Below are 518,123 nucleotides of genomic sequence, written 5' to 3' on the forward strand. Positions count from 1 at the left end.
CATCTGCAAATATTGAAATACTACTCTGTATGCCCCCTACAAAGTCATTAATAAATATGTTAAGAAGCGGGCCCAATATTGACCCCTGTGGTACCCCACTGTTAACTGAGACCCAGTCTGAGTGTGTTCCATTAATAACTACCCTTTGTTTCCTATCACTGAGCCAGTTCTTAACCCACTTACATATATTTTCCCCTATCCCCATACATATACATAACATTCACTGGATTTCCTTGGTCCAGTCCAGAACTTACCTCTTCATAAAAGCTGATCAGATTAGTTTGACAGGAACGGTCCTTCGTAAACCCAGGTCAGACCCTGTTATTATGGAATCTTTAAAGATTAAAAATAATGGTCTATCTATGACTTTACTTAATTCCTGCAGTACTCGCGGGTGTATCCCATCCAGGCCCGGGGATTTGTCAACTTTAGTGATTTTTAGAAGCCGCCATACTTCCTGCTGGGTTAAGCAAGTGACATTTAATGGAGAATTTTTGTTATCACTGATCATGTTTTCTGTCATGCGATTTTGTGTAAATACTGTTGAAAAAAAAATCATTTCGCATATTGGCTTTTTTCCTCATCCTCATCCACCATTTCACCCAGACTATTTTTAAGGGGGCCAACACTATCATTTTTTAGTTTCTTACTATTTATGTAGTTAAAGAATATTTTGGGATTATTTTTACTTTCTCTGGCAATGAGTCTCTGTCTCAATCTTTGCTGCCTTGATTTGGTTTTTACAGAATTTATTTAATTTTCTGTATTTATTTAATGCCTCATCACTACCTACTTGCTTTAGTTCTCTAAATGCTTTCTTTTTGTCACTTATTGCGCCCTTTACAGCTCTATTTAGCCATAATGGTTTCCTCCTATTTCTACCATGTTTATTCCCATAGGGTATATATTGTGCACAGGTCCTATTCAGGATGCTAATAAATGTCTCCCATTTGCTCTGTGTCGTTTTATGTCTCAGGATATCGTCCCAGTTTATTGCACCAAGATCATCTCTCAACCGTTGGAAATTTGCCTTCCTGAAGTTTAGTGTCCTTGTAACCCCTCTGCTACACATTTTATTAAAGGATACATGAAAGCTTATTTTTTGTGATCACTATTACCCAACTGACCCCCAACTCGTATATTGGATATGCGGTCTGGCCTGTTGTGTTCCATCTTATCCAACGGATACTATACAATCCCTTTTTAATCTTGCTCTGCCTGTTAAAGTATGTCATTCTTTTTCTTCCTGCTTTCCTCACTTACACCTTCCCTCTCCTCCCTTTCTTGCATTTTGCATTTAATTTACTCTATAGTCAGTTTCAATGTACTCTCATATGTATCTTATGATACCCCACATTATTCATTTGATTTGATTTTATTGGTTTCCCAGCTTCCACCTCTATGTAATGTTTATTTTATTTCCTTGTTTCTTTTATTTTACTTTAGTTTCCATTTCATACCATATTATTTTACATAATCCCTTTCCATTTTTGATATGGCTTATGTCGCTTCACCACATTCTACCCAATTATTTTTTTCTTGGCTTTTATATTTACTTCCAATTTCTACTTGTTCTTTTCTTTTGCATGTATATTTTCGTAGGCAGTGATGAAGATCATTCTGACCAAAACGTCGGCCTGTTTCATGTACAGAATTTTTTTTCCGCTGTATTAATAAATCTCGCTTGTTTCACCTGCAAATATCTTTGTTCTTTGTTCCGTAGTATCTATATAATATATTCTGCTTTCCTACCATGTAGCACGAAAATTATTCTAAACCATCATGCGCCCACCATATTACTCTGACTTATACACATGTTCTCCCAGTGTTTGCGTGGGTTTCCTCCGGGTTCTCCGATTTCCTCCCACACTCCAAAGACATACTGATAGGGAATTTAGATTGTGAGCCCCAGTGGGGACAGCCATGATATTGTATGTAAAGCGCTGCAGAATATGTTGGCGCTAAATAAAAGTAGATTATTATTATTACTACATATGTATGCATAGATGTATGTCCCTTATTACGCATTTATTACATCTCATTTAGTATTGTTGGTATACTACACATCCACACCACACAATTTTTACCCTATTATACACTCTTTATTCATTCATCCATATTGGAGTTTGATAATCTCACTATAGTTTCATTCTTTCTTTTATTATTGTGGATCAGATATTCTGGTGTACATTTTTCCTCCCCCTGCATGGTCTTTATAAATGAGTTTGTGTGCAATTCCCTCCTCCTGTGTGTTCCATCCTGAAATGCATGTTCATTTTCTGGGGGCGTCAATGACCCATCATTATGTGGACGCATCTTGAGGTGACCACCATGGAGAGCATCAGTCACTTCTGTTTGCGTCAACACGTCACTTCCTGACGGCTGGTGCATCTTTCCATGCGCCATTGACGGGTAAGAGTGTCACTGTGGAACGCATTTAACATGCCCATTGGCTTTTACACCTTTTTAATTTTGCCGTTCTCCCATTAACGTGTGGATATACTAATCTAATTATCCTACACCTGAATATGATGAGCACTTCTACCGGGATAGTGCTCATTGATCAAAAGTTGTTTAAATGGTGACCACTTCTCTTCTAATTATAAATCCTCGAGTAAGCTCAGGCGAAACGTATGTTGGGAGTAGGGGCTCCTGTTTTTGGTAGGTCCTGCTATATTTGTGATATATTTGTTCTCTAGTATGTCTGAGATGTATTAATATATAGTTTACACTACATACCTTGGTCATACTCCTTTAGACATATAGTATTTTATATATCGCGTTAATCACAATATCATAGGCTGCTGACCTGCTTCTAGATGTGGCCCCCATATCTAATGAAACTTTCATATACTCTTTTGTACAGTGGTTACGGAAAGTTTTCAGACCCCTTTAAATTTTTCACTCTTTGTTTCATTGCAACCATTTGGTAAATTCTAAAAAGTTCATTTTTTTTCTCATTAAAGTACACTCTGCACCCCATCTTGACTGAAAAAAAACAGAAATGTAGAAATTTTTGCAAATTTATTAAAAAAGAAAAACTGAAATATCACAGTCATAAATATTCAGACCCTTTGCTTAGTATTGAGTAGAAGCACCCTTTTGAGCTAGTACAGCCATGAGTCTTCTTAGGAATGATGCAACAAGTTTTTCACACCTGGATTTGGGGATCCTCTGCCATTCTTCCTTGCAGATCCTCACCAGTTCCGTCAGGTTGGATGGTGAACAGACATTTTCAGGTCTCTCCAGAGATGCTCAATTGGGTTTAGGTCAGGGCTCTGGCTGGGCCAGTCAAGAATGGTCAGTGTTGTTCTGAAACCACTCCTTTGTTATTTTAGCTGCGTGCATAAGGTCATTGTCTTGTTGGAAGGTGAACCTTCGGCCAAGTCTGCAGTCCAGAGCACTCTGGAAAGAGGTTTTCATCCAGGATATCTCTGTACTTGGCTGCATTCATGTTTCCTTCAATTGCAACCAGTCGTCCTATCCCTGGAGCTGAAAAACACTAGCATGATGCTGCCACTAGCATGTTTTACTGTTGGCACTGTATTGTTCAGGTGATTAGCAGTGCCTGGTTTTCTCCACACATACTGCTTAGAATTATCACCAAAAAGTTCTATCTTTGTCTCTTCAGACCAGAGAATCTTATTTCTCATAGTCTGGGAGTCCTTCATGTGTTTTTGAGCAAACTCTATGCAGGCTTTCATATGTCTTGCACTGAGGAGAGGCTTCCGTTGGGCCACTCTGCCATAAAGGCCCGACTGGTTGAGGGCTGCAGTGATAGTTGACTTTGTGGAACTTTCTCCCATCTCCCTACTGCATCTCTGGAGCTCAGCCACATTGATCTTGGGGTTCTTCTTTACCTCTCTCACCAAGGCTCTTCTCCCACGATTGCTCAGTTTGGCTGGACGGCCAGGTCTAGGAAGACTTCTGGTGGTCCCAAACTTCTTCCATTTAAGGATGATGGAGGCCACTGTGCTCTTAGGAACTTTGAGTAATGCAGAAATTCTTTTATAACCTTGGCCAGATCTGTGCCTTGCCACAATTCTGTCTCTGAGCTCCTTGGGCAGTTCCTTTGAGCTCACGATTCTCATTTGGTCTGACATGCACTGTGAGCTGTGAGGTCTTATATAGACAGGTGTGTGCCTTTCCACAGCTGGACTCCAATGAAGGAGTAGAACCATCTCAAGGAGGATCACAAGGAAATGGACAGCATGTGACATAAATATGAGTGTCTGAGCAAAGGGTCTGAATACTTATGACCATGTGATATTTCAGGTTATTATTTTTTAATAAACTTGCAAAAAATTCTACATTTATGTTTTGTTCAGTCAAGATGGGGTGCAGAGTGTACTTTAATGAGAAAAAATAATTAACTTTATAGAATTTACCAAATGGCTGCAATGAAACAAGCAGTGAAAAATTTAAAGGGGTCTGAATACTTTCCGTACCCACTGTAGCTTCACCATTCGTTTTATGACTTTCTATATTTTTGGATATATATTTTCACTCAAATAAAATTTTGAATTAATTAGTAGTGGCTATACATTATTTTTCTAGGTTTCGTTGCTCATGCTATCCACTAAACACATACAATAATCTCAGTATTTTGTAGGTTATTAATTTTCATTGTAACGGGTCTGGGAGGCGGAACCTCTGAGCAACTTATACAAGGGGGCAGTCCTTGTAAGGAAGCGGGTGGCGACCAGGGAAGACAGGCAGGCGGTCACAGCAGGTGACCGGGACAGTCTCTGGGTAAACGGGCAGGAGGCCACGGCAAGTGACCGGGGCAGTCTCTGGGTAAACGGGTAGGAGGTCACGGCAAGTGACCGGGGCAGTCTCTGGGTAAACGGGCAGGAGGTCACGGCAAGTGACCGGGGCAGTCTCTGGGTAAACGGGCAGGTACGACCTGTGACGGCTGAGCCTCCAGGTAGGCTAGCAGGCAGATGGCAGATGAGTGCTCCCAGGTGAGCAGGCGAGAGTCTCAGGATAAGCAGGTGGTCACAGCATGTGACGGCGGAGCCTCCAGGTAGGCTATCAGGCAGGTAGCAGGCGAGCGCTCCCAGGTGAGCGGGCAAGAGTCTCTGGACTGGCAGGTGGTCACAGCATGTGACGGCGGAGCCTCCAGGTAGGCTATCAGGCAGGTAGCAGGTGAGCGCTCCCAGGTGAGCGGGCAAGCTGGTCCATAGACAGACTGACAGGTGTCGGAAGGCAGACCGTCGGACCTCAGGCTAGCAAGCAGGAAAGCGGATGACAGGCAGGAATCAGGCAGCAAACTGGCAGGAGACTGGCAGGTAACTGGCAGGTAACTGGCAACGGGACCTGAGGGCTGAAGCAGAGTAGTGAACAGTGCAACAACATTGCTCGGGCACCTCCATTTTGGAGGAGGTGCCTTATATATGGAGGGATCCTCCGGCCATTGGCCGGGGACTCCTTAGGGCGACGCGCGCGGCCCCTTTAAGAGAGGGGGAGCGCGCGCCCTAAGCACAGTGACCGGGGGAGAGCGGGCGCTGCAGGCAGAGCGGGAGGAAGCCGCCGGGCATGGAGCAGAGAGGTGAGGGGAACAGCGTCCCTGCCTAGCAGGAGGCAGGGACGCCGACGCTACAGTACCCCCCCCTTTAGGCCCCCCCTTTTTTAGGCCAGACAGAAATTTAGCAAGGATGAGAGGGGCATGGATGTTCTCCCGGGGCTCCCACGTTCTCTCCTCAGGACCAAACCCCTTCCAATCCACTAGAAAAAAGGTCTTTCCTCTTACCCTTTTGGTGGCCAGAATATTCTCTACCTCAAACTCGTCTTCAGCAGAAACCGGAGCAGGAGGCGTACCTGTAGACTTGGAAAAGGAGTTAAGTACCACAGGTTTGAGAAGAGATACATGGAAGGAGTTAGGGATCCGTAAGTTGGCCGGGAGTTTCAATTTATAGGCCACCGGGTTGATCTGTTTGATAACCTCCAGTGGGCCGATGAACCGAGGCCCTAACTTATAGGAAGGAATCTTGAGCCGGACATATTTGGATGAGAGCCAGACTTTATCTCCGGGATGAAATTGTGGGGAATCCAGGCGTTTTTTGTCGGCGTGTCTCTTCATCGGCTCGGATGACTGAAGGAGTGCGGATCGGGTGCTCTCCCACCAAATGGAAGAAAATTTGCTAACGAGAGATTCCGCGGCCGGGTTGTCCACAGAGGTGGAGACAGGAAAAGGGATCCGAGGATGCTGACCGAAGACTACAAAAAACGGGGATTTAGAAGAAGATTCGCTCTCGTGATTGTTGTAAGAGAACTCGGCCCATGGTAGGAGATCCACCCAGTCTGAATGGTGGGCATTAACGAAGTGCCGGAGGTAACTGGTCAAATTCTGATTGATCCGCTCCACTTGACCATTGGACTGTGGGTGGTAAGCGGAGGAGAAGTCCAGGGTGACGTCGAGCAGTTTACATGTGGCTCTCCAGAAGCGTGAGGTGAACTGAACCCCACGATCCGACACGATGTGGAGAGGCAGACCATGGAGACGGAAGATGTGGCGGATAAAGTCTTTAGCTAGCTCGGGAGCAGACGGGAGGCCTGGCAGGGGAATAAAATGAGCCATTTTGGAAAAGCGATCAGCGACCACCCAAATGACCGTACAACCGGCAGAGACGGGGAGATCTGTTATGAAGTCCATAGCTATATGTTGCCACGGGGCAGCAGGCACAGGCAGAGGGAGAAGGCGGCCGGCAGGCAGGTGTCTCGGAACTTTGTTGTGGGCGCAGGACACACAGGCAGAAACAAAGTCAATTACATCCTTGTGCAGGGTAGGCCACCAGTAGTGCCGGGTAATAAGCTGGAGGGTCTTTTTCTGACCGGCGTGCCCAGCTAGCTTAGACGAGTGACCCCAGTGTAGAATCTTCTCCCGATCGGACTCCGTTATGAACGTCTTACCGGGAGGGAGACGATTTAGGCCCACGGGGGCTACCTGCATTACTCTGGCGGGATCGATGATGTGTTTAGGCTCCTCCTCAAGATCAGACATCAGAAAGGATCGGGACAGGGCGTCAGCTTTGATGTTTTTGTCAGCCGGACGAAAATGAAGAATGAAATCAAAGCGGGCAAAAAACAAAGACCACCGGGCTTGGCGCGGGTTAAGTCTCTGGGCACTCTGGAGATATGCCAAGTTCTTGTGGTCAGTGTAAATTATTACCGGGTGGAGAGCCCCCTCGAGCAGGTAACGCCACTCCTCCAGTGCCATCTTAATGGCCAACAATTCTCGGTCTCCTATAGAATAATTGCGCTCAGAAGAGGAGAAAAGTTTGGAGAAAAAGCCGCAGGTTACCTTTCTTCCGGAAGAAGATTTTTGGGTAAGTACCGCCCCAGCTCCGGAGGAGGATGCGTCAACTTCTAGGAAGAATTGCTTGTTGCCGTCCGGACGATGCAGCACCGAGGCGGAGAGGAAGGCCTGTTTTAAGGAAAGAAATGCCTCCTCTGCTTCGGGCGGCCATTCTCTGGGGTTCGTACCTTTACGGGTGAGAGCAGAGATAGGGGCGGTCCGGGAAGAGAAGTGCGGTATGAACAGGCGGTAATAGTTGGCGAAGCCCAGGAACCGCTGAATAGCCTTCAACCCCTCTGGTCGGGGCCACTTCTGGATGGCAGACAGTTTCTCAGGATCCATTTGTAGACCAGTCTGAGAGATTATGTAGCCCAGAAATGGAAGAGAGGTCTGCTCAAAGATGCACTTCTCATATTTAGCGTAGAGGTGGTTCTGCCTGAGCCTGAGCAGGACCTGACGAACGTCCCTCCGGTGAGTAGGAAGATCCGGAGAGAAGACCAAGATATCGTCCAGGTACACCACCACGCAGGAGTAGAGAAGATCACGGAAGATGTCATTGACCAACTCTTGAAAGACGGCAGGAGCGTTACAGAGACCGAAGGGCATCACAAGGTACTCATAGTGGCCGTCCCGGGTATTGAATGCCGTCTTCCACTCATCCCCCTGATGGATACGGACCAGGTTATATGCCCCACGGAGATCCAGTTTGGTGAAGATTCTAGCCCCCCTCAGACGGTCAAATAATTCAGGAATAAGCGGAAGGGGGTATTTATTCTTCACAGTAATCTGGTTTAGGCCTCTATAGTCTATACATGGACGGAGTGAGCCGTCCTTCTTTTTGACAAAGAAGAAGCCTGCTCCCGCCGGGGAGGTAGATTTCCGGATAAATCCCCGGGCCAGGTTCTCCTCAATATATTCAGACATGGACCGGGTTTCAGCAGCGGACAAAGGGTAGATTCGCCCACGGGGAGGAGTAGAGCCGGGCATCAGGTCGATTGGGCAGTCGTATGGTCTATGAGGAGGTAAAGTCTCTGCCTCTTTTTTATTGAAGACATCCGCATAAGACCAATAGGGAACCGGAAGACCGGGCAGATTGGCTGGGGTAGGAGAAGGACGGGCAGGATGAACGGGAACTAGACAAGTCTTATGGCAGTCCTGTCCCCAGCGAAGGACCTCTCCGGTCTGCCAGTCAAGCACGGGTGCATGTCTCTGGAGCCAAGGCAGGCCAAGCAATAGTGCGTGAGAGAGTCCAGGCAGAACATGAAAGGAGATGCTCTTGGAATGCAGCATTCCCACCTGTAGAGTCAGAGATTCGGTGATGAGTTGGATGGGATGTGGTAAGAGGCCCCCATCCACGGCGGCGACAGATATAGGTACGGCCAGAGGTTTGGTGGGAATGTGGTATTTTTCTACCAGGGATTGAGAGATGAGATTTCCAGCAGCTCCAGAGTCAAGTTGAGCCAGTTCAAAATAGCGGTTCTCTCAGCAGAGGATAGAAACAGACAGCATCAGGGATGGAGAGGGTTTACTTTTGTCTAGGGCGACCTCTCTGAGCGATCCTAGACACAGGCGTTTCCCGACCTCTCAGGGCAGGAACGGATCCGGTGCTCCTTACTGCCACAGTAGAAACAGCTCCCCTCGGCACGACGTAAGTCTTGACGGGTCTTGATCATCTTGGTCTGGTCGACCTGCATAGGCTCAGGTGAGTGTGCCTGGGGAGAAACGGAGGGAGTGACGGGTCTCTGGAAGGTAGGGACTAGACATGGAATCCTCCTCTCACGGGTGACCTCCCTAGCGCGCTCCTGGAACCGGATGTCAATCCGGGTGGCAAGTGTAATCAAGTCGTCGAGAGTGGTAGGAATGTCCCGACCGGCGAGTTCATCTTTAATACGGCCGGACAGACCCTCCCAGAAGACGGACACCAGGGCGTCGTTATCCCAGGCCAGCTCCGAAGCAAGGGTACGGAACCGTATGGCATATTGGCCCACGGTGAGACTCCCTTGACGGAGGCGTAGCAGAGATGAGGCGGATGAGGTCTTCCGTCCGGGTTCATCGAAGACCTTCCGGAAAGCCGTGAGAAAGGCTGGCAGGTCGGACACCAGAGGGTCTCCTCTCTCCCATAGAGGATTTAGCCAAGCCAGTGCCTCTCCCGTGAGATGGGACATGATGAAGGCTACTTTGGCCCGGTCGGAATTAAACTGGTGGGACTGGTGTTCAAAGTGCAGGGTGCACTGGTTAATGAAGCCCCGAGCTTGAGCGGAGTCGCCTCCGAAGCGAGGAGGTGCAGAAAGCCGGATTCCAGAGCAGGATACTACGGTATTGGTGGGCAGCGGAGCAGCCGGGCTGCGAGTCATGACACTAGCGGTGGTTGCTGGTGGGGCAGTCAAAGTGTCCAGACGAGTATTGACATTCCGCAGGTGACCCAGGATGGACTCCTGTTGGGACAGTTCATGACAAAGGTCCGAGAGCGAGGGAGCTTGGGTGCCACCAGGTTCCATGGCCCGAGCAAACTGTAACGGGTCTGGGAGGCGGAACCTCTGAGCAACTTATACAAGGGGGCAGTCCTTGTAAGGAAGCGGGTGGCGACCAGGGAAGACAGGCAGGCGGTCACAGCAGGTGACCGGGACAGTCTCTGGGTAAACGGGCAGGAGGTCACGGCAAGTGACCGGGGCAGTCTCTGGGTAAACGGGTAGGAGGTCACGGCAAGTGACCGGGGCAGTCTCTGGGTAAACGGGCAGGAGGTCACGGCAAGTGACCGGGGCAGTCTCTGGGTAAACGGGCAGGTACGACCTGTGACGGCTGAGCCTCCAGGTAGGCTAGCAGGCAGATGGCAGATGAGTGCTCCCAGGTGAGCAGGCGAGAGTCTCAGGATAAGCAGGTGGTCACAGCATGTGACGGCGGAGCCTCCAGGTAGGCTAACAGGCAGGTAGCAGATGAGCGCTCCCAGGTGAGCGGGCAAGAGTCTCTGGACTGGCAGGTGGTCACAGCACGTGACGGCGGAGCCTCCAGGTAGGCTATCAGGCAGGTAGCAGGTGAGCGCTCCCAGGTGAGCGGGCAAGCTGGTCCATAGACAGACTGACAGGTGTCGGAAGGCAGACCGTCGGACCTCAGGCTAGCAAGCAGGAAAGCGGATGACAGGCAGGAATCAGGCAGCAAACTGGCAGGAGACTGGCAGGTAACTGGCAGGTAACTGGCAGGTAACTGGCAACGGGACCTGAGGGCTGAAGCAGAGTAGTGAACAGTGCAACAACATTGCTCGGGCACCTCCATTTTGGAGGAGGTGCCTTATATATGGAGGGATCCTCCGGCCATTGGCCGGGGACTCCTTAGGGCGACGCGCGCGGTCCCTTTAAGAGAGGGGGAGCGCGCGCACGCTCTAAGCACAGTGACCGGGGGAGAGCGGGCGCTGCAGGCAGAGCGGGAGGAAGCCGCCGGGCACGGAGCAGAGAGGTGAGGGGAACAGCGTCCCTGCCTAGCAGGAGGCAGGGACGCCGACGCTACATTCATGCTTACATAAAGACCAGATTTGTGAAGGATACAATAGTTGTCCTGTGGACTGATTCTCTCACCTGAGCAGTAGATCTCTTCAGCAGCTAACCATTAGACTCTTTGGCTGCTTCTCTAATTAGTGCTTGGTATGTCTGTTTAGATAGACGGCCATGTCCTTGGTAGATTTGCAGTTTTGCCATACTCCGTCCATTTTTGGATGATTGATTGAACAGTGCTCCTTGAGATGTTCAAAGTTTGGGCAAATTTTTTTTTTCATTACCAAACCTTGCTTTACTTTTCTCCACAACTTTCTCACTGACCTGTCTGGTGTGTTCCTTGGTTTCCATGATGCTGTCTGATCTCTAATGTTCTCAAACAAACCTCTGAGGTTTTTCACACACCTGCAGTTATTCTGATTATTACACACAGGTGGGATCAATTTACTTATGTGACTTGTAGAGAGGTAATAGGCCACTCAATCAGGGGTATCAGACTACAGGGGGGGTGAATATAAATGTAAGTCACAATTTTCAGATATATATACACATATACACACACATTATTGCAATTACACATTTTGAGATACAATTTTTTGTGTTATTCCAATAAACACACAGGAAATAGAGGGAAAAAAGGGGGGGAAATTGGATAGAATTTGACACAAAACTCCAAAAAATAGGCTGGACAAAATTGTCGTCAACTTTCCAAAATTGTGCGTAAACAACTTTGTTTCAAGCATGTGATTCTCGTTCAAACTGACCTGCGGCAAGAGGTGTGGGCAATATGAAAATCACACCTGAAACCTGATAAAAAAGGGGATAAGTTGACACAATCTCAATCTTTGCAGTGTGTGTGCCACGCTAAGCATGGAGAAGAGAAAGAGAAGAAAACTGAGGACTTGAGAATCAAAATTGTTGAACAATATCAACAATCTGAAGTTTACAGGTCCATCTCCAGAGATCTTTATGTTCCTTTGTCCATGGTGTGCAGTATAAGCAAGACGTTTACAACCTATGGCTCTGTAGCCAATCCCCCTGTAAGTGGACAGCAAAGAAAAATTGATGAAAGTTTTCAACACAGGATAGTCTGGATAGTGGATAAACAGCCCCAATCAAGTTCCAGAGAAATTCAAGCTGTCCTGCAGGCTCAGGGTGAATTAGTGTCAGCGCAAACTATCCGTCAACATCTGAATGAAAAGACACACCATGTCAGAAGACCCAGGAGGACCCCACTGCTGACACAGACATAAAAAAGCTGGACTGCAGGTTGACAAAATGTATATGAGTAAGCCAAAATCGTTCTGGGAAAGCATCTCGTGGACATAAGAGACCAAGATAGAGTTTTTTGGAAAAGCACAACATTCTGTTTAAATCAATGAGGCCTATAAAGAAAAAACACCGTACCTACAGTCAAATATGGTGTTTCAAAGATGTTTTGGGTTTGTATTGCTACCTCTGGAACTGGGTGCCTTAACTGTGTGCAAGGCATAATGAAACTTGAAGATTACCAAAGGATTTTGGGTCGCAAAGTAGTGCCCAGTGACAGTCAGAAAGCTGGGTTTGCTTCCTAGGTCACCGGTCTTCCAGTAGGACAATGACCCCAAACATACTTCAAGAAGCAGCCAGAAATAGATGGAAGCAAAGCGCTGGAGAGTTCTGAAGTGGCCAGCAATGAGTCCGGATCTAAATCCCATTAAACACCTGTAAAGAGATCTTATAATTTCTGTAGGGAGAAGGCACCCTTCAAATATGAGAGACCTGGAGCAATTAGCAAAACAATGGTCCAAAATCCGAGAGGTGCAAGAAGCTTGTTGGTGGGTATCGGAAGCGACTGATTGCAGTTATTTATTCCAAAGGATGTGCATCCAAATATTAAGTTGAGGGTGGTAACAATTTTGTCCAGCCTATTTTGGGGGTTGCGTGTGAAATAATGTCCAATTTTCTTTTTTTTTTTTTTGATATTCCAATACATACAAAAGGAAATAAATGTGCATAACAAAACATGTGTCAGTTCAATAATTTTCTGGGAGAAATACTTAATTTTCTGGAACAAGGGTTACATGCCATGACTATGTACTGTAGGGAAAATAAGTATTTGATACACTGCCGATTTTTCAAGTTCTCCCACTTACAAAGAATGGAGAGGTCTGTAATTTTTATTGTGGACACACTTCAACTGTGAGACAGAAGCTTAGAAAAAAAACAAAAACATCCAGAAAATACATTGTATGATTTTTACATAATTATTTCCATTTTATTGCATGAAATAAGTATTTTATCACCTACCAACCAACAAGAATTCTGACTCTCACAGACCTGTTAGTTTTTCTTAAGAATCCTTCCTACTCTGCACTCATTGCCTGTATTAATTGCACCTGTGGAGTGTGTGGACAGGTGTCTTTTATACAGATAACGGGTTCAATCACATTCCAGCCTCTCCACCATGGCCAAGACCAAAGAGCTGGGATGGGCTACAGGACAATAGGCAAGCAACTTGGTGAGAAGGCAACAACTGTTGGCACAATTATTAGAAAAAAGGAAGAAACACAAGATGACTGTCAATCTTCTTCAGTCTCGGGGTCCATGTAAAATATCGTCTCGTGGGGTAAGGATAGTTCTGGGCTGATTCTTGACCTTTCTCAGAATCACACGGGAGGACCTCTCAATAACCTGAAGAGAGCTGGGATAAAAACCTCAAACATTAACATTAGTAACACACTACGCCATCATGGATTGAAATCCTGCAGGTCTTGTAAGGTCCCACTGCTCACATCAGCTGAAACTCAATGTTGCCCAGCGATAGCTCCGAAACCTGAAAGATCTGGAGACTATCTGTATGGAGGAGTGGGCCAAAATCCCTGCTGCAGTGTGTGCAAACTTGGTCAAGAACTACAGGAAAAGTCTGACCTCTGTAATTAAAAACAAATGTTTCTGTACCAAATATTAAGTTCTGTTTTTCTATGGTATCAAATACTCATGCAAAAAAATGCAAATAAATTATGTAAAAATCAGACAATGTGATTTTCTGGATTTTTTTAGATTCTGTCTCTCACAGTTGAAGTGTTGTCACGGGTGTGTCAGAGGTGACAGACAGTCGCCCTGCAGTGGTTTGAGAGAGATCTCCACGTTTGGCATTGTAGAGAGCTGCCTAGATAGGAGGCTGTGTTTAGGACCCAGCGACTACTTCCCTTTAGTCTGGATGTATATATACCTGGTGTGTCTAGGTGGGCGTCGCTGGTTACACTAATTTCTACTTGGAACTTGGCTGAAGCAGCATCACGTCCTCTCTGGAGTCTTGAGGCCATGTGCCCTGTTGGAGTTCTTCTAAAGCTAAGTTGTTATTCCCGTGTTGTCTTCCCCTTTTGTCTTTAGAGAGCTAGGGGAGGTTGACTAGTGCTCATCTCCTTCCACCCCCAGCTATAGCCTTACGCCAGGGATAGTAGGGCGAGGCACGTGATCGGTGACAGCTGCAGAGGCTGTATAGGGAAGTTAGGGGGAGACGCTAGTCCAGATTAGGCGGTCACCTCTTCCCCATTTCCCTAGTGTCTGGGCTCCCGTTCCCTTTCCCCTCTGTGTGGCACTCACACCTGGCGGGAAATTAAAACCGGCCAAGCACGTTTTGGGAAAAAAAAAGAGAAAAAACACAAGATTGACATTTTGTTGTTTTTTTTCTTTGTGTGTTTTTGGGCATGCACCTTTTTTTCCCTTACTCCCTTTAGTATGGGACCAGTTGCAGAACTTGCAGAGCAGTTCCGCTGTCTCTGGAGCTAAATGACCTCTGCTGTGAGGCTCAGCAGCATCATAACCGGTTACAGGCCGCCAATGTAGGGGTTTCTGCTGGTAGACCTGTCCAGTCTGAACCCAAGGTTGACCTCCCGGACAGGTTGTCAGGAGGTAAGGGCAAGTTTTTTGTGTTTAAGTAGGCATGCAAATTGTACTTCAAACTTCATCCCTACTCCTCCGGTAATGAGGAGCAACAGGTTGGTATTGTGATCTCTCTACTGCAGGGCGATCCTCAGTCATGGGCTTTTTCGTTACCACAGGAGTCAGTTTGTCTCCAGTCTGTGGAGGGATTTTTTGAAGCTCTTGCCCTCATCTATGATGACCCTGACTGAGTCGCCTTGGCAGAGTCTAAGCTACGTCGCCTTCAGCATGGGATTCGGTCAGTGGAAACGTACAGTTCGGAATTCCGTAGATGGGCAACAGATTCCAAATGGAATAACCCAGCCCTTAAAAGTCAATTTTGTGAGGGGTTTACTGAAAGGTTGAAATATGCCTTGGCTGTATAGGATACCTCTCAGTCCTTGGAGGCTGCCATGTCTTTGACCATACCTCTGGACAGGCACCTTCGGGATAAACGGGTGCAACCTTCTCCGCTGGGACTTGTCAGGGTTGTGTACCTTTGCCAAGGGAGCGGTCTGGGGGTGAACCAGTACTGGGGGAGGTGGAGGAACCCATGCAGTTAAGGGGTGTCTCTACATCATACGTCTCCCCGGAGATTCACAAGAAAAGAGGCGTATGTTTTTTTGTGGGAAAAAGGGACACTTTGTTGGGACCTGACCTTCAATTTCTAAACAAAAGGAAACTCGTTTTACTCGTGGTAGTCTGGAGTAAGATAAACAAGGGGTGTATTTGTGGCCAAACTGCAGTTCCTGCCTTGTCCTGACAGCAGAGGTGGTGCTAGAGAGCAAAACCGAAAACATTTCTGTTTTTGTTGACAGTGGAGTCGGGGTCAGTATGGTTGATGCTGCGTTTGTGAAAACTCATGGCCTTGCTTGCTGGGCTTTAGCTGAACCTATTCCCATCTTTGCCATTGACTTGGCGTCTCTTGCACAAAAAGCATTTACTCAGATTGTACATAATGTAAAACTGAGGGTGGGGTCAGTTCATTGTAAAATCATCCCTTGCTATGTTTTGGAAAATCTCCCTACTCCGATTGATTTAGGTATCCCCTGGCTTGTTAAACATAATCCGTTGGTGGATTGGCAAATTGGGGAAATTACTGAATGGGGAGATTACTGCCATGAGAACTGTCTGAATGCTTCTATTGTTGCTGTCTCTAAGGGGATACTGCCTGCTTTTCTGTCTGGTTTTGAGGACGTTTTTTCTGAAAAGGGGTTTCAGGATTTGCCTCCACCCCCAAAACTAAACTACCAAAGTCCAGACTATTTAATCTTTCTGGCCCTGAGAGACAAGCCATGAAGGATTTCATTGCGGAAAGTCTGGAGAAAGGACATATCAGACCCTCATCTTCGCCCGTGGTGGCAGGGTTCTTCTTTGTGAAGAAAAAAAGATGGCGGTCTATGTCCCTGTTCAGATTTCCGGGAATTAAATCAAATTACCATCCGTGATCCATACCCTCTTCCTCTGATTCCTGATTTGTTCAGCCAGGTTGTGGGAGCTAAGGTATTCTCCAAATTGGATTTAAGGGGAGCCTACAATCTGGTTTGAATCAGAGAAGGGGATGAATGGAAGACAGCGTTCAATACCCCGGAAGGTCATTTCGAGAGTCTGGTTATGCCTCTTGGTTTGACCAATGCAACTGTGGTATTCCAGCATTTCATAAATTATATTTTTCATCATTTGGTGGGGGTTTGTGGTGGTCTATCTTGACGATATTTTGGTTTATTCACCTGATTTTGAGACCCATCGGGGACATGTTAAGCAGGTGTTCCAAATATTAAGGGATAACAAACTCTATGCCAAACTAGAAAAATGTGTTTTTGCTGTTCAGGAGGTGCAGTTTTTGGGGTACTTGTTGTCATCTTCAAGTTTTCAGATGGATCCGGAGAAGATCCGTGCAGTCCTCGACTGGGAATGTCCCAAGAACCTGAAGGCCCTACAACGTTTTCTGGGCTTTACTAATTTTTACAGGAAATTCATCCAAAATTACTGGGTGGTAGTAAAACCCCTTACTGACATGACTAAGAAGGGGTCTGAGTTTTCCAACTGGTCGGAGGCTTCCCTCCATGTTTTTCTTCCTTAAAGAATCATTTTGCCACTGCACCTATTCTCAGTCAATGCAATGTTTCTCAACCCTTTATTGTGGAGGTTGATGCTTTGGATGTCGGGGTTGAGGCTGTGTTGTCTCCGTGTTCGTCCCCTGGTAAATAGCGTCCATACGCCTTCTTTTCTAAAAAATGGTCTTCAGCTGAAATTATGACGTGGGTGATAGGAAACTTTTGGGATCAAATTGGAGTTCGAGGAATGGAGACACTAGTTGGAGGGGGCTGTCCATCCTATTACTGACCATAAGAACCTGTCATATCTCCAGTCAGCTAAACGTCTCAACCCTAGTCAAGCCAGATAGTCCTTGTTTTTTTACTAGGTTCAATTTTGTTGTCACTTTTCGTCCATGGGTCAAAAATGTCAAGGCTGATGCTTTGTACCGGAGCTTCCCTGGTGGTGGTGACTATGAGAACCCTGCCCCGATATTACAGAAAGGGGTAGTCCTTTCAGCTCTTTTTCCTGAACTGGAGGGTGAGGTGCTGGAGGCTCATGGGGACACCTCTGCCTCCTGCCCTTCAATAAAATTATATGTACCACCTGATCTGTGCCGTAAAGTAATCAAGGACCATCATAACTGTGCTTGCTGGGCATCCAGGTGGTAAGGCAATCGCGGACCTCCTCTCTCATCATTTTTGGTGGCCGGGGTTGCATCGGGATGTAATTGAACACGTAGCTGCTTGTAGTATTTGTGAGCGTTCTAAGGTTTCGCACACCCGTCAGTCTGGTACTTTTCTTCCGCTACCTATCCCTAGCAGGCCATGGACACACTTGTCCATGGATTTTATTACTGACCTACCGGTTTCTGCAGGCAAAACGGTGGTTTTGGTAGTAGTAGATAGGTTCAGTAAAATGGTTCACTTCGTCGCTTTACCTGCACTTCCCAATGCTAAGACACTTGCTCAGGTGTTCATAAATGAGATTGTGAAGATTCACGGGGTTCCCTCTGATGTGGTGTCTGATCGGGGGACCCAGTTTGTTTCCAAGTTCTGGAAGGCATTCTGTTCTCTGACTGGGGGTGCAGCTGTCCTTTTCCTCTGCCTTCCACCCTCAGTCGAACGGTCAGGCCGAGAGGCTCAATCAGAACTTGGAGACATACCTCAGGTGTTTAGTCTCCGAAAATCAGGAGGATTGGGTATCCTACTTACCGCTGGCAGAATTTGCCATCAATAATCATCGTGAAGAATCCACTGGAAGGTCACCGTTTTTCGGTGCATACGGTTATCATCCACAGTTCGGTACTTTCAGTGGGGGAGGAGCTTCAGGAGTTCCTGAAGAGGAACGGTTTGCTTCATCGCTCTCCTCATTGTGGCAGGGTGTTCTGTGTAATTTGAAGACCATGGGTGACAGGTATAAACGTATGGCTGACTAAACGCTTGCCAGGTCCGGACCTGAATGTGGATGACTGTGTGGTTGTTTACCAAGAACATAAGGCTGAAAGTTCCTTCTTGGAAGCTGGGACCTAGGTTTATTGGTCCCAACAAAATTACCACCGTCATTAACCCAGCAGCATTTCGTCTTGAACTTCCTCGGGCCCTTAAGGTTCACAATGTGTTCCTCAAGTCCTTACTCAAAAGGTACGTAGAACCTCTTGAGTCCTCCACCTTTACCACCACCCCCAGTAATGGTTGATGGTAATTTGGAGTTCGAGATTTCGAGGATAGTAGATTCTCGTCTCCAACGTCGTTCTCTGCAATACTTGGTGCACTGGAAAGGCTATGGTCCGGAGGAGAGGAAGTGGGTTTCAGCGTCAGAGGTGAACGCTTCCAGATTGGTTCGCTCTTTTCACCTCTTTTCCTGAGAAATCCAGTCCTGAGTGTCCGGAGGCCACTTGTACAGGGGGGGGGAGGTACTGTCACGGGTGTGTCAGAGGTGACAGACAGTCGCCCTGCAGTGGTTTGCAGGAGATCTCCACGTTTGGCAATGCAGACAGCTGCCTAGATAGGAGGCTATAATTAAGACCCAGCGACTACCTCCCTTTAGTCTGTATATATACCTGGTGTGTCTAGGTGGGCGTCGCCAGTTATACTCATTTCTACTTGGAACTTAGCTGAAGCAGCATCACATCCTCTCTGGAGTCTTGAGGCCATGTGCCCTGTTGGAGTTCTTCTAAAGCGAAGTTGTTATTCCCCTGTGTTGTCTTCCCCTTTTGTCTTTAGAGTGAAAGCGGAGGTTGACTAGTGTTTGTCTCCTTCCACCCCCTGCTGCGGCCTTACGCCAGGGATAGTAGGACGAGGCACGTGATCGGCGACAGCTGCAAAGGCTGTATAGGGACGTTAAGGGGAGACAGGGTGACGCTAGTCCAGATTAGGAGGTCACCTCTTCCCCCTTTCCCCTCTGTTTTGCAATCACACCTGGTGTGACAAGTGTACATACTATAAAAAATTACAGACCTCTCCATTCTTTGTAGGTGGAAAAAGGTACAAAATTGTCAGTGTATCAAATACTTCATTTTCCCGTATGTGTGTGTCTGTGTATATTTATTATATATACAGTACAGACCAAAAGTTTGGACACACCTCATTTAAAGATTTTTCTGTATTGTCATGACTATGAAAATTGTACATTCACACTGAAGGCATCAAAACTATGAATTAACACATGTGGAATTATATACTTAGCAAAAAAGTGTGAAACAACTGAAAATAGGTCTTATATTCTAGGTTCTTCAAAGTAGCCACCTTTTGCTTTGATGACTGCTTTGCACACTCTTGGCATTCTCTTGATGAGCTTCAAGAGGTAGTCACCGGAAATGGTTTTCACTTCACAGGTGTGCCCAGTCAGGTTTAATAAGTGGGATTTCTTGCCTTATAAATGGGGTTGGGACCATCAGTTGTGTTGTGCAGAAGTCTGGTGGATACACAGCTGATAGTCCTACTGAATAGACTGTTAGAATTTGTATTATGGCAAGAAAAAAGCAGCTAAGTAAAGAAAAACGAGTGCCCATCATTACTTTAAGAAATGAAGGTCAGTCAGTGCGAAAAATTGGGCAATCTTTGAAAGCGTCCCCAAGTGCAGTTGCAAAAACCATCAAGCGCTACAAAGAAACTGGCTCACATGAGGACCGCGCCAGGAAAGGAAGACCAAGAGTCACCTCTGCTTCTGAGGATAAGTTTATCCGAGTCAACAGCCTCAGAAATCGCAGGTTAACAGCAGCTCAGATTAGAGACCAGGTCAATGCCACACAGAGTTCTAGCAGCAGACACATCTCTACAACAACTTTTAAGAGGAGACTTTGTGCAGCAGGCCTTAATGGTAATATACAGTTATATGAAAAAGTTTGGGCACCCCTATTAATCTTAAGCTTAATGTTTTTTAAAAATTGGTGTTTTTGCAACAGCTATTTCAGTTTGATATATGTAATAACTGTTGGACACAGTAATGTTTCTGCCTTGAAATGAGGTTTATTGTACTAACAGAAAATGTGCAATCTGCATTCAAACAAAATTTGACAGGTGCATAAGTATGGGCACCCTAATCATTTTCTTGTTTTAAATACTCCTACCTACTTTTTACTGACTTACTAAAGCACTTTTTTTGGTTTTGTAACCTCATTGAGCTTTGAACTTCATAGCCAGGTGTATGCAATCATGAGAAAAGCTACTTAAAGTGGCCACTTGCAAGTTGTTCTCCTGTTGAATCTCCTCTGAAGAGTGGCATCATAGGCTCCTCAAAACAACTGTCAAATGATCACCCAGTCATCTCCTGGTGAGGTGAGCAGCTGCTAATTTAGCCACAAGCAGCTCCCACTATGCCCCTCACCTGATGGTTTAGTGTGCCCTATATATTTCTTGTGCAAAGTGGCTTCGGAGATAAGTGGCAATTATTTCAGAGGCAGTTAGTCAGGGCAGGAGTCAGGTAACCAATACTTTGACCACTTACTCTCTTTTAACTATGTTTCTGTTAGCTCTCACTTTTTCCTCTATAGTCCTCCACTTTCTAGTAACCCCTCAAATCCCTACACCTAGTAAGGAACTCTTCATCTCTCCCTCCATCCTCCCCATTCATCTCACCTCCTCCTCAGAATTATTCCTCAACATTCAATCCTGGATCTCCAAACACAGACAGACACCTCATGCTCTCTTGCTCCCACCTGCTAACACTTTCTCTGCTCCTCCTCACTGCTGGAGATCTCTCTCCAAATCATGGTCCTCCTCGCCATATCCCCACAGTTACTTCTACCTCCTATCCACGACCTTCCACAAACTGTCGCAACCCTTCTAACCTCATACCCATCCAACTAATCCCCACTTCCTCAGTTGCACTAACAGGAGCTCTATGTAACACTCGCTCCATCTGCAACAAACTTTTCTACATCCACGACCTTTTCATTACAAACAAACTTTCCTTCCTCGCCATCACCGAAACCTGGCTCACCCCCTCTGACACAGCCTCCCCAGCTGCACTTTCGTATGGCGGATTCCACCTTTCCCACACCCACCGCCCTAATGGCAAACATGGCGGAGGCGTAGGTTTTCTCCTGTCAGATACCTGCGCTTTCATCCAAATCCCACTGCCACCCTCCGTTACACTCCCCTCTTTTGAGGTGCACTGTGTGCGCATCTATTCCCCCTCTGACCTCCAACTGGCCGTCATTTACCGACCCCCAGGGCTAGCGACCACTTTCTTAGACCACTTCACCACCTGGCTGCTTCACTTCCTTTCCACCGACATCCCCACCATCATAATGGGTGACTTCAACATCCCCATTGACACTTCCCACTCGTCTGTCTCTAAGTTCCTATCCCTCACTTCCTCCTTCGGCCTTGCTCAATGGTCTTCTGCAGCTACTCATAAAGATGGCCACACACTGGACCTCATCTTCACCCGCCTCTGTTCCCTATCTAACCTCTCCCTCTCTCTGACCATAACCTCCTCACATTCTGTACCCTCTCCTCTCCAGATGCACAATCCCCACTCCACAAACTTACACACGCTTGCAGAAACCTCAAACACCTTGACCTACACTCACTCTCTGAATCACTCCTCCCTCTTACAGACATAAATTCCTTACACAATGCAGATGTTGCTGCCGCTTTATATAACACCACAATAGCTGCAGCTCTCGACTCGATCGCCCCTCACACACATACCAAAGCTCGCACAATCAACAGGCAACCCTGGCACACCAAACTTACTAAAGAACTGCGACGGGCCTCCAGGGTTGCGGAGCAGAGATGGAAAAGGTCTCACTTCATTACATTCAAACAATCCCTCACTATTTTCAAGTCCACACTCACTACAGCAAAACAAACCTACTTCTCATCTCTCATATCCTCCCTGTCACACAACCCCAAACAACTATTCAACACCTTCAATTCTCTCCTTCGTCCCCCAGCACCTCCTCCCTCTTCTCTCATCTCAGCCAAAGACTTAGCCTCATTCTTCAAGCAAAAGATTGACACCATCAGACAAAGCTTTTGCCTAAAGTCCGCACAACCCCTCCTCATATCTACTCAACCTTCCTCCTCCATACCCCACTTCTCCACCATTACAGGTCAAGTCTCCTCTTTACTCTCCAAATCACACCTCACCACCTACGAACTTGACCCCAATCCCATCCCACCTCATCCCTAACCTTACCATAGTCTTCATCCCAACCCTAACCCACCTCTTCAACCTATCACTAACCACCGGTGTCTTCCCCTCATGTTTCAAACATGCTGCAATCACACCCATCCTCAAAAAGCCCTCCCTTGACCCATCCTCTCTGACTAGCTACCGCCCCATATCACTTCTTCCCTTTGCCTCAAAACTGTTAGAACAACATGTGCACCTTGAACTGTCCTCCCACCTCTCCTCCTGTTCCCTCTTCGACCGCCTACAATCTGGCTTCCGACCGCATCACTCGACTGAAACTGCCCTGACCAAAGTCAAAAAACGACCTACTAACCGCCAAACCCAAGCGACACTACTCCATCCTCCTCCTTCTGGACCCGTCATCTGCCTTCGACACAGTCGACCATTCCCTCTTACTACAGATTCTCTCATCACTTGGCATCATGGACTTGGCCCTATCTTGGATCTCCTCATACATAACAGACAGGACATTCAGCGTCTCCCACTCACGCACCACCTTCTCATCTCGCCCCCTATCTGTTGGTGTCCCCCCAAGATTCAGTTCTAGGACCTCTGCTCTTCTCCATCTACACCTTTGGCCTGGGAGAGCTCATAGAGGCTCACGGATTTCAGTATCGCCTCTATGCTGATGAGACACAGATCTACCTCTCTGGACCCGATATCTCCTCCCTACTAACCAAAATTCCACAATGTCTGTCCGCCATCTCATCCTTCTTCTCTGCCAGATTTCTAAAACTCAACATGGATAAAACAGTTCATTATCTTTCCACCCTCTCATTCATATCCCCCATCTGACCTATCCATCAACGTCAATGGCTGTTCACTCTCCCCAGTCAAACAAGCTCGCTGCCTTGGGGTAACCCTGGACTCTGATCTCTCCTTCAAACCACATATCCAAGCCCTTTCCACTTCCTGCCGACTCCAACTCAATATCTCCCGGATCCGTGCATTCCTCAGCAAAGACTCTGCAAAAACACTAGTGCATGCCCTCATCATCTCCCACCTTGACTACTGCAACCTCCTGCTCTGTGGCCTCCCTTCCAACACTCTTGCGCCCCTCCAATCTATCCTAAATTCTGCTGCTCGAATAATCCACCCGTCCCCCCGCTATTCCCCGGCCTCTCCCCTCTCTGTCAATCCCTTCACTGGCTCCCCATTGCCCAGAGACTCAAGTTCAAAACCCTAACCATGGCATACAAAGCCATCCACAACATGTCTCCTCCATACATCTGTGATCTAGTCTCCCGATACTTACCTGCACGCAACCTCCGATCCTCACAAGATATCATTCTCTACTCCCCTCTTATCTCCTCTTCCAACAATCGCATACAAGATTTCTCCCGCACATCCCCCCTACTCTGGAACTCTCTACCCCAACACATCAGACTCGCGCCTACCGTTGAAGCCTTCAAAAGAAACCTGAAGACCTACCTCTTCCGACAAGCCTACAACCTGCAGTAACCACCGCCCCACCACATTACTGCATGACCTCCTCTACCTTCACCTACTGTATACTTACCCATCCCTTGAAGACTGTGAGCCCTCGCGGGCAGGGTCCTCTCTCCTCCTGTACCAGTCGCTGACTCGTTTTCTTAAGATTATGTAAATATTTTTGCTATGTAAATCCCTATCACATGTAAAGCGCCATGGAATAAATGGCGCTATAATAATATAGCATTTCCCAAGATAGATGCATATATTTTGAATGGTTTGAAAATACGAAAATGTGAATGAAATTGTAGAGTAATCTTTATTAAAATAGTTACACGGTTACTGTTTACTCCATTACAAGAGTACAAATTACATGCACTTTTCTAATAGAAGTCGTCATCTTCTTTCTCTGTTGCAGATACATTTTGTATTTGCTGTTGCTTTTTGTACAGTTCAGCAACCTAGTAAAGATAAAAATATAATTAAATGCCAAAATAGAAACTTCAGTTTAAAAATAAAGCAAACTACAACTTTAATTTTGTTAAAATTCCCACGTTCTTAAGGAAAACTAACAACACTTCAGCTCACTTATTCCCTTCTGGATAATCATGCCCAATGAGGTTGAAATGAAGGAGCATGTGTTTTTGTGCCTTAAAGGGAACCAGTCACCTCGGAAAACACCATTTGCCTGAAAATTAACCCTATGTTAATTATAGCGTTTCAGTGATATCCAACTGCCTTAAAGTGCAGCTACCTGAAGAAATTGAACTATCATTTTAATCTTAGAGGAATCCATGGACTGGCTATAGTCACCGCTCACTATACTCTGGGAGGCGGCTGTAACTATACTCCAGCACTTTATTGCCAGACGACTGCAGAGCATCTCTGATCAGCACAGTGATGCTTACAGCCACCTCCCTCAGTATAGTGAGCTGTGCTGTGAGCGGTGACTGCGGCTGCTCCGTGCACACTCACATGACTGAAAGCCGGCAGATTCTGGGAAGAAAAGTTAATTTTCACCTAGTAGTCGAACTTTCAATATGGCAGAGAGGCAGCATTGTAATGCTATTTATCTAGAGTTTGACCCCATAGCTGCAGGTAAATAGCGGTTTGAGGTGATAAGTTATAGAATTTACTTTTATTTTTGAAAATATCTAAAAATTTGACAAATTTGGAAAATCTCAATTTTTTTACTTTGAATTTGTATGCTGATAGTCATATTTCATAAAATACTTTATCTACTTTATGGCAGCATTATTTTTCAAACTTTTTTTATGGTAGGTTTAAGGGGTAGCAGTTCTCCTTGTGGAGAGTGACATACCGGCTCTGGCATGTCAAGGTAAGGAGGCTTTTTCGCCGTGCAATGCTCCTCTGGGAAATTTAATATGCAAATTACCTCTTCAGAGAGAAAGAGGTCTTTAACTCTATAGAGCCACCTATGACGAGGGCCAACAGCCCGAAACACGGGGTCTGCAAATGGAGATTCTGATTTGGCTATTATCCCAAGTCATATTGCAAGACTCGTTAAAGAGTAGATGACTTGTAGGATTGCTGCTTCCAATGGGTGGCGCTATAAAGTTCAAGTCCTCTCTCTCTCTCTGTAGTGCTCATTTGCATTTTATGTTAGGTTAAAAGTGTTAAATGTTTAGCAGCATATTTGCATCTTAATTAATAAACCATGTTTTTATGGACCTCTTCCCTTTTGAAGTGACTTTTAGGGGCCTTATGTCAGAAAACTTACAAAAAAGACTTACATTTTAAAACTGTACATCTCATGGTATTCTAAGCCGCATTTAGTAAGTTAACTCTTCAAATGCTTCACAGGAATTAACATAACAAGGAATAAAAAAAATTAAAAATATATTTTTTTCCACGAAAATATTTATTTAGCCCCATTTTTTCATTTCCACAAGGGTAACAGAAGAAACTGAACCCCATGATTAGTTGTGCACTTGCTGCTGAGTATGTGATACCCATATGTGGTCAGAATCTACAGCTTGGGCACTAAAGAAATTCATCTATGGGTGTAGTGACCCTTTTGCACTGACAGGGGCTTCACAGAAGTTTATAACAATGCAAAAAGTTATTTTTTTTCTATGAAATTTCCTTTAGTGTAAAAATTCTCATTTTCATAAGGTAGCAGGAAAGAATGGATCCCACAATTGGTTGTACAATTTCTCTTAAGTACACTGGTACCCCATAAGTGATATGCAATTTTGGCTATAAGACGACTGGGGACGCCATGTCTCATATGAACAGCTCCTGAGGTCTCAAAACAGCAGAAACCTTCCACAGATCAAAGGAATTTAGATACAGGTGCACAACCCAAAATGAAAAAATATGTTAATAAGTTTTATCTACTAAGATGTTGTATTAGTCCCAAATTTTTCAAGTACACAAGGGTAACAAGAAAAAATGAACTGTCCAATTTGTTGTGCAATTTCTTCCGAGTAAGCAGATACCTGATAGATGGTTGGAAACTACTGTTTGGGCATTAGGCAGGGGTTGGAAGGGAAGGAGCACAATTTAACTTTTGGCTGAAATAGATTTCAGATGCCATGTTGCATTTGCAGAGCCCAAGGTGCCAAACAGCAGAAATCCCACCGAGTAACCCAATTTTGGAAACTAGACCCCAATAGGTACTCATATTTGGATGTACAGAACATCTTGAACCCAGAAGTGATTCACTGAATGTTATAATTCTTGGAGGTAAAAAACATAAATTTTTCCCACTAAAATTTAGTATTTTCACAATAGGTAATATGAGACACTGTTTTGCAAATTCCAGCATCCATTTTCTACTATGTAAATTCCCATTATGTGGTGGGAAACAATGGTTTGGGCACACTAACGCTTAGAACGGAAGAAGCGCCAATTTGATAGTGCAAATTTTTCTGGAATGGTTTCCAGATGCCACATTTAACAAACTATACCCCTCAATGAAAGATTTCATCTAAAATCGTTGAGCTCTAGAGCATGTTGACTCCACATGTGTTTCACAGAATTTTATACCACTGGGCAAAAAACAAACAAAGAAAAAAGAAGAACAAAGTGACATTCTCACCACTAAATTGTTGTTTTAACCCCAGAGGTTTAATTTTCACCCAGTGTAAAAAGTGAAAATAGACTGTACAATTTGTTACCCAATTTCTTCCGAACACAGTAACACCCAATACCACGGTACCATATATACTATATGGTAGTATACCACTGTTTGGGCACACAGCAGGGCTTGGAAGTGAAGGAGTGCCATTTGACTTGAGTGCAGATTTTCCTGGAATAGTTTGCGGGTACCATTTGTGGAGCACCAAGAGTGCCAGAATTGCAGGTTCCTCTCACAAGTGACAATATTTTGGACATTACACCCTTCTTGGAAATTATCTACGGATGCAGTGTCATGCCAGGTGTGAGTGCAACACAGAGGGGAAAGGGAAACAGAGCCCAGACACTAGGAAGAAGGGGAAGAAGTGACCTCCTAATCTGGACTAGCGTCACCCTGTCGTCCCCCCCCTAACGTCCCTATACAGCCTCCACAGCTGTCGCCGATCACGTGCCTCGCCCTACTATCTCTGGCGTAAGGCTATAGCTGGGGGTGGAAGGAGATGAGCACTAGTCAACCGCTAGCACTCTAAAGACAAAAGGGGAAAACAACACAGGGGAATAATAACTTAGCTTAAGAAGGCCAGAAGCAGTGCTGGCACTGGCCCTTGGTGTTACTGCAGGAGCCCGGCTATCAGTTAAACCAAGCTCCCAGCAGTGATTGTGTGGGCATAGCTCCTGTGCCCACATAACCGCCATGACGTAATTATACATCATGATATGGCAACACCTTCCCAATCATAATATACATTTAAGTTAAAAGTTTTTGAATTGGTTAAAGGGTTTTCCTTTAAAGCAAGAAAGAGAAACCCTTGTTAATCACGGAAGAGCCCTATAGAAATGAAAAATAATCTACACCTTTCTAGTGATATAGACACTGCTATTCCCTGCCACTGACTGGTGTCACGTGACCGGTGCAGCCAATGTCATTTTAACTGTCAAAAAGACGTAGTTACTTACCAGTAACGGGATTTCTCAGAGCCCATGACGGCACCACGGAGAGAGGGGATCCGCCCTTCAAGGACAGGAAACCTACAGATAAAAAGGGCGGTACCTCTCTCCCGCATCAGTTCTTTACAGAGCATGAGAGGACCACCAGATTAGTAACACAAAATGTATCATTTCAAGAACTTATCAGAAACACCATGTGCCTACAAATAGGCAACTAATAAGTGTGTGCACCCACACGTGAAGGGAGGGAATGTACGGGTGCAGTCATGGGCTTTGAGAAATCTCGTTACCGGTAAGTAACTACGTCTTTCTCCTTCCCCCATGACGGCACCACGGAGAGAATTACAGAGAAGTGAGTCATTAGGGGGGGGGCACAGCTTCCAGAACCCTTCTCCCGAAAGTAAGGTCTGAAGAAGAGGTTAAGTCTAGCCGGTAGTGACTGAAGAAAGTAGAGGGGGAAGACTAGGTCTCCGCTCTACATATCTGCTCTATTGTGGCACCAGCATTCTCCGCCCAGGAGGCTGCCACCCCTCTTGTTGAGTGGGCCATCAGTTTCTCCGGGGCAGCTTCCCCACGTGAGGAGTACGATAGTGTGATGGCTTCCTTTATCCATCTGGCCAGCGTGCCCTTAGAAGCTTTTTTCCCCTTACGAGGACCCTGAAAGCAAACAAAGAGAGAAATATCCTCCCTACACTCGTGTTGCCTCTAGGTAACGGATTAGGCACCTCTTGACATCTAGCGTATGCAAGTCTCTCTCTTTCTTATTCCTAGGATTGGGGCAAAAAGAAGGGAGGGTGATTTCCTGAGACCTGTGGAATCTTGACGCAACTTTTGGCAGGTAGGCAGGGTCAGTTCTCAGAGTAACCCTATCCTCTAAGATTTGTGTGAAGGGAGGGCCTGCAGATAGGGCCTGAATATCACTGATCCGACGTGCGGATGTGAGAGCTACTAAAAGCGCTGTCTTGATGGATAGGACTTTTAGGGACGCTCCTGACAGAGTCTCAAAAGGAGCCTTTGTTTAAAGCTGAAAGGACCAAGTTTAAATCCCAAGGGGCAGTATTTCGAGAGGGGATGGGTCGGGATCTGTATGATGCCTTAATGAACCTAGATACCCATCTATCCCTGGCCAGATCAAAGTTGTATAGGGCTCCCAGGGCAGCAACTTGGACTTTCAAGGTACTTGTGGCCAGGCCCTGTTCCAAACCCCTCTAAGAATTCTAGGATAGCTGTTAAGTTAATGGAACCTCCCCGCCTAGCCTGAAACTTGAGACTGAAAGAAACTTCCTCCAAGTTTTCACGTAAAGTTTGGTGGTCACGGGTTTCCTATTTTGAAGTAGTGTGGTGATGAGATTTGGGGAAAATCCTTTGTCCTTCAGAAGAGCCCTCTCAAATTCCAGGCTGTCAAGTGTAAGTTTGATACCTGAGGATGAAGTACCGGACACTGCGAAAGAAGGTCCGGAAGAACCCATGGGTCGGAGATTGACATCATCCTCAGCCAAGAAATCCACGCCCTCTTTGGCCACAAGGGGGCTATCAAGATTATTCTTGCTTTCTCTTCCCTGATTTTCCTCAGAACAGCTGGAATCAGGGCAGTCGGAGGTAAAACGTAAGCCAGAGGGTGACTCCAAGGGATCATAAAGGCATCTAAAGCTATGGGGTTCCCTTTGGGGTCTAGAGAGCAGAATGAGTCCGTTTTCTGGTTCCGACTGTTGTCGAACAGGTCTATGGAAGGACGTTTGTACAATCTGACGGAAAACTGACTGATTTAATTCCCACTTGCCCTGTCTTAGCGGTGTCCGACTCAGGAAGTGTGCCGTGCGATTTACTATCCCTGTGTAGGGCTGATAGAGATTGTAAGTTTTCCTCGGCTAATTGAAAGATGACCTCAGTCGCTTGCATCAGAGAATGGGACCGGGTACCCCCCTGGTGGTTCAGGTACGCTACTTCTACTCGGTTGTCCGAGAACACCCTTACGTGGTGGCCTTGGAGTGTGTGTATGAATTCCCGGAGTGCAAACTCTACGGCTAGAAGCTCCTTCAGGTTTGAGGAAACTGGCTTCAGATGTTCTGTCCAGACCCCCTGAGCTACAAGATTGTTGAGGTGAGCCCCCCAGCCCCCGGGGCTTGCGCCTGTGGTCAGGATTTGAGGTGTGGGGATTGCCCATGGAATACTCAGGGTTAGATTGTCTATCTTCCCCCACCACTCTAGAGAAAGTGTGGTTTATGCTGATAGCGTTAGCTGCCCTTCTAAATGCCCTTTTAGAGATTTTTCTACCTTTAAGTTTTCCCACTACAGGGCCCTGGTGTGTATTTGGGCCCATTAGGCAGCCGGAAAACACACAGTCAGGGAGCCTAGAAGGGACATGGCTTTCCATAGGGTCATAGACGGGTGGGTCCTTGCCCGCGATATTTGGTCTATGATCTTGTGAATTTTCCCTGTGGGGAGACGACACTTGTCTTTTTGAATCCAACACGATGCCCAGATACTCCTGTATCTGGCATGGCTCTGTTTTGGATTTTTTCAGATTCAAAAGCCATCCTAAGTGTGTCAAGGAATCCATGACCTTTTCTAGAGGAGTTCTGCAGTGTAGGAAGGAACTGCCTATTATCAGAAAGTCGTTCAGGTATGGAACGACTAGGATGTTCTGTTCCCTTAGATGTGCCATCACCTCCACAATAAAACTTTGGTGAATACCCTGGAGGCTATGGTGATGCCGAATGGGAGGGCTGTGTATTGATAGTGTTTAACCTATGGGAACTGCTACTCTGAGGAATTTCTGGTAATCTTTATGCATGGGGACGTGATAATAGGCGTCCTTTAAATCCAGAATGTCCATGAAACAATCGGGAAACAGCATTTTCACTGATTATTTTATTGTCTCGATCTTGAAAGCTTCCATCTTCAAAAGCCTGTTCAGCTGTTTTAAATTTATAATTGTCCTGTAAGTCCCATCTGTTTTTTTCCTCAGGAATAGCGGAGAGTAGAGGCCTTCGCCTTTTTAACCCGTCGGGACCTCCTGAAGGACCACTTTCCCCATCAGTCCTCGGATTTCTTGCTCAAAGGCCAGCTGCTCCTCGTTTGAGGACGTTTTTGGGGTTAATACAAAGTTTGGCTGTGGAAATGAGAGGAACTGGAATTTCAGACCTGATTTTATTAGGTTCAGAATCCATGAGCTGTTGGATATTGTTTCCCAGGCCAGGAGAAATTGTGATAGCAGAAAGCCATCCCAATGAGGGTTTTCCCCGGGTGGGGGGGAAGGCTATCATTGGGGGATTTGTTGAATAGGAACCCTTTGGTTTTCCTTCTCCTGTCTTCCCACTTATCCTGATCTTTAGGGGGCTTTCTGCAGATAAACCTTTTGCTCCGAAAGGGCCTCCTGTAAGCAGTGTTAGACAGGATAGGGAACCGCTTTTTTTCGTCCCCAGCTTTCTCCAAGATGTCATCAAAGGTAGGCCCAAATAGAAATTCGCCCTCACAGGGAATGGAACACAATCTCTATTTTGTTTGTAGGTCCCTGGGCCAACATTTAAGCCAGAGGGCTCGCCAGGCCGCGTTAGCGAGCCCTGTCGCCCTAGCTCCTAATCTGACAGAGTCCGCCGAGGCGTCAGCTAGGAAGGCCGCTGCCCCTTTCATTACCGGGATGGATCCTAGTATTGTGTCTCTAGAAGTTTTCTGTCGCAGTCGCATTTCAAGCTGGTCTAGCCAGACCATTAATGGCCTGGCCGTACATGTGGCAGCTACCGCAGCCCCCCAAGCGGCTTCCCAGGAACCCTTTAAGAAGGTGTCAGCTTTTTTTATCCATGGGGTCTTTTAAGACACCCATGTCTTTAAATGGGAGGGAGAACTTCTTTGAGGCCTTAGCAATCGAGACGTCCAGTTTTGGTGCATTCTCCCAAAAGGAACACGCAGGGTCATCGAACGGGTACTTTCTTTTTTGGGGAAAGGAGGCCCTTCCTCTCCGTTTTCAACCACTCTTTTTTAATTAAAGAGTGAACTTGCTCGTTAAGTGGAAAATATCTCCTTTTTTGTTCTAATCCGCTTAACATCACGTCCTGGATAGATCTGACGGAAGAGAGTGTACCGGTTCAGGAGGTGGAGTCATCTTTGTAGAAGATGCGGAAGTGGAGTCTTTTCTGCGCTGCGAAGATCTGCCAGAGCGCCCGCTTCCACTGTTATCCCGTTCTCGGAGATTCTGGTGACCTGTCTCTTCCGGTTTCTTTTTGCGCTGAGCTGGCAGCGGCGGTAGCGACTGAGGATGCAGCACTTGCACCTCAAGTAGCTCCTGCTCCTCGTCACTCATCCTTCATGACAGCGTGCCAGAGCTTTAGAGAAGCATTTACAGATGCTCCCAGCTGTCTTTTAAGGCTTTGGGAGTCCCTCCCATAGCGTCTGCGGTGTTCCGGTGCGCCCCTCCTCCCCTGCATCTGCGGGGGGATGCTCGCGCCTGCGCAGACTGCTGTGTCATGCTTTGCGCCGCCGCGTCATCAGGAGGCGCATGCGTAGTACCACCCAGAAGTTCTCAGATCGCCGTCGGGCAGCGCCGCAATCACACCTGCCGCAACCAGGGGGTCCAGCGCAGCAAGCCTCGGCGGGTCCCGACAGGCACCGCTTCTCTTTGTCTGGACCCCCACACACACACACCCTAAAGGCCTCTGACAACAGGGGTGGCGCTTCAGGGCACCACACCAGTCGAGGTAGGGAACCCCCGCTGCCTGGATCGGACTGGCCAGGCCTGGCATCCAACGACGCTCATCTTCTGGCAACCCGCAGGTATGCCTCCTTTAGGAATTGTAGGATCCAGTCAAGGACAGGAAACCAACTGATGCGGGAGAGAAGTACCGCCCTTATCTGTAGGTTTCCTGTCCTTGAAGGGCGGATCCCCTCTCTCCATGGGTCATGGGAGGGGGGGGGGCTGGAGAAATAGCAGTGCCTATATTAGTGCAACGGCCCTGGAATGATGAAGCAGGGGTTGTCCAGTAGTGGACAAACCATTTAATCCATTCCAGCTGAAGCCAGTTTTCACATTCCTGACAAGACCAAATTTTTCAAATCTGACATGTGTCACTTTATTTGGTAGAACTGGAATGTTTCTATGAATCCCAGTGATATGATTTGCATTTAGGTAAACTATCAAACTAAATTTACCACTAACAAAGTATGATGTGCCCCAAAACAAAGTTGCACATTTATTTACGCATAATAAAAAGTCCAATATGCCGGCATGAGAGTGCAGCACTACAGAAAAAAACAGCGCATTGCGACTAGCGGGCCTTAGTCATGGTCTGTCACAGACCATGTGTCACGGTGGGGGTCGGGACTTTAGGCACTAATCAGGTCCCTAGAACTAGGGGCGCCCTAGTCTATCCCTGTCCCCCAGATTACTCCTAAAGGTGGAGATGACAGGTTCTCGTTCCCTGCTATCTGGGCTGTGGAGTTGGTAACCCAAACCACAGACTCAAGACTCCTCAATTTCCCTGACTTCCGACTCCAACTCCACAGCACTGCCTCACTACTGAGCATGTACATAAAGTGCAGCACAGATTTCTCTCAACTGAAAGTTTAAATCCTTAGATCAGGAATAGAACAGACATTTAAAGGATATTTCATAACTTTCCCAAAATCTTATGAAACATTTACAGCACATCCTGCATTGTACTACTGTATCCATTTATTATATATTTTAGAAGTGTGAGTCAATCAATTTCATAGGACTCCAACAAAATGGACACCGACTCAGACTCCACAACCCTGCTTGCCTTGCTCCTATATCTACCGTGATCTGTCCCCTCCCCCAACCAGGGTAGTGGGAAGCTGAAGTGTATAGGAACAAACTAACCAGACAAACAAGGGAAGATGGACAGGGATAAATGAAAATACCAACCAGACAAAATACACACACAAAACAACAGAGTGGGACACAGAAGAGTTAAAGGAAGGAGAAACCAAATAGGAAAGGATGTGCACATAAACTGCAAGCAACAATTTCCAAACGCTAACACCAACCACACCTCCAACTCCAGAACCAGGCAATAAGAACTAACATTGGCAATCCCCAAGTGCCAGAGGTGAGCATGTATCACAGAGGAGAGTGGCCAACGCTGAACAGCTGAGACAATCCAAGTAGGAAAGCTCCAGGAGCTTAAGCCTTGCACTGTTAGAAAGGAAAAAACCTGTACTGTTTCATTCGATGGTGATGTACTTCTAACCAGTGCAGGAGTGCGTGAAATCAGATACTGCAGCCTTCTGGCCCCGCTCTGTCGCGGTTTCCCCATGACACAATGACTAAGGCACGCTTGCTTAAACGCTGTGTTTTTTTCGGTTGTGCTGCACTGTGTCATGCCGACAGGTTGGACTTTTAATAAGCTTAAATAAATGTGAAGTTTTATACTTACCTGTTTTTCCATCATCGCTGGAGAACCACTTTTTTTCTATCCTAATGTGAATCCTCTCCGAGGCTGAAGCCTACATGTTTATGGGTAGATAGGATCCTGCTGTAATTAAAACAGCTAGAGGCTGATGGGTGGAGTGCTCAGTAAGATAGCCTATATCTAAATAGTGCAACTTTGTTATGTAAAAAAACCAAGCAATGTGAACTGAGGTCTAAGATGGTACACATGCAAGAAATAAGAGCATGTTCACACTAGCAAAAAAATACAAAACTTACAAAAGACAAAAAATATATCACATACCCTACCATCATTATATAAAAATGTTACACATTGTTTGTTTTTTTTGACTTGTTTGCATTCTGTGCAAATTAGGGGTGTGGCACCCCCCTTGTTGAGCTGGTCAGTATATATGTAGCTCACCACGGGCTTAGGTGGTCTGATTTTGGGACCCGGTTCTATTTGTCTACCCTTTTATATGCATTACTTCAACTTTGATATACAGTAAGGTTTTTAATTTAGACAGTGTAGGACCGTCCCAATTAGGGTCACCTTGTCGCTGGTGGGACGGCTTGTATACTTTTTCTGATCAAAAATAGTTCACTAAGTACCCTATATTTCATATGCAACTTTGCTTTACATTTTTATATAATGATGGTAGGGTATGTGATCTATTTTTTGTCTTTTGTAGGTTTTGTTTGTTATGTATAGAGATGGCTACTCTTAGTATGCACTTGAACACACCAGTTTTCTGTTTGGAAGTGACAGTCTTGTTACTTATATATAGGCTCTCTGACTGAACACTCCACCCATTAGCCTGTGGCGGTTTTAGTGACAGCAGCATCCTACCTACCCATGTAAATGCAGGCTTTAGCCTAGGAGAGGATTCACAGTAGTAACCAAAAGTTTTGCATTTTTTTTAAAAGTGCGAACGCCTTCTCTGCACCAGTCTTTGAATGTAGAGAAGGATTTAGACAGTACACTGGGGATATATGTGGTCAACTTTAGAAAAATTTTGATTTACTAGACAAATATTAAAAAGCATCATGGCCTTATACTCCGTCCCCACAGCTACTGTACTAGCTAACAACTACTTATCAAACTTCACTATCTCCAATTTCACGAGACACTGGATCGCTCAAGATGTATTAACCCCTTAGTTGCGATGCTAATTTTGACCTTAATGACCAGGACAAGGTTGTTTTTTTTTAAAATTCTGACCACTGTCACTTTAAGAGGTAATAACTCTGGAACGCTTCAACGGATCCCAAAGATTCTGAGAATGTTTTTTCGTGACATATTATACTTCATGTTCGTGATAAAATTTGGTTTATATGATTTGCGTTTATTTATGAAAATATCAAAAGTTTTACAAAAAATTACAAAATTTCGCAATTTTCAAACTTTTTATTTTTATGCCCTTAAACCAGATAGTTATCACACAAAATAGTTAATAAATAACATTTCCCACACGTTTCACAAATTATGATGATGTAAAGTAGACAATTTTTTTTTGTTAGGAAGTTAGAAGGGTTCAAAGCCATCCACAACCTGTCTCCTCCATACATCTGTGACCTAGTCTCCCAGTACTTACCTGTACACAGCCTCCGATCCTCACAAGATCTCCTTCTCTACTCCCCTCTTATCTCCTCTTCCCACAATCGCATACAAGATTTCTCCCGTGCATCACCTCTACTCTGAAACTCTCTATCTCAACATATCAGACTCTCGCCTACCGTGGAAACCTTCAAAAAGGAACCTGAGGACCCACCTCAAGCCTACAACCTGCAGTAACCATCATCGCTCCACCATACCACGACAAGCTGTACCCTCACCTACTGTATACTTCACCGATCCCTTGTAAATTGTGAGCCCTCCAGGGCAGGGTCCTCTCTCCTACTGTATCAGTTGATGACTCGTTTTTGCTCAAGATTATTGTACAGGGTGGGCCATTTATATGGATACACCTAAATTAAATGGGAATGGTTGGTGATATTAACTTCCTGTTGGGGGCACATTAGTATATGGGAGGGGGAAACTTTTCCAGATGGGTGGTGACCATGGCGGCCATTTTGTAGTCAGCCATTTTGGATCCAACTTTATTTTTTTCAATCGGAAGAGGGTCATGTGACACATCAAGCTTATTGAGAATATCATAAGAAAAACAATGGTGTGCTTGGTTTTAACTTAACTGTATTCTTTCATGAGATTTACAATTTTATGACCACTTATAAAATGTGTTCAAAGTGCTGCCCATTGTGTAAGATTGTCAATGCAACCCTTTTCTCCCACTCCTGACACACTGATTGCAACACCGCAGAAGAAATGCTAGCACAGGCTTCCAGTATCTGTTGTTTCAGATCCTGCAAATCTTGTATCTTGATGGTATGGTGTGGTGTATGGGGTACAAAGATAGTGGGGCCATTCTTCATCAATGGAAACCTCAATGCCACTGGATAACTGAAATTGTTACATGATGATGTGTTACCCTCTTTATGCACTGAAGATGGCACATTCCCCGAGTTTTTCCAACAAGATAGTGCACCACCACATTATGGGTGTCAGGTCCGAGCATTCCTACATGAACAGTTTCCTGGAAAGTGGATTGGTCATGGTGGGCCAGTTGAATGGCCACCAAAGTCTCCTGATCTGACCCCCTTAGACTTTTATCTTTGGGGTCATCTGAAGGCAATTGTCTACGCTGTGAAGATACGAGATGTGCAGCATCTGAAACAGCGGATACTGGAAGCCTGTGCTAGCATTTCTTCTGCAGTGTTGCTATCAGTGTGTCAGGAATGGGAGAAAAGGGTTGCATTGACAATCCAACACAATGGGCAGCACTTTGAACACATTTTATTAGTTGTCATAAACTTGTAAAAAACTCATGAAACAATACAGTTACGTTAAACCAAGCACACCATTGTTTTTATGAAATTCTCAATAAGCTTGATGTGTCACATAACCCTCTTCCAATTGAAAAAAATAAAGTTGGATCCAAAATGGCTGACTTCAAAATGGCCGCCAGGGTCACCACCCATCTGGAAAAGTTTCCCCCTCCCATATACTAATGTGCCCCCAACAGGAAGTTAATATCACCAACCATTCCCATTTAATTTAGGTGTATCCATATAAATGGCCCACCCTGTACTTGTTTGCTATATAAACCCCTTTTTCTGTAAAGCGCCATAGAATAAATGATACTATAATAATAAATAATAAAACTTCTGTCTGGTTGTTGTGATGCCATTTCCCTGGTGATGAATTGAAAGTGCATGAAGTTGTCATCATGCAAGACCTTAATTTTAACCAAAATGCTTTTGAATATAGGTATGGTTATTTAATTACAGAAAACCGACTGCCAAAAGTTTTGCATCTACTATTTATTGATCCCAACATAGAGAGTAATTCATTCTTTACAATGCCATAACTTAGTATTTTGTAGCATAGCCTCTTGCATTAATCACTGCACTACACCAATGGGGCATTGAAGCCAGTAGGGCATTCAAGACATCTTGAGGGATCTTGCTTCATTCCATTTGCAAACAATTCATCTTTATTGCTATGAGTACGGGCCTCAATTCATCGCCCTAACTCATCCCAAAGGTGCTCTATAGGGTTTAAATTAGGTGACTGGCTTGGCCATCGCAACAGGCAACCTTTTTCTTTGCTAACCAATTTTTGACTAGATTGGATGTGTGCTTGGGATCATTGTCTTGCTGGAATTTCCATCCCCTGCCTACTTTGGTTTTACCATGTAGCAGCATTACATTCTCCAGTATATCCTTGAACATGGTAACATTCATATTTCCATCAATTCTATGCAGATGTAGAAAAGCAGTCCCGTACCATGGCATTGCCTCCGCCATGCTTCACTGTAGGTGTTTGGTACCTTACATCATTACGTTTTCCAATTGGGCTGTATATATAGTGCTTGCCATCACTACCAAACAGATTGGTCTAAGGTGTGGTCGGATGAATCCAAGTTCAATCTGTCTCTTTCCATTGGCTGTGTTCTTTGGCAAACTTGGAACCTGTCACGTCCTCGTTGCTATGTACACTGCCCCATAGCGTTGTTAGTGATGCAATATGCATCACTAAAGCTTTTTTCATTAAAATCAGTTGTAATATAATGATTTTATAACATTATATATACTTTGTCCTACCTGCTGTATTCAGTTATAGGGGTGTGTTTCTCTCATTCAGTCATGGGCAGGTGTAGCATCCTGTCACTGCTGGCGCCGCCCATGTATTTGAATACTGCTCACAGCAAGGTTGCGTCTAAATCTGAGTTGATTTTTTGAGGCCCTCACTCCAGCAACTCCGATCTAGTCTCCTCAGCAGTGAAGCGTCTAGATTGGAGTGGCTAACGTGAGGAGCACAAAAAATCAACTTCTATCTAGACACTTCAATGCGGAGGAGACTAGATCGTAGTTGCTGGAGTGAAGGCCTCAAAAAAATCAACTCCAATCTAGACGCAACCTTGCTGGGAGCAGTATTCAAATACATGGGAGGCGCAGTGACTGGATGCGGTGCTGCCCATGACTGAATACAGCAGGTAGGACAAAGTATATACACTGCTCAAAAAATAAAGGGAACACTTAAACAACAGAATATAACTCCAAGTAAATCAAACTGTCCACTTAGGAAGCAACACTGATTGATAATCAATTTCACATGCTGTTGTGCAAATGGAATAAACAATAGATGGAAATTATTGGCAATTATCAAGACGCCCTCAATAAAGGAGTGGTTCTGCAGGTGGGGACCACAGACCACATCTCAGTACCAATGCTTTCTGGCTGATGTTTTGGTCACTTTTGAATGTTGGTTGTGCTTTCACACTCATGGTAGCATGAGACGGATTCTGCAACCCACAGAAGTTGCTCAGGTAGTGCAGCTCATCCAGGATGGCACATCAATGCGAGCTGTGGCAAGAAGGTTTGCTGTGTCTGTCAGCGTAGTGTCCAGAGGCTGGAGGCGCTACCAGGAGACGTGGAGTGGACCGTAGGAGGGCAACAACCCAGCAGCAGGACCGCTACCTCCGCCTTTGTGCAAGGAGGAACAGGAAGAGAACTGCCAGAGCCCTGCAAAATGACCTCCAGCAGGCCACAAATGTGCATGTGTCTACACATAGAAACAGACTCCATAGGGTGGTATGAGGGCCCGACGTCCACAGATGGGGGTTGTGCTCACAGCCCAACACCGTGCAGGACGCTTGGCATTTGCCACAGAACAGCAGGATTGGCAAAGTCGCCACTGGCTCCCTGTGCTCTTCACAGATGAAAGCAGGTTCACACATGTGACAGACGTGAAAGAGTCTGGAGACGCCGTGGAGAGCGATCTGCTGCCTGCAACATCCTTCAGCATGACCGGTTTGGTAGTGGGTCAGTAATGGTGTGGGGTGACATTTCTTTGGAGGGCCGCACAGCCCTCCATGTGCTCGCCAGAGGTAGCCTGACTGCCATCAGACCCCTTGTGAGACCATATGCTGGTACAGTTGGCCCTGGGTTCCTCCTGATGCAGGACAATGACTGACTTCATGTGGCTGGAGTGTGTCAGCAGTTCCTGCAAGATGAAGGCATTGAAGCTATGGACTGGCCCGCCCGTTCCCCACACCTGAATCCGATTGAGCACATCTGGGACATCATGTCTCGCTCCATCCACCAACGTCACGTTGCACCACAGACTTTGCAGGAGTTGGCGAATGCTTTAGTCCAGGTCTGGGAGGAGATCCCACAGGAAACCATCCGCAACCTCATCAGGAGCATGCCCAGACATTGTAGGGAGGTCATACAGGCACTTGGAGGCCACACACAATACGGAGCCTCATTTTGACTTGTTGTAAGGACATTACATCAAAGCTGGATCAGCCTGTAGTGTGTTTTTCCACTTTAATTTTGGGGGTGACTCCAAATCCAGGCCTCCATTGGTTAATAGATTTGATTTCCATTGATGATTTTTGTATTTTTGTGTGATTTTGTTGTCAGCACATTCAATTTTGTACAGAACAAAGTATTCAATGAGAATATTTCATTTATTCAGATCTAGGATGTTTTATTTGAGTGTTCTTTTTTTGAGCAGTGTACAACGTTCTAAAATCATTATACTACCACTGATTTTAATGAAAAAAGCTAGTTAGTGATGCACATTGCATCACTAACAAAGCGATGGGGGCAGTGTAGATAGGAACTAGGACGTGACAGGTTCCCTTTAACCCCTTCAGGACCCAGCCTATTTTGACCCTAAAGACCTTGGCATTAATGTCAATTCTGACCAGTGTCCCTTTACGAAGTAAAAACTCTGGAACACTTCAACGGATCCTAGCGATTCTGAGATTGTTTTTTCGTGACATATTGGGCTTCATGTTAGTATTAAAGTTAGGTCGATAATATTTGCGTTTATTTGTGAAAAAATCAAAAATATGGGAAAAATTTTGAAAATTTCACAATTTTCAAATTTTGAATTTTTATTCTGCAAAACCAGAGATTGATGTGACACAAAATAGTTAATAAATAACATTTCCCACATGTCTACTTTACATCAGCACAATTTTGGAAAAAAAACATTTTGGTAGGAAGTTAGAAGGGTTCAAAGTTCATCAGCAAATTTTCTTTTTTCCAGCAAAATTTGCAAAACCATTTTTTTTAGTGACCACATCACATTTGAAGTCCCTTTGAGGGGTGTATATGACAGAAAACACCCAAAAGTGACACCATTCCAAAAACTGCACCCCTCAAAACTACATTCATGAAGATTATTAACCCTTCAGGTGCATCACAGGAACTAAAGCAACATAGAAAAATTAAAATGTTCATTTTTTTCTTCCAACAAAATTTTTTTTCTAGCCTAAATTTTTTAATTTTCACATGGGTAACAGGGTAAAACGCATCCTAAAATTTGTTGGGCAATTTCTCCTGAGTACAACAATACCTCATATGTGGTCATAAACCACTGTTTGGGCGCACGACAGGGCTCAGAAGGGAAGGAGCGCCATTTCACTTTTTGATTGGAAAATTAGCTCCAAAAGTCAAATTGCGCTCCTTCCTTTCAGAGCCCTGCCATGCGCCCAAACAGTGGTTTATGACCACATATGAGGTATCTGTGTACTCAGGAGAAATTGCCCAACAAATTTTAGGATGCATTTTATCCTGTTACCTATGTGAAAATTAAAAAATTTAGGCTAAAAGAAAATTTTTGTAAAAAAAAAAATACTTTTTCATTTTTACGGATTAATTTGTGAAGCACCTTGGCGTTTGGAGAGCCCCTGTGTGTCCAAACATTGGAGCTCCCCCATAAGTGACCCCATTTTGGAAACTAGACCCCCCAAGGTACCTATCTAGATGCATAGTGAGCAGTTGGAACCCCCAGGTGCTTCACAAATTGATTCGTAAAAATGAAAAAGTGTAAAAAAAATACTTTTTCATTTTTACGAATCAATTTGTGAAGCACTTGGGGGTTCCAAGTGCTCACTATGCATCTAGATAGGTGCCTTGGGGGGGTCTAGTTTCCAAAATGGGGTCACTTGTGGGGGAGCTCTAATGTTTCGGCACACAGGGGCTCTCCAAACACGACATGGTGTCGGCTCAAATTGGAACCATGTTGCGTTTGGAGAGCCCCTGTGTGTCCAAACATTGGAGCTCCCCCATAAGTGACCCCATTTTGGAAACTAGACCCCCCAGGGAACTTATCTAGATGTAGTGTATGTGAGTTTGGTGTGCGGTGTGGTGTATACACCACACACACACACATACAAACAACCTCACATACACTACAACACACACACCAACCTGACATAGGTTGGTGTGTGTGTTGTAGTGTACGTGAGGTTGTTGTGTGTGTGTGTGTGTGTGTGTGTGTGTGTGTGATGTTTTGTATGTCATGCTAGTGTGGGTGAGTTCTGTAGGGAAGGTCAGGATGTGTTTAGTCCGGGGACATGTGATGAATTTTGAAGCATTCATTCAAACACAGTCCCGGTTTATCAGGACACGTTTCACATTGGAAACGGGTGACCTTTCTTATCCCCCTTTTATGGCAGACCCGGCACCTTTTTCTTACCGTGACCTCACCAGGAAAATGTTGCCCTGGTACCACACGGGAGACTCGAGTTCCAGGGGTGCTGGGGCCCGCTTCTTCTTCGCTTCTAAAAATCAGGGCCTTTATCACCGCCTCCTGGAAGTTGAGGAAGGTGTTGGTGGTCTGGCCTGCACATCGTGACAGCACGTATGCGTTATACAGTGCCATTTGAACGATGTGCACGGGCAGTTTTTTATACCAGACTTTCGCCTTCCTCATCGCACTGTAGGGCTGGAGGACTTGATCAGAAAGATCAACTCCCCCCATGTGCTTGTTGTACCCCAGGGCACAGTCTGGTTTGCGGACCGGTGCTGGGGTACCTCTAACGTTGGTGGCCGTGGTGCCGGGACCATGGATTGTGGTCAAGAAAAAGACGTCCCTTTTGTCTTTGTACTTCACCACAACCATGTTGCCGCTACATTGAGCTCGGCTCTCACCCTTTGGGAAAACCTGCTCAATTAGCGTCAAAGGGAGACCTCTCTGGGTTCTGCGCACAGTACCGCAAGCGGCGGTAGCTCTGGCAGAGAGGGACTGAAATAGGGGAATGCTTGTATAAAAGTTATCAACGTATAGATGGTAACCTTTATCAAGCAGTGGGCGGATCAAATCCCACACTATTTTCCCACTTACCTTCAGAGCAGGTGGACATTCTGGCGGCTGAATCCTCGAATCCTTTCCTTCATAAACTCTAAAGCTGTGAGTGTACCCTGAGGAACTCTCGCACAGCTTGTAGAGCTTTATTCCGTACCTGGCCCTCTTACTGGGCAGGTATTGTCGGAATTGAAGCCTCCCTTTGAAGTGGATGAGGGATTCATCCACAGAAATTTCCCTTTGGGGAACGTACACTTCAGCAAACTTGTTACTGAAGTGTTCTATGACCGGACGAAATTTGAACAATCTGTCACAATTCGGGTCATCGCGGGGAAGGCTGTCCACGTTATCCCTGAAATGTAAAAATTTGTGAATGACCTCAAATCTTTTGCGGGTCATCACCATTCCAAACACTGCAGTTTGATATAAAATATCGGTACTCCAGTATTGACGGATTTCTGGTTTCTTCACAATCCCCATGTGAAGTACCAGTCCCCAATATTTCAACATTTCTACTAAGTCAACGGGACTCCAAGTAGAAAACATTGAATTTGGGTTTGCAGACAAAAATTGTTGGGCGTAAATGTTAGTCTGCTCCACCATGAGACTGACAATGGCCTCAGAGAAATAGACTTTGAAAAAGTCTATTTCCCTGAGGTTTGCGGTCTCAAACTGGATTCCTGATTGGGGAAGGAAATCAGGAATCCGTGGAGCGTAATTTTCAGGGACGGGGGTCCACACGGGGGAACTGGTGCTAGGTTGGGGGTGACTAGCACCAGGTTGAGGGTTACTTACAGATGGCTGTGGGTCTTCTTCCACGGCCTCCGGACGATGCCTTGACCTCTGACGTCGTCTTGGTGCCGGCTCGGTGTCACTGGAGGAGGAAGAATGAGAGGAATAGAGGAACGTGGGGTCCTCTCCCTCACTATCAGCTTCGGAGGCAATAAATGAATATGCCTCCTCAGCTGAGTACGCCCTAGGGCGGGACGGGCGGGACATTTTGTGTGCTGTGGGTAAAAAAAAAAAAAATCTAAACTTTATTATTAGTGTGAGTGTACGTGTGTATGTGTGAGTGCTTGGTGTAAATCACGTGTGGGGGCGGTCAGGCGTACAGGGCGCAGGAGGGGGCGCAGTCAGGCGTACGGGGCGCAGGAGGGGGCACGGTCAGGCGTACGGGGCGCAGGAGGGGGCACGGTCAGGCGTACGGGGCGCAGGAGGGGGCACGGTCAGGCGTACGGGGCGCAGGAGGGGGCACGGTCAGGCGTACGGGGCGCAGGAGGGGGCACGGTCAGGCGTACGGGGCGCAGGAGGGGGCACGGTCAGGCGTACGGGGCGCAGGAGGGGGCACGGTCAGGCGCACGGGGTGCAGGAGGGGGTTGAGGAGATGGAAGAGCAAGCAGCAGCAGGGGGGGTGATCACTGGGGCAGAAGGGGGCAGAAAGTGGGGCAGGAGCCGGCAGCAGCAAGGGGGGTAGGAGCCGGCAGGCAGTAGCTGGCAGCAGCAGGGGGGGGTGATCACTCGGACAGGGGGATGGTGGGTGAGATCACAAGGACTGGGGGATGGTGGTGTGATCCCTGGGACTGGGGGATGGTGGTGTGATCACAGGCGCAGGAGATTTACACTGAGCCTGCTGCTGCCTGTGATCACAGTCCACCGGCTGTCAGAAGGAGAGCAGCAGCCGGTGGATGAAGATGCGGGAGAGAGAGCAGAGGGAGCGGTAGGAAATTGGGCTGGGGTGGGTAGGGGGGGGGGGTGGTAGGGGATGAGGGGGGGTGGTAGGGGATGGAGGGGGGGTGGTAGGGGATGGAGGGGGGGGTCGGGGGCTAAGTGGGGGCTGGAGTGAGACAAGGGGAGAAACAATTACCGGCGGCAGCAATGTGGGGCGGCAGCGGATCGCAGGCAGCGGTGGATCGCAGGCGGCGGGGGTTGCTGGCGGGTCTCTGGCGGGTCGCTGGCGGGTCTGGGGTCGACGTCGGCTAACCAATCCCCTCAGCATCCACGGACAGGATAAAAGCTGAGGAATTTGGTTAGCCATTTAAATTTCCTCCTCCACATCTGATTGGAGGGCTAGCGTCACATGGACACTAGCCCAATCAGATCTGGGGGGGGGCAGAGGTGACACTCCCCCCCCCCTCCCCCAGCCAATGGCTGATGCTATAAGCATCAGGCCATGCCCAGATTGAAATATTTCACCAATTTTCATTGGTGAAATGTTTCATTCATTCCGATTGGCAGTTTCACTAAAAGTGAAAGTGAAACTACCAATCGGAGGGGTCCCAGGCACGGGGGGGGTTAATCCACCCCCCCGGGGTCAACTTCAGGTTGTCTAGTTGCATCAGCAACTGTGACACCTGAGTGACCCCGCTCGCAAGCGCTGCAGGGGCGCGATCCCTCCATGTCACACACGCTGTGACATGGGTCGGGAACGAACTGTTTTCCATGTCACAAACGGTGTGACACGGGTCGGGAAGGGGTTAAGTCGGACCTTACGGTTCTTTGCAGAGATGAAAGGCTTCTTGACTGGACCTCGTGCATTCAACCCTACTGCTCTTAGCCGTCGCACCACAGTTGGCAACTCACTTTTACCCCATTATTCTTCGTTCACATCGTGCAAAATCTGTACAGCACTTTTATGGACATCAGATACTGACTTTTTCTTAATAATGTGATCAACTTTGAAGGAAGTTTTCCGTGGTCGTCCACTTCTAGGTTTGTCAGCTGTTCCATAACCTTCTTATTCTTTCTTTAACCCCTTAAGCCCCGGAGAATTTTCCGTTTTTGCATTTTCGTTTTTGCTCCCCTTGTTCCCAGAGCCATAGCGTTTTTATTTTTTGGTCAATATGGCCATGTGAGGGCTTATTTTTTGCAGGACGAGTTGTACTTTTCAACGCCATTACTAGTTTTACCATATCCTGTACGGGAAAACGGGAAAAAAATTCCAAGTGCGGTAAAATTGCAAAAAAGTGTGCAATACCACAGTTGTTTTTTATTTATTTTTTTACCACGTTCACTGAATGCTAAAACTGACCTGCCATTCTTATTCTACAGGTCATTACGAGTTCATAGACACCAAACATGTATAGGTTCTTTTATATTTAAGTGGTGAAAAAAAAATCCAAAATTTGGTTAAAAAAAATAGCCCCATTTTCTAAGACCCGTAGCGTCTCCATTTTTCGTGATCTGGGGCTGGGTGAGGGCTTATTTTTTGCGCGCCGGGCTGACGTTTTTATTGATAACATTTTGGTGTATATCCGATGTTTTGATCGCCCGTTATTGCATTTTATTGCAATTTTGAGGCGACCAAAAAACTTAATTCGGGCGTTTAGAATTTTTTTCTCGTTACGCCGTTTACCGATCGGATTAATTCTTTTTTTATATTGATAGATCGGGCGATTCTGAACGCGGCGATACCAAATATGTGTATGTAGGTTTTTTTTTATATATATATTTTATTTTGAATGGGGTGAAAGCGGGGTGATTTAAACTTTTATTTTTTTTTATATTTTTAAAACTTTTTTTTTTTACTTTTTGCATGCTTCTATAGTCTCCATAGGAGACTAGAAGCAGCAACTGTCCGATCGCCTCTGCTACATACAGGGGACGAGCAGGTCCCCTGCATGCAGCAGAAATGGTCCTGTGCTATAAGCGCCGACCACTAGGTGGCGCTCATAGCGACAAGATCATGACAACCACAGGCGTCTGCTGCAGACCCTGGGTTGTCATGCCCACCCATCGGTGACCCGCGATCACGTGACGGGGTCGCCGGTGGGCGGGTCTTATGACGCGCTACCCGGAAGCGCGCGTTAAATGCCGCTGTGGGAGATTGACAGCGGCATTTAACATGTTAACAGCCGCGGTTGGATCGTGATTCCACCCGGGGCTGTTGCGGGCACATGTCAGCTGTAAGAATCAGCTGACATGTGCTCCGTTCAGTGAGGGCTCAGAGCAGCAGCCCTCACTGAACGGGCAGTACGCAAATATGCGTACTAATACGTCACCGGTAGTTAAGGGGTTAATATACGTGACACTTTACTCTTGAATTCCATATCTTCCTCTTTTTGGCTTTGACTTCACTCTCAGAATAATAAGCTTCCTGACATATGGTAATAAATTATTTGGCTTGGTCTTTGCCATGTTTTAACCTAAAAACCCACACATGGGGAAAAATAAATAAATTCAGGCAAAATTCGACTACCCATGACAAAATATGCAAAACGTTTGGCCCAGCTAGTGTTGAAAACTAACACATTTGCTTCTGGTTTACTAAAATCACCAGGAAAGTGGCATCACAACAACCAGACAGAAGTAATCACACTTTTATATGTATAGAGATGGCTACTCTTAGTATGCACCTTTACGCACCAGTTTTCTGTTGGGAAGTGACGGTCAGTCTTTTGTTATTTGCATTTAAGAAAAGCTCTGAAGCCTTTCTAAAATTTAGAAAAATTTAATTTTCATAACTTTTCTAACTTTGACGTGCTTAAAACAGACATCCCACACAGATTGTTAATTAACAACATTTACCATATGTCTACATCAGCAGGATTTATAACGTTTTTGTTAGAATATTAGCTGACTTAAAAGTTTAGTATTTTTTTTTTCAATGAAATTTACAAAACCTGTTTTATAGGGACCACTTCACTAATGTCAGAAAACCCCCAAATAAGACCCCATTTTTAAAAACTGCACCAGTCAAGTTATACAAACTGTCTTCAGGTGCTGCAAAGAAATTAACACAAAGATGGATAAAAAGTTTCATTACATTTTTTTTTTTTTCAATATGTTGCCTTAGTCCTGAATTTGTCATTTTCACAAGTGTAACAAGAGAAAAAGGACCACACAATTTGCCAATACCCCATGTGTTGAAAACTAGGTGGAGAAATAACACTTTGACTTTTGGAGGGCAAAGTTGGCTGGAATAGATTAAAGGTGTCAAAGCTTTCATGGAGCTCCTGAAGTGCAAATCAGCAGTAACCCCCAAAAGTAACCCGATTTTGGAAATTAGACCCATCAAGGAATTATAGGTGTGGAGAGCATCCTAAACCCACAGATGCTTGACACCTTGGGCCATGAAAAATTATATTTTTATAACATATATATTTTATAATATATTATATTACATATGATTAAAATTATATTTTAATTATGTTACATAAATATTATATTACAAAAAGATATTTTGTAAATTTGTTTCCATTTTTTTCTATCATTTGCATATCATTAAAGGGACTGTGGCACAGAATGACTGTTCAAACCAAGTACAAGTGCTCTGTGCTTCACTGTGTGGACAACCATTTAAACACACCTTCACACCTGCTTGTTTTTTTCATCTATCTCCCCCTTTTCCGGCCCATTGAAGCCAGAGCTATCAATCAAAGAAGAGGGGGTGGAGATTAAGGGAAAACAAGCAGGTGTGAAGGTGTATATAAATGATTGGCTGCGCCATGAACCACCAAGCAGAGGGACTTGGTTTGAACAGTCATTTTGCGCTGACAGTCCCTTTAATGATATGCAAATGATAGAAAAAAATGGAAACTAAATTTACAAAATATCTTTTTGTAATATAATATTATGTTTCCATTGTTTCTATTATTTGCATATCATTAAAGGGACTGTCAGCACAGAATGACTGTTCAAACCAAGTACAAGTGCTCGGTGCTTCACGGCGCAGCAAATCATTTATATACCTAAATGGAGAATGAGCCTGCACCACCTTCTAAATGCATAATGCCCGCACCTAAATCTTAATGGCAAATACACATCGTATAAACGTGCGGTGCCAGCTTTAAAATGCAGAAATAATAGTCCAATAGAGAGAAGATGATGAAAAGCTGCACTCACCGATTATGTAAAAATAAGAGTCCTTTATTTCATATTCGGATAAAATGAATGGAAAGCAGGGAGTGCGGGGAGGAGGTGGACGACAGCTGTTTCACGCTCTAACTAGCGCGGTTATTATATTGGTAAAACCATACGCCCCCTCTTTATTCGCATCAGAGAGCATCTCCACTCTATTACTACAAAAAAAGGTTCACAAAGATTTATATCACTTGTTACCAATGTTCATAATGCTGATCCCAGGTACTAAGGTTCGCCGGATTAGAACAAGTGAACCTCCCTGACAGAGGAGGTAATCACAATAGGTTATTATTGCAAAAAGAAGCCAAATGGATTTCTGTTACAAATGCTACTGGCCCTATAGGTTTAAAAGATAGATCTGATTTTTCTATGTTTTTATAAATTATTTTGCTTGTTTGCACACTCTATGTAAATGTCATTGCATATTTAATTATCCACTTGTTTAAGAAAGGCCAGGATGTTGTTTCTTGATCACATGGATCCACAGAAGCGCTAGTTAGAGCGTGAAACAGCTGTCGTCCACCTCCTCCCCGCACTCCCTGCTTTCCATTCATTTTATCCGAATATGAAATAAAGGACTCTTATTTTTACAGAATCGGTGAGTGCAGCTTTTCATCATCTTCTCTCTATTGGACAATCATTTATATACACCTTCACACCTGCTTGTTTTCCCTTAATCTCCACCCCCTCTTCTTTGATTGATAGCTCTGGCTTCAATGGGCCCGAAAAGGGGGAGATAGATAAAAAAAAAAAAACAAGCACGTGGGAAGGTGTATGGCTGGCCCCGCAGTGAAGCACCGAGCATTTGTACTTGGTTTGAACAGTCAGTCATTCTGTGCCAACAGTCCCTTTACCATGTGTATCCATCCTGTGATTTCTATAATTTCACAACCTTTCCTTCATGGCATTACAATTTCAATACAAAGAATTGTATGTTGACCATCTATTCATACAATAGGTGGTAAATACATACTAGGGGTCCACAATAACCGGTTGTCCAGGGTCCTGTTTCTCAGCAAACAGAGGTGAAATGAAGATTGAATATTTACTAGACATGACAAAAGCCCTCTGTATAGATTAGATAGATCTTGGCCGAATGTTAGTTTGGCCGACTGTTTGGCCAACATCCATCTCAGTCGACTCTCCCATACACAGGAGCACTTGTTCGGCAAAGCGCTCCTGTGTTCTCCGTGATAAATTAGCCAGCTGACATGTCGACCTGAGGCTTATCTCAGGGAGAACAATGCGATCAGCATTCCAAAATCAGACATTCCTGACTTGACATCTCCCATGACAATAATAGGGGCGCCAGTCAACTGATGATTAAATTGTTGGCCGAGCCAGTCGATATCGGCATGTTCAGCCAACATTAATGATAAATTTAACAGTTCCAAACCACAATGTTAAATGGAACAGATTCAGGAGAAAGATAACACAATCACCAGACACTATTTGTTATCATTAAGGGGTGGACACGTTAAAGCAGGGGTCTCAAACACGCGGCCCGCGGGCCGCATGCGGCCCCTGAGGCTGCTTTATGCGGCCCGCAGGCACAGACCCCTTGACGATCCCGACCTGGTCCAGGAGGAGCCGCCGACAGCAGCGCTGAATTGCCACACAGAGACTGTTTCCCAGCACTGCATTTCCAATGCCAGCCGCTGGCCAATCAGAGACCAGCAGCTGATATCTGCGTGTCGGCGCAGCGAGTATGACGTCATTGCCATATGCAGATGTCAGCTGCTGGCCTCTGATTGGCCAGCGGCTGGCATTGGAAATGCAGTGCTGGGAGACAGTCTCTGTGCGGCAATGCAGCGCTGCTGTCGGCGGCTCCTCCTGGACCAGGTCGGGATCGTCAAGGGGTCGGACTCTGTGGTGCCTGTGGGCCACATCTGCAGGAAGGCCGCCGAGGGAACGGAGGACAGGTGAGAATCATCTTTTTTTTTTCTATTTTATGTGTGTGAAGAACAACACAGGGGGCACATAGCCACAAGAGGGGACCTGGATGGGGCACATAGCCACAGGATGGGGACCTGGATGGGGCACATAGCCACAAGAGGGGACCTGGATGGGGCACATAGCCACAAGAGGGGACCTGGATGGGGCACATAGCCACAAGATGGGGACCTGGATGGGGCACATAGCCACAAGAGGGGACCTGGATGGGGCACATAGCCACAAGAGGGGACCTGGATGGGGCACATAGCCACAAGAGGGGACCTGGATGGGGCACATAGCCACAAGATGGGGACCTGGATGGGGCACATAGCCACAAGATGGGGACCTGGATGGGGCACAGAGCCACAAGATGGGGACCTGGGTGGGGCACAGAGCCACAAGATGGGGACCTAGATGGGGCACAGAGCCACAAGATGGGGACCAGAGCCACAAGATGGGGACCTGGATGGGGAACATTGCCACAGGATGGGGACCTGGATGGGGCACATAGCCCCAAGATGGGGACCTGGATGAGGCACATTAGTACAAGATGGGCGCCAGGATGGGGAACGTTGCTACAGGATGGGGACCTGGATGGGTCACATAGCCACAGGATGGGGACCTGGATGGGGCACATTAGTAAAAGATGGGGACTTGGATGGGGAACATTACTACAAGATGTTTTCCATTATTACTATATGATGCTAATTGTAAGACAATATTACTGCATGTGGCCAATTGGGGGAAATAAAATTGTAAAAAAAATAAAAAATAAAATAAAGCATGAAAAAATATTGGGCACTAAAAATGCTGTTTTATATGTAAACTAAAGTAAACACAAAAAAGTGCACGTTTATTATCGCCACATCCATAACGACCCAAGCCATAAAAAAATAAACACGGCAAAAATGTTCAAAAGGTGCATACAAAAAAATTGGTATCACTAAAAATGTCACATTGAACAAAGAATGCGGCCCCCCAAATTCAAATTTTTTCCATGTGCGGCCCATATACCCAGCCGAGTTTGAGACCCCTGCGTTAAAGGGAAAGTAACACCCATGTTTGTTATACTAATTTAAAAGCAGGCAAAACAAATAAATATTATCCTACTTCTGTTGGTAAATATTTAATTTTATTTACTGCTGTTAGCATTCATTGACAATTAAGGGAGTATTTTCTATTTAAAGGAAATCTGTCAGCAGGTTTTTACCATGTAATCTATGAGCATGAAGAAGAGGCAGTGACCCTGATTGAAGCGATGTATCACTGGACTGCTTGGTGCAGTTTTGATAGAATTATTGTTTTCTTCGCTGTAGATTTAGCAGTTCTCTGAATGCTGAGCTGTGCATAACCCCGCCCACATCCCTGATTGTTATCTTACTGTGTACAATGTGGATTGTCAGCGAGCTGCCAATCAGTGGTGGGGGCGGAGTTACACAGATTAGCTGGACTGTGGCAACAGACACCTAGTCTGCAGTAATATTCTCCTGCTGATAAAACACTGATTGTATTGAAACAAAAGAAAGCTGCTGAGCAAGTGAAATCGCTGGAATCAGGCTCTCTGCCCCTACATTATGCTGCTCTCAGATTTAATGGCAAAAACCCATTGTAATCCTGCTTGTGAAGACAATAAAAAGGCTACTTGGAAGTGATACCTACACTAAATAAATTAGGATAACAGTTTACCCAAAAGACACAAAAAAAAGACTATGTAGCTTCCCCTTTTACTCATATGGAAGTTCCTTAACCCCTTAACAACATTTGACGTACTAATACGCGTCTGTGCCCTGGGACTTAAGAGCCAGACCCGTATTAGTACGTCATGGCGATCACGCGCGCACACAGGCTGTGCGAGCGCGATCGCCGCCGGGTGTCAGCTGACTGTCACAGCTGACACCCGGTACTATGTGCAGGGAGCGGTCACGCACCGCTCCCAGCACATTAACCCCCGCGATGCTGCGATCGAAGTCGATCGCAGCATTGCGGTGGCAAGGGGAGGTGATCGCAGATACTCACCTCCTCTTCCGGCTTCCAGCGCTGTCTGCCGTGGCTTCCAGGATGTTGCCATGACGACCCGATGTCATCATGACAACATCCGGGTCACCAGACAGCAGGAAGATTTTTTTGGACATGCGCAGTGCATCTCCAAACAATCTTCTCCCTGTCCAGCACTGACAGCCTGCATGGCACAGGGATGGTGCTGCATTCCTGTGCCATGCAGGCGATCAGAGAAAAAAAAGTGAAAGTCCCATAGTGGGACAAAGTAATAAAGTATAAAAACTATCTGAAAGTGAAAAAAAAAAATAAAAAAATATAAAAAAATAAATAAAAAAAATAATCCACCAAAAATAAAAATATAATGTACCCATCAATAAATATTATTATAAAAAAAAAAAAAAAAAAACAATAAAAGCCGGATTTTGGTAAGAACTTACCTGTAAAATCCTTTTCAGCGAAGGAAGGAAGGGAGACACAGATTCTCTACTTCGTGGGTAGGCGGAGCCCCATAGGATAGTCACCTCAGATTGGAAAAAGACGACCGGCCCCTCCAGTATATAGGCTCCTCCTACTCCCATGTTCATCAGTCCGTACACAAGCTAAGGAAGAGCAGACCAACCAGCAGAACAACATAACCCCTTCTGAAATTTCAGAAATGAGAGAAAACAGGTTATGTAATAGAAACACACAGTCTTAGGCATACCCCATTGGACCTGACAACTGTGTAGAGCTGGCGAAACTGGAAGGAGAGCCGTAGAGCGCTAAACCCAGTCCAGAAGATCGACATCAGGAAGGAGACGCGCTGCATCTAGAAACACAAAAAACCACTTCTGCCCTGGGAGGGTGCTGTGTCTCCCTTCCTTCCTTCGCTGAAAAGGATTTTACAGGTAAGTTCTTACCAAAATCTGGCTTTCAGCAGCAGAAGGGAAGGAAGGGAGACACAGATTCTCTACTTTGTGGGACGTCCTAAAGCAGTACCTACTTAAGGGTGGGAAATAGAGGCAGAAGCTTCCATACCCCAAAACTTAGGCAAGAGCGCAAACCGCGCTAAATAATGGAAAACCAAGTAAAGGGATAACTTAAATTACCGCCGCCTGCAGGACCCTGCGTCCCAGGGCCGCATCGGCTGAAGCACTTACGTCCACCTTATAAAACTTAGTAAAGGTGTGAACGGAGCGCGCTGCCGAGGCCCCCTGACGAAAAGCCCACAATGAGCCAATGGCTCTAGTGGAATGAGCTTTAACTTTAACCGGACAAGGCTCGCCCTTGAGCCGATATGCTTCCAGGATAGCTGAACGGATCCACCGAGCTATCGTGTCTTTGGAAGCACGTTGACCACGCCGACGACCTGCCGGAATTATAAAAAGAGAGTCCGACTTCCGAAAACCTTGGGTGATCGTAAGATAGAGCTTCAATGCCCGCACTAAGTCCAACGAGTGCAAGGCCCGCTCCCTTGGATTCTTAGGTCCTGGACAAAGAGAAGGCAACACAATGTCCTGATTAATGTGGAATTGTGACACTACCTTAGGCAAAAAATCTTCACGAGTACGAAGCACCACGCGATCCGGAAAAAATTCCAGAAAAGGAGGTAAGCAAGAAAGTGCTGCCAATTCCGATACCCTTCTCAAAGAGGTGACTGCCACCAAGACGGCCACCTTCCAAGAAAGTAGTGAAAGTTTAGCAGAATCCATAGGCTCAAAAGGCCTATGCTGAAGGGCTTCCAGGACTAGATTAAGCCGCCATGGAGCCACAACTGCCCTCCGTGGCGGAAACTGACGTGCGACTCCGCGAAAAAAAAGAGAGCACATCCCTGCGAGAGGCAATAGCCTTCCTAAAAAGTGCGGAAAGAGCAGATACCTGTCCCCGCACCGTACTAACTGCCAAACCCCTGGCCAGACTAGATTGCAGAAAGGCCAAGAAGTTGAGGATGGAAAAAACCCTCGGGTTTCTTGAGGATCCAGAACACCATGAATAGAAAGACTCCCAAGTTCTGTGATAAATCCTGGACGTAGCTGGACTCCGGGCCGCCCGCAAGGTAGCAATAACCTCGGGCGAAAAACCGCGACGGGTCAAGATCTCGGTCTCAAGAGCCACGCCGTCAAACGAAGGGACCTCAGGTCCGGATGACGAATGGGCCCCTGAGTGAGCAAGTCCGGGCGAAGGGGCAGCGGAAACGGAGGTGCCGCCTGAAGAGACACCAGCGTCGAATACCATGTCCTCCGCGGCCAGTCTGGTGCTATCAGAATTATTGATACCCTTTCGAGTTTGATCCGTCGGATCACCAGAGGTAGTAAGGATATCGGCGGAAACGCATAGATCAGCTTGAACTGACCCCACGGGGCCACTAGAGCATCCACCGCCACCGCCTCCGGGTCCCTGTACCTGGACATGAACGTCGGAACCCTGGCGTTCAGCCTGGATGCCATCAAGTCCACCTGAGGAGTCCCCCAACGGGAACACAGCAGAGAAAACACTTCTGGATGGAGACTCCATTCCCCAGGGTCCACTTGCTCGCGACTGAGGAAGTCCGCCGAGATATTCAACACCCCTGGAATGTGAATTGCAGAGATTGCTGGAACTTTGGACTTGGCCCAGACCAGGATCCGAGAGACCTCCGACATGAGACTGGAACTCCTCGTCCCGCCTTGGTGGTTGATGTACGCGACAGCCGTAGCGTTGTCCGACTGGATCCGGACCGGTAGACCGCTCAATAAGACCGTCCAATGTTGGAGGCAGAGAAATATTGCTCTCAACTCCAAAATGTTGATCGGGAGAGACGACTCCTTTGGCGACCAGACCCCCTGAATCCAGAGGTCGTAACAAACTCACCCCCAGCCTGTCCGGCTGGCATCGGTTGTCACCACCGACCATCTCGGAGGAAGGAAGGATTTCCCCACGGATAGAGTCTCCGGACGTAGCCACCATCCAAGAGATTCTCGCACCCTGCGGGAGATAATGACCGAGCGATCCAGAGAAGTTAGCGATCGATCCCAATGGGTCAGAATAAGGCTCTGGAGATTCCGGGAATGAAATTGTGCAAATAGTACTGCTTCCATAGTTGCCACCATTTGACCCAGAAGGCGCATGCATTCCCGAAGGGACATTGACAGTGTCGACCTCATAGCCTGGACCAGAAGACGAAGGTTCGTCTGTTTGACAGGAGGCAGGGACACAACTGCCCGAACAGTATCGAACTGCATCCCCAGGAAAAGAATGGACTGTGCTGGCTCCAATGACGATTTCTTCCAATTGATCAGCCACCCGAAGTCCATCAGGTACTGAATGGAGAGATCGCGAGCCGCTATTGCCTCCTCCGCTGTGGGTGACACTATGAACAGGTCGTCCAGGTAGGGGAGGATCGTAACCCCCTGTCTTCGAAGAAGCGCCATGAGAGGAGCCAGAATTTTTGTAAAAACCCTGGGAGCTGAGGCCAACCCGAAAGGCAGGGCCACAAACTGGTAATGGGTTTGACCTATAGCGAAACGCAAGAAACGCTGGTGAGCCCTGCCGATAGGGATATGCAAATAGGCGTCGCGGATGTCTATGGACACCAAGAAATCGTACTGCGATAGTGTCGCTATCACCGATCGGAGAGACTCCATGCGGAACTTCCGTGTCCGGACGTAAATATTCAAATCCCTGAGATCCAGCACCGGACGAAACTTGTCCTCCTTTTTGGGGACCACAAAAAGGTTGGAATAAAAACCCTTTCCCTGGTCTTCCAGAGGAACCTGAACCACCACACCCTGCTGTAGGAGAGAGTCGACCTCCTGAAACAGTGCGGCAGCCAGTCTTGGCACGGACGGAATGCCAGTCAGATGAAACCTGTCTGGAGGCAGCGAATGAAACTCTATGAAATAGCCTGCCGACATAACCCGTGTCACCTAGGCGTCTGCTATGTGGGATGCCCAGATTGACCCGAATTGTAGCAGACGACCTCCCACCCGAGAGCCCTCGGGGGGATCCCTGGCATCAGTCAGCCTTAGCGGACTTTTTATCAACCTCCCGTCTGTCCTGACGGTACCGTTGCTTCCAAGGAGTACAAGATTTCTGGGTGGATCTGCCGGAGGATGAGGGACGACCCAATCTCCAAGAAGGCTGACTGAATCGTCCCCTGGCCCGAAAGGACTGAAGACCTCTGCCGGGCCCTGTCCTGCTGGCTGTGGATGCCACTGCCTTTTTCCCAGGCAGAGTAACATCCTTAGCTTTAGCTTTGGCAATTAGTTCCAAAAGATCTGAACCAAAGAGCTGACCGCCCTTATATGCCAGACTAAGCAATCCCTGTTTGGATACTGCATCCCCGGTCCACTGTTTAAGCCACAGAGCTCTTCTAATCGTGACTGCCGAAGCCTGAGCCCTGGACAGAATTGAAGCAGTGTCCAGTACTGCATCTCTGCCATAACACATAGCTTCTTCCATTCGCTGAAAAAGCTTTTCCACTTCTCAACGCGAAGTCCCATCCTGCCACGCCGCACGCAGCTGATCCAACCACCGCAGAGAAGCCTCACCGGCCCACATGGCCCCCAAGGCCGCTCGGAAACCATGACCCGCGGCTTCATAGATGGATTTCGCCGCTGACTCCGATCTTCTGTCCAAAGGATCCTGAAGATTGGCTCTCCCTTTAACAGGAAGCAGGGAAGACTTGGTCAGCTGAGACAGAGATATATCCACCTCAGGAGAGGGAACCCAATTAGTAACCATCTCCTTGGCACAGGGATATAGGGCATCAAAAAAAAGCATTCCTCGGAAGCGTTTATCCGGACACTGACGCTCCTTCTCCACCGCTTCGTTAAGTTCCTCATGCGCAGGTAATGTAGAACGAACACGGCGCGTCTTCTAATACAGACGGCCCGACCTAGACGGTCTTGTCGGCTCTTCAGACAGCTCTAATACTTCCCGCATGTCCTTAATAAGCCCATCTACGCGACCAGAAAGAGAAACAGAGCGATCCTGTTGATCCTCCTCTTCGGACTCAGAAATTTCATCAACCGAATCTGTTGGTGAATCCGAAGCCTCTGATGCGCTGTGCGAGGGAGACAACGCCATCATAGTCTTGTGGCGCTTTTTACCTCGTGGCATCGGGTGTGATCTAGCTGACACCCACTGTCCCAGGAGACTAGAGAGACTATCAATGGAGCGAGTGAGCGCCTCCACTTTAACATCACTGAGCGTTGAACTTGATATAGTAGAAGGCCTGAGTGCATCAGAGGCATGCGACTGAACCTGAAACGGATCTGGAGACCGATCCGCGCTCCCAGGCCCCTGATCCGACATGCCACCCACACCAGATGCCAGGATGTACAACAAGGATGGCAAAAAAGTGTGAAAGCTGCACAGCCTGTTTTCAAAACTCACTTTTTTTTTTTTATATATATGCGACAGGCTCTGAAGGGTTAAAGCTCACCCTTAGAAAAGAGCTACCCCAGAAATGCCGAGCAAAAAATTAATAGGGGGAAACTCCCTTAAACACCATGTGTTTCCCCTAAAGCTCCACTTTTTCAGAAGGGGTTAACATCACAGCAACTATAATACTACACAGCCTAAAAGGTCAGTGAAGTAAATAGCTTTAGGAGAGAAAGCGGCAGTGCTCACGAGGACTCCTAATAGGTAGCCTGGAGAGACAGCACTGACAAAGAACCCCTGCCAGAGGCAGAGGGGACTCACCGGTACTGCAGCGCCCGCTCCTCCCAAGCGTGTGGACGGACGGGGAGCAGAGAGCAGGAGGCGCCGCTGGACGCCGGAGGGAGAAGCAGGGACCGCTAGCGCACGCTCAAACAAGCGCTTCCTGCCTATAGTAATGACGGCAGGAAGCCAGGAGACGCTAAGACACGCCCCGCTAGGCCACGCCCCCCGCCAAAGCCCGCGCTTATTCAAACAACAAAAATGAGGGCAGAAAACTTCCTACCTCTATGAAGGCAGGAAGCAAGACAATAAAAGCAAGAAAACGCGTGCCAATACAGGGAGCTTCCTGCCTCAATTAAGGCAGGAAGCAAAAACGAAAAAGCATGCGCAAATAAAAAATAAAAATAAAAATTACTGGCCTCCGTCTCTGCTCCCCAGTCAAGGCAGCGTCTGAAATAGACAAGAAACACACAGGCAGTACACTTGCCGTAGCCGTCAAAGATACTCTTTAGACCAAAGAGCACTTACACGGCTGAACGCCACAGGGATCCTCAGGGATGTGTGGCGCCATGGCCCTTTGCTCCCCCCTATGGCGGAGCATGCAGGGACCCTCTCAGACGTGTGGTGTGCGCCTCCGCCAGGGAGCGCCCTGTATACCCCGGGGCCGGCAGGCATAAGTGGAAACCTCCTCAAGGGGTACACAGAGCTGCCAGGGGAGGGTCAGGGGTCTCAGCAGCGCCGAGACCCCCAGAAACCTCTAGACCACGGGGGGTCCAGGACTCGCTGGATATAAAATAACAACTCTTCTGAGGAGCTGCCGAAGCAGCGACTATCCTCTGAGACCTCAGATAAAAAGACTGATGAACATGAGAGTAGGAGGAGCCTATATACTGGAGGGGCCGGTCGTCTTTTTCCAATCTGAGGTGACTATCCTATGGGGCTCCGCCTACCCACGAAGTAGAGAATCTGTGTCTCCCTTCCTTCCTTTCTGCTGCTGAAAGTACACATATTTGGTATCGCCGCGTCCGAAACAACCTGACCTATAAAATTGTCCCACTAGTTAACCCCTTCAGTAAACACTGTATAAAAAAAAAAAAAAAAAAAAAAACGAAGCAAAAAACAATGCTTTATCACCATACCGCCAAACAAAAAATGGAATAACACGCGATCAAAAAGACAAATATAAATAAAAATGGTACCGCTGAAAACGTCATCTCGTCCCGCAAAAAACAAGCCGCCATCAGCCGAAAAATAAAAAAGTTATAGCTCTCAGAATAAAGCTATGCTAAAAAATATTTTTTTCTATAAAATTGCTTTTATTATGTAAAAGTGCAAAACATACAAAAACTATATAAATGTGGTACCGCTGTAAACGTACTGACCCGAAGAATAAAGCTGCCTTATCAATTTTACCACACGCGGAACAGAATAAAAAAAACAAAAAAAACAATTCCTGAATTGTTGGTTTTTGGTTATTCTGCCTCCCAAAAATCGGAATAGAAAGCGATCAAAAAATGTCACATACCTGAAAATGGCACCAATAACCACGTCAACTCATCCCGCAAAAAACGAGCTGTCACATGACTGTCTGCCAAAATCTGGAGAAATTATAGCTCTCAAAATATGGCGATGCAAAAACTAGATTTTACAAAAAATGTGTCTTTTAGTGTGTGACAGCTGTCAATCATAAAAACCCCATATGATTCTGGTATCACTGTAATCGCACCGACCCGAAGAATAAAGTCGTCTAATCACTTATACCGCATGAGGAACGGCATAAAAAATAAACTCTCAGGTTAGGGTTGGGCTAGGGTTAGGGCTGGGTTTGGGGTTAGGGTTGTGATGGGGTTGGGATTTTTTTCAAAAGTAAGAAAAAAAGATGACGATATGGCGACTAGTGTTGAGCGCAAGTGCTCGCTACTTGAGTTTGCATCGGGTGCTCTGGTATGCACTGAGTATCGTGGGTATTTGAGTGACATGCTCGAGTCTCCGCCCCATATGCTTCGCGGCCAAAAAAACTTTGCGGGGATTGCCTGCCATGCACAAGCGATCCCCGCATGTTTTTTTTTGGGTGTCTAATAACCATGAAACATGCAGAGCAGGGACTCGAGCATGTCACTCGAGCACACGCTGTACATGGTGCATACCTGAGTACCCGATGCAAACTCAAGTAGCGAGCACTTGCGCTCAAGACTAATGACAACTTATTCAATATGATGACCTAATGTTATCAAATTCTGTGTCGTACCTCTGGGTTCAAAATGTTCACTATACACCTTAATAAAATCCTTGAGGGGTATAGTTTCCAAAATGGGGTCACTTGTGGGGGAGCTCCACTGTTTAGGCACATCAGGGGCTCTCCAAACGCGACATGGTGTCCACTAACAAATTGAATGGAAAATCGGCTCAAATTGTTAGCGGACGCCATGTTGCGTTTGGAGAGCCCCTGCATGCCTAAACATTGGAGCTCCCCCACGAGTGACCCAATTTTGGAAACTAGACCCCCCAAGGCACCTATCTAGATGCATAGTGAGCACTTAGAACCCCCAGGTGCTTCACAAATTGATTCATAAAAATGAAAAAGTGTTTTTTTTTTCACTTTTTCATTTTTACGAATCAATTTGTGAAGCACCTGGGGGTTCCAAGTGCTCACTATGCATCTAGATAGGTGCCTTGGGGGGTCTAGTTTCCAAAATGGGGTCACTTGTGGGGGTGCTCCAATGTTTAGGCACGCAGGGGCTCTCCAAAAGCAACATGGCGTCCGCTAATTATTCAAGCAAATTTTACAAATCAAAAAGTCAAATGGCGCTCCTTCCCTTCCGAGCCCTGCCGTGCGCCCAAACAGTGTTTTTTCCCCACATATGGGGTATCTGCGTGCCCAGGGGAAATTGCACAACAAATTATGGGGTCCATTTTTTCTTGTTACCCCTGTGAAAATAAACAAAATTGGGTCTAAAGTAACATTTTTGTGAAAAAAGTTAAATGTTCATTTTTTTCTTCCACATTCCCAAAATTCCTGTGAAGCACCTGAAGGGTTAATAAAGTTCTTGAATGTGGTTTTGAGCACCTTGAGGGGTGCAGTTTTTAGAATGGTGTCACTTTTGGGTATTTTCTGTCATAAAGACCTCTCAAAGTGACTTCAAATGTGATGTGGTCCCTAAAAAAATGGTTTTGTAAATTTTGTTGGAAAAATGAGAAATCGCTGGTCAACTTTAAACCCTTATAGCTCCCTAACAAAAAAAAATTTTGGTTCCAAAATTGTGCTGATGTAAAGTAGACATGTGGGAAATGTCATTTATTAACTCTTTTGTGTGACATATCTCTCTGATTTAAGGGCATAAAAATTCAAATTTTGAAAATTGCAAAATTTTCGCCAAATTTCCATTTTTTTCACAAATAAACGCAAGTGATATCGAAGAAATTTTACCACTATCATGTAGTACAATATGTCACGAAAAAACAATCTCAGAATCAGGGGGATCCGTTGAAGCATTCCAGAGTAATTACCTCATAAAGGGACAGTGGTCAGAATTATAAAAATTGGCCTGGTCATTAACGTGCAAACCACCCACGGGGGTTAAGGGGTTAAAGAAATGTTTTATTTCAGCTGCAATAAAGCACACAGGTTTATAATGATAATAGCTATTGAACCCGTTCTACGCCAGGGTGGCGAGCATTTTTATTGGTCTCCCATGCTGGTATGTGCTGCCCCCCTCCTGTCCCCACCATCCTATCCTGGTATGCGTGGTGCCCCTCACCCCCCAATCCCGGTATGCGTGGTGCCCCTCACCCCCCAATCCCGGTATGCGTGGTGCCCCTCACCCCCCAATCCCGGTATGCGTGGTGCCCCTCACCCCCCAATCCCGGTATGCGTGGTGCCCCTCACCCCCCAATCCCGGTATGCGTGGTGCCCCTCACCCCCCAATCCCGGTATGCGTGGTGCCCCTCACCCCCCAATCCCGGTATGCGTGGTGCCCCTCACCCCCCAATCCCGGTATGCGTGGTGCCCCTCACCCCCCAATCCCGGTATGCGTGGTGCCCCTCACCCCCCAATCCCGGTATGCGTGGTGCCCCTCACCCCCCAATCCCGGTATGCGTGGTGCCCCTCACCCCCCAATCCCGGTATGCGTGGTACCCCTCACCCCCCAATCCCGGTATGCGTGGTACCCCTCACCCCCCAATCCCGGTATGCGTGGTACCCCTCACCCCCCAATCCCGGTATGCGTGGCACCCCTCATCCCCAATCCCGGTATGCGTGGCACCCCTCACCCCCATCTTGGTATGCGTGGCACACCTCACCCCCATCCTGGTATGCATGGTCCCCTCACCCCCCAATCCTGGTATGTGTGGCCCCCTCATCCCTTTCACGCTGTATACACATACAAAAAAATAAACACTTATACTCGCCTTTCTTCCCTGTGCTCCAGAACTGCTGCGTCCCGTTCTGCCGGTGGCCGGGGGAGGAGTGCGGCGTCAGAGCACTTGCCTGTCCGGCGTCATTTTGCTGAAGACACACTGCAAATGTGTCTTCAGTAAAATGGCGCCGGATAGAGCTATGCCCATGCGCCGATCCAACGCCTCACTCCTGCCCCGGTCTCCGGCGAAGAGAGGCGCCGCGGCAACGCTCCTCCCGGTCAGGAAAGTATGGCGCCGGAGATTGCGGTATGCGTTCAGTGTCTACGCATACCGCGATCTCCGCCGCCATACAGCTCCTCTTACCTGTAACGGCTCCATTAGTTCTTCTGTCTGGAGCCAGACTGCGTGTCACGCATGCGCAGTCTATAGAGGCTTCAGACAGAGACATGCATCCCGGTTATATTATAGATACAGGAGTGAAATGTGTCTTCACTGTGGCCTTCCAATAGAAAGTTGTTTTTATATAAAATATACGGCTACAATGTTGAATACATAATTCTCAAAAGAAAAAAAAAAGCCAAATGACTTTTTAAATATGATTTTGCAATATCCAGATAATAAGCATTTCTGAAATAATATACTGGATTTTTTTTTAAGTGTTATTACCAAAATAACTTGTTAAATCGCTGGAGGTTCATCCACCCGGACTGTCAGTGCTCCAGCAATCAGGGCGATAAAACCCATGTTTTCCTTTCTCAAAAAGACTAAAGTTAACTCTACAGTGGAAAGAGTTAGTGGAATATGTAACGCTCTGTATATGTCTCTTCCCACCTCTAGCTTTCTCCATGATTGAGGTTTTAGGTTATGCAGTGATAAAAGTCTATCTGTATACTGTGACGGGCACATTTTCGTTAGTGATCTCAAATCTAAGACTTTGAACTGAAGCTAAACGTGCAGCGTGCCATGAAGTGTGAGAACATCTCAGATTATTTACATTCAAAACAGCCAAATCGATAGATACAAAGTACATACGTAAAGAACAGACGTGTTAAAAGCACATATTACAGATTATATTGAAAGAGACTGAAAACTACAAAGTGAGCAACATGGAAACCACACATTCTAGACAATGCAAACTAACAGCCCGTCAGCCGTCCATACCTGCTAATGTATGTCAGTAAAGAGAACGCAGTACAGGGAGAAAACATCTACACAATCAGGTTACCTGAAAACTGTTTGTTGCTTCTTCAGGCTTTTTGTCATCTCGAATGCGAAGGAAGCGAGGGAAACGCAGAGAGATTCCCTTTTCATCTTCCACCTAAAACCAAATGATTAAATAGTCAATTTAATAATTTTAAATGTAAATTAGAAAGAGCCAATGTATTTGCTTCACGTTAAACCGTTGTCTGGCATTAAAGCGCACCTGTCAGCAGGATTGTGCTCAGTAACTACATACACTGTCAGGTGGGTGACATTACACTGAATAATATGATACCTTGGTTGATGAAATCCGTCCTGTGGTTCTTGTGTAATCTTTACTTTCAGTTTGGAGATAATGATATGCTCGTGCTTCCGGGCGGCTTTTGGGGGGCTCTCTATCTGGTGCTCTACTTACATATTCACCTGTATGCTCTTATGGCAGCTCACTGTGCCTTCACTGATCGGCCTCCTATTTTACATAATGCATCTAGTAGTGCGGGGCTAGGTAAAATATGCTTTTGCTTATCACAAAATGATAAGCTTGTCACAGTCTCACACAGATTAGTTTGGTAATTGCAGAATCTATCCCAAGTACAGAAAAAGGAGGCATCTATTCCTATGAATGAAGGTCAACATGAGGACACATCTTTTGTCCCGGTATTTAATCACAATAGAGGCCTCAGTACATAGGACTCTAATTTAAATAGAATCTGTCACCAGCTTTTTGCCACTTAGTCTGTGAGAAGCATAATATGGAGACAGAAACCCCGATTCCAGCAATGTGTCACTTACTGGACTACTTGCTGTAGTTTTGATAAAACCACAGTTTTATCAGAAGTAGATTATCTCTAAAAGATTAGTTAGCTTGTTTCTATGTAGTCTTCCATATTTATGAAGTCTGTAAAACCTCTAAAACAACCAAATTCCACCACAGATATCAAACAAAATATTGTAGAACTTATAAGATCATATAATGCAGCATAAATCGTATCAAGTTAAGGGTATGTGCACACGATGCAGAAATGAAGCAGAAAATTTCTGCATCATTTCTGCATCTCCCTGGCAGAAAAAACGCATGCAGATTGTGCATGCGTTTTCCTGCAGAATACATGCGGATTCACATGCGTTTCCACATGCGTTTCCGCATGTGGATTGACAAGCGCTTTCCAGGCGATTTTAGCAACACTTGGAAAGTGCTTGACAACTAGGTCACACTATATAAATCCATGCAACCGGCATAGTGTGACCCGAGAGAGTGGTAAAAATAAAAAATAAATGTATACTTTACCCTCCCATGGCCCGCGCTGTCCTGCTCAATCCGTTCTCCCTCGTCGGCAACTTTGAATTGAAAGACCTGCCGACGTCAGCGTCACGTGACCCGTCACATGACTCTGACGTCAGCGCAGGTCCTTCAACTCACTGCAAAGTGCCGGGAACCAAGCAGGAGCGCTGCGCGGGCCGCCAGAAGGTAAGTATATACCGTGCCTACAAGTAGTATTCAACCCCCTGCAGATTTAGTTGGTTGACACATGCGGAATTAACTTGGCATTGTGACATTTGTACTGTAGATCAGCCTGGAAGTGGGAAATGCACTGCAGCAAATTTTGTTTTTGTTTTTTTTTGTTGTTTTTTTTAAAACGTTAAAAGTTAATTCAGAGTGTCATTTATTATTCAACCCCTCAAACCACAAGAATTCTGTTTGGTCCCCCAAAAGTATTAAGAAGTAGTTCAGGCACCAAGAATAATGAGCTTCACATGTGTGGATTAAAGATCTCTTTTGCCAGCCTTTTCTGACTATTTAAGACCCTCCCCAAACTTGTGAACAGCACTCAGACATGGTCAACATGGGAAAGACAAAGGAGCATTCCAAGGCCATCAGAGACAAGATCATGGAGGGTCACAAGGCTGGCAAGGGGTACAAAACCCTTTCCAAGGAGTTGGGCCTACCTGTCTCCACTGTTGGGAGCATCATCCGTAAGTGGAAGGCTTATGGAACTACTGTTAGCCTTCCACGGCCAGGACAGCCTTTGAAAGTGTCCTCCCGTGCCGAGGCCAGGCTTGTCCGAAGAATCAAGGCTAACCCAAGGACAACAAGGAAGGAGCTCCGGGAAGATCTCATGGCAGTGGGGACATTGGTTTCAGTCAATACCATAAGTAACGTACTCCACCGCAATGGTCTCCGTTCCAGACGAGCCCGTAAGGTACCTTTACTTTCAAAGCGTCATGTCAAGGCTCGTCTACAGTTTGTTCATGATCACTTGGAGGACTCAGACAGACTGGTTCAAGGTTCTATGGTCTGATGAGACCAAGATCGAGATCCTTGGTGCCAACCACACACGTGACGTTTGGAGACTGGATGGCACTGCATACGACCCCAAGAATACCATCCCTACAGTCAAGCATGGTGGTGGCAGCATCATGCTGTGGGGCTGTTTCTCAGCCAAGGGGCCTGGCCATCTGGTCCGCATCCATGGGAAGATGGATAGCATGGCCTACCTGGAGATTTTGGCCAAGAACCTCCGCTCCTCCATCAAGGATCTCAAGATGGGTCGTAATTTCATCTTCCAACAAGACAACGATCCAAAGCACACAGCCAAGAAAACCAAGGCCTGGTTCAAGAGGGAAAAAGTCAAGGTGTTGGAGTGGCCTAGTCAGTCTCCTGACCTTAACCGAATTGAAAACTTGTGGAAGGAGCTCAAAAATAAAGTCCACATGAGACACCCAAAGAACCTAGATAACTTGGAGAAGATCTGCATGGAGGAGTGGGCCAAGATAACTCCACAGACCTGTGCCGGCCTGATCAGGTCTTATAAAAGACGATTAATAGCTGTAATTGCAAACAAGGGTTATTCCACAAAATATTAAACATAGGGGTTGTATAATAATTAACGCACACTTTTATGTTTAAAATTTAATAAAATTCAACTGAGCAACATAACTTTTTGGTTTGTAAGATTTATGCTTCTGTTCATAAAACCTACTCTCGTTTGCAGTTTGAAGGCTCTAACTTATTTGCATCTTATCAAACCAGCTAAATCTGCAGGGGGTTCAATACTACTTGTAGGCACTGTATTTAATTTTTATTTTATTCTTTTTTTACAGCTTTTTTTAATGGTACCTGGGTGTGGATGAGACTCTCCTCTCCTCCATACCCGGGTACCATCCGCACATTAGAACGCGCCAATAGCGCAAGTACAAATGCAGTCTTGCGGAATTGGCGCGTTCTAATGCAAGTCAATGGCGGCGAAAACGCCACCTTTACGCATAATTAATTGACATGCTGCGGATTTTTGAGCGCAGCGTTTACGCTGCGGAAAAATCCGCATCATGGGCACAGCACATGCGGATTTCAATTGGGGAACATTGCTGCCCTTCTACCATGCGTTTTTAATGCGTTTCCGCGGCGTTTACGCAACTGCAAAAACTAAGCGGAAACACATTAAAAACGCATCGTGTGAACTCAGCCTAAAGGAAACACCAGACAAGGCCACAAAGTTTCCCATAAGGTCCACAGATATAACAAAAAAAATAACAATCACAAATTATCACAATGCAGTCAGGATGCCCTTACACAGTTAAGGACACTCTTAAAGAGGTTGTCCACTACTATATAAAATGCCCCCAATGTATTTCAAGGGAATCTGTCACCCCCTGGTATTTATCACACCGCTAATATGGTGATATGGTATGGTATTACAGATGATAGAAATGTGAATCTATACTTACCTGTATGTCCCATGTTAGCAGTCATTGCTTTTATTACTTGTGGGTTACGCGGTGTTCCTTTCCAGGGGACGGGAAGAAATGCCTCCTACTTGCTTAATTAAAATATTTCTCCCCTCCCCTGCACATCACAGTGTCCTGTGACGTGCTGTTCCCATGTCCGGATCCTGTGCCTGCGCGCTTCACCTGTTATTTCCCTGCCATCTGTGTTCAAGTGAAAAGCAGGGATCTAATGCGGAGGCGCCTTTCCCGGCGCCTTCTTGGGCTTGTTTTTTTCTTGTTATTTAGTTAGTAGTTTTGATGTCAATATTCATTTTACCATAAAAATGTATTGAGACACGGCAAAAAAATCCAACTGTGATAAAATGGTAAAAAAAAAAATCTGTTTCGCCATTGTTTTAAGTTGCAATTCCATCCTCGTTTTGCAGATAAGAATCTCTGAAGCGGTGATCCAGGCTGACATACGGTCATTAGTAGTCAGGACACATCTCTAACGGCGTTAGCTACAGAGCTGCCGCCCTCAATCATGTTCTTAACTCCTTATTTTTTTTCTACTCATCTGCCTACCTGCTCTGTTCTGATTTCTTCTAAGGCTCTGTGCCCACTGAGTTTTTTAAGCAATTCAGCTGCAGAAACGTTTAAAAAACGCTTGGTAGAAGGTCTGCCATGTTCCCCAATGATAATCCGCATGTGCTGTGCACTTGCTGCGGAAATTTCGCTGTGGATTATCATTGGGGAAAAATCCGCAGCACTACCAATTATTTTGCGGAAGCGCGGCATTTTCGCCGCCATTGACTTGCATTAGATCGCATGGATTACGCATCACTGGATCTGTACATGCGGATTCCATGCGTTTTAATGTGCGGATGGTACCCAGGTTTGGAGAAGAGGAGACTCTCCTCCGGACCCGGGTACCATAGAACCTGTAAAAAAAAAAAATAATAAAATAAAAAATAAATATTATACTTACCATCTGATGGCCCCTGGTGTGCTCGTCTTGGCTTGCCGGCAGCTCACGGTAGACTAAAGGACCTGCGGTGACGTCATTTAGTCATGTGAGGGGTCACGTGACCGCTGACGTCGGCAGGTACTTAAATCTACCGCGAGCAGCCGGCAAGCAGAGACAAGGACACTGGGGGCCATCAGAAGGTAAGTATATTTATTTTTTACCATTCTTTCGGTCACACTATATAAATCCATGCCGGTTGCATGGATTTATATAGTGTGACCAAGTTGTCAAGCACTTTCCAAGTGATGCTAAAATCTCTTGGAAAGTTCTTGTCAACCTGCATGCAGAAATGCATGTGAAGAACGCTTCACTTCCGCTTGTCCCTGGCAGGAAAAACGCATGTACAATCCGCATGTACAATCCGCATGTACAATCCGCATGTACAATCCGCATGCGTTTTTTCTGCCAGGGAGATGCAGAAACGCTCAGGAAAAATCCGGAGTATTTCTGCATCGAGGGCACACAGCCTAAGAATGCCTTATCGTTGAGGTGGCAATGTCCCTTACATATGCAGTGTTATTAGTGATGCCTAAACACTTACCAGTCCAATTGCAGCCTTATGAACAGGAGAAACAGAAAGATCTGCACATTTTACTTCCCAGACTTGAACAGTTTCAAACCAATGGTCTGGCACTGCAGCAGTGTCCCAGCGGTAGTAACTTCTTGGACTGTCAATAACATGATCCTAGAAAGAATAATAGAAAGTATAAAACAATTCAGGAATGGGTTTTGGTAAAGCGTAGACTTGATATAACACTTAGTTACCTTATCATCATGCTTAAATAATTACAAGTGTGAAGACATTTCTGTAGTCACAGAATTAACTTGGCTTGTTCGCCGCATGGCCATTCTTAGTGCTCTCTACACGTCAAGTGTCCTTGTAGAAGTTTCTTGGGATGTACCACCAGACAGTACCATTAGTTGTAGAAAGTGCATGTATGGCAACCAGAAATCTGACAATAAGGCTCCCTGGTACTCAGATTTGCCAGATGCTGTTTAAAAGTCTGTCAAATGTTAACTATATAAGCTTTACGGGTTTGTCTGGCGCTGCTGATTTCCACCTTGGATGACAAGTGGTGCCTATGATGACACGTCTAAACATACCAGAAGATATGTGTAAATGAGACATCATCAGCGTCACTCAGCTTTTACATGTGGAAATTCATAGTGTAATTCATGTGGTCATTCTGTCCATACAATGGCTGCTGGTGCAGGAGCAGTGACCAGACCTGTCCATACAATGGCTGCTGGTGGAGGAGAAGTGACCAGACCTGTCCATACAATGGCTTCTGGTGCAGGAGCAGTGACCAGACCTGTCCATACAATGGCTGCTGGTGGAGGAGCAGTGACCAGACCTGTCCATACAATGGCTGCTGGTGGAGGAGAAGTGACCAGACCTGTCCATACAATGGCTGCTGGTGGAGGAGCAGTGACCAGACCTGTCCATACAATGGCTGCTGGTGGAGGAGCAGTGACCAGACCTGTCCATACAATGGCTGCTGGTGGAGGAGCAGTGACCAGACCTGTCCATACAATGGCTGCCGGTGGAGGAGCAGTGACCAGACCTGTCCATACAATGGCTGCCGGTGGAGGAGCAGTGACCAGACCTGTCCATACAATGGCTGCCGGTGGAGGAGCAGTGACCAGACCTGTCCATACAATGGCTGCCGGTGGAGGAGCAGTGACCAGACCTGTCCATACAATGGCTGCCGGTGGAGGAGCAGTGACCAGACCTGTCCATACAATGGCTGCCGGTGGAGGAGCAGTGACCAGACCTGTCCATACAATGGCTGCTGGTGGAGGAGCAGTGACCAGACCTGTCCATACAATGGCTGCTGGTGGGGGAGCAGTGACCAGACCTGTCCATACAATGGCTGCTGGTGGAGGAGCAGTGACCAGACCTGTCCATACAATGGCTGCTGGTGGAGGAGAAGTGACCAGACCTGTCCATACAATGGCTTCTGGTGCAGGAGCAGTGACCAGACCTGTCCATACAATGGCTGCTGGTGGAGGAGCAGTGACCAGACCTGTCCATACAATGGCTGCTGGTGGAGGAGAAGTGACCAGACCTGTCCATACAATGGCTGCTGGTGGAGGAGCAGTGACCAGACCTGTCCATACAATGGCTGCTGGTGGAGGAGCAGTGACCAGACCTGTCCATACAATGGCTGCTGGTGGAGGAGGAGTGACCAGACCTGTCCATACAATGGCTGCTGGTGGAGGAGCAGTGACCAGACCTGTCTATACAATGGCTGCTGGTGGAGGAGCAGTGACTAGACCTGTCCATACAATGGCAGCTGGTGGAGGAGCAGTGACCAGACCTGTCCATACAATGGCTGCTGGTGGAGGAGCAGTGACCAGACCTGTCCATACAATGGCTGCTGGTGGAGGAGCAGTGACCAGACCTGTCCATACAATGGCTGCTGGTGGAGGAGCAGTGACCAGACCTGTCTATACAATGGCTGCTGGTGGAGGAGCAGTGACCAGACCTGTCCATACAATGGCTGCTGGTGGAGGAGCAGTGACCAGACCTGTCCATACAATGGCTGCTGGTGGAGGAGCAGTGACCAGACCTGTCCATCAGCCCCATCCAATATAAAAACACCTCACATGGGAAAGCTGCTTTTCTATTGGAGGAGACTGATGGACAGGTCTGGTCACTGCTCCTCCTCCAGCAGCCATCATATGGACAGAAGTGCCGGACAGTGTGTGAGGAAAGCGGCCCTAACTGGACAGAGTGGCCAACCTCTTGAAGGTAGTCCTATAGATTGGATACCTGTAGACAGAGTGTTCGGACAAAAGCCATCTCTTCTGTCCCCATACACATATGCTTGGTCGCATCATCTGCTTTTATATAGACTCCACAACATACAAATGCTCCCTTACTTCATTGGTTCAGGTATTTATGTTCCTCAATTTTTCATACTTTGTGTACCCTTAAAAGTTGTGTGCTATAGAGTGCTAAGGGGTAACGTTTCTCCTTGTGGAAAGTGACAAATTAAGCCTGGCATGTCAGAGTGAGGAGACTTGTACGCCATGCATGCTCCTCTGGGAAATATTAATTATAGTGTGTGTGTGGTGTGTATATATACGTATACATACAGACATACATATATAATATCTGACAATACCCTGAAATACCATGTCTGCAAATTGAGATTCTGGTTTGGCTTTTATCCCAAGTCATGTTGCAAGGCTTGTTAAAGAGCCGATATTGACTCTTAGGATTGCTACATCTAATAGGTGGCACTAGAGTTCAACTCCTCTTTCTTTCTCTGAAGAGACAATTTGCATATAGGATGATTATGCATGCAAAATAGTAAAAATAGTATATTATCAGACTACACAGAAACCGTTACCTTTAGAAAACTGTGATGCTTTTCTAAGTCTTCATCTGTAAAGCCTGTTCCAATCTGGAAAAAACAAAAGTTTTAAAAAAGTAACAAAATAATAGAGAAAAAATACATCTGTTTACATGCAGCTATTCAAGAGCTGAGGACGAGCTGGTCAATATGAGCTGTGTGTAATAGATACCCCCCCCCCATTTTCTGACCACTGGTGTCTGTCTGCATGATGTGTTTAACCCCTTCCCATAGGACTCATTTTTGCACTTTCGATTATCTCTTCTCCCCTTTTCCAAGAGCCATAACTCCTGTATTTTTCGATTAAACAGTCGTATGAGGACGTTTTCTTGCAGAGTGAGTTGTAATTTTGAATTATACTATTCACTTTACCATATAAAGTACTGGAAAACAGAACTAAAGTGGAGTGAAATGGTGAAAAAAGCCCAACTCCTCCATTGTATTTTTTTAATTTGTTTTTTATGCCTCTCAAAGTGCGGTAAATATGACCTAGCGACATGATTCTGCAGGACAGTATGATGCTTTTTCATATATTTTTACTGGTTCTAGAATATTCAGACTTTTGTTTAAAAAAAGGCTGCGTGTTACCATTTTCTGAGACTCTTAACTAATTCGCTTCTTAAACGTAAACCATTTTTTTTTACACTTTTCTTGTCTTTAAAAGGGACTTAAATGAGCATATTGTAAAGTATGGTTAAACTAATGATCGCTTATCGATGTCAATAACATGTGAGATGTTGTGCTCTGTCAGCAGTTTGCGGTGGTCGGTTGTGGGATCCTGCACAGCATGCCGGGATCCTACACCTGGAAGTCCAGATCTGACATATGCTAGAGAGTTGTATCATTTAGGCTGGCATTATGGAAAGTCACAGACATTTTTTGTAATCATTTACATTTAGGAAAATAAATAGTGTATGGCTTCCCATGGTTTTCTTAAAGGGAATCTGTTACCAAGTCAAAAGTGGACAGTTTTCACTTTTAGTTTGGTTGCTCCCCTGAATATTCCAGGTTTTACTTTTATAAATCCGCTATACAGTTCCAGAGATATGGGCCTTTTTATTTATTGCGGATTCTTATAGTCTTTATCAAGGATAAGGTGCGCACAGATTATTAATGCAGAGCCGCATAAATACACAGCAACAGATAATCCTGAGAGCAATGCTCCATTTTAAAGTTACATAGTTTTATGGATGAAAAAAAAATACGCCCGTCCAACAAATTCAACCATAAAGATAAGCACTAAATATAAGGGCCCATATCCCTGGAATCACATCATATAGATTTAAAAGAAAAAAAACCCTGAGCAGCGGGGAGCAACGGAATAAAATAACAGCAAAAACTAGACAATTGACCTGGTGACAGGTCCCCTTTAAATAAAAGTGCAGCCACACACAAGTGGATAGGTACTATTGGATGTATCCATTATTATTCTGTAAAAAGGGGAATCATAACACAATTGTGAACACAGCCATAGAAAACATTTTATTTGTTGGTTTCAATTTGACCACATCAGTCTATAATATTTCAGACAAACCTTGCAGATGGTCTGATATTCCTCACTTTCTTCATCATATGATGCAAGTAGAAATCCTCCATATATGCCAGTTCGCTTTCCTTTTCCCAGATAACCACCAATTACCACTAGATCCAGAGTGTCCCCTAAACCTTCTAAATAATCTTTCTTCAACTAAAAAATAAATGTTGAAATAAAATATGAGCACTAATTACCATCTATTACCGCCTAAAACAGAAAAATAAGTCTAATAGCTGATAAGTGTCCTCTTTAATGGTGCACACTACAGCTGAGCTCCTAGCCACAGTATACGTCAAAGCTTTTCCAGGTGTATAATGTAATATAGTCATAGGTGACCATTTACCAGACGGAGGCTAAAAGTGTGTTTTGTCACACTCCATCTAGCCTGCAAACCGTTCTATAACAGTAAAGAAAAACGCAGAAGACTATACATTCCTAAACAGCGGGACACTGCAAAGAAGCATATACCATTTGGTGGTGGACCAATGTCTCAGTATCCACCCTGACAGTATGCACAGATGCAATGTATACTGAACCTTAGAAAAGTTGCTCTATTCGCGTGACGCTATTTGCCTATGTAAAAGGTATACATTGTCCCACCTAGTCTTAGACTGTAAAATCCTCAAAAGGCAACCACTTGGCTGACCCTCATCTTTTATATTGGCTGTGACAGCCTCCCTGATTGGCCAGGCTAGACCATGTGATGTAATTACTGCAAAGCATTATGGGGAAGCCTGCACGGCCTCAGTTTTCAGCAGTGTGTGAAATGACGGCAGGCTTTTTTTTGTGCTCTTCGCGTATTGAACCGAAGTGTTCTAATTCGTGTAGAAGTGCGTATTTGAGGAAATTCCACTTGAAGTTGTTCCTTTGTGGATCGATCCGCTCATTACTAGTCTCGCTTACTGATCACCTTTTCTCGGGGTCAAGAAGGAATTTTTCCCCGTGATGCAAATTTGCTGAATGTGTCCTGGGGTTTTTGCCTTCTACTGGATCAATAGATTTAGGCATAGGGATTTTAGTAATACCATTATTAGAATCACAAGAGTAATACAAAAGATAAAACTAACTAAAAAAAAAATCATAAACAGGTTCATTTTTAATTGTAATAGTGCAGCAATAATAAAAAGGGTATTAATACATTTGTGAGGCCTAGGCCCAGGAAGTTAGTGTAGTGTTAGTGTAGGGAGCACAATTGGGGGAGAAAGGTTGAATTGGATGGACCTAGGTCTTTATTCAACCTACGCTACTATGTTTCTATGTCAGTCTCAACCTAAAAATAAAACAAAGTCCAAACATGTTGTAAAACCCACCTTTAACCAATTATGAGAGCGTTTGGCAATTTCATATGTGGCATTTTGTTCCAGCGTTTTTACCATCAAGCCTTCACAAGAATCTACATGAAACAAAAAGAACTACCAATTAGCTATATAAAAGTATTTACATGTAGCAGAGGAAACATTTATACTACTTAAATACCTTTTATAGACTGATCAAGAAACTCAGAAATTTCATCTGTGTTTGACGTATCCATATATGTAGCAAACATGAATTGTCCTTCTAGTTCAGTAAAGGATTCTCTCAGTAGTTTCCTTCGCTTAGAAAATGGCTCTCTAACTAAAGACTGAAAAGAAAAAAAATGACAATACCCCTTTAAGTGATACATTAAGTTATTAAATTGCATTAATAATAGCATGAAAATAAGCAAGTTTCAAATTGACTTCCTTCTTCTATTTGCTGTTATTCTCCAGCAATGAGAGGTTTCATAATTCATAATGTACAGCTGGTTTCCATAGAGCTTGGACACCATACCCTGCCCAGACACTGGCCGAGAATGCACAGTACTTACATTCCAGGAAAGAGGTCAACTCCTAACATACAAGAAACCAGAAACCAAGTAAGGAAACTTCAGGGTTGTGAGCTGCTCAAGAGACAATTTGAGAATACCCCTTTAAAAATATACTGGGACTTTCTGGCATTCTCATTTATCAATTCCCCTTCTCCCCCACCCACTGTTGTTTGAAATGTAGCCTAGATCCGTGGAACCTCAATGAAATCTCAAAGATGCAGCTCAATAAATCGGAGTTCAGACAGCAGAACTATATTAAAGGGTTTGTCTAGTCTAAATCAATAAGTCTGCAGACACTCTGTGTGACTGTAGACTCATGAATCCCCCCAGCGCACACATTGTGGGGATTCGCTGGTTTCTGAGCCGTATGTATGCGCTATACATACTCCCAGCCAGAGCTCTACTAGTGGGGCCGGCCTCGCTTCATACAGTTGTATGGAGTGAGGCCGTGCCCTCTAGTCGACCACGCCCGCTGGACGGCCATGTCATTAGTCAGGGCGCGGCCTTGCTCTATACAAGTGGGCTCTCAATGGGAGTATGTATGACGCGTACATACCCCTCCAGTCCCAGCTCAGAAACTGGGGAATCCCCGCAACACACAGTCTGTGCGCTGCGGTATTCATATATCTGCAGTCACACAAAGTCACACATCAAGAGAATGCCAAGAGTGTGCAAAGCAGTCATCAAAGCAAAAGGTGGCTACTTTGAAGAACCTAGAATATAAGACATATTTTCAGTTGTTTCACACTTTTTTGTTAAGTATATAATTCCAGATGTGTTAATTCATAGTTTTGATGCCTTCAATGTGAATGTACAATTTTCATAGTCATGAAAATACAGAAAAATCTCTAAATGAGAAGGTGTGTCCAAACTTTTGGTCTGTACATGCTCTAGCCCCAGTGTCTCCTATGTGATGTACATGTTTCAGCCCGAGTGTTTCCTATGTGAAGTATGTACTTCTGCCCCAGAGTCTCCATTGTGATGTATATGCTCCAGCCCCCGTGTCGACTTTGTGATGTATATGCTTCAGCCCCCGTGTAGCCTATGTGATGTATATGCTTCAGCCCCCGTGTAGCCTATGTGATATATATGCTTCAGCCACAACTTCTATACAATTTTTATGCTCCAGCGTCTATGTGATGTATACGCTGCAGCCCCAGCAGTCTCGGTATCTCTTATGTGATGTATGCTGCAGACCTCCCACTGCTTGAGTTCTATATATTTAATGTGAGCAATGATCAATTTCCCACGTGAGAAGAACTGCAGTGTAATATACATCTGTGTTTGGTACAACTTACTGCTGCGAGTTCTTTACAAAACTTAAAATCACAAAGTTGACTGTGCTCCAGACCAATGCAAATCTGGAAAAGCAACTGTGAAGAGCAACATGATCACCTAACATCACACGACGCACCAAAGAGAAGCAGCTCCAACCATCACATTAGGGGTGAGTTAATTGAACAAATGTAGCCGGTTAATTTTCAAGTTGATAATTTTGTGCAGCCCCTGAAGGATGGTGGAAATACGCAAATGGCCCTTGGCAGAAAAAAGGTTCCTCACTCCTGCTCTAGACAGTGGATGCCCCACTCGTCTCTATCGCAGGCATAAGTGTAAAAAGATAATTGGAAAGATCTCTGTACTGTCTTCTTCATATATTTGTACATTATAATAAGATCGCCACTAAGCCTTTATTTTTCCAAACTGAATAAACCCAAGTTTAAAAAACCTGTCCTAGTATAACAGTCCACTCATTCCCTTAATCTTGGTTGCTCTTCTCTGCACATGCTCAGTTCAGTTATGTCCTTCTTATACACTGGAGTCCAAAATTGTACAGTTTTCTAAGTGTGGCCGCACTAGTGACTTGTACAGAGGCAAATCTATGTTCTCGTAATGAGCATCTATGCCTCTTTTAATGCATCCCATTTTTTTTTGCCTTGGCAGCAGCTGCTTGGCATTGATCACTGAAATTTAGTTTACCATCCACCATAAGCCCAAGTCTTTTTCAGTGAATTTTACCCAGTGTTTTACAATTTAGCACATAATTATACATTTTATTTCCTCTGCCCAAGTGCTGATTTTATATTTATCTACAATAAACTTGAGTTTCCTTTTCTCAGCCCAAGTTTCCACATAAATCCCTCAGCAATTATAAATTATCCTCCTCTGTGCCGATTACGCTACAGTTTAGTATCATCTGCAAAAATTAACTCTATCCAGTATGCCTTTACAAGGTCACTAATGATGTTAAAAAAAAAAGAGGGCCCGATACTTATCCCTGTGGTACCACACTGTTAACTGTGACCCAATCCAAGTGTGTTCTGTTAATAACCACCATTTGTTTCCCATTACGGATCCAGTTAACCCAGTTACACATATTTTCTTCCAATCCAATTACTCTCATTTGATGTACCAATCTTTTGTGTGACATTTTATAACATTAGGATTTAAAGTAGGAAGTAGTTTAGAAAAACTCCAGCACCTTCTCCGTATCCATCACAAGAAATGTAAAGTTAAAACGTCCATTTTATTAGTTCCATTAAAAAAGCGCCATATGTAAGGCAGACCTTACGCGTTTCGAACCAAACAAGGGTTCTTAATCATAGGTTACATTACTATAGATAAAAGACATATATATACATATGGACTGAAAACAAAAGAGAAAATAGGGTGGAGACAACAAAGAACAGGAAGTTCATTAGTGAATGAAAATCCTCCTGAGGATAATTGCTCAGTAATATACATAAATTAAACTTATGTGCATGGTATGCTGGCAAATTAAGTATATCATTAGAAAAAAAGTATCAAAAAATGTACATTAAACCATTGCGAAAATTGAGACCATTGGGAATGCGAGAGTTAAGTTTAAGAATCCATGAGGCTTCTCTGGCTAGGAGAAGCTTACCTCTATCTCCTCCAGGTATTTGTCTTTGCACCTTGTCTATACCAATAACCTTAAGCGTGGAAAGATCACAGCGAAAATCAGAGGATTCGGAGTCGCTCCAGTAACATGCTCTGCGATGCGTCTTTTGAGCATGCGGCTGGTGCAACCCACATAAATTTTTTTGCAAGATGTGCACAGTGCTTGATAAATGACATATGTACTAGAGCAATTAATAAAGTGCTTAATATTATATATTTTGCCTGCACTGTCAGTAAATGTCTGGGTCTTAAACATAAATTTGCAAATATTACACTTTGTGCCTCCACATTTATAGGATCCATTAATATGAAGCCATGCGTCTGACCTTGGGCTTTTGGCGGACAGAAAACTTGGAGATAATAAATTTCCTATATTGGGGGATTTTTTAGCAACAAAATTAATTCCTTCCTTAAGGATGCTCTGAAGTGCTTTGTCCTGATGTAATATACAAGCATATTTCCGAATTAGATCTGTGATAGCCTGATAGTCTGTACTATAAGCTGTGGAGAAAGTAACTTGTTGTTTATTTCTCTTACATACCGTGTTATTCTCCAGTAAAGATGTCTGTGTTTTGTGAAAGGCTATATTACGGGCTCTGCAAATATGTGCATTTGAATAACCTCTATGTTTAAACCTGCGCTTCAGTATGTCACATTCATAAATATAGCTCTCATCCGTAGACAGATCTGAGTGGGTACTTGTTTTTGTGGAAGGAGTTGAAGATTTTATTGATACAATTTTGTGTACATAAGATTTGGTCAATTTTAAGAGCTAGGTTCATACCCGTATCCTGTGCTCTGTGGTGAGCACTTAAGTTGGGGTTCTGCCTAAATCTGAGAAATATGTGATTGAGAGAGAATCCACAACGGAAAAAATTACTGTAATGAGACAGGCAAAGACACTGACTCTGGACTAAATGGCGGTTTGTCTTTTTAGAGGTGCATAAAACTGGTCGACTGAATTCTTCCGCATGCCTAAAAAGATGGGACATTGCTGGTAAACAGGCCAGATAGCGTATAAAAAGGGACTTCATCTGCCTCATTATACTGAATGGTTCTGTTAGGGGGGGTTGTTCTGAATTCTGTTTTTTCTGGCGATTAATGGTTTGCGCACATCATCTTTTAGGTGGGTCAAATCAGGAACCTGCCCAAAAAAGCGCTTAAGTCAAAAGAATGAACATTGGCACTGCAAAATAAATACCACTTGCTATGCATACATTCAATCCTTTTAGCCTCTTTTAACCACTTCAGGTTTCCATAGACATGAAACAATTAGAAGTGAATAGACCTATTTTCAGGAGGCTTTCAGGTAGAAGCTGTTCAATAGTTTATACCCAAGTGTCAAAAAAATGAACGCCGGCAAAAATTGCATAAAACAAATGATCGAAAAGACGCTTCAGGAGAAGATACTCCAGTGTCTTCACCTGGCTAAAGTCGGGGGTGTGGGAGATGGGTACGAAGCCATTTAAAAAAAAAAAAAAAAAAAAAGGACATTGTATGCTCATTTCCTTAGGCATAAATCTCGCTATAATGCACAGAGAGAGCACAGAATAAATGTGAGCAGAGACTTATCAATTTTTGTGAGGCAGAATGAACAAATCAATAGCAGAATTTTTTATGCCAGTCATAAGTGATAAGTGTTATAAGTGATAGAGAGGTCAGTATGGTTACGGTAATGCTAGATTTATATAGGTTTTTATGCTTTGCTACTTTTACACAATTTTTTCGTTTTAAATTTTTTTGCATTTCCTTATTTTCAGAGTTATAATTTTTCTATTACTCTGCCGACAGAGCTGTATGAGGGCTTCTTTTTTTCCGAATGATTTGAAGTTTTTGTTGGTACCATTTTGGGGGTATATAGTATTTTTTAATATCCTTCTGTTACAATATTTGGGAGGCAGAATGAACACAGAAATAACGATTCAGGAATATTTTTTACACCATTCACTGTGCGGTAAAATAACGGCTTTCTTTTTTGGGTCAGTATGATGATGATTATGAATTATTATTATTATTATTATTATTAAAGAACCTTCGGCTCAATCTCGAGCCATGGCGACCTGATAAATGAACGCTTTGTAAGAGGACCGACCTTGTGCAATCCTAGATAGGTTCACCAGGGTCTTCTCCACCTTTATCTTGATTGTATCAAGCCATCGGGTTGCTGGTCTTCCTCTTCGCCTTATTCGTCTATTCTTTTGACCATGATGTCCTTCTCCAGTGATTGCTTTCTTCGTATAAGGTGTCCAAAGTAGGCAAGTCGTAGCTTGGTGATCCTTGCTTCGAGTGACATGTCTGACTTGATTTGTTCTAAAATAGATTTGTTTGTTCTTCTTGGTATCCATGGTATTGATAACATACTGCTCCAACACCACATTTTGAAGGCTTCGATTCTTCTTGTCTTGTTTCTTTACTGTCCAGGTTTCACATCCATTTTACGACAGAAAAGACCAGACTACGTACGAGCCATGTCTTTGTCCCTGTGAATTGTTCCTCGAATTGATGAGATTGTCCAGTGACTTCCTTGTTATGATGCCAGATTTATTTTGGTTTTCTTATGGTTTTACTGCTTTTGAACAACAAGAACAATTTCAGGGTAAGTTCCCACGTTCAGGATTTGCTGCGGTTTTGACGCTGTAGAATATCTGCACCATTTTCGCACCTATTCTGCAAATTAGCGGACACGCATTTTTATTTTTTTTTACACTTGCGGATTTTCCTCATTAATGCAAGTCTTTGGGGAAAATCCACATGCGTACTGACAAGAGAAATTTAAATGCAGCAGATCTGAAAGCCGCACTGCATATCAGTTTCCGAAGGTGCACATAGATGCACAGTGGACATGGATTTTCAAGAAACCAATCCACTATGCTGCAATATCTGCCCGCTGCATTTTTGATGCTGCATAAATACGCAGTGTCAAAACCGCAGCAAATCCTGGACATGGGAACGCACTCTTAGGATATGTGCCAACGAAGCGTCCGGGCCTGCGGCCCACAAGCTGCGGAAGAGCAGTCAGCGACTTCCGCTTATCTATGCAAGTGAGCGGCGGACATTTTTTATTTCCCACATGCAGACTTTCCTCATAGAGGTTAGGTCTATGAGGAGAGCCCGCATGCAGACCTGCTGGAGAAATTGACATGCTGCGCTCTGCAAAGATGCACCGCATGTCAGTTTCCGCAGGTGTGCTGCAAAACGCATAGTGGACATGGGATTTCAAGAAATCTCATCCACTATGCTGTAACATCTGGCAGCTGTGGGTTTGACGCTGCATAAGTCCGCAGCGTCAAACCCAGAAGCTCTGGATCGTGGGCACACAGCCTTATAGGAAAAAAAAACACGTTTATACATTGCCATAGTCTGACAAATATAACTTTTTCTGCTGATAGAGATAAGTGAGGGCTTGTTTTTGCAGGACAAGATGAAATTTCCAGCACTACTCTTTATTTACATAAAAGTTATTGATCGAGTTTTATTCAACAATTTGGGCAGTGGAACGTAAAGAAAAAAAATGCTTTTTGTCGTGATTATTATAATTTTTACAGTGTTCACTATAGTTGTTAAATAGTGTGACTGTATTAAAGATCTGGTTGTTCCAACTATACAAAATGTGTAGTTTATTTACTTTTGTTTTTACATCAAAATTGTATTTATTAATGTGGAGACATGAGGGTCAGTGGGTGCTCTCATCCGCTGGTCCAGCTGTCATTAGAAAGTCTGCATGGACCAGGGCTCATCCCACTGAACGCTGCTCTCCTTTCCCGTGGGCAGAATACTATTCAGACAACACAGGATGGGGGTAAAACAGTGTGGCAACACTTTATTGAACCACCAACAGACAATAATACATAGTACAGTGCCAGTAAATATACAAGATGGTGCAAATTAGAGTCTCACCCTTCCGCTGGCTCACTGGGATTAGCTCAGCTGCGACTAAAGGGCTTCCAGGGTCAACTACCCAAACCAGTGACACCCTGCTTTTGGCAGGCACTCACAGCAGAGGTAGCGGCAAGCTTAGGAAGCTGACAGTTCATTGAGGTAGGTAGCCAGGTGAACCGATTGTCCCAACCTGGCTGCTCCACAGGTCTCCATGGGCTCAGTGATGGGCAATGGATCAAATCTGTATTACTCTGGTTGGAGTCAAGGTGCCTTGCTGCTATTCTATAAAATCTCTTTGCAGAAGGATAAAGGTCCCTTTTTATACTCACGTCTGTCCTCCAGGACATCATCCACAGGTCTGGGAAAGGTGGGATGAGGTCAACTCTTATTGCATTGTTCGATTATTAAATCAATCTGCACAGTTTGTCCTTCCCTGCTTTCAGGTCAACAACTTGCAAGGACTTATAAAATGGGTAATCCACATATTAGCAAACGTCGATTGTTGAATGACCCTGCGTCCCTGTCATTCAAGGACAGTAACACAATATGCTGCAACAAACCAACTCAAGAGTCAACGTTCAGGCTCATATAACCATGGCCTATGTCCCTAGGCCTACTAAATATGCATCTGGCATAATTTAGAATAAATGCTGTGTCGTCATAACTGGCAAAACATTTTGTGATTTTGATGTTCTTTATTTTGTAGGGGGTTTGGGGTTTCTACATATTTTTTTTTTTTACTTCGTACCTCTATGGGACTTGAACACTCTACACTGCATTCCACATTATTATGTAAATTGGATTTAAGAGTTAAAAAGATGTAATTTTTGTTTTGTTCACAACTAGTGTTGAGCATTCCGATACTGAAATATCGGGTATCGGCCGATATTCACTGTATCGGAATTCCGATACTTTTATAATATCGAATACCGGAATCGGAAGTTCCCATAATGCCTGCGCTCTGCAGTGTCTGTGAAGGATGACAAGCTGGATGGCAGCGCTCAGCTGCGATCCAGCTTGTCATCAGAATGCCATCCCAGCGTGGGAGAATTCTCCTGATTGTTTAAAAGCCGGCGCGCGGTAAAAAGCCGCCGGCTTTTAAACAATCACGCAGCCCCATACTGCTTCCCCGCAGCCTCCCACCCCGATCCTCCGCTCCCCTCGCCACCTCCAATCCCAATCGTAAATTAGGACCGGGCGGGGAGCGCAGCACCAAGGAGCGAAGGACCCGGGCGGGGAAGCCGGCAGTGAAAAGACTTCACCGCCGGCTTTCCAGTTCTGTGCTGCGCTTTCCCGCCGGTTATTTCAAATGAACAGCTGAGGTATCAGGTGATGCCGATCAGCTGTTCATTTGAAGTAGCCGCGGTGCCCTCAGAGGGTTCATGTGAGTTCATGCTTGACTGCATGAACTCACATGAACTTTCCAACGGCCGCACAGGTCAGCCACTCCTCCCAGACCCGTCATGATTAGTGTGTGCGGGGTGTGTGTGCGTGGTGTGTGTGTGTGCGGGGTGTGTGTGTGTGTGTGCGGGGTGTGTGTGCGGGGTGTGTGTGCGTGCAGGCAGACATAGGCCGATGTGACACTACTACTCCCATCGGCCTATGTCTGTCCCCCGTCCACTCGTGCCAGCAGGATCAGCTCGATGGGAGCAGTAGTTCCCATCAGCCTGATCCTGCTATTTAAATTGCCCTACTGTGTCCCCAATAAATTTTAAATACATGTCATTGGTGGCCAGTGGTTACCTAAAAGAAATTAGTTCATACATTACCTGTCCCCGCCGATCGCCACCTAAAATAAAGTAAAAAATAAAAAACTACACCTATACTCACCTAGACACCTAATTCCCCGAAGCCATCGATCTCCTGTAATAAAATATAAAATAATAAACCACAACCTTATCCTTACCCCTCCGTAGCAGTCCACGAGTGTCCCACGATGATCTCCAGTTCAGAGCAGCCACATAGAATGTGACCGCTCTGAACCGCTGCCGCCGCTAGAATGACGGGGCCGTAAGGGTTCACCGGAGTTCAGGCAGCGCTGCTCCGGTTAGCTCCTTTACGGCACTGCTGTATCGTGAGAAATTCCCACGGTACAGCACTGCCGTAAAGGAGGTCTCCGGAGCTGCGCTGCCTGAATGCACTCCGGTGACCTCAGTCAGTGGCTCCCGATGCCGAGAGCGGACGTGTTCCCGGCAGCGTGAGCTTACAGCAGCCATGCACAGCTGTCACCATCTCCAGATGTGACAGCTGTGCATGGGAGATCAGCGCAGGAACGTGGACAGGTAACTATTATTTTTAGTAAACTAAGAATTAAATAAAATGGTGTTTTATTTCAAATAAATTATTTTTTTCTGGGTGTAGTGTGTTTTTTCTTTTTAACACTTTGTAGGTTAGTAATGGGGGTGTCATATAGACGGCCATCATTACTAACCTGGGCTTCATGGCAGCTGGCGCTGACATGAACCCCACCACTATTACCCCCTGCCACCGCACCAGGGCAGCGTGGAAGAGCGAGGCTAAGTGCCAGAATTGGCGCATCCTATGGATGCGCCATTTCTGGGGCGGCTGACGGCTGGTGTTTCTAGCCTGGGAGGGGGCCAATATTCATGGCACCCTTCCTGAGCTATTAATATCAGCCCCCAGCTGTCTGCCTAGCCTTTGCTAGCTATTAAAATAGGGGGGACCCCACGTCATTTTTTTTGGGGGGGTCCCCCATTTTAATAGCTAGTAAAGGCTAGGTATTCAGCTGGGGGCTGATATTAGTAGCCTGGGAAGCTCCGTGGGTTTTACCCCCTTCCAAGGCTTCAAACATCTGCCCCAGCCGTCTGCTTAACCTCCGCTAGAGACTAAAATTATGGGGGATCCCACGCCATTTTTTTTTTAAATAAATCCTTTATTTTAACACTAAATGACATTTGAGGACTTAATAAAGATGCAGTCCCTAAATTATTATTTATTTTTTAATAAATTTTTCCCAAAACTTTTGACGTGGGCTTCGCCATATTTTTGTATGCCAGCCAGGTACAGCATCCAGCTTCTATGAACGCGCCATTTTCCGGGGCGGCCGCGGACTGCAATTTTCAGCGGGGGGGGGCAGAAAGCTTGGGCCTCCCTGCGCTGCAGATTCCATCCCCCAGCTGCCTAGTTGTACCTGGCTGGACACAAAAATAGGGAGAAGCTCCACGTTTTTTTTTTTTTAATTATTTCACGAAATTCATGGAATAATTAAGAAAAAAAGGGCTTCCCTATATTGCTGTGTCCGGCTAGGTACAAATAGGCAGCTGGTGGTTGGGGGCAGCCCGTTCCTGCCTGCTGTACCTGGCTGGACACAAATATAGTGTGAAGCCCCACGTCAATTTTTTTTTAATTATTTCAGGAAATTCATGAAATAATTAAAAAAAAATTATGTGGGGCTTCGCCCTATATTTGTGTCCAGCCAGGTACAGCAGGCAGGAACGGGCTGCCCCCAACCACCAGCTGCCTATTTGTACCTAGCCGGACACAACAATATAGGGAAGCCCTTTTTTTCTTAATTATTCCATGAATTTCATGAAATAATTAAAAAAAAAAATGTGTGGCGCTTCGCCCTATTTTTGTGTCCAGCCAGGTACAACTAGGCAGCTGGGGGCTGGAATCTGCAGCGCAGGGAGACCCAAGCTTTCTGGGCCCCACCCGCTGCAAATTGCAGTCCGCAGCCGCCCCGGAAAATGGCGCGTTCATAGAAGCGCCATCTTCTGGCGCTGTACCCAACTCATCCAGGGCCCTGGTGCGGTGGCTCACTGGGTAATAAAGGGGTTAAGGCCAGCTTGGCATTATCAGCTGGCCCTAAGCCCGAAATTCATGGGGTCACGCCAATATTAGACATGACTGCCATGAATTTCTAGTAAAGTATTTAAAAAAAACACAAACACCCAGAAAAAAGTCCTTTAATTGAAATAAACACACAATTCTTTATTGTTCTAAATTAAACCATACTTACCACCACGCCCATTCCAGCTGAAGCCAACGATCTCCTGCAATAAAAGTAAAATAATAAAGCAACATCATCCTTACCTTTCCATGGCTCCCACGACAGCTTCAGCTCTGCTACATCGAGATGACAGGCTGGACCGCAGCAGAACGCTGCCATCCATCCTGTCATCCCGCAGACACTGAGAAGCGCAGGCATACTTCCACTCCTCAGTGTCTGGCTGTGACGGCATCCAGATGAGCCGAGGTCATGTCCAATGAACTCAGCTCACCTCATGTATGTCACTGACAGCGTGGGAAAATTCTCCTGCACTCAGCACTTCAGCGTGAGAATTTTCCCACGCTGTCAGTGACGTGCATGAGGTGAGCTGAGTTCATTGGACATGACCTCACCTCATGTATGTCACTGACAGCGTGGGAGAATTCTCACGCTGAAGCGCTGAGTGCAGGAGAATTTTCCCACGCTGTCAGTGACGTGCATGAGGTGAGCTGAGTTCATTGGACATGAACTCGGCTCATCTGGATGACGTCACAGAGAGACACTGAGGAGCGCAAGCATGCCTGCGCTTCTCAGTGTCTGCGGGATGACAGGCTGGATGGCAGCTTTCTGCTGCGGTCCAGCCTGTCATCTCGATGTAGCAGAGCTGGAGCTGTCCTGGGAACCATCGAAAGGTAAGGATGAGGTTGCTTTATTATTTTTCTTTTATTGCAGGAGATCGTTGGCTTCAGCTGGAATGGGCGTGATGGTAAGTATGGTTTAATTTATAACAATAAAGAATTGTGTCTTTATTTCAATTAAAGGACTTTACTCTGGGTGTTTGTGTTTTCTTTTAACTTTGACTATGGGGTTAGTAATGGGGGTGTCTTATAGACGCCTCTCCATTACTAACCTGGGCTTGATGTCAGCTGGCATTATAAGCTGACATCAACCCCAACCCTATTACCCCCTGCCACCGCACCAGGGCAGCGTGGAAGAGCGAGGCTAAGTGCCAGAATTGGCGCATCCTATGGATGCGCCATTTCTGGGGCGGCTGACGGCTGGTGTTTCTAGCCTGGGAGGGGGCCAATATTCATGGCACCCTTCCTGGGCTATTAATATCAGCCCCCAGCTGTCTGCCTAGCCTGTGCTAGCTATTAAATTAGGGGGGACCCCACGTTATTTTTTTGGGGGGGTTCCCCCATTTTAATAGCTAGTAAAGGCTAGGTATTCAGCTGGGGGCTGATATTAGTAGCCTGTGAAGCTCCGTGGGTATTACCCCCTTACAAGGCTTCAAACATTTGCCCCAGCTGTCTGCTTAACCTCCGCTAGAGCCTAAAATTAAGGGGAACCCCACGCCAATTTTTTTTTAAATAAATCCTTTATTTTAACACTAAATGACAAGTACAGTAATCAACACTGTCACTGTACTTCATATATATGTGACTGACATGTTTCTATCTATCTAATCTATGTGTGATTCTCTATTCCTTCTATTCTAAATTGTCGGGTACAGATGCTGAATTGCCGGCCGGCTTTCTTAAAGAGACGGTGCATGAAAACACTATTATTTTTTTTAATAAATCCTTTACACTAAATGACAAGTTCTGTAAGCAACACTGTCACTGTACTTCATATATATGTGACTGACATGTTTCTATCTAATCTATGTGTGAAGCTCTATTCTTTCTGTTGTAAATTGTCAGGTACCGGTGTATGCCGCTGATGAATTGCCGGCTTTTCATGTCATTCTACATTATTCTTAGTTGTTTTACTTCATGTAGAATTAACCTACAAGGAAAGAAAGGGTTTATTTTCATTCCGATATTTGTGTCCCATTGACTTGCATTGGTTTCCGGTATCGGAATCGGCGATATCCGATACTTTTTGGGTATCGGCCCGATCCAATCCGATACGATATTTCCTGATATCGGAAGGTATCGCTCAACATTATTCACAACCTGTTTGAGATCGTTTTCAGTGATTCAGTTTGCCAGGTGAGTTCAATTAAAGGAGAATGGCTTAACAAGGACGTTCCACATAATTAAACAGCCACAGGTTTCAAGCAATATGGGAAAAAAAAATTCTCTCTCTGCTGCCAAAAAGCATCAAATAGTGCAATGCCTTCGACAAGGTATGAAAACATTAGGTATTTCAGGAAAACGTAGGGGTGATCATCGTACTTTTAAGAGATTTGTGGCTAATACAGAGCACAGACAGGTTCGTGCAGATAAAGGCAGCTGCTAAAATACTATTGCAATCCAGCAAACAGGTATCTGAAGCTGCTGGTGCCTCTGGAGTCCCGTGAACCTCAAGGTGTAGGATCTTTCAGAGATTTGCAGTTATGCATGAACCTACTAAATGGCCACTCCTAAACAGTACTCATAAGCAGAAATTGCTGCAGTGGGCCCAGACATACATGAAGACTAGTTTTGCCATGCAACCTTGGGTGGTTGGTTGATGGCCACCACATCCCAACAAGGCTGCAATGTCAGCAAGGAGGTGGCAGTCATGTTTTTGGCCGGAATAATCAGGAGAGAGCTGGGAGGCCCCCTACAGGGTCCCTGAATGAGCAAAAATGACCTCAGCAATGTATATAGAATTTCTGACTGATCGCTTTCCATGGTACAAAAATAACTGGGCCATATGTAGCAAAATAATCTTCATGCATGACAATGCACCATCTCATGCTGAAAAGAATACCTCCGAGGTACGGGCTGCTGGGCATAAAAGGAGAAACTCATGGTGTGGCCACCATCCTCCCCTGACCACAACCCTATTAAGAACCTTTGGAGTATCCTAAAGCAAAAGCTCTATGAGGGTAGGAGGCAGCTCACAGCAAAGCAGCAGCTCTGGGAGATTCTGACATCCCGCAAAAAATTCAAGCATAAACTATCCAAAAACTCACATGATACAAGAATTGTGAAGGTGTTATCAAAAAAGGGGTCCTATGTTACATGTAACTTGGCCTGTTAAGATGTTTTGAATTGAAAATGCTTTCGATTTAAGTAAATGTGACCTATTAATGCTTCAAATTCAACAAATGACCATTTTCAGCTCCTTACAGCCTTTAAAATATGTGGAAACTCTGTTGTGCGTCATAATTTGGAAAACTGTACTTTGATGATTTTTTTTTTAGTTTTGAAAAAAATCCTGTTATTGGGAGGTTTGTCCAATAGAATTTGATTTGTACTCCCCATGGCTGATAATTTTAACATTATACTTATAATTTGGAACGTGGAGTATATTCTGATTGCTGGGTATTAGACCTGGCAGCGTTACACTGAGACGAGGCATGTTAGAACAGGCTATCACACTAAGCAGGCCCAGAGGTCATTCTTTGATCTCCTGGGGGAGGGGATGCCACCCTCGTCAAAGCATATGGCGAAATATTCGTCGGGTACATGCAGGCATTGTGGGGTCAGTATCCTCTTATTTCTATGTATATACATCTCGCTTATATGTTGTGTCTTACTCAATGTCTCTGAATCTCATCTGACTGATTTCTCTGGAGCTAGCACTAAGCACTTTATTACCTATCCATTTACCTTATATGTGTATCCATTCTAATACATTACTATATTGATTGTTTATGTGCACAGGTGTATTTAGATGAAGCCATCTCATGAATTTGTGCCATTTGCTTTCTAATTGAATCATGTTTGACACACAAATTTAATGTATTTGGATATTTATATTGTTGATATGCACCTTGAGGCATTCTTTCCCTTGTTATTTTATACTATTGTTATTTTAATATGTAATTAATAAACTATGTATTTTAGTATATTTTGATTATGTGTCATATTTGTAGGTGATAAAGCACAAATGGGTTAAAAATGCTCACTACATCTCCAGGTCAAATCCTTATAGAGTGCTCATCGCCAGTCTGTGGCTGCCATTATTATTGTAACAATGTGCAGCCACTGACTTGTGCATTAGTGTTATTTAGTAAAGTCATCAAGTGTCTTTAAATGGCAGGCTAAAGGGCCCTACTTTCTAGAAAAGTTGTGTCCGAACTTCTGGGTTATGGGATCCTGGTATGCAGAGAAGGATTTCACAACAGTCCAAAGCCGTATTATCGTGAAATAAAACCAGGGAACTTCCTTTGCAATTCTTCTAAGTATCCCATATGAGATCTTAGTTGTGCTACTTGACAAACAAGAGGTGTTAGAAATTTAGAAGCACCTTGTGGATTTTGGAGCCAACTTAATTTTCTGGCATCATTTCAGTTTGTAAAGAACACTGAGGTGATATTATTTTGGAAAATGCGTCTGTAACATACCTGGCGGCGTCCTTGCATGGTGGTCCATCTCCCACTGTGCAAGAGGGCGCACTTGATCTCCTGTCCAGAATGTCTCTCTGGCTTCCCTCCATGCTGTCTGTTTGTGTCTGTTTCTGCTGCTTAAGGGCGGCGCCCGATCACTTCCTGCCTTTTGTACCTGCTGTGGGTCACACCCCTTGTGCGTCCTCAGCCTATTGCTGTCTGTCACTTGGTATATAGCTCAGCAGCTCCCTTCTATCCCTGCCTGAGCATAGTGTTTCCTTCAGTGTGTGCTTGCACTCTGAAGGTGCCAGGTCCCGTCTCTTGTCTCCTGCTTTTTGTATCAGTTCCCGTGTCTGAACTGTGTCCTGTATGTCTCCTGCTTTTTGTATCAGTTCCCGTGTCTGAACTGAGTCCTGTATGTCTCCTGCTTTGCGGTATCAGCTCCCATGTCTGAACTGTGTCCTGTATGTCTCCTGCTTTGCGGTATCAGCTCCCGTGTCTGAACTGAGTCCTGTATGTCTCCTGCTTTGCGGTATCAGCTCCCGTGTCTGAACTGACTCCTTTCTGTGTTCTCTTGTCTGTCCTGTCTGAACACGCTCCTAGCCTGTTCCTCTCGCCTTCTAGTGGCCGATTTCCTAGACCCGCTCCTGTGTCTGGTCTGTCCTGTCTGAACACGCTCCTTGCCTGTTCGTTCCGCCTTCTAGTGGCCGATTTCCTAGACCCGCTCCTGCGTCTGGTCTGTCCTGTCTGAACACGCTCCTTGCCTGTTCGTTCCGCCTCTCTGGGGGCCGTATTTCCAGACCCGCTCCTGTATCCCTCTGCAGTGTCGGTCTCCTCCGTACACTCAGTTCCAGTCTGAACTCTCTCCTGTCCTTTACCTGTTTTGCCTCTATGTCCGTTCCCTTCCTTTTTCTGCAGAGTCTGAACTCGTACCTAACTCCTGCTTGTTGTCTCTGCAAGTACTGTGTGAGTATCTGGCTCTGTCTTTCCCTTCCTGTCTGTTCCGTGTGAACAGAGCCCTGTCCTCCCTGCTCAGCCTTGTCTGCACTCTAGCTGTGCTTGCCTTTACCCCCCTGCCTGCATACCCGCCTGCCTGCATACCAGTCGTGCCTGCCTATACCCTCCAGTCTGTGTGCCAGCCTACCAGCCTGTTCCTGTATTCCCCTGTGTGGGTCAACAGCCGTGTCCGGGGTCTGTCCTGGAGTAGCACCTGGTCCCTCTGCTCGGTTCCTCCTTGGTGCACTGGCGTCGTATGCCGTCGTGCGACCCTGGTCGGATCGGGTGAATACTTAGTCACGCCCCTCCAGGCATTCACTCTCCGGCACGGTCCAGTGGAGTCACTACCAATCACACGCACACGCCGCTTAGCCCGGGCGTGTGCATAACAGCGTCCATTTACTTTACTCGCTTATATAGCGCCATTAATTCCACAGCACTTTACAGACTACATCACTGTCCCCATTGAGGCTCACAATCTAAATTTCCTATCAGTATGTCTTTGGTGTGTGATGAGACCGGAGAACCAAGAGGAAATCCACAAAAACACGAGAAGAAAACACGGGAAGAGAATACAAACTCCTTGCAGCTGTTGCTCTTTGTGTCGAGTCCACATGCTGCCCATCACTTCTAAAAATTTATCTGAGGGTATAAAACTTTTTGACCCCACAAGTGTTCAATACATACTGATAGAATTGGATCATGAAAAACGGAAATCATATTCTTATTTTTCCCCTCAAAGACTTAATAAGTACCCCGCAATTCCGGACAATTCCCCCCTCCCCAGGAGTACAGCAATACAGTGGCATGTAAAAGTTTGGGCACCCCTGGGCAAAATTACTATTTATTGTGAACAGTTAAGCAAGTTGGAGATGAAATGATCTCTAAAAGGCCTAAAATGAAAAGAAGACATTTCCTGTCTTGTATTTAAGGCAAAAAAATAAATACATTATATGTGTGTGTGTGTGTGTGTGTGTGTGTGTGTGTGTGTGTGTGTGTGTGTGTGTGTGTGTGTGTGTGTGTGTGTGTGTGTGTGTGTGTGTGTGTGTGTGTGTTATATATTCTTCATCTTTTACATTTTAAAAAGTACAAAAAGAAAAATCGGATGATGTTTGAGGGATACATTCTTTCTTGGAAAATTCTTCCAGTTCTGTGAGATTCCTGGATCGTCTTGCATGCACTGCTATTTTGAGATCTAGCCACAGATGTTCAATGATGTTCAGACCAGGGGACTGTGAGGGTCATTGTAAAACCTTCAGCTTGCACCTTTTGATGTCATCTATTGGGGATTTTGACGTGTGTTTAGGATCATTATCCATTTGTAGAAGCTATCCTCTTTTCAACTTAAGCTTTTTTACAGAAGGTGTTATGTTTGCATCAAGAATTTATTGAAATCTGATTGAATCCATTCTTCCCTCTACCCATGAAATGTTCCCCGTGCCATTCCCTGCAACACAACCCCAAAGCATGATTGATCCACCCCCATTGCTTAATGGTTGGCAACATGTTCTTTTCCTGAAATTCTGTGCCTTTTTTCCTCCACACATAAATTTGATCATTGTGGCGAAAGAGTTCTATTTTAACCTCATCGGTCCACAGGACTTGTTTCCAAACGGAATCAGGCTTGTGTAGATGTTCGTTTGCATACTTCTGAAGTTGAATTTCATAGTGAGGATTCAGGAGAGGTTTTCGTCTGACGACTCTACCATGAAGGCCATATATATGTGAAGGCGTCTCTAAATAGTAGAACAATGTACCACCAACCCAGAGGCTAAATCTTTCTGAAGGTCATTTACAGTCAAGAGGGGGTTCTGATTTGCCTCTCTAGCAATCCTACGAGCAGCTCTCAATGAAATTTTGCTTGGTCATCCAGACCTCATCTTGACCTCCACTGTTCCTGTTAGCTGCCATTTCTTAATTGCATTTCGAACCGAGGAAAGGGCAACTTGAAAACGCTTTGCTATCTTCTTATAGCCTTATCCTGCTTTGTGGGCCTCCACCATTTTCATCTTCAGATTGATAGGGAGCTGCTTAGAAGAACCCATGGCTGCTGGTTTTTCACACAAGGTTAGAGGATGCAGGGCTTTTATAAACCTGGAAAATTTGCATCACCTGGTCTTTCCTAACTTTGATAGTAAAGAAGCCATAACCCTAACAGGCTAATTAAGGTCTGAAACCTTGGTCAAAGTTATCTGAGCACAGAAATCTCCACGTGTGTCCAAACTATTGCATTGGCCTATTTACCTTTTTGTAATTTTTAAAATAATTAAAAAAAAAGACAATTTTTTTTGCCTAAAATACAAAGGAAATGTGTCATCTTTAACTTTAGGCCTTTTAGATATAATTTCATCTTCAACTAGCTTAACTGTAACAATAGTAATTTTGACCAGGGGTGTTCAATACTGGGCACACAGCAGGCCTCAAAAGGGAAAGTGCGATATTTGACTTTGAGAGTAAATTTGTCTGGAATAGGTTGCAGGTGCTGGATGTTGCACTTGCTGAGCTTCTGAGATGCCAAAACAGCTAAACTCCACCTAGATTTCAGGATGGAAAAATGAAAGAAACCCTGAAGTGAACCCATTGTGGCGACTATGCCCTGAAAGCATTTATCAAAGGGTGAAGTGAGCAATTTGACAGATCCCCAGAAATTAGTATGCAATGGATTTTGCAAAGTGAAAAATGCTATTGTTCCAGCATGTGCTTAGTTTTTGCCATTGTGAAAGGACAGCTGTCTAATGTTACTCTGTTCCTTGTTCTATTAGCACCCTGCATGTGGCCCTAATCTTTAGTCATGCCCATTAGAGACCCAATTTGTGGATTTAGAAAAAGTTGCACGACATGCCAGCTTGATAGTTCATGTAATTATGGACATGAAGATGACAAACATTTTTTTTTTCCCAGTAACAAGACTTATCATTGAACATTTAACCCCTTTACCCCCCCAAGGCTGTTCGCACGTTAATGACCAGGCCAATTTTTCCAATTCTGACCAGTTTCACTTTATCAAGTAATAACTCTGGAACGCTTCAATGGATCCCCCTGATTCGGAGACTGTTTTTTCGTGACATATTGTACTTCATGATAATGGTAACATGTATTTGATATGACCAGCGTTTATTTGTGAAAAATTCGGAAATTAGTGAAAATTTTGAACATTTTCAAAATTTAAATTTTTATGCCCTTAACCCCTTTCAGACGACGTCAGTAATAGTACATACGCTAGCTGTGCCCTGGGACTTATGGACCAGCTACATACTATTACGCATAATGCGATCGCTCCCGCACACAAGCGGTGCCGCGTGTCAGCAGTGCCGCGTGATTGTCACAGCTGACACCCGGTGCTATGTGCAGCAAGCGGTCCCGCACCGCTCCCGGCACATTAACCCCTGCAATGCTGCGATTGAAGTCGATCGCAGCATTGTGGGGGCAAGGTGGGAGGTAAGCGCCGATACTTGCCTCCTCTCCGGCCTCCAGCGATGTCTGCGGCAGCTCCCAGATGCTGTCATGACGACCCAATGTCATCATGACAACATCCGGGTCACCAGGAGGCAGAAAGTTACTTTGGTCATTCGCAGTGCATGACCAAAGTAATGTCTCTCCTGTGTGCAGCGCTGACAGGCTGCATGACAAAGGGAGCTGCTGCTCTCTATGCTATACAGCTGATCAGGCTGCAAAAAGTGAAAGTCCCACAGCGGGACAATGTGTAAAAGTAAAAACAAAAAAAGAGTAGGAAAGTGAAAAAAATATAAAATAATAATTTAAAAAATATAAAAAAAAAATACCCCAAAAATAAAAATATATTGTAACCATAATATTTATTATAAAACAATAAAAAGTACACATTTGGTATCGCCGCGTCCGGAACGACCGGACCTATAAAACTGTCCCACTAGTTAACCCCATTAGTGAACACTGTATTAAAAAAAAGAAAAACGAAGCAAAAACCAATGCTTTATCATCATACCGCCAAACAAAAAATGGAAAAACACGAGATCAAAAAGACGAATGTACACAAAAATGGTACTGCTGAAAACGTCATCTTGTCCCGCAAAAAACAAGCTGCCATAAAGCTCCATCAGCCAAAAAATAAAAAAAGTTATAGCTCTCAGAATAAAGCGATACAAAAAAATTATTTTTCTAGAAAATAGTTTTTATTGTGTAAAAGCGCCAAAACATAAAAAAACTATATGAATGCGGTATCGCTGTAAACGTACTGGCCCGAAGAATAAAGATGCCTTATCAATTTTACCACACACGGAACGGCATAAATAAAAAACAATTCCGGAACTGCTGGCTTTTGTTTAGTCTGCTTCCAAAAATCGTAATAGAAAGCAATCAAAAAATGTCACATGCCCGAAAATGGTACCAATAAAAACTTCAACTTGTCCAGCAAAAAACAAGCCGTCACATGACACTGTCGGCCAAAATATGGAAAAATTATAGCTCTCAAAATATGGAGATGCAAAAACTAGTCTTTGCAAAAAAAAAGCGTCTTTTAGTGTGTGGCAGCTGTCTATCATAAAAACCCGAAATGAATCACTGAGTCTAATCACTTATACCACACGAGGAACGGCGTAAAAAAATAAACTCTAGGGCTAGGGCTGGGCTAAGGCTAGGGCTGGGCTAAGGCTAGGGTTGAGATTTTATTCAAAAGAAAAAAAAAAAAAAAAGGACGATGATATGGCGACCAGTGTTGAGCACAAGTGCTCGCTACTTGAGTTTGCATTGGGTGCTCGGGTATGCACTGAGTATCGCGGGTGTTCGAGTGACATGCTCGAGTCTCTGCCCCATATATGCTTCGCGGCCAAAAAAAAAACGTTGCTGGGATCACCTGCTATGCACCAGCGATCCGCGCATGTTTATTTTTGGGTGTCTAACAACCGTGAAACATGCGGGGAGGGGACTCGAGCACCCGTGATACATGGTGCATACCCGAGTACCCGATGCAAACTGAAGTAGAGAGCACTTGTGCTTAAGACTAATGACAACTTATTCAATATGATGACCTAATGTTATCAAATTCTGTTGTACTTCTGGGTTCAAAATCTACACTATACCCCTTGATAAAATCCTTGAGGGGTCTAGTTTCCAAAATGGAGTCAATTGTGGGGGGTTTCCACTATTTGGGCACATCAGGGGCTCCCGAAATAAGACATGGCATCTGCTCTTGATTCCAGCCAATTTTGCGTTCAAAAAGTCACATAGTGCTCCTTTCCTTCGAAACTCTGACGTGCGCCCAAACAGTGTATTTTCCCCACATATGGGGTATTGGCGTACTCAGGAGATATTGCACAACAGTTTTTAGGTTCCATTTTCTCCTCTTATTCTTGTGAAAATAAAAAATTTGGGGCTAAAAGATAATTTTTGTGGAAAAAGTTAGATTTTTTATTTTCATAGCTCCATGTTATAAACTTCTGTGAAACACCTGGGGGTTAAAGGTGCTCACCACACATCTAGATAAGTTCCCTAAGGGGTCTAGTTTCCAAAATGGGGTCACTTGTGGGGGGTTTCCACTGTTTAGGCACATCAGGGGCTCTCTAAACGCAATATGGCATCCGCTAATTATTCAAGCAAATAATACATTCAAAAAGTCAAATGGTGCTCCTTCCCTTCTGAGCCCTGCCATGCGCTTAAACAGTGGTTTTTCCCCACATATGGGGTATCTGCTTGCTCAGGGGAACTTGCAAAACAAATCTGGGGTCCATTTTTTCCTGTTACCCCTGCAAAAATAAAACAAATCGAGTCTAAAGTAACATTTTTGTGAAAAAAAGTTAAGTGTTCATTTTTTTGTTCCCCATTCCTAAAATGCCTGTGAAGCACCTGAAGGGTTAATAAACTTCTTGAATGGGGTTTTGAGCACCTTGAGGGGTGCAGTTTTTAGAATGGTGTCACTTTTGGGTATTTTCTGTCATAAAGGCCCCTCAAAGTCACTTCAAATGTGATGTGGTCCCTAAAAAAATGGTTTTGTAAATTTTATTTTAAAAATGAAAAATTGCTGGTCAACTTTTAACCCTTATAGCTCCCTAACAAAAAAAAAATTGGTTCCAAAATTGTGCTGATGTAAAGTAGACATGTGAGAAATGTTATTTATTAACTATTTTGTGTGACATAGCTCTCTGATTTAAGGGCATAAAAATTAAAATTTTGAAAATTGAGAATTTTTGAAAATTTTCGCCAAATTTCTGATTTTTTCACAAAAAAAGCAAGTGATAAAGAAATTTTACCACTATCATGAAGTACAATATGTCCCGAAAAAATCTCAGAATGAGCGGGATCCATTTAAGCGTTCTAGATGTATTACCTCATAAAGTGACTATAGTCAGATTTGTAAAAATTGGCGCGGTCATTAACATGCAAACCACCCTAGGGGTTAAATCAGAGAGAAATGTCACAAAATAGTTAATAACTGACACTTTAGATCAGCACAACTCTGGAGCCAATTTTTTTTTTTATTAAGGAGTTATAAGGGTTAAAAGTTGACAAGCAATTTCTCATTTTTACAACAAAATTTACAAAATCACTTTTTTTTTTGGGGACCACATCACATTTCAAATCACTTTGAGGGGTCTATATGACAGAAAATACCCCAAAATGGCACCATTCTAAAAACTGTCCCCATCAAGGTGCTCAAAACCACATTCCAGAAGTTTAACCCTTCACGTGCTTCACAGCAATTAATCGAATGTGAAAGGAAAAAAATGAACATTTAACTTTTTTTCACTAAAATTTTACTTTAGACCCCAATTTCTTTATTTTCACAAAGGTAAAAGGAGAAATTGGGACACCAAAAGTTGTTGTACAATTTCTCCGGAGTACGCTGATACCCCTTATGTGGGGGAAAGCCATTGTTTGGGCGCACGGCAGGACTCGGAAGGGAAGGAGCACCGTTTGACGTTTTCAACACAAAACTCGCTGGAATTGAGAGCGGACGCCATGTGCCTAAACAGTTGAAACCCCCAACAAGTGATCCCATTTTGGAAACTAGACCCCTTAAGGAACTTATTTAGATGTGTGGTGAGCACTTTGAACCCCCAAGTGTTTCGCATAAGTTTTTTCCACAAAAAAATATCTTTTAGCCGCAATTTTTTTATTTTCACAAGGGTAACACGAGAAATTGGAACCCAAAAGTTGTTGTGCAATTTCTCCTGAGTACGCTTATACCCCATGTGTTGGAGAAAACTACTATTCGGGCGCATGTCAGGGCTTGGAAGGGAAGGAGTGACGCTTTGGAATGCAGACGTTGATGGCATGGTCTGTGGGCGTCATGTCACGTTTACAGAGCCCATGATGTGCCTAAACAGTGGAAATGCCCACCAAGTGCCCACTTTTTGGAACAGATTCCTGATCGTTGAACTTTATAATGCAATGCCTTACGTCAGTTGTGTAGAACAACCTGACGAACACTACGTCAGTTGTGTAGTGTTCGTCAGGTTGTCATACGTCAGAAATTAATTTAGTAGTGCCTGGAAGTATGTTACCTTCTTAAGTATTCTTTCATGCATAGGCCAGGTTTGTCGGGGCAGCTGTCGCACTGATAAATGGTGTCCTTGAGTATTCCTTCGGTAACAAACTTGGCACTTCTTTTGTGACTTATTTTGTTTTCCGCTGTGAGGGACCTCTCCTGGGAAGTGCTGGCCTGGTACGATTCAAGGTCCTTCAGTTCCGGAAGTACTGGGGCCCGCTCTGTCACCGCTGCCAAATATCAGGGCCTTGATCACTACCTCCTGGAACTGGAGGTACGACGTAGAAGTTTGGCCTGCACATCGTGACAGAAGGAAAGCGTTGTGCATTGCTATCTGTACGATGTGCACGGCCAGGTTCTTGTACCACACATTGGCCTTCCTCAAAGCACTGTACGGCTGGAGGACTTGATCAAAGAGATCAACTCCCCCCATGTACTTGTTATACCCCACTACACAGTCTGGTTGGACGACCTGTGTAGTGGAACCTTGTACAATGCTGAGGGTGCAGTAATCACCATGTATGGTGGTCAAGAAAAGGACATCCCTCTTGCCTTGTACTTGACCACCAGCAGGTGGTCGCTACATTGGGCTCTGATCTGACCCCTTCTGACCATCTGCCAATTAGCGTCTTTGGGAGGCCTCTCTGATTTTTGCGGACAATACCACAGGCTGCGGTACCTCGCGCAGAGAGGACTTGAAGAGTGGGATGCTGATATAAAAGTTATCCACGTAAAGGTGATAACCTTTATCCAGCATTGGGTGCACCAAATCCCACACAATTTTCCCACTCACTCCCAGAACAGGGGGGCATTCAGGGGGTTCAATCCAGGAGTCCTTCCCTTTGTAAACTCTAAACTTGTGAGTGTACCCTGAGGTACTCTCACACAGTTTATACAGATTGATTCCGTACCTGGCCCTGTTACTGGGCAGGTACTGCCGGGAATCCAAGCCTTCCCTTAAAATGAATTAGGGACTCACCCACGCAGATGTCCCTTTGGGGCACGTATACTTCAGCAAACTTGTTGTTGAAGTGCCCAATGACCGGCCGAACTTTGAAAAGACGATCAAAGTTCGGGTCATCGCGTGCAGGACACCTTGCATTATCGTTGTAATGCAAGAACTTGTGGATGGCCTCAAAACGTATCCGGATCATAACTATGTGGAACACTGGAGTGTTATACAAAATGTCAACACTCCAGTGTTGCCGAACTTCTGACTTCTTCAGGATCCCCATGTGAAAGACCAGGCCATAAAACATCATCATTTCTACTGCGTCTACAGGAGACCAGTTAGAAAATTATGAAATCTCACCAAGGACAACATCTGCTAGGAGTTTGTATGTTCTCCCAGTGTCTGTGTGGGTTTCCTCCAGGTTCTCTGGTTTCCTCCCACACTCCAAAGACATACTGATAGGGAATCTAGATTGTGAGCCACAATGGGGACAGTGCCGATAATGTATGTAAAGCGCTGCAGAATATGTGGACGCTAAATAAAAATAAAGATTATTATTATTTAAAAGTGCTGTTTTCTGCCAAAAATTGATGAGCGTACAACTTAGTTTGGCCCACCATGAGATTTACAAAATCCTCAGAGAAAAAGACTTTGAAAAAGTCTGTTTCTGTGAGGCCGGTGGTGTCAAACTTGATTCTTGATTCTGCTACAAAATCAGGAATCAGTGGCTCATAATTTTCAGGGGTCGAGGTCCATACGATACAGGGTCAGTAGTGTGGGGGGGGGGGGGCTGGTTCATCTTCTATCCAGGAGCGACTGTGTGGCGTAGCAGCACCGGAGGAAGAAGAGGAGGAGGAAGACAACGAGGAGTCAGAAAAATAAAGAAAGGTAGGATCCTCTACCTCGCGGTCAGTGTCTGAGGCAAGGAAAGCGTATGCCTCCTCCGCTTAATAGCGAGTTTGGGATTAGCGGGGAATTTTTTTTTTTTTTTTTTTTTTTTTTTTATCTATGTGGTGCGTGTGTGTCAGTACTTTATTTAGAGTGTGTCTGTGTGTGTCAGTGTGCTTGGTGTAAACTTTTTTTTTCTGAATGGTAAAAAAAAAAAAAAAGAAGAAGGAACAGTCGGAGGTGGTGCAAACAGAGCACGAGTATGGATCAGTGCTCGGCGGCTGCAGGAAGCACGAAAAATAAACTGCCAAAAATTTGAGGGATCAGAACTTGGTGGCACAAAGGGGGATGAGGAGGGGGGTAAAAAGAGGGGCGGGGGGAGGGAGAGAGGGGATTGGGGTGGATGTGGAGGGATCAAAAAACCTACTTTCAGTTGTGTTGTCTTGCCTTTTTCTGCCTGATGTCTTCTGTCACAGCAGGAGCAGAGATTGTGGTGTCACAGGTATCTGTGGGACCACAAGGCCCAGCACGGCGCACGACCTGATAGTGTGACCGCTTTGTACAAAAAAAAAAAAAGAGTCAGTGGAAAAAAAAAAAGCATAAAACAGTGAGCACGAGTGATGATCGGTGATTTGCATCACCGATCAACGCTCGGCGGCTGGATGCAAGCACGGAGGTGGTGCAAAGTGGGGAGGAGGGGAATGGACAGGGACAAAAAAAAAAAAAAAAGTCCTGGAAAACAGTGAGCACAGACGTTTATCAGTGATGTAGTCAGCGCTCGGCTGCTATAGGAAGCATGGAAAAAAAAAAAAAGCCAAAAAAAACGAGCCATCAAGTACTGATTAGCGCTCTGAGGCAGAAAGGGGGGGTAAAAAGAGGGGGGGGGGATGGGGATGGGGATGGGAAGGGTGGCATTGGGGTGGATGAGGGGAGATCAGAGATGGACTTACCAAAGTCTTCTCTGTTCTTCTTTCAGCAGCAGGATCAGGAGCAGCTTACCGCACGAGCAGTCCGGAGCAGGAGCAGACCGGAGCAGGAGCAGACCCGAGCAGCAGCAGTAGACCGAAGCAAGAGACCGGAGCAAGTCTTGTGGTGTCACAGAGGCTTCGGTGGCACCACAAGGCCCAGCACAGTGCAGATCAGACATGTGACGACTCTGTACAAATCTTCACCAACAGTGAGGAGATGCAAGTCAGTCACAGGGGGTGATAGGATGGTGACAGCCAGGTCACAGGCCGGTCACCTCTCGGTCAGGCACTCTGATTGGTGCGATTGATGTCATCGTCGATCGCACCAATTGGAGCCGGCTGGGGTACTACACTACATGGGGTCATAGAACCGCCTGGTCACCTACGGTCAGGCACTCTGATTGGTGCGATCGATGTCATCATCGATCGCTACAATCAGAGCTGGCTGGGGCCTGGACAGACAGCACAGGGGGTCACAGGGCGGTGACAGGCAGGTCACCGCCCGGTCACTGTGCGGGCGCGCTCTGATTGGTGTGACCAATGTCATCGGCGATCGCACCAATCAGAGTGGTTTGTGGCCAGGGTTGGCGTTGCCAGGCACCAGTTTAGGATCGGTGCTCTTAGCAGCACCGATCCTAGGCTGCACATCACTGTTTCACGCAATCCGATTGCCTGAAACAGTGAGAAATGCTGTGATTGGCTGTTCACAATTGAACAGCCAATCACTGCGATCGTGTTTACGGCGACACCCCCCAGGATGACGACGCCATCTACTCTAAGGTAAGATGATGCCGGAAATTTAATGCAATCACAGCGACCGAAGTCATAATAAGTATCTGGTCCAATAGGCCCAGGGCGCAGATATTTATTATTACGTATAATGTCAGAAAGGGGTTAAAGAGAACCTGTCTTGTTGAAAATAGTACTTGACCTGCGGGCAGGATGTTATAGAGCAGGAGGAACAGATCAGATTGATACACATTTTTGTAGAAAAAGTTTCAGTAAAACTTGCATTTTATTCACTGAACTCCCTGGTATTTCAATAGGACACAGTGTTCCCAGCATGACTGTACATGTAAAGATCGTGGTCAGTCACTGAATAGGAATGCCCAATGGATTCATATATAGACAACCGAAGTAGAATAAAATACAAGTTATTTCCAATAAATCTAAATATTCTGCTCAGCTACTTCTCTATACCATGCTGTCCACAGATTGGAGTCCATGTACAATATGACAAGCTCTCTTTAATTCTCAGAGCACTGGTATAATGCTTTGCATTAATGCCAACAGGTTTTTTAGGCTTCAGTAAGTTTCAGGTAGGCCAGGGTCACACTGCCATACATTCTCTCAAACGGAGAACTAAGAGTTTGAGCCGAGAGTCATTAGCATAATCGGACCGATTATGCTAATGACTCTTGGCTCAAACACTCTCAGAGTTTGATCCGAGTGTCATCCGAGTGTGATCCGATTCTCTCGCATCAGAGAGGAAGACAGAACAAAATGTCTCCATCTTCTCCAGTCAGTGTCTCTGACCGCATTAGTCGGACTGCACTCGGATGACAGAGTGCAGTCCGATGTTTCACACACACCCATAGACTTGTATGGGTGCGCATGATCTGATTTAAAAAAAAAAAAATTGCAGATCAGCACTGCATCATAGTATAACATTGGGCTGAGTGCTATCAAATCTGGAGAACATTATTAGACCTCCGGGTAGTAATAGCAATCATCAGTATCATGTCACTGGGAGTGTGGTGGAGGTGATGAGAGAAAGGGACCCCTGCCTTCACCTGTCACCTAGATGACAATCATCATTGACCGTAGCATGCAGGAGGTTAAATGGTCAGGATTAATGCCAGAGCTGTAAGAACACCATACAAGCACAGCATAGTGTGCTTTGGTGCACCCATCCATACATAGTAGTGTGTCAAAGTGCAAGAATGGGTTAATTAGCCCACAAGAAGCCATTTGGTAGCATGCTTTATTATTTCCTACTGATTATCTCAGAAGCTGCACTGGGGCAAAGAGGAATCACACTTACTGCACAGCTTTGCCAGAGCACATGTCAGATTTGAAAAATATTACTTTTTTCTGAAGTCCAAAATTGGTTTAAAAAAATATGTACACATTTTTTTGATCTTCATTAAGTAAAACACAAACTGTTTTAATTGAAAGTTACCACAAAAATAAAGTAAAACGTGACGGAAAAAACAAAGTCAGAATCCCTTGGATGTACAACCATCACAAATTCTCTGTTCTCATGTCATTTACAGTACAGACCAAAAGTTTGGACACACCTTCTCATTTAAAGATTTTTCTGTATTTTCTTGACTATGAAAATTGTACATTCACACTGAAGGCATCAAAACTATGAATTAACACATGTGGAATTATATACTTAACAAAAAAAAGTGTGAAACAACTGAAAATATGTCTTATATTCTAGGTTCTTCAAAGTAACCACCTTTGCTTTGATGACTGCTTTGCACACTCTTGGCATTCTCTTGATGAGCTTCAAGATGTAGTCACCGGAAATGGTCTTCCAACAATCTTGAAGGAGTTCCCAGAGATGCTTAGCACTTGTTGGCCCTTTTTTTTTCTTTCACTCTGCGGTCCAGCTCACCCCAAACCATCTCGATTGGGTTCAGGTCTGGTGACTGTGGAGGCCAGGTTATCTGGCGCAGCACCCCATTTATTATTATTTATTATTATAGCGCCATTTATTCCATGGCACTTTACATGTGAAAAAGGGGTATACATACAAGAACAATTACAATAATCTTGAACACAATGTGACAGCGACTGGTACAGGAGGAGCGAGGACCCTGCCCGCGAGGGCTCACAATCAACAAGGGATGGGTGAGGATACAGTAGGTGAGGGTAGAGCTGGTCGTGCAGCGGTGGTTACTGCAGGTTGTAGGCTTGTCGGAAGAGGTGGGTCTTCAGGCTCTTTTTGAAGGTTTCCACGGTCGACGAGAGTCTGATGTGTTGGGGTAGAGAGTTCCAGAGAAGAGGGGAAGCACGGGAGAAATCTTGTATGCAATTGTGGGAGGAGGAGATTAGAGGGGAGTAGAGAAGAAGATCTTGTGAGGATCGTAGGTTGCATGTAGGTAAGTATCGGGAGACTAGGTCACAGATGTATGGGGGAGACAGGTTGTGGATGGCTTTGTATGCCATGGTTAGGGTTTTGAACTGGAGTCTCTGGGCAATGGGGAGCCAGTGAAGAGATTGACAGAGAGGAGAGGCCGGGGAATAGCGGGGGGACAGGTGGATTAGTCGGGCAGCAGAGTTTATGATAGATTGGAGGGGTGCAAGAGTGTTGGAAGGGAGGCCACAGAGCAGGAGGTTGCAGTAGTCAAGGCGGGAGATGATGAGGGCGTGCACTAGTGTTTTTGCAGATTCATGGTTGAGGAATGTGCGGATCCGGGAGATATTTTTGAGCTGGAGTCGGCAGGAAGTGGAAAGGGCTTGGATGTGTGGTTTGAAGGAGAGTTCAGAGTCCAGGGTTACCCCAAGGCAGAGAGATTGATGGACTGGGGAGAGTGGGCAGCCATTGACTATGATGGATAGGTCAGTTGGGGGGGTTGAATGAGACGGCGGAAAGATGATGAATTCTGTTTTGTCAATGTTAAGTTTTAGAAATCTAGCAGAGAAGAAGGATGAAATAGCAGACAGACATTGTGGGATTTTGGTTAGTAAGGAGGTGATATCAGGTCCAGAGAGGTAGATCTGTGAGTCGTCAGCATAGAGGGGATAATGAAAGCCATGGGACTCTATGAGCTGTACCAGGCCTAAGGTGTAGATGGAGAAGAGCAGGCGTCCTAGAACTGAACCTTGGGGGACACCGACAGATAGGGGGTGAGATGAGGAGGTGGTCTGTGAGTGAGAGACACTGAATGTCCTGTCTGTTAGATATGAGGAGATCCAGGATAGGGTCAAGTCTGTGATGCCGAGAGATGAGAGAGTGTGTAGTAAGAGGGAATGGTCCACTGTGTCGAAGGCAGATGACAGGTCTAGGAGGAGGAGGACAGAACAGTGTCGCTTAGATTTGGCGGTTAGTAGGTCGTTGGTAACTTTGGTCAGTGCAGTTTCAGTAGAATGGTGCGGTCGGAAACCAGATTGTAGGCGGTCGAAGAGGGAGCAGGAGGAGAGGTGGGAGGACATCTCAGAATGGACATGTTGTTCCAGTAGTTTGGAGGCATAGGGGAGAAGTGATATGGGGCGATAGCTAGACACAGAGGATGGGTCAAGGGAGGGCTTTTTGAGGATGGGTGTGATTGACGCATGTTTGAAGCATGAGGGGAAGACACCAGTAGTTAGTGACAGATTGAAGAGGTGGGCTAGGGCTGGGATGAAGATAGTGGTAAGGTTTGGGATGAGGTGGGACGGGATTAGGTCAAGTTTGCAGGTGGTGAGGTGTGATTTGGAGAGTAAAGAGGAAAGTTGATCTTCAGAAATGGTGGAGGAGGTGGTTTTGGAGGAAGAGGGTTGAGTAGGTGTGAGGAGGGGCTGTGCGGACTTTAGGCAAAAGCTTTGCCTGATGGTGTCAATCTTCTGTTTGAAGAATGAGGCAAAGTCTTTGGCTGAAATAAGAGGAGAGGAAGGAGGCACTGGGGGACGGAGGAGAGAAATGAAGGTGTTGAATAGTTGTTTGGGGTTGTGAGACAGGGAGGAAATGAGAGATGAGAAGGATGTTTGTTTTGCTGCAGTGAGTGTGGACTTGAAGGTAGTGAGGGTCTGTTTGAATGCGATGAAGTGCTCATTGGAGTGGGACCTTTTCCATCTACGCTCAGCAACCCTGGAGGCCCGTCGCAGTTCTTTAGTTAGGCTAGTGTGCCAGGGTTGTCTGTTGATTGTGCGAGCTTTGGTATGTGTCAGGGGGGCGACCGAATCGAGAGCTGCAGCTGTTGTATAAAGTGGCAGCAGCATCTGCATCATGTAAGGAACTAATGTCTGTAAGAGGGAGAAGGGATTCGGAGAGTGAGTGTTGGTCAAGGTGTTAGAGATTTCTGCGAGGGTATGCAAGTTTGTGGAGTGGGGATTGTTGCCCCGGGGAGGAGAGAGAAGAGAATTTAAGCAGGCTGTGGTCAGAGAGAGGGAGAGGTGAGTTAGAGAGGTTAGATAGGGAACAGAGGCGGGTGAAGATGAGGTCCAGAGTGTGGCCGTCTTTGTGGGTGGGTGTGTAAGACCAAAGGAGGAAGTGAGGAAAAGAAGCTTAGAGGCAGCTGAGAGGGAAGTGTCAATGGGGACGTTGAAGTCGCCCAAGAGGATAGTGGGGATGTCGATGGAGAGGAAATGAAGTAGCCAAGTGGTGAAGTGGTCAAAGAAAGTGGTGGCTGATCCTGGGGGGCGGTAGATGACAGCCAGTTGGAGGGCGGCAGTGGGATATGGGTGAAGGAGCAGTTTTCTGAGAGGAGGAAACCTATTCCTCCACCGTGCTTGCCGGTGGGGCGGGGGGTATGGGAGAGGTGGAATAAGCCGTACGAAAGTGCAGCAGGAGAGGCCGTGTCAGAGGGGGTGAGCCAGGTTTCAGTGATGCCAAGGAAGGAAAGCTTGTTGGTGATGAAGAGGTCGTGAATGTAGGAAAGTTTGTTGCAGACGGAGAAAGCGTTCCATAGAGCTCCTGTTAGGGGGATTGGGGAAGCGGGGGCTGGGCAGATGGGTATAAGGTTAGAAGGGTTACGAGAGTTTGGGATAGATCGTGGGTAGGAGGTGGAAGTGACTGTGGGGATGTGGTGAGGAGGGCCAGGATTTGGAGAGTTGTCACCGGCAGTAAGGAGGAGCAGAGAAAGCGTTAGTAGGTGGGAGCAGGAGAGGGCATGAGGTGGCTGTCTGTGTTTGGAGGCAAAGGATTGTATGTTGAGGAATAGCTCTGAGGAGGCGGTGAGATGGGTGGGGAGAATGGAGGGAGAGATGAAGAGTTCCTTACTAGGTGTAGGGATTAGGGGCGGTTGTAAGAAGTGAAGGATTAAGGGGGTGAGAGTGAAAACAAAGACAAACATTGTTTACTGTGACTTAGTATGTGACCAGTTACCTTCAGTTCTCTTCAGATTCACCCCATCACTCTCCTTCTTGGTCAAATAGCCCTTACACAGCCTGGAGGTGTGTTTGGGGTCATTGTCCTGTTGAAAAATAAATGATGGTCCAACTAAACGCAAACCGGATGGAATAGCATGCCGCTGCAAGATGCTGTGGTAGCCATGCTGGTTCAGTATGCCTTCAATTTTGAATAAATTCCCAACAGTGTCACCAGCAAAGCACCCCCACACCATCACACCTCCTCCTCCATGCTTCACGGTGGGAACCAGGCATGTAGAGTCCATCCGTTCACCTTTTCTGCGTCGCACAAAGACATGGTGGGTGGAACCAAAGATCTCAAATTTGGACTCATCAGACCAAAGCACAGATTTCCACTGGTCTAATGTCCATTCCTTGTGTTCTTTAGCCCAAACAAGTCTTTTCTGCTTGTTTCCTGTCCTTAGCAGTGGTTTCCTAGCAGCTATTTTACCATGAAGGCCAGCTGCACAAAGTCTCCTCTTAACAGTTGTTGAAGAGATGTGTCTGCTGCTAGAACTCTGTGTGGCATTGACCTGGTCTCTAATCTGAGCTGCTGTTAACCTGCGATTTCTGAGGCTGATGACTCGGATAAACTTATCCTCAGAAGCAGAGGTGACTCTTGGTCTTCCTTTCCTGGGGCGGTCCTCATGTGAGCCAGTTTCTTTGTAGCGCTTGATGGTTTTTGCAACTGCACTTGGGGACACTTTCAAAGTTTGCCCAATTGACTGACCTTCATTTCTTAAAGTAATTAAGGTCACTCGTTTTTCTTTACTTAGAATTTGTATTATGGCAAGAAAAAAGCAGCTAACAGTCTATTTAGTAGGACTATCAACTGTGTATCCACCAGACTTCTGCACAACACAACTGATGGTCCCAACCCCATTTATAAGGCAAGAAATCCCACTTATTAAACCTGACAGGGCACACCTGTGAAGTGAAAACCATTTCCGGTGACTACCTCTTGAAGCTCATCAAGAGAATGCCAAGAGTGTGCAAAGCAGTCATCAAAGCAAAAGGTGGCTACTTTGAAGAACCTAGAATATAAGACATATTTTCAGTTGTTTCACACTTTTTTGTTAAGTATATAATTCCACATGTGTTAATTCATAATTTTGATGCCTTCAGTGTGAATGTACAATTTTCATAGTCAAGAAAATACAGAAAAATCTTTAAATGAGAAGGTGTGTCCTAACTTTTGGTCTGTACTGTATCTTGGCACTACCACGGAGGCCAGTGATTGCCTGCAGACAAGACATGACATCTGTGAGATATGAGAAGAGGGCTTTTCAATCAAAATGGTCCATGGTCCAATAAACATCTTTTTATATTTTTCTGTTTGTGATAAAACCATGTGAATTACTTACCTCTCCATTGAGGTACAGCATGTCGAAAGCATACACACAGACCTGGACTTTTATGTCAGAAGCTTCAACATCCTACAAGAGTCAATGAGAAAAAGAAGTAGAATAAATAGGTCAAAGGAAACTGTTAGGGCACAATATAAATCAGCTGCACAAACACATAAGCGCATGTAACAACCTGCAAAGCCAATGTTCAGTTCAAACAATCTTTAAAGGGAATCTGTCAGCAGACCTTTACATCCTGAACTATTTATATGCACACATACAACCAATAAATCCTCATAAGAATAGGAAAACATAAGGCCCCATCAGAAGAGGGAACATATAAGCTATTTAGAATATAACAGAGGCAACAAAATAATACAGAAAATTTACAATTTTATTAAAAGCAAAAAATACAAAACACACCACAGTAAATAGGAACAGACAGTATACATGTCCTACCACTTAAGGGAAAAAAAAAAGGGACCAGGGGTGAGTATCCCTTTAAATATCTGCATGCGCATGAGGAGTCATGTCAGCATGGGTATTTATATTTAAAATATAAAACTGCAATTTTCTATATTATTTTGAGGCCTCTGTTATATTCTGCATAGGTTATATATTTATATGCATATGTAGCTCTTTCACAAACAAGTACAGCAACACCTGTGCATGGCCAGTATGTTCCTCCATTACTGAGAAATCAGCAATATGAATATGGAAATGGGGCTGAAGATCTGAAGCCTCTGTCACTCCAGCTCCATTTCCTCCTTGGAGTGTTGTTGCCTCCTCAGACTGGAACAGACTGTTAATAGTTCAAGTCTTATTAGGGAACACTAAAAAAAAGTAGTAAAAAAAAAAAGAAAGTACATTGCTGCTGTGGTGACAGTTTACACAATGCAGATGTCACGTAGACAGAGCAGCAGTCAATTACCGGGCTCAGCGCTTTGTGCAGTCTATATGGGTAGAGTCGCTAGCCCAATAATCGGCTGCAGTATGGGTGACGTGACTTCAGAGCTGCAGTAGTAAATTATCACTGATGCATAAATAGCAACTGCATGCAAAATCTGTAAGTCTGATCTATCAAAGTATATTATTATTTAATATTATAATATTTAATAAAATATATTTTTTATAACGTTGAAAACAAATAAAAAAAATCCAACCCTATGTTTGGTATTGCCGTAATTACCACCTGTAAAATAATAAATAATACCTGGTCATTTTTGTTGCACTTTGAACACCAGAAAAAAAACACGAAGAAAAAACCAAAAATGCACTTTTGTCATTATTTTATTTCATGCTAATTTTTTTCCCTTTCATTCCAATACCTTACATTATAGTGTGTATGATTCAAAACATCAGCTCTTCCAACCAATAGGGATTTATATAAAATATTAAAAGAAAACGAATGGATCTTGAGGTCATCCTATTTTCTACACAGGCAGCAGGCAATGGGTGATGCAGAACAGCAAAACGAATAATTAAAATAATGTTCTTCAAAAGATACACAAACCTTTCGTTTTCGTGTAGTCAGAACTTGGAACGGCTGGATTTGTTTCTTTTGAGGGTCCCATGCAACGGCTTCGGAGTCAAAGATACAGGACTTCACTGTGTTCTTCCTCACCTAGCAAAAACAGAATAAGAACAATCAAACCAATGTACATAAAGTAATAAAAAGGCGCTCTATTAGGAGACATGGAAAAGAAGAGTTAGAACAGATTATTTCTATATGTAGCTCATAATCACCAATCAGGAAACGGTTTTGCTTATAACACTTGAAAAATGAAAACCAAATAACAGAGTGAGCACGTAGTAAGCCATTGCAGAGCAGCTTGCATTTGTCAAAAGATCATTAAGAAATTACTGCTGTGATTTTTATTTTCACACATGTAACAAGTCTCCCGGTTAGTTTTTCATACCTGCATACAAGCCTTCATAGTTACCATCCCTTATGTACAGCACAGAGAACACATTTAGGAGCTAGAGTCCAGTGTCTGCTTTTAGGTTTATATTTTTATGTGGAGCCTAATACGCGAGGCATTGTCATTTCATAGGGTCATGCTGAACTTCTTCAATAATTAAATTGCAGAGTAGCTGGTTTTTAAAAGCACTTTTCAATTTTACCTAACAAAAATCAACTCCGTTCTCAAGAAAAGGAGAAATTGTCAGTTGTATAGTTTACCCCTAGTGGCCTAGGTTACCAGTCACGGCTGCAGTCTACCAGTGGTGGTCAGTCTCCTGGGCAAGGAGAGCAGTGTTTACAAGCTCTTTTCTAGGGAGTTTGTATGCGCTGCTCTAAAACTGAACAGAGCACTAGATCTGGCCAGCATTAATGCCCTGGCGTTCCTCCAATGCTGAAGAGATTGACAGTTCAGACTACTGAATGAAAAGTGGAGTTATTCAGGAGCACACTGCCCTCTGGAAAACAAAGAAGCTGTGAGATAGGGGAGAGGTGCACTCCTAAAAAGAAATCTTGAGACAAACACTTTAAAAAGTGGCCAGCATTAGCACTTATGTTATCCCTGCAGCTTTCCAGAGTACTAATTTTCTTTATTTTAAGATCCACCATACGGTGGACTTTACCAAGGTGGCATGGCTCACCAGGTGATAAAGTATACACACCTATAGTATCTTAAATGGCCATAAAGCAATAATGTTACATTAACTCCAAAACAATGTCTTTACACAGAAGGCCCAATTTAGATTAAAAGGTAAATTTTATTAATACAAAATGAATAAAAACACATAAGTGAGAATACTAAATACACAGAAACACGGTGGGTAAACCCAGAAAAGGTGTAAATACACCTATGAAAACATAACAGTCAACATAGTATTCACATTTGTTGCTGTATGCAAGCAATCCAGCTTAGCAATGATTTAATTGCAGTATAGTTAAATCAGACATATTTATGCACATACAGGCTATAATTATCCATCAAGTACAAAGTGTTTATTTGTGTGATAGAATAAAAACTATTTATGCAGCAATAGCCTTAACATAGAGCTGAATATTCATACCAACGTATGTAGAAACTGTATACATGGAAAAGAAAGGCCATGTGTTACCTTAGTAGTAACTCCGGTGACCCACCACACCCGATGCGCGTTTCGCAATGAAATGCTTCATCCAGGGGTGGTGGGATGCATGCCAGATAGGTATTTAAAGTAAGACTATCCAATAGAAATGAAGTACAACATGTGTGATCCAGTGTCCAATGATTATCGACAAATCAGCCATATATATGCAAATGGCGCATAGTCGCCGGTCATCTCCAGTCCTGTCCTTATCCCGCCCTAATAAACGTTACCGTTATATCCCCATCATGTCCGATAGTCTGTCACGTAGTCAGAATCACTTCCCGCCGCTAGTCAGAATGTTAACGCCGTCGTCATGGTAATGATGTCACATGACATCGCTTTGCCGGATCACTTCCTACCCTACATAGGAATCCCTATGCCGGTGCAGCACGTGATAGTTGTCACGTGACTCAGGGTATGACGTAGCTTCCTGTTTAATCTGAGATAGGAGCACACAGATGAACTATAAATATAAACATATGAATATATATACAGTATATACACATATACACACACTACCGTTCATAAGTTTGGGGTCATTTAGAAATGTCATTTTTTAAAGAAAAGCACATTTTTTTCAATGAAGCTAACACATGAATCAGAAATACACTCTATACATTGTTAATGTGGTAAATGACTATTCTAGCTGCAATATCTACATAGGTGTATAGAGGCCCATTTCCAACAACCACCACTCCAGTGTTTTAATGGTACATTGTGTTTGCTAACTGTGTAAGAAGGCTAATGGATGTTTAGAAAACCTTAGAAATCCCTTGCACAAGTATGTTAGCCCAGCTGAAAATGGTTTGGCTGATTTGAGAAGCTATAAAATTGACCTTCCTTTGAGCTAGTTGAGAATCTGGAGCATTACATTTGTTTGTTCTATGAAACTCTCAAAATGGCCAGAAAAAGAGAACTTTCATGTGAAACTCGACAGTCTATTCTTGTTCTTAGAAATGAAGGCTATTCCATGCGAGAAATTGCCAAGAAACTGAAGATTTCCTACAGTGCCTGACGCCATCTGTCACACATAGTGGAGTTAATGTGATTGTCTGGGGTTGCTTTGGTGCTGGTAAAATAGGAGATTTGTACAAGGTAAATGGGATTTTGAATAAGGAAGGCTATCACTCATTTTTGCAACGCCATGCCATACCCTGTGGACAGCGCTTGATTGGAGCCAATTTCATCCTACAACAGGACAATGACCCAAAGCACACCTCCAAATTATACATGAACTATTTAGGGAAGAAGCAGGCAGCTGGTATTCTATCAGTAATGGAGTGGCCAGCGCAGTCACCATATCTCAACCCCACTGACCTGTTGTGGGAGCAGCTTGCCCGTACGGTACGCAAAAAGGGCCCATCAAGCCAATCCAACTTCTGGGAGGGGCTTCAGGTAGCGTGGGGGGAAATTTCTCAAGATTACCTCAGCAAATTAACAGCTAGAATGCCAGGTCTGCAATACTGTAATTGCTGCAAAGGGAGCATTCTTTGACAAAAGCAAAGTTTGAAGGAGAAAATTATTCTAATAAAAATCATTATTTATAACCTTGTCAATGTCTGGACTATATTTTCTAATCATTTTGCAACTCATTTGATAAATAAAAGTATGAGTTTTCATGGAAAACACAAAATTGTCTGGGTGACCCCTAACTTTTGAACGGTAGTGTATGTATGCATGTATATATATATATATATATATATATATATATATGTATATATATATATATATATATATATATATATATATATATATATATATATATATAGATATAGATATAGATATAGATAGATAGAGATAGAGAGAGAGAGAGAGATATAATTTTTTTAAATATATATATAAAAAAATTTAACATTTTAAAAATTATATCTATCTATCTATCTATATCTATATATATCTATATATATATACTGTATCCATCTCTCTATCTATCTATCTATATATATATATCTATCTCTCTATCTAGACACATGTCCATAGCTTCAATGATTTCATCTTGCAGGACACACTCCAGCCACATGAGGTCTGGCATTGTCCTGCATTAGGAGGAACCCAGGGCCAACCGCACCAGCATATGGTCTCGCAAGGGGTCTGAGGATCTCATCTCGGTACCTAATGGTAGTCAGGCTCTCTCTGGTGAGCACATAGAGGGCTATGCGGCCCTCCAAAGAAATGTCACCCCACACCATTACAGACCCACTGCCAAGCCGGTCATGCTGAAGGATGTCTCCACGGCGTCTCCAGACTCTGTCACGTCTGTAACATGTGCTCAGTGTGAACCTGCTTTCATCTGTAAAGAGCACAGGGCGCCAGTGGCGACTTTGCCAATCCTGGTGTTCTGTGGCAAATGCCAAGCATCCTGCACGGTGTTGGGCTGTGAGCACAACCCCCATCTGTGGATGTCGGGCCCTCATACCACCCTCATGGAGTCGGTTTCTAACCGTTTGTGCAGACACATGCACATTTGTGGCCTGCTGGAGGTCATTTTGCAGGGCTCTGGCAGTGCTCCTCCTGTTCCTCCTTGCACAAAGGCGGAGGTAGCGCTCCTGCTGCTGGGTTGTTGCCCTCCTATGGCCCCCTCCACGTCTCCTGGTGTACTGGTCTGTCTGCTGGTAGCGCCTCCAGCCTCTGGACACTACGCTGACAGACACAGCAAACCTTCTTGCCACAGCTCGCATTGGTGTGCTATCCTGGATGAGCAGCACTACCTGAGCAGCTTCTGTGGGTTGTAGAGTCGGTCTCATGCTACCATGAGTGTGAAAACACAACCAACATTCAAAAGTGACCAAAACATCAGCCAGAAAGCATTGGTACTGAGATGTGGTCTGTGGTCCCCACCTGCAGAAACACTCCTTTATTGAGGGTGCCTTGATAATTGCCAATAATTTCCATCTATTGTCTGTTCCATTTGCACAGCAACATGTGAAATTGATTGTCAATCAGTGTTGCTTCCTAAGTGGACAGTTTGATTTCACAGAAGTTTGATTTACTTGGAGTTATATTCTGTTGTTTAAGTGTTCCCTTTATTTTTTGGAGCAGTGTGTATATATATACACACACACACACACACACACACACACACACACACAGGTGCATCTCACAAAATTAGAATATAATCAAAAAGTTTATTTATTTCAGTTCTTCAAACCAAAAAGTGAAACTCATTATATAGAGTCATTACAAACAAAGTGATCTATTTCAAGTGTTAATGATTATGTACAGCCAATGAAAACACATATGTCATTATCTCTGTAAGTTAAAATAATTAACAAAAAACACCTACAAAGGCATCCTAAGCGTTTAAAAAGGTCCCTTAGTCAGTTTCAGTAGGCTCCACAATCATGGGGAAGACTGCTGACTTGACAGATGTCCACCAGGCAGTCATTGACACACTCCACAAGGTCCCAGAGCTCCAATTTTCATTTGGAAATCAAGGTCCCAGAATCTGGAGGAAGAGTGGAGAGGCCACAATCCACAATCTGCTTGAGGTCAAGTGTGAAGTTTCCACAATCAGTGATGGTTTGGGAAGCCATGTCATCTGCTGGTGTAGGTCCACTGGGTTTTACCAAGACCAAAGTCAGCGCAGCCGTCTACCAGGAAATTTTAGAGCACTTCATGCTTCCCTCTGCCGACAAGCTTTTTGGAGAAGGAAATTTAATTCTCCAGCAGGACTTGTCACCTGTCCACACTGCCAAAAGTACCAATACCTGGTTTAAAAACAACCGCACCACTGTGCTTGATTGGCCAGCAAATTCGCCTGACCTTAACCCCATAGAGAATCTATGGGGTATTGTCAAGAGGAAGATGTGAGACACCAGACCCAACGATGTAGACGAGCTGAAGGCTGCTATCAAAACAACCTGGGCTTCCATAACACCTCAGCAGTGCCACAGGCTGATCACCTCCATGCCACGCCATATTGATGCAGTAATTGATGCAAAAGGAGCCCCGACCAAGTATTGAGTGCATTTACTGAACAAACATTTCAGTGTATATACATAAATTTATATAAAATATACATACATATATATATATACATACATATATACATATACATATATATATATATATATATATATACACACACACACACACCTATATATATATATTATATGAAAGTGAGATCCGTTTACTAATAAAAATGCATATTTAAGAGACATGACATGGATGCATAAAACTGAGGTATATAAGGAGAGAGGTGCAAAAAATTAATAAAAAAGAATGTAGTACAACAGTGATATGGACATAGTATGAAAAAGTGAGATACGTTTGTTAATAAAATACCATGCCTGGACAATAAAAGAAAAAGTGACAATAAATCTTCACTTGTGTTATTTATCTTATCATAGAAATTTAGACATACATGGAAAAAGTGCCAGATAAGGCAAGTGAAAAATAAGTGACCAATAATCAACAATAAAGTGCTAATGCGTAAAGAGATACTATGATATATATATATATATATATATATTTATTTTTTTTTTTTTTTTTTTTCTATTACATGTGATCATAGGAAATAAAGTGAATGAGTGTGAAAGATAATTAACGTGTAAAAGTGCAAATATGCAAAAATGCTTTAAGGAATATTCAGAAATAGTGCACGTGCCAAGAGATTGATATCACACCCCTGTATAAAATTCTAAATCCGTATACTAATTTCACCATAACTTCCCAACATCTATATTAGATAGTCTATACAAAAGCCTAACACAAAAATATATAAAAAACAGATAGGGCAAAACGCAGGGATATATGAGATCTGATAAGCCAGACTATCTTCAAAGCTTCAGAGTACATTGGAGCATGGGAATAAAGTTTAATGAGGTTGTCCACTACTTTTCATTGATGACCTATCCTTAAGATAGGACATCACTGTCAGATGGTCGAGGTCCGACACCCAGGAGTATCCCCACCGACCAGCTGCTTTCAGTGACGGCGGCGGACGGAACTCAATGGCGGAGCTGCTCTGATTTCTGATAGTGGCTGCGTCCGAGTACTGTACATCCATCTCCTATTAAAATCAATAGGCGGCAGATGTGTAGTACCCTGCTGCGGCCACTATCAGAAGACGGAGCAGCTCCACACTCGAGCAGTTCCGGCCGGCGACCGCTGCAGCTGACACCGAGAACAACTGATCAGAGCGGGTGCCGGAGGTCAAACCTCGAACGATCAGATATTGATGACCTATCTTAATGATAGGTCATCAATGAAAGAGTAGTCAACAACCTCTTTAAATAGTTAGAAAAATGGACTTGGAGAGAGGTACATCAGATGCATTAACAACATGTTGATCTGTGTTGTTGAGTCACATGATGTGTTACCATAACAACGGGCGCTAGTTCATCTGCGTGAGCCTCTCTCAGATTAAACAGGAAGTTAAGTCATACCCTGAGTCACGTGACAACTATCACGTGCTGCACCGGCATAGGGATTGATATGCCAGGTAGGAAGTGATGTGGCAAAGCGATGTCATGTGACATCATTACCATGACGACGGCGTTAACATCCTGACTAGCAGCGGGAAGTGATTGAGACTACGTGACAGACTATCGGACATGATGGGGATATAACGGTAACGTTTATTAGGGCGGGATAAGGACATGACGAGATGACCGGCGACTATGCGCCATTTGCATATAGATGGCTGATTTGTCGATAATCATTGGACACTGGGTCACACATGTTGTACTTCATTTCTATTGGATAGTCTTACTTTAAATACCTATCTGGCCAGCATCCCACCACCCCTGGATGAAGAATTTCATTGCGAAACGCGCGTTGGGTGTGGTGGGTCCCCGGTGTTACTACTAAGGTAACACATGGCCTTTCTTTTCCCATGTATACAGTTGCTACATACGTTGGTATGAATATTCAGCTCTATGTTAAGGCTATTGCAGCATAAATAGTTTTTATGCTATCACACAATTAAACACTTTGTACTTGATGGATAATTATAGCCTGTATGTGCATAAATATGACTGATTTAACTATATTGCAATTAAACCATTGCTAAGCTGGATTGCTTGCATACAGCAACAAATGTGAATACTATGTTGACTGTTTTCATAGGTGTATTTACACCTTTTCCGGGTGTACTCACGATGTTTCTGTGTATTTGGTTGTCTCACTTTTTATGTGTTTTTATTCATTTTGTATTAATAAAATTTACCTTTTAATCTAAATTTGGCCTTCTGTGTAAAGACATTGGTTTTGGAGTTAATATCACCAGGTGATAATGCAGAGCAGCTTAAAGACACACCTCATTGAATATTGTAAGTCATGCCCCCTTGGAAAGGGCATCAAAATTTGCGCCAAATAAATTTATTTTACTGTTGGTATGATGTTCCTTTTCTGAAATGCTGTGATACTTCTACGCCAGATGTAATGGGACAAACACCTTCCAAAAAGTTAAACTTTTGTCTCGTCGGTCCACAGAGTATTCTCCCAAAAGTGTTGGTGCTCAAGATGTTTTCTGGCAAAACTGAGACGAGCCTTTATGTTCTTTTTGTTCAGCAGTGGTTTTGATCTTGGACCTCTGACATGCACATCATTTTCGCCCAGTCTTTTCCTTATGGTGGAGTCATGAACACTAACCTTAACTGAAACCTTAACTGAGGCAAGCGAGGCCTGCAATTCTTTGGATTTTGTTGTGGGGTCTTGTGTGACCTCTTGGATGAGTAGTCACTGCGCTCTTGGGGTAATTTTGGTCGGCTGACCACTCCTGGGAAAGTTTACCATTGTTCCATGTTTTCGCCACTTATGGATAATTGCTCTCACTGTGGTTCGCTGGAGCTCCAAAGCTATAGAAATGGCTTTATAACATTTTCCAGAGTGATAGATCTCAATTACTTTGTTTGTCATTTATTCTGAATTTCTTTGGATCGCAGCATGTCGTCTAGCTTTTGAGGATCTTTTGGTCTATTTAACTTTGTCAGGCAGGTCCTATTTAAGTGATTTCTTGGTTGAGAACAGGTGTGGCAGTATGGCAGTAATCAGGCCTGTATGTGGCTGGGGAAATTTAACTTCGCATCCAAAAGATGTGATAAACCACAGTAAATTTATGTTTTAAGGGGTGGGCAATCACATTTTCACACAGGACCCTGTGATTTATTTTTCCCTTAATAATAAAGACCTTAATTTAAAAACTGTATTTTTGATTTACTTGTGTTATCTTTGTATAGTATTTAAATTACTTTTGTGATCTGAAACATTTAAGTGTGACAAACTTGCAAAAGAATAAGAAATCAGGAAAGGGGCAAACACTTTCATACCACTGTAAGAACATCAATGTCAATTGTTTGGTACAATTTCCATGCCTAAGTGCGATTTTGCCACACCTTATGGAGTGGATATTGCACCGCAAACCTCTGCATAACCTCTTCGTTATTTTGCAGCACGTGAAATTAATTCTAAAAATGTCATTCAAAAGTACAACTCACCCCAGAAAAAAAATAAATAAAAAAATAAAGCCTTCATTCAGTTATATTGATGGAAAAATAAAGTTATACTGTTATTGCAATGTCGGGAAGGGGTTAAATCAGCAGTAAATGTGTTGCGGGCAGTCACATAAGTCTTGTGGTGAAAGTCTGCAGTCACTATGAGTGAATCTTTACAGCGAGTACACCGCACACTGACCTGGATTCTCCAGTGTTGCCGTTGAGAGCAAGCGGTCAATGACCACAAGCATGTAGTTTGCATACTTTCGGCCACATTCTGACTAGATTTGCGCAGCCTTGCTCAATTCACTTGTATTGAGGGAGCTGAGCACATCTAGTCAGCACGCGACCGTATGTGGTCAAGTGACCAGCCAGTCTCATCGGCAACACTGGAGAATCCTGACAGCATTCCACTTTGTCCCCAAGACTAGACAACACCAGAAGTCTAGTTTACATCAGCAGAATTTTTAAACATCCCTATATTTTGCTATGGTGTTAGAATGCAAAAATTATTTAGCAGCAATTTTCCATTTTTTCAAAGAGAGAGAGAGAGACACGACCTTGAAGAAGACACTGTACGTGTCGAAACGCGTAGTCCAGGGGAGGGGGGGGGGGGTCCCTGCGTCTATACTGCTCTGTTTTGTGGACTGTGGAAAATGTTTTAATGGAATTTGAATAAAAGTCATTTCTTTTAATCACCATTGGAGGAATAGCTGGAGAAATGTCTTGTAAATCTTCACATTGATTGGGTTTGCTCCAACCTCTACTTCGTGCTCATTCACTCCATGGTGAGGATTACATCCAAGAGTCCTCATACCACCCTCATGGAGTCGGTTTCTAACCGTTAGCGCAGACACATGCACATTTGTGGCCTGCTGGAGGTCATTTTGCAGGGCTCTGGCAGTTCTCCTCCTGTTCCTCCTTGCACAAAGGCGGAGGTAGCGGTCCTGCTGCTGGGTTGTTGCCCTCCTATGGCCTCCTCCATGTCTCCTGGTGTACTGGCCTGTCTCCTGGTAGCGCCTGCAGCCTCTGGACACTACGCTGACAGACACAGCAAACCTTCTTGCCACAGCTCGCATTGATGTGCCATCCTGGATAAGCTGCACTACCTGAGCAACTTCTGTGGGTTGTAGAGTCCGTCTCATGCTACCATGAGTGTGAAAGCACAACCAACATTCAAAAGTGACCAAAACATCAACCAAAAAGCATTGGTACTGAGATGTGGTCTGTGGTCCCCACCTGCAGAACCACTCCTTTATTGAGTGGGTCTTGATAATTGCCAATAATTTCCATCTATTGTCTATTCCATTGACAATCAATTTCACATGCTGTTGTGCAAATCAGTGTTGCTTCCTAAGTGGACAGTTTGATTTCACAGAAGTTTGATTTACTTGGAGTTATATTCTGTGGTTTAAGTGTTCCCTTTATTTTTTTGAGCAGTTTATAAACAGTAGTACCTATAAATAAATATTTTTATGTAAAAAAAAAAAAAAAAAAATACACATTTGGAATCACAGAGTCCGGTAGACCCGACCTATTAAACTGTTCCACTAGTTAACCCCTTCAGTCAACACCGTAAAAAAATAATAAAAAATGAGGCAAAAAACTATGCTTTATCATACTGCCGATCAAAAAGTGGAATAAAACGTGATAAAAAAGACAAACGTAAATATAAATGGTATCACTGAAAACATCTTGTCCCACAAAAACCAAGCCTCCATATAGCTCCTTCAGCGGAAAAATATATATATTTTTTTATAGCTCTCAGAATAAAGCAATGCAAAAATAATTATTTTTTTCTATAAAATAGTTTGTGTAAAAGCGCTAAAAAACATTTAAAAAAAAAATGAATTTGGTATCGCTGTAATCGTACTGACCCGAAGAATAAAGCTGCCTTATCAATTTTACCACACGCGGAATGACAAAAAAAAATCCTGAATTGCTGGCTTTTGTCAGAATAGAGCGCAATCAAAAAATTGAATGTGCCCGAAAATGGTACCAATAAAAACATCAACTCGTCCCGCAAAAAACAAGCCATCACATGACTCTGTTGGCTGAAAAATTGAAAAATTATAGGTCTCAAAATATGGTGACGCTTTTGCAATGAAAGAAAAGTCTTTTTGTGTGTGACAGCTGCTAAACATAAAAAACCGATATAAATCTGGTATCGCATCGACCCTTAGAATAAAGCAGTCTAATCACTTATAACACATAAGGACGAAAAAAATAATAAAAAAAACAATTCTTCACCTGCTGTTGATTTGTTCATTCTGCCTTCCAAAGATCGCAGTAAGGCTAGGGGCACATTTATTCAGTGCTTTACACTGAGAGCTTACACTGGGGTTTCTTATGGGGAGCCTGCTGTTCTGGCACCTGCCAATGTGACATAGCACCCTCAAACCAGTCCAGCAAAATCTTAACTCCAATATGGTGCTTCCTTCCTTCTGAGCTTTGCACTGTGCCTCAAAAGTAATTTTCGACCACATATGGGGTATCTGTGTACACAGGCAAAATTGCACAACAAACTTTGGGGTCCATTTTCTCCGGCTATCCTTGTGAAAATTTAAAAAATTGGGGCTAAAAACATTTTTGTGGGAAAAAAATATATATATTTTTTTATTTTCACAAATCCACGTTGTAAATTTCTGTTGAAGCACCTGTGGGTTCAAGGTGCTCACCTGACATCTAGATAAATTCCTTGAGGGGTCTAGTTTCTAAGTTGGGGTCATTTGTGAGGGTTTTCCACTGTTGAGGCACAACAGGGGCTCTCCAAACACAACATGACACCCGCAGACCACTCCATCAAAGTCTGCATTCCAGAACGTCACTCCTTCCTTTTTGAGCCCTGCTGTGCGCCCAAACAATAGTTTTCCCCCACATATGGGGTGTCTGCATGCTCAGGATAATTTGCACAACAAATTTTGGGGTCCATTTTCTCCAGTTACCCTTGTGAAAATGCAAAATTTGGGGCTAAAAAATATTTTGGAGAGAAAAGTAATTTTTTATTTTCACAGCTCAACTTTATAAACTTCTGTGAAACATGTAGGAGATCAAGGTGCTCACCACACATCTAGATAATTTCCCTGAGTGGTCTAGTTTCCTGAATGGTGTCACTTGTTGTGAATTTCCACTCTTTAGGCACATCAGGGGCTCTTCAAATGTGACATGGCGTCCGCTAATTATTCCAGTAAATTTTACATTCAAGAAGTCAAATGGCGCTCCTTCCCTTCAGAGCCTTGCCGTGCACGATAACAGTGGTTTTCCCCACATATGGGGTATTGGTGTAGTCAGGAGAAATTGCCCAAAAATTTTTGGGGTTTATTTACTCCCGTTACCATTGTAAAAGTAAAAAAAAAAAAAAAAAAAATGGGTCTAAAGTAACGTTTCTGTTTAAGAAAGTTGAATGTTTATTTTTTCCTTCCACATTTCATTAATTCCTGTGAAGAACCTGAAGGGTTAATAAGCTTCTTGAATGTGGTTTTAAGCACCTTGAGGGGTGCAGTTTTTAGAATGGTGTCACTTTTGGGTCTTTTCTGTCATATAGACACATCAAAGTCACTTCAAATGTGATGTGGTCCCTAAAAAAATGGTTTGGCAATTTTTGTTGGAAAAATGTGAAATCGCTAGTCTACTTTTAACCCTTTTAACTTCCTAACAAAAAAAAATTATGTTTCCAAAATTGTGCTGATGTAAAGTAGACATGTGGGAAATGTTATTTCTGAACTATTTTATGTGATATAACGTTCTGATTTAAAGGGCATAAAATTTTAAAGTTTGAAAATTGCAAAAATTTTCCAAATTTTCTTTTTTTTTTTTCCCCCCATAAATAAACGCAAGTCATATCGAAGAAATTTTACCACTATCATGAAGTACAATATGTCCCCAAAAAAAAAAAAAAAGTCTCAGAATCAGTGGGATCCGTTAAAGAGTTCCAGAGTTATTACTTATAAATTGACAGTGGTCAGAATTGTAAAATTTGGCCCGGTCATGAAGGTGAAAACAGGCTCGGGGGTTAACCCCTTCACCACCAATCTGTTTTCACCTTCGTGACCAGGCCAAATTTTACAATTCTGACGAGTGTCACTTGAAGTAATAACTCTGAAACACTTTAACAGATTCCAGTGATTCTAAGACTGTTTTTTAGAGAAACATTTTACTTTACTGTAATGGTAAATTTAAGTCAATATTTTTTTCGTATTTGTGAAAATTTTGCAATATTCAAATTTTGCATTTTTATGCCATTAAACCAGATATTTATTAACTATTTTGTGTGATAACTAACATTTACCACGTCTACTTTACATCGGCATCATTTTTTAAACAATTTTTTTTGTTACAAAGTTAGAAGGGTTAAAAGTTGATCAGCAATTTCTAATTTTTCCAACAAAATTTACAAATCCATTTTTTCTTAGGGACCACATCATATCTGGAAATGGTAGTGGACGCCATGTCATGTTTGCAAAGCCCCTGATTTACCTAAACAGTGGAAACCGCACACAAGTAACCCCATTTTGGAAACTACCCCCCTTAAGGACTTTATCTAGAGGTGTGGTGAGCATCTAGAACTCGTAGGTGCTTCACAGAATTTTATTAAGTTGAGCTGTGAAAATTAAAAACAAAATTCCCACAAAAATGATGATTTAACTATAAATTGGAAGGGAAGGGGCCCCATTTGATTTTTCGAGCGCAGATTTGGCAGAAATAGACTGCAGTCGTCATGTCACATTTGAAGAGCCACTTTAGGTGCCAAAACAGCAGAAAACACCTATATGTGACCCCATTTTGGAAAGTACACCTCTAGAGGAATTCGTCTAGGGGTGTAGTGAGCATTTTAAGCTCACAGATGAGTCACAGAATTGGGAAACACTGGGCTGCGGGAAAAAAAAAAATTTCCATTAAAATGCTGCTTTAGCCCCAGGTTTTAAATGTTCAAACAAAGGGCTATTAGGAGGAAATGGACCACACAATTTGTTATGCAATTTTTCCAGAGTTCGCCAATACCCCATATGTGGTCAAAAACTAATTTTCAGGCACAATGCAAAGCTCAGAAGGGAAAGAGTGCCATATTGAAATGCAGATTTTGCTGGAATGGTTTTGCGGGCATCATATCACATTGGCAAAGCCCCCGAGTTGTCAGAACAGCAAATACATCTAGTTATGGAGTGAGGATATTGACCCCATAGGTGTGTCACATAATTTTATACTATTCTGTGGTGAGTAACTACATTTTTAAATCACTAAAAAACTGTTTTAGCCCCAGATTTTTTAATTTCACAAGGCGAAATGGGTAAAAAAGATTCCATAATTTCTTACATAATTTCTCATGAACGTGATACTAACCCAATATAAGGCTGTACAGTTGTCTTTGGGTACAGGGCTCTGGAGGGATGGAGCACTATTTGACTTTTGCGGTGCAGATTTTTCTAGAATAGTTTGCGAAACGCATTTTCAGAGCCCCTGATGTGCATAAACAGTGGAAACCTGTCTCAAGTGACCCATTCATGGAATTTACACCCTTCTGGGAAGTTATCGATGGGTGTAGTGAAGATTTTTACGCTATGGGCGTTTTTCCAGAAACAAACATGCAGTGGAAGTTGCAGATTGAAAATTGCAAATATGCCATTGTAGTGGCCAAAACACTGTGTCCAGCTTGTGCTTCTGGAGTCATGCACCCGTAAATTAAGTGGGCTCTCCTCACTACGTTAATGTCAAACCTGTGTGTGCCAACTGTGTTTTAGGCACACTGTGGGGCTCAGAAGGTGGGGGTGGGTGGGGAGAGATTTGGATTTGGGAGTATAGATTTCGCTGGATTTCTTTTGGTGGGAGCCATGTCGCTTTTCCAGAGCTTTTGTGCTACCAGTAACTTGGACACCCCTTTTATTTTTCTGAACAGATGACAGTCACAATTGGGGACTTGTTTTCTTGTGGGTTGAGTTAAAACGTCATTGGTGGCATTTTGAAGTTGAGAACAATTTGGATCAGTTCACATGTATCCTGTGCTGAACGCTGGCCACTTAAGTGTTTCCATCAAAATATCTTAAATATGTGATTCAGATGAAAACACGACATATCCATTCACTAATGAGGCAGGTGGAATTGCTACACACTGCGTCTGGTCTCTTAACCGTGTCCAGCTTTTCAGAGGTGCAAAAACTGTGGCCGACCACACTTATGTGCACGCTGTGACAGAGTCACTGGTGTTATATGCAAGGGGAGGTATGTGTCACACCGGCTACTAGCCTGTATGAACTGAAACCTATAAACTTTCCTCCAGCATTTTATGTGTTGGGGGTTAATTCTTGAAGGGGGTGTGGTTTTATGTGAATGGTGGCAAGCTTAAAAGATCAGTAACTATTTTTTTTTCTGTTTGGAGAGGCAAGGTCTCCAAACTGGGAAAGCTTCAGCTCAGGACGGAGCTGAATGCTGGGACTACAACCTGTGTGGGAGAATTCCACACTAATATAGACTGTGCTATCTTTTATCTTTTGTTTTTGTCGTTTTTTGCCAGTAAGGCCATGTTTATTCTGCTGGAATTGCAGGGCTTTACGCCATATCGTAAAACCTGCAGAGAAAACCCGGGTTCCTGAGTGTACTTCCGGATGTGGCCGAGCAAGTTGTCTTGCCACAGCTGGTGTGAGTGCGAGCAAGATTCCAGGAACATGTGTACCTGCCATAGAGAATAGTGGATGTCCTAGGTAAAGGCTGCCAGCCAGCGATGTCTGGCAGTATGGAGGATCTCCTCAAACACATGCAGCATAGCCAACAACAGCAGCACTTGCAGACCCAGCAGAGCCTGAAACAGATGCAGCAAGAGAAACTCCTGATGCAGCAGATTCAGCAGCAACAAAGGCAGATGGAACTTCTAGCGGGGGAAGTTCGCAGCAGAGAGGTCGCCAACTCCAGGTGATGCCTCATACGTCCAGAAGGCGGTAAGGCGAGCTATGCAAAAGATGACCCCAGGGGATGATGTTGAAGCGTTTGAGAAGGTGGCGGAACGGGAGATTGCCGCGGGAGAAGTGGGCGGAGGATCTGGCGTGATATTTGACGGGGGAGATGCAGAAGGCCTATTACGATCTGACTTTACAGGACGCACAGAAATATGCAAAATTAAAAAATGAGATATTGGCACGCTCAGGAGTGACTATGTCTGTCAGGGCGGAAAGAGTCCACCACTGGGCGTATGCTGGCGACAAACCTCCACGCTCACAGATGTTCAACTTGTTGCATTTGGTCTAGAAGCGGCTGTTAAGGAGATGATCTGTTGGCGGTGTCACAATCCAGGTCACGTTGCCGTCCAGTGTCGCACGTCTGCTGAGCCAATGGACTGCAGCCTAGGCAGATATTCGTATTATGCTTACCCAGTGTGCAGTGTGGACTGTCAATACAGCGAAGGGCTGCAGGCGTGTGCAGCATCTGTTAATGGAGTGAGGGTCTTGGCGCTGTTGGACTCTGGGAGTCAAGTAACCTTTTTTAGTGCACTCTTCTCCACCAGCTGATGCCTGACAAATCTGTGGGGGTCCGCTGCATATATGGGGACACCAAGAACTACCCAGTGGCCAGAGTGACAGTCGGAATAGACTGTGGCGCCCAATCCCACAAGGTCGGGGTGGTCAAGGACCTGATACATTCTGCCATTTTGGTGCACGATTTTCCCTTGTTCTGGGACTTGTGGGGGAGGGGATCCAGACTAAGTCACGTGGACAAAAGCCAGGACCCAAGAGAAATATCCCGGTCCACATTGGAAGTGGAGGAGTTCCTGAGTTCCCAATGTGTGTCCTTGCCGGCGACAAGGACGAGACTGTGACCGAGGTGGCCCACCTCCCTGAATTAGAGGTGCCCGGAGAGAATTTTGGGCCAGCTTAACTTTGGGACTTCACCTTGAAAGGGGCGTGGGACCATGTTACGGTTTGTAATGGTGTTGCTCAAGAGCCGGGGACGGACGGACACCAGGTACCCACACTTTGTAGTTCAGGGGGAGCTGTTATACTGGGTGACTAGACTGAAAGGTGAAGAGGTAGTGGAACAGCTGTTAGTCCAGGGCCATATCGTCAGAGGGTATTAGACATGGCCCACTCAAATATTCTGGGGGGGGGGGGATACCTAGGGTATGAGAAAACCCAGAAGAGAATAATGAGGAGATTCTATTGGCCAGGATGTTACTGGGAAATCAAACTATTGTAGGTCCTGCCCCACCTGCCAGATGATCGCGCCCACGTCCCATTTCCGTAGTCTCTTAGTTCCATTATCTGTGATAGAGGTTCTCTTTGAGAGGATTGCCATGGACCTCGTGGGTCCCTTAGTTAAATCAGCTCGGGGCCACCAATATATCTCGGTAGTCATGGACTATGCAACCCAGTACCCTGAAGTGGTACCCCAAAGAACTCGTCCAGTAAAAGTATAGCCCGAGAACTGGTCCATATCTTAGCTCGGACAGGTGTGCCAAAAGAGATTTTGACAGACCAAGGAACCCCCTTCATGAGCAAGCTGATGGAGTTTTGCAGTATCCTTCAAAATGCCCAGATTCGGACCACTGTTTCCCATCCGCAGACGGACAGCCTAGTGGAATGCTTCAATAGGACCTTAAAGGCGATTTTCAAGAAGGTCGTTGAAAGGGATGGGCAAGACTGGGACTACCTGCTCCCATTTCTACTTTTCTCCATCAGAGAAGTTCCTCAAGCCCCACTGGCTTCTCTCCGTTTGTGCTCCTATATGGACGGCATCAAAGCGGTCTCCTAGACATCACCAAGGAAACCTGGGAGGCTGAGGTCACGCCCTACCTAATCATCGAAAACGTCGCCCAGTTACAGGAGAGAATGTCAATGGTGATGCCCATCATGATGGAACATCTCCTCCAGGCGCAGGAAGCCTAGGAGAGGATGTATAACTTGTCGGCAAGACTAAGACCGTTCCAGCCTGGGGCTCGCGTTCTGGTTCTCATTCCCACCGTGGAAAGTAAGTTCCTGGCCAAGTGGCAAAATCCATATAAGGTGGTGGAGAAACTCAGTGAAGTGAACTACAGAGTCCATCAGCCTGGCCGAAGAAAGCCACACCAGGTGTACCATGTAAACCTGCTCAAGCCTTGGCGAGATCAAAACCTGTTGGAACTCCTTGTCTGGGAGCCACTACCGAAGGCCAGGTGGAAGATATCAGGATAACGGAGACCCTTTGCCAGCCCAGAAGCAACAGTGTTGGGAACTGCTCCAGCAGAATCGAGACCTGTTCTCAGAGTTGCCGGGGCATACCCAGGTAGTAGTACATGAAGTACTAACAGAGCCGAATGTAAGGGTGAACCTGAAGCCATACAGAATTCCGCCGGGAGGTGATTTCGGCCGAGGTGAAGAGGATGTTAAACCTCGGTGAGATGGAAGAGTCAAAGAGTGGTTGGTCGAGCCCAATCGTCCTCGTGCCAAAACCCAATGGAGTGTGGAGGTTTTGTAACTACTACTGCCGGCTGAATGAGGTGACCAAGTGTGACGCATACCCGATGCCCCGCGTCGACGAGCTCAACAAGAGGCTGGGACCGGCGAGGTATATTACCACCCTCGGCCTGACGAAGGGCTATTGGCAGATCCCCATGTCCCAGAAGGCCAAGGAGAAGACGGCTTTCTCGACTCCTGATGGGTGCTTTCAATACACTCTGATGCCGTTCAGACTACAGGGGGCCCCAGCCACCTTCCAGAGGGCTTTGGATCGGATCCGAGCCGCACATAAGTATGCCGCAGCCTACCTTGACGACACTGTAGTCTTTAGCCCAGACTGGGCTAGTCATCTACCTAAACTACAGGCCATTCTGGATGCTCTGAGGAAGGTGGGATTTACCATAAATCCGAGAAAATGTGCCGTTGGAAAAGAGGAGGCCAAGGACCTTGGCCATGTCGTCTGGAGAGGCGAAATGAAGCCACAAGTCAATAAAGTGGAGGCAATCCAGACCTAGCAGCAACCGCTCTCCAAGAAGCAAGTAAGAGCGTTACTGGGAATGGTGGGATATTAAAGTGTATTATTTTACCTTACATAAGCTTGTTTAGATCAAAAGATGGCGGCCATTTCCCGCATCATCACACCATGCTCTGGTATGCAAGATGGCGTCTGGACCTATGACTACATCCTGTTGTACATGTGGCAAAGGTGGAGACTTTAATTATGACTACACCCTGTCGTACAAGGAAGTTCCGGGAGGAAGCTGAATTCTATAGAAGGACTAACCAATCACAGAGTGACACGTCGCTTGGAGACACCCGATCGAGACTATGCCCCCTGATTACCTCATGGATCCGCCGATGGACTTGGCCATTGCCCAATCCATTAACCAATGAATACATCTGGTTACTCCCATTCTAGAGCTAACTGAGCCCCTTTATAAAGTCTATGTTGGGGTTGAATAAAGACACTTGGAGCTGTGTCATAGCTGATCAAGGAGAGCTTACATCCGACTGTGTGTCTGATGTTATTCTTTCTTGCATGCACTTGATCATACCCATTAGGCCAAGAGCAGGCAACTAGTGAACATATCAAAGTGTTCATCCTAACTTTTTTGGCGCCGAACGTGGGGCTGGCAGAGGAAGAAGCCCTAAACCCTGAGGACTGGCGAGTGAAACGGCAGGAAGTACTGAATACCCTTAGCCAGGAGACTGATCACCTCATTAAACACGGTAAGTCTGCTGATTTTTATAATCTGTAGTCTTTTCCTGCGTTCCTCAGGGTATCCTGGGCAGATTGCCTGACTGTATCCGGTTTTCGAGGTATCTGTAAGACAGCAGAAGGGTCTCTCCGCTGCTGGCCAACTGCGGAAGAACCTGCTGCCTGCTATGTGTCATGTTGGGAGCAAGTGGGGTTTTTGAGCGGTGTTTGGCGCAGTAAAGGATATGGTCTGTGGTACAGTTCACGTTTGTCGCATGTGATACGATTTTCAGTTCTGGTGGAGAAAGTAGGGGTACTTAGCCTAGAGTGAGTGACTCGGTACGGGGCCTGGTAATTGGATTAATACGAGGCGTTTTAAATTTTTTTCTAATCTATCTATATATATATATCTATAATATAAGGCAGGGATGCGTGTCTCTGTCTGAAGCCTCGATAAACTGCGCATGCGTGAGGCGCAGTCTGGCTCCAGAGAGAAGCACGCATCGAGCCGTTACAGGTAAGAGGAGTATATGGTGCCGGAGATCGCAGTATGCGTAGACACTGAACACATAACGCGATCTCCGGTGCCATACTTACATACTTACCTGATCGGTAGGAGCGTTGCCGCGGCGCCTCTCTTCGCTGGAGACCAGGGGCGGAGTGAAGGCGTCTGACCGGCGCGTGCGCATTGCGCTATCCGGCGCCATTTTACTGAAGACACATTTACAGTGTGTCTTCAGCAAAATGGCGCCGGACAGCGCGGTGCTGCAGCAGCGCTGGAGTACAGAGAAGAAATGTGAGTATAACTGTTTATTTTTTTTGTATGTGTGAAAGGGATGAGGGGGCCACACAACAGGATTGTGGGGTGAGGGGACCATGCATATATCAGGATTGGGGGGTGAGGGGTATCACGCATACCATGATTGGGGGTGAGGGGTACCACGCATACCAGGATTGGGGGTGAGGGGTACAACACATACCAGGATTGGGGGGTGAGGGGTACAACACATACCAGGATTGGGGGGTGAGGGGTACAACACATACCAGGATTGGGGGGTGAGGGGTATCACGCATACCAGGATTGGGGGGTGAGGGGTATCACGCATACCAGGATTGGGGGGTGAGGGGTATCACGCATACCAGGATTGGGCGGTGAGGGGTATCACGCATACCAGGATTGGGCGGTGAGGGGTGCCACGCATACCAGGATTGGGGGGTGAGGGGTGCCACGCATACCAGGATTGGGGGGTGAGGGGTGCCACGCATACCAGGATTGGGGGGTGAGGGGTGCCACGCATACCAGGATTGGGGGGTGAGGGGTGCCACGCATACCAGGATTGGGGGGTGAGGGGTGCCACGCATACCAGGATTGGGGGGTGAGGGGTGCCACGCATACCAGGATTGGGGGGTGAGGGGTGCCACGCATACCAGGATTGGGGGGTGAGGGGTGCCACGCATACCAGGATTGGGGGGTGAGGGGTGCCACGCATACCAGGATTGGGGGGTGAGGGGTGCCACGCATACCAGGATTGGGGGGTGAGGGGTGCCACGCATACCAGGATTGGGGGGTGAGGGGTGCCACGCATACCAGGATTGGGGGGTGAGGGGTGCCACGCATACCAGGATTGGGGGGTGAGGGGTGCCACGCATACCAGGATTGGGGGGTGAGGGGTGCCACGCATACCAGGATTGGGGGGTGAGGGGTGCCACGCATACCAGGATTGGGGGGTGAGGGGTAACACGCATACCAGGATTGGGGGGTGAGGGGTAACACGCATACCAGGATTGGGGGGTGAGGGAACCATGCATACCGGGATTGAGGGTGAGGGGTGCCACACATACCGGGATTGGGGATGAGGGGTGCCACGCATACCGGGATTGTGGATGAAGGGTGCCACGCATACCGGGATTGGGGCTGAGGGGTGCCACACATACAAGGATTGGGGATGAGGGGTGCCACACATACAAGGATTGGGGATGAGGGGTGCCACGCATGCCAGGATTGGGGATGAGGGGTGCCACGCATACCGGGATTGGGGATGAGGGGTGCCACGCATACCGGGATTGGGGATGAAGGATGGAGTGCCATGCATACCGGGATGAGGAATGGGGGTACCATGCAAACCAGGAAGAGGGATACCGTACACACCAGGATAGTGATGAGGAGTGCCATACATACCAGGATAGGGATGAGGGGTGAGGGGTGCCAAGCATAACGGGATTGGGGTGAGGGGTGCCACGCATACTGGGATTGGGGGTGAGGGGTGACACGCAAACTGGGATTGGGGGGTGAGGGGTGCCACGCTTACTGGGATTGGGGGTGAGGGGTGCCACGCTTACTGGGATTGGGGGTGAGGGGTGCCACACATACCGGGATTGGGGGTGAGGGGTGCCACACATACCGGGATTGGGGGTGAGGGGTGCCACGCATACCGGGACTGGGGATGAGGGGTGCCACGCAAACCACGATTGGGGGTGAGGGGTGCCACGCATACCACGATTGGGGGTGAGGGGTGCCACGCATACCACGATTGGGGGTGAGGGGTGACACGCAAACTGGGATTGGGGGTGAGGGGTGCCACGCAGACTGGGATTGGGGGTGAGGGCTGCCACGCATACCGGGATTGGGGGTGAGGGCTGCCACGCATACTGGGATTGGGGATGAGGGGTTCCACGCATACCACGATTGGGGGTGAGGGGTGCCACGCATACCACGATTGGGGGTGAGGGGTTCCACGCATACCACGATTGGATGGTGGGGACAGGATGGGGGCAGCACAAATACAAGCAGGGGGGCTGCACATACCAGCATGGGAGACCAAATACCAATAAAAAAGCTCGCCACCCGGGCGTAGAACGGGTTCAATAGCTAATATATATATATATATATACACACACACACACATACATATACATACATACATACATACATACATATACACACACAGCTCAAAAATATAAAGGGAACACTTAAACTCCAAGTAATTCAAATTCACGGTAGCATGAGACGGACTCAACAACCCACAGAAGTTGCTCAGGTAGTGCAGCTCATCCAGGATGGCACATCAATGCGAGCAGTGGCAAGAAGGTTTGCTGTGTCTGTCAGCGTAGTGTCCAGAGGCTGGAGGCGCTACCAGGAGACAGGCTAGTACACCAGGAGACGTGGAGGGGGCCGTAGGAGGGCAACAACCCAGCAGCAGGACCGCTAACTCCGCCTTTGTGCAAGGAGGAACAGGAGGAGCACTGCCAGAGCCCTGCAAATGACCTCCAGCAGGCCACAAATGTGCATGTGTCTACACAAATGGTTAGAAACAGACTCCATGAGGGTGGTATGAGGGCCCGACGTCCACAGATGGGGATTGTGCTCACAGCCCAACACCGTGCAGGACTCTTGGCATTTGCCACAGAACACCAGGATTGGCAAAGTCGCCACTGGCACCCTGTGCTCTTCACAGATGAAAGCAGGTTCACACTGAGCACATGTGACAGACGTGACAGAGTCTGGAGCCGCCGTGGAGAGCGATCTGCTGCCTGCAACATCCTTCAGCATGACCGGTTTGGCAGTGGGTCAGTAATGGTGCGGGTTTGCATTTCTTTGGAGGGCTGCACAGCCCTCCATGTGCTCACCATAGGTAGCCTGACGGCCATTAGGTACCGAGATGAGATCCTCAAACCCCTTGTGAGACCATATGCTGGTGCGGTTGTTCCTCCTAATGCATGACAATGCCAGACCTTATGTGGCGGGAGTGTGTCAGCAGTTCCTGCAAGATGAAGGCATTGAAGCTATGGATTGGCCCGCCCGTTCCCCAGACCTGAATCCGATTGAGCACATTTGGAACATCATGTCTCGCTCCATCCACCAACGTTACGTTGCACCACAGACTGTCCAGGAGTTGGCGGATGCTATAGTCCAGGTCTGGGAGGAGATCCCACATTCGCAACATCATCAGCAGCATGCCCAGGCGTTGTAGGGAGGTCATACAGGCACGTGGAGGCCACACACAATACTGAGCCTCATTTTGACTTGTTTTAAGGACATTACATCAAAGTTGGATCAGCCTGTAGTGTGTTTTTCCACTTTAATTTTGGGGGTGACTCCAAATCCAGGCCTCCATTGGTTAATAAATTTGATTTCCATTGATGATTTTTGTATGATTTTGTTGTCAGCACATTCAACTTCGTACAGAACAAAGTATTCAATGAGAATATTTCATTAAGATCTAGGATGTATTATTTGAGTGTTCCCTTTATTATTTGGAGCAAATATATATATATATATATATATATATATATATATATATATATATATATACATACACACACACACACACACACACACACACAGTACAGACCAAAAGTTTGGACACACCTCATTTAAAGATTCTTCTGTATTTTCATATGCAAATTGCCTCTTCAGTGAAAAAGAGGTCTTGAACTCTATAGCGCCACCTATTGGAAGTACAGTAGCAATCCTACAAGTCACAATCAACCCTTTAACGAGTCATGCAATATGGCTTAGGATAAAAGACAAATCAGAATCTCAATTTGCAGACACGGTGCTTCAGGGTGTTGGCCCTCATCAGTGCGAATAAGCCTCCTTACCTTGACGTGCCAGAGCTGGTGTGTCACTCTCCATAAGGAGAAACGCTACCCCTTAGACCTCTGTATTTTCATGACTTTGAAAATTGTACATTCACACTGAAGGCATCAAAACTATGAATTAACACATGTGGAATTATATACTTAACAAAAAAGTGTGAAATAACTGAAAATATGTATTATATTCTAGGTTCTTCATAGTAGCCACCTTTTGCTTTGATGACTGCTTTACACACTCTTGGCATTCTCTTGATGATCTTCATACTTTTTTGTTAAGTATATAATTCCACATGTGTTAATTCATAGTTTTGATGCCTTCAGTGTGAATGTACAATTTTCATAGTCATGAAAATACAGAAAAATCTTTAAATGAGAAAGGGTGTCCAAACTTTTGGTCTGTACTGTACACACACACACACATATACACACAGAAATCAGACAGGGACCACGTGGCAGGACGGAGACGAATAGAAAGCGTATGATGCAGACTTAGTTTTCCTTTAGACTCTCAGGTTTGAGTCATTCTCCCCCGTCTTTTTTTTTTTTAGTTTGTTATCTTGGTCTATATAGAGAAAGATGGAGAAATAAATGCAGTTGTGTCTTATTGGCACTAAGCCAAATTCAGATGGCAAGTTAGACCCGTTTACATTAGTCGCGACTCGTGAAGAGAAAAGTCATGTTAAACATTGTAAAAAGCTTATGAAGTTGTGTGGAATGCCAGAAGGGGGGAGGTTACAGCCCCTGAAGTGGAAAATTGTCTTAAAAGAGAGAAAAGGTACTCTAGAAGATAATGGATTGCTGTCTACTGCTAGGGCATGGGAAAGTCTCTGAAAGTTTGTATAGAGAAAATTGGGTAGAAGTGGAAAGGAAAAAGAAGAACAGAGTTTTGAGTTATGTGTATTACAAATGTATCCTGTGAGCGGCCACCGCCGTATAGTGGTGGTGATGGTGAAACATTGCAATGTGCTCCTTCTGGCAGTGGCCACTTTGTGGATGGCACATGTGCTGCCTCCGGTGATGGCCATCTTGGAACGTTGCCCCAGATCATACAAACGGAGCCATATCACCATGTAACTGACTTAGATCTGGCTAAATTGAGTGAGGCATAATCCAGGAGTATACACATGACTTTTGGTGGTGAACATACTAGGCCAATGCTACACACCACAGGACTAGATCCTTTTTACTCAGTAATGACCACTAATGGCCAGTACTATACTCCTTGGGGAAATTAACAAGTTTTGCCCATGTTCCCCGTCACAACACGGTGTCCAGTGGGCCACCGACCCTTTCACCTAACACTCCCATTATGAGCCCAGCTATTCTCCCACCTGGATCAACCCCAGCACCAACCCTTTTCCACTGCACTGTCATTTCCACTGGCAACTCAGTCGCACGTTCACACGAGTTACTTCAAGCAGCGACCTCTCCTCCCAACACTTCAGCTGCAACAGCACTCTCACGCAGTCTACTTGACTCTACTCCCAGTACCTCACAGCTTCTCTCGCAGCCGAGCGCACACCTGTATGGAACGGTGGCCACTGAATCAAGGAGGGGCTCAATCTGGGGGGGTGGGGGGTTTGGTACACCAACGTCACAGGAAACACAAAGGGGAGGGAATGTTGGCAACCCATTCTTGAAAAAGAACTTCCTGGGGTACCCTTGTTAGTGGGTGGGTAAGGGTGACGTAACGACAATGGAAACGGACGCTATTGTTAATGATGCCAACCCTCGGTTAAAGCACAACGGAAGTGTGGCTATTGCTATAGTGGAAGCAGGAGGGGCGACTATTCAAACTGACAGTCGAATCATTGTTGAGTCGCGTGGTCAGATAGCTGTTGGGGACATAGCGGTGACTAAATCTGGCAATGGTCCTTGTAGAATGATCATACACGCAGTGATCCCTACTTTTGACCCTATTCATCCAGATGTCAGTGTTCGACAACTTTGCGCTGTAATACCTCGTATCTTAGAGTATGCGAATATTAGTGAGCAGATTGAGACCTTGACAATTGCTGCCATTGGTGTTGGCATCCTCGGGTTCCCTGTTCATGCGTGTGCAAGGGAGATTGTTGGAATTATAATGAACAAGTGTAGCCCCCCAAGCATTTGCTGCCTCTCCGAAATCAGGTTAATTAGTAATGAGGACAGGACTGTTAAAGCTTTTAAGACTGTCTGCGTCACCTGGACTCCACCCCATGATATTGGAGCTGCCCAAATAGAGCCCCTCATTCCAGGACTGTTACCTCCTCCTGCTACTGCTACACAAGTGTTTACACCTTTACTTCCGGTTCCATCTCTACTCTCGCCTCAGGTGCCACCACCAACAGTGCCAAAGCTCACATCCGAGGAGCCCACCACTTATGTCAAGTTTACAACCCAGCAAGCTGCTACTCTGTTGAACCAACTCCCAGATCCAGAAAAACAGCCGATGCCTTTCAATAGAAGCATGCTTCAAATCCAAAGGAGCTACTCAGCCACATGGCAAGATCTCATTTCCCTGGCAAATCTTAAAGCAGGCTTTGCATATTGGCCTGTTATGGACACTGCATTTAATGATGCCTCACTTGTCAGTGACACCACATGGGACTCTGGTGTTCAGATCTGCCAACCACTTAAGACATGGGCCTCGGATAAGTTGGCTGATCAGTCAACATCTTTCAAGGAAGTCACGCAAGAACCAGGGGAATCAGTGGAGAGATATCATGCTCGTCTAACTCAAATGTTTAACATTGGCTTCAGTAACCAAATAAAAGTTCAAGGGACACTGCTCATTTCCTCTTTTGTTGAGGGCCTTCGGGAAGCTCTGAGGAAGCAATTTCAAGCAATTAGACCTGAATATGCTACATTGGTTCCTAAGGATGTCTTAACGATAGCGAAGGGATTAGAAAAAACTACCTGAGAAATCTATGACAACCTCGAACAAAAAGACCCATATTCTACAAATGACCACCACAAGCTCGGATCCATCCAGATACCAATCACACCTATGCTCTGATGGATCTCAATATCCGATAGTACAAGGGCAAGCCCGTGTCCACAACTTTGGCTTCTATGTCGGGTCCAATAGCCAAAGTAACTATCAACGTTCAAGGCAAACCCTTACCATTCCTTGTGGACAACCAGAAGAGTTATCAGATTACAGGACCCGCCTTTTCCCGATCTGATATCCTCTGAAGCCGTGACATGCGTGGGAGTAGATGGCAAGCCTACTTCTAACAAGCTCACCAGCAAAATACAGGTTGGACCATACGAAGATGTGTTTATGCGTCTTGTGGTGTCCCCCACTTGTCCTACTAACCTCCTGGGAGCAGACCACCTTCAAAAGTTAAGAGCGACCATAGCCTATTCTTCAGATGGTCTCACCATCACCATCACTGACCCGCTCGAGTTTAGAGTGCCAACTTCAAGCCGCACCTCTGCTCATGATGATGGATTAAGCTTCTAACACCACCTCAATTGTTCCGCCAGAAGTGATGTCACACGTCTCATCTACTCTATGGTCTACTGGCCCTGAAGATATTGGACGTCTTGCTGTAGCTCCTGTATGGGTCATTCTTAAACCTGGAGCTCAAATCCCTGGTGTGCCCAGGAAGAGTTTTTAGGCACTAAAATCAAGGCTCTCCTGGAAAATGGGGCACTAGTCAAATGTAACTCTCTGTAACACGCCATTGTTCCCAGTAAAGAAGAGGACATTAAAAGGAGAAGCCCGAAGTACCGTATGGTTCAAGATCTTCGAGCTGTTAACGCGGCAACTGTACTAGAAATTCCTATTGTGCCCAATCCACATACATTGTTGTCAGAAATACCATCAGATGCAAAACGTTTCACTGTCATCGATCTGGCCAATGCTTTCTTCAGCGTACCACTACATCCAGAAGATTGGTATCTGTTTGCCTTAACTTACAGAGGATCACAATACACCTGGACGGTCTTACCACAAGGAGCACAGAACTCACCAAGTCATTTCTCTCAGGCCCTTCCCTCTTGTTTACGGCCATAGAGAGAGACTAACCATCAAGTTGTCTTTCTTCAGTATGTGGATGATCCCCTACTCAGTCTTCTCCTTCATCTTGCACAACAAAGCTGCAAGGTGTCCCTCAACAAAATCCAGTGGTGCAGCCCAAAGTTGTGTTTTAGGCCAATGTCTCTCTCCAAACCTGAAACGCCTAACGGGTGAAAGGGAACTTGCTATTGAGCCCGTTCCTCTACCAAAAGGACCTAAGCAATTACAAGCTTTCTTAGGACTTATTACATATTGTCGCCAATGTATTCCAGATGCCTCAAAGCTGATGAAACCGTTGTACGATGACCTCAAGACGTCAGCTTTTCCACTACGTCCTAAATCCGTGCAAGCCTTCTAGCACAGAAACATGGGGGAAGAACAAGACCAATCGGCTATTACTCTGCCCACCTGGACTCTGTGTCTCAAGCTTCCCCGACCTGCCTCAGAGCCGTACATGCTGCACATATGCTTCTTCACAAAACTTCTGATACCATCTTAGGACATCTGGTTCTCTTAATAGCTTCACACAACATAAAAGCTATTCTTGACCAAACTCAACCTAAACACCTGTCGCTGCAGCGTCATATGAGACTCCAATGTTCTCTCTTGATTCCAGATAATATCACTCTTGTGCGCTGCACCATCCTCAACCCGTCCACGATACCTCCTCTTCCCAGGGGTGATATGGATGATGATACTGATGCTCTAGGTTAAGACGCTTTTACCCTCGAAGGATCATGATTGTCTCAAACAGATGCAGGAAGAAGCGGCCTCCAAGAGAAACGTGTCTGAAGACCCACTCCCTAATGCTGACCTGACGTTCTTCACCAATGGTTCCAGATTTGTAGATGAAACAGGAAGATTCCATACGGGATATACCGTGGTTACACAAGACCAGGTCGTCTCAGCCGGATCCCTACCACCACACATGTCTGCACAAGAAGCGGAACTTAAGACTTTGACACTGGCTTGTCAGGAAGCGGCGGAGAAGGTGGTCAACATCTACACAGATTCAAGATATGCTTTTGGAGTGGCTCATGACTTCAGCACTATCTGGGCAGCCAGAGGTTATCTAACGTCCAGTGGAACTCCTGTAAAGCATGCTGCTGCCATACAAGAACTTGTGGTCGCTCTAGATCTACATTCGGAGGTTGCCGTGATCAAGTTCAAAGCTCACGGGAAATTGGAATCTCTAGAGGCAAGGGGGAACTTCTTTGCTCACAAAACAGCAAACACTTATGCTGTGGATTCATTTAGGAAAGAGAAAGCAACGGTGTACGTGTCTCAAGACACTGAAGGAGGGCCTCAAAGCCCTCTTATGAAGTTTATCCATTTACATCAAGACAAGATGAAAAGAAGTCGTGGCAAGAAGCAGGAGCTAAAAAGGATGAAGATGAAGCCTGGAGGAAGAACAAAAAGATTTGTCTACCTCGCAATCTGTACCCCTCGGTGACAGAATGGGCACATAGTATCATCCATAGAGGCAAGAATCAGATGAATGACTTGATTTGGAAAACTTATATGGCACCAGGGATTTCTACTGTCACCCAAAAATATTGCAAGTCCTGCTTTGTGTGTGCAACATGCAATCCAGTACCGCCTCAGAAAGTTATTCAAAAACATTTGGCTAAACCACTCTATCCCTTTCAAAGAATTCAAATCGATCATATTCAAATGCCAAAAGTAGGGAAGTACGACTTATGTACTGGTAGTGACTGACATGTTCTCGGGATGGCCTGAAGTCTATCCAGTAACCAATATGTCTGCCAGAGGGACTGTTAAGAGATTGATGACTGAGGTAGTGTGCACATATGGAATCCCAGTGGTAATTGAGAGTGTCCAAGGACCCGCATTCATTGCAGCACTGACAAAGGAACTATGGACATTGGTAGGGGTCAATATGGGTTTACATACTCCGTATCACCCCCAGAGCAGTGGTAAAGTAGAAAGACTAAATGGCACCTTGAAAAACAAACTAATGAAAGCCAGTCAGGAGGTCAAACTTCCATAGACAGACATTTTGCCCATTGCTTTATATTCAGTCAGAAACACTCCGAGTGGTCCCACTAAACTCACACCATATGAGATTCTTTTGGGGGGGCCTCCAAGGTTGGGTCAATATTTTCCACAACAGCTAGCCTTAGGAAGTGATACTCTTGTAAATTATGTCATTGCCCTTACTAAAGAATTGTCAGTAACACATGCACGAGTTTTGTCATCCATTCCAGATCCAGATTTCAGTGAAGGTAATCACACTTTCCAACCTGGTGACTACGTGCTGGTAAAGAAGTTCACCAGCAAGACATCCCCAGAGTTGAGATTAGAGGTTCCCTACCAAGTGCTCCTGACCACTCCTAATTCAGTCAAACTTGAATGAAGACCGACGTGGATACACGCCTCCCACTGCAAGAAGTTTGTGCCTCCATCAGAACCTTCTACATAAGGTTGCATATCCTTTACTTTGTGTGTTGTGCCATTCTATACCCATAATTGGTCACACATTCTCTGATGTCCATAGCATCCATATTGCCATGTAGCCTCTGATGTCATAGTGACACTTAACACTGATGGGAGAGGGAACCACAGTAGGGACAGATGGTTAATTAAGTATTTAGGGGGGGCTGTTGAGGAGAGCTATAGGATCAAATGTAATGCACACGCCCGGGCTGAGTGGCGTGTGCGTGTATATGTAGTGATTCCACTGGACCGTGCCGGAGAGTGAATGCCTGGAGGGGCGTAACTAAGTATCCACCCGATCCGACCAGGGTGGCACGACGGCATACGACGCCAGTGCACCAAGGAGGAACCGAGCAGAGGGACCAGGTGCTACTCCAGAACAGACCCCGGACACGGCTGTTGACCCACAAAGGGGAATACAGGAACAGGCAGGTTAGGCTGGCACACAGACTGCTGGGTATAGGCAGACACGGCTGGTATGCAGACTGGCGGATGCTGGTAAGCACGACTGGTATGCAGGCAGGGAGGTACTGGCAGGTACGACAGGTTGGAGCACCGAGTGGATAGGACCCAGTACAGACTGGGACTCAGGAACAGAACCGCAGATGCAGTGGACAAACAGCAGAGTGAGGCCGCCCAGAGCGGAGAGCAAGAGCAGAACAAGACGAGACTGGCGAAGCGGCGAGCAAAGGGTCAGAGCAGAGCGAGACTGCCGGAGCAGCGAGCAAAGGGTCAGAGCAGAGCGAGACTGCCAGAGCAGCGAGCAAAGGGTCAGAGCAGAGCGAGACTGCCGGAGCAGCGAGCAAAGGGTCAGAGCAGAGCGAGACTGCCGGAGCAGCGAGCAAAGGGTCAGAGCAGAGCGAGACTGCCGGAGCAGCGAGCAAAGGGTCAGAGCAGAGCGAGACTGCCGGAGCAGCGAGCAAAGGGTCAGAGCAGAGCGAGACTGCCGGAGCAGCGAGCAAAGGGTCAGAGCAGAGCGAGACTGCCGGAGCAGCGAGCAAAGGGTCAGAGCAGAGCGAGACTGCCGGAGCAGCGAGCAAAGGGTCAGAGCAGAGCGAGACTGCCGGAGCAGCGAGCAAAGGGTCAGAGCAGAGCGAGACTGCCGGAGCAGCGAGCAAAGGGTCAGAGCAGAGCGAGACTGCCGGAGCAGCGAGCAAAGGGTCAGAGCAGAGCGAGACTGCCGGAGCAGCGAGCAAAGGGTCAGAGCAGAGCGAGACTGCCGGAGCAGCGAGCAAAGGGTCAGAGCAGAGCGAGACTGCCGGAGCAGCGAGCAAAGGGTCAGAGCAGAGCGAGACTGCCGGAGCAGCGAGCAAAGGGTCAGAGCAGAGCGAGACTGCCGGAGCAGCGAGCAAAGGGTCAGAGCAGAGCGAGACTGCCGGAGCAGCGAGCAAAGGGTCAGAGCAGAGCGAGACTGCCGGAGCAGCGAGCAAAGGGTCAGAGCAGAGCGAGACTGCCGGAGCAGCGAGCAAAGGGTCAGAGCAGAGCGAGACTGCCAGAGCAGCGAGCAAAGGGTCAGAGCAGAGCGAGACTGCCAGAGCAGCGAGCAAAGGGTCAGAGCAGAGCGAGACTGCAGAGCAGCGAGCAAAGGGTCAGAGCAGAGTGAGACTGCCGGAGCAGCGAGCAAGGGGACATGGCTCTGTTCACACGGAACAGACTGGAAGGGAAAGGCAGAACCAGGTACACACAGGATACTTGCAATGAAGTAGCGAGTGGACTCTAAACTCACAAACGAGAGTACAGGGACAACGAGTAGGAGTTAGGTACGGGATCAGATTCTGCAGGAAAAGGGAAGGTACGGACATAAAGAAAAACAGGTAACAGGCTAGGAGAGTATTCAGACAAGAACAGAAAGCAGCAAGATACAGGAGCGGGTCTAGGTATGAGGCCCCTAGAAGGCGGAAAGAACAGGCTAGGAGCGTGTACACACTGGCCAGGAAATACAGCCTCCAGGCTAGGCAGAAGACAACAGGCTAGAAGATAGTTCAGACAGGACACAGTTCAGACACGGGAACTGATAAAGCAAGGCAGGAAGCAAAGACAGGACCTGGCACATCAGTGACAGGAAGCTAACTGACAGAACACAATGCTCAGGCATGGATTCCAGGGAGGAGCTGGGTTAAATACAGGTGACAGACAGCAATAGGCTGATGACGCATTAGGGGTGTGTCAGCAGCAACTACAAGAAGCAGGAAGTGATCGGGCGCCGCCCTTAAGCAGCAGAAACAGAGGCAAGCAGACAGCATGGAGGGAAGCCAGGCTAGCAGACTGGACTGGAGATCAAGTGCGCGCTCTTGCACAGTGGGAGATGGACCACTATGCAAGGATGCCGCCAGGTATGTTACATCAAATACTTAATTAACCTCAAGACAAAGGAGATTTAGAGAAAAGTGTATTATTTGTCCCAGAAGGCCAAGGAGAAGACAGCTTTCTCGACTCCTGATTGGTGCTTTCAATACACTCGTTGCCGTTCGGACTACAGGGGGCCCCAGACACCTTCCAGAGGGCTATGGCTCGGACCCTAGCCCCACATAAGAAGTATGCCGCAGCCTACCTTGACGACATTGTAGTCTTTAGCCCAGACTGGGCTAGTCATCTACCTAAACTACAGGCCATTCTGGATGCTCTGAGGAAGGTGGGATTTACTATAAATCCGAGAAAATGTGCCGTTGGAAAAGAGGCCAAGTACTTTGGCTATGTCGTCGGGAGAGGCGAAATAAAGCCACAAGTCAATAAAGTGGAGGCAATCCAGACATGGCCGCAACCGCTCTCCAAGAAGCAAGTAAGAGCTTTCCTGGGAATGGTGGGATAATAAAGTGTATTATTTTACATTACATAAGCTTGTTTAGATCAAAAAATGGCTGCCATTTCCAGCGTCATCACACCATGCTCTGGTATGCAAGATGGCGACTGAACCCATGACTACATCCTGTTGTATATGTGGCAAAGGTGGAGACTTTATTTATGACTACACCCTGTCGTACAAGGAAGTTCCGGGAGGCAGCTGAATTCTATAGAAGGACTAACCAATCACAGAGCGACACGTTGCTTGGAGACACCCGATCGAGACCACGCCCCCTGATGACCTCATGGACCAACCCTGATGACCTCATGGATCCGCCCATGGACTTGCCCATTGCCCAAACCATTAACCAATGAATACATCTGGTTACTCCCATTCTAGGGCTAACTGAGCCCCTTTACAGAGTTTATATAAGTCTATGCTCGGGTTGAATAAAGACACTTGGAGCTGTGCCATAACTGATCAACGAGAGCTTACATCCGACTATGTGTCTGATGTTATTCTTTCTTGCATGCACTTGATCATACCCATTAGGCCAGGACAAGGCAACTAGTGAACATATCAAAGTGTTCACCCTAACATAAGCAGCCGGTCCTGGTCGCACCAGAGTTTAAGAAAGAATTTGTGGTCCAGACAGACACTTCAGAGGTGGGCCTAGTAGCTGTTCTTTCTCAAGAGATAAATGGGGAAGAACAATCCATTCTCTATCTGAGCCGGAAGCTTTAGTCCTGCGAGAAGAACTACGCAATAGTAGAAAAAGAGTGTTTAGCCATAAAGTGGGCAGCAGATGCACTAAAATACTACCTACTAGGCCGGAAATTTAGATTGGTGTCAGACCATTCCCCTTTGAGATGGTCGAGGGAAAAGAGGGGTAAAAATGCCAGGGTAACTAGATGGTTCCTAGGTCTTTAGGACTTTAATTTTCACGTGGAGCATAGGCCCGGGATGTTACACGGCAACACTGATGCCCTCTCTAGGATTCCCTGTCTGGTATCGGAAGATGCCCAAACCCCAGGCTTTAGGCAGAGGTGGGGAATATGTGACAGGTTCACTGGTGTTATATGCGAGGGGAGGTATGTGTCACACCGGCTGCTAGCCTGTGTGAACTGAAACCTATAAACTTTCCTCCAGCATGTTATGTGTTGGGGGTTAATTCCTGAAGGGTGTGTGATTTTATGTGAATGGCAAAGAGGGTGGGAGGCCATTCACACTACCTCACATCAGGGTGTTCCTGAGCAAGCTTAAATGCTCAGTCACTATTTTTTTTTCTGTTGTGGTTTGGAGAGGCAAGTTCTCCAGACTGGGAAAGCTTCAGCTCAGGAAGAAGCTGAAGGCTGGGACTACAACCTGTGTGGATATGGACTGTGCTATCGTTTATCTTTTGTTTTGTCGTTTTTGCCAGTAAGGCCGTATTTATTTTGCTGGCGTTGCAGGGCTTTATGCCATATAATAAAGCCTGCAGAGAAAACCCGGGTTCCTGAGTCCACTTCCGGAAGCGGCCGAGCGAGTCACCTAAAAGGACGGACATCGCCGGATTATAGGCCAGACAGAGTCCACAGTGCCTCCATCTTCCTCATTATATGGAATGTTCTGTCAGGGGGGTTTGTTTGAATCACATATTTCAGAGACTAAGGCTGAGTGCCCACGTAGCGTTTTTCAAGCGTTTATGCTGCGGAATTTCCGCAGTGGAAACGCTTGTGAAACACTAGGTAATCCGCACCCCATGGTCCCCAAGGGGATTCCGCATGTTCTATGCACATGCTGCGGATTTTTCCGCAGCGTTTATGCTGCGTACAAAAATCCGCAGCATGTCATTTAATTTTGCGGAAGCGCAGCGGAACTCCCGCCATTGACTTGCATTGAGACGCATAGAAACCGCGACTGTTCATTTTTACAAGCGGCTTCTATGCGTCTCTATGTGCGAATGGTACCCAGTTCTGGAGGAGAGGAGACTCTCATCCAGACCTGGGTACCATTCTACCTGTAAAAAAAGAATAAAATAACAAATAAAGTTTATATTCACCTGTCCGGGGGCTTCTCTCTGAATGCCGGCATCGCTTGAGGACCTGCAGTGACGTCACAGTCATGTGACCGCAGGCCCTTCACCGCTCTGTCTCGCGATATGCCGGCAGCCGGGAACCAGACAGGAACGAGCGCTGCAGCCACGCCGGGCATCGGGGGTGAGTATAGCTTTATTTGTTTTCATTTTTACGGTTCACACTATATAAATCCATGCTGTTTGCATGGATTTATACAGTGTGACCTAGTTGTCAAGCACTTTCCAAGTGATGCTATCGCCTGGAAAGCGCTTGTCAATCTGCATGCGGAAACGCATGTGAATCCGCATGTATTCTGCAGGAAAAACGCATGCACAATCTGCATGCGTTTTTTCTGCCAGGGAGATGCAGAAATGCTGCAGAAATTTTCTGCTTCATTTCTGCATCGTGGGCACATAGCCTTACACGGAAACCGCGGGGTAAGAGCTCAGAGTAGAGCGCAGGATAAATGTGAGCCGAGCCTTTCTGTGATCTTTCACCCAGCCCCCGCTTCCCCAGTCCCACTAATAGGAGCTCTATGGAACGCTCGCTCCGTCTGCAACAAACTTTCCTACATTCACGATCTCTTCATCACTAACAAGCTTTCCTTCCTCGGCATCACTGAAATCTGGCTCACCCCCTCCAACACAGCCGCTCCTTCTGCACTTTAGTATGGCGGATTCCACCTCTCCCATAACCCCCGCCCCACCGGCAAGCACGGTGGAGGAATAGGTTTCCTCCTCTCAGAAAACTGCTCCTTCACCCATATCCCACTGCCGCCCTCAATTACTCTCCCCTCTTTTGAAGTGCACTGCGTGCGCATCTACTCCCCATCCAACCTCCAACTACCGCCCCCAGGATCAACCACCACTTTCTTTGACCACTTCACCACTTGGCTACTTCATTTCCTCTCCGTTGACATCCCCACTATCCTCATGGGCGACTTTAACATCCCCATTGACACTTCCCTCTCAGCTGCCTCTAAGCTTCTATCCCTCACTTCCTCCGTCGGTCTTACTCAGTGGTCTTCCACACCCACCCACAAAGACGGCTACACACTGGACCTCATCTTCACCTGTCTCTGTTCCCTATCTAACCTCTCTAACTCACCTCTCCCTCTTTATGACCACAACCTACTCACATTCTCTTCTCTCAACTCCCCGAGGCAACAATCTCCACTCCACAAACTTGCATACCCTCGCAGAAATCTCAAACACCTTGACCTACACTCACTCTCTGAATCCCTCCTCCCTCTTACAGACATTAGTTCCTTACATGATGCAGATGTTGCTGCCACTTTATACAACACCACAACCACTGCAGCTCTCGATTCGGTCGCCCCCCTCACACATACCAAGGCTCGCACAATCAACAGACAACCCTGGCACACTAGCCTAACTAAAGAACTGCGACGGGCCTCCAGGGTTGCTGAGCGTAGACGGAAAAAGTCCCACTCCCATGAGCACTTCATCGCATTCAAACAGTCCCTCACTACCTTCAATTCCACACTCACTGCAGCAAAACAAACATACTTCACATCTCTCATATCCTCCCTGTCTCACAACCCCAAACAACTATTCAACACCTTCAATTCTCTCCTCCGTCCCCCAGTGCCTCCTCCCTCTCCTCTTATTTCAGCCGAAAACTTTGCCTTATTCTTCAAGCAGAAGATTAACACCATCAGACAAAGCTTTTGCCTAAAGCCCCCACAGCCCCTCCCCACACCTACTCAACCCTCTTCCTCCAAAACCACCTTCTCCACCATTTCTGAAGATCATCTTTCCTCCTTACTCTCCAAATCACACCTCACCACTTGTAAACTTGACCCAATCCCGTCCCACCTCATCTCAAACCTTACCACTATCTTCATCCCAGCCCACCTCTTCAACCTGTCACTAACTGGTGTCTTCCCCTCATGCTTCAAACATTCCTCAACCACACCCATCCTCAAAAAGCCCTCCCTTGACCCATCCTCTATGTCTAGCTATCGCCCCATATCACTTCTCCCCTATGCCTCAAAACTACTGGAACAACATGCCCATTCTGAACTGTCCTCCCACCTCTCCTCCTGCTCCCTCTCTGACCGCCTACAATCTGGTTTCCGACCGCACCATTCTACTGAAACTGCACTGACCAAAGTTACCAACGACCTACTAACCGCCAAATCTAAGCGACACTGTTCTGTCCTCCTCCTCCTAGATCTGTCATCTGCCTTTGACCCAGTGGACCATTCCCTCTTACTACAGACTCTCTCATCTATCGGCATCACAGACTTGGCCCTATCCTGAATCTCCTCATACCTAACAGACCGGACATTCAGTGTCTCCCACTCACACACCACCTCCTCATTTTGCCCCCTATCTGTCGGTGTCCCCCAAGGTTCAGTTCTAGGACCGCTGCTCTTCTCCATCTACACCTTCGCCCTGGGACAGCTCATAGAGTCTCACAGCTTTCATCATCACCTCTATGCTGATGACACACAGATCTACCTCTCTGGACCCGATATCACCTCCTTACTAACAAAAATCCCACAATGTCTGTCTGCTATTTCATCCTCCATCTCTGCCAGATTTCTAAAACTTAACATGGACAAAACAGAATTCATCATCTTTCCGCCATCTCATTCAACCCCCCCAACTGACCTATCTATCAACGTCAATGGCTGCCCACTCTCCCCAGTCCCTCAAGCTCGCTGCCTTGGGGTAACCCTGGACTCTCAACTTTCCTTCAAACCACATATCCAAGCCCTTTCCACTTCCTGCCGACTCCAACTCAAGAATATCTCCCGGATCCGCACATTCCTCAACCATGAATCTGCAAAAACACTAGTGGACGCCCTCATCATCTCCCGCCATGACTACTACAACCTCCTGCTCTGTGGCCCCCCCTTTAACACTCTCGCACCCCTCCAATCTATCCTAAACTCTGCTTCTCGATTAATCAACCTGTCCCCCCGCTATTCCCCAGCCTCTCCTCTGTCAATCTCTTCACTGGCTCCCCATTGCTCAGAGACTCCAGTTCAAAACCCTAACCATGACATACAAAGCTATTCACAACCTGTCTCCTCCATATATCTCTGACCTAGTCTCCCGTTACATACCCGCACGCAACCTCCGATCCTCAAAAGATCTCCTTCTCTCCACTCCTCTTATCTCCTCCTCCCACAATCGCATACATGATTTCTCCCGTGCTTCCCCCCTACTCTGGAACTCTCTACCCCAACACATCAGACTCTCGTCGACCGTGGAAACCTTCAAAAAGAGCCTGAAGACCCACCTCTTCCGACAAGCCTACAACCTGCAGTAACCACGGCTCCACCATACCGCTGCACGACCAGCTCTACCCTCACCTACTGTATCCTCACCCATCCCTTGTAGATTGTGAGCCCTCGGGGACAGGGTCCTCGCTCCTCCTGTACCAGTCGCTGTCACATTTTATTCAAGATTATTGTAATTGTTCTTGTATCATACCCCTTTTTCACATGTAAAACGCCATGGAATAAATGGCGCTATAATAATAAATAATAATAATAATCTTTGGGAGGCAGAATGAACAAATCAATAGTAGGTCAAGAATTGGTTTTATTTAATTTTTACGCTGTTCCTCACACTGTGTAAGTGATTAGACACCTTTATTCTTTGGGTCAGTGCGATTGCAGAGATAACAGATTCATATCTTTTTTATGTTTGGGTGCCATCACACACTAAAAAGTGTTTTTTTGCTTTTTTTTTCAAAAACAATTTTTGCATAGCCATATTTTGAGAGCTATAATTTCTCTATATCTCTGCTGAAACTCATGTAACGGCTTGTTTTTTGCAGGACAAGCTGACACTTATTCGTACCATTTTTGGTCACAAGATTTTTTGACTGCTTTCTATTCTGATTTTTTGGAGATACAATGAACAAAAACCAAAAATTCAAAAATTATTTTTTGGGAGGTGGGGGCAGGGTGTTTATGCCGTTCACAGTGTGGTAAAAGTGATAAGGCAGCTTTATTCTTCGGGTCAGTATGATTACAGCGATAACACATTTATATCATATTTTTTATGTTGTGCTCCTTTTACACAAAAACAATTTTATAAAATAAAAAAGAATCGTTATTGCATCGCTATATTTTGAGAGCTATAGCTTATATTTTTCAGCGGGACAAGATGACGTTTTCAGCTATACCATTGTTATTTACATTAGACATTTTGATCACGTTTTATTCCATTTTTGTTCAGCGGTATGATGAAAAAGCAGTTTTTTGCAACGTTTTTTATTTTCTTTACGGTGGTCACTGAAGGGGTTAACTGGTATGACAGTTTTATGGGGCGGGTCGTTCTGGACACAGTGATACGCAGGGTAAGGTTTCAAAATTAGGACAATCCTGAACTTCGGTGCACCTTGACAATGATGGGATGGCTTCTACGCTTTTTTTGATCAAAAACGGTACTTACAAAGTACCCAATGTTATTTATATACACTATTGATTTTACTTACTTATTTACAGCAGGGTATTTTATTTTCTGTTTCGTTTTCTGTCTGTGTTTCAGCCAGTCTGAACATGCTTCTATTTTGCATGCATACCAACTTGACACCAGTTCATCTTTCGGTTTACAAATGTGTACTTTGCTTATTTTTGTTTTACAGTAATATGTGTATTTATTGGATTAATTTTTCTTTTGTTCTTTATTTTGTGATTTATTTATTTTTTAAACATTAATAAAAAAAATATATTTTTTATTTTTTGCCACTATGGGACATCAACTTTCCCTGCCCTGATCGCTTATCTAATACTCTGCAATACTTTTGCATTGCAGGGCATTAGACTACTGCATCGCACAGAAGGAGGATCGGTGTCACCTCCTGCTCTGAGCAGGACCCTACAGGCCACTGTACCTGGGTGACCCTGTGGACATCTTTCGGTCCGGCGTCACCATGGACACTATCAGCACAACGAGATCACAATTGCGCTGTGCCGATCGGAGCAGAGAGGGAGCTCCCTTCTTCTGCAACCCGATCGATGTCACTATTGACAGCGGCATCAGAGGGGTTAAACACCCACGATTGGTGCTAGCACTGATCGTGCGCATTGCCGCAGGGTGTCAGCTGTCCTATAGCGATGTCACCCACTTTTGATTGCACCAGTGCACAGAGTGAGCCCGCGCAATCGGCACGCTGTGCATGTGTAACGTGTGGTGGTAAACAGGGGCGAGAGGTACTTGTCTTCAGTGGCCCCTGGTGCATTACATGAAAGTGTGGGTCCTGGCTGGGTGTGTGGGGGTCTTAAGCCCGTGCAGGCCGCATATAGCCGGTGGTGTGAGCTCGCCAGGACCAGATGTTCCACAGTTCAATGAGGGAGACCGCTATTCAAAAAGAAAGCCTTTACTGAATGGTAACTTGGTAAGTGTTACATACAAGGGATAGTGGGTACAAAGCCTTATGGACGTTCCCTTTACAATATGAGGCATTTTCCACACAGTATTCTTCCTCTGTAGTATACTCCAGGGCTTTGAAGATACAGTTTCTCTCTATTTCGCTACAACCCAGCTCTAACACTACAGTCCTGATTAACAAGTCTCCTTACTTGCTCAAAGTTTCCACGTCCTTTTTCTTCCACCACTGGAGCCCTGGAACTAACGCTCGGGACCCTTCACTAGTCCATGCCCCTCAGTCCTGCTAAGGCCCGTTTCTTTCTGCATTGCAAGCTCTAGGTCTCATGTCTCTGGGTTCTCTCATAGGACCTGTCTCCGGAAGGATACTCTATCTAGTCGGTCACTTTTCTTCAGGATCTCACTATCCCTCGCTTTCAGTCTCTACTCTATATGGATCACCCTTTAAGCAGCTCTGATCACTTCTCACTCCAAACTTGAACTACTAACCAACAGGAAGCAGACATTTACCCTAAAACTAACCCCTCCCACTATGGGCTAGTCCCAAACATTAACTATTTTACCCTATCGTCACTACCAATGCTACACAGTTAACTACCTACATCCTACACTACCTATACTACAATGCTATAGCGTACACTATGCATTACATTATACTATCGGCTATACATCTTATACTAGATACTATGCATAACCATATAGCAAGACATTACAATTTACACTACACAATATATACAAGACGCATGACATAATATACACATACAACACGATTGGTGTCTTCAGATGCAGGAACACAACAGCACAGTCCACCACCCTTACACATGTACGGCGGATGTCATGAAGGGTTTAAGCAATAAAATTAATATTAATATATTTTTATTATCATTAATAAAATGTTTATTAATACATTATTAATATTGAGCAGAATTAATTTCAGCCTATTGGTTCAGCTCTCCACAGCAGTCAGTCTCATGTGGAAAAATTAAATGGCTCACTCCTAATGTAGACATAACATCACAAAGGAGAATAAAGACATGGAATCCTCCACTGTGCCCTACTACACTTTTTTTTTTTTTTTAAAGGTATACACCATTATGGACTCAGATTTTATTTTACATAGAATTCCTGGCAGATTGAACCAGGATTAACTTCATGGCTGTGGACTACTATAAACAGTACAGGAGGACATGGAAAATGAAAGCTATTACAAAGAGATGGAGAGGAGCAATTGGATGAAACAGTTTACCTGTGGAATCCTGCCAACTATATCCGGATATTTTGTTGTGTTATTTTCTTGATTTCTGCTGTAGACATGAACCTCACCATTCTCTAGTATATGAATCTATAAAGGGGAGATTTGTACATTAACTATTAATATATATATATATAAATTCAGATTATGTTTATTTGCCAAAGGCTACATTTACACATCTGTTTCAGTCATTGGATCAAAAATGGACAGATATTCTCGCATGAGTCATCCACTTTTCATGTTTTTTTTTTTCTCAGTTTTTAAAAAGTGAAGGAGGTACAGTAACCTGTCGCAACTTAGCAATGCATGAATTAACAACTGATGAAACATTGATAGAATAAGAGTGTTTCAGATTTAAGGATCACCATAGACATAGACATGTTTGATAAATTCCGAACCGCAAAAAAAAAACGATAATGGGGCATGTACTGATTTTAACAGAACGGACACATGGAACAGTTGAAAAAAGTGGATGTGTTCCATTAGACTCTTTGGATCAGCGAGCTGTTCATTTTACAGCACATTGATGAGAAAAAACATTTGTGTGAACGTAACTTTACATGTTGCTAGATTTCTTTTTAACTGCTAGGAATACCTGGGCACGCTCTCCATCGTACTTGTATTCACAGGTAAAAGCAGCTTCATCAAACCTTTTTAAAACTTCACCAACACCCTTAGTAGGGTGTGCCAACATGGGCTTTAAAGGCACCCCTTAAACAAAGAGGATAGAGGTGATTTAATAAAGTGAATTGCAAGAGAATATTCTCAAAAATAAGAATGATTATTACCTGGAGTAAGTTTACAGTGTTGAGGAAGCTCCTTGACGCCATGCTTCAACAGGGCAGGAATAACAAGATCATAGTTTGGCAACTCACTGGCAAAAAAAAAGAGGTGTAGAGGTTTTCAGAACAATAAACATTAATGAAAAGTTATGTAACATTCTTACATACTGTTTCTTAATGCATTAAGACTTAGAAGTGTATTCAATCGAATTCAGTGGCAAGTACTAATTGTGGCCATGTTTGGAATTCCCCATACAGAAGGTAGAGCCTGACTACAGTGTATGCGTGCAGCTATATTCATTATACTTGTACAGGGCCAGTTTTGCAACTTATACGACAACAGAGATGGCCATGTGGGCTCAACGGGTCCACCAGAGTTAATGTGTGAAGCCGGATTAGAATTGTAAAGAACGAGCTCGGAGAATTAATGCAGTATATGCACACACGTAGTGTCCAGCATAAGATTCCACTTTATCTAAATGGGGTTTATATACACCCCTGATAGAAAGGGCTTCATGCCAACAAGAAAGAAACTGTTTTGTGGGATTCAGAGATAGTTGTGTCTAAGTGTCTGGTTTGAGCCAGAATCTCAGGGACTTAGAATGTGTAGAGGGAGGTTTCTGTGTAAAAGTGCTGCGTGATAGACTTTAGAGCATAAAATGGGAACTGAGAAGACAAAATGGATTCTGACTGCCCATAGCCTCATGCATGGTCTCTGTCATTCTGGAGTGCAGAAAAGGGTACTCCATTCTCACGATAGGTCCTCTTCCAGGAATCCAACCTGACACCTATCAAACATTAACGTAATACTTTTAATACGCTATAGACGTGATAGGTGCCAATATCCCTTTATGTATTATTGAGGATGTTAGGGCTGGATGAATTTGATAATGTGGACTTCAAACCAGAAATGGTTGGGTATTCCTGGACTTAGGTATGACTTGTGAGCTCATCACAGAAGCGTCAGCTGCACAAATCTCATTAAACATCCGTCTGCAGTCTACAGACCGTTTGGCTCAGTGAGTATTGCCACCCCGGAATATCTAATACAATTCTTTAAGACAACTTAGATATTATGATATAAAATTATAAGATCAGAATATTTGTTTGATTTTACATTTTTATTTGCTTTACAATTTAAAAAGAATGCACAGAAGAACCTCACCAGTATGTCTGCTTCAAAATCATGGCGTTCTCTTCAATCCAAGCTTTTTTGGCATCTGTACTCATTCCTTTTGAAGCATCTAATACTCCATCTGGAAATGCTGAAGAAGAGAGTCTATATATAAAATTTGGTTGCGTTTATTTTCTGCCCATCTCTGTTTACAAATGATAGCTGTGCATTTTGGGGAAAAAACCCTATATATGGATATTTGCTGTTGCCCCCACGTCATCTGTGAATTGGTTGAGGATGACCGTAAAATGGTTGTTTCGGCCCTGATAAAACTGAAGTAGAGCGCACTTTCCCCTATGATTGTATAACATAAGCACACACTTACAGTGTCTACAAGTAGTATTCAACCCCCTGCAGATTTAGCTGGTTGACACATGCGGAATTAACTTGGCATTGTGACATTTGTACTGTAGATCAGCCTGGAAGTGGGAAATGCACTGCAGCAAATTTTTTTTTTTTTTTTTTTTTTAAACGTAAAAAGTTAATTCAGAGTGTCATTTATTATTCAACCCCTCAAACCACAAGAATTCTGTTTGGTCCCCCTAAAGTATTAAGAAGTAGTTCAGGCACCAAGAATAATGAACTTCACATGTGTGGATTAAAGATCTCTTTTGCCAGCCTTTTCTGACTATTTAAGACCCTCCCCAAACTTGTGAACAGCACTCAGACATGGTCAACATGGGAAAGACAAAGGAGCATTCCAAGGCCATCAGAGACAAGATCGTGGAGGGTCACAAGGCTGGCAAGGGGTACAAAACCCTTTCCAAGGAGTTGGGCCCACCTGTCTCCACTGTTGGGAGCATCATCCGTAAGTGGAAGGCTTATGGAACTACTGTTAGCCTTCCACGGCCTGGACAGCCTTTGAAAGTGTCCTCCCGTTCCGAGGCCAGGCTTGTCCGAAGAGTCAAGGCTAACCCAAGGACAACAAGGAAGGAGCTCCGGGAAGATCTCATGGCAGTGGGGACATTGGTTTCAGTCAATACCATAAGTAACGTACTCCACCGCAATGGTCTCCGTTCCAGACGAGCCTGTATGGTACCTTTACTTTCAAAGCGTCATGTCAAGGCTCGTCTACAGTTTGCTCATGATCACTTGGACGACTCTGAGACAGACTGGTTCAAGGTTCTATGGTCTGATGAGACCAAGATCGAGATCTTTGGTGCAAACCACACACGCGACGTTTGGAGACTGGATGGCACTGCATACGACCCCAAGAATACCATCCCTACAGTCAAGCATGGTGGTGGCAGCATCATGCTGTGGGGCTGTTTCTCTGCCAAGGGGCCTGGCCATCTGGTCCGCATCCATGGGAAGATGGATAGCACGGCCTACCTGGAGATTTTGGCCAAAAACCTCCGCTCCTCCATCAAGGATCTTAAGATGGGTCGTAATTTCATCTTCCAACAAGACAACGACCCAAAGCACACAGCCAAGAAAACCAAGGCCTGGTTCAATAGGGAAAAAGTCAAGGTGTTGGAGTGGCCTAGTCAGTCTCCTGACCTTAACCCAATTGAAAACTTGTGGAAGGAGCTCAAGAATAAAGTCCACATGAGACACCCAAAGAACCTAGATAACTTGGAGAAGATCTGCATGGAGGAGTGGGCCAAGATAACTCCACAGACCTGTGCCGGCCTGATCAGGTCTTATAAAAGACGATTATTAGCTGTATTTGCAAACAAGGGTTATTCCACAAAATATTAAACATAGGGGTTGTATAATAATTGACCCACACTTTTATGTTTAAAATTTAATAAAATTCAACTGAGCAACATAACTTTTTGGTTTGTGAGATTTATGCTTCTGTTCATAAAACCTACTCTCGTTTGCAGTTTGAAGGCTCTAACTTATTTGCATCTTATCAAACCAGCTAAATCTGCAGGGGGTTGAATACTACTTGTAGGCACTGTATGCACACCTTTTAATCCCCTTTAACAAACTAGAAGTCAGCACCAGAATACTCAGATGTTGTGCAATAAGAATCAGTCAATCAATGCTTTAGATTTGTGTTTCCTAGACTCCTTTCCTCACGGCCCTCAACAGATCATGTTTTCAGGATTTCCTTAGTATTGTACAGGTGATGGCATTATCATCAAGGCATCAGAAATTGACACAGGTTCTCTCACCTGTATAACACTATGGAAATCCTGAAAACATGAAATGTTGGGCGTCCTGAGGACTGGAGTTTGGGAAACACTATGCATGCTGAGGAGGGAACACGATCCCATAATATACCGAGGCAGTGTGATCAGAGAGACAGCTCTCCACACAGCATGCCGATCTAATGCACTGGCTCCGACTGGGATTCTTCTGGCAAAATTCTAAATCAGCTATACAATGACTATCCAAAATGTGAATTGTGAACACAGAATTTTAAAGGGGTTGTCCACTACTCGGGCAATGCCTTCTCAATCCCGATGTTCCCCCCAATAAAATAACTCACCTCAGACATATCACATACATCCAAAGGAAAAGAGAGTAGCAGGTCTGACTTCCTCCGATGTATGCTATTCGTCCAAAGGGGAAGGGGGGGGGGGGAGGCGAAGCGGCTGCTGACCGTTAGCCAAGATTGCGTGACCATGTCACGCGATCCCCGGGAGAACCAGTGACATCACCGCTTTGACAGCGCCAGCACTGGAGAAGAGTATAGGTGTAATTTTACTGGGAATAAAGAAATGGATTGTACGAATAGTGGACAACACTTTAAAACCAATGCACCTTATCCAGCTTTTGACCCACAGATAAACCCTTTATTAATCCTATTTGTTTGCCGTTTGTCACTTGTATCTATTTGTTGTAAAAGCAAGTCTCTTTTGGATTTCAGATGAAACAAGTAAACGTTGCGATTTTGTTCACGTTTATATTTGGTCCGTGTGAAAATACAGTCACCTGAACAGCTCAATTGAATAACAATGTCCGTCTGACTACTGTCAGTTATTTTTTTTTTTTCACATACAGCACTCGGACCAAAAATAAATTAATTTGAACGTAACCTAAAAGATTAGAATTGCAGATGTGTGACAGCTCGCACTCCTGACTGCCACTTTAACCCATGATATTGCAGGCTGGGTCCTAACCCTTAGCTTTAAAGCATAACCGTCATTTTAATTTAAAAAAAATCAGTGGTACTTGTGAAAATAAGACACTGCTTCTTTCTCCTCCAGAACAGATCGTTCATTTTCAAAATTCTTAGGTAAAATCATTATGAACTGAAGATAGAATGTTACATTACTGAGATAGGAGATGAGAGCTGCTACTGATCAGATTCTATCTAGATGGGAGGGGAAGAGATGGAAGCAAAGCTCTTCCCTCCTCCAGTCATAAAATCTCAGTAACGTAAATCTGTCTTAAACAAATACAGATTTTACCTGTGAACTGAGAATTTTGAGAATAAATGATCATCCCTGGAGGAGAGAGAAGCAGATTTGAGTCACAAGTGTAGTTACACAGATGAGAAGAGGACCAGAGCAGCGTTGGAAATCAGAGAAGACTGCAATTGGCAAGTAAATTAACATATACATTTGCACAAGTTTAGCTGATAAAGAATAATGAATGGAAGTGCTTCTTTAAAATGGTGTAAGTTGTGGGGAGAGGGGAAAAGTAGCTTGAGACGTGAATTGTCCCCGTGGTAATACGACTCACTCGGCTGCTCACAGAGGTAGAATACAGGAACGCTTCTTCTGCTGGTTTATTCAAACACGGAATAAACCAATGCAGGATTCAACAACACAAAAATGGCCTTTCGGGCAAAAGTAGGAAACAAAAGATCACGTATAGCACAGTCCATATGCCTGCGGGTCCAGCACAGTTGCACAAACACTTCTCTGTAGCTCTCTTGCCTCCAGACACAGACAGAAAAAAAAAACTCAGTGGCCGGACATTTAACCTGTCAAACCACACTCTTGGGGTGGAGATAAGTTGTATGCAAAAAAGCCCAATCCTGTCATGGCCGATTAACCCCTCTCAGCACATAACATGCTGGAGAGAAACTTCTGGGTTTTCACATCACGGACGATAGCAAGCTTTGTGATATACATCTCCCCTTACTTACATTGCCAGTGACCCTGCCACAGTCTATAAAAAATAGGCTTGTGAAAGTTTCTTGAAAAATAGAAAAATTGTAGCTCAACTTATAACTCGTGCAATATCCCCAAAAACTAAATGAAGATGGGGAGGTGTTTTATCCTCACCATCTTCCAAAGGCCAAAACTTTTTTATTTTCCCACACACAGACATATGAGGGATTATTTTTTGCAGGACAAGTTGCATCTCTGAGTACAACCAACCATTTTAACATACAATGCACTCGAAATCAGGAAATAAAATTCCAAGTGTGGAATTTCCCCTCAGGGAACTTATCTAGATGTGTGGTGAGCACCCTGAACCCCCAAATGCTTTACAGAAGTTTATAACATGGAGCCATGAAAATAAAAACAATCAAACTTTTTCCACAAAAATGATGTTTTAGCCCCAATTATTTTATTTTCACAAGGGTAAGAGGAGAAAATGGACCCCAAAAACTTTTGTGCAATTTCTCCTGAGTACGCCAATACCCCATATGTGGGGAAAATACAGTGTTTGGGCACACGGCAGAGTTCAGAAGGGAAGGAATACTGTGTGACTTTTTGAACGCAAAATTGTCTGGAATCGAGAGCGGAAGCTAGGTCGCGTTTGGAGAACCCCTGATGTGCCTAAATAGTGGAAACCCCTCACAAGTGACCCCATTTTGGAAATTACACCCCTCAAGGATTTTATCAAGGGGTATAGTGAACATTTTGAACCCAGTGGTACGACAGAATTTGATAACATTAGGTCAACATACTGAATAAGTTGTCATTAGTCTTGAGCGCAAGTGCTCGCTACTTGAGTTTGCATCGGGTACTCGGGTATGCACCATGTATCGTGCGAGCTCGAGTGACATGCTCGAGTCCCCGCCCGCATGGTTATTAGACACCCCAAAAAAAACCATGCGGGGATCGCTCGTGCATGGCAAGGTTTTTTGGCCGTGAAGCATATGGGGCGGAGACTCGAGCATGTCACTTGAGCACCCGCGATACTAAGTGCATACCCGAGCACCCGATGCAAACTCAAGTAGCGAGCACTTGCGCTCAACACTAGTCACCATATTGTCAGCTTTTTTTTACTTTTGAAAAAAACGCCAACCCTAACCCTAGAGTTTATTTTTTACGCCGTTTCTCGTGCGGTATAAGTGATTAGACAACTTTATTCTTCGGGTCGGTGCGATTACAGAGATACCAGATTAATATCGGGTTTTTATGATTGACAGCTGTCACACACTAAAAGAAGCATTTTTCTGTAAAATCTAGTTTTTGCATCGCCATATTTTGAGAGCTATAATTTTTCCATATTTTCGTCGACAGTCATTTGACGGCTTGTTTTTTGCGGGATGAGTTGATGTTTTTATTGGTGCCATTTTCAGGCATGTGACATTTTTTGATCGCTTTCTATACCGATTTTTGGAAGGCAGAATAAACAAAAACCACAACTCAGGAATTGCTGGGTTTTTTTTTAATTTTTATGTCGTTCCGCGTGTGGTAAAATTGATAAGGCAGCTTTATTCTTCGGGTCAGTACGTTTACAGCGGTACCACATTTATATAGTTTTTCTATGTTTCGGCGCTTTCACACAATAAAAGCTATTTTATAGAAAAAAATTTTTTGCATCGCTTTATTCTGAGAGCTATAACTTATTTTTCGGCCGTTGGAGCTGTATGGCAGCTTGTTTTTTGCGGGACAAGATGACGTTTTCAGCTGTACGATTTTTATTTATATTCTTTTTGATCGCGTGTTATACCATTTTTTGCTTGGCGGTATGATAAAGCATTGTTTTTTGCTTCGTTTTTTTATTTTTTATATTATTTTTTTTTTTTAGTGTTCACTAAAGGGGTTAACTAGCGGGACAGTTTTATAGGTCAGGTCGTTCCGGACGCGGCGATACCAAATGTGTGTACTTTTATTGTTCTGTTTTTTTCATAATAATACTTATTGATGGGTACATTATATTTTTATTTTTGGTGGATTATTTTTAATTAAAAATTTATTTATTTTTTTTCATTTTTCACTTTTATTCTTTTGACCCACTACGGGACTTTCACTTTTTTTACTCTGATCGCCTATATAGCATAGGGATGGAGCACCATCCCTGTGCTATACAGGCTGTCAGCGCTGCAGATGCACAAGATACTTTGGTCATGCACTCCGCATGACCAAAGTATCTTCCTGCTGTCTGGTGACCCGGATGTTGTCATGGCGACATCGGGTCGTCATGACAAAATCCGGGAAGCCGCAGCAGACAGCGTTGGACGCCGGCAGGAGAGGTGAGTATCGCGATCACCTCCCCTTGCCCTCGCAATGCTGCGTTCGATGTTCCGGGAGCGGTGCGGGACAGCTCCCTGCACATAGCACCGGGTGTCAACTATGACAATCAGCTGACACCCGGGGGCGATCGCCATGACGTACTAATGCGTAACTGGCTCTTAAGTCCCAGGGCGCAGGTACGCATTAATACGTCTTGGGCTTTTAAGGGGTTAAAAAGTAGGGGAAAAATTCCAAGTGTGGCGAAGTTGTGAAAAAAGTTCAGTTCCGCTATTTTTGGGGTGTTTTTACAGTGTTCATTACATGGTCAAAATGACCTGGAAATAGGATTCTCCAGGTCAGTATAATTACAGAGATAAGAAAAATTAACAACCTACGTTGCTATGCCAGGGGAGGGCAAACTACGGCCCCCTGGCTGTTCCAGTCCGGCCTGCAGACAGACAGTCAAAGGGCTGTGGTCTGTGTCCGGCCTCATGCTGTATATAGGAGGCTATGTGGGGGCTCAAGCTGTATATAGGAGGCTATGTTGGGGCTCATGCAGTATTTAGGAGGCTATGTGGGGGCTCATATGCTATATAGGGGGCTGTGTGCAGGCTCCTGGTATATAGGGGGCTGTGTGCAAGCTCATAAAGGTATCTAGGGGGCTGTGTGCAGGCTCATAAGGTATACAGGGGGCTGTGTGTGGGCTCATAAGGTATACAGGGGGCTGTGTGCGGGCTCATATGGTACATAGGGGGCAGACAGCATACTTAATTCTGCTCAAAATTAATATAAATAATTTTAATTAATGTTTTTAATATTGAATACAATTAATTTCAAATTGGTTCGGCCCTCCACAACAGTCACAGTCTCTCATGTGGCCAATTGGGAAAATTAATTACCCACCACTGTGTTATGCACATGTCCGTGTGTCTGCATGAACTGTGTGTTCTTGCAAACTAACACGGTGACATGTCCGTTTTTCATCAGAAGCACAGATGGCCAGGGCCAATACAAGTCTATGGGTCCATGTAAAACATGCACAGCACACGGATAGCATCCTTGTGCAGTCCATGTGCTGTACGTGTTTAACATTGGTAAGTATAGGAGAAGCTTTGGAATAAATTTTTCTTACGCGATACTGAAAAAAAAAAAAAAAAGTATGCGTCTCTGATAACATATGGATCCAAAACACTGATGACACCGGTACTGTTTTTCCAGTAACAGTATTATAAGGACGTGTGAAGGGTGGCCTAGATACTGCCCTCTGTCAGGATTCAAAGATGGCAGTTACCATCAATCACAACCCGTCCTAGATTTCAGAGGACACGCAGCAGGAATAGGGCAAGCTGCGTGAAGCAGGAGACAGTGGTCATATCAGAGCAGCACCCTATCAGGCATCCTGAACGCACATTCCTCTTTTCAGTCATCCTGACAGTACATGGAGTGGAGCTGGATTACAGGAGAAGATAAACGTGTTTCTTTAGCTGACAGAGTGAACATCCATTCTCAATCAGCCTGACAGTATTAGTGCATCTGTGCTGCCAAAGTGTCTGTCCAACAGGATGTCCTGACAGTTGCAATGTTTAAAATCTTGTCAGAGCGCAGCACAATAAAGGTATATGGAAAAACGTTTAATACTTAAATGTGTGTTATTTAAATTACATTTCTCGGAGAACCTTTGTAAGTGGTGAAAAAAAAGATTTTTTGCTTGTGTTCCATTTTCCAAGACCATTTACAGTTACATTTTCTAGTCGATGGGGCCACACATTTTCTGTGCCCTAAGCGGACGTTTTAATTGAAAATGCCACAGAACACCATGATTGGCAAAGTCGTCACTGGCGCCCTGTGCTCTTCACAGATGAAAGCAGGTTCACACTGAGCACATGTGACAGACGTAACAGAGTCAGGAGACGCCGTGGAGAGCGATCTGCTGCCTGCAACATCCTTCAGCGGGACCGGTTTGGCAGTGGGTCAGTAATGGTGTGGGGTGGCATTTCTTTGGAGGGCTGCACAGCCCTCCATGTGCTCGCCAGAGGTAGCCTGACTGCCATTAGGTACCGAGATGAGATCCTCAGACCCTTTGTGAGGGTCGGTTGGCCCTGGGTTCCTCCTAATGCAGGACAATGCCAGACCTCATGTGGCTGGAGTGTGTCAGCAGTTCCTGCAAGATGAAGGCATTGAAGCTATGGACTGGCCCGCCCATTCCCCAGACCTGAATCCGATTGAGCACATCTGGGACATCATGTCTCACTCCATCCACCATGCACCACAGACTGTCCAAGAGTTGGCGGATGCTTTAGTCCAGGTCTGGGAGGAGATTCCACAGGAGACCATCCGCCACCTCATCAGGAGCATGCCCAGGCATTGTAGGGAGGTCATATAGGCACGTGGAGGCCACACACAATACTGAGCCTCATTTTGACTTGTTTTAAGGACATTAAATCAAAGTTGGATCAGCCTGTAGTGTGTTTTTCCACTTTAATTTTGGGGGTGACTCCAAATCCAGGCCACCAGGGGTTAATAAATTTGATTTCCATTGATTTTTGTGTGATTTTGTTGTCAACACATTCAACTTTGTACAGAACAAAGTATTCAATGAGAATATTTCATTCATTCAGATCTAGGATGTGTTATTTGAGTGTTCCCTTTATTTTTTGAGTAGTGTATATAGGTATTGGGGGTTAAAGCGACTGTCAGCACAGAATGATTATTCAAACTAAGTCCTACCGCTCGGTGCTTCATGGCGGGGCCAAACATTTATATACATCTTCCCACTTCCTTGTTTTCCCTCTATCTCCACCCCCTCTTCTTTGATTGACAGCTCTGGTTTCATACAGGCAGAGGGGCGGAGATGGATGGGAAACAAGGAGGTGTGAAGGTGTATATAAATGACTGGCCCTGCTATGGAGCACCGAATGGCGGGACTTATGGTAGTTTGAACAGTCTTCCAGTGCTGACACAATCCCTTTAATATCAATTATTTAGTATGCTAAGGTTTATTTGTATGTCAACAAAAATTGTAATGGCAACTACAGGCGAAAAATGAGGAGAAATCCTGGCAGGAAAAGAGTCATTTGATTGCAGAGTACGGTGACTTATCTTATTGTCTCGTTACCATGTTCAGATCTACTGATTAAAAGTTGCATTTTAATAGGACATTTTCCCCTGTGTGATAGTAGTTTATATGACGGCCCTAAAGTTAATGTTCAACTTGGAAGTATTGTAGAATTAAGAACCCCAAAAAAGACAATGTAACTGAAAACTCCATATTTCCTGAAAGCTTTAAAAACCTTGTCCACCATCACACAGCTTTGACAAATAAAATAAAAAATGCCCCACACCTCCCAATGTACAAAATAAATTTTACTTTGTGTGATAATAGCTGATTTGATGATCCTAAAGTTATCATACATGGTCCCATATGTAGTTTTGTGTATTGTTCATGTGGTCAAGAGATCGGAGGTTCAAACATCAAATATCCCATGTGGTAAATGTCCAAATGGAAAAAGAACCCAAAATGACAAAATCATAATTTTTAGTTATTTTGCATCCGAAAAAGAAATTGAATGAGGAGATCAGAAAAAAAAAACGACAGCTCAACTTGCCAAAAACAAGCCCTCATACAATGGTAATTGACCAAAAATTAAAAAAGGTAAAAGCAAATTTGGCTTCAGTAGCCATATTCTGAGAACGATGTTTTGTTTTTTTTAAGTGGGCAAAATAAAAATTAAACAAAAGGCTATATAAATGTTTTATTTCCGAGAACATACTGATCCGTAGAACACAGTTACCAGTTAATAAATAATAATCTTTTATTTATATAGCGCTAACATATTCCGCAGCACTTTACAATTCAAAGACAATATTGGCACTGTCCCCATTAGGGAATCTAGATTGTGAGCCCCATCAGTATGTCTTTGGAGTGTGGGGGGAAACTGGAGAACAAACACAGTGAGAAAATACAAACTACTTGCAGATGTTGTCCTTGGTGGGATTTGAATCCAGGATCCCAGTGCTACAAGGCTGCAGTGCTAACCACTGAGCCAAAGTGATGAAAGGATCATTTTTACTGTAGAATGAAGCTCTTAAATCACAACCATGGTGAAATGTCAGTTTTTCTTTAACACAACACTTGGAATGTGGATGTTAGGGAGAAAGAAAGTAAGTATAAAGTACAGGGTGCTGCTCTTCCTCTTTCCTGCATCAAAACCAGAACAAAACCTGACTGTGGCCTCACCCTACATTACATATCAGTATTTGGTCAGGCTTTCGCAACCAATATCTTGAGTGGAACCAACACAGGGAGAAAAAAACAACACACTATAATTGGAAAAATTCACGTGTCCTGTGCTGTCGAACCACTCTGATTTTTGGCTTAATAAAAATTCTTCAGAATTAGTAACAGCCTTCAGCTCGATCTCCAACCATGGTGACTTGGTGGAGGAATGCTCTCTAGGAAACTCGATCTTATACAAGCCTAGACAGGTCCACCAGGGTCTTCTCTGCCTTTATCTTGATTGCACCAAGCCATCGGGTTGCTGGTCTTCCTCTTCACCTTGTTCCTTCTATTCTTCCGACCAGGACATCCTTCTCCAGTGATTGCTCTCTTCTTTGAGGAACAACTAACGCAAAATAACCCTTTTCCATAAAAGATGAACTTTAATAATCATAACATGACACATACAACATGAAAAAGGTGCCCATAAAAAAGTGACTTCGTGCAGGTAGTTATATGGATAATGACCCTAAGCTGTCCCTACCCCCACACCTCCACCAGAGGCGATAAATAAGATTTTTTTGCCACTGGATGTCCAATATCTTAGTGTGAGGTCTAAACATAAATAAAAACCTTGAATGCATAAATCACTTATTTAAAAAACAGCAGGAAAAAAATACAATTGGGGGATACATATCCGATGCTAATAAGTCCTACTAATCTTATCCCCCAGACCAAAGATACAAAACAACATATCAGGGGTGTAGCCCACAAGATAACTTTCTGCAGGATGATTGGATCTTCTCCTGATGAACCACCACTAATGGGGAAACGCGTCGAGAAGTACCGGGGGTAACCCAATACCTTTGCAAAGATAAGTGCATTTTCTAAATTCCCTACATATTATGCTGCTATTATGTTATGGCAGATGTGGCAGTGACATCTGCCTGCCACTCTAAATAAACTGTGGCTCCACCAGCATAGGGAACCACAGGGTCAATGCATCTGAAGTAGGATGTGTGAATAGTGCCTGAACTCATCTTGTGGGCTACACCCCTGATATGTTGTTTTGTATCTTTGGTCTGGGGGATAAGATTAGTAGGACTTATTAGCATCGGATATGTATCCCCCAATTGTATTTTTTTCCTGCTGTTTTTTAAATAAGTGATTTATGCATTCAAGGTTTTTCTTTATGTTTAGACCTCACACTAAGATATTGGACATCCAGTGGCAAAAAATCTTATTTATCGCCTCTGGTGGAGGTGTGGGGGTAGGGACCGCTTAGGGTCATTATCCATATAACTACCTGCACTAAGTCACTTTTTTATGGGCACCTTTTTCATATTGTATGTGTCGTGTTATGATTATTAAAGTTTATCTTTTATGGAAAAGGGTTATTTTGCATTAGTTGTTAGACTATTTGCCCTTTTACTTTTCAATCAAGAATGTGTGATCTCTTCTTTGAGGAGTCCAAAGCAGGCAAGTCGTAGCTTGGAGATCCTTGCTTCGAGTGACATGTGTGGCTTGATTTACTTGTTCTTCTTGCCGTCCATGGTATTGATGGCATCCTTCTCCAGCGCCACATTTCAAAGGCGTTGATTCTTCTTCTGTCTTGCTTCTTTATAGTCCAGGTTTCGCATTCATACGTTACTACAGAAAAGACCAGACTATGTACGAGCTGTGTCTTCATCACCAATGAAATGTTCCTCAATTTGATGATCTTGTCCAGTCACTTCATTGTTAATTTCCCTATAGCTATTCTCCTATTGACTTCTGGTGTAGTCGTTGTATCATGAGCGATCATTGATCCGAGTAGGTTGAAGTCATTTACAACTTCCAGTACGTCGCCATACATCTCAAATGTTTCCCAGTCATACCGGGCACTAGTCAGTATCTTTGACTTCCTTGTATGGAGTAGGAGTCCAATGCTCAAACTATTGTATGAATAAAACCTGAGAACACAAATATGGGGCAAACGCTCCTCCTGCAATCTGTTTCTGATCATATTAACCCCTCCGCGACATTGGACGAATCCATACATCTAGGTTGGTACTTACGGACCTTGGACGTATGGATACAACCAGGCGATTTTGCGCACACAGAGGCTGTAAGCGCGCGATCGCTGCCAGGTATCAGCTATTCTGCTGAGGAGTTTGCCACTCACTTCAAAAACAAGATTGACCAAACACGGCAAGTCTTTACTGTCCGACTACCACAACACCTTTGTTTTCCACACCATTTCCCTACCCCCATAACCTCCCTTAACAACATCACGGAAAGAGATCTTACTCGTCTCCTCTCCAAATCACACCTCACCACATGTGCACTCGACCGCATCCCATTCCACCTCCTCCCCAACCTCACCCCCACACTCATCCCATCCCTAACCCATCTCTTCAATCTATCACCATCTTCTGGTACTTTCTCCGCTGCCTTTAAACATGCCACAATCACGCCCATCCTCAAAAAGCCATCCCTCGACCCAACCGCCTTGTCCAGCTATCGCCCCATATCACTGATCCCATCTGCCTCCAAACTCTTTGAGCAACACATTCACGCTGAACTTTCCTCCCACTTTTCATCTAACTCACTCTTCGACAACCGACAATCCGGCTTCCGCCCCCACCAAAATCACCAATGACTTACTTACATCCAAAGCTAACAGACAATTCTCTGCACTCCTTCTTGACCTGTCCGCTGCTTTCAATACAGTTGACCACTGCCTCCTACTACAGAACCTCTCTTCCTTTGGCATCAAAGACCTTGCCCTATCTTGGATCTCCTCATACCTTTCTAACCGCACATGTAGAGTCTCCCACACTACCTCCTCACCCCGCCCCCTCTCTGTTGGGGTCCCTGAAGGCTGTCCTAGGACCCCTACTCTTTTCAATCTATAAGACGGATTTTGGTAAGACCTTACCTGTAAAATCCTTTTCAGCGAAGGAAGGAAGGGAGACAGATCCATTACTAGTGGGTAGGCGGAGCCCCACAGGATAGTTCACCTCAGATTAGAAAAAGTGACGACTGGCCCCTCCAGCTTAGGCTCCTCCTACTCCCATGTCCTTCAGTCCGTACACAAGCTAAGGAAGAGCAGACAACACCAGTGGAACAACACAACCCCTTCCGAAAATTCAGAAATGCGAGAGAACAGGTTATGCATATAACAAAAAAAACACACAGTCCCAGGCACTACTCACTGGACCTGACAACTGCGATGAGCTGGCAATGCTGGAACAGAGCCCTAGAGCGCCGACCCCCGCCCAGATGACCGCCAGAGAGGAGTCGCGCCGCATCTGGAAAACAATAATGCACTTCTGCCATGGGAGGGTGCTGTGTCTCCCTTCCTTCCTTCGCTGAAAAGGATTTTACAGGTAAGGTCTTAACAAAATCCGTCTTTCAGCAGCAGAAGGGAAGGAAGGGAGACACAGATCCATTACTAGTGGGACGTCCCAAAGCAGTCCAGAACTCAAGGGTGGGAAACAATGGCAGAATCGCCAACACCCCAACAACATAGTCAAGCGCACAACAAGCGCCAAAACTAGATAAGGAGATAACCTAAACCACCGCCGCCTGCAGGACCCTGCGTCCCAAGGCCGCATCGGCGGAAGCACTTATGTCCACTTTATAAAATTTAGTAAAAGTGTGAACGGAGCGCCAGGTAGCCGCCCGGCAGAGCTGCACTGCCGAGGCCTCCTGACGAAAAGCCCACGACGAACCAACAGCTCTCGTGGAATGAGCTCGAACCATAACCGGACAAGGCTCGCCCTTGAGCCGGTACGCCTCCAGGATAGCCAAACGTATCCACCGAGCTATAGTGTCCTTGGAAGCCCGCTGACCACGCCGAAGACCAGGAGGAATCACAAAAAGAGAGTCCGACTTCCGAAACCCTTGCGTGATTGTAAGATAGAACTTCAAAGCCCGCACCAAATCCAACGAGTGCAAGGCTCGCTCCTTTGGACTTTTTGGATTCGGACAGAGGGAGGGCAACACGATGTCCTGATTGACGTGGAAACGCGACACCACTTTAGGCAGAAAATCGCCACGGGTACGAAGCACCACGCGATCCGAGTGGAACTCCAGAAAAGGGGGCGAGCAAGACAGTGCCGCCAACTCAGAAACCCTTCTCAAAGAGGTGACCACTACCAGGAAGGCCACCTTCCAAGAAAGCAAGTAAAGCGTAGCTGAATCCATAGGCTCAAACGGTCCATGCTGAAGAGCCTCCAAGACCAGATTGAGCCGCCAAGGAGCCACAAACGCCCTCCGAGGCGGAAACTGACGTGCAACCCCGCGAAAACACGAACACACATCCCTGTGCGAGGCAATAGCCTTCCGAAAAAGCACGGATAGTGCAGATACCTGACCCCGCAAGGTACCAACCGCCAGACCCTTGGCCAAACCACATTGCAGAAAAGCCAAGAAGTTAGGAATGGAAAAAACCCTCGGGTTCTTTGACGATCCAGAACACCATGAATAGAAGGCCTCCCAAGTTCTGTGATAAATCCTAGTCGTAGTTGGACCTCTGGCTGCCCGCAAGGTGGCAATGATCTCGGCCGAAAACCCACGACGGGTCAAGATCTTGGTCTCAAGTGCCACGCCGTCAAACGAAGAGACTTCAGGTCCGGATGACGAATGGGCCCTTGGGTTAACAGGTCCGGGCGAAGAGGCAGTGGAAACGGAGGTGCTACCAGAAGAGACACCAGCGTTGAATACCACGCCCTCCGCGGCCAATCCGGCGCCACCAAAATCGCCGGAATTCTTCGAGTTTGATCCGCCGGATCACCAGAGGAAGTAAGGATACCGGCGGAAACACGTAGATCAGCTCGAACTGGTCCCACGGGGCTACTAGAGCATCTACCGCCACAGCCTCCGGGTCCCTGTACCTGGACATGAACGTCGGAATCCTGGCGTTCAGCCTGGATGCCATGAAGTCCACCTGGGGAGTCCCCCAACGGGAGCACAGCAGTGCAAAAACTTCCGGATGAAGACTCCATTCTCCCGGATCCACCTGCTCACGACTGAGGAAGTCCGCCGTGGTATTCAGCACTCCTGGGATGTGAATCGCGGATATGGCTGGAACCCTGGACTCGGCTCATACCAGGATCCGAGAGACCTCCATCATGAGTCTGGAACTCCTCGTCCCGCCCTGATGGTTGATATACGCGACAGCTGTCGCATTGTACGTCTGAATCCGGACCGGCAGACCGCTCAAAGGGACAGTCCAATGTCGGAGGCAGAGACATATCGCTCTCAACTCCAGGATGTTGATCGGCAGAGAAGACTCCTCTGACGACCAGACCCCCTGAACCCAGAGATCGTTCCAAAACCCCCCCCTCCAGCCAGTTAGGCTGGCATCGGTGGTAATGACCGAACACCGTGGGAGGAGGAAGGATTTCCCCAGGGATAAAGCCTCCGGACGTAACCACCATCCAAGAGACTCTCGCACCCTGCGGGAGATACCGATCCAGCGAAGCCGGCGATCGATCCCAACGGGTCAGAATAAGATCTTGGAGACCCCTGGAATGAAATTGGGCAAACGGTACCGCTTCCATTGCCGCCACCATCAGACCCAGAAGGCGCATACACTTCCAAAGGGGTATCGCCATCGCCGACCTCATAGCCTGGACATGGTGACGAAGGTTTGCTTATTTGTCCGGAGGCAAGGACACCACTGCTCATACCGTGTCGAAATGCATCCCCAAGAACAGGATTGACTGCGACGGCTCCAATGACCACTTCTTCCAATTGACCAGCCACCCGAAGTCCTCCAGGTGCTGAAGGGAGAGATCGCGAGCTGTCACCGCCTCCTCCACTGTGGGCGACACAATTAACAGGTCGTTCAGGTAGGGGAGAATCGTAACTCCTTGCCTTAGAAGGAGCGCCATGAGGGGCGCCAGAATCTTTGTAAAAACCCTGGGCGCCGAGGCCAACCCGAATGGTAGGGCCACAAACTGGTAATGGGCCTGACCTATGGCGAAACGCAGGAAGCGCTGGTGAGCCCTGCCGATAGGGACATGCAAATAGGCGTCGCGAATGTCGATCGACACCAAGAAATCGTACTGTGACAGGGCCGCCAAGACAGAGCGAAGAGACTCCACACGGAATTTCCGGGTCCAGACATAAACATTCAATTCTTTGAGGTCCAGAATAGGGTGAAACTTGTCCTCCTTTTTGGGGACCACAAAAAGGTTGGAGTAAAAACCCCTTCCCCGGTCCTCCGGCAGAACCGGAATCACCACAACCTGCTGCAGAAGAGAGTCGACCTCCCGCAGCAGTGCGGCAGCCAGCTTGGGCTCGGACGGGATGCGTGTCTGACGAAACCTGTCCGGGGGTCGAGAATGAAACTATGAAATAGCCTGCCGACATAACCCGCGTCACCCAGGCGTCCGATACGTGGGATGCCCAAATCGACCCGAATTGTAGCAGACGATCTCCCACCCAAGAGCCCTCGAGAGGGTTCCTGGCGTCAGTCCGCCTTAGCGGGCTTTTTGTCAACCTCCCGTTTGTCCTGAAGGAAATGTTGCTTCCAGGGAGTACGGGATTTCTGGGTGGTCTTTTTCCCGGAAGACGAGGGACGACCCGATCTCCAAGAGGGCTGACCGAACCGTCCCCTGGGCCGAAAGGACCGACGACCACTACCGGCACTTGACTTGCCAGATGTAGAAACCGCTGCAGCAAAGCCGAATCCTTGGCCTTGGCAATCAGCTCCGTGAGGTCCGAACCAAAAAGCTGACCGCCCTTGTACGCCAGACTCCGCAGACCTTGTTTGGATACTGCGTCTCCAATCCACTGTTTAAGCCACAGTGCTCTCCTGACTGAGACAGCCGAGGATTGAGCCCTGGACAGAACCAAAGTAGTATCCAGCACTGCGTCCCTGCCATATCGGGCCGCCTCTTCCAACAGCTGGAAAAGCCTTTCCACCTGAGACAGCGGAGTCCCATCTTGCCACGCCGTCCGCAGCTGATCCAACCACCGCAGAGAAGCCTCACTAGCCCACATGGCCTCGTAGATGCACTTCGCCGCTAACTCCGTCCTTCTGTCCAGCGGTTCCTGTAGACTCGCATTTAACAGGAAGCAAAGAGGATTTGCTCAGCTGAGACAATGGCATGTCCACTTCCGGAGAGGGGACCCAATTAGCGATCGTCTCCGTGGAGCAGGGATACAGGGCATCAAAAAACCGCATCCCCTGGAAGCGTTTATCCGGACACAGGCGTTCCTTCTCCACCGCCTCGTTAAGTTCATCGTGCGCCGGCAGCGTCGAACGAACCCGACGCGACTCCTGATACAGCCGGGCCGATTTGCCAGGGCGCCTTGTCACCTCTTCAGACAGCTGTAACGCTTCCCGCATAGCTCTAATAAAAGCGTCCACGCGGCCCGAAAGCGAAGCAGAGCGACCCTGCCGATCCTCTTCATCAGAATCGGAGATCTCACCAGCAGAGTCTGTCGGTGATTCCGAAGCCTCCGACACACTGCGTGGAGGAGACAGCGCCACCACAGGCCTGTGGCGCTTCTTGCCTCGTGACGTCGGTTGGGACTTAGCGGAGACCCAATGACCCAGGAGATCAGACAGACTGTCAATGGAGCGAGTGAGCGCCTCCACTTTAACATCACTGAGACCCCCGACCAGTATCGAACCTGACGCCGAAGACCCCGGCGTATCAGATACCCGTGACCGATCCTAAAGTGGACCGGGAGAGAGGTCCGCGCCCCCTGGTCCCTGATCCGACATGCCCCCACCCAGTTGCGAGCGTCGCGGATAAGGCGGTAATAACCCCTTACAATGGGTACAGGAACCGAGGATGTGTGATTCTGCTACCACAGCCTGTTCCTACACACAAAAAAACCCAGGCACTGAAGGGTTAAAGCTCCACCTTAGAGGGAGAAGGGCTACCCCAGCTGCCTGCAGAGCAAAAGTTAACCCTTTCTGGACCCTAGTCTGGTAGGTTAACTGCTCTGATGAGGCCAGACCCCTCAGAAGGGGTTAATGCTGCTGACCACGCAATACACCTTTGCCTTAAAAGGATAGCGGTGTGCGAGTCCCATAGCCTCCTCAGTGGGGAAGTAGCAGAACTGTATATAGCACACCCTGTCTGCCTTAACAGGCCAGCAGTAAGGTGCTCTGCGCTGCAATAGTGTGAAAAAAAGGAATCATCTGCCTTAAAAGACAGAAGTGACTCACCAGCTGGCAGGGGTGACTGCTCTTCCTTAAGCCACAGTGCTCGGTGTCTGGTGTAGAGAGCGGGGAGCAGAGAGCAGGAGGTAGCACGAGGAAATGGCCGGGAGAAGAGGGGGCTGGGTCAGCTCCAGCACGCGCTTTCCTGGTACTTCCTGTCTGAGGCTATGATGACAGGCAGCAGAGAGGCGCTAAGCCACGCCCCCCGCCGCTACTAACGGAGCCCGCGCTCCTCCGTCCCTGCTCCCCTGCTGATAACACAAACGCCTGCAGCGGAGATATCCTCCTGCAGGGACAAAACAAGCAGTCGCTGAAGCACTCAGACCACAGAGAGCACTTACCCAGCTGAGCGCCACAGGGACCCCCAGGGATGTGTGGCGCCGTGGCCCTTTGCTCCCCCCACGGTGGAGCGCGCAGGGACCCCACAGAAGCGGTGTGCGTCTCCGCCAGGGAGCGCCCTGTATCCCTCGGGGCCGGCAGGCTTCTGCGGGAACCTCCTTAGGGGGTACGCAGATCCGCCAGGGGAGGGTCAGGGGTCCCAGCAGCGCTGAGACCCCCTGAGACCTCTAGACCACGGGGGGTCCAGGTCTCCGGAGTAAAATAAAAAATTCTTCTGAGGAGCTGCAAAGGCAGCGACTATCCTCTGCGACCTCAAATTTTAGACTGAAGGACATGGGAGTAGGAGGAGCCTAAGCTGGAGGGGCCAGTCGTCACTTTTTCTAATCTGAGGTTAACTATCCTGTGGGGCTCCGCCTACCCACTAGTAATGGATCTGTGTCTCCCTTCCTTCCCTTCTGCTGCTGAAACCTTTGGCCTGGGACAGCTCATAAAATCCCATGGCTTCCAGTACCATCTGTACGCAGATGACACTCAAATCTACCTCTCTGGCCCAGACGTCACCTCTCTGCTGTCCAGAATCCCAGCATGTCTAGCAGCCATATCCTCCTCCTTCTCCTCCCGCTACCTCAAGCTCAATGTGGACAAAACGGAATTCATTGTCTTTCCCCCATCTCGCATATTTTTCCCACCTGATCTTTCTATCATAATAAATGACATCACTCTTTCCGCTGTACTGACAATCCGCTGCCTCGGAGTAACCCTTGACTCTGTCCTGTCCTTCAAACCCCACATCCAAGCTCTCGCCACCCCCCGTCTCCTCCAGCTCAAAAATATTTCCAGAATCAGTCCTTTCCTCAACCTACTAAACTGCTTGTGCATGCCCTCATCATCTCCCACCTTGACTACTGCAACATCCTCCTCTGTGGCCTACCTGCTAACACTCTCGCACCCCTCCAGTCCATCCTCAACTCTGCTGCACGAATTGTTTATCTCTCGCCTCGCTACTCCACTACTACCCCCCTTTGCAAATCACTTCACTGGCTCCCATTTCCCCAGCGTATCCAGTTCAAACGACTAACACTGACCTACAAAGCCATTCATAACCTCTCTCCTCCGTTCATCTTTGAACTAATCTCTGTATATATTCCCTCACGTAACCTCCAGTCCTCCCAAGACCTCCTTCTCTTCTCCACGCTTATTCGTTCCTCACGCAATCGCCTCCAAGATTTCTCCCGAATATCCCCCATCCTATGGAATTCTGTGCCTCAACAAGTCCGATTATCCACCACACCTGGATCCTTCAGACGGAACCTGAAAACCCATCTCTTCAAACAAGCTTACAGCCTGCCATGACCGTGCTTGCTGCAATCCCCAACACCGGAGATACTACAACCAATCAACATACTGTCTTCTCCCCCATTCCTGTAAATGTAAGCCCGTAAGGGCAGGGCCCTCTTCCCTCCGTACCGTTCTATCATTGTTAGTTTGTGTACTGTAAGTGATATCTATATTTGGTATGTAACCCCTTATGTACAGCGCCATGGAATCAATGGCGCTATATAAAATATTATTATTATTATTATTAATAATATTCTAACCGCTGACACCCGGCACTCAGTGACAGGAGTGGTGCCACACTGCTCACGGCACTTTAACCCCCTAAATGCTGCGATTGAAACAGATTGCAGAATTTAGAAAGCAGGCAGAGGGAGGAAGTCACCTCTGCCCTTGGATCAGCGTCATCGCAGGGGCCAATCGTTGCCATGGTGACACAATGTCGTCATGACAACATCTGGGTCACCAGAGCAAGCAAACTTGCTAGATCATATGCAGTGCATGATGTAGCAAGTTTGTATGTCAGTGCAGTGCTGACAGCTTGTAAAGCATACCATTGCTATTCTTTTTAAGAGATCAGCCTGCAAAAATAAGATAGTGGGACAAAGTATAAAAAAGGGGATGGAAGGGGGGAAAAAAATGTTAGAGAAGGGTGGAGGAAAAACACGCGATAAAGACCAATGTAAACAAAAATTGTACCGCTGAAAACGTCATACAAACCACAATATAGCTCCATCAGCGGAAAAATAAAAAAAAGTTAAAGCTCTCAGAATAAAGAGATGCAAATATAATTATTTTTTCTATAAAAAATTTTTTTGTTTTAGCAGTTTTACACAAAAACTAACAAACAATACAAATGTGGTATCGCTGTAATCGCACCAACCTGAAAAATAGAGTAGTCTAATTACTTATACTGTACGATTAACGACGTAAAAAATAAATAAAACCAATTCTTCACCTGCTGTTTATTTCTTCATTCTGCCTCCCAAAGATCGCAGTATTGCTGGGCTCATATTTATCATGTGCTCTACACTGAGTGCTTACATTGGGGTTTCTGTGTAAATCTCTGAAATGTGATTCAGAAGGAACCCACAAAGGAAATTTCTCTATATTGAGGCAGATGGAGGAATTGTGGACGCCGTCTGCCTGTGATCCGGCGGTGCCCATCTTTTTAGGCGTGTATAAAAGTGCAGTCGGCCAGTTATGTGCACATCTGAAAAAAAAGGACACTGCCGAACAGAGGCCAGCCGGAATCCAGAGTAACACTATTGCCTCATTATAATGAATGGATCCCTCGGGTGTTTCATCTGAATCACAGCACTTGGGAGATTTAGATGGAAACCCTGATTTAAGGGCTCAGTTTGGAGTGCCGGATAAATGTGATCCCAAACATTATATAAAATGTTCCTAGCTTCAACTCAATGCACAAAAAATGTCCCCACTCAGGTAAGTGATCAGTCAACGGAAATATAGGGGCTTCCATGTTACTAGTTGTACAAAGTCTCCAGAAACGTGCTACGGCTCCTCGCCCTCCAAAAGAAATTCAGCAAATTCAGCGCTCCCAAATCAAAGTATGTAAAATGGGGTTTCTTATGGGGGTTCTGCTGTTCTGGCACCTCAGGCACTCTGCCAATGTGACATGGCACCCATAAACCAGTCCAGCAAAATCTAAATTCCAATATGGCGCTCCTTCTCTTCTAAGCGTTGCGCTGTGCCTCAAAAGTAATTTTCGACCACATATGGGGTACTAAGGAGAAATAGGGTCCATTTTCTCCACCTATCCTCATGAAATTGAAAAAATTTGGGGCTTAAACAACATTTTTGTGGGAAAAATGTATATTTTTTTATTTACACAGTTCAACGTTGTAAAATTCTGTTATGCACCTGTGGGTTCAAGGTGCTCTCCACACGTCTAGTTAAATTCCTTGAGGGGTCTAGTTTCCAAAATCGGGTCACTTGTGGGGGTTTTTCACTGTTTAGGCACAACAGGGGTTCTCCAAACACGACATGACACCCACAGACCATTCCATCAAAGTCTGCGTTCCAAAAAGTCACTCCTTTTTTGAGCCCTGCGCACAGCAGTTTTCTACATATGGGGTGTCTGCGTACTCAGGAGAAATTACACAACAAATTTTGGGGTTCATTTTTTCCTGTTACCCTTGTGAAAGTAAAAAAAAAAAAAATGGGTCTAAAGTAACATTTTTATGTAAACAAGTTAAATGTTTATTTTTTCCATCCACATTCTATTAATTCCTGTGTACCACTGGATGGGATAATAAACTTCTTGAATGTGGTTTTGAGCACCTTGAGGGGTGCAGTTTTTATAATGGTGTCACTTTTGGGTATTTTCTGTCATACAGAGCCCTCAAAGTCCGTTCAAAAGTGATGTGGTCCCTAAAAAAAAATAGTTTTGTAAATTTCATTGGAAAAATGAGAAATCGCTGGTCAACTTTTAACCCTTATAACTTCCTAGCAAAAAAAAAAATTATGTTTCAAACATTGTGGTGATATAAAGTAGACATGTGGGAAATGTTATTTATTAACTATTCTGTGTGACATAACTCTCTGATTTAAGGGCATAAAAATTAAAGGTTGAAAATTACAACATTTTCGCCAAATTTCCACTTTTTTTTTTCACAAACAAACGCAAGTCATATCTAAGAAATGTTACCACCATCATGAAATACAATATGTCACGAAAAAACTCTCAGAATCAGTGGGATCACTTAATACGTTCCAGAGTTATTACCTCAAAGTGACACCGGTCAGAAATGTAAAATTTGGCCTGGTCAGGAAGGTGAAAAGAGGCTTGGAGGGTAAAGGGGTTAAGCATGCAGAGTCGCACTGTTACTTTAAAATGGCTGCAACTTCTCAGTCGCTGGGATGGATACACCTCCACCTTGGCAATTACAAGTAATTTCTCCTTGTCACTTTAGTTTTGACTAAAAACATCTAAAGTGGTTGGTCTGAGCTGAATTGTAGTGCACGTCTATGAGCAGGAACAGACACGGCCCTTCATTGGACGACATTACCACTTGCGCTTCCACCTTGCAGGATTGCAGTAACATTTATAGATTAGGATACACTGCCGTTCAAAAGTTTGGGGTCATTTAGAAATTTCATTATTTTTGAAAGAATAGCAAATTTTTTTTCAATGAAGCTAGCATTAAATGAATCAGACATACACTCTATACATTGTTAATGTGGTAAATGACTATTCTAGCTGCAAACATCTTGTTTTTATTTCAATATCTACATAGGTATATAGAGGCCCATTTCCAACAACCACCACTCCAGTGTCTTAATGGTACATTGTGTTTGCTAACTGTGTAAGAAGGCTAATGGATGTTTAGAAAACCCTAGAAATCCCTTGCACAAGTATGTTAGCCCAGCTAAAAACGGTTTGGCTGATTTGAGAAGCTATAAAATTGACCTTTCTTTGAGCTAGTTGAGAATCTGAAGCATTACATTTGTTTGTTCTATGAAACTCTCAAAATGGCCAGAAAAAGAGAACTTTCATGTGAAACTCGACAGTCTATTCTTGTTCTTAGAAATGAAGGCTATTCCATGCGAGAAATTGCCAAGAAACTGAAGATTTCCTACAACGGTGTGTACTAATCCATTCTGAGGAGAGCACAAACAGGCTCTAACCAGAGTAGAAAGAGAAATAGGAGGCCCCGCCGCACAACTGAGCAACAAGACAAGTACATTAGAGTCTCTAGTTTGAGAAATTGACGCCTCACAGCTCCTCAACTGGCAGCTTCATTAAATAGTACACGCAGAACGCCAGTGTCAACGTCTACAGTGAAGAGGCAACTGCGGGATGCTGGCCTTCAGGGCAAAGTGGCAAAGAAAAAGCTATATCTGAGACTGGCTAGTAAAAGAAAAAGATTAATATGGGCAAAAGAACACAGACATTGGACAGAGGAAGATTGGAAAAAAAAGTTTTATGGACAGACGAATCAAAGTTTGAGGTGTTTGGATCACACAGAACATTTGTGAGATGCAGAACAACTGAAAAGATGCTGGAACAGTGCCTGACGCCATCTGTCAAGCATGGTGGAGGTAATGTGATGGTCTGGGGTTGCTTTGGTGCTGGTAAAGTGGGAGATTTGTACAAAGTAAATGGGATTTTGAATAAGGAAGGCTATCATTCCATTTTGCAACGCCATGCCATACCCTGTGGACAGTGCTTGATTATAGCACACCTCCAAATTATGCATGAACTATTTAGGGAAGAAGCAGGCAGCTGGTATTCTATCTGTAATGGAGTGGCCAGCGCAGTCACCAGATCTCAACCCCATTGAGCTGTTGTGGGAGCAGCTTGACCGTATGATACGCAAAAAGAGCCCATCAAGCAAATCCAACTTGTGGGAGGGGCTTCAGGTAGCGTGGGGTGAAATTTCTCAAGATTACCTCAGCAAATTAACAGCTAGAATGCCAAAGGTCTGCAATGCTGGAATTGCTGCAAAGGGAGCATTCTTTAACGAAAGCAAAGTTTGAAGGAGAAAATTATTCTTAATAATAAAAATCATTATTTCTAACCTCGTCAATGTCTGGACTATATTTTCTATTCATTTTGCAACTCATTTGATAAATAAAAGTATGAGTTTTCATGGAAAACACAAAATTGTCAGGGTGACCCCAAACTTTTGAACGGTAGTGTATATTCATGCCAATACTCACATTGTCCAGGAGGCGTTAGGGAAACTGCTTGGGCAATAGCTGAAAGAACTGACAGCTCTGCCAGTCCAATTCTGAGTTTTCCTCCTAAAGCTCTAGACAGAAAAACAGAAACAAAAAATATAAACAGGGACAAAAGAAAGGAATAAAGCAAAGTATAAGAGGATCTTTTAGAAAGCTCATACCTAGCAATGTAACGTGCTTCAGATTGTCTGCAAGCCACAAACAATCCTTTAATGATATCAATCTTCTTGTTCATAGCCTGCAATAAAACAGAATCAGCAAGTAAAGGAGAGCAAGGGAAGTTCTCCACAGACTAAGGCTGCTTACACACACACACACACACACACAAGACCTGTCAATCGACTAGAGCAGAGGTGGCTTCTCTCCGCACCGTTCTAGGTGACTGACAGATCTCTCACATGTAAGTAAATAGGTAGAGACGGGCCAATCACCTGCAGCGGTGCTGAAAGAAGCCGTTTGAGAGGACTTATCCCGTGTCTCCCTATAGTCCCAGCCAGATATTTAAATTATGTTTTTTCTTAAACACTGTAAACACTGGAGCATTTCAGAGAAAAACATATTGGCTGAGATCATGCGGTGAGGCTCTGATACATGTGGCCCGTGTTTTGGGCAGCATGAATGGAGTGGCAGGTTCACACCAAGGTGTCTTTCCACGGTTATTTGATATATGTTATGGCAGATTACCATTTAACCCTCAGCTGCCCACAACCTGGGTACCCAAACTCAGGGGGTTCTAGTGTTTTGATAATTTAGTTTTGCTTTTCTGCATAGAAAGTGGAAAAAAATATCCCAGTATGCAGTAGTCTCATTTGTTTTTGTGTGAGGCCGTGCTAGTAGTAGTGGCACAGAGCTCGTGTACCAGTCCACAATGCAGACAGGTTGGCGTGTTGGAGATGTACAAGGACAGAGATGAATTCTCAATTTGTGGACACGATCCATCCAACATCAAACACTATTATCTGCACATAGACTAAGGTGTAGACATAAGTTCTGGGGCCATTTCAGAAAGGCCCAACTGTACATCTTGCTACATTATTAGGGTAACTTGTACATATCAGCAGGGTGGTACTGATGAACCAGCCTTAGTAGAGATCATTATCAGACCAGCAGAGGTCTTATTGAAGTGAATAGGAGCTGAGCTGCAGTACAAAAGAACACCACTGCAGTGTGTATGGAGCCGTGCTTTTCTGGCTCTGAATAGCTTTAAAAAAACAGCAACTGCCAGAGCTGCAAACCACTGATCGTGGGGCTGTTTTTTTGGGCAGTTAGTTGAACTTTGTATTGCATTTAGGGGGGGAAATGTGGCAACCAAAAAAATGGCACTTCTGGCTAAAAATCTTTTTTTTTTTTTGCAGCGTTTACTGTTCTGTCAAAATCTAAAAGAATTTAACGCGATCAGGCTTTATGGATGCAATGATACAAAATACTTATTTTTTATGGTGCATATTGTTAACAGATAAAAGAAGAGGTGGTTTGAATTATTTATTCATTTATTTTTATTTATTTTTAATACTGTATAAACTTTGTTCCCCTTTTTAATCTCCCTAGGCATGACCGCAAAAGAGTGGCAGCCAAGGGGGTCTTCGGCAGCATTGCAACCCATCAGCATCTAGTGATTGTGTTGATGGGAGGTTAAGGAGCGCCCAGAACAGGGCAAACCAGGGACAGTATGCATTAACCCCTTAAGCCCCGCGGGTGGTTTGCACGTTAATGACCGGGCCAATTTTTACAATTCTGACCACTGTCACTTTATGAGGTAATTACTCTGGAACGCTTCAACGGATCCCCCTGATTCTGAGAATGTTTTTTCGTGACATATTGTACTTCATGATTGTGGAAAAATTTCTTCGATATCACTTGCGTTTATTTGTGAAAAAAACGGAAATTTGGCGAAAATTTTGAAAATTTTGCAATTTTCAAAATTTGAATTTTTAAGCCCTGAAATCAGAGAGATATGTCACACAAAAGAGTTAATAAATAACATTTCCCACATGTCTACTTTACATCAGCACAATTTTGGAACCAAAATTTTTTTTTGTTAGGGAGCTATAAGGGTTAAAACTTGACCAGCGATTTCTCATTTTTCCAACAAAATTTACAAAACCATTTTTTTAGGGACCACATCACATTTGAAGTCACTTTGAGAGGTCTTTATGACAGAAAATACCCAAAATTGACACCATTCTAAAAACTGCACCCCTCAAGGTGCTCAAAACCACATTCAAGAACTTTATTAACCCTTCAGGTGCTTCACAGGAATTTTTTGAATGTGGAAGAAAAAAATGAACATTTAACTTTTTACACAAAAATGTTACTTTAGACCCAATTTTTTTTATTTTCACAGGGGTAACAAGAAAAAATGGACCCCAAAATTTGTTGTGCAATTTCCCCTGGGCACGCAGTTACCCAATATTTGGGGAAAAAACACTGTTTGGGCGCACGGCAGGGCTCGGAAGGGAAGGAGCGCCATTTGACTTTTTGATTGTAAAATTTGCTTGAATAATTAGCGGACGCCATGTTGTGTTTGGAGAGCCCATGTGTGCCCAAACTTTGGAGCTCCCCCACAAGTGACCCCATTTTGGAAACTAGACCCCCCAAGGCACCTTTCTAGATGAATAGTGAGCACTTGGAACCCCCAGGTGCTTCACAAATTGATTCGTAACAATGAAAAAGTGAAAAAAAAAAACACTTTTTCATTTTTATGAATCAATTTGTGAAGCACCTGAGGGTTCCAAGTGCTCACAATGCATCTAGATAGGTGCCTTGGGGGGTCTAGTTTCCAAAATGGGGTCACTTGTGGGGGAGCTCCAATGTTTGGGCACACAGCGGCTCTCCAAACGCAACATTGTGTCGCTAACAATTTGAGCCGATTTTCCGTTAAATTTGTTAGAGGACACCATGTTGCATTTAGAGAGTCCCTGTGTGCCCAAACATTGGAGCTCCCCCACAAGTGACCCCATTTTGGAAACTAGACCCCCCAAGGCACCTATCTAGATGCATAGTGAGCACTTGGAACCCCCAGGTGCTTCACAAATTGATTCGTAAAAATGAAAAAGTGAAAAAAAAAAACACTTTTTCATTTTTATGAATCAATTTGTGAAGCACCTGAGGGTTCCAAGTGCTCACTATGCATCTAGATAGGTGCCTTGGGTGGTCTAGTTTCCAAAATGGGGTCACTTGTGGGGGAGCTCCAATATTTGGGCACACAGCCGCTCTCTAAATGCAACATGGTGTCCGTTAACAAATTTAACGCAAAATTGGCTCAAATTGTTAGCGACACCATGTTGCGTTTGGAGAGCCCCTGTGTGCCCAAACATTGGAGCTCCCCCACAAGTGACCCCATTTTGGAAACTAGACCCCCCAAGGCACCTATCTAGATGCATAGTGAGCACTTGGAACCCCCAGGTGCTTCACAAATTGATTCGTAACAATGAAAAAGTGAAAAAAAAAACACTTTTTCATTTTTATGAATCAATTTGTGAAGCACCTGGGGGTTCCAACTGCTCACTATGCATCTAGATAGGTGCCTTGGGGGGTCTAGTTTCCAAAATGGGGTCACTTGTGGGGGAGCTCCAATGTTTGGGCACACAGGGACTCTCTAAATGCAACATGGCATCCGCTAACAAATTGAATGGAAAATCGGCTCAAATTGTTAGCGGACACCACATTGCGTTTGGAGAGCCCCTCTGTGCCCAAACTTTGGAGCTCCCCCACAAGTGACCCCATTTTGGAAACTAGACCCCCCAAGGCACCTTTCTAGATGCATAGTGAGCACTTGGAACCCCCAGGTGCTTCACAAATTGATTCGTAATAATGAAAAAGTGAAAAAAAAAACACTTTTTCATTTTTACGAATCAATTTGTGAAGCACCTAGGGGTTCCAAGTGCTCACTATGCATCTAGATAGGTGCCTTGGGGGGTCTAGTTTCCAAAATGGGGTCACTTGTGGGGGAGCTCCAATGTTTGGGCACACAGGGACTCTCCAAATGCAACATGATATCCGCTAACAATTTGAGCCGACAATTTGTTAGCGGATATCATGTTGCATTTGGAGAGTCCCTGTGTGCCCAAACATTGGAGCTCCCCCACAAGTGACCCCATTTTGGAAACTAGACCCCCCAAGGCACCTATCTAGATTCATAGTGAGCACTTGGAACCCCAGGTGCTTCACAAATTGATTCATAAAAATGAAAAAGTGTTTTTTTTTTCACTTTTTCATTTTTACGAATCAATTTGTGAAGCACCTGGGGGTTCCAAGTGCTCACTATGCATCTAGAAAGGTGCCTTGGGGGATCTAGTTTCCAAAATGGGGTCACTTGTGGGGGAGCTCCAATGTTTGGGCACACAGGGGCTCTCCAAACGCAACATGGCGTCCGCTAACAATTTGAGCCGATTTTCCATTCAATTTGTTAGCGGACACCATGTCGCGTTTGGAGAGCCCGTGATGTGCCTAAACAGTGGAGCTCCCCCACAAGTGTCCCCATTTTGGAAACTATACCCCTCAAGGATTTTATTAAGGTGTATAGTGAACATTTTGAACCCAGAGGTACGGCACATTATTTGTTTACATTAGGTCATCATATTGAATAAGTTGTCATTATTCTTGAGCGCAAGTGCTCGCTACTTGAGTTTGCATCGGGTACTCAGGTATGCACCATGTACAGCGTGTGCTCGAGTGACATGCTCGAGTCCCTGCTCCGCATGTTTCACGGTTATTAGACACCCAAAAAAAAACATACGGGGATCGCTCGTGCATGGCAGGCAATCCCCGTAAAGTTTTTGGCCGCGAAGCATATGGGGCAGAGACTCGAGCATGTCACTCAAATACCCACGATACTCAATGCATACCAGAGCACCCGATGCAAACTCAAGTAGCGAGCACTTGCTCTCAACACTAGTCGCCATATAGTCATCTTTTTTTCTTACTTTTGAAAAAAATCCCAACCCCAGCCCTAGCCCCAGCACAACCCTAGCCCCAGCACAACCCTAGCCCCAGCACAACCCTAGCCCCAGCACAACCCTAGCCCCAGCACAACCCTAGCCCCAGCACAACCCTAGCCCCAAACCCAGCCCTAGCCCCAAACCCAGCCCTAACCCTAGCCCAATCCTAACCCAAGAGTTTATTTTTGACGCCGTTCCTTGTGCGGTATAAGTGATTAGACGACTTTATTCTTCGGGTCGGTGTGATTACAGCAATGCCAGAATCATATGGGGTTTTTATGACTGACAGCTGTCACACACTAAAAGACGCATTTTTTGTAAAATCTAGTTTTTGCATCGCCATATTTTGAGAGCTATAATTTTTCCAGATTTTGGCAGACAGTCATGTGACGGCTCGTTTTTTGCGGGATGACTTGACGTTGTTATTGGTGCCATTTTCAGGCACGTGACATTTTTTGATCGCTTTCTATTCCGATTTTTGGGAGGCAGAATAAACAAAAACCAACAATTCAGGAATTGTTTTTTTTTTATTTTTTTATTCTGTTCCGCGTGCGGTAAAATTGATGAGGTAGCTTTATTCTGCGGGTCAGTACGTTTACAGCGGTACCACATTTGTAACATTTTTCTATGTTTTGGCGCTTATACACAATAAAAGCTATTTTATAGAAAAAAATATTTTTTAGTATCGCTTTATTCTGAGAGCTATAACTTTTTTATTTTTCGGCTGATGGAGCTGTATGGTGGCTTGTTTTTTGCGGGACGAGATGATGTTTTCAGTGGTATCATTTTTATTTATATGCATCTTTTTGATCGCGTGTTATTCCACTTTTTGTTTGGCGGTATGGTGATAAAGCATTGTTTTTTGCTTCGTTTTTTTTTTTTTTTTACCGTGTTCACTGAAGGGGTTAACTAGTGGGACAGTTTTATAGGTCAGGGTGTTCCGGACGCGGCGATACCAAATATGTGTACTTTTATTGTTTTTTTTTTATTTTTTTTATAATAATATTTATTGATGGGTACATTATATTTTTATTTTTGGTGTATTATTTTTTTTTATTTTTTTATAATATTTTTGCACATTTTTTTTTTTTTTTTTTTCCACTTTCACACAGTTTATACGCTTTATTACTTTGTCCCACTCTGGGACTTTCACTTTTTTTTTTCTGATCGCCTGCATGGCACAGGAATGGAGCACCATCCCTATGCCATGAAGGCTGTCAGAAGTGCTCAGTGTGAAGATTGCTTGGAGATGCACTGCGCATGTCCAAGCAATCTTCCTGCTCTCTGGTGACCCGGATATTGTCATGACGATATCGGGTCGTCATGGCAACACCCGGGAAGCCTTTGCAGACTGCGCTGGAAGCCGGAAGAGGAGTTGAGTATCGCCGATCACCTCCCCTTGCCCCCGCAATGCCGCGATCGACTTCGATCGACTTCGATCGCAGCATCGCGGGGGTTAATGTGCTGGGAGCGGTGCAAGACCGCTCCCTGCACATAGTACCGGGTGTCAGCTGTGACAATCAGCTGACACCCGGCGGCGATCGCGCCCGCACAGCCTGTGTGCGCGCGCGATCGCGATGACGTACTAATACGGGTCTGGCTCTTAAGTCCCAGGGCACAGACGCGTATTAGTACGTCAGATGTTATTAAGGGGTTAAAGGGATTATCCCACGAAAAAAGTATATTTCAATCAATAGACCTTGGAATAATAATAACTTCCACAATTGGATGTGATTAAATAAAATGTTCCTGTGCTGAGATAATCTTATAAATGTGCCCCTGCTGTGTACTGTGTAATGGCCGTGTCTGACCGTACAGGAACATAGTCTGATCATACCACAGCTCCTTGACAGGGTGGGGAGCAAAAGAGTATACAGACATTACAGCAGGTGATTGCAGCGGATTCTATGTGGTAAAACATTTGCTTCTTGTTTTTAACCCCTTCACCCCCTTGGGTGATTTTCCATTTTTCCTCACCTTCTTCCAAGAGCCATAACTTTTTTTTCCAGTCAATATGGCCATGTGAGGGCTTGTTTTTTGTGGAACGAGTTGTACTTTTGAATGCCACCATTGATTTTACCATATACTGTACTGGAAAAAGGAAAAAAATTCCAAGTGCGGTGAAGTTGCAAAAAAAAGTGCAACTCCACAATTTGTTTTGTCTTTTTTATTCACCATGTTCACTATATGGTGAAACTGACCTGGCAATAGGATTCCCCAGGTCAGTATGAATAAGCAGATGCCAAACATGTATAGTTTATTCTTTAAGTGATGGAAAAAAAATTCCAAAATTTGTATGAAAAAAAGTTCGTTTGTCGCCATTTTCCAAGACCTGTAATGCAGGGATGTGGAGTCGGTAAGCCAAACCTCCAACTCCGACATTTCCATTACACCGACTCCCTCATACATGGCTCATGTTTAAGTGATAAATTTACTGTAGCACAGATTCATCTCAGCTAAAAGTCTAGACCCTTAGATCAGGAATAGGACAGATATTTAAAGGACATTTCATAACTTTCCCAAATTCTTATGAAAAAATATTCCCCACAAACTGCATTGAACTACTGTGCCCACAAATTATTATATATTTTAGGAGTTGGAGTCGGTCCATTTTATACCGACTCCACCAAAATGGGCTCCGACTCCACAGCCCTGCTGTAACGTTATTATTTTTCGTGATCTGGGGCCAGGTGATGGCTGATTTTTTTTTGCAGCTTGAGCCAACGGTTTTCATTGATACCATTTTGGGGTAGATACAATGTTCTGATCGCATCTTATTGAATTGTTTTGGTGTCTAAAAACTGTAATTCTGGCGTTGTTTTTTTTCTCTCATTACACCATTTACTAATCGGAATAATTTACTTTATCTTTTGATATATAAAGACATTTCAGAAAGCAGTGATTAAAAAAAAAATATATATACACATTTTGTAATTATTTTATTTTTAATGGGGCAAAAGGGGGGTGATTTGAACTTGTGCTTTTTGAATATTTTTTAAAAACTTTTGTTTTTTTCCCTTTTTAATTTATTTAATAGTCCCATTAGGAAACTATTAAATAAAGCACTGCTATGTATAGCAGAAATCACGATCTATGAATGCAGGCCACGGGATTCACAATGACAGGCACGGGGGTCTTCTGCAGACACCCAGCTGTCACGTGACAGGTACTGCTGATGGACGGGACTTGTGACGAGCTTCCAGGCTGTTAAATGCCACTGTCAGTGATTGAAGTGCAGGGAAAGAAGAGCGCTCGGCGCCAAAGTCCTCATCAAAGCAGGGACACGACCGATGACACATATACATATACACAAGTGCTTCTCACTAAGTTAGAATATCATCAAAAAGTTTATTTATTTCAGTTCTTCAATACAAAAAGTGAACCTCATATTATATAGAGTCATTACAAACAGAGTGATCTATTTCAAGTGTTTATTTCTGTTAATGTTGATTATAGCTTACAGCCAATGAAGCACTTGTATACATACACGTCATCGGCCGTGAAGGGGTTACACATGTTCTACCTCTCAGAAAGCAGCAGTTGCGATCTTATGCTGTGCTGCCTGTATAATCTTTTGCTTCCCCCCTGTCCAGGAGCTGTGGTATGGTCAGACTATGTTCCTGTACGGTCAGACACAGCCATTACACAGTACACAGCAGGGGCACATTTATAAGATTATCTCAGCACAGGAATTTATTTTTTTTGTTGTTTAACACATCTAATTGTGGAACCTATTAAAACAAAATCTATTAATTAAAATGCACTTAGTTTGTGGGGCAACCCCTTTGGATGCCACTATCCAGTATTGTCAGGGCATTTAAGAAGTTATCAGTAAGCATGGTTTAGCTCCAAACGCTGCTGTTACACGCAGATGGCAGCTATAAAACACAGCTGTCATTCACTGGGTATAGAGCTTTTGATTCTGTTGCATAGAACCGCACGTGGCATGTGATGTGCTTGTACGTCTCACATTGAGACGGTGTAAAATAATTTTGATAAACTGGATAACCCCTTGGTATTTTATGTACCCCAAAGTGCGCTGATAAAAAGAATGGACAAAATAAATTAAAAAAAAAACAACTTACTGACAGCCAAAATAGGCTTGGTCTTTATGCACTAATCTTCTTAAAAAACTGGATTATTTTGGCTCTGAGTTAATGAATGAATGAATGAATGAATAGATGTTGAATTGGGTACAGTAGTTCAGTGCAGGATATGCTGTAAATTATTTACATAAGAATTTGGGAAAGTTATGAAATGTTCTATAAATATCTGTTCTATTCCTGATCTAAGGATCTCGGCTTTTAGTGGAGATGAATCTGTGCTGCACTTTATGTACACGCTCAATAGCGAGATGAATCTGTGCTGCACTTTAGGTACACGCTCAGTAGTGAGATGAATCTGTGCTGCACTTTATGTACACGCTCAATAGCGAGATGAATCTGTGCTGCACTTTATGTACACGCTCAGTAGTGAGATGAATCTGTACTGCACTTTATGTACACGCTCAGTAGTGAGATGAATCTGTGCTGCACTTTATGTACACGCTCAATAGCGAGATGAATCTGTACTGCACTTTATGTACACGCTCAGTAGTGAGATGAATCTGTGCTGCACTTTATGTACACGCTCAGTAGTGAGATGAATCTGTGCTGCACTTTAGGTACACGGTCAGTAGTGAGATGAATCTGTGTTGCACTTTAGGTACACGGTCAGTAGTGAGATGAATCTGTGTTGCACTTTAGGTACACGGTCAGTAGTGAGATGAATCTGTGCTGCACTTTATGTACACGCTCAGTAGTGAGATGAATCTGTGCTGCACTTTAGGTACACGGTCAGTAGTGAGATGAATCTGTGTTGCACTTTATGTACACGCTCAGTAGTGAGATGAATCTGTGCTGCACTTTATGTACACGCTCAGTAGTGAGATGAATCTGTGCTGCACTTTATGTACACGCTCAGTAGTGAGATGAATCTGTGCTGCACTTTATGTACACGCTCAGTAGTGAGATGAATCTGTGCTGCACTTTAGGTACACGCTCAGTAGTGAGATGAATCTGTGCTGCACTTTAGGTACACGCTCAGTAGTGAGGTGAATCTGTGCTGCACTTTAGGTACACGCTCAGTAGTGAGATGAATCTGTGCTGCACTTTAGGTACACGCTCAGTAGTGAGGTGAATCTGTGCTGCACTTTATGTACACGCTCAGTAGTGAGGTGAATCTGTGCTGCACTTTATGTACACGCTCAGTAGTGAGGTGAATCTGTGCTGCACTTTATGTACACGCTCAGTAGTGAGGTGAATCTGTGCTGCACTTTATGTACACGCTCAGTAGTGAGGTGAATCTGTGCTGCACTTTAGGTACACGCTCAGTAGTGAGATGAATCTGTGCTGCACTTTATGTACACGCTCAGTAGTGAGATGAATCTGTGCTGCACTTTATGTACACGCTCAGTAGCGAGATGAATCTGTGCTGCACTTTATGTACACGCTCAGTAGTGAGATGAATCTGTGCTGCACTTTATGTACACGCTCAGTAGTGAGATGAATCTGTGCTGCACTTTAGGTACACGCTCAGTAGTGAGATGAATCTGTGCTGCACTTTATGTACACGCTCAGTAGTGAGGTGAATCTGTGCTGCACTTTAGGTACACGCTCAGTAGTGAGGTGAATCTGTGCTGCACTTTAGGTACACGCTCAGTAGTGAGGCAGTGAGATGAATCTGTGCTGCACTTTATGTACACGCTCAGTAGTGAGGTGAATCTGTGCTGCACTTTATGTACACGCTCAGTAGTGAGGTGAATCTGTGCTGCACTTTAGGTACACGCTCAGTAGTGAGGTGAATCTGTGCTGCACTTTAGGTACACGCTCAGTAGTGAGGTGAATCTGTGCTGCACTTTAGGTACACGCTCAGTAGTGAGGCAGTGAGATGAGTCTGTGCTGCACTTTAGGTACACGCTCAGTAGTGAGATGAATCTGTGCTGCACTTTATGTACACGCTCAGTAGTGAGATGAATCTGTGCTGCACTTTAGGTACACGCTCAGTAGTGAGGTGAATCTGTGCTGCACTTTAGGTACACGCTCAGTAGTGAGGCAGTGAGATGAGTCTGTGCTGCACTTTAGGTACACGCTCAGTAGTGAGATGAATCTGTGCTGCACTTTATGTACACGCTCAGTAGTGAGATGAATCTGTGCTGCACTTTAGGTACACGCTCAGTAGTGAGATGAATCTGTGCTGCACTTTAGGTACACGCTCAGTAGTGAGGTGAATCTGTGCTGCACTTTAGGTACACGCTCAGTAGTGAGGCAGTGAGATGAATCTGTGCTGCACTTTATGTACACGCTCAGTAGTGAGATGAATCTGTGCTGCACTTTAGGTACACGCTCAGTAGTGAGATGAATCTGTGCTGCACTTTAGGTACACGGTCAGTAGTGAGGTGAATCTGTGCTGCACTTTAGGTACACGCTCAGTAGTGAGGCAGTGAGACGAGTCTGTGCTGCACTTTATGTACACGCTCAGTAGTGAGGTGAATCTGTGCTGCACTTTATGTACACGCTCAGTAGTGAGATGAATCTGTGCTGCACTTTATGTACACGCTCAGTAGTGAGATGAATCTGTGCTGCACTTTAGGTACACGCTCAGTAGTGAGATGAATCTGTGCTGCACTTTATGTACACGCTCAGTAGTGAGGCAGTGAGATGAATCTGTGCTGCACTTTATGTACACACTCAGTAGTGAGGTGAATCTGCTGCACTTTATGTACACGCTCAGTAGTGAGGTGAATCTGTGCTGCACTTTAGGTACACGCTCAGTAGTGAGGTGAATCTGTGCTGCACTTTAGGTACACGCTCAGTAGTGAGGTGAATCTGTGCTGCACTTTAGGTACACGCTCAGTAGTGAGGCAGTGAGATGAGTCTGTGCTGCACTTTAGGTACACGCTCAGTAGTGAGATGAATCTGTGCTGCACTTTATGTACACGCTCAGTAGTGAGGTGAATCTGTGCTGCACTTTAGGTACACGCTCAGTAATGAGATGAATCTGTGCTGCACTTTAGGTACACGCTCAGTAATGAGATGAATCTGTGCTGCACTTTAGGTACACGCTCAGTAGTGAGGCAGTGAGATGAATCTGTGCTGCACTTTATGTACACGCTCAGTAGTGAGATGAATCTGTGCTGCACTTTAGGTACACGCTCAGTAGTGAGATGAATCTGTGCTGCACTTTAGGTACACGCTCAGTAGTGAGATGAATCTGTGCTGCACTTTAGGTACACGCTCAGTAGTGAGGTGAATCTGTGCTGCACTTTATGTACACGCTCAGTAGTGAGGTGAATCTGTGCTGCACTTTAGGTACACGCTCAGTAGTGAGATGAATCTGTGCTGCACTTTAGGTACACGCTCAGTAGTGAGGTGAATCTGTGCTGCACTTTATGTACACGCTCAGTAGTGAGGTGAATCTGTGCTGCACTTTAGGTACACGCTCAGTAGTGAGATGAATCTGTGCTGCACTTTAGGTACACGCTCAGTAGTGAGATGAATCTGTGCTGCACTTTAGGTACACGCTCAGTAGTGAGATGAATCTGTGCTGCACTTTAGGTACACGCTCAGTAGTGAGATGAATCTGTGCTGCACTTTATGTACACGCTCAGTAGTGAGATGAATCTGTGCTGCACTTTAGGTACACGCTCAGTAGTGAGGTGAATCTGTGCTGCACTTTATGTACACGCTCAGTAATGAGATGAATCTGTGCTGCACTTTATGTACACGCTCAGTAGTGAGGCAGTGAGATGAATCTGTGCTGCACTTTATGTACACGCTCAGTAGTGAGGCAGCGCTGTGGAGTCAGAAGTCAGGGGAATTGAGGAGTTGGAGGTTTGCCTTACTGACTCCGCAGCCCTGATTTAAGAAATAGGTGGCTTAGTGTCCATGAGTGAATAATGAAGCATTTGTGAAAATGTCCTTAAATTAGTCATTTTAAAATACATGTATGTGTAAATGTGTTTATGTTCATCTTAGTGTAATTCTGCTGTCCACCGACAGGAATAATAAGCTGCTGTTACCTGAATTGCAACAATCAATCAATCTCGCCTTTGTGGTCTCCCCTCACACAAATTATGTACCAGTCATATCTCACGTGTATGTCCAGCATTGGAGGGTGTGCTACAATTAGCGCAAAAGGGTTTGGCCTCTGAAAGATGAAGCAATCTTGCACAGTATTTCTCTGTATGCAATTGAAGGTACTTACAGTGTTACCAGTCATCCTGGCGATATCTTTTAGTTTGCTGAAAACACCTGAGACCATGAGCTTGGGAGGTGTGAACATGGTTCGCTGATTACCACGGCTGCTTTCAGCAACAAGCCCTAGGTCTCCCTTCTCCTGAGCTTCAGCCTTAATTTTGTCTAACTGTCGACCTGAGAAAACAGAACATTTAAATAAACATGAACTATTACAAAGAATCTGTCGAATAGTATTCGCTATCTAATCTGAGAGCAGCAGTAGGTGCATAAACACTCATTGCAGCGCTGTGTCACTTACTTGGCTGCTTGCTGTAGTTTCGGTAAAATCTCAGTTTTATCAGCAGAAAATCAGTAGAGAACTAGTAAACCTGCTGCCAGGTAGTCCTTCATATTTATGAGTTCTGTATAAACCTTCCCCACCAGTGATTGGCAGCTTTCTGTATACACACTGCATAGGCAGAAAGCGGCCAATCACTGGTGGGGGTGGGGTTACACAGAGCTCAGAACTCTGAGAACTGGTAGATCTGCAGCAGAGAAAGCAGTGATTTTACCAAAACTGCAGCAAGCAACCCAGTAAGTGATGCATTGCTGGAATCCAGGGATCTGCCCCTACATCATGCTGCTTTCAGATTAGGTAGCAAAAACTTGGTGATTCCCTTTAAGTATGCGCATATACAAAAAATAAACATTTATAAACAGTATAATAAAAAAACATTGGGACTGAAGTCCATGCAATATTAACATGTTTGTTAGCATTCTAATACCTGCCAGCCACTTTATTTGCAAAAATGACTTAAAGAGAATCTGTTAGAAGGAAGAACCCTCCTAAGTCATCTATATGGGCATGTAGGTCATAGGAAGCTGAATAAAGTGATACCCTGATATCTGTGATCTGATGTCTTATTTCAGAGGAATGCACATTTTTCTTATGTGTAAATGAGCTGTTCAGGGCTCTGGGGAGGATGCTGCCTGGAAGATAACTCAGCCTCCAGAGATTATTGTACATGGAGGGGGAGTTACCAGTGTGAGACAAGTAACTAACACAGAACAGGATTAATGAACTTTGTCTTCTTGCAAACACGTTTTGCTTGTCACAGCTCTGCTGTATTGTAACAATACCACCCCCTGTCTGCCTGTTAGATGGAAGCTGAGAGGAACCTGCAGATGTGTCAGGTATAATCACACACAGCTCTGCAGTGAGATCAGGAGAGCAGAGAGCGGGCATTACACATCACACTGGTAACTCCTCCTCCATGTACAATAATCTCTGGAGGCAGAGTTATCCTCCAGGCAGCGTCCTCCCCACAGCCTGGAAGAGCTCATCTTTATAAAGTGATAAATGATGATTTCTCAATAACAAGGCCTCTGATATGAGGCATACAGGGAGGACTTTTTTCAGCTGTCTATAACCTGTAACCCATTCACAACAGATGGCAATCTTCAGAACTCTCCATAAAGAGATTGTCTCATCTTTTTTTTTTTCTTTGATTCTGGCTATGATGCTGAACCCGCATCTTTCCCTGCACTTGATGGCCAATTTAATCAGCCATCAAGTCGCACTAACAGACGTGTGTGGATTGGAGATCCACCAGCGGCTGTTAAGAAGTTAAATGGTACATTCAATCACTGACAGTGGCATTTAACATACGCAGACAGGAAGTATATCATTGATCCCTCCCATCAGCACCCATGTCCTGTGATCATGGGGCTCGATGGGTTGTCATGACAGCCGCGGATCTGCTGAAGACCCCCAAGCTTGCCATCACGATTGTCCTGTGAAAACAGGTCCATAGCCGGGGTTCATAGGAGATTGTGATTTCTGCTATACATAGCAGTGCTAAATCACTGTTATGTATAGCACAGGCAATCAAATGATTGCAGCTGCAAGATTCCTAAAGGGACAATTAAAGGGGTACTCCCATCTCCAAGATCTTATCCCAATATGTAGTAGGTGGAATACTAATAATAGCAAATACTATACTACATTTCTAATTGTAGGTATTTTTCATTCGCTATGTCACTTACCTCATGTGCAGGCAATACAGGACCTTAGGTATCCACGGTTACGACCACTAGCAGCTAGCTAACTGTCACTGTATCAGTGGACATAAACATGGATACCTAAGGTCCTGCAATGCCTGCACATGAGGAAAGAGACATAGCGAATCAAGAATACTATACTATATTTCTAATTGGAGGTATTTGCTAATATTATTATTATTACATCTACTATATATTGGGATAGGATCTTAGAGATGGGAATACCCCTTTAAAGACGGATTTTGGTAAGACCTTACCTGTAAAATCCTTTTCAGCGAAGGAAGGAAGGAAGACACAGGATCATTACTAGTGGGTAGGCGGAGCCCCACAGGATAGTGCACCTCAGATTTATAAAAGTGACGACCGGCCCCTCCAGCCTAGGCTCCTCCTACTCCCATGATTCTCCAGTCCGTACACAAGCTAAGGAAGAGCAGACAACACCAGAGGAGCAACACAACCTCTTCTGAAAACTCAGAAAAAAAGAGAGAACAGGTTATGCATATAGTAGAAGAAACCACACAGCCCCAGGTACTACTCACTGGACCTGACAACTGCCATGAGCTGGCAATGCTGGAACAGAGTCTTTGCGCGCCAACCCCAACCCAGATAACCGCCATCAGAGAGGAGTCGTGCCGCATCTGAAAAACTATAATAAACTTCTGCCATGGGAGGGTGCTGTGTCTCCCTTCCTTCCTTCGCTGAAAAGGATTTTACAGGTAAGGTCTTACCAAAATCCGTCTTTCAGCAGCAGAAGGGAAGGAAGGGAGACACAGGATCATTACTAGTGGGACGTCCCAAAGCAGTCCAGAACTCAAGGGTGGGAAACAATGGCAGAATCGCCAACACCCCAACAACTTAGATAAACGAGCAACCAGCGCTAAACTCAAGTTAAAGAGATAACCTAAACCACCGCAGCCTGCAGGACCCTACGTCCTAGGGCAGCATCAGCGGAAGCACTGACGTCCACCTTATAAAATTTTGTAAAAGTGTGAACGGAACGCCAGGTAGCTGCCCGGCAGAGTTGAGCTGCCGAGCCCCCTTGGTGAAAGGCCCACGACGACCCCACAGCTCTAGTGGAGTGAGCTCGAACCTTAATAGGGCAAGGCTTGCCTCTGAGCCGATACGCCTCTAGGATAGCCGACCGTATCCACCAAGCTATAGTGTCTTTGGAAGCCCGCTGACCACGCCGACGACCAGCAGGAATCACAAAAAGGGAGTCCGACTTCCGAAAACCTTGCGTGATTGAAAGATAAAACTTCAAAGCCCGCACTAAATCCAACGAGTGCAAGGCCCGCTCCTTTGAATTCCTCGGTTCTGGACAGAGTGAGGGCCACACGATGTCCTGATTAACATGGAAATGTGACACCACTTTAGGCAGAAAGTCACAACGGGTGCGAAGCACCACACGATCCGAGTGGAATTCCAGAAAAGAGGGCGAGCAAGACAATTCAGAAACCCTTCTCAAAGAGGTGACCGCCACCAGAAAGGCCACCTTCCAAGAAAGCAAAAAAAGCGTAGCAGAATCCATAGGCTCAAAAGGTCTGTGTTGAAGAGTCTCCAAGACTAGATTAAGCCGCCAAGGAGCTACAAACTTCTTCCGAGGCGGAAACTGACGTGTTACCCCGCGAAAAAAGGAAAGCACATCCCTGTGCGAGGCAATAGCCTTCCGAAAAAGCAAGGATAGAGCAGATACCTGACCCTTGTCCAATCCATATTGCAGGAAGGCCAATAAGTTGGGAATGGAAAAAACCCTTGGGTTTCTTGAAGATCCAGAACACCACGAAAAGAAGGCCTCCCAAGTTTTGTGATAAACCCTAGTCGTAGCAGGCCCTCTGGCCACTCGCAGAGTGGCAATGACCTCGGCTGAAAACACTTGACGGGTCAAGATTTCGGTCTCAAGAGCCACGCCGTCAAACGAAGAGACTTCAGGTCCGGATGACGAATGGGTCCTTGGGTTAACAAGTCCGGGCGAAGAGGTAGTGGAAACGGAGGTGCTGCCAGAAGCGACACCAGCGTTGAAAACCACGCCCTCCTCGGCCAATCTGGCGCCACCAAAATTGCAGAGATTCGCTCGAGTTTGATCCGTCTGATCACCAGAGGTAGTAAAGATACCGGTGGAAATACGTAGATCAGCTCGAACTGGTCCCACGGGGCTACTAGAGCATCCACCGCCACGGCCTCTGGGTCCTTGTACCTGGACATGAACGTCAGAATCCTGGCGTTCAGCCTGGATGCCATCAAATCCACTTCGGGAGTTCCCCAACGGGAGCACAGCAGTGCAAACACTTCCGGATGAAGACTCCATTCTCCCGGATCCACATGCTCGCGACTGAGAAAATCCGCTGTGATATTCCGCACTCCTGGAATATGAATCGCGGAGATGACTGGAACCCTGGACTCGGCCCATAACATGATCCGAGAGACCTCCATCATGAGTCTGGAACTCCTCGTCCCGCCTTGATGGTTGATATATGCGACCGCTGTCGCATTGTCCGTCTGAACTCGGACTGGCAGACCGCTCAAAGGGACCGTCCAATGGCGGAGGCAGAGAAAAATCGCCCTCAACTCCAGGATATTGATCGGCAGAGAAGACTCTTCTGACGACTAGACTCCCTGAATCCAGAGATCATAGTAACATAGTAACATAGTTTGTAAAGCCGAATAAAGACTTGCGTCCATCAAGTTCGACCTGTTAGTTCTGTAATTGCTAAAGTTGATCCAGAGGAGGGCAAAAACCCCAAATGATTTGGCCAATCTTCACCTGAGGAAAAATTCCCTCCCGACTCTGAAACCAGCAGTCAGAATAAATCCCTGTATCAACCTACTATTTTATTTTATTTTTAAGTATATGCTGAAATCTGCCTGGTATCTAGAAATGCATCCAGTCCCCGCTTGAACTGGTGTAGTGAATCCGACATTACCGTCTCCTCACTCAGTGAATTCCATATTCTCACTGCTCTTACCGTAAAGAACCCTTCCTATGCTGGTGCTGAAACCTTTTGCTCTTCCAGTCTTAGTGAATGCCCTCTTGTTACCGTAATATCCCTCCTTTTGAACAAATCCCGGGCAAGATCTCTATACTGTCCCCTAACATATTTGTACACATTTATTATGTCCCCCCTCAACCTTCTCTTTTCCAGGCTGAATAGTCCTAGTTTTGCCAACCTCTCTGGGTATTGCAGTCCCTCCATTCCCTTTATTAATTTTGTTGCCCTCCTTTGTACCTTTTCAAGCTCATTTATATCCTTTCTATATATTGGGGCCCATAACTGAGCACAGTATTCCAAGTGTGGTCTGACCAGTGCTTTGTACAGTGGAAGAACAATGTTCTCATCCTTTGCAGCTATACCTCTTCTGATACATCCCATTACCCTGTTTGCCCTTACAGCAGCGGCCTGACTCTGGGCACTCCAATTTAGTTTGCTATCAATCAAGATGCCCAAGTCCTTCTCCATCTCTGAATTCCCCAATGATTTCCCATTCAGTGAGTACTGGTGACTTCCATTTTTCCTTCCCATATGTATGACCTTACATTTCTCCTCATTAAACCTCATTTGCCATTTAATGCTCCACCTACCCAGCTTATCCAAATCCCTCTGTAGGTCTGCACTGTCCTCTTTTGTATTAATTGTTTTACATAACTTTGTGTCATCTGCAAATATTGATATTTTACTATTTATCCCGTTGACTATGTCGTTAATAAAGATATTAAATAACATTGGGCCTAGTACAGACCCCCTGTGGTACCCCACTAGTGACGCTTACCCAATCTGAGTATATTCCATTTATAACCACCCTCTGCCTTCTATCCTTTAGCCAGTTAGCTACCCACTTGCAGACATTTTCCCCCAGCCCCATCATTCTCATTTTGTATACCAACCTATTATGTGGCACGCTATCGAACGCTTTTGAGAAGTCGAGATACACGACATCCACTGGTTCCCCCTGATCTACTCGAGAGCTAACCTCCTCGTAGAAGTCAATCAGGTTTGTTTGGCAGGAGCGATTCCTCATGAATCCATGTTGGTTCGGGATTAAAAGATTATTAGCATCAAGATGCTCCGTAATTGCCTCTTTAATGAAGCTTTCAAAAATTTTGCCCACAACGGACGTCAGACTCACCGGCCGATAGTTTCCGGCGTCACTTTTCGCTCCCTTTTTGAATATTGGCACTACATTCGCCTGTCGCCAATCAAGTGGCACAGACCCAGTCTCAACAGAGTCCTTAAATATAAGATATAACGGTCTGTCTATCACATTACTTAGTTCCCTTAGTACCCGTGGGTGTATGCCATCAGGTCCTGGTGATTTGTTTATTTTAATGTTACTGAGGCGTTTCTGTACCTCAACTTGGGTTAGATTAGTCATACTTAGTGGAGGATTAAGCTTGTCACTTCTCATTTCTCCTGTTAGTTCTATTTCCTTTGTGAAAGTTGTCGAAAAAAAATTATTTAATAGATTAGCTTTATCCTCATCTTTCTCTATGATTTTGCCTTCCTCACTTTTTATCGGTCCAATATTATCCGATTTAATCCTTTTACTATTTATATACGTAAAGAACAGTTTGGGATTTGATCTACTTTCCCTAGCAATACGTTTCTCTGTTTCCTCCTTCGCTATTTTTATTTGTTTTTTTACAGGTTCTCGTTTTTTCCTTGTAACACATTAGTGCCTCCTTACTGTTTTCCTGTTTTAATCTCTTGAATGCCTCTTTTTTGCTATTTAACGCCCCTTTTACGTTCTTGTTCAACCATATTGGTTTCCTCTTATTTCTGGCCCTTTTATTCCCATACGGTATATACCTCTCGCACTGAGTATTCAGAATTCTTTTGAAGGTTTCCCATTTACTATTCGTATTCCATTGATTAAGTACTTTGTCCCAGTCAATAAGTTGAAGGTTTTATATCAGCTGATCAAACTTCGCCCTCCTAAAGTTTAATGTTTTTGTTGTTCCCTTATTGATAACCCTACTGAAGGGCATTTTGAAGTCGATAATATTATGGTCGCTATTACCTAGGTGCCCCCCTATCTGTACCTCCGTTATTCTATCAGGCCTATTAGTCAATATTAAGTCCAACACGGCCTTCCCTCTCGTTGGTTCCTGCACTAGTTGGGAGAGATAATTATCCTTAATATTTGTCAAGCACCTTTTTCCTTTCTGAGATCTACAGGTTTCTGTTTCCCAGTCAATATCCGGGTAGTTGAAATCCCCCATTACAATCACTTCATTATGTTTTGCTACTTTGTCTATTTGTCCTAATAGCAGATTCTCATTCTCCTCTGTTATATTGGGTGGCTTATAGCAGACCCCCAGTAATATTTTATTATTATTTTTAGTTCCCTCTATCTCTACCCACATGGACTCGACCCCCTCTTCTCCCTCTCCTATATCTTCCCTCAGTCTGGGTTTTAGACATGACTTTACATATAAGCAGACTCCTCCGCCTTTCCCCTGTTTCCGGTCCCTTCTAAATAAACTATAATCTAATAAATTTACCGCCCAGTCGTAGCTATCGTCTAGCCAAGTCTCTGTTATACCTACGATGTCATACCTCTCCTCCGATATAAGCGCCTGCAGCTCATCCGCCTTATTGGTCAGGCTTCTTGCGTTGGTCAGCATGCAAGATAAAACTTTGGGGTTATTTAGCATCCTATTCTTCTCTAACGATCTAACTGTACTATCCCCACCCCCCTCTCCACCCTCATTATATTCACTTCTCCCCTTCCCCCTTGCTTGCCTCACATCCCACCTATTTCCTTGGTTTCCCCCCCCCCGTCTCTAGTTTAAAAACTCCTCCAACCTATTAGCCATCTTCTTCCCCAGCACCGCTGCACCCTCCCCATTGAGGTGCAGCCCATCCCTACGGTAGAGCCTGTAGCCGACCGCGAAGTCGGCCCAGTTCTCCATGAACCCAAACCCTTCTGCCTTGCACCAACTCTTTAGCCACTTTTTCACCTCCCTAACTTCCCGTTGGCGCTCCTGTGTGGCTCGCGGGATTGGTAGTATTTCTGAGAAAACTACCTTGGAGGTCCTTGCCCTAAGCTTCCTACCTAGGTCCCTGAAATCATTTTTAAGGACCCTCCATCTACCACTCACTTTGTCATTGGTGCCGATGTGGACCATGACCGCTGGGTCTTCGCCAGCCCCACCCAGTAACCTGTCAACCCGATCCGCGATGTGCCGGACTCGAGCGCCAGGGAGGCAGCACACCGTTCGGCGATCCCGGTCTTTGTGACAGATTGCCCTGTCTGTCCCCCTAATAATAGAGTCACCCACTACCAGAACCTGTCTTGCCTGCCCTACACTTCCCCCCTCCCCCTCATTACTGGAGCATACACTCCCCCGGCGGTCAGAGGATCTGTCGTGCTCCAATAATGCCGGTTCTGAACCAGCCTTCCTATACTTCTTCCCTCTATCCCTCCTAACTGTTATCCAGCTCCCTGCCTGTTCAGCCTGCACTTCCCCTCTATGCTCCACCCCCAGTATTGACCCATTGAGTGTCTGCTCGGTAAGCAGCAAACTCCGTTCCATGTTGTCGATGCTCCTCAGTACCGCTATCTGAGCACTTAGATCCAGAATTTGGGCTTCCAAGTGCACGATATGCTCACATCTCTCGCAGCAGTATGGATCCTCGAGCGGTTGCTCACGGAATGCATACATTGCGCAAGATGTACACTGCACGGCTCCGGCCAAAATGGACGTCATTCTAAATATGGGGATACAGTCAGTATATATATACAAGTACAAAACACAATTATTTATATATAGGTGTATGGACGGGGATCAATTAGGGATGTGCAAGTGTATCAATTAGATATCGGCGGGGGATCAGTAAAGTATGGACGGGGGATCAATTAAGTATCAAGTATGGACGGGGGAATCCGATAAGTAGGTCAGGTGGATTAATTAAGTAAAAAGTAAAGATCGTTCCAAACTCCCCCCCAGCCCGTCAGGCTGGCATCGGTGGTTATGACCGACCACCGTGGAAGGAGGAAAGATTTCCCCAGGGATAACACCTCCGGACGTAACCACCATCCGAGAGACTCTCGCACCCTGCGGGAGATAATGACACTGCGATCCAGCGAAGCCGGCGATCGATCCCAACGGGTCAGAATGAGATCTTGGAGACCCCTGGAATGAAATTGAGCAAACGGTACCGCCTCCATTGTCGCCACCATCAGACCCAGAAGGCGCATACACCTTCGAAGGGACATTGCCGTCGTCTACCTCATGGCTTGAACCTGGTGACGAAGGTTCGCTTATTTGTCCGGAGGCAGGGACACCACTGCCCGTACCGTGTCGAAATGCATTCCCAGGAACAGGATCGACTGTGACGGCTCCAGAGAAGACTTCTTCCAATTGACCAGCCACCCGAAGTCTTCCAAGTGCTGAAGGGATAGATCGCGAGCTGTCACCGCCTCCTCCGCTGTGGATGACACTATCAACAGGTCGTCCAGGTAGGGAAGAATCGTAACCCCTTGTCTTTGGAGAATCGCCATAAGTGGCGCCAGAATTTTTGTAAAAACCCTGGGCGCCGAGGCCAACCCGAACGGCAGGGCCACAAACGGATAATGAGCCTGACCTATGGCAAAACGCAGGAAGCGTTGGTGGGCCCTTCCGATGGGAACATGCAAATAGGCGTCGCGGATGTCGATTGACACCAAAAAAAATGTACTGTGACAGGGCCGCCACAACAGAGCAAAGAGATTCCATGCGGAACTTCCGGGTCCGGACATGAAGATTCAACTCTTTGAGATCCAGAATGGGGCGAAACTTGTCCTCCTTTTTGGGAACCACAAAGAGGTTGGAGTAAAACCCCCTTCCCCGGTCCTCCGGTGGAACCGTAACCACTACGCCGTTCTGCAGAAGAGAATCGACCTCCCGCAACAGTACAGCTGCCAGCTTGGGCTCAGACGGGATGCGAGACTGGCAAAACCTGTCTGGGAGTCGAGAATGAAACTCTATGAAATAGCCTGCCGACATAACCCGCGTCACCCAGGCGTCCTATACGTGGAATGCCCAAGTCGACTCGAATTGGAGCAGACAACCCCCCACCCGGGAACCCTCGGGTGAGCACCTGGCGTCAGTCCGCCTTAGCGGGCTTGTCGTCAGTTTCCCGTTTGTCTTGACAGAAATTCTGTTTCCAGGGAGTACGGGATTTTTGAGAGCTCTTCTTTCCGGAAGACGAGGGACGACCCGATCCCCAAGAGGGCTGACCGAACCGTCCCCTGGGCCGAAAGGACAGACGACCACCACCGACACTAGACTTGCCAGACGTAGACGCCGCTGCTCTCATCTGCGGCAAAGCCGTGTCCTTTGCTTTGGCCTTAGCAATCAGCTCCGTGAGGTCAGAACCAAAAAGCTGACCGCCCTTGTACGCCAGACTCAGCAAACCTTGCTTGGATACCGTGTCTCCAGTCCACTGCTTAAGCCACAGCGCTCTTCTGACTGACGGCCGAGGATTGCGCTCTGGACAGAACCGAAGTAGTATCCAGAACCGCGCCTCTGACATATCGGGCCGCCTCTTCCAACAACTGGATGAGCCTTTCTACCTCCGATAACGGGGTCCCATCTTGCCACGCCGTCCGTAGCTGATCCAACCACCGCAGAGACGCCTCACCAGCACACATGGCTCCTAAAGACGCTCGGAATCCATGACCCGCGGCCTCGTAGATGGATTTCGCCGCTAACTCTGTCTTTCTGTCTAGCGGATCCTGCAGACTCGCCTTCCCTTTAACAGGAAGCAGAGAAGATTTGCTCAGCTGAGATAAAGGAACGTCCACCTCAGGAGAGGGAACCCAATTAGAGACAGTCTCCGTGGAACAGGGGTACAGAGCATCAAAAATCCGTGTCCCCTGAAAACGCTTATCCGGACACAGGCGTTCTTTCTCCACCGCCTCGCTAAGCTCATCGAGTGATGGCAGAGTCGACCGAGTCCGACGCGACTCCTGAAACAGCCGGGCCGACTTACCAGGGCGTCTCGATACCTCATCAGGCAACTGTAACGCCTCTCTCATAGCCACAATGAAGGCATCCACGCGGCCCAAAAGCGAAGCAGAGCGCCCCTGCCGATCCTCTTCGTCAGAATCGGAGATCTCCCCAGCAGAGCTTGTCGGAGTTTCTGAGGCCTCCGTCTCGCTGTGCGGAGGGGACAGTACCGGCCTGTGGCGCTTCTTGCCACGAGAAGTCTGTTGGGATTTATCCGATACCCAATGACCTAGAAGGCCAGACAGGCTTTCAATGGAGCGAGTGAGCGCCTCCACTTTAACATCACTGAGCCCCCCGACCAGCGTTAAACTTGACGCCGTCGAGGACTCCTGCGTGTCAGATACGCGAGACAGATCCTGAAGCGGACCTGGGAGGCGGTCCGCGCCTTCTGGACCCTGATCCGACATGCCCTCATACAGAATTTTGAAAGGCCGAATAACCCCTTAAAGGTGTGGTCAGTAACTAGGACAGAGTGATCCCGTACCACAGCCTGTTCTTCCCAGGGGAAACCAAGCGCTGAAGGGTTACAGCTCCTCTAGGAAAGAAAGCTACCCCAGCTGCCCGACAGAGCAAGATTTAAGGGTTAACTGCCTTCGAGGGGTTAAAGCTGCAGACTGCGGACAACCTCTGCTTTTTAAAAGAGGTGTGCGAGCCCCAGAAATACCTCAGCTGAGACGTAACAGAGGCAGGTACAGCACAGTCTGACTACCTTAACAAGGTTGCAGAGAGGTGCCCCGCGCTACGGAGGTGAGAGAGGAACCTTCTGCCTTAAAGACAGAAGCGACTCACCCAGCTGGCCGCGGTGACTGCTCTTCCCAGTCTTTTTTTGAAGTGGACCGTCCGGAATGAGGGAGAGAGAGAGAGACGAGAGATGAGCTAGGAGCAGGAGGACGCCGCGCGGTATGGCCACCGCGCATGAAGAAGCCGGAAGAGGAAGGGGCGGGAACCGCTCCGGCGCGCGCTTAGAGCGCTTCCTGCCCGTGATAGACAGGCAGCCGAGGGGACGCGAGGCCACGCCCCCCGCCGCCGTTCAAAAAAGCGTGCGGCTTCTCCATCCTCCGCTCCTGCTCGTCTGACACCTCACTGCAGGGATTCCACCTGCGGATAAAAAAACAGCAGTCACCGCATTGATTAAAGTAACAGCGGCTGCCGCAGCAGCCGCTGAAGGACTCGTACATACTGAGCACTTACCCAGCTGAGAACCACAGGGACCCTCAGGGATGTGTGGCGCCATGGCCCTTAGCTTCCCCCACGGCGGAGCGCGCAGGGACCCCACAGGCGCGGTTTGCGTCTCCGCCAGGAAGCGCCCTGTATCCCCCGGGGCCGGCAGGGTTCTGCGGGGACCGCCTTAGCGGGTACGCAGATCCGCCAGGGGAGGGGTGGGGGTACCAGCAGCGCTGAGACGCCCTGAGACCTCTAGACCACTGGGGTCCAGGTCTCTGGGACAAAAATAAATCTTCTGAGGAGCTGCAAAGGCAGCGACTATCCTCTGCGACCTCAAATTTTAGACTGAAGGACATGGGAGTAGGAGGAGCCTTTATACTGGAGGGGCCGGTCGTCACTTTTTATAAATCTGAGGTGAACTATCCTGTGGGGCTCCGCCTACCCACTAGTAATGGATCTGTGTCTCCCTTCCTTCCCTTCTGCTGCTGAAATACAGTGTTTAAAAAAAACAAACAAGCACGTTTTAAAAAATATTAAACAAAATAAAGTTCAAATCACCCCCCTTTTGCCCCACTAAAAGTAAAACAATTTAAATAAAAAAAAAACACACATTGGTATCGCTGCATTCAGAAACGCCCTATCAAAATATAAAAAACGAATCTGATCGGTAAACAGTGCAACTAGAAAATGAAGATTAAACACCAGAATTATGCTTTTTCGGCTGCAGAAATATTGCAATAAAATGTAAGAGGCAAAGTTTTATGGATTTGCTAGAATTATAAATTAAGAACTTGCCTCCGTGTGTGTAAAACAGTTACCCCGAGTCATCAGGGCAGCGCAGTGTCCCGGCCAAGACTCCAAGTCATCTTTTGAAAAACGCCCACTCTCTTTGATCGAGTGCTCCAGCCTGGTGACGTCAGAACTGACACTTGCAGGATAAGGGTTCAGAACGCCTCCATCAGCCGCAGTGAGCTGAAATGTATACACCTCCGCCTCACCAAGCTCACTGAGCAGGACAGAGGCGATCTCAAGTGTATGAGCTGGACTTCAAAGACTGCAGCACTGACGTCATCAGACTGGAGCGATCAAAGGGAATGAGCATTCTTCTCAAAAGATGACACGGCCAGGAGACGGCAGCACTGAGAAGAAGCAAATGCTCATGGGAAATGTAGTTTGACTAGATAACCATAGGAACGCAAATTCAGCCATGTGAAGTTGAATGCACCGAAAGACAGAAAAAAAAAAGTACACTAAAAAATAAGAAGTATGTTGGGCTCAGTCTGTATATTAAAAAGAAGTATTCATTTACTGTGCTTTGTGAAAAATAAAGTGATTCTGGGAATTTCTTGGTATACAATGCCAACTGAGTGCTATGAAATTGCTCACTCTCTCCAGTTTACGATGTACGTTTAAGATTTCAATTACCTGTTGCTTGTGCTACAGCTTTCATTAATATGGTCTCTCCAATGCCAAGCTCCAGACCCTCATAGGCAGGACCCAGGCGGTTCAGACAGAGATAAATACACGGTAGGAGATCCCCCGGAGTCAAACAGATGACAGAGCGCAGAAAATTACTCAATGTTTCTATGTTTTTTAAGCTAAAATAGAAAGAAAAAACAAGTATATTTAAAATAACAAAGTTACAAATATGTAGGGGTGCCGCTAACAAGTAAAAAAAACTCTCAAAGTGATAGGAGATAAAGTTAAAGAGAGGCATGACTGCTGATGCCATACTGATTGACATGGAACTCCCTGCTGCCAATTACCATGCGCAGTGTAGCCATCAGCTGCTCACTCCGACTCCACCAATCCATAGTCAGACGGTGCACAAAGAGAGAGAGAATCCAAAACCATCTTTACCCTCCCTAGGTGTGGTCAACTAAGAACATGCCAAAAGCAAGGCAACTACAACCCCTGGCAAAAATTATGGAATCATCGGGCTCGGAGGATGTTCATTCAGTTGTTTAATGTTGTTGAAAAAAAGCAGATCACAGACATGGCACAAAACTAAAGTCAATTCAAATTGTAACTTTATGGCTTTAAGAAACACTAAAAGAAATCAAGAATAAAAATGTGGTACTCAGTAAGGGTAATTTTTTGCAGACCAAGCAGAGGGAAAAATGGAATCACTCAATTCTGAGGAATAAAAAATTATGGAATCACCCTGTAAATTTTCATTTCCAAAACTAACACCAGCATCAAATTAGATCTGCTCATTAGTCTGCATCTAAAAAAAGAGTGATCACACCTTGGAGAGTTGTTTCACCAAGTGGACTGACATGAATCATGGCTCCAACACGAGAGATGTCAATTGAAACAAAGGAGAGGATTATCAAACGCTTAAAAGAAGGTAAATCATCACGCAGTGTTGCAAAAGATGTTGGTTGTTCACAGTCAGCTGTGTCTAAAATCTGGACCAAATACAAAGAACATGGGAAGGTTGTTAAAGGCAAACATACTAGTAGACCAAGGAAGACATTGTAGAATCTGCTGAGTTTTGGGGTGCCAGTATATATATGGCGATATAAAAGAAAAGTTAATTGGGTATGTTTTACTTTTATTGTACAAAAATATCACTTCTAAACTTTTTTGGGGGGAGGGATTGGGGGCATAATGTTATCAATTCCCTGCTTACAGAGCTGTAAGTCTTTGCTTTTTGTGGAATGAGCTGCTGTTTTATCACTTTTCTTTTCATATCTTGTGAGATGGGATGAAAAAAAAAAACTAAAAATAAATTTAAAAATGCCTTACTTGATTAATTGTTTTTTTTTTTTACATTTTTAGAAAAGGTTATTACATTTTGTGGTGAAGCAATATTTAACAGCCAACTACCACTGTGGATGGCACGGGACAGCATTTGTGCCCACTGCATTCCTATATGATATACAGTTATGTTATGGTGTGATAGAGTGGAATATGGGGTTAGTAATTCATGTGTTTTTTAATTAAAATCTGTCACCAGATTTCACAATGAAGTGCCAGAGCTTTTCTCTCTTTTGACCACCGTTTTATACTTTGGTCCTCTATGCCTTCACAATAAACCTTTAAACAATGCATTAGTATGTGTAAGGGCTCGCCCACACAGGTACATACATTGGGCGAGTGCTAGCTAATGTTTTATTGGATAGGGCTCGGATCATTGTTATTCAATGGGGCAATTCTGATGCCAGATTTTTTTCACTTACAAAATCTGTCTGAAAATAAATTGCAGCATGCTGGAATTGCACTTTGAAATCGGAGACAACTGACCCATTCAAGTCTATGGGTGCACGGAAAATATCGGACTGCACTTGGCTGACATATGTGGACTCACAGAAGGGAGAAGATGGAGAAATTTTGTTCTCCATCTTCTCCCGATGGCGTGCTATGGTGCCCTCATCTATTAGAATCGGATCAGACTCTGATCAGAGTTTCATCAGTGTGTCATTAGCATAATCAACCTGATTCTATAGGATGAAAAAATCTACTCTGGTGTGAGCAATCCCGTACCTGGACATGCACATTCACCACACAACTGAAAAAAATCAAAAGATGCAGTGAAATTATAAGGCTATTTTTTTGTTTCACTGCTTAGTAATACCCATTACATGGACATGATCAGGACAGTAATTCTGACACCTAGCCTGCTCTGTCCTTACTTAGATAGGGTGTGCCGCAGACAGAGTGCTTGACTCAAAGAGGTTTTCCCACAAACGAAAGTTGATTTTAATCAATAGATCTTGGAATAATAATAATCTCCACAATTGGATGTGTTTAAATAAAATATTCCTGTGCTGAGATAATCTTATAAATGTTCCCCTGCTGTGTACTGTGTAATGGCTGTGTCTGCCCGTACAGGGACACAGTCTGATCATACCACAGCTCCTGGGCAGGAAGGGGAAGAAAAACAATATACAGACATTACAGCAGGGGATCACAGCGGATTCTTTCTTTGGGGTAAAATATTTCACTGCCTGTGGTATGATCAGACCATGCTCCTGCATTGATTGAATGCCATTGATTAAAATGAACCTATGTTTGTGGGAAAATCCCTTTAAAAGGGATTGTGCCACCATAATGAATACTTTTAACCAAACAGAAAAGGTGGAAATAAATGCTTTTATAATTAACATTAAAAATTATGCTCCATTCAATAACTACTAAGATTTTCTTTTCTGAAGTATGCTCCCTAGCGCCCCCTGGCATTATTCCATTCTGTCCTTGTAGTGGGTGATCAGCTGGTCGAATTTGCGCAGTTCCTGTCATCAAAAGAGGTCCGACACTCCCCACCCCCAGTGTGCTTAACGTATTCTCCTCACAAGTGTGTCAGTGAGTCTCCCAACCCTCCTCTGGGTGGGATCATTCCGCTTCACAGATCTGTGTGTGAGGGGAAGCGTCTCTCCAATCACGCTCACAGCTCTGTGGAGCAGATGATCTCACCCAGAGGGGAGAGACTCACTGACACGCTTCCATAGCAATCTGCTCCCTGCGCTGTCAGACTCATGAGAAAAATACGTTGCGCACAATGGGGGTGGGGAGTTGGGGGGAATCGGACCTCTGATGATGACAGGAACTGCGCAAACTTGACCAGCTGATCACCCACTACAAGGACTGAATGGAATAATGCCAGGGGGCGCTAGGGAGCATACTTCAGAAAAGAAAATCTTGGTAGTTATTGAATGGAGCATAATTGTTAATAAATGTAAATTAAAAAAAACTTTTTATTTCCACCTTTTCTGCTTGGTTAAAAGTTTTCTTTATGGTGGCACAACCCCTTTAAGGGGAACCCAATGGACTGAAGTGCCACAGGGGCTACATAAATCACAAGCTGTGACAAATTAGCCAAAATAGTGCTTCCTAACATCTACTAATAAAGGGGCAAGAGCTAACTATTCCGAAACTATACAATTTTCTGACATTGTAAGAACGGTTATTGAAAATAGCAGCATCCAAAACAAAGGGTCAATTTTTTTCATTTTAAAAGAGATAAAATGATAAAACTTACCGAGCCGACTCATTTTCTATCATCTCAAAAGTACGTGAAAGAGCCAAATATGGAACCCTAAAACATAAAAAGTTACTTCAACAAGACCATTATCACACATTATAAGGAAGATGTCGCTCTAGTACTTTCCTTTGCAGTGACAACTATAAGCACCTCCTGTGTTACAGATAGGTTCTCTAGGCATCAGACAAGTGACAGCATCAGAGGTACAACAATCTGTAAAGGGTTTACAAAAATTACATCCTAAATAATTTGAAAATTAATGATATTCAAGTATGAATGGATTCTTAGTCAGACTTGTAAAACTCAATATTGCCATAATAAATGTCCTTCATATATTTGCAACTAATGTCTTGACCAGCACACCGCTTTCCAGTCTCTTCACTTTCATGATGTTTGGGGGCAGGCGTTCCTCCGTGAGTTCTGGGTCAGTAGCTTCTCCTGCTGCTACTGTGACCCATTAACAATTTGTCATCAATTGTGTTGAAGTTTATACAGGTATCACTATATTCGTATAAAGAAATAACGAGGCCTTTGAACAAGCACATAGCTTGCAAAAGTGATTAGGAGAACTGATCTGGAAAATGGTGGGGACTGGGAGATATTTATTTTGCAAGGGAGGTTGGAGTATGTAACTGACTGCTGTACAGAAGCCAATAATGGGCTGAAGAGAGAAGGCTGGCATCTCAGGAGATAACTCCTTAGCTCTGGTGATCACGCTCCTTGGCAACAAGCTGTAAACTATATAAAATAAAAGCTCTTAAGCAAAAGAATGACAGGCAGATAGACAAAGCCTGTCAACTGCAAATTTGTTTTTATGTTGTGCAATATACCAATTTCTTAACATGATAATACTCCTTTAAAGTGAACCTGACAGATGATAAATGCTGCCCAAAACATGACATCTCTTTTCCACGCTTCTGGATCGCTGATGGTAGGTGAATATGTAAGGGAGGGGTTTTTTGTTAACCCTTTGTCATTGAGGAAAATTAAAATCCATTAAGATATCTTTAGGGAGGGGACATGCCCCCCTCAAATTGAACATATGGGGAAGAGTGAAAACTACCTATAACTGGAGAGAAACTGCCATGGACAAGTGATTAAAACAGGATATCTGCTGGGGAAACTGACGAGGCTGAAATTTGTTTACGCAGAAGGAGAAATATGCTTTCACAGGTCTCAGGTTCTCTCACAGCCCGGCCGCTGCCAGTGGTCAAATATGAATATTGGAGTTTTGTATCTATCCAATATTTATGGGATATAGATTTTCGGCATTACAGCGAAAGAACTGATGTGATGCATTCACTTACATCACCGTGGGGCAACTAAAACTCCTCCAACTTATTAACGGTCCAATAGATGATACAAACCAGGCCATGGTTCATGTCTAGGTAATGGTAAAATCATGATAAGAAATATGACATCAATATCTACCCCCTGGAACCTTCAGGGGCAAAGATATCCTGCAAGTTGGGGATCTCATAAAATTCTAATAGACCCAGAACATCCCCACAATCCACCGCCATATGAGCGCATCAAGGGGAGGGGGGTGGGCGTAACTTTGAACTAATAAAAAGCAGTATTTGAGTCTGGGTCTTTTGTCAGTCCTTGGACGACACAGTTCGCTGTGGTTCTGTCCATTTTCCCAATCTGAGCGCTTCTGTCACGGGGTTACCACAGAGGGGTGGAGCCAGAAGACTGCAGCGTCTGAGGGCTCTTACTCCGGCTCCAAGAAGCAGCACTTCATTTTAAGACGTTTTATTTCTTCTGGCAGAACAGGGGTTAAACGGCCATGTTGGAAATCTTGGTGCTCACAGCTGAGCTCGGTTAGCCACTTCTTTTCCCTTGATAATCTGGGCTCTGATATTAGTCCTTGTCAGAGCTAGCTTTTGCTGCATGGCTAAAGGAGGGAGATGAGTTATTATGAGAAGGAGAGTTGGAGGAATTATCAGGGACTGTTTGGTTTGTAAGCATAGTAATTCCTTATCCTTCTCCATTTTTGTTAATTCCCCTACCTTCATACCCTGGTGCTTTCCTCTGTTATATGCTAGTGAATATTTCATGTGCCTGGAGTTTTCTGTTTATCCCTGTCCGTGTTGCCTTGTTTGTCGGGTGGGTGTTCTACGGTGCACAGTAGCGCCCCCTTCCCTGGGCGAGGAGGGAATGTATGGGCTAACTCAGGAGTTAGGGCGAGGGCCCCGACATCCTCACCTTCAGAGGTATCATGGGGTATGGGGCGAGCTAGGGCTCCACCTAGTGTTAGGGACAGGGTAGGAGCCCCTGTTCCCTGGTCACCAACCAACCGTGCGGTGACAGCTTCCTTCTGCTAAGCTCTGAGCCATTTCCGTGATCAGGTTTAGTAATCCTCTTTTGTTATTTCTTATTTCAAGTAATTTATTTATTTATTTTATTCACCTATATAGCGCCATTATTTCCACAGCGCTTTACAGACATTATGGGCACTGACCCACTGGGGCTCACAATCTAAATTCCCTATCAGTATGTCTTTGGAATGTGGGAGGAAACTGGAGGAAACCTAAGCAAACACGGGGAGAACATACAAACTCCTTGCAGATGTTGTCCTTTGAACACAGGACTCCAGTGCTGCAAGGCTGCAGTGCTAACCACTGAGCCACCGAGCTGCCCCATGTAATTGTATGAATTCATGTATTCAATTGTTTTGTTCCCATTTTGCATCATCTTTTATTTATTTTTATTTTTTTATAAACCCTGCCTATATTTCTGGATTACAGTATATACTCGAATATAAGCCGACCCGAGTATAAACTGAGGTACCTAATTTTACCACAAAAAAACTGGGAAAACTTATTGACTCGAGCATAAGCCTAGGGTGGGAAATGCAGCAGGTACTGGTAAATTTCCCCATTCAGGTACGCATTGCTCCCTCACCCCCAATCCTGGCGTGCGTGGTCCCCTCAGCCCCAATCCTAGCGTGCGTGGCACCCTCAGACCCAATCCTGGCGTGCGTGGCACCCTCAGACCCAATCCTGGCGTGCGTGGCACCCTCAGACCCAATCCTGGCGTGCGTGGGCACCCTCAGACCCAATCCTGGCGTGCGTGGCACCCTCAGACCCAATCCTGGCGTGCGTGGCACCCTCAGACCCAATCCTGGCGTGCGTGGGCCCCCCCCCTCATCCCCCAATCCTGGCGTGCGTGCGTGGCCCCCCCTCATCCCCCAATCCTGGCGTGCGTGCGTGCGTGGCCCCCCCTCATCCCCCAATCCTGGTATGCGTGCCCCCCCCAATCCCCAAACCTGGTATGCGTGCCCCCTCCCCCCTCATCCCCAAACCTGGTATGCGTGGCGCCCCCTCATCCCCAAGCCTGGTATGCGTGGCGCCCCCCTCATCCCCAAGCCTGGTATGCGTGGCGCCCCCCCTCATCCCCAAGCCTGGTATGCGTGGAGCCCCCCTCATCCCCAATCCTGGCGTGCGTGGCACCCTCAGACCCAATCCTGGCGTGCGTGCGTGCCCCCCTCCCCCCCTCATCCCCCAATCCTGGCGTGCGTGGCCCCCCCTCATCCCCCAATCCTGGTATGCGTGCCCCCCCCAATCCCCAAACCTGGTATGCGTGCCCCCTCCCCCCTCATCCCCAAGCCTGGTATGCGTGGCGCCCCCCTCATCCCCAATCCTGGCGTGCGTGGCACCCTCAGACCCAATCCTGGCATGCGTGCGTGCGTGCGTGCGTGGGCCCCCCCCCCCCTCATCCCCCCCCCCCTCATCCCCCCCCCTCATCCCCCAATCCTGGCTGGCGTGCGTGGCCCCCCCTCATCCCCCAATCCTGGCGTGCGTGGGTGGGCCCCCCCCCCCCTCATCCCCCAAACCTGGTATGCGTGCCCCCCCCAATCCCCAATCCCCAATCCTGGTATGCGTGCCCCTCCCCCCTCTCATCCCCAATCCTGGTATGCGTGGCCCCCCTCTCATCCCCAATCCTGGTATGCGTGACCCCCCCCCCTCTCATCCCCAATCCTGGTATGCGTGCCCCATCCCCAATCCTGGTATGCGTGCCCCCCCCCCCTCATCCCCAATCCTGGTATGTATGGCACCCCTCATCCCCAATCCTGGTATGTATGGCACCCCTCATCCCCAATCCTGGTATGTATGGCACCCCTCATCCCCAATCCTGGTATGTATGGCACCCCTCATCCCCAATCCTGGTATGCATGGCACCCCTCATCCCCCAATCCTGGTATGCATGGCACCCCTCATCCCCCAATCCTGGTATGCATGGCACCCCTCATCCCCCAATCCTGGTATGCATGGCACCCCTCATCCCCCAATCCTGGTATGCATGGCATCCCTCATCCCCCAATCCTTGTATGTATGGCCCCATCACTGCACACACAAAAAAATAAAACACTTATACTCACCTTCCTTACCTCTGCTCCAGCGCTGCATCCTGTTCTGCTGCAGCAGCTCATGCCAGCATCTGAGCAGCGCATGGTATAACTGCCATGAGCTCTCAGACGCTGATTTGAGCTGCAGGCATATTCACTCCTCTTCACGCCAGGACTATGGGAATGGAGAAGAGTGAATATGCATTCTCTTTAGTAATGGGTACAGACTGTCAGCAGGAGCTGCGGCTCAGCGCTCCTCTGTTCCCGCTACTGAAGAGAATGAATATTCATTCTTCTCCACGCCCATGGGAGTGGATAAGAGGGAATATTCATTTCCCTTTAGCAGCGGACACACGTGGTAGCTGCAGCAGATGGCTACTGAGTGTGCCCCACTCCTCCGCCACTGCAAACCCCCCCACTACCCACAAACAGAATCTCTATATACTCGAGTACATACCCGAGTATAAGCCGAGGGGGGCTTTTTCAGCACAAAAAATGTGCTGAAAAACTCCGCTTATACTAGAGTATATATGGTAATTATATAAATTTAATAGCTGTATTCCTCTTGCTCTGCAAACCTCACCCCTGAAGCCAAACGCTACCCATGAGGCCCACTTCACACGTCCGGATATTTCTGGTGCCGGAAAAAACAGTACCGGAGATATCCGCGTCCGAATGTGTGATACATGTGGCACACATGTGGCAACCGTGTGACGCATCAGTATCACACGTACTGGCGCTTGGGAATCAGCGGTACAGTTAGCGCTGTTCCCAAGCACCGGGTGCTGAATGCTGCCCTCATCATTGTCCCCTGCTTGTGCTGCAATCAGCGCTAGCAAGGAACAATGATGAGAGTAGTATTCTGCTTCCGTTGTGTCCTGGTGTAAATAAAAATAAAGAATAAAATTAAAAAAATCCTGTGGGTTAGACAGACGGTACTGAGGTGGGGGGACTGTTCTGATGACAGGAACTGCGCGTGCACGGCCACTGGGAGGACAGAATGGAATAATGCCAGGGGGCATACTTCAGCAGACGAAAGCTTGTTATTTTTTTGAATGGAGCATCACTTTTAAGAACTGTAAATTACAAAACCATTTATTTCCATAGTTTCTGCTTAGTAGAATGTATTCTTTATGGTGGCACAACCCCTTTAATCCTAAACTCCTAGGAGCAGCCGCAACACCTTAAACCTACTGTCTCCTTCTCCATTATCCGGTAGACTGCAAGCCTGCAAGGGCAGGGTTCTCTCCCCCAGGGCTGTGGAGTCGGTAAGCCAAACCTCCGACTCCTCAATTTCCATAACACCAACTCCCTCATACATGGCTCATGTTTAAGTGATAAATTTATTGTAGCATCGATTAATCTCCGCTAAAAGTCTAGACCCTTATATCAGGAACAGGACAGACATTTATAGGACATTTCATAACTTTCCCAAATTCTTATGAAAAAATATTCCCCACAAACTGCACTGAACTACTGTACCCAATTTATTATATATTTTAGGAGTCGGCGTCGATTCATTTTATACCGACTCCACCAAAATGGGCTCCAACTCCACAGCCCTGCTCTCCCCTCTGCACCAGTCTATCATTAATAATCATTTTTATTTTTTATAATTCTTTTTTTTTTGCTCTGCCTGAAGAGCATAAAAATATTGATGAATGTCCAGATTTGTTATACCCCATCCGGATTAAGAAGTTGGAGAGACTTCAAAACGCGTAGATTTTTAATTTGTAACAAAAAAAAAATTCTTATTGGAATCTTTTGTTTTGAGACGCCTTTTCCACATGGATGACCAGCAGCGCAGTGAAAAACCGTTTGAACTCCTTATTGCATCCAGGTTTGGTCTATTGATCCACGGTTGTGCAGCAGCTGGTATATGCTTTCATTATAGTTGCAGGTTGCAACTTATTAAGGTGAGCGTAAAATCGCTTTTATTTTGCATTTATTTTAATCAGTTAAAGCCCTATTTTGCGCTCAGTTGTTTTTCCAGTGTTTCTACTTTCTACAGCTCACTATGCTTTCACTGATCTGCCTCCTGTTTTACATAATGCATCTAGTAGTGCGGGGCTAGGTAACACAGGAGGTAGGTCAGTGAGGGCACAATGAGCCGTCATAAGAGCATAGAGATGAATATGTAAGCCGAGCACCAGATAAAGAGCCCCCCCCCCCCCCCACAGGCTGCCACAGAGCACGAGCACATCATTATCTCCAAACTGAAAGTAAAGATTACACAAGAAATACTGGATGGATTTCATCAACCAAGGTATCATTTTAATCTGTGTAATGTTGCCCACCTGACAAGTGTATGTAGTTTACTGAGCACAATCCTGCTGATAGGTGCACTTTAATGAAATGTATACATTCACATAAGGATCTGCAATCCATCCTGAATGTTACAGCTAGGTTCATGTTTTTGAACAGTTCCTACACTAATGCTTTCACCCTGTGCCAGTCATTGCACTGGTTGCCTAAACATTTCAGAGCACAATATAAACTTCTCTCTCACACACTCACAAAGTGCTCCACAGATCTGAACCACTCTACATGTCCTCCCTCATTTCCATCATCCCACCCGTGCTTTCCACTCCACAACTGTTCTAAGGCTAAGTGCCCACGATGCAGAAATGCTGCAGATTTTTTCCGCATTTCCCAGGCAGGAAAAATGCATGGAGATTTTACATGCGTTTTTCCTGCCAGGTAGAAGCGTTTGTCAAGCGTTTTTGCATGCATTTCTGCATGCGGGTTATCAAGCGCTTTTCCAAGCGATTTTAGCATCACTTGGAAAAGTGCTTGACAACTTGGTCACACTATATAAATCCATGTGACCGGCATGGATTTATATAGTGTGATCAAGTTAATAATTTAAAAAAAAGAATAAAAACGGTAAAAAATAAAGATACTTACCTTCTGATGGCCCGCGGTCTTTTCTCCGCTGCGTACGGTCTGTTGTACGGCTCGCGGTGGTGTGAAAGGACCAGCCATGACGTCATTTAGTCATGTGACAGGTCATGCGAAAGCCGGCTCATACTTAGCTCATACATTTTTAAGCAAGCTTTAAAAAAAAAAAAAAAAATCTCTTTTTACAGACAGATAACCTCACTTCACTAATCTAACTCTTCCCTGGTTCTTCCTAAAATTTTTCCTCATAATCTGCTCCCTCCTATTCATGTCTCCACACCCTCCATGCACCCAATAGCACTTGGTAACTGTACTTAGATCCTGGCTGATGACCGAATCATGCAGCTTTACTTCATAACCCCTTTTATTATAATGATGGCTGGACCATACATAACAAGCAAGTCCTACCTATTGTGCCCCTTCCCCATTTCCTTATAGATTGTAGCTTGCAAGCAAGGCCCTGACCCCTCCTGTAACTGTTGAACTATGTGTTACTCTGTAATCTATTAAATAATATTTATTTTTATATAGCGCCAACATATTCTGCAGCGCTTTACATACATTAGCATCGCTCACAATCTACATTCTCTATCAGTATGTCTTTGGAGTGTGGGAGGAAACCCATGCAAACACGGGGAGAACATACAAACTCCTGGCAGATGATGTCCTTGATGTGATTAGAATCCAGGACCTCAGCGCTGCAAGTCTGCAGTGCTAAACACTGAGCCAACGTGCTGCCCCCTGTACAGGTCCCAGCCTAATTGTTAAATGCTGAGGAATATGTTGACGCTATATAAAAACAAACTATTTTTAATACAGATAAGTGTATAAACTTGTCAAATATTATTAGATGCCATAACAGGAGTTCTCTCTCCCATACAATGAGTTATACAAGTTGGTCTCTTTGTACATATCAGTTACGGGGGGAGGGGAATTATCCTAGATGTAAATTTCATGTCTTGATCATAAATTTTAAATAAAAAATTCAATTATGAACACAGTATAATCTGAACACTAAATGGAAACACTTACATTTGGCCAATATTCCAGCAGGCATCCTTTATGGGATGGTAACCACTTTTGGATGGATAATAGTCAGTCTCTTTCTGTGAAACATCTTGCTTCGAGGTACCAAAGAAGCTAAAATTGAATGGTTCATATTAAATAAGAAAGTCACAGTATAGGTCAAATAATCAGTAAAGATCTATGTTCAGCACATTATAGTCAGTCTTTAAGGCTGACGATTAGCTGTTGGTGAGTTTTTGACGTTACAGATATTCTTGCTTTGAGCATACAGCTTATACTCAATTAGAATATATACAGGGTGGTCCAAAAGTAGGTGGCCAGAAAATAATAACATTTATTTTGATTTATATATAAAATTATATGTACTAACACAAGCATAACATTGACAATTACATTTTATTCTGAACAATAATACAAAAGCCCTAGCATTTTATCAGCGCAGGTGCTCCAACTGTTTTCCATTACAATTTTCACAGCTTTGAAGTCGCCTCTTACGCTTCGACAAACTTTTTTGGATCTCTTTGGGTATTAATTTCTTGAAATGCATCTCTTATGTAATTTCTCAAATCACTGACACTTTTTGGTTTTCGACTATAGACTTTGTCCTGGAGTACTCCCCAAAAGAAAAAATCCATTGGGGTCAAGTCTGGTGAACGTGCCGGCCAATCAAGTGGGCCTCTTCGGCCAATCCATTTATTAGGAAATGTTTCATCAAGATACTCGCGGACTACTCTTGAATAATGTGGAGGGGCCCCATCTAGTTGGAAATAAAGGTCATGTGAATTAGGCTGTTGCTGGAACTGGGGAACAACTTGATTCATTAGAATTTCGAGATGCTTATCTCCTGTGACTGTTCCATCAAAAAATATTGGTCCTAAAACACCAAAACTTGAAATACCACCCCAAACATTGACACCAACATTGATTCCACCTTTCATTTTCCAAAAAGTCTGTGAGGAATGAAAAGCGGAATCTGATTTACTGGTTACTAAGGGGCAACTGAGCCAGTTTCACTTGACACCATGTTTGATAAATCTCCCCCTTCATAACCTTATTACACTTTCTGTCCACCTACTTTTGGACCACCCTATATATCCACATTATCCATCCATCCACATTAACTAAACACACCCACCCACACATAAATAAGTGACAGCATATACATTGTAACATACATTGTTACTCATGATAGGCTGAAGGCAGAATCCTTTGTTTTTGAGTCGCCATATTCTTGTCAGCAGAGATGTACGGGATTATTTTATAGCAACTTTTTATTAACTCTTTGAATGGCAAAATGAAAATAAAAACAGCAAGTCTGTATTTTATTATTTTCTTAAAACCCCTTTCACCACTAGGTATGACTGATAAGTTATCATTATTCTATAGGCCGTCATGATGACGACAATAACAAATTGCATTGATTTGCCGATGGTCTGAACTGTGTGATCCAGATGTTGCTATATAGGGCAGCTTTGCCTCTGCTACATCGGAGGAGTGCAGGGGTACTGAAGCCTGGCTGGGATGGGGAGCTAATAGTGCACTCCGGCGATCCGGGCTAGCAGCGTTATGGGAAAGATCTCGTAAGCACTGTGCTTGCTTGGCCACAACTACAAGACTTCAGGGATGGCAGCAAACCTGGGCAACAAGCCATAAGTAAAAAAAAAGCCACTGTGTAATTTATTTGGTAGTAAAAATCCTTTATGTTCTCAAGAACAAAGTTGCTTGTCAATAGATGCACTTTATAATATTACCCATATAAGAACAAGGGAATAACCATTTAAGATTTACTCCCATCACTGGGTTAATTCAACAGTCATTAAGTCACACACACCTTGTATACAGTGTAAAAGGCATCTACACAACCTAACATGCAGCATAAATCACTCACCAGGTACAAATACCCCACAGCCACTGCCAGGCTGCGTGCCCACTATGCATTTTTCAAGCATTTTTGACACAGAATTTCCGCAGCGAAAAAGCTTAAAAAAACGCTTGGTAATACGTGCCCCATGGTCCCCAATGATAATAAGTATGTGCTGTGCATATGTTGTGGAAATTTCCGCTACGGATTATCATAGCGGAAAAATCCACGGCATATCCATTATTTTTGCGGAAACGTGGCTTAATTACCGCCATTGACTTACATTGAATCGCATAATATCCACATGACTACATATGCGGATATTAAGCGATTCAATGTGCGGATGGTACCCAGGTCTGGAGAAGAGGAGACTCTCTTCCAGACCCGAGTACCATAGTACCTGTAAAAAAATAAAAAAATAAAAATAAAAAATAAACATCATGCTCACCTTCTGATGGCCCCCGGACTCCTGTACGGTGCGTCTAGGCTCCCCGGCGGCTCGTGATGGTGTAAAAGGACCTTTCATGACGTCATTTAGTCATGTGACAGGTCACGCAACCGCTGACGTCGGCGGTCGCGTGACCTGTCACATGACTAAATGACGTCATGGAAGGTCCTTTTACACCATCGCGAGCCGCCGGGGAGCCAGAACGCACCGGAGAGAAGACAGCAGCCAACAGAGGGCGAGTATAATGTTTTTTATTTAACCATTTTTAGTTGCATGGATTTTTATAGTGTGACCAAGTTGTCAAGCACTTTTCCAAGTGATGCTAAAAATCGCTTGGAAAAGCGCTTGATAACCCGCATGCGAAAATGCATGCAAAAAGGCTTGACAAACGCTTCTACCTGGCAGGAAAAACGCATGTAAAATCCCCATGCGGAAAAAATCTGCAGAATTTCTGCATCGTGGGCACATAGCCTCACAGGAAACAAGGCGGCAGCACCAACTCCGCTCTCAGCAAAGGGCCGAGCAGAAACTAAGAAGCACTCAGCGAGCTGTTCTGCCTCTGCTTTATAGGCGGCACCAAATCTCAAAACTTCTGCCATATACACACACATTACTTAATGACTACTTGGTTCTTACCTGCCAGTGGTTTTCGGCCCCTTTGTTGGAGCAGGAAACTTTTCTGCAGTACATTTTTCAGACTTATCTACATCTTGATCAGACTTTACAGACGTACTGCTTAGAGCTGTTTTAAGAATAAAGAATGAAATTTATAGCAGTTACATACTGCAAATGTGGTGCTATTACTGAATAAATAAGAAAAACTGTGAGAAACCCACACAATGGTTGATTTACCAAAGAGAACATACAGGAAAGTGACATGTCAATAAGATTTATATTTGCATTTTCTGTATGTGCAATCACTCCACATCACAGAATATGGAGTGGTAAGGGGAGGATGATTTGGGCAGTGATTTCCATGTGTGAAAGGCCCTTATCACTGCACACAGATAAGGCTCTCCATAATCTACCCTGGTCTCCTGGTGGGGGTTATACTCCACTTCATGGAGACAAATTTGAGGGCAACCAGTCAGGGCCCCAACTGCAATATCTAGAGAAGAGGAGGAGGAAGAGAGGGATTTTTGGTACTCACTGTAAAATCTCTTTCTTGGAGCCTTCATTGGGTGACACAGGACCATGGGTGTATGCTGCTGTCTCTAGGAGGTTGAAACTATGCAAAAAAATGAAAATGGCTCCTCCTCCGCAGTATGCACCCGCCTACAGGCACCAAGCTCACCAGTTAGTGGCTAGAGCAGTAGGAGAAGCACAAAATAACCAACTATGTAATGCCCAACGGGGCACAACCGTGAAAAACTAAATGAGGTGCCCAACAGGGCCAACAGGACATATGTCCAAACACAGGGAGGGTGCTGTGTCCCCCAATGAAGGCTCCAAGAAAGAGATTTTACGGTGAATACCAAAAATGCCTCTCTCTCTATCGCTTCATTGGGGGACACAGAACCATGGGACGTCCCAAAGCAGTCCCTTGGGTGGGAGAACAGAAGATAGTCACAGACTAGGTCAGACTTCGACAACTGCCGCCTGCAGGACCTTCCATCCAAGACTGGCGTCAGCCGAAGAATAAGTGTGGACCTTGTAAAACCTTGAAAAGGTGTGAAGAGAAGATCACGTTGCGGCCTTGCAGATTTGAGAGGCCGAAGCCTGATGGCGGACCGCCCAAGAGGCCCCCACCGCCCTGGTGGAGTGAGCCTTTACTCCGGGAGGGGGAAGTTTGCCCGAGATGCGATGTGCCTCCAAGATGGTCGAACGTATCCAACAGGCGATGGTTGACTTGGAAGCAGGGAGACCCTTGCGATGCCCATCAGGGATGACAAAAAGGGCATCCAAGCGCCGAAGGGAGGCCGTTCTGGAAAGGTACACACGTAGAGCTCTGACCAGGTCCAGTTTGTGCAGGGACTTCTCCCGTGGGTGCACTGGAGCAGGGCAAAAGGAAGGCAAAACGATGTCCTCATTAATGTGAAAAGCGGATACCACATTTGGCAAAAAAGAAGGCACAGGCCTGAGCACTACTTTGTCTTGATGGAATACCAGAAAAGGCGACCGACAAGAGAGGGCTGCAAGTTCAGCAAACCCTTCTAATAGAGGTAACAGCCACCAGAAAAGCCACCTTCCAGGAAAGAAGAGAGGCTGGCATATCCTGAATGGGTTCAAACGGAGGATGTTGTAGGACGCTTAGGACCATATTAAGGTGCCATGGTTCCACTGGAGGGCGATAGGGGGGCGCCAGGTGGGCCACCCCTTGTAGAAAGGTCCTGACCTGAGGACGGCTAGCTAAGTTACGTTGGAATAGAATGGACAAGGCCGAAACTTGGCCCTTGAGAGTGCTGAGATATAGTCCCGCCTCTAAGCCGGACTGAAGAAAGGCCAAAATGACTGGCAAAGAAAAGGACATAGGAGTTAGCTGATCCTGTTCGCAGTGACGAAAAAAGGCTCTCCAAGTTCTGTGGTATATGCGTGAGGTAGCGAGTTTTCTGGCGTTAATTAGGGTCTGAATGACATTGTCAGTAAAGCCCGCCGTCTTCAACACCGCGGCCTCAACGGCCATACCATTAAATTCAGAGAACGAGAACTCTGATGAAGAATAGGACCCTGAGAGAGGAGGTCCGGACGGTCTGGTAGTCTCCAGGGGGAGTCGACAAGCAGATTTACCAGATCTGCGTACCAGACTCGTCTGGGCCAATCTGGGGCCACTAGAGGAACTGGTACTCCCTCTGTCTTGACCTTCTTGATGACTCGAGCGATCAGAGGTAGAGGTGGAAAGAGATAGGGCAGTTGGAACTGTGACCATGATACGACTAGCGCGTCCTGGGTGATTGCTAGCGGATCGCGGGACCGAGCTACAAAGGCCGGAACCTTGTGGTTTAACCGGGACGCCATGAGGTCGAGGTCTGGCGTGCCCCACTGTAAGCAGATTTGGTGAAACACCTCAGGATGGAGAGACCATTCTCCTGAGGCGAGGCCCTGCCGACTGAGAAAGTCGGCCGCCCAGTTGTCGACCCCTGGAATGTGGACTGCTGAGATTGCCGGGACCATCTTCTCGGCCCAAAGTAGCACTCTTGCCACCTCTTTTCAGACGGGCTTGCTGCGCGTTCCTCCCTGATGGTTTCTGTATGCCACAGCCGTGGCATTGTCCGATTGTACACGGACTGGGAACCCTGCCAGGATCTTCTGCCAGTGACGCAACGCCAGGTAAATCGCCCTTATCTCCAGAATGTTAATGGGGAGAGAGACTTCGTGGGGGCTCCACCGGCCTTGGACCGTGTGTTGTAGAAAGACTGCCCCCCCAAGCGATGAGACTGGCATCGGTCGTGACCACCTGCCAGCGAAGCGGAAGGAATGATCTCCCGGGTCTGAAGGAAGAAGGGCGGGAACACCAGGTTAGCGACCGTCTTACTTGACGAGGCAACTTGATGCGTCGATCTAGAGATGACGGATTCTTGTCCCAAGCTGAGAGAAGGGCTAGCTGAAGGGACCGGGTATGGAACTGGGCAAAAGGAACTGCCTCCATGGCTGCTACCATCTTTCCCAGGACACTCATGCATAGGCGAAGGGAGTGTGGACCTGGGTCGGAGAGGATGTGGATTCCTTGTCGTAGGGAGTTCATCTTTTCCCTTGGAAGGAGGACCCGGGCACGGGTCGTGTCGAACTGCATCCCTAGGAAAGTTAAGCGTTGGGATGGGACCAGGGAGGATTTGTCCGTGTTGATCAGCCAGCCTAACCGGGAGAGAGTGTTCAAGGTGATCTGGAGACCGTGGAGACAGCCCCTGAACGTGGGGCCTTTGATTAACAGGTCGTCGAGGTAGGGTATGATTACAATTCCCCTTGTTCGAAGAATGGCCATAACTGTCGCCATCACCTTCGTGAAAACCCTCGGGGCTGTGGCGAGACCGAAGGGGAGGGCAGTGAACTGGTAATGCGCGCTCTTGAAGGAAAAGCGTTGTAACTTCTGATGTGACGCGCAGATTGGGATGTGAAGGTATGCATCCTGAATGTCCACTGAACATAGATATTCCCCGGCCTCCATTGAGGCGATTACCGACCTGAGGGACTCCATCCTGAACTGTCAGATGCGTACATGTCGGTTTAGCTGTTTGAGGTCCAGAATCGGACGTAGTGAGCCGTCCATTTTTGGGACGACGAAGAGATTTGAGTAAAAAACGGAAAACCTTTCCTGAACGGGAACCGGGACAATGACTCCTGAGCGTAGAAGAGAAGTGATGGCTTGGAGGAAACCGGGAAACAGAGATGGTTGTGGGGGGCGGGACCTGAGAAAACATGATCGTGGGCTGGAATCGAACTCTATTTTGTAGCCAGAAGTCACAATTTCTTTGACACAGGCATCCTCTATTGCCGGGAGCCAAGAATCTGTGAATAGAAGGAGACGGCTGCCCACCCTGGGAGAAGTCCCAGGTGGGAGTGACCCGTCATGTTGAGGAAAACCTGTTGGATCGAGATCGTGATCCAGAGGACTTGGAGGAGCGACTCCTTGGGCGCCAGTTAGGCGTAGGCCTAAAGGAGGGTTTACGACTGTCCCGCTGTGCTGGAGTACGGTCCTGTTGAGAGGAGGGGTTCGGTTGAGCGAACTGACGAAAGGACCGGAACTGAAGGGGACGTCTCCTAGGAAAAGGGCGTTTAGGTCTGGGCTGGGGGAGGGAGGTGCTCTTATCCCCCGTAGCATCAGAGATGATCTGATCTAGCTTGGAGCCAAACAGCCTGGAACCTTGAAAAGGAAGATTAGTTAGAGATCTTTTGGAAGCCGGGTCGGCGTTCCAGGCTTTAAGCCAAAGAATTCTACGTAAGGCAACGAGATAACTGGAAACCCGCGCTGAGCATGCAGCAGAGTCTAGGGACGCCGTAAGCAGATATTTCCCGGCGTAGCCGATTTGATCAGCTAAGTCGGCCAGATCGTCCGGGGAGGCCTCTGCTAGGATGCCCTGTCTGAGCTGTTTGGCCCATGCAGACACCGCTTTTGATACCCAAGTTGAGGCGAAGGAAGGGCAAAGAGAGGTGCCCGCAGCCTCAAAGGCTGACTTAGAGAGGGCCTCAACTTGTCTATCCGTGGTATCCTTAAGGGAGGAACCATCCGGAAGAGACAGTACCGTCTTGGCGGAAAAGCGAGAGACGGGAGGATCCACAGATGGTGACTCCATCCATTTGCTGACAAGGTTGTTGTTAAATGGGTATAGGACGTTTAACTGTTTCTTTCCTGTAAAGGGCTTTTCTGGATGCTCCCACTGCTTTTGAAAAACGCTGTCAAATTCTGCATGGTTAGAAAAAGTGTGTGCGGGACGCTTAATCTTTTTGAAGGAAACTGAGCTCTCGTCTTCTGTAACATGCAGAGTCTGATTGACAGCCGTTATAAGGCTGTCTATCATGTCCTGGACCTTGGAATGCTGGTCAGAGTCAGAACCAGAGTCTGAATCTGAAGCAGAGTTAGATCCTGGGGCGACCTCCGGGGGGAGGTGAGAGACGCAGGGAGCATCTTGAAGTCTGGAGAGCTGGAGGATGAGGTTGCGTGAATCCGTTTCTGAAAACGTGCAGTCAGTCTGCCCCTGTGAGGAGGGGGCAGGGGTGCCTGCGAATAGTCTGTGGGGACGTTCGGAGCGCTGGTGCCCGTGGATAACATAGGCAAACGTTCTGGCAAGCGTTCTAAGACCTGCACCAGAGATTGAGAAACCTTGGTGAGGTCAGAGACAGACTGTGACATTGCAACAGCCCACTCCGGAGGGGAGGGGGTTACCACGTTCTGAGCGACGGGGGGATCTTGGGGTGCCAGCATGACGGGAGGTTTGCAGGTCGAGCAGAAGGCCGTAGTGAGACCCGTGGGCCACTTAGTACCGCAAAGAGCACAGGCGTAGAATGTGACAATGTGAGAGGGATGGACTGAGGGCTCCCTGGGTTTGGGCATATGTGCCTGACCAGGGATACTGCAGAGGGGAGCGCTGTGAGCAGGGAGGGATGGGGGGCTTGTGTCAGGACAGAGCCTACCCGATCCTGCAGAGAAGCGGTCCCGTGTCCCCCTGAAGGCTTCGAAGGCGAGGTTGGAGCTGGTCGCAGTAGGTGGCGACGGAGTAGGGAGCTGCGTGCGGCAGAGCGATGGCGTCGGTGCAGAAGACGCTCATTGATGACGGAGCGAGCGAGGCTTTGATAGGCAGATGGGAAGGAGGGCGGGCTTGAGAGGCCCCCCGATGATAGGTCAGCGGAAAGTCACGAGGGCGTGACGGAAGCGTCACTATGCCCCTCGGTCCTGATTGGTCAAATAGGAGGGGGCGTATGGGCGTCGGAGCGGGAGCACCCACAGGACACGCCCCCTCCCCCCCGTCGGAAAAAAAGCGTGGCAGACATGCCGCGCGTAAGGGAGAAGGAGGAGGAAGTGGTCCAGGGAAGCGGTTAAGCGCCATGTTTGGAGGGGGGGGGACCGGGGGGCTGGTACCTGCAGCTGAAAGGCAATAGCGAGTCCGGTAATCGTCCGTTCCTTTCACCTCCTGAGGATGGTCTCAGGATGCCTTCCTGGATAGGAGGGTATCCTGGCATATCCTCCTTCCCGCACGGTCCGGTCCTGGACAGTGCAGGAGACGGTGTCAACCCCAGACAAGTGGGGGAAGGTCACCCGCAGGGACCACTGTCTCCCTCCCAGGCAGCTCCAAGGCGGGGGCTGGGGTGGGGAACAGGCTAGGACTGGCCACCGAGATCACCCTGAGACACCCTAAGGTGACAGGGAATAAGTCCTGCCCAGCGGGTCCGAGAGTGGGCGATGTGGGGGTAGCCACATTGCTCTCTCGGTAGCTAGTGAGTTAACAGGGGACGCAATGTGCCCTGTTAGCCTGAAGAGCTGTATCTGAAAGAGAAAAAACAAACATTAATAAAACACAACAGAGTTGGATCAGAAGGATCCAGGTCTACCTCCTACAGACACTAAGCTTAAACTGGTGAGCTTGGTGCCTGTAGGCGGGTGCATACTGTGGAGGAGGAGCCATTTTCCTTTTTTTGCATAGTGTCAACCTCCTAACGACAGCAGCATACACCCATGGTCCTGTGTCCCACCAATGAAGCGATAGAGAAAGAAAAACATACAGGACGCTCCATAGTGCAGAATCTCTGGGTAAATCTTAGCAAACACAGGGTCTTACAGGGGTGGTCTGAAACCCAAATGAATTTTCCTCCTTCATCTATTTGATGCCATAATGTAAACTATTTTCTAATATACTTGAATTAAAAATTCCCTATTGTACCCAAACTACACTTCTCTTTTTTTCTACTTCCTTTTTGATGGCTATCCGCTTGGGAATCCCAGTGCCTGCTGCCGCAGCTTCCCTGAAACCAAGTCATAGGTGACGCTCGTCTCAGGAGCTTGGCTAGTCCCTGCACTGTGTGATGTGCACAATGACAGCGCACTCTCTGCTGCCGGCTCAAATCAGCAGTATCGAGCCAGCAACAGAGCACGCCAAAATACAGAGCGTGCAGAGACCAGTGATGTCACTTGTGGGAGTAGCTGTGATGTTCCAGCTGTCCGATTATGTTTGAAAATTTGGTTGTTTACAATGTATAGCTATAAAGCCAATATAACCATGGACCCCATTTTATTTGTAACAAGTGTTACTGGGAAGCTTTTTAAGCTCTGCACAGTTTAACAAGTAAGGTTTATAAAGCCAATTCACATCTCCAAATCCTGTCCCAATATGTAGTAGGTGTAAAAAGAATATTAGCAAGTACCTCCATTTAGAAATGTAGTATAGTTTTTCTGATTCGCTATGTCTTTTTCCTCATGTGCAGGCATTGCAGAACCTTAGGTATCCATGGTTAGGACCAATGATATAGTTAGCTAGTTGCTATTGGTCATAACCTTGGATATCTTAGGTCCTGCAATGCCTGCACATGTGGAAAGAGACACAGTGAATCAGAAAAACTAAACTACATTTCTCATTGGAGGTATTTGCCAATATTCTAATTATTACACCTACTACATATTGGGATAGAATCTTGGTGATCGGAATACTCCTTTAATTTCCAAGTAACAGACCACTAAAACCAGCGTGTCACCACACTATTCTTCTCCCACAGAGAGGACCTGAAAGGTTGTCTTTAGGAAACCTCTTGCATGCCCTGAAAGTGGCATAATCATGTACACTGCAGTAACTGCACCTGTGAGCTATACTCAGATTTCGTCTACTTACTTTTTTCTTGTACCTGCTCGGGAGATTTACTGACAAGACTTTTAGCATCTTCTTTCTGCTCTGACTTAATAACAGACTTTAGATCTGTTAGAAGAAAAAGAAAATTTTTAAAGCGCCAACATATTCCGCAGCACTTAATATTGCAGAGAGGACTTGTACAGACAGACAATAAAGACAGTACAGAATAACACATACAGTGGGAAAAAAAAGTATTTATTCAGCCACCAATTGTGCAAGCTCTCCCACTTAAAAAGATGAGAGAGGCCTGTAATTGACATCATAGGTAGGCCTCAACTATGAGAGACAAACTGAGAAAACAAATCCTAAAAATCACATTGTCTGATTTGGGAAGAAATTTTTTAAAATTTTATGGAAAATAAGTATTTGCTCAATTACAAACCAGCAAGATTTCTGGCTCTCACAGACCTGTAACTTCTTCTTTAAGAGACTCCTCTGTCCTCCACTCATTACCTGTAGTACTGGCACCTGTTTGAACTTGTTATCAGTATAAAAGACACCTGTCCGCAACCTCAGACAGTCACACTCCAATCTCCACTATGGTGAAGATCAAAGAGCTGTCAAAGGACACCAGAAACAAAATTGTAGCCCTGCACCAGGCTGGGAAGACTGAATATGCAATAGGCAAGCAACTTGGTGTGAAGAAATCAACTGAAAAGTCTTTTTTGTTAGAATGTTAGAAACGTTAAAAACTTAGCAGCAATTCCTCATTTTTTCAAGGACATTTACTAAACTTTATTTATTTTTTTTTAAGGAATCGCTTCACTTTTGTCTGTGAGAAGCCTAAAGGTCTAACTTTAAAAAAAAACTGCACCCCTCTAAGAATTCAACTACATTTCTGAAGTTTGTTAACCCTTCATGTGATTCACAGGAATAAATGCAAAGTGAAAGAAAAAAAAGTGAAAAATGACTATTTACTAAAATGTTTTCTTTAGCCCCACATTTTTACATTTTCACAAGCGTTGGTAAAAAAAATAAACCACAATTTGTTGTCAATTTCTACAGTGTACACAAATACACAATAAAGTGGCCACAAGGTTACTCTTGGGATTTTTCAGAGTTTCCGCTCAGTATCAAACTAGACATTATTTATCCCAGCATTAAACTGACAAAAGAGAAGGATCTTAATTTTACAGCCTTCTTTTATTATCTGAAGGTCTGAATTTTTAACACTAAGATTAAAAAAAGATAAATGGATCAATTGTGAGTTCAATTCACTCAGTTCAACACGCATACGACCGAGATCTCCATTTCACTGCATGTTCCCCTGAAGAAGCTGGTTTATCCAGTGAAAAATATCAGAGGGAAATGGAAAGGAGGGTAGGGCAGGTCCAACGGTTTTAATATACAGGGCATTAGACTTTTCTAACATTACCAGCTTTCTTCGAGTGAGGCAGCCTGCAGGTACACACACTAGAAATTATTATACAACTAAAAATCATTTCATCTCGTCAGTGGTTACAGTTTATTGTCACTCTTCTGTCCCGGATATCATTAAATGATTTTTGACCTATCAGTTACTATCAAGTAACAGTTAAGTATCATACATATGCTAGCAATTAATAGTGGTGTATTAAAATTGTGTTTTAGTTTGCCATTTGGCAAAAAAAAATATACATATATATATATTTCCAGTATTAATAACCATTCATAGGTTAGGATTATTATAATTTTCTATAACTTTTTTTAAGTTCCGGTCGATATACAGGTGTGAATACCAAAACAACATTTTTGCGTAACTTTTTGCTCTTTGATTTGTTTCTTTTACAATTTATGGGACTTGAAGACTTCACAGTATTAGAGCACACAGCGACATGTGTCATGCAACGCTGAATGTAATGATTTCATATGGTGTCACGCTGCACCTGTGACAAGAGTCGCAAATGTTTCCAAATGTGTTGGATTTCATGTCAGTGTCTGCAAGTAGCATGAAATACACTTATCATAGATTTTAATGCAAGTCAAAAATGACATGCGACTTATCGGCAACGTGGCTGTTTAATTTACAGCACAATCAGGGCTCTATAAAACGGCTGGCTTCCTATACCACAGGACGCACTCAGAGCTCTATAAGGCGGCTGGCTTCCTATACCACAGGACGCACTCAGGGGTCTATAAGGCGGCTGGCTTCCTATACCACAGGACGCACTCAGGGGTCTATAAGGCGGATGGCTTCCTATACCACAGGACGCACTCAGGGCTCTAAAAGGCGGCTGGCTTCCTATACCACAGGACGCACTCAGGGGTCTATAAGGCGGCTGGCTTCCTATACCACAGGACGCACTCGGGGCTCTATAAGGCGGCTGGCTTCCTATACCACAGGACGCACTCGGGGCTCTCTAAGGCGGCTGGCTTCCTATACCACAGGACGCACTCGGGGCTCTATAAGGCGGCTGGCTTCCTATACCACAGGACGCACTCAGGGCTCTATAAGACGGCTGGCTTCCTATACCACAGGACGCACTCAGGGCTCTCTAAGGCGGCTGGCTTCCTATACCACAGGACGCACTCAGGGCTCTATAAGGCGGCTGGCTTCCTATACCACAGGACGCACTCAGGGCTCTATAAGGCGGCTGGCTTCCTATACCACAGGACGCACTCAGGGCTCTATAAGACGGCTGGCTTCCTATACCACAGGACGCACTCAGGGCTCTCTAAGGCGGCTGGCTTCCTATACCACAGGACGCACTCAGGGCTCTCTAAGGCGGCTGGCTTCCTATACCACAGGACGCACTCAGGGCTCTATAAGGCGGCTGGCTTCCTATACCACAGGACGCACTCGGGGCTCTATAAGGCGGCTGGCTTCCTATACCACAGGACGCACTCGGGGCTCTATAAGGCGGCTGGCTTCCTATACCACAGGACGCACTCAGGGCTCTATAAGGCGGCTGGCTTCCTATACCACAGGACGCACTCAGGGCTCTATAAGGCGGCTGGCTTCCTATACCACAGGACGCACTCAGGGCTCTATAAGGCGGCTGGCTTCCTATACCACAGGACGCACTCAGGGGTCTATAAGACGGCTGGCTTCCTATACCACAGGACGCACTCGGGGCTCTATAAGGCGGCTGGCTTCCTATACCACAGGACGCACTCGGGGCTCTATAAGGCGGCTGGCTTCCTATACCACAGGACGCACTCAGGGCTCTATAAGGCGGCTGGCTTCCTATACCACAGGACGCACTCGGGGCTCTATAAGGCAGCTGGCTTCTTATACCACAGGACGCACTCGGGGCTCTATAAGGCGGCTGGCTTCCTATACCACAGGACGAACTCGGGGCTCTATAAGGCGGCTGGCTTCCTATACCACAGGACACACTCATGGCTCTATAAGACGGCTGGCTTCCTATACCACAGGACGCACTCAGGGCTCTATAAGGCGGATGGCTTCCTATACCACAGGACGCACTCAGGGCTCTATAAGGCGGATGGCTTCCTATACCACAGGACGCACTCAGGGCTCTATAAGGCGGATGGCTTTCTATACCACAGGACGCACTCGGGGCTCTATAAGGCGGCTGGCTTCCTATACCACAGGACACACTCGGGGCTCTATAAGGCGGCTGGCTTCCTATACCACAGGACACACTCGGGGCTCTACAAGGCGGCTGGCTTCCTATACCACAGGACGCACTCAGGGCTCTATAAGGCGGATGGCTTCCTATACCACAGGACGCACTCAGGGCTCTATAAGGCGGATGGCTTCCTATACCACAGGACGCACTCAGGGCTCTATAAGGCGGATGGCTTCCTATACCACAGGACGCACTCAGGGCTCTATAAGGCAGCTGTCTTTCTATAGCACAGGACGCACTCAGGGCTCTATAAGGCGGCTGTCTTTCTATAGCACAGGACGCACTTAGGGCTCTATAAGGCGGCTGGCTTCCTATACCACAGGACGCACTCAGGGGTCTATAAGGCGGCTGGCTTCCTATACCACAGGACGCACTCAGGGCTCTCTAAGGCGGCTGGCTTCCTATACCACAGGACGCACTCGGGGCTCTATAGGATGGCTTCCTATACCACAGGACGCACTCAGGGCTCTATAAGGCGGATGGCTTCCAATACCACAGGACGCACTCAGGGGTCTATAAGACGGCTGGCTTCCTATACCACAGGACGCACTCGGGGCTCTATAAGACGGCTGGCTTCCTATACCACAGGATGCACTCGGGGCTCTATAAGGCGGCTGGCTTCCTATACCACAGGACGCACTCGGGGCACTATAAGGCGGCTGGCTTCCTATACCACAGGACGCACTCGGGGCTCTATAAGGCGGCTGGCTTCCTATACCACAGGACGCACTCGGGGCTCTATAAGGCGGCTGGCTTCCTATACCACAGGACACACTCATGGCTCTATAAGACGGCTGGCTTCCTATACCACAGGAATCACTCAGGGCTCTATAAGGCGGCTGGCTTCCTATACCACAGGACGCACTCAGGGCTCTATAAGGCGGATGGCTTCCTATACCACAGGACGCACTCAGGGCTCTATAAGGCGGATGGCTTCCTATACCACAGGACACACTCGGGGCTCTATAAGGCGGCTGGCTTCCTATACCACAGGACACACTCGGGGCTCTAAAAGGCGGCTGGTTTCCTATACCACAGGACACACTCGGGGCTCTATAAGGCGGCTGGCTTCCTATGCCACAGGACGCACTCAGGGGTCTATAAGACGGCTGGCTTCCTATACCACAGGACGCACTCAGGGCTCTATAAGACGGCTGGCTTCCTATACCACAGGACGCACTCAGGGGTCTATAAGACGGCTGGCTTCCTATACCACAGGACGCACTCGGAGCTCTATAAGGCGGCTGGCTTTCTATACTACAGGACGCACTCGGGGCTCTATAAGGCGGCTGGCTTCCTATACCTCAGGACGCACTCGGGGCTCTATAAGGCGGCTGGCTTCCTATACCACAGGACACACTCATGGCTCTATAAGACGGCTGGCTTCCTATACCACAGGAATCACTCAGGGCTCTATAAGGCGGCTGGCTTCCTATACCACAGGACGCACTCAGGGCTCTATAATGCGGCTGGCTTCCTATACCACAGGACACACTCAGGGCTCTACAAGGCGGCTGGCTTCCTATACCACAGGACGCACTCAGGGGTCTATAAGGCGGCTGGCTTCCTATACCACAGGACGCACTCAGGGCTCTATAAGACGGCTGGCTTCCTATACCACAGGACGCACTCAGGGCTCTATAAGGCGGCTGGCTTCCTATACCACAGGACGCACTCAGGGCTCTATAAGGCGGCTGGCTTCCTATACCACAGGACGCACTCAGGGCTCTATAAGGCGGCTGGCTTCCTATACCACAGGACGCACTCAGGGCTCTATAAGGCGGATGGCTTCCTATACCACAGGACGCACTCAGGGCTCTATAAGGCGGATGGCTTCCTATACCACAGGACGCACTCAGGGCTCTATAAGGCGGATGGCTTCCTATACCACAGGACGCACTCAGGGCTCTATAAGGCGGATGGCTTCCTATACCACAGGACGCACTCAGGGCTCTATAAGGCGGCTGTCTTTCTATAGCACAGGATGCACTCAGGGCTCTATAAGGCGGCTGTCTTTCTATAGCACAGGACGCACTCAGGGCTCTATAAGGCGGCTGTCTTCCTATACCACAGGACGCACTCAGGGGTCTATAAGACGGCTGGCTTCCTATACCACAGGACGCACTCGGAGCTCTATAAGGCGGCTGGCTTCCTATACCACAGGACGCACTCAGGGGTCTATAAGACGGCTGGCTTCCTATACCACAGGACGCACTCGGAGCTCTATAAGGCGGCTGGCTTTCTATACTACAGGATGCACTCGGGGCTCTATAAGGCGGCTGGCTTCCTATACCACAGGACACACTCATGGCTCTATAAGACGGCTGGCTTCCTATACCACAGGAATCACTCAGGGCTCTATAAGGCGGCTGGCTTCCTATACCACAGGACGCACTCAGGGCTCTATAAGGCGGCTGGCTTCCTATACCACAGGACGCACTCAGGGCTCTATAATGCGGCTGGCTTCCTATACCACAGGACGCACTCAGGGCTCTATAAGACGGCTGGCTTCCTATACAACAGGACGCACTCAGGGCTCTATAAGACGGCTGGCTTCCTATACAACAGGACGCACTCAGGGCTCTATAAGGCGGCTGGCTTCCTATACCACAGGACGCACTCAGGGCTCTATAAGGCGGCTGGCTTCCTATACCACAGGACGCACTCAGGGCTCTATAAGGCGGCTGGCTTCCTATACCACAGGACGCACTCAGGGCTCTATAAGGCGGCTGGCTTCCTATACCACAGGACGCACTCAGGGCTCTATAAGGCGGATGGCTTCCTATACCACAGGACGCACTCAGGGCTCTATAAGGCGGATGGCTTCCTATACCACAGGACGCACTCAGGGCTCTATAAGGCGGATGGCTTCCTATACCACAGGACGCACTCAGGGCTCTATAAGGCAGCTGTCTTTCTATAGCACAGGACGCACTCAGGGCTCTATAAGGCGGCTGTCTTTCTATAGCACAGGACGCACTTAGGGCTCTATAAGGCGGCTGGCTTCCTATACCACAGGACGCACTCAGGGGTCTATAAGGCGGCTGGCTTCCTATACCACAGGACGCACTCAGGGCTCTCTAAGGCGGCTGGCTTCCTATACCACAGGACGCACTCGGGGCTCTATAGGATGGCTTCCTATACCACAGGACGCACTCAGGGGTCTATAAGGCGGCTGGCTTCCTATACCACAGGACGCACTCAGGGCTCTCTAAGGCGGCTGGCTTCCTATACCACAGGACGCACTCAGGGCTCTATAAGGCGGATGGCTTCCAATACCACAGGACGCACTCAGGGGTCTATAAGACGGCTGGCTTCCTATACCACAGGACGCACTCGGGGCTCTATAAGACGGCTGGCTTCCTATACCACAGGATGCACTCGGGGCTCTATAAGGCGGCTGGCTTCCTATACCACAGGACGCACTCGGGGCACTATAAGGCGGCTGGCTTCCTATACCACAGGACGCACTCGGGGCTCTATAAGGCGGCTGGCTTCCTATACCACAGGACGCACTCGGGGCTCTATAAGGCGGCTGGCTTCCTATACCACAGGACACACTCATGGCTCTATAAGACGGCTGGCTTCCTATACCACAGGAATCACTCAGGGCTCTATAAGGCGGCTGGCTTCCTATACCACAGGACGCACTCAGGGCTCTATAAGGCGGATGGCTTCCTATACCACAGGACGCACTCAGGGCTCTATAAGGCGGATGGCTTCCTATACCACAGGACGCACTCGGGGCTCTATAAGGCGGCTGGCTTCCTATACCACAGGACACACTCGGGGCTCTAAAAGGCGGCTGGTTTCCTATACCACAGGACACACTCGGGGCTCTATAAGGCGGCTGGCTTCCTATGCCACAGGACGCACTCAGGGGTCTATAAGACGGCTGGCTTCCTATACCACAGGACGCACTCAGGGCTCTATAAGACGGCTGGCTTCCTATACCACAGGACGCACTCAGGGGTCTATAAGACGGCTGGCTTCCTATACCACAGGACGCACTCGGAGCTCTATAAGGCGGCTGGCTTTCTATACTACAGGACGCACTCGGGGCTCTATAAGGCGGCTGGCTTCCTATACCTCAGGACGCACTCGGGGCTCTATAAGGCGGCTGGCTTCCTATACCACAGGACACACTCATGGCTCTATAAGACGGCTGGCTTCCTATACCACAGGAATCACTCAGGGCTCTATAAGGCGGCTGGCTTCCTATACCACAGGACGCACTCAGGGCTCTATAATGCGGCTGGCTTCCTATACCACAGGACACACTCAGGGCTCTACAAGGCGGCTGGCTTCCTATACCACAGGACGCACTCAGGGGTCTATAAGGCGGCTGGCTTCCTATACCACAGGACGCACTCAGGGCTCTATAAGACGGCTGGCTTCCTATACCACAGGACGCACTCAGGGCTCTATAAGGCGGCTGGCTTCCTATACCACAGGACGCACTCAGGGCTCTATAAGGCGGCTGGCTTCCTATACCACAGGACGCACTCAGGGCTCTATAAGGCGGCTGGCTTCCTATACCACAGGACGCACTCAGGGCTCTATAAGGCGGATGGCTTCCTATACCACAGGACGCACTCAGGGCTCTATAAGGCGGATGGCTTCCTATACCACAGGACGCACTCAGGGCTCTATAAGGCGGATGGCTTCCTATACCACAGGACGCACTCAGGGCTCTATAAGGCGGATGGCTTCCTATACCACAGGACGCACTCAGGGCTCTATAAGGCGGCTGTCTTTCTATAGCACAGGATGCACTCAGGGCTCTATAAGGCGGCTGTCTTTCTATAGCACAGGACGCACTCAGGGCTCTATAAGGCGGCTGTCTTCCTATACCACAGGACGCACTCAGGGGTCTATAAGACGGCTGGCTTCCTATACCACAGGACGCACTCGGAGCTCTATAAGGCGGCTGGCTTCCTATACCACAGGACGCACTCAGGGGTCTATAAGACGGCTGGCTTCCTATACCACAGGACGCACTCGGAGCTCTATAAGGCGGCTGGCTTTCTATACTACAGGATGCACTCGGGGCTCTATAAGGCGGCTGGCTTCCTATACCACAGGACACACTCATGGCTCTATAAGACGGCTGGCTTCCTATACCACAGGAATCACTCAGGGCTCTATAAGGCGGCTGGCTTCCTATACCACAGGACGCACTCAGGGCTCTATAAGGCGGCTGGCTTCCTATACCACAGGACGCACTCAGGGCTCTATAATGCGGCTGGCTTCCTATACCACAGGACACACTCAGGGCTCTACAAGGCGGCTGGCTTCCTATACCACAGGACGCACTCAGGGGTCTATAAGGCGGCTGGCTTCCTATACCACAGGACGCACTCAGGGCTCTATAAGGCGGCTGGCTTCCTATACCACAGGACGCACTCAGGGCTCTATAAGGCGGCTGGCTTCCTATACCACTGGACGCACTCAGGGCTCTATAAGGCGGCTGGCTTCCTATACCACAGGACGCACTCAGGGCTCTATAAGGCGGATGGCTTCCTATACCACAGGACGCACTCAGGGCTCTATAAGGCGGATGGCTTCCTATACCACAGGACGCACTCAGGGCTCTATAAGGCGGCTGTCTTTCTATAGCACAGGACGCACTCAGGGCTCTATAAGGCGGCTGTCTTTCTATAGCACAGGACGCACTCAGGGCTCTATAAGGCGGCTGTCTTCCTATACCACAGGACGCACTCAGGGCTCTATAAGGCGGCTGGCTTCCTATACCACAGGACGCACTCAGGGCTCTATAAGACGGCTGGCTTCCTATACCACAGGACACACTCGGGGCTCTATAAGGCGGTTGGCTTCCTATACCACAGGACGCACTCAGGGCTCTATAATGCGTCTGGCTTCCTATACCACAGGACGCACTCAGGGCTCTATAATGCGGCTGGCTTCCTATACCACAGGACGCACTCAGGGCTCTATAAGGCGGCTGGCTTCCTATACCACAGGACGCACTCAGGGCTCTATAAGGCGGCTGGCTTCCTATACCACAGGACGCACTCAGGGCTCTATAAGATGGCTGGCTTCCTATACCACAGGACGCACTCAGGGCTCTATAAGGCGGCTGGCTTCCTATACCACAGGACGCACTCAGGGGTCTATACGGCGGCAGGCTTCCTATACCACAGGACACACTCAGGGCTCTATAAGGCGGCTGGCTTCCTATACCACAGGACACACTCAGGGCTCTATAAGACGGCTGGCTTCCTATACCACAGGACGCACTCAGGGCTCTATAAGGCGGCTGGCTTCCTATACCACAGGACGCACTCAGGGCTCTATAAGATGGCTGGCTTCCTATACCACAGGACGCACTCAGGGGTCTATAAGGCGGCTGGCTTCCTATACCACAGGACGCACTCAGGGGTCTATACGGCGGCAGGCTTCCTATACCACAGGACGCACTCAGGGCTCTATAAGACGGCTGGCTTTCTATACCACAGGACGCACTCCCCGTTCTCATCGCATGCTTTAGTCTTCTGACTGAGTTAACTACTTTCAAGCCTAGTCCAAATCCTAGGTCCCCATTTAGATTGAAAAGCATCCTGAAATGAGTGATTATAGGAACTCTCCTTCCCCACTAAAAGCCCATCTAAACAGGCCAGTGAACCCCACCGAGTAACCTGTTTGTATACATTGCACTTGTTCACACTTTCCTTCATTAGACCCCCATTTCCCCCAAACCACCAGCAGTTGGGTATTTTAAACAGGATAATACCCTTCATAACAGTCCCTTTATTACCTTGGACAAACAGATTTTTATAAAAAGTATTTCCAAAGTACATGTATTAAATGCAAATGAACGCTTTGCCTAGTCGATGGCACTATTGTTTCCCGAAACTAGTCGTCCCTCTCACCATGTTATCACACCCCTGTGTGCGTGACAACATAATTTCCAAGAGCCAACGTCAACACCAGCCAATGCAAATCTTTCTTCATGCACATGCTTCCCGGCTCCAGAGGCGCAGCACTGCGCACGTCAGGAAGTGCAGAAGATGGCGGACGTGCACAGAGGAGCCGAAGGACTGTGCTGACGTGCACAGAGGAGCCGAAGGACTGTGCTGACGTGCACAGAGGAGCCGAAGGACTGTGCTGACGTGCACAGAGGAGCCGGAACAGCTGCACAATGGCCTGAGTGAAGAAAGCCACGCGCATGTGAAAGATTCGCAGAGAGCGGACGATTATGCCGGCTCATGGAAATCATTTATGTCATCACGCCCACAGGAGTGTGAAAACATGCCGAGGGGGACAATGTCTGGGAAACCTGGCGCCCCAACAAATTGTCACAAGGGTCATTTGCATGTGATAAATGGAATTGAGAAATATTGTGTCTGTTTATGTGTCCAATGTAATAAAGGGACTATAGCCTATTTGATACACAAAATGAGAGTATTGACTTCAGAGTATATATAAAAAAATGATCACTTATTGGTGAAAAAAAATGATAAAATATAAAAATAAAAAAATTACATACAATAAAAAGAGGTGGACAAAAGAAGATACTAAATCCCGAGGATTAGCAGGCAGTAGTCATGAACAGTTAGCAACTGAATGAGACTAATAGTAATGCCTAATAGCTACTGATAAGTGCAAGTGCGAATTACTCTTGTTTGCCTAAGGTGCTCAGGTATGCAGAGTATCGAGGGTGCTCAAGTGACATCCACAGTGTGACAGCCACAAAACAAAAGGGGATTGCATGACAAACATGGGCAATCCCTGCATGTGTCCTGGCTGTCCAACAGCCGCGAAACATGTGGCTGCGGGGATTCGAACGGGTCACTTGAGCAGCCTCGCTACTCGGTGCATACCCGAAGCACCCTAGGCAAATTCGAGTAACGAGCACTTGCATTCATCACTACTAATAGCCGATTTACTCATTACCTATACCTAGCAGCATATTAGTTTTGCTAAAGACAAAATGCATGAACATGTCAAATAAAGTGCTTATCCATTATAAAGTGCCTGTGCAGAATCCCAGGGGAGAGCCATGACAAGCGTTTCACGTTCGCTTTCTTGAGAAACACATTGTGGCTCTGCGCTGGGATTTTGATATAGATATACATCTATAGCTATAACCAAAAAAAACAGTTGTGCCTAAACTGTTGAAATGCACATTTCTGGCTGTAAAGTATTTTTTGCAAAAAGTTTCATAAAAAAAAAATTTGGCTACAGAAACAGTGAAATCCATCACCGAGCCTGGCTTATGGCTTGGGTCTGCAGAGCTGGCTGAATCCCTCCTCTATTGAACGAGCTGATATGTAACCAAAGTTGAGTTTTTTCACTGTCACATTCCAGAAGTCACAATAAATATTTATTTTGATGACTGCTTTGCACACTCTTGCCATTCTCTTGATGAGCTTCAAGAGGTAGTCACCAGAAATGGTTTTCACTTCACAGGTGTGCCCTGTCAGGTTTAATAAGTGGGATTTCTTGCCTTATAAATGGGGTTGGGACCATCAGTTGTGTTGTGCCGAAGTCTGGTCGATACGCAGCTGATAGTCCTACTGAATAGACTGTTAGAATTCAAGATGTAGTCACCGGAAATGGTCTTCCAACAATCTTGAAGGAGTTCCCAGAGATGCTTAGCACTTGTTGGCCCTTTAGCCTTCACTCTGCGGTCCAGCTCATCCCAAACCATCTCGATTGGGTTCAGGTCTGGTGACTGGAGGCCAGGTCATCTGGCGCAGCACCCCATCACTCTCCTTCTTGGTCAAATAGCCCTTACACAGCCTGGATGTGTGTTTGGGGTCATTGTCCTGTTGAAAAATAAATGATGGTCCAACTAAACGTAAACCGGATGGAATAGCATGCCACTGCAAGATGCTGTGGTAGCCATGCTGGTTCAGTATGCTTCAATTTTGAATAAATTCCCCACAGTGTCACCAGCAAAGCACCCCCACACCATCACACCTCCTCCTCCTTGCTTCTCGGTGGGAACCAGGCATGTAGAGTCCATCCGTTCACCTTTTCTGCGTCGCACAAAGACACGGTGGTTGGAACCAAAGATCTCAAATTTGGACTCATCAGACCAAAAGCACAGATTTCCACTGGTCTAATGTCCATTCCTTGTGTTCTTTAGCCCAAATAAGTCTCTTCTGCTTGTTGCCTGTCCTTAGCAGTGGTTTCCTAGCAGCTATTTTACCATGAAGGCCTGCTGCACAAAGTCTCCTCTTAACAGTTGTTGTAGAGATGTGTCTGCTGCTAGAACTCTGTGTGGCATTGACCTGGTCTCTAATCTGAGCTGCTGTTAACCTGCGATTTCTGAGGCTGGTGACTCTGATAAACTCATCCTCAGAAGCAGAGGTGACTCTTGGTCTTCCTTTCCTGGGGCGGTCCTCATGTGAGACAGTTTCTTTGTAGCGCTTCATGGGCTTTGCAACTGCACTTGGGGACACTTTCAAAGTTTTCCCAATTTTTCGGACTGACTGACCTTCATTTCTTAAAGTAATGATGGCCACTCGTTTTTCTTTACTTAGAATTTGTATTATGGCAAGAAAAAAGCAGCTAACAGTCTATTCAGTAGGACTATCAGGTGTGTGTCCACCAGACTTCTGCACAACACAACTGATGGTCCCAACCCCATTTATAAGGCAAGAAATCCCACTTATTAAACCTGACAGGGCACACCTGTGAAGTGAAAACCATTTCCGGTGACTACCTCTTGAAGCTCATCAAAAGAATGCCAAGACTGTGCAAAGCAGTCATCAAAGCAAAAGGTGGCTACTTTGAAGAACCTAGAATATAAGACATATTTTCAGTTGTTTCACACTTTTTTTGTTAAGTATATAATTCCACATGTGTTAATTCATAGTTTTGATGCCTTCAGTGTGAATGTACAATTTTCATAGTCATGAAAATACAGAAAAATCTTTAAATGAGAAGGGGTGTCCAAACTTTTGGTCTGTACTGTATATATTTTGGGGGCTTTGATTTATGGCATTTGTAGCATGTTACATTCATTCTGTGGGTCAGTACAATTACCACTATTCATATGTAGTATTTTTCTTTAAAAAAAATGTGTCAATATGTCATCGTATTCTAAGGCACAAGATTTCCATTTTTCCAGTTTTAATATAAAGAATAAATACTGTGATCATTGTATACGCTGGAAATTTTACATTATCTGATGCCACAGTACTAAATTTGCCTCATTTTTTATATATATATATTTTGGATACAAATAGGTTTTTGTTTTAAAAGGATTTTTTTTTTCAAAAATAATTAAGTAGCACTCCAGCTGTTTTTTTGTTACCATCAGTTAGTCATCAGTAATGTATGTTCATTAAAATACTTATCAGTCTCTATTCTGCCATTTCCAGCGCTGCTCCAGACCTCTCCTGGATCACATGACCACATGACCGCAGTTGTGACTAGCCGGCTGACTACACTGTCTTCTCTGTAGATCAGTGATCACTTTTGAAATGTAAATCTATGAGACTCAGAACAAGGCTTTCAAGCTTAGTGTGCAGACAGACGGCCGTACTTCTTATGCGAGGATCGCATCCCAATCCTGTGCCTGGCTCATCATCTCTGCTGTCCTGAGAGTAACAGCTGCATGGAAATACATCAATCTGTCAAGCTCAGGTCAGGAGAGGTGCCGGGCCAGTCCAAGGATTGCGATGCAATCCTCACACAAGAAGTAAGGTCCTCTGTCTGCGCCCTAACATTAACTTTTCAGCACAAATTCGCAAATTCTTTAAAAAGTCACATGTCTAAAATGCGGTAAAATTAACTCGAACCAGTAGCCTTAGGCTGCGTGCCCACTATGCGGTTTTCAAGCGTTTCTGCCGTGGAATTTCTGCAGCGTAAACAATTAAAAAACCCTAGGTAATACGTGCCACATGGTCCCCAATGATAATCCGCATGTGCTGTGCCGCCATTGACTTGCATTGGACAGCGTGACATCCGCATCACTGCATCTGCACATGCGGATATCACACGGTTCAATGTGCGGATGGTACCCGTGTCCGGAGAAGAAGAGACTCTCATCCAGACTTGGGTACCTGTAAAAAAAAGAATTTAGAATAAAAAATGAAGATTATACTCACCTTTCGATGTCTCCTCAGCGATGCGTGCGGTGTGTTGGGCGGCTCGCGGTGGTTTGAGGACCTGACATGACGTCATTGAGTCATGTGACAGGTCACGCGACCGCTGATGTTGGCAGTCGCGTGACCTGCTACATGACTCAATGACGTCATCGCAGGTCCTCACATCACTGCGAGACACCGGGGAGACCGGATGCATTGGAGAAGGAGACCGGAGGCCATCGGACGGTAAGTATAATCTTTAAGAATGGTGAAAAATAAAAAATATTCTTTTTTTTTTTTTTTTTTAACTATTACTTGGCCACACTATAAGGCTATGTGCCCACGATGTAGAAATGCTGCATATTTTTCCCGCTTCTCCCTGGCAGGAAAAACGCATGCGGTTTTTACATGTGTTTTTCCCACCAGGTAGAAGAATTTTTGCATGCATTTCTGCATGCGGGTTATCAAGTGCTTTTCCAAGCGATTTTAGCATCACTTGGAAAAGTGCTTGACAGCTTGTTCACACTATATAAATCCATGCAAACGGCATGGATTTACAGGCTGCGTGCCCACTATGCGTTTTTCAAGCGTTTTTGCAGCGGATTTTCCGCTTGACAAACGCTGCTACCTGGCGGGAAAAAAGCATGTAAAATGCGCATGCGTTTTTCCTGCCAGGGAGAAGCGTAAAAAATATGCAGCATTTCTGCATCGTGGGCGCATAGCCGTACTCCTGGCAGCGACTACAGTGAGATGTTTGATAAAAGTCGCATTTCCTGAATCTGTCTAAAACATCTGAACACGCCAAATTGAGAAAAACATAAATTAAGGGAATTAAAAGGACAACTACAAAAAGTTGATTAAAACCTATAGAGAATAAGATGCAAATACTGAAGCCACAAAAACAAGGAGCAAATTACTCCGGAAAACAACAACGAAGGATCTAGGCCACAGTATTTTTATTTTTGCTTCATCGTAGCTGTATGAGGGATTTTTTTTCAGGATGAGTTATATTCATCAGTGGCAGCAATTAACTAACCAAACTTTTATCAACCCTTTCATGACATATGACGTACATTTAGGTCATATGTTATCCCTGCCTTTGATGCAGGTTCGCACTTCGAGCCTCCATCTTTCCCAACATATGATGGCTGATTTAATCAGCCATCATGTGCCTTTAACAGCAGCTTAAATCCTGCTGTAAAGTGAAAACAAAATGTTTATAAAAATATTTAAGTTATAAAAAAAAAGTTCAAATCACCCCTTTTGCACCATTAAATATAAAAACAAACAATGAGAGCAACACATATTTGGTATTGCGGAGTTTTTAAAAGTCCGATCTATTGAAATATAAAGTAAACGAATCCGATCGGTAAACTGTGTAACAAGAAACAACAATCAAAACATCCAAATTAAGTTTTATTTTTTTTGGCAGCTGCAACACTGCAATAAAAACATCAGATCAGTGTGCAAAAAATAAGCCCTCACACAGCCCCATATCCCAAAAAATTAAATCGTTACGGGTCTTAGAAAATGGCAACAAAAGCAATTTTTCTTTTCTTTTTTCTAAGTGGAGAAAAAGATAACTGTGCATGTTCTGTATCTGTATACTCGTCATATTGCCAGGTCAGTTTTTATATAGTGAACATGGTAAATAAAAACCCAAAAAACAATCGTGGAATTGCACTTTTTTGCAATTTCAACGCACTTGTATTTTTCCCCCATTTTCCAGTATAATATGTAGTAGAATGAGTGGTGTAATTCAAAAGTACAACTCTTCCAGCAAAAAAGAAGCCCTCATATGGCTATATTGAGGGAAAAATAAAAACATATTGGATCTTGGAAGAAGGGGAGGAAAAAAAACAGAAAGAGAAAAACGGAAAATAGTCATGTCATTAAGGGGTTAACTCTATAGGGAAAATATCAAAATAAAACAGCAATTCTCTTTTAGGTGTTGAATTTCCAAGTGTTTGCATGCTGAACAACTGTTCCTCTGCACGGCAGCCTGATTATGGCGATACCAACTTTAAATAGTTTTATGCTTTACTACTTTTGTGCAATAAATACACAATTGAGGAAAAATCATTTGCTGTGTCGCAACATTCTGAGAGCTAGAAGTTTACAATTTTCCATCAATGGAGCTGCACATGGGCTTATTTTTTGAGGGATAAGATGTCGTTTTCAGTGTTACCATTTTCAGGTACAGACGACCTTTGCTCACTTTTTTTTCCACTTTTTGGTAGATGGAACGTGCAAAAGAAACAATTCTGGATTTTTTTTTTCTTAATATCACTGTTCTGCTTAACCTTGAATAAATGTTTATTTTAATCAACAGATCTTGGTATAATAAGTTTCAAAAATGGAACCGTACAGGAACATGGTCTGATCATACCACAGCTCCTGGGCAGGGGAGGAAGCAAAAAAGTATACAGATAGAATCAGCTGTGACCCCATGGTGTGCTTTCTGTGGGGTAAAACATTTCACTGCCTGTTTTTAAACAATGTTTTACCTCACAGAAAGAATCAGCTGTAATCCCCTGCTGTCCTGTCTGTATACTCTCTTCTTTCCTCCCCTGCCCAGGAGCTGTGGTATGATCAGACCATGTTCCTGTACGGTCAGACACAGCCATTACATAGGGGCGCATTAATAAGATTATCTCAGCACAGGAACATTTTCTTTTAAAAAACACATCCAATTGTGAAGTTTATTTTTATTCCAAGATTTTTTGATTAAAATATGCTTTTGCTCAAGGCACAACTGCTTTAACTTTTTTATGCAGGCCTATATGATAATGACAATAAACTAACTATATAAATTGGGTAACAGCACAAAATAAATGATTAAAAAAATCATTTTATGAGTTCACCATATTTTAAGACCCATACATTTTTTATTCTTCTGTAGACTGTTGTGTGAGGTCTTATTCGTGGGACAAGCTACAGTTTTTAGTTGTGAATTTTTGGTACAAACAACTCTCTGATTAGTTATTTAAGTTTTGGATGAAAAAAAAAAATCTAGCAATTCAGGCACTCTTACGGCATGCTTCATACAGGTATAATAGCAGAAAAAGAGGTTGCCTTCAACAACCAGAGACTATTAGCAAATCTCATCAAGTAAATTAATGATATTATCATTATATCAGTGCGAGGTTACCAGACATTAAAATATAACTTTTAATCTCAATATTAAAAAGAGCCACAAAAACTATGACACTTGAGTATCTGCAATAACAAACCACATAAATATATACAAAAAATATAACAACCCCTCTATGGTGTGAGGGAATGGGAAGAGAGGGAAACTGTGGTGTTCCTCCATTAATTTTGCGGACACGCAGCGTAATTGCCGCCATTGACTTGCATTGAATCGCTTAACCCCATTCTGACGTGTGACCTAATAGTAACACATGGTGACCTGGGCCGATTAGACCAATGACATATTAGGTCATAAGGCGATCGCGCGCGCACACAAGCGGTGCAGGGCGATCGCCACCGGATGTCAGCTGATAGTCACAGCTGACACCCGGTGCTACGTGCAGGGAGCGGTCCCGCACCACTCCCGGCACATTAACCCCCTCAATGCTGCGATCGAAGTCGATCGCAGCATTGCGGGGGCAAGGGGAGGTGATCGCAATACTCACCTCCTCTCCCGGCCTCCAGCGTTGTCTGCCGCGGCTTCCCAGATGTTGCCATGACGACCCGATGTCGTCATAACAACATCCGGGTCACCAGACAGCAGGAAGACATTTTGGTCATGCACAGTGCATGACCAAAGTATCTTCGGCAGCTGCAGCACTGACAGCCTGTATAGCACAGGAATGGTGCTGCATTCCTGTGCTATACAGGAGATCAGAATAAAAAAAAGTGAAAGTCCCATAGTGGGACAAAGAATAGAAGTAAAAAAAAGTGTCAGAAAGTGAAAAAAAAATTATGTAAAAATATTAAAGAAAAAATAATCCACCAAAAATAAAAATAAAATGTACCCATCAATAAATACTATGAAAAAAAAAAAAAACTAGTTAACCCCTTTAGTGAACACAGTAAAAAAACAAAAAAAAAAGCAAAAAACAATGCTTTATCATCATATACCAAGCAAAAAAAGGTATAACGCAATCAAAAAGACAAACATAAATAAAAATGGTACCAGTAAAAACGTCATCTTGTCCCGCAAAAAAAAAGCCGCCATACTGCGACCTCAGTCGAAAAATAAAAAAGTTATAGCTCTCAGAATAAAGCGATGCAAAAAAATATTTTTTTCTATAAAATAGCTATTATTGTGTAAAAGCGCAAAAACATAGAAAAACTATATAAATGTGGTACCGCGGTAAACGTACTGACCAGAAGAATAAAGCTGCCTTATCAATTTTACCACACGCGGAACGGCATAAAAAAAAAAAAAAACATAAAAACAATTCTGGAATTGCTGGTTTTTGTTTATTCTGCCTCCCAAAAATCGGAATAGAAAGCGATCAAAAATGTCAAGTGGCTGAAAATGGTACCAATAAAAACATCAACTCATCCCGCAAAAAAAACAAGCCATCACATGACTCTGTCGGCCAAAATATGGAAAAATTATAGCTCTCAAAATATGGCGATGCAAAAACTAGATTTTGCAAAAAAAAAAGCGTCTTTTAGTGAGCGACAGCTGTCAATCATAAAAACCTGATATGATTCTGGTATCACTGTAATCGCACCGACCCGAAGAATAAAGTCGTCTAATCACTTATACAGCACTAGGAACGGCGTAAAAAATAAACTCTAGGGCTAGGGTTACGGTTGGACTAGGAATTTTTTCCAAAATTCAAAAACAAAAAAAAAAAAAAAAGGATGACGATATGGTGACCAGTGTTGAGCGCAAGTGTGGGCTACTTGAGTTTGTATCAAGTGCTCGGATATGCACTGAGTATCGTGGGTGCTCGAGTGACATGCTCGAGTCTCCGCCCCATATGCTTTGTGGCCAAAAAAAACCTCGCGTGGATTGCCTGCCATGCACGAGCGATCCCCGCATGGTTTTTTTTTTGGGTGTCTAATAACCGTGAAACATGTGGGTGGAGACTCGAGCATGTCACCCGAGCACCCACGATACTTGGTGTATACCCGTACTTGCGCTCAAGACTAATGACAACTTGTTCAATATGATGACCTAATGTTATCAAATTCTGTGTCGTACCTCTGGGTTCAAAATGTTCACTATACCCCTTGATAAAATCCATGAGGGGTGTAGTTTCCAAAATGGGGTCATTTTTGGGGGGTTTCCACTATTTAGGCACATCAGGGGCTCTCCAAACGCGACATGGCGTCCGCTCTCGATTCCAGCCAATTTTGCGTTCAAAAAGTCACAGAGTGCTCCTTCCCTTCTGAACTCTGCCGTGCGCCCAAACACTATTTTCCTCACATATGGGGTATCGGCGTACTCAGGAGAAATTGCACAACAGTTTTTGAGGTCCATTTTCTCCTCTTACCCTTGTGAAAATAAAAAAATTGGGGCTAAAACATCATTTTTGTGGAAAAAGTTTTATTATTTTTTTTATTTTCACTGCTCCATGTTATAAACTTCTGTAAAGCACTTGGGGGTTCAGTGTGCTCACCACACATCTAGATAAGTTCCCTGAGGGGTCTAGTTTCCAAAATGATGTCACTTGTGGGGTTTTCCCACTGTTTAGGCACATCAGGGGCACATCCGCTAAGTATTCAAGCAAATTTTACATTCAAAAAGTCAAACGGCGCTCCTTCCCTTTCGAACCCTGCCGTGCGCCCAAACAGTGGTTTTCCCCCACATATGGGGTATCTGCTTACTCAGGAGAAATTGCACAACAAACTGCATGGTGCAATTTCTTCTGTTACCCTTATGAAAATGCAAAATTGGAGGCTGAAAAACATTTTTGTTGCAAAAATGTGAAAATTTTATTTTTACGGCTCAATGTTCAAAACTTCTGTGAAGCACCTGGGGGTTCAAGGTGCTCACCACACATCTAGATAAGTTCCCTGAGGGGTGTAGTTTCCAAAATGGTGTCACTTGTGGGGGGGTTCCACTGTTTAGGCACATCAGGGGCTCTCCAAACGCAACATGGCGTCCGCTAATTATTCAAGCAAATTTTACAATCAAAAAGTCAAATGGCGCTCCTTCCCTTCTGAGCCCTGCCATGCGCCCAAACAGTGTTTTTTCCCCACATATGGGGTATCTGCGTGCTCAGGGGAAATTGCACAACAAATTTTGGGGTTCATTTTTTCCTGTTGCCCCTGCGAAAATAAAAAAATTGGGTCTAAAGTAACATTTTTGTGTAAAAAGTTAAACGTTCATTCTTTTTCTTCCACATTCCAAAAATTCCTGTGAAGCACCTGAAGGGTTAATAAAGTTCTCGAATGTGGTTTGGAGCACCTTGAGGGGTGCAGTTTTTAGAATGGTGTCACTTTTGGATATTTTCTGTCATAAAGACCCCTCAAAGTGACTTCAAATGTGATGTGGTCCCTAAAAAAATGGTTTTGTAAATTTTGTTGGAAAAATTAGAAATCGCTGGTCATCTTTTAACCCTTATAGCTCCCTAATAAAAAAAAAATTTTAGTTCCAAAATTGAGCTGATGTAAAGTAGATATGTGAGAAATGTTATTTATTAACTATTTTGTGTGACATATCTCTCTGATTTAAGGATATAAAAATTTAAATTTTGAAAATTGCAAAATTTTTCTAAATTTTCGCCAAATTTCCATTTTTTTCACAAATAAACAAAAGTGATATCGAATAAATTTTACCACAATCATGAAGTACAATATGTCACGAAAAAACATTCTCAGAATCCATTGAAGCGTTCCAGAGTAATTACCTCAAAGTCACAGTGGTCATTATTGTAAAAATTGACCCGGTCATTAACGTGCAAACCACCCCTTGGGGGTAAAGGGGTTAATATCCGCATGACTACATGAGGATATGCGGATATTAAGCAATTCACTGTCCGGGTCTGGAGAAGAGGAGACTCTCCTCCAGACCTGGGTACCATAGTACCTGTTAAGAAAAAAAAAATTAAAATAAAAAATAAACATTATACTCACCTTCCTATGTCCCCCAGTCTCCCAATGGTGTAAAAGGACCTTCCATGGCGTCATTTAGTCATGTGACCGGTCACACGACCGCTGACGTCGGTGGGCGTGTGATCAGTCACATGACTAAATTATGTCATGGAAGGTCCTTTTTACACTGCCGCGAGCTGTACAAGAGACCGGACGCACCGGAGAGAAGACCGTGGGCCATCAGAAGGTGAGTATAATGATTTTTTTTTATTATTTTTTACCATTTTTATTATTTTTTTTAACTATTAACTTGGTCACACTGTATAAATCCATGCCGGTTGCATGGATTTATATAGTGTGACCAAGTTGTCAAGCACTTTCCAAGTGATGCTAAAATCTCTAAGAAACGCGCTTGATAACCCGCATGCAGAAATGCATGTGAAGAACGCTTCACATCCACATGTCCCTGGCAGGAAAAATGCATGTACAATCCACATGCGTTTTTTCCTGCCAGGGAGATGCAGAAAAAATCTGCAGCATTTCTGCATCGTGGGCACTTATCCTTATAGTATATCAACCCAAGGGCGCCCTGCGATCACACTGTCCCTCTGTCAAACTTGATGTGCAAGTGTCACTATTTACAGCGGCATATGAGGGTTTACACTGCTAAGACTGGCAATACTAGGACCAGTTACAGCAGGAGTCCGGATGTGTGTATCCGTGATAATGCAGCTGAGCACACATGTAAGAGGCTGTACATACGTCAGAGTACAAATTGACGTGCTCATGACCATCATCAGTGATAAGTGGTTCAGAGAGGGGAAACAACGATTTGCGGTGAGAGTTGGCAAGAAAGAGCTGCAGTTACATGTTGGCAGGAGAGGGATCGAACATCGCTGGAAACGGCAAAGACAGCGACCAGTAAGTATTTTAATGCACACTTGAGAGAGAAAACATGGAAATTTCTAAGCTGCTGATGAGTAGATTAAAAATCCAAAACCAGGAGTTTGTATAATTGTTGCTTTTGACGCTTTCGAAGTACACACGTCTTCCTCATGATAGAGCCACATAAGCGTACATGTGATGATCCGACAGATTTATAGGGGTTCAACTCAAATAAATGCGCCAAGAAGACATATCACATGTCAATTATAACTAACAATTTTTCAATATACCACATATAAAATATATTTTGAATCATGCATTTGATCACTAATGAAAGATATAGATAGATAGATATACACAATGTATATTTTCTTCATATCTACTCATGTGGCTCACGTAAATAAACACAACATTGGCACAAATAATTCAGGCAACACGAGTTCAATCCCGAACTCCACACAACTAATTTTATTAATATTAATTTCCCCTTTTTTGGATACAAAAAGTTTTATTAAATAATTTATTCATGGTTTTTATTTATTTTTTTGTACATAATATACAAAATGTCAAATATGTATAACTGTGTACTTTTTGTTTCACATCAAGTCTAGAAATATTTATAGAGCACAGAAAACAATCATTGAACTTTGACATGTGATATGTCTTCTGGGCACCTTTATTTCAATTCAACCCCTATAGATCTGTCTGATCATGTACGCTTATGTGGTTCTATCCTGAGGAAGAAGGGTGTGTACTTTGAAACGCATAGATTAAAAACCACAATTATACAAACTCCTGGTTTTGGATCTTTAATCTACTCATCAGTAGCGTAGAAATATCCATGTATTCTCTGCCAAGTCTACTGTATCGGTCGGATGACCTGTGGATCTGCAGCAGCAGCTGCAGTTTTTATACCTTTACATGGTTGTATGATCATAATGCCATCAGGTTAGCATAAACTTTTGATTAATTATTCTGTTTTATTCCGGGTAAGACCCTATTGCGCTATTCATATAATGCACACACTACTGATAGCTAGCAAATGCTGAAAGAAAATAGAACAAAAAAAAGCTGAGACTTTCATTGACCTATATTTAACTATTTTCTTTGTCCATCTACAGGACCAGGCAAAGTGTTGATCCCTTACATAATACAATACACCCCAATACCTGTGTATTGCAGTGTAGTGTGCCTGCTGGATAAACCTGACAGTATCCTATTAAGGTGCTTCAATTCTAAAACATCCCCTATGACAGTTTTAGTGGCACATGATCGGAGAACTAGTTTGTGACCGTTTTAGAAGGCAATTATAATTTCGTGGTGCTGTGAATATCTAGCTAGGCAACCTAAATAAACAATACTATTCTCAGATTATACATTTACCGGTTTCTTGCAGCTGACGTTTTGCACTGGTTTCTTGCACGTTAAGTTCGTCCTTCTTTGGGCTGGGCTTTTCAACAGCACTTTCTAGTTTTCTCTTTGGTATCTGTTTACGCGCTTAAAAACAAAAGAATTTTCATCATTTAATTTGGGCAATAACTTGTGCATTTGCTTTATTTTCAAACAGAAATTTTAAGGGAACGGATCCCCTGCACAGATGGCATTTACTGGCAGATATCGGGTAAACTGCAGATAAACAGAATTAAGGACTTGTCACCAATTTTTGCACAACGCAGAATACACAGGTGAGCAGTGATAATAAAAAAGAGCAGAAACTGGACACTTCATCTGATGACAAGTAATCTTTAAATTCCTGTGTGACTTGTGAGAAGTGCAGCTCACGGAGTTACACTCTCCCTGTTGCCGCTTGCTTTAAGTCATCGGGGCCATGCAGGGGTGATTACAGTCACCATGTACTATCCAGTGGGTGGGCTGTAACCACACCTCAGCGCACTCACTATGCCGGAGACTGATTATAATGAGCTAGTTATATAGAAAGTGGTGACGGGAATCGCCCCGATGATTTACAGCAAGTGGCTGCAGGGAGAATGTAATTTCATTTTCTCCCTGTAGTCACTGCTCCAGCTAAATAGAGGTCATTGAAACTGACAGTATTTGACAAGTTTACAACAATACAGACAGTTAGGCCTCATTCAGACAGGTCGATTTTCATCAGTGTGTCAGTTTTTAGAATCAGTGCTTCCGCAGTGAATTTCACTTCCGCAAAAAAAAAAAAAAAAAAACACACTCATACATTGCAAAGCTCATCATTGCCACTACAATGTTAGTGGATAGCACATGGCTGCATACTGATGGCACCCATGTGCTGTCTGCCATTTTCAGACTTGGATCAAAATAGGACGTCTGAATTTTTTCACAGACGCTCTGTCAATGAAGAAGCATGAGCACGTGCATTGCTCCACAGACTAGAATGGGTACAATGGCTATCCTTGAAAATCACTGAGAATGTGTGAGTGAAAACCGGACATCTGAGTGAGACCTTACAATTCAGCACTGCCAGCCTATTTCTGTGTCATCAGGTGACGTTTGCCCTGAGGTAGAGAGGTTTTAAATGCACAATACCTGTTTTCCGCTTAGGGATGCTAAAGGACGGCACGTCGGGTGACCCAGTGGGATCGGAGGTGTCTGGAGAAGGACTGCTGCCAGAAGTACAACCTATTTCAATGGGGTCCACCTGAGCAATAAGAACAACACTTAATGACATCATTGCCAGTGCACGCGCTCCGCCTCCAATCGGGTAACAAATTAATCAATATTAACCCATTCAGGACTAGCCCATTTTGGGCACTTCGGACAAAGCATTTTTGTGTTAGCTTTTTTTTCCCCATCACACTCTAGGAGTGATTGTGTTTTTCTTTAATCATTGTAATGTATATGAAGGAATTTTTTGAGTTGTATGTGCCAGTGGCACCCATACGGAGATCATTCCATTGACTCTTTATGGGGTGAAATAGGGGAGAAGAAAAAAAAAATATTTATTTATTTATTTTTATTTATTTTTTTTAGATGTTTTACATTTTAACCTATTTATGTGCTGCACAAAGTCCTCATTTTATTCTGTGGGGCAGTACAATTATGGACATACCAAATTCATGTCCTTTTATGATGTATTGTAAAAGTAATAAAATGCATTTGTTTGTGTCGAACTGTCGTTGTCACCATGATTGCCACATTTTTCCGCCAGCAGAGCTTCAGGAGGGCTTATATTTTGCTTGAGGTTTCAGTGGTGCCATTTTCTTGCACATATAATTTTTTGATCACTTTTTAATCACATTTTTTGGGAGGACGTATCAAACATTGATTCATGGGTTGTTTGTTTTTGTTTTTTTAACTGTTCACTATTCAATTGACATTAACGGTCCTCTACAAGTCCATACAATGGTGACAGTTTTGTGAATACATTTAGTGTCATGTTTTACTACATGTTTTACACACGGGTCGTTATACTTAGAAACCAATAACTTTTTCGTTTTCTGTAGACAGAACAGGAAGGCTAATTTTTTGGCAGGACAGGCTGTAATTTTCATTAGTGCTATTTTTGGGGGGGGCTTTTAGATATTTTTTTTTTCTCATTTTGTTTATGGGACAGAATGGACAAAAAAAGCAATTATTTTACCTTACTTCTTTTACAGTGTACATTGCGCAGGATAAAAAAATGATTTGTTTTAAAGGGGTGTTCCCATCTCCAAGATCCTATCCCAATATGTAATAGGTGTAATAATAATAAAAAAAATAAATAATAATAATAATAATAATAATAATAATAATAATAATAATAACAACAACAACAAATACTATACTACATTTCTAATTGTGGGTATTTTTCATTCGCTATGCCACTTACCTCATGAGCAGGTAATACAGGACCTTAGGTATCCACGGTTACGACCACTAGCAACTAGCTACCTGTCACTTTATAAGTGGACGTAACCATGGATACCTAAGGTCCTGCAATGCCAGCACATGAGGAAAGAGACATAGCGAATCAGAAAAACTATACTACATTTCTAATTGGAGGTATTTGCTAATATTATTACATCTACTATATATTGGGATAGGATCTTGGAGATGGGAATACCCCTTTAAATTATGAATCAATATGATTACCCAATTTGTATATTTTTTTTTTTTTTACTTCTGGAAAAGGAATATCACTTCCTAATGAAAAATTTTCCATCATACTCTCAAAGTCATAAATTACACTTTAATTTACACAGCTCTATGGGGTCTTGTTTCTGGCAAAACTAGCTGTGGTTTTAATCGGTACCATTTTGTTCCCTTTATTTCATTTTATGACGTGGGATTGGGTCTATGAGGGATATTATTGGCTATATTGGCTTTTGATCGCAGCAGAACATAATTTATTTCTATAGCGCCAGGATGTTGCAAAGCACTTCACAATCCAGAGGGGATTTGTACAAAGACATTACAGAATATCAACTCTACACCTATAGGAGAGAGGCCCTGCTCGCAAGCTTACAATCTACAGAACCAGTGCCTTAGGATCAGCATGTCAGTGTATATACAGTATATCTGTAATATGCTCGTCATGGATAGATATGCTGTGCTTTGAAAAAGTATTCATACCCTGTAAACATTCATATTTTTCACGTTACACCCACAAACTTAAATGTATTTTATTTGAATTTTATGTGAAATACCAACACAAAAGTAGCAAGTATTTGAGAAGTGTAAAGGAAACTATAAATGGTTTTCTAAATATTTAAAAAATATAAATCGGAAAGTGTTGTAATCCCTCCCAGCACAATGATAGACAGCCTGCCCTACAGCGTACACGTGCATTTATGCCTCTTTTTGTTTACGGTAGTTTTTACATATAAAGTGCCGTTTTAATGGCAAAACATGTTCATGCAATTTTTTTAGGTTTTTTTTTTTTTTTTTTTCTAAACACACAAATCCTACTCTGGGAGTTGAATATTTCCCACTTTGCAGTGCAATAAACCTGTCAGTGTTACACTGACAAAAAGCCTGAGACGCCCTGTCCCCTTCCTGATCGCCATCTAGCTAGCGCTGGTGCTACTCACAGCAGCACTTAGGGTGTTGCACACAACCACGTACTATACAGCTGACAACCACTGTATTTCTCAGCACCATAAAGAAGGAATAATGCCCGTTAATGACTGCCAGAAAAAGGCTAAAAGTAATTTTATTTATATAAAATTTGTGTTTTAAGCTAGGACCATAAGGGGCAGCGTTGGTGCAGAGAATTCAGAAAAAAATACAACCAAGAATCCTGAGAAATATAATCACATGGGTGTGTCCTATGTGCCCATCCAGCCCATTTATGCCACACAACCCTGTCGCTTACAGTGTCAGTGGAAAAACTGGCTTGAAAAGGAATATTGCAGAGCGCCGTCTAAATAGGTGGAAGATTAAACCCAAGTGGCTGGCGAGTGTCAATGTAATGCCTTATTGAGAATAAAAATGTAAATGGCACGACCCAGCTTTCAGCTCCGGACGGGAGCATTCGTCAGGTGGCTAAGGCTTGCAGTGTCCGGGATCACAGGACAAGTATGGTGGCACAAAAATGGATGCCACAAATAGTCTCTTCTGGTTTGTCCATGGATGCATTATTATTAACCCCTTACCATCTGCACCAGATAGACCCAGACAGTGTCACTTTATGTAGTAATGACTGAAATGCTGCATCCAATCCTAGAGATTCAATGACTTTCTCAGGGACAACTTGTATTTCAGAGGATTAGTGGTAAATTTAGCTTACCAAGATTTGATTCATGTATGAAAACACCAGAAATTTACAAACTTGAAATAGTAATTTTCAAACTGAATTCTGATGCCTCTATAACAAAGAACACTTACAGTGGGGGAAATAAGTATTTGATCCCTTGCTGTTTTTGTAAGTTTGCCCACTGACAAAGACATGAACAGTCTATAATTTTAAGGGTAGGTTAATTTTAACATTGAGAGATAGAATATCCCAAACAAAATCAAGAAAATCACATTGTATAAATTAGATACATTTTTTTGCATTTTGCAATAAGAAGTAAGTATTTGATCCCTCTGGTAAACAACACTTAATACTTGGTGGCAAAACCCTTGTTGGCAAGCACAGCAGTCAGATGTTTTTAGCAGTTGATCATGAGGTTTGCACACGTCAGGAGGAATTTTGGTCCACTCCTCTTTGCAGATCATCTCTAAATCATTAAGATTTTGAGGCTATCGCTTGGCAACTCGGAGCTTCACCTCCCTCCATAAGTTTTCTATGGGATTAAGGTCTGGAGACTGGCTAGGCCACTCCATTACCTTACTGTGCTTCTCTGAGCCACTCATTTGTTGCCTTGGCTGTATGTTTTGGGTTATTGTCTTGCTGGAAGACCCAGCCACGACCCATCTTCAATACTCTTACTGAGGGAAGGAGGTTGTTAGCCAAAATCTAGCGATACATGACCCCATCCATCTTCCCTTCAGTACGGTGCAGTCGCTATGTTCCCTTTGCAGAAAAGCACCCCCAAAGTATAACGTTTCCCCCACCATGCGTCAAGGTTGGGAGTAGGTTCTTAGGGTTGTACTCCTCCTTCTTCCTCCAAACAAAGAGTTGAGTTAATGCCAAAGAGCTCAATTTTTGTCTCATCTGACCACAGCACCTTCTCTCAATAACTCACAGAATCATCCAGGTGTTCATTGGCATACTTCAGACGGGTCTGCACATGTGCCTTCTTGAGCAGGGAGACCTTGCGGGCACTGCAGGATTTTAAACCTTTAAGGCTTAATGGGTTACCAATGGTTTTCTTGGTGACTGTGGTCCCAGCTGCCTGGAGATCATTAACAAGTTCCCCCCGTGTAGTTTTAGGCTGATCTCTCACCTACCTCATGATCAAGGATACCCCAAGAGGTGAGATTTCGCATGGTGCACCAGATCGATGTCGATTAGAAGTCATTTTGTATTTCTTACATTTTCTTACTATTGCACCAACAGTTGTCTCCTTCTCATCCAGCGTCTCACTTATGGTTTTATCAACAGATGGATATGGCAGAAGAAAGGTGTATAGATATCCGCGCTCCTCCGTATGAAAAGATGATCTGGTGATCAAAGGGTTAATGGAAATATTTTTTATTAATAAACTACATTTATACGCGTTTCACGGACGTCCTGTCCACTTCCTCAGTGAGTAGCTGATACACAGATATTCCTAGTCTCCCTTATATACAGGCAATCAAGAGAAAAAAGATTTGTGCCAAGGCACCAATTCGTTGCATTTGGTATAAAAGCAAATCGATATACATATGTTCAAAAACATGCTAACAAGTCTTACTATGTTGTAATCCAATATAAATTAATTAAAATGAATAAAAAATCTGAAAAGTTGTTAAATTGTGTCTTCATGCTCGGAGTATTATGTAAAAAAAAAAAAAAAAAAATAGATTTAAACACTTCTCGTGGAAGTGCATATGGAGCAGGTACTCTTTACTAATTCACATATACAGAAAAACAGATCCCTCCTTTCTCTGTGTGCGGGTCAGACTCTTTGGAGCAGCGGCTCTTACCAGTATCCTTCAGGGTGCAGTAGTGCAATACTGACCTGGAAGCATGGCTTCTATTCCATGAGAAGTGTTTAAACCATTTTTTTTTTTTACATAATACTCCGAGCATGAAGACACAATTTAACAACTTTCAGATTTTTTATTCATTTTAATTAATTTATATTGGATTACAACATAATAAGACTTGTTAACATGTTTTTGAACATATGTATATCAATTTGCTTTTATACCAAATGCAACGAATTGGTGCCTTGGCACGATTTTTTTTTCTCTTGATTGCCTGTATATAAGGGAGACTAGGAATATCTGTGTATCAGCTGCTCACGGAGGAAGCGGACAGGACGTCCGTGAAACGCGTATGAATGTAGTTTATTGATAAAAAATATTTCCATTAACCCTTTGATCACCGGATCATCTTTTCATACGGCGGAGCGTGGATATCTATACACCTTTCTTCTGCCATATCCACCTGTTGATGTACCTTGGAACCCTGATTTGGGCTGGTGTTGTCAGCAGCTCTCTACACAAGCACCTACATGTGTTGTGCATTAACACAACTTTACGAGGTGAGCAACTTATCCGCATATATAATTATTTGTCATTTGGTAACGGCACCATCTGCGCCCCTTTCTCTATTACTTATGGTTTTGTAGCTCATTCCAGCTTTGTGCAGGTCTATGATCTTGTCCCTGACATCCTTAGAAAGCTCTTTGGTCTTGCCCATGTTGTAGAGGTTAGAGTCTGACTGATTAATTGAGTCTGTGGACAGGAGTCTTTTATACACGTTACTATGTAAGACAGCTGTCTTTAATGCAGGTAACAAGTTGATTAGGAGCATCTAACTGTTCTGTAGGGGCCAGAACTCAATGGTTTGTAGGGGATCATATATTTATTTCTCACTACAAAATGCAAATAAATTTAACTAATTTACACAATGTGATTTTCTTGATTTTTTGGGAAATTATATCTCTCAATGTTAAAATTAACCTACACTTAAAATTATAAACTGTTCATGTCTTCGTCAGTGGGCAAACTAGAAAAACAGCAAGGGATCAATACTTATTCCCCCCACTGTATTAACCTCTTCCCGACATGGTTATTTTTCTTTTTTTTGTGTGTTTTAATTTTTTTCTCATTTTCTTGGTTCTTTTTCCATCTACAAAGCCACTTGAGGGCTTGTTCTTTTTGCGGGATGAGTTGTACTTTTGAATGACTCCATTCCCTTTATCATGTGATGAATTAGAAAAGCAAGAAAAAAATTCCACATGTGGCGTAATTGTGAAAAAAGTGCAATGCCACAATTGTGTGCGTTTGTCATTTACCACATTTGCCATATAGTAAAGATTACCTGGCAATATAATTTACCAGGTCAGTATGGTTACACGGATACTAAACATGCAGGATTGATTTTTTTACCGTGGGGAAAGTGCAAACTTTTGATTTTAAAAAAATTTTTTGCTTTGTGTCACCATCTTCCAAGACCCGTAATGTTTTCAATCTTTGATTGATGGGGCAGTGTAAGGGCTTTTTTTTTTTTTTTTTTGAGCCCTGAGCTGTTTTTATTAATACTATTTTGGTGTAGATCCAATGTTTTGATACCCTCTTATTGCATTGTTGTGGCCAAAAAACTAATTCTGCCATTTAGATTATTTTCTCTCATTATGCCGTTTATCGATAGGGTTAATTAATTTTAAATTGTGATAGATCCGACGTTTACGGATGTAACAATACCAAATATGTATTTTTATTTTTAATGCAGTAAAAGGGAATGATTTCAACTTTTATATTTATTTGTTCTTTAAAAACATTTTTTTTCACTTTTCACTGTATTTGTTAATCCTTTAATGGACTTGAACCTGCGATCATCCGATCGCGTGTGCTATATACCACTGTACTGCTATATATAGCAAAAATCATTGTCTCCTATGAGTGCCAGTACAGTCATAACAGGCGCATGGATTTTCAGCAGACGCCCGGCAGTCATAGCAACCCACTGGTGTACCACGATCGCGTCAGGGTGTGCCAATGGGCACATGGAATAACGAGCCACACTGCTGGCACGCAGTAAATGCCACTGTCACAGATTCACAGTTAGGAAGTCGGCATATGACATAACTGTACGTCATATGTCACTAAGAGCAATTTACTTTTTTTTTTCAACATTTATTTTTTTACAGACCTATTCAGTTTTGACTATGAGGTGGTTAATATATTAACAAATACCCAAGGGTGATACAAGACTCAGCCGCAGGACGCAGCACACGCGGGAGAGGACCCCGGAAGGCGCCCCCCCCCTATTTTGCCTTTCTCCCCATGTAATTCTTTTTTCCATTAGGCGAACGACATCACGTGATTAAAAAAGGACTAGCTGAATCCTTCTAAGCTCTATGTAGAAACAGGAAGTCTCTTTTCTCTGCAGGAATCATCACTGCAGAAGTCCCTGGCAGGGAGAGAGCGGAGCAGCTGGGTTAGTATTTGAAGAGAGGAATGATAAATGCAGGAACAAGAGACTTCCTGCTTCTACACAGAGCAGGGAAAGAAGAATTAGCTGGGTAGAAAGGCAAAATGAGCAATTGCAAGTACACACGGCTATCAAATATGATGATTGCAATATATTAAGAGGTTAAAAACTTTGATGGGAGAAGGAGTGCTTCTTTAAGCTGGCTCTATTCTTTGCAGCAATGCCACACATGTTAATGTGAACCTGTGGTTGGGCACGCTTCAGGGTTCAAAAGGGTGAACCCATTTTGCTTTGGAAGTGTGAATTCTACTAAATTGGTTCTTGGGAGTTATGTCTTTTTCCAGCACGTCTAAGCTACTAGTAACATGGAAAACATTTTTCATTGATAGACAACAGATCACAGATCTGAGTAGAGGCTTGTTTGTGGAATTAGTTTAAGTTATTATTTATATAACATTTTTAAATCACCATTTAAATTTTTTTTACGCCATTCACCATGTGCTAAAAGTAATGAGACAACTTTGTTCTTCGCGTCAATAAGATTGCAGCGTCAACGCATTTATATAGGGTCTTTATGTTCCTACTTTTTCACACTAAAAGCCATTTTGTAAAAAAAATAATTATTTCTGCATCGACACATTTTGATAGCTATAACTTTATTCTTTTGCTAACAGTGCAAAATGTTTGCATAACACTGACTTGTGCAACTCTTGGTGTTTTCACGACAGCTTCGTTCAGCTCTACCTAACTGGAAGAGTTGAGGCAGGACGAGTGCGTGATGCCATAGTCATCGAATTCATGAAAATCTGTGGCGTTCCTTACACCAGAAACCTTACTTTAGTCCCCCGACTGTAGAAAGACGATTAGTAGTGAGGTCAGGCCCGGCGTCAGCATCCGGGCAAGTGCCGGGGCCCAGAGCAGGCGGGGGGCACGCGCTGTCGGGCACCCCGGTATGCTATGGGACCTGTGAATGGAGGATAGCGGTGCCAGCTCCCACCCCACCTCCGCTTGCTCAGGGCCCCAGCACAATACTTACCTCTCCCCGTGCGTCCGCTGCAGGTCCTGTATCTTCCGCGGCTGCTGCACTGTGACGTCTCAGGTCAGAGGGTGCGATGACGTCATTCCACCATGCCCTCTATTGAGCAGTCACAGAGTAGAGTGAGAAGACGGCGTGGCTGAGGAGTCCGGAGCAGCAGCAGCGATGAGAGAAGCGGAAGCAGATGAGGTAAGGATTTGATTTTATTTTTTTATTCTTTATGTATGGAGGCATGGGGCATTGCGCGAGGGGCCAGTACTCCGCGTGGGGCATTACGCGAGGGGCCAGTATTCCGCGTGGGGCATTACGCGAGGGGCCAGTATTCCGCGTGGGGCATTACGCGAGGGGCCAGTATTCCGCGTGGGGCATTACGCGAGGGGCCAGTATTCCGCATGGGGCATTACGCGAGGGGCCAGTATTCCGCATGGGGCATTACGCGAGGGGCCAGTATTCCGCATGGGGCATTACGCGAGGGGCCAGTATTCCGCATGGGGCATTACGCGAGGGGCCAGTATTCCGCATGGGGCATTACGCGAGGGGCCAGTATTCCGCATGGGGCATTACGCGAGGGGCCAGTATTCCGCATGGGGCATCACGCGAGGGGCCAGTATTCCGCATGGGGCATCACGCGAGGGGCCAGTATTCCGCATGGGGCATCACGCGAGGGGCCAGTATTCCGCATGGGGCATCACGCGAGGGGCCAGTATTCCGCATGGGGCATCACGCGAGGGGCCAGTATTCCGCATGGAGGATTATAAGGGGTCCATATAATGCTCCATACAGGATAATGGAGTCCATTATTCTTTATGCAGTAATATATGGGACCCATAATACTGTATGGAGGACTTCATTATGCCCAGAACACTGTATGGAGGACTATATTGTCCGGTCTGCACTGAGCGCTGTGAGGATTCGCCGGTTTCTGAGCTATTGTAGAATATACAATAGATATCACTCATGTAATCTAAGTAGTAAGTCAAATCTTTGTACTATATAAATATTTCTCTGCCGTATCTGTGCATCATGAATCGTGGTATGTGTTAAAGGGACCCACTGAGACTCTTTCGCCCAGGGCCCACAAAAACCTGGAGCCGGCCCTGAGTGAGGCAAACATACACATAGCAATCAGCAGATTATCAGATGTGCCAGATTCAATAACAGACATGCAACTTTTAATAAATAAGAAATGTCCAACAGACCCCTAATCAAGACTGGTGGTTGCTCACATTGGTATTGATGAATTGGGGCATTAAACGCCATATTGCACACTCAAACAATATACTGTATTCACAATTAATGCAGGGAATTTATCCCATTGGTTTAGTGTTGAGGCAGGTAGTGAGGAACAGCTAAACAGCAGCCGCTCATTGGCCACAGGTGGAACGCGACAATGTCACGTTACTCTCCCGTAACTGCGGCTCCTGTGCTGGAGGTGCGAATACACTGCTGTTCCTTTAATTGGGATCCTGAATTGATACAACCCCTTTAAAAACACCACCAGCGTTTTTTTTTTTTGCTTTTTTTCCAGTGTTGGAGTGGGGCTTTAAACGCAAGTCCCTTGCCCCCAGTCATACTCGACCTCAGACATCACCCTGGTCTGGTGACACCATCTTGTGAGCGCAGCTTCTAACTGGCCAGAAGTGAGAAGCTATGTCACACGCTCTCATTGAAAGTCTATGAGCGCCAGATCGAGGAAAGAAAGAGGAGCTCATAGACTTGTATTGAAAAGTGACCTCTGCACCACTCCATGAAACACTGGAGGTTCTGGCAGGTCACTTTTCGTCAGAGACTGACGGGAGCGACGCTGTAAAACAAACAATGAAGGCGGCGGCAGGTAAGTATCAGATAGGGGGCAAGGGGACTTACATTTAAAGCACCACTCCACAATGCAATAAAAAAATTCTGGAGTGGTGCTTTAAGTGAGTAGAGAGTAAGACTAAACTTGAATATCAATGTCGCCTATTTAACCAAGAAATGAAGTATCTGGTTAGGTGGAACATAAACTTCAACACTTTTCTTTTTTGACACTTTAATATACTTAGACCTTTTTGGCCTTGATCCTAAAAGCTTCGGGCCGGGCGATACTGAGCAAGAATCTCCTGGCTGAAGTCCAGACTACAGCTCTAAAGTGTCATGGCAATCTCTACAGCCACAGGACTCGCAATGTCAGATCTCTAACTGCACCTGTCGTAACAAGTGGCTGCAGATAAACAACAGCCAATGATCATTTCATTAAGCACTAAAAGAGGAGTGTAAATGACATACTCGAGGTATTTTCAAATGTGTTAATGCTTGTGTACAGTGAGACGGATTGTAGCTCCCTGTGATACGGATTGGAAAACAAAACAAGGCAGGAAAGCTCCAGCATAAAAAGGAGGGCAGCATTTAAAGGAACAGCAGCAGATAATATGGAAGAAAGGGTTAGTGAACCTTTACAGAACAAAGAAATTTAACAAAGTAGTGTCCATGAGAAAATAATCCTATATAGGAACATAACAGACAGAATTGTTATAGAATAAAACAGCTTCTCTCAAAAACACAACATGTGTCTAACTGCACAGAAGACCATTCATGTAGACTGAGGGTAGGAGCTAAGCCAATTTACAGCGGGACCTGTTTGTAGTCCCACGCCATTTCACTAAAACAATGAGTGAGAAACTGCAGGAGTATTGAGGACAAAGACTTCTGAATGTTAAAGGGTTAATTTGTCCCCACTCACTCCTGCATCAGGTGGTGACCGGGGCCGGTGACGCTATGTCTACAGATATCAGTATCCTGTGGGGTAACCAGAGGGCCAGATTACTGCTTTATAAATTACTATTTTTAAATCACAATTTCATCTCACAAAATGATGCAAAAGCCCGACCATGGAAACCTTCACAGCAGCTGGGAAAATGCAGGACCTGTGCGAAACCTCGTATTACAACCTGCATAGGCGAGTCCAATCTAATACTCGCAAGAGAATAGTGCATGCTGCAATATTATCCACACGTACACTCGGGCCATGTGGGGGAACAGCCCTATTGATTTACATTGGGCAGTGTGCTGCCTGATTTTTACTTGGGCAGCACTCATCCTCGTTACTTGCTCGTCTGAAGGAGCCGTTAGAGGTACGAAATCTGCCACAGCTCATACATCTGATGCACGCAGTGTGCAAAATGACGTTTCCCATGCTGAAGATGTAGATAACCCGAATGCGCCCCCTGCTGGTTGTTTTGCAGATAACAGCTGTAGTATTTTATTACTACAATCTGTTATACATCATCTCGTTTTCAGGACGTGTGTTTTTAACTTACTGCTACATGAATATTGAGGACTCCTTGAGTAACGGCATCTCACGGAGATTACTACCGCACTCATCTCACAAATGGCTGATTTCAAGACAATCATGGTCTGCCAATACATTACACTGCCCTCAGGCAGGACAGCACAAAGCGAGAGACAAATTCCTTTTTGGGATCTCCAATTTACCTTTGCATCAGGTTTAATATCTTTTCCTGCAGTTGACACTTCAACATCCATCAATTCTTCATCCTCACTTTCACTTATCAGAGCTCGCGCCGATTTCTTTGAAACACATTTTGTGAGAGAATCTGCATCTTTTTTTGATAATTTACCATTTTTTTCTTTCAGTAGATGTTTGGTACTTATAAAAGAAAAAAAGAACATTAATAAGGAAAACAAAGCAGGTCACTCTGAACAAGAGTGTGCCACATATTTAAAGGTTTAATACAAATGTAATGCTTCCTAAAGGAACAGACCTGTAGTAAAAACAAATCCCACCAAAAAAAAACTTTTTTCAAGGGGTTTCCCTAAGCATACAAGTGACATAACATTGACACCTGATCCTAAGAATGAAGCAGCATTGTTGCCGGTGCTCCACCACATCAACACTACCAACTTCTTCCACTACACAAAACAGCAGCAACCCATGGCAGCCCAAGGCTAGCAAGGCTATCCCACTGCACAATCACTCACCTTTTCTCTTTGATGCAAGACTTCTTTTCTTTAGAACCAAGCTTGGCTTCAGCTAATTTGCTTTCTTTCTTTAGAACGGCTTTTTCTTTGGGTTGAAAAAACAACCTTGAGAGTAAAAGTTATGGTAAAGTGATTAAAACCTTAAGCTAAAAAATAAAAATCTAGCTGGAGGATGAAAGGCAAATGTGGTCTTAAAAGCATTTGGTAACCAATAAAAACATCACAAAGTTACAAACAAAAAAAAAAAAATTTTTTTTCTTTTTTTTATTTATTATAGTTTACTGCATATATTTTAAGTAGAAATACACACACTTTCACAAATGCAATGTATGGTAAAATAACGACTGCACTTTTAAAAATTCAGTCCCATGGACAATCAACTGTCAGACTGGGAATTTGCTGGGGGAAGTCATGACGCCAGGTATGTCACCAGCAGCCGTCACTTCAGTGCGAAATATATTATCGCATGCTGACCACCCATATAACGTAAGTAGATCTCAAGTCAGCTACAGCAGGATACACTTGAACAGAATTGGCTGCCATTTAGGCTCACATGTCCATATATCTTAGTAGGACATCTGCACAGGAGCTGTTGTCACGAGGCAACCACTTTATTTCTCTCACCAGCACAGCATACATCATGTCCATTATCACAGCAGCATCCAAACCCTCAAAGCAGTCTACTTCCAGACATAACAGCTAAAAGAAAAAAGCCCACAAACAATACAGTTTTATTGAAAAATAGGGTGACATATGAAAAGCCCATTACTGTATAGAAGCGGCATTTTGCCCTAAAGGTGACCACAGAGCTGTTGGTTCACTGAACATAAGAAGCTTAAGCTCTTTAACATAAACGATGGATTTTTTAATCTATTAGGTTTATAACATGTGATTTGCACCCACTACCATGATCTTCTTTCAAAGGGTGTTAACTAGCCTTTAGATTTGTGAAGTCTCAAATCTCTGCAGCTGTCAGATGCTCTCTCCGGTCCTTCTGAGTGACATGAAATGATATCCCTATGTGCCCACATGCACTGAGCTTTTTATAAACCTGACCCACAGAATAAAGAACGGTGGCCATGCGGAAATAAAAAGCGTTGTGCTGAACGAGTCGCATTGGTACTTTTTACGGTACTATTTCCGCCCCAGAGCCACATCTATGGGCGTTCAGAAGACAGCCTCACACACACACTATATACAAAACTCCCATAAAAACAAATGGAGATCGTACCACATACGCAGCCACGTCTCCCCCCACAGCAACCGCAGCAGGAAGGATAGAGGTCAGAGGATCTTCATTCTGTCTAGGGGCAGAGATTTCTAGAAAATCCTGGGAAGACTTTGGCCCTCCTGGCGCCTACATTATTTTGTCATTTTTACTATTTAACAACAATTAAAAAAGATTTCAGCTGTTATAAATGCGATTTTGTGGCTTTTTGTGACTTTTCTGTGTTTTAAAAGATGGTTACAGTTATGGCAGATGGTGGAAATCTATGTCAAATGTGTGTCCGATACAAAGTTGTGTCAGATAGCATGGCTACATGTAACGTGTCTTTCCTGCCATTTTTTTCAGTATTTACTAATTTGAAATTAGCACGTGGGTCAACTGGGGTGGGGGGTGTCAAATGTGTTGAATAATTGGAATATATGTCTGTCAGTGTAGTGTCCAGAGACTGGAGGCTCTACCAGGAGACAGGCCAGTACACCAGGAGACGTGGAGGGGGCTGTAGGAGGGCAACAACCCAGCAGCAGGACCGCTACCTCCGCCTTTGTGCAAGGAGGAACAGGAGGAGCACTGCCAGAGCCCTGCAAAATGACCTCCAGCAGGCCACAAATGTGCATGTGTCTGCACAAACGGTTAGAAACAGACAGAATGAGGGTGGTATGAGGGCCCGACGTCCACAGATGGGGGTTGTGCTCACAGCCCAACACCGTGCAGGACGCTTGGCATTTGCCACAGAACACCAGGATTGGCTAAGTCGCCACTGGCGCCCTGTGCTCTTCACAGATGAAAGCAGGTTCACACTGAGCACATGTAACAGACGTGACAGAGTCTAGAGACACCGTGGAGAGCGATCTGCTGCCTGCAACATCCTTCAGCATGACCGGTTTGGCAGTGGTCAGTAATGGTGTGGGGTGGCATTTCTTTGGAGGGCCGCACAGCCCTCCATGTGCTCGCCAGAGGTAGCCTGACAGCCATTAGGTACCGAGATGAGATCCTCAGACCCCTTGTGAGACCATATGCTGGTGCGGTTGGCCAGGGTTCCTCCTAATGCAGGACAATGCCAGACCTCATGTGGCTGGAGTGTGTCAGCAGTTCCTGCAAGATGAAGGAATTGAAGCTATGGACTGGCCCGCCTGTTCCCCAGACCTGAATCCGGTTGAGCACATCTGGGACAAAATGTGTCGCTCCATCCACCAACGTCATGTTGCACCACAGACTGTCTAGGAGTTGGTGGATGCTTTAGTCCAGGTCTGGGAGGAGATCCCACAGGAGACCATCCGCAACCTCATCAGGAGCATGCCCAGGCGTTGTAGGGAGGTCATACACGCATGTGTACATCACCTTCAACTTTGTACAGAACAAAGTATTCAATGAGAATATTTCATTCATTCAGATCTAGGATGGGTTGAGTGTTCTCCCTATTTTTTTTAGCAGTGTATGTGTGTGTGTATATGTGTATGTGTGTATGTGTGTATATATATATATATATATATATATATATATATATATATATATATATATATATATATCTCTCTCTATATATCAAGATGGGTTGGCTTTTATTTTATTACATTGGTAGCTCAAAGTCACATATGTAAGTAACCCTGTTCAAGCCCCCTTTGTATCAGGTTTACGATTTCTTCAGTAAACTTTTGGCAACACCAATTACTGTCTCAACATGCATGTTTCATATTTTCTTACTAAAAATGTCTTAAAGCGCACCTGTCAGCAGGATTGTACTCAGTAAACCACATACAGTCAGGTGAGCGACATTAAACTGATTAATATGTGACGTTGGTTGATTAAATCCATCCTGTGGTTGTGTAATCTTTACTTTCAGTTTGGAGAAAATGATATGCTCATGCTTCCGGGCGGCTTTTGGGGGGCGCTCTATCTGGTACTCTGCTTACAAATTCATCTGTATACGCTTATGACAGTTCACTGTGCCTTCTTCCTACACAAGAACCACAGGACGGATTTCATCAACCAAGGTATCATTAATCAGTTTAACAGCACCCATCTGACAGTGTATGTGGTTTACAGAGCACAATCCTGCTAACAGGTGCGCTTTAACCCTTTTCTGACGTATGTGGTAATAGTACATCCTTGTGCCCTGGGCCTATTGGGCCAGGGACGAACTATTACACATAATGCGATCGAACCCGCACACAAGCTGTGCGAGGCGATCGGCGCTGGGGGTCAGCTGATAGTACCGGCTGTCAGCTGCGACAATGTGGAAGGAGCGGTCCCGCATCGCTCCCTGCACATTAGCCCCCGAAATGCTGAGATCGAAGTCGATCGCAGCATTCCAGGAGCAGGGGGGAGGTAAGCGCCGCGTCCCGCGGTGTCTCTGCCGTGTCCCGGTGGTTGTCATGGTGACCCGGGCTAGCGTTAGGGTTGTGCTAGAGCTAGGCAGGGATTTTTTCAAAAGTGAAGAAAAAAAAATGACGATATGGCGACTAGTGTTGAGCAAGTGCTCGCTACTTGAGTTTACATCGGGTGCTCGGGTATGCACAGAGTAACGCGGGTGCTCGAGTGACATGCTCGAGTCTCCGCCCCATATGTTTTGCAGCTGTTATTCAGACAAAAAATACTCGCGGGAATTGCCTTCCATGCACGAGTGATTCCCGCATTTTTTTTTGGGGGGGGGGGGTGTCTAACAACTGTGAAACATGCGGGCAAGGACTCAGGCATGTAACTTGAGCACCCACAATACCTGCTGCATACCTGAGTACCCCATGCAAACTCAAGTAGCGAGCACTTGCACTCGAGTAATGACAACTTATTTAATATGATGACCTAATGTTATCAAATACTGTGTCATACCTCTGGGTTCAAAATGTTCACTATATCCCTTTATAAAATCCTTGAGGGGTGTAGTTACCAAAATGGTGTCACTTGTGGGGGTTTTTCACTGTTTAGGCACATCAAGGGCTCTCCAAATGCAATATGGCATCATCTAAATACACAGATCTACAAAAAATATATATTTTTGTAATCATCGCAGTTGACCTTGTACTTTTCTGAATCATTTTTTGTTATGGTTTCAAAAATGTATATAGTTTTTCTGTAGCAGGAATAGTTTCCACGGAGCAGCATCGTTATTATAAGGTATAGGAAATATACTGGCGACATTAACAAAACAGTAATCTACATATCAGAAAAAATGCTTTACCTTACAAAACAGTTTTTATTGAACCAAAATAATTTCACATGCAAAATAGAAATCAAAATATGAGCAAAAATTAAAAGTGCTTGACATTAGACTGTCGTTGACACGATTTTTCAGGGCAGTCCCTAGATAACATCCAAAAGTAATCTGCCATCATTGAGTCATTCCAAAAACCCTGGTAGCAGTATTCCATTACTTTAATGTCCTGGTGAAACCGCTCGCCTTGTTCATCGCTTACATCCCCAAGATTTGGAGGGAAGAAATCTAAATGTGAATGCAAAAAGTGCATTTTCAGAGACATGTGACATCAAAGACACTGGTATGCATGTAGCAGTTCAACACCTTCAACTTATTCTGGAGATTTATTTTTCCTAAGAAGTTTTCACAGATCCACTTGAAGCTTTTCCAAGCGTTCAATTCCTTATCATTTAAAGTTCCTTCACACATCATCTCTCATACGCTCTCCGATGTGAGGACCAACAAATACCCCTTTCTTCAGTTTTGCTGGTGAAATGCTGGAGAATTTCTGTGAAATGTACTGGTACCCTTGTGAATTTGTCTTTTCCATGGCTTTCACAAAGTGTTTAATCAATGTACAGTACAGACAAAGTTTGGACACACCTTCTCATTTAAAGATTTTTCTGTATTTTCATTACTATGAAAATTGTACATTCACACTGAAGGCAACAAAACTATGAATGAACACATGTGGAATTATATACTTAACAAAAAAGTGTGAAACAACTGAAAATATGTCTTATATGCTAGGTTCTTCAAAGTAGCCACCTTTTGCTTTGATGACTGCTTTGCACACTCTTGGCATTCTCTTGATGAGCTTCAAGAGGTAGTCACCCGAAATGGTCTTCCAACAATCTTGAAGGAGTTCCCAGAGATTCTTAGCACTTGTTGGCCCCTTTGCCTTCACTCTGCGGTCCAGCTCACCCCAAACCATCTCGATTGGGTTCAGGTCTGGTGACTGTGGAGGCCAGGTCATCTGGCTTAGCACCCCATCACTCTCCCCCTTGGTCTCCCCCCCCGTGCTAAGAATCTCTGGGAACTCCTTCAAGATTGTTGGAAGACCATTTCGGGTGACTACCTCTTGAAGCTCATAAAGAGAACGCCAAGAATGTGCAAAGCAGTCATCAAAGCAAAAGGTGGCTACTTTGAAGAACCTACAATATAAGACATATTTTCAGTTGTTTCACACTTTTTTGTTAAGTATATAATTCCACATGTGTTAATTCATAGTTTTGATGCCTTCAGTGTGAATGTACAATTTTCATAGTCATGAAAATACAGAAAAATCTTTAAATGAGAAGGTGTGTCCAAACTTTTGGTCTGTACTGTGTGTAGTGGAGGAAGAAAGGTTTTTGTTGGAGCAACTAAAGGATTATGCTGTACATTGTGTCTACCTGGAGCATAGAGGTTTCTCTGTCCCCAATCACATCAAACATAATACTCTACTGTATTTCTACTGTCCCAAAAGCACAAGAGGCAACAACATTTTGTGAAACCTCCTTGCACTTCCATTAGCAGACCAATCACTTTCAAATCTCCACTGATATTCCATTGATGATGCTTATATTGTATAGCATCCAAAACAACTGACAGATTTTCATAACTTTCCTTTAGATGACATGAGTGAGCAATAGAGAGTGATGGTTTCATATTTCCATTGTGAAGCAACACTGCTTTCAAACTTCTCTGGGATGAGTCAATAAACAATCGTCAATCAAACAAAATACTCTTGACTCAGTTCTTCAAAGAGGCCATTGTTACAGTACACCATTGGTCCATCAACTGTGAAAAATTGTGTTACACTGTTATTTCTGCTTCGGTAACACTCTGACATCATCATGAAGATGATTCTTCTATTTCAACCAAGATGTAAGAAGTTCGGCTTTATCTTTTGACAATGACAGGTCTCTGATGAGATCATTTAATTCATGTTGAGTAAAGCGTTCTGGATGCTCCATCAGGTACATAGTCATCTTGGCTTGAGGTCTCCATGCCTTCGCTAGTAGAATATGGAGCTGAAGCTACTTCAATTTCATCCAATCCAGACAACGGTGGTACAGGAACTGGCAAGGTATCAACGTGTGGAACTGGCCTAATTGCAAATTCAAGTACAGGGTAATTAACCTTATGTTTGTTTTTTGTAGAAAAGCCCTTCAGTTTGACAATGCAAAAGTAGAAGTTATCACTATGATTTTTGGGTTCTCTCCAAATCATGGGAACAGCAAATGGCATAGCCACTTTCCTCATATTCAACCAGTCACAAAGACCTTTTGAACAACTTGAGCATATCACAAGAGGGCCCAGCTTTTGTCTTGATCACTAAGTGGACAGTTAAAGTACATCTGGTACATCATTTTAATATCATAAGTGATTGAACGTACTTGGCTTCTGGTGTAAAAGAACCACTGACATAGCAGAATCTGTCCGGATGATTGATACACTGTCGGGGCATTTTTATCCTTTAAATCAGATCAAACAATATAGTAAGTTCAGTTCAATGATGGTGACAAACTCAAAAAAAAAATGCGATGAGCCGGTATGTAGATATTTCCCCAGAGATGACAGAGGCAGTTTGCATTTAGAACTGATTTCATTGGAGGTAATCTGGTAGATAACTATATACAGGTGTAAGGTAAATGGGTCAGCCTATTCCTTACAGATGAACACTTGCAGACAGGCAGTTTCTCATTGTGATATTGGCTGCTTTCAGGTTCTCTCTCTGTGGAGACCCTCACTCAGTTACACCTCAGTGTAAGAGGACTGTAGAGGCCTGTCTCCTGTCACAGTCTCACATACCAGTTCTTGCTGCCATCACCATCCTTTTCTGACTGACTCAAATCTTACCACCTCATAACAGTTAGCTCCTCCCCATAACATGTGACTTTCCGAGAAGCAGTCATTGGCTGACTGCACTGTTAATACTCCTTCCCATAAAACTCACTAAAAACTTTACTGATGTTGACCCTGTAAGAAAATTCACAAGTACGACAAGCAAAGAAATGGGAACATAAAAAAAACACATACATTGAAAATGTAGAAATAACATAATAACAAAAATGCTTCTATATTAGAAACTTCATGTGATAGAGAAAAATTAAGCATATTTTTGGAATCAGCACATCAAACTCCATAAAACAGACATACTACCTTTGCTGATGATTTTCTTGTGTTGACCAGTGTTATTCAAGCAAAATTTTACATTCAAAAAGTCCAATGGCGCTCCTTCCCTTCCGAACCCTGCCGTGCGCCCAAACAGTGGTTTTCCCCCACATATGGTGTTTCGGCTTACTCAGGGGAAATTGCACAACAAACTGCATGGTGCAATTTCTCCTGTTACCCTTATGAAAATGCAAAATTAGAGGTTGAAAAACATTTTTGTTGGAAAAATGTGAAAAATGTATTTTTACGGCTCAATGTTATAAACTAATGTGAAGCACCTGGGGGTTCAAGGTGCTCGCCACACATTTAGACAAGTTCCCTGAGGGGTCTAGTTTCCAAAATGGTGTCACTTGTGGGGGGTTAATCAAATTTTACATTCAAAAAGTCAAATTGCGCTCCTTCCCTTCTAAGCCCTGCTGTGTGCCCAAACAGTGGCTTTCCCCACATATGGGGTATCGGTGTGCTCAGGAGAAATTGCACAACTAATTTTGGGTCCATTTTTTCCCCGATATCCTTGCGAAAATAAAAAAAAATTGGGGTCTAAAGTAACACTTTTGTTTAAAAAAGTTAAACGTTCATTCTTTTTCTTCCACATTCCAAAAATTCCTGTGAAGCACCTGAAGAGTTAATAAACTTCTTGAATGTGGTTTTGAGCACCTTCAGGGGTGCAGTTTTTAGAATGGTGTCACTTTTGGGTATTTTCTGTCAAAGTCCCCACAAAGTCACTTAAAATGTGATGTGGTCACACAAAAAAAAAAGATTTTGTAAATTTTGTTGGGAAAATGAGAAATTGCTGGTCAACTTTTAACCCTTAAAAGGAAAAAAAAAATTTGCTTCTAAAATTGTGCTGATGTAAAATAAACATGTAGGAAATGTTATTTATTAACTATTTTGTGTGACATATCTCTCTGATTTAAGAGCATAAAAATAAGAATTTTAAAAAAAAATTGCGAAATTTTCAATGTTTTCGCCAAATTTTCAATTTTTTCACAAATAAACTCCAGTAATATCTTAGAAAATTTAATATGAAGTACAATATGTCACGAAAAAAAACAATCTCAGAATCAGTGGGATCAGTTAAAGTGTTGCAGAGTTATTACCTCATAAATTGACACTGGTCAGCATTGTAAAAATTTTCCTGGTCATTAACGTACAAACCATTCTCGGGGGTAAAGGGGTTATGGTCAGTTTACATGTACTGACCAGTGGCACCGCCATTTAGTAAAGAATTACTGATCATTTGTTGGTTAAAATCCGATTGACACCTGCAGACAGTGAGCGATCTGCAACAGTCTTTTCTATGCGCATAGGCTGCCACTGTTCTCGGCAGCACAAGTCCTATTTACACGGGAAGATAATAACCTGCCGAGAATAATGATTTTTTAGTCTTTAAAAAAAAAAAATCCAACAAACAAGCATTTTGTTCATTGAGGCCACAGCCACACTATCAGTATTTGGTGAGTATTTTTTCTCAGGAGTGGGAGTCAAAATCTGGTGAGGAACAATCAGAGAAAAGGTAAAATAGAAACAAGTCACCAATTCTGAATTTATCACCCACTCCTGGTTTTGGCTCCCACTCCTGAGAAAAAATACTAACAGAATAGTGACCAAATACTGATAGTGGGGCCATAGCCTTATTGCGAGATTGGCAGCCTATCAGGGGTACTGAATACATTACTGAAACAGTATTGTGAAATGATTGTCCCTAGGAACGCTCATTCACAATAATCTTTCAAAGTAAATGCATCTTTAAAGCTCAAATTTGGCCAGATTTTTTTTTTTTTTTTTTTTTTTTTTAACTCTGTGCCTATGTAGTTTAAAAAGACATAATGATAGGGAATCTAGGTTGTGAGCCCCAATGGTCTGTAAAGCGCTGTGGAAATAATGGCGCTATATAAGCGAGTAAAATTTAAAAAAAAGGTATTAAGATGCTTTGCATGGTGCGCTTTTAATCTGACACAATCTGATCCTACAACATTATTGCCTTTGTACAAAAAGCAAAGTTTTACTCCTCGAAAAAAAAATAGTAATACTAATGCCAAGGCCAAACACCGCAGCGTCCATAAAGTACTCATAAGCAAGTACCGTATATATTAGCAAATCAATAATACAAATTTCAGAGGACACAGAAGATTCATCAGGGGGACTAATCCAAATCGTTGATAAAATGGTGCAGGCTATTTTAAAATGTGAATACAGTAATGTCTTCAGTCCTTGACAAAGGACAATGTAAAGATCAGAAGCACTGTCTGATCCTTGTCCACTTCCCCACACAGAAAGAGCTTGGGAAACAGAATTTATAGTTTTCCATCTGTCCAGTACCACTGATTATCTGTTCTGTCAGCAGTGCTATTCCACCTGTTCCATAAGGACAGAGGACAAATAGCAGGCTTCCTCTTACACGTACTACAACTTGTTGCTGAAAGCTTGGTATTCACAACTGGCATGGATTTAGAGACATAACATGAGGCTTTCACATAATGTGAAAACAAGGGATATTTTAAACTCAAAACTTTAGTTACAGCCCCATCTACTGTTACAAGAGGAACACAAATGGAATGAAAATCATAATTTATGTGAACACAAACACACTGCTCGACCTCATCCATCAAGAGCTGCCCATAGGCAGCAGCCAGGATTTTCACTACTTTTCAGGAGAGGAGGGACACTGCCTGTTCATAGGCGCTTGTCATGGGAACCATCAAGCGATGTACTAATCTTGGCTTGTCAATGTTGCAGCCTGTAATTGTCAGCAGTACATACCGTATTTTTCGGACTACAAGACGCACCGGACCATAAGACGCACCTAGATTTTAGAGGAGGAAAATAAAAATTTAAGCAAAAAATGTGGTCATGATGCACTTTTAAGTGGGAGGGGGTCTTCTGCTGACACTGGTATAAGGTAATGTCCCCCAATTCTGACAATATCCCCCATCCTGGTATATATGCAGCCCCCTTTCTTTTATATGTGTTCCCCATCCTGGTATGCCTGGCATCCCTCCATCCTGGTATGCATGGCACCCCTCATACCTGTCCTGTTACGCATGGCACCCCTCATACCTGTCCTGATACGCATGGCACCCCTCATACCTGTCCTGATACGCATGGCACCCCTCATACCTGTCCTGATACGCATGGCACCCCTCATCCCTGTCCTGGTACGCATGGCACCCCTCATCCCTGTCCTGGTACGCATGGCACCCTTCATCCCCATCAGGCTGCACATTAACAAAAAAAAAAAAAACACTCATACTCACCTTTCTTCTCTCCTCCAGCGCTGCGTCCTGTCTGCCTGCACTGATCTCTCCATGTGAGCTGCGCATGACATCACTGCCATGCGCGGCTCACAAGGAGAGATCAGCTGCCGGAAGTCACTGCTCCCCACGCCGGGTCTGTGTGCGCGGGGAGCAGTGACTTCACTCTCCTTCATAGCCGGTACACAGTGGAGCCGCGCTGCGGCTGCTGCTGCTGCCGGCTATCTCCTGTGCCCGCTCATTAAAGGGCATGAATATTCACCCCCTCCCCATGGGTATGGAGAGAGGTTGAATATTCATGTCCTTAACAGCGGGCACAGGAGAAAGCCGGCAGCAGCAGCCGCAGCACGGCTACACTGTATACCGCTATTAAGGAGCATGAATATTCAGTGCTCCCCACGCCCCGGGGACAGTGTAGGCTGCAGCGGGCGGCTACTGCCTCCTGTCCCCGCTCCTCCACCGATACCGCTCCCCCCACACCACACAAATATACACCCCCCCAACATTCAGACTATAAGACGCACCCCTCATTTTCCTCCAAAATTTTGGAGGAAAAAAGTGCGTCTTATGGTCCGAAAAATACGGTACTTTATAATTCAGATTTTACTTGTGCTAGTCAAAATGCGACAATTGTCCTGGCGGCAAATGGGTATTCCCCTCATCAGCAGTGATGATACATTGCCAAGATATGCTATCACTTTAGCTATACAAAAAAAATAAAAAATTGTGGCTGAAAAAAGTAGAAAGCCAAAGAGCAGTCCTTCGAGTAACGTCTACTGAAGCCTAAGCTTCTTCTGCACAAGATGTATACATAGCCCCAGTGGAGTAAGCTTTCCTGGCACAGGTATAAATCTAGCACCATAAGGCTGCGGCTACACAGCCAGAAGGGTCATGCCACAAAACATTTGTGAAACTTGCTGCCACGTGATTATTTTAACACCTTAGTGACAGTCACATTTTTTAAAATCTGACCAGTGTCACTTTATGAGGTAATAACTCTGGAACGCTTCAACAGATTCCACGAATTCTGAGATTGTTTTTTCGTGACATTGTACGTTTGAAAATATAGAAAATTTGGCGAAAATGTTGACGATTTTGCAATTTTCAATCTTAAATTCTTTTGCCCTTAAACCAGAGATATGTCACACAAAATAGTTAATAAATTACATTTCCCATATGTCTACTTTACAGCTGCATAATTTTTTAACCCCTTAATGGCCTAGAGCGTATTAGTACGCCCCAGGCCATCACCGCCGGTTCAGCGGGGGCTCTGGCGCTGAGCCCAAAACTGAACCGGGCACGTCAGCTGATTTTTACAGCTGACCTGTGCCCACAACAACCGCGATTGTTGATAGCGGATCATTCAGGATACTCTCAAAGCGTGTTGACAACAGAACAAAGCTTTAATTAGCTATAAACAGGTACAGATATGATATGTATATTCCTGATTCCACAAAGCCTAAGTGTCTCTGTGCAGCATCAGCCGGCTGCTTCTCCTCTCAAGCACAGACACAGGAAACTGGACACAGTCACATGGTCTTTGTTTTTTGTTTTTTTTTTGTTTTTTTTAAACTTTATAGACCATACACAAACCTAGCAATAGAACACTTACATACACAGGAATGGAGTTGTTGCACTAAACATATTCCAACACCCCCACTCAACAACTACTTATCCTGTTAATTCCATTGTGGTTCTGAAGTCATCAAACTTGGCTCTTGGCAATGGCTTGAATGACTGGTGTAACTTCATGGAATTTGAGCGAAACTGAGTTCTCATCAATCACTACGTCTTTGCTGATTGTTACTGTGTTGGTCTCTGGGTGCAAGATTCTGTATCCATTTTGAGTTTCGCTATAGCCCACCAGGACTCCTTGCTTTACATGTCATTCCCACTTGGAACGTTTTTCTTTGGGAACATACACAAACGTTTTTCTTCCAAATATCCTTAGGTGCTTCAGATTAGGCTTCTCACAGTTCCATAGCTCATATGGAGTTTTATTCGTGGCTTTACCTGGCAGTCTGTTTTGAAGATAGCAAGCTGTCGTGATGGCTTCTCCCCAGTACGTTGTAGGTAGATTCGCATCAAACAACATACTTCTTCCACTTTCACAGAGAGTGCGGTTCTTTCTCTCTGCAATGCCATTCAGTTCTGGGTTGTATGGGATGGTAGTCTGGAACACGATTCCATTCTTTTTCAATATGGTTTGCACCTTACCACTTGTATATTCAGTCCCATTATCTACACGCAGGGCTTTTGACATTCTTCCAAATTTGTTAAATACTACGGCAAGATATTCTTCAAGTTTCTGTGGAAATTCATCCTTACTGTGAAGCAGGTAGGCGACTGTATATCTGGAGTAGTCATCCATAAATGTGAGAAAATATCTCCGCTTGCTTGGAGTTTGAACACTCATTGGACCACAAACATCTGTGTCTATCAAATCCAGTGGCTGTGCAGATCTAGTGGTGTTTACTTTAGGAAAGGATTTTCTGGACATTTTCCCTTTAAGACAGCTAGTGCACTTCATCATTTGACTACATTGCTTGATTTCCACACCATTTGCAAGTTGACCTAGCTTCCTTATTGCTTCTGGGTCTCTGTGTCCAAGACGTCTGTGCCATATATGGATACAGTTCTTATGCAGATCTTGTCTAGCACTGTACACTCTCTCTTTGCATTTTAGCTGATAAAGTTAATTTTGGATTTTTCCTTCTGCAAGAGTGTGACCCTTCTTTGATATAATGCAGCTGTTATCTTTAAAAGTAACTACATTCCCTTTTTGCTTAAGCTTCTTTACTGACAGAAGATTGCTTTCAAGACTGGGAACATAGAGAACATCCTTTACGGTGATCTTTCTGCTTTGTGCTGAGGAAACTGGACAGTAGAGGTAGCAGTCTCCTACTCCTCCTGAAGTCATATATTGACCATTAGCTAAGATGACCTTTTCTGATTTGCTTTCATCAAGGTCAGTGAAGAAATCCTTGTTATTCGTCATATGGCTGCTAGCACCAGAGTCTATACACCACATATGCTTTGCAGATGAGCTTGTACTGGTATTAAATGCAGTTTCAACACATGCAGACTTTTCCTCTACAGCTGTTTTCACCTTTTGATCACTGTTCGGCTTTTTAACCCTTCAGGACCCAGCCTATTTTGACCCTAAAGACCTTGGCATTTTTGTCAATTCTGACCAGTGTCCCTTTACGAAGTAAAAACTCTGGAACACTTCAACGGATCCTAGCGATTCTGAGACTGTTTTTTCGTGACATATTGGGCTTCATGTTAGTATTAAATTTAGGTCGATAATATTTGTGTTTATTTGTGAAAAAATTTGAATTTTTATTCTGCTAAACCAGAGAGTGATGTGACAAAATAGTTAAGAAATAACATTTCCCACATGTCTGCTTTATATCAGCACAATTTTGGGAAAAAAACAATTTTTGGTAGGAAGTTTGAAGGGTTCAAAGTTCATCAGCAATTTATCTTTTTTTTCCAGCAAAATTTACAAAACTATTTTTTTTTAGTGACCACATCACATTTGAAGTCCCTTTGAGGGGTGTGCATGACAGAAAACACCCAAAAGTGACACCATTCCAAAAACTGCACCCCTCAAGCTACTCAAAACTACATACAAGAAGATTATTAACCCTTCAGGTGCATCACAGGAACTAAAGCAACATGGAAGAAAAAAATGAACATTTTAATTTTTCTAACAAAAATTTTCTTTTAGCCTAAGTTTTTTAATTTTCACATGGGTAACAGGATAAAATGCATCCTAAAATTTGTTGGGCAATTTCTCCTGAGTACACCGATACCTCATATGTGGTCATAAACCACTGTTTGGGCGCACGGCAGGGCTCAGAAGGAAAGGAGCGCCATTTCACTTTTTGAATGGAAAATTAGCTCCAAAAGTCAAATTGCGCTCCTTCCCTTCAGAGTCCTGCCATGCGCCCAAACAGTGGTTTATGACCACATATGAGGTATCTGTGTACTCAGGAGAAATTGCCCAACAAATTTTAGGATGCATTTTATCCTGTTACCCATGTGAAAATTAAAAAACTTAGGCTAAAAGAAAATTTTTGTAAAAAAAAAAGTACTTTTTCGTTTTCACAGATCAATTTGTGAAGCACATGGGGGTTTAAAGTGCTGACTATGCATCTAGATAAGTTCCCTGGGGGGGGGTCTAGTTTCCAAAATGGGGTCACTTGTGGGGGAGCTCCAATGTTTAGGCACACAGGGGCTATCCAAACGCGACATTTTGTCCGCTAACAAATTGAATGGAAAATCGGCTCAAATTGTTAGCGGACACCATGTTGCGTTTAGAGAGCCCCTGTGTGCCTAAACATTGGAGCTCCCCAACAAGTGACCCCAATTTGGAAACTAGAGCCCCCCAGGGAACTTATCTAGATGGGTGGTGAGCATTTTGAACCCCCAGGTGCTTCACAAATTAATCCGCAAAAATTTAAATAGGAAATTTTTGTGTGTTGTGTAAAAAAAAAAAAAAATACTATTTATTATAGTGTGAGTGTACGTGTGTGTGTGTGAGTGCTTGGTGTAACCTTCTGCAGTCACGTGTGGGGGCGGTCAGGCGTAGGAGGGGGCTGACGAGATGGAGGAGCCAGCAGCAGCAGCAAGGGGGTGAACCCTGGGGCAGAAAGGGGGGCAGGAGCCTGCAGCAGCAAGGGGGGTAGGAGGCCGGCAGCATCAGGGGGGGTGATCACTGGGGCAGAAAGGGGAGGAGCCGGCAGTAGCAGGGGGGTGATTACTGGGTTAGCGGGGGGGGGGATGAATACTGGGAGAGGTAATCACTGGGGGGGGGGGGGGGAGATGATCACTGGGAGGGATGGTGGGTTATCACAGGTGCAGGGGATTCACAGTGAGCCTGCTGCTGCCTGTGATCACCATACACCGGCTGGCAGAAGGAGAGCACCAGCAGGTGGATGAAGAAGTGGGAGAGGGATCGGACTGGGGTGGAGGGGGGGGGGGTGGAGGTGGTTGGAGAGGGGGTCAGGGGGGGGAGTGGGGGCTGGAATCGGACAAGGGGGGGTACTATTACCGGCGGTGGATCGGCGGCATCGGATCAGTGACGGCGGGAGATAGGTGGCGGCGGCAGCAGCAGATCAGTGGGTGACCAAGCTGTGGAGCTTGGTCAGCCATTGTAAAAACGACACCCTCCACACCTGATTGGAGGGCTAGCGTCACATGGACACTAGCCCCAATCAGATCTGGGGGGGGGTTGTGACAGAGCTGACACTCCCCACAGCCAATGGCTGATGCTATGTGCATCAGGCCATGCCCAGATCATAAATATTTCACCAATTGGTGAAATATTTAATTCATTCCGATTGACAGTTTCACTAAAGTGAAAGTGAAACTGCCAATCGGAGGGGTCCTAGGCACATGGGGGGTTAATCCACCCCCCGTGGGGTCAACTACAGGTTGTCCAGTTGCACTTGCAACTGTGACACCTGAGCGACCACGCTTGCAGGGGCGCGATCCCTCCATGACACAGACGCTGTGACATGGGTCGGGAACGCACCGGTTTCCATGTCACAGACGCTGTGACACGGGTCGGGAAGGGGTTAAGCTGACTCCTTGCTTTCCTAATTCTGCAGTCTGCTTTAAGGTGGCCGGGCTTTTTACAGGCAAAACATTCACAAGTTTCCCTTTGATTGCTCTTATTTTTAGGAAAGTCCTGTGTCTTTAATGCGGTTTCTTCTCTGCATTCATTACTGCTGCTTACATTGTGTGTTTTTCGCTTGAATTCATCTACAAGCTTGCCTTTGACATATTCTAGTGTGGGCTCATGATCTGGCCGTGCATCTAGTGCAGTGACAAGTGTGTCATAACTTTCTGGAAGACCACTTAATAGTAGTGCAGCAACATGAAAGTCTTTAATTTCTTCTCCAATGTCCGTGAGATGCTCCACAATCTCTAGGGTGTTTCTTATATAGTCCTGCATATTCTGGCCATCACTTAGCTTAGACTGATACAGTTTTCTCATGAGATAAAGCTTATTGCTGAGATTTGATCTTTCACGCACTTTCTGCAATTCATCCGACATCTCTTTTGCAGTTGCACATTTGCATATATGCACAATCTGATCATCATCTACACTGACGGAGATAGTGCTTTGTGCTTTCTGATCCTTCTCTAGCCAATCATCTGGTAATGGATGAGGCACTTGTTCCTGCGTATATTTCCACGTACCTGCTCTTATGAGCAGCATTTTCATCTTAAATTTCCAAGATTGATAATTCTGATTGGTGAGACTTTGCACTGAGAACTTGCAGTGATCCCTGCTTGTGGACATCTTCTCTGTTGCTCTGTGCTGCTTTTGCTTTGGGCTTCTGTCGCTGTATTACTCATCTGTGTCACTCCTGAGGTTCTGTGTCACGCTGGGCACATAACCTGTTGGCAGCGCATCATTCAGGATACTCTCAAAGCGTCTTGACAACAGAACAAAGCTTTAACTAGCTATCAACAGGTACAGATATGATAAGATATGGATATTCCTGTTTCCACAAAGCCTAAGTGACTCTCTGCAGCATCAGCAGGCTGCTTCTCCTAATGCACAGACACAGGAAACCGGACACAGTCACATGGTCTTTTCTGTGTGTGAGCCTCCGGGAGTTTTTTTTTTTTTTTTTTTTTTACTTTATAGACACAAACCAAGCAACAAAACATTTACATACACAGGACTGGAGTTGTTGACTTGTTGCACTAAACATATTCCAACAGCGATCCACCCGCGGCTGTTAACCAGTTAAATGCCGCTGTCCATCTCTCACAGAGGCATCTAACAGCGCCACACCGGAAGCGCGGCATTAGCCTCGCCCTTCGATGACCCCGTCATGTGATCGCAGATCACCGATGCGTGGGCATGACAACCCGGGGTCTGCAGCAGACCCCTATGGTTGTCATGTCTCGCTCTATATGAGCACCACCCAGTGGTCGGCGCTCATAGCAAGTGAGCATTTCTGCTACACAGAGGCAATCTGCTTATCGCCTCTGTGTAACAAATGATCAGATAACTGCAGCTTCTAGTCTCCTATGGAGACTATTCAAGCATGCAGAAAGTGGGAAAAAAAATGTTTTTGAAAAAATAAAAAATATATAAAAGCTTAAGGCTTAGTGCCCACGATGCCGAAATGAAGCAAAAATTTTCCTGAGCATTTATGCATCGCCTTTGTCGGAAAACGCATGCAGATTTTACATGCATTTTTGACGAGTTTTTGACGCTTTTTTGCATGTGGATTTGCCATGCATTTTTCCAATGCATTGTATAGGCAAATCCGCATGCAGAAACGCACAAGAAATGGTCATGTCCAGATTTTTTCTGCAACTAAAATCCGCGCACAAAAAATGCTGAACATGTGCACAGAACTTGCAGAATGTCATAGGAAGTCATGAGATAGGGTATGCAATGCGTTTCCGCGCTGCATATCCGCACCAAAAACGCATTGTGGGCCCACAGCCTTAGTCACCCCCCTTATGCCCCATTCAAAATAAAATTAAAAAAACCCACATACACATATTTAGTATCGCAGTGTTCAGAATCGCCAGATCTATCAATATAAAAAAGAATTAATCCGATCGGTAAACTGCGTAATGAGAAAAAAAAATTGTAAATGCCACAATTACGTTTTTTTTGGTCGTCGAAACATTGAAATAAAATGCAATGACGGGCGATCAAAACATCACATCTGCCCCAAAATAGTATCACTAAAAACGTCAGGTCGACGCGCAAAAAATAAGCCCTCACCCGGCCCCAGATCCCGAAAAAGAACTTTGTGTGTGTGTATGTGTATATATATATTGTTTGGTGTCCGTGTAATGATGGCAGGTCAGTTTTCGCATTCAGTGAACGTGAAAAAAAAAAACAACCACCGTGGAATTGCAATTTTTTTTGCAATTTCACCGCACTTGCAATTTTTTCCCCTTTTTCCAGTACACGATATGGTAAAACCAGTGATGGCGCTTAAAAGTACAACTTATCCATCCCGCAAAAAATAAGCCCTCACATGGCCATATTGACTGAAAAATAAAAAGGCTATGGCTTTGGGAAGAAGGGGAGCAAAAAAATTAAACCGCAAAAACTGAAAAACCCAAGGTCGTTAAGGGGTTAAACTTTTTTGTGTGTGTGTGTTAAGAAGTTAGAAGGATTAAAAGTTGACCAGCGATTTTACATTTTTCCAACAAAATTTATAAAACCATTTTTTTAGGGACCACATCACATTTGAAGTCACTTTGCGGGGCCTGTACTGTATGTCAGAAAATACCAACAGTGACAACGTTCCAAAAAACACATTTCAAGAAGTTTATTAACTCTTCAGGTGCTTCCCAGGAACTAAAGCAATGTTGAAGGAAAAAATGAACATTTAACTTTTTTTTCACAAAAATTTTACTTTAGCCCCAAATTTATTATTTTCACAAGGGTAACAGGAGAAAATGGATCCAAAATTTATTGTGCAATTTCTCCTAAGTATGCTAATACCCCATATGTGGAGGAAAACTATTGTTTGGGCGCACAGCAGGGCTTGGAAAGGAAGGAGTGACGTTTTGGAACGCAGAGTTTGATGGAATGGTCTGCGGATGTCCTGTCGCATTTGGAGAGCCCCTGATGTGCCCAAACAGTGAAAACCCCACACAAGTTACCCCATTTTGGAAACTACAACCCTCAAGGATTTTATCAAGGGGCATAGCGAGCATCTTGAACCAACAGGTACTACACAGAATTTGATAACATTAGGTCATATTGAAAATTTAAATTTTTTTGCACAAAAATGTTGTTTTAGCCCCAAATTTGTAATTTTCACAATGGATAATAGGAGAATACTGACCCCATAATTTGTTATGCAATTTTTCCCCAATGAGATGATACCCAATATGTGGTCAAAAACTTCTGTTTCGGCACATGGCAGGGCTAGAAAAGATAAGAGCGTTATTTGTCTGGAACAGATTGTAAATGCCATGGTGCATTTGGAGAGCCCTGACATACGAAAACAAAGAAAAAAAACTACGGATGTACTGAACATTTTTAACCTACAGGTGATTCACAAAACTTCATAACATTTAGCTGTGAGAACAAAAAAAATAATTGTTTTCCACTAAAATACTGTATTGGCACCAAGTTTATAATTTACATGAGGGGTAATTTGAGAAATTGGACCCCACGATTTGTTATGCAATTTCTCCAGAATATGGCAGTACCCCATATGTGGTTGTACACTACTGTTTGAGAACACAGCAGTGGTCGGATGGGAAGGAGCGCTACTTGGCTTTTAGAACGCAGATTTTGTTTGAATAGATTGTGGTGCAATCAGCTGAGCCCCTGAGGTGCCAGAACAGCAGAAACCCTCCTAGTGACCAAATAGTGGAAACTTCACTGCTTAAGGAATTCATCTAGGGGTGTAGGGAGTATTTTGAACCTATAGGTGCCTCACAGATTTTTATAACATTGAGACATGGAAATATGACATTTTAGTGGTAAAAATGTAATTTTGTATTTGCTACAAATTTGTCGTCCGGTACACAAGGGTTAAACCGGACCCCATAATTTATTAAGCAATTTCTCCAAATTACTGTTAGGCCACATGTCAGGGCTAAGAAGGCAGGAGCGCTATTTGCCTTTTGAAGCACAGATTTTGCTACAATAGTTTACAGGCGACATTTGTGGAGCCCCAAAAGGTGCCAAAACAGGAGAAACACCCCAAAAGTGACTCCAATGTACAAATCACACCTCTCAATGAATTCATCTACGGCTGCAGTGACTATTCTGTAACATCCACGCCAGGCATGGTTTTCTGGAGAATTGCACATAAGCCAGTTTAGTGCCCATACATTGTACAGCCCCCATATATCGTGTCCAGCTTTTGCTTCTGGCGACACGCACCCAGTAAATTGTTAAGTGCTCTCTCCCCGCTACAATAATGCCAAACATGTGGCTGCTTAATGCGGTTTAGGCAAAGTGGGGCATTTGGATTTGGCAGCGCAGAATTCACTGGATTTTATTTGAGAGGCGTGAGCCATGTCACTTTTCCAGAGTCTTTGTTCTACCAGTAACGTGGGAAACCCCTATAGTTCCAGTGTCAAATGACAGACCTGAGTGGGGGCTGCTTTTGTTCGGGATAAGTTAGGGGTTTTATTAGTAACATTTTGGGGTACATAACATTTTTTGATCGCTTCCAGAACAAGGCTGGGATTGCCATCTTGTGTTCTACGCTGAGCACATACGTCAGGGCTTCCATGTAAATCCCACAAAAATGCGATTCAGACGAAACCCCCAACGGAACCACCCACCATAATGAGGCAGATGGAGACACTTCGCATTCTGTTTGGCGTCTGTTCCGGTGGGCTCCATCTTTTTAGGCATGCACAGATCTGTGGTCACCCACACTTGTGCGCTGCTAAAAAAAAATGATTGGACACCACTGGAACACAGACCAGTCAAAAGTTACTCCTTCTGCCTCATAAGTGAGTGGTTTCGCCTGAATCTCGTTTTTGGGGAATTTACACGGAAACCCCGACGTAAGCTCTCAGCGGAGAGCGCAGGATAAATGTGAGCCAAGCCTTATTCAGATTTTTGGAGACCGAATGAACAAATAGACAGCAGTACAAGAATATTTTATTTTTGCGCAGTTCACCGTGCGGTATAAGCGATAAGGCGGATTTATTCTTTGGGTCGGTGCGATTACAGCGATACCAGATTTATATCAGGTTTTTTTAGGTTTTGCTGCTATCATACAATAAAAATGTTTGTTTATAAAAAAAAAATTTCACCACCATATTCTGAGAGCTGTAACTTTTATTTTTTGGCGAACAGAGCTGTAAGGACGGCTAACTTTTTGCAGGACGAGTTGCAGATGTTTTTGGCACCACTTTGGGGAACATAATATTTTTTGATCGCTTTTTGTTAACATTTTTCAAACACAGAATGAACAAAAAAACAGCAATTCGGTTATTCTTTTTATTTTTGCGTCATTCACCACGCAGTAAAAGTGATCAGACAGATTTGTCCATCGGGTCGGTAAGATTACAGCGATACCAGATTTATATGGTTTTTTATGCTTCGCTATTTTTTTTTTTTTTTTTTTACACACTAAACATTATTTTATAAAAATTAATTTGTTTTTGCATTGACATATTTTGAGAGCTGTAACTTATTTTTTGCCGAATGAGCCATATTAGGGCTCGTTTTTTTGCGAGAGAGTTTGACGTTTTCATGTAAGCAATTGATTTTTTTCACATATGACTTGGTCGCTTTTTATTCACTTTGTCAATATGATGTAAAAACCATTTTTTGGCGTTATTTTATTTTTTTTACAGCACTTGCCATACGGAATAAATAACTTACCAGTTTTAACCCCTTTAACACCCAGGGTGGTTTGCACGTTAATGACCTGGCCAGTTTTTACAATTCTGACCACAGTCACTTTATGACGTAATTACTCTGGAACGCTTCAACGGATCCCCCCAATTCGGAGACTGTTTTTTCGTCACATATTGTACTTCATGATAGTGGTAAAAAAATTTCAATATCACTTGCGTTTATTTGTGAAAAAAAAAACGAAAATTGGCGCAAATTTTGAAAATGTCACAATTTCCAAACTTTGAATTTTCATGACCTTAAATCAGAGAGATAGGTCACACAAAATAGTTAATAAATAACATTTCCCACATGTTTACTTTACATCAGCACAATTATGGAAACAAATTTTTTTTTGTTAGGGAGCTATAAGGGTTAAAAGTTGACAAGCGATTTCTCATTTTTACAACAAAATTTACAAAAGCTTATTTTTTTTTAGGGTCCACATCACATTTGAAGTCACTTTAAGGGGTCTTTATGACAGAAAATACCGAAAAGTGACACCATTCTAAAAACTGCACCCCTCGAGGTGCTCAAAACCACATTCAAGAAGTTTATTAACCCTTCAGATGCTTCACAGGAATTTTTGGAATATGGAAGAACAAAATTAACATTTAAGTTTTTTCACAAAAATGTTACTTTAGACCCCAATTTTTTTATTTTCACAAAAGTAACAGGAAAAAAAATGTACTCCAAGATTTGTTGTGCAATTTCTCCTGAGCACGCCAATACCCCATATGTTTGGGCACACAGCAGGGCTCGGAAGGAAAGGAGCGCGCCATTTGACTTTTTGAATGTAAAATTTGCTTGAATAATTAGCAGACACCATGTTGCGTTTGGAGAGCCCCTGATGTGCCTAAACAGTGGAAACCCTCCACAAGTGACACCATTTTGGAAACTAGACACCTATAGGAACTTATCTAGATGTGTGGTGAGCACCTTGAACCCAAGGTGCTTCACAAAAGTTTATAACATGGAGTTGTAAAAATAAAAAAAAATAATTAACTTTTTCTACAAAAATGTTTTAGCCCCAATTTTTTTTATTTTCACAAGGGTAAGAGGAGAAAATGGACCCCAAAAATGGTTGTGCAATTTCTCCTGAGTACGCCAATACCCCATATGTGGGGAAAATACAGTGTTTGGGCGCACGGCAGAGTTCAGAAGGGAAGGTGCACACTGACTTTTTGAACACAAAATTGGCTGTAATTGAAAGCGGACGCCATGTTGCATTTGGAGAGCCCCTGATGTGCCTAAACAGCGAAAACCCCCACAAGTGACCCCATTTTGGAAACTACACCCCTCAAGGATTTTATCAAGGGGTATAGTGAATATATTGAACCCAGAGGTATGACTCAGAATTTGATAACATTAGGTCATCATATTGAATAAGTTGTCATTAGTCTTGAGCGCAAGTGCTCGCTACTTGAGTTTGCATTGGGTACTCGGGTATGCACCAAGTATCGTTTGTGCTCGAGTGACATGTTCAAGTCCCCGCCCTGCATGTTTCACGGTTGTTAGACACCCAAAAAAATAAAGCATGCGAGGATCGCTCGTGCATGGCAGGCAATCCCCGCGAGTTTCTTTTTGGCCCCGCATCATATGGGGCTGAAACTCGAACATGTCACTCAAGCACCCACGATACTCTGTGCATACCCAAGCACCCAAAGCAAACTCAAGTAGCGAGCACTTGCGCTCAACACTAGTCGTCATATCGTCATTTTTTTCCTTTACTTTTGAAAAAATCCCAATCCCAACAATAGCACAACCCCCAAGCCTAGCGTTTTTTTTCACAGTTTCTCGTGTGGTATAAGTGATTAGACGACTTTATTCTTCAGTTCGGTGCGATTACCAGGGTTGTGGAGTCAGGAAGCCAAACCTCAGACTCCTCAATCTCCATGACAACGACTCAGACTCCCTCATACATGTCTCATGTTTATAGTGATAAATTTACTGTAACACAGATTCATCTAGGCTAAAAGTCTAGACCAGTGTTTCCCAAACTCTAGTCCTCACGGCCCCCACAGGTCACGTTTTCAGGATTTCCTTAGTGTTACACAGGTGATGGAAGTATCATCAAAGCAACATGAATTCTCTCATCTGTGCAACACTATGGAAATCCTGAAAACGTGACCTGTGGGGGCCGTGAGGACTGGAGTCTGGAAAACACTGGTCTAGACCCTTAGATCAGGAATAGGACAGACATTTATAGGACATTTCATAACTTTCCCAAATTCTTATGAAAAAATATTCCCCACAAACTGCATTGAATTATTGTACCCAATTAATTATAAATTTTAGGAGTCGGAGTCGGTCCATTTTATACTGACTTCGACTCCACAGACCTGGCGATTACAGCGATGCCAGATTTATATCGGGTTTTTAAGAATGACAGCTGTCATACACTTAGACACTTTTTTTTTGCAAAGACTAGTTTTAGCATCGCCATATTTTGAGAGCTATAATTTTTCCATATTTCGGTCGACAGTAGTGTTGAGCATTCCGATACTGTAATATCGGGTATCGGCCGATATTCGCGGTATCGGAATTCCGATACTTAATTCCGATACTTTTACAATATCGGATACTGGAATCGGAAGTTCCCATAATGCCTGCGCTCTGCAGTGTCTGTGAAGGATGACAAGTTGGATGGCAGCGCGATCCAGCCTGTCATCAGAATGCGATCCCAGCGGGGGAGAATTCTCCTGATTGTTTAAAAGCCGGCGCGCGGTATAAAGCCGCCGGCTTTTAAACAATCACACAGCCCCATACTGCTTCCCCGCAGCCTCCCACCCCGATCCTCCGCTCCCCTCGCCACCTCCCATCCCGATAGTAAGTTAGGACCGGGCGGGGAGCGCAGCTCCAAGGAGCGGGGAGCGAAGGACCCGGGCGGGGAAGCCGGCAGTGAAAAGACTTCACCGCCGGCTTTCCCGTTCTGTGCTGCGCTTTCCCGCCGGTTATTTCAAATGAACAGCTGAGGTATCAGCTGATGCCGATCAGCTGTTCATTTGAATTAGCCGCGGTGCCCTCAGAGGGTTCATGTGAGTTCATGCTTGACTGCATGAACTCACATGAACTTTCCCACGGCCGCACAGGTCAGCCTCACCTCCCAGACCCGTCATGATTAGTGTGTGTGCGGGGTGTGTGCGCGATGTTTGTGCGGGTGTGCGCGGTGTCTGTGCGATGTGTGCGGGTGTGTGCGGGGTGTGTGCGGGTGTGTGCGGGGTGTGTGCGGTGTGTGTGCGTGCAGGCAGACATAGGCCGATGTGACACTACTACTCCCATCGGCCTATGTCTGTCCCCCGCCCACTCCTGCCAGCAGGATCAGCTCGATGGGAGCAGTAGTTCCCATCAGACTGATCCTGCTATTTAAATTGCCCTACTGTGTCCCCAATAAATGTTAAATACATGTCATTGGTGGCCAGTGGTTACCTAAAAGAAATTAGTTCATACATTACCTGTCCCCGCCGATCGCCACCTAAAATAAAGTAAAAAATAAAAAACTACACCTATACTCACCAAGACACCTAATTCCCCGAAGCCATCGATCTCCTGTAATAAAATATAAAATAATAAACCACAACCTTATCCTTACCCCTCCGTAGCAGTCCACGAGTGTCCCACGAAGATCTCCAGTTCAGAGCAGCCACATAGAATGTGACCGCTCTGAACCGCTGCCGCCGCTAGAATGACGGGGCCGTAAGGGTTCACCAGAGTTAAGGCAGCGGTGCTCCGGTTAGCTGCTTTACGGCCCTGCTGTATCGTGAGAAATTCCCACGGTACAGCACTGCCGTAAACGAGGTCTCCGGAGCTGCGCTGACTGAATGCACTCCGGTGACCTCAGTCAGGGGCTCCCGCTGCCGGGAGCGGACGTGTTCCCGGCAGCGTGAGCTTACAGCAGCCATGCACAGCTGTCACCATCTCCAGATGTGACAGCTGTGCATGGGAGATCAGCGCAGGAACGTGGACAGGTAACTATTATTTTTAGTAAACTAAGAATTAAATAAAATTGTGTGTTTTATTTCAAATAAATTATTTTTTTCTGGGTGTAGTGTGTTTTTTCTTTTTAACACTTTGTAGGTTAGGAATGGGGGTGTCTTATAGACGCCCATCATTACTAACCTGGGCTTCATGGCAGCTGGCGCTGACATGAACCCCACCACTATTACCCCCTGCCACCGCACCAGGGCAGCGTGGAAGAGCGAGGCTAAGTGCCAGAGTTGGCGCATCCTATGGATGCGCCATTTCTGGGGCGGCTGACGACTGGTGTTTCTAGCCTGGGAGGGGGCCAATATTCATGGCACCCTTCCTGGGCTATTAATATCAGCCCCCAGCTGTCTGCCTAGCCTTTGCTAGCTATTAAAATAGGGGGGACCCCACGTCATTTTTTTTGGGGGGGTCCCCCATTTTAATAGCTAGTAAAGGCTAGGTATTCAGCTGGGGGCTGATATTAGTAGCCTGGGAAGCTCCGTGGGTTTTACCCCCTTCCCAGGCTTCAAACATCTGCCCCAGCTGTCTGCTTAACCTCCGCTAGAGCCTAAAATTAAGGGGAACCCCACGCCAATTTTTTTTTAAATAAATCCTTTATTTTAACACTAAATGACAAGTACAGTAAGCAACACTGTCACTGTACTTCATATATATGTGACTGACATGTTTCTATCTATCTAATCTATGTGTGATTCTCTATTCTTTCTATTCTAAATTGTCGGGTACAAATGCTGAATTGCCGGCCGGCTTTCTTAAAGAGACGGTGCACGAAAACACTAATATTTTTTTAAATAAATCCTTTACACTAAATGACAAGTACAGTAAGCAACACTGTCACTGTACTTCATATATATGTGACTGACATGTTTCTATCTATCTAATCTATGTGTGATGCTCTATTCTTTCTGTTGTAAATTGTCGGGTACCGGTGTATGCGCTGATGAATTGCCGGCTTTTCGCGTAATACATTCTACATTATTCTTAGTTGTTTTACTTCATGTAGATTTAACCTACAAGGAAAGAAAGGGTTTATTTTCATTCCGATATTTGTGTCCCATTGACTTGCATTGGTTTCCGGTATCGGAATCGGCGATATCCGATACTTTTTGGGTATCCGCCCGATCCGATACGATATTTCCGGATATCGGAAGGTATCGCTCAACACTAGTCGACAGTCATGTGATGGCTTGTTTTTTGCAGGACGAGCTGACGTTTTTATTGGTGCCATTTTTCAGGCACGTGACATTTTTTTGATCTATTCCGATTTTTGGGAGACAGAATGAACAAAAACCAACAATTCAGGAATTTCTTTTTTTTTTTTTTTTTTTTTTATGCCGTTTCGCGTGTTGTAAAATTGATGACAGCTTTATTCTTCAGGTTAGTATGTTTACAGTGGTACCACATTTATTTTTTACGTTTTGTCGCTTTTACACAAAAGCTATTTTAAAGAAAAAATTTTTTTTTTTGCATCGCTTTATTCTGAGAGCTATAACTTATTTTTTGGCTGATGGAGCTGTATGGCAGCTTGTTTTTTGCGGGACAAGATGACGTTTTCAGGGGTACCATTTTTATTTACATTCATCTTTTGTTTTCAATTTTTTGTTTGGCGGTATGATGGTAAAGCATCGTTTTTTACTTTTATTTTTTTTTTACCGAGTTCACTAAAGGGATTAACTAGCGAGACTGTTTTATAGGTCAGGTCGTTCCGGAGGCAGCAAAACCAAATATGTGTACTTTTATTTATTTTTTATTTTTCAGAATAATATTTATTCATGGGTACAATATATTTTTATTTTTTGGGGATTTTTTTTTTTTTTTTTTTTTTTTAATAATTTAAATTTTTTTTTTTTTTCCACTTCGATACTTTAACTTTTACACTTTGTCCCACATTGAAACTTTCACTTTTTGTAGTCTGATGCAGCAGCTCCCTACGCTATGTAGCCTGTCAGCGCCGCACAGGGAGAAGTTACTTTGATCGCGCACTGCGCATGATGCACAACTTGCAAACTATAAGGCTGTGTGCCCACTATGCGCTTTTTAAGCGTTTCAACAGCGGCAATTCCAGCCGCAGAAACGCTTAAAAAACGCAGGTAGAAGGTCTACAATGTTCCCCAACGATAATCCGCATTTGCTGTGCACATGCTGCGGAAATATCCGCTACGGATCATCATTGCGGAAAAATCCGCAGCACTACCAATTATTTTGCGGAAGCGCTGCGTTTTTGCAGCCATTGACTTGCATTGAACCGCATAATATCCGCATGACTACATGTGCACATGCGCATATTAAGCGATTCAATGTGCGGATGGTACCCGGGTCTGGATGAGAGTCATAGTACCTGTAAAAAAAAATAATTTAAAATAAAAAATAAAAAAAGTTCTACTTACCTTCTGATGGCCCTTGGTCTCCTTAGTGATGCGTCCTGGCTTCCCGGCGGCTCGCGATGGTCTGAAAGGACCTTCCATGACATCATTTAGTCATGTGACGGCGGTCACGTGACCTGTCACATGACTAAATGACGTCATGGAAGGTCCTTTTAGACCATCGGGGAGACCGGACGCATCGGATAAGGAGACCGGGAGCCATCTGAAGGTGAGTATAATGTATTTTTTTTATTTTTTTACCATTTTTATTCTTTCTTTTTTTTTTTTTTTTTAACTAACTTGGTCACACTATATAAAATCCATGCCAGTTGCATGGATTTATATAGTGTGACCAAGTTGTCAAGCACTTTTCCAAGTGATGCTAAAATCGCTTGGAAAGTGCTTGACAACCAGCATGCGAAATCGCATGTGCAAAACGCATGATAAACGCTTGTCCCTGGCTGAAAAAACTCATGTAAAATCAGCATGTGTTTTTTCTGTCAGGGAGAAATCCGGAGCATTTCTGCATCGTGGGCACATAGCCTTAAGCCTCATTCAGATGTCCGTGTTTCAAGTACATGTCCCATCTGTGATTAACAGAGACAGAACACACACTCAGTCTACGTGGCTATTCACCCATCTGTGCTTTTTTGTGGACCGCGTGTCCGTGTAAAAATCAAGGAGACATGTCCAATTTTTACCAGTATCACGGAAGAAAAATACCACAGACACTCGCTTAGAGTCCATGCGCTGTCCGTGAATAACATTGTAATGAATAGGGAAGCTTTATAATTCATCTAAACGAGAAAATCACTTCTGAAACACCACTGGTAAAAAATGATACACGGACCAAATACCGATGAAACTGATGACACTGGGACCATATTTTGGATACATGAACTAACACTGATGTCTGAAAGAGTCCTAAAACAAAGAGAAATGCACCCCTTGCCTAAGAAACCGGCCATCTCTGACAGACTGCCGCAGCGGTGGCCAGTAACCTGCTCAACAAACAGCAAACTATGGAATTAAAAATACTCCCGTTCTCATAGACAGAGGATTTTTAATAAGTAAACTGAAAAGTTACTTGTTTTTACATGTTACCCATTTATCATATTGACACAATCTCTGTAATGATCACTTGGATGTCTCAGATAGTCATACAAGGAAGGAACTTGACCAAGATAGCCTTTACAGAGCATCTTTGAACAAATTTTTAATGTTGAACTGAACACAGGATGTAATAGTGGATGCAAAGCGGAATTAAAGGTTTGTTTTTTTGTTGTTTTTTTATTTTGCCTCTCCAGTGCAGAGATATTAGCAAAGTATTCAGCACTTAATGAATTATAAAAGTTAATTCCAAGTGTTAGGCCGACAGTCCAAATGATCCTAACACAATTATTGTGTGTGCTGAGAATATCATCGTTCTTGGCAGCATAAGTTCTGTATACACAGGACTAAGTACTACCGAGAATGAGGATTATTGAGAAATCTCATTTTCTTCGTTCGTCTGACAAGTGCCAGTCTCTTTAGAAAGGCCAATTGTCGGGAAACAACCTTTCCTAGGTAATAATTCATTTCAATTATTTTACCCATTAAGGAACTACTGTTTATTAAGCTTGTATCACTTTATTTTTTTTAAACTTACTTTATACTGCGCTGCATCCTTAAGCCAAAGATGAACACTCCAGGATACCAAAATCCTGAAAGAAAAAAAATGCATGATACCTTATTATTTTTATTAAAAGGGGTATTCTCAAGTTGTCTCTTGAGCAGCTTAGAGCAATGTATATTTTTTAGCTTCCCCACTTCCTTGTTTCTGGCAGGGTGTGCTATCCTCCTTGAGTGACAGCTCTGGTGAGTAGTAGAACTGCAGTATTAGCAGAACTATAAAGCTAAAGTTCTGCTATTACATTCAGCTTTTGGTGGTTAGCTCTGCAGTCTACATCGTTATCACTGTATTTACACAGAGATAATAGTGCATTTGAAAACAAAAAAAAAAAACAGCCCCAGACAGAGCTGCAGACTGGTGATTTATAACTGCATGTCTTCAGAAGATAAGAAGGAGGATGAGAGAGGTCAGCAGCTGACTGGTGTAAATAAATCAATGGGCTGGAAAGAGTTGACACCTCTCCTGGAGTGTAACTAAGGGCGTAGTCAGACAGCCATATTACTCGCAGGAGGATCGCATCCCAATCCTCGGGCTGGCCGTCAGCTCTCCTGACCCAAGTGTGACAGCTGCATAGAAATACATACTGTCACATTCAGGTCTGGAGAGCCGATGGCCCGTCCAAGGAATGCGATGCGCAAGTAATATGACCATCTGAATGCGCCCAAGTTACACTCTAGAGGACATAAATGCAACTGTATATATTACACTTTCCCTGAAATTGCAAATCAAAATGCAATTCTATTTTTTGGATTTTGCTTTTACAGCATTAATTGTCCACTAAAAATGACCTGCCAATATGATTCTCCAGGTATGTACAACTACGATGATGCTATACTTTGCAGAAAAATAACTTGTCTTGTGTCACCATTTTCTAAGACTCATAACATTGTAATTTTTGACGACAAAGCTATGTGAGGGCTTGTTGTTTTCTTGCTCCCAGAATCTGATGGATTTTATAGATAATTGTGTCAACACAGCATTTAATCTAAATTATGCCACACGTATATTTTCAGTAGTCCAGGAGACAGACTATTGTTCATATGAGTCTGAATTTTGACTCTGGAATTGATGTTGGTGAATTGTTGAATGGCTGCTGTATACCCATTATATCAGCTCCTACAGGGGATTGTGTTGCTATCTTTGGAGGACAAGGACGCAGGGTCACTGAACAATCGATGTTTGCCAATATGTTGATTACACTTTGCATAAGTCCATGTAACTTGTTGACCTGAAAAACAGTGAAGGCCAAAACTATGCAGATTGATTAAATAAAACAGTGAGCGTTAATCTCATCCCACATTCCCCCTGACCTGTGAATGATGGTCTGAACCACAAATATGGGTATAAAAATGGATCTCTATCCTTCTGCAAGGATATCTATGGAACAGCAGCCAGACACCATGACTCCATCAAGAGGGACACGGATTTGACATTCTACAGGATGCCAGCCTAAGGGACCATGGCGCGACTCTAAATTTGCACCATCGTGGGCATTTGCTGGCACTGTTCTATTTGTTATTGTCTGTTTGGTGGTTCAATAAAGTATTGCCACACTGTTTTACCCTCACCCCGTGTTGTATACTGAGTAGCAGTATGCCGACAGGAAAGGAGAGCGGCGTTCAGTGGGATGAGCCCTGGTTCATGCAGTCTCAGGCCAGCGGACAAGAGCACCCACTGACCCCCGTGTCTCCACAGATAGAATATTTCAATATCTTCTTATTGCATTCTTTTGGGCTAACTCATATTTTGACAAACTGGACTTTTGCCAGAGGCCCGGCGTGTCCGCCACAGGCCCGGCGCCTCCCACGTGCGGCGGGCCCTCCAGAGGCCCGGCGCCAAACACGTGCGGCGGGCCACAATCCTGGAAAAGCAGATAATTTTCAAGTTGATAATTTTGTGAGGTCCTTGTACGAGAGATATATAGATATATAAAATTATACTATATAATCCAATTGGCCCTTGTCAGAACAAAGGATCCCCACCCCGGCTTATACCGTACTGTGATACCACTGTATTGCAGTATATAGTAAATATCAGTCTCCTATGAATCACAGCCATGAGCTAGTCTTCATAGGAGTATTATCAGTGAAAATACAAGGTTACTAAGCAGATCACTGATTGCCACAGCATCCCACAAGCACATCACGTGGGATGGGGGAAGTGATGGGCGCATGGAACAGTGTGCCCCCAGGACGTGCAGTGTAAATTCTGCTATTTAGTAGTCATACCCATCAGCATTAATAATATCGGTCAGATGTTGTTCCTGAAAAGTTGGATCAATGTCATGCAAGTGTCATGCGAGTCCAATGCGATTTTTCTCACATACCATCCGCATGACATCTGAATGACATGCGTATGCAATCCAAATGCAATACAATTTTAACATTAGCTTTTACATAGAGTAAATTTCTGTGTTATTTAAAAATTATTTACTTAAAAAACTTTCTTCAATACATATATAGATAAACAAAAATATGGGATTGAGATACATAATCAGTTCTTTGCATATGTATCTTACTGTACATGTATTTAAATAATAATAAATTAATGAAAAAAAATGGTGTGGGGTTCCCCTATAATTATTAACCAACAAAGGCTAGGTAGCTAGACAGCTGCGGGCTGACATTAATAGGCGAGTAAGGGGCCAAGGATATTGGCCCCCACCCAGACTAAGAACATCAACAAATTGTAAATAATATACCGCAACAATAAGGTCCTTTAATAGCAATAAAGACACTGACACCTTTATGTGAAGTAAACACAAGTTGTTGTTTTTTTGGGGGGGGGTTGGGGGGGGGCGCATTTCAATAACCAGTAAAGGCTAAATATAAATATATATTGCACTCGTCCGTTTTTCATGCAGATGAGTATGAGCCCTTAAAGGGATTTCGCCACCACCAAAATGCATTTTAAAATTGACTTGGCCCCTATAACAGCCATACTAGCCCTGGTACAGGATTCATGGCCTGAGAAAATAACTTTCAATTCAAATAAGGAGGTATCTGTGCATCCTTGGCATGGCCAAGAGTTTGGTCACTGCTACACCTCCTCATTTGAACACTGGGGCCATTCCACCGCTTTTGATTGACAGTGCTCGCTTCAGAGTGGGAGCACAGTGACTACTGCCGGTGGTCTCTTCCCTGTCTCCTTTCTTCTGGTGCTGCTCACTGCACTTCCAGGTGTATTAGTGCGGTGAGTGGAATCAGAAAAAAGGAGAGAGGGAGAATACGTTCGGTCACTGCAGGTGTGAGTGGCTGCACATGGCCTGCGGCATTGAGACGGTGCTTGTTCTGGGAAGTGACCACTCAATCAGAAGCGGGGACAGGGCCTCAATATGCAAGCGAGGAGACTCCAGTGCAATTCCACAATTGTTTTTTGGGGTTTTTTATTTCTTATTTACCATGCTCGCTAAATGGTAAAGCTGACTTGGCAATATGATTCTCCAGTCAGTACAACTACGCAGATACAAAACATGTATAGGTTTTTTTTTTTTTTATTAAAAATGGTGGAAAAAAATTCGGACATTTGTGAAGAAAAAAAAAAAAGTAACTTGTGTCATTTTCCGAGACCCATAACTTCTTCAATTTTCGGGATATGGCACAGTGTAAGGGCTTATTTTTTTCGCCATGAGCAAACATTTTCAATTATACCATTTTGGGGTAAATATGACGTTTTGATCTCCTTTTATTGCAATTCTGCTACAGAAAAATAAATAATTCTAGTGTTGATTATTTTTTTCTCATTACACCATTTACCGAGCGGATTAATTTATGTTATATTTGACTTTTACGAACAAGCAATGGTAAATGTGTATTTTATTTAATTGTTTTATATGAAATGGGTCAAAAATGGGCCGATTTAATTCCTTAATGACCAGACCATTTTCTGTTTTTGCGTTTTGCTCCCCTTCTTCCCAGAGCCATAGCTTTTTTTTATTTTTCAGTCAATATGGCCGTGAGAGGGGTTTTTTTTTGCGGGACGAGTTGCACTTTTGAACGACATCACTGGTTTTACCATATCCTGCACTGGAAAACAGAAAAATAATTACAAGTGCGGTGAAATTGCAAAAAAGTGAAATTTCACAGTTGTTTTTTTGTGAGGTTTTTTAAGAGAGAGAGAGAGAGAGAGAGAGAGAGAGAGAGAGAGACAGACAGAGAGAGAGACAGAGACAGAGACAGAGAGAGAGAGAGATCTCTCTATATGTAACCTTTTTACTCTGTTTAATAGTTTCCTTAGGGGACGTGAACCTTTGATCATCTGATCACTTGTACTATACATAGCACTGCGTATAGTTAAAGTTATGATCTCCTATGAACAGCAGCCTGCAGCTGTCACGTTAACCCATTGGCAATCCACGATCACACGTGTTGATGGGAACGTGGATTGACATGACCCCCTGCCGGCGCGTGTTATACGCCGCTGTCAGAGATTGACAGCAGCATTTATCAGGTTAAAGAGCAACAGGCGAAGCTCCGATCCTTCCTCAGGTGTTAGAGGCAAATGATGGCTGATTAAATCAGCCAACATCTGCCAGGAAAGAGGGAAAGTCAGGGCTAAAATATATAAATTAAAAAAAAAAAACTTTTAAAAAAAATTAATAAACTACCCCTACGGAGAAGCAAAGACTAACATGTCTAGTCGGATCTCACTGCTGGCACCAACTTGTGACTACAAATGCAGAGGAGAGCAGAGCGGTGTCATTATATAGAGCTGAAACCAGAAGTTTACATACACTATATAAAAAGACACATCTGCATATTTTTCTCAATATCTGACATGAAATCAGAATAAACCTTTCCCGTTTTAGGTCAATTAGGATTACCATAATTTTTCATATTTGCCAAATGCCAAAATAATGAGAGAAAATGTTTTCAGACATTTTTGTTACTTACTGCAAAGTCAAAAGTTTAAATACATTTCATTAGTATTTGGTCCCATTGTCCTTAAACTGAATGACTTGGGTCAAACATTTGGGATATCCTTCCACAAGCTTCTCACAATAGTTGCTCGGAAGTTGGACCCATTTCTCCTGACAAAACTGGTGTAACTGATCCAGGTTTGTAGGTCGCCTTGCTCGCACCTGCCTTTTCAGCTTTGCCAATACATTTTCAATAGGACTGAGATCAGGGCTTTCTGATGGCCACTCCAAAACTTTGACTTTGTTATCCTTAAGCCACTTTACCATTTTGACAGTATGCTTCAGGTCATTGTCCATTTGGAAGACCCACTTCCGCCCAAGCTTTAACTTCTTGGCTGATGTCTTGAGATGTTGCTTCAGTATTGCCACATAATCTTCATTTCTCATGATGCCATCTATTTTGTGAAGTACACCAGTCCCTCCTGCAGCAAAACAACCCCACAACATGATACTGCCACCCCCGTGTTTCACAGTTGGGATGGTGTTCTTAGGCTTCCAAGCTTCTCCCTTTTTCCTTCAAACTTAATGATGGTCATTATGCTCAAAAAGTTCAACCTTAGTTTCATCAGACCACAAGACATGTCTCTAAAAATTAAGGTCTTTGTTCCTGTGTCATTTGCAAACATTAATCTGTCTTTTCTATGTTTCTTTTGGAGTAATGGCTTCTTCCTTGTAGAGTGGCCTTTCAGCCCATGTTGAAACAGTACTCGTTTCATTGTGTACAGTACAGACCAAAAGTTTGGACACACCTTCTCATTTAAAGATTTTTCTGTATTTTCATGACTATGAAAATTGTACATTCACACTGAAGGCATCAAAACTATGAATTAACACATGTAGAATTATATACTTAACAAAAAAGTGTGAAACAACTGAAAATATGTCTTATATTCTAGGTTCTTCAAAGTAGCCACCTTTTGCTTTGATGACTGCTTTGCACACTCTTGGCATTCTCTTGATGAGCTTCCAGAGGTAGTCACCGGAAATGGTTTTCACTTCACAGGTGTGCCCTGTCAGGTTTAATAAGTGGGATTTCTTGCCTTATAAATGGGGTGTCGACTATCAGTTGTGTTGTGCAGAAGTCTGGTGGATACACAGCTGATAGTCCTACTGAATAGACTGTTAGAATTTGTATTATGGCAAGAAAAAAGCAGCTAAGTAAAGAAAAACGAGTGGCCATCATTACTTTAAGAAATGAAGGTCAGTCAGTCCGAAAAATTGGGCAAACTTTGAAAGTGTCCCCAAGTGCAGTTGCAAAAACCATCAAGCGCTACAAAGAAACTGTCTCACATGAGGACCGCCCCAGGAAAGGAAGACCAAGAGTCACCTCTGCTTCTGAGGAGGAGTTTATCCGAGTCACCAGCCTCAGAAATTGCAGGTTAACAGCAGCTCAGATTAGAGACCAGGTCAATGCCACACAGAGTTCTAGCAGCAGACACATCTCTACAACAACTGTTAAGAGGAGACTTTGTGCAGCAGGCCTTCATGGTAAAATAGCTCCTAGGAAACCACTGCTAAGGACAGGCAACAAGCAGAAGAGACTTGTTTGGGCTAAAGAACACAAGGAATGGACATTAGACCTGTGGAAATCTGTGCTTTGGTCTGATGAGTCCAAATTTGAGATCTTTGCTTCCAACCACAGTGTCTTTGTGCGACGCAGAAAAGGTGAACAGATGGACTCTACATGCCTGGTTCCCACCGTGAAGCATGGAGGAGGAGGTGTGATGGTGCTTTGCTGGTGACACTGTTGGGGATTTATTCAAAATTGAAGGCATACTGAACAAGCATGGCTACCACAGCATCTTGCAGCGGCATGCTATTCCATCCGGTTTGCGTTTAGTTGGACCATCATTTATTTTTCAACAGGACAATGACACCAAACACACCTCCAGGCTGTGTAAGGGCTATCTGACCAAGAAGGAGAGTGATGGGGTTCTACGTCAGATGACCTGGCCTCCACAGTCACCAGACCTGAACCCAATCGAGATGGTTTGGGGTGAGCTGGACCGCAGAGTGAAGGCAAAAGGGTCAACAAGTGCTAAGCATCTCTGGGAACTCCTTCAAGATTGTTGGAAGACCATTTCCGGTGACTACCTCTTGAAGCTCATCAAGAGAATGCCAAGAGTGTACAAAGCATTCATCAAAGCAAAAGGTGGCTACTTTGAAGAACCTAGAATATAAGACATATTTTCAGTTGTTTCACACTTTGTTAAGTACCGTATTTTTCAGACTATAAGACGCACTTTTTTCCTCCAAAATTTGAGGAAAATGGGGGGTGCATCTTATAGTCTGAATGTTGGGGCGGGGGTGTATATATATGTGGGGGGAGCGGTAGCGGTGGAGGAGCAGGGCACAGGAGGCAGCAGCCACCCGCTGCAGCCTACACTGTCCCCGCTGCTAAAGTGAATGACTAATCACTGCTCCCCACGCCCACGCCCCTCCAGGGTACGTCTGGTCTGTGGCACAGTGGGTCCACAAAACACTTGCACCACCTAGAGCATAACAAACAAAATGCCGCTGTCGAACTCTTGACAGCAGCATAAAACTGCATTGGGAGGGGGGAGTCATTCCATGTGCCCATCGGTGTGAATGGTTGCTAGTTTAAGACTTCTGTGCTTCTCATTATAGAGCTCCTTTTGTGCTCGGGCTTCAAAAGGAGAGCGTGATTTTTACTATATGCAGCAATATTGTGGCATTGCTGTGTATAGAACAAGCAATCAGAAAGGGACTAATAAGTACAGTAAATAAAATGTAAAAAAAAAAAAAAAGTTTAGATCAAGCCATTTCTCCCCCATTAAAAAAATGTAAAAAAAAAATACAAGTGATATCGCCACAGCCAGAAAAGTCCAATCTAGCAAAATATAGAAAGAAAAAGTAATTTCTTTATCGCTGCAGTACCATGTCCACTTCCAAAAGTCCTACCTTTCTCACAATGTTATTATTAAAAACGATGTGTCACCCGTCAAAAAATAAGCCATCACACAACTCCATCAACCAAAAGATGAAAGCTTTAAAGGTCTTGGAAAAAGGCGGCACAATGAAAACATTTTCTTCAAATTTCTGATTTTTTTTCACCACTAAAATAATAAGAAAACTGGACAAGCTTAGTATCGCTGTAATTCTACTGATGAGAAGAAGCATATTTCCAGGTCATTTTTACTACACAATGTACGTCATAAAAACTACAAAACCAACAATGTCAGAATTGCGGGGAAAGGCGGGGGGGTATAGCAATTTCAGTGCACTTGAAATTTTTTTTTATACAGTTTTGCAGAACACTATGTGGTAAATGAACGGTGTCACTCAAAAATACAACTCGGCCTACAAAAAAACAAGCCCTGACATACCAATGTGGACAGAAAACTAAAATAGTTATGGCTCTTGGAAGAAGGAGAGGGGAAAAAAAATGGAAATTGGCTATGTCGTGTAGGGGTTAATATTCAGGCGTTTGAGTAAAGCAGATGGGCAGCATTGTAGAGACATTTACCAGCAGATTAACCCTATATCAGCAGGTAAAAAGCATTTTTCCTGGATGACAGGCTCCCTTTAACCCCTTTACCCCCCACGGTGGTTTGCACGTTACTGACCAGGCCAATTTTTACAATTCTGACCACTGCCACTTTATGCGGTAATTACTCTGAAACTGATCCCACCGATTCTGAGATTGTTTTTTCGTGACATATTGTACTTAATGATTGTGGTAAAATTTCTTCGATATTACTTGCGTTTGTGAAAAAATTGGAAATTTGGCGAAAATTTTGAAAATGTCACAATTTTCAAAATTTTTATTTTTTTTCCGTTAAATCAGAGAGATATGTCACACAAAATAGTTAATAAATAACATTTCCCACATGTCTACTTTACAACAGCACAATTTTGCCATCAAAATTTTTTTTTTTTATTATTAGTGCGCTAGAAGGTTTAAAAGTTTACCAGCGATTACTCATTTTTCCAACAAAATTTACAAAACCATTTTTTTTTTAGGGACCACATCACATTTGAAGTGACTTTGAGGGGTTTGTATGACAGAAAATACCGAAAAGTGACACCATTCTAAAAACTGCACCCCTCAAGGTGCTCAAAACCACATTCAAGAACTTTATTAACCCTTCAGGTGCTTCACAGGAATTTTTGGAATGGGGAAGAACAAAATGAACATTTAAGTTTTTTCACAAAAATGTTACTTTAGACCCCAATCTTTTTATTTTTGCAGGGGTAACAGGAAAAAATGGACCCCAAAATTTGTTGTGCAATTTCCCTTGAGCAATCAGATACCCCACACATGGGGAAAACACCAAGGTTACTTACCGGTAGCCAGTTGTTCCTGAACCCATGACAGCACACCTTGAGAGAGGGATCCGCCCCACCAAGGACAGGAAACCGTCTGAAATAAAAGGGCGGTACCTCTCCCTCGCTTCAGTTGATTACAGAGCATTGAGAGGACCTCCAGAAAAGGTTAGACACATAACCAACACCTACAATATATATAATCACCCCAAATATAAAATGCACACCCGGGTGTGAGAAAAAAAGACAGGCGGGGAAAGCTACAGGTGCAGTCATGGGTTCAGGAAAATCCGGCTACCGGTAAGTAATCTTGGTGTTTACCCCTCACCCATGACAGCACACCTTGATAGAATTTTGGAGAATATGAGCACCCTAGGGAGGGACCTCCGCCTGAAGTACCCTTCTCCCAAAGGTGAGGTCAGAGGAGGATAGATCCAACCTATAGTGCTTGTAGAAGGTGGATGGTGCAGACCAAGTAGCAGCTTTACATATCTGGTCAATTGAGAAGTCCGCTCTCTCCACCCAGGAGGCTGCTACAGCTCTGGTGGAATGAGCTTTAATACCATCTGGCGCCGGAACTCCAGTAGATATGCAAGCTAGACAAAGGGCCTCCCTAAGCCACCTAGAAATAGTTCCATTTGACACCCCGTGACTTTTCCTACTCCCCTGAAAAGCCAGAAACAAGGAGTGGTCCTTCCTCCACTGACTAGTCATGTCTATGAACTGTAGCAAAGCCCTTCTAACATCCAGATTGTGGAATCTAACCTCCCCGGGGTTTTTCGGGTTACTGCAGAATGAGGGAAGCACAATCTCTTGATTACAGTGGAATTTGGATACTACTTTCGGAAGGTATGCTGGATCTGTACGTAGGACGACCTGGTCATCATGAATTTGGGTGTACGGGGGATCAACAGAAAGGGCCGGCAGGTCACTCACCCTATGGGCCGATGTTAGGGCCACTAGGAGAATGGTTTTAAGGGTGAGGAACTTAGAGATAACCTGCAGGGGTTCAAATGGATCGCCAGAGAGCGCATTTAAGACCAAATTCAGGTCCCAGGGAGGAACTCTGAGAGCCCAAACTGGTTTAGATCTGGAACAGGATTTAATGAATCTAGAGACCCATTCGTTCCCAGCCAGGTTGCAATTATAGAGCCCCTAGAGCAGACACCTGAACTTTAAGCTTTCCCGTAGCTAACCACAGGTCACGTCCCTTCTGTAAAAACTCTAGGACATGTTTAATTGGAGATTTATCTGACAACGGGGAATCTATGAAATCCAGGAATTTCCCCCAGATTCTGCTATAAATGTTAGTTGTTATGGGCTTTCTACTACCCAATAGGGTGAAAATTAGGCCCGGTGAAAACCCCCAATTACTCAGTAACATCCTCTCAAATTCCAAGCCGCCAGATGGAAACCTTTGGCTTGTGCATGGAATATCGGCCCCTGGATGAGAAGGTCCGGTCTGTCCGGCAGGACTCAGGGATCCGAGACAGACATTAGACGAAGCAGGGAGAACCAGGGTATTTTTGGCCAAAAAGGGGCTATCAGAATTATCCTTGCCCCCTCCTCCCAAATTTTCCTCACAACTGCCGGGATCATTACTATCGGTGGAAAAGCATAGGTCCTCCTGAACTTCCAGGGTATCTGGAGAGCGTCTACAGCATAGGGATTCTCTGTCGGATCTAGTGAACAGAATCTCTCCACCTTCCTGTTTGCCCTGGTGGCGAACAAATCTATGTCCAGTGACCCCCCATAGTTGGATAATCTGTTGGAAGATTATCGGGTTTAGAGCCCACTCTCCTTGTCTTAAAGTGTGGCGACTGAGGAAATCTGCTCTTGAATTTTCTACCCCCCGGATGTAAAGAGCACTGAGGGATGGGAGACGCTGTTCAGCTAGTTGCGGGATTCTGTTTGCCACTACCATAAGGGAGCGTGATCTTGTTCCTCCCTGGTGATTTATATAAGTCACTGTTGTCCGATTGTCGGACCTGATCAGGACATGGCGACACTGTACGTGGGGAAGGAAGCCTATCAGGGATTTCTCCACTGCCAAAAGTTATTTTAGGTTCGATGATGTCCCTATTTTGTGACGTAACCAGAGCCCCTGAACTGAGAGATCTGCCAGATGACCCCCCCAGCCGGAGCCAGTTGCTTCTGTTGTAATTATATGGTCGACTGGTCGGGACCACTGCAAGTCTGAGGTCAGATTTTCCCTGTTTGTCCACCATGAGAGGGTGTCTATGGTCTCTAAGGAAAGAGATAGTCTTCTTTCTAAATGTCCGTTGAAGGATCTTTGCGCTGACAGGACCTCCCACTGAAGAAGCCTCATATGACCTTGGGCCCATATGACTGCTGGGAGACAGGACGTTATGGAGCCCAGTAGGGACATTGCTCCTCTCAGGGACATCACTGGAGACTATGGTCCCTGAGACCAAGTTGATTATTTTGCAAACCTTGTCCTACGGGAAGAAGCATGCTTGGAGTTGAGAATTTAGGGTCAAGCCCAGAAAGATTTGAGTCCTTCAGGGGGATAGTTTTGATTTTTGAGCATTTATCAACCATCCTAGCTGATGTAAGGCTATCCTGACCTCTAAGAATTGAGAGGAACAGTGGTCTTCCGATTTCCCCATTACCAAAAAGTCGTCCAAGTAGGGAACCATCACCACGCTTTTGATTCGGAGAAAAGCTGCCACCTCCACTATCACCTTTGTAAACACTCTCGGCGGTATCGAGTCCAAAAGGTAGGGCAGTAAATTGGAAATGCCTCATTCCCCCTGAATGAATAGGGCTACCCTTAGGTACTTCTGGTAGTCTGGATGGATTGGGATGTGATAATAGGCATCCTTTAGGTCGATAACTGCCATGAAACAATTGTGGTGTAGGAATTTTACTGTCGAGTTCAATGATTCCATCTTGAAAGTCTGATTCTCTATCAGCTGATTTAGACTCTTGAAGTTGATAATGGTCCTTAAGGACCCATTTGTTTTTGTTTTTTTATCACAAATAGGGGGGGGAGTAAAATCCCCTTCCCCTTTGTGAATCCGGAACTTTGTGAAGGACCTGTTTGTTAACTAAATCTAGCACCTCCGACTCTAGGGCTATCAGCTCCTCCCTGGACTTCCTCCTGGGGGTGATCATGAAAGTTCGGTGAGGGATTTGACTTAAGCGTATCTTTAGGCCATTCCTTATGATACTCAACACCTAGGGATTTGAAGTAATGGCTTCCCAAGCTGGGATAAAATGGGAAAGCCTTCCACCGACCTCTAGCCTGGCTTCATTGGGAAGATTTTTTAGTACTGGAGGATGGCCTTCCAAACATACAGGACAAACCAAAAGTTTGGACACACCTTCTCATTGAAAGATTTTTCTGTATTTTCATGACTTTGAAAACTGTACATTCACACTGAAGGCATAAAAACTATGAATTAACACCTGGAATTATATACTTAACAAAAAAGTGTGAAACAACTGAAAATATATATTATATTCTTCAAATTAGCCACCTTTTGCTTTGGTGACTGCTTTGGTGACTGCTTTGCACACTCTTGGCATTCTCTTGATGAACTTCAAGAGGTAGTCACCGGAAATTGTCTTCCAACAATCTTGAAGGAGTTCCCAGAGATGCTTAGCATTTGTTGGCCCTTTTGCCTTCACTCTGCGGTCCAGCTCACCCCAAACCATCTCGATTTGGTTCAGGTCTGATGACTGGGGAGGCCAGGTCATCTGGCGTAGAACCCCATCACTCTCCCTCTTGGTCAAATAAGCCTTACACAGCCTGGAGGTGTGTTTGGGGTCATTGTCCTGTTGAAAAATAAATGATGGTCCAACTAAACGCAAACCGGATGGAATAGCATGCCGCTGCACGATGCTGTGGTAGTCATGCTGGTTCAGTATGCCTTCAATTTTGAATAAATCCCCAACAGTGTCACCATCAAAGCACCCACACACCATCACACCTCCTCCTCCATGCTTCACGGTAGGAACCAGGCATGTAGAGTCCATACGTTCACCTTTTCTGCATCGCACAAAGATACGGTGGTTGGAACCAAAGATCTCAAATTTGGACTCCTCAGACCAAAGCACAGATTTCCACTGGTCTAATGTCCATTCCTTGTGTTCTTTAGCCCAAACAAGTCTCTTCTGCTTGTTGCCTGTCCTTAGCAGTGGTTTCCTAGCAGCTATTTTACCATGAAGGCCTGCTGCACAAAGTCTCCTCTTAACAGTTGTTGAAGAGATGTGTCTGCTGCTAGAACTCTGTGTGGCATTGACCTGGTCTCTAATCTGAGCTGCTGTTAACCTGCAATTTCTGAGGCTGGTGACTCGGATAAACGTATCCTCAGAAGCAGAGGTGACTCTTGGTCTTCCTTTCCTGGGGCGGTCCTCATGTGAGCCAGTTTCTTTGTAGCGCTTGATGGTTTTTGCAACTGCACTTGGGGACACATTCAAAGTTTGCCCAATTTTTCAGACTGACTGACCTTCATTTCTTAAAGTAATGATGGCCACTCATTTTTCTTTACTTAGAATTTGTATTATGGCAAGAAAAAAGCAGCTAACAGTCTATTCAGTAGGACTATCAGCTGCGTATCGACCAGACTTCGGCACAACACAACTGATGGTCCCAACCCCATTTATAAGGCAAGAAATCCCACTTATTAAACCTGACAGGGCACACCTGTGAAGTGAAAACCATTTCTGGTGACTACCTCTTGAAGCTCATAAAGAGAATGGCAAGAGTGTGCAAAGCAGTCATCAAAGCAAAAGGTGGCTACTTTGAAGAACCTAGAATATAAGACATATTTTCAGTTGTTTCACACTTTTTTGTTAAGTATATAATTCCACATGTGTCAATTCATAGTTTTGATGCCTTCAGTGTGAATGTACAATTTTCAAAGTCATGAAAATACAGAAAAATCTTTAAATGAGAAGGTGCGTCCAAACTTTTGGTCTGTACTGTATAACCAGACTCTTTTTTAGATCTGGGCTCCCATCTTTTTCTTTCTCCAGGAAGACGACCCCGGTTAAATCTTTTCCTCCGAAAGTAGGACCTTTTCGTGTCCACCGTGAACTCTGGGAAACCTCTCTTCTTGTCGCCAGCCTTCTCCAAAAGCTCATCCAGCTTTTGGCCAAACAAGAGTTTGCCATCACAAGGAAGGGAACATAATTTATGTTTGGACTGCAGGTCTCCTGGGCAACCCTTGAGCCACAGGGCTCGTCTGGCAGCATTAGATAAGTTTGCAGACCTGGCAGAGAGTTTAACCGAATCCGCTAAGTCAGCAAGGAAAGCTGACGCTGCCTGCAGTAAAGGTAGGTTGGAGAGGATTTTATCTCTAGGTACCTTTTTATCCTTGAGCTGGTCTTCTAATTGTTGTAGCCACACCATGAGTGACCTAGCAACACAAGTGCCTGCTACCGCTGGTTTCAGGCCCCCTGCCGCAGCTTCCCAGGTGTTAAGTAGGGAAGGAGTCTCCCTTTTTATCTAGAGCATCCTTTAGAATGCCCGAATTGTCCAGGGGTAGGGATGATTTTTTGGATGATCGGGCCACAGACCCGTCAACTTTAGGAATTTTATCCCCAGACCCAGAGACACTATCCTCGAAGGGGTACCTCCTTTTAGAGGATGAGGGCAACATTCCCGATTTCTCAGGCTTCCTCCATTGCCGGTCTATAAGGGTCTGAATTTTAGGGTTCACTGGAAAGGAGAAAATTTTTTTCCTCCAGGCCCGCAAACATAATGTCTTCCAGGGACCTGGCTGCCTTCTCCTGCCTCAACCCCATGGTTGATCTGACAGCTCTGACCAACTTGTCCGTACCCTCAATAGGGAAACCGGGCCTACCACTGTCTGATGAAGAGGAGGATGATGATTCACTGAGGCATGGATCCTCCGACTGGGAGGATGAATCATAGTCGGAGGAGATATCCTTATGGGATCTCTTTTTCCCCTTAAGTAAACCCTTTAGGGAATCTTGAACCTCTGTACGGATTATGGACCTCAAATTAGATGCAAAATCCGGCGTGCACTCCGCTATGGTTTTGTTAATACAGCTTGCACAAATCTATGGAAAGGGGAATTTGGCATAAGGCGAAAACCCTGTGCTTCTGTTTGGCGATACTCTTCTTAGGCTCCTAAGGAATGAAGCACATAATAACTTTCCATTACTATCAAGTGACATTCACGAAGATCAATCACCCCTGAAACCACAAAAGGGTACCGCATTTGGAGGCTGTGACGGAACATAAGATGAATCCCTTCTGGATGGCCCTGAAGCGTCCGACACCTTACTCCTCCGGCTGCCGCTACGGTTCCTCGAGCGGCTGTCTGTGAGAGGCGTCCGACTGTTTCTTGCGCTGGCATTGCTGAGGTGGAGGGGTCAGTTGCTGCTGCTCCTGGCTGTCCTGGTCTGCATTAGCTGCTATACCATAAGCACAAGCATAGCAGCGTTTGTCAGGACAACCCCTCCACCTAAAATAGGGCATGTCCGGAACTTCCTCCGGTTCAGGTGCCCTCCCCCCTCCTGACGCCCGCCGGCCAAGATTCCAAAAGTCGGAGCCCTCCTCATCACCTGCGCACTCTCGGACACGGCCCCAGGGAACCGTGTACGGCGCTTCTGGAGCCTGGAACCCGGTGCACAGGCCGGCGCCCGCTCTTCCACACCGGAACAGACCCAGGTACAGTATTCTTTTTCCACAGACAGGTTCCCATCAAGTGCAGGAAACCAACTGAAGCGAGGGAGAGGTACTGCCCTTTTATTTCAGACGGTTTCCTGTCTTTGGTGGTGGGGTGGATCCCTCTCTCAAGGTGTGCTGTCATGGGTGAGGGTAAAAAACACTGTTTGGGTGCATGGCAAGGCTCAGAAGGGAAGGAGCGCCATTTGATTTTTTGAATGTAAAATTTGCTTGAATAATTATTGGACGCCATGTTGCGTTTGGAGACTCCCTGATGTGCCTAAACAGTGGAAACCACCCACAAGTGACACCATTTTGGAAACTAGACCCCTCAAGTAACTTATCTATATGTATGGTGAGCATCTTGAACCCCCAGGTGCTTCACAGAAGTTTATAACATGGAGCCATAAAAATAAAATTTTCACATTTTTCCCACAAAAATGTTTTTCAGCCCCCAGTTTTGCATTTTCATAAGGGTAACAGAAGAAATTGCACCATGCAACTTGTTGTGCTCTCTCTCCTGGGTAAGCAGATACCCCATATGTGGAGGAAAACCACTGCTTGGGCATATGGCAGGGTTCAGAAGAGAAGGAGCGCCATTTGACTTTTTGAATGTAAAATTTGCTTGAATAATTAGCGGATGTGCCCCTGATGTGCCTAAACAGTGGAAACCCCCCACAAGTGACACCATTTTGGAAACTAGACCCCTGAGGGAACTTATATAGATGTGTGGTGAGCACCCTTAACCCCCAGGTGCTTCACAGAAGTTTAGAACATGAAGCTGTGAAAATAAAAAATCTAACTTTTTCCACAAAAATGATCTTTTAGCCCCAAATTTTTTAGTTTCACAAGGGTAAGAGGAGAAAATGGAACCTAAAAACTGTTGTGCAATTTCTCCTGAGTACGCCAATACCCCCATAAGTGGGGAAAATACACTGCTTGGGCGCACGTCAGGGTTCAGAAAGGAAGGAGCACTGACTTTTTGAACGCAAAATTGGCTGGAATCAAGAGCGGACGCCATGTCACATTTCGGGAGCCCCTGATGTGCTAAATAGTGGAACCCCCCCCCCCCACACACACACACACAATTGACTCCATTTTGGAAATTAGACCCCTCAAGGATTTTATCAAGGGGTATAGTGTACATTTTGAACCCAGAGGCAAGACAGAATTTGATAACATTAGGTCATCACATTGAATAAGTTGTCATTAGTCTTGAGAACAAGTGCTCGCTACTTGAGTTTGCATCGGGTACTCAGGTATGCACCATGTATCACGGGTGCTAGAGTGACATGCTCTAGTCCCTGACCGGCATGTTTCACCCCAAAAAAAACATTCGGGTATCGCTCGTGCATGGCAGGCGATCCCAGCAAAGTTTTTTTTGGTCACGAAGCATATGGGGCAGAGACTCGAGCATGTCACTAAAACACCCGCGATACTCCGTGCATACCCGAGCACCCGATGCAAACTCAAGTAGCGAGCACTTGCGCTCAACACTGGTCGCCATATTATCTTTTTTTTTTTTTCTTTACTTTTGAAAAAATCCCAACCCTAGCACCGACCCTAACCCTAGCACCGACCCTAACCCTAGCACAACACTAACCCTAGCACAACACTAACCCTAGCACAACACTAACCCTAGCACAACACTAACCCTAGCACAACACTAACCCTAGCACAACACTAACCCTAGCACAACACTAACCCTAGAGTTTACTTTTTTACACCGTTCCTTGTGTGGTATAAGTGATTAGACGACTTTATTCTTCGGGTCGGTGCGATTACAGCAATACCAGAATCATATCGGGTTTTTATGATTGACAGCTGTCACACACTGAGACGCTTTTTTTTGCAAAGATTAGTTATTGCATCGCCATATTTTGAGAGCTATAATTTTTCCATATTTTGGTCGACAGTCATGTGACAGCTTGTTTTTTGCAGGACAAGTTGACGTTTTTATTGGTACCATTTTTGGGCATGTGACATTTTTTGATCGCTTTCTATTCCGATTTTTGGGAGGCAGAACAAAAACAAGCAATTCAGGAATAGTTTTTGGGGTTTTTTTTTAGGCTGCGTGCCCACTATGCGTTTTTGCAGCGAAAACGCTTGGTAATACGTGCCCCAAGGTCCCCAATGATAATCCGCATGCTGCAGAATATCATTGCGGAAAAATACGCAGCATGTCCATTAATTTTGCGGACACGCAGCGTAATTGCCGCTATTGACTTGCATTGAACGGCTTAATATCCGCATGGCTACAGGTGCACATGCGGATATTAAGCAATTCAATGTGCGGATGGTACCTGGGTCTGGAGAAGAGGAGACTCTCCTCCAGACTCTGGTACCATAGTACCTGTTAAAAAAATAATTGAAAATAAAAAATAAACATTATACTTACCTTGCGATGTCCCCCGGTCTCCTGTACAGCTCACGATGGTCTAAAAAGGACCTGCAGTGACGTAATTTACTCATGTGACAGGTCACGCGACCGCTGACTTAGCCTTAGGCCAGGGCTCGACAAACCCAGGCGCCTGGTCGCCAGTGGCGCCTAGAAAATGTTGTCTGGCGCCTAGAAAATGTTGCCTGGTGCTTGAGGAGTTGAGAAGAAAAAAAAATACTCTCAATCCAATCCCACCTCCTGCACGGAGTCATCCAATCGGAGGAAGCAGGGACAGTATCGCTCAGGCCGCCTTCTCCACTTTGCTCCGCCCCCCTTATGCTCCGGGACTGGACAGGGAGAGTTAGGTTACGGGGGAAGCAGGGCCGGCGTCAGCACCCGGCGTACCCGGGCAAGTGCCGGGGCCCTGGGAAATCAGAGGGGCCCAGCCGCCCACTCACTGTCGGGGCCCGGGCCCACACACCCACCCGCCCACTCACTGTCGGGGCCGGGCCCACACACCCACCCGCCCACTCACTGTCGGGGCCCTGGCCGCTTCCTCGGCACCTGTTCAGGGATGCAGGCGCTGCTTGATTGCCGGCACTTCCCCCAGACATGGCCGCGCGCTGTCCGGCTGTGTCTGCTAGTAATGACACGGCAGGGTCGACGGCACTGCACCTTTAATTGTGCTTGTGTGTCGCTCCTGCCGCGTCATTACTAGCAGACACAGCCGCACAGTGCGCGGCCATGTCTGGAGGAGTGCCGGCAATCAAACACCGTCGGAGCGGAGGTCCTGCACAGATGGGCGGGAGGGGCCCGGACCCGACCGCAAGTGGGCCCCTCTGATGTTCCAGGGCCATGAAGTCTGTGACACGCCGGGGGCCCTGCACTGCCCCATACCCGAGGAGCTGCTGGACAGGACACTGGACCGGGGACAGGTGAGTGAGGCTTCCCCAATCCCCATATTAAAAATATTAGTAATGGGTCTGTGTGAGTGCATGTATGTGAATGTCAGTGTATATGACTGTGTATATATATTTGTCTGTTTTATCTATGTGTATGTCTGTATGTGTACATATGTCTGCGTGCCGTGTGCGCGCATATGTCTGCGTGCCGTGTGCGCGCATATGTCTGCGTGCCGTGTGCGCGCATATGTCTGCGTGCCGTGTGCGCGCATATGTCTGCGTGCCGTGTGCGCGCATATGTCTGCGTGCCGTGTGCGCGCATATGTCTGCGTGCCGTGTGCGCGCATATGTCTGCGTGCCGTGTGCGCGCGCGCGCATATGTCTGCGTGCCGTGTGCGCGCGCATATGTCTGCGTGCCGTGTGCGCGCGCATGCATATGTCTGCGTACCGTGTGCGCGCGCGCGCATATGTCTGCGTACCGTGTGCGCGCGCATATGTCTGCGTACCGTGTGCGCGCGCGCGCATATGTCTGCGTACCGTGTGCGCGCGCATATGTCTGCGTACCGTGTGCGCGCGCATATGTCTGCGTACCGTGTGCGCGCGCATATGTCTGCGTACCGTGTGCGCGCGCATATGTCTGCGTACCGTGTGCGCGCGCGCATATGTCTGCGTACCGTGTGCGCGCGCGCATATGTCTGCGTACCGTGTGCGCGCGCGCATATGTCTGCGTACCGTGTGCGCGCGCGCATATGTCTGCGTACCGTGTGCGCGCGCGCATATGTCTGCGTACCGTGTGCGCGCGCGCATATGTCTGCGTACCGTGTGTGCGCGCGCGCGCATATGTCTGCGTACCGTGTGTGCGCGCGCGCGCATATGTCTGCGTACCGTGTGTGCGCGCGCGCGCATATGTCTGCGTACCGTGTGTGCGCGCGCGCGCATATGTCTGCGTACCGTGTGTGCGCGCGCGCGCATATGTCTGCGTACCGTGTGTGCGCGCGCGCGCATATGTCTGCGTACCGTGTGTGCGCGCGCGCGCATATGTCTGCGTACCGTGTGTGCGCGCGCGCGCATATGTCTGCGTACCGTGTGTGCGCGCGCGCGCATATGTCTGCGTACCGTGTGTGCGCGCGCGCGCATATGTCTGCGTACCGTGTGTGCGCGCGCGCGCGCATATGTCTGCGTACCGTGTGTGCGCGCGCATATGTCTGCGTACCGTGTGTGCGCGCGCATATGTCTGCGTACCGTGTGCGCGCGCGCGCATATGTCTGCGTACCGTGTGCGCGCGCGCGCATATGTCTGCGTACCGTGTGTGCGCGCGCATATGTCTGCGTACCGTGTGTGCGCGCGCGCATATGTCTGCGTACCGTGTGTGCGCGCGCGCGCATATGTCTGCGTACCGTGTGTGCGCGCGCGCGCGCATATGTCTGCGTACCGTGTGTGCGCGCGCATATGTCTGCGTACCGTGTGTGCGCGCGCATATGTCTGCGTACCGTGTGTGCGCGCGCATATGTCTGCGTACCGTGTGTGCGCGCGCATATGTCTGCGTACCGTGTGTGCGCGCGCATATGTCTGCGTACCGTGTGTGCGCGCGCATATGTCTGCGTACCGTGTGTGCGCGCGCATATGTCTGCGTACCGTGTGTGCGCGCGCATATGTCTGCGTACCGTGTGTGCGCGCGCATATGTCTGCGTACCGTGTGTGCGCGCGCATATGTCTGCGTACCGTGTGTGCGCGCGCATATGTCTGCGTACCGTGTGTGCGCGCGCATATGTCTGCGTACCGTGTGCGCGCGCGCGCATATGTCTGCGTACCGTGTGCGCGCGCGCGCATATGTCTGCGTACCGTGTGCGCGCGCGCGCATATGTCTGCGTACCGTGTGCGCGCGCGCGCATATGTCTGCGTACCGTGTGTGCGCGCGCATATGTCTGCGTACCGTGTGTGCGCGCGCGCGCATATGTCTGCGTACCGTGTGTGCGCGCGCGCGCATATGTCTGCGTACCGTGTGCGCGCGCGCGCATATGTCTGCGTACCGTGTGCGCGCGCGCGCGCATATGTCTGCGTACCGTGTGTGCGCGCGCGCGCGCATATGTCTGCGTACCGTGTGTGCGCGCGCATATGTCTGCGTACCGTGTGTGCGCGCGCATATGTCTGCGTACCGTGTGTGCGCGCGCATATGTCTGCGTACCGTGTGTGCGCGCGCGCGCATATGTCTGCGTACCGTGTGTGCGCGCGCATATGTCTGCGTACCGTGTGCGCGCGCGCGCATATGTCTGCGTATGTGAAGGATGAGGGGGCAGGCTGGGCCATGTGTAATAAATATATATATATATATATATATATATATATATATATATATATATATATATATATATATATATATATATATATATATATATATATATATATATATATATATATATATATATATATATATATATATATATATATATATATATATATTTCTCCGCCGTATCTGTGCATCATGAATCGTGTATGTGTTAAAAGGGCCCACTGAGACTCTTTCGCCCGGGGCCCAGAAAAACCTGGAGCCGGCCCTGGGGGGAAGGATCGCTGTGGCCGGGGGCCCGTTCTCATCTCCCGCTACCTGTGTAAGTACATACAAAGGCCGTGCTCCCCGGGGAGACGCCGTGTGTGAGGGGGTCTATATGTACAGTTTGTCAACAAAAAAAAATTCTGGCTCCTAAATTTTTTGGCTGGCTCCTAGATTCTGAACAACTTTGTCGACCCCTGCCTTAGGCTAAGTGGCCACGATGCAGAAATGCTGCAGATTTTTTCCGCATCTCCCTGGCAGGAAAAAAGCATGTAAAATCCGCATGCGGATTTTACATTAGTTTTTCCTGCCAGGTAGAAGCATTTGTCAAGCGTTTTTGCATGCATTTCTGCATGCGGGTTATCAAGAGCTTTTCCAAGTGATTTTAGCATCACTTGGAAAACTGCTTGACAACTTGGTCACACTATATAAATCCATGCAACCGGCATGGATTTATATAGTGTGATCAATTAATAGTTAAAGATAGTAAAAATGGTAAAAAATAAAGATTATACTTACCTTCTGATGGCCCCCGGTCTGTTGTACAGTTCGCGGTGGTGTGAAAGGACCTTTCATGACATGTAGTCATGTGACGTCAGTGGTCGTGTGACCTGTCACATGACTAAATGACGTCATGGAAGGTCCTTTTAGACAATCGCGAGCCGTACAACAGACCGGTCACAGCGGAGAAAAGACCGGGGGCCATCAGAAGGCAAGTATAATCTTTATTTTTTATTTTAACTTCTTTTTTAACAGGTTCTATGGTACCCGAGTCTGGAGAAGAGTCTCCTCTTCTCCAGACCCGGGTACCATCCGCACATTGAATCGCTTAATATCAGCATGTGCACATGTGCTCATGCGAATATTATGCGATTCAATGCAAGTCAATGGAAGGAAATTATGCTGCCTGTCCGCAAAATTAAGACATGCTGCGTTTTTTTCCGCAATGATAATCCGCAGCGGAAATCACTGGAGACCATGAAGCACGTATTACAAAGCGTTTTTTAAAAGTTTTCACTGCGGAAATTCGGCGGCAAAAACGCATGAAAAACGCATAGTGGGCACGCACCCTCATGCAGTTCCGCGTATTGTAAAATTGATAATGCAGCGTTATTCTTTGGGTCAGTATGTTTACAGCGGTACAGCATTTATATAGTATTTTTTATGTTTTGGCGCTTTTACACAAAACTATTTTCTAGGAAAAATTATTTTTTTGTATCGCTTTATTCTGAGAGCTATAACTTTTTTATTTTTCGGATGATGGAGCAGTGTGGCAGACTGTTGCAGGACAAGATGACGTTTTCAGTGGTTCCATGTTTATTTACATTCGTCTCTTTGATCGTGTATTGTTCCATTGTTTTGTTTGGCGGAAGCCGCCGCAGACATCGCTGGACGCCGGCAGGAGAGGTGAGTATAGCGATCACCTCCCTCCTTGCTACCGCAATGCTGTGATCGACTTCGATCGCAGCATTGCAAGGGTTAATGTGCTGGGTGCTGTGAGGGACCGCTCCCTGCACATAGCACAGGGTGTCAACTGATTGTCACAGATGACACCCGGCGGCAATCGCCCTGCACCACTTGTGTGCAGGCGCTATCGCAGCGCGCGTAATAGTACGTAGCTGGCCCCATAGGCCCAGGGCGCAGCTACGTACTATTACTGACAAGGTCGAAAAGGGGTTAAGATAAAATGCCTGGCTTCATATGCGCTTAAATTGTTAAAGGGACTTCTCAGGTCAGGATTCCCTATCGAAGTAAAGGCAGAGCAGGCTAGGGGTTTATAATCCGGATCAATACCATGCCATAGGTAGTCTTCAGTGATGAAACAACATCTTAGTCACACTACACCCGGCTCCAGTCATCAGGACACTGAGTAGCCACTGCTGTCGTCATAATAATAATAATAATATTATTATTATTATTGTGCCATTTGTTCCATGTGAAAAAGGGGTATACTTCACAAACAAGTACAACAATTTGAACAAAATCGAGTAACTGACTGGTACAGGAGGAAAGATGACCCTGCCCGCGAGGGCTCACAATCTACAAGGGATGGGGGAGGATACAGTAGGTGAGGGTAGAGCTGGTCGTAGAGCTGGTCGTACGGCAGTATGGTGGAGCGAGAGTTACTGCAGGTTGTACGCTTGTCTGAAGAGGTGGGTCTTCAGGTTCTTTTTGAAGGTTTTCCCGAGAGTCTAATGTGTTGGGGTAGAGTTCCAGAGTAGAGGGAATGCATGGAACAAATCTTGTATGCGATTGTGGAAAGAGGCGATAAGAGGGAAGTAGATCTTGTGAGGGTCGGAGGCTGCGTTCAGGTAAGTATCGGGAGACTAGGTCACAGGTGTATGGGGGAAACAGGTTGTGGATGGCTTTGTATGCAAAGGTTAGGGTCTTTAACTTAAGTCTCTGGGCAGCAGGGGGTCAGTGCAGGGATTGACAGAGGGGACAGGCCTAGGAATAGCGGGGTGAGCGGTGGATTAGTCAGACAGCAGAGTTTAGGATAGATTGCAGGGGTGCAAGAGTGTTAGAAGGTAGGCCACAGAGCAGGAGGTTGCAGTAGTCGAGACGGGAGATGATGAGGGCATGCACTAGCGTTTTTGCAGATTCATGGTTGAGCAATGTGCGGACCCGGGAAATATTTTTGAGTTGGAGTCGGCAGGAAGTGGAAAGGGCTTGGACATGAGGCTTGAAGGAGAGATTAGAGTCAAGGGTTACCCTGAAGCAGCGAGCTTGCGGGACTGGGGAGAGTGGACAGTCATTGACTTTGATGGATAGATCAGATTGTGGGTGGGGGGATTGAATGAGATGGAGATATGATGAATTCAGTTTTATCCATGTTAAATTTTAGAAATCTAGCAGGGAAGAAAGATGAAATAGCGGACAATGTGGGATTCTGGTTAGTAAGGAGGTGATATTAGGTCCAGAGAGGGAGATCTGTATCATCAGCATAGAGGTGATACTGAAAGCCGTGAGACTATGAGCTGTCCGAGGCCAAAGGTGTAGATGGAGAAGAGCAGGGTCCTAGTACTGAGTCTTGGGGGACACCGACAGGGGGCGAGATGAGGAGGTGATGTGTGAGTGGGAGACGCTTAATGTCCGGTCTGTTAGGTACGAGGAGATCAAAGATAGGGCCAAGTCTGCGATGCCAAGAGATGAGAGTCTGCAGACAGAGGGAATGGTCCACTGTGTCGAAGGCAGATAAGTCCAGGAGGAGGAGGAGGACAGTAGTGTCGCTTGGATTTGGCAGTTAGTAGGTTGTTGATGACTTTAGTCAGGGCAGTTTCAGTGGAATGGTGCGAACGGAAGCCAGATTGTAAGCAGTCAAAGAGGGAGCAGGAGGAGAGGTGGGAGGACAGTTCAAGATAGACGTGTCGTTCCAGTAGTTTTGAGGCATAGAGGAGAAGTGATATGGGGCGATAGCTAGACAGAGCGGATGGGTCAAGTGAGGGCTTTTTGAGGATGGGTGTGATCGAGGCATGTTTGAAGAATGAGGGGAAGACACCAGTTGTTAGTGACAGGTTGAAGAGGTGAGTTAGGGCTGGGATGAGTTGAGGCAGCATTGGGTCAAGTTCACAGTTGGTGAGATGTGACTTGGAGAGTAAGAAGGAAAGTTGATGTTCAGTGATGGTGGAGCAGCTGGTTTTGGATGAGGAGAGTGAGTAGTTATGACCATTATGCCCACTGTTCAGCTGATCGACACCCTCCTCAGTCCAAAAAGATGCGGATGATAATTATAAAACCTGTCTGACTATGTTTACTTAGAGAACCCTACCTGACCGGCTCCCTTTAAGAGGCATTTTTTAGATTTCTTTTGTACGCACTTGATAGACTAATCTAATTACCGTATACACTAGGGAATCGCTCATATCCAGAAACCATTTACCTTCTGATACAGGTTTAATCTGCAGGTCAATAGCATTAAAATCATTTTCTCAAATTAACCACAGGGGATATGTCACTCTTGACATTACATATATCAAGACATTACATATATCAAGGTACAGCGCCAGGACCACGGGGACACTACTCTCTCCTGTAAGTTAATGACACGATTTAGAAAGGACTTGAATTGCAACTTTTTACTTGATAGCAATTTCTGCCATGGCTAGAACCACACATTCGGGTACTATACTTTGAGATATGTGAACCTTCTAGTTTGTGTTACAATAGATAGTGGGATATCATCAGCTTTTATATGGCTTTGTTTATTAATTGTTACCTACGAGTTGTACTTTACAGATTTGTTATAGCTCACACAAGGAAATATCATTATAGTTGCTAGCACTAGACACTCTTTTTGCCTGTTGTACTCTATGAATATGACTTGAGATCTGAAGGTCTAACAATAATTCTGAATTTTGTAAAGCCTATTTCAGCTGATGGCACTGGACACTTTATTAATAGTTGCACTTTATGAGTAAAGAACCTAGATCCTATGATTGATTGAATATATTCTTTAAATTCAGTAATAACATAAATCTATTGGTGTTAATTGATCCTATAGGATTGAGACCTATACGTAAACCCTGGTGCTGAATAATTTTCCTCCTGCTTAATTTTAAATATATTTGTCTTTTTAATGGATTAAATAAAGAACTTTTTTTAAAATATAAATTGTCTATACTCTATTTTCCCTCTACCTATATGTGTAGTGGGTGACGTGTGATATAAGCATTAGAATCATGTTAGGTTGGCTTACTGGAGCAGCGGCTACAGGGAGAAGAAGAACATGTCCACCCAGGTTACTACACAAAGATCCATCAATAATGCTTACACATGTTACACTGTCCCAATACTGTACAGACCAAATCTTTAAAGGGATTGTTCAGGACTCAAATTGATAACCTCTCTCTAGGGTAGGTCATGAAAGAGTCATTCCCATCTTCATAGCAGGACACTGTTGGATAGTTCTTGCAAAAACAAGCACTTTTCTTAATGTATTATTTAGTAAACTTTGCATCTTTTCTTGTGATATTACCAATTTTGTTTTCAATTTGTTGCCTAGGAGACAGACCATTGCTGCTGTATAGTTTGTAGGCATCGCGCTAAAGCTGATTCGTATTAGGGAGTGACAGAACACTTCAGCGTCAAAACAGTGCTCATAAGAAAACACTAAATTACTTACCGGTAGTGTGATTTTCCTGAGCCCATGACAGCACCACAACGAGAGAGGGGATCCGCCCTTCCAGGACAGGAAACCTACAGAATAAAAGGGCGGGGCCTCTCCACCACCTCAGTTGTTTACAGAGCATGAGAGGACACTACTTAATAGTTATATATCCCATGATTTCTCCTTCTACACACCGCGTGAATCAAAACACCACAAAGGAAATTAAGTGATCAACTTCTACCAGTGATGGGACAGAATATAAGGGTGCTGCATGGGCTCAGGAAAATCACATTAACGGTAAGTAATTTAGTGTTTTCCTATCACATGACAGCACCACAACGAGAGATTTACAGAGGAAAAAAAACTTTAAAGTTAGGGTGGGACCACAGCCTGTAGAGCAGTTTTCCTAAAGGAAAGGACAGCAGAAGATCCCAGATAAAGCCTATAGTGTCTATAGAAGGTGCAAGATGAAGACTGAATCACAACCTTACAAAATGCTTGATGGGGACATCCGCTTTCTTATTGTTCTGCCATGGATTCCCCGGATTAGCACAGAAAGTAGGGTGCACAATTTCCTGATTTCTATGGAAATTGGAAGCCATCTTCGGAAGATAGGCTAGCTCCGGAACCGACCCATCTTCTAGGATCTGTATAAACAAAGGATTAACCGACAAAGCTTGAATGTCACTAACTTATGCTGAAGTCCGGGCCACCGGGATAATAGTCTTTAATGTGAAGACCCTGAATCCATGGGTTTAAGCGAAGGCTGGTTAGAGCATTGGATTCAGATCCCAGGGTGCCACCTTTGGACTGGAAATGGGCCTAGATCCAAAGCTCATTTTCACATTCCTTGCTTATTCAATGCAGGTTGGACACTGTTCTAGTAGTTTATGGCTAAAAAGGTCCACTTGCAATTCTCTTCCTCTTTATATGAGGTGCTGTTAAAGATAAAATGTGAGACTTCGCCATCTGAACTGATTAGACTTAAGTGTCATTAGGGATCTTGGCAGAGTTCCTCCAAAATGGTTTACATAAGCTAAAGCTACTCTGTTGTATGACAAGACCTTTACATGGTGACCCTGTATAGATGAATGGAGCTTTCTTATATACTGCCTAAAGCTTCTTTTAGGTTAGAGGAACCGGGTTTTTAGAGGCAGCCCACGGGTCCGTACCCGTGACCATGCTACTACTGGAATGTAGGAGATTAGAGTTATTAACAGCAATATTGACTTGTTCAGAGTTGTGGCCAGACTGCTTATTCATTTTGACATATGGCAGGACTCCTTATTCTACCTTGGGAGACCACAACTCTTATTCACTGCCCAGTGAGTTCTGCAGCGCTCAATGGATCTGCCCATAATCCCGAAATAGTTGAGGTAAACTATAGTCAATGCCTCTTCCTTCGATATGAGAGTTGTCCTAACTACTATAATTCTCCAAAAAGCCTTAAGGCTCATTAACATCTGAATGGAAGGACACAAACTGAAAGCCTAAATCCTCATTTTATGCCAAGAACTATTCTCAGGAAATTTGATGTTTCATGTGAATTGGAACCTGATTGTATACCTCCTTAAATGCCTATACTACTATACAGCAATATGGAACTGCAGATTTAATAGCAGATCTTATAGAGTCCATTACCAATGATCTAACTCTCAGGAATCTGTACAGCCCCTTCGGGTTGTAGCAAACCCAGGTAGGACTGGGTTAAATAATAACTTTACAGGTCTTGATTCGGGCACCTGGAGAGCTAATCACCAGAGCACCTAGGCATTCACCTTAGTTAGACTGCTGGAAAGCAGAGCAGACCGTACGTGTCTTGGAGCGAATCAGAGACATAGGCCAGACTCCACCTGAGCTGAGTCTGCAAGTATCAGTGGTTGCCATGGATAAATATTGCTTTGTTTGATCAAGCTGGGTTAGCTGAGCAGTATATGAGTAGTCAGGGTCTGTCCTATTTAGTCAGCGCTTGGACAAGACCAGAAATATTAATGTTTAGGACTTCTATGCAACCTATGAAAAGCAATAAAACTACGCTTGATTGGACCAAACCCATAATGGCTATATGAGCACTACATGATGCCTCCTACCTTTAAAAGAGTGAAACCCTACAAGGTTTATTATTAACATGCAAAACTATGGAAGAGCTCGTCACCTGCCTCCAATCAGCATTCCACCGAGAAAGCTGAGCACCAGACAGGAATACTGCCACCCTCTGTCTCAAAATAGAGACTAGGATATTTTTCCCCCTGAATTCGGTAAGCTTGCCATGCACAGTTTACAGTCGCTGAACTTGGTTTTGTCAGACAAACTTAGTTGTGCAACCAGTACCTTTACAAAGAGGGACTATGAGGCACAGGGGCGCTACAAGGCACTGACACACTATAAAGCACTAAAAAGGTACAGGGGCACCCTGAAGCACCGATAGACACTATGAGGCCTCATGAGGTACTAACAGGAACTGTGAGGCGTTATGAGGCGCTGTGCTATGAGGCAGTGTGCCATGATGTGCCATGCAGCGCCGTGCCAGACCGTGCCGCGCCATGCCATGCGGCACCGTGCCGTGCCGCGCTGTGCCATCCGGCACTGTGCCGTGCCATGAGGCACTATGATGTGCTTTGTGAAGAGCAGACCTTCACAGAGACTATGTGCTGTATTAACACCATGTGCCGTCCTATGAATGGAGTAAACAGACTGGAGGACAACAGTAAAAAACTCTTAGTGTTAGTTTAACATTTACTGAGCAGATTGAGGCTCATTTTAGAGGTAAATTCTGAAGCCCAATCATGAGGCTCCGTGCGGCCCAGAAATGTGGCTAACTTTAGCCTAGAGGTCTAAGGTCCAGGTTTCGGCCTGAAGCCAAATTTAAAGCACGAGGCCCTTGGCCCAGATGGGGTCTTACAGAGCACACACACACATTTTTGAGTTTTGCGCTAACTTCCTTCAGCCTTTCCTAGTAACTATAAACAAGGAAAGGGCCCCATAAAGAAGGTAAACATTCACGAAGATCAATCACAACCAGCTATACGGATTCGTAGGCTGGACCAAGTCACAGGCCTGTTCCTCTCCATCCGGCCGTGCCTGAGCAGTACTGGGGTGGCTAACCCCAGGCAGGGGCGCCTCCAATAGTGCACCGATCAAAGCTGGAGCTGCTGATCCCAGGCAGGGGCGCAGTTCCTCAGCTGCTCTCTCACTGACGTGCAGAGGAGGAGCTGCTGACCCCAGACAGGGCGCAGTTCCACAGCAGCTGCTCCACATAGCTGGAGCTGCCAACCCCAGACAGGGGTGGAGTTCCACAGCTGCTCTCTCACTGACGTGCAGAGCTGGAGCTGCAGACCCCAGACAGGGGCGCAGTTCCACAGCAGCTTCTCCACTGATCCACGGAACAGGAGCTGCCAACCCCAGGCAGGGGCGTCGCTCAGTCGTGTCCGGATATTCAACAGGTAAGCCTGTCTAAGGTTCTCCCATCAAGGACCCTCCGGTACGCCCGTCATCAGGGCCGCAGGTTGGTACAAAACAGTAGCCAGAAACATGTTAGAAGACATGGGTCTCCGCTACTTCTTTCTTCACCGGCGTGCGTCTTAGGGTGCGATTTCCGGAATAGCGTCCTGTGCAACCGGGAAGAGTGGCTGCCAGGCCACCATAAGGTAATGGGGCAGCTGCTGCTCGCGCTCATCCGACGGAACAGGCCCCCTTGGACCCACCATGGCGCTTCCAGGTTCCTGGCACCGGACGCAGCAGAGACTGTACCCTGTTGGAAACTGACCGGCCCAGGTCTTTGAATAATCTTCTCTTATTTCTTCTGCCGCCGTTTTAACAAGGTTCCCCCTCAAGGACAGGAAACCAACTGAGGAGGTGGAAAGGCGCCGCCCTTTTATTCTGTAGGTTTCCTGTCCTGGAAGGGCGGATCCCCTCTCTCGATGTGGTGCTGTCATGGGTGATAGGAAAAAAAATTTGTAAGAATTGCACACATACTGCTGTCTAGCAGTGGTGGCCGGTCTCCAAGGCAATGAGCTGTAAAGAAAACTTAATATCGCTAAAACTAAAAAGGGGACATGTGGGACTTTGCTTATTTCTTTCGAATGGGGCCAAGAACTTGCAGATAGGTAGTTGCCAACTATCTGCCTGTTCTGCCCTGCATACAATACATCTCTCCCGACTCAGGAGATGACTCTCTAACTTCGTTTGACCTCATATCAACACATAAGTCATGGACATCCCCTTTATTATATCATCTACTAACCACTTCTCTATTACTACCACTTAAATGCAGAGATCATAGCCATATAGGTTATCACAGGGGTAATGGACTGCTCGAACATTTGAAACCCAATTGCAAGAATAATTTTTAGGGCTCGCTCACACTGGCGAGTAGACAGCGTCTAAATCGAACAAATGCTATCTGTTTCATCTGATAGCACTAGCTCCAATGTTATACTATAGAGCAGTGCCGACTAGCGTTTAATTTCTCATGTAGAGATGGAATGAGAAAAAAAAAAGGCTGCATGCTGCGATTGGCAGCGTGTGTTGGACTGTGTGCACCCATACAAGTCAATGGGTGCGTGCAAAACATCGGACTGCACTCGGAAGTCGTCAGAGTACAATCCGATATACACAGACTCACAGGATGGAAAAAGAAGTAGTTACTTACCGGTAACGGGATTTCTCGGAACCCATGATGGCACCACGGAGAGGGGATAAGCCCTTCAAAGACAGGAAACCTACAGATAAAAAGGGCGGCACACAAATTTTTACATTTCTATCCATCTATATATATACATATATTTATTTATTTTATTTATTTATTTTTTTTTTTTTAAAAAGGAGCTTGCCAGACACACCCTGTGACTAAACAAAGGCAACAAACAAAAGTGCGCACCCATGCGTGAAGGGAGGGAATGTACGGTTGCCGTCATGGGTTCCGAGAAATCCCGTTACCGGTAAGTAACTACGTCTTTCTCTTTCCCCATGACGGCACCACGGAGAGAATTGCAGAGAAGTGAAGATTAGGGAGGGACCACCGCTTCCAGAACCCTTCTGCCAAAGGTAAGGTGTGAAGACGAGGTTAGATCTAGCTGGTCGTGTTTAAAGAATGTGGAAGGAGAAGACCAGGTCGCCGCTCTACATATCTGTTCGATAGAAGCCCCAGCCTTCTCCGCCCAGGAGGCTGCCACTGCCCTAGTTGAGTGAGCCTTTAGGCCAGCAGGCGCGGTTTCCCCGCTTAAGGAGTAAGCCAGGGAGATGGCATCCCTTATCCACCTTGCCAAGGTGCTTTTGGAAGCCTTCCGTCCTTTCCGAGATCCCTGGAAGAGAAACCTATCCTTCCTACACTCTCGTGTGGCCTCTAAGTATTGTATAATACACCTCCTGACGTCTAAGGTGTGAAGGGCCTCTTCCCCCTTGTTTTTTGGGTCTGAACAAAAGGAAGGGAGGGTGACCTCCTGTGACCTGTGGAAGAGGGAACCCACCTTAGGAAGGTACGCTGGATCAGTCCTAAGTGTCACCCTATCTTCTAGGATTTGCGTGAAGGGGGGCCCTGCTGATAAGGCTTGTATGTCACTAATTTGACGCGCCGATGAGAGGGCTACTAGAAGGAACGCGTCCGCTAGAGGTTCAAAGGGACACCTGGTCAGGGCCGAAAGCACAAGATTTAAGTCCCAAGGAGGAGCATTCCGGGAGGGGATGGGCCTAGACCTATGGGATGCTCTGATGAACCTGGAGACCCATCTATCCCCCGCTAGGTCACAGTTCTATAGAGCTCCCAGCGCCGCCACCTGAATCTTCAGAGTGCTTCTGGCCAACCCCTGCTCCAACCCCTTTTGAAGAAACTCCAAGATAGCAGTCATGGGGGCCTCCCCCACTATTTCCGACCCAGTGAAAGAAAGAAATCTTCTCCAGGTTTTACCGTAGAGTTTGGTAGTTACGGGTTTCCTACTCTGCATTAAAGGTGGAGATTAAGTTGGGGGAGAACCCTCTATCCCTCAAGAGCGCCCTTTCAAACTCCAAGCTGTCAGGTGTAGGTTTGCTACCTGTGGGTGAAGGACTGGTCCCTGGGACAGCAGATCCGGAACTTCCGGAAGGACCCAGGGGTCGGAGGTGGACATTATCCTTAGCCAGGAAAACCAAGGCCTCCTTGGCCAGAAGGGGGCGATCAGGATCATGTTTGCCTCGTCTTCCCTGATCTTCCTCAGAATTGCCGGAATGAGAGCAATCGGAGGAAAGGCATACGCTAGGTGGTGGTTCCATGGAATCGAGAAGGCATCTAGCGCCGCTGGGTTCCCCCTGGGGTCGATCGAGCAGAACGTGTCCACTTTCTTGTTTTGCCGGTTGGCAAATAGGTCTATGGAGGGGAGCCCCCAAACCCTGGTGATTTTGTCTAACACTAGCTGGTTCAGCTCCCACTCGCCCTGTCTCAGCTGGGTCCTGCTCAGGAAGTCCGCCGTGACATTCTCTGCCCCTTTTATGTGGAGTGCCGATAGAGATTCTAAATTGTTCTCTGCTACCCGGAGGATGGAACTTGACACCCGTAGGAGAGAATGGGACCGGGTACCCCCCTGGTGGTTTAGGTATGCTACCACTACCCTGTTGTCCTAAAACACTCTCACGTGGTGTCCTCTTAGCATGCCTAGAAATTCTAAGAGGCCATACTTCACCGCCAGGAGTTCCTTCATGTTGGAGGATACCCCCTCCAAACCCTTCGACCAGACCCCCTGAGCCACTTGGTCGTTTAGATGAGCCCCCCACCCCCTGGGGCTTGCATCCGTCGTTAGTCTCTGAGATACTGGTATTGTCCATGGGACACCTCTGCCTAGATTGCCCCTTTCTGTCCACCATGTTAGAGAAAGCAAAGTTTTTGATGATAAGGTCAACAGACCTTCTAAGTGCCCTCATAGTGACCTTTCCGCCCCCAAGATCTCCCATTGTAAGCCCCTGGTGTGTAACTGAGCCCAGCGGACCCCCGGGATGCAGGCAGTCATGGAGCCTAGGAGGGACATTGCTCCCCTCAGTGTCATATCGGGATGATTCTTCACGTAGGACACTCGGGCCATCATGCTTTGTATTTTCTCTGCCGGGAGACGGCATTCCTGACTCCTTGAGTCTAACAGGATACCCAAGTACTCTTGCACTTGAGCTGGTTCCAGCCTGGATTTTTTCAGATTCAGTAGCCAGCCTAAACTAGTCAAGGAACCCATGACTTTTGCTAGATGGTCCTTGCAATGGCTGAACGAGTTGCCTATAATAAGTAGATCGTCCAGGTACGGGACTATTAGGATGTCCCTCTCCCTCAGATGGGCCATAACCTCTGCCACCACCTTTGTGAAGACTCTTGGGGCTATTGCTAACCCGAAGGCGAGAGCCGTATATTGGTAGTGCCTTATTGTGCCCCTTATTGGTATCGCTACCCTCAGGAATTTTTGGTAGTCTCTGTGTATGGGGACATGATAATATGCGTCCTTCAGATCCAGGACAGCCATAAAACAGCCTGGGAACAACAATTTCACAGATGTTTTTATTGACTCCATCTTGAACGAATGAACTTTCTGAACTCTGTTCAATTTCTTTAAATTTACAATAGTCCTGAATGTTCCATCTGGTTTCTTCCTGAGGAATAGAGGGGAGTAGAACCCAACGCCTACCTCCTGAGCTGGGACTTCCCGAAGGACTGCTTTATTCACTAGGCCTAGTACCTCTTGTTCTAGAGCCAACTGCTCTACCGCTGAAGACCTCAAGGGGGTTATTATGAAATTTGAACCGGGAGTGGAAAGGAACTGGAATCTTAGCCCCGATTTTATCAGGTCTAGAATCCAGCGCACGTTTGATATTTTTTCCCAGGCCGGGAGGAAATGGAGAAGCCCCCCCCCCCACCTGGGGCTGCCTTTCATTGGGCGGGTTTCCTATTGTCGCCGGGGGGCCTGTAAAACATAAACCCCTTGGTTTTTCTCTGCCTCTTGTCCTCCCACCTGTCCTGGTCTCTGGGGGGTCTCCTTCGCATGAATTTCTTACTCCGAAAAGATCTCCTAAAGGAAGCACCGGAGAGGACCGGGAAGCGCTTTTTGTTATCCCCGGCCTTGTCCAGGATATCATCCAGAGTAGACCCGAACAAAAGTTCCCCCTCACACGGGATGGAGCACAGCCTAGACTTCGTTTGGAGGTCACCTGGCCAACATTTGAGCCAGAGGGCCCGCCTAGCTGCGTTTGAAAAACTCCCAGCCCTAGCTGCCAGCCTGACAGAGTCGGCTGAGGAGTCAGCCAGAAAAGCCGCTGCGCCCTTCATCACTGGGATGGAGTCTATTATATCATCCCTTGAGGCTTTATCTTTCAACTGCGCTTCTAGTTGGTCTAGCCAGACCATCAAAGATCTGGCCGTGCATGTGGCTGCCACCGGGGGTTTTAACCCACCCTCTGCCACCTCACAAGCTCCTTTCAAAAAGGAGTCAGCTTTCTTATCCATAGGGTCTTTGAGCACCCCCATGTCCTCAAATGGCAGGGAAAATTTCCTAGAGGCCTTAGCTATCGCGACGTCAATTTTAGGCGCCTTCCCCCAGAAGGAGCACACCGGGTCCTCAAAGGGGTACTTTCTTTTGGGTGCCAACAACCCTTTCCTCTCTGGTTTACTCCATTCCCTCTTAATCAGCGAATGTACTTGATCATTAAGAGGGAAGGATCTCTTTTTTTCTGTCTTAGGCCACTAAACATTATGTCCTGGATAGACTTTTTAGGGTGGGGATCCACGAACCCCATAGTAGACCTAACTGCCTTAATTAAGGTATCGGTTCCATCTATAGGGAAACAACTACGACCCCCGTCCCCTGAAGATGATGAAGACGATAAATCGGATGAATCGGAGACTACTCCCTCCTCGTCTGAACCACTGGACTCTGGCACTGGGGATAGGTGTCTAGTTTTTCCTTGTTTTCCCGCCCCCTTCTGCAGGGACTTAAAGGTGTCCTCCACCTGAGATTTAATCAGGGTTCTGAGTTCAGTGGCAAACTTAGGGGTCTCCTCACAGATAGTTTGCTCGATGCATGAGTTACACAGTCTCTTTTGCCATGCAGTGGGCAGACCCGCCGCGCAAAGGGCGCAGGCCCTGTGCTTAGACTTGCCCGTGCTCTTCCTTCCCTGAGAAGAAAAGAGAGGGGGTCTCAAGTTACAAGTGAGCTTTCATGAAGATCACTTCCCGCCCGTAGTAAGAGGGAATACCGGATTTGTAGAGGAACCCGATCCAGTAGCTGGGTCCTTCCTCGAGGCTGACGCCACGCTGGAGTCCTTGCCACGTTGTGAAGACCTGCCAGAACGCCCACTTCCTCCGTCACCTTGCCGTGAAGGGCCGCTGGAGGATCCTTTTATACGCTTCCTCTGAGGCGATGGTGAGTGGGGGTGCAGGGACTGCACCTCCTTGGGCTCCTGCTCGCTCATAGCTGTAGAGTGCCAGAGAATCCCCTGTGCTTCCCTGGTCATTTAAACTCTATAGGGGTCCACCCCCCCCCTTCTGCCTGGCACCTCGCTATCCGGTGCGCCCCCCCCCCCCTCCCCCCCTCCGCTAGGCCACCGCTGTGTACCATTAGGGAGAAAAGCAGAAAGTTGCCAAATCTGTGGGGTGGGGGTTTATAAAGAGCTCAGTATTGAAAGAACTGCTTGATTGAATCAACCAGGAGCCCAGTAAGTGACACATTGCTGCATTCAGTATCTTTATCTCTTCCTCAGGCTGCTCTTACATGACGTAGCAAAAACCTGGGGACAGATTCCCTTCAAGTCTAATAATAATAATAAAAAAAAGTTGAAAGAAAAAAATTATACCAAAGTTTACCTCAATTAAAAAAAAAAAAAAAAATTGAAAAATGAACTGAAAAATTGTCATCACCGATTCACCGTGGCCAAGAAAAATCAGATCAAAATATAAAATTTAAAGTTGAATGTGTGACTCCAGAATCGCCATTATCTCTGCACTCCCCAAAAAAAGCAATCAAAAACATGCAGATGTGAGCTCAGGGCAAAAAAACAACCCCGGCCGCAACAGCGCCATCAGCGGACAGATAAAAGTTACGAGGCAGAAAACCAGGAAACAAATGGAATTTTTTTTCAAATTGTGGAATTTTTTTTCCACCTTTACCCCCCGAGGGTGGTTTGCACGTTAATGACCAGGCCAATTTTTACAATTCTGACCACTGTCACTTTATGAGGTAATTACTCTGAAAAGCTTCAATGGATCCCCTGATTCTGAGAATGTTTTTCAGTGACATATTGTAAAATGGTAAAATTTCTTCGATATCACTTGCGTTTATTTGTGAAAAATCAGAAATTTGGTGAAACTTTTGAAAATATTGCAATTTTCAAAATTTGAATTTTCATGCCCTTAAATCAGAGAGATGTCACACAAAATAGTTAATAAATAACATTTCCCACATGTCTACTCTACATCATAACAATTTTTGCAACAATTTTTTTTTTGTTAGGAAGTTATAAGGGTTAAGGCTATGTGTCCACGTTGCGGACCTGAAGCATATTTTTTACGCTTCTCCCTGGCGGGAAAATCGCATGCGGATATTACATGCGGTTTTCCCGCCAGGTAGAAGCGTTTGTGAGGCGTCTTTGCATGCATTTCCGCATGCGGGTTATCAAGCACTTCTCCACGCATCACTTGGAAAAGTGCTTGACAACTTGTTCAGAATGGTAAAAAATAAAAAAATAAACTTTATACTCACCTTCTGATGCATTCTCTGCCCCGTCCGGAGGCTTGAGCGGCTCACGCTGTTGTGTGCAGGACCTGCGGTGACGTCATTGAGTCATGTGGTGGGTCACATGACTCAATGACGTGGCAGGTCCTTCAGACAACAGCGCGACGGAGGGAAAACATCAGAAGATAAGTATAAACTTTATTTTATTCTTTTTTTTACAGGTTCTTTGGTACCCAGGTCTGGATGAGAGTCTCCTCTCATCCAGACTTGGGTACCATCCGCACATTGATTCCGCTGCGCTTCCGCAAAATTAATGAACATGCTGCGGATTTTTGACCGCAGCATATACGCTGCGGAAAAATCCGCAGCATGGGCATTGACATTGCGGAATGCCATTGGGGACCATGGGGTGCGGATATACATGCGTTTTTCAAGCGTTTACGCTGCGGAAATTCCGCAGCATATACGCTTGAAAAACGCTACGTGGGCACACAGCCTAAAAGTTGACCAGCGATTTCTCATTTTTCCAACAAAATTTACAAAACCATTTTTTTAGGGTCCACATCACATTTGAAGTCACTTTGGGGGTCTATATAACAGAAAATACCCAAAAGTGACACCATTCTAAAACTGCACAACTCAAGGTGCTCAAAACCACATTCAAGAACTTTATTAACCCTTCAGGTGCTTCACAGGAATTTTTGGAATGTGGAAGGAATAAAAACAGAACATTTAACTTTTTTTCACAAAAATGTTGTTACTTTAGACACTTTTTTTTTTATTTCACAGGGGTATCAAGAAAAAATGGACCCCAAAATTTGTTGTGCAATTTCTCCTGAGCACACCAATACCCCATATGTTGGGGAAAACCACTGTTTGGGTGCACAGCAGGGTTGGGAAGTGGGGGTGGGGGGAGAGCCATTTGACTTTTTGAATGTAAAACTTGCTTGAATAATTAGGGGACGCCATGTCACGTTTGGGGAGACCCTGATGTGCCTAAACAGTGGAAACCCCCCACAAATGACCCCATTTTGGAAACTAGACCCCTCAAGCATTTTATCAAGGGGTATAGTGAACATTTTGAACCCAGAGGTATGACACAGAATATGATAACATTAGGTCGTCATATTGAATAAGCTGTCAGTCTTAAGCGCAAGTACTCGTTACTTCAGTTTGCATCAGGTACATGGGTATGCACCAAGTATCGCGGGTAGTGTTGAGCGAGTATGTTCTGTTAACCCTTTCGACGAGTATGCTCGGGCCAAGCTCCGAGTATTTACAGCTGCTCGGTGATATGGTTGAATCGCTCCCGTGTGCATGATTTGCGACTGTTTGACAGTTTTACTACGTGAGGAATGTCTATTTCTTACACATTCTTCACATGAAATAAAGCTGTCAAACAGTTGCTAATCATGCACACGGGAGCGATTCAACCTCATCACCGAGCAGCTGTAAATACTCGGAGCTCGGCCCCAGCATACTCGGCACAGAACATACTCGCTCAACACTAAATCGCGGGTCCTCGAGTCCCTGCCCGCATGTTTCACGGTTATTAGACACCCAAAAAAAAACATGCGGGGACCGCTCGTGCATGGCAGGCAATCCCCGCAAGTTTTTATGGGCTGTATAACAGATGCGAAATATATGGGGCAGAGACTCGAGCACCCGATGCAAAGTCAAGTAGCGAGCATTTGGGCTCAACACTAATTGACATATTGTTGTCATTTTTTTCCTTTACTTATGAAAAAGCCCCGACCCCAACACAACCCCGACCCTAGCGTTTATTTTTTGCGCCATTCCTCGTGTGGTATAAGTGATTAGACGACTTTATTCTTTGGATCGGTGCGATTATAGCAATACCAGATTCATATCGGGGTTTTATGATTGACAGCTAAAAAACCCTTTTCTTGCAAAGACTAGTTTTTGCATCGCCATATTTTGAAAGCTATTTTTCCATACTTCGGCCGACAGACATGTGATGCCTTGTTTTTTGCGGGACAAGTTGACGTTTCTATTGGTACCATTTTCGGGAACATGACATTTTTTGATCGCTTTTTATTCCAATTTTTGGGAGGCAGAATAAAGTTTTTTGCTTTTATGGTTTTTTTTATGCTGCTCCGTGTGTGGTAAAATTGATAAGGCAGCTTTATTCTTCAGGTCACTACATTTACAACGGTATCAGTTATTTTATTTATTTTTTTACAGTGTTCACTAAAGGGGTTAACTAGCGGGACCGTTTTATAGGTCAGCTTGTTCGGGATGCGGTGATACCAAATATGTGTACTTTTATTGGTTTATTTTTCTTTTCAGAAGAATATTTGAGTACATTATATATTTTTTTTCCCCCCACTTTCTGAATTTTTTTTTTACTTTTACACTTTGTGACTTTGATTTTTTTTTTAACCCAGCTCGCATGATTAGCATAGAAATGCTGCAGCAGCATCTCTATGCTATGCAGGCTGCAGCCCCTGCACACACAATTTAGCCCGGGGTCCCACTAGCGCATGGCATCCGAGGCGAGAGAATCCAATGTGATATGCTAATGACATTCGGTTCCTGCTCTTCTGTGAGCGGGAGCCGAATGTCAGTGCTCTGATCCACTCACACAGAAAGGATCACAGCCCAGCTGCGGAGGGGACGGAGGAAGTAATTTCTCCATCTCCTCTGTTGCTGCTATCACACTGCACTTGGGTGACATCTGAGTGCAGTGCGATGTTTCGCACGCACCTTATAGGCTTATATGGGTGTGTGTAACCCGATGCAGCATGCTGCAAATTTTTCCAGCCCGATCGGCGCTGGAAAAAAAAAGCAGCTGAGCACACCATCATAGGATTAAATTGGTCCGAATGCAATCTGATTTATCGGATTGCATTCGTCCAATTTAATCACAAGTGAGAGTGAGCTCTTCGTTAGACCGTGCACTGAGCACGATCTAACTTGCTGATGCCAACATCAGGTCACCATGGCAACTACAGGGACCCAGCACAGACAGCGTGGGAAGGCGGAGGAGGTAAATAAGCAGCGCTTACCTCCCCTTGCTCCCGGAATGCTGCGATCAACTTTGATCACAGCATTTCAGGGGTTAATGTGCCGGAGCGGTGCGGGACTGCTCCTTGTAACAATCAGCTGACACCCGGCGCCGATCGTCCTTCACCGCTTGTGTGCGGGCGCGATCCCGTGATGCCTAGCAGTACATACCTGGTCCAATAGGCCCAGGAAATAAAAAATAGTATCACTTCAGGAAGGGGTTAAAAAAAAATAAATGTGGGTGGCAATCGCCTGATGTGGATCATCATGTCCCCAGGGGATCTGTGCCCACAAAGAACACCGAAAAACACAGCCAACTATGGGGGGGGTGGTTAGTCACAATCTCCCTGCGCCTGTACAATCTCCAGCTCTCATGCCTATGAAAATATGGCTCTTAGAAGAGAATAAGTAACAAGCAAAAAAATGGCAAATGCTTGGGTCATGAAAAGGGTTAAACATGGTGGAGCCAAAGAAAGACGCAGCGGTGAGATGTAAGGTGTGAACAAGCCACTGGAGAAGGCCGAGCACCAGGGAAAGCTGACAGCTAACAAAACGGCATCAGCCGCCAGGTCTGAATGGCAGCACAGGCCAAGACAAGGGGCACCTCCTGCACTCTATGGCTGTGCCGCTATTGGGCCGCGGACAGCGCTCTCCATCACTTCTAAGAGAAGAACTAGAAGTGCCAGCAGTGACTTCTGTCACTAGCTCCCACACACAGCGGTGACGGCGGGGAAGAAACAACAGGAAAACGCGTTCTGACCTCGATCCGGGGAGCGCTCCGCCGCAAGCCTCCTCTCCACGTTCAGCTTTCCCGCGAAAAGTCGACTACGGCTCTCAGTCTCCCGCCCACCTGACGCTTCTCATCCGGACCACGTGACACAGACGTAGGACGTGCCGAGCGGTTGCGAGGAAACGAGTAAACTATGCGCGAAACGTGCTGACGCGTCTGTTGGCTGTGTGTGAGTCGGCCGGGAAGGCTGAGGCGAGGATGGGGCTGTGCGAGGGAGACGCCTCCGCTGTAGCTGCTGCTGTTGCTGCTGTTGCTGCTGTGAGGGAGCTGCTGCTGTTGCTGCTGTGAGGGAGCTGCTGCTGTTGCTGCTGTGAGGGAGCTGCTGCTGCTGCTGTGAGGGAGCTGCTGCTGCTGCTGTGAGGGAGCTGATGCTGCTGCTGTGAGGGAGCTGCTGCTGTGAGGGAGCTGATGCTGCTGCTGTGAGGGAGCTGCTGCTGCTGCTGTGAGGGAGCTGCTGCTGCTGTGAGGGAGCTGATGCTGCTGCTGTGAGGGAGCTGCTGCTGCTGCTGTGAGGGAGCTGCTGCTGCTGCTGTGAGGGAGCTGCTGCTGCTTCTGTGAGGGAGCTGCTGCTGCTGTGAGGGAGCTGATGCTGCTGCTGTGAGGGAGCTGATGCTGCTGCTGTGAGGGAGCTGATGCTGCTGCTGTGAGGGAGCTGATGCTGCTGCTGTGAGGGAGCTGCTGCTGCTGTGAGGGAGCTGCTGCTGCTTCTGTGAGGGAGCTGCTGCTGCTGCTTCTGTGAGGGAGCTGCTGCTGCTTCTGTGAGGGAGCTGCTGCTGCTTCTGTGAGGGAGCTGCTGCTGCTGCTGTGAGGGAGCTGCTGCTGCTGCTGTGAGGGAGCTGCTGCTGCTGCTGTGAGGGAGCTGCTGCTGCTTCTGTGAGGGAGCTGCTGCTGCTTCTGTGAGGGAGCTGCTGCTGCTGTGAGGGAGCTGCTGCTGCTGCGAGGGAGCTGCTGCTGCTGTGAGGGACCTGTTGCTGTGAGGGAGCTGCTGCTGCTGTGAGGGAGCTGCTGCTGCTGTGAGGGAGCTGCTGCTGCTGTGAGGGAGCTGCTGATGCTGCTGCTGTGAGGGAGCTGCTGCTGCTGTGAGGGAGCTGCTGCTGCTGTGAGGGAGCTGCTGCTGATGCTGTGAGGGAGCTGCTGCTGATGCTGCTGTGAGGGAGCTGCTGCTGCTGTGAGGGAGCTGCTGCTGCTGTGAGGGAACTGCTGCTGCTGTGAGGGAACTGCTGCTGCTGTGACGGAGCTGCTGCTGTGAGGGACCTGCTGCTGTGAGGGAGCTGCTGCTGATGCTGCTGCAGTGAGGGAGCTGCTGCTGCAGTGAGGGAGCTGCTGCTGCAGTGAGGGAGCTGCTGCTGCTGTGAGAGAGCTGCTGCTGCTGCTGTGAGGGACCTGCTGCTGTGAGGGACCTGCTGCTGCTGTGAGGGAGCTGCTGCTGCTGTGAGGGAGCTGCTGCTGCTGTGAGGGAGCTGCTGCTGCTGCTGTGAGGGAGCTGCTGCTGATGCTGTGAGAGAGCTGCTGCTGATGCTGTGAGAGAGCTGATGCTGTGAGAGAGCTGCTGCTGATGCTGTGAGAGAGCTGCTGCTGCTGCTGTGAGAGAGCTGCTGCTGCTGCTGTGAGGGAGCTGTTGCTGCTGTGAGGGAGGTGCTGCTGCTGTGAGGGAGGTGCTGCTGCTGTGAGGGAGCTGTTGCTGCTGTGAGGGAGCTGTTGCTGCTGTGAGGGAGCTGTTGCTGCTGTGAGGGAGCTGCTGCTGCTGTGAGGGAGCTGCTGCTGCTGTGAGGGAGCTGCTGCTGCTGTGAGGGAGCTGCTGCTGCTGTGAGGGAGCTGCTGCTAATGCTGCTTCTGTGAGGGAGCTGCTGCTGCTTCCCCTGTGTGTGGGAGCTGCTGCTGTGAGAGAGCTGCTGCTGCTGTGAGGGAGCTGCAGCTGCTGCTATGAGGGAGCTGCTGCTGCTGCTGTGAGGGAGCTGCTGCTGCTGTGAGGGAGCTGCTGCTGTGAGCTGCTGCTGCTGTGAGGGAGCTGCTGCTGCTGTGAGGGAGCTGCTGCTGCTGTGAAGGAGCTTCTGCTGCTGTGAGGGAGCTGCTGCTGCTGTGAGGGAGCTGCTGCTGCTGTGAGGGAGGTGCTGCTGCTGTGAGGGAGCTGCTGCTGCTGTGAGGGAGCTGCTGCTGCTGTGAGGGAGCTGCTGCTGCTGTGAGGGAGCTGCTGCTGCTGTGAGGGAGCTGCTGCTGCTGTGAGGGAGCTGCTGCTGCTGTGAGGGAGGTGCTGCTGCTGTGAGGGAGGTGCTGCTGCTGTGAGGGAGCTGCTGCTGCTGTGAGGGAGCTGCTGCTGCTGTGAGGGAGCTGCTGCTGCTGTGAGGGTGCTGCTCCTGTTGGGGAGCTGCTGCTGCTGTGAGGGAGCTGCTTCTGATGCTGCTTCTATGAGGGAGCTGCTGCTGCCCCTGTGTGAGGGAGCTTCTGCTGTGAGAGAGCTACTGCTGCTGGGAGCGAGCTGCTGCCGTGAGGGTGCTGCTGCTGCTGCCGCTGCCGTGAGGGTGCTGCTGCTGCCGTGAGGGTGCTGCTGCTGCTGCCGTGAGGGAGCTGCTGCTGCTGCCGTGAGGGTGCTGCTGCTGCTGCCGTGAGGGTGCTGCTGCTGCTGCCGTGAGGGAGCTGCTGCTGCTGCCGTGAGGGAGCTGCTGCTGCTGCCGTGAGGGAGCTGCTGCTGCTGCCGTGAGGGAGCTGCTGCTGTGAGAGAGCTGCTGCTGCTGTGAGGGAGCTGCTGCTGATGCTGCTTCTATGAGGGAGCTGCTGCTGCCCCTGTGTGAGGGAGCTTCTGCTGTGAGAGAGCTGCTGCTGCTGTGAGGGTGCTGCTGCTGCTGCTGTGATGGTGCTGCTGCTGCTGCCTTGAGGGTGCTGCTGCTGCTGCCGTGAGGGTGCTGCTGCTGCTGCCGTGAGGGAGCTGCTGCTGCTGCCGTGAGGGAGCTGCTGCTGCTGCCGTGAGGGAGCTGTTGCTGCTGCCGTGAGGGAGCTGCTGCTGCTGCTGTGAGGGAGCTGCTGCTGCTGCTGTGAGGGAGCTGCTGCTGCTGCTGTGAGGGAGCTGCTGCTGCTGCTGTGAGGGAGCTGCTGCTGTGAGGGAGCTGCTGCTGCTGCTGTGAGGGAGCTGCTGCTGTGAGGGAGCTGCTGCTGCTGTGAGGGAGCTGCTGCTGCTGTGAGGGAGCTGCTGCTGCTGCTTTGAGGGAGCTGCTGCTGCTGCTTTGAGGGAGCTGCTGCTGCTGCTGTGAGGGAGCTGCTGCTGCTGCTTTGAGGGAGCTGCTGCTGTGAGGGAGCTGCTGCTGCTGCTTTGAGGGAGTTGCTGCTGTGAGGGAGTTGCTGCTGCTGTGAGGGAGTTGCTGCTGCTGTGAGGGAGCTGCTGCTGCTGTGAGGGAGCTGCTGCTGCTGTGAGGGAGCTGCTGCTGCTGTGAGGGAGCTGCTGCTGCTGTGAGGGAGCTGCTGCTGCTGTGAGGGAGCTGCTGCTAATGTGAGGGAGGTGCTGCTGCTAATGTGAGGGAGGTGCTGCTGCTGTGAGGGAGGTGCTGCCCCTGTGTGAGCGAGCTGCTGCTGCTGTGAGGGAGCTGCTGCCCCTGTGTGAGGGAGCTGCTGCTGCTGTGAGGTAACTGCTGCTGCTGCGAGGGAGCTGCTGCTGCTGCGAGGGAGCTGCTGCTGCAGTGAGGGTGCTGCTGCTGTTGTGAGGGAGCTGCTGCTGCTGTGAAGGAGCTGCTGCTGCTGTGAGGGAGCTGCTGCTGCTGTGGGGGAACTGCTGCTGTGAGGGAGCTTCTGTGATGCTGCTGCTGCTGTGAGGGAGTTGCTGCTTTGGGGGAGTTGCCGCTGCTGCGAGGGAGCTGCCGCTGCTGCGAGGGAGCTGCTGCTGCTGCGAGGGGACTGCTGCTGCCTCTGTTTCTCCATAACAACTAAACTCAGGTTTTCCACCACAACAGCCACATCCAAAAATTAGAGATGTAGAGTAACTAAATCAGAAAAATAAACGAAAAATAAAATATAACTAGCCACAACTCAAATGTTAGCCCTCTGAGGAAGCTACAAACGCGAAACATGCGTCAGGGGCACTCTGTGGACCACCTCCTCCTGACCATGGGTATTATGAATCACCTTTATGTTTTAGGAGACATCTATGCACTTTTTAGATTACATATTGCTCTTATTGGCATACTTTGATCATGTATTTAGCTGGTCTATCTTGTCATAAGGAGTAAAACCTTATGACAAGATAATAATTACTTGTGACCAGTACTAGTGAAGGTGTGTTATTGACACTTGAGCATTCTGAATACCGTGGAACTGTCCAATATTGCATACGTATATGTACCGTATTTTTCGGACTTTAAGACGCATCGGACCATAAGACGCACCTAGGTTTTAAAGAAAAATAGGAAAAAAAATTTTAAGCAAAAAATGTGGTCATGATGCCCTGTTATGGGGGAGGGGTTCTGTTGCTGACACTGGCATTGAGGTAATGTGCCCCAATTCTGTTAATATTCTCCATCCTGGTATGTATGGCCCCTCCTTCCTGGTATAAGTAGCCCCTATCCCATCCTGGTATGCATGGCACCCTCTGAGCCCCCATCCTGGTATGCATGGCACCCTCTGAGCCCCCATCCTGGTATGCATGGCACTGTAGTATGAACATGAAAAATGGCTATTTTATATTTCAAATCCATATTGAAATAAAATAGGAACCAGACATGTCAGCATTTGTAGGTATCCTACCTCAGTAGACTAGGGGTCATTAGTCCAGACATACTAAAACATAGCTTTAGTTTAAGTTTGCTAACAGTCTGAGGTTTAATCTTTATTACTGAAGGGAATTAGACTTTGTATACGCTGTGTTTGCTAGAACCAGAGACAGACGATTGCACAAAATTGTAAATAAGACTACAGGCATATGGCTTAAGATGGAGACGCTTATTGTAGTACCAAAAATATAAGTGGCTATCTGAAACCCATTATGATGTATCCAAACTTTAATTAATATTCTGATTATATATTCTGTGTTAAGGTATACTTTATCTGTGAATGTATCTCACTGATACATAGCATCTTAACACAATATACTGTCTGGGAAGAAAACCTTGTTCTGATTTATAACCCGGTGTAGGATTTACTCTAATCATATGTAAACATTATGACAGAAGTAGAATGGTCCGTGAACAGGTCTTGTCTGGCATTGCTTATCTGTAATAGCTGGCCACTGTCACAGGATTGGAATGTTGGACAACAAACTATGAAATTTCATGCTTACGTAATATTAGGTTGGGTAAGCCTTTTTCTAAAATGTATAAAGCTGTTGAAGAATTCAGTTATGGCAGAAGCATTGTGGACCTGTGAAGAGGACGCTCTTCACAGTGTGGGACCTAGTACGCATTCTCTGCCCATCGCTGAACTCTTCTCCAGCTGAAGTTTCCGGACAGATGATGTACATGCTACTAGGGAAATCTTTTTCTTCTATCTAATAGTAAGTATGTAACCTTTATAAGTATTTAACCTTTGTAACCTATAATGTACAAAAGTGTACCCAATATCATAATATCATACTATTCCTTTGATTCTGTATTTTATCTTTCAAATTAACTATTATAAATAAAATTGTGTTATATTACAAGTGGTTGCCTTCTTTAAAGCCGTATCCGAACCTTATTGCTAAAAACTTGGCAATACAGGCACACTCTGAGCCCCCATCCTGGTATGCATGGCACCCTCTGAGCCCCCATCCTGGTATGCATGTCACCCCTTGAGCCCCCATCCTGGTATGTATGGCACCTTCTGAGCCCCCATCACGCTGCCTACAAAAAAAAAAAGAAACAATCATACCTCCTCTCCTCCAGTGCTGTCCCGTTCTGCTGCCGACATTCTCACTGTGTGAGCCGCGCATGGCAGGGCTCGCATGGCGTCCCTGCCATGCACCCTCACACGGTGTGAGACGCTATGCTGGAATAGTCACTGCTCCCCACGCCGGGATTCTATGCGTGGGGAGCAGTGACCAGTCTGTTCAATATCCGTCACACTGTACCGCAGGGCGGCTCCTGCTGCCGCCCTGTGGTCAGTGTGCCGGTTATTAAAGATCATGAATATTCACTACAACTCATGGGAGTGGGTTGTATGGAATATTCATGAGCTTTAATAGCGGGCACGCAGAGTGCAGCAGGAGCCGCGCTGCGGCTCTAGTGTGCCGGCTATTAAGAAAAATGAATATTCATTGCTCTCCACGCCCATGGGCGTGGGGAGCAGGGAATATTCATTTTCTTTAGCAGCGGGCACAGCAGAGGCTGCATCAGGTGGCTGCTGCCTCCTGTGCCCCGCTGCCGCTCCCCCACACCCACCACCATGCGGCCATACAATAATATAGTATTCGAACTATAAGACGCACCCCCCACTTTCCTTCAAAATTTTGGAGGAAAAAAGTGCGAAAAATACGGTAACTACAATTCTTTTTGGATGCCCTGTTTTATCCGCCAACTGTCTCCATGATATATTCATACCTACCCGTTGTAATATCTCTGACACAGTTTACAGTGTATGTTATTTCCTAGATGTCTCTATATTTACCTTTTGAGACATTTGTGACATAGTTTATATGCTCCCTTGGTTAGGTTCACATTCTTGGTACAACTTCTTTGCTTTTTTTAAAAATCCTTTTATTAATATTTTTTGTTTAATAAAGTTTGTTACATTTTACCGTTATTCGGCTGTATACTCCTATTTTTTCTATGTAGGATTTAGTCCTCCAGTACCAGTTGCCCAGTCGCCATTACTTCTCATAGAAAGCTGTGCCTGCGCTACACCAGCATGTCGCAGACAACAACACCCGTTCCTTGACTAAATCTATATCTGCCAGGGTGCATTTACCACAGACACCTGGACGAGTAAGCATGACCAAGGGCGTTACATTTCGCTGACTGGGCACTGTGTGACTCTGGTGGCTGTAAGGGCAGATGGGGAAGGGGCTGCGCCACAAATCTTGGAATCCACAAGGCTTGCAGAACAAACCTCTGTTTTTCACACTTTCTCCACTGCTTCTGCATACTCCACCTCCTCTATGTTATGAACTGCTACAAACAATAAGGAAAGATAGGAAAACTGTCCCTACAATAGGACTAAGCTGATTCCCTACGATGCAGCGGGGGACCTGTTCCTTGTGAACAGACCCGCCTAAGTCCTCAGCTAGTCTGAACGCAGACCTATAGATATAAGGGAGGGGTCCCTACAAGAACTATGGACTGGGATATAGTTGGACACCTCCTAGCAGAAATTGTAACAGAGCAAAGACAAACAAACAAACAGAAGTACTAGTGGTCAAAAGACCAAGAAAACTACAGAGTTAGGTACAAGTCACCTGGCTAGCTTAAGAGTAAATGTAACACTGAAGGCCAGGAAGGCGGAGCTGGATTAAATAGGCAAAAAGTCATGTGACCAGCAAAATAGAAAAAAACTAACAGGAGGGTTCTAACACTCTAAGGCTTCCACCTGCGCAATCAACCTCTGCCTTAACGAGACACACGTTCCTACAGTTCAGAGCAAATCCACACCACCTCCGTACTGCGCAGCCAGGGCTGACCGCAATCAGGCAGTCTTCAAAGTAATATGCCTTGGAGATCGCAGTCATACAGCTGAAGAGCTGTGGACAGCTTTCCAGGCTCAGTTTCAGCAATGGCTGTCTCCACTGAACCTGGAGCCAGGAAAGGCCGTGTGCGATAACGGTGCGAACCTGTTGGCGACCCTACGCCGAGGCAAACTCACACACGTGCCTTGCATGGCTCACATCCTCAGCCTGATGGTACAGCGATTTCTCCGCTACTATTCCGGCCTGGATGAGCTGCTTCAGAAAGTACGGAAGCTGTGTGCTCACTTCCGCCGTTCGCATCTGTCATGTTATCGACTTTCATCGATACAGAGGTCTTTCTCCATGCCAGTTAACAGGTTGATATGTGATGTTCCGACGCAGTGAAATTACACTCTGCACGTGTTGCAGCGACTGTGTCAGCAGCAACGAGCCCTGACGCAGTATGTCATGTCGTATAGCCTAAGCCAATGCAGTACGGATGTGGGGCAGATCATGTTTACGGAGTGGGAACAGATTAAGTACTTCTGCACAGTTTTGAAATGGCTACTAAACTAGTTAGCGCTGACAATGACGTCGTTGGCATCACTATTCCAGTCATCTACATGCTGGAGAAGACTTTGAATAGCGTGCGGCACGAGGTGGTTGTCCCAGAAGAAGAGGAGGATGCGGAAGGGATAAGAATGTCTCAAAGTTCCAGACTGTCATCACACAGGTGGATGCCAAGTGACGGTGGCTTCTTGCGATCGAGGGGGTATGGTGATACCAAACATACTGTTAGTGAAGGTGCAAGAGCCGAGGAACAAATGGAGGAAGAAGAGGTGATGGGCAAGCAACAGTCAGAAGACGAAGAGGATAATCATCCCCTCTCTGCTGAACATGGTTGGCAGGAAGGGACAGAGGAAACATACATCAGTGTTACGCAGCCAACCATAGAGTCTGGCTTTGGACCACCTGGAAGAGCCCAACATATGAGTGCCTTCTTGCTGCACTTTCTGCAACATGATCTCCCGTATAGTTAGGATTCAAAATAATGCTGACTACTGGGTTGCCACTTTGTTATATCCATGTTATAAGAGTAAATTTTGCCAGATGCTTCTAGCCCTGGAAAGGGACACGCTAATGTTGGAGTATTGAAACAAGCTTTTAAGCAACCTTAAAATATATGTAAGTGGGTTAAGAATTGGCTCAGTGATAGGAAACAAAGGGTGGTTATTAATGAACACACTCAGACTGTGTCTCAGTTAACAGTGGGGTACCACAGGGGTCAGTATTGGGCCCGCTTCTTTTTAACATATTTATTAATGACCTTGTAGGGGGCATACAGAGTAATATTTCAATATTTGCAGATGACACTAAACTCTGCAGGGTAATCAATACAGAGGAGGACAATTTTATATTACAGGAGGATCTATGTAAACTAGAAGCTTGGGCTGATAAATGGCAAATGAGCTTTAATGGGGATAAATGTAAGGTAATGCACTTGGGCAGAGGAAATAAAATGTATACTTATATGCTTAATTGTAAACCACTGGGCAAAACTGTCACTGAAAAAGACCTGGGTGTATTGGTGGACAACAAGATCACATTTGATGGCCAGTGTCAGGCAGCTGCTACAAAGGCAAATAAAATAATGGGATGCATTAAAAGAGGCATAGATGCTCATGAGGAGCACATAATTTTACCTCTATACAAGTCACTAGTTCGACCACACGTAGAATACTGTGTACAGTTCTGGTCTCCGTTGTATAAGAAAGACATAGCTGAACTAGAGCGGGTGCAGAGAAGAGCGACCAAGGTTATTAGAGGACTGGGGAATCTGCAATACCAAGACAGGTTATTACACTTGAGGTTATTTACTTTGGAAAAACGAAGGCTTAGGGGTGATCTTATGACTATGTACAAGTATATGAGGGGACAGTACAAGACCTTTCTACTGATCTTTTTACTCTAAGGCCTGAGACGGGGACAAGGGGGCATCTTCTACGTCTGGAGGAAAGAAGGTTTAATCATAATCACAGATGCAGATTCTTTACTGTAAGAGCAGTGAGACTATGGAACTCTTTGCCGCATGATGTTGTAATGAGTGATTCACTACTAAAATTTAAGAAGGGCATGGATGCCTTTCTTGAAAAGTATAATATTACAGGTTATATCTACTAGATTCCTTGATAGGGCGTTGATCCAGGGAACTAGTCTGATTGTTGTATGGAGTCGAGAAGGAATTTTTTTTCCCCAATGTGGAGCTTAGTGTTTGCCACATGTTTTTTTTTTGCCTTCCTCTGGATCAACATGTTAGGCTACGGGTTGAACTAGATGGACTTAGTCTTCCTTCAACCTTAAAAACTATGTTACTATGTTAATAGAGCTTTTCCCCAAGATAGGAGTGGGGCATACAGTGTGCATCGCAGCTGTAGTCTTTCAACCTCCAGCACGTCAGTTCATCAATGCCAAAACATTAGCAGCAGCAGCAGAGAAAGTGGCAGAAGCAATTTCTGTGAGTCCTTTCACACATTTTTTAAACCAGCTCGTACACCAGCACAACAGAGTACACGTCTGACACGTGGAGAATGACTGCAGAGGATGATGGAGGACTATCTAGGGTTAATACGAATACCATCAGTGAGGATTTTGACCCTTATACATTTTGGTCTTCAAAAATGGACGAATGGCCTGAGCTCGCCTGTCACGCATTGGAGGTTTTATCATGCCCAGCAGCCAGCATTCTCTCAGAACGTGTGTTCAGCGCTGCTGGTGGTGTCCTGATGGATAAGCGCACCAAGCTGTCCCATGAAAGTGTTGACCTAACTTTCATCAAGATGAAGAAGTCATGGATCTCAAAGGACTTTTGCACCCCAATTGGAGACTGTACAGAGTAGGCGATGTTTTAGTTCTTAGTTTGCTGCATTGATCTTGCGGAATTGCAATATGTGATATGGCTTGTGTGCCTGCTCTTGCTGCTGCTGCATGTTTTAGGCCCTTATTTTTGAAAATGTGGGGAATCCTGATTGGTCCTCCATCTATTGGGCTGGCTGTAGTGGAAGAGGTGTCATTCCTAATTGTACAATTTCTACTGTACTGAAATTGATGCCACTTTGTTGGTGTCTGCCAGTAAGTTTTGGAAACGTGGGGAATCCTGATTGAGTCTCCATCTATTGGGTTGGCTGTAGTGGAAGAGGTGTCGGTCCCCATTATACTACTTGTACTCTAGTGAAATTGATTCCACTTTGGTGGTTTTAGGCCCAATTATTTTCAAATGGGAACAGTCCTGATTGGGTCTCCATCTACTGTGTTGGCTGTAGGGGAAGAGGTGTCATTCCTAATTGTACAATTTCTACTGTACTGAAATTGATGCCACTTTGATGGTATTAGGCCCTAATTTAGGGAAATGTGAACACTCCTGATTGAGTCTCCATGTGCTGGGTTGGCTGCAGTGGAAGAGGTTTTGGTCTCTTTTACAATAGTTATACTCTAGTGAAAATAATTTTTTGGTGCAGATATTGATCTCCACACAGGAGTCCATAGACCTGATAAACTCAACATAGATATACAAAGCAGACTGCATCTCAGCTTAAAATTGTTTGGGGCAGATATTCTCCACAAAGGGGGAAAAAAAAGGTTGGGTCCGAGCAGATTCCTGACCCTCGACTTTACTGTGCTGTCAGGGCAAAACGAAGAGGAGGGTGACTCTGAGGGCGAGGAATGGGATATCACATTGGATGATAATGGGGTTGTGTATTCAACTTGGTGTGAACCTATAGGCACGCAGCTGAGTAGCTCATCTGAGGAGGTGGAGGAGGAAGATGAGGAGATTATGTTTCATCTTATGGCACAGACACGGAGTGATGCAAGCATGAGGAGCACTACATCCTTAGCCACAACTGTGGCAGTGACCAGCAGCAGTCGCTGGTCTGCAGCTCGCAGAGGTGAGAAGGATTGCCTAGCCTGGGCCTTTTTTGAGACCGCAAAGGATGAACCAACTCACGTTATCTGAAAAGTTTGCAATAAAAAAATCAGTAGAGGGAAAAAGTGCAATAATTTGACTACTACATGCATGAACCGTCACATGTGGAATCAACATGCGTTACTCTGGCAATCTCACTGTGATAAATGCGGACCAGCGGACCTCAACAACTATCAGCTGCCCAATCAACCGCATCCGCTGCTTCTTCCTCCTCCTCTGTTACCATTTCAAGTATTGGCACACAGGTCTCCAACTGCAGAACCTCTGCTTCTCTACCTGCTCCAGTCAGGCTGAGTGAGAGCCCGTCAGCTGTAACGGAAGCGGACATGCATGCTGTGTTTGTTTCACTGAGCACACCACACGTTTCTCAATCCACCGTAACATGTCCCCCTGCACCTCACTCACAGTCCAGCAGTTTGTCCGTTTCAACGTACTCTGCCCTCTCTCGGCACCGCAGCTAGCCCTCGGTCCCGCATTTGTGGTCACGTAAAAAATTGTTTCCTCCCACACATGACAAAGCTAAGAGGTGGAAATCCACCATCTCCAATTTGTTGGCCACGGAAATGGTGATGTCAGGCCCTAAATTTTTGATTTGTGAACACTCCTGTATGGATGCTTTTTTACTAAGGAGGTAACCGGAGAACCTGAAGGAAATCCCCGCAAACACGGGGAGAACATACAAACTACTTGCAGATGTTGTCTTCTATCATCATAAAGGAGTTAGCTCGTTGTCTAGGAGACCAAGCACCGCTGCTGTCTACCTTGTGAATATTGTGTTGAAGCTTGCAAGGTGTCACGGGTTTATTGTGACAGAGAGGAGCCAGAAGACTGCAGCGTCTGATTGCTCCCACTCCTGCAGTCATTAAAAAGAAGCCTTACGCCTTCATATTAATCGGTGCAGGGGTTAATCTGCTCAGCTGTGAGCTCCTGGAAGCTTAACGTGATTTAGGCTCTTGACAGATTTGACCCGTGCATCTCCCCTACTGTGATAACACTGTACCCCAAAACATCCGACTGTCGCCTACCGTGGAAACCTTAAAAAGGAAGCTGAAAACCCACTTCTTGTACCAGTCGGTGACCCCTTTTGACATGTAAAGCGCCCCGGAATAAATGTCGCTGTAATAGTAAAAATAATTACAGTACTTGTACTCTGGGTCAATTGATGACACTTTCTAGCTGGATACCCCTAATTTGATGTGTTTTGGAAGCTTTTGGGCCGGTTTTAAGGTGTTGCATATACATTTTTTTTGTGCCCCCCATTGAATCCTATGGCGTTCAAAACATTTGCTCATCTCTACTCTTGACTCTGACAAGATGATGTTTTCAGAGATACTATTGTATTTAAATTTGTCTTTTTGCTCGGTTTTATATTACTTTTTTTTCGGCGGCATGATGTGCAAGATGGCCGCCGGACATGTCCTTGAGGGGAGATATGTATCATCGAATCTGGTAGCTTCGGTGATGTAAACCCAGGAAAGCATGCTCCAGCATAGTGCTGAGAGGGTTAATAGGGCGTACCAGGTTTTTCGAGAAAGTCATAAGAGATGAGAGGGAATGGCTGCTCACATATCCCCACCCCCCGTGGTTTTGTAAATAAAATAGAGACCAAGTGTCTCATTCAGTATCTGTGGCTGGAGGTATGGAGACCTCCAGCGTGTTTGTTATAAAGGACACTGACCGTGAGCGGGCAAACCCGCACTGCTGTAAGGACTGTTTATTTTTTGTTTTGTTACTCTGTGCCGGACAAGGCTGTGTTTTGTTTACTTCTAAAGTGCGGTTTATGAAGGTATAATAAACCTCAAAAGTAGTTGAATGAGTAAAACCTTACAAATGATAAAGCATCGCTTTTTGGGGTTTTTTTTACGGTGCACCCTAAAGCGGTTAACTTTTTAAAAAATGATCCCACTAAGTTCTTCCCTGAAAAACTTAAACAAATAGTAAATGAGGGTTTCTCATTGGGGATTTTTTCAGAAAAGGAAACAGAGTATTTAATTGTCGATAACCCTGTTACCCCCATAATGCATGCTCTGCCCAAAATTCACAAACCGGGTCTACCGCCTCCAATGCGCCCTATAATATCTGGAAAAGGATCATTAGGAGAACGTTTGGGACAATGGTTGGATTTTTCTTTACAACCATTTGTACAATGAATCCCTGGACACTTAAAGGACTCCAGCGATGTGTTGGACATGTTACAAAATGTATATTGGTCAGATTCAAGGAATTAGTGAACTTGTGACGTGGTCACGTTATATACCAGTATACCACATCATGTAGCCATACTAGCTGTTAAGTATCACCTGAATAAGTACAGCTCCTATACTGATGACTTACAATCCTTCATCAAATTTTATTTATCTTTTCTGCTAATGCACAATTATTTAATGTTTGACAAAAAATTCTACCTGCAAAGCAGCGGCATATCTATGAGGGCCAACAAAAAAAAAAAAGGATGGGCATTATTCCTCGCGGGCTGAGAGTACAAATTTTTCTGGCATGGGAAGTGGACCAGAACTTTAAAATAGCATGGAAGGCATGTCTACTTAATCGCTCCATTATTATCCTTGAGATGCTGATTGCACATGATCGGCAATTATTGGAACAATTAAAAAACAGTTATCAGGACTAAGGAGGCCATGTTGAATACCTTTGATCCCGTTAAGGAGGCTACACCTTTTTTTCAAAAAACTTAAGATTATTATAGACCAATTTGAAACGGAAATTAGAAAGAGGAAGAAATTAAAGTTTCAGCGAGATAGTGTCACAGCTGTGACAGACAGTCGCTCTGGAGCCGGCTGCAGAAGGTAACTGTGCTTGGCATTGCAGACGTCTTTTTGATCCCCTTTTCTCTGTAGTTGTATCCTTCTTCTTTTAGGACCCAGCAGCGACCTCCACCTTCTGCTGCTGATTGACACACCCTTGCTGGGTAGTTAAAAAGCCTGTTTCTCCAGAGAGTCGCCGGTGATAGTTCTATGTACCTCTGTGTAGGCTTGGAGCACTAACAGTCAGCTAGTTTCTTCTTTGGTGCCCTTGGAGGACAGTTGGCGTTATCTCTCTGGTGTCTGCTCAAGCTAAATGTGTCCCCTTTGTTTAACTTGTTGTCTTTAGTTTATAGTGGGGCCTGACTAGTGCTCATCCTGTCCCCTCCCTATCTAGGGCCAAGCTCTAGGGACATTCAGGGCTTAGATTCCTGCTCGGCGATACGTGTTGAGCCTATATAGGAATGATAGGGAAGACAGGGTGATGTTTGATCTGCCTAGGGGTCTCCACTCCCCCTTTCCCTAGTTGTTGCTCTTCCCTCCCCCTCTTCCCTTCGTGTTGCACTTAGTCTTTTCCTCACCATGCGTGACATATAGGTATGACTTTGAAACAAAAAGGGCATACAAATGGTCACATCAAGGAAGTGATAGAGCAATTGGGCCCATCAGACCCAGTGGCATATCAAAATATGTACCTACTACCAGCAAATTATCCTCCAGCGATTTTTTATTTTTTATTGTCAGAACCCAGCGACACAGACGCCGCGACCGGAGGTGGAGATGAAGGTGTGCCAAATTTACTCAAAAGGAACAGGAAATACCGTGAGTGGTCCCCAACTTACAAAAGAAACATGAAGCTCAACAGGAACAAAAGAAGATAATATGGGATGAGGACGAAGGTAACTGTCAACGGGTGTGTCAGAAGTGACAGACAGTCACCCTGCAGTTGTTTGCAGGAGATCTCTATGTTTGGCTTTACAGACATCTTCTTAGAGACTGGCTGGCTGTCTCTAGGACCCAGCGGCTACCTTCCTCTGCCTAATTAGCTCCCAGGCCTGGGTGTATAAATACCTGGTGTGTTTGAGAGGGAAGTACTGGCGATATTCATTACTACTTGTGAGGCTTTAGCAAGAGCAGTACTTCGTCCTCTCTGGAGCTTGAGGCCATGTGTGCATTTGTCTGGAATCGTCTAAAGCTAAGCAATCCCCTCCTGTTTGTCTACCCTTGTTTTCTATAGAGTTTAGTGGAGATCGACTAGTGCTCATCTCCTCCCGTCCCTAGCCTTAGCCATACGCCAGGGAAAGTCAGGACGAGGCACGTTTTGAAAAGGAAAAAAAAAAGACCTAACATTTTGTTTTGTTTTTTTCTCTGTGTGTTTTTGGGCATGGATCTTTTTTATTTTCTCCTTTCCCCCTTGCTATGGGTTCAGTTGCAGAGCTTGCAGGTGAATGACCTCCGCTGTGAAGAGCAGCAGCAGTTTCAGCGGCTGCAGGTCATCAATGTGGGGGTCTCTGCTGGTAGGCCTACCCAGCCTGAACCCAAGGTTGCCCTCCCGGACAGCTTTTCTGGATGTAGGGACAAGTTTTTTTGTATTCAAGGAGGCCTGCAAACTGTATTTTAAACTTTGTCCCTATTACTCCGGAAATGAGGAGCAAGGGGTTGAAATTGTGATCTGTCTACTACAGAGCCATCCTCAATCCTGGGCATTTTCTTTACCGCAGGACTCGGTTTGTCTCCAGTCTGTGGAGGGGTTTTTGGGGCTCTGGCCCTTATCTATGATGACCCTGACTGAGTCGCCTTGGCTGAGTCTAGGCTACGGTGCCTTCAGCAGGGAATCGATCAGTGGAGACATACAGTTTCCTGTTTCTCCAGAGAGTCGCTGGTGATAGTTCTATGTACCTTTGTGTAGGCTTGGAGCACTAACAGCCGGCTAGTTTCTTCTTTGGTGCCCTTGGAGGACAGTTGGCGCTATCTCTTTGGTGTCTGCTCAAGCTAAATCTATCCCCTTTGTTTGTTTACCTTGTTGTCTTTAGTTTGTAGTGGGGCCTGACTAGTGCTCATCCTGTCCACTCCCTATCTAGGGCCAAGCTCTAGGGACATTCAGGGCTTAGGTTCCTGCTCGGCGATAGGTGTTGAGCCTGTATAGGGACGATAGAGAAGACAGGGTGATATTTGATCTGCCTAGGGGTCACCACTGCCCCTTTCCCTAGTTGTTGGGCTTCCATAGATGTGCAACGGATTCCAAATGACTCAGCCCTTAGAAGTCAATTTTGGGAGGGGCTTACTGAAAGGTTAAAAGATGCCTTGGCAGTATATGAAACCCCTCATTCCTTGGAGGCTGCCATGTCTTTGGCCATACGTCTTGATAGACGCCTTCGGGATAGACCGGTGAGACCACCTTCTCCGGGGCCTTCTTGTCGGGGTTCTGTACCTCTGCCAGAGGAGCGATCTGGGGGTGAACCAGAACTGGGTAAGGTGCAGGAACCCATGCAGTTGGGGGTGGGGGTCTCTGCATCATACATCTCCCCCGAGATTCGCAAGAAAAAAGGCATACATTTTTCTTGTGGGAAAAAGGGACATTTTGTTGGGACCTGTCCTTCAATTCCTCAACAAAAGGAGACTCGATTAACTCTTGGTAGTCTGGAGTTGGAAAAACAAGGGGTGCATTTGTGGCCAAACTGTAGTTCCCACTTTGTCCTGTCAGCAGAGGTGGTGCTAGAGAGCACAACCAAGAAAATTTCTGTGTTTGTTGACAATGGAGCCAGAGTCAGCATGGTGGATGCTGAGTTTGGGAAAACTCATGTTCTAGCTTGCTGTACTTTAGATAAACCTATTTCCATTTTCGCCATCAACTCGGCGCCACTTGCACAGAAAGCATTTACTCAGATTGTACATAATGTGAAACTGATGGTGGGGTCAGTTCATTGTGAAATAATCCCTTGCTATGTTCTGGACAATCTTCCCACACCGATTGTCTTTGGTATCCCTTGGCTTGTTAAACATAATTCGTGGATTGGCAAACCGGGGAGATTATTGAATGGGGAGATTACTGCCATGAGAACTGTTTAGATATTTCCCTTGCTACTGTCTCTACAGAAATATTACCTGCTTTTCTGTCTGGTTTTGAGGACGTGTTTTCTGAGAGGGGGTGTCAGGATTTGCTTCCTCATCGTGTTTATGACTGTCCCATTAAACTGACTCCCGAAGCTAAACTACCGAAGTCCAGACTGTATAATCTTTCTGGCCCTGAGAGACAAGCCATGAAGGATTTCATTGCGAAAAGTCTGGAGAAGGGACATATCAGACCCTCATCTTCGCCCGTGGTGGCAGGGTTCTTCTTTGTGAAGAAAAAAGATGGCGCTTTACGTCCCTGTTTAGATTTCCGGGAATTAAATCAAATTACTATCTGTGATCCATACCCTCTTCCTCTGATTCCTTATTTGTTCAGCCAAGTTGTGGGAGCTAAGGTATTCTCCAAGTTGGAGTTAAGGGGAGCCTACAACCTGGTTAGAATCAGAGAAGGGGACGAATGGAAAACAGAATTCAATACCCCGGATGGACATTTCAAGAGTCTGATTATGCCTTTTGGTTTGATCAATGCATCTGCGGTATTCCAGCATTTCATAAATGACATTTTCCATCATTTGGTGGGGAGGTTTGTGGTGGTCTGTTTGGAAGATATTTTGGTTTACTCACCTGATTTTGAGACTCATCGGGGGCATGTTAAGCACATGCTCCAGATATTAATGTAGCGCCCCGAGGGTTCGGCCGCTACAGGGGTATTGCACCTCTGCCAGAGGTGTGGTATTCCACTCCCAGGTAAGGATGGAGTATAGACCAGGGCTCAGTTAGCTGCATACAGCACACCCACCCCATTTCCGAGGGACAGCTCAACGGTACTCCCATTAGACAGAAATGCAGGTACGACAGACCATGTCCCTGGCTGGAGTGGGGAGGGGGGAGGAATACCCAGTGATGTAGGAGCAGATAGGGGTTGGTTCCTGAGCGTGGGTAGGAGCCCATTGGTTGCTGGTCACCTGGGCTCATGGCTAGAGGGAGGTATAAAAGGTGGGCACCATCTTAGGACAGTCAGTCTGTTCAGTGAGAGGAGAAGATAGGGAGTAGAGGCTCTGTAGGAGCTCTACTCCAGAGTGGGCCTAGTGAAAGGCCGAGGAGGAGACTGGAGAGAGAGAGGAGGTGATGGGGAGCTGTGGTTCCTTCTCAGCCCAGCTCCACGAGAAAGGAGAAGAAGGAGGAACAGAAAAGAGGAGAAGAAGAGCCAGAGGAACAGAGGGGCTCAGGAACAAGAAGGTGGAAGGGACCCTAAGAACCCACGAGAATACCGGGTGAAGGGTCAGGCAGATTAAGGGTACCGGATCCCAAGTTGGTGGAGGAGAAACAACCCTCAGCCAAAGACTGGAGGCTGTGACCATTTATTGGTGCAGCACCTCATCAAACCTGCTAGGAAGGCACCATAAAGGACAGCGGGGAATGGGGCCCACGTTTACCCACGCAGATCCGCGGTAGCTGGACAAAAGTGGGTCACTGGTGAGGCAGGCCAGAGGAAGGACTGAAGGGGGTCCTGAGCCATACTTCTGAGCTGCCTGGGAGTTGACCGAGCCCCACACCTGGTGGACGCAGCACAGCTCGGGCGGTCACTGCTGACAGAAGTGACCCAGTCACACCACCTCAGCTGCACCCAACATCAGCCCCAGCGGTCTGCCCTGCAGCGGCAGTTCCTAATGACCGCAAATCCACGGGTGGCGTAGTCGGACATTACCTAAGACATACCAACAGCACATCGCAGACTACCACCGGTCTGACCACCCTGAGCCGCGGGACCGGGCCGCCACTACTACCCCCATCGTTTCCCTATTGCCCGGATCCGCGTGCCCCACGGCCCAGGGGGCGAGTCAGCTTTGGCGTAGTCGTCAGGATTACGTGCCCGCTAACAACGGGTACTGCGCGCCTGAAGAGAAAGAGACTGTTTTATTGAAATTGACTGTGTTGAAAATGGCGCCCGTTCCAGAAGAACGAGCGCCATAATGTGCGCGCCAAAAGACCACAGGAGGCCGCCTCCCATTGTGGGCCAGGTCCCAGAATGGCGCCAAAGAAGGAGCCCACCCCCAACAGCCATGAGTGCGGCTGTGGAAATGTCCATCAAGGTGGGGGGGCTGCCCCTGAAAGTGATTGTTACCAAGTTGCCCCGGGACCACCCCCAATGGGGGTGGGAAGAGAAGAAAACCGTGGGGCAGGGCGCGGTCTGGATCAGTCTAGACAGACCGCACCCGGGAATGGACGCATCCCACAGCACCAATCTGTTGGCCCGGAGCCTGCTGCAAGCCGAACCACCCTGCAGCCTGGCAGAGATCCTGGCGCAGCTCCCGAGAGACCCGGAGCGTGCGCAAGCTGCACTGGAGGACCTGGAGCGGAAGATGGTCCGAGCGCAGTGGGGTGCGCTCATCGAGTGGAGGGAGGAACTGGCCCGGCAGGCCGAAACCCACCAGCGACAGGCCTCAACCACACCCCGGAGTCTGCCTGCCTCTGGGGACGGCGCAGGAGGAGTGAGAGCCGGAGACGACGCCGCGGAGGGAGCCGTGAGGACTGAGGCAGGTACAGGGGACATAACCACCCCAGGCCCAGCAACCGCAAGCCTGCCCCAGCCTCCCGTCGCAGAACCCGAAGCCCCACTCACCGCGCCTGTTGCCGCGCCGCCACTGCTCCCAGCTAGGCCTCAAGCGGCGAGCGCCGCGGCCGCGCTCCGCCCGACGCCACGCCCCTTGACCCCGGGCGCCGTAAAGAAGGAAGCGTCATCGGCCCGGTCGCAAGGCCTGGTTAACCCGGGCGCCGCTACCCCACCGGCACCCCCTTCCCGGGCTGGGCCGCCACCAGACATGACCAGAAGACCCCGGCCTGGTCGCAAGGCCGAGTGCCCCCAGGTGCTGCTCCCAAACCGGGTCCCCCCGCTATACCACCGCTGGGCGTGGACATGTTTGCCCATCATACCGGTCCGGATGGACTGCCGCTGGAGTGGCCGGCTGAACTGACCAGCGGTCAGCCATGGAAAACCCAGCCCCCGCGCGAGCCTCTGATACCGGCTCCAGACCCCGTAGAGGTTACCCCGCTCCCATTAGAAGACGCCCAATTTGAGTGGGACCCCGCGGCGAGAACTTGATGGGGTTCACTCAGGAGACCCGGGCGGACGCGGTCCGTCGTCTGGAGGTTTGTCAGCAACAACTGGTGACCTTCGAACGGGAACGGCGGGAGAGGCGCGTCAGGGAGGAGCAGCTCCAGGCCCGAAGCACGGAGCAAAAACGCAAGGCCCGTCAGGATCACTGGGACCATAATTAAATTCCATATGGAGAACGGTTGGGGCTTCATCAGGGGCCCGGAAACGGCCGGCGACGTCTTTGTAACCCGCAGGGACGTCGAAAGCCACCTACCGGAAGGACACCGTGGACGTGACCTATACCCTGGTGATGTGGTCACCTTTACCCGACACAAGGGCGCAAAAGGACCATATGCCCTCCATGTCCATCGACTTACAGAGGAGGAACTGCAGCACTATGGCTGTGAGGAGAGCCAAGAGGACCCGGACGGGTCTGAAGAACCGTATGAGGAGGAAGAAGCATATGGAGGACACCGCTACTAGTAAGTAGCAAAAGCATATGTGTAAATAGTTACCCATCGGGGTACAAAGGACTTTTGTAAAACTGTTTCCGTGTGAACGTTACCCCCTACATCCCCTGCCTGGCTGAGGACTGAGAGCAGCCATCCCCTTTCCAACCGGCCGAGGACTGGGAACGGCCAATCCCCTGTAAATAGTTGCTCTTCCTAAAGCGCCCCCCCTACTGGTTTTATAAAGAGACTGCAATGTCTACCTCGGGACAGAGAGTCCCTCATGTTTAAAAGTTTACTGAAGTTTTTGCACTTAAAACAAGGATGAACACCTGGTCGCAAGTTGCACCGCGGCCATGATCCAAGAATACCAGAATGTGTTTTGCCTAAAATTGTTTTATATGAAGAGTTTAATATGCTGCTAGAAAATGTTTTACATAATCTTGAAACCGTTTTATATGACAAGTGACAAAAGAGTTCCCGTAGTGTTGAAAATATTTTATAATGCCTAGTGAAAGAAAAGTGTGTCCCATATAGGGAATTCATCTGTGTCGTCCGTTTATAAATGTAAAAGGTTATTGAAAAAGTTTTTGCATGTCCTGTATTTAATTGTTTGTGCTCTGTTCCAGCCCGAGGACGTGCTGTGGTTTACCAGGGGGGAATGTAGCACCCCGAGGGTTCGGCCGCTACAGGGGTATTGCACCTCTGCCAGAGGTGTGGTATTCCACTCCCAGGTAAGGATGGAGTATGGACCAGGGCTCAGTTAGCTGCATACAGCACACTCACCCCATTTCCGATGGACAGCTCAACGGTACTCCCATTAGACAGAAATGCAGGTACGACAGACCATGTCCCTGGCTGGAGTGGGGAGGGGGCAGGAATACCCAGTGATGTAGGAGCAGATAGGGGTTGGTTCCTGAGCATAGGTAGGAGCCCATTGGTTGCTGGTCACCTGGGCTCATGGCTAGAGGGAGGTATAAAAGGTGGGCACCATCTTAGGACAGTCAATCTGTTCAGTGAGAGGAGAAGACTGGGAGTAGAGGCTCTGTAGGAGCTCTACTCCAGAGTGGGCCTAGTGAAAGGCCGAGGAGGAGAGTGGAGAGAGAGAGGAGGTGAAGGGGAGCTGTGGTTCCTTCTCAGCCCAGCTCCACGAGAAAGGAGAAGAAGGAGGAACAGAAAAGAGGAGAAGAAGAGCCAGAGGAACAGAGGGACTCAGGAACAAGAAGGTGGAAGGGACCCTAAGAACCCACGAGAATACCGGGTGAAGGGTCAGGCAGATTAAGGGTACCGGATCCCAAGTTGGTGGAGGAGAAACAACCCTCAGCCAAAGACTGGAGGCTGTGACCATTTATTGGTGCAGCACCTCATCAAAGCTGCTAGGAAGGCACCATAAAGGACAGCGGGGAACGGGGCCCACTTTTACCCGCGCAGATCCGCGGTAGCTGGACAAAAGTGGGTCACTGGTGAGGCAGGCCAGAGGAAGGATTGAAGGGGGTACTGAGCCGTACATCTGAGCTGCCTGGGAGTTGACCGAGCCCCACACCTGGTGGACGCAGCACAGCTCGGGCGGTCACTGCTGACAGAAGTGACCCGGAACAAATGAAGTGTGAGTAAAGACCCTGGACTGTAACTTGTTGTCTGTCTGCTCCTTCGCGCCTCCAGCACTACCGGTACTGGGACTCTCACCACCATCACTCCCACCATCCATCGCACTGCCCTGGGGCTGCACTCTTCCCGTTGGGAGTCACACCACCTAAGCTACACCCACCATCAGCCCCAGCGGTCTGCCCTGCAGTGGCGGTTCCTAATGACCGCAAATCCACGGGTGGCGTAGTCGGACATTACCTAAGACATACCAACAGCGCATCGCGGACTACCACCGGTCTGACCACCCTGAGCCGCGGGACCGGGCCGCCACTACTACCCCCATCGTTTCCCTATTGCCCGGATCCGCATGCCCCACGGCCCAGGGGGCGAGTCATTAAGGGATAACAAACTTTATGCCAAACTAGAAAAATGTGTTTTTGCTGTTCAGGAGGTGCAGTTTTTGGGGTACTTGTCATCTTCGGGTTTTCGGATGGATCCGGAGAAGATCCGTGCAGTCCTTGAATGAGAATGTCCCAAGAACCTGAAAGCTCTACAAAATTTTCTGGGCTTTACAAATTTTTACAGGAAAATCATCCAAAATAGTGAAACCCGTTACTGACATGACTAAGAAGGGGTCTGATTTTTCCAAATGGTCGGATGCTTCCCCCCAGGCTTTTTCTTCCTTAAAGAATAATTTTGCCACTGCACTTATACTCAGTCAACCCGATGTTTCTCATCCCTTTATTGTGAAGGCTGATGCGTTGGATGTCTGGGTTGGGGCTGTGTTGTCTCAGGGTTCGTCCCCTTGTAAATGGCGTCCATGCGCGTTCTTTTCTAAAAAATTGTCTTTGGCTGAGAGAAATTATGACGTGGGTAATAGGGAACTTTTGGTCGATCAAATTGGCGTTCAATGAATGGCGACATTGGTTGTAGGGGTTTGTCTATCCTATTACTGTTATTACTGATCATAAGAACCTGTCATATCTCCAGTCAGCTAAACGTCTCAACCCTAGGCAAGCCAGATGGTCCCTGTTTTTTTTTTTTTTACTAGGTTCAATTTGTTGTCACTTTTTGTCCAGAGGTCAAAAATGTCAAGGCTGATGCTTTGTACCGGAGCTTCCCTGGTGGTGGTGACCATGAGAACCCTGCCCCGATATTACAGAAAGGGATAGCCATTTTGGCACTTTATCCTGAACTGGAGGGTGAGGTGTTGGAGGCACAGGGGGACGGCTCTGCCTCCTGCCTTTCAGGAAAGTTATTTGTACCATCTAATCTGCGCCGCAAAGTAATTAAGGAACATCATAACTCTGTGCTTGCTGGACATCCAGGTGGTAAGGCAACTGCGGACCTCCTCTCTCGCGGTTTTTGGTGGCTGGAGTTGCATCGGAATGCAATTGAACACATAGCTGCTTGTAGTATTTGTTTGCGTCTGGTACTCTTCTTCCTATACCTATCCCTAGTAGGCCATGGACACACTTGTCCATGGATTTTATTACTAACCTACCTGTTTCTGCAAGCAAAACGGCAGTTTTGGCGGTAGTAGATAGGTTCAGTAAAATGGTTAATTTTGTCGCATTGCCTGCGCTTCCAAATGCCAAAACACTTGCTCAGGTGTTCTTAAATGAGATTGTGAAGCTTCACGGGATTCCCTCTGATGTGGTGTCAGATTGGGGGACCCAGTTTGTTTCCATGTTCTGGAAGGCATTCTGTTCTCAACTTGGGGTGCAGCTTTCCTTTTCCTCTGCCTTCCACCCTCAGTCGAATGGACAGACCGAGCGTGTCAATCAGAATTTGGAGACATACCTCAGGTGTTTGGTTTACGAAAATCAGGAGGATTGGTCACCGTTCTTCGGTGCATACAGTTATCACCCACAGTTTGGTACCTTTAGTGGGGGAAGAGCTTCAGGAGTTCCTGAGGAGGAACAGTTTGCTTTGTCGCTCTCCTCAGTATGGCAGGGTGTGCTGAGTAATTTAAAGATCATGGGATACAGATATAAACGTATGGCTGACAGAAAACTCTTGCCAGGTCCGGACCTGAATGTGAATGACTAAGATTGAAAGTTCCTTCTTGGAAGCTGGGACCTAGGTTTATTGGTCCCTATAAAATAACCGTCGTCATTAACCCAGCAGCGTTTCATCTTGAACTTCCTCAGGCCCTTATAGTCCACAACGCGTTCCATAGGTCATTACTTAAAAAATATATGAAGATGACGCGCCCCCTGGGCCGTGGGGTACTTGGTGCCGGGCCGGTCGTTGCTAGGGGAGATGTCACAGTGGCGATGACCTGGTCCGTGACCCAGGGCGGTCAGTAAAAAGGGGATTTTATCGTTTTTATTTACAAAGTTCGTGACGCCACCTGTGGTATGTGGCTAAAGGGAGCTGCTGCTGCGGAGCAGGTCATCTGGAACTGATGTTAGTGCAGCAAAGTTGGTGTGGCTCTCCACAGGTAGAGCTTAGCTCCAGGGCAGTGTAGATGTTATGGGTGATGCTGGGCGTTGTAGTGCAGGGTTTGATGGCGCAGCAATAATCAGTCCACAACTTAATGGCAGTTTCCTCTTATCTTTACTGGCGGTGATTAGGCAAAACCGGGACAAGGGTACTGGCTAGAAGTGTATCTTAGTCAGATTGTGGAATTATTTTCCACCATCTGCATTGTATCTGCTCTCTTGCTGTATACCCCACTTTTGCTATATCAGTGATGTATATGTTTTGAGGTATGAAATTCAATTTACCAATAATATATCTCTCCTACTTTATTATTTGGGGTCATATAAGTATTCTCTTTTTTCTTTTTTTTTTTTTTAATTATTATATTTTTTAATTTTTTTTAATTTTTTTATTTTTCCGGTACATTTGTGCTGTTTACTCAGTGACAGCTTCAGTCTGTAGACATCTGTACACTTCCATAGATAATTAGATTCTTTTGTGTCCTTGTCCCCATATCTATATAGTTTGGGTGTTTGTTTTTTTTTCCCTGCTTATCATCTGATTTTGGGCGGCTGCAGCAATACACAACTTGCAGTTAGGCTATGTGCCCACGATGCAGAAATGAAGCAGAAAATTTCTGCAGCATTTCTGCATCTCCCTGGCAGAAAAAAACGCATGCAGATTGTGCATGCGTTTTTCCTGCAGAATACATGCGGATCCACATGCGGATTCACATGCGTTTCCGCATGCAGATTGACAAGCGCTTTCCAGGCGATAGCATCACTTGGAAAGTGCTTGACAACTAGGTCACACTGTATAAATCCATGCAAACGGCATGGATTTATACAGTGTGAACCGTAAAAATTAAAACAAATAAAGCTATACTCACCCCGGAGGCCCCGGCGTGGCTGCAGCGCTGCTTCCTGGCTGGATCCCGGCTGCCGGCATATCGCGAGACAGAGCGGTGAAGGGCCTGCGGTCACATGACTGTGACGTCACCGCGAGTCCTCAAGCGATGCCGGCATTCAGAGACAAGCCGCCAGGTGAATATAAACTTTATTTGTTATTTTATTCTTTTTTTACAGGTACAATGGTACCCAGGTCTGGATGAGAGTCTTCTCTCCTCCAGACCTGGGTACCATCCGCACATAGAGACGCATAGAAGCCACTTGTACAAATGTACAGTCGCGGTTTCTATGCGTCTCAATGCAAGTCAATGGCGGGAGTTCCGCTGCGCTTCCGCAAAATTAAATGACATGCTGCGGATTTTTGTACGCAGCATAAACGCTGCGGAAAAATCCGCAGCATGTGCATAGAACATGCGGAATCCCCTTGGAGACCATGGGGTGCGGATTACCTAGCGTTTAACAAGCATTTCCGCTGCGGAAATTCCGCAGCATAAACGCTTGAAAAACGCTACGTGGGCACACAGCCATACCTGCGCATGTGCTGGGATCATTACCCCTGGCCCTCCCAGCTGGTCCGTGTTTGCTGCTAATTGATCTTGGCTCTATATTTAATCTAGTGGGCCTTGCACACAGCATCCTCTTCCCCTGACGAAGCCATCTTTTATGGCGATACGCGTGGGGTTACTATCCTCTATCCCCCCATGAATTCTGCTATGGACATAGGTTTTAGTATGATTGTTTGAACTCTGTTCATTTTGTGCTTGCGTTACTCTGGCAGCTGTTGCTGTGCACATGAGTATACTAGTTGCATGCATGGTTTCAGCATTTTTTCTGACAGGCATATTATATTAACTTTCAATTGCCATTTATCTTCATAGTGTTTGTAGGGCCTCTGAATTAGTGGGCAACAGTATTGTGCTTGTTATATAACCTTTTCATGTGCAACTCTCCCATTAGTGGATTTGGCACCTTTTTTCATTGACAGCTTACCAGTATGTTTACATACACGCATTAGCACTTTAGAGGTCTTTTTGGAATGGTGTAGTTATATATACAGTATATGTATTATTTATCATATACCAATGTGACTGTTCATTCTCCTGTGTCCTTTTCAGCAGGGTGGTTTGGAGGTGTCTTAGCCTGATTTGCGACTATTTGACATGTTGTTTGTGGGTTTTACTTGTTTTTAATTGTCTGTGTTGTGGCTTGCTTGTATGATAAAAATAAAAATATTTTTTGTATTGAGATCCCGTTATGTTGCATTTCTTCTCTCTTTTTTGCACGTTTCTTCATGCAACAGGTTGATCTCTACTAAGTATATTACATCCAATGGTGCCCGTCTCCCTTTCTTTTTTAATTAACTAACATCTCTTACTATCAGAGCCTTCCCTCAGATCCGACATCAGCTTTCAAATATAAGATGGATAGACTGCTTGCTTCGGAATTCCAACATAATATCATCAACAAGAATGAACATGGTTTTTTGACCAACCATCATCTGACAATTCCAACCTTCCACATGCTTCCAAGGGTGCACAAGTCCCTTCAGGAACCCCCAGGTAGGCCAATTGTGTCTGGGATTGGTTTTTTTCTTAGCACCCATGCATCTATTTGGACCATTATTTACAGCCACTTCTTCTGTCTTTAGAATAATTTGTCAGAGACTCTTCACATCTATTCCCAGGGCCGGCGTCAGCACCCGGCGCACCCGGGCAAATGCCGGGGCCCTGAGTAGGCAGGGGGGCCCACTCGTGGTTGGGCACCCCGCCGGGCTATGGGCGGAGGAGAGCGGTGTCAGCGGCCGCCCTTCTCCCCCGCTTGCTCAGGGCCCCGGCAGACGGATACTTACCCCCTCCCCGTGCCTCCGCAGATCCGCTGTCTTCCTGCTGTGCGCTCTCTGTGACGTCTCAGGTCAGAGGGTGCGGTGACGTCTTTCCACCGCGCCCTCCGCTGAGCCGTCACAGGCAGCGCAGAGCGGGAAGACGCCGGCGACGCTGGAGCCCAGAGCAGCGGCAGCAGGTGAGGAGGAGTGAGGTGAGTATTTGATTTTTTATTAATGTATAGAGGCATGGGGCATAATATGGGGGGGGGGTATGAAATCCTGCATGGGGCATTATAAAGGGGGAGGGGGGGTGACATTCTGCATGGGGCATTATAAAGAGGGAGGGTGACATCCTGCATGGGGCCTCATAAAGAGGGGGGGTGACATCCTGCATGGGGCATTATAAAGAGGTGGGGGGGTGACATCCTGCATAGGGCCTTATAAAGAGGGGGGGATGATATCCTGCATGGAGCCTTATAAAGAGAGGGGGTGACATCCTGCATGGGGTAATATAAAGAAGGGTGGTGACATCCTGCATGGGGCATTATAAAGAGAGGGGGGTGACATCCTGCATGGGGCATTATAAAGAGAGGGGGGTGACATCCTGCATGGGGCATTATAAAGAGGGGGGGTGACATCCTGCATGGGGCATTATAAAGAGGGGGGGGGACATCCTGCATGGGGCATTATAAAGAGGGGGGGTGACATCTTGCATGGGGCATTATAAAGAGAGGGGGGTGATATCCTGCAAGGGCATTATAAAGAGGGGGGGTGACATCCTGCATGGGGCATTATAAGGGGAGAAACAGCCTGCATGGGGCATTATGTGGGGGGAACAGCCTGTATAGAGCATTATAAGGGGGGGGGACAGCCTGTATGGTCGCATTATGTGGGGGGAACAGCCTGCATGGAGCATTATGTGGGGGCCAGTATCCTGTATGGAGCGTTATATGGGGGCCAGTATCCGGTATGGAGCGTTATATGGGGGCCAGTATCCGGTATGGAGCGTTATATGGGGGCCAGTATTCTGTATAGAGTGTTATATGGGGGCCAGTATTCTGTATAGAGTGTTATATGGGGGCCAGTATTCTGTATAGAGTGTTATATGGGGGCCAGTATTCGGTATAGAGTGTTATATGGGGGCCAGTATTCGGTATAGAGTGTTATATGGGGGCCAGTATTCGGTATATAGCGTTATATGGGGGCCAGTATTCCGTATGGAGCGTTATATGGGGGCCAGTATTCCATATGGAGTGTTATATGTGGGCTAGTTTTCTGTGTGGAGCGATTCGCCGGTTTCTGAGCTATTGTGCAATTTACAATAGATATCGCTCATGTAATGTAAGAAGTGAAATCTTTGCATTGTACTATACAGTGCCTACAAGTAGTATTCAACCCCCTGCAGATTTAGCTGGTTTGATAAGATGCAAATAAGTTAGAGCCTTCAAACTGCAAATGAGAGTAGGTTTTATGAACAGAAGCATAAATCTTACAAACCAAAAAGTTATGTTGCTCAGTTGAATTTTATTAAATTTTAAACATAAAAGTGTGGGTCAATTATTATACAACCCCTATGTTTAATATTTTGTGGAATAACCCTTGTTTGCAATTACAGCTAATAATCGTCTTTTATAAGACCTGATCAGGCCGGCACAGGTCTGTGGAGTTATCTTGGCCCACTCCTCCATGCAGATCTTCTCCAAGTTATCTAGGTTCTTTGGGTGTCTCATGTGGACTTTATTCTTGAGCTCCTTCCACAAGTTTTCAATTGGGTTAAGGTCAGGAGACTGACTAGGCCACTCCAACACCTTGACTTTTTCCCTATTGAACCAGGCCTTGGTTTTCTTGGCTGTGTGCTTTGGGTCGTTGTCTTGTTGGAAGATGAAATTACGACCCATCTTAAGATCCTTGATGGAGGAGCGGAGGTTCTTGGCCAAAATCTCCAGGTAGGCCGTGCTATCCATCTTCCCATGGATGCGGACCAGATGGCCAGGCCCCTTGGCAGAGAAACAGCCCCACAGCATGATGCTGCCACCACCATGCTTGACTGTAGGGATGGTATTCTTGGGGTCGTATGCAGTGCCATCCAGTCTCCAAACGTCACGTGTGTGGTTGGCACCAAAGATCTCGATCTTGGTCTCATCAGACCATAGAACCTTGAACCAGTCTGTCTCAGAGTCCTCCAAGTGATCATGAGCAAACTGTAGACGAGCCTTGACATGGCGCTTTGAAAGTAAAGGTACCTTACGGGCTCGTCTGGAACGGAGACCATTGCGGTGGAGTACGTTACTTATGGTATTGACTGAAACCAATGTCCCCACTGCCATGAGATCTTCCCGGAGCTCCTTCCTTGTTGTCCTTGGGTTAGCCTTGACTCTTCGGACAAGCCTGGCCTCGGCACGGGAGGACACTTTCAAAGGCTGTCCTGGCCGTGGAAGGCTAACAGTAGTTCCATAAGCCTTCCACTTATGGATGATGCTCCCAACAGTGGAGACAGGTAGGCCCAACTCCTTGGAAAGGGTTTTGTACCCCTTGCCAGCCTTGTGACCCTCCACGATCTTGTCTCTGATGGCCTTGGAATGCTCCTTTGTCTTTCCCATGTTGACCATGTCTGAGTGCTGTTCACAAGTTTGGGGAGGGTCTTAAATAGTCAGAAAAGGCTGGCAAAAGAGATCTTTAATCCACACATGTGAAGTTCATTATTCTTGGTGCCTGAACTACTTCTTAATACTTTAGGGGGACCAAACAGAATTCTTGTGGTTTGAGGGGTTGAATAATAAATGACACTCTGAATTAACTTTTTACGTTTAAAAAAATAAATAAATAAAAAATTTGCTGCAGTGCATTTCCCACTTCCAGGCTGATCTACAGTACAAATGTCACAATGCCAAGTTAATTCCGCATGTGTCAACCAGCTAAATCTGCAGGGGGTTGAATACTACTTGTAGGCATTGTATATACAGTACAGACCAAAAGTTTGGACACACCTTCTCATTTAAAGATTTTTATGTATTTTCATGACTATGAAAATTGTACATTCACACTGAAGGCATCAAAACTATGAATTGACACATGTGGAATTATATACTTAACAAAAAAGTGTGAAACAACTGAAAATATGTCTTATATTCTAGGTTCTTCAAAGTAGCCACCTTTTGCTTTGATGACTGCTTTGCACACTCTTGGCATTCTCTTGATGAGCTTCAAGAGGTTGTCACCGGAAAAAAACAGAAAAAACAGTCATGAAAAAACAGAAAAATCTTTAAATGAGAAGGTGTGTCCAAACTTTTGGTCTGTACGGTATATTTCTCTGCGGTATCTGTGCACCATGAATCCTTGTATGTATTAACCCCTTAACAACATCAGACGTACTAATACGCGTCTGTGCCCTGGGACTTAAGAGTCAGACCCGTATTAGTACGTCATATCTTTAATGCGGTGACAGCATTAAAGTTACGGTGCCATCTTACCTCTGGGTAGATGGCGTCATCATCCCGGGGGGGTGTCACCGCCCCCCCACACCAGCGATCGCTGTGATTGGCTGTTCAAATCTGAACAGCCAATCTCAGCATTTCTCACTGTTTCCGGCAATGTGATTGCCGGAAACAGTGATCTGCAGCCTAGGAGCACCAATCCTAGGCTGTTGCTAGGACACCCCAGCCCTGGCCCCAGACTGCTATGATCGGTGCGATCGCCGATCATATAGATCGCACCGATCGTAGCGCGACCACGCGGTGACAGGGCGGTCATGGGGCGGTGACCGGCTTGTGACCTGCCTGTCACCGCCCCATGACCCCCTGTAATGTGATTCAAGCCCCCAGACTGCTGTGATTGGAGCGATCGATGATGACATCGATCGCTCCAATCAGAGCACCTGAATACAGGTGACCGGGCGGTCACAGGGAAATGTCACCTCTCTGTGACCCCCTGTGGTGCGTGCTCTGCTCCAGCCATGTCTGATTGGTGCAATCAATGTCACCAATCAGATGGCTAGGGCACAGCATGCACCACAGGGGGTCACAGAGAGGTGACACTTCCCTGTGACCGCCCGGTCACCTGTATTCAGGTACTCTGATTGGAGCAATCAGATTACCTGACCGGGAGGTGACCTCCACTTCTCACCACCCTATCATCACCCTGTGACACACTTGATGAGGATTTCTACAGAGCGGTCACATCTGATGTGTCTGTGCTGGGCCTTGTAGTGCCACAGAATATTCTGTGACGCCACAAGACCATCTTCTCACCCATTCCAGTCGCTGCTGCTGCTGCTGCTCCTGGATCTGCTGCTCCAGCATCCTGGATCTTCTGCTCCTGACCTGCTGTGGTTCCTGCTCCAGAGCCTGCTGCTGATCCTGCTGCTGATCCTGCAGAGAAGACTTTGGTAAGTCTGTTCTCCCCTCATCCACCCCAAACCCCCCTACCCCCTCTTTTTACCCCCCCCCCCCCTTACCTTTTTTTTCTGCGTCCTGCAGCGGTCTCCAGCTCTAGTCCGAGTCTCCAGCTCCGCTCCCGGTCACCAGCTTCGGGCTCCTGGTCACCAGCGTCGGTCTCCTGCTCTGGGCTCCCGGTCTCCTGCTCCGGTCTCCTGGGTCTTCTGTTCCAGTCCTGCTGATCTCTGATCTCCCCTCATCCACCCCAATGCCCTTCTTCCCACTCCCCTGTCTTTTTACCCCCCTTCCCACCCCAATCCGCCTCACCCCAGTGTCCCTGTTAATTCTTTTGGTTCTGATCTCCAGCTCCAGTACAGGTCTCCTGCTCTGGGCTCCCGATCTCCTGCTCTGGGCTCCTGGTCTCCTGCTCTGGGCTCCCGGTCTCCTGCTCCGGGCTCCCGGTCACCAGCGCCGGGCTCCTGCTCTGGGCTCCCGGTCCTGAAAGAAGAACAGAGAGGACTTTTGTAAGTAATCTCTGATCTCCCCTCATCCAACCCAATTCCCCTCTTCCCACTCCCCACACATCTGTGCGCACATCCAGCAGCGGCCGAGTATTGATCGGTGACATAGTTCACACTCGTGCTTGCTGTTTGCACCACATACAGTATTTCCTTTTTCCACACACTCTAAATAAAGTACTGACACACACACACTCTCAATAAAGTATTGACACACACACACCACATACATAACAAACAATGTCCTGCTCATCCCAAACTCGGTATTCAGCGGAGGAGGGATACGCTATTCTTGCCTCCGACACTGACAGCGAGGGTGAGGATCCCACATTTCTTTGTTTTTCTGACTCCTCGTCGTCTTCCTCCTTCTCTTCTTCCTCCTTTTCCTCAGGTTCCGCTGACCCGCCCCGCCATCGTCGCAGGAGAGATGTTCCAGCGCCCCCCACTACTGAGCCTATATGGACTTCGCCCCCCGAAAATTATGAGCCGCTGATTCCTGATTTCGTGGCGGAATCAGGAATCAAGTTTGACACCACCGGCCTAACAGAAATAGACTTTTTCAAAGTCTTTTTCTCTGAGGATTTTATAAACCTCATGGTGGGCCAAACTAATTTATACGCACATCAATTTTTAGAACAAAACCCCTCTTCATAATTTTCTAACTGGTCTCCTGTAGACGCAGTAGAAATGATGAAGTTTTGGGGCCTGGTCCTTCTTATGGGGATCTTGAAGAAGCCCGAGCTTCGGCAATACTGGACTGTTGACGTTTTGTATAACACTCCAGTGTTCCGAATGGTCATGCCCCGGACACGCTTTCAGGCCATCTACAAGTTCTTGCATTACCAAGATAATGCAAGGTGTCCTGCACGCGATGACCCGAACTTTGATCGTCTTTTCAAAGTTCGGCCGGTCATCGAACACTTCAACAACAAGTTTGGTGAAGTGTACGTGCCCCAAAGGGACATCTGTGTGGATGAGTCCTTAATTTCTTTTAAGGGACGGCTTGGATTCCGGCAGTACCTGCCCAGTAAGAGGGCAAGGTACGGGATCAAGCTGTATAAACTTTGTGAGAGTACCTCAGGATACACTCACAAGTTTAGAGTTTATGAAGGGAAGGACTCCCGGATTGAACCCCCTGAATGCCCCCCTGTTCTGGGAGTGAGTGGGAAAATTGTGTGGGACTTGGTGCACCCACTGCTTGATAAAGGTTATCACCTCTACGTGGATAACTTTTATACAAGTATCCCGCTCTTCAAGTTCCTCTCTGCGCGACGTACCACAGCCTGCGGTACTGTCCGCAAAAATCAGAAAGGCCTCCCAAAGACGCTAATTGGGCAGCAGCTCAGAAGGGGTGAGAGCAGAGCTCAATGTAGCGACCACCTGTTGGTGGTCAAGTACAAGGACAAAAGGGATGTCCTTCTCTTGACCACCATACATGGTGATGGCAGCACCCTCAGCACTGTACGAGGTTCCACTACACAGGTCGCCAAACCAGACTGTGTAGTGGGGTACAACAAGTACATGGGGGGAGTTGATCTCTCTGATCAAGTCCTCCAGCCGTACAGTGCTTTGAGAAAGGCCAGAGTGTGGTATAAGAAGCTGGCCGTGCACATTGTACAGATGGCAATGCACAACGCTTTCCTTCTGTCACAATGTGCAGGCCGGACTTCTGCGTCGTATCTTCAGTTTCAGGAGACAGTTATCAAGGCAAGTCAACATCATGATTTTCTATGAAGCACCTGGGGGTTCAATGGGCTCAACACACATCTATTTAAGTTCCCTGGGGGGTCTAGTTTCCAAAATTTGGTCACTTGTGGGGGAGCTCCAATGTTTAGACACACAGGGGCTCTCCAAATGCGACATGGTTCCAATTTGTTAGGGGACACCATGTTGCGTTTGGAGAGCCCCTGTGTGTCTAAACATTGGAGCTCCCCCACAAGTGACCCCATTTTGGAAACTAGACCCCCCAAGGCACCTATCTAGATGCATAGTGAGCACTTAGAACCCCCAGGTGCTTCACAAATTGATTCGTAAAAATGAAAAAGTTTTTTTTTTTCCACAAAAAATTTTTTTCCTCATTTTTACGGATTCATTTGTGAAGCACCTGGGGGTTCCAACTGCTCACAATGCATCTATATAGGTGCCTTGGGGGTCTAGTTTCCAAAATGGGGTCACTTGTGGGGGAGCTCCAATGTTTAGGCACACAGGGGCTCTCCAAACGTGACATGGTGTCCGATAACAAATTGAATGGAAAATCGGCTCAAATTGTTAGCGGACACATGTTGCGTTTGGAGAGCCCCTGTGTGCCTAAACATTGGAGCTCCCCCACAAGTGACCCCATTTTGGAAACTAGACCCCCCAGGGAACTTATCTAGATGGGTGGTGAGCATTTTGAACCCTCAAGTGCTTCACAAATTAATCCGTAAAAATGAAAAAGTATTTTTTTTTCCACTTTTTCATTTTTACGAATCAATTTGTGAAGCACCTGGGGGTTCCAACTGCTCACTATGCATCTAGATAGGTGCCTTAAGGGGTCTAGTTTCCAAAATGGGGTCACTTGTGGGGGAGCTCCAATCTTTAGGCACACAGGGGCTCTCCAAACGCAACATGGCGTCCGCTAATTATTCAAGCAAATTTTACAATCACAAAGTCAAATGGCGCTCCTTCCCTTCCGAGCCCTGCCGTGCGCCCAAACAGTGGTTTTTCCCCACATATGGGGTATCTGCGTGCCCAGGGGAAATTGCAGAACAAATTTTGGGGTCCATTTTTTCTTTTTACCCCTGCGAAAATAAAAAAAATTGGGTCTAAAGTAACATTTTTGTGAAAAAAGTTAAATGTTCATTTTTTTCTTCCACATTCCAAAAATTTCTGTAAAGCACTTGAAGGGTTAATAAAGTTCTTGAATGTGGTTTTGAGCACCTTGAGGGGTGCAGTTTTTAGAATGGTGTCACTTTTGGGTATTTTCTGTCATAAAGACCTCTCAAAGTGACTTCAAATGTGATGTGGTCCCTAAAAAAATGGTTTTGTAAATTTTGTTGGAAAAATGAGAAATCGCTGGTCAACTTTTAACCCTTATAGCTCCCTAAGAAAAGAAAAATTTGGTTCCAAAATTGTGCTGATGTAAAGTAAACATGTGGGAAATGTTATTTATTAACTATTTTGTGTGACATATCTCTCTGATTTAAGGGCATAAAAATTCAAATTTTGAAAATTGCAAAATTTTCAAAATTTTTGCCAAATTTCCATTTTTTCACAAATAAACGCAAGTGATATCGAAGAAATTTTACCACAATCATGAAGTACAATATGTCACGAAAAAACAATCTCAGAATCAGGGGGATCTGTTGAAGCGTTCCAGAGTAATTACCTCATAAAGTGACAGTGGTCAGAATTGTAAAAATTGGCCTGGTCATTAACATGCAAACCACCCTCGGGGGTTAAGGGGTTAAAGGGGTCCACTGAGACTCTTTCGCCCAGGGCCCAGAAAAACCTGGAGCTGGCCCTGTCTATTTCAGCAATTGCATGGTCCCAACTTGCCAACAGGTAAGCTAATAGTTACAATGGATGTGGAGTCATTGTATTGAAATATTAGGCATGACCTGGGCCAAAAAGCGGTGTCTTATTTCTTGGATTTACACACTTCAGGCACAAGACAGCATGACTCCTTCCTTTTGGATCACTTACAAATCGTCCTGCAGAATAACTATTTTGTATTTGATCGTGTACATTCAAGTACATTACCAACAAATTTTTGGGACTGCAATGGGGGCCAGATGCGCCCCGGCCTACTCTTATCTCTTTTTGGGCTGGTGGTAGGAGACGAAAGAGTGACAGATCAGTGGCTTTCGGGACCATGTTGTCTGGTGGTATCGTTACATTGATGACATCCTTATGTTATGGTCGGGGTCGTTGGATGAGTGTCAACAATTTGTTGTCACTCTTAATGACAATCTATGGAACATTACTCTGACCTCTAAATTCTCGTATTCTTCTGTAGAGTTCCTGGATCTAAAAATATCTTTGGATGGATCATCAGTGAAAACGACCCTATTTCGGAAGCCAACGGCAATGAACAGTTTACTGCATTTCTCCAGTTTCCACCCAGCACATATAAGAAAAGGTATCCCTAAGGGACAATTCTTGCGTCTCAGGAGAAATTGCAGTACTGAGCTGGATTTCAAAAAACAGGCACATGATCTCACACGAATATTTGTGTCCAGGGGATATCCTCGAAAGATCATATCACAGGCCTATCAATTTTCTAAAGAAATCGATCGCAAGCTGTTTTGCCAAGTTTTTGACACTAAGGTTCGGCTTTAAAAAAAGACAACCACTTGCGATCTAACGCAATTTTATTTATACTAGTTGATTTAAAAGATAAAATACATAATTAAAGGAATAGTATAATATGATGATATTGCGTACACTTTTGTATATGTTAACATACAAAGGTTAAGTACATATACTCACATTATCACCAAGGAGCTTTTAAACATCATAAGTCTGTAATATCAGAGAAGCAATTCACCAAGACAAAGAGCCCCTGGAAGTCTCACAACACTGCATGGACGTCTCACTTATGCAGGTATTACATACAACACTGTACACATCAGTACAGATCCAAAAGCTTCTGTTTCAGTACTATTTCTCTGGCCTTATATAGTGAATGTACACTAGTAAGTTTAATTCACCTTTCCCCCATAGTGGCCAGCTGTAGAGAAAAGGTAAATCAGATGCAGGCTCTCATCAGACAATGGTGAGCAATAAACGGACACAATTTAAAAGCTCTTATGAATAAAGTAAGTAAACTAAACACAAAGGTTCCCTGTTTTACAATAATGAAGACTATTTGTGGTAAATGTTTCAGACAATGTGAATAAGTGGTTCTCAAGATGTTTTTACTATTAATATAGTCTTGTATCTAAACATCAAGTAAATACAAAGTAAAGTAAAACAGAATGAACCTAATCTATCTGGAAATATATAAAAAAAATCAGAGCAGAATAGTGCTGGTTAGAATACATTCTGTATATTTCAATATGGACTCAAAATAGATATTTTTATATTCACACTACAATCCACCCTTGGCTATTTTGAGCCATATATTATTTATACAAGGTACCATAGCCTAAGAGGATGGTTTTAGCGGATGATTGACATAAAGATAATAATGGAAGTGTACACTGTGTACAACAACACATGCAACGCATGCACAAATTATAGCAAGAAATAAATCAGCTGGCGTAATACTTTGAGTCTTTATGGTAATCATCTCTTCCCCAATACAGTTCATACACGCATAATTGTATGTGAAGTACTGGGTCATATCTCCTCCTTCTATGCCTTCATCTTGAGAAGATATCCCTATTAGCTTTGTCCATAACTGTAAAGGGGTAGGTACTGCCACCATGCAGGTTTCTAGAATATTGGCAGCAGTGGTAGTCTTTGTCATGCAAAAATGGCAAGTGTTCATCAACTGAGCCAAGTAAATCTGTAGATTTGGTTTGGTTTTCCATGATGCCACATTTTCCATTGTTGGTCTCTTAATTTTTGGTCTGAAGATCGCTTGGGTCGTCATTTCCAGATTTTGATCTAAAGGGAAAACACATATTATTCTCTCAGCAAAATCCCTGTCAGTTGGGACGTGTTCCCCCTTCTCTTGCCCGGGTTTTATAACTATCCACACGTTGTTTGCTCCTTGAGAAATTACTTCAGCAGGTTCTGGATGACCTTTGTCATCCAGTTGTTTCACTCAGATTTTTTGCACCATCATTGATAGGATGTGAGGATCCAAATCCTTTACATTCTCTGACTGTCACAACTGTAGGGGCCTTTCATCTGACCACTTTCATTTTAGAAATAGACAGTACCAGAGCTATCCTATCTCCCTTCTGTATTAGCATGTCACTTTCTTCATTATTCATTAAAAGTACTTTAATTTCTCTCTGAGCAGTCCTGATTGTCTTTACAACTCCTTTGAATCTTTATTGGAATACCATAGCACAATACTATTGTCTCCAAAGTCTTAATAGTACTGTTAGCATTGGCCATTTTACAAGCACAAATCAACGTATACCCAGAATATGTGTCCACAGCCGTGCACACGCATACATGTGTATATGTGTCCACAGCCGTGCACACGCATACATATTCTCCATCATGTAGAGGAGGGCCAATGTAGTCCATTTGCCAAATTTTCCCAGGAAGTTTTCCTTGAGCTATCTGGACTCTCACCACATGAGGGATTGGTCTCTGTTGTGAATGTTGACACTTCATGATGATTTCCTTTATCAAATCTAGCCTGATGGGCACCCTCTGGTCTGTGCCCATTGAGTCAATCCGAGCAGCTCCTCAGTGGTGTCTGTCTTTACTGGATTCAGTGACTGATATTTTGGACTGTTCGTCTGCTACTGAGGTGAAGAGTCTTTCCAGGGTATCTGAAGCACAAATAGCATCAATATGAAACACAGTCACTTTAATTATTTGTACAATTGCCCAGATATCTTGCCACAACTCTTTTCCCATACTTCTTTGCTATGTATACTTGTAGGCTGATAGCCCATTGCGTTCCACACACGGTTGTTACCTTGGTAACTAGCTGACCCATCTATAAACCACGCATGTTTCCTCTGCTCAGTCAATAGTTTAAAGGGTACCTCCCCATTTTATGGGGGATTCTTGAATTGACTTCTGTATCTCCTGCAGCTGAAGTCCCGTAGGGACTTTGCTTGCCTTCTTATGCAATGTGGAGATTTCACTAACTCCCGTTTTTGCTCTGTCCTGAATTGCCTCAATTTGCTTTCCTCCTAATCCTGTAGTTATAACCTTGCGCTCACTGAATTGTTTTGGATTTCCATTAATCAAACTGGCCTCCGCCCCCGTATCTACCAACATTTGTGGGGCGTGACCAGCAGGTCAATCACTCTTATCTTCCCCCCATCGATCCTACATTTCAGATGAAGACATCTTGGTAGGAGAGACTGATGGCCCCTTCTGTTGGGTTTTGAATTCCTGTAGCAAGGATCTGACTTCAGCATAAAGATCCTCAAACCCAGATGCTGTGGGCATTGCTGGCGACGAGGAGGGAGTGGGCCCTCTCTCTCCCCGTGTCCTGCCCGGCCGCTGCTGTGGGGATTCAGAATCTTTTACTGTAACCTTTTTATTATGTGAAACCCCTGACTTTTTATTAAGTCCTCTCTTTTGATACAATTTCCACATCTTGTCTGTATAAATCCCATCTATTTTATCCCTGTGGACTCCATCCTTTATCAAGGCCATAAACATATGTTTCCAGGTAATATGGGATATAGGATTGTAATTACTTTTGACATTGTCACGTTGCTCTTCAGAGGGAAAATAACCTTTTGTTTTTGACCCCAATCTCCCAGATCCCCTGGGATTGCCTCCAATGTATTGGTGATAGTTTTCCCAGTCTGATTTATCATTAGTGTCATCATGATATGCTTATAGGCTGGAGGGGCATTTCTAATGATACAATTTCTAACAGATACAGTTACAGCAACTTGCATATAATCATCATAGGTGCTTGCTGAAATAGCATTTTTCATTACCTCCTCCTTCAACCTCTGAGTACAATCTTTCAACATAAACCATGATTTTTCATTGGGCGGCCAGTCTGCCTCAGATGGGTATTTATGCTGCAATGCCATAGCTACAACATCAAGCATACTACACACCACATGTGGCTACTGAATTGTCAAGGTATGAAATGCCTCCTTCACTACAGGTTCATGACTGAGTTGGACAAATTGTGGGCCATCCACAGCATCCACCTGCACTCCTTGAGTCTCCATCTTTTTATTCACCTTCTCTCGCCTCCTTTTGTATTTATACTGCGCTACACGTACAGCAGACATTTTTGCAACATGCTGATAGCCATCACATCTGTCCATTAATAACTTATTCTGACACTGTGCTATAACTAGTGTTGAGCGAGCACTAAAATGCTCGGGTGCTCGAAGCTCGGGCCGAGCTCACCGTGATACTCGGGTGCTCAACTCGAGCAATGAGCCCAATGTTAGTCTATGGGAGACCCGAGCATTTTTGCGGCGGAACCCCCAGCAGTCTGTAGAAAGCCTAAAAAGTGCCCAAAACGATAGTGACAGTGCTCAAATGACATGGAGATAGCATGGGGATCGCCCCAGGAAGCATTTCTGACCCCCAGGTCACTGCTGTCAACAACGTGGTCAGAGGTATTAAGCCACTTTTACGGGCTCACAATAAAACGTTCAAAAACGAAACTGAAACTGCTTTCCTGTGAAATATGTTAAGGAACATCCTTTCCAGATTAAAGACTTGTGTATAAGGTAAAATAAATAACCAAAAACAAAAATACTCCTCCACACCTTGGGCTATGTTCACAAGTAGCATTTTTTATGCGTTTTTGCACTTTTGTATTGCTTGCAACCGTGACAAATGCATTCACCGGGAAATGTCATTTTAACATTTTACAACCTTATCTGGCCATGTTCTGTGTGACACATGTATACAGTGCTGAAAAGACATGGGAACAGCATGGGGAAGACCCCTGGAAGCATCTCTGACACCAAGGTCACTGCCTAAAAGTGTGCCCATCAGAAGTGATCCTTTCCGCATCAGAAGATGCAGACTTGCAACTATCCCCGTGCAAGTCCTTGTCCCAGGGCAGTGTTCAATTGTACCTCCCCCATTCCTTGCAATGCAAGCACAAGTATGCAGCCTGCCACCCACCCATCCCCAGGTTGCAATACCATACTGCTTGCTTGCTTGCACTTGAAATTGGGCCTTTTAGGCATGTGCAAGTGGAATCTGGCCACCACATCATGGCTGCGTCGGCGGCCTGGTATCCATACTCAGTCCCCAGCCGCCCGGTGGCCGGGTGTCCACGCTTGGTCCCCAGCCGCCAGGGGGCGGCCGGGTGTCCATACTCGGTCCCCAGCCACCCCTATTTGCCCCGGTAACCTTCCCCACACTTTTCTTAGCCTGGCCTGCTTTAGGGCAGTATTGGCCGAGCCCACCAGACTCATCCGGTGGGCCCTGGCTTCTCCATCATCGGAGTTGAGAGTGCCAAGGTGAGGAGCATAATAATTATGAGAGAAGTTAGCATCTGCTTTGTTTTCATGGAATGCAAGCGTAAGTGTGCAGCCTACCTCCAGGCTGCAATACCATACTGCTAGCTTGCTTGCACTTGAAATGAGGCCTTTTAGGCTTGTGGAGGCAGACGCCGGCCACCATATCATGGCTGCGTCGGCGGCCTGGTATCCATACTCAGTCCCCAGCCGCCCGGCGGCCGGGTGTCCACACTCAGTCCCCAGCCGCCAGGGGGCGGCCCGGTGTTCATACTCAGTCCCCAGCCGCCCCTATTTGTCCCGGTAACCTTCCCCACACTTTTCTTAGCCTGGCCTGCTTTAGGGCAGCATTGGCCGAGCCCACCAGACAACCAGACTCCTCCGGTGGGCCCTGGCTTCTCCATCAGGGGAGTTGAGAGTGCCAAGATGAGGAGCATGATGATGATAGAAGTTAGCATCTGTTTTTTTTTCCTGCAATGCAAGCGTAAGTGTGCAGCCTGCCACCCACCCACCCCCAGGCTGCAATACCATACTGCTAGCTTGCTTGCACTTGAAATGAGGCCTTTTAGGCTTGTGGAGGCAGACTCCGGCCACCATGTCATGGCTGCGTCGGCGGCCTGGTATCCATACTCAGTCCCCAGCCGCCCGGCGGCCGGGTGTCCACACTTGGTCCCCAACCGCCATGGGGCGGCCGAGTGTCCATACTCAGTCCCCAGCCGCCCCGCGGCCGGGTGCCCACACACGGTCCCCAGCCGCCTGGGGGCGGCCAGGTGTCCATAAACAGTCCCCAGCCGCCCCTATTTGTCCCGGTGCATCTTATACACAAGATCGCATGCCAAAACATTACCTGTGCCCTCCCCAGTGCATTTAGTGGGAAGGACAGCCTAACCACAAACACGTGGACAAGTGAATGTGGCCAGGGATGGTCCATCTCACTGACGCCTTCACACTGGGTTAATATTGTGGAAGCCGGGACACAGTTGGACACTGGGATGCAACACGTCCTCCAGACATAGAGGATTGCGGGTCCTGGGTCAATCATGCTTCAACACAAAGTTCAGAAGATAGACAGCAGCAGTGGTCAGCCTCCTACACAAGGAGTAAATTATTCATGATCATGAGGCCATCCATCTCCTTAGCTTTCTGTTCCTTGGAATGCAAGTGCATGTATGTAGTAGCGGCTAGGCCTGAGGTGGTCAGCGTTTTGGCGCATATCCTACCTCCTCCAAGGATTGCTGGATGTTTTCCTGCTACTTTCCCAGTTCTATGACTCCCGTTAAAACAAAGCTTCAGGTGATGAATGATGGATGAGGTGGTGGCAATGGAGAAAGAGCAGGAGGAACAGGGATCATTCACATCAATATCAGGCCAGTCAACCACACATGTCTTGTAGGATATGTTTCTGTACCAAAAGGAGCGGTTCAGCTACACAGTTATAGGGCATACAGTGAGTGCAATGCCTACCAAAAATTTTGAAGCACTCCAATGCCCCTTGGAAGTGACATGGAGGTCAGAGGGCCTTAACTAAACTGTTTTTTTTTCCATTTAAAGCAACTGGGTCTACTGTACACTGTTGGCCTAAGCAGTGAATGGAAGGCTTTCCAAAAATTATGAGGAACTGCAACGCCCCTTGAAACAGACGTGAATTACAGCGTACTAAAAACCTTCTTCCCATTATTGGGGAGTGGGTCTCCCTTAGTATTCGCCTATGCATTGAAAAGGAAAAGCTGACTAAAATTAGGAGGAAATGCAATGCCCGTTGGAAGAGTCGTGGAGGTTAGAGGTAATTAAAAAGAACATTTCAATACCCCTTGGAAGAGCTGTGGAGTTCTGAGTGGTTTAACAAGACGGTTTTAATGCCCCTTGGAAGAGACGTGGAGGTCACAGTAGCTTAACAAGACCGTTTTAATGCCCCTTGGAAGAGTGGTGGAGGTCGCAGTGGAATAAAAAGACAATATCAATGCCTCTTGGAAGAGTGGTGGAGGTCGCAGTGGAATAAAAAGACAATATCAATGCCCCTTGGAAGAGTGGTGGAGGTCGCAGTGGAATAAAAAGACAATATCAATGCCCCTTGGAAGAGTGGTGGAGGTCGCAGTGGACTAAAAAGACAATATCAATGCCCCGTGGAAGAGACGTGGAGGTCACAGTATCTTAACAAGACGGTTTTAATGCCCTTTCGAAAAGACGTGGAGGTCACAGTAGCTTAACAAGACGGTTTTAATGCCCCTTGGAAGAGTGGTGGAGGTCGCAGTGGAATAAAAATACAATATCAATGCCCCTTGGAAGAGTGGTGGAGGTCGCAGTGGAATAAAAAGACAATATCAATGCCCCTTGGAAGAGTGGTGGAGGTCGCAGTGGAATAAAAAGACAATATCAATGCCCCGTGGAAGAGACGTGGAGGTCACAGTAGCCTAACAAGACGGTTTTAATGCCCCTTGGAAGAGTGGTGGAGGTCGCAGTGGAATAAAAAGACTATCAATGCCCCTTGGAAGAGTGGTGGAGGTCGCAGTGGTATAAAAAGACAATATCCATGCCCCTTGGAAGAGTGGTGGAGGTCGCAGTGGAATAAAAAGACAATATCAATGCCCCGTGGAAGAGACGTGGAGGTCACAGTAGCTTAACAAGACGGTTTAATGCCCCTTGGAAGAGTGGTGGAGGTCGCAGTGGAATAAAAAGACAATATCAATGCCACGTGGAAGAGTGGTGGAGGTCGCAGTGGAATAAAAATACAATATCAATGCCCCTCGGAAGAGTGGTGGAGGTCGCAGTGGAATAAAAAGACAACATCAATGCCCCGTGGAAGAGACGAGGAAGTCACAGTCGCTTAACAAAACGGTTTTAATGCCCCTTGGAAGAGACGTGGAGGTCACAGTAGCTTAACAAGACGGTTTTAATGCCCCCTGGGAGAGTGGTGGAGGTCGCAGTGGAATAAAAAGACAATATCAATGCCCCGTGGAATAGACGTGGAGGTCACAGTAGCTTAACAAGACTGGTTTAATGCCCCTTGTAAGAGTGGTGGAGGTCGCAGTGGAATAAAAAGACAATATCAATGCCCCTTGGAAGAGTGGTGGAGGTCGCAGTGGACTAAAAAGACAATATCAATGCCCCGTGGAAGAGACGTGGAGGTCACAGTAGCTTAACAAGCCGATTTTATTGCCCCTTACAAGAGCCATGCAGTACCGCATATTAAAAACATTATTCCCATTATGGGGGAGTGGGTCTCCCATAGTCTTTGCCCATGCCTTCCAAGCAAAAGCTGCCAAAAATTAGGACAGAGAAACTTGCAATGCCCCTTACAAGAGCCATGCAGTACAGCATATTAAAAACATTATTCCCATTATGGGGGAGTGGGTCTCCCATAGTCTTTGCCTATGCCTTCCAAGCAAAAGCTGCCAAAAATTAGTACGGAGGAACTTGCAATGCTGGCAACACGGACCACAGTCACCCTGGTGGTATAGTGGTGGTGGAGGCTGAGGATAAGGAGAAGAGCAAAAAATAGCCGAAATGAGGACGCGTATACCCATGTGTGGGTGTGAAGCGGTGCATGGGAATACACCTCCCGAAACAACACAGTGGATTTGACTTTATGTTACTCTGCTGTCATTTGGTGGTGATGAGAAGTCTGGCCCAATCCAGCCCTTGTTCATTTTGATAAGGGTCAGCTTGTCAGCATTGTCAGTTGACAGGGGAGTGCGCTTATCAGTTATAATTCCCCCAGCGGCACTAAAAACATGCTCCGATAACACGCTAGCGTCAGGGCAGGCCGGGACCTCCAAGGCGTACAGAGCGAGCTCATTCCAAGTGTCTAGCTTGGATACCAAATAATTAAAAGGCACAGAGGAATCACAGAGGACGCTGGTACGGTCGGCAAGGTACTCCGTCACCATCTCTTGATCCTTTCCACTCCTTGTGAGAGTACCCCACGCCTCAGAGCCTGTAAGCTGGTCGGGTCTCAGAAAACTGTCCCAGAACATTGACAGTGTTACCCTGCCTCTGCTGGATTGGAGTTGCGTCTCTCTCGCCTGTACGCCTTAGTTGGTCAACGAACTGTGACCTCTGCCGCTAACGTGTTCAGATGGGAATTTTTTTAACAGTTCTGCAGCAAGGGCCTTCTGGTACTGCCCCATTTTTGTAGACCTCTCCACCTCAGGAATAAGAAAGTGAAAGTTCTCCTTGTAGTGGGGGTCTAAAAGTGTCACCAACCAGTAATGACTGTCACCCAACATTTTGACAATGCGAGGGTCACGGTTAAGGCAGCGTAACATAAAGTCAGCCATGCGTGCCAGACTGGTAACGGGCAAGACTTCTATGTCCTCACCAAGATGACGACTGACCATGCTCTCCTCCTCCTCCTCCTCCCCCCGTCCTCAGGCCACCCACGCTGAACCAACGGTATGACAGTTGTACAGGTACTACCGTCTACAGCGCATGATACCAGCTCCTGTTCTTCCTCCTCCTCCTGCTCCTCCTCTCCCTCATTGTCCCCCAATGCACGTTGGGATGAGATGAGGCTGGGCTGTGTGTAATCGCCCGCTACGGTTTCTTGATCCTTCTCATCATACTCTGGCTGCAATGCCTCCTCTTTAATTCTCTGCAGAGAGCATTGCAAAAGACAGACAAGTGGGATGCGGACGCTAATGACAGCGTCATCGCCACTCACCATCTTGGTGGACTTCTCAAAGTTTATCAGGATGGTACATATGTCAGACATCCAGGTCCACTCCTGAGGTCTTATGTGTGGAGTCTGACCTGAATATCGGCGGCCTTGTTGCAGCTGGTACTCCACAACTGCTCTCTTCTGCTCATAAATCCTTTGCAACATGTGGAGGGTAGAGTTCCAACGTGTGGGGACATCACACACCAGTCGGTGTGCCGGAAGCTGCAAACGCTGCTGCAACACAGCAAGGGCGGCGGAAGCTGTAGCCGACTTGCGAAAATGAGCTGACAGGCGGCGTACTTTGACGAGCAGATCTGGCAACTCCAGATACGATTTAAGAAACCGCTGAACCACGAGGTTAAGCACATGAGCCAGGCATGGTACGTGTGTGATCTCGCCTCGCCTCAGAGCCACCACCAGGTTACAGCCATTGTCACACACGACCATGCCTGGATGTAGGTTCAGCGGTCTCAGCCACAGATCTGCCTGCTCTTTCACAGCTGTCCACAACTCACAAGCAGTGTGAGGTTTATCACCTAAGCTTATGAGTTTCAGCACAGCCTGTTGCCACTTGGCTGAGGCAGTACTGCCGTGCTTCCAGCTTGTAACTGATGTGGTGATATCTGGAGGCTGAACATGAGGAGGAGGAGGATGATGCGCAGGAGCTGTACACTGTGGGGGCAACTCTGACTGACATAGGGCCCGCAATCCTCGGTGTGGGGAGGATGTGCTCCGTCCCAAGGTCCGACTGGGTCCCGGCTTCCACTATGTTTACCCAGTGTGCCATCAAGTAGATGTACCGTCCCTGGCCACAAGCACTTGTCCACGTGTCCGTTGTCAGGTGAACTCTCCCAGTAATTGCGTTGTTGGGGGCACGGCAGATGTTTTGGGACACGTGCTTGTGTAGTGCGGGGATGACACACCGGGCAAAATAGTGTCGGCTGGGGACCGAGTACCGAGGGACGGCCACCGCCATAAGGTTGCGGAAGGATTCCGTCTCCACCAGCCTAAAAGGCAGCATTTCCAATGCAAGCAGTCGTGAAATGTGCGAATTTAGGACTGTGGCCTGTGGGGCGTTGGCTGCGAATTTGCGCTTTCGTTCAAAGGTCTGGTATATGGACAATTGAACGCTGGTGGGACGTGGACGTTGATGCTGTTTCTTGAGAAACTGCCATAACATGTGAAGACTGAGAGGAGGGGGGCATCTTTGCATGCAGTATGGACAGGGGATTGCCTTGCAAGCACAACAGGGGGTACTCTTACACGCACAACAGCGGAAGAAGCAGTGGTGACACCCGCTGATGCTGGTTGTGGACCCTGGGGTTCGCCCCACAAAGTCGGGTGCTTTGTTGACATGTGCCTGATCATGCTGGTGGTGGTCAGGCTGGCAGTTTTGTCACCCCTGCTGATGCTGGCCTGGGAGGTGGTACAAATGGCCTTTTAGGGGTTATCAGCAGAGTCTTTAAAAAAATTCCAGACTCTGGAAGACCTACTGGTTGTACTGGCAACGTCCCTCGTGTTGGTGTTACGGGGAACGGTTGCCCGCCTTCTGTCTGCGGCCACCACACTGCTTCTTCCTGGCTGTTGGGGTACTTTGCCTCCCTCCCCCTGTGTGCTGCTGGCCTCGCTCTGCGTGTCCTCCTGCCACGTTGGGTCAGTTACTAGATCATCCACCACCTCCTCCTCTTCCACTTCCGCACCACGGTCCTCCTCCTCACTTTGTGGCAATTGTGTCTCGTCATCGTCCACCTCTTGTGACAAATTGCCAGCGTCGCCTTCCTGTGGCCGTGGCTGTTCAAATATTTGGCCATCGCTACATGGGATCTCCTCTTCCACTACTTCAAGCGGAGCAGGCGAGGGGCCCAAATATGGAAATGGAACAGTGAACAGCTCTTCAGAGTGTCCAACTGTGGAATCAGTTGCTGTCTGACGACACTCGGCATGGTGGGAGGAAGGAGCATCAGGGTGAGGAGTATGCGGTCGAGACTCACGGCTGCTAACACTTGACCATGTGAAAGACAGACCGGAGGTGGTGATGCCCAGGTGACTGGAAGTATTATCTGCTATACAATTAATGACCTGTTCACACTGATCAGTTCGCAATAGTGGTCTTGTTGTTGTGTGCTTCCCTAGTAATTTGGTCAAGAACTGGGAGCGTGAAGATGTGGCTGTTGGTTGTGGCACATTTTCACCTTTGCCACGGCCCTGAGTAACCCGGAAATGCTCGGTGCTCGCCGAACATCCTGAGTAGTGAGATGCTCGGGCGAATACCGAGCAGTGTCGAGCATGCTCGCTCAACACTATTAATTGTATATGGAGGTAGCTTCTCCTAGTAAGCACTTGTACACACCTATTTCTTGTATTGGAAGTGCCGTCTGTCTTTTCTGTTTCTGTGATATTAGAGTGATCTGTGATATCACAGTGATCAAAAACCAATAATTAGTTAATCAAATCCCCCTTTGTCATCCACTTAGTCAAATAAAAATTATAAAATAAAAAATAATTGTTTTCATTCTTTGCAGCTAAGGTTGGGGTTTGGGTTGTGTTAGGGTTGGGGTTATCGTTGTGTTAGGGTTATGTTAGGATTACGGTTGGGGTTAAGGTCGTGTTAGGTTTACGGTTGGATTTAGGGTTGGGATTAGGATTGTGTTAGGCTTAGGGTTGGAGTTGGGGATAGGATTGGGTTTTTCTCAAAAGCAAAAAAAAACAATGATGACGATATGACATCTAGTGTTACTTGCTACTTGAGTTTGCATCGGGGGCTCGGGTATGCACCGAGTATTGCGGGTGCTCTACATGCTTGAGTCCCCGCCCCACATGTTTTGCGCCTGTTAGACACAAAACACAAAAAAAAAACATGCAGGGATTGCTGTGTATGCCAGGCAATCCCCATGTTTTTTTTGGCTATCTAACAGCTGCAAAACATGTGGGGCGGAGACTCGAGCATGTCACTTGAGCACCCGCGATACTCAGTGCTTACCTGAGCGCCGATGCAAATACGAGCAGCGAACACTTGCGCTCAACACTAATGACGACGTATTCAATATGACGACCTAATATTATCATATGTGTAGTACCTTTAGGTCCAAAATCCTCAATATAAAATCCTTGAGAGGTGTAGTTTTCAAAATGGGGTCAGCTGTGGGGGGTTTCTGCTGATTAGGCACCATAGGGGCCCTGCAAATGCAACATGGTGCCCGCTGTCTTTCAAACAAATTTGTGTTCCAAAATTCAAATATTGCTCCTTCCGCTCCGAGCTCTGCAGTTTGTCCAAACTGAACTTTTTGGCTACATGTGGGGTATCGCCGCGCTCGTAAGAAAGTGGATAACACATTTTGGTGTTCAAAGTAAAAGGATTTTCAGCTCCAATTAAAAACAAATGACGGGATTTATGTTTTTAAGTGTTTTAGGGAGAGCATGCATGTGGGGGAGTACTGGGTATTCTACCATAAGGAAATCCCTCTTTTTTTCACTTAAAACCCCCAATGCAAAACCCTCCGCTATAAGCTTATTAGTTTTCAACATGATTGCAGTTGTGGGGTTGTGTAGCAATTTGGTATAGGTGGACTCATCCTTTAACTAAGTTTAACTGATCCATGATTTGTGTTCTTTATGACATTGTGTCCATCACCACTACTATAACACCCTTATCTTTACATTTTTATTTTATTAGTAGTTTGTTAGGATACTGAGGGTATGTGCCCAAGATGCATACCAGCCCGCGGCCCAGAAGCTGCGGAAGAGCCGCCAGCGGCTTCCACTCATCTATACAAATGAGTTGCGCCATTTTTTTTTATTCACCTGCGGACTTTCCTCGTAGAGGTTAGGTCTATGGTGAAAGCCTGCATTCGGACTCGCAAGAGAAATTGACATCCTGCAGTCTGGAAAGACGCGCCGCATGTCAGTGTCCGCGGGTGATCCGCAGGTGCATGGAGACGCATAGTGGACATGAGATTTCGAGAAATCCCATCCACTATACTGTAACATCTGGACGCTGCAGGTTTGACGCTGCATAACACGCAGCGTCAAACTCGCAGCAGCTCCGGATCGTGTGCACACAGCCTAATGTTGTTGATTTTATTATTTTTGTATCTGGTTTTAAATCACAATTATGGGGGTGTATTTTCTCCCCGTCTTTATGAATATGTATATCTGTCAGTAACATGTGATCTTACCCGTGGCCACATGTAGAGCTCTTTCTACCTGCTTATCAGGAAGGTATTTAACACTAGAACTACTGATGGAGTCATTTTGAATCCTTTCGTTTTTTATTTCTCTTCTGTGACTACATTTTTCAGAATTCCGGCTTGAAACTCGGTGACTTTTCCTCAAATATGATGTGAAAAAAGATTTTGTGAGAATAAATAATTTTGGTGAAAAATTTGCGCGTTTTTTTCAAAATTTACCAAGAACTACTGAAGGGAGTCATTTTGACTCCCTACTATATTTTGAGGTCCTTTTGTCACTAAATGTTGCTATAAAGTTTTGTGCATAATTTTTTCACTCTGTCTTATTTACCCTGATGTTCATATAGATGTAGTTCAATTTACATGTCAACTTTTCACATTTTCCTTGTGTTTTACCTGCTTGTATTACTGTGTAATGCTGAACAAACTCTATCTGATGAGGAGCTAGATGCATTCATTGCGATATTCTATGCTCGTGGAATATCTGGCACGAACCGTCACTCGATTAGCAGTATTTGGTGTAATGACTGGGGAATACCGTTTTGCAAAGCAACAATGTCTAGGGACCGCTTTGTTGAAATTATGAGGTTTCTCAGATTTGATGAGAAATCTACTCGATCGGAGAGACTGCAAACGGACAAGTTTGCTCTATTTTCTACTGTGTGGGACAGGTTTATTGAAAATTGTATTGCGTGTTACAAACCTGGCCCATACATAATGGTGGATGAGCAACTTTTCCCAAGCAAAACTAGGTGTCCATTCACGCAGTACATGCCTTCCAAACCAGATAAATATGGCCACAAATATTGGCTAGCTGTTGATAAGAGGAGCAAATATCTGGCAAATGGCTTCCCTTATCTAGGCAAAGATGACACACGCCGTGCTGAGGACCGTTTAGCTGACCATGTGGTAATGAAGTTATTGGACCCGTTTTTGAAAAAAGGTCGCAATGTTACAACCGATAATTATTTTACTTCAGTAAAATTAGCTAAACAGCTAAAAAGCAAAGGAACAACCATCGTGGGAACACTGAACAAGATAAGGCGAGAAGTGCCTAAAGAAATAAAATCCATGAAAGAGGAATTGTACAACACTAAAGTGTTTAGAAATGAAGACAATTTTACACTTACAGTATATCAAGGAAAGCCCAACAAAAATGTTGTCATTTTGAGTTCCGTCCATCCAGATGTTGTTGTTGCGTCTGATTCCGCTAAAAAAACTCCAGAAACGGTAAAGTTTTACAATGAAACAAAATATGGAGTAGATGTAGTGGATCAGATGGCACGAAAATATACCACACGAACATGCACAAGGAGATGGCCTGTTCATGCATTTGAAAATGCCTTAGACTTTGCGGGTATAAATGCATGGATAATATTCAAGGAGATTACCCACCAAAAAATGTCACGCAAGGCATTTTTGCAAACGCTTGTGAGAGAGTTGAGTGGTCCTTATGTCACAGATAGGGAAAAGGGTTCCACGTCCCAAGTTTCTACATGCTCAGAAGTGATGGTTCAAACAAAATTTTGCCAGATCAAAGAAAAGTGCAAGAAAAATAGATCTGTCGGAAATTGTAAGACTTGTGGTAAGTCTTTGTGTGGGCAATGTACTGCCATAAATCAAACGCAATGCCTAAAATGCGAAACACCAAATGTTTAGAAGGTGAATTCTGCGCCATATTTTCATTTTTATGCTCCTCCACCTACATTTTCTCTGCTTTTTGTTCTTCAGTTGTTGTTTATATGTGTGCACTTGAATAAAAAAAAATGTTTGAAAAACGTCTATTATAATTATTGTTATTTTCTGTAGAAAAATAAGAAAAGCAGAAAAAAAACAATCAAAAGCATTACTGTTGGATCTCACAATAATAATACATTACAAAAAATATAATTATTAATAAATAACCACAAATGAAACTCTAAAAATAAACGAAAACAAGCAAGGAGTCAAAATGACTCCTTTCAGTAGTTCTAGGCGGGGTCACGAGTCCAGTAGTCCTAGTGTTAATGATAGCATACCATTCTCATAGCAGCTTTGACAATGAACACCCAGGTTGCATTCGAAACACGTAGCCTAGATGTCCTAAATACCTTGACATGTATTCGCTACGCAATCCCTTACACTGAGTGTTTTCTACTTATGGATGAGTGTTCTTTATCATCTTTTTACTTTTTTGAGATTTAATAAACATCATTCGTTTTTAACTGGAGATGGAAATACCTTTACTTCATATGCAACTCATGTCTGGTCAGGATGCTTCTCTGTGCTCCTATCCCTGGGACCGCTTCAGGTGAGCAGGCATTAAAGAAGCTAAAAAATGATTTCACCCGATGAACTAATGTTTCGCTCATACATCGGTTGATTGCCAGCCTGTCTACATATGCCGATAAATTGTAGCTGCTTATCGACCTACATAAGTGCACCTTAAAGAGTAAGTAAACTTTTGCTAATTTTTTTTTAATGTTTTTGCAACTTTAATTCTGAGCAGACTGGTGGAGAACCCAGCCCTGAGGCCCCCACCAATCACTCAAAATGCGTATAAAAAGTGCGCAGTTCAGTAGACAAGAGCACAATTACACAGCGGAGTACAGATGTAGTAGAAAGTCATAGGCTTCTGTCTTCTAAGCTTCATACTTCTAAGAGGTCTTTTGAGCAATTGGTGGAGGGTCTCAGGACCCAGACCCCACTGATTTCCTCAGAATAAAAAAGCCTAAAACATATGAAAAAAATCTACCAAAATTTACCGTAAGTTACTCTTTAGATTTTTAATAGTGCTACCAGGGCTGGATTAAGAGACGCCTGGGCCCTGGGCAGTTTAGAGGACGTGGGGTCCCCCAGCACCTGATGTATCATGTGACATGTCACGTTTGAATTTTGGAACCCCTTTGATAGATCATGTGATAGGTGACGTGATTCAGACACAGGTGCTCTGGTGCACATCTGAAAATGCAAAATGACAGAGACAGGAGCAGCAGTCACTGCTGGTTCTCACGCTGCACTCAGCGAGAAACCGGCTGCTGTGATGAGTGGTGACGTCAGTGAGGTGACATCACCGCTCATCGTTCCGGCTCTCGCGCTGTGCAGCGTGAGACCCGTCAGCTGTGAAATGCGGTAACCTTACTGACGTCACCACTCATCACAGCAGTTAGAGTGCAGCGTGAGAACCGGCAGTGACTGCTGCACCAATCAATGGAGCTTCGTTCTCTGGATGGGGATCGACTTGGGACCTCCATGAGGAATACAACAAACTCGCGTGGATTTTTAGTAAATGGGTGAAAGAGGGACATTGACGGGGAGTGATTTTTACAAATAATGGACTTTTCTGTTTATTTCTTTTGACTATGGAGTTAGTAATGGGGGTGTCTGATAGACGCCTCTCTGTTACAAACCCCAGGACTTGATGCCAGCCTCAGCTGCTGCCATTATCCCCACAAACCCATTAGCCCAATTGCCAACACACCAGGGCAATCGGGAATAGCTGAGGCTAAGCGCCAGAATTGGCGCATCTAATGGATGCGTCACTTCTGGGGCAGCTGAGGGCTTATGTTGTTAGGCTGGGAAGGAGTCGATATCCATGGACCTTTCCATCCTATTAATAACAACCCGCAGCTCTCTGCTTTGCCTTTGCTGGTTATTAAAAATAAGGAGGTCCCCAAGTCATTTGTTTAGGGTCCCCCCCCCCCGTTTTTAATAACCACCAAAGGCAAAGTAGACAGCTATGAGCTGATAACAACAGGCTAGGAAGGTCCATGGTTATTGGGCCCTACCCAGCATAAGATGACCAGCTCACAGCTGTCTGCTTTCCCTTAGCTAGTTATTAAAAATAGGGGGGATCCCATGCCTTTTTTTCATTGATTTATTTTTTTGATAAATACATGTACATTAAACTAGATAGGCACGACACTAATGTATCTCACGGACATGTTTCAATCTAACACCTAAACATCAGTCATTTTTATTCTGTATTCTATTCCTGTATGTGTCACACTGATGGTCCACACGGGTGACACCGGTACTGTTTTTACCAGTACTGAAAATATCAGGATGTGTGAAACAGGCTTTAGGCTAAATTCCCACCGTGGTCATTGGGTTTGTATGGGATTTATTCAAATCTCACTGCTTTTTTATGCTGTGTACACTGACCTGTAGTGTGATTTTGAAATATGCAACGTCAATTTCTTTTATGGTAAATATTTTATTTGCGGATTTTACCCATAGACTTGTATGAGATGAAGAAAATCCACAGATAAAAAAACAATTTTTCTGTGTTTTTTTAGTACTTTTCCTCAGAGGAAGCGCAATACAAGCACATGTAACCTGCACGTGACTTTATCAATGAAGTTTTTATCAAAGCTAAGTAACAGGAAGCTTCCAAAACAAAGTACTTTTATTTAAAGCATGACACATCAAAGAGACAAAAACTGCAGCAGAAAAAACGACATAAAATGCATGCAAAAAAACGCACTCAAAAGTAACTTAATTTAGCTAATTGGTGAAGAAATGCTTTAGCGAATCTGTAGCTTTAAAAACTCACCAAATACTCATCATGGGAACTTAGGCTACATCACACCTGTGTGACACGTCCGAGAACTGCTCAATTTTTATCCTCGGACAGCACTTTGTCCCATAGAGTAGAATGGATGTTTTCACACATCTGTTGAAACCATGGATTTGATAGTGAGATGTCTGACACTCTGAGCAGGTCCTATTCTGATCCGATTTGTGGATGAGACTCAGTCATTTACCATGAGGATCCGTGAGACCCAAGTGCAGATCGGAAGGCTTACCACTTGCTTCCATTTTGCATCCCAGACTTGAATGACAAAGTGATCTTCCAAAGATTTTTTTATTGGCTTGGAAGCAAGGACACCTCTACACAGAAGCAAATAGGTACAACTAAGATGACACCTGAGAAAATTGGTCCATTTCTCTCAAAATTGTACCACTCACACAGATGTGTGAACGTAGCATTAGACTGTGAGCCGAACCCGTTGATATCGGCGAGTGCAGCCTACGTTAGTCTAGTGAGTATAGGGGACCTTAAAGGCTATATCAGTTCTTAGGCTCATAGTAAAAACTAACAGGCAGGTAGTTGCTGACCTGCCCACCGATCTCTGCTGGGACAGAGGTCACTGACCGCTCCTGCCGCGATTCTGAGAGCAGCAGCAGCTCTTCTGCTGACAGTGTGTGACCTGCCAATGTCATAGTGATTGACAGCTGGCTCCCCGCTGCATAACTGAGGGACGCTATCAATCATCATGGCGTCGGCAGGCACGCCCCATCTACAGAGCAGCCCGGAAGAGGAAGAGCGGCTCTGTTCGCGTGGAGCAGCAGAATCACCGGCAGGAGCGGTCAGTGACTGCTCTGAGCCGCTGTCGGATAGCACAGGTAGTTAGCAATTACCTGCCTGGTAGCTTTTTGGCTCATAGTAAAAAATAAAATATAGTCCTGGAAAACCCCTTCAACTACTATCTAAAGGGTATGTGCACTGTTAGGTCACGTGCACACGTTCAGTATTTTACCTGTAGCCAAAACCAGGAGTGGAACAATCAGAGGAAAAGTCTAATAGAGACACGGGCACCACTTCTGTATTTATCACCCACTCCTGGTTGTGACTTACAAATACTGTGGTAAAATACTGATCGTGTGAACGTGGCCTTAGCCTGACTTACCAGTAGGGGGCGTGACCACTTAAAGTGCCTAGGGCAGCATGAATGCCAAATACGGCCCTGCTGTGACCCCTCTGATCCAGAGACCCGGGGCCCTGAAGAGCCTGATCATGCGCCCCGCTGCCCCAGTTACCCTTACTTGGAGCCCCAGATGGCTGAGCGCGGCCTCCTGGTCTTTGGCTTTCCCAAAAGAATGAATGGAGTAGCAGTGCACATGATCGACCACAGCTCCATTCACAAGCAGAGTCCCGTCCTATCCCAGAGGGCAGACCTCCAGCAAGAAGGGAGCTGTTCCCTATCCCATGGAGAGCGAATCATTTCAAAGCATGAAAGTACCCCTTTAAGGCCTGGTCACTAGGGGGTTAACATAAGTACAAAATGAGCCCCTGACGCTGCTGAACTACAGTCTATAGAGGACAGTGCCGCAACTAAGCAGCGCTGAGGACTAATCCCCGACCAGCAGGGGGCGCTGACGCCTGGGAGCTGCGGTGTGTTCAGCGTGCACTCACATCTGTGCACGTACACTGGCTGTGCCCACCGCGTGAACAGCTCACCCAGCAGTGTAGCTCCGCCTCTGGGGCACAGACACCAGATGTGAGCGCCATAGAGATGGTGGCCGGGGTAGTCCCGCCCGCACAGGTGTCAGGACGCTTTCGCGCTCTTAGTACACACACAGTATGACCCCGAGTCACGGCAGCGCCCGCTCAGCACGTGATGACGTATGCGTCGCCCGGCCGCTTATTGGTCGCGCACTCTTGCGCTGAGGCTCCTCCTTTGTATCGGTTGTTACAGGAAACGCTTTCTTTTCTTTGCGTCATTTACCGGAAGTAACTCATGGGATATAAGGAAGTTGCGAGGGCACCGGGAAGCGCCTGCAGTAAGTCACCGCGTGGTCTTGCCTGGGACGGAAGTCCCGCTGTGGTCGCGGCAGCTTGTTAGTGCGCGTGTCCGTGTATTACCGGCCCCTGCGAGGGCGCAGCCTCTCCAACCGCGGAGCGCGCACTTCCCGCCGTGGAGAGGAGGCTAGTGTGATAAGCCGGGGTGAAGGCATTAAGTGGCGGCTTGTGAGCGCTCTGCTATGGAGACCTGATCTCAGCCGGTAGAGGGGGGACGTGAGCGGGGTGGCTGCAGCCGGTGCAGGGGGGGACGTGAGCGGGGTGGCTGCAGCCGGTGCAGGGGGGGACGTGAGCGGGGTGGCTGCAGCCGGTGCAGGGGGGGACGTGAGCGGGGTGGCTGCAGCCGGTGCAGGGGGGGACGTGAGCGGGGTGGCTGCAGCCGGTGCAGGGGGGGACGTGAGCGGGGTGGCTGCAGCCGGTGCAGGGGGGAACGTGAGCGGGGTGGCTGCAGCCGGTAGAGGGGGGACGTGAGCCGGGTGGCTGCAGCCGGTGCAGGGGGGGACGTGAGCGGGGTGGCTGCAGCCGGTGCAGGGGGGGGGACGTGAGCGGGGTGGCTGCAGCCGGTGCAGGGGGGAACGTGAGCGGGGTGGCTGCAGCCGGTGCAGGGGGGGACGTGAGCGGGGTGGCTGCAGCCGGTGCAGGGGGGAACGTGAGCGGGGTGGCTGCAGCCGGTGCAGGGGGGAACGTGAGCGGGGTGGCTGCAGCCGGTGCAGGGGGGAACGTGAGCCGGGTGGCTGCAGCCGGTGCAGGGGGGGGCGTGAGCCGGGTGGCTGCAGCCGGTGCAGGGGGGAACGTGAGCCGGGTGGCTGCAGCCGGTGCAGGGGGGAACGTGAGCCGGGTGGCTGCAGCCGGTGCAGGGGGGGGGGGCGTGAGCCGGGTGGCTGCAGCAGGTGCAGGGGGGAACGTGAGCGGGGTGGCTGCAGCCGGTAGAGGGGGGACGTGAGCCGGGTGGCTGCAGCCGGTGCAGGGGGGGACGTGAGCGGGGTGGCTGCAGCCGGTGCAGGGGGGGGACGTGAGCGGGGTGGCTGCAGCCGGTGCAGGGGGGAACGTGAGCGGGGTGGCTGCAGCCGGTGCAGGGGGGAACGTGAGCGGGGTGGCTGCAGCCGGTGCAGGGGGGGACGTGAGCGGGGTGGCTGCAGCCGGTGCAGGGGGGAACGTGAGCGGGGTGGCTGCAGCCGGTGCAGGGGGGAACGTGAGCGGGGTGGCTGCAGCCGGTGCAGGGGGGAACGTGAGCCGGGTGGCTGCAGCCGGTGCAGGGGGGGGGACGTGAGCAGGGTGGCTGCAGCAGGTGCAGGGGAGGACGTGAGCGGGGGGTGGCTGCAGCAGGTGCAGGGGGGGACGTGAGCCGGGTGGCTGCAGCCGGTGCAGGGGGGAACGTGAGCCGGGTGGCTGCAGCCGGTGCAGGGGTGGACGTGAGCCGGGTGGCTGCAGACGGGGATGGGGGGGGGGTGAGAAGCATGAGTGCTGTCACTGCGCTCTAGGCCAAATCTGCTGCCAGTCCTACAGTCGTGGCCATAACTTTTGAGCCTGACTCCTATCTTTGTTTTCATATGTTGCTGCTTTAGTGTTTTTAGATGTTTCTATGGTTACTGTAGTACAAATATCAGTTTTAAACTTTGCTTGACAAATATATAAAGTTTATGTAAAGTCTAAATATTTACAGTGTTGTCCCTTATTTTTACGACTGACTCACCACCCATGCTTGTCTAATTCGTGCTTGTGGTTCTTCACAATTTCTGTGTTTTTGTCCTCCACATTTGAGTGTTGTTCACAGGTTTTCAATGGGATTGAGATCTGGGGAGATTCCTTGCCATAGAGCCACAATTTAAATGTTTTGTTCACGCTGAGCCACTTGGGTTATCACTTTTTTTGGAATTTCTATAATTTCTAGTCAGTTTCTTCCCATATCACTGAGCCGTTCTTGTAGGGGTGCTCTGTGTATTCTTTCCAGCTTTCCTTGATCTGTTCTGGCTCAGTTTCTCTTGATGTCATTCAATGTGGGTTGAAACTTTCATCATTCCTTGTGTTGCTCCTCAGATGTTCGCTTTCTATCCCTGTATCTTTTGTTATAAAATTCGTTGCTTGAAATGGCACTTTAGTCTTTTACTGATATTGTATGCATTCTGCATGTTACCTTTTCTCTTGCCATTTGTCTTTCTTCCATGATCGTTAGGGCCTCTTCTCTTAACCATGGCTGTTGGGGTTTCTTCTGCTTCTTGATTCTGGCTTCTTCAGTAAGAAGTCTTTGTGTCCATATTTCCAGGATGATTAGAGATCATACTTTATTCATGGCAGTGTTATTAAGAATAATTGTGAGTGACCATACATCCTCAGATGAAAAGCCCCCACACATGAATAGTCTCAGGATGCTTTACTGTTGGCATCACTCATGGCAGCGCTCACCTTTTTCTTCTCCGGAGATTTTTTCTTCTTTAAGTCCCAAACAATCAGGAGGGGCTTCATCGGAGAATATAACATTGCTCCAGTCCTCTGCAGACTTTCCTGTGCTTCGTGCAATGCTTTTTTCGCTAATGACTCTTAATGGATTTGGCAAAAGCCTAAACACTTCAAATTATCAGCATTTCATATGTCAGTAACCACAGAAACAGCTGACTAAAAGATTTAAAAATTCTGAAGCAGCAAGCTTTGAGTATCAAATGTCAGTCTCAACTTTCGCCCCTGTTTTACATGTCCTCTATCCGAAGTACGGGATCTTCCTTCATCTGATTGATCTGCCATTGTTTGAGGGGATATGGATACATAGATGGTAAAGCCTAGAAAAAACGCGCTGTTTTTGAAATGACACTATTTTATGTAATGATCGGCTGTCAACTCTAATACATCAATCAAAAAATAATTTTTATCCATTAGAAAGGAAAACTGTTTCCTGTTCTGCCAGCCACAGCATCAATTACCATCTTGTTTGTCATAATTTATTGTTTCAGTTATTAAGTGATGATCACCAATTTCAAATCCGGTTTCATTGTATTTTTGCAGGACCATGCGAGACTTGTGGGCAGGCGCATTATCTGCTAAAACTAGACGCCACTGGAAAGTTTTCCTTCATCATGTTTCCACTATTTAGGCCCATTGTGTGGTTAGTAGAGATACAAAATATTCTGCTGTGACTGACTCTCCATTTTTCAAGTTATCACAAAAATTGTCATCTTTGTCCACAGCAATGGAAGCAATATCTTTTTCAGTTGACTTCCTCATATGAAACTAGTTTCCCCTTCACTCCATAACATCTTTTCTTCAACGTTTAAAATAGGCAACCTAGTTTTTAATGGTTGAATAAGATGGACGTTGATTTCTTAATGTTGACGCTTCATCATAAACTACTTTATCAGACTGTCCTTTCAAAAACAGGTGCTTAACCCCTCCCCAACAGTTGCAGTATATATCTCATGGTCAGGAAGTGTATTTCATGAAGGATGAAGGGGGCTGTGCGTGGACGATCACTGCTGGCTGTCAGCTGGATCTGCAGTGCTCCTCCTGCATTGCTATGTCTTACACTTTCAGCACTCTGTTCAGTTATAAGTCCCATAGTGGAATTAAGTAAAAAGAAAAAAAAATCAATAATAAAAACAATATATTGTACCCATAAATAAATATTTGTATGGGAAGAAAAAGGACACGTTTGGTATCGCCACGTCCGGTATGACCCATCCTATAAAAATGTTCCACTAGTTAACCCCTTCGGTGAACACTATAAAAAATAAGCTATGCTTTTTCATCAGAATAAAACACGATCAGTAAAACGAATGAAACTAAAAATGGTACTGCTGAAAACGTCATCTTGTCCCGCAAAAAACAAGCTGCCATACAGCTCCATCAGCCGAAATACAAAATAAGTTATAGCTCTTAGACTAAAGCAATGCAAAATAATTACTTCTTCTGTAAAATAGTTTTTGTGTAAAAGCACCAAAACATAAAAAACTATAAATGTGGGATCCCTGTAATTGTACTGACCCAAGGGAAAAAAAGCTGACTTAAAAAATTTACAACATACAGAACGACATATATCCTCCCACCCCCAAAAACCACAATTGCTAAGTTGCTGGTTTTTGTTCATTCTGCCTCCCAAAAATCAGACTAGAAAGCGATCAAAAATGACACATGCCCGCAAATGGCACCAATAAAAACATCAACTCGTCCTGCAAAGAACAAGCCATCACATGATGCTGTCGGCCGAAATATAGGAAAATTATAGCTCTCAAAATGAGGCGATTCACAAAAAAGTGTCTTTTAGTGTGTGACAGCAGCCAACCATAAAAATCCGATATAAATCTTGTATCGCTGTAATCGCACCGACCCAAAGGATAAAGTCATCTAATCACACCTCATGAGGACTGGCGCAAAAAAATAAAACCATTTCTTCACCTGCTGTTTTATTTGTTCATTCTACCTCCCAAAGATCGCGCTCTACTCTTGAGCGCTTGCATCGGGGTTTCTGTGTAAATCTCTGAAATAACGTGATTGACAGCACTCCCGGCGGAAGATTCTCTGTAATGACGCAGATGGAGGCACTGCGGATGTATTGCTGTACTCAGGAGAAATTGCACAACAAATTATTCTGTCCATTTTCTCCTGTTATCCTTGTGAAAATGGAAAAAAAAATTGGGGCAAAAACAACATTTTTGTGGGAAAATATATATTTTTCATTTTCACAGATCAGTGTTGTAAAATTCTGTGAATCACCTGTGGGTTCAAGGTGCTTTCCACACATCTAAATAAATTCCTTGAGGGGTTTAGTTTCCAAAATGTGGTCACTTGTGTGGGTTTTCCATTGTTTAGGCACATCAGGGGCACCCCAAACGCGACATGACACCCACAGACCATTCCATCAAAGTCTGGTTCCAAACTGTCACTCCTTCCTTTCTGAGCCCCGCTGTACACCCAAACAGTAGTTTTCCCCTACATATGGCGTACTCAGCAGAAATTGCATAACCAATTTTGGGGTCCATTTTCTCCTGTTACTCTTGGGAAAATGCAAAATTTGGGGCTAAAATACATTTTTCTGGGAAAAAAGTAAAATTTTTGTTTTTACGGCTCAATGTTATAAACCATTTGTGGCGAACCTATGGCACGCGTCCCAGAGGGGCCACGTAGAGCCCTCCCGGTGGATATGATCCATCTCCTCAGCACCGCCACAACTCTCCTCAGCCCGTGCGCCACCCCTTTCATCATTAATGCCGCAGCCACTCTGCATGCGCGCCCTCTCCTCAGTCTGTCCTCTCAATCAGTATGGAGCATCATGTGGGGCCATTATACAGTATGGAGCATCATGTGGGGCCATTATGGAGCACTGTGGGGCCGATTACACTGTATGGAGCACTATGTGGAGCCCATTACACTGTGTGGAGCACTATGTGGGGCCTATTATACTATATGGAGCACTATGTGGGGCCATTATACTGTATGGAGGACTATGTGGGGCCATTACACTGTATGGAGGACTATGTGGGGCCCATTACACTGTATGGAGGACTATGTGGGGCCCATTACACTGTATGGAGCACTATGTGGAGCCCATTACACTGTATGGAGGACTATGTGGGGCCCATTACACTGTATGGAGGACAATGTGGGGCCCATTATACTGTATGGAGCACTATGTGGGGCCCATTATACTGAATGGAGCACTATGTGAGGGCCCATTACACTGTATGGAGCACTATGTGGGGCCCATTACACTGTATGGAGCACTATGTGGGGCCCATTATACTGTATGGAGCACTATGTGAGGGCCCATTACACTGTATGGAGCACTATGTGAGGGCCCATTACACTGTATGGAGCACTATGTGAGGGCCCATTACACTGTATGGAGCACTATGTGAGGGCCCATTACACTGTATGGAGCACTATGTGAGGGCCCATTACACTGTATGGAGCACTATGTGAGGGCCCATTACACTGTATGGAGCACTATGTGAGGGCCCATTACACTGTATGGAGCACTATGTGAGGGCCCATTACACTGTATGGAGCACTATGTGAGGGCCCATTACACTGTATGGAGCACTATGTGAGGGCCCAATACACTGTATGGAGCACTGTGTGGGGCCAATTACACTGTATGGAGGGCTGTGTGGAGTTTGCAGTTGGAGAATCGTACTGTGATGGGGTCACCATTCTTTGTCAGTGGGATTGAGGGGGTGGCAAAGTAGGGTCATCATACTGTGCGTGTGGTGGAATTCACCGTGGGGGTATCATACTGTGTTTGAGGCAGTTTTGTTGGCATCATACTTTATCTGTTTTATTCAAGGTTTTTTATCCTTTGTTATTACATATTTACATTAGACCATTGGGCCATATGCTTTTTACTGCTTTTACATAACATATTATATTATTCCACTAGAATTCCAAAAGTTAATCGTTTTGTTTGATACGGAAGAACTTCCTCAATTGTAGACATTTTTCTAACAAATATCAAGCTTTTAACCTTGGCCCTCTGTGTTTTTGAGTTTGACATCCCTGGCTTAAAGGGTTATTCTCATCACGATAAAGGGTTACAATTGCAAAGAGGTTGTAAAAACAAACAACTTTGCAATTTTACTTTTGATTAAAAATCCTCTCCATTCTCAAAAACAGACCTCCACTTCAATCGGTCGCTAGTATCTTAGGCTTGGAGTGCAGTGCTTACAAGCTCTTTGCAATAGATTCAGTATTCAGGTTAAATTGCTGTGTTGGCACTTTGCGATAAATAAGTGGGGTCTAGTTTCCAAAATTGTGTCACTTGTGGGGGTTTCCACTTTCTAGGTACATCAGGGTCTCTCCAAAAGCGACATGGCGTCCGCTAATTATTCCAGCGAATTTTACATTCTAAAAGTGAAATGGTACTCCTTCCCTTCCGAGCCCTGCTGTGCGCCCAAACAGTGGTTTTCCCCCACATGTGGGGTATTTGTGTACTCAAGAGAAATTGCATAACAAACTGTACAGTATAATTTCTCCTGTTACCCTTATGAAAATGCAAAATTTTGGGCTGAAAAAACAGTTTTGTTGCAACAATGTGAAACTTTTATTTTTACGGCTCAATATTATAAACTTCTGTGAAGCACCTGGGGGTGCAAGGTGCTCACCACACATCTAGATAAGTTCCCTGAGGGGTCTAGTTTCCAAAATGGTCACTTGTGGGAGGTTTCCACTGTTTTGGCACATCAGGGGCCCTCCAAATGCAACATGGCGTCCGCTAATTATTCTAGCAAATTTTGCATTAAAAAAGTCAAATGGCGCTCCTTCCTTTCCGAGCCCTGCTGTGCGCCCAAACAGTAGTTTTCCTTCACTTATGGGGTATCGGTGTGCTCAGGAGAAACTGCACAATAAATTTTGGGGTCTATTTTTTCCTGTTACCCTTGTGAAAATAAAAAAATTTGGGTCCAAAGTAAAATTTTTATGAAAAAAAGTTACATGTTCATTGTTTTCTTCCACTTTCCAAAAATTCCTGTGAAGCACCTGAAGGGTTAATAAACTTCTTGAATGTGGTTTTGAGCACCTTGAGGGATGCAGTTTTTAGAATGGTGTCACTTTTGGGTATTTTCTGTCATAAAGACCCCTGAAAGTCACTTCAAATGTGATGTGGTCCCTAAAAAAAAAAAAAGCAAACGAAAAAAACAGTCTCAGAATCAGGGGGATCCGTTGAAGCCTTCCAGAGTAATTACCTCATAAAGTGACAGTTGTCAGAATTGTAAAATTTGGCGTGGTCATTAACATGCCAACAGGCTCGGCATTGAAGAGGTTAATGCTGAATAGTCGATTCTGGTGCAGTTCCAATCTTCACCTGACATGGATAGCTTCTTAATCACAATTTCCAAATGACATAACCTTTTCTGCTAAAACTTTACTTGTTTTCATAGCAACAGGATTTATTTTTGCCCACTATAAAGATTCAAGGCCACTATATATCAATACCTTCTTATATAACCCCTGATATTAAACTTTTAATGAACAGGATTTTTTTTAATTTTTGTGTGTTTCTTTTTTTTTCCTTCCCTTCTAAGGCTGTGTGCCCCCTATGCGTTTGTCAAGCTTTTTTGCTGCGGAATTTCCGCAGCGAAAACGCTTAAAAAAACGCTTGGTAATATGTGCCCCATAGTCCCCAATGATAATCCGCATGTGCTGTGCACATGCTGCGGAAATTTCCGCTGCGGATTTTCATTGCGGAATAATCCGTAGCATGTCCATTAATTTTGCAGACACGCAGAGTAATTGCCTCCATTGACTTACATTGAATCGCTTAATATCCGCATGACTACATGTGCACATGCGGATATTAAGCGATTCAATGTGCGGATGGTACCCGGGTCTGGAGAAGAGGAGACTCTCATCCGGACCCGGGTACAATAGTACCTCTTAAAAAAAAAAAAAGAATTTAAAATAAAAAATGTACATTATACTTACCATCTGATGACCCCCAGTCTCCTGTACGATGCGTCCGGTCTCTTGTACGGCTCACGGTGGTGTAAAAGGACCTGTGGTGACGTCATTTAGTCATGTGACAGGTCACGCGACCGCTGACGTCAGTGGTCAAGTGACCTGTCACATGACTAAATGACGTTATGGAAGGTCCTTTTACACTACCGTAAGCGGTACAAGAGACCGGATGCACCGGAGAGAAGACCGTGGGCCATCAGAAGGTGAGTATAATGTTTTTATTTTTTCCCATTTTTATTCTTTTTTTTTAACTAGTAACTTGGTCACACTATACACTGTGTTCCAAATTATTATGCAAATAATATTTTCTCAGATTTTCCCAAATTACCTATATGAATTGCAGTCATTGTAATTTTCCAGTCAAATAACTATTGGGCTGTGTGCCCACGTAGCGTTTTTCAAGCGTTTTTGATGCGGAATTTCCGCAGCGGAAACGCTTGTAAAACGCTTGGTAACCCGCACCCCACGGTCCCCAATGGGATTCCGCAAGTTCTATTCACATGCTGCGGATTTTTCCGCAGCGTTTATGCTGCGTTCAAAAATCCGCAGCATGTCATTTAATTTTGCGTTTCCGCAAGCGGAATTGCCTTTGTCCAATGCATAAAAAACGCAAGGCAATTCCGCATGTGGAAAACGCGTGATGAACGCGCAAAAAATGCGCGATAAACGCGTGCGGAATTCCGCATGCGTTTTTCCGGGAGAGGACTTGCAGAAATGAAGCAGAAATTTTCTGCTTCATAAATGCAACGTGGGCACACAGCCTTAGAGTACAATTGAAAGGTTTTTGTACAAACTGCCTATGATAACAGTATATTTTTAAAAAAATAAAAAACTCAAACTGCACTCAAAATGCATGTTCCAAATTATTATGCACAGCAGAGTTTTCAACCTTTTCATTTTAATAAAGAACAAAAAAATGGTCATTTTTGAAATTATAAGCATTAGCAGGTTGTTACAAACTGAAATCAAACAGTTTTCAACTCAAAACTTTATTCTAGGTGATGTTACATTTGCACATAGGACCCCTTGTTCGAAAAGAGCTTCTGAACTCTCTCGTCCATTGAATTTGTCAGGTTTTGGATGGTTTCTGCTTTAATTGTTTTGCATGAGGACAGAATACCTTCCCAGAGCTGTTGCTTAGATGTGAACTGCCTCCCGCCATCATAGACACTCCTTTTGATGATGCTCCAGAGGTTCTCAATGGGGTTGAGGTCAGGGGAGCATGGGGGCCACACCATAAGTTTGTCCCCTTTTATGCCCATAGCAGCCAGAGATGCAGATGTGTTATGTGCAGCATGAGATGGGGCATTATCATGCATGCGTTTTTCCTGCCAGGGAGATGCGGAAAAAATATGCAGCATTCCTACATCGTGGGCACATAGCCTAAGGCTATCTGCCCACGTTGCGGAATTGAAGCGGAAAATTTGCGCTTCATTTCCGCATCTCCTTGCCCAGAAAAACGCATGCGGAATTGCCTTGCGTTTTTTATTACATTGAAAAGGCAATTCCGCTTGCGGAAAGGCAAAATTAATGGACATGCTGCGGATTTTTGTGCGCATCAAAAACACTGCGGAAAAATCCGCAGCATGGGCATAGAACTTGCGGATTCTCATTGGTGACCATGGGGTGCGGATTGACAAGCGTTTTACAAGCGTTTCCGCTGCGGAAATTCCGCATCAAATACGCTTGTAATCCGCAACGTGGGCACACAGCCTAAGAGCCATAGCTTTTTTTTTTTCAACATACCCTGATACAGCTATGTTTATCCAAAGCACTTTTACACACATGAAAAATGTATATATTAGGCGCTGTACGCGCTCGATCGCTGCCTGGTGTCAACTGATTCTGACAGCTGACATCCGGCACTCAGTGCCAGGAGCGATGCCCTCTGTGGAGTCCCCTCTGCCCTCCGATCACCACCACCGCAATGTCATTGCTGGGTTCCGATCGTTGCCATGATTACCCGATGTCGTCATGACGACATCTGGGTCACCAGGCTCTAGCAAACTTGTTAGATCATGCTCAGTGCTTTATCTTACAAGTTTGTGTGAGAGCAGACTGACAGTTCTAATGCATTGCAATGCATTAACTGTGATCAGACTGCAGAAAGTGAAAGTCCCATAGTGGGACTAAGTAAAAAAAAAATGTAGAAATATTTTGTAAAAAAAAAATCACAATTTTATATAATGTACCCATAAATAAATATTTTTATGATAAAATAAACAATAAAAGTACACATATTTGGTATCGCTGCTTCCGGAACAACCCGACCCCACCTATAAAACTGTCCCACTACTTAACCCTTTCAGTGAACACCGTTAAAATAAAAAAAGGCAAAAAACGATGCTTTTCATCTTACCGCCAAACAAAAAGTGCAATAAAACACGATCAAAAAGATGAATGTAAATAAAAATGGTACTGCTGAAAACACCATCTTGTCCCACAAAAAGCAGAGCTGTATGGCAGTTATCAGTGGAGAAATAAAATAGTTATAACTCTCCGAATAAAGCAATGTAAAAATAATTATTTTTTCTATAAAATAGTTTTTATTGTGTAAAAGCGCCAAAACATAAAAAACTATATACGGTAAATGTGGTGTCGCTGTAATCTTACTGACCTGAAGAATAAATCTGCTTTATCAATTTTACCACATGCAGAAACCCCTGCCCCCCTCCATCCCCCGCAAAAAAAACCCCAATTCCTGAATTACTAGTTTGTGTTTATTCTGCCTTTCAAAAATCAGAATAGAAAGCGATCAAAAATGTCATGTGCCTGAAAATGGCACCAATAAACATGACTGTGTCGCAGAAATATGTAAAAATATAGCACAAGTGACTGTTTATGATCAGACACAATACATACCCAGTCAAAAGGATCTGTACAGCAGGGGTAAACTAGACAATTAATACTTAACTTTTAATAGACCTAGATAAAATGTTTTAAGAGTTAAAAGAGAGATAAACACGGTATATACCCAAACAGAAACAAACCATGTCAGGTCAGGGACCTAGATCTCTTAAGGCAAGCCGTGGTCAGTCGGGGATAATCTGTCCCCACCAGGACAAGGCCTGCTACAATTTTGCTAGTGGCAGTATAGACCCTCTAGGGAAATAATAGGGGCAGATTTATATGCCTCATCCCTGCAAATGGATCTGCCTCCCCTCTTTGGAGAACTCCCGGTACTGTAGATGCTCTACAAACTCTTGGGTGAGGTCGTTCCTTTTTTAATAGCTATCTAGCACTGTTTGTATCTATATAAATCTGTGAGTATTCTGGCTTTGTGTGTCCACTGACAACATTGGGAATCTTTATTTGATACTGGTTTACTCCTTTTGATTGCTATTTTTCTCCTGTCCATCCTATGTTGGCTGGACACTGTAGCTGGCCTTGTCCTGTTAGGGACAGATTATCCCCGACCGACCACGGCTTGCCTTGAGAGATCTAGGTCCCTGACCTGACATGGTTTGTTTCTGTTTGGGTATATACCGTGTTTATCTCTCTTTTAACTCTTAAAACATTTTTTCTAAGTCTATTAAAAGTTAAGTATTGTCTAGTTTACCTTTGCTGTACAGGTCGCAGAAATGTGGAAAAATTATAGCTCTCAAAATCTAGAGATGCAAAAACAATTTTGTTGCAAAAAAAAAGAAGCAATTTAGTGTTTGACTGCAGCCAAACATAAAAAAAACAGATATAAATCTGGTATTGCTGTTATTGCACTGACCCGAAGAATAAAGTCGTCTAATCACTTATACCACACGAGGAACAGCGTAAAAAATAAAACCAATTCTTCACCCGCTATTGATTTTTCCATTCTGCCTCCCAAAGATCGCAGTCATGAAGTACAATGTGTCACGAAAAAACAGTCTCAGAATCAGGGGGATCCGTTGAAGCGTTCCAGAGTAATTACCTCATAAAGTGACAGTGGTCAGATTAAAAAAATGTGGCCTGGTCATGGAGGTGAAAACAGGCTAGGGAGGTAAAAATAAACATTTTTGATATGCAACTGAGGGTGCCTTGGTGTGCCCTTATCATGGCCTGTGCTTTTGTGCACAGTCTTGCCCTCCTGTTTGCATAATAAAGCCGGCACCTCACATGATTGACTTGGGAACACTAGGTCTCCTGCCTGCGCACTGACAGTGGATGATCCTGGTGGAAAGTTCATAGTGTCTGAGTGTGCACACAATGGCTCGGGGACAGCTCTGAAGTCTGGCTCCTGTCTGCATGTGGCTGACACTTGCTACACCTAGAAGTGTAACGAGCAGCTGCCACAGACAGACAGGAGCCAGACGTTAGTGTGTGTCGCTCTGACACTATAAGGCTGTGTGCCCACGATGTGTTTTTTAACCGTTTCCGCAATGGCAAAACGCTGCAGAAACGCTTAAAAAACACATGATAGAAGGCCTGCCATGTTCCCCAATGATAATCCCCATGTGCTGTGCACTTGCTGCGGAAATTTCCGCTTCGGATTATCATTGCGGAAAAAAATGCAGCACTACCAATTATTTTGCGGAAGTGCTGCGTTTTCGCCCCCATTGACTTGCATTGGAACACATGGAATCCACCTCACTACATCTGTACATGCGGAATCCAAGCGTTTCAATGTGCGGATTGTACCCGGGTCTAGAGGACAGGAGACTCTCCTCCGGACCCGGGTACCATAGAACCTGTTAAAAAAGAATACAATAAAAAATAAATATTATACTTACCTTCTGATGGCCCCTGCTGCGCTCGTCCTCCCATGCCGGCAGATCGCGGTGGACTGAAGGACCTGCGCTGACGTCATAGTCATCTGACGGCACGTCCTTCTGTGTACCGCGATCTGCCGGCAGCCAGGACGGAGCAAAGCAAGACTGCGGGGGCCATCAGAAGGTAAGTATAGTTTTATTTTTTACCATTCTTACGGTCACACTATATAAATCCATGCCGGTTGCATGGATTTATATAGTGTGACCAAATTGTCAAGCACTTTCCAAGTGATGCTAAAATCGCTTGGAAAGCGCTTGATAACCCGCATGCGGAAATGCAAGTGAAGAACGCTTCACATCCGCTTGTCCCTGGCAGGAAAAACGCATGTACAATCCGCATGCTTTTTTTCTGCCAGGGAGATGCAGAAACGCTCAGGAAAATATCCTGAGCATTTCTGCATCGTGGGCACATAGCCTATATGTGCCCACCCTGACATTACCTGAAGAGTCATGTGGGCTGTCCTAGGCTCCTAAAGGGTCATCCCGTCTATGGTCTGATTACAAGCCTCATCCAGCAGCAGTCATATATGCTCAGTAAGGACTTGTTCACACATGATGCACACATGATGCATCTGTTACAGAATTTTCAGTGTGGAAATTTTGCAGCAAATCCAGTGTGGCAATATCCACCCTGAATTATGTGGCTATTGCTGCAATTTCCAAGAAAGAAATGCAATGGCAGGTATAAAATCTACAACGCCGGTCAATTGAAATTGGAGGTTTTCTTTGCAGCATGTGGATGAGATTTCATAAAATCTCACCCACAACACTGGTGCTTCATCTGCACCGAGCATGTGCAAAATGCAGCTGGAGGTGGCTTTTGAGAACATGCACAGGCCAGCACAAGTATTCAGGAGAACAGCCTCACACAATGACTTCCTACTGCCGCTTGAATACAGTTTTTCCATTTCTTTTTCTGTATAATTACCAGGGTTGTGGAGTCGGTATAAAATGGACCAAAACTGTCCACCAAAACTTTTAAAATTTATAATAAATTGGGTGCAGTAGTTCAATGCGGTTTGTGGGGAAGTTATGAAATGTCCTATAAATGTCTGTCCTATTCCTCATCTAAGGGTGTAGACTTTTCGCTGAGATGAATCTGTGCTACAGTAAATTTATCGCTTAAACATGAGCCATGTATGAGGGAGTCGTGGAGTCGGAGTCGGTGTAATGGAAATAGAGGAGTCGGAGGTTTGGCTAACCGACTCCACAGCCCTGATAATTACATCTCATACACTGAGACACCTAAGCTGTTGTGTGGGGCATGTTCTTTTTCTGCTGGGTTGTTGCCTCCTTATGATTGGGCAACTCATACAGGGAGAAGAAGAACACGCCCCCAATGAAAAGTATCTGAAAACACCCACTTGTCTTAACAAAAGTTAAGTCATCAGGTCACAAATAATGTGATTGCTCTGATCTCTGCAACAGAGATGCGAAAAACCCCAAAACGTTTTATTCTGCTCTGCCGCCTCTGAAACATTGTGTGTCCTGTTCAACATGAAACATATGGTGAAAGGTCCTCTTTAAAAGCTGGAGGTCGGGTGAATTTCTGCTGCAGGTTTATTTGTTGCTGCTCAGTTATGCTGTGGATTTTCCACCTGCAAATCTGGATGGATAATATGCAGTCTATATGATCAGGAATCTTCTTATAGATAACATGGAAAATTTAATCACTTCCTTTAGTCACAACATTTTAGGGTAAAAATGCCAGAGCCAAGTTCTAATGCCATGTTCATGATTCTTTCAAGATTTGGGTACTCCGTCCAATCCTAAGTGTAGACCGAATCCACTGACATTCTGCAGCTATAGAAAGTGAATGAGGTGTGCCCCATTCATGTGCAGCAGGAGACAATGCTCATAATGGTGCTTTCATCATTCCTGATATAAAACCACTAAATGACAGTGAGGCTAATCCACATGCATTGTATTGGCACATTTCCCGTAGGTTCAGCCTCTATAATTCTATAATTTCTGCCTTGGATGCTTTGAAAAGTCCTTCTCAGTTGTTCTGAAGGCTGGATGTGTGAACATGGCCTGAAGCGTTTTATCTGACTTCAAACAAGCGCTGCCCCAAATATTTAATGTAAAAGTGTTAATATGAACACCTTAGTCTTAAGATCTGACCTCTATGGGCTTTCTAGTGGATAGATTCTTTTTCTGTATGATCGGATGTACAGTGTGAGGAGCTGCCATGTTCTGCTCACTTCTTCCATCCATCGCTGCATGAGCTGATCTGGTGTAGACTCTCACTCATCTGATATTGTTCATCTATCCTAAGCGGAAAAAAAATCTCGTGCAGTTTTATGCAGTAACAACGAAATCTTGATTCCCTACAATTTCACAGGACCTAATTCGGCTTCTGTTATTTTGTCTTTCAGGCTTTGCATTGTCCACAAATGGAATATATCCTATAAGATGAAGATGTAGGTGATGCCAAGTGACCTGCATGCCAAGTGACCTGCCCATTGGAACATCTCAACTCTTTATCCTGGGTGGGTATAAATGAAAGTCAGTTTTATTTTAACTCTTTTATGCAAATACCTGATGTGCAATGTATACAGGGTGGGCCATTTACATGGATACACCTAATTTAAATGGAAATGGTTGGTGATATCTACTTCCTGTTTGTGGCACATTAGTATATGGGAGGGGGAAAACTTTTCCAGATGGGTGGTGACCATGGTGGCCATTTTGAAGTCGGCCATTTTGGATCCAACTTTTTTTTTTTCGGTGTGAAGAGGGTCATGTGACACATCAAACTTATTGAGAATTTCATAAGAAAAACAATGGTGTGCTTGGTTTTAACGTAACTGTATTGTTTCATGAGTTTTTTACAAGTTTATGACCACTTATAAAATGTGTTCAAAGTGCTGCCCACTGTGTTGGATTGTCAATGCAACCCTCTTCTCCCACTCTTGACACACTGATAGCAACACCGCAGAAGAAATGCTAGCACAGGCTTCCAGTATCCGTTGTTTCAGATGCTGCACATCTCGTATCTTCACAGCATAGACAATTGCCTTCAGATGACCCCAAAGATAAAAGTCTAACGGGGTCAGATCGGGAGACCTTGGTGGCCATTCAGCTGGCCCACGACGACCAATCCACTTTCCAGGAAGCTGTTCATGTAGGAATGCTCGGACCTGACACCCATAATGTGGTGGTGCATCATCTTGTTGGAAAAACTTAGGGAACATGCCATCTTCTGTGCATAAAGAGGGCAACACATCATCATGTAGCAATTTCAGATATCCAGTGGCATTGAGGTTTCCATTGATGAAGAATGGCCCCACTATCATTGTACACCATATACCACACCATACCATCAAGATACGAGATGTGCAGCATCTGAAACAACGGATACTGGAAGCCTGTGCTAGCATTTCTTCTGCGGTGTTGCTATCAGTGTGTCAAGAGTGGGAGAAGAGGGTTGCATTGACAATCCAACACAGTGGGCAGCACTTTGAACACATTTTATAAGTTGTCATAAACTTGTAAAAAACTCATGAAAGAATAAAGTTATGTTAAAACCAAGCACACCATTGTTTTTCTTATGAAATTCTCAATACTTTTGATGTGTCACATGACCCTCTTCCCATTGAAAAAAATAAAGTTGGATCCAAAATGGTTGACTTCAGAATGGCCACCATGGTCACCATCCATCTGGAAAAGTTTTCCCCCTCCCATGTACTAATGTGCCACAAACAGGAAGTTGATATCACTAACCATTCCCATTTAATTTAGGTGTATCCATATAAATGGCCCATCCTGTAGTTTTCGCAGAATTACGTACATGTACATTTATGTGACTACACAGAAACTTTGCTATGGGATCATAATGAGAGCCTGTTACAATGGCCAGGGTCAGAGATTTTAACCCCTTTAGTACCTCTGTCTCTAGTGACCATGGTATTTTACAGGCTTGACACGGGTATTTTCAATGGCAATGAATCCCAATCCCAATGGCATCCACGTTCTCTGCTTTTTCTTTTCAACCTATTCACATGAGTGGGTGAGTTTGGTCCACAAATCAGAACAAATTCGGTCACACCTCCTTTTTTTTGACAGACTAAAAGTCAGAAAAAAAAGAACTGGCATATACGGTAAATGCCCATGGTGTTAAAGGGAGTCTTTCCCATTGTGCACGCATCCGATCTGTGGAAGCATGTTATAGAGGAGGAGAAGCTGAGAAGAAGGATTTGTTGAAATAGACTCAGTATAACTTGTATTTTATTAATGGTAATCCCTGGTGTTTGTATGCATGAGTCAAGTGGGTGGTTCTTCTCCGTGAGTGATAACTATCTGCATGCACTCATACATGGAACAACCGCTGAATAGCACCGCCCACTGGACTCTTACTCATCAACACTTACTTCAAACTTTTCCTACAAAAATGCACATCAATCTGGTCAGTGTCTACGGCTCTATATCATCCCGTCTGCAGGTCTGATACCACTTTCAGCATGACAGGTTCCCTTTAACGAGTCCTTTATACATAATAGAAAAATATAAAGATCACATACATGAAACTGGAGTGTGTTTGGGGCCTTCAGCTGACAGGAATAATACACTGCAATACTGAAGATCAGGGTTATACAAGTGCAACAAAATAAAAACAAATCCTACACAGTTTGTCTAACTGCTTAGTTGCTTTGGTTCCTATTGACCACAACAAGATGTTAAACTGTCTGCAAACTGGCACTTCCAAGCAGGCGTGAAGTGTTTGATGCACCCAGCACCCGCTGTCTATGGAGCCACTCCACATACCCTTCCCCTGCAAATAAGGCATTTTTTCAACATGCTTTGGGGGAAGGGGTTACCAAACGTGCTGCCACTGCACACCCTAGTGATTTAGGCAAAATCTGCAGAGGTTATAGCAACTTAAAGGGAACCTGTCAGGTCCCCCGTGCCCTCCAATCCAGCAGCAGTCAGCGATGTGTGATTAAACTCCATGCCTAACAATCCCTGTATAACATAATTCAGGTATCTAAATGCTTTAAAAAAGACCAGTCGGCTCTCTTTCCATGTTATCACGCCCCTGTGGGCTTGATAATATAATTTCATAGAATGGTAGAGTTGGAAGGGACCTCCTGGGTCATCTGGTCCAACCCCCTGCTCAAAGCAGGATTCACTAGATCATCTCAGACAGATGTCTGTCCAGCCTCTGTTTGAAGACGTCCATTGAAGGGGAACTAACCACCTCTCGTGGCAGCCTGTTCCACTCATTAATCACCCTAACTGTCAAAAAGTTTTTTCTAATATCTAATCTGTGTCTCCTCCCATTTAGTTTCATCCCATTGCTTCTAGTCTTTCCTTGTGCAAATGAGAATAAAGATGATCCTTCTACAATGTGACAGCCCTTGACATATTTGTAGACAGCTATTAAGTCTCCTCTCAGCCTTCTTTTTTGCAAGCTAAACATTCCCAAATCCTGCAACCGTTCCTCATAGGACATGGTTTGCAGACCAGTCACCATTCTGGTCGCTCTTCTCTGAACTTGCTCCAGTTTGTCTATGTCTTTTTTTAAAATGTGGTGCCCAAAACACAGTATTCCAGATGAGGTCTGACCAAAGAGGAGTAAAGACCGATAATGACTTCACGTGATCTAGACTGTATGCTTCTGTTAATACATCCCAGAATTGTATTTGCCTTTTTTGCTGCTGCATCACACTGTTGACTCATGTTCAGTCTATGATCTATTAGTATACCTAAGTCTTTTTCACATGTACTGTTGCTTAGCTCTATTCCTCCCATTCTGTATATGCTTTTTTTATTTTTATTGCCCAGATGTAGTACTTTGCATTTTTCCCTGTTAAAAACCATTCTGTTGGTTGCTGCCCACTGCTCCAGTTTATTTAGGTCTTTTTGAATCCTCTCTCTCTCTTCTCTAGTATTAGCTATCCCTCCTAGCTTTGTGTCATCAGCAAATTTAATCAGTTTACCCTCAATTCCTTCATCTAAATCATTGATAAAGATGTTGAACAATACAGGTCCCAGGACGGAGCCCTGTGGTACCCCACTTGAGACATTCATCCAGCTGGATGTGAAGCCATTTACAACCACCCTTTGAGTCCGATCACTAAGCCAGTTATGAATCCACCTAACAGTTGCCTGGTCCATTGCATACTTGGTCATTTATTCAATAAGGATGTTGTGAGATACTTTGTCAAATGCTTTGCTGAAGTCAAGATATACTATATCTACAGCATTTCCCTGATCCACCCAGTCAGTGATTCTGTCATAGAAGGAAATTAAGTTAGTCTGACATGACTTGTTAGTTACAAACCCATGCTGACTCTGGTTAATCACTTCATTCTTATCCATGTACTTACATATATGTTGTTTAATAATTTGTTCAAAGATCTTTCCTGGTATAGAAGTCAGACTCACCGGCCTATAGTTCCCTGGGTCCACCTTCTTCCCCTTTTTGAAGATAGGAACAACATTTGCTCTTCTCCAGTCTTCTGGGACTTCTCCTGTTCTCCAAGAATTTTCAAAGATTATGGAGAGTGGTTCTAAAATTTCTTCTACGATCTCCTTCAGTACTCTGGGGTGTAATTCATCTGGACCTGGAGACTTGAACTCATTTATGTTAGCTAAATATTCCCTCACAATCTTTCTGTTTACAGATAACTTGGATTCCTCTATTCCTTTAAAAGGACAGTGAAGATCAGTTGATGTTACATTTTCTTTCTGAGAGAAAACAGATGCAAAATAGGAATTAAAAAGTTCGGCCTTCTCAACATCCTCTCTTACCATTTCTCCATTTTCATCCTGTAAAAATCCTATAGCATCTTTGACTTTTCTTTTACTTTTGACATACCCCCAAAATCCTTTTTTATTGCTTTTGACATCTCTTGCAAGCCTTAATTCATTGTCAGCTTTAGCTAACCTGATACGTGCCCTGCAGGATCTGCAGACTGCATTATAATCTTCTTTAGATATGCCTCCCTCTTTCCATTTAATAAACATTTCTTTCTTTCTTTTTAGCATGTGTTTAAGTTCTGTGTTCATCCATCCTGGTTTCCTTAAATGCTTCCCATTCTTCCTACTTTTCGGGATTGTTAACGATTGTGCTTTGAGAATCTCATTTTTAAAAATTTCCCATCCTTCCTGGACATTTTTGTCCTTAAGGACATCCAGCCATTGGATCCCTCCTATTCTCTTTCTGAGTCTCTTAAAATCTGCCTTTCTAAAATCTAACCTTGAAGTTTGAGTCTTCACATGTCTTCCTCCTCTAGTTATCCAAAATTCTATAATAGCATGATCGCTGCCTCCTAGGGTCCCAGCCACCTTTACCTCCTCAACCATTTCCTCCTTGTTTATAAGGATTAGATCCAAAGTAGCAGATCCCCTTGTTTTCTCCCCTACCTTTTGGAAGATAAAGTTGTCAGCAAGAGAGGATAAGAATTTGCTTGACCTGTTAGTTTTACTTGAGAGAGATTCCCAACAAATGTCAGGATAGTTGAAATCTCCCATGACCACTACGTCATATTTTTTGGAGAACTTGGTCATTTGATACATAAAGAGTTCATCCATATCTTCAGCTTGCCCAGGTGGCCTGTAGTAAATGCCTACAATGGTGTCCTTTCCGTTGTTCTCTCCTTGTATTCTTACCCAAACAGTTTCCACAGAACTCCCAGTCTCTGAAGCTTCAATCTCTGTGCAGATATACGCTTTTCTAACATACAATGCAACACCTCCTCCTCGTTTATCAAGTCTGTTTCTTGCAAATAAGTTGTATCCTTTTAGCCTTGTATTCCAATCATGTGTATCGTCCCACCAAGTTTCAGTGATTCCAATGACATCATATTCCTTTTCCTGCATTAGTAGTTCCAATTCTCCTTGTTTGTTGCCCATGCTTTGTGCATTTGTATAAAAACATTTTAGTTTGTGATTGGTTTCTCTTCCTCCCATATTTTTATTATTTAAATTGTTTTGTCTTTGTTCTTCCTTTCCACTTCCAGTAGCAGAGATCTCAATAGTATTTGTCAGTTGTATGGCTTTTTCTGGCCTTTTGCTTCCCTTCCCACATTGTTCTAGTTTAAAGCTCTCCTGATGAGTGTAGCAAGGCGACTTCCAAATACATGTTTTCCAGTCTTCGTAAGGTGCACCCCATCTCTAGCAAGTAGTCCATCGTATAGGTAATTCATTCCGTGATCCAGAAATCCAAATCCTTGTTGACGGCACCATCGACGTAGCCAGTTGTTCACCTGTAGAATCTTATTCCACCTCATTGTTCCATGGCCATCCACTGGGAGGATGGATGAGAAGACCACCTGCGCTCCCAATTCTTTCACTTTCTTGCCCAAGTCTTCAAAGTCACTGCAGATGGTTTCCAGGTCCTTTCTTGCGGTGTCATTTGTCCCCACATGTATTAGCAGGAATGGGTAGTGATCTGTAGGTCTGAAGAGTCTTGATATCCTGTCAGACACATCTTTAATTTTTGCTCCTGGAAGACAGCACATTTCTCTCGGCGTCATCACCTGCTCCTGCAAATCTGCGCACGCGTGCCGCTTATTCCGTCAGCGCCAAAAGGGGCGTGATAACATGGAAACAGGGCAGACTAGTCTGGAGAACTAACGCCCCAACGACTAGTCAAAGCCCTAATTAGCATAGGAAAAGGGGACATTCTAAATGCTTTTTTAAAGCATTTACTTACATGAATTATGCTATACAGGGATTGTTAGGCAGGGAGTTTAATCGCACATATCTGACTGCTGCTGGCTTGGAGGGCATGGGGGACCGGACAGGTTCCCTTTAACAGGGAAGAAGAAGCCAAGAGCTGATGATTTCTTCATATTCCCTCACGTAGCAGTACATTTGTATAGGTTGTTTATTCAGACATTGATGCATTTAAACATTATTTCTGACTTCGTACTTTTTCTTTTTCCTCTCTTTTAGGTCGCCTCTTAAGTATTGCTGTGATTTATAAAAATTACAATAACATACATATTATTTAGAATTGACTAAATTATCAAGTATGGCATGCAAACCTGAGACGAAAAAAGTGAGGGCACTGAGTCTTGCAGGAATTGCCCAAGTCTCCAATGACATCTCTAGAAAATTTTTGGATCGAAGTGATTTGTCCAGACTTTTAAGGATTGCTTCAAATTTTCTTAAAGATCACACTCAAGTGCTTGTGGAACTAGATAGTTTTTTCATTTTTGATCCAAATGCTAAAATAAAACTTGTCTTTGTGGAAGATAGTGTTTTAGTGAAGAACATTTTCATCATGTCTTCATCAATGCAAGAGCTGGCGCAGAAAAACCCTGAGAATCTGTATATTGATTTCTTTAGTAATATTGGCCCTGGACTGAACTTGTACAGCGTTTCCTGTGAGGATAACTCTGGATGGAAGTTGTGTGCTTGCTGCTTGTCTAAAACTAACAACCAAGACACATTAAGGTTCATTATAGTTTCTGTTTTACAAAGTATTCCAAGAATGAAAGCTCAGATCAAATCCATTATAATACACCCAGAGATTTCTGATTCTTTAGACCTCGGGATGCTATTGCCAAACACAACAGTAAGACACTGTATGCTGTTAATTGTTAAGGTCTTAGAGCAGAAAGCTGCTCATTTGCAAGTGGAAACCCAAGGTCAAATAAACTCCATCATACAAGCCATGTTTCATGCACGATCGCTGAAAGTCTACAATCGCCAACTTCATGACTTGAAGGCGTCAAGCCCTGCAGAATTTTACCAATATTACATTGATACATGGCATCCAAGCAGGAAATTATGGTGCACAAAAGACAGCAAAAGGATTAGAACCGAAAAATCAATACATGCTCATGTTGCATCCCTTCATTATACACTGTCATCAAAAATGGGCATTTTACCATCCCTTTATCAGTGCTTGCGGGTCATTCTTCGCCAAACCCACGAGTTAGAAAGTGTTCCAGATGCTGTACTTGAGGTGGTTTCTGAGCCCGTGTCTGATGCACCCTTAAATCTAGAGGAACAGGTATAATAAAATGAACATTATACACAAATTATGCTCACAATATGCATGTCTTATAGTGTTACATCAGTACTTTGCTATTTTGACTTGTTTATGATGCTGATTATCTCAGTCCCTGTAAAGTAGTGCTGTGTTTTATTTATATGCAAATGAGGCTTTAAGTTGTCTGGGTGTGGCAGAGCACTTAAGGGGTCACTGCCTGACTAGTAGTTTCCTCGCTCAGCACCAGCATCTTTAGCTTCATTGAAAGCTCGCTGTCTGTCTGACCTCAGGCAACAGCCAAGGAAATCACATTGAGCTGTTAATCAAGCTAAAGAGGTTGGTGCTGAGCAGAGAAACAACTTGTGGAGGCAGTGGCTTGTTAAGTGCTGGGTCACGCCCAGAGCACTTAACATATTTGCTTATGAATGAAAATGCTAATTACTGGGAAGTGCAGCAACAGATAGAAGATATAAAGGTGTCAATGAGTTTAGATTTCAGAGACCTGCTTGACCTTATATTAAATTTGGGAAGGTGGTGGTGGGGGGGGGGGGTTGATCTCATTCACAGATTCCCTTTTAAAAAAAAAATAAATTAAAAAAGGGCAGTAGATAAAATTGAGGAGAAGGTTGTGATAGGATTTAGTTTTGTTGTTACAATGTTTTGCCTCTTCTTTCTTTTCATGTTGCTTAATAAAATACCGGCGATCCAACTTCCATTGCTTGTTATACAGCTAGATTCAGCATAAAGTAAAATAACAGCACAGATGTCCGGTATCAAGGCTGCGCTCTCCCAGGCCTTTCCTACTTATGGGGCATTTCGCAGCTCAGTACAGGAAGCCTCACACAGTTGTCAAAATAGTGAAACTGCAGAGAGAATGTAAGTTTAATCTCCCATTATTAGAGGGAACCTGACAGGTCCCCCATGCCCCCAACCCATCAGCATTTGTATACTTCTTGCTAAATACCCTGCCTAGCAAGTCTTTTTACAGTCTGTTTTTCGTATGCAAATTTCCTTTTGACTGGTGGATGGAGCGTTTGTTTCCCAGACTAGTGGATGGAGCGTCTGTTTCCCAGACTAGTGGATGGAGCGTCTGTTTCCCAGACTAGTGGATGGAGCATTTGTTTCCCAGACTAGTGGATGGAGCATTTGTTTCCCAGACTAGTGGATTGAGGGTCTGTTTCCCAGACTGGTGGATTGAGGGTCTGTTTCCCAGACTGGTGGATGGAGCGTCTGTTTCCCAGACTGGTGGATGGAGCGTCTGTTTCCCAGACTGGTGGATGGAGCGTCTGTTTCCCAGACTGGTGGATGGAGCGTCTGTTTCCCAGACTGGTGGATGGAGCGTCTGTTTCCCAGACTGGTGGATGGAGCGTCTGTTTCCCAGACTGGTGGATGGAGCGTCTGTTTCCCAGACTGGTGGATGGAGCGTCTGTTTCCCAGACTGGTGGATGGAGCGTCTGTTTCCCAGACTGGTGGATGGAGCGTCTGTTTCCCAGACTGGTGGATGGAGCGTCTGTTTCCCAGACTGGTGGATGGAGCGTCTGTTTCCCAGACTGGTGGATGGAGCGTCTGTTTCCCAGACTGGTGGATGGAGCGTCTGTTTCCCAGACTGGTGGATGGAGCGTCTGTTTCCCAGACTGGTGGATGGAGCGTCTGTTTCCCAGACCGGTGGGTGGAGCATCTGTTTCCCAGACCGGTGGATGGAGTGTTTGTTTCCTAGACCGGTGGATGGAACGTTTGTTTCCCAGAGTGGTGGATGGAGCTTTTGTTTCCCAGACCGGTGGATGGAGCGTTTGTTTCCCAGACCGGTGGATGGAGCGTTTGTTTCCCAGACTAGTGGATGGAGCGTCTGTTTCCCAGACTAGTGGATGGAGCGTCTGTTTCCCAGACTAGTGGATGGAGCATTTGTTTCCCAGACTAGTGGATGGAGCATTTGTTTCCCAGACTAGTGGATTGAGGGTCTGTTTCCCAGACTGGTGGATTGAGGGTCTGTTTCCCAGACTGGTGGATGGAGCGTCTGTTTCCCAGACTTGTGGATGGAGCATTTGTTTCCCAGACTAGTGGATTGAGGGTCTGTTTCCCAGACTGGTGGATTGAGGGTCTGTTTCCCAGACTGGTGGATGGAGCGTCTGTTTCCCAGACTGGTGGATGGAGCGTCTGTTTCCCAGACTGGTGGATGGAGCGTCTGTTTCCCAGACTGGTGGATGGAGCGTCTGTTTCCCAGACTGGTGGATGGAGCGTCTGTTTCCCAGACTGGTGGATGGAGCGTCTGTTTCCCAGACTGGTGGATGGAGCGTCTGTTTCCCAGACTGGTGGATGGAGCGTCTGTTTCCCAGACTGGTGGATGGAGCGTCTGTTTCCCAGACTGGTGGATGGAGCGTCTGTTTCCCAGACCGGTGGGTGGAGTGTTTGTTTCCTAGACCGGTGGATGGAACGTTTGTTTCCCAGAGTGGTGGATGGAGCTTTTGTTTCCCAGACCGGTGGATGGAGCGTTTGTTTCCCAGACTAGTCGTCCCAATGAGCATGTTATTATGCCTCTATCACACAAGACTTCCGCTGACAAAATAGTACAGGCTGCAACTGATCATCAGCCATGTGACACAACAATGTCAGCAGACCCTCTGGGCATAGCAGAGCCGACAGGGCCCTGAGGGAATTGAGCAGGGGTTTTCTAGAGCTGGACAGCTTTTAAAGCTGCCTAATTGAACCTTTAAGGCAGATAGCCTACATTGATACTATGATTGATTATGTGTTAAATTCTATTTTATTTTTCAGTTTTGTAAGCAACAGCACTCCATACACAGCTCCATTCACCTTTTAGGTTATGTTCATGTTGCCATTTGAAGAGGTTGTTCTCTGTCAATGAAATCTTTACCCTGGCTGCAGTTTAGTAGATAAAAAACAAACTGTGCTGTGCTCACCCTCCCAGGGTCCAGTGGCGAGTCTCTGCCGCTGTTCCTATTATCTGGCATTGGCTGCGGATCTGATGTTACCTTGACCTCACAGCAGCCAATCGGTCAGCTAAGCCACTCTATCTGTGCATTCCCTTGTATCGTTCAGAGTCGCTGAGCTCACTGATTGGCTGCTAGATGGTCAGGTGACATCAGATCCGCAGACCAGACAATGGGAACAGCGAAGGAGACTCGCCAGTGACCCAGGGAAGGTGAGAACAGTGCAGGTTGTTTTTATTAACAGCAAACTGCAGTCAGGGTTGAAATGTAATTAAAAGGAATAAGCCTTTTAAGGCTTTGGTCAGAGCCTCTCCCTGCAGTTCCACCATATTTGATGGCAATAATAGCACAGCACACAGCAAAATCACTGCTGTCTGTCATACCATGAATTTCAACAGCCCCTGATGTGTCCGGCACTCTGGGAGCTGTGGCATAAGATATGAATGGAGTTATAATTGTTGCATTTTCTTTAATAATTGACAGTATTTTTTGTAAGTTTCTAGTACTCCCTTGGATGCTCTCTACATCAGAAAGTGTATGAAATATCTGTAGCGGGTGTTACCAGGCCCACAATTGCAGGGGTGGTCCGGCTGTCAGGCAGGCTAGAAGAGATGAGCTCAGGTGACTACGGCCCCCTGCAGTGCTGTCACCTTGTGCTGACAGGCAGTGCTGCTGGAAGGCCAGCGCTGATAAGCGGGCGAATCCCCTACAGGACCCTGACTCTTCTTATTACGCCCTATGTGGTTAGTATAAAAAACCTATCATGTGACTCAATTCAACAACTTTAAAAGACTATAACAGTAATCATTTTGAGTACTTTGAATCATATAAATCAAAGCAGTAATTGTTAGTCCTTAAAGGAATATTACCTTAGCAAAGTATTACCTAACTACAGTTCAGGCAATAAGTGGCAGATTGCTGGAGCCCCCCACTGATCCCCAGAACAGCTTTCTGATCTGCCCCTATAGATGGCGGAGTGCTGTATCGCTTCATTTACGGACAATGGATGAAGTGGGGCTGCCAGCCATCAGCTAGTTATCACCTATTCTGCTGATCTGTAATAAGCTCAGATCAGATGGGAATATTTCTTAAATGCAATGGGAATTTTTCCTTTTCTATATTGCTGCATAAATATAAAGATTTGTCATTGAATTATGGTCTAAGGGGTAACGTTTCTCCTTATGGAGAGTGACACACCAGCTCTGGCATGTCAAGGTGAGGAGGCTTATTCTGGGAAATTTAATATGCAAATTGTCTCTTCAGAGAAAAAGAGGACTTGTACTCTATAGCGCCACCTATTGGAAGCAGCAATTCTACAAGTCACAATCAACCCTTTAACGAGTCGTGCAATATGGCTTAGGATAAAAGCCAAATCAGAATCTCAATTTGCAGACACTGTGTTTCGGGCTGTTGGCCCTCGTCAGTGCAAAGTATGAGAACTGATTTGACTAGGTGAGAGGCTCTGGACTGAGGTCTAAGAGGTAACATTTCTCCTTATGGAGAGTGACACACCAGCTCTGGCACGTAGAGCCTCTCACCTAGCCAAATCAGTTCTCATACTTTGCACTGACGAGGGCCAACAGCCCGAAACACCGTGTCTGCAAATTGAGATTCTGATTTGGCTTTTATCCTAAGTCATATTGCACGACTCGTTAAAGGGTTGATTGTGACTTGTAGGATTGCTGCTTCCAATAGGTGGCGCTATAGAGTACAAGTCCTCTTTTTCTCTGAAGAGGCAGTTTGCTCATTGAATTATAAATTGTTACCAAACTTAAAGGAGTGGTCCACTACTCTGACAACACTTTTTTAAAATAAGTACTCCACCTTTTAAAATAAAAATAACAGCTACTCCCCTCCTGACATTCTTATGCCACGTGAGCCCTGCAGCCTATCCGCGGCAGCTCGAAAGCCCCCGTCTCACATAGCGAGATCGCTAGCGAGATCGCTGCTGTGTCACTGTTTTGGTGACGAAACAGCGACCTCACCAGCGATGTCGCTATGTGTGACACTTTGCAGCGATCAGGCCCCTGCTGTGAGGTCGCTGATCGCTGCAAAGTGTCCTGGACCATTTTTTGGTCGTTGCCCTCCCGCTGGTCAGCACACATCGCTGTGTGTGACCAGCGGGAGCAGCGATCAGGCTGGTAACCTTGATAAACATCGGGTTACTAGGGGCACACGCGCACTTAGTAACCCGCTGTTTATCATGGTTACGAGCCTGCTAAAGTGAGCGGTAACCTCCCGCTCACCGTAGCAGAGTGGTAACCATGATAAACAACGGGTTACTAGGTGCGCTTGTGCCCCTAGTAACCCGATGTTTATCATGGTTACCAGCCTGCTCCTGCTTCAGCTGGCTGGTAACCAGGAGCAGGACATCGTGGAAAGATTCTTTCCACGATGTCGCTGCTCCCCTGATTGTTGGTGAGCCTGCCTCTTTGACAGCTCACCAGCGACCACATAGCGACGCAGCAACGATCCCTGACAGGTCGTATCGTTGTCAGGATCGTTGCAGCGTCGCTAAGTGTGACGGGGCCTTAAGGCTGATACACCCTTCTCTGGGACATGATGAAGACATTTGAAGCAGCACAATAATGCCTCTGATTGGTTGCAGGGCTCACATGACGTAATAATGTCACAGCAGGCCCAGTGCCGGAGGGGAGTATCTATTATTTTCATTTTACAAGGCAAACTACTTTATTTAAAAAAAGGGATGTCCAGGTCATAGACAGAAACATGTACAGTAAATACTTGTAAAGAAATGTAAGCTCTTGATAGTTTCACCATGTGTGTAATGTGCACGGGGTTCTATAAAGCAATTACTAGTAGCAATATTTTTACATAAGAGATAAATAAGGAAAACTGGATAACACTTTTTTTTCTATTCTAAGGCTTCTGAAGATAAAAAGAATGAGTTGGAGCAGATGGAGTTTTACAGCTGGGAAGATTTTCAGTCCTTTCTGAATATTTGGTGTGAAGAACAAAAAATTATATTTGTTATACGTAATTCTGTACCTCTGAGTAATGAGGACGTGAGTAATGACCTGCTGCAGTCTCTGAAGTACAGTATGGTGAACCTGGGTTGCAGCAGTTATACCAGGTAACTCTGGGTTTGTTATTTATTAAGGGGGTAGGCATGAAAAACCGGAAGATGTCTGCACTGTCACCATGCACATCCACTCTGGTCTTCATCTACCTCAACATGTCATTTTGTCAGCATTTCTTTATTCCCGATGTAAATATTAGAGGTGCAATTTCCACCACAGTTTGTATTGTTTTATTCTGACTTTCAGATATGACTGAGGACTACAGTTGATAAAATATGGTCTAGAGATGATACAGGTTTAAAGGGAGCCTGACAGGTCCCCTATGCACCCCTACCCACCAGCATTGGTATATTCCTTGCTAAATACCCTTCCTATCCCACCCTTTATACTGTTTGTCACATAAACATATGTTTAAAAAGAATCTTTCTACAGTCCGTTTTTAATATGTAAATTTCCTTTTGCCTAGTCGATGGGGCGTCAATTTCCTCAGACTAGTCATCCCTCTCACCATGTTATTGTGCCCCTGTGGGCATTATAACTTAATTTGCAAGGGCCGGCGCCATCGCCTACTCTCTTCAAATCTCATGCATACGCTTGACTTTCTTGCCTACATATCATTGCGCCTCTGAAGCCGGTGTACGCTCCCTGGTTCAGAGGCGCATTGCGCATGTCCGGGAGTGTAGAAGATGGCTGATGTCCATGGAGGACCCAGAGGTCAGCTGCTGGAACAGATCTTCCTTTCTCCCGAACATGCGCAGTACATCTCTTCAGCCGGGAAGCGTACACCTGGCTTTAGCACGTGTTTGCAAGAAACTTGCGTGCATATGCGAAATTTGCAGAGAGCAGTTGGAAGACACAGGGGCGTGATTACAGGCTTAGGGGGACAACTAGTCTGGGGAAACTAATGCTCCATGGACTAGTCAAAAGGAAATTTGCATATGAAAAACGGACTGTAAAAAGATTGTTTTAAACATCTGTTTATCTGTCAAACCCTATAAAGGGCTGGTTAGGCAGGGTATTTAGCAAGCAATATACAAGTGCTGGTGGGTTGGAGGGCATGGGGGACCTGTCACGTTCCTTTTAAGCAAGATATTAATCTTTTAACTTTTTGTGGCTGCTTTGTTCTCCTTCATCTTCTCACATAGATCTCACTCCCGTTTGCGATTAAATCGGACGAATGCAATACAATAAAAAATCGGATTGCATCTGTACCAATTTAATCCTATGATAGTGTGCTCAGTGGCGTTTATTTCCCCAGCTCTGATCGGATTGCAGTCAGGCTGGTAAAAAATCGCAGCATGCTGCATTATTATTGCACGCACCCATATAAGCCTAGGGTGATATCCGAGTGCAGTGTGATTCCCCTTGATGCCAGCAACGATGGGAGAAATTACTTTCTCCGTCCCCTCCGCAGCTGGGCTGTGATCCTTTCTGTGTGAGTGGATCAGAGCACTGACATTCGGCTCCCGCTCGCAGCAGAGCAAGAACCGAATGTCATTAGCATATCGCATCGGATTCTCTCGCCTTGGATGCCATATTCTAGTGGGACCCCGGCCGTAGGATATGTATACACTGAGAATAGGAGCTGAGCGGGAACTACCCAAATCCTCCTCAGAAATTCCTGTTTTGCATTCCATTAGGCATCATTCAGACATCAGTGATTCTTCTCATACTCAAAAGACTGACCAATTTTCATTAGTGTTTTTGATCAGATTTTAATCAGTGTTTGGTCATTGTGTGAGTTTCATCAGGTTTTTTCTTCATGAAAAAGAAGAAAACTGTTATTCTCTGGATGTTTGATAGAAGCTTGAACTTACATCTGACAGCTCACAGATGGCAATCGAGTGCTGTCTGATTTTTTTTTTTTTAACGGACCTATGGACTTGCATTGGCAAGTTTGTCATGTGACTCGGATAAAAATCGGACATGTCTCCGTGTGTTGATGTGGGCTGCTCTGTCCCCAAGATACGGACATGTCTGATGAGAGACATGGAGTCCAGAGTCCAAACGAGTAAAAAATATATCAAAATGTGTTAATTACTGATAGTTCACAAAGTAATCAAAAAAAAAGTCAAAAGAATAAGAGACACAGGTGTTTAGAACTGCTGAGTCACATATATTGTAACGGCATGGGTGGAGTATATCCTCTAAGTATCACCAACAGTAATTATAAAGGCTGTGACCAACTGTACATGTGGTAACAGACCACCAATATCGGTAATAATCTAAGAAAAAAATATGTATCTATGCAATAATTGATTCATATCATGCCGCCATATTAGCTTATCTCATATTGTAACCTGATCCACTAGACAAGTATACACAGTTGGTAAATCAAAGAAATATAAAGTGTTTGTGCATAAAAATAAATCTGAAAGTGCTCCAAATCAGATAATGGAGTCTAATATAAACCTCAGGAGGGGCAGCCCCCCGAGGAAGCCCACGCGAAACGCGCGTTGGGGCTGCTTCATCTAATGGTACATAGGGTTCATTATGGGTAAGGTGCTATCCTTATTATGACTATTCCATTCAATTCGATTATGCGACCTGCTGTGCATGTGCTTATACATACCACAGGTTTATATTAGACTCCACTATCGTTGTTGAATATATGTGTAGATCTAACATGTTGCTGTTGTATCAGATGATATTGACTTTAAGATACGGACATGTGTACAACCCTGTAGAAACGAGTTTTAGCCTCGAAATATAAGGATAGTACACGTACATGAAATCCAACATGTGGATGAGCCCTTAGCCTCATTAGCATTCAGCTTTTCTCCTGTGCGGTTACTGGGGGAATATATAAGGGTTATGTTGTGTCAAATACTTAGTAAAGTAATTGCATCAGATTAAAAAAGAAAAGAAATTTCCAGTTTTGCTCATTACATGCAGAAAAATTGCTGTTTCTGTGAGTAGCGCATTAAAGCCATATTAAAGCAAAAATATTTGGCCAAGGTAGAAAATAAAAATATATTTAATCTTCGATATTGTCATTTGGAAAAGTATCTGAAGATCTTCATCTTGAAAGGAAACTATTATGACCCATTCCATACATATATCGGCTCCCTGACTTTGTTGCAGGTTCAGGAACTGATCATCAATGCCATCGCAGGGATCCGATGGGTTGTGATGACAGCCAGGGGTCTGCTAAATACCCCCCTTTGCCTGTCTTGGTTGTAGTATTGCTGTGTATAGTACAAGTGATCAGACGATCGTAGATACAAGAAAGGCTGTGGAGTCGGTAAGCCAAACCTCCAACTCCGACTCTTCAATTTCCATTACACCAACTCCGACTCCACCACTCCGACTCCCTCATACATGGCTCATGTTTAAGTGATAAATTTACTGTAGCACAGATTCATCTCAGCTAAAAGTCTAGACCCTTAGATCAGGAATAGGACAGACATTTATAGGACATTTCAGAACTTTCTCAAATTCTTATGAAAAAAATATTCCCCACAAACTAAATTGAACTACTGTACCCAATTTATTATATATTTTAGGAGTCGGTCCCTTTTATACCGACTCCAACTCCGACTCCACAAAAATGCACACTGACCACGACTCAGACTCCACAGCACTGCATACAAGTCCCTTAAGGGGACTACAAAATACAGTAAAAAGTGAAAAAAAAAAATATCTAGAAAATTTTAAAAAAATTATATAAGTTCAAGTCACACCCCTTTTCCCCCATGAAAGGGAATCCGTCACTGTTTTTTTGTCACCTAATCTGAGAGCAGCATAATGTAGAGACAGAGACCCTGATTCCTACGATGTGTCACTTACTGGGCTGCTTGCTGTAGCTTTGATAAAATCACTGTTTTATCAACGAGATTAGTATTAGAGGACTAGTTATCCTGCTGCCATGTAGTGCTCCATATTCATGAGCTCTGTGTACTGTGTACTTTGGTACAAAGCATTACACATAGTGAAACCCACAGAGAGAATATGCACAACGATGAGCAAGATGCTAATGTTAAAATGTGCCCCTAGTAGCACCTACATTTAATGCACAATTATATAAAGCTTTAGGCCAAAATTAGTCAGTTTTGTTGAACCAGATGATGGAAAAGTGAAGTACCGTATTTTTTGGACTATAAGACGCACCTAGGTTTTAGAGGAGGAAAATAAAAAAAATAAAAATGTAAGCAAAAAATGTGGTCATGATGCACTTTCAAGGGGGAGGGGGTCTTCTGCTGACACTGGTATAGGGGTAAGGTCCCCTAATTCTGACAATATCCCCCATCCTGGTATATATGCCCCCCCCTTCCTTTTATACGTGATCCCCATCCCCATCCTGGTGTGCCTGGCATCCCTCCATCCTGGTATGCATGGCACCCCTCATCCTTATCCTGGTATGCATGGTACCCCTCATACCTATCCTGGTATGCATGGCACCCCTCATACCTATCCTGGTATGCATGGCACCCCTCATACCTATCCTGGTATGCATGGCACCCCTCATACCTGGCCTAGTATGCATGGTACCCCTCATCCCTGTCCTGGTATGCATGGCACCCCTAATCCCTATCCTGGTATGCATGGCACCCCTCATCCCTGTCCTGGTATGCATGGCACCCCTCATCCCTGCCGGAAGTCACTGCTCCCCACGCCGGGTCTGTGTGCGCGGGGAGCAGTGACTTCACTCTCCTTCATAGCCTTCACACAGCGGAGCCGCGCTGCGGCTGCTGCTGCTGCTGCCGGCTATCTCCTGTGCCCGCTCATTAAAGGGCATGAATGGGCGTGGGAAGCAGTGAATATTCATTTTCTTTAGCAGCGGGGACAGTGTAGGCTGCAGTAGGCGGTTGCTGCCTCCTGTGCCCCGCTTCTCCACCGATACCGCTCCCCCCACACCACACATAAATATACACCCCCCCCCCAACATTCGGACTATAAGACGCACCCCCCATTTTCCTCCAAAATTTTGGAGGAAAAAAGTGCGTCTTATAGTCCGAAAAATACGGTATGTCTTTCTTATGTACTTTTTTCTTCATTTTGGAACTAATTCTTGCTTAAATTAACTTAGAAATCGAACTGGGATATAAGTTGGAGTGCATTCAGCATGTAAGTGCATGTTTACACCTGTCCACTAAACAGAAAAAAAAGCAAAGACAGAAACATAATAAGCAAATACCCTGCAATAAATAAACAGCAATAGTGCATGAAAATAATATAGGGTACTTAGGTAACGTAATTTTGATTAAAATAATGCAAAAGCCATCCCACCACATCACGGTGACCCTATTAGGGACAGTCCTAACTAATATTTAACACCTTACCATTTGTCAAGCGACACGTATGTGGATAAGGGCTGAGAAAGACTAAGCCCTGATAGTAGACACACAGCCATGGGGAACTAGATGAATGGAGTTTCCAGCTCAAGGAAAAGGCAGGCAGGCCATGCCTTTATATGCACGAGATGCAAAAACCTAGAAATCTGAACTGGGGTATAAATCGGCATGCATGCAGCATGTAAGTGCATAATAGGGTCACCATGACGTGGTGGGATGGCTTTTGCATTATTTTGATCAAAATGATGTTAGCTAAGTACCCTATATTATTTTATTATTTTCATGAACTATTGTGGTTTATTTATTTATTGCAGGGTATTTGCTTATTATGTTTCTGTCTGTTTTTTTTTTCTTGCTTAAATTGTAGCCTTCATTTTAATTTTTATTTTTTTCATAATCAATGGAACACTCACAAAAAATAAACTTTGTAATATACAGTATGTAATCAAAGAAATCTGCTTTTCTCCTTGTCTGATCGTTGACTCTGTAAAATCTGTATTCAGTGAAGACCGACTTTCACATTACTGAGATAGAAAATGGCAGTTAGTTGCTGCTCATGAGTTTCTATTGAGAGGGGAGGAGCTAGATGCAGACACAGACATTCTGGTGCAAGCTCTCCTGAAAGGAGGAGGGAGGAGCTAGAGGCAGACACTGACATTTTGCTGCAAGCTCCTTTGAAATGAAGAGGGAGGAGCTAGAGGCAGACACTGGCATTCTGCTGCAAGCTCCCCTGAAAGGAGGAGGGAGGAGCTAGAGGCAGACACTGACATTCTGCTGCAAGGTCTCCTAAAATGAAGAGGGAGGTGCTGGAGGCAAACACAGACATTCTGCTGCAAGCTCTCCTGAAAGGAGGAGGGAGGAGCTAGAGGCAGACACTGATATTCTGCTGCAAGGTCCCCTGAAAGGAGGAGGGAGGAGCTAGAGGCAGACACTGACATTCTGCTGAACGTTCTCCTGAAATGAAGAGAGAGGAGCTAGAGGCAGACACTGACATTCTGCTGCAAGTTCTCCTGAAAGGAGGAGCTAGAGGCATACACTAACATTCTGCTGCAAGTTTTCCTGAAAGGAGGAGGGAGGAGCTAGAGGCAGACACTGACATTCTGCTGCAAGTTTTCCTGAAAGGAGGAGCTAGAGGCATACACTAACATTTTGCTGCAAGTTTTCCTGTAAAGGAGGAGGGAGGAGCTAGAGGCATACACTAACATGCTGCTGCAAGTTTTCCTGAAAGGAGGAGCTAGAGGCAGACACTGACATTCTGCTGCAAGTTCTCCTGAAAGGAGGAGGGAGGAGCTAGAGGCAGACACTGACATTCTGCTGCAAGTTTTCCTGTAAAGGAGGAGGGAGGAGCTAGAGGCAGACACTGACATTCTGCTGCAAGGTCTCCTAAAATGAAGAGGGAGGTGCTGGAGGCAAACACAGACATTCTGCTGCAAGCTCTCCTGAAAGGAGGAGGGAGGAGCTAGAGGCAGACACTGATATTCTGCTGCAAGGTCCCCTGAAAGGAGGAGGGAGGAGCTAGAGGCAGACACTGACATTCTGCTGAACGTTCTCCTGAAATGAAGAGAGAGGAGCTAGAGGCAGACACTGACATTCTGCTGCAAGTTCTCCTGAAAGGAGGAGCTAGAGGCATACACTAACATTCTGCTGCAAGTTTTCCTGAAAGGAGGAGGGAGGAGCTAGAGGCAGACACTGACATTCTGCTGCAAGTTTTCCTGAAAGAAGGAGCTAGAGGCATACACTAACATGCTGCTGCAAGTTTTCCTGAAAGGAGGAGCTAGAGGCAGACACTGACATTCTGCTGCAAGTTCTCCTGAAAGGAGGAGGGAGGAGCTAGAGGCAGACACTGACATTCTGCTGCAAGCTCTCCTGAAAGGAGGAGGGAGGAGCTAGAGGCAGACACTGACATCCTGCTGCAAGCTCCCCTGAAAGGAGGAGGGAGGAGCTAGAGGCAGACACTGACATTCTGCTGCAAGTTCTCCTGAAAGGAGGAGGGAGGAGCTAGAGGCAGACACTGACATCCTGCTGCAAGCTCCCCTGAAACAAGGAGAAATTATATGAGTTTTACCTTTGAATTGAGATTGAAACATCAGTCCAGGAGGAAAAAGAAGCAGATTTCTCTGAGATATATTACAAAGTTACTTATTTTCATATATACTATCGATTTTCTGAAATAAAATGGCTGTTACTTTTTTAGGTCAAAACAGTGTGAAGAATATGGTGTCAACAACTGCATGTGTTAGTCTAGCCTCTGAAATGGGGGGGGGGCAGTGGATTAAAACATTTTTTTACTATACAGAGATGGATCACTCATGACTCATAAAGACCCACTGTTTTATCTCTATTTATTGTGCAAAAGTGATTGTTTTCAAAGATTTCCTGAATTACTTTAAATTCTTTATTTCACAGGAAACGTTGTCCTGCAACAATTCAACTGCGATTGGGCCCAGAAATGGACAAACTGATCATCACAAAAGCTGACCTCAATCACAGCCATGATTCAGAAATTGACCTACCATCTCGTTTTACAAGAAAACCTGCGTCCTTCGAGGAATTTTCAGAGAAAAAGCCTTCTGATGTCTCTGATAAATTTATGGATAGAACAGATTTGACAAAGCTTCTTCATTTACACTTCCCATTTGGCAGAGAGTCACGATTTTTAGATGAACTTGAATCTCTATTTAACACAGACCCCGGTGTAAAAATAAAACTTGTTTATTTAGATGATAAGTTCACAGTGAAAAATATATTTTTTATGACAACTGGCATGCAGAATTTGATTCAGCAGTTTTCCGAGCACCTCTATGTTGCTTTCCTTCCAGGTCTCAATCAAGAGTTTGATTTGTATTCCGTTTTATGCCAAGATGAAGATTTTCAGTGGAAAGTATGTGCCTATTGTTTTGCAAGGAAGCAATCCCATGAAACATTAAGGTTTCTTTTACTCTCTGTTCTTCAGATACACTCAGATTTGAGCAAACAAGTAAAGTTTCTAACCCTAAACCCGGATATTCTGAATCACTCGGATGCAAAGCCACTGTTACCGAATGCCACAGTGAAGCTTTGCTTACCATTTGTCTTTGAATTTATGCATCAAAAGATTACATTTTTGAGTCAAATGGAACAGTCTCAAATAAAAGAACTGCTGGTCAGTCTTTCTCGAGCCACATCCACTGACATGTATACGCTGCACCTTAATGACTTGAGGGCGGCTTGTCCTGATGAGGTTTTCCAGTACTATTTTAAAAGCTGGCATCCATTATGGAACGTCTGGTCAGGAAAAGACAATAGGACAAATGATTTGGAAAACTCAATTTTTAATTATGTTAAAAATAAGCATGAAGATTTAAAAGCACAGCTTGGATCATTGCCCACTTTAAGTCAATGTCTACATGCATTACTTGTTGAAGATGAAGGTCATATTCAAGAACAGACTGAATCCAAAAATGCTTCACTCTCTGAGGAAAGCTTACCTGTGTGTGAGGTAGAAGCACTATCCATACCAATCAAGGAGGAAAGCAACGCGGTTGTGGAGCAAACTGCAGAATGTGAATATAGTCAGGTATTCATTGGAATTCTTATTTTGTTAGTGCCAGTAACAATATTTCTTCTTAAAAACACTTTTGCTCCAGTATCACTTGTATTTTTTGGCGATGCATAGTGCAATGACTGTTAGGGATGCTAGTAGCTGGCTGCTAGCCATCTGTGTATCGGTAGCTGGAGCTTGTGATTTATGTGTAGGAATGTCAGTTATAACATACAGCTGAAACCGGGCTGCAACAGCCACCATCAGTGCTAGCTTGGCACTGCTGTCAATCGCAACAGCTGCATCTAGATGGTTTACAGAGGGAGAAGGCTCCCTCTGCTGCCCCATTGCTACACCCCTTTTTTCACGTCCTGACGGGATCACTGGGTGTTGGGGCGGCTATTTGGCTTGCTACGCACTGATGCCTGTTAGGCTCTGCCAGCTACAGGACCTAATAGTCTGTGTGTCTACAAGTATAATATATAATGCATGGCAATACATAAGTATTCCAGTGTAGTATACCAGTGATCAAACAGTGCAGTGTTTAAGTCCCATAGTAGGACTAAGTATAAAGGTAAGGTTTAGAAAAATAAACAGGGAAATAGGCAATGCATTACGCCTCTTTTTTACATAACGTTTTTAAAGTTTTATTAGTGTAAAAAAAATAGAGCTACAAAACTAACATGTCATTTAAAAATATTGGCTATACCTTTTATGAATTACTTTGAGGGCTATAGGTTCCAAAATGGGATCACTTCTGTGTGGTTTCCATTGTTGTAACACGTCAGGGGTCTGCAAATGTTCTATGGCGACTGTAAACTCTTCCAGCAAAATTTGGGGTCCAAATGCCTAATGGCTGTCATATCTTGGTGAGCCAAAACACAGCCTACGACAGTCCACTTATAGGGTATTGCCTTACTCAGAAACAAATTGCCTAATAAACTGCATTCTACTTTTTCTCATTTGACCTATCGGAAAATTTTAGGAAAAAATAAAATGACATTTTTTTTTACAGAACATAATTTTTAATTTTGCTGTAAAAATCTATGAAACACATTTGGGGTCAAAATGCGTACTACACCCGGAGATGAATTCCTTTTAAGGGGTGTATTTTCCAAAATGGGGTAACTTTTGGGAGGGTGGGGGTTCTGCTGTTCTGGCACCTCCTGGGCTCTGCAAATACAATATTATGTATGTAATCTTTTCCAGTAAGCCGCTCTAAAAGCTAAATTGTTCTCATTTTCTTCTGAGCACTGCTGTGTGCCAAAACAGTGATGTATGACCACATATAGGGTAGTGCCAGTGCCGTACTGGGAGAAATGGCGTATCAAATTGAGTCTAAAGCAATGTTTTATTGGAGAAATGGAATTTCATTTTTTCATTCCACAATTCCTGCAAAGCACCTGAAGGTTTAACTTAATTACAGTATTTTACGTCTATGTTCACCCAAGGTTTTTTTTTCTGCAGCAAAACCTGCTCTTTTGGCAGAAAAGAAACTTGGTACGTTTTTTGCTACGTTTTTGGTACGTTTTTCTGGATCCCAACGTTTAGCAGAAGCATGAACGTAGGTCAACAATGCAAGACATATGTGAAACCATATTAACCAGACTTACAAATGTAACAGTGGGGGGAGGTGAATTGTTCGGAAATAGTTTACCTAAGACATTGGCAGAGCATTAAGTTTGTAGGACACTGTTTACTTTCATACTTTGTTCTGCCATTGAGTTGCTCAGGCATTGTTGAATTTCACACCTCGCTCAGCTAATGTTTACTTTGTATGCATCACTAATTTAATTAAATTGCATTAATCCTAACTGCCATCTCAGGTGACCAAGACCAGATGGTTTAAACTTGGGAAAATAACAAAAATATATGGCTTTCACATACTGCTGTACTTGCTTTTTTCACTAAAAACGCAGCAAAACCTGATACCTGCATTTTTTGCAGCGTTTTTGCTGCTTTCAATGGGTAAAAAACGCTGAAAGAAGTAACATGCTCTATTGTGCCAAAAAACTATGCAAAGCACAAAATACTGAGGACAAAGAAAAACAAGCTGTGTGCATGAGATTTCTGAAATTTCATAGACTTTGCTGGTACTGTAAAACGCAGCTGAAAACTTGCATTAAAAAAACGCTGAAAAAACGCCTAGTGTGAACAGAGCCTTAGAGTATATGCACATGCCAAGTATTTGTTGCAGACATTTCTACATTAAAAATGGGTCTCTTGGCATTAAAAACGCACATATTTGATGAGCTTTTAAAATGTGTTTTTTTCCCACATATTTGAATGGATGAAAAACGCTGCAAGAAGTGACATGCAGCAAATATGAAACTGCTTCACATCTGCAAGGAAAAAATGAGCAATATGTGCATGAGAGTTCAGAAATCTCATTTTCCTTGCTGGGACCAAAAATGCCACATGTGAACATAGCTTAATTGTTGCACTTTTTAAAATGGTGTGCTTTATTGGGGGTCACAAATATAAAAGGCACTTGAGAACTGAATCAGCCCCTAAAAGAAAATAGGTTTCTAAAAGTTTCTTGAAAATGTGAAAAATTGGTCTTAAACTTAAGAGCCATCTAATGTCCCCTAAAAAATAAATGAAGGTTAAAAAAAACCATATAGCAGGCATGTGTTGAATTTCAATTATTAACTATTTTGTGTGGCATGGATACCTATTAAGTTCGAAAAGTGCAAATTGCAATGTAAATTGATACGTCAGCTTTAAAAGAAATGGTGTCCCAATGCATCATTACAAAGCATTAAATGGGAAAATCCGCTGAAGGTTTTCCTGCAGATTTTTATTCTGGTCCACTTTCACTTTTATTGTACTGTAAATTGCTACATATTTGTGTTGTGGACACCGCTCCATGAACTAAAAACCTTCTGTAATCTGTCGTGTGATAGAACATGCTGTGATCTGAAAATGCGGTCAGCATATGGAGAAACCGCTGTTTGACACCAATGCTTTTTCCATGTTGTTCTATAGCTCGAACTAAAAACAGAACAAATAGAGATGTAAAATATACTGAATTGTATGAGTGTGTTCCCGCAAATGTTGTTAAAGACCGTTTTCACCAGCAAAGATGTTAAGAGTCCAGGTGGCTGAAAGAGTCACTGAGTTAAACTAATCTTAGAGGGAACTTGGCATCAAATTCATCCTGCTGCAACAACAGGCAGCATGAGTCTGACACTGGCTGTGTGATTGCAACAAGCTATGTTTCACTGTGAAAGAAACGCTGCCGCACATCAGAGTGCACATACTGGGGACTTTGGGGAGGGAACCGACTAGTCCGAGGCTGGTCCCCATTCTGCTTCTCTTTGAACGGCTCTGGTTGACTATACATAGGGCGAGACCTGTCAGTCACAGAGATGGGGATGTGTGAGAAGCCAGACAGAGACTTGTCTCAGACTAATCAGGTCTCTCTCTATGGCTTAAAGTGTGTTTTGCTGATACGCGGCAGCATTTCATAGTGACACATGCCTGGCTCCAATTGCACAGTCAGTGTCTGATTCATGCTGCCCATGGTCGATGCAGTATTCATGCTGCCCATGGTCGATGCAGTAGGAATCGGATGACAGATTTATAGATACAGTCATGGCCAAAAGTTTTGGCACACTTGAAATTGTTCCAGAAAATGAAGTATTTCTCCCACAAAATTATTGCAATTATGCATGTTTTGTTATACACGTGTTTCTTTCCTTTATATGTATTGGAACAACATAAAAAACTGAGAAAAAAGGCAAATTGGACATAATTTCACACAAAACCCCAAAAATGGGCCGGACAAAATTGTTGGCACTCTCAACTTAATATTTGGATGCACACCCTTTGGAATAAATAACTGCAATCAATCACTTCCTATAACCATCAACAAGCTTCTTACATCTATCTCTCAACTGGAATTTTGGACCACTGTTTTGCAAACTGCTCCAGGTCTCTTATATTTGAAGGGTGCTTTCTCCCAACAGCAATTTTAAGATCTCTTCACAGGTGTTCAATGGCATTTAGATTTGGAATCATTGCTGGCCATGTCAAAACTCACCAGCGCTTTGTTTTCATCTATTTCTGGCTGCTTCTTGAAGTATGTTTGGGGTCATTGTCCTGCTTGAAGACCCATGACCTAGGATGCAAACCCAGCTTTCTGACACTGGGCATTACATTGCGACCCAAATTCCTTTAGTAATCTTCAAATTTCATGATGCCTTACACACAGTCAAAGCACCCAATTCCAGAGGCAGCAAAACAACCCCAAAACATGTGAACCTCCACCATATTTGACTGTAGGTACTGTGTTCTTTTCTTTGTAGGCCTCATTTTGTTTTTGATAAACAGTAGAATGATGTATTTTACCCAAAAGCTCTATCTTGGTCTCATCTATCCACAAGAGGCTTTCCCAGAAGGATTTTGGCTTACTCATGTACATTTTGGCACACTGCAGTCTAGTTTTTTATGTCTGTGTCAGTAGTGGGGTCCTCCTGGGTTTCCGGCCATAGCGTTTCATTTCATTCAAATGTGGACGGGTAGTTTGCGCTGACATGGATGCTCCCTGAGCCTGCAGGACAGTTTGAATTTCTTTGGAACTTGATTGGGGCTGCTTATCCACCATCCGGACTATACTGAGTTGAATTTTTCGGTGCCGTTAACGTCCAGGGAGATTAGCTACAGTACCATGGGTTGTAAACTTCTTGAATATGTTGCGCACTGTGGACAAAGGAACATCAAGATATCTGGGGATGGACTTGTAACCTTGAGATTGTTAATATTTAAAAAAAATGGTTCTCAAGTCCTCAGACAGTTCTCTTCTCCTCTTTCTGTTCTCCGTTCTTAGTGTGGCACACACAGGCATAGAATGCAAAGATTGAGTCAACTTCTCCCCTTTTTTATCCGATTTCAGGTGTGATTTTCCTTCTGGCCACACCTGTTACTTGCCGCAGGTGAGTTTGAACGAGCATCACATGCTTAAAACAAAGTTCTTTACCCACAATTTTGGAAAGGTGCCAACAATTTGTCTGCCCATTTTTGGGGTTTTGTATGAAATGATGTCCAATTTGCCTTTTTTCCCCCTCTGTTTTGTTGTGTTGTTCAAATACACACAAAGGAAATAAACATGTGCATAACAAAACATGTGTAATTGTAATAATTTTGTGGGAGAAATACTTCATTTTCTGGAACAATTTCAAGTGTGCCAACACTTTTGGCTATCACTGTATGTTCAATGACTTCATGTGGAGTAATATGAGCTAGCAAGCATGTAGTGGTAGTGACGGGACCAGGCTGCAGCACTGTTGTATCTGTAGGCAATGTCCTCCGGGACGTTTAAACACTGGAGCTACTCTTCAATGCAAGGAGCCTCCATTGAACACCGTTTTTATGTACATAACTGCAAAGCCCAATGCTCGTATTTTCATAAATGAACCTTCATACAGGGAAGACCTACATTTTATGTTAAAGAGCTCTGAATTAATTTCTGTAGAGGTAAATAATGTCTGGTTTGTAGATTTCTTCCAAAATCACTAAAAGGACCACATTTTTTCTTATAGGATTCTGAAGATCCATTTAAAATGCAACTAAATGGCAAAGAATTTATCAGCTGGGATGAATGCTGGGCATATTTACAAGGATTTACCAAAGAAAAATTTAATCTCCGTTTTTCACCACTTGTTGAAGAGGATACAGCTGAAGTGCCCATAGTACCAACGGTGTATGAGTCTTTGAAGTACAGCTGGGCACAGCTTTTTTGCACTTGGTATGTCATTTTTTCTGCAGTATAAAGCCCCTGATCTTTTTGTTTTTTCTTTCAGTAAGTTCCATTGAATTTTTTTAATATATTTCTGCAAAATGCAGAAACTCACTTTATATTGGAGACTGTGGTGATAGGGGAAGTTACAGAATAAATGTGTATGATTATGTAGCACAATCAGTTTAACATATTCACTCTCCCTATGTGATGGAGAGTTTTGTAATTAAGGCCCTGATAAATGTTAAAGTTACATGAACGCACTGATTTAGGTGGGAATGGTGAACGATTTAATGTGTTTCAGGGCCTTCTCACTCTCCCCCAATCTAAGATGAATGTTCATGGAACTTGGTTTAGTCGGGAGATATAACTGTGGTGAAGTGCATTATTCAATGCAGGCAGTCAAATAATTGGCATGTGTAATAAATGGGAAATCAGGTCCACTCACAGCAGAGATTTGTCAGCTCTTTCTACTGGGGGCTCACAAGATTGACAAAGATAATGCATGCACCTCACTAGACAGCCCAAGATAATGTCTAAGCCTTACCATTTATTCTGAATGTCAGCCCAATACCCTTACCTGGGGAGGGTCAGCCCAATACCCTTAACTGGGGAGGGTCAGCCCAATACCCTTAACTGGTGAGGGGCGGCCTCCCACTCTTAACTGGTGAGGGGCGGCCTCCCACTCTTAACTGGTGAGGGGCGGCCTCCTACCCTTAACTGGTGAGGGGCGGCCTCCTACCCCTAACTGGTGAGGTCAGCCTCAGAGGTTAAGAAGATTTGCGCTACAACATTGGAACAATAGCCTCATCTTGTTAGTAGTTCACCTCTCTGGATCATGGTTTCAAGATTAAAGAGTAACAGTTGTTTTAATTGTTATTTCATAAATTAATAGTACACATAAAAAGAAGCAACTTTGTAATAAATCTTAGAGAAATCTGCTTCTTTCTTTGCCAGAACTGATTAGTCATTATCAAAATTCTCAATTATGAGCTAAAAATCTGTATTCATTGAGATGGCAGTTGCAATGGATGCAATTCTATGTAATGGGAGGAGCTAGTGGCCGAGCTCCTCCCCCACCTATCTACATAGAATCTCATCAGTAGCAGCTGCCATCTCCCAGCTGCCAGGAACCTGCCTGTCCAAATAGTTTTGGGCAGCTTGTAAACTATGTCTTCCTTGAAACGCCACAGAAATCACGCAGCCTACTTTTGATACATGTCTGTGGATCAGCCAGCATGTATGAGCTGTCAGGTTCTTTGCCTCTCTTTTCTGTTTTGCTCTGCTTCACTCCATTGCATTGCATTCACATTTGTTTCTTCTGGAGTACGATATGTGATATTTCTGCTTGTAGTCCAACCTGACATTTCTTCCCAGTCTTGTAGTTCACAGTCCTGTGGTTTGACCCCTCCATACCAGATGCTGCCAATTACATCTTGGCAGCGTCTGAGACTCAAACTCCTACATCAGCTGCCAAGCTGTGATTGTCCGTGTCTCGGAGGAAAGGTGACAGCGTATACCCACAGAGAAGATTGTGAAGAAACGGCTAATAGTGCGCTCCAGAATAAACTAATGTGAATATATCTGCAATGGGGTGATGCATCGCAAAACAGAAAAGTGCAGCACAATCGGGGGAGCTCAAGGATTTTTACAAGGTATTTAAAGGGGTTGTGCCACCATAAAGAATACAGATAACCACGCAGAAAAGGTGGAAATAAATAGTTTTGTAATTTATAGTGATTAAAATTATGCTCCATTCAAAATATACCAAGCTTTTATTTTTTGAATTTTGCTCGCTGGCGCCTATCTGGCGTTATTTAACAGTGGCCGATCACCTGGTCGAGTTTGCGCAGGTCATCATAAGAGGTCCGACTGCCCCCAACTCCCCACCCCCGGTGTGCACAACGTATTCTCCCTCACACATCTGACAGCGCAGGCTCTCTGCAGTAAGCACAGAGCGTGTCCGATTCCGCACAGCTGACCTCCGCACAGCTGACCTCCAGGTGAGATCGTTCTGCTTCACAGACTTGTGTGAGCCCGATAGCAGACGCTTCCCCACACTCACACAAGTCTGGGGGGAATTGGACTTCTTATGATGACAGGAACTGCGCAAACTTGGCCAGCTGATCGGCGACTGTTAGGTTGGAATGAAATAATTCCAGGGGGCGCTAGAGAGCATAATTCAAAAAATAAAAGCTTGTTATCTTTTGAATGGAGCATAATTTTAATAACTATAAATTACAAAACTATTTATTTCCACCTTTTCTGCTTGATTAACTCTATGCTTTATGATGGCACAACCCCTTTAACTCCTTTAAAGCCTGAGGCGTATTAGTTCACCCCAGGCCATCACCCCCGGTTCAGTGAGGGCTCAGGCTGTGATCCCGCACTGAACCGGGCACATGTCAGCTGATTTATACAGCTGACATGTGCCCGCAACAGCCGCGGGTGGAATCGAGATCTACCTGTGGCTGTTAACCAGTTAAATGCCGCTGTCATTCTCTGACAGCGGCATTAGCCCCGCCCATCGGTGACCCCATCACTTGATCGCGGGTCACTGATGCGTCGGCATGACAACCCAGGGTCTGCAGCAGACCCTTGTGGCTGTCATGTAAAGATTGCTATGAGCACCACCTAGTGGTCGGCGCTCATAGCACAGGAGCATTTCTACTGCATACAGGCGATCTGCTCACTGCCTGTATGCAGTAGAAGCAAGTAGTATGCAGTAGTAGCCTCCTATGGAGACTATTGAAGCATGCAAAAAGTGTAAAAAAAAAAAAAAAAAAAAAGGTTTTTAAAAATATTTAAAAAATTAAAAAAAATATAAACGTTTAAATCACCCCCCTTTCGCCCCATTCAAAATAAAATAAAAAACAAACACATACACAAATTTGGTATCACCGCGTTCAGAATCGCCCGATCTATCAATATAAAAAAAGAATTAATCCGATCGGTAAACGGCGTAACGAGACAAAAATTCTAAACGCCAGAATTACGTTGTTTTGGTCACCACAACAGTGCAATAAAATGCAATAACGGGCGATCAAAACATCACATCTGCTCCAAAATGGTATCAATAAAAACGACAGCTCGGCGCGCAAAAAATAAGCCCTCACCCGGCCCCAGATCCCGAAAAATGGCGCTTTCTTTTTTTTTTAAAGCAAACTTTGGATTTTTTTTCCCTCCCCTTAAGTAAAAAAGAACCTATACATGTTTGGTATCTAGGAAAGGAGGGGTCTCTGCTAAGCAGAGAAAAGGATGGTTACACTTGTTCATATGTAAAAAACAATTCTTTATTGAAAATTATTACATCATGTAAATACACATACGAAACATGTCCAACAAGACAGAGTGCTAAGACCAAACCATGTGAATTAAAAGACCATGATCACAAAAAATGATAAAATATTGTGACGCAACAGCCCCAGATAGTGGACTTACATAACGCGAATGTCAATGGGGAAAGAAATGGAAATATCAGTGTTCAATCAACATTGTTAATATCCTTATTTATGCCATTAGTGTAGCCACATGATTGAATAGCTCATGGATGAAAAATGTAACATCCCCATGATGTATATAACAATCCCCATATCACATCCAGGATGCCCAATGTACTGGATATTATCAATCCCAGAATATATATATGAATAATAAAGATAATGTATATCCAATTGTTTAGGGAAAAATATACCTGGATTGTCGTTCGGCCACCAAATGAACCGCGGTTAGCGTCACCCCGAGACGCACTTTTCAGTAGAGAACCTTCTTCACAGTATCTACAAAGTCATAATGACATGGAGAATAAGAATGGCAGGTCAGTTTTAGCATTCAGTGAACGTGGTAAAAAACAAAAAAAACTGTGGTATTGCACTTTTTTTTTGCAATTTCACTGCACTTGGAATTTTTTTTCCCATTTTCCTGTACACGATATGGTAAAACCAGTAATGGCGTTTAAAAGTACAACTCATCCCGCAAAAAATAACCCCTCACACTACCATATTGACCAAAAAATAAAAACGCTATGGCTCTGGGAACAAGGGGAGCAAAAAATGAAAACGGAAAATCCCAATGTCCTTAAGGGGTTAACTACATTTTTTGAGCAATAGACAGGTTCTCGTTGACTTTTGAAGGTACTTTTAGGGGCCTATATGTCAGAAAATCCTCAACACCCCTTTTTAAAAAGTGCACCCCAAAACTGCATTCGGAAAGTTTGTTAACTCTTCAGCTACTTTACAAGAGTGAACAGAAAGTGGAATGAAAAATATAGATTTTTGGTAATCACAGTAAAATCTTTTTCGTATTCTTCATTGGGTTTATATATTGCTGACACTAAGAATATATATTAGAAAAAAAAGCTGACTGCTCCCCAATAAGCTACACCTGGGCAGCCAACAACCAGCTGCTCAGTTAATGCAAAATCAATAGGAGGAGCAAAATCAAGCCCCCCACTCAAACAAGGGAGGGTGCTGTATCCCCCAATGAAGGTTGTCCTAAAGCATTCCCTGAGGTGGAAAATCTAATACCAGTACTGCTTGCAGTACCCTTCTGCTAAGAATTGCATCCCTAGATGCAAAGGTAAGAGCCCCACAAAGAAGTAGTGGCCATATGAGCTAGAAGGACAGACGCCTTTAAGTGTAAAACCCAGGAGGCTTCTACCCCACAGGTGGAGAGAGCTGTGTCGTGGCAGGGGCGCCCTAGATTTGTTATACCCCATCCTGATGAAGAAGTTGGAGAGACTTCAAAACGCGTAGATTTTGAATTTGTAACAAACAAAAATAAAAATTCCTTATTGGAATCTTTTGATTCGAGACATCTTTTCCACGTGGATGACCAGCAGCGCAGTGAAAAACAGTTTGAACTCCTTATTGCATCCTATCTGCTACATTAACACATCGAAACCTGAGAATAATGGTAGCCCTAGAGGCAGTATAATCTCTGTCTGAGCATGCCGGGATCATTCATAAGGTTTTTGATCATCTGAACAGAGCTATGAGAGACAGGTAGATCTCCACAGCTTTGACTACGTCAGCTAGCGTAAGAACCTCTCAGGGAGATGAGAGGTGAAGTACCTAAAAGAAGAAAGAGCAATCTCCTCAAAGTCCACGGCCCCACTATCAGTATTTGGTCAGTTTTTTTTTTCAGGAGTGGGAGCCAAAATCAGGAGTGAGTGACAAAATGCAGAATTGGTGACTAGTTTCTATTATACCTTTTCTCTGATTGTTCCTCACCTGGTTTTGGCTCCCACTCCTGAGGAAAAAATACTGACCAAATATTGATAGTGGGGCCGTGGCTGCATGTGCTGAGAAAAAGGAGAGAGATGAACGTCAGCACTTTATCCTGGATAAGCAGAGAGTCAGTTTAGAGCCCCTTTGGAGCCTTGCCTGATGGAAGAGATCGTTGGAGAGAGACAAATCACCCTGCTGGAAAGTAGAAATGGAGAGATATCTCTGATCGGCATGAAAGGAAATAATAATTTTTTATTTCTATAGCGCCAACATATTCCGCAGCACTTTACATGACTGAAGGGCAACCAAAACCAGATTGATCTCCCCCAGATCCAACGGGGTTAATACGGTGGTCCCTAATTCAAGCTGCCCAGGTGGGCTGTCCTGACCTATGGCCTACAAGTCAACTTCTGATGAAACAGAATAGCCAAGGTAGCAACTTGGCTCTTGGAATTTAACCCTGGTTCAAGACAGGCATGCCAAAATGAAAAGGAGGGTATCACTATAGGAGCGCTATAGAAAGCCTATTGTTCACCTATGTAATGGTGGAAATGTAACGTCTAAAGCCCATGTGCCCTAATCCTTCTCAGACAAACCTAATCCGAAAGGCTCGAAGCCTTCCGAACCGCAGACCCAACAGAAATCGCATAGAAGAGGAGACCATTGGGAAAGGTCTACCTGGATGCTATGGGTGGGGTGCCTGAGGCATCTGCAGCTCCCAACTCCTATCTCAGTAATGGGTAATTCTGTATTCACTGAATACAGATTTTACCTCAGAATTGAGAATTTTGATAATGACTGATCAATTTTGGCAAAGAAATGAGCAGATCTCTGATAAGATACGTTGGTTATTTTTTTGAGTACTAAATTTTTACTTCATAAATCAAAAGATGATGATAACTCATTACAGATTTTATGCACACCCAATCATCCTCATCCTGTACTATATTCCAATTGAACTTGAACATTTATTGTTAAAGGGAACCTGTCATTAGATTAATGCTGTGTACACAGAGAGACCTGTCAATCACCTGTAGTGGGGCAGAGCCCCCTCAGACTAGTCACGTTTCTACCTATAGTCCTCAGCCGACTTTTCAAATGATGTCTTCTCTGATACGCAGCATTTCAGAGTAACACGAGCCAAGCTAAAATCGCACAGCCAGGCTCGGATTCATGCTGCCCTAGTTCGGGCAGCATGAATTTAATGATCGCTACTGGCTTTAATGGGAACCTAAACAAAGAATAGTTTAAATAGTTTGTTGATTTTAAGTCAAAATTACACCATGGGTACTTTAAAATAACGAAAGAAACATTACTTACCTGGTTATGGGCATGCTGCTACCAGGACCACCACTCTTCTGCCCACCACCGGTATTGATTGACAGGGCTGTAGCAGTGATTCTACAACACAAGACTTTTTCAGCCAATCACTGGCCTCCTTGATGGTGCTGAGGTAGACAGCACAAAACCTCTGAGGCCAGTGATTGGCTAGGACGGCGTGATGTGGAGTGATGTCAGAGCAGCATCCATGTACACAAGGCCGGTGTGAAGCAGCAGAGTGACAGCGCTGGGATTGCAGCGGCTTCAACAGGAAAGTAAGGCTTATTGTTTTGTTTTTTTGGTTAGTTTTTTTAATGGATTATCAGCTTATGGCCCAATATAGACTGAAAGCAGAAGAGCTATTTAACCCCTTCCCGACCTTGGAAGTACTCAGTACGTCCTGGTTTGGAAGTGCTTCCTGGCCTTGGATGTACTGAGTACGTCCAGGCGATTTTGCGATCGCCGCCGGGTGTCAGCTGATTCTGACAGCTGACACCCGGCTCTCAGTGCCAGGAGCGATAGCCGCACCGCTCCCAGCACTTTAACCCCCTATATGCTGCGATCACAGCTTTTAGCGAGCAGGCAGAGGGACAGAAGCCCCTCTGCTCTTGGATCGGGGACCCCGCAAGGTCATCACAGGGTCCCGATCGTCGCCATGGTGACCCGATTCTTGAATTGATGGCTTTTGTTCATTTTGCCTCCCAAAAATTGGAATAAAAGGTGATGAAAAATGTCATGTGCCCGACAATGGTACCAATAAAAATGTCAACTCGTCCAGCAAAAAACAAGTCCTCACATGACACTGCCATATGGAAAATTATATCTCAAAGTACGGCAATGCAAAAACTAGTTTTTGCATCATAAAAGTGTTTTTTAGTGTGTGACAGCAGCCAAACATAAAAACCCGATATAAATCTGGTATCGCTGTAATCACACCAACCCAAAGAATAAAGTTGTCTAATCACTTATACTGAACAAGGAATGGCATAAAAAATAAATAAAAACAATTCTTCCCCTTCTGTTGATTGGTTCATTCTGCCTCCCAAAGATTACAGTAAGGCTCAGCGCATTTTTATCCTGCGCTATATTCTGAGCGTTTACATCGGGGTTTCCATATCTGTGACATAGGTGATTCAGACGGAACCCCGGCGGACGATTTCCTTTAATGAGGCAGATAGAGGCACTGTGGATACCATCTGGCCTATGATCCGATGATGCTTGTCTTTTTTTTAGGTGCACATAACAGTGCCATCCACCACAGTTTTGTGCAAAAAAAAAGGACACTGCTAAACAGCAGCCAGACGGAGTCCAGAGTAACTCTGCTGCCTCATGATAGTGAATGCATCACTCGGGGGTCTCATCTGAATTACATCACTCAGAGACTTAGATGGAAACCCCGATATCAGTGCTCAGCGTAGAGCATAGGATAAATGGGAACATTTTACATAACATTTTGGCTCAATCCACAAAAAAGCTAGTCCCCACTCAGGTCCATCATCTGTTAACATTAATATAGGGGCTTCCACGTTACTAGTAGCACAGAGGCTCTGGAAAAGCGAAATGGCCCTTGCCCCCAAAAAGAAATTCAGCAAATTCTGTGCTCCGAAATCCAAATGCCCCACTTCCTTCTGAGCCCCAGTGTGCCTAAACCGCAGTGAGCATCCACATGTTTGGCATTTCTGTAGTGATAAGAGCCCGCCTAATTTACGGGTGCATGTCTCCAAAAGCATGAGCTGGGCATAACGTACTAGTCACTACAACGTACTGGTCACTACAATGACAGTTTGCAATTTTCACTCCGCAACATCCACTGCTGCTTGTTTATGGAAAACACCCATGGAGTAAAAATCCTCACCACACCTGTAGATAAATTCCCAAAGGGGTATAATTTCCAAAATGGGATCACTTGAGGGGGGATTCTGCTCTTCTAGTACTTAGTGTCTCTGTATATGGAGTCCGCATACTATTCTAGAAAAATCTGCTCTCCAGGATGCAAATAGCGGTCCTTCCCTTCAGAGTCTCGCCGTGTGGCTAAGCAGTACTGTACAGCCTCATATGGGGGCTACATTCAGCAGAAATTTTGTGACAAATTTTGGTGCTATTTTTACCCATTTCCCAGTTTGAAAATGCAAAATCTGGGGCTAAAACAAAACTTTGGTGGTAAAAATGTAATTATTCTTTCTTCACCTCCCAATGGTGTAAAATTCTGTGAGGCACATGTGGTGTCAACATGCTCACTGCACCTCTAGAAGAATTCATTGAGAGGTGTAGTTTGTAAAATGGGGTTTCTTATGGGGGTTCTGCTGTTCTGGTACCTTAGGGGCTCTGCCAGTGTGACATTCCAATGTGGCACTGTCAAACCAGTCCAGCAAAATATGAACTCCAGTTTGGCGCTCTTTCCCTTCTGAACTTTCCCCTGTGCCTCAATAGTAGTTTTTGACAACATATGGGGTATTGGCATACTCAGGAAAAATTGTACAACAAAATCCATTTTGGGTCCATTTTCTCCTGCTATCCTTGTGAAAATGAAAAAATTGGGGGCTAAAACAACATTTTTGTTTAAAGAAAAAAAATTTCTTCATTTTCACAGATCAACGTTGTAAAATTCTGTGAAGCACCTGTGGGTTTAAGGTGCTCACCACACATCTAGATAGATTCCTTGAGGGGTCTAAAAGGGGTCACTTGTAGGGGTTTTCCACTGTTTAGACACATCAGTGGCTCTCCAAACGCGATATGACATCCGCAGACCATTCCATCAAAGTCTAAGTTCCAAACCGCCACTCCTTCTCTGAGCTCTGCCGTGCACCCAAACAGTAGTTTACCCCCACATATGGGCTATATGTGTACTCAGGAGACATTTTACAACAAATTTTGAGTTACATTTTGCCCTGTTACCCTTATGAAAATAAAAAATTGGTGCTAAAAGAACATTTTTGGGGAAAAAAATATGAATTTTTTATTTTCACGGCTCAATGTTACAATGTTATAAACTTTTGTCAAGCACCTGTGGTTTCAAGGTGTTCACCACACATCTAGATAAGTTCCCTCAGGGGTTTAGTTTCCAAAATGGTGTCACTTGTGGTGGGGGGGGGGTTCCGCTGTGTAGGCACATCAGAGGCTCTCCGAATGTAACATGGCATCCGCTAATGATTCCAGAAAATTTTGCATTCAAAAAGTCATATGGCGCTTCCCCCTTCCAAACCCTTCTGTGTGCCCAAACAGTTTTCCTCCACAAATTGTATATCGGCGTACTCAGGAGAAATTGCACAACAAATTTTGGGTTCCATTTTTTCCTGGTACCCTTGCACAAATAAAAAATGTAGGTCTAAAGTAACATTTTTGTGAAAGAAAAGTTAAATGTTCATTTTTTTCTTCCACATTCCAAAAATTCCTGTGAAGCACCTGAAGGGTTAATAAACTTCTTGAATGTGGTTTTGAGCACCTTGAGGGGTGCATTTTTTAGAATGGTGTCACTTTTTTTTTTTTCAGTCATATAGACCCCTCAGTCACTTCAAATGTGATGTGGTCCCAAAAAAGTGGTTTTGTAACTTTTGTTGGAAAAATTAGAAATCGCTGGTCAACTTTTAACCCTTCTAACTTCCTAACAAAAAAAAATGTTATTTCAAAAATTGTGTTGATGTAAAGTAGACATGTGGGAAATGTTACTTATTAATTAACTATTTTGTATGACATATTTCTCTGATTTAAGGGCATAAGCATTCAAAGTTTGAAAATTGCAAAATTTTCAAAATTTTTGCCAAATTTCCATTTTTTTTCACAACTAAACGCCGGTCATTTAGAAGAAAGATTCCCACTATCATGAAGTACAATATGTCACAAAAAAGCAGTCTCAGAATTAGTGGGATCCGTTGAAGTGTTCCAGAGTTACCACCTGATAAAGTGACACTGGTAAGAATTGTAAAAATTGACCTGGTAATTAACGTGCAAACAGCCTTGGAGGGAAAGGGGTTAAGCAAGTATATTAACCCCTTTCTGACGTGATCAGTAATAGTATGTCCCTGTGCCCTGGGCCTATTGGATCATGTATGTACTATTATTCATAATGTTTAATGCTGTCCCGTGACCGAAGTCGCGGCGATCGCATTAAATTTCTGGCGCCATCTTACCTTAGTGTAGATGGCGTCATCATCCTGGGGGGATGGCGCCACCTCCCGCAACCACGATCGCTGTGATTGGCTGTTCAATTCTGAATAGCCAATCACAGCATTTCTCACTGTTTCAGGCAATCAGATTGCCTGAAACAGTGATGTGCAGCCTAAGATTGGCGCTCCTAAGAGCACCGATCCTAGGCTGGTGCCTAGCAACGCCAGCCCTGGCCCCAGCACGCTCTGATTGATGCGATCGACGATGACATCGATCGCACCAAATTAGAACGCGTGATAGGACGTTGACTTGCCTGTCATTGCCCTATCACCCACTATGATGGCAGCTCTGGCCCCAGCCGGCTCTGATTGGAACGTTTGATGATGACATTGATTGCACCAATCAGAGTGCGTGACCGGTCTGTGACCTGGCTGTCTCCGCCCTATAACCCCCCTGTGACCGCCTTGCATCTCCTCACAGTTGGTGAGGATTTGTACAGGGTGGTCCCACTTCTGATCGCTGGTGTGCTGGGCCTTGTGGTGCCACAGAAGCCTCTGTGACACAAGACCTTTCTCCTACCTGCTCCGGTCACTGCTCCCGTCTGCTGCTGCTGCTCGGGTCTGCACCTGCTGCTGCTCCTTACCCGGTCCCCTGCTCCTGATCCGGCCTCCTGCTGCTGAAAGGAGAACAGAGAAGACTTTGGTAAGTCCATCTCTGATCTTCTCCTCATCCTCCTCCCCTCTCTTTATCCACCTCCCCACCCCAATCTCCCTGCCCCCCTCTTTTTACCCCCTCCCCACCCCCCTTTCTGCCACCGAGAGCTGATCAGTACTTGATCGCTGATTAGTACTTGATTCCTCGGGTTTTTTGGCAGTTTTTTTTTCCCCCGTGCGTCCTGCAGTGGCGAGTGCAAATCACTGACTGCACATCACTGATCCGCACTCGTGCTCGCTGTTTTAAACTCCCCCCCCCCCCCTTCTTTGCACCACATCCGTGCGCACATCCAGCAGCCACCGAGCGCTGATTGGTAACGTAGTTCACTGATCCGCACTTTCTCTTTGCACCACCTACGGTTGTTCCTTTTATTTTTTTAATATTTTTCTTTCAGAAAAAAAAAGTTTACACCATGGACACTGACACACGCACTCTAAATAAAAGTACTGACATACACGCACCACATACATAAAAAAAAAAAAAAATGTCCCGCTCATCCCAAACCCGCTATTCAGTGGAGGAGGCATATGCTTTCCTTGCCTCCGACATTGACAGTGAGGGAGAGGATCCCACCTTTCTTTATTTTTCTGACTCCTCGTCGTCCTCCTCTTCTTCCTCAGGTGCTGCTGAACCGCCATGCAGTCGCCCCTGGAGAGAAGATGAACCAGCGCCCCCCCCACTGCTGACCCCGTATGGATCTCGCCCCCCCGAAAATTATGAGCCACTGATTCCTGATTTCATGGCGGAATCAGGAATCAAGTTTGACACCACCGGCCTCACAGAAACAGACTTTTTCAAAGTCTTTTTCTCTGAGGATTTTGTAAACCTCATGGTGGGCCAAACAAATTTGTACGCTCAATTTTTGGAACAAAACCGGTCATAATTTTCTAACTTGTCTCCTGTAGACGCAGTAGAAATTATGAAGTTTTGGAGCCTGTCCTTTCATACGGGGATCCAGAAGTTCAGCAATACTGGAGTCTTAACGTTTTGTATAACACTCCAGTGTTCCGCATGGCTATGATCCAGACACGTTTTGAGGCCATCCATAAGTTCTTACATTACAACGATAATGCACAGTGTCCTAAACGCGATGATCGTCTTTTCAAAGTTCGGCTGGTCATCGAGCCCTTCAACAACAAGTACAACAAGTTTGCTGAAGTGTACGTGCCCTAAAGGGACATCTGCGTGGATGAGTCCCTAATTTATTTTAAAGGGGAGGCTTGGATTCCAGCAGTACCTGCCCAGTAAGAGGGCCCGGTACTTAATTAAGTTGTATAAACTGTGTGAGAGTACCTCAGGGTACACTCACAAGTTTAGAGTTTATGAAGAGAAGGACTCCCGGATTGAACCCCCTGAATGCCCCCCCTGTTCTGGGAGTGAGTGGGAAAATTTTGGTGGGATTTGGTGCACCCACTGCTGGATAAAGGTTATCACTTTTACATGGATAAATTTTATACCAGCATCCCACTCTTCAAGTCCCTCTGTGCGCGAGGTACCTCAACCTGCGGTACTGTCCTCTAAAATCAGGCCTCCCAAAGATGGTAATTGGGCAGCAGCTCAGAAGGGGTGAGAGTAGAGTCCAATGTAGCGACCACCTGCTGGTGGTCAAGTACAAGGACAAGAGGGATATCCTTCTCTTGACCACCATACATGGTGATGGCAGTACCTTCAGCACTGTACGCGGTTCCTCTACACAGGTCCTCAAACCAGACTGTGTAGTGGGGTACAACAAGTACATGGGGAGAGTTGATCTCTTTGATCAAGTCCTCCAGCCGTACAGTGCTTTGAGAAAGGCCAAGGTGTGGTACAAGAAGCTGGCCGTGCACATCGTACAGATGGCAATGCACAGCGCTTTCCTTCTATCACGATGTGCAGGCCAGACTTCTAAGTCGTACCTTCAGTTCCAGAAGGTAGTGATCAAGGCCCTGATATTAGGCAGTGGTGACGGAGTGGGCCCCAGTACTTCTGGAACTGAAGGACCTCGAATTGTATCAGGCCAGCAATTCCCGGGGGAGGTCCCTCAAAAAGGAAAAAAAGGTAAGTCACAAAAGAGGTGCCAAGTGTGTTACAAAAGGGGAATACACAAGGACACCATTTATCAATGTTACACCTGCCCTGACAAACCTGGCCTGTGCATGAAAGAATGCTTCAAAAGTACCATACTTCCATGCATTACTAAATTAACTTCTGACGTATGACAACCTGACGAACACTACACAACTGACGTATTGTTCGTCAGGTTGTCCTACGTCAGTTGTGTAGTGTTCTTTAGGTTGTCCTACAAAACTGACATATGACACTACATTATAAAATTCACATATCAGGAATCCGTTCCAAAAAGGGGGCGCTTCTTTGGCATTTCCACTGTTTAGGCACATCAGGGGCTCTGAAAACGTGACATGACGCGCATAGACCATTCCATCAACGTCTGCATTCCAAAGCGTCACTCCTTCCCTTCCGAGCCCTAACACGCGCCAAAACAGTAGTTTTCTCCAACACATTGGGGTATCAGCGTACTCAGGAGAAATTGCACAACAGATTTTGAGGTCCACTTTCTCCTGTTACCCTTGTGAAAATATTTTTTTGGGCTAAAATAACATTTTTGTGGAAAAAATGATTTCTTTTATTTTCACAAGTCAACGTTATCATTTTCTGTGAAGCACCTGGGGGTTCTCAAAGGTGCTCACCACACATCTAGATGAATTCATTGGGGGGGGGGGGGGTATAGTTTCCAAAAAGGAGGCACGTTTGGGCATTTCCACTATTTAGGCACATCAGGGGCTCTGAGAACCTGACATGACGCTCACAGACCATTCCATCAAAGTCTTCATTCCAAAGCATCACTCCTTCCCTTCCGAGCTCTGAATTGCGCCCAAAAAGTAGTTTCTCCAACACATGGGGTATCAGCATACTCACAAGAAATTGTACAACAATGTTCTGGGTCCAATTTTCCTGTTACCCTCGTGAAAATAAAAAAAATTGGCTAAAAGATTGTTTTTGTAGGAAAAAAAAGATTTTTTTTTCACGGCTCTACGTTATAAACTTTTGTGAAACACTTGAGGGTTCAAAGTGCTCACCACACATCTAAATAAGATACTTAAGGGGGACTAGTTTCCAAAATCGGGTCACTTGTGGGGCGTTTCCACTGTTTAGGCACATCAGGGGCTCTCCAAACACGACATGGCGCCCCCTGTCAATTCCAGCGAGTTTTGCGTTGAAAACATCAAAGGGTGCTCCTTCCCTTCCGAGCCCTGCCGTGCGCCCAAACAATGGCTTTCCCCCCACATATGGGGTATCAGTGTACTCAGGAGAAATTGTACAACTACTTTTTGGGTCCAATTTCTCCTGTTACCTTTGTGAAAATAAAAAAATTGGGGTCTAGAGTAAAATTTTAGTGAAAAAAAGTTAAATGTTCATTTTTTCCTTTCTCATTTGATTAATTGCTGTGAAGCACGTAAAGTTTTAATAAACTTCTTGAATGTGGTTTTGAGCACCTTGAGGGGTGTAGTTTTAGAATGGTGTCACTTTTGGATATTTTCTGTCATAAAGACCTCTCAAAGTGACTTTAAAATGTGATGTAGTCCTTAATAAAAATGGTTTTGTAAATTTCGTTGTAAAAATGATAAATCGCTGGTCAACTTTTAACCTTTATAACTTCCTAACAAAAAAACATTTTAGTTACAAAATTGTGCTGATGTAAAGTAGTCATGTGGGAAATGTTATTTATTAACTATTTTGTGCGACATATCTCTCTATTTTAAGAGCATAAAAATCCAAATTTTCAAAGTTGCTACATTTTTGCCAAATTTCAGATTTTTTTCACAAATAAACGCCGGTCATATCAAATAAATTTTACCACTGCCGTGGAGTACAATATGTCACGAAAAAAATATCTCAGAATCAGTAGGATCCGTTGAAGCGTTCCAGAGTAATTACCTCATAAAGTGACAGTGGTCAGAATTGTAAAAATTGGCCCGGTCATTAACGTGCAAACCACCCTCGGGGGTAAAAGGGTTAATGCTGTGTGAGGCCAGGTCACAGTCCACATCTTGATCACACTGATCATTTGTGTCTGGACTTGAAAAATGTTTATTACTCACAAAACTAATTCAGCTCAGCAGAAGGATGAGGGGAACTAACAGAGTCCACATTACCAAGCGGATATAGATCTATCCACACAGCCTTAGTTGGTAATGAATACTAAATTTAGACTAAATATTACAAATCTGGACTAAATCCTGACTTTTGCAGCTAAATTATATTGTATACAACAACAATAAGAATTTTCATGAAACCTTTCTCTCTTTATTCAGGGCGAACTGTTCAGCATTCATCGAGGTGACATTGGGTCCACAGAAAGACAAACTAGTCATCACCCAAAGCAATTTGCATCATAATCATTCTGACACCAATACAACTGAGGCGCCACCAGAGAAGAAATATAAGCCGTCGCCTGTGGTGGGTTTACCAGCACAAGTTGCTAACAACATATCTAAGAAATTTTTGGAACCAAGTGACTTAAAACGTCTCCTCCGTTTTCGTTCTGGTGCTTTCGAGGACCGCACACAAGTGTTAGCAGAGCTGCAGTCTCTCTTCTTTACTGACCCTGAAGCAAAGGTCAAATTGGTATTTGTGGAAGATAAACTGCATGTGAAGAAGATATTTCTGATGACCTCCACCATGAGAAATACAGCTCAGAATTTTCCTGAATATCTCTTTATTGATGTTTTTTTAGAATTTAGTCAAAGTTTTGATTTGTACACTATTTTTTGTGATGTCAAGGGAGAAGGTTGGACACCATGTGCCTATTGCATTGCTAAAAAAGGGATTGATGGCATATTCACTTTTCTTTCAGGCTTACTTCTTAAGATTCTCCCCACCATTAGTAACAAAGTAAAACTAGTAACGCTTAGTCCTGACATCCAAGAACCAATTACCCTGGAAGCTCATTTTCCACATGCTAATTTGCGGTACTGTATGCATTTAGTTCTCAATATAATGTATAGCAGAATCTCTCACCTCGATACTACTGTTGAAGCCCAAATTAAAAACTTCCTCCATATTCTTTCACAGACTTGCTCAATCAAGGTCTATGAGCGATATTTAAATGACCTGAAGGTCATTTGTCCGGCAGAAGTTTTTCAGTATTATTTTGAGACCTGGCATCCACGTAGAAAAACGTGGGTAAAAAAGGATAATAGGACTGAAGAATCTGAAAGAAATCTGTCTGAACTAGTATCTGTCAATCATGTAAAACTCAAGCAAGCTGTCGGCTTTATGCCCACTTTGCATCAATGCCTTTGTTCTATACTTGGCAACCGTGTGAATGCATCCGGCAACGACCTCCATATCCAGAGAGCTGATATTTCTTCTTTTTGTGATTATGAGAAACCCACAGTTCCACTTCTGAATCAACAGGTAAATTAATCTTTTGAGACTTAGATATTTCAAACCTGAAATGAGGTTTACTGCATGTGTAACGGATGTAATTAAAATAGCGCCACAAGGAGATTTTATGACCGCATGCAGTGGTAAAATTGTTTGTTTTTTGGGTTGTTTTTTTTTGCATGTTCTTTTGACTATAACATGCACTTTTTAGGGAAAAAAATCTTGGTAAAAAGTCCCTCTTAGTCTGGACTCCGGAGAACTACCTGCTTAAAGAGGTTCTCCAAGAATGAGATAAATGATAAAATGGAGTCCCTGATATAGTTTTAAACGCCAGCCTGTCCTAGTCACGTGTTAGGACGGGCTGCCGACTGAAGGCTCACAGCTCCTGAGATCTGTGTCTCAACTGACTAGAGCTGTATCACACATGCCTCAGTCGGCGGCTGGGAGCACAGCTGACATGATGCATCCCCAGAAATTCTCCACAGGCTTCAGTGGTTTGTTTAAATGGTAAAGATGAAGCCCTCACTGCTCCTGCTGCTCCTAGCAGTGTTTCCACGCTGGTCTCCATATATATCTGTCTCCTGTAGTGACGTTGTGCCCTATATGACCACTAGTAATGAGACCAGCATGGAAACACTGCTATAACTGCTAAAAGCCAGCACGGGTAATCCACAATAAATGGGCTGTGTTGCTTATTGTGACTTTCCCATTAAGCTCAATGGGGAAGTGCAGCAATATGATGTTATTTTCCACAACTTGATATGCAGCAAATGAAAAAGTCTGCTCTGTCAGATTCTGCACTGAAAATACCTGTTGCTTGTGAATGAGGATTTAAAATTCTCATCCACATTGCTGCTATTGTAAAATGTGGTGGATTATCAACCTAAAAATCCAGCTGCAGAAGTTCTGATGGTGGTCATACCCTTACTGTTCACCAGATGTGAGATAAGACATTATTGTGGAAGGTGCCTGTCAATTTAAATGATTCTGAACATACATGATTGAGCTTTTTGGTTTCAACACATGTAAGTTTATGGTATAGAATGGCAGCACCTACAGACATATCTTAAATACATGTCTGTGTGTATAGATAATCTTTTGTTTTTATTTTTAAGGTTCATGAGCCTTCCGAGCGAAATGAGTAAATCCTGAATGCCTTGCCAGAAAACAGTTCACAAAAGGTATTGTTGATGATAATTATTGTGAATTGAATATTTCCAATAAAGGAAAACTGTCATCAAATTAATGCTGCCCAAACCACAGACAGCATGAATGGAGACTGGCTATGTTATTGCAGTCATGTATGTTGTGCTCTGAAATGCTGTTGTGTGTCAGAGAAAACCTACTTTGTGACAGCAGCTATAGACAATGTGACTTGGATGACCAGTCCAAGAGGCAGCCTTCTCCACATACCCTTCCCCCTGACTCACAGGTCTGTACTTATACACACATCATGGGTATTGGGGGAAGGTCACAGGAGACCTGTCTCTTGAACTATTTAATCACAAAGACCACATAATCAATTTAATGTCACTTCTCTAAGATAAATACACAACAAACCCCAGCCCCAAGTATGTAGCTAAAGTGATGAAGAAATTCATAGTATAAAATCAAAATATCTTTATTGAAAATATTTAAAACCAACAATAACAAAGCAGAATGCCACATGGGGGACGCTGCTGAATCCTGTAGTCATTAGGTACATAGTATCCCCAATGGGAAATGTATAATTAGAAAATGGGTTACTACATAGATACAGTACTGTGTAATGTGTCAAAACTAGATAACATGATCAAAATAAGGCTAAGAATAAATCAAAGTAAAATATAGTGGTGTCACGGATAGACGCCCCAGGAAGAAGCTGGTGGCGAAACGCTCTTTGTGGTTAGGGGACGCTGACCTGGTATCTATCCACCGGTTAATACAGGTATTGAGACCACCAAACTGGGTTTTCTATCCCTGACACCTCTATATGTTACTTTGATTTATTCTTAGCCTTATTTTGATCATGTCATCTGGTTCTGACACATTTAGCTATGTATTTGATCACTTGATCCTTATATGACACTGGCTCCACTTGGCTCCTCACATGGTTACTATTTGCTCTTTGTCAGTTGATAATAGTTGACTTCATTTTTCACTCTTGATTATGTAGAAGTTACTTACTGCACGGATGTGATACTCTAGTCTGATGTTATGATAGTGTTTATGGAAGGTAAATTTCACAAAAAAGGGGGGTCACAGTACTAGATCTATTCAGTACCTCATTTTCTAATTATTCATTTCTCTTTGGAGATACTATGTACCTATTGGCTATAGGATGCAGCATTGTCCCCTATATGGCATTCTGCTTTTTCATGGTTTATTTAAAATATTATTTTCAATAAAGATATTTTGATTTTATACTATGAATCTCTTCATCACATTGGCTCCACACTTGGGGCTGGGGTTTGTTGTGTAACTGCCTCTTGAGCTAGTCATCCTAGTGGTTTTGTCCCTGGATGACATTTAGAAGCGTGTTATCTCTGAAAGGCTGCAGCATTTCATAGCAAAACATACAGTACAGACCAAAAGTTTGGACACACCTTCTCATTTAAAGATTTTTCTGTATTTTCATGACTTTGGAAATTGTACATTCACACTGAAGGCATCAAAACTATGAATTAACACATGTGGAATTATATACTTAACAAAAAAGTGTGAAACAACTGAAAATATGTCTTATATTCTAGGTTCTTCAAAGTAGCCACCTTTTGCTTTGATGACTGCTTTGCACACTCTTGGCATTCTCTTGAGCTTCAAGAGGTAGTCACCGGAAATGGTCTTCCAACAATCTTGAAGGAGTTCCCAGAGATGCTTAGCACTGGTTGGCCCTTTTGCCTTCACTCTGCGGTCCAGCTCACCCCAAACCATCTCAATTGGATTCAGGTCTGGTGACTGTGGAGGCCAGGTCATCTGGCGTAGCACCCCATTACTCTCCTTCTTGGTCAAATAGCCCTTACACAGCCTGGAGGTGTGTTTGGGGTCATTTTCCTGTTGAAAAATAAATGATGGTCCAACTAAACGCAAACCGGATGGAATAGCATGCCGCTGCAAGATGCTGTGGTAGCCATGCTGGTTCAGTATGCCTTCAATTTTGAATAAATCCCCAACAGTGTCACCAGCAAAGCACCCCCACACCATCACACCTCCTTCTTCATGCTTCACGGTGGGAACCAGGCATGTAGAGTCCATCCGTTCACCTTTTCTGCGTCGCACAAAGACACGGTGGTTGCAACCAAAGATCTCAAATTTGGACTCATCAGAGCAAAGCACAGATTTCCACTGGTCTAATGTCCATTTCTTGTGTTCTTTAGCCCAAACAAGTCTCTTCTGCTTGTTGCCTGTCCTTAGCAGTGGTTTCCTAGCAGCTATTTTACCATGAAGGCCTGCTGCACAAAGTCTCCTCTTAACAGTTGTTGTAGAGATGTGTCTGTTGCTAGAACTCTGTGTGGCATTGACCTGGTCTCTAATCTGAGCTGCTGTTAACCTGCGATTTCTGAGGCTGGTGACTCGGATAAACTTATCCTCAGAAGCAGAGGTGACTCTTGGTCTTCCTTTCCTGGGGCGGTCCTCATGTGAGCCAGTTTCTTTGTAGCGCTTGATGGTTTTTGCAACTGCACTTGGGGACACTTTCAAAGTTTTCCCAATTTTTCGCATTGACTGACCTTCATTTCTTAAAGTAATGATGGCCACTCGTTTTTCTTTACTTAGCTGCTTTTTTCTTGCCATAATACAAATTCTAACAGTCTATTCAGTAGGACTACAGCTGTGTATCCACCAGACTTCTGCACAACACAACTGATGGTCCCAACCCCATTTATAAGACAAGAAATCCCACTTATTAAACTTTACAGGGCACACCTGAGAAGTGAAAACCATTTCCGGTGACTACCTCTTGAAGCTCAAGAGAATGCCAAGAGTGTGCAAAGTAGTCATCAAAGCAAAAGGTGGCTACTTTGAAGAACCTAGAATATAAGACATATTTTCAGTTGTTTCACACTTTTTTGTTAAGTATATAATTCCACATGTGTTAATTCATAGTTTTGATGCCTTCAGTGTGAATTTACAATTTTCATAGTCATGAAAATACAGAACTTTCTTTAAATGAGAGGGTGTGTCCAAACTTTTGGTCTGTACTGTACATTCCTAGATGCAATGGTTAGAGCTCCACAAAGAAGTAATGGCCCTATTTGTTAGAAGAACAGACGCCTGGAGATGTAGAACCCAGGAGGCTTCTACCCCACAAGGGGAGAGAACTGTGTCCTGGCAGGGACTCCCTAGCTTAGCCTGTTCTTCCGCATTGGCAGATTGAAACCTAAAAATAATGGTAGCCTTAGAGGCAGTATGATCTCTTAACTGAGCATACCGGGACAATTCATAAGGCATTCGATCATCTTAATGGAGCTGTTAGAGACAGGTAGAGCTGCACAGCTCTGACTATATCAGATTGTGGAGAACTAGTGATGAGCGCAAGTGCTCATTACTCGAGTTTGCCTAGGGTGCTCAGGTATGCACCGTGTATCACGGATGCTCAAGTGACTTGTTCGAGTCCCCTCGTCTGCATGTTTCGCGGCTGTTAGAGAGCCACAAAACATGCGGGGATTGCCCGTGTATGTGAGGCAATCCCCACCTATTTTGTGGCTGTCTAACAGCTGCGAAACATACGGGGACTCAAACATGTCACTCGAGCACCCGCGATACGCGGTGCATACCCGAGGGCCCTAGAGTAACGCTCATCACTAGTGATAACCTTGCAAGGAGATAAGAGGCGAAATACCTAAAGAAAGGAGAGTAATTTCATTAAGGCAAAAGAGAGAGGATGCACTGAGGAGAAAGGAGAGAGCTGAACTTTAGACCACTCTTTTCTGGATAAGGAAAGAGTCAGGTTAGAGCCCCTTCAGAGCCTTGCCTGATGGAGGAGATCGCTAGAGAAGAAAAAAATCACCCTGCTGGAAATAGAAATGGAGAGATATCTCTGATCGGCATGAAAGGAAAGGACAGAAGGGCAACCAAGACCATATTGAGCTCCCCCAGATCCAAGGGGGTTAAAACGGTGGCCCCGAGTTCAACCTGCCCAGGTGGGCTGTCCTGCCCTATGGCCTACAAGTCAAGTTCTGCTGGACCAGAATTGCCAAAGCAGCAACCTGGCTCAAGACAGGCATGCCAAAATTAACCATAGGAGCGCCATAGAAAACCTCTTGAACCGTAGAACGCATACCTGGGGCCTCGCAGGCCCGCCCTGTTAATTGTTTTCTATTTTCTGCAAGATTTCTTTAGTTAGAATTTTGAAACTCTAGGTATTCCTCAGGTATATAGTTGTTTGTCATTTCCAGTTGGTCATTTATTTATTATTTGCACACGGGCCTAAAAGGCCCAGGTATGTGAAAGTGTAGATTTTTACGGTCATGCGTTCTAGGGTTAACCTATGAACAAGAGGCTTTCTAAATGTAATGGTAGAAATGTAATGTCTAAGGCCCATTTTTCTTAATCCTTGTCAGATAAACCTAATTCGAAAGGCCCAAAGCCTTACGGACTGCGGAACCAACAGTTGTGCCGGTAAATAATATGACCCAGAAATCGGGTAGAAGAGGAGATTTTTGGGAAAGGTCTATCTGAATGTTATGGGTGGTGTCTGGGGCGTTTGTTACAAAAATGGGAGTTCTGGACTCAGTCTGAAAAATCTGCTTCATGCAATCACTCCACGCTGTGGAGGGAGGAGTGGGCGAACGGGCAGGAGTCAAAGTCAAAAGGACCAACTGCCCCAAGTACTTGATTGCCTGCTTCATTAAGGTACACACACAGTTTTATTTCCCAACAATAGAGGATACAGGCAGACAAGTGCAGGCTATACTCCCCATCGCTCAGTGGTCCGAAACAGAGTGGCATTCTACTCTGTTACCCATCTTTAACGATTATCCGGACCCTTAAAAAAAGAGAGAGAAAAGGTTAGATCCTAACCAAACCAAGGCTGAGAAAAGTCTGCTACTGAGACCCATGTCTGCTTCAGAATGACACTAAGCAAAATTGAATAGCTGAGTGTCTGCTGCCCAAGTGTAGCCTATTCTGAAGGAGTCAGCTTTTTTTTTTTTTTTTTTAAGATCTATTCTTAATGTCAGCCTCAAAGTGTCAGCATAAAAAACATGGTTCCTGTATCCCCCAGTTAAGCAACTGAGAAATTATACTTTTTCCCACTGACGTGTTGTTTTAGCCCCAAATTTTTCATGTTCACAAGGGTAGCAAGAGAACATTTGTTGTGCAGTTTTTCTTGAGTATGCAGATACTGTATATGTGGTTGGAAACTGGACACACAGCAGTGCTCAGAAGGGAAGGAGATCTACAGTGGCATGTAAAAGTTGACTGAACTGGCGCCGCCTCCGTGACTGAAACCCGAACTCTAGGGGGGAATAAAGTCTGGCTAAAAGTGTGGGCTCCAGGCAGGTTAAGAATGTTATTAACCTGCAGATTAACACCATATCTGCAGTTTAGTATCGTTTATTTCTGGTGACAGGTTCCTTTAAAGAATTTTTGGTTGTTTAACAATTCTTAAGAGAAAACCCTGACCTGTTAAATGGCTGCAGTACCATACAGTTAGTTTCCATGGTACATTTCTGTGATTTTCTCTGTTTTCCCACAACATTTCTACAAATATGTAACTAGTAAAGCAATCTGTGAATTGAACATGCTGTCACAATGTCAGGATCAATATAGTGGGACTTACTATTATTCTTTTTGATTTTAAAAAGCAGCTCTCACCAGGCGACAATGGGTCAGTTTTTGCTCTCATTTTATTTCTTCTGCTTTCCCGAGTATGCAATTTTTCTTTTTTTAAATCCCTCATGTGATCTCAGAGATAGGAGTCTTCTTACTTATTTTCACAGATAGACGTAACACAGAGTAATAATGCAGAGCAGCCTAAAGACACGTCCCCAAGGAATCTGTGAGCCATGCACCTTTGTAAGGACCATAAAAATTAGCACTAAATAAAAACTACCCCACCTCTGAGACCCTGGTGCAGATTTTGTAAAAAAAAAATCAGCATACTCGGAAAGCAACACGAATAAAATAGCAAAAACTGGGCAAAACTTTTCACAGGTCTTCTTTAAAACAGTTACTCAAAACTACCTTTTAATTGGATAATTAAAACGTCCACTGTAAGTTTCCTCATTTTCCTCTTGCATATTGTTACTGTATATTTGTACATAAACAAATTTTCATCTTCATTGTATCCTAACAGAAGCAAGTGGACCACCTGTGTTGATTTCGTTTTGTCATGTACTCCAGCTTGGATATTTTGTCATCTTTGAAGACATCATAGCATTGAAACATCATTGGATCCAAGAAGACTTTTGGATTTGCTGTAAAATTTATACAAATCTTTTCTCAAGTTAATATTTTTAATCTGCATGTAAATATAGATGAATCTTTACAGTATTTGTTGTTGAAGTCATTTTGTTTTGTCTTTCTTATCATGCCAAATATTTAAAGCACCTCTCCAGCGTGCTGGTTTTTTTTCAGCACTGGAGTGGTGCTTCTAATCTAAGGTCCCTGCCCATAGTCTTATACTTACCCGCCACCGTCTTTACCTTCTATCGATGCCATCTTGTGACCGCAGCTTCTGACTGGCTCGAAGTCAGAAGTCACAGTCACAAGCTCTCAATACAAGTCTATGAGAACCAGAATGAGGCACTCATAGACTTATCTTGAAAAGTGACCTCTGGATCGCTCCAGCAAACACTGGAGTGATCTGGTAGGTCACAAACTGCTGGAGACCAACTGCAGTGGCGGCGATAGAAAGCATGAAGACAGTGGCGGGTAAGTATAAGAATAGGTGCATGACTCCAGCACTGCAATTAAAAAAACACTGGAGTTGGAGCTTTAATCTTTTTTTCAGTGTTGACTCCTCTAAAATAATTTAACCCCTTAAGGACAGAGCCACTTTGCTGGTTATTGACTGGGCCTCAATTTTAAATCTGACCAGTGTCACTTTATGTGGTAATGAGTCTGGAACGCTTCAACGGGTCCCACTAATTCTGAGATTGTGTTTTCGTGACATATTGTACTTCATGATAGTGGTAAAATTTGCTCGATATGACTTACGTTTATTTGTGAAAATATCGGAAATTTAGTAAAAATTTCACAATTTTCTAAATTTTAATTCTTATGCCCTTAAACCAGAGAGCTACAGTACAGACCAAAAGTTTGGACACACCTTCTCATTTAAAGATTTTTCTGTATTTTCATGACTTTGAAAATTGTACATTCACACTGAAGGCATCAAAGCTATGAATTAACACATGTGGAATTATATACTTAACAAAAAAGTGTGAAACAACTGAAAGTATGTCTTATATTCTAGGTTCTTCAAAGTAGCCACCTTTTGCTTTGATGACTGCTTTGCACACTGTTGGCATTCTCTTGATGAGCTTCAAGATGTAGTCACCGGAAATGGTTTTCACTTCACAGGTGTGCCCTGTCAGGTTTAATAAGTGGGATTTCTTGCCTTATAAATGGGGTTGGGACCATCAGTTGTGTTGTGCAGAAGTCAGGTGGATACACAGCTGATAGTCCTACTGCATAGACTGTTAGAATTTGTGTTATGGCAAGAAAAAAGCAGCTAAGTAACGAAAAACGAGTGGCCATCATTACTTTAAGAAATGAAGGTCAGTCAGTCCGAAAAATTGGGCAAACTTTGAATGTGTCCCCAAGTGCAGTTGCAAAAACCATCAAGCGCTACAAAGAAACTAGCTCACATGAGGACCGCCCCAGGAAAGGAAGACCAAGAGTCACCTCTGCTTCTGAGGATAAGTTTATCCGAGTCACCAGCCTCAGAAATCGCAGGTTAACAGCAGCTCAGATTAGAGACCAGGTCAATGGCACACAGAGTTCTAGCAGCAGACACATCTCTTCAACAACTGTTAAGAGGAGACTTTGTGCAGCAGGCCTTCATGGTAAAATAGCTGCTAGGAAGCCACTGCTAAGGACAGGCAACAAGCAGAAGAGACTTGTTTGGGCTAAAGAACACAAGAAATGGACATTAGACCAGTGGAAATCTGTGCTTTAGTCTGATGAGTCCAAATTTGAGATCTTTGGTTCCAACCACCGTGTCTTTGTGCGACGCAGAAAAGGTGAACGGATGGACTCTACATGCCTGGTTCCCACCGTGAAGCATGGAGGAGGAGGTGTGATGGTGTGGGGGTGCTTTGCTGGTGACACTGTTGGGGATTTATTCAAAATTGAAGGCATACTGAACCAGCATGGCTACCACAGCATCTTGCAGCGGCATGCTATTCCATCCGGTTTGCGTTTAGTTGGACCATCATTTATTTTTCAACAGGACAATGACCCCAAACACACCTCCAGGCTGTGTAAGGGCTATTTGACCAAGAAGGAGAGTGATGGGGTGCTACGCCAGATGACCTGGCCTCCACAGTCACCAGACCTGAACCCAATCGAGATGGTTTGGGGTGAGCTAGACCGCAGAGTGAAGGCAAAAGGACCAACAAGTGCTAAGCATCTCTGGGAACTCCTTCAAGATTGTTGGATGACCATTTCCGGTGACTACCTCTTGAAGCTCATTAAGAGATTGCCAAGAGTGTGCAAAGCAGTCTTCAAAGCAAAAGGTGGCTACTTTGAAGAACCTAGAATATAAGACATATTTTCAGTTGTTTCACACTTTTTTGTTAAGTATATAATTCCACATGTGTTAATTCATAGTTTTGATGCCTTCAGTGTGAATGTACAATTTTCAAAGTCATGAAAATACAGAAAAATCTTTAAATGAGAAGGTGTGTCCAATTTTTTGGTCTGCACTGTATGTCACACAAAATAGTTAATAAATAACATTTCCCACATGTCTACTTTACATCAGCATAATTTTGGAAACATAATTTTTTTTGTTAGGAAGTTATAAGGGTTAAAAGTTGATCAGCAATTTCTCATTTTTACAACTAAATTTACAAAACCATTTTTTTTAGGGACCACATCACATTTGAAGTGATTTTGGGGGTCTTATATGACAGAAAATACCCAAAAGTGAAACCATTCTAAAAACTGCACCCTTCCTGAAAACCACATTCAACAAATTTATTAACCCTACAAGTGATTTACAGCAATTGATGGAATGTGGAAAGAAAAAAAATTAACATTTAACTTTTTTTTCACAAAAATTTTACTTAAGCCCTAGATGTTTTATTTTCACGATGGTAACAGGAGAAAATGAACCTCAAAATTTGTTGTGAAATTTTTCCTGAGTATGCAGATAACCTATATGTGAGTGAAAATTACTGTTTGGGCGCATGGCAGGGCTCGGAAGGGAAGGAGCACTGTTTGACTTTTTGAACGCAAAAATGGCTGTAATCGAGAGCGGACACCATGTCGAGTATGGAGAGCTACTGATGTGCCTAAACAGTGGAAACCCCCACAAGTGACCACATTTTGGAAACTAGACCCCTCAAGGAATGTAGTAAAACCTCAAATGTCCAATCAGTTATATTAATGGCACTTCATATGACATATATAACACACGCAGGTTAATGATAAATAGAATAGGACATGAACATGCAAAATAGTATGAGGGTACTTATATGTTCATTCACAATGTCTTATCATACAGTACAGACCAAAAGTTTGGACACACCTTCTCATTTAAAGATTTTTCTGTATTTTCATGACTATGAAAATTGTACATTCAGACTGAAGGCATCAAAACTATGAATTAACACGTGGAATTATATACTTAACAAAAAAGTGTGAAACAACTGAAAATATGTCTTATATTCTAAGTTCTTCAAAGTAGCCACCTTTTGCTTTGATGACTGCTTTGCACACTCTTGGTATTCTCTTGATGAGCTTCAAGAGGTAGTCACCGGAAATGGTCTTCCAACAATCTTGAAGGAGTTCCCAGGGATGCTTAGCACTTGTTGGCCCTTTTGCCTTCACTCTGCGGTCCAGCTCACCCCAAACCATCTTGATTGGGTTCAGGTCTGGTGACTGTGGAGGCCAGGTCATCTGGTGTAGCACCCCATCACTCTCCTTCTTGGTCAAACAGCCTGGAGGTGTGTTTGGGGTCATTGTCCTGTTGAAAAATAAATGATGGTCCAACTAAACGCAAACCGGATGGAATAGCATGCCGCTGCAAGATGCTGTGGTAGCCATACTGGTTCAGCATGCCTTCAATTTTGAATAAATCCCCAACAGTGTCACCAGCAAAGCACCCCCACACCATCACACCTCCTCCTCCATGCTTCACGGTGGGAACCAGGCATGTAGAGTCCATCCGTTCACCTTTTCTGCGTCGCACAAAGACACGGTGGTTGGAACCAAAGATCTCAAATTTGGACTCATCAGACCAAAGCACAGATTTCCACTGGTCTAATGTCCATTCCTTGTGTTCTTTAGCCCAAACAAGTCTCTTCTGCTTGTTGCCTGTCCTAAGCAGTGGTTTCCTAGCAGCTATTTTACCATGAAGGCCTGCTGCACAAAGTCTTCTCTTAACAGTTGTTGAAGAGATGTGTCTGCTGCTAGAACTCTGTGTGGCATTGACCTGGTCTCTAATCTGAGCTGCTGTTAACCTGCGATTTCTGAGGCTGGTGACTCGGATAAACTTATCCTCAGAAGCAGAGGGGACTCTTGGTCTTCCTTTCCTGGGGCGGTCCTCATGTGAGCCAGTTTCTTTGTAGCGCTTGATGGTTTTTGCAACTGCACTTGGGGACACTTTCAAAGTTCTCCCAATTTTTCGCACTGACTGACCTTCATTTCTTAAAGTAATGATGGCCACTCATTTTTCTTTACTTAGCTGCTTTTTTTTGCCATAATACAAATTCTAACAGTCTATTCAGTAGGACTATCAGCTGTGTATCCACCAGACTTCTGCACAACACAACTGATAGTCCCATCCCCATTTATAAGGCAAGAAATCCCACTTATTAAACCTGACAGGGCACACCTGTGAAGTGAAAACTATTTCCGGTGACTACCACTTGAAGCTCATCAAGTGAATGCCAAGAGTGTGCAAAGCAGTCATCAAAGCAAAAGGTGGCTACTTTGAAGAACCTAGAATATAAGACATATTTTCAGTTATTTCACACTTTTTTGTTAAGTATATAATTCCACAAGTGTTAATTCATAGTTTGATGCCTTCGGTGTGAATGTACAATTTTCATAGTTATGAAAATACAGAAAAATCTTGAAATGAGAAGATGTGTCCAAACTTTTGGTCTGTACTGTATATACAATCAATCACATTCTGAAACAAAAGTTAATCCAGCCCTATATGGGCTGATTAAGGTCACATAAATCAGCATATATAGGAGCCCAATGAATACCTGTTGTAGGGTTTAGTACTCACTCTGCTGCGGTTGAGGTAGGCATATGGACCTTTTTCATTAGAGAATCCAGGCTGGTTTATTTTGATTTCATAAGCAACTCAGGAGACAGACACAAAACAGCCTTTTTTCCAGCACAAAAAGGTATAACTGAACAAAAACTCAAAGTAACCAGTCCATATGTAACACGGCCTTAGCCGTTTAAATGAAGTGCTTTTCTCTGACTTTCAGCTGGGTCTGAGCAGCATATGCAAGGCATGCTCACCTTGCAAAACACAGACAAACTGGGATAGACCCAGCTGTCTTAAATCAGGACATTTCAAGACCAGGACTGGAGGTAAGTGAGCAACTGATCCCACCCAGCTCTTTCAGCTGCTCATAAAACCCGGCCCTATAATCTGGGCACATTAAATACCTCTCAGCACTATGCGTTCAGGAGCCTGCTTTTTCGGGTGCTTCATCACCGAGGCTTGGTACCTCGGAGACACATACCTCCCGTCCACGACCTGTCCAGCTGCAATCTTACACTGTGTACTGAAGGGAGTGAAAAGATGCACAGGGCAGGAGCGATGAGGACGGATCACTACAGCGCCCCCACACCCCGATGCACGTTTTGCCGCAAGCTTCTTCCGAGGGGGTGAGGGGTGGCCGCCTACATAAATGGCAAGTCCGCTAATGAGTATTTTGATGACGTTTGCTGAACTTGATGCGTCCGCCACACCACATTATAATAGGCTTGCTAGGAAGTGCTGGCTGACCAGTAAGCATGGAACGCAAGCGGTCAGCTTGTAAGCACTTCCTGTGGGGCTGGGTTGGCAGTGCATGGGCTCAGACATCACAGTATGAGGGAAGAAGGGCCAGCATTATACCGGAGGCTTATGGCCAGGGAGAGCATCAGTCGATGAAGGGGAATACTATCAATGAACAATAATGAATGGGATAAATATAGTGACAGTGCACCAAATAAAAAGGTTATAGTGAATACAGATGAATCTATAAAAGTGTCATAGTATCGATAGTTAAAGTGACAGTGCAAAGAAAAGCCAAATTGATATTATAATAAGTATCTGTGACTGAAAACAATCTCCCAATGTGGTGAAAAACTCAAGTTTATTAAAATAGTGATTAAATCCCCCCTCTCTCTGTTGGAGTCCCTCAAGGCTCCGTCCTAAGACCGCTACTCTTCTCCATCTATACCCTTGGCCTGGGACAGCTCATAAAGTCCCATGGTTTCCAGTACGACCATTACGCTGATGACACTCAGATCTACCTCTCTGGCCCAGTCGTCACCTCTCTGCTGTCCAGAATCCCAGTGTGTCTGTCAGCCACATCCTCTTCTCTCGCTTCCTCAAACTCAATGATTACAAAACTGAACTCATCATCTTTCCTCCATCTCGCGTATCTTCCCCATCTGATCTATCTATCACAATAAATGACATCACTCTTTCCCGGTACCAGAAATCTGCTGCCTCGGCGTAACCCTTGACTCTGCTCTGTCCTTCAAACCACACATCCAAACTCTCGCCACCTCCTGTCGCCTCCAGCTCAAAAATATTTCCAGAAACCTTTCTTTCCTCATCCGTCAATCTACTAAACTGCTTGTGCATGCCCTCATCATCTCCTGCCTCAACTACTGCAACATCCTCCTCTGTGGCCTACCTGCTAACACTGTTGCACCTTTCCAGTCTGTCTTTAACTCGGCTGCCTGACTAGGTCCTCTCTCGCCTCGCTACTCCTCTGCTACCCCCCTTTGCAAATCTCTTCACTGGCTCCCAATTGCCCAGCGTATTCAGTTCAAACTACTAACACTGACCTACAAAGCCACCCATAACCTTTCTCCTCCATACATCTCTGAACTAATATCCCGATATATTCCCTCATGTAATCTCCGGTCCTCCCAAGACCACCTCCTCTTTTCCACACTTGTTTGTTCCTCACCCAATCGCCTCCAAGACGTCTCCCGAATATCCCCCATCCTCTGGAATTCTGTGCCTCAACATGTCCGATTATCTGCCACATTCGGATCCTTCAGACGGAACCTGAAAACCCATCTCTTCAAGAAAACTTACAACCTGCAATGGCCACGCTGCCATATCAAGGACGCTATTCGAGTTTGGAGAGCCCATGATGTGCCTAAACAGTGGAAACCCCCCCACAACTGACCCCATTTTGTAAACTAGACCACTCACGAAATTTATCTAGATGTGTGATGAGCACCTTGAACCCCCAGGGGTTTCACAGTAATTTATAACGTAGAGCCATGAAAATAAAAAAATCACATTTTTCCCACAAACATTTTTTTAGCTCCAATTTTTTTAGATTCAATCTGTTTTATTAAACATGAATTATTGATTATTATACATTTTGCAAATCAAAAAATATATTGAATTCGAAGAAAACATAACAATATAGAAAATGTCCACAGTTCCAATGAGATCACCTCTTTCAATATCAATTTGCATTGTAATACCTTGAACATCATATTGTTTATGTAATAATCACCAATAAGAGGTTCTTATGTTGAGGTAACTTCTATATTATGTCTGAAGAAATCATATAAAGAGAGGAAAGAAAAAGAGAGAGAAAAGACAGGGACAAGGGATGTGGTGGTTGGGGGGGAAAGGTCCTTATGCCCATGTAGCTAATTATGAGCACAATCACATAAATCTGTTGAAATTATTAAAACGGTATGAAAATCAAGTGACTCCTGAAACAATCCATCCACTGCGAACCCTTCTGAATTTATCATTGGTTCCAATACATTCTGCAGAAAGTTCTTCCATTCTACATAAATTCACCATTTCATTGTACCAGTCCAATATGCTAGGTGGGTTTTTAAGTTTCCAAAACTGCAGGATTACCGTCCGTGCCGCTGTTAAGTAAAATTGAAGTAGGTCTTTCTTTTGAGTACCTATTGAAGAAGGGAGAATTGACAGGAGAGCTATTTGGGGAGACTTTATTACTCTGTTACCTGTGATACGTTGGTAATTATCGAATACCTTCTCCCAAAATGGTTTAATTCTAGAACACTGTAGGAAAGATTACATACAACCCCTGGCAAAAATTATGGAATCACCGGGCTCGGAGGATGTTCATTCAGTTGTTTAATGTTAAAAAAAAGCAGATCACAGACATGGCACAAAACTAAAGTCATTTCAAATGGCAACTTTAGAGCTTTAAGAAACACTAAAAGAAATCAAGATAAAAAATGTGGTACTCCGTAAGGGTAATTTTTTTTTAGACCAAGCAGAGGGAAAAAATTATGGAATCACTCAATTCTGAGGAAAAAATTATGGAATCATGAAAAACAAACACCCAAAAGAACACACCAATACATCACTAGTATTTTGTTGCACCATCTCTGGCTTTAATAACAGCTTGCAGTCTCTGAGGCATGGACTTTGTAGCATCGGCGTCTCTGCCTCCTGACAGGCAGAGACGCTGTCCCCCTTACCGCCATGCTCCTGGTCCGGCATCTTCCGGCTCTCCTGCTGCTGCTGCTGCCGGCGCGTGCAGCTTCCCGGGCACTGTGCTTAAGGAGTCCCCGGCCAATGGCCGGAAGACTTCTCATATAAAAAGCACCTCCTCCAAAATGGAGGTGCCAGTGCAAGGTTGTAGCTCTGTGCACTTACTCTGCTTCAGCCCTCAGGTCCCGCTGCAGCCTGACTACCAGTCCGCCAGCCTGACTACCAGTCTAGTCCACCAGCCTGACTACCAGTCCACCAGCCTGACTACCAGTCCAGTCCGCCAACCAAGTACACGCTCCAGCCCGACGGTCTGCCTACAGTCCAAACCCACCCGTCTGTCTATGGATCAGGCTAGCCTGCCCACCCGGAGAACGTACCAGTTACCTGCCGTGCCTACCAGCCTGCCTACCTGGAGGCTCCTGCCAGTTACCCGTGGTGTCTGCCAGTCCGTCTACCCGGATCACCCGTCAGCCTGCCTGCCGTGCTCATCTGCTGTACCGGTCAGTCCCTGCCTTCTGACCCGTGGGAGTCACCTGCTCTCATACAAAGCAAAGACTTGCCCAGAGTAGCACCTGGTCCCTCTGCTCGGTCCTTGCCTGGTTCACGGAGTCGATTGAGCTGCCGTGCGACCTTGGTCAGTCCGAATTGATACCTAGTTACGCCCCTCTGGTCCCTCTTTGCACTGCCGCACAGAGGTTCCACCACCCGGATCCGTAACAGTTTGCACGGGCCATGGAACCCGGAGGCCCCCAGGCTCCTTCACTTGCTGAGCTGTACCAGGAGGTTTCTCGTCAGAGATCCCAACAGGAAACCATCCTGACCTACCTGCGGTCTGTCAACTCCCGCCTGGACACGCTGTCCGTCCCACCTGTGTCCACCTCGAGCCGAGCGGCACCTGCTCCGGCGGCGCCTTAGCCTACTAGTGCCATGGCATCCAGCTCTGGACCCCGCTTCTCTGCGCCTCCTCGTTTGAGGGTGACCCCGTCTTATGTCAGGGTTTTCTGAACCAGTGCACCCTGCACTTCGAACTCCTGGCACATCAGTTTCCCTCCGACCGGGCCTAGGTGGCGTTCATCATGTCTCACCTCACCGGGGAAGCATTGGCATGACTAAACCCTTTATGGGAGAGAGGAGATCCCCTGGTGTCCGATCTTCTGGCTTTCCTCACTGCCTTTCGGAAGGTCTTTGATGAGCCCGGACGAAGGACTTCTACTGCCTCCTCATTGCTCCGTCTCCGCCAAGGGAGTCTCACCGTGGGCCAGTATGCCATACAGTTCCGTACCCTCGCATCTGAGGTTGCCTGGAACTACGAGGCCCTGGTGTCCACCTTCTGGGAGGGTCTTTATGGACGGATCAAGGACGAGCTAGCCGGCCGGGACATTCCCACCACCCTGGATGACCTGGTGTTACTAGCTACCCGGATTGACATCCATTCCCTGGAACGAGCTAGGGAGACTACCCGGGAGAGAAGATTTCCTCGTCTTGCTCCTATTTTCCAGAAACCTGCCTCCCAATCAGCAACTCCCCGGGCACGCTCGCCCGAACCCATGCAGATCTACCAGACCAAGATGGTCAAGTCTCGCCAAGAAACACGCCGAGCCGAGGTGAGCTGTTTCTACTGGGGTAGTAAGGAGCATCTGATCCGTTCCTGTCCGATTAAGCCGGGAAACTCCAGTGTCTAGGACCGCTCGGAGAGGTCGTCCTAGGCAAGAGTAAATCCTCTCCGTTCTTGACTCTTTCCGTTTCTATTCCCTGTGGAGAGACCCGCTTCTTTGAAACCACCCACCTGGATTCCGGAGCCGCTGGGAATCTCATTTCTCAGTCCTTTGTGGAGAAGTATCAGATTCCCACCAAACGTCTGGCTGAACCATTGGCCGTCGCTTCCGTGGATGGAAGACTCCTTCCGGTGACTATCTTGCTCATCACAGAGCCTGTAACCCTTCAGGTGGGAATGCTTCACTCGGAGAGGATCTCCTTCCATGTGCTATCCGGACTTTCTCACTCCCTTTTGCTAGGTCTACCCTGGCTACAGAGACATGAACCCGTTCTGAATTGGCGATCCAGTGAGGTGCTCCGTTGGGGGCAGGATTGCCATGAGACCTGCCTGCTCCCGGTTTGCCCGGCTCGACCTCCGTCTACTCCGACTAATTTACCTTGTCTACCGGCACCTTACTGGTCCTATGCAGATGTCTTCGACAAGAAGGAAGCAGAGACACTACCACCTCATAGGCCATATGATTGCCCCATCGACCTGGTACCCGGTGCCTCTCCACCCCGTGGGCGTATCTACCCCTTGTCGCTGGCCGAAACCCGGGCCATGTCTGAGTATATCGAAGAAAATCTGGCTAGGGGATTCATCCAGAAATCCACCTCCCCGGCTGGAGAAGGATTCTTCTTCGTAAAAAAGAAAGACGGTTCACTACGCCCCTGTATCGATTATAGGGGACTCAACCAGATTACCATCAAAAACAAATACCCCCTGCCGCTCATCTCAGAGCTGTTCGACCGCCTTAAAGGCGCGAAGATCTTCACCAAGCTCGATCTTCGTGGGGCGTATAACTTGGTCCGGATCCGCCAAGGAGACGAGTGGAAGACGGCATTCAATACCCGGGACGGCCACTATGAATACCGTGTGATGCCCTTCGGCTTCTGTAATGCTCCAGCCGTCTTCCAAGAACTAGTTAACGACATCTTCAGTGACCTCTTATATTCATGCATGGTGGTGTACCTGGACGACATCTTGGTCTTCTCTCCGGATCTACCCACGCACCGGAGGGATGTTCGTCAGGTCCTGCTTAGGCTCAGGCAGAATCGCCTATACGCAGAATTTGAGAAATGCCTCTTCGAGCAGACCTCTCTTCCGTTCCTGTGCTATATTATCTCTAAGACTGGTCTACGTATGGACCCCGAGAAGGTCTCTGCCCTCTTAAAGTGGCCCCGACCAGAGGGGTTGAAGGCGATTCAGCGATTCCTTGGCTTCGCTAACTATTACCGCCTCTTCATTCCACATTTCTCTTCCCGGACTGCACCCATCTCTGCGCTCACCCGTAAGGGAACAAATCCTAAGGAATGGACGTCCAAAGCGGAGGAGGCCTTCTCTTTTGCCCCGGTGCTGCACCGTCCGGATTGCAACAAACAGTTCTTTCTGGAGGTTGATGCTTCCTCTTCCGGAGCCGGAGCGGTGCTCACCCAGAAATCTCTGTCCAGGAGAATGGTAACCTGCGGTTTCTTCTCCAAGCTCTTCTACTCATCTGAGCGCAATTACTCCATAGGAGACCGAGAACTGCTTGCCATCAAATTGGCGCTGGAGGAGTGGCGTTACCTGCTAGAGGGGGCTCTGCACCCGCTTGTCATCTACACTGACCACAAAAACCTGGCATATCTACAAAATGCCCAAAGACTCAATCCGCGTCAGGCCCGGTGGTCTTTGTTCTTCGCCCGTTTCAACTTTACCCTACATTACCGCCCTGCGGACAAGAACGTTAAAGCCGACGCTTTGTCCCGATCCTTCCTGTCCTCCGATCAAGAGGAGGAGCCTATGCATATCATTGATCCCTCCAAAGTGATGAATGTGGCTGGGTTGGCCCTGTCTCGTCTCCCACCCGGTAAGACGTTTGTAGCGGTTCTGGATCATAAGAAGGTTCTTCACTGAGGTCATTCATCTAAACTAGCCGGCCATGCTGGCCAGAGGAAGACCTTCCTGCTCATTACCCGGCATTACTGATGGCCTTCCTTGCACACGGATGTTGTAGACTTCGTCACGGCCTGTTCATCCTGTGCCCGCAACAAGGTTCCCAGACATCTTCCAGCCAGTCGTCTCCTACCTCTTTCCGTACCTGCTGCCCCGTGGCAACACATTGCTATGGACTTTATTACTGATCTCCCTGTTTCTGCCGGTTGTACTGTCATTTGGGTGGTCGCTGACCGCTTTTCTAAAATGGCCCACTTCATCCCTCTGCCTGGTCTTCCGTCTGCATCTGTGCTGGCTAAGGACTTCATCCATCACATCTTTCGTCTCCACGGCCTACCCCTCCACATTGTGTCTGATCGAGGGGTCCAGTTCACTTCGCGCTTCTGGAGAGCTACGTGTATGCTGATGGATGTCTACCAGTCCAGTCCGCCAGCCTGACTACCAGTCCTGTCCGCCAGCCTGACTACCAGTCCTGTCCGCCAGCCTGACTACCAGTCCACCAGCCTGACTACCAGTCCAGTCCGCCATCGAAGTACACGCTCCAGCCCGACGGTCTGCCTACGGTCCAAACCCGCCCGTCTGTCTATGGGCCTGGCTAGCCTGCCTACCCGGAGAACGTACCAGTTACTTGCTGTGCCTACCAGCCAGCCTACCTGGAGGCTCCTGCCAGTTACCCGTGGTGTCTGCCAGTCCGTCTACCCGGATCATCCGTCAGCCTGCCTGCCGTGCTCATCTGCTGTACCGGTCAGTCCCTGCCTTCTGACCCGTGGGAGTCACCTGCTCTCATACAAGGACTGGCCCAGAGTAGCACCTGGTCCCTCTGCTCAGTCCTTCCCTGGTTCATGGAGTCGATTGAGCCGCCGTGCGACCTTGGTCAGTCCGAGTTGATACCTAGTTACGCCCCTCTGGTCCCTCCTTGCACCGCAGCACAGAGGTTCCACCACCCAGATCCGTAACAGACTTAATGAGTGACAAACAGTACTCTTCATCAATCTGGCTCTAACTTTCTCTGATTGCTGTTGCCATATCAACTTTGCAGGTTGGAGCCTTGTCATGGACCATTTTCTCCAAAGATTTTCAATTGGATTGAGATCTGGACTATTTGCAGGCCATGACATTGACCTTATGTGTCTTCTTTCAAGGAATGTTTTCACAGTTTTTGCTCTATGGCAGGATGCATTATCATCTTGAAAAATGATGTCATTGTAACGGGTCTGGGAGGCGGAACCTCTGAGCTACTATACAAGGGGGCGGTCCTTGTAAGGGAGCGGGTGGCGACCAGGGAAGACGGGCAGGAAGTCACAGCAGGTGACCGGGACAGTCTCTGAGTGAACGGGCAGATGGTCACGGCAAGTGACCGGGGCAGTCTCTGAATGAACGGGCAGATGGTCACGGCAAGTGACCGGGGCAGTCTCTGAATGAACGGGCAGATGGTCACGGCAAGTGACCGGTGCAGTCTCTGGATGAACGGGCAGATGGTCACGGCAAGTGACCGGGGCAGTCTCTGGGTAAAGGGTTGGTACGACCTGTGGCGGCTGATGATAGACGTGAGCTCCCAGGTGAGCAGGCGAGAGTCTCTGGATGAACGGGTGATCACAGCATGTGACGGCGGAGCCTCCAGGAAGACCAACAGACAGGCGGCAGATGAGCGCTCCCAAGTGAGCGGGCAGAAGTCTCTGGACAGGCGGGTGGTCACAGCACGTGACGGCAGAGCCTCCAGGTAGGCTAGCAGACAGGCAGCAGATGAGCGCTCCCAGGTGAGCGGGCAGGAGTCACTGGACAGGCAGGTGGTCACAGCACGTGACGGCGGAGCCTCCAGGTAGGCTAGCAGGCAGGTAGCAGATGTGTGCTCCCAGGTGAGCAGGCAAGCTGGTCCATAGACAGACTGACAGGGGTTGGAAGGCAGACCGTCGGACCTCAGGCAAGCAGGCAGGTGGCTGAAGTGCGCTCCCAGGTGAGCGGACAGGCTGGTCCTTAGACAGACTGACAGGAGTAGTAAGGCAGACCGTCGGACCTCAGACTAGCAGGCAGGTAACGGATAATCAGGCAGGAATCTGGCAGGTAACTGGCAACGGGACCTGAGGGCTGAAGCAGAGTAGTGAACAGTGCAACAACATTGCTCGGGCACCTCCATTTTGGAGGAGGTGCCTTATATATGGTGAAGTCCTCCGGCCATTGGCCGGGGACTCCTTAGGACGGCGCGCGCGGCCCCTTTAAGAGGGAGGGAGAGCGCGCGCGCCCTAAGCACAGTGGCCGGGAAGGAGCGCGCGCTGCCAGCAGAGCGGGAGGAGGATGCCGGGCACGGAGCAGAGAGGTGAGGGGAACAGCGTCCCTGCCTAGCAGAGGGCAGGGACGCCGGCGCTACAATACCCCCCCTTTAGGCCCCCCCTTTTTTAGGCCAGACAGAAATTTAGCTAGGATAAGAGGGGCATGGATGTTCTCCCGGGGCTCCCACGTTCTCTCCTCAGGACCAAACCCCTTCCAATCTACTAGAAAAAAGGTCTTTCCTCTTACCCTTTTGGTGGCAAGAATGTTCTCTACCTCAAACTCGTCCTCAGCAGAAACCGGAGCAGGAGGCGTACCTGTAGACTTGGAAAAAGAGTTAAGTACCACAGGTTTGAGGAGAGATACATGGAAGGAGTTAGGGATCCGTAAGTTGGCCGGGAGTTTCAATTTATAGGCCACCGGGTTGATCTGACTGATGACCTCCAGAGGACCGATGAACCGAGGCCCTAACTTGTAAGAAGGTATCTTGAGTCGGACATATTTAGATGAGAGCCAGACTTTATCTCCAGGACGAAATTGTGGAGGATCCAGGCGTTTTTTGTCAGCGTGTCTTTTCATCCGTTCGGACGACTGAAGGAGTGCGGATCGGGTACTCTCCCAAATGGAGGAAAATTTGCTAACGAGAGATTCCGCAGCCGGGTTGTCCACAGAGGTGGAGACAGGAAAAGGAATCCGAGGATGCTGACCGAAGACTACAAAAAACGGGGATTTGGAGGAGGATTCGCTCTCGTGATTGTTATAAGAGAACTCGGCCCATGGTACGAGATCCACCCAGTCTGAATGATGGGCATTAACGAAGTGCCGGAGGTAACTGGTCAGGTTCTGATTGATCCGCTCTACTTGACCATTGGACTGTGGGTGGTAAGCGGAAGAGAAGTCCAGGGTGACGTCTAGCAGTTTACAAGTGGCTCTCCAGAAACGTGAGGTGAACTGTACCCCACGATCCGACACGATGTGGAGGGGCAGGCCATGAAGACGGAAGATGTGGCGGATAAAGTCTTTAGCCAGCTCGGGTGCAGACGGGAGGGCTGGCAGGGGAATAAAGTGAGCCATCTTGGAAAAGCGATCAGCGACCACCCAAATGACCGTACAACCGGCGGAGACGGGGAGATCAGTTATGAAGTCCATAGCAATATGCTGCCAGGGGGCAGCAGGCACAGGAAGCGGAAGGAGGCGACCGGCTGGCAGGTGTCTCGGGACTTTGTTGCGGGCGCAGGACACACAGGCAGAAACAAAGTCTATTACGTCCTTGTGCAGGGTAGGCCACCAGTAGTGCCGGGCAATAAGCTGGAGGGTCTTTTTCTGACCGGCGTGGCCAGCTAGTTTAGACGAATGGCCCCAGTGTAGGATCTTCTTCCGATCAGGTACTGAAACAAACGTCTTACCGGGAGGGAGACGATTTAGACTCACGGGAGCCACCTGCATCACTCTGGCGGGATCGATGATATGTTTAGGTTCTTCCTCGAGATCGGACACCAGAAAGGATCGGGACAAGGCGTCTGCTTTGACGTTTTTGTCAGCCGGGCGAAAATGAAGAACAAAATCAAAGCGAGCAAAAAACAAGGACCACCGGGCTTGGCGCGGGTTAAGTCTCTGGGCATGCTGGAGGTAAGCCAAGTTCTTGTGGTCAGTGTAAATTATTACCGGGTGAAGAGCCCCCTCGAGTAGGTAACGCCACTCCTCCAACGCCAGCTTGATGGCCAATAACTCTCGGTCTCCTATGGAATAGTTGCGCTCAGAAGAGGAGAAGAGTTTGGAGAAGAAGCCACAAGTTACCATTCTCCCGGAAGATGATTTTTGTGTAAGTACCGCTCCGGCTCCAGAGGAGGAGGCGTCAACTTCCAGGAAGAACTGCTTGTTGCCGTCCGGGTGGCAAGAGTTATTAGGTCATCGAGAGTGGTAGGGATGTCCCGACCGGCAAGTTCATCTTTAATACGGCCGGACAGACCCTCCCAGAAGACGGATACCAGAGCGTCGTTATCCCAGGCCTGCTCCGAGGCAAGGGTACGGAACCGTATGGCATATTGGCCCGCGGTGAGACTTCCCTGACGGAGGCGTAGCAGTGATGATGCGGATGAGGTCTTCCGTCCGGGTTCGTCGAAGACTTTCCGGAAAGCCGTGAGAAAAGCAGGCAAGTTGGACACCAGGGGGTCTCCTCTCTCCCATAGAGGATTTAGCCAGGCCAGGGCCTCCCCGGTGAGATGGGACATGATGAATGCAATTTTGGCTCGGTCGGAGTTAAACTGGTGGGACAATAGTTCAAAGTGCAGGGTGCACTGATTTATGAAGCCCCGAGCCTTGGCGGAGTCGCCTCCGAAGCGAGGAGGTGCAGAAAGCCGGGGTCCGGGGTAGGATACCATGGTATTAGTGGGCAGCGGAGCTGCCGGATTGCGAGTCATGGCTCTGGCGGTGGTTGCTGGTGGAGCAGTCAGAGTGTCCAGGCGAGTATTGACATTCCGCAGGTGACCCAGGATGGACTCCTGTTGGGACCTTTGACGGGACAGTTCATGACACAGGTCCGAGAGCGAGGGAGCTTGGGTGCCACCGGGTTCCATGGCCCGAGCAAACTGTAACGGGTCTGGGAGGCGGAACCTCTGAGCTACTATACAAGGGGGCGGTCCTTGTGAGGGAGCGGGTGGCGACCAGGGAAGACGGGCAGGAAGTCACAGCAGGTGACCGGGACAGTCTCTGAGTGAACGGGCAGATGGTCACGGCAAGTGACCGGGGCAGTCTCTGAATGAACGGGCCGATGGTCACGGCAAGTGACCGGGGCAGTCTCTGGATGAACGGGCAGATGGTCACGGCAAGTGACCGGGGCAGTCTCTGGGTAAAGGGTTGGTACGACCTGTGGCGGCTGATGATAGACGTGAGCTCCCAGGTGAGCAGGCGAGAGTCTCTGGATGAACGGGTGGTCACAGCATGTGACGGCGGAGCCTCCAGGAAGACCAACAGACAGGCGGCAGATGAGCGCTCCCAGGTGAGCGGGCAGAAGTCTCTGGACAGGCGGGTGGTCACAGCACGTGACGGCAGAGCCTCCAGGTAGGCTAGCAGACAGGCAGCAGATGAGCGCTCCCAGGTGAGCGGGCAGGAGTCACTGGACAGGCAGGTGGTCACAGCACGTGACGGCGGAGCCTCCAGGTAGGCTAGCAGGCAGGTAGCAGATGTGTGCTCCCAGGTGAGCAGGCAAGCTGGTCCATAGACAGACTGACAGGGGTTGGAAGGCAGACCGTCGGACCTCAGACAAGCAGGCAGGTGGCTGAAGTGCGCTCCCAGGTGAGCGGACAGGCTGGTCCTTAGACAGACTGACAGGAGTAGTAAGGCAGACCGTCGGACCTCAGACTAGCAGGCAGGTAACGGATAATCAGGCAGGAATCTGGCAGGTAACTGGCAACGGGACCTGAGGGCTGAAGCAGAGTAGTGAACAGTGCAACAACATTGCTCGGGCACCTCCATTTTGGAGGAGGTGCCTTATATATGGTGAAGTCCTCCGGCCATTGGCCGGGGACTCCTTAGGACGGCGCGCGCGGCCCCTTTAAGAGGGAGGGAGAGCGCGCGCGCGCGCCCTAAGCACAGTGGCCGGGAAGGAGCGCGCGCTGCCAGCAGAGCGGGAGGAGGATGCCGGGCACGGAGCAGAGAGGTGAGCGGAACAGCATCCCTGCCTAGCAGAGGGTAGGGACGCCGGCGCTACAGTCATCATCCCGAAACATCCTTTCAATTGATGGTATAAGAAAACAGTCCAAAATATCAATGTAAACTTGGGCATTTATTGAAGATGTAATGACAGCCATCTCCCCAGTGCCTTTGCCTGACATGCAGCCCCATATCATCAATGACTGTGGAAATTTGCATGCTCTCTTCATGCGGTCATCTTTATAAATCTCATTGGAACGGCACCAAACAAAAGTTCCAGCATCATCACCTTGCCCAATGCAGATTCGCGATTCACCACTGAATATGACTTTCATCCAGTCATCCACAGTCCACGATTGCTTTTCCTTAGCCCATTGTAACCTTGTTTTTTCTGTTTAGGTGTTAATGATGGTTAATGTTTAGCTTTTCTGTATGTAAATCCCATTTCCTTTAGGCGGTTTCTTACAGTTCGGTCACAGACATTGACTCCAGTTTCCTCTCATTCGTTCCTCATTTGTTTTGTTGCGCATTTCCTGTTTTGGAGACATATTGCTTTAAGTTTCCGGTCTTGATTCTTTGATGTCTTCCTTGGTCTACCAGTATGTTTGCCTTTAACAACCTTCCCATGTTGTTTGTATTTGGTCCAGATCTTAGACACAGCTGACTGTGAACAACCAACATCTTTGCAACATTGCGTGATGATTTACCTTCTTTTGAGAGTTTGATAATCCTCTCCTTTGTTTCAATTGACATCTCTCATGTTGGAGCCATGATTCATGTCAGTCCACTTGGTGCAACAGCTCTCCAAGGTGTGATCACTCTTTTTTTAGATGCAGACTAATGAGCAGATCTAATTTGATGCAGGTGTTAGTTTTGGAAATGAAAATTTACAGGCTGATTCCATAATTTTTTCCTCAGAATTGAATGATTCCATAATTTTTTCCCTCTGCTTGGTCTGAAAAAAATTACCCTTACTGAGTACCACATTTTTAATCTTGATTTCTTTTAGTGTTTCTTAAAGCCCTAAAGTTGCCATTTGAAATGACTTTAGTTTTGTGCCATGTCTGTGATCTGCTTTTTTTCAACAACATTAAACAACTGAATGAACATCCTCCGAGCCCAGTGATTCCATAATTTTTGCCAGGGGTTGTATAATTTAGAAGGGTAGTGATACCTTCGTGTAAGTATTTTATAGTTCTCTTGTGCACTCCCAGCATTAGTGAGCTTACGTGTGAAGAGAAACCCTTTTGCCCATTCAAGAGGGGACAAACTAATCCCCAAGTCCCTCTCCCATGCTCGCTGATATGCCAGCTTCTCCGTTCCCTCCTCTCTACCCAATCCCTCATAGATCACAGAAATAGTGTGAGTCGGTCCATTTTCCTGAAGGAACATGTTCTCAAAGAAGGTGTAGTTTGAGAGCGAATTTACATTAGGGTTATGTGCTACTAGAAAGGATTGCATTTGCAAGTATTCAAACCATTTGATTTTCACATTTGGAGACTTTGTAAAGATACAAAAGAAGGTATCATACCATTTTCCAGTATTTGAAACAATCAGGTGTCCTCCACTACCCTCTGACCGAGGAACGACCCGCGTAGATATCCGGGTAAAGGAAGGGTTATAAAATATTGATGTGAGTGGACTAATAGTTTTATCTCGACACATTTTTTTTTCTCAGGGAATGCCATGTTCTAAGTGTTTCCCTAGTTAATTTGCACTTGACCAAGGTCACTGAGTCTTCTTGACACCATGGTAGACGTCTTAATGGGACTTCTAAGTCTTCCTCTTCCACCCCCACCCATTGTTTAGTGTCTGCATAAAAGTGCCAATCTAGGATCCTCAGCAAAGCAGAAGCCTGAAAATATCTCTTGAAATTTGGAAGGCTTGCACCACTCAATGATTTATGATGAGAGAGAGCCAGTATGTTTATGCAAGGTTTAATCTTACCCCAAATTAATTTAATCATAGCTGACCTTAGTTTACGAAAGAAACTATGGGGAGTAGAGATCGGGACTGTTTTAAAAATGTACAAGAAACAAGGTAAAATGTCTTTTGATGGCGTTCATTGTTCCAAACCAAGATAGCTTCAATTTACCATATTTCAATAGATCTCCATATGTTCTATTCAGTAAAGCTTGATAGTTAAACTCAAATAATTTATTAGGATCCGAGGGAATATCGACCCCTAAATATTTCAATGATTCTTTCTGCCATTTAAATTGAAATTTAGTCATAACTTGTAAGACTTCAGTCTGTGGGAGAGATATGTTCAAGGCCTCTGATTTAGAGTAATTGAGTTTAAAATTACTGACTGATCCAAACCTATTAATTCTTTTAGAATCATTGGAAATGTTATTTGTGGTTGGGATATATAGAAAAGTAAATCATCTGCGTACAGAGCTGCTTTATAAGACTTAGTTCTCACCTTGTATCCGTGAATATTGGGATTATTTCTGAGAGCATTGGCCAGATGCTCCATTACCACTACATATAGCAATGGAGATAGGGGCACCCTTGTCTAGTTCCATTGTTAATTGCAAATGGAGCAGAAAGAGAATTACAGTATTTACTCTCACTCTTGATGTTGGGCTTTTATATAGTGCCATAATTTTCTGTAAGTAGCAAGGGCCCAAACCTATCTGTCTTAAAGCTTCCTCCATGAACCCCCAGTGATAAAGCTTCCTCCATGAACCTCCAGTGAACTCTATCGAAAGCCTTCTCTGCGTCTATAGATAGAAGACCTAGTGGAGTGGACCCAATTTTTGCTTTAGAAATAATGAGTAGTGTCTTAATGGTATTGTCCCTAGCTTCTCGTCCTTTGACAAAGCCTACTTGATCATTATTAACTAAAGAGGGGAGTAAAGGAGCTAACCTATTGGCCAAGATTTTTGAAAATAATTTAATATCTACAGTGGGTGCGGAAAGTATTCAGACCCCTTTACATTTTTCACTCTTTGTTTGGTAAATTCTAAAAAGTTCTTTTTTTTTTTTATCATTAAAGTACACTCTGCACCCCATCTTGACTGAAAAAAAACAGAAATGTAGAAATTTTTGCAAATTTATTAAAAAAGAAAAACTGAAATATCAGATGGTCATAAGTATTTAGACCCTTTGCTCAGACACTCATATTTAAGTCACATGCTGTCCAGTTCCTTGTGATCCTTCTTGAGATGGTTCTACTCCTTCACTGGAGTCCAGCTGTGCTTAATTAAACTGATAGGACTTTATTTGGAAAGGCACACACCTGTCTATATAAGACCTCTCAGCTCACAGTGCATGTTAGACTAAATGATAATCATGAGCTCAAAGGAACTACCCAAGGAGCTCAGAGACAGAATTGTGGCAAGGCACAGATCTGGCCAAGGTTATAAAAGAATTTCTGCATTACTCAAGGTTCCTAAGAGCACAGTGGCCTTCATAATCCTTAAATGGAAGAAGCTTGGGACCACCAGAAGTCTTCCTAGACCTGGCCGTCCAGCCAAACTGAGCAATTGTGGGAGAAGAGCCTTGGTGAGAGAGGTAAAGGAGAACCCCAAGATCACTGTGGATGAGCTCCAGAGATGCAGTAGGGAGATGCTGCTCTCCACCAGTCGGGCCTTTATGGCAGAATGGCCCTTTGGAAGCCTCTCCTCAGTGCAAGACATATGAAAGCCTGCATAGAGTTTGCTCAAAAACACATGAAGGACTCCCAGACTATAAGAAATAAGATTCTCTGGTCTGATGTGATGAAGATAGAACTGTTTGGTGATAATTCTAAGCGGTATATGTGGAAAAAAACAGGCACTACTCATCACCTGCCCAATACAATCCCAACAGTGAAACATGGTAGTGGCAGCATCATGCTATGGGGGTGTTTTTCAGCTGCAGGGACAGGACGACCGGTTGCAATTGAAGCAAACATTAATGCGGTCAAGTACAGAGATATCCTGGATGAAAACCTCTTCCAGAGTGCTCTGGACCTCAGACTTGGCCGAAGGTTCACCTTCCAATAAGACAATGACCCTAAGCACACAGCTAAAATAACAAAGGAGTTGCTTCAGAACAACTCTGTGACCATTCTTGACTGGCTCAGCCAGAGCCCTGACCTAGACCCAATTGAGCATCTCTGGAGAGACCTAAAAATAGCTGTCCACCAACGTTCACCATCCAACCTGACGGACCAGGAGAGGATCTGCAAGGAAGAATGGCAGAGGATCCCCAAATCCAGGTGTGAAAAACTTGTTGCATCATTCCCAAGAAGACTCATGGCTGTACTAGCTCAAAATGGTGCTTCTACTCAATACTGAGCAAAGGGTCTGAATACTTATGACCATGTGATATTTCAGTGGGGTTTTTTTTTTTTACTAAATTTGCAAAAATTTCTACATTTCTGTTTTTTTTTCAGTCAAGATGGAGTGCAGAGTGTACTTTAATGAGAAAAAAAATGAACTTTTTAGAATTTACCAAATGGCTGCAATGAAACAAAGAGTGAAAAATTTAAAGGGGTCTGAATACTTTCCGTACCCACTGTATATTTAATAAAGAGATTGGTCTAAAATTAGCAATTATTGAGGCGTCTTTACCTGGCTTGGGGAGAACATTAATATGTGCCTCTAGAGATTGGGGGACAAATCCAGTATTTCCATCAATTGCATTAAAGGTTTTATCCATTGTTGGAGAGAGTTGCTCTCTAAACTGTTTGTAAAATGCCGGCGTAAAGCCATCTGGGCCAGGGCATTTACCTGACAGGGAGGCTCGTATCGCAGAATCAATTTCTTCTATGGAAAACGCCTCTTCCAGCGTTTCCACCATTGAGTCACTCAACATGGGCAGAGGCGTTTCCTGGATGTATTCTTGAATCTCATTGGAGCGATCTGAGGGAGAAATGTCTGTAAATTAGTTCTTAATGTTGCATAGATTCTCATAGTAAGACCTAAAAAGATCTACAATTTCTTTGGGATAATGTTCATCCCTAAGACGTACCCAGGTTTTAGAGGTGGAAAATAGTGAAAAAAAAACTTTTGAAGCATTCTGCCCATGGATTGCGACAGCTGATGCATGCTGCCCGTGGATCAGGCAGAATGTAACAGACACTGGATGTACGATGTAAGGCTGATATGGTATGTTTCAGTTTTCCGTCTGAAATGCTGCGGCAGAGGAAAACATACCGTACTTTGGCTTCTCCTTTCCTGCTGTCAATGACTGACTGGTCTCTTACTGTACACACACGCAGGAAGAAACGCCGAAAAACAAATGTGGCTGAAGTCATACAGCCAGTATGCTGCCCAATCCACTGGCGGCTTGTATGATGTACTGGCTGTATGACTTCAGCCACGTATGGTATGTTCTCTTTAAGATCCCACAGGTATTGTGGTTGTCTTTGAGGGGCACTATAACTCCCAGCATATCCTGCAGCTCTTATGCCATGCTGGGAGTTATAGTTCACCACACATTTGTCATGTGGTTGCTCCGAGGAGAACTATAACTCCCAGCAAGTCCTTCAGCTCTTATGGCATGCTGGGAGTTATTGTTCACCACAGGAGTGGTACAGTGTTTAATGACATGTGCTTTTTCACTTTACTTTATATTTTACTTCTACATTATAATGCTTGCCTCTCATTCTGGACCCACGATAGGCAGGGAGCGGGGTCACACTGGCTGGGGGCTGCAGCAGCGGAGGCAGCTGGGGCTGCGGAGGGAGCAGTGGCAGCGGAGGCGGTTGGGGCTGCTGCTGTGGCAGCGGAGGCGGCTGGGCTGCGGCAGTGGAGGGAGCCAGGGCTGCGGAGGGGGCTGGGGCAGTGGAGGCGGCTGTGGCAGCGGAGGCGGCTGGGGCTGTGGCAGCAGAGGCGGCTGGGGCTGTGGCAGCGGAGGTGGAGGGGGCTGTGGCAGCGGAGTTGGAGGGGGCTGTGGCAGCGGAGTTGGAGGGGGCTGGGGCTGTGGCAGCAGAGGCGGCTGGGGCTGGGGCAGTGGAGGGGGCTTGGGCAGCGGAGATGGCTGGGGCTGTGGCAGCGGAGGTGGCTGGGGCTGTGGCAGTGGAGGTGGCTGGGACTGTGGCAGCGGAGGGGGCTGGGGCAGCAGAGGGGGCTGTGGTTGGAGGGGGCTGTGGCAGCGGAGGCGGCTGGGGCTGTGGCAGCGGATGTGGCTGGGGCTGTGGAAGCAGAGGTGGCTGGGGCTGTGGAGGCGACTGGGGCTGTGGCAGTGAAGGGGGATGGGGAAGCGGAGGGGGCTGGGGCAGCGGAGGGGGCTGGGGCTGCAGCAGCGGAGGTGGCTGGGGCTGTGGCAGCAGAGGCGGCTGGGACTGTGGCAGTGGAGGCGGCTGGGACTGTGGCTGTAGGGGGCTGTGGCTGTAGGGGGCTGTGGCAGCAGGGGGCTGTGGCAGCGGAGGCGGCTGGGGTTGTGGCAGCGGAGGGGGCTGGGGTTGTGGCGCCGGGAGGGGGCTGGGACTATGGCAGCGGAGGTGGCTGTGGCAGCAGGGGGCTGGGGCTGTGGCAGCGGAGGGGGCTGTGGCTGTATGAGCGGAGGGGGCTGTGGCAGGAGGGGGCTGTGGCAGCGGAGAGGGCTGTGGCGGCGATGGAGCGGTGCTACCCAGTAACGAGCGGCGGCAGCAGCATGTTTGTGGGCGCAGCCATGAATTCACTATGGCCACGCTAGACATCAGGAGGTGGGCGGTCTCTCATCCAGATCGCGCGCTGCAGTGACGTTACAAAGAGGCAGGGTCGGTGATGACTGCGCGTTGTGCTGTTCTGTGTTGCCCCGGCCCTGCCTCTTAGTAATGTCACTGCAGCGCACGATCTGGACAGGAGACCGCCCACCTCCTGATGTCTGGCGTGGACGTAGTGAGTTCATGGCTGCGCCCACAAACATGCTGCTGCCGCCGCTCGTTACTGGGTAGCACCGTTCCATCGCCGCCCCAGCTGGCACAGCCCCCTCCGCTGACGCAGCCCCAGCTGCCCCCACATCACAAAACAGTACATTCGGACCATAAGACGCACCCCCATTTCACCCCATAATTTTGGGGGAAAAAAGTGTGTATTATGGTCTGAAAAATACGTAACTCAACAAGGGTGGAGGCATGTAAAATGTAAAATTTCAAGGGAGTGAATTTGATTTAATAATTCTTCCACTTTCCGAGCCCTCTCTTTCTTTAATCTTGAACCATGCTTTATCAGGATCCCTCTCATGACACATTTCAAAGTCTCCCACTGTAAAGGGATTGAGGTTTGATCAGAAGCATGTGTTTGGATAAAAGAGTCAATAGCCTCTTTTAAGGCTATGTGCCCACGATGCAGAAATGCTCCGGATTTTTTCCTGAGCGTTTCTGCATCTCCCTGGCAGAAAAAACGCATGTGGATTGTACATGCGTTTTCCTGCCAGGGACAAGCGGATGTGAAACGTTCTTCACATGCATTTCCGCAAGCGGGTTATCAAGCGCTTTTCAAGCGATTTTAGCATCACTTGGAAAGTGCTTGACAACTTGGTCACACTATATAAATCCATGCAAACTGCATGGATTTATATAGTGTGACCGTAAAGAATGGTTACAAATAAAAAAATAAATATATACTTACCTTCTGATGGCCCCCGGAGTCTTTATTCGATGCGTCGCGGCTTGCCGGCAGCTCGCGGTACACTGAAGGACCTGCCGACGTCAGCGGTCGCGTGACCCGTCACATGACTAAATGACGTTAGCACAGGTCCTTGAGTCCACTGCGATCTGCTGGCAAGCCAAGACAAGCACACCGGGGGCCATCAGAAGGTAAGTATAATATTTATTTTTTATTTTATTCTTTTTTTTACAGGTTCTATGGTACCCGGGTCCGGAGGAGAGTCTCATCTTCTCCAAACCTGGGTACCATCCGCACATTGAAACGCATGGAATGCGCATGTACAAATCCAGTGATGCGGATTCCATGCATTCCAATGCAAGTCAATGGCGGTGAAAACGCAGCGCTTCCGCAAAATAATTGGTAGAGCTTCGTTTTTTTCCGCAATGATAATCCGCAGCGGAAATTTCCACAGCATGTGCACAGCACATGCGGATTATCATTGGGGAACATGGCAGGCCTTCTACCAAGCATTTTTTTAAGCGTTTCTGCAGCGGAATTGCCGCTGCGGAAATGCTTAAAGAACGTATTGTGGGCACACAGCCTTACTCTGATTCACACAGAACATCTTTGATAAGGTTATCATTCAATCTCCAAGTGCAAGAGCATTGGGCTAGGGATGGAAGAGATAGTGTCAGAAAAACCGGAGCGTGGTCCAACCACAAAATATCTTCGATTGTGATCTCGGGTTCCTAGGACAAAGCGTGATGGCTCAAAAGAAAGAGGTCTATGCAACTATATGAATTATGTACTGTATATGCGAAAAATACGTGTAATCCTTACCCTGAGGGTTCATTATCCGCCAAACATCGGTCAGTCGGAGGGCGTGGAGGGCCCTTTTGAAAGATCGTAGCTGTCTCACCGGGACTGTTCCCCTACCCGAGGAGGTATCTACTTCTGGGTTCATGGTAAAATTGAAGTCTCCAGCAGTCACTGTACTTTCTGAGAAATTAGACAATGCAGTTAAGAACGCGCAGCATGCTATAATCTGACCCTTATTAGGCAGATACCAATTAGCAATTTTGTATATTGAATCTACAATTTTTATCTTGAAAAATACGTATCTGCCTTGTGTATCAATAAGTGTGTCCATTAGGGAGAATGCTAATGATTTATGGATTGCGATGGAAACCCCTTTAGATTTTGCTTCAGGATTGGTACTATGAAACCAGTTGTTATATCTATCTTTTATCTTAGGAACCTGATCAGATTTAAAATGTGTCTCTTGTAACATGAGGATATGAACCCTTTGTTTGTGCATGGAGTACAGAATCTGAGAACTTTTCTGAAGAACATTGAGGCCTTGAGCATTTAGAGAACAGAATTTGACTGTTCATTTTGAGGACCAGGAATTAGATCTGAAGGAGGTTTAATGAAAGAGAGAAAGGGGAAAGAAAGGGGAAAAACTTAAGTGAAAGACAGTTTCTCTATCTGAATAATGATGATAACTCCTTCCTCTCGGAAAGACAAAAATATATAAAGGAAAGGAGGGAAACGACACAAAAAGAGAGAAGAAGAAATCAGTTGTGAGCTTTCCCCAACCACAAAGAAAGTCCCCAAAGAGGAGGACTACTAGGGAAAAATAGAAAATTCCACACCCGTCCAGCGGAATGTAGATACCCTTAGTGGAAACGCGCTTTCTATGGAGGGTAGCTCCCCCCCAGGCTCGGTCCGCAGACCCATAATGACTTAATAAATGTACTATTATGAGAAACGTATACTAACTACCAAAACTTGAATGCCCAACTCGTATATAACAATATCTATACATGTATGTTTATATTAACTTTGTATAGGATTCCCCTACTGCTAAGCATTAATTAGTATCAAAGAGAACAATGAGTGAGAATAGTGAAGCCAGTCAATCCGAAGGTGATGCTCCTCTTTCTTCCATATTGCGACCTCCATTTCTCATGCCAAAGTTGTGTGTCTTCTATTTTTGAGGGCGAGGTGTTTCATTCCTTCCAAGGCCTCTAGGAAGACCCGACCATTCTGATGGCAGCACTTGGACCGACGGAATTCCCAGTCCATTACTGAACGTTGATGAATCTCCCAGGCTTCCCAAAACATGTACAGTTCCAGATTGTCTCGCTTGAAGTCTAAAAGGAAAGCCCCAAAAATAAAGGATTTTTTGTTGTCTCAGTATGTCGAGCAGGGGCTTCAGGGCACATCTCTTCTGAAGTGTGCACCAGGACAGATCATGCATAATCTGAGTAACATGTTTATTGAAGATGATAGGTTCCAATATGAGGGCTTTAGCAAGAATGTTCTCCTTCACTTTATATCTGTTTATCCGGCTTATGACATCTCTAGGTCTGTTTACATCAGTAGACTTGAGTCCCAGAGTCACGTGGTAGATTTTATATGAATTAAAGATACCGCGTAAAGATTCCTCCAGCTTATTTTGTTCCACAGATTCTGGGAGGCCTCTAATTCTGATATCATTGCATCTCCCTCTATTTTCTATATCGTCCACCAAATCAGACAGGTATTTCAATTGCTGAGAGTGAGCTTTTGCCCTGTGTTTTTGTGTGTGTAATCTCTGAGAGATGGCCTCTGTATGGCTTTCATCATTAGCCATCCTTTCAGACAGCTGCTGAAGTTCACCTCTGATAGCAGCAGTCTCAGCCCTATAGGATGCTTCCAGCCTAGAGATATAGTTCTCCATATCTTCTTTTGTGGGAATAGCACATATATGAGCCTTAAGATCTTCCCATACAGTCTGTGCCTGAATAGATACATTGCCTGCCAGGCCCTCTGAGTGATCAGGACTGCTACAGGATAAATCTCTCAGCCTGTTCAAGGAGCTGCTCACTGCATGTTAATAAGAAGCATGAGATGTCCCCTTCTGCCCCTGGACATCATTTTTAGAGGCTTGTATCATGTAAGTCCCGACAGTATTATTTATGCAACTCACAGTCCCTGATATCCTCCATCTGACATCTTCTTTCCAGTCAGAGAGCTTGCTAGCTCCAGTGTGAGGCCCGCAGAACTCCTCAGATATCGGGAAATACCCGTCGCAGGCACCACCGAAGGACGTCTATTTGTTGGCCGACACTGGGACGCTTCTTAGCTGACATTTGGGGGTAAATAGTGCTTCTTAATTGGGTCTGCAGACATCACCCAGGCAGGAGCTGAACTGCTGCACGTCCTCACTCCTCCATAGCCAGGCCATGCCCCCAGCTCCAATTTTTTTATTGTGACAAGGGTAACAGGAGAAAATGGACCCCAAATTGTTGTGCAATTTCTCCTGAGTGCGCCAGTACCCCATATGTGGTCGAAAACTACTTTTGAGACACAGTGCAATGCTCAGAAGCGCCATACTGGAGTTCAGATTTTGCTGGAATGGTTTGCTGGTGCTATGTCACATTGGCAGAGCCCCTGAGGTGCCAGAACAGCAGAACCCCCCCATAAGTAACGTCAATTTACAAACTACACCTCTCGATGAATTCATCTAGGGGTACAGTGAGCATGTTGACACCACATTTGCCTCACAGAAATTTGGGCGGAGAAGAAAGAATAATTACATTTTTACCTCTAAAATGTTGTTTTAGCCCCAAATTTTTAATTTTCATAAGGGCTAATAGGAAAAAATGGACCTCATAGTTTGTTGTGCAATTTCTCCTGATTGCACCAATACCCTACATGTAATTGGGAACTACTTTTGAGGCACAGTGCAAGGCTCAGAAGGGAAGGAGCGCCATATTATAGTGCAGATTTTACAGATATGGTTTGCGGGTGCCATGACCCGCTGAAGAGCCCTTGGGGTGCGCAGAGCAACAGAACCCCTCCCATAAGAGACCCCATTTTACAAACTACACCTCTCAATGAATTAATCTATGGGTGATCATATTGACTTCACGGGTGTGTCACAGAATTTTATACCATTGGGCAGTGAAGAAAAAGTAATTACGATACATTTTTACCGCAAAAAAATTGTTTTAGCCCCAGATATGACATTTTCACATGGGGAAATGGGTAAAAATGGTACCAAAATTTGTCCTACAATTTCTGCTGAATGTAGACATACCCCATATGTGACTGTACAGTACTGCTTAGCCACACGACGAGACCCGGGAGGCAAGGAGCGCTATTTATATCTTCGTGCCCAGATTTTCCTAGTATAGTTTGCAGACTCCATATACAGAACCCCTAAGTGCTAAAAGAGCAGAATACCCTCCTCAGGTGACCCCATTTTGAAAATTATACACCTGTCAAATATGTGGACGCTAAATGTGATTTCGATAAACTATTGGGCTCAGAAGGGAGAGGGGCATTTGGATTTGGGAGCACAGAATTTGTTGTATTTCTTTTGAGGGGGCAAGGAGCCATAGCGCTTTTCCAGAGCCTTTGTGCTGTAGAAGCCCCCTATATTTCTGTTAACAGAGGACGGACCTGAGTGGGGGCTTGCTTTTTTGTGGATTTAGTTGAAGCTTTTATTGGGAATATTTTACATAACGCTTGGGATCACATTTATCCGACGCTCTTATATTGAAGTTTCCATCTATCTCCGATTGACGTGATTCAGATGAAACCCCCAGGGATCTATTCACTATAATGAGGCAGCAGAGTTACTTAGGACGCTGTCTGGCTTCTGTTCAGCTGTGTCCTCCTTTTCAGAAGTGCAAAAACTGTGGCAGACACCTTTTTTATGCATGCCTAAAAAGACGGACACCGCTGGATCACAGGCCAGACAGCATCCACAGTGCCTCCATCTGCCTCATTATAGGAAATCTACCGCCCGAGGTTCCGTCTGAATCATGTATTTCAGAGATTTCCACGAAAACCCCGGTGTAAGTCTTACTGCAATCTTTGGGAGATAGAATGAAAAAATCAACAGCAGGTGAAGAATTGGTTTTATCTATTTTTTACGCCGTTCCTCGTGTGGTATAAGTGATTAGATGACTTTATTCTTTGTGTCGGTGCGATTACAGCAATACCAGATTTATATAGAGTTTTTATGTTCGGCTGCTGTCACACATTAAAAGACGCTTTTTTTGTTGCAAAAACTAGTTTTTGCATTGCGATATTTTGAGAGCTATAATTTTATCATATTTCTGCCGACAGAGTCATGTGAAGGCTTGCGTCTTGTCGGACCAGTTGAAGTTTTTTATTGGTACCATTTTCGGGCACATAACATTTTTTGATCGCTTTCTATTATGATTTTTGGAAGGCAGAATGAATAAAAAACAGCAATTCAGAAATAGTTTTTTTTGTTAATGCTGTTCTGTATGTGGGAAAATTGATAACTTTATTCTTCGGATCTGTAATTACAGCGATACCAAATTTGTCATCTTTTTATCTTTTACACAATAAAAACTTTTATAGAAAAAATAATTATTTTTGCATTGCTATATTCTGAGACCTATAACTTTTTAATTTTTTCGCTGATGACATTTTAGCTATACAATTTTTATTTACATTCGTCTTTTTTAATGCGTTTTATTCCACTTTTTTTTCCAGCAGTATGATGAAAAAGTATAGTTTGCCATGTGATTTATTTTTTTATGGTGTTCACTGAAGGGGTTAACTAGTGTGACTAGGTTTATAGATCGGGTCGTTCTGGACTCGGCAATCCCAAATATGTGTACTTTTTCTGTTTTTATTTTTTTTACATAAAAATGTTTATTTATTAGTGTAATATATATTTTTTTATTATTAATTTGTAATTTTTCTTATTTTTTATATATACATTTTTACAATTTTTTTTAAACTTTTTTAATTAGCCCCTCTATGGGACTTTCACTTTTTAAATTTTTTTTTTACTTTCATTGCAATGCATTATACCCGTACTGAAAACTTTTTAGACCATGCTTTGAGCTTTCCGTAGCTTGGTGACCCGGGGGTCATCTTGACAATCTGGGTTCACCATGGCAACGATCGAGCCCCCGCAATGACGTCACGGGGCAATGACGTCTGAAGGTAGAGGAAGCTCCCCTCACTCTGCTTGCCTCCTAAATGTTGCAATTGCTATCGATCACAGCATTTAGGGAGTTAAACAGCCAGGGGCAGTGCTGGCACCGTCTCTGCCTGTTTGTGCAGGAGCTCGGCCACTAGAAGTGCCGAGCTCCTGCTTTGATCGGGCCAGAGGTGCTGATATTTCAGCACCTTCTGTGCGATCATGCTGTGATCGGTCAGTCAGATTGACTGACTGATCACAGTGATCTGAATGCAGGGCCCAAGCAACCAGGGCGTACACGCAGTGACAGTTCAAAGTCATGACGGGCATAGCACGGTATTGTTGCGGTAACTGACTCCCGCTCATGATGTGCTATGTCCGTCATTGGTCATAAAGGGGTCAATCCTATTGATACAGGATACTTTATAAAATAAAATGCATATGACAAAAAAGGCAACAAAATGGATGCAATATTTATAGATTCTGCTATTATCATTAGTTACCTTCATCATGTACAAGAGATAGAAATAGAAAATAAGTTAAACCATTATGCCAGTAATACACAAATGTCTATTGTGTATGACAAGAGAAGAAAACTATAATTTTAAGGTTTTGTATTGTGTCCTTTTGTATTACACATTTTAAAAGTGGTTGTCAAACAAAGTACATTTTAATTAATAGATCTTGGAATAAAAATAAAATATAAATAAAACAAGTTCCACAATTGGATGTGATAAAAAAAATGTTCCTGTGCTGAGATAATCCTATAAATGTGCCCTTTCTGTGTACTGTGTTATTATTGAATTCAATAACAGTTCTGATAAGAAAACCTTTAAAAGACAAAATCATGTGGGTGAAGGAGAAGGTCTGACTTCGATGTATGGAATTAATGAACACTCTACCAAACAAGGTGCATCAAAAGTAGAAATAAAATAGTCATTGAGTTAATTCACTTCTACAGCAAAGGTACAATATAAATATATCAAGATTATGTGCGTGTGAAACTAAGAACTGTGATTGTCATGTACCACTATTTTCTCCATTTCCACAAATAGTTGACTTTATATTCTCCGACTTTTGGCTTTGAACAAAATTCGTATTTGTACTTATTGGTGGTTTCAGGGAATTGGTAAGATGGATCAGGTAGAAACATAGAAAGGTAGAGTTGGAAGAGACCTCCAGGGTCATAGTCAATGCAGGATTCACTAAACCATCTCAGACAGATGTCTGTCCAGCCTCTGTTTGAAGACTTCCGTTGAAGGAGAACTCACCACTTCACGTGATCACCTCACTGTCAAAGCGTTTTTTCTAATATCTAATCTGTATCTTCTCCCATTCAGTTTCATCCCATTGCTTCTAGTCTTTGTTTCTTTGTAACACACAAGGCTGTTTAGATATTGGTGTGTGCAGGTTGGCTTTCTGGATCCAGACAAGGGACTTCTGGTTGATGTCAATATGTCAAGTAATTTTAAAGCCCAAGTTGCGAAGTGTTGAGTGGTGACTTATTTTCAAACTAAGTTTGCTCAAGCATGCACCCCTGATAAATGCTTTTCCATAGACAAGTCCCTGGTACATTGTAATTGGAGACTTTGTAATTTCTTTAAAACTTGATGCCCAGCAAGAGGGCAATATTTGGAATTTATGTATAACTTATGTGAGTGCACAGGATACACCCACAGATTTAGGGTGTATAAATAGAAGAACTCCAGAACCAAATTCTCAGAGTATCCCCTTCCTGGTAGATGGTGGGATTTGGTGCACTTACTGCTGAGTCATGGTTACTAGCCGTAACTTAACAGACCTAGCACCACTTATAATTTTTGTATATTTTTTGCTGGGAACATAACTATATTGCACCAGTTCCCCCATCAATATCAGAATGATTGGAGTATACTCCTATATCAATATACAGTAGTGTTCAAAATAATAGCATTGTGTTCAAAAACATGGTGTCATGCAAGGTGAAGAAAAGACTAAGTGCACAACAACGGGAAGAGGGGGAGGAAGCCCAAACACTATGAAAAGGGGAATCTAATATCAGCCTGCCTACCCTACCGTCCCTATATAGGTTCCACATCTATCGCCGAGCAGGAACCTAATCCCTGAATGTCCCTAGAGCTAGGCCCTAGATAGGGAGGGGACAGGGTGAGCACTAGTCAGGCCCCACTACAAACTAAAGACAAGAAAGGTAAACAAACAAAGGGGATACACTTAGCTTGAGCAGACACCAGAGAGATAACGCCAACTGTTCTCCAAGGGCACCAAAGAAGAAACTAGTCAACTGCTAGTGCTCCAGACCTGCACAGAGGTACATAGAACTATCAGCGGTGAGTCTCTGGAGAAACTGAGGGTTTTTAACTAGCAAGTAGTGATGGGCGAACCCGTGACTGTTCAGGTTCAGCTAATTGAGCCGAACGCGAACAATTTTTTAAAAGTTCGGGTTCGGGTACCAAAACAGTACCCGAACACAGAACCCATTCACGTGAGTGAGGGAGCCAAATATCCCTGGTTTCCCGTCCTGTCACAGGCTCTGATCGGCGGTAAGAGTTCAACTCATTGGCAAACGCTTGCCAATGAGTTGAACTGCGTTCAACTCATTGGCAAGCGTGGGAAAATACTCACTGCGCATGCGGTGACCTCATTTGCTGGCTATACACTGAGTCAGTGTATTGCCGGCTGCTGAACAGAGCGGTCACATTTTACAATGTGGCCACTCTGTTCATGGTATCTTTGTGGGACCCCCGCTATTTGGATTACGGCAGAAAGGTAAAGATGAGGTTGGTTTATTATTTTATTTTTATTACAGCGGACATTGGCTTCAGCTGGAATGGGTGTGACGATAAGTATGGTTTAATTTAGAATATTAAAGGGTGTCTGTTTTATTTCAAATAAAATATTTTATTCTGGGTGTGGGTGTTTTTATTTTACAATTGCCTTACACTATGGGGTTAGTAATGGGTGTGTCTTATAGACTCCTCTCCATTACTAACCTGGGCTTGATGTCAGCTGTCATTATAAGCTGACATCAACCCAACCCTATAACCCCACTGCCACCGCTACAGGGCAGTGGGCAGAGCGAGGCTAAGTGCCAGTCCTATGGATGCGCCATTTCTGGGGCGACTGAGGGCTCCTGTTTCTAGCCTCGGAGGGGGCCAATATTTATGGCCCCTTCCTAGGCTATTAATATCAGCCCCCAGCTTTCTGCATAGCCTTTACTAGCTGTGAAAATAGGGGGACCTCGCGTCATTCTTTTGGGGTCCCCCATTTTAATAGCCAGTAAAAGCTAAGTATACAGCTGGGGGTTGATATTAGTAGCCTGGGACGCTCCCTGGGTATTACCCCTTCCCAGCCTAAAAACATCCGCCCCAGCTGTCCGCTTTCCCTCTGCTGGTTAATAAAATTACTTGGGACCCCACGCCATTTTATTTCCATAAATTTCGTCATTTATTAATAAATGACATGAACAGTACGGTACACACGCAAAGCACAAATTATATACTGTATATCAAACATTTATATCTATCTGTATATCTATCTATTATCTAGATTTCTATTATGTATCTATCATTCTATCTATCTATTATCTATATATCTAGCTATCCATATATCTATCTATTTATCTATCCACAAAAAATGGAGGCAGCACACAGATAGAGAATGAAAAAATATCTAATTTATTAGCCCATGTGGCTGTGGCAACATTTCGGTCTAATATTGTGGACGTTTCTCAAGCTATATATTTATCTATCCATATATCTATCTATCGATCTATTATCTATCTATCTATCTATCTATCTATCTATCTATCTATCTATCTATCTATCTATCTATCTATCTATCTATCTATCTATCTATCTATCTATATATCCAGGGGTGGATTAAGAGTACCCAGGGCCCCGGGCAGTTTAGAAGGAGTGCCCCCCCAGGTACCACATGTCACATGATCTTCATTTGATAGATCATGTGAGTAACACACAGAAGTTCTGATCACATCTATAGACGGAAAATGGCAGAATTTTTTTTCCATTATGTACAACCCTATACATAACATAGAACTATATATAGCAGAGCAGGGGTGGGAGATTAATGTTCCCAAGGGGCCACATGAGAGACCATGACTGTTGTGGAGGCCAAACCAATAGGCTGAAATTAATTCTGCTCAATATTAATATTAACAAAATAATAAAATTATATTAATTGTATGACTTAATATTGAGCAGAATTAAGTATGCTGATATCACACTATATACAGTATGAGTCCCCACAAAGCCCCTAGATACAGTATGAGTCCCCACATACAGTTATATGAAAAAGTTTGGGCACCACTATTAATCTTAAGCTTAATGTTTTATAAAAATTGGTGTTTTTGCAACAGCTATTTCAGTTTGATATATGTAATAACTGTTGGACACAGTAATGTTTCTGCCTTGAAATGAGGTTTATTGTACTAACAGAAAATGTGCAATCTGCATTCAAACAAAACTTGACAGGTGCATAAGTATCGGCACCCTTATCATTTTCTTGTTTTAAATACTCCTACCTACTTTTTACTGACTTACTAAAGCACTTTTTTTGGTTTTGTAACCTCATTGAGCTTTGAACTTCAGAGCCAGGTGTATGCAATCATGAGAAAAGCTACTTAAAGTGGCCACTTGCAAGTTGTTCTCCTGTTTGAATCTCCTCTGAAGAGTGGCATCATGGGCTCCTCAAAACAACTGTCAAATGATCTGAAAACAAAGATTATTCAACATAGTTGTTCAGGGGAAGGATACAAAAAGCTGTCTCAGAGATTTAACCTGTCAGTTTCCACTGTGAGGAACATAGTAAGGAAATGGAAGAACACAGGGACAGTTCTTGTTAAGGCCAGAAGTGGCAGGCCAAGAAAAACATCAGAAAGGCAGAGAAGAAGAATGGTGAGATCAGTCAAGGACAATCCTCAGACCACCTCCAGAGAGCTGCAGCATCAACTTGCTGCAGATGGTGTCACTGTGCATCGGTCAACTATACAACGCACTTTGCACAAGGAGAAGCTGTATGGGAGAGTGCTGCGAAAGAAGCCGTTTCTGCAAGCACGCCACAAACAGAGTCGGCTGAGGTATGCAAAAGCACATTTGGAGAAGCCAATTTCTTTTTGGAAGAAGGTCCTGTGGACTGATGAAACCAAGATTGAGTAGTTTGGTCATACATAAAAGCGTTATGCATGGCGGCAAAAATACACAGCATTCCAAGAAAAACACTTGCTACCCACAGTAAAATTTGGTGGCGGTTCCATCATGCTTTGGGGCTGTGTGGCCAATACCGGCACCGGGAATCTTGTTAAAGTTGAGGGACGCATGGATTCCACTCTGTATCAGCAGATTCTTGACAATAATGTTCAAGAATCAGTGATAAAGTTGAAGTTACGCAGGGGATGGATCTTTCAGCAAGACAATGATCCAAAACACCGCTCCAAATCTACTCAGGCATTCATGCAGAGGAACAATTACAATGTTCTGGAATGGCCATCCCAGGCCCCAGACCTGAATATCATTGAACATCTGTGGGATCATTTGAAGAGGGCTGTCCATGCTCGGCGACCATCAAACTTAACTGAACTGGAATTGTTTTGTAAAGAGGAATGGTCAAAAATACCTTCAACCAGGATCCAGGAACTCATTAAAAGCTACAGGAAGCGACTAGAGGCTGTTATTTTTGCAAAATGAGGATCTACTAAATATTAATTTCACTTTTCTGGTGAGGTGCCCATACTTATGCACCTGTCAAATTTTGTTTGAATGCAGATTGCACATTTTCTGTTAGTACAATAAACCTCATTTCAAGGCAGAAACATTACTGTGTCCAACAGTTATTACATATATCAAACTGAAATAGCTGTTGTAAAAACACCAATTTTTATAAAACAATAAGCTTAAGATTAATAGGGGTGCCCAAACTTTTTCATATAACTGTAACTCCTTATGCACAGTATAAGCCCCACATAGCTCCTTATATACAGTATGAGCCCCACTTAGCTCCCTATATACAGTTTGAGCCCCCAAATAGCCTCCTATATACAGTATCATTCCCCCACATAGCCTCCTATATACAGTATGAGCCCCCCACATAGCCTCCCATATACAGTATGAGCCCCTCACATAGCTCCAGCCGGCCGCGACCAATCAGCGACTGGCGCCGGATTTGAAACATGCAGGCCACCGTCGAGAGATCAGCGGCGACGCAGCCGGGAGATGACCGGTGCTAGCCGGTCATCTCCTGGCAGCTTGCAGCAGAAGTACCCCGACCAGCGGCCTCGCTCCCCGGTCCTCCCTTCACACTTGCTGTCGGGAGGGGCCCCGGGGGGATACATTGGGGGGTTAATTTAAAGTAGTGCACAACCCATTTAAACACTGCTTCGCTGATTAGTCGCGCCCCGTCGGCCGCATACATATTCTAGAATACCCGATGCATTAGAATCGGGCCACCATCTAGTACACAATATAAGCCCCAAAATAGCCTCATATATACAGTATGAGCCCGCACATAGCTCCTTCTATACAATATGAGCCTGTACATAGCTCCCTTCTCTGATCGACTGTCGGTTCCACAGCCAGCTCAGAGAATGATCGAATCCCACTCTGGGGGCGGCAAAGTGCAGCTGCCAGGGAGACACCTCTGACCACTAAATGAGGTGGCCCGAAGCCACCCCCCTGACGGCTGTACCCAGGTCACCTACCCCTCCTCTTCCCCTAGGTACGGCCCTATACATTCTATATGAGAATACATGACTGGTATCTATAATATAATCAGAGATGTGTCCGTCTGTTCGAAGCCTTTATAGACTATATACGCAATGCGCCTGCGCAGTCTGGCCAGAAACAGAAGAACACATCAGACATTACAGGTGAGAGGCAGGAGGACGAGGATAAAGGATTGTGATGCCAGAGATCACGGTATGCGTAAGAGCTGACTGCATACTGCTATCTCCGGCGCCATTAGGACACATACCTCGATCTCCATTTTGTTGAAGACACTGTGTGCAAATTTGTCTTCAACAAAATGGCGCCGGAGATCGCAATTAGTGTTGAGCGAATTTGTTCGGCATTTCAAATTCGGGCTCGTATTCAGGGTTGCGGCTTGTTCGCGCCAAAAAAATTGCCTCCGCCCATGAAGATCCCTGATTTTCCACGCTGTCACGCAAATAACTAATCGCAATATGTCCAGGCACGAACTCTGGCGCCACTCTCCTCCAGCCTCTCCGGAGATCGAGGACGCGCTGCAAGGGGGAGGGGAAAAGGGGAGTCGGAGTGTTTTTTTTTTTTTTTTTTTATGGATGGAAGAACAGGACAGGCAGGAAGGGGGAGCATATACCAGGATGGGAGATCTGGATGGGGGAGCATATACCAGGATGGAGGAGCATGTACCAGGATGGGAGACCTGGATGTGGGAGCATGGACCAGGATGGGGGACCTGGATAAGGGGACCATATACCAGGATGGGGGGGAGCATGTACCAGGATGGGGGACCTGGATGGGGAAGCATATACCAGGATGGAGGAGCATGTACCAGGATGGGAGACCTGGATGGGGGAACATGTACCAGGATGGGAGACCTGGATGGGGGAGCATATACCAGGATGGAGGAGCATGTACCAGGAAGGGAGACCTGTATAAAGGGACCATATACCAGGATGGAGGAGCATGTACCAGGATGGGAGACCTGGATGGGGGACCATATACCAGGATGGAGGAGCATGTACCAGGATGGGAGACCTGGATGTGGTAGCATGGACCAAGATGGGGGACCTGGATGTGGGAGCATGGACCAGGATGGGGGACCCGGACAAGGGGACCATATACCAGGATGGTGGAGCGCATGTACCAGGATGGGAGACCTGGATAAAGGGACCATATACCAGGATGGGGTGAGTATATACCAGGATGGGAGACCTGGATGGAGGAGCATATACTAGGATGGGGGAGCATACACCGGGATGAGGGAGCATTCGGTTTCAGTCATGGGATCTGGTACGGCGCCGGTTCAGTCATTGCTTTGAGAATACAGAGCAGCTGATGTAACCCCGGCCCTAACTGACAGCCGGCCTCAATGTAGAGCCAGTGTCAGTCAGTGCTGGGGGCGCGGTTATAGGGGACGCTCTGTATACTCAGTGGTGACCGAACCGGCCCTGTCCCGCCCCCATGACTGAAACAGAATGCTGGCGAGGAGAATAAAGTTCATTTTCTCCCCGCAGCATTCAGCTGCTGGGCAGCATAATTACATTGTTAACCTGCAGATTAACTGTTATATATGCAGGTTAATAGCTTTATTTCTGATGAAAGGATCCCTTTAATTTTGTAGCACAATATTTCAATAAAATGGTGCCGGAGTCAGTGCATGCGCATAACACGCTATCCGGCACCATTTTATTGAAGACACTGTGTATGCAAATTCGCATACAGTGTCATAAAAAAAAAGGCGCCGTAAATGTACTAAGAAAAAAGCTTGCCACCCAGGTGTAGAACGAGTTCAATAGCTAGTACGATATACTGTGGTACAGACATCAGATGTTATATACTATACACATTGTTATATCCCATCTGATGTCTGTACCACAGTATACCATGCAGTAATCTGTATACTGGATGTGACATTCTTTGTACAGGGATATACACTGTACTGATCACACCTGGACCTGCACAAAGGGCCTCACATATCATATATTGAGCAGTATAATATATAACGTCCTGTAGGTTCAGGGTTGATCAGACAGTATATAGGATCCTGTATGCGATGTCTGTGGTCTCTGCTAGGGCTCACTGTGATTTATTGCAGGACTCTGAATTTTCCTGCAGATCTGGTGATGCTGGAGCCGATGACCCAGAGTGACCTGATCAGCAGCAAAGGTCAGAGTCCTGCAATAGGTCACACTGAGCCCCAGCAGTCATCAAAGCAAAAGGTGACCTGGCCTCCACAGTCACCAGACCTGAACCCAATCGAGATGGTTTGGGGTGAGCTGGACCACAGAGTGAAGGCAAAAGGGCCAACAAGTGCTAAGCATCTCTGGGAACTCCTTCAAGATTGTTGGAAGACCATTTCCGCTGACTACCTCTTGAAGCTCATCAAGAGAATGGCAAGAGTGTGCAAAGCAGTCATCAAAGCAAAAGGTGGCTACTTTGAAGAACCTAGAATATAAGACATATTTTCAGTTGTTTCACACTTTTTTGTTAAGTATATAATTCCACATGTGTTAATTCATAGTTTTTATGCCTTCAGTGTGAATGGACAATTTTCATAGTCATGAAAATACAGAAAAATCTTTAAATGAGAAGGTGTGTCCAAACTTTTGGTTTGTACTGTATGAAAAAAATAGTAGAAACAGCACTCCATAAATAGATGATTTATTAGCTCAGCAAGAGCTGTGGCAATGTTTCGGCTGAATACAGCCTTTTTCAAGCCTTGAAAAAGGCTGTATTCAGCTGAAACGTTGCCACAGCTTTTGCTAAGCTAATAAATCATCTATTTATGGATTGCTGTTTCTACTATTTTTTTCATATGTAAGAAGGTTTGGTATTTACCTGAGGACGGGCACCCACCCATTTACAAGTTGTTTGCTTGTGTTGCTCTTTTTCTTTTTTTTTTCTATCTATCCATATATCTATTATCTATCTTTTAATATACCTGTTTCTATATATCCATATATCTAACTATTATCTATCTATAAATCTATTTATCTATCCATATATCTATCCATTGTGAGGCAGTGAGAGGGATCATATGCGAGGGATGATATGTGTCTCCTAGGATGTGCATAGAGGCATATATAACCCGCTGGAGTGCATTGCCGTCACCGACACAGCTGTGATTGCAGTGCAGAATAAAAGCGCAGTGCGATCCGGAGGACAACGATTGCTTTTGAGTTGTGAGCTTTTGCCAAATAAAGCCGTTTAAGTTGGACTTTCCTTGGGTCACTGCTTCATTACTGCACAGTGTGAACACCGCCACACTACATTATGGTGGAGAATGCGGGCAATGTGAACTGAGGCATACCCCAATGCCAGCTGCATGCCTCATTGCAGCCCAGGCCCGCAGACAAAATGGAGGAACTGCTAAGACAATTGGTCCTCACTTGACTGCAACAGCAGGAGCAGTTCCAGCAGCAGCAGCGCACTAATGAACTGATTGTGCAGCAGATTGTGGCTCTGCGAGAGACACCACCATCACCTACCCCTGAACGTCGTGAGACCTGGGACAAGGTCCGTTCCGGAGTAAGGAAGCTGAGTCCGGAGGACGACGTGGAAGCCTTCCTCACCGTCTATGAGCGCACAGCGGAGTGGGAGAACCTGCCAACTTCCCAGAGGGCTGAAGTGGTGGCCCCGTTCCTGATGGGCGACGCGCAGAAGGCCTACTTTGACCTCATTCGGGAGTATGCCCAGGACTATCGGAAGCTGAAAGGTGAGATCCTTGCCCAACTGGGGGTTAATACATATGTGAGAGCCCAACGGGTGTTTTCATGGACCTCTGTGGAGGCCCGACCCACCAGGTCTCAGGCATATGACTTGCTGCAGCTAGTTAAAAGGTGGCTCCAGCCTGAGACCTTGACTCCGTCCCAGATGGTAGAGAGGGTGGAAGTCGACCGGCTTGTGAGAACTCTGCCAGCCGCTATACAGCGTTGGGTGGGGCAAGGGGACCCGGGCACTCTGGACCAGGCAGTTAGCCTGATTGAGAGGTATATGGCCACCCAGGACTTCATACGGGACTTTGCCCCACTGTGGCTGTCACGCCGGACCCTGCAAGCCCAGGAGCCTGGGAAAGGGTCACTGCCCTCTGCTGAGGACAGCCAGAACTGAGCCCATACTGAGGGGGTGCCACAGAGTGACAGTGGACGGAGACCAGTTACCCTTAAACCGGTCTCATGGGCTAACAGTGTCACTACTATCAGGTGCTGGCAGTGCCAAGGGCCAGGACATGTGGCTGCCAACTGCCCCGACTGTTGAACCCATGCACTGCAGGTTTACTCGCCGGGTGTCCATGTATGCCCAGACAGTCTGCACTGCAAATGCAGACACGACGCGCCGTGAACCCCACTGTGCCAGGTACACGTCAACGGGTACCTGATGGAGGCCCTCTTGGACTCAGGGAGCCTAGTGACACTTGTCCATGAATCGATGGTTGCCTAGGACAGCCCCAATGGTTGTAAAGATGGGGTTGTTTGCATACATAGGGACCTCTGAGAATACCCGACCACGGAGGTTACCTTTTCCACTCCGTGTGGGGAGGTGAAACATGTAGTGGGAGTGGTGAAGACCCTTCCCTATGGGACTATGTTGGGAAGAGACTTGCCCCTGTTGTGGTCCCTGTGGGAGAACAAAATTAACCTTCCCAGGGTAAATGTCATTCCGGGGGCGGAACCCAAAGATCCCGAGTCAAGAATACCTGCTGTAGGGGTCGCCAACCTAGGGACAGAATGTAACCCCAATAGGTTTCCCCTAGAGGTTTTGGCAGGAGAGGTCGAGGATACCCTGTCAATTCCAGAGCTGGAAGTGTCGCCTGGTACATTTGGGAGAGCTCTACTCCAGGATCCTACTCTAGCCCGAGCACGAGAAAGGGTGGTAGAAATAAATGGGATGCCTCAGCAACCGGGTGCAGAGGCGTTTTTTCCTTGCATGGCTGTCAACCAGGAGTTATTATATAGGGTTGATAAGATCCGGGATGAAGTAGAGGAACAGCTGGTAGTGCCCCTGTCGTACCATCGGGCGGTGCTAGAGATGGCCCACACACGCCTGCTGGGTGGACACTTACGTGTAAAAAACCCACAAGAACGTATTCTCCAGCAGTTCTTTAGGCCCGGGATTTATGCCGAGGTGCAGAGGTATTGTGAGTCATGTCCCGAATGTCAACTTACCACATCCACTGCAAATTTCCAGAGTCCATTGGTACCTCTGTCCATTATAGAGGTACCATTTGAGCGGATTGCGATGGATCTGGTGGGGCCCATAGTAAAATCCGCCCATGGCCACCAACATATTTTGGTAGTAGTAGATTATGCCACCCGTTACCCAGAGGCAATACCACTTTGCCACACTTCAGCTAAACTTATCGCCCGCTAGCTGTTTGCAATGCTCTGCCGCCTTGGGCTACCAAAGGAGATCCTTACAGATCAGGGGACTCCTTTTATGTCCAAGGTGACAAGGGAGCTATGTAAGCTGCTCCAGATTAAAGAGTTGCCACATCGGTGTACCACCCACAGACCGATGGGTTGGTGGAGAGATTTAATAAGACACTTAAATCTATGCTAAAAAAGTGGTCTCCAAGGACGGGAGGGATTGAGACATGTTACTGCCCTACTTGATGTTCGCTGTCCGCGAGGTACCACAGGCTTCCATGGGCTTCTCACCCTTTGAGCTATTGTATGGCAGCATCCTAGGGGGGTTGCTGGACGTAGCCAAGGAAACGTGGGAACACGCACCAACTCCGCACAGGAGTGTAATTGAGCATGTGGCAAGCATGCAGAATCGGATCACAGCGGTCATGCCTATAGTAAAAGAGCATCTAATGGATGCCCAGACAGCACGGAGTTGCATGTATAATAAAAGAGCCACAGTCAGGTCCTTTAAAGAAGGGGATCGGGTGTTAGTACAAGTGCCCACAGCAGAAAGTAAACTCATGGCCAAGGGCCATATGAAGTATGGGAAAAGGTGGGGGAGGTGAATTACAGAGTGTACCAGCCCAGGAAAGAGAAAACCAGAACAACTGTATCATGTGAACCTGCTAAAAGCCTGGAAAGACTGGGAATGTTTGGTTACGGATGCCCCTCCGGTCGTACCGTCGTGGAACCCTTTGTCTCCGCCCAGGCACGTGGCCGGCGGTGAGGTTAAGATAAGTGGTGCTCTCACTAAACAGCAGCGACGGGAGGCTTGGAATCTGGTGCAGCAGAATAATGACGTATTCTCAGAACTGCCTGGCAGGACCTCAGTGATCCGACATGACATTGTCACCGAGTCTCGGGTAAGGGTACGAATGAAACCATACCGTGTGCCAGAAGCCCGGAGGCAAGCCATCGTGGCTGAAGTAAAGCAAATGCTCCAGTTAGGGGTCATCGAGGAATCCAGGAGTGAGTGGGCTAGCCTCATTGTGCTGAATCTGAAGCCAGATTCCCCTGTGTTGTCTTCCCCTTTTGCCTTTAGTGTGCTAGGGGAGGTTGACTAGTGCTCATCTCCTTCCACTCCCAGTTGTAGCCTACGCCAGGCATAGTAGGGCGAGGCACGTGATCGGCGACAGCTGCAGAGGCTGTATAGGGACGGTAGGGGAAGACAGGGTGACGCTAGTCTAGTTTAGGAGGTCATCACTTCTGCTTTCCCGAGTGTCTGGGCTCCCTTTACCTTTCCCCCCTGTATTGCATTCACACCTAGCGTGACAACCACGCTCAATCTCACCAAAGGTTACTAGCAGGTGCCACTGACAGAATCGGCGAAAGATAAGACCACCTTTATAACGCCAGAGGGTCTCGATCACTATGTCATCTTGCCTTTTGGATTACATTGGGCTCCGGCCACCTTCCAGAGGTTGATGGACATAGTGTTAGAGCCTCATCAGAAGTACGCGCCAGTATATTTAGATGATATTATCATGTTTAGTACCGATTGGCATACCCACCTGTCCCAGGTACAAGTGGTGCTGGATTCACTCAGAATTGCGGGGTTAACAGCTAACCCAAAAAAAGTGCGATAGGTCTCAAGGAAGCCCGGTACGTAGGGTATGTGATTGGCCGTGGGGCTATCAAACCCCTAATAAACAAGATTGAGGCCATTCAAAACTGGCCCAGGCCTTTGAGTACAAAACAAGTGAGAGCATCCCTCTGCATCATTGGGTACTATCGCCGGTTCATACCTAATTTTGCTGGGAGATTGGCGCCCCTAACTGTTCTGTTAAAGGGTAAGAAGTCGGTTATGGTATGGTGGAACCCTCAAGCAGAGGAAGCATTCCAGTCCATGAAGTCGGCATTGTGTGGACAGCCAGTCCTCATCAGTCCCAACTGCAAGAAAAACTTTGTTGAACAAACAGACTCCTCAGAGGTAGGCCTAGGAACTGTACTGTCGCAAGAGGTGAACGGAGAGGAACATCCAGTCACCTACTTGAAGGAACCCCGGCAGAGAAAAACTATTGCGTAGTGGAGAAGGAGTGTTTGGCTATTAAGTGGGCCTTGGAGTCCCTACACTATTATTTTCTTAGGCGACAGTTTCGCTTGGTAACGGACCATTCGCCCCTTATCTGGATGAGAAACGCAAAGGAGAGGAATGTTCGGATCACCAGATGGTTCCTGTCCCTACAAAATTGTAGTTTTTCAGTGCAACATCGGGCTGGGAAGTCGCAAGGAAATGCGGATGCCCTGTCACGGGCATCCTGTATGGTGACAAGTGTTCAACCCCACAAGTTTGAACAGGGGAGGGGGATATGTGAGGTAGTGAGATGGGTCATATGTGAGGAATGGTATGTGTCTCCTAGGATGTGCATAGAGACATATTGAACCCACTGGAGTGCATTGCCATCACAAACACAGCTGTGATTGCAGTGCAGAATAAAAGTAAGTTTGGACTTGGTCAAGCTATTTGGCTAAGTTGGATTTAAGAAAACCCGGCATGGGCTTTTATTCTTGGAGTGGACTACAGGATGGCAGTGGGGCGGCCACTCCCTCCAGCCCGTGTCTTACAAGTGGCTCATGGCCACAGATTCCTTTTAAAAACCTGCAGCAAAGGTTTGGGTATGTCAGTGTTGGGATTACTAGCAGCATTGCAGGAAAGCTCTGCAAGCTTGTGTGAGGCTGAACACAGGCCTGTGAAAGCATCGTATCTGACACACCCTAAGTTACACGGCGCGGCCATCTGCCAGGGCGACAGGGTTACACGGACTGTGTGGATATCCCGGCTACGATCCAGAGGACAGCTTTTGCTTTTGAGTTGTGAGTTTTTGCCAAATGAAGCCGTTTAAGTTGGACTTTCCTTGGGTCACTGCCTCATTACTGCACAGTGTGAATGTCACGCCCCCAGGGGCCTTACTGTTTGGGGACAGTATATATATATATATATATATATATATATATATATATATATATACACAGTACAGACCAAAAGTTTGGACACACCTTCTCATTTTAAGATTTTTCTGTATGTTCATGACTATGAAAATTGTACATTCACACTGAAAGCATCAGCACTATGAAGTAACACATGTAGAATTATATACTTAACAAAAAAGTGTGAAACAACTGAAAATATGTCTTATATTCTAGGTTCTTCAAAGTAGCCACCTTTTGCTTTGATGACTGCTTTGCACACTCTTGGCATTCTCTTGATGAGCTTCAAGAAGTAGTCACTAGAAATGGTTTTCACTTCACAGGTGTGCCCTGTCAGGTTTAATAAGTGGGATTTCTTGCCTTATAAATGGGGTTGGGACCATCAGTTGTGTTGTGCAGAAGTCTGGTGGATACACAGCTGATAGTCCTACTGAATAGACTGTTAGAATTTGTATTATGGCAACAAAAAAGCAGCTAAGTAAAGAAAAACAAGTGGCCATCATTACTTTAAGAAATGAAGGTCAGTCAGTGCAAAAAAATGGGAAAACTTTGAAAGTGTCCCCAAGTGCAGTTGCAAAAACCATCAAGCGCTACAAAGAAACTGGCTTACATGAGGACCGCACCAGAAAAGGAAGTCCAAGAGTCACCTCTGCCTCTGAGGATAAGTTTATCTGAGTCACCAGCCTCAGAAATCTCAGGTTAACAGCAGCTAAGATTAGAGACCAGGTCAATGCCACACAGAGTTCTAGCAGCAGACACATCTCTACAACAACTGTTAAGAGGAGACTTTGTGCAGCAGGCCTACATGGTAAAATAGCAGCTAGGAAACCACTGCTAAGGACAGGCAACAAGCAGAAGAGACTTGTTTGGGCTAAAGAACACAAGGAATGGACATTAGACCAGTGGAAATCTGTGCTTTGGTCTGATGAGTCCAAATTTGAGATCTTTGGTTCCAACCACCGTGTCTTTGTGCAGCGCAGAAAAGGTGAACGGATGGACTCTACATGCCTGGTTCCCACCGTGAAGCATGGAGGAGGAGGTGTGATTGTGTGGGGGTGCTTTGCTGGTGACACTGTTGGAGATTTATTAAAAATTGAAGGCATACTGAACCAGCATGGCTACCACAGCATCTTTCAGGGGCATGCTATTCCATCTGGTTTGCGTTTAGTTGGACCATCATTTATTTTTCAACAGGACAATGACCCCAAACACACCTCCAGGCTGTGTAAGGGCTATTTGACCAAGAAGGAGAGTGATGGGGTGCTACGCCAGATGACCTGGCCTCCACAGTCACAAGACCTGAACCCAATCGAGATGGTTTGGGGTGAGCTGGACCGCAGAGTGAAGGCAAAAGGGCCAACAAGTGCTAAGCATCTCTGGGACCTCCTTCAAGATTGTTGGAAGACCATTTCTGGTGACTACCTCTTGAAGCTCATCAAGAGAATGCCAAGAGTGTGCAAAGCAGTCATCAAAGCAAAAGGTGGCTACTTTGAAGAACCTAGAATATAAGACATATTTTCAGTTGTTTCACACTTTTTTTTTAAGTATAAAATTCCACATGTGTTAATTCATAGATTGGATGTCTTCAGTGTGAATGTACAATTTTCATAGTCATGAAAATACAGAAAAATCTTTAAATGAGAAGATGTGTCCAAACTTTTGGTCTGTACTGTATATATATATATATATATATATATATATATATATATATATATATATATATATATATATATATGAACTAACAGTCCTTCTGAGGACTAATCCAACTGCATATAATCAGTGCTAGGCAGGCAATAATGTTAATAAATTACAGGCCTACTACTTAAAACCGTGGTTCTCTGTCAGACATATCACCTAAAAGACTGTTCAAAAATCATATATTTCTTCCATTTTCATTCCATTGCAGTGTGTCGGTCAAGCTATTCACACTAGGTCTCTGTAGAATAATATTAGTAAATTATAGGCTTACTATTTAAAACCATGGTTCTCTGTCAGACTTATCACCTATAAGAGTGTTCCAAAATCATACATCGCTTCCATTTTCATTCCATTGCAGTGTGTCGGTCAAGCTATTCACACTAGGTCTCTGTGTAGAATAATATTAGTAAATTACAGGCCTACTATTTAAAACCATGGTTCTCTGTCAGACTTATCACCTATAAGAGTGTTCCAAAATAAGGCATTTCTTCCATTTTCATTTCTTTGCAGTGTGTCGGTCAAGCTATTCACACTAGGTGTCTGTGAAGAATAGCATTAGCAAATTACAGGCCTGCTATTTAAAACTGTGGTTCTCTGTTAGACGTATCACATATAACTGCGTTCCAAAATCAGCCATTTCTCGAAAACGTGGAAAATATTGTCCTCCATTAAAAATGGGCAAGGTGCGTGGCAAGGGACGGAGAAGTGGACGTGATGGTGCATGCAGAGGCCGAGACCGAGGACGTGGCTGTGGACAAGCTGAAATTGTGCCACAACAAACACCCACATCTTGACGCTCGACCTTCCTGTCCCAATTAATAGGCGACCGCAGAACACCACTATTGAACACAGAGCAGTGTCAAAAGGTTATTGGTTGGAAAGCAGATAATGCTTCCAGTCACTTAGCCACGACCACCACCACCACCCTGTCTTCCACACGGTCAAGTCTCCGAAGCCGTGAGTCTGGACCGCATATTCCACACCCTGATCCTCCTTCCTCCCATCATGTCGAGTGCTCGGAAACAACTGATCTCACAATTGGACACTCAGAAGAGCTGTTCACTTTTCCATTTGAAGATTCGGGCATCTCGCCTGGCCAGCTTCAAGCAAGTCAAGAGGAGAAGGCATGTAGCGGTGCACAAATATTGGAACAGCCACGGTCACATGTAGGCGATGGTGGGAAAGTGCAATTACTGTCGCAAGAGGTGGATGATGATTATGATGAGACACAATTGCCAGAAAGTCAGGAGGAGGACCAGGGCACGGAAGTGGAAGACGAGGTGGTGGATAATATAGTAACTGACCCAACCTGGCAGGGGGACATACAGAGCAAGGACAGCTGCACACAGGGGGAGGGAGGCGTAGCACCACAACAGGCAGGAAGTAGCAGTGTGGTGGCCGCAGACACAAGGCGGGAAAGCGTTCCTCTTAATGCCAACACGGCGGAAGTTGCCAGTACAACTGTTACTGTAGGTCTTCCCGAGTCTGGTTATTTTTTAAAGACTCTGCAGATAACAAATGCCACTTGCACCACCTGCCAAGCCAGCATCAGCAGGGGTAGCAAAACTAGCAGCCTGACCACCACCAGCATGATCAGGCACATGACAGCAAAGCACCCAACTAAGTGGGCCGAACCCCAGGGTCCAGCAACAGTGTCTGCGGGTGACACCACTGCTTATTCCGCTGTTGTGCGTGCATGTCAATCCCCTGTCCATGGCGCATGCCAAGATGCCTCCCACTCTGTACCTGTCGTTGCACACTCTCAACTAGCACCATTAGCAAGCACGTCCAAATCCTTGTCCCAGCGCAGCGTTCAGTTGTCCCTACTCCAGTCCTTGGAACGCAAGTGCAAATACGCAACCAACGCCCCACCAGCCGCACTACTAAATTCACACATTTTGCGAATGCTTGCGCTCAAAATGTTGCCTTTTAGGCTCATGGAGACGGAAGCTTTCTGCAACCTGATGGCGGCGTCCGTCCCTCGGTACTTGGTCCCCAGCCGCCATTATTTCTCCTGGTGTGCCGTCCCCCCATTACATGAGCACGTGTCCCACAACATTAGATGTGCCCTCAACAATGCAGTTACTGGGTAAGTCCACCAAATCACCATACAGGGTGATTCCACACAGCCCAGCCTCATCTCATCCTAACGTGGATTGGGTGACAATGAGGAAGAGGAGGAGGAAGAACAGGAGCTAGTTTCCTACGCTATAGACGGTACCGCCTGCACAATTGTCATACCATCTGTTCAGCATGGATAGCCTAAGGACAGGGAGGAGGAGGAAGAGGAGGAGGATGAGGAGAAGAGCATGGTCCGTTGTCCTTTTGGTGAGGACACGGAAGTCTTGCCTCTTTGCAGTCTGGCACACATGGCTGAGTTTATGTTACGCTGCCTTTCCTGTGACCCTCTCGTTGTCTAAATTTTGTTTGACAGTCATTATTGGTTGGTGACACTTCTAGACCCACGCTACAAGGAGAACTTTCTGTCTCTTATTCCTGTGCAGGACAGGCCTAATAAAATGGTACAGTACAAGAAAGCCCTTTTTGTGGAATTATTTAAAAAAATTCCATCTGAAAACGCTGGCGGCAGAGGTCACAGTTCGTTGGACAACCAAGGAGTACAGGCAAGAGAGACACAAATGCAATCGAGCAGAGGCAGAGGAACACTGTCAAAATTCTGGGACAGTTTTCTCAGACCCTCTCATCGCACAAGCCTTGAAGCGCGGGGTACTCTCTCAAGGAATGAAAAGTTTCTGAAGATGGTGAGGGAGTACCTTGCTGACCATACCAACGTCCTCCGTGATTCCTCTGTGCCTTAGATCCACTGGGGCCGTTGGTGATGCAGCAGAGTTGGTTCATCTCTCCACGGGTAGAGCTAGGCCCCAGGGCAGTTAAATAGGTGATTTTGGATGTTGTTGGTGTAGTAGTGCAAGGCAGGTGACGCAGTAATTAAGTAAAGGACACAGCGGGTTGCAGTCTTCAAGTTTTTACTCACAGTTTATATGGTGCTCCAGGTTACAACTGCTAACCATGTTATAACAGCCCACCGAGTCCTGTGTCCTCCGGGAAAGTGATCCAGCAACTCTCAGATAGCTTGGGTGCACTTGATCGGGACCCCCTTCTTGTGTACCTTTCCCGGGTCGTCTCTCTCTACGCTGGCTCTTGCCCTCCTGCCCTGTGCCTCACACACAGTGTCCTGAGCCAGTGACCGTGGGCCTTGTCGGGCGACGTCCTCTCTGTCCCCTTGGTCCTATATGGCCACATTTTCAGCGAATGTGTGTGGTTCTGGCTATGGCAGTTAGAGATACTGCAACCTCCGGTTTGCTAGCTTAGTCTTGCAGTCCTCCACTAGTCTGGGGCCGGTCCCCTACTGCGACCTGATACCTTCACGGTCGGCGTGAACTCGGGCACATGGGTGGACTCCGAACTTCCCGTGCCCCTAAAATCCTTTCTCTCTCTCTGGAGCCCTTCTCAGACCCTCCCATCGCACAAGCCTTGATGCGCGGGGTACTCTCTCAAGGAATGAAAAGTTTATGAAGATGGTGAGGGAGTACCTTTCCGACCGTACCTACGTCCTCCGTGATTCCTCTGTGCCTTATAATTATTGGGTATCCAAGCTGGACACGTGGCATGAACTGGCTCTCTACGCCTTGGAGGTCCTGGCCTGCCATGCCGCTAGCGTTTTGTCAGAGCGGGTTTTTAGTGCCGCCGGTGGAATTATAACCGATAGGCGCATCCACCTGTCAACTGAAATTGCTGACAGGCTGACTCTTATAAAAATGAACAAGGGCTGGATTGGGCCAGACTTCTCAAAACCACCGAATGATAGCAGCATAACATAAACTCAAATACAGTGTCTTTTTTTGGGAGGTCTAACTCTATTCCCATGCACCTCTGTCTTCGCAACCAGACATGGGTATACGCTTCCTGATTTTGTCTATTTGCTCTTGTCCTCCTCATTCTCCACATCCTCATCCTCCACCACCATTTCACCACCATATGTACCATATCAACATATCTACGTCTCTTGCAAGGGACATTGGAGTTCCTCCAAATTTTTGGCAGCCGTTGCTTCACTGCATAGGCAAACAGTATGGGAGACACACTTCCTAATAATGGGAACATTGTTTTCAGGACACCCTCCAACCTCTGCGTCTCTTGCAAGGGGCATTGGAGTTCCTCCAAATATTTGGCAGCCGTTGCTTCACTGCATAGGCAAACAGTATGATAGACACACTTCCTAATAATGGAAGCATTTTTTTGTAGGAGGCCCTCCGACCGCTACGTCTCTTGCAAGGGGTATTGGAGTGCCTCCAAATTTTTGGCAGCCGTTGCAGTCCCTCCATCATAAATGAAACAGGATGTTTCTGATGATGTGTCACACACCACATGGCCAGATAAGGTTGTAAAATGTTAAAATTACATTTCCTGGTGAATGCATTTGTCTTGGTTGAAAGCAATGCAAAAGTGCAAAAACGCATGAAACACGCTACATGTGAACATAGCCCAAGGTGTGGAGAAGCATTTTTGTTTTTGTATATTTATTTTTCCTTATATACATGTCATTACCCTGGAACGGATGTTCGTTAACATATTTCCCAGGAAAATCCATTTTGGTTTCGTTTTTGTATGTTTTATTACTCTGTGTGCAGAATTATTAGGCAAGTTGTATTTTAGAGGATTATTTTTATTATTGATCAACAACTATGTTCTCAATCAACCCAAAAGACTCATAAATATCCAAGCTTAATATTTTTGGAAGTTGGAGTGTTTTTTTTTTAGATTTGGCTATCTTAGGAGGATATCTGTTTGTGCAGGTAACTATTACTGTCCCGAATTATTAGGCAACTTAATAAAAAACAAATATAATCCTATCTCACTTGTTTATTTTCACTAGGTAAACCAATATCAGTGCACAAAATTTAGAAATAAACATTTCTGACATGCAAAAATCAAAACCAAAATAATTAGTGATCAATATTGCCACCTTTCTTTATGATGACACTCAACAGCCTTCCATCCATAGATTCTGTCAGTTGCTTGGTCTGTTTTCGATCAACATTGCATGCAGCAGCCACCACAGCCTCCCAGACACTTTTCCGAGAGGTGTACTGTTTTCCCTCCCTGTAGATCTCACATTTTATGATGGACCATAGGTTCTCTATGGGGTTCAGATCAGGTGAACAAGGGGCCCATGTCATTATTTTTTCTTCTTTTAGATCTTTACTGGCCAGCCACGCTGTGGAGTAGTTGGATGCATGTGATGGCGCATTGTCCTGCATGAAAATCATGTTTTTCTTGAATGATACTGACTTCTTCCTGTATCACTGCTTGAAGAAGTTGTCTTCCAGAAACTGGCAGTAGGTCTGGGAGTTGAGCTTCACTCCATCCTCAACCCAAAAAGGTCCCACAAGTTCATCTTTGATGATACCAGCTCATACCAGTACCCCACCTCCACCTTGCTGGCTTCTGAGTCGGAGTGGAGCTCTCTGCCTTTTACTGATCCAGCCTCTGGCCCATCACGAATCACTCTCATTTCATCAGTCCATAAAACCATTGAAAAATCAGTCTTAAGATATTTCTTGAACCATTCTTGAAGTTTTATCTTATGTTTCTTGTTCAAAGGTGGTCGTTTTTCAGCCTTCCTTACCTTGGCCATGTCCCTGAGTATTGCACACCTTGTGCTTTTTGATACTCCAGTAACATTGCAGCTCTGAAATATGGCAAAACTGGTGGCGAATGGCATCTTGGCAGCTTCACGCTTGATTTCCTCAATACATGGGCAGTTATTTTGTGCCTTTTTTGGCCAACACGCTTCTTGAGACCTTGTTGGCTATTTTCCATGAAACGCTTGATTGTTTGGTGATCACGCTTCAAAAGTTTGGAAATTTCAAGACTGCTGCATCACTCTGCAAGACATCTCACAATTTTGGACTTTTCAGAGCCCGTCAAAACTCTCTTCTGACCCATTTTGCCAAAAGAAAGGAAGTTGCCTAATAATTAAGCACACCTTATATAGGGTGTTGATGTCATTAGTCAACACCCCTCCTCATTACAGAGATGCACATCACCAGATTTACTTAATTGGTAGTTGGCTCTCAAGCCTATGAAGCTTGGAGTAGGACAACATGTATAAAAAGTATCATGTGATCAAAATACTCATTTGCCTAATAATTCTGAACACAGTGTAGTCAGTAAAAGTGGCGTAATACCTCTGACAACGTTGTTGACAGCAGTGACCTGGGAGTCAGAAATGCTTACAGGGGTCTTCCCCATGCTGTTCCCATGTCATTTGAGCCCTGTTCCCATAGATTTAGGCAATTTTTTGTCCCTCTGCAGAGGGAGCCGCCGGAAAAATGCTTCAGTTTCCCAGAGACTTACATTGGGCTCGTTACTCGGTCCGAGTGACGCGCCCCCTGTGGCCGTGGGGTACTCGGTAGCTGGGCCGGTCGGTTCATTTTGGGGTAGTCACGGTGGCAGTGATCCGGTCCGTGGCCCAGGGCGGTCAATAAATAAAGCAAGGAGGGGAATAAAGTTTTGTGGGTAAAGTTTCGTGACGCCACCCGTGGTATGCGGCTATATGTGGCTGACGCTGCTGTTCAGACCCACTGGGGCCGTTGGTGACGCAACAGAGTTGGTTCAGCTCTCCACGGGTAGAGCTAGGCCCCAGGGCAGTTAAATAGGTGATTTTGGATGCTGTTGGTGTAGTAGTGCAAGGCAGGTGACACAGTAATTAAGTAAAGGACACAGCGGGGTTCATTCTTCAAGTTTTTACTCACAGTTTTTACGGTGCTTCAGGTTACAACTGCTAGCCATGTTTTAACAGCCCACAGAGTCCTGTGTCCTCCAGAAAGTGATCCAGCAACTCTCAGATAGCTTGGGTGCACTTGATCGGGACCCCCTTCTTGTGTACCTTTCCCGGGTCGCCTCTCTCTGCACTGGCTCTCGCCCTCCTGCCCTTCACATACTGTGTCCCGAGCCAGTGGCTGCGGGCCTTGTCGGGCAACGTCCTCTCTGTCCCCTTGGTCGTATATGGCGTATATAGCCACCTTTTC

General features: G+C 45.2%; 2 protein-coding genes and 1 long non-coding RNA gene across 4 annotated transcripts; 1 reads left to right on the top strand and 2 right to left on the bottom strand.

Annotated features, from left to right (window-relative positions):
* Positions 1 to 24,102: 24,102 nt before the first annotated feature.
* LIG1 (DNA ligase 1) lies at positions 24,103 to 338,058 on the bottom strand. Of its 2 annotated transcripts, XM_073657816.1 has the most exons (27): positions 337,918 to 338,058; positions 296,622 to 296,676; positions 266,425 to 266,529; positions 265,918 to 266,092; positions 253,988 to 254,099; positions 252,848 to 252,961; positions 228,922 to 229,005; positions 221,306 to 221,411; positions 218,367 to 218,474; positions 210,080 to 210,136; positions 206,521 to 206,693; positions 192,910 to 193,076; positions 179,887 to 179,963; positions 179,705 to 179,796; positions 154,636 to 154,735; positions 153,477 to 153,562; positions 153,284 to 153,399; positions 152,683 to 152,778; positions 110,543 to 110,653; positions 109,048 to 109,119; positions 74,977 to 75,121; positions 74,811 to 74,893; positions 73,501 to 73,653; positions 71,964 to 72,017; positions 69,146 to 69,289; positions 63,898 to 63,990; positions 24,103 to 24,263 (listed from the first exon to the last, which is right to left on the bottom strand). In XM_073657816.1, exons 2-27 carry the CDS (start codon positions 296,636 to 296,638, stop codon positions 24,186 to 24,188), a joined length of 2,718 nt encoding a protein of 905 aa, XP_073513917.1. In that variant the 5' UTR covers positions 296,639 to 296,676; positions 337,918 to 338,058; the 3' UTR covers positions 24,103 to 24,185. The 2 variants fall into 2 exon arrangements, with proteins under 2 accessions (XP_073513917.1, XP_073513918.1); XM_073657817.1 differs by lacking the exon at positions 296,622 to 296,676 and having other exon boundaries at positions 337,918 to 338,049.
* A 37,030-nt stretch (positions 338,059 to 375,088) lies between these two features.
* On the bottom strand, positions 375,089 to 394,261 carry LOC141172395 (uncharacterized). The gene is made up of 3 exons (XR_012252469.1): positions 392,946 to 394,261; positions 376,734 to 376,936; positions 375,089 to 376,091 (listed from the first exon to the last, which is right to left on the bottom strand). It is a non-coding gene; the product is annotated as an uncharacterized lncRNA (long non-coding RNA).
* A 553-nt stretch (positions 394,262 to 394,814) lies between these two features.
* ZSWIM9 (zinc finger SWIM-type containing 9) lies at positions 394,815 to 462,876 on the top strand. Its single transcript, XM_073656546.1, has 9 exons — positions 394,815 to 394,957; positions 410,536 to 410,649; positions 417,062 to 418,127; positions 423,940 to 424,148; positions 431,796 to 432,945; positions 438,453 to 438,658; positions 454,329 to 455,433; positions 456,519 to 456,584; positions 462,680 to 462,876. The coding sequence occupies exons 3-8, from the start codon at positions 417,141 to 417,143 to the stop codon at positions 456,546 to 456,548; spliced, it is 3,687 nt and encodes a 1,228-aa protein (XP_073512647.1). The 5' UTR covers positions 394,815 to 394,957; positions 410,536 to 410,649; positions 417,062 to 417,140; the 3' UTR covers positions 456,549 to 456,584; positions 462,680 to 462,876.
* Positions 462,877 to 518,123: the final 55,247 nt, after the last annotated feature.

Source organism: Phyllobates terribilis, unplaced genomic scaffold (assembly GCF_046119375.1).
Source record: "Phyllobates terribilis strain yellow unplaced genomic scaffold, ASM4611937v1 Scaffold_12__6_contigs__length_324123572, whole genome shotgun sequence".
NCBI lineage: Eukaryota > Metazoa > Chordata > Amphibia > Anura > Dendrobatidae > Phyllobates > Phyllobates terribilis.

Coding starts and splice junctions, on each gene's coding strand:
- LIG1 (XM_073657816.1), bottom strand. Junction 153,563..154,635: donor ATTTTGAAGCAGACATACTG/GTGAGGTTCTTC, acceptor TTTTTTTGCCAG/TGAGTTGCCAAACTATGATC. Junction 73,654..74,810: donor GCTCTCATAATTGGTTAAAG/GTGGGTTTTACA, acceptor TTTATTTTTTAG/TTGAAGAAAGATTATTTAGA.
- ZSWIM9 (XM_073656546.1), top strand. CDS start 417,141: ATGGCATGCAAACCTGAGACGAAAAAAGTGAGGGCACTGAGTCTTGCA. Junction 424,149..431,795: donor GGTTGCAGCAGTTATACCAG/GTAACTCTGGGT, acceptor TTTATTTCACAG/GAAACGTTGTCCTGCAACAA. Junction 455,434..456,518: donor TTCCACTTCTGAATCAACAG/GTAAATTAATCT, acceptor TTTATTTTTAAG/GTTCATGAGCCTTCCGAGCG.